Source organism: Myxine glutinosa, chromosome 1, assembly GCF_964187855.1.
Source record: "Myxine glutinosa chromosome 1, kmMyxGlut1.1, whole genome shotgun sequence".
Taxonomy (NCBI): Eukaryota; Metazoa; Chordata; class Myxini; order Myxiniformes; family Myxinidae; genus Myxine; species Myxine glutinosa.
In genome coordinates, this window is record NC_136261.1 from 138,867,335 (window position 1) to 139,444,050 (window position 576,716).

The 576,716-nt window shown below is 44.4% G+C and overlaps 1 protein-coding gene across 1 annotated transcript; it reads right to left on the bottom strand.

The window, feature by feature from the left end:
* Positions 1-46,653: 46,653 nt before the first annotated feature.
* TMEM178B (transmembrane protein 178B) lies at positions 46,654-471,782 on the bottom strand. The gene is made up of 4 exons (XM_068119031.2): positions 470,987-471,782; positions 458,483-458,596; positions 105,319-105,456; positions 46,654-47,316 (listed from the first exon to the last, which is right to left on the bottom strand). Exons 1-4 carry the CDS (start codon positions 471,522-471,524, stop codon positions 47,057-47,059), a joined length of 1,050 nt encoding a protein of 349 aa, XP_067975132.1. The 5' UTR covers positions 471,525-471,782; the 3' UTR covers positions 46,654-47,056.
* Positions 471,783-576,716: the final 104,934 nt, after the last annotated feature.

Consider the following 576,716-nt stretch of genomic DNA (forward strand, 5'->3'; position numbering starts at 1 on the left):
ATATCCCTAAGGGCCCTGACTAAACTGAATTCAACCACTAATTATTTTTGAGGTCAAAAGGATGCTCTACTGAGTGCCATTCTACTTTCTTCTGTTTTGCTTTCTTTTCTCGTTCTGTTTCCTCATTCTTTTATTCATTTTGGAAATAGCAGTGACAAACACGACGCGTAATTGTTACCACTTTAAGTGGCGACACATAAACGATGCTCCGCCCTGCTCCCCACGTGCAGAGCACCTAATAATTGCAACTTTTTATTGTTTTTATTTATTGTGACCATGTCTAAATCAAACATTTCATCATGGCGACTGTAATCAAATGGAAAAGTCCTTGGGAAAAAGTCGTATGGGCGGTGTATACACTCTTCTGTCTGGCGAAAGCCAAAATTACTATTTTTGTGACAGCATACATGATACAAAATGACATTTTTAAAATTAAAGATTTCAAATAAACTTAAAGTGTACGTGCACATAACTTATAAAATAAGAATGAAGAAATATCTCGGCAATTTCCCGTCTGTGTTATTTGGGTGGTGTATGATATACCGTGCTGCAAATTTTTAATATATCTCAGTAATTCCCGTCTGTGTGTGAATTTTCTCAACTATTGCTGAAACCGAGTCTAAAACCATCGATAAAAATGAAATCAGATGGTGAATTAGAGTCGAGATAAAGCCATGAGGGAGTCTCAATGGACTTTATGTTACAGGCCTTCATTTCATTTAAAATGCAATTTGTTCTATAAATGGTAATTTTCTTCCAATTTTACTCCCGTTTTTTGCAACCGAGTCTAAAACCATGTTAGCGATTGTGAAAAATGAAATAAGATATCGAATTAGAGTTTAAATAAAACTGTGAGAGAGTAAGAAACCACGAGCTTAACAAAAGAGGCCTCAAAGCTATGCGAGGAAACAAAATGGTGGTGATTTGTTTTTGAAGCCCCTCCCAGACCGGTGTAGCTACACCCCCGGACAGACTCACAGACTCGCAGACTCACAGACAGAATCACCTACGGAGAATATTACATAGATGATGATGGAGAAGAGATGGAAACTTGGCAATTTCCCCTCTGTGTTTATTTATTTATTTCACATTGTGGAATCCATGTACTGTACTTGCACACGATTCAGCCTTTACTCATGAGAAAACCGTTTTGTTTTTAAACCACGATTTTCTTTCTTATGCATTATGAAAACATACATTTGGGTGGTGTATAATAGACTGCTGCCGCAAAATTTTAATATCTTGGCAATTTCCCCTCTGTGTTAAATTATTTATCTCACATTGTGGATTACATGTCCTGTACTTGCACACGATTCAGCCTTGAAAACTCATCTGAAAACCAAAAGTTTTTCTGCTAAAGACTTCATGATTTTATTTCCCATGCATTATGAAAACACATCTTCTTTGGGTGGCGTATAATAGACCGCTGCCACAATCGCTCCAAACTAAACATGCATTACCTTGTTTCCTTTGCATGAGTTGTAATCAAAATGTACATTTGTTTCTTCAGAAAGTACCTTATGACAGAAGACACGTTGATTCAGTCTTAAAATGGACATCAGAGGCTAATGGAGCATCCGAGATATGCGAGGAAAGCAAAATGGTGGAAATGTATTTTTGACGTTCCTCCCAGAATGGGTGGAGCTACTCCCTCAATGGAGGAGGCCACACCCACGGACAGAAAGACTGATCATGCATCTTCGCAGAATATAATACAGAAGATATATATATATATATATATACTTGGCAATCCATCGTATTCTTCTGTATATATATCTTCTGTATATATATATGTATATATATATATATATATATATATATATATATATATATATATATATATATATATATATATATATATATATTGTTACAGACGCGGCTTTAGATGTTATATTGACCGAGCGGTGGTGTATTTAACCGCGTCCGAACAGTTACTCCCCGATTAGAACCCGATTCCACCCGACGTTGACCAGATCGCCCCACAGATATTCAATCGGGAAACCTCTAAAGCGACCGAAAGAGAATGAAAAAGAAGAAGAAGAAGAATACGGAGGAAGAACAGATTTATTATACACACACAAGCAATGGATGGAAGAAGCAGTAACACAGCGAATCGTTAACTTACACTATTCATTTTTACTTAACCCCAAGACAACGAGCAGGACAGGACGTTCACACTTACACAGGGGATATTGCAGGCAGGTAGGGCTCGAGGTGGATTGCTTGAGAGGGAGGCAAAGTCGGGAGGCAGCAGCTCGCAATTCCTCGCGGTTTTGGCGGGAAACCCTCCGTCGTGTATCCGCTGCGGTAGACGTCACGCGCTGGCTCGGCACACCTGCTCCTCTTCTTGTGGTGGAGCCGTCTCCCTCCTTTCAGCGCGTCTCTCCAAAGCTGGTTTCCTTGCCGAGTACCTCTCCTCTTTGGCTTGGAGCGTTTCGCATCTCACCGCTCCTCTTGGTGCAGCCTCTTTGCTCATCTCCCAGGGTCATCTGGTAAAGCAGTCCCTTACAGTCGCTTTTATCACCTCGGGTGAAATCAAGCCGCCGGCTCCGAGGGCACGCCTACCGGGTCGCTCACCGCGGTGCTGATTGGCTGTTAGGGCTGGCTCACTCCTCCCCCCTTATGACGAGGTGGAGATACGCCTTTCTTCCCCAACCCTACCTCGTGGCCAATGGTGGTTGAAGAAAACCGCCCAAAATGCGGAAGGCAATTGGAAGGGAGGTTTTGGGGAAATTGGAAGGGCCTACGCTTATTTTGTTTGATACAATTCAAAGTCAATCTAGTGGGAAACACATATTTAGCCTACATGGAATAAGGAAATACACTATTTAAAAGATATATCGTGACCTGCGTGTAAGTTTCATGGAATTAACTAGGACGACGGCTGCGACCATTATTTACATTATGAGGATGTTACCATACTTTTGTAACGTTCACATTGTAACGTTTCCACATTCGTTACACTTCCTCCAAAACCGTTACACTTCTCAAATTCGTTACACACTTCTCAAAATCGTTACACTGCACCCTCCTTTCTTCAGGCCCGTGCTCGGGCCTACTAAACTTTAACTTAGTGTGACACGTAGGTGTAATTCCCTCTACAATTAACCTGACCCTGAGTGTGACAATCTTAAAACACAAATAAGTATGTCCCCCTATTGCATTGCACCCTGTCTAACAGACTCAAGCCCACAGCTAACCGAATTACGGAATTATTCTCAAACTATACATTTACGGTGGGGAGCATTATTTACAATGACGTGATTTCTTATTTACAACGCAACCCAGGACCTGTATTTTTTCTTTTTTTTTCTTTTTTTAGGGAACAAGAGAAAGAAATTCCTGTTGGGAGGGAGGAGACAGCACGCATTGCATCGATGCACCAGTACCAATACCACCAAAGCACCCAAAAGCACCAAAAGCACCACAAAGCACCAAAAGCACCAAAAGCACCACAAAGCACCAAAAGCACCACCCGGTGCGCAGTCACCATGGTTCATAATAAACACAACAAAACAACTGGTGGTGGTCTTCTCTTTCTCTGCTGGGCCGATGTTCTTCCCGACGTCTTCTGGCTTCATGCGGCCTATTTGGACATAATAAAAAGCACAACTTGTGTTCGTTTTTATTTAGGGCCTCAGGGGCCAACTAAGGGTGGTCCACCTGTTTGGCATAGGTGCCACCTTACCGAGGTCCGCAAGCAAGATTCCCTGGCCACTATGGCCGGTCTCCAACAGAGGTGCCCTGCCCCAGAACCTGGGGTCCATCAAGTGGTACTTGGCCGCAGAACAGCGGTCCACAAAGTGGTACATCAACGCAATGCATGCTGGTTCTGGGAATCTCGGGCGCACAATGGCCACCTCACGCACGCTCCCCTCGGCACCCAATGGCGCACAGGTCATGTGGGAGACAAAAGAAAGACAATTGAGCGAGGGGTAAGGTCACAAGGGTACACGTCAATAAGGCAATGCAAGGCGAAATGCGTACGGAGGGCGAAGTGAGAAAGCTCGTCCCTACCGTACGTCACCCCCCTGTCACCTACCCTACCCTTGCCCTTGCCCTTACCCCATATGTACAAAATCTACACATTACCAATTCGTCACTACTGTCACGTCTTCCCCATATTTCCCCTATACCAAATTCGTCTCCACAATCCCTCTACTTCAAAATTTGCCATCACCAATTCATCATCAATCCTCATAAGGAGGGAGAGATGGAATTACGCACAATGTCACACCCACGTCATGATGCGTCTCACAATCCAAACATTTGCATCATAAAAAATAATCAAAACATGGCATGGTGTGGAGTACCTGTCACCTCAGGTGAGTGGATGCAGATGGTGCGAGGAGATCCTTCATCCTAACTATCCTCTAAATGACTTTAACACACTTTACACTACCCGGGGTCTCTCCCTGCCAATCCATTGGCCAACTTACACTATGGGTTCTAAAAACCAATTCCCATTGACCAAACTGTGGTGCCTCTCAATTTGGGGTCTCACTCCCCCGATTCATCTCCCGGTGCTCTCGCACAATTTCTGGGCTGCGACGTCTAGCTCTCCCAACAGGTCTACCCACCTGCACACCTCCACCACTGTAGTTGCCACCCGAGCTTACCTAGCTCCTCACCCTAACCTAACTAACTGGGGACAGCCCCTCTCCTGGCTCTGTCACCCCATGGTGCCCTCTGGCACTGGGCTACCCGGGTCCGTCCTCCGGATCCTCGGGCCCCATCCACAACAACTACTACCGGCTCCCAGAGCCCACCTGCGGCCTCACCTGGCCGACATCCTCACAGTGGTGGAGTGCCCAAACCAACTACACACACTAACAGGCTACACGCCCAGCCATTTCCACAACACTAATGCACCCATCCAAACACCATTCTGTCACCCGCACCACAGATGCCAATATCCAACCACAATTTACCTGTACCCTCTACCTAACACTTACACTACCCGCCCCGGGTATCCGTGATGGGGGTCCACTCTTCCCCCATTCACACCTTCGCACCATCCACTCCACTCCACAATTTCCACCATTCTCACTCCACGACCATCCATTCCAATACTCCAGATATTCCACACTACCATTTATTCCACACAGCCACATACACCTGTTGTTGCACACCTGTGCCCTCACACCTGGTGCCACCTGCACCCTCCTTTCTTCCTGGACCATTTGGTCAACACAACATGCAATCACCACTACTCCCTCATACACTGCTCCACACACCTGTTCAGTTGCACACCTGTGCAATCACACCTGTTCCATTCTCACCTGTTCAATCCTCACACACACGGCATCATCTCAGCTAACTACTCCCCTCTGAAACTTGCGCTTCCCAGTCGTCCCTTTAAACTATTGCGCTCCCACGTCATTATAATCCACACTAATCTACCTGCGTCCCCACTACAGGTATCAGTCACTAACTAAACTTAACGTTACCTAATGTCATCTTCGCTAGATCCCTACAATTATCCAAGCCCTCCCTGGCTCGGTTGTCATAGCCACCCCATAAACTATTGCGCATTTGCCCCCACCTTCTGTGAGGGATGACAGCGTTGCCATCCCACCACAGCGGGGCATCTCACTACCATCCCCCCAGTCCTCTGACGCTACGAGCCCCCGTCGCAAGAGGTACTGGGTCCTGCCTCGGCATCTAGAGCCGAGGCGATCCATGAGGGCGCCTGCTCGCCGGCATAAGGTCTTATCCGGTCGGCATGGACGATCCGAGGGGGGGTCCGTGGCCCCATTTTGATCTTAATGACCACGTCACAGATTTGCGACAGGACGACTCCCGGACCTTGCCAGGGGGAGGTGAGTTTTGGGCACCTTCCCTTCCGCCTCCGGGGATTAAAGAACCAAATCTTCATCCCCGGAGCGTATTGACTCCCCTGGCTCCGGTCGTCGTACCTGCGCTTCATCTTGGCCCCCGCCAGATGGAGCTGGCGGCGGGCGAAGGCATGGACCCGCTCCATGCCTTCCTCCAGGTGACGTGCGTAACCCTCCCTCGGCGGTGTATCCGTGGTGTCTGGCACGGGACCGCATAGCAAGTCGGCGGGAGCCCGTAACTCCCGCCCATACATAAGCAACGCTGGACTGCATGCGGTGGCCCCGTGCTGGCTAGTTCGGTAGGCCATCAACAGGTACGGGAGATGTTCGTCCCAGTCATCCTGACGGGTGGTGGTGAACAATGCCAGTTGTTGGATCAATGTTCGATTGAACCTTTCCACCATCCCGTCAGATTGTGGCCGCAAGGGCGTGGTCCTGGTTTTTCGAATTGACAGGAGTCTGCACACATCTTTTAGTAATTGGCTTTCAAAATTTCGACCCTGATCGGTGTGCAGCTCCTGTGGAATCCCGTGCCGACATACAAATCCTTCTACGAAGGCCTGTGCTACCACCCCTGCTTCTTGGTTGGGGAGGGCATAGGCCTCCGGCCACTTTGTGAAATAGTCCATTACAACGAGGATATACTTATTACCTTGGCGGGTGCGGGGCAGCGGTCCTAGAATATCCATAGCCACCCGCTCAAGGGGGGCCCCCACCTGATGTAATTGAAGGGGGGCCCTCATCCTCCGTGCTGGTCCCTTTTTGGCAGAACAGGCGTCGCATCTCCGACACCAGTCCTGTATGTCACGCCCCATATTCACCCAATAGAACCTCTGGCAGACCCGAGATATTGTCTTTGTCCTGCCCAAATGGCCGCCGGAGCGGGTACCATGCACCTGTTGCAATATGACGTTCTTGAATTTGTCAGGGACTATCACCAGCCAGGAAGTTCTATCAGAGGGAACCTCCACCCATTTGCGATACAAGATGTTGCCTTTCAATTCCAGGGTCTGCCACTGAGCCCAATACGCCTTTGTTTGCGCCCCGAGGGGGGTGACCTCTTCCCCCTTTGGTCTTTGCCCCAATTTGACCCATTGGAACACCGGCCCCAGAACAGGATCCTCCTGCTGGGCCGTGCTCCAAGCCAACTCTCCAAATTCCTCGTCCGCGGTTAGTGGCAAAATTGGCCCTCTCACCCGGGTTGCCCGGACGACGAGAATCGGGGCGGAATCGCCCAATTGCTCCCTCTCCTCGTGTCTCGCACAAAATTTACAGTTTTCCCCCAGACAAGGACGCCGAGAGAGTGCGTCCGCATTACCATGGGCCTTCCCGGCCCTATGGGCCACATCAAAATCGTACTGCTGCAACTTTTCCAACCACCTTGCAATTTGGCCCTCCGGTTCCTTGAACCGAAGGAGCCATTGCAAGGAGGAATGGTCAGTTCTAACCAAAAATTTCCGCCCGGATGGTTCATGGCAGCCAGCATGGCCAATAACTCTTTGCGAGTGACGCAATAATTTCGCTCGGGCCTACTTAAGGCCCGACTATAGTAACCAATCACTCTCTCCACGCCCTCCTGTGTCTGAGACAAAACTGCGCCCAATCCTTCCTGGCTCGCATCCGTGTCCAGGGTAAATGTCCCGTCACCAGTGGGGTAAGCTAGAAGGGGTGCGGATGTTAGACACCCCTTCAATTTTTGGAAGGCCTCGTGGCACTCCCGTGTCCAATTAAATCGCGTCCCCTTCTCCGTAAGCCGGTGGAGGGGACGGGCCAACTCCACAAATTTCGCCACAAAGTGCCGGTAGTAGGAGCAGAGTCCCAAAAATCCCCGCACCTCCTTGATGGTACGTGGTGCGGGCCACTCCTCTACCGCTTTAATTTTGTCTGGGTCCGTTTTTACCCCCTCGCGGCCGATCACGTGACCTAGATAGGCCACCTCTCTTGCAAACAAAGTGCACTTACTCGGGTTCAGCTTCAACCCTGCCTGTCTGAGGCACCCGAACACCTGGTCCAAATTAGCTACTGCCTGGGGGAACGTTTTGGCATGTACTAGGACGTCATCCAGGTACACCAGGCATGATTGCCATGGCATGCCGCCTAGTACATGCTCCATCAATCTTTCAAAGGTGGCGGGGGCGTTACACAAACCAAACGGCATCACAGTAAACTGATACAGTCCCTTACCTGTGGAAAATGCCGTTTTCTCCTTCCCTGCCCTATCCATCTCCACCTGCCAATACCCACTCTTGAGGTCCAAAGTCGAGAACCAATTTGAGCCCGCAACGGCATCGAGGGTGTCATCAATTCTTGGCAGGGGATATGAGTCCTTGAGTGTCACGTTGTTTAGCTGGCGATAGTCCACGCAGAACCGCGTGGTCCCATCCTTCTTTTTGACCAGCACAACAGGTGACATCCAAGGACTTCCCGAGGGCTCGATCACACCTGCGTCGAGCATTTTTTCAACCTGCTCGTCAGCTTCCGCCCTCTTGCTCCAAGGGAGCCGTCGGGCGGCCTGACGAATAGGCCGGGCCTCACCAGTGTGGATCTGATGTTTCACCAGGCCCGTACGTCCAATATCCTCGGTGGACAAGGAGAAGAGGTCCAAATGGGACCCAACCAGTTTGTGTAAGGCCTCCCTCTGGGTACCTCCCAACTCTACACTACTACGATTTACCATCTCGCAAATGGGATCGGGCCAATTCCTAGAACTTATTGAAGGCTCCCCCTGGGGCCGGCTCGGCTGGACGTTCTCGCCCCTCACTGACGCGACTTCTCTAACTGGGGTGCAGCCAGCTACCTTCGTGCCCCTTACTATAGTGCGTGGTTCTGTGCTACTATTAATTACTCGGACGGCCACCACCGGCCCGTCCGTTTTTACAAGGGTACGGCCCACGATTAAACCAGGTATGGATAGCGCTGCCACCGGTTCGACCAGGCCGCAGGATTCCTGCCATGTCGGGCGAGCTGACCATCGGGCCGGCACGATGGCCTCGGCCCCCGGAGGGATGGTCACGGCCTCAGGAGCCTCCAGCTCCACCCTCTCGGCCGTGCTCACCCCCTCCAATGGTAGCTCTTCCACTCCCCATCGCAGGATCCCCCGACTCAAGTCGATTTTACAACCGCTGGCAGTCAACCAATCCAACCCTATTAAGCATGGGTCGCACACCTCCGCCACCCAAACCTCTATCTCTTGCTTTACCGATCCCAACTTGAGGGTCACAAAACCACGCCCTATGATCGGAGCCGTTGCCCCGGTAGCCAACTGCAAACTATGATTTTCCAGACGCTGGATTTTACCCCAGCCGTCTGCACTCGAATTAAGGACCACGGGGCTGATGATCGTGGCGCTGGCTCCCGTGTCCACCACGGCGTCCACCCCCACGCCGGCAATTTTGCACCGAATTGTCAAACTACCCGTCCCAATTCGGCCACAATGAATGACCTGTCGCGTCAACGAGGGCTTCTCCCCATCCCCTACTGCCGAACACCGCCCTGCATGCCCGGCACGTTCTAGTTTCCCGGGTCCTGGCGGGGGGGTGTCTGAGGTCGGCTAGGCCGATCTATACGGGGCGGAGTTGAGGGCATCGGTTGGCGGGAAACGTCCCGGCGCGGAGCTCGACACTCCCATGCACGGTGACCCATCCGAGCACAATTATAGCACCTCACCTGGTAAGGTGCTTGCCTCCGGTATTCCAAATCCCCCCCCCCCCCTGTATGTCCGAATTGGGGTACTCTGTCGGGGACTACCGGGTGCCACCGCCGGGGCCGCCTGCCATGGTCCAGGTCCCGCCAGGCGCCGATCCACTAACCTCCGGACCATGCTCTCCAGGTCAGGGCCCCCGTCGGGGGCGGGCCCCCTTGGGGGGCCGCCCCCCATCACGGGCCCCATCTGACGCACCGCCACTGCGTGGCGCTCGCCTCCCCGGGCCAGGGGCCTCGCTGCTTCCCAACAGGCTGCAGCGTCGGCCGCCTGACTCATGGTTTGCGGGCGCCACATGGCGAGCTGTTGCCGGAGCTCCAGATCCGGAAGGGCCTGAATAAAGTGATCCAGCGCCAGGCTTTCCTGGGAACTCGCTGCCATGTCCGCGTGTGCAATCCCGACCGCGCGGCGAATATCGTGAGCAAGTTCCCCGATGGTCTCCTGGGGCTTGCGTTTTCGCTGCGCAAGTTGGGCTTTAACAAGCTCGCTTTGCTGCTCAATGCCGAACCGATTAATTAATGCCGCACGGAGAGCTGGCAGGGTGAGAGCACCCGGTGGTAAAGCCGTCAGCACCTCCGCCGCCGCACCGCGCAGTGCCCCCACCAGGTGTACTCCACCTTCGTCCGGATTCCAACCGTTGCCTTTACACACGTACTCAAACTGCGCCAGGTACGCCCTCAAATCACTCTTGCCGTCATACGGCGCGAGTGGGACCTTGTGGGCGCCCGAAGGTCGGACCCCGCGCGTCACTCCTTGCGGATCAACGCGGGACCAACCCGTTCGGGCTCCCACGGTACGTTATTCCCGGGGGGCTCCCGCGCGTCCCCCGTCCCCCCAAACACTACCCCTCCTGGTGTCGATGCCTGGGTCGCCCCTCCGCAACCCGCTACCCACGCCATACCCCCACACCCTTGCTCACCAGCACCCCCTTCACTCCCCAAAGCCAACCCTTCTTGCACACCTCCCCTGTCCATCCACTCCGGACCAGTCATACATCTTACCATTGGTCCTTCACGAACACCCGGGTCTACACCACCCCCCAAGCCGACTGAATCTCCCCTCACATCATATACATTGCCACTCACCTCCGTACTTCGTCGTCGCACCTCCTCTGCCACCTGCAAACTTTTTATTTGGTTAGTGAGCACCTCATCATGATTTGAACACAGACCTTGTACATATTCCATGACTTCCTCCTTTATCTCCCTTTTAGTTTCCCTCCGTCTCCTCTTAATTTCACTCACCCCCTCTTCCACCTCCTCTAATTTTTCCTTTACCTCCTTCATCTCCCGGTGCGCCCCCTCTATCTCTTCCTCTAACGCCACCTTAACCGTTTCGATGTGCGTCCTCACCTCTCGGTCCTTCGTCTCCATCACTTCTGTCACCTCCTCCAACTTCTTCGTCAACCCCTCATGTACCATCTGACATTCCTTTTGTGTTGCTATTAATTCGTTTTTAATGTCCTTTTGTGTCGCTTTTAAACCCCCGATGATTGCAGTGTTCTTTTCCACTTGGTCCGCTAGTTCCCTTTGTCCGACTGTCAGCTGTTCTACTCCCTTCGTCAGATCTTCTATTCCCCCTTGTAACTTAGCCGTATTATTTCTCACCTCTTTCTCCATACGCTTCTCCCCTCGCTTTACCTCCTCGCGTAGCCCCGAAACCTCCTCACTTACCCCTCGTCGTATTTCCTCCATCTCTTTTGTAGATGCCACCCTCATCTGTCCCAATTCATCCCTCTGAGCATCCAGTTTGGTTTCTACCCCGATTTTCACCTCCTCTATCTGCTCTCCCATTTGTTTGATTTCCCTGGCAGATTGTTCCCCTATTTCCCGCAATTTGTCCTCCATCCTATTTTCTAACCCCATTAACCCATTTTTCACCCCCTCTAACTGATTCTCCTGGGCAGCCATTCTGTTTTCCACCCCCGTTAACCCATTCTTTACCTCTTTTATCCCGTTGTCTAACCCCTCAAAATTATTGTCTAACTTCCCAAGTTTCTTGTCTAACTCCTCACCGGTACCCCTCGCTTCGTCCCTCATTACCCCCATTTGGCCCTCCAATCGCTCACCCTGAGCATCCATCCGGTTCCCCATTTGTCCCATACTGCTTTTCAAACCTCTAATTTGGTCTCCCAATTGCTCACTATTCTTTTCCATAAGGGCCGTCATTTGCATCATAAAAAGGTTCAAATCCACCGGTGGCGCTACTACGGTCGCGGCAATATTTGGTGCCGCTACACCCACGTGCGCGAGGACGCCCTTTTGTGCGTCTGATACACCCTCAACCACATTGCTATTTTTCTCCTCCTCCCTTTCCTCCACATACATTTCCCCGAGGTCCTGGGTCGATTCCACCCTGTCTATCTCTCCCACCGACATCCGATCGCCTTGATTGTCCATGGCGCGATCTCAAAATTCAGGTTTTATAAAACAAAATAAATTTCGGCAGCTTGTAATTTTGAGCGCGTTAAGCGCGCTTCGGGTCCGATTTCGGGTCCGATCTCCCTCCTCGACACCAATTGTTACTCTAATAATACAATTGGTGTTCCAAAATTTGGGCCTAACAAATTTAGTCCCAGGTCCGAATCCCACTCCTGACACCAATTGTTACAGACGCGGCTTTAGATGTTATATTGACCGAGCGGTGGTGTATTTAACCGCGTCCGAACAGTTACTCCCCGATTAGAACCCGATTCCACCCGACGTTGACCAGATCGCCCCACAGATATTCAATCGGGAAACCTCTAAAGCGACCGAAAGAGAATGAAAAAGAAGAAGAAGAAGAATACGGAGGAAGAACAGATTTATTATACACACACAAGCAATGGATGGAAGAAGCAGTAACACAGCGAATCGTTAACTTACACGATTCATTTTTACTTAACCCCAAGACAACGAGCAGGACAGGACGTTCACACTTACACAGGGGATATTGCAGGCAGGTAGGGCTCGAGGTGGATTGCTTGAGAGGGAGGCAAAGTCGGGAGGCAGCAGCTCGCAATTCCTCGCGGTTTTGGCGGGAAACCCTCCGTCGTGTATCCGCTGCGGTAGACGTCACGCGCTGGCTCGGCACACCTGCTCCTCTTCTTGTGGTGGAGCCGTCTCCCTCCTTTCAGCGCGTCTCTCCAAAGCTGGTTTCCTTGCCGAGTACCTCTCCTCTTTGGCTTGGAGCGTTTCGCATCTCACCGCACCTCTTGGTGCAGCCTCTTTGCTCATCTCCCAGGGTCATCTGGTAAAGCAGTCCCTTACAGTCGCTTTTATCACCTCGGGCGAAATCAAGCCGCCGGCTCCGAGGGCACGCCTACCGGGTCGCTCACCGCGGTGCTGATTGGCTGTTAGGGCTGGCTCACTCCTCCCCCCTTATGACGAGGTGGAGACACGCCTTTCTTCCCCAACCCTACCTCGTGGCCAATGGTGGTTGAAGAAAACCGCCCAAAATGCGGAAGGCAATTGGAAGGGAGGTTTTGGGGAAATTGGAAGGGCCTACGCTTATTTTGTTTGATACAATGCAAAGTCAATCTAGTGGGAAACACATATTTAGCCTACATGGAATAAGGAAATACACTATTTAAAAGATATATCGTGACCTGCGTGTAAGTTTCATGGAATTAACTAGGACGACGGCTGCGACCATTATTTACATTACGAGGATGTTACCATACTTTTGTAACGTTCACATTGTAACGTTTCCACATTCGTTACACTTCCTCCAAAACCGTTACACTTCTCAAATTCGTTACACACTTCTCAAAATCGTTACACTATATATATATATATATATATATATATATATATATATATATATATATATATATATATATATATATATATATATATATATATACTGTATATATATATATACTGTATATATATATATATATACTGTATATATATATACATATATATATATATATATATATATATATATATATATATATATATATATATATTGTGAGAAACCACCGGTGAAACCACCTGTTCTCACGACCGATTTGGTGCCCCGCCCACCGCGTGACGTGGCATCCTTGGAGCCTCACGCGATCGGGGGGGGGGAATTCGGCACGTGATTGGTGGAGGGGTCAGAGAGCGCGGTCGCCATCTTATGCGACGCACACGGCTCGAAGGCTCCGAGTGGGAAACATCAGAAGGGTTTTCCTTGAAGCCTCCGGACAGCCGAGTTGGGCTGGTCGAATACCGTTCTGTATTTTACGAGCGAGGAACTCCAGAAGAGAACGAGTGATTCCCGGCTTCGTGTTGGAGCTACTGGCCGACCGTTCCTGCCGGACTTGTGCGGTATTCCATCCTGTTATCCTCCGAGTCCCGGAGGTCGTCGATTGGAACCGCGAGAGATATTACCTGCGTCCTGGTTGGGGCTCCTGGTGCCGACCGTTCCTGCAGGCTTTGTGCGGTATTCCATCCTGTTATCCTCCGAGTCCCGGAGGTCGTCGATTGGAACCGCGAGAGATATTACCTGCGTCCTGGTTGGGGCTCCTGGTGCCGACCGTTCCTGCAGGCTTTGTGCAGTATTCCATCCTGTTACCATTTATGGTTTTGTGATCGAGCCAATAAATAATCGTGCCTTACCCCTAGAAGGCCGATTAAAACACAATTGTGTTTATTGCGTCTCTTTGTTTCACTCCGTGGATTACTTGAAGCCCGGACATTTACGTCCGTATTCCGTGCTGGGATACATTCCACAGACGGGATCGCGACAAATGGGTTGCTCGTCCTAGGATCATTCAAGTAAGAGCCATTCGATTGAGACGGGAATTCTGCAGTGGACGACATCTTCTGGCATCTGTTCATCGCCTTCTCGCCAGCGGACGCCGTCTCGGAGGAACTTTCTCGCCGTAGGACGCTGTCTTGGGCAGAGAAGTGAATAGCCTCGGATCCCTCCAAACAACCGACAAAGGATAAGCGAATAGCCTCGGATCCCTCCAAACAACCGACAAAGGATAAGCGAATAGCCTCGGATCCCTCCAAACAACCGAAAAAAAAAAAAAAAACGTGAGTATTTGTACGTGGTATTTTTCTCATTGGCAATTTGATGTGCGGGTGATATTGCGTAGTTTGTGTCGTATTTCCCCAACAGAGCGTTGTGTTTGAGCGTTGTGTTTGAGGTTGTGTTTTGTGCCTGGTCGTATGATAACTCGTAGCCAAGCTATGTCGACCAGGGAAGTGAGAGTTCAACCTGATCATGTTGACAGTCACGTGGGTGGCGAGGTGAGCGACGCAAGCAGCCTTGACCCGGTCACTCAACCCGAGATGTTAGGAAGCGATCCCATCATGACTAAATGCATGCGTTCGCCCTTCTGGACCGGGCTGACTCCGGTTCAACAACTTGACATGTATAACAGGGAGAATGACAGAGCAGAGAGAGAGCATGCGGCAGCAGAGACAGCAGCAGAGAGAGAGCGTGCGGCAGCAGCAGAGAGAGAGTGTGCAGCAGCAGAGAGAGAGCGTGCAGCAGCAGAGGGAGAGCGTGCGGCAGCAGAGAGAGAGCATGCGGCAGCAGAGAGAGAGCGTGCGGCGGCAGCAGAGAGAGAGCATGCGGCAGCAGAAGCTGAACGCGTCAGAGAGCATGAGTTGCGAATGTTGACTGAACGACTGCGGGCAGAGGGGTCTGCTGCAAGAGTCCCGGAAACTGTTCATGTTCGTTTGCCGGACTGGACGGGAGACACGAAGCCAGAAGCGTATCTGGAGATGGCGGAGAAGTTGTTGGCTGCCGGTGGCATTGATGAGAGCTTGTGGGTCGGCCATCTTGTGAGCCATCTATCTGAGAAGGCGAGGGAGGTATATGCGAGGATGGCAACCGAGGACGCAAACAGATACAGGGCATTGAAGGCCGAGATTTTGAACGCCTATGCGGTGTCCGCATGTATTTATAGGAGAAATTTTTTCAGCTGGACTCGTGAGTCCAGTCAAACCTATGAGGAACATTCGCGGGCCTTGTTGGAACAGCTGCAGAGATGGTTCAAGGGGAGCAAGGTTGAGTTACCTCAAGCGGTGGCGGAACTCCTGGTGCGTTACCGTATCGATCAACAGCTTCCGCCTGACTTAGCATTGTTTCTTGTCGACAAAGACACTGCTTCCTTGGCAGACTGCGTCAACCTTATTGATAAACATGTTTTGGCGTGCAAAATGCTGCAAGTCACGCAGTCGCGTCGTAAGACGGAGGAGTCTGCGATCAAGACCGCCCCCCGTCTGCCCGGCGGCTGGATCGAGGGGAGGGGTTCTCCGATGCCCTCCACTGGTGGCGGTCGCGAGCCGCAGACCAGGGCAGGGCCCTGGTGCGATTTCTGCAAACGCGTGGGGCACGGTGAAAACCGCTGCTTCTCTAATCCCGCTAGTCCGGCCTACCGAGGCAACCCTCCTGTTAAGTCGGAGGGAGATCAGTGGAGCTCATCCGCCGGGCCCTCGCACACGACGGTGGCATCGGTGACCGAGGTCACTGCCACCGAGGCTAATTCCATTCATCCACTGTACCAGGATTATTCAGGGACAGCCTTAGTGGGTGGCCCTGATTCGATGCTGAAGTTTGAGGCCCAATACCTTCGGGATACTGGGGCGACACGGTGTGTTCTCCGGGCGGGGGTAGTTCCGGCCTCTCAGATGCGTTATACCGGCGAGTATACCCTCCTTCGGGGCATTGACCGGGTTCTTGGCCGGTATCCCCTTGCCCTCCTCGAGGTCCGGAGTGACATTTTTAAGGGTCCAGTGACCTGTGTGGTGGTACCCTACTACCCGATACCCGGGGTCTCCTTGCTGATTGGCAATGATGCCATGGCCAGGGAGGAGTCATTGACTCTGACCTGTGGGGGGGTCACTAGATCCCAGAGTAAACAGGCGGAGAGAGTGGCGGAGTCAGACATATCTTCACTCTGGCCCGAGGAGCCTAGCGCCTCGACTCCAGTTCCCGACGGTGACGTTGCGTCAGCTGAAGTCCACCCGAGCCTCCCGTCCAGCCACCCTCAGGTGCCGTGCTCCTCAGGGACCGCTCCCGCCATGTCGCGATTCAGCAGGAACGCTAATGCTAAGGTATATGTGGGAAACCTGGGCAATGGAGCAGCGAAGGCCGAGCTAGGGAGGGTCTTCGAACATTACGGACCACTCCGCAACGTATGGGTGGCTCGAAACCCACCTGGATTTGCAGTTGTTGAGTTTGAAGAGCCACGAGATGCTGAAGATTCGGTCAGAGCCCTTGATGGAAGGTTAATTTGCGGATCGCGTGTGTGCGTCGAGATGTCGAATGGCATGTCGCGGCGGCCTCGTTTCAGACGCCCTTTGGTCCGCAGGCCTTTCGACCCGAACGATCGATGTTACCAGTGCGGTGAAAGGGGTCATTACGCATATGACTGTTGTTCTCGACACCGGAGGAGTACCCGCCGCTCTAGGTCTCGGCCCGTTCCCTTCCTGTCAACGCTTCCCCCAACTTGAGTTTGGCCCCCTTGCCTCTCTATTGTGCTTGTGTGAAGTGTAACTCGTGTAGGGTAGATATTAATGTGGTGTATGGTGTTAACTATTGTGTGTGGAAAAAAAAAACCAAACTGGTTCATTGTTAACCTGTTAATGCCTGTTAATGGCCGGTGCGTTAATAATTGCGTTATTGTTGCGCTATTGCGTTGCGTTGTATTGTGGCGTTGTTGCGTTATTGTTGTTAATAAGTGTTAATACTTGTTAATGGCGTTAATTGCCTGTTAGCGATTACCGCCATCATCTTGCCATGTGATTTGCACCTACTACAAATACTGGTTTTTAAAAAAACGCCGTCTATTCGACGGGGTTTTTACTTAGGGGGGGAGGACTGTGAGAAACCACCGGTGAAACCACCTGTTCTCACGACCGATTTGGTGCCCCGCCCACCGCGTGACGTGGCATCCTTGGAGCCTCACGCGATCGGGGGGGGGGGGAATTCGGCACGTGATTGGTGGAGGGGTCAGAGAGCGCGGTCGCCATCTTATGCGACGCACACGGCTCGAAGGCTCCGAGTGGGAAACATCAGAAGGGTTTTCCTTGAAGCCTCCGGACAGCCGAGTTGGGCTGGTCGAATACCGTTCTGTATTTTACGAGCGAGGAACTCCAGAAGAGAACGAGTGATTCCCGGCTTCGTGTTGGAGCTACTGGCCGACCGTTCCTGCCGGACTTGTGCGGTATTCCATCCTGTTATCCTCCGAGTCCCGGAGGTCGTCGATTGGAACCGCGAGAGATATTACCTGCGTCCTGGTTGGGGCTCCTGGTGCCGACCGTTCCTGCAGGCTTTGTGCGGTATTCCATCCTGTTATCCTCCGAGTCCCGGAGGTCGTCGATTGGAACCGCGAGAGATATTACCTGCGTCCTGGTTGGGGCTCCTGGTGCCGACCGTTCCTGCAGGCTTTGTGCAGTATTCCATCCTGTTACCATTTATGGTTTTGTGATCGAGCCAATAAATAATCGTGCCTTACCCCTAGAAGGCCGATTAAAACACAATTGTGTTTATTGCGTCTCTTTGTTTCACTCCGTGGATTACTTGAAGCCCGGACATTTACGTCCGTATTCCGTGCTGGGATACATTCCACAGACGGGATCGCGACAATATATATATATATATATATATATATATACAGTGGAACCTTGACTTACGAGTTTAATTCGTTCTGTGACCGAGCTCGTAACTCAAATTGCTCGTTTCTCAAATCAAATTTCCCCATTAAAATGCATTGAAATGCTATTAATCCGTTCCAGCCCGCCAAAAACCACACCAATTTTTTTTTAAATATACAGTATATATAAAAATATCTCGCGCTTTATATTTCACCTGTATGCAGCATACAAGTTGGCAGGATGGCCTGGACTGGAGGTACGCACACTTGACTCTAAAGTCTAAACTGTCCAGCCTGGGTTTGAATCCCGACCCAGCTATAACCTGTCATGGGTGAATCACAGGCAGGGTGATTCATCAATGTGTGTACCGCTAAACTGGGCGCCCCGTTTGCGTCCCATTAGTTGTTGGATGTTAAGGATCTCACCGTGTTTTCCACAAAGAGAAGGTGAGCTATCGCCGGCACTCTGAACAAGTTGTGGCCTGGCATGCTCTTCTCCTCTGCCGTTATATACGTCCTCCTCGGCACCTCGCTCATGTTTTTCGACGATTGCGTGTTTTATATCCAAGCACAGCATCCTCTTCTTCTTCTCAGTACCGTGTTTTCCACAAAGAGAAGGCGAGCTATCGCCGGCACTCTGAACAAGTTGTGGCCTGGCATGCTCTTCTCCTCTGCCGTTATATACGTCCTCCTCGGCACCTCGCTCATGTTTTTCGACGATTGCGTGTTTTATATCCAAGCACAAGTTTTATATAAAACACGACGATTGCGTGTTTTATATCCACAAGTTGTGGCCTGGCATGCTCTTCTCCTCTGCCGTTATATACGTCCTCCTCGACACCTCGCTCATGTTTTTCGACGATTGCGTGTTTTATATCCAAGCACATCATCCTCTTCTTCTTCTCAGTACCGTGTTTTCCACAAAGAGAAGGCGAGCTATCGCCGGCACTGTGAACAAGTTGTGGCCTGGCATGCTCTTCTCCTCTGCCGTTATATACGTCCTCCTCGGCACCTCGCTCATGTTTTTCGACGATTGCGTGTTTTATATCCAAGCACAAGTTTTATATAAAACACGACGATTGCGTGTTTTATATCCACAAGTTGTGGCCTGGCATGCTCTTCTCCTCTGCCGTTATATACGGCCTCCTCGACACCTCGCTCATGTTTTTCGACGATTGCGTGTTTTATATCCAAGCACATCATCCTCTTCTTCTTCTCAGTACCGTGTTTTCCACAAAGAGAAGGCGAGCTATCGCCGGCACTCTGAACAAGTTGACGGCAGAGATACTGTACTTGCACGGCAAGATAACCACGTGACCGGGTGGCGAAAGCTCGTAACTCAGATCTCGGCTTGCATCTCAAAGCAATAAACCGCCCGAGCGACGGCTCGTATCTCGAAAAACTCGTAAGTTGGGGCACTCGTAAGTCAAGGTTCCACTGTATATATATATATATATATATATATATATATATATATATATATATATATATATATATATATATATATATATATATATATAGATATATATTGTTACGGACCGCGTATAGGATGTTGTTTTGCCGAGCGGATGGCGCCACGGCCCTAACAGTTACCCCGACTAACCCGATTCCTGGACGTTGGCCAAAATCGCGCCACAGATATTCAATAGGGAAAAGACAAAGGCGACACGGATGTGAAGAAGAAGAAGAAGAAGAAGAAGAAGGAGACAGAAGTAGGGAATACGAATATAATTTATTTGCTATTTACAGGACCAAAGAAACCAAGGAAGAAGGAAGGATAATAAAATAATTTACAGAAGAAATCAGAGACACAGTGCAATGCTAGCTTACCTACAGTCTTAATTAACCCAGGACAGAACAAACAAAAGACAGACTCACGTGGGGAATGATGACAGGAATGGCAGGAGGTGGATGGCTGGAGGGAGCGGAAGGTTCAGCTGGAACCGCAGCACGGTTGGGTCGGGGATGAGCAGCCGCCGCCCTTTCTCGATCGGCGCGTTTAGCAGCCGCCGTTCCTTCGCGGCTCCACTCGAAACTGCCGTCAAAGCCCCGAAGCTGCTGTGGCTGAAGCTGCTGTGGCTGAAGCTGCTGTGGCTGAAGCTGCTGCGTGCCGCTGCTCTTTCAGGGATCCTCTCTGGCGCAACTCCTTCTTGGAACCTTTGGCGCAACTCTTTTAATTCACCTCTCCCTCTCTTGCTTAGTCCAACAACAACCTCTCGGCTTTCGCGCGCGCGCTTTATAGCGCCTCAGGCGATCAAGCCGCTGGTGTCCAGGACACGCCCATCGGTCAGCTCACCTCGGCCCTGATTGGTCGGCACGGCCCTCTGGCTCCGCCCTTGATGACGATGGGTGGGCACGCCCTTCTTCCCCGAGCTGACCACGCCGTAATGGTGGCAAATGCAGTTGGCAGTAGACTAAAGGGGCGTTGGAAGGGAATCTACCTTATTTCACTTGGTGCAATGGAGTATTTCAATTAATGGAAGACACAGCCTTACACTAATACACATAATAAGGATATAACTGTCAACAAGGGGGGAAATCTATGATTGGCTAACGTGTGGTGTTTATGAACTAATTACGGGATGTACTTTGACCTTGAAACATAACTGGAGCAAGGAGGGCGATATTTTACAACAATTTACACAACAACAACAACAAAAAAAAACCATTCTCATATCCACAACACTGCACCCTCCTCCTCTTAGGCACAACCCGGGCCTCTTACCTTAACTTTTAGTGTGGCACATAGGTGTAGTTCCCTCTACATTTAACCTGACCCTGAGTGTGACAGTTTTAAAACATAAATAAATATGTCCCGCTGCTCCATTGCACCCTGCCTAACAGATTCACGCCCACAGTTAACCGAATTGCGGAATGGTCTTCAAACTAAAACACTTACGGTGGGGGCGCATTATTTACAATGGCTCTACTTTTATTTACAAAACGCAACCCAGGACCTGTGATCATTCTTTTGGGAGGGGGGGGGGGGGGGAGACAGTCTGCCCTGCATCGATGCACCATGAAAGCACCCAAAAACGCACCAACACACCCTCAAGCACCAATCGGTGCACAGTCATCACTGTTCATGAATACAAATAACCAAACAACGCCGAACCCTGCTGGTGGTCTCTTGCTCTTCGGCTCCCTCTGCTGGCTATTGCTTTCTTCCAGATGTTGTCTTTTTTTCATTTTCTTACTGGCGGCCTATTGGTGGAAATAAAATGCACCCAACGTGTCCATTTTTATTTATTTATGGCCCACAGGGGCCGACTAGTGTGGTTCACCTGTGGGGCATAGGTGCCCTCTGACCAAGGTCCGCCAGCAAAATCTCGGGCCTTCATGGCCGGTTCCAGCAGAGGGGCCATGCCCCAACCCATGGGGTCCATAAGTGGTGCTCAGCCACAGACATGTGGTCCATAATGTGGTGCATCGATGCAGACAGCTGGTTCTGGGAGTTCCGGGCGCACAATGGCGGACTCCCGCACGCTCCCCTCGGCGCCCAGTGGCGCACAGGTCCTCATGTGGGAGACAAAGGGGGGAAAAGACAGATGAGCGAGGGGTAAGGTCACAAGGGTACACATCAATACAGGCAATGCAAGGCGAAGTGCGTATGGAGAGTGAAGTGAGAAGCTCGTCCCTACCGTACGTCACCCCCCCTGTCACCTACTCTACCCTTGCCCTTACCCCATATTTACAAAATCTACACATTTACAAATTTGTCGCTACTGTCACGTCTTCCCCATATTTCCCCTATACCAAATTCGTCTTCACTCCCACTAATCCAAAATTTGCCATCACCCAATTCATCATCTGTCCCTCCTAAGGAGGAAGAGATGGAATAACAAAGCACAATGTCACACCCACGTCATGATGCGTCTCACATTCCAGACATTTGCACAACAAAAATAATAAACCATGGCATGGTGTGGAGTTACGTCACCTCAGGTGAGTGGATGTAGATGGTGCGAGGAGACTTCAATACTAACTATCCTCTAAATGACTTTAACACACTTTACACTACCCGGGGTCTTTCCCTGCCAAACCATTGGCAATCTTACTCTATGTGGTTTTAAAAACCAATTCCCATTGACCAAACTGTGGTGCTTCTCAATTTGGGGTCTCACTCCCCCGATTCATCTCCCAGTGCCCTTGCACAATTTCCGGGTTGGGTCGTGCAGCTCTCCCAGCAGGTCTACCCACCTGCACACCTCCACCACTGTAGTTGCCACCCGAGCTTACCTAGCTCCTCACCCTAACCTAACTAACTGGGGAAGGCCCCTCCTGGCTCTGTCACCCCTCGGTGCCCTCTGGCACTGGGATACCCGAGTCCGTCCTTCGGATCCTCGGGCCCCATCCACAACAACTCTACCGGCTCCCAGAGCCCACCTGCGGCCTCACCTGGCCGACATCCTCACAGTGGTGGAGTGCCCAAACCAACTACACACACTAACAGGCTACACGCCCAGCCATTTCCACGACACTAATGCACCCATCCAAATACCATTCTTCCACCATGCACCACAGATGCCAATATCCAACCACAATTTACCTGTACCCTCTACCTAACACTTACACTACCCTCCCCGGGTATTCGTGATGGGGTCCATCCTCCTTTCCCCCATCCACACCTTCGCACCATCCACTCCACTCCACAGTTTCCACCATACTCACTCCACGACCATCCATTCCAATACTCCATACACTCCAGACCATTTATTCCATACACCTGTTGTTGCACACCTGTGCAATCACACCTGGTGCCACCTGCACCCTCCTTCCTTCCTGGACCATTTGGTCAGCACAGCACACATCACTATCACTCACTCAAACACTGCTCCATACACCTGTCCAGTTGCACACCTGTGCAATCACAATACAACTCACAATCACAATCAGTTACTCATACTCTGCTCAATACACTTTCGATCCTCAAACACTCGGCATCATCTCATCTAACTGTTGCACTGCTAACTTAGTGCTCCCGTCTTCCCTTTAAACTAAGCACATACCACGTCATTATCATCCACACTAATCTACCTGCGTCCCCACTACAGGTATCATTGTCACTACCTAATCTTAACGTTACCTAAGGTCAATCTTTTCTAGATCCCTATCATTATATCCTAACCCTCCCGGGCTAGTTTTCACTGCCAACCCCATAAAACTAGTGCTCCTTTGCCCCCTCTGTGAGAGATGGCAGAGTTGCCATCCCATCACATTGGGTATCTCTCACTATAAATTTTGCTCGTCCAAATTCCAGCCAATCAAAAATTTGCCAATCACTACCAATCCTCTGCCAATCATCACTCTGATAATCCTTTGCCAATCATCAAATTTTGTTTTTCTAATTTCGGGGCCAAAACACTATCCTCATCACACGTCTACTCACCATCGCCTCTCGGTGCGCCAATTCATTTCCAAAGCTCGGCTTCGTAAAGCCGAGCAATGAATGCGGGTTGCTTGGTGCCAGCGGCTGGATACGTCCGGCATTCGGTGCAGGGAAGGACGCTTACCCGGGCCGAGATCCCACGCACCATCTCGGCACAGAGCCGTCCAATGGCCCGATCTCGACCTGCCGGAACGCCTCAACCACAAAGGGGTCGCCATGACGACCCTTCCTATCGGGCTGCCTGCTCCGCCTAGTGGAGCACGGACGCGGCCGTTCAAAGCGCGGCCCGGCGTGGATCTCGCACGGCGGTTCTTTCGAAACCGCCGCGGATCCCCGCGGCACGCAAAGCTGCCTGGCGCGCACCGAAGGCCCGATTCGGCTATACGTCGCTCTAACCGCTAACCCGGTTAGCGTCGATGCTCCATTCGCATGCTTACACCCCGCAGCCCGTTCCTTGCTCATACATCCAGCCGTCTCCATGCTCTTTGTCATTGCACCTCCCCTGGCACACCCAGGTACACTCATTCCGCTTACCGACTTTGTCACACACCTGACCACCGCACACCTTTGCACACACTCGTCGTTCGCACACCTCACCAACACCTCTTCGCGCCCCCTCCTCGGTCACCTCCTCTGTGACAACCACAGGTGTGCTCTCACTTGCACAGCCAATCACGTGCCTCACTACCAACTCCAGCGTGCATTCCCATACGCGCTCTACCATTCCAGGTGTGCATCCTTCCATTCCAGGTGTACATCCTCTCTCACCTGCCACAACCAACTCACGCTCCGTGTCACTCTCACTACTCTCATCTCCACACTCGGTCGCGCACTCACCCTTACTTTTGACAGCGCACTCTTTCCTCATGCACCCGTCCGTTACACACCTTTCTCGCGCATCCTCTTGCGCACACTCTCCCGTTACACCCTCTGTAACACTCACCACAGGTGTGCACTCTCTCGTTACATCCTCTGTAACACTCCCCACTCCGCGCTTCCATGTGCCTCCTCGCACACGCGCTACGACCAACTCACTCTCGACAGCGCACTCACTCCTCGGCACGCACTTTTTCCTCACACACCCCAGAGTCGGACATTCTCGCACACCTCCTCTTTCGCACACCATACCTGTCCCACACTTCACCAGCGGCCTCTCACGAACACCCGGGTCCAAATCAACCCCCAATCCGACTGAAGCTTCCCTCACATCATATACATTTACGAATATATCGCCACTCACCTTGGCACCTCGTCTCCGCACCTCCTTTGCCACCTGCAAACTCTTTATTTGGTTAGCGAGCACACCATCACGATTTGAGCACCGACCTTGTACATATTCCATTACCTCCTCCTTTATCTCCCTCTTAGTTTCCCTCCGTCTCTTCTTAATTTCACTCACCCCCTCTTCCACCTTCTCTAACTTTTGCTTCACCTCTTTTATTTCCCGGTGCGTCTCCTCAATTTCGTCCTCTACGGCTACCTTGACCGTTTCTATGTGCGTCCTCATCTACCGGTCCTTTGTCTCCATTACTTCTGTCACCTCGTCCAACCTCGTTGTCAGTCCCTCACGTACCCTCTGACATTCCCTCTTCGTCGCTATCAAGTCGTCCTTGATGTCTCTTTGTGTCGCTTTTAACCCTCCTAGTACCGCACTGTTCCTTTGTACCTGCTCCACGAACTCCGTCTGTCCCACCGTCAGCTGTTCCACCTCCTGCGTCAGGTCCTCTATGCCCCCCTGTAACCTAGCCGTTCCATTTCTCACCTCTTTCTCCATACGCTTCTCACCTCGCTTTACCTCCTCGCGTACCCCCGAGACCTCCTCGCTTACACCTCGTCGTATTTCGTCCTTCATCTCCTCCATCTCTTTTGTGGATGCCGCCCTCATCTGTCCTAATTCATCCCTTTGGGCATCCAATTTGGTTTCTACCCCGATTTTCACCTCCTCTATCTGGTTCCCCATCCGTTTGATTTCCCGGGCGGATTGCTCCCCTACTTCCCGCAATTTGTCGTCCATTGTGTTTTCTAACCCCCTTAACCCATTTTTCACCCCCTCTATCTGATTCTCCTGGGCAGCCATTCTATTTTCCACCCCCGTTAACCCATTTTTCACCTCTTTTATCCCGTTGTCTAACCCCTCAAATGTATTGTCTAATCCCTTTAAATTATTGTCTAACCCCTTTAAATTATTGTCTAACCCCTCAAATTTATTGTCTAACCGTTCACCGGTACCCCTCGCTTCGTCCCTCATTGCTCCCATCATTCTGCTTTCCATTTTCTCACTATCAGCCCTCCTTCTGTCTTACATTTCTTCACCCGACTTAACCATAAAGGCCTTTATTTGTTCCATACTGTCGTTTTTTTTCTGCATTTCCACCATGAATTGGGCCATGAAGGCTTGCATTTGGACCACGCCCATTGGTTCCGCGGCCGTGGCCCCCTCAACCACGTGCGAGCCGCCATTTTGTGTCCCTTCAACAACGTGCGCGAGAGCGCCATTTTGTGCGCCTGATACTCCGTCAACCACCTCCTCATTGCTCCCCTCCATTTCTTCCTTCTGATCCTGGGTTACCCCTAACCCCTCTTCTAGTTCCCCCACCGGCATCCGATCGCCTTGACTATCCATGGCACGACTTCAAAGTTCGGGTTTTTTTTTCGAAAACAAAACAAATTTCGGCCGCTCGTAATTTTGAGCGCGTTAAGCGCGCTTCGGGTCCAATCTCGCTCCCGACACCAATTGTTACGGTCCGCGGATAGGATGTTGTTTTGCCGAGCGGATGGCGCCGCGGCCCTAACAATTACCCCGACTAACCCAATTCCTGGACGTTGGCCAAAATCGCGCCACAGATATTCAATAGGGAAAAGACAAAGGCGACACGGATGTGAAGAAGAAGAAGAAGAAGAAGAAGAAGACGGAGACAGAAGTAGGGAATACGAAGATAATTTATTTGCTATTTACAGGACCAAAGAAACCAAGGAAGAAGGAAGGATAATAAAATAATTTACAGAAGAAATCAGAGACACAGTGCAATGCTAGCTTACCTACAGTCTTAATTAACCCAGGACAGAACAAACAAAAGACAGACTCACGCGGGGAATGATGACAGGAATGGCAGGAGGTGGATGGCTGGAGGGAGCGGAAGGTTCAGCTGGAACCGCAGCACGGTCGGGTCGGGGATGAGCAGCCGCCGCCCTTTCTCGATCGGCGCGTTTAGCAGCCGCCGTTCCTTCGCGGCCCCGCTCGAAACTGCCGTCAAAGCCCCGAAGCTGCTGTGGCTGAAGCTGCTGTGGCTGAAGCTGCTGCGTGCCGCTGCTCTTTCAGGGATCCTCTCTGGCGCAACTCCTTCTTGGAACCTTTGGCGCAACTCTTTTAATTCACCTCTCCCTCTCTTGCTTAGTCCAACAACAACCTCTCGGCTTTCGTGCGTGCGCTTTATAGCGCCTCAGGCGATCAAGCCGCTGGTGTCCAGGACACGCCCATCGGTCAGCTCGCCTCGGCCCTGATTGGTCGGCACGGCCCTCTGGCTCCGCCCTTGATGACGATGGGCGGGCACGCCCTTCTTCCCCGAGCTGACCACGCCGTAATGGCGGCAAATGCAGTTGGCAGTAGACTAAAGGGGGGTTGGAAGGGAATCTACCTTATTTCACTTGGTGCAATGGAGTATTTCAATTAATGGAAGACACAGCCTTACACTAATACACATAATAAGGATATAACTGTCAACAAGGGGGGAAATCTATGATTGGCTAACGTGTGGTGTTTATGAACTAATTACGGGACGCACTTTGACCTTTATACATAACTGGAGCAAGGAGGGCGATATTTTACAACAATTTACACAACAACAACAACAACAACAAAAAAACCATTCTCATATCCACAACAATATATATATATATATATATATATATATATATATATATATATATATATATATATATATATATATATATATATATATATATATATATATATATATATATATATATATATATATATATATATCTTCTGTATATATATATGTATATATATATCTGTATATGTATATATATATGTATATATATAATATATATATCTTCTGTATTATATTCTGCGAAGATGATCAGTCTTTCTGTCCGTGGGTGTGGCCTCCTCCATTGAGGGAGTAGCTCCACCCATTCTGGGATCAGTATATGTGTGTGTATATATATATATATATATATATATATATTGTAATGAAAATGTATAGTAAGTTGAACCCAGGTGTGATGCTCTCTCTAACCACTGAGAGGCGTCTATAAGAACTCGGACGACCGTTGCTCCGAGACACTCCTGTGAAATTTAATGTAGACATGTAGACTCGGATGGTGCGTATACGTAGATAATCTAGGCTTGCTTGCATTGATTGATATTACTGAACTTTCTCCATGATTCCATGATCCTGATATATATTGCATGATTGTATTTTTACAGGATGTTGCCAGAGATCAAATTGTCATTAAACCTACCTTCAGGACAATGTCGTGGAACTGATTTCCATTACATATATATATATATATACATATAATTTTTTTCCCCTCCATATCCTCATAATCAATGTTTGTTGAAAAATGTGATGACAGAAGCTTTATTCAAAATCTGATGACAGAAGGTTTATTCCAAAAAATTATTAAAAATCAGGCAAATACATTTCTTAACAGCAAAGTATCATGGCATATTTCTTAACAGCAAATACATTTTTACGCTGCGCTCGCGAAGCGAAAAGCGGCGTTAAGCATTCAGCACGTAGGTACGTGTGTGTGTGTCGTACGTGTGCCGTGTCTGTATTTTTAAAAATCATTTTCTCGGCAATCGTTGGTTCGATTGACATGAAATTTCCACCAGGGGAGAGCCTCCTCCTCCAGAATATTTTAGTGAATATTATGACGTCATAGGTCACGTGGTACAGGCGCCATCTTGGAAAAACGTTACACCTCTATAACACCCAAACCGCTCAATGGAAAAAATGGAAACATGGCTCGTTGTCAAGTACTCACCATGGGAAATAAGATATGTTGATGATGATGTCATCTGTGACTGAATTATGACGTCATAATTCGACAAGTACAACACTTGATCTGATCAGTATGAAAAAAAAAAATCCTCTGCAACTCTTAGTCCGATTGGCATGAAATTTTCAGAATATGAACGGCTCCTCCTGTGGAATTTTAAAAATGATAATTATGCGTAATATGTCACGTGGTACAGGCGCCATCTTGGAAAAATCGAAAAAAGGTTGCACCTCTATATCTCCGAAACCGCTCCATGGAAAAAAACTGAAACATGGCTCATTGTCAAGTACTCCGCTTGGGGAATAAGATATGTTAATGATGATGTCATCGGTACTTTAATTATGACATCATAATTCGACAAGTACAACGCTTTATTTGATCAGTATGAATTTTTTTCTCTGCAATTCTTGGTCCAATTGACACGAAATTTTCACCATGAGGGCCTCCTCCTGTGGAATATTTCAATGATTATTATGATGTCATAGGTTACGTAGTACAGGTGCCATCTTGGAAAAATTTCGCACCTCCATATCTGAAAGCACTCCAAGGAAAAAATTGAGACCTGGCTCATTGTCACCGACTCCCCATGGGGAATAAGATATGTTAATGATGATGTCATTGGTGCCTTCATTATGACGTCATAATTCGACAAATACAACACTTATCCATCCGATCATTATTAAAACATTTTCAGCAAATGTTGGTTTGATGGGCACGAAATTTTCACCACAGGAGCACCTCCTCCTTTAGAATATTTTAATGATAATCATGATGTCATAGGTCATGTGCTACAGCCGCCATCTTTTTTTTTTCTTTTTTTTTTTGTATACTGAACCGAGGCTCGTGAAAGAGCTGACATTTACTTCACAAACAAATCAACCAGACAAACAAAATATATAAAAAGATGGAGCGGAAGACAAGAGAAGGGGAAGCACACAAACACTTGAGAGCACACAACATTTATGAGCAGGGAGATGTGTGGGAGGGAGAGGGCTTGGGGGGAGGAGGCGTGGGAAGGGGAGGAGGGTGGGAGAAGTATAAAACACAAGGACACCAAGGACTTCCAGGACAGAAGTTGGTATTTCAAAAAAGTGGAATTGGGGTGAAATTAGCGGGGATAGAAAAGATCAAGGTTTTGGATGGGGGAAGATAAGAGATGATGGTGAACAGCTGTTTTAAAGACCTGGAGGGTGGAGTGGGATTGAAGAGAGTGAGGAAGTTTGTTCCAGAGGCGGGAGAAAAGAGGAATGAAGGAGTGAAGGTGAGCAGAGAGTCTTGATTTTGGCAGTTTAACCATAAGAGGGTTGCAAGCAGATCTTGTGCGACCTGTAGGAATATTTGCGGTACAGAGCCCAGAGAGAGCTGGGGGGGCAAGGCCAGAGAGGAGTCGGTAGAAGACGGAAAGACCACCAACCTGCCTGCGGTGAGTGAGTGAGAGGCCCTTGGAATTAGCTTCATCGCGGGAGATTCCAATGATTCTGAATGCTTTGGTTTCAACAGCGTGAAGACGAGCTAGGTGTGAGGCAGAAGCACCAGCCCAGAGGGGAGAGCAGTATTCCATTGAGCTGTGGATGAAAGCCTTGTATGTGGTGAGGAGCTCAGGTGTGCCAAGAAAGGACTTCGCACGACGGAGGATGCCCAGTCGGCGACTGGCTTTGGAGGCCAGATTTGAAATGTGGTTTTCCCAGGAAAGATCATGGCAGATAGTGAGACCCAAAAGCTTGAGTGACAGAACTTCTTGGAGAGGATTATTCTGAAAGTGGATGGGAGGGTTGTCCAGTCGGTCTTTTCGGAGAGACATCGTAAGAGTGTGAGATTTGTCAGGATTGAAAGACATGTTCCACTTGTTTTCCCAGTCTGTGATTTTGTCCTGGTCTGCAGAGAGTGAGGAGGCTGCAGACTGCCGATCTGAGGGATGAAGAATGGAGCGACAGAGAATAGAGTCATCAGCAAAGAGATAGAGAGGATTTTCAAGAGAGTCAGAGAGATCATTGATGAAGACCAGAAAAAGCACGAGGCCCAGAACACTGCCTTGGGGAACTCCAGCCTGAACAGGAAGAGGAGATGAGAGAAACCCATTCAGGGCCACACGTTGACTACGACTAGAGAGGAAGTCCGCCAGCCATGCGTGGAGATTTCCATGGATACCAAAAGAGGAGAGTTTGGTGAGCAGAGCGGGGTGCCAGACCGTATCGAAGGCACGTGATATGTCAAGGGAGACAGCTCTAATTTCCTGTTTGGCATTGATGACCTCCATCCATTGTTGAGAAAGCAGAAGCAGCATGTCCAGAGTAGAGTGACCAGGTCTGAAACCAAATTGATGATCAGAGATCAAGCCATTGGAGAAGAGGAAAGATTTCATATCTGAAGCAATGATGGATTCCATGACTTTGCTGATAATTGGGAGAAGGCTGATCTTGGAAAAAACGTAAAACGTTGCACCTCTATATCTCCAAAACCGCTCTCTGGAAAAAATTTAAACATGGCTCATTGTAAATAACTCCATATGGGGAATAGGTGTTGTTAACGATGACGTCATTGATGCCATAATGATGACATCATCATTCGACAGGGACAATGCTTAGTCTGATCAGTTTTAAATTTATTGAGCATGATCTATGCAACAAATATTTAGAGAATATAAATTTATGATGTCATCGCTCACATGGTCTGGCAGCCATATTGGATCAAAAAAAAAGAAACGTTCAAAAACAGAAGAGTTGGCTCACAGCAAGTTGACTGCGCAGGGTAAGTATTCTATGAATACCATCTTGTTTTTGGGAGTCATCGAAGTAGCAGTCATGTTGCCTATACACTGCCTGGGTTGAAATTTTTGGCTGATTGAAATTTTAAATAATTTTCCAATAGGTTTGGATTAATTTGAAGCAGGTTTACTTAAACAAAATTATCCGAGGAGCATTTCCGTGCTTTAGGGTGAGACAGACAGACAGATGGCATTGGCCTAATATATTCTTGGGAGAAATGCCAGGGGCATAGAAAAGGCCCCTTTATATGGTATGTGCCATGTGGCAAAGTATAGAAAAAAGGGACATTCCATACCTTGTAGAAAATGCCAAACAATAGAAAAGAAGGGACATTCAAAAAATGTCGTGTGCATGCTCGTCTACCCTTGTGTTCTGAGGAGGAACTAAGGAATGCTCGAGAAAAGTTCATATAAGGGGCGCCAATTTGATTCATGCAGCAGCATGAAAAACTAAATGTATTTTCAATCCAGTTGCAGTCACTTGGTTTCAACTGACTTTATTGATTTTTTAAGCAAAATAATCACACATGCACATTATCTTGTGTTTTCGTTTTCAAAGTACACACATTTTTTTACTTGTACTGATGGGTTTTAAGCTATATTATGTAGGACGCCCCTTTATATACCTTAGAATAAAACCCTGAAAATGTTGAACAGCTTGGTCCATGAACCGTGGATCCCTTACCGAAGCGGAGATGGATACTTTGGGTCCTGGGAGGACTCCGTTCAGTCTCCTGAAACCTGCAAATGGAGATAACAACCAGCGACACACACATACACTACTGTGAGGGCGGACGGGCTAATGAAAGGAAATGGATTAATATCTTGAATACGATGGAAAATTGTTGTTCAAAATCGTGGTATGAGAAAGCTTTGACTGATTTAAGTGGATGCAGGCTTTTGTACACTGCAGTAGCTGAAAGGATACAAGGTACAATATAGAAAAGAGAGCAAAATACCGAGAAGCAACCAACCTATTTGTGGTGATCTTTGCCGTACATTGTGGAGTTCAATTTTGTTGGAACTCAAAACTTCAGTCTCTGCCATCCACCTCCCCACCACTCAAGAACTGAAAGGTGGGATCTGGGAATCGCAACATATAGTGCAAACTGCAAAGCAACACTTCATTGTGCTGCATACAAATGCTTTGCAATCTCTCAGATGCAGAGGGTTGCTGAAAAATGATGATTTTGCTCAGTGAAGTATGAGCATTTGGTTCCTTGCTTTAAAAGGCAGCTTGTTACTTGCAAAATCGAAGATTTTTCAAGTATATTGGTCGGTTGCGTTTGTGGTTCTGTCTGTCTGTCTGTCTGTCTGTTTGTTACTTGCGGAAAAAATTCCGGCAAGTATGTTGATCGGTTGGTTTGTCTGTCTGTCTGTCTGTCTGTTTGCAGTACTATGTCTACACCATTGCACGTAGAATCGCCAAACTTTACACACATATTTGTCTTGCCCTGGAATAGACTGTGCCCAATTGATGACGTCATCGGTCACATGGTTCGGCCACCATCTTGGAAAACCGAAAAACTTTGCACCTCTATATCTCCGAAAGTGCTGAATAGAAAACAGAGACATGGCTCATTGTAAAGAACTCTCCATGTGGAATAAAATATGTTAATGATGATGTCATCGGTCACGTGGTTCGGCCGCCATCTTGGAAAAACCGAAACATTTTGTACCTCTATATCTCCGAAAGTGCTGAATAGAAAAAATTGAGACATGGCTCATTGTAAAGAACTCTCAATGGGGAATAAAATATGTTAATGATGATGTCATCGGTCACGTGGTTCGGTCGCCATCTTGGAGAAACCGAAAAAAATTGCACCTCTATATCTCCAAAAGTGTTGAATAGAAAAAATTGAGACATGGCTCATTGTAAAGAACTCTCCATGGGGAATAAAATATTTTAATGATGATGTCTTAGGTGCCTCCATTATGACATCATAATTCGACAACTACTAAACTTCATCGATCAAGATGAAATTTCTTGAGCATCATCAAGGAATAAATTGGTTTAGAAAACAAAGAATGATGACGTCATCTGTCACGTGGTTCGGCCGCCATATTTGTCCAAAATGGCCGATAAAAAAGTACATCCCGGCAAGTCTTCGGTCTCTGACCGATTTTTCATTTGTCTGTTTGTTTGTCACCGGCCTACAGGTCACAATTCCAAACCGATCGTCACGAAACTTCACCAAGTTGTATAGGTCGTCCCAATTGAGAAGCCTATTGTTTTTGGGGTCAAAAGGTCAAAAGGTCAACATAGGCCAAGGGTCACCAACTTTGCCAAATTTCTAAAATCCTCAATTTTCATCCAATTGACTTGAAATTTGAAGATGAATTGCATACCTGGTCACTGAATTCAACCACAAATTATATTTTAGGTGAACATAGGCCAAAAGGTCAACATAGGCCGAATTTCTAAAATCACCAATTTTCATCCGATTGACTTGAAATTCTAAGAGGATTTACATATATGGTCAATTAATTCAACCACCAACTATTTTTGAGGTCAACATAGGCCAAAAGGTCAACATAGGCCAAGTTTTTTAAAACCCTCAATTTTCATCTGATTGACTTGAAAATTGAACAGCATTTTCACATTGAGTGACTAAATAGGGAAACTAACTATTTTTGAGGTCAAAGGTCAACTCAAGGTCAACCTTACAAAATCATCATTTTTCATCTGAAAAACCATCACTTTTCTTCCTGTTGACCCGAGCTTTGATCAAGATTGTCAATTTTAATGTTGATGAAATGTACAATTTGCTGTATCAATGGAATTTTTTTTCTTGGGGTTGGGGGGCGGATTTTGCAAGTATCGTGCTCCGCATGACGTCTTCTTGTCAATTTATTCTATCCAGGATACATATCTGATGGCGAGATTGACCAACTTGAGGATTGTCACAGAGAAGCAGTACTTTGTATTTTGTCGAAGGGTCGATGGTGGTCGGAGAAGATTGGAAAGGCGTCATTTCCAGATTGACAAAGCGAAGTAAAGAGACTTAGCTTGGTTCAATATCATATTCCATGTGATAAATGATCTTTTGCTCTCCTTGATTAGAAACAGTGCTGAGGGTAGGTTTGGAAAATCCGAGGATCATTGATATGTAAGTTGATTTGAGGATGCTACATTGGGGTGTGTAAGCCTCCCCCAGGAGGCACACATGAGTATACGCCATGATGAGTGGCATGCTGTTTGCGAGTGTGGAGAAAATCTAGGATTGAGTTGGGGGGAGGCGGAGGAATTTGAATGGCACAGGCATTATACAACACGACTGGCATCGGCCTTGCAGATAAGCCACCTTCCCCTGGTTCCAGGTTTGCTGATCCTCTTGTGCCCTCAGATTCACACCAATAGCACCGGATAAAAATAAGATGAGGGAAAAAACAAACCTGTTTGCCTTGTCATCTCGACCTCTCAAACTCAGTGGGCCACCCACCGCCATCTTTTATAGTTTCTCCAACACGGCAGAAGTAAAGGGACACTAATGGCATAAGGAACTATAATGTTATGACTTTCATTACTTGTTTATGGATATACAGAGCATTCCTTTTAGTGAAAAAAAACAACATCATTACTTCCACCACCGAATGTGGATGGAGGTTATGTTTTAACCCCTGTCTGTCTGTTTGTCTGTTTATCTATGAACAGGTTATCTCAAAGAGTTGTGGTCGGATTCAGACGAAATTTGGTGGAGAGGTTGGGTGTGTGAGAAGGAAGATTTTAGCGAAGATCCAGATACCAGAATTTTTTTAAAGTGATTCTTTTAATGGATATATAGCATGATAACTCAAAAAGTTATGGACGGATTTGGACGAAACCTGGTGGATGAGTTGGATAGGTGACAAGAACAAGCTGATTAGATTATGGTTCAGGTCTGAATCCAGATCTGGCCTATCAATGGATACAAAACGTAAACGTTTTCAGCCTGGCAGAGGTATGCGCTCTACCCAATGCCCTTCTACCGTGTAATGTTTTGAACCTGCAGATTGGAGTTGTGTTCGACCACAGAGTCATTGAGGTCGATTGAGGCCACAGCTTCATTAATGAAGCATGGCACAGCATCACTCACAACACATTCAGTCTGATCATCTCGATCCAAAAATTAAACCTGGTGAGTATAGTGAGCCATCCCAATGTGACTTGCTAGGTTTTTCCTTTGAACGCCGGATCCCCTAAACAACCATTACTTTTGGCAGGATTTGCAGATACGAGGCCTAGAGCACTAGAGCAGTCTCCATGTTTCCCAGAACCAGAAGGCATAGATTTGAATGGAATCCTTTTCCGGAATGGAATCTTTGAATCTAACCCTAACAACTTAATCTATAGATTGTCTACTATTATCCTTGTTCTGTAAGTTATACATCTACATACTGTGACTGTTTAATGATGCTACTGTAAGTTACTTCAGTGGCTTTGTCAATTGTAACTCAATAAAACTGAAATTGTTTATGTATGTTTTGAGTTAGGACAGGCATTTTCCTTCATCAAACATTTCACATAACCATAGGTTGGCAATCATAGTGCAGCCTGGCTCTCCCGGCCTCCTCCTCCGTTGAAGTTCCTTGCAAGGGACCATGTAATTTTATTATTAAGGCTTCCCCTATAGGTTAGAGGAGGCTTATACCTATTGTAGCGTTTGCTTCTACAATTAGTTACCCCATTTTAATGGTATCTCAGAGTTTCTTCGAACCCTAGAAGTACAAAACCACCATTTAGGGGTTTTTGGTTCACGAGTTATCAAACAGAGTGACCACTATATTCGTCATGGGTGTGTGTCTGTCTGTCTGTCTGTCCGCAGCATAACTACCCGATGATATCATCCGATCTTGATGAAACTTGGGTGGGAGGTTGATATCATGAGCTAGTTGTGTCCTGCCTAGAGTGGGCGTATTGCGCCCATTGTGGGCGGAGCCACGCCCGAAATAGATGTCTTTTTAGGGGGTAATCGAGTTCAAGCTACATCTTCTCCGAGGGAGTTGGTGGAATCTGACAGGGGTTTAGGTATTTGGTTAGGCCAATGTCATGTGTCTAGCCCCACGAAGCTCGATTTTTCATTTTCGACCCAAGGTCAAGGTCACAAGGTCACAAAATTTAGAAAAGGCGATTTTTGATGGTTTTATTACATTGTTCGCTTCCTGATAGGCTGAAATGTCGTACATGATCTTATATTATCACATACATCATGAAATACAAGTTTTCCAACAAATTTCAGAATCTTCGACCTTTGACCTTTGAAGGTCACAAAGGTCAAATTTTCAAAGTTGTCAGAATCGAACCGAATTTTCGGTATTGTGCAGCTAACTGACCTCATAACTGATTATACATTATTTTTTTATCTCATTTCAAGGTCAGTAACCTTCGTTTTGACATTTCAAGGTCACAAAGGTCAAATTTTCAAAGTTGTCGGAATCGAACCGAATTTTCGGTATTGTGTAGCTAACTAGTCTCATAACAGATAATACATTCCCATTTATATATTTTCAATGTCGGTTTTGACTTTTAAAGGTCACAAAATACGGCCATTTCAAAGTAGTCCATCCTTTGTCATTGAATACCGCTCCCTCATGAACCATTGTCGTCTCCTGACCTGTTTCTTCTTTTTTTTCCTGCCAACTTCCGAGCCGATCTCAGCTGTCTCAGAGCCGGATGGGACTTTCGGAATGAAATTTTGCGCCAATAATGGGAATACAAACTATGCGAGGTTGACTTATTTTCTGATCTTTACCTAATTTTAAGGTCATTACCCAATTGCAGACACTTTAACATTTTCATCATGACTCGACTAAGGTTTGTCCAATCGGAATGAAATTGCCCTCTCAAGATAGCCTAGAGCAAGTCGCATTTACACTTGATTTACATTATGTCGGTTTATGTCGGTTATGTCGGTTATGTCGGTAAAGATCAAGGTCAAATGGTGGCTGGAAAAAAAACAAACATTTTTTGCCTTTGCTCAATTTTGTCAATGTGGAATTTCAAAGAACGCTTGGCCTTCCAATATGTTTTTGCATCATAATAGTGTACCTGCACTGACATTGTGCACCTGATACTTGTTTCGTATTATTGACCTACTTTTTCGGATTTTGACCTAATTAACAAAAAAAAACGACGTTTTGATCAGAACTTCAATAATTTTCCTCCAATTTTCATGATGTTGAGTTTTATACGCTAGATTGCAGATGGGGACACATTTTTAAATTTACACTCTATCATTGAATGTTAAAGTTCACAGCCATATGGCGGTCCGAAAAAAATATGGTCATCATGGATCACGGGTGGCTTATCCTTAGTGATCGCAGATATCTGTTTTTTATGGCTCCACTGACGAAGTCATTATGTTTTCAGGTCCTCCATCCGACTGTCCGTGATAGGTTTTCGTTACCGCTATAACCTGAGAACGGCTGAAAGGATCTTAGTCAAACTTGGTGCAGGCATGCATAATGAGGAAAAGATGAACTGATTAGATTTTGGGGTCACAAAGTCAAAGCCCAAAGGTCAGAGGTCATGTTGGGTAAAATATCCTGTTACCGTGATAACTTGTGAACCAGTAATGGGATTTTGACCAAAGTTGGTACAAGTATGTATTATGATGCAAACATGAACCGATTAGATTTTGAGGTCAAGAGGTCAAAGGTGAGGTCTTGTTCAGTAAAAATTATATTGCCGCACCAACTTGTGAACGAGTGATGGGATTTTGAACAAACTTGGTATAAGTATATATTATGATGCAAAGATGAACTGATTATATTTTGACATCAAAGGTGAGGAGTGAGGTTATTTTGTGATTTTGATGAGGTCAGAGGTCATGTCAGGGAAGAATGTGATACTTCAGAACAGCTGATTGGATTTAAATCAAACTTGGTAGAAGTATGTATAATGATGAAATAATGTGGGCGGAGGCATATCGGTCGACGTCGTGACGTCGAAGAGTGTCTAGTTTTTATTATTGAGACGAATAACTATCCATTGGTGGAGGTCCATATTGTTGACAGAGTGTTGGGAGTGTTTAGGACAAGTCACGAATGTTTCGCTAGTTAAGAACCATCCAGGAAGATTGCCTCTCCATCACTGGATGTAAGAATTTCTGCTAAGCACATCCCACGGGAATGAACCCAACATCAGTGAGGGAGCAATACAAGACCTCACCTGCTCCACTACTGAGGCCGCTCAATTAGACTATTCTCTGTTTTCACTTTTCTATCAATGCAGCTGTTTTGTTTAAAGCCTGGCCTCGATGAGGACTATATAGTCCGTGACTGGAGCTTTCTACATAAAAAAAAAAAATCCACTGGAGTTTGCATATAATTCCTTCATAATCAGTGCTTTTTATAATCAATGTGAACTTTTTACAGATGTATCATGTGAAAATGTGTCAAATACAGGGACAAGCATTTTAATAGGAGCTTTTGGATTCCGCTTGGCATGTCCAAAACATGTATTTAATCAAATATGATGCACTTTCATGATCATTTCGGGCATATGTACAAATCTCACGTTGCCAGAATTATATACAGAGCATTTATCAGCATATACATCCTGTGGGACCCAGTGATGTGCATTTCGTACACTCCACGACACTCACAAGCCGCAGATCTGCTGCCGACAGGCATCAAAAGGAACAACAACAACAACAACAACAAAAAAAACGTTTATACAAATTCCAGGAAGAAATGCACACTGGGAGTACAGTACAATACAATGATAAACATTTTTGATTTTACAAACATAATATAAAAAGTAGTTGCACGGGAAGAAATGTTATGGTACATCTGTAATTGTTCAAACACAATCACATGACAGTCACACGAGGCTGACTTTCACATAGACGAGCAGATCATGTACATAGTTAAACAGAATAGCTCGCGGATGCCATTTCCTTGCTCAAGACAAAAGCATTGATTTAGGAAGAGCATAACCCAAGCCACAAGTGAAGTTATCAGACGGAGCGACATCATGGTGCTGGATACACCAGCGGCTGCAATTGCCACCAGCATGACACTTTGCGCCACTGGCTCATAAAACTTCATTGGGACCAATATGGTGAAACTTTGGAACAACATTGGAGATATTTCACCGACGTTCAATCATGCGACTACTGTAATCCATCAGAAATGCATTTAAGTTTCTGTTCTACTCAACACACTGTATACATTACAGCTTGGCATCCATCTTTGATCACAGGCAGTTCATCATCTCCCTTCCCTCTTGTCCCCCGCCGGTGCGGGATATAAAGTATCGGACCAAACAAATTACTCAATAATAATGAGCATTTCACTGCAAATAAATGAAAACACGATTAAGCTGCAACTTAATTTCACAAGACAATGCCACTGGCTGCGTACTACCGGCATGGCTGTTTATTCCCTTTTGTGCATTTTGACATCGAGGCAACAAAAATGCAAATAGAACGAATGGCACGGTTAAAAAGAGGTGCACACCTGAGCCTCGCTGCAATATAATATGAGAAGCCGTATGGCCGCGGCCTTGGTTTTGGGGCCATCAGCCGCACAGACATCAAGGCTTCTTTGCAGTAGAACCTAATAGCAGCACACACACCATCCATCCAGTCTGCTGCACGTACATACATGTGCAGCACTTCAAGCAATACGGAATCATATTGTTGCTTTAATGAGGACTTGGACAATTTAGGTCTGACTGCCAAATGTACCAAATGGGTTTCCTGCCTAAGTGACTTAATGAACTTGCTATAACAATATAACATGCCATCCTGCCTCTTCTCTATCAATCCTTCCCCAAGCCAAATTGCTTTAACTATCTTGGACCTACAAACGTGACATGCCTTCAAACCACAAGAAGCCTTCAATAAGTTTGAAGAACAAGATACTCGCAATAGTCCAATACAAACCAACTTTTTTTTCATTTTTTTTTTTTCAATTTAGTGTTCTTTGACTTTCATGCACTTGCTCCTTTTGATCTGCAAAATTTTTCTGTCGGTAATATAGAAATTTGCAGATTGTAAGCCGCATGTCAGTTGCTTCACTCATTCCCTCGTCACCCGTGAATCAGCAGCTACATTGGTGGGCCTAAAATGTCGAAACAGATAAGATTCACTGAGGGTGACTATTCTGAGCTGTCCTGAGCCAGTGCTAAGCTGCATGGGCAGGAGGGGGCTTGGGGGAGAGGGAGGAGAATGGTTGGGGTCATTATGCTGCTGCTCGAAACCTGCAGTCACAATAGAAGCTGATGCAATAAAGGCTTTATACACAGGTGCTTTTTTTTTAGCACTCCCACGGTAAACATCTCATGGTGGTCATTTCTGCACGAGGCTGAAACATTCCCCGAAAATCGTAGGTTAGTGAGGAATTTAGTCAATCATGAGGATTACCTTGCCACTCATCCCTTTCCGCCCCCACCCCCATCTGGAAAAAAAAGCCATAAAGTTAAAAAAAAAAGACTATTGGGTTGGGTATGAAATTTGACTTGCAGTGATTGACCCCAGTGCTTCCATTATGTGCACTCAAATTTGATTTCAGGATTCCTTTGGTGAAGCCACGTTTTATCACCAGTTGAGTGAGAAAGTCGGCAGAATCTACAATGAACATATTGTAAAGCTAACTTGTTGCCAGCCATTGCTGTCGATTGTGAATGCTGACGTTTCTAGGGATCCATCTTTCTGAGAGCCCAAGGGTTCATGAGTAACCATGAAAATTCTGCATTAACAAATTCCATGTTCTGCGGTTACTTTGACCTTATTGTAGTGAAATACCTCGAACTGAAAAACAGTTTGTGGGTTGGTCACGTGTCGGCTGTCCTGACCAGGGGTCGTCTTTAAGAGACTTGCGTACTCGCTAAAATTTGGCCACCCATTTGGCTACTGTGGAACATGAGGGCACACCTTCAACATACATTTGTGGATTTATTTGGGAGGCACATTTTTGCATAAAAATTAGACATTTCAATGCTCAATTTCATTATGATCGGTAATTGTCTGATGAAGCACATTTCTGGATTATACTCTGAAAGGATAAACGATGTTAGTTGAAGCTAATGATGTAGAAAAATCATCCATATAACTTTATAATGAGCAAAATAACCGCATGAGTTTGAGCAGACCTGTCGACTCTGCACAAGTTCAAAGATTAATACTGAGCTGGTATAAAAATTCTTTTCCGTTATTTCAGTAATTTTCTCATATCTTTATGCAATAACTTTCTTCTTTGTGTGAACATTTTGTTCGCCATGATTTAATTTCGCCAATTTTGAGAAATGACCTCAACCCAGGTGTAGTTTTATTTACCACAGCACAACTAATATGACGACTGGCTTTCCAACCGCCTATTTAGATGTTCATAAAATATTTTTTTAACCAAAGGATACTGAGAAATCGATATCATTCTTGTTGATTTAAAAAAAAAAAAAGGTATAAAATAAACACAAATTTCTGGAATTCAACTCGATACCTGTATAATTTTGCTTACCGTTACATCACTAGCATAACAACTGATTTTTTAACCACCTCTGTTGGAACATACAGTTCCCATAACTTTTTGGACTTGTCATTACCTCCAATGTTCAGCACGATTTTTGTAAAAATTACACACATACGTTGAAGGTAGTCGGGGCTAATATCGGGTGCCAATGAATACGTACCTTGCTCCTGAAACCTTTTGAATGCCACTTGTGTTTTACTATTTTCTTTAAAAGCATGTTAAAAAGAAGCAAACACTCATGGGGTCTTCTAAACTTTCCCATAAAGTTTCACAAATCCTCATGCGTTAAAAACATGTCTTTCTAGGAAATATTCACTCTTACTGAACGAAAAAAACCCCAAATGCATCCAAATTGAAAAAAAACACCTTTGGCGGAGAAAATTCCACCTCTTCATGATAAGTCATATCCCTGTCGTGGGATACGTGACTCCCAGAGACTTGTTTTTAATTCTTTTTATAAACGTGAATTCTTACGAGGGAAACTACGCTGGCATTTTACTTCCAATGACATGGCAGTGCGATACGCTTCTTTAGCATTGCATGATAAATTTAATCAAATCAATGAGGGCAGTGCAAATTGTAGCAGACCACTAAAACCACAAATAGGAATCATGTCAAGTCTGAAAAAAGAGGTGAGTGTGAAAAGAATATACATACCTGTTTCAACAAACATTGCCTGATTTTGTGATGTGATGCATGAGAAATATCGAAATATCCTTTGGATTATTGCTTTAATGGCTAAGCTAATCAAGATGACAGTTCTTGCAATGACAATGGTAATTGATAAACAGCAATAAATAGCAAATCATTCTACATTTACTTACCGACATCTCTCATGCGACACCATGTATAACTTCCCCAGCATTTATGCATGCTGCCTCATTTCACAATAATTTTCCATTTATTGATATATTACACTTTTCATGATATATGTATCACCTAATTTTAATCCTCTAAATTCTAAAAGAATACTGTAAATTGGCTCGGTTTCCAATATGAGAATTACTTTTTGGTCCCAAAAATCGAGAAGGGTTTTGTTAAGACTGGCAAATACAGCAAGAACGTTGTTTTCCATGCAAGACCTAAACATTACGAACAATACAGCCTGATTGACTCACAATGACAAGTAAATATGCACAAACTTTTTCTCATCATTCTCCTAACAATTAAAAGGATTATATGAAATGTAACACTTCCTTCATATAATTTGGCATGAGCCTCCCAAACAAATAAATATTCATTTCATGATAAAAGGCCTGTGCATCTGTATGAAGTCAGCAAATAAGCATTCTTTTGCTTGATTTTTCGAGCAAAGAAAAGGAGCGATTGAGATGTGGGTGCTGGTTGTGGATATGCCATAAACATAATAAAGAATCAAAAGGCCTTACTCCATTTGTTTTCTTCCTTTACCCGGAATTTCCATGTATATATATACATACATACATACATATATATATATATATATATATATATATATATATATATATATATATATATATATATATATATATACAGTCACGTGAAAAAGTAAGTACACCCCATGTAAAGTTTTGACTTTTTCAACATATTTCAACATACAGCTATTTGATCTTCATTTCAACAATATTGATAGATAAAGGTGATATAATATAACAAATATCATGAAACATTTACATTTTGTAGTCCATTGTATAATTTAAATAAACATAAATGCAAATTTCCCATGTGGAAAACGTAAAGATTTCACCCTTGGCTCTAATAGGTGGTATTGCCCCCTTTGGCAGAAACAACCTCAAGTAGGCGTTTCTTATAACTGTCTACCAGTCTCTGACATCGACTAGGAGAAATTTTTGTCCACTCCTCCATGCAGAATTCTTTCAGCTGTGCGATGTTTGAGGGGTTTCTTGCATGCACAGCTCGTTTCAAATCCCCCTACAACATCTCGATGGGATTTAGATCCGCGCTTTGACTTGGCCATTCCAGAACCCTCCATTTCTTTCTTTTCAGCCATTTCTTGGTGGATTTACTGGTGTGTTTAGGGTCATTGTCATGTTGCAAGCTCCACCTCCAGTTGAGCTTCAACTTTCTGACAGATGGCCTCACATTATCCTCAAGCACCCTCTGGTAAAATGAAGAATTCATAGTGGATTCTATGATGGTGAGCTGCCCAGGCCCTGATGCAGCAAAGCTGCCCCAAACCATAATATTTCCACCACCATGCTTTACAGTTGCTATCAGGTTCTTGTGGTCAAATGCTGTCTTTGGTTTTCGCCAAACATGTCTTCTTGTACTGTGGCCAAATAGCTCTACCTTTGACTCATCTGTCCAGAGCATATTGTTCCAGAAGTGCTGGTCTTTGCCGAGGTGTTCATTGGCAAACTTTAGTCTTGCCCTGATGATCTTTCTGGACAGCAAAGGTTTCCTCCTGGCACACCTCCCATGAAGATCAAATTTGTGCAGCCTCTTTCTAATGGTAGACGCGTGCACTTTGACATCAACAGTGGCAAGAGCTACCTGTTGGTCCCGTGATGACATGCCGGGGTATTGGAGACTTCTTTCAGCATCTTGCTGTCTGCTCTCGGGCTGAACTTGCTGGGGCGGCCTGGCGTGAACAAGTTGACAGTTGTTTGGAATCTTCTCCACTTGTAGATGATCTTCCGGACAGTCGAATGATTGATTTCAAATTGTTTGGAGATCTTTTTAAATCCCTTCCCAGACTCGTAAGCATCTATAACCTTCTTTCTGAAGGCATCAGAGAGCTCTTTTAATCTAGGCATGGTGACGCCGCACACTTCAACAACAAAGAGCAAACCAAACTAAATGTCTGAGGTTTAAATAAGACAGGTTCCTCCAAGATCTTCTCTAACGATGTTCTAATCATTTGCACCTCAGCTGGTGCACCTGATTCTAATTTTAGGTATTTGAAGTAGTGATAAATGTCGGGGTGTACTTACTTTTTCCACATGTGAAATTTGCATTTATGTTTATTTAAATTATACAATGGACTACAAAATGTAAATGTTTCATGATATTTGTTATATTATAACACCTTTAACTATCAATATTGTTGAAATGAAGATCAAATAGCTGCATGCTGAAATATGTTGAAAAAGTCAAAACTTTACATGGGGTGTACTTACTTTTTCACATGACTGTATATATATATATGCACACACACAAACACACAGACTGAGAAAGCAATGACAAACCACCCCGTATAAGCCTTGCAAAGACACTGCTAAGGCAGTACTAAACCTGCCTTCGGGCAGAATACCATTATACCAACACGAATATACCGAGACACAAACATACATATACATCTTTCCAACCACTGATTCACAGACTCACTGACTGAATGAATGACTGTGACTGACTGACTGACTCGCTCACTCAGATAAATGTTTCGTACCTTCTAGGTGGAATAAAATGTTGAACTTTTGCATATAATGCACCGATTCCAGAAAATAAATCATAAAACTCTCCGTAAATGAAAATATTCATGAACAAAAGTCGGCCATTGGAGTCTCACTCTCACTCATGCAGGGTTATGTGACCAAAGACAATGGCCTGCTTGCAGTGAATCACCGATCCGAAAGTTTATCCTCGGGTCAGGAATTGAAAGTAGACCAGACATAAAATTGCTATCTCTCGAGTAGCCAATTCGACAATTGTTACAAATATAAATTCAATCAATGTATCAAAAAGGAAAGTTACAAAATTACCATGATGATAACTCAAATTGGCTCTGTTCTGAGCGATTGGGAATGTGTGAACAGCTACATGAATATGACAATCATTGTTTGTTTTTGACTTCAGTTTATAAGCTCTGCCCCTCAACATTTGACTTCGACTTAGAATCATAAACTCCACCTCTTATCATTGCCTAGCAACCCATAATGTAAACAATAGCATTACTTTATACCCTTTGACATTTTTACATTAAAATAAAATAATTTTGGATCCCACTGCATTATCATATACATCTAAAGCTCTTTCTAACCACTCACTCACTGACTGTGGTGATAGGTGGGTTCATTTGATGACCCTGTGGTGCGTCACTCCCTCAGCTGGGAGAGGGTGGCGCTTGGCCTGCACATAAATAAAAAGCTTACGCTGCTCACTCATTCTTCATTTAATTGCCTTATTTATCTGCTTGCAGACTGCAAGCATGTTCCATGATCTTCTTGCAGTCTCAAAGCATGCCCCACTATATATATATATATATACATGTCAGAGCCGACTCATCTCAATGATATTATTTCCAGTCGTGTTATTATTATGAACGCTTTATTGCGAATTCAGCTTTTTATGGTGGTCATTAATTTGGAATTGTATCTTGTCTGCCATTTTGAAGAGTTATAGTTAGTGTTGACAGCCTTAGGAATTTTCTAATAAAATAAAACCATTCATATTTGAGTTGGACAACTTGTTAAAATGATGTTCCTTCACTCATAACCCCAACATTTTAATCAAATATAAGGGACATAAAGTGACATTTCAGAGTTATGTATTACGCACTATTTTTCTTCTTCATGATCAGAAAGAGCATGGTTATGATTTTTATACATCTAACATTGGAAATCCTAAGAGAAAGCATTGGTCAAAATCTTATAAAATGGCATTTTCTCTCGATGGACAAGCGCGCATAATGCTGCTTTTAAAGGACGCATACCATGATCTTTCTCTGATATAACATTCTTCTTCCAACAGGCATGCAAATGACTTCTAGCACGAACATTATTAATGTATTGTCCAAAAAAGTTCCATTCAATGTGCCACGCAAGAAATCTTAAAAACAGCACTGCTTTTGTCGTCTTGCTGGTCTTACATATATATATATATATATATATATATATATATATATATATATATATATATATATATATATATATATATATATATATATATATATAAGATGGGATATTTGCCAGGAGGAAGTTAAACCTGTTAGGAATCGCAAAGTTCCAGCTCCTTGCGGAGTAGCCCATCTTTGGGCTGCACTGCTTTACCGAGCAATGCAGATTTCATAAGTATTTCAGGAAGAAAGACACCCAAGCTAATTTTAGGATTCAAATCTTCCACATCACTTCCTTGAACCAACTGATAAAGGTTCAAAATATGCCATATTCACAGCATTTGCTTTTGAATGAGCTATTTCAGTTCAAGAGCTTGGACTTAAAACACGCAATTAGATGCACAGATGAAGATGGACATTTAGACAAACGTCTCCAATAGTCCTGCGATATTAATTAACATCAGGTTCATATTAAATGGCAGCTCCGGCCTCGCAATCAGGTCTTTAATATAACCACGGCCTTGGCCACAATCACACAACACCGTTTTCGGGCCTTGGTTTTGGTGAGCCGACAGCACTGCCCGATGAACCTGGGGTTTGCACTGATGGCGCCAGTGTGCAGAAGAAGCCAGCGAGGAGTGTGAGGCCCAGACCACCCCAAGCACAAAACATTGACCAGCCGTAGCCGTGGGTGACATCAGGAGGAAGGCTGTAAATGGCTCGAGGATAGCGGGAGAGTTCAAAGTTTATTCCCGCCACGCAGGTACACAGTGATATTATGCAGAAAGTGCCTGTGGAAAACAAGACAAGAATATAGAAACAATGCAAAGTTATTTATATATATATAATATCTGTATTCATCAAACAGTTTATTCCAACACACTGAACTGTGGACCACACAACAACTGTGGCACGTGCAATCAATAAGCCACGACTAAATCGCTAAAGAAAGAAATCCTATAACATTCAAATGAAATCTGGGTGACATTGGTTTTCATCTTGTCTACCGCTCCCCTTATTTTGTGTTTTATGTGTTGGTTTGACTTTTTGTGTGATTAATGTTAGCTCTTTCACGAGCCTCGATCTTGTATACAAAAAAAACAAAACAAAACAAAACAAAACAGTGATATAAGGCTTCCGGATCCAAGCGTCATGAGCTATTTGCTCAGATGAGAATGCCAGGCCAACCCAAAGGTTTTTCTCAAATAGCTCAAAACCGAAAAATGGGAATTGTTTACCCATAAGGAGTTTTGCCGTTTTGGCAGAGATGGAGTATATTATTACCCTGCGCTCGCGAAGTGAAAAGCGGGGTTAAGCAATCGGGTGCGTGCGTGTGCAAAAGGGCGTGTGCTGTTTGCCGTACGTGTCTGCATTTTGAAAATTCATTTTCTTGGTAACCGTTGGTCCGATTGACACGAGAATTTACCGTAGGAGCGCCGCTGCCTGTATAAATTTTTTTCATAATTATGACGTCATAGGTCACGTGGTACGGACGCCATCTTGGAAAAACGTTACACCTCTATTTCTCCCAAACCGCTCAATGGAAATATGGCTCATTGTCAAGTACTCACCATGGGGAATAGGATAAGTTTATGATGATGTCATAGGTGCCTCCATTATGACGTCATAATTCGACAAGTACAATGCTTGATCTGATCAGTATGAAAAAAAAAATCCTCTGCAACTCTTAGTCTGATTGGCACGAAGTTTTCAGAATATGAGCGGCTCCTCCTGTGGAATTTTTTAAATGATAATTATGACGTCATAGGTGACGTGGTACAGGTCCCATCTTTAAAAATCGAAAAAGGTTGCACCTCTATATCTCCAAAACCACTCCCTGGAAAAAACTGAAACATGGCTCATTGTCAAGTACTCCGCTTGGGGAATAAGATATGTTAATGATGATGTCATCGGTACTTTAATTATGACATCATAATTCGACAAGTACAACGCTTTATTCGATCAGTATGAATTTTTTTTCTCTGCAATTCTTGGTCCGATTGACACGAAATTTTCACCATAGGAGAGCCTCCTCCTGTAGAATATTTCATTGATTATTATGACGTCATAGGTCACGTAGTACAGGCGCCATCTTGGAAAAATTTCAAATCTCCATATCTCTGAAACTACTCCATGGAAAAAATTGAGACATGGCTCATTGTCACTGACTCCCCATGGGGAATAAGATATGTTAATGATGATGTCATTGGTGCCTTCGTTATGACGTCATAATTCGACAAATACAACACATCCATCCGATCATTATTTTAAAAATTTCAGCAACTGTTGGCGTGATGGACACGAAATTTTCACCATAGGAGCGCCTCCTCCTTTAGAATATTTTAATGATAATCATGACATCATAGGTCATGTGTTACAGGCGCCATCTTTGAAAAACCGAAAAACGTTGCACCTCCATATCTCCAAAACCACTCTGTGGAAAAAATTGAAACATGCCTCGTTGTAAACAACTCCATATGGGGAATAGGTGTTAACGATGACGTCATTGGTGCCATAATTATGACGTCATAATTGGACAGGGACAACGCTTAGTCTGATCAGTTTTAAATTTATTGAGCATGATCTATGCAACAATTATTTAGAGAATATAAATTTATGATGTCATTGCTCACGTGGTCTGGCAGCCATATTGGATAAAATATAAAAAAAGAAACGTTCAAAAACAGAAGAGTTGGCTCGCACCAAGTTGACTGCGCAGGGTATTCTATGAATACCATCTAGTTTCTCATTGGTTCATCCTGATCTGTGAACAGAGTATCGATGCTGCCAAAAGAGTCTCATGGCAAGGATTATACTGAATGGTTTGCTATCGCCTTTCCACCGGTCAGCCAGGGAAGGATTTTAAAATTTGTTCAGGGTGCCAGCGACAACTCGCTTATTCTTCACAAAAGACATTGTGGAATCTTTAACATCGACCAACGCTAGCAGTCAAGACATACAGTTTAACATCCATCCGAAGGAGAAAGAAAATCAGAATGCCACCTTCGCAGCATTCTGTCAGACAAACATGTTATTAATAGATTAAAGTCGTCCAGCTTTCTGGCAGAGGGACATTCAAGCCTGTTTAGAATTTGCTATTTCTGCCTTAAAACACCACCAGCAAATTCCAATGCCATGCAATGTCATTGCAGGAAAAATGTAGGAATTACTGCAGGATATTTTAATCATAGGTTGGAAAAGGGTAGTAAAAATAAGAGCTGTATTTTGTGCAGTAATATATTACTACTTGTGACAGCACTTAGCAACACAATAAAATGGAGATAATTTGCATACACAGTAGACAGTGCAGCATTGCAATAACAATAAGGAATATTACCTGTATTAGATGCCGTCATTTTCTAATTAATTTTCTTTTATCTGCTCCAAGGGCAGAGTTTGGATAATCCTTTCTCAATTGTTTATGCCCATACCTGATCATTTATTGTTATATGAACAGCTTTTAATCAGCAACTAATTATCATGAAGTTAACTGTTCCTAATATATACATTGTGTTTATAGAGATTTTTTTCCTTTCTTGTTCTGTATCTCTGTTCATTCATGAACGACCCATCTCCACTGTACTGAACACTTTTCATTTGAACAATAAACGATCACAGGACAACTGGATATCTGCGATCACAAAGCCAAGGGTAAGTTTTCCACCCTGATCGTGATACCCCAATCCAATGATGGTCACATTATTTTTGGCCTGCCATATCACCTTGAGTGTAAAGAAAGGAAATGTGTCCCGTCTACACAATATATACATAAAACTCACATCATGAAAATTTAAGGAAATTATTCAAGTTATAATCAAAAAGGTGTTTTTTTATTAATTAAGTCACAATCTGAAAAAATCAGGTCAAGGACATGAATCAAATATCAGGTGCAGAACTTCAGTGCAAGCACACTATAGTGATGCAAGAACAACTTGGAAGGCCAAATGGTTGTTGAGATGCCGCATTGGCAAAATTGAGCAAAGACAAAAAAAATGTTTTTTTTTTTCAGACTGCACTTGACCATGACCTTTAACTCAGAGGGATATGATGTAAATTAACCGTAAATGCACCTTAAACTAGGCTATCTAGGGAGAGCAATTTCGTTCTCATCAGACAAACCTTATTCGAGTTATGGTGAAAATTGTCTATAATTGGGTCATGGCCTTAAAATTAGGTCAAGGTCAAAAGTTATGTCAAATTCTCATACTTTTATTCACATTATTGTTGTTGCAAAATTTCATCCCGAAAGTCACAGCCGGCTCCAAGATACAGCTTGGACATTGTCAGAACAAAAGGAAGAAAGAAAAAAACAAAAAAACAAAAACAAAAAAACCCTCCTAAATGGTGATTTAGTACTCTCGGGGGTCTAAGAACTCTGAGGTAACATTAAAAATTGGTGGCACTAATGGCAGAAAAAAACCCCCAACACGTACATTAAAAGCCATCTCCTCTCCTATAGGGGGAGACTTAACTTGAGAGTTCATAGAACACTTTACCCCATGCAGTCTGGAGAAAAAACGGACATGGGTGGGGTCTGTGAGTAGCAAATTGGATTGGTCGAGATGATGTAAAATGCCAAAATATTTTGTCCAAGTCCAGCTAAACGAAAGGTTTTGAAAGTGCCATAAAGGCGATTTGTGTTCTAGTGTTCAAGCATATAATTCATTTGAAATGAAATAAAAATTTTAAAGCTTGTAGAAAAAATAGTTTTTTCAGAAGTTGATGCAGCATCTTTTACACCGCCTTATTTAACACATTGCATTCGTTATTTGTGTCTGTTGTTTGTGTCCTTTATGACATCCTTAAAAGCAGTAAGTTTCACATTTGGAATTATTTTGATTACATTATTTTTCAGATGGGCAGACAGAGTAAAAAAAATATTATCTCACTCCTCTTTGCGCATGTACGATCAGGACAAATTCAGTCAATATATGTACTGCTAAACTGCAAGTTTGTTTTCCGATTAATATTCTGATTCATGTTCAAAGTACAACATTCAATTGAAATTAAGTTGATCCTCAATCATAAACAGGTTTTGTGGACAGACAAACAAAGTGTATCAAATGCTTTCAGAGGTTCATCAGTATATTTTTGCTTCGCGCGCACGGGGTAACATTTCCCTTCTTTAATTCATTGCAGTGGCTTTTGCACACATTTCTCATGATGATGTAAATGAATAATATGCTAAGACATAAAAATGAAACACCTATATTTTATATATATATATATATATATATATATATATTGTTACAGATACGACTTTGATGGTATGGTGGGCCGAGCGGGATGGCCGCCGTATCCGTACAAGTTACCCGATTGTGCCCGAATGTTGACTAATCGCGCTACGCTGGCTCAATAGGAAAGAGAAGACACCCGGCTGGGTTATAATGACACAATACGACACCAGGGGTTCAGTTCTCAAGACCTCCGGAGGAGGTTATATTAAGGCGGAAAAGGTTAGATTACAGGGACAAGAGGGAAACATAGGAAGGTGGGCACTTAGACACAACCTTATATTAACCCTAGACAGACCACAGATAAACGGGACAACGCTGACTCACACGGGATTGGATGGCAAGGAAAGCGGCAGTCGATGGCTCAGGTGCACCTGGCTCCGGGACAGAATCACGTACGGTGGTGTCCAGCAGATGCGGGGAGGTCGCTCAGCGCTCGTGGGTCGCGACTTTGGTGGAGATGCCGGGGAGGTCGCTCAGCGCTCGGGAGGGTGGCGTCTTGTCCTTCCAAGCTCGGGGCGCATCTGACGTCACGTCCGGCGCGGGGCCGCGTATATCCGGCGGGGAGTCACGCCCTCGCTCGTTAGCTCCGCCCCATATGGCATCGGCCCATGGCTTCTCATTGGGTGCGGGGGTTACCGGCTCCGCCCTTGACGAGGGGCCGACAGGGAGCCCCCTTCTGGGTAACCCCGTCGAGCACATGTTCAATGGCGGCCAACCGAGCCGGAGTGAGGACGCAAAGCCGCTGTTGTTGTGGTTGTTGTTGGAGCTTGAGATGATGGGAAGAGATGCGGGGAGGTATGGGAAGGTCCTAAACTCCTACTGGTGCCATATCATCACATTCTGGTGCAACGAAGAGTCATAATTAATGGAAACAAGTCCTTAACTGACATAGATTAAGAATAACTAGCAAGATGTCCTATAATTGTCTACGTGTGGTGCGGGGGACCTGGGCACGACATTTAATGGGGGAATGAAGGGGAAGATCGGCTCTAATGGGTGTTGTTTACAGACAATGGGACTAGGGAATGGGGTAAGGGGAGAGTTGGGGAGTATCGGAGAAGATAGGGGAATATTTACAAGCGGATATGGAGGTCAAATTCCATATTCGCAACATTGCACCCTTCTCTACCCTCGGGGCGTCCCGACCCGATAAATTTTTACCTACTTTAGTGTGGCACGCAATGTAGTTCCCTCTACTATTAACTCTACCCTGAGTGCGACAGTTTTACAGATATTCACAAATGAGTAAATATGTCCCCCTGCGACGTTGCACCCTTCTCCTCACAGAAACACACCCACAGGATAACCGAATCCGGAAAGAATTCTCAAACTAAACATACAGCCGGTAGGGAGCATTATTTACAAGACTACGCTGATATTTACACTACGATCCAGGACCTGTCTTTGGAGGAACACATGCAGATGTTATGCATAGAGAGAGCGCGCTTGCCAACATCGATACACCAACCCACGAGTGCTCTGTGGCCGACGGCCTTTAATAACGTGCAGAGCACCCTTTCCCGAGCATCAACAGCACCACCCCACCACCAATCGGTGCAGTCACCATTGTTCATTGGAATAAAAATAACTTCAACAACCCCTAACCCTGCAGGTGTCTCTTGCTCTTCTTGTGGTGCACTTGGTGGTGTTAACTATTAGTGGTTCACCTGTATGGCATAGGTGCCACGTTGATCCATAGGTCCATCCCCGGGTGGTGCTTGGCCGCAAACGAACTGCGGTCCATTGTGGGTGGCCACAAACATTGCGGTCCATATGGTGTACCGATCCAGGCAGCGAACAGCGAAAGTGCAGGCCCACAACTGCGCAGCCAGCACCTCTCTCTCCTCTCTCTCTACCCCAAAGCCAGATCCTCGGAGGTGGGAGACAAAAGAAGCAGACAAGTGAGTAAGGTGGTAAGGGCGCAAAAGTGCACGCAATGCAAGGTGATGCACACTGGGGGCACATGGGAACCAGGTGAGACAGGTACGTTCCTACCGTACGCCCCCCCCACCAGGTAACCTACATGGCCCCTCCCTTACCCCTTACTGTATCAACAAAACACAACACTACCCATAAACATCTACTTTACAAATCCACAAACATCCCTACTGTCTTCCCCGTTCCTCCCATATACCAAATTCGTCTTCTCTCCCTCCTAACCAATCAAATTTGCCATTTTCAACTCTCATCAAAATTTGCCATTTTCAACTCAACATCAAAATTTGCCATCACCAATTCATCATCAGTCCCTCCTAGGGAGGGAGAGATGGAATCACCCCAATGTCTCATCCACGTCGTGATGCGTCTCACAAATCCAACAGCAATTCTCATTTCTGCAACACAAACAAAGAAAACACAGGTGTGGAGTCATCATCATCACCACAGGTAAGTGGCTGCGTATGGTGCGACAGGTTCATCAATCCTAACTATTTCCTAAATGACTTTAACAACTTTACACTACCCGGGGTCTTTCTCCGGCCAGCCCATTGGCCCTCTTACACTATGGGTTCTAAAAACCAATTCCCATTGGCCAAACTGTGGTGCTCTTCAATTTGGGGTCTCACTCCCCCGATTCATCTCCCGGTGCCCTCGTACAATTTCTGGGCTGTGGCGTGTACCTCTCCCAGTGGGTCTACCCACCTGCACCCCTCCACCACTGCAGTTGCCTCCGAGCTTACCTGCTCCTTACCCTAACCTAACTACCAGGGGAAGGCCCTCTGGCTCTCTCCCCACTCCGTGCCCTCTCTGGCACTGGGCTGCCCGATCCACACCCGGGATCCTCAGGCACCCACTCACAACTACCGGCTCCCAGAGCCCACCTGCGGCCTCACCTGGCCGACATCCTCACAGTGGTGGAGTGCCCAACCAACTACACACACTAACAGGCTACACGCCCAGCCATTTCCACAACACTAATGCACCCATTCACAACACCATTCTGCAACCGCACCACAAGTGCCAATATCCAACCACAATTTACCTGCACCCTCTACCTAACACTTACACTACCCGCCCCGGGTACTCGTGAAAGGGGTCCACTCTTCCCCCATCCACACCTTCGCACCATGCACACCACTCCGTACCACTCACTCCAACTCTCTCCACACACCTGTACCTGCACACCTGGTGCCACCTGCACCCTTCTCTCCCCAAGCGCATTCGCGCTGATCCACACACTCACTACTCATACACTGCTCCACACACCTGTCCAGTTGCACACCTGTGCAATCACACCTGTTCAATTCTCACACACACGGCATCATCTCAGCTAACTACTCCCTTCTGAAACTTGCGCTTCCCAGTCGTCCCTTTAAACTATTGCGCTCCCACGTCATTATCATCCATACTAATCTACCTGCGTCCCCACTACAGGTATCAGTCACTAACTAATCTTAACGTTACCTAAGGTCATCTTCTCTAGATCCCTACACACCATATCCTAACCCACCCGGGCTAGTTTTCACTGCCATACACCCCATAAGCTATTGCGCATTTGCCCCACATGGGAAGGGTGGCAGGGATGCCATCCCACCACATCGGGGGTCTCTCACTACCAATTTTGCACATCAAATTTCAACAAATTAAAAATTTGCCAATCACTGCCCATCATCTGCCAATCACTACTGCCAATCCTTTGCCAATCACCAAATTTTGTTTTTCTCCAATTTTGGGTCCAAAACACTAACTTCATCACCCAGTCGACTCACTAATACCTCTCGGTGCGCCAATTCCCGTCCAAAGCCCGGCTTCGTAAAGCCAAGCCATGAATGCTGGTTGTTCTGTGCCAGCGGCTGGGTGCGTCCCGCATTCGGTGCAGGGACGGGGGCTTACCCGGGCCGAGATCCCACGCATCACCTCGGCGTGGAGCCATCCAAGGTCCCGATCTCGACCTGCCGGCACGTCTCAACAAAACGTGGTCGCCATAACGACCCTTCCTATCGGGCTGCCCGCTCCGCCTCGTGGAGCACGGACGCGGCCGTTCAAAGCGAGGCCCAGCACGCACCGAGGGCCCGACTCGGCTATAAGTCGTTCTAAACTCTACCCCGTCTAACGTCGATGCTTCACCTGCATGCTTACATCCCGCAGCCCGTTCCTTGCTCACACATCCAGCTGTGCCCATGCTCCTCGTACCCTTCCTTACACACCCAGGTACACCCATTCCACTCACAGCCTTGGTCACACACCTGACCACCGAACACTTTGGCACACATTCGTTGCTCGCACACCTCACCAATACACCTCTTCGCGCCCCCTCCTCGGTCACCTCCTCTGTGACAATCACAGGTGTGCCCTCATTCGCACACCCAACCACGTGCCTCACCACCAACTCCAGCGTGCATTCCCACTCACGCTCTACCATTCCAGGTGTGCATCCTTCCATCCCAGGTGTACATCCTCGCTCACCTGTCACAACTAACTCACGCTCCTTGTCACTCTCACTACTTTCACCTCCATTCTTGACAGCGCACTCACCCTTACTCTTGACAGCGCAGTCTTTCCCCATGCACCTGTCCGTCACACACCTTTCTCGCGCACACTCTCCCGTTACACCCTCTGTAACACTCACCACAGGTGGACACTCTTCCTTACTTCTGACAGCGCACTCTTTCCTCATGCACCTGTCCGTCACACACCTTCCTCGCGCACACTCTCCCGTCACACCCTCTGTAACACTCACCACAGGTGGACACTCTTCCTTACTTCTGACAGCGCACTCTTTCCTCATGCACCTGTCCGTCACACACCCCAGAGTCGGATTTTCTCGCACACCTCCTTTTTCGCACACCAGATCTGTCACACACCTCACCAACGGCCTTTCACGAACACCCGGGTCCATCTCGACCCCCAAGCTCATTAAATCCCCTGGCGCATCATACGCACGACCATATTGGTCACCACTTACACCGGGTCCTCTTCCTCTTCGCTTCTCCTCCATCACCTGCGAATCCCTCATCCGGTTAATGAGCACATCATCACGATCCGAACACAGACTTTGGACCAATTCTTTTATCTCCTCTTTTATCTCTTTGTTATCCCCTCTCCGTCGCTTCTTAATTTCGCTCACCCCTTCTTCCACTTCTTCTAATTTTTGCTTCATCTCCTTCATCTCTTCGTGCGCCCCTTTAAGTTCTTCCTCTAACTCCACTTTATTTTTTTCTATGTGCTCCCGCACCTCCCGCTCTTTAACCTCCATTACCTCTACCACCTTGTCCATTTTCCTCGTCAGGTCCTCATGTACCGTCTGGCACTCTTTTTTAATTACCCCTACGTCCTTTTTCATCTCCTTCTGTGTCGATTTTAAACCCTCTATTACCGCTGTGTTCTTCTTTACCTGGTCCCCCAACTCCTTTTGTCCCACTGTCAGTTGTTCTACTCCCAGCGTCAACTCCTCTATACCACCTTGCAATTTTACAGTCCCCTTTCTCACCTCTTTCTCCATGCGCTCCTTACAGTGCCTCACCTCCTCGCGCACTCCTCCGACCTCCTCACTCACTCCTCTTCTGATCTCCTCTCCCATCACTTGCATCTCCTGCCCAGATGCCACCCTCATCTGCTCCATTTCCTCCCTGTGAGCATCCAGTTTGGTTTCTACCCCCATTCTGACCCCCTCTATCTGCTGCTCCATTTGTTTAACTTCCCTTTCCGCTTGGTCCCTCATGTCCCTCAATTTGCCTTCCATACTGTTTTCTAACCCCTCTAACCCCTTTTGCATCCCTTCCATTTGATTCTCTTGAGCGGCCATTCTGTTTTCTACCCCCGTTAACCCATTTTTCACTTCTTTTATCCCGTTGTCTAACCCCTCAAAATTATTGTCTAACTTCCCAATTTTCTTGTCTAACTCCTCAAAATTATTGTCTAACTTCCCAATTTTCTTGTCTAACTCCTCAAAATTATTGTCTAACTTCTCACCGGTACCCCTTGCTTCGTCCCTCATTACCCCCATTTGGTTTCCCATTACCCCCATTTGGCCCTCTAATCGCTCACCCTGAGCCCTCATTCCCACAATTTGGTCTCCCATTCGTTCCATAAGGGCCCTCATTTGCAACATAAAAAGGTTCGGATCCACCAGGGGCGCTGCCACGGTCGCGGGCGCGGTGACCAGCGAGGCGCCATTTTGCGCGTCTGCTACCCTCGCTGCTTCGCTCTCCTCACGTCCCTCAATTTGGTCCTGGACCGACCCTACCTCACTCTCCTTTACCGGACCCCAGCCGTCTTGATCCGCCATAGCGCGACTTGCAAAATTCGAGTTTCGTAAAACAAAACAAATTTCGGCCGCTCCAAATTTTGACCAAATTTTTTTTTTCCTCTATTCGTTTTTTTTTTTTCTTCAAAATTTGGTCGGGCCTCGAATCTCACTCCCGACACCAATTGTTACAGATACGACTTTGATGGTATGGTGGGCCGAGCGGGATGGCCGCCGTATCCGTACAAGTTACCCGATTGTGCCCGAATGTTGACTAATCGCGCTACGCTGGCTCAATAGGAAAGAGAAGACACCCGGCTGGGTTATAATGACACAATACGACACCAGGGGTTCAGTTCTCAAGACCTCCGGAGGAGGTTATATTAAGGCGGAAAAGGTTAGATTACAGGGACAAGAGGGAAACATAGGAAGGTGGGCACTTAGACACAACCTTATATTAACCCTAGACAGACCACAGATAAACGGGACAACGCTGACTCACACGGGATTGGATGGCAAGGAAAGCGGCAGTCGATGGCTCAGGTGCACCTGGCTCCGGGACAGAATCACGTACGGTGGTGTCCAGCAGATGCGGGGAGGTCGCTCAGCGCTCGTGGGTCGCGACTTTGGTGGAGATGCCGGGGAGGTCGCTCAGCGCTCGGGAGGGTGGCGTCTTGTCCTTCCAAGCTCGGGGCGCATCTGACGTCACGTCCGGCGCGGGGCCGCGTATATCCGGCGGGGAGTCACGCCCTCGCTCGTTAGCTCCGCCCCATATGGCATCGGCCCATGGCTTCTCATTGGGTGCGGGGGTTACCGGCTCCGCCCTTGACGAGGGGCCGACAGGGAGCCCCCTTCTGGGTAACCCCGTCGAGCACATGTTCAATGGCGGCCAACCGAGCCGGAGTGAGGACGCAAAGCCGCTGTTGTTGTGGTTGTTGTTGGAGCTTGAGATGATGGGAAGAGATGCGGGGAGGTATGGGAAGGTCCTAAACTCCTACTGGTGCCATATCATCACATTCTGGTGCAACGAAGAGTCATAATTAATGGAAACAAGTCCTTAACTGACATAGATTAAGAATAACTAGCAAGATGTCCTATAATTGTCTACGTGTGGTGCGGGGGACCTGGGCACGACATTTAATGGGGGAATGAAGGGGAAGATCGGCTCTAATGGGTGTTGTTTACAGACAATGGGACTAGGGAATGGGGTAAGGGGAGAGTTGGGGAGTATCGGAGAAGATAGGGGAATATTTACAAGCGGATATGGAGGTCAAATTCCATATTCGCAACAATATATATATATATATATATATATATGTATATATATATATATATATATATATAAATATATCAGACATTAGGACGACTCCATACTATCAGTGCTGAACCGCCATTAAGATATCCCATTCGGCTATCGCTGTACCTTAATGGGAGCGATAAGCACCGCCTGCCACACGGTACATTATCTCTGGTATCCACTCATTATATGGTGTCGCCCAGATGTGGTCGGTCGTAACCAATTATAATCGAATTTTAGTTCTCCAACCTAATGAGCGCACGCATTGACGTCACCGCCACTTACATATGCCTTGCCTGCCAAACTCCGGAGGAGCCATCTTGCAGTACGTAATTTTTAGATCTTATTTCAGATGCAATCATAAGTGCCTGCAAAAACTCACAAAAACAAAAACTCCCTGATGAAGCCCCAACAGGGCGAAACCAGGTCGGTAACTGAGTTTTTGCAGGCACTTATGATTGTATCTGAAATAAGATCTAAAAATTACGTACTGCTAGATGGCCCCTCCGGAGTTTGGCAGGCAAGGCGTACGTACGTGGCGGTGACGTCACTGCGTGCGCTCATTAGATTGGAGAACTAAAATTAGATTATAATATATATTGTTGCGGTTTTGAGAACCCACACTTGTAAATATAACATCATTAAAGGTTAAAGGTTGCACCCCATAGGTAGGCCACAAGCAACACGTAGGTCACGTTAGGACGTCAGTTATTTCATAATATGTATTTAGGATAAGACCATGTCCAGTAGTTGCATCTGCGTTGTGTCAAACAAATAAGAGTAGGCCCCTTTCGTTCATTTTGCAGCCTCCCTCCAAGCGACGCCATTAGGCGCTCTCCCGTCTGTGCCCCATCGGCCCTCCCAATTTGGTACGCTCCTTTGCCAGCAGCCTTCGCTGCCCTTGGACTCGCTCAACCCAGCCAAAAGCCACGAGGTGAAGCCCGGAAAAAGGGGACGGAGCGCCAGTATGGAGGTGCGGCCACGTCAACCAGCCATCAGGGCGGAGCCGGTAAGCCAACACCAGCCAACCAGGGCTGAGGTGAGGTCGCCTGACTGGGCGTGGTTTGGGCTTCCAGGGCGTTCGCTGGCTTGGTTTATAAAAGCGCGCATGCAAAGCCCTTCTACAGGACTCCCTGGGGAAGGTTGACAGGACTCGCTGGGGAAGGTTGAGAGGACTCGAGAGTATATGCGCTTTACCAAGAGAGGACTGAAGCCAAGATTGGTATTACAAAGGACTGGCATGATTCGCGCATGAACAGGACTCGCGTGATAAAGACTTGAAGAAATTGTGCTTTACGAGAGGGCTGACTGGGCGAGCGCGTTGTGCAAAAGAACTGGTACGAGTGTTGAGTACGAGAGGGAGAGACGCGCTGTGGCAACCAGCTTTACAACGGGCGAGCGCGCGGCACGCATTGCCGAGAACTGCAGCGTGCCGAAGGACATTGGGGAAGGGGCGCTTGGAGTGGGTAATACCGGTAGCGCGTGTCAAAGCGCCGGTACACATATTACGTACGTCAATAGCCCAGCTTACCTTCCCCCGTCACTATAATTGTCCGCTCGTGCTACACTACGTGGAGGGCTGCCTGCCGGATTTCGTCTGCTGGTACGGGTCGAGGACCGGAGCCGGACCGGAGCCTGGACGCCATCGCCGAACCTTCCACCCTACCTTCTACATCCCCGCATGAGTCTGAAGTCTGAGACCGAATCTGAGAGCGATCGGGCCCGTGTCCAGGGAATAGAATAAGACTGTTTAAGACTGCCGTGTGTACTTTTCCTTCCTCTTTCTTTCTTGTACATTCTTTCATTTCCTCTTCTTCTTTGTACATTTGTAAATAAATTGCCTTGTTCTTTCTAGTTTCTCCTTAATCCGATCGTCCTAGTCTTTTCTCCATTGGGTAAACGTGGCACGATCCCAACCGCTATAATTGGGTTACCCATTGTTAACAGCTCGGATCGCGGATCGCTATCCGCTCGGCGTTTCCACCTGATATCCGTGATTCGAGCGGGAGTTATCTCCTCGTTTCCGGTCAGCGTTAGTACTTAGGTAGTGGCGAATCCCTAGGCCTAAAAACCCTACCTAACGCTGCCCAGGAAGGACGTTATAACTTCCAGGATCGCGTTGGCCAGATAGAGGACAAGGGGATTAACCCCCCTTGATAAGGGGAGAGCCGACGTTTCGGAGATCCGCAACAATATATATATATATGGTTCATGCAACATTGCAAAAATGCATGTGATTATTATTGGGGCAAAAAAATATAACAACACAAAAAATCAATTATAGACACTATAGAGTACCCACCCACCCAATGGGCGATCATGTTCCAAGCATGCAACATGTTCTTCTGACACATACCATAGGCAACTGACAGCTGCCTCAATCAGCTGTCAGTTGCCTATGGTATGTGTCAGAAGAACATGTTGCATGCTTGGAACATGATCGCCCATTGGGTGGGTGGGTACTCTGTTAGTGTCTATAATTTATTTTTAAAATTTATTTACCTCAATCAATCACCAAGAAAAAATAAATAGCCCAGGTTACATGCATGAAGCAATAACATGCCTACTGTTTATAATTCAAAACATCTCACCGCACTGGAAAACGTATGGACAGGAATACTTGACAGTAAAGGGTGGGACTTGTAATACCCTCTCCCATCTGGAGGTGGCGCTAAACAATACACATTTACATCGAGAATTTGAATCCCATTTCCTCCCACACCCCAAAACACCGAAAAAGATAAATAAATAAAAAACACCCCTCTACACTAATTGGGGTCATGCTGATCCTAGGTAGCAAGTCCTGATGTAATCAGCCAATAACTGTCCAAAACAAAAGACAAAAGACCTAACACTTATTCACAAACGCTATATGGATGTAAAATAAATCTGTACACTTTAATAAAATCATTGAATAATTAAATGTTGCATTAACTGCGATATGTCTTGCACAAGTCAATCACCTCAACGTATGTTTCATATTAACAACAAGCTGAAAAATATAAACAAGCGGAAATGATACCACCATAGCCATCAAACAAACTTGAGAGAATGAAAACGGCGATATGATGAAACAGAGAGAGGAAGAGGGGGAAAACAAACAAGAAAATTAAAAAAAAATTCAAACAATACAAAGGAAATGTTCTAAACTAAACAACTGTTTGAAACATCAATCACAGAATGAACACATAGCATACAAATGCATGTTTAAATTGTATTCGCTCTGATATCTTTATCCAACAATAGCTATTTAATGGGTTTGTTGCTTGGTTTGTGGCACCACATTTGGTTATTTGATGTGCAGCCAGAATCTGGTGTTGGCAGATGTTGCTATACCTCATAATGGAAATACACAGATGGGAAAGCAGAATGAGTGGGTGAGCCGACCCCGACTGTTGCTGACGATTATAGCCCAATAATCGTGGAGCTGATCGATAAATAAATCTGGCTTTAATATGTGTTCCAGAAGGGAAGAAAAATCAAACATGCTGCAAAATTTTGACTCAAACCATTGGACAAGCAATTTTTCCATGATGGATTTCAGGGAGTCTTTTTCCTGTTGCTTTTCTTGAAGGAAATGAATGTTGTTTTGATTGATTGATTAATAGGTCAATTGGTGGTAGAAATACATCACATGACGAAAAGTATGAGGACACCCCTTCTAATTAGGAGATTCTGCTGTTTGAGCCACACCCATTGCTGACAGGTATATATAATCAAGCACACAGCCATGCAATCTCCATAGATAAACATTGCCAGTAGAATGGCCATACTGAATTTCTCAGTGACTTTCAACGTGGCACCGTCATCGGATGCCACCTTTCCAACAAGTCAGCTGGACAAATTCCTGCCCTGCTAGAGCTGCACCCGGTCAACTGTAAGTGATGTTATTGTGAAGTGGAAACGTCTAGGATAAACATTAGCTCAGCTGCAAAGTGGTAGGCCACACAAGCTCACAGAACAGGATGGCTGAGTGCTGAAGTGTGTAAAAATCGTCTGTCCTTGGTTGCAACACTCACTACCGAGTTCCAAACTGCCTCTGGAAGCAACATCAGCACAACAACTGTTCGTTGGGAGCTTCATGAAATGGGTTTCCATGGCCGAGCAGCCGCACACAAGCCTAAGATCACCATACCATGTGCAATGCCAAGAGTCGGCTGGAGTGGTGTAAAGCTCGCCGCCATTGGACTCTGGAGCAGTGGAAACGCGTTCTCTGGAGTGATGAATCATGCTTCACCATTTGGGAGTCCGACGGACGAATCAGGGTTCGGTGGATGCCAGCAGAACGCTACCTGCTCGAATGCATAGTGCCATCTGTAAAGTTTGGTGGAGGAGGAATAATGGGCTGGGGCTGTTTTTCATGGTTCGGGCTAGGCTCCTCAGTTCCAGTGAAGGGAAATCTTAATGCTACAGCATACAATGACATTCTAGAGTCTAGACGATTGTGTGCTCCCAACTTTGTGGCAACCGTTTGAGGAAGGCCCTTTCCTGTTTCAGCATGACAATGGCCCCACGCACAAAGCGAGGTCCATACATAAATGGTTTGTCGAGATCGGTATGGAAGAACTTGACCGGCCTGCACAGAGCCCTGACCTCAACCCCATCAAACACCTTTGGGATGAATTGGAACGCCAACTGCGAGCCAGGCCTAATCGCCCAACACCAGTACTCGACCTCACTAATGCTCTTGTGGCTGAATGGAAGCACATCCCCGCAGCAATGTTCCAACATCGAGTGGAAAGCCTTCCCAGAAGAGTGGAGGCTGTTATAGTAGCAAAGGGGGGGACTAACTCTATATTAATGCCCATGCTTTTGGAATGAGATGTTCGATGTTCGGGTGTCCACATACTTTTGGTCATGTTGTATATATTGCATTTAATTGATGTTACATGGCAGAGAAAATAAGGATACATACAAGAAACTTGGATGCAGGATATATACAGTCGTGGCCCAAAATATTGGCACCCTTGCACTTTTTTCAAATAATGTACCATTTCTTCCAGAAAATTGTTGAAATTAAAACATCTTTTTGTATCCACAAATGTATTTCTTTGGTTTACGGTGGAGCAAAACAAAAAAAGCTGAAAAAATTACTAAATCTTAGCTTATTCCACACAAAAATCCTAAAATGGCCCGGACAATATTAGCAGGCACCTTTTAGAAGTTGTTAGAAATAATTCGATTTCAAGCAGGTGATTCTCCTTTACTTTGGAATTGAACTTACCTGTGGTGAGTTGCAGCTGCCTGCGATATAAAAATCACTCATTCAACCAGTTTGAATAGAGAAAAGGAGTCATTCTGCTGTTTTGTGTCACTGTGTGTACCGCAATGAGCATGGAAAAAGAAAGAAAACCAGAGAATTGTCTGAGGAGGTCAGACACAAGATTGTAGCCAAACCTGGACAATCTCAAGGCTACAAGTCCATCTCCAGAGACCTTGATGTGTCCACCATACACAATGTTATCAGGAAATTTAAGGACCATGGCACTGTGGCCAACCTCCCTCGACGTGGCCGCAAGAGAAAACTTGATTGAAGATTGCCACGAAGGATTGTTCTAATGGTGGAGAAAGCACCTCGATCAACTGCCAAACAGATTCAAGCTGACCTTCAGACACAAGGTACGACAGTTTCAACTCGCACATCCATCATCAACTCAATCAAAGGAGACCCATGAGGACCCCACTGCTGCTGAGAGAGAGACACAAGAAAGCCCGACTGGAGCTTTCCAAAACACACCTGACCAAGCCAAAATCCTTCTGGGAGAATGTCATGTGGACAGATGAGACCAAATTAGAGCTTTGTGGGAAAGCCCATCATCTCTATGTTGACAGAAAACAAAATGAAGCCTTCAAAGAAAAGAACACCTTCCCTACAGTCAAACATGGAAGAGGTTCAGTGATGTTTTGGGGTTGCTGTGCTGCCTCTGGCACTGGGTGCCTTGAATGTGTGCATGGCATCATGAAATCTGGAGATTACCAAGGCATTTTGGAGCGCAATGTTCAACCCAGTGTCAGAAAGCTGGGTCTCCGTCGAAGGTCATGGGTCTTGCAGCAGGAAAATGACCCCAAATACACTTCAAAAAGCACCCAGGAATGGTTCAAGACAAAACGTTGGACTGTTCTGAAGTGGCCAGCAATGAGTCCAGATCTAAATCCCATTGAACATCTGTGGGAAGATCTGAAAACAGCAGTTGGGAGAAGGCACCCTTCAAATCTGGGAGAACGGAGCAGTTTGCAAAAGAATAGTGAGCCAAACTGCCAGTAGAGAGGTGCAGGAAGCTCATTCATGGCTATAGGAAGTGCTTGACTGCAGTTATTTTGTCCAAAGGAGTGATGCCCGCCTGGAGTTTGCAAAAAACACCTGAAGGACTCAGACTGTGAGAAACAAGATTCTGTGGGCTTTCATGTGTCTTTCACTAAGGAGAGGCTTCCGTCTGGCCACTCTGCCATAAAGCCCAGATCGGTGGAGTGTTGTAGTGATGGTTGTCCTTCTGGAAGTTTCTCCCATCTCCACACAGGATCTCTGGAGCTCAGCCACAGTGACCATCGGGTTCTTGGTCACCTATCTTACCAAGGCCCTTCTCCCCCGATTGCTCAGTTTGGCCAGGCAGCCAGCTCTAGGAAGAGTCCTGGCTGTTCTAAACTTCTTCCATTTAAGAATTATGGAGGCCACTGTGCTCTTGGGAACCTTCAATGCAGCAGAATTTTTTTCGTGGGCTTCCCCAGATCTGTGCCTCGACACCATCCAGTCTCTGAGCTCTGCAGGCAGTTCCTTCGACCTCATGGCTTGGTTTTTGCTCTGATATGCATTGTCAGCTGTGAGACCTTATATAGACAGGTGTGTGCCTTTCCAAATCATGTCCAATCAATGGAATTTACCACAGGTGGACTCCAATCAAGGTGTAGAAACATCTCAAAGATCATCAAGAGAAATGGGAGGAACCTGAACTACATTTCAAGTGTCATAGCAAAGGGTATGAATACTTATGTAAATGTGATATTTCAGTTTTTTATTTTTAATAAATTTGCAAAACTTTCTAAAATCCTGTTTTCCCTTTGTCATTATGGGGTATTGAGTGCAGATTGATGAGGGAAAAAATGAAATTAAACGATTTCAGCAAAAGGCTGCAACATAACAAAATGTGAAAAAAGTGAAGGGGTCTGAATACTTTCTGAATGCACAGTATGCACTGTATGTATATATATATATATATATATATATATATATATATATATATATATATATTGTTGCAGTTTTGTGTTTTTACAAATAAAGGTTAATTTCCCCTCATAGTTTAGTCACACTACAACACGTAGCCTCGCAATAGTTCAGTTATTTCATCGTAAATGTAAGAGTAGTCCTTTTCCTGTGTTAGTTTTGCATCGAGTAGAATAATGAGAGCTAGGTTTCCTTCCAATGCTTTATGCCGCATCGATGCTTTGGTTTTTGGCGCAAATTACCATGAGGCCGGCCTGACAAGTCGAGGCAAGCCGAAGGAAGGTGGAACAGGTGGGGAAGGAGTGACGGTAAGCACGAGCCGCCAATCAGGGCTCGAAGGGAGTGGCTTAGCACTGCGTCAAAAGGCGTGGTTTGGAACATTCGATGCGGGCTAAGGGCGTGGCAATATAACGCTTTGCGCAAAGCCACCACCTCAGTTATGAGGCAAGCCCATGCGAGAAGGACATGCGCTGAGTGATGAGCTTGAGTTATTGGTTCGAAGCGCTGAACAAGTTATGAGGGGAGAGGCGCTCGTTGTACAAGTTATGAGAAGGGAGAGGCGCTCGTCAAGTTTTGAGGGGAGAGGCGCTTGAACAGGTTATGAGCCGGGGTCCTCTGTTGAACAGTTCTAAGAGTGTGCGGTGTTGAATCGAGTTACAAGTTAAACGCTCGGTTGAGCTTGAGGCAGATCCTCTATTGAGTTACGAGGGTGAAAGCGCGCCGTTGATTAATCGCGCTGTGAGGAACCGCCGAGCCAGGCGAGAGACGCGCATATTCGCCTGCCTGCCTTTGTTCGAGATACGTGCCGCAAGGATCCCTCGCACCTGCATGCCTGCCTTCGTCGAGGGACGTGCTGTGACCGCAGAGGGCCACGCCGGGCGAGCTGTTCCTGAACAACGGAGCCGGCACATTCAATGCATGAACCATCCTTCTTTCATTCCCCCTGTGAGTGTGAACGGGCCCGTGTCTGGGGAATAAGCTAAGACTGCTTAAGTGCCTGCTCTGTGTCTCTTCGCCTTGTATAACTGTAAATAAACCTGTGTTCTTCCTTCTATTTGATCGTTCCTGTCATTTCCATCTATTGACTAAGCGTGGTGCGTATTATATCGCGCCAATCGGGTTCCAATAATAAGGTAACTGCACGGACCACGTGGTACGCCATCCCCTCGGACGTACTTAAATTATGCGTGGTTCGTGCGAGACTTGATCCCCGCTTCCACGGCGGCGTAGGTACTTAGGTACATGCGAGATTTGTCCTGAAACCCTGTCCTGCGTCCGACCGGAAGCGGCGACTCAATTGATGTGGTTGCAATGACCCAAGGAGAACGAGGGGCTTAATCTCTCCTTGGTAAGGGAAGGAGGGCCGCGCGCGAAACCGTAACACTTGGTGTCCAGGAGTGGGATTGGACCAGGAGTGCGCTTCACGCACTCGAAATTATGAGCGAACAAAATTTAGTTTTTAAAAGCCAAATTGTATTCGTACCATGGCTGGCCAAGGCGGTCGAATGCCGGTGGGGGTAGAAGAAGGGGTAGAATTGATGACCCAAGAGCAGGAGAGACAGTTGGTAGTGGAAGCTGAAAATGGTGCGGTAGCTGGCGAAGAAAATGGCGGCACTTCGCACGTGGTGGCGGAGGCCAAGCCCGCGGCGCCAATGGATATGGGCATATTAATGGCGCAAATCAGAGCATGCTTTGAGGTGCAAAGTGACAAATCCGCCAGGGACATGGAAAAATTGGAAAGCAAAATGGGTGGCCAATTGAAAGAAATGGGGGACAAATCCACCCGGGAATTGGAAGAAATGATGGCAGCGTCAAAGAGGGACATGAAAAAAGCGGGGGAGGACATAAGGCGCGGGTTGAGCGAGGAGGTCGCAATGGGGCGCGACGAGGTGAAGCGATGTGAGGAACGCGTGGGGAGCGAGCTTGGGCAGAGCACAGCCAAGTTGATCGGGGGTCTAGAGGAATCGACGCGGGGTGTAGAAAAGCCGGCGGTCGCCGAAGAAAAAGAGATAATTGGAATTAAAGAAATGATTGGGGCCGAAGAGACGGTAGAATCGGAAAATGAATCACGGGAGAAAGTAATGGAATGCACACAAAGTTTGTATTCACACCGTGATGCCGTGCTTGCTATCCCCAATAAAGGTTTATAGGTGCTGGCGAAGAAGCCGGGGAAGGAGGACCCCGAGGTGAGAAATTATGGTGAGAAATTATGGCGCGAATGTGTTTGGTGCGAAAGTGTTTTTGGCGCGCTTGGGACAGAGTCGAGACCCGGGCATTCGCGGAAGGTCCATTGTGCGGTGTACGAGGGCGACTGGTGCGCGGTACAAGAGAGAGTGTGCGCCGAAGCGTGAGCGAGGAAAGTGTGCGCCAGGGTGTGTGATGATTGGGTGTGTAACAGGAGAGTGCACACCCGAGAGTTTAGAAGAAGAGTGTGCGATGACCGAGTGTGTTACAGAGTGTGAGGGAGAATGCACACCGGACTGTGTGCGGGAAGAGTGTGTAACGGAGTGTGTGGAAGGTACGAGTGTGCCTGGGTGGTGTGCACCTGAGTGTGTAAGAGAAGGTTGTGCACAGGAGAGTGCGATAATGGGGTGTGTGAAAGGCGTGAGTGCACCGAGGTGTGCGGGTACGAGTACGGAGCATGAGGGAGAATGCACACCAGACTGTGTGCAGAAAGAGTGTGCAGTAATGGAGTGTATGGGAGGCACGGGGACGCCTGGGTGTGCAAGTGTGGAGTGGGTCGCGAGTGGTGAGAACGCGGCTCAAGCATCGACACCGATCAGGGTAGCGTTTAGCGGGACGAGTAGTGGATGCGAGCCCCTGGTGAGTGGTGTGCAGCAGGGACCGGCGGGGATCGGTGCCGTGGCGGTTTCACAAGGACCGACATGCACGATTCGTGCCAGCCCCCGCACTGTATGGTTGGTCCCGTGCCGTGGCGGCAAAGGCGCTCGGCGAGGTTCAAGGGGAGGTAGGAGATTTCGGAGCCGCGCACCTTGGCGGGTGCGGTGCTCCGACCGTGGTCGGTTGGGTCATCGTGCGTGGGACCGCGAGGTCCCGTGCAGGGATGGAGCCTTGCACCTTGGCCCATCAGTACCTCCTCCCCTGGACGGAAAATGCCGGACGGACCCAACATACAGGAGACCAACCACCCGAATGGATTGCTCGGCCCGTCGAGGTCGAGCCGTGACGACAATGTACATCCACTTGATGAGGCTCGAGTGTAGCAGACTGATAAGAGTAGTGTACCCCACGTGGAGGAATGGTAGTTTGACCATTCCTGACACGGACAGGGCCCATGAGCATTAGTTTAGGGGGATGGCAGTGACAGGCACATGGGGGTGCCAGCAATGGTTACCTCCATGGGGCACCGAAGCTAGCCGAGGGAGGGCTAGGATAATGTTAGGGAACTAGAAGACTGTCGGGACATGAGATTTAAGTAGTGACACCTGTACCTATAGAGGGGACGTAGGTAGCTTAGGTGAATTATAATGACGAAGGGAGTGCATCGTTTAAAGGGACGATGGGGAAACACGAGTATTAGGGAAACCAGGTAGATAGATGATGCTGTGTGTGTGTGGAAATAAATGGAATTGTGTCGAGGTGAATGGAAAGTAGTAGTGTGAATTGACTTGCATGGTATGCAAGACGAAAGGTGTGTGAGCACAAAAGGTGTGCGAGACAAAAGTGGTGTGCGAAATAAATGGTGTGTGAGAATATTTGGTGTGGAATCCTTGGTGTGGAATAAAAGGTGTGGAATGCATGGTGCGAAGGATTGAATGGGGGAAGAGTGGAACCCATTCGCGAAAGCCCGGGGAGGTAGTGTAAAGCCAGGAAGAGTGCATTGGCAAAATTTGTATGGATATTGACACCTGTGGTGCGGGTAGTGGAGATGAAGTGTTTTGTTGGGTGCATGAGTATGTGGAATGGCTGGGCGTGTGGCTTAATTGGTGTGTATAGTTATTGGGGCACTCTGCCACTGGTCGTTTGTCAGCCAGGTGAGGCCGCAGGTAGCCTCTGGGAGCCAGTTAGGGTAGTTGTGAGTTGTTGAGTGAGGCCCGAGGATCCCAGGAGAGGACCCGGGTTGCCCAATGCCAAGGTGGGCGTCAGGGGGTAAAGAGCCAGGAGGGGCCTTCCCCAGTTTAGGTAGTCGCAGGAGCCGGTAAGCTCGGGTGGCGACTTCAGTGGCGGAGGTGCGCAGGTAGGTAGACCTTCTGGTAGAGCCACACGACCCAGCCCCGAAATTGTGCGAGGGCACAGAGTGAAAATTTGTGGGAGTGAGACCCAAATTTTGGAGGGCACCAGGTGGGCAATGGGAATTCGGGTTCTTAGAACCACATAGTTTGAAGAGGCCGATTGGCAGGGTACGACCCCGGGTAGTTTAAATGAGTAATGCATTAGAATAGTTAGGATGTGAGAAATCCCTTCGCACCATCCACAGCCAGTTACCAAGGACGACGAAGCTGCACACCAGGGCTCTGTAAACTGTTTGAGTGGTGAGACGCATTATGACGTAGTGTGACATTGTGTTTGTTCCATTCCTTCTTTCCTGGGAGGGATTGGGAGACGAATTTGGATTAGAGGGGGATATGGGAGACAAGACGTAGAGACGGATTGTAAATACAAGGGGGGCTGGGTAGTGTAAGCCGACAGTGGGGGGTACAAATGGATAGGGATGAGCCTGCTCTGCTCGCTCTTCCGCGCCCCTCGCATTGCATTACCTTGTTTTCTATGTGCTGTTGCGGCCTTTCCGCTTTGCTGGTCGTGCTTTGTCTCTCCCCCCACCCCAGGACCATTTCGGAGGTGGAGCTGTGCAGCACCATCGACCTGTGTGGCATTCCTACTGCACCTTGCTTCATCTGTGCAGCTGAACGGCGCAGCACTTTGCTGCTGTATCCTTTTGTTGTAACTTTGCTGCACCTGTGCAGCACTTTGCTGCCACAAACCCTTTGCTGCACCTTACACACTATGGACCACAAGCTTTGTGGCCTTGCACCTCTGCTGTGCAGCACCTTGCTGCAAAACCATCTTGCACCTTCGGACCACTTGTTTTGAGTGGCATTAATGTCACGCAGTCGGACCACATGAGGTTGGCCCTGCCTGGCAAAGAAATGAAATAAAAGCATGTTTTGTGCATTTTTATTATGGTGTGCTGCGGATGAGAAGAAGTGTAAGTGAGGCAGCCCTGAAGATCAAAAATGGCCTGTATGCCGGTCCGGGGGCTAGCCGGTTTGATATATGCACACAGAAGATGCAAGAAGCAAGATGCAAGAAGCAAGCAGCAAATGTGATGATCATGAGTGTGTTGTGTTTTTGCTGTGCTTTCTCTCCCCTCCAATCTGCTCTTTCAAAAAAGGACAGGTCCTGGGTCATAGAATTGTAAATAAAAGTAAGTTTCTGTGCTTGTAAATATAAAAATGCTGCCCACCGGCTATGTGTTTAGTTTGACAAATCCCGGAATTCGGTTAGTTGTGGGCGTGAATCTGATAGATATCTACTCAACGCAATAGGAGGGACATATCTAGTGTTTTAAAACTGTCGCATACACGGGTTAGAGTAAATGTTATGGGGAACCACACATATATGTCACATGTAAAAGTAAAGTTAATTTTGCATGTCATTCTCTAACCGGTCGTTGCATTTGTTGGTTCCGACTCGGGGACGAGTCTGACGAGGGAGGGGGGTAGTGTTGCAGTTTTGTGTTTTTACAAATAAAGGTTAATTTCCCCTCATAGTTTAGTCACACTACAACACGTAGCCTCGCGATAGTTCAGTTATTTCATCGTAAATGTAAGAGTAGTCCTTTTCCTGTGTTAGTTTTGCGGTGAGTAGAATAATGGGAGTTAGGTTTCCTTCCAATGCTTTATGCCGCCTCGATGCTTTGGATTTTGGCGCAAATTACCACGAGGCCGGCCTGACAAGTCGTGGCAAGCCGAAGGAAGGTGGAACAGGCGGGGAAGGAGTGACGGTAAGCACGAGCCGCTAATCAGGGCTCAAAGGGAGTGGCTTAGCACTGCGTCAAAAGGCGTGGTTTGGAAAATTCGATGCGGGCTAAGGGCGTGGAAATATAACCCTTTGCGCAAAGCCCCCACCTCAGTTATGAGGCAAGCCCATGCGAGAAGGACATGCGCTGAGTGATGAGCTTGAGTTATCGGTTCGAAGTGCTGAACAAGTTATGAGGGGAGAGGTGCTCGTTGTGCAAGTTATGAGAAGGGAGAGGCGCTCGTCAAGTTTTGAGGGGAGAAGCGCTTGAACAAGTTATGAGTCGGGGTCCTCTGTTGAACAGTTCTTAGAGTGTGCGGTGTTGAATCGAGTTACAAGTTAAACGCTCGGTTGAGCTTGAGGCAGATCCTCTATTGAGTTACGTGGGTGAAAGCGCGCCATTGATTAATCGCGCTGTGAGGAACCGCCGAGCCGGGCGAGAGACGCGCATATTCACCTGCCTGCCTTTGTTCGAGATACGTGCCGCAATGATCCCTCCCGCCTGCCTGCCTGCCTTCGTCGAGGGACGTGCTGTGACTGCAGAGGGCCATGCCGGGCGAGCTGTTCCTGAACAACGGAGCCGGCGCGTTCAGCACATGAACCATCCTTCTTTCATTCCCCCTGTGAGTGTGAATGGGCCCGTGTCTGGGGAATAAGCTAAGACTGCTTAAGTGCCTGCTCTGTGTCTCTTCGCCTTGTATAGCTGCAAATAAACCTGTGTTCTTCCTTCTATCTATTTGATCGTTCCCGTCATTTCCATCTATTGACTAAGCGTGGTACGAATTATATCGCTCTAATCTGGTTCCAATAATAAGGTAACTGCACGGACCACGTGGTACGCCATCCGCTTGGACGTACTCAAATTACGCGTGGTTCGTGCGAGACTTGATCCCCGCTTCCGCGGCGGCGTAGATACTTAGGTACGTGCGAGAATTGTCCCAAAACCCTGTCCTGCGTCCGACCGGAAGCGGCGACTCAATTGACGTGGTTGCAATGACCCAAGGAGAACGAGGGGCTTAATCTCTCCTTGGTAAGGGAAGGAGGGTCGTGCCCGAAACCGTAACAATATATATATATATATATATATATATATATATATATATATATATATATATATATATATATATATATATATATATATATATTTATATATATATCCAAATATATGTGCAGTTCTCCAGCTTTCAATGAGCGCAAGTAATGACGTCACTGCCACGTCACTCCAGGGGATTCCATATAATGAGTGGATACCAGAGGTAATGTGCCATGTGGCAGATGGCACTTATCGCTCCCATTAAGGTACAGCATAGCTGGATGGGATACCTTAATGGCGGTTCACCACTGATGGTATGAAATCGCATAGTGACTGATATACATACATACATACATACATACATACATACATATATATATATATATATATATATACATACATATATATTATCTATATATATATATATATATATATATCTGTGCAGCGTCTGTCCTGTGTTGTCTTGTGTTGTGTTGTCTTGTCACTGAACTACTTTCTCAAACTTCTGGGAAATCGTACGAAACTTCTGGTATGCACATATCTCTCCCGTCGGTATGTCCTAAGGGTATTTTTTTTTCCAATGTTTTTTTTTTTTTTTTTGGAATTGTTTGGGGAATTTTATTTTTTTTAAACTTCAATTGTTTATAAAATATGATATAACGTATATTACAAATACATTTGTGCAAAATAATTGTTTGAATTATGATAGGTTTAAACCATGACAAAACGGCAACTCGGGTACAGTCATTTATCTATATATCTACACATCTGGGCAGTGTCTGTGTTGTCACTTAACGACTCCCTCAAACTTTTGTTTCCGTGGTTGTGGAGTGTTTTTAATGACATTGTGGTGGTTTTGAATCAGGTGGTGGTGAGGTATTTTGAATTATGTGGTGGTGAGGTATTTATAATTACGTGGTGGTGAGGTGTTTTTAAATCACATGGTGGTGAGGTGTTTTGAATTACATGGTGGTGAGGTATTTATAATTACGTGGTGGTGAGGTGTTTTTAAATCACATGGTGGTGAGGTGTTTTGAATTACGTGGTGGTGAGGTATTTATAATTACGTGGTGGTGAGGTGTTTTGAATTACATGGTGGTGAGGTATTTATAATTACGTGGTGGTGAGGTGTTTTTAAATCACATGGTGGTGAGGTGTTTTGAATTACATGGTGGTGAGGTATTTATAATTACGTGGTTGTGAGGTGTTTTTAAATCACATGGTGGTGAGGTGTTTTGAATTACGTGGTGGTGAGGTATTTATAATTACGTGGTGGTGAGGTGTTTTTAATTATGTGGTGATGAGGTGTTTTGAATTACTTGGTGGTGAGGCGTTTTTAAATGACGTGGTGGTGAGGTGTTTTTAATTTCGTGGTGGTGAGGTGTTTTTATTACGTGTTTTATGGCTGTGAGGTGTTTTTAATTTCGTGGTGGTGAGGTGTTTTTATTACGTGTTTTATGGCTGTGAGGTGTTTTTATTACGTTTTATGGCTGTGAGGTGTTTTAAATTTCGTGGTGGTGAGGTGTTTTAAATTACTTTGTGGTGAGGTGTTTTGAATTACGTGGTGGTGAGGTGTTTTGAATTACGTGGTGGTGAGGTGTTTTGAATTACGTGGTGGTGAGGTGTTTTGAATTACGTGGTGGTGAGGTGTTTTGAATTACATGGTGGTGAGGTGTAATCGTCCCAAACTTCCAGTCTGCACCTACCCCTACCCCATGTATGTGCTGAGGGGTTCTTTCTTGAAAAAAAAAAACATTCAACCTGAATCTTCAACCTAAATTGCCTATAAAAATGTAATATCATAAACACAACAAATACATTTGTGCAAAATAATTGTTTGTGTTATGATTGCTGTAAATCATGACAACACAGCAACTCAGGTACAGTCATTAGCCTCAGCTAAAATAAGCCCGTTCCTCAGTAACGACGCTTGGTGAGAAGAGCGCAGTGAGTCGAGCCAAGCTAGTATATATATATATATATATATATAAAAAATATCCAAATATATGTGCAGTTCTCCAGCTTTCAATGAGCGCAAGTAATGACGTCACTGCCATGTACATACGCTCTGCCTGTCAAGCTCTCAAGAGAACCCTCTGACAGAGCAGAATTTTGATCTTAGTTCAGATACTGTCATAAGTGTATGTAAAACTCACAGTTACCGACCTGGATTCGCCCTTTTGGGGCTCATCAGGGCAACGCAGTGAGTACTGCATACACTTATGACTCTGAAAACCTTTCGGTATATACCAGTCACTATGCGATTTCATACCATCAGTGGTGAACCGCCATTAAGATATCCCATCCAGCAATGCTGTACCTTAATGGGAGCGATAAGTGCTGTCAGAGGGTTCTCTTGAGAGCTTGACAGGCAGAGCGTATGTACATGGCAGTGACGTCATTACTTGCGCTCATTGAAAGCTGGAGAACTGCACATATATTTGGATTGGTTTGCTCCCGGCTGCATCCAGGGGATTCCATATAATGAGTGGATACCAGAGGTAATGTGCCATGTGGCAGATGGCACTTATCGCTCCCATTAAGGTACAGCATAGCGGGATGGGATACCTTAATGGCGGTTCACCACTGATGGTATGAAATCGAAAAGTGACTAATATGTGTATATATATATATATATATATATATATATATATATATATATATATATATATATATATATCTGTGCAGTGTCTGTCCTGTGTTGTGTTGTCTTGTCACTGAACTACTTCCTCAAACTTTTGTGAAATCCTACCGAACTTCTGGTATGCACCTACCTGTCCCGTCGGTATGTCCGAAGGGTATTTTTTTTTTTTTTTAATTCCTATTTTTTATTGAGAATTTTTTGGGGAATTTTTTTTTTTCAACTTAAGTTTTCAACTTCAATTATTTATGAAATGTAATGTCACGTATATTACAAATACATTTGTGCATTATGATTGTTTGAATTATGATTGGTTTAAACCATGACAAAACAGCAACTCAGGTCCAGTCATTTCTCTATATATCTACACATCTGGGCAGTGTCTGTTGTCACTGAACTTCTCCCTCAAACTTTTGTTTCCGTGGTTGTGAAGTGTTTTTAATAACGTGGTGGTGGTTTTGAATCACGTGGTGGTGAGGTATTTTGAATTATGTGGTGGTGAGGTGTTTTTAATTATGTGGTGGTGAGGTGTTTTGAATTACGTGATGGTGAGGTGTTTTGAATTACTTGATGGTGAGGTGTTTTTAATTATGTGATGGTGAGGTGTTTTGAATTACTTGGTGGTGAGGTGTTTTTAATTATGTGGTGGTGAGGTGTTTTGAATTACTTGGTGGTGAGGTGTTTTTAATTATGTGGTGGTGAGGTGTTTTGAATTACGTGGTGGTGAGGTGTTTTGATTTACATGGTGGTAAGGTGTTTTGAATTACATGGGGGTGAGGTGTTTTGGATTACGTGGTGGTGAGGTGTTGTACATTTGGTGGGGGTGAGGTGTCTTAAATTACTTGTTGGTGATGTGTTTTAAATTAGGTGGGGTGAGGTGTTTTAAATTACGTGGGGATGAGGTATTTTAAAATACATGGGGGTGAGGTGTTTTCAATTACGTGGTGGTGAGGTGTTTTAAATTATGTGGTGGTGAGGTGTAATCGTCCCAAACTTCCAGTCTGCACCTACTCCTATGTTTGTGCTGAGGGGTTCTTTTTTTTATTTTATATATTTTTTCAACCTAAATCTTCGACCTAAATTGTGCAAAATAATTGTTTGTATTATGATTGCTGTAAATCATGACAACACAGCAACTCAGGTACAGTCATTATCCTCAGCTAAAATAAGGCTTTCCCTCGGTAACAACGCTTGGATGAGGCGAGCGCAGCGAGCCGGGCAAAGCTCGTGTGTATATGTATGTAATATGTATGTATGTGTGTGTATATGCATATATAATATATATATATATATATATATATATATATATATATATATATATATATATATATATATATATATACATATACACACACACATACATACATACATATACACACTAGCTTTGCTATATACTATATATATATGTATATATATATATATATATATATATATGTATATATATATATATATATATATATATATATATATATATATATATATATATATATATATATATATATATATATATATATATTAGGGTGGTTCACAGATATATGTAATATTTAATACTATTAAAAATCCATGCTCCACAAGGCTGGCCTTGTTCCTATGTTTATAAAGATCATATGATCCAAATATGAGGTCAATTGGAACTTATTTGGAGGTTGCTCAGAAAATAAGATTTTTAATTTATCCTGTTTTTTTCAGATGGCAGAAACTCGCAGCTCTTCCACAGTTTGGTTGCTGGGCAAGTCTGAAAAGGAAATAATATGTGGGGGACTACCAACCAAAGGACACACATTGCAGAAAATGGTGTACCATCACATACAAGAACACCATACAGTTCGTGAAAGTGCCAAACTTAGTGCACATGCTGTGTGTGCATACTGGAAGAAAGCACGAATTCCAGTGCAGAGAGTAGATTCCTATGAGCGCCAACTTTTGAAGTTGGATGATGCCTACAAACTGGTAAAGAAAAATAGATCCAAGACATTCAAAAACTATAGAGTGAAGGAGCAGATGTTCAAAGATGATCTTCAATCCCTCTTCGATATCTCACCAAATGATGCGCTTGAGAAAATGACGAATGAAGAAGACAAAGCATTCCTTATCATGCAGCGTGAGGATCCCTCAAGTTCACGTATGGGATCTGTGGACAACACTCTGGCAGTGAAGGAGAACAGAAAGCGTATCAGGCTTGAGAATGAAGATAAAAGAAAGAAGAAACATGCTGCTGAGACTCTAACAGCAATGCAGTCTGTTCCATCAACATCGGCTGTGGTTGATGATGATGATGAGTCTGAGATTGAAAGCTCCGATTCAGGGGACAATGAATTCAAACTCCAAAGTTCATCTTCTGCCAAACAGGCGAAAAAGGCTCCCATCAAGGTGATCACTCCAGCAATAGTGGCAACTCTGGACAGAATAAATCTCTCAGATTGGCATGCTATGTTTGTGGCCAGTGCTTTTGCACAATTTGTTGGTCATACCATTGAAGACATTTCTCTGTCACACAGTGGAATTCGTCGTGCTCAAATTCGTGGAAGGGAAATAATGGCCAATGAAGAAAAGGCAAATTTCTCATGTAATAGCCCACTCCTACTCCACTGGGATGGGAAAATGCTCCCTGATTATACTGGCAATCACAAAGAATCTGTTGATCGGGTAGCGATACTTGTAACTGGTATGAATACCGAGAAGTTGCTTGGAGTCCCAAAAATTCCACACGGCACTGGTGTAGCACAAGCAAATGCATGCATACAACTTCTTGAGGAGTGGAATGTCAAACAGTTGGTGAAAGGCAAAGTGTTTGACACCACTGCATCCAACACAGGTCTGAGAAACAGAGCATGTACCCTCATTGAAGCAGCTTTGGATGCTGAGCTTGTCTGGATTGTATGTCGTCATCATGTGTTTGAAGTAATGCTCTCTGATGTTACAACTAAAGTCATCGGACCCACAAGCGGACCTGAGATCAGACTGTTCAAGAGGTTTCAGAAACAGTGGCCTTTAATTGACAAGAAGAGGTTCCAAGTTGGAGAAGATAAAATATTTTCCGATAACCTTGTTGAACGTCAGAATATGATACATTTTTATGTAGCTGCACTCGAAGAACAACACCCACGTGATGACTATGAAGAACTTCTGAGACTATGCCATACATTTCTGGGTGGATGTGAGGCCAGAGAGGTGAAATTCCGTGCCCCAGGAGCTATGCACAATGCCCGCTGGATGATGAAAGCCATATATGCTCTCAAGATGGTTCTCTTCAAAGACCAAATAAAGCTAACATCACGTGAATTGAAGGGAATCACACAGATTGCTCTTTTTGTTGCACTTGTGTATGCGAGATTCCACTCGTGGCATTCTTCCTACAATGGAAATCAAATATTGTTCGGAAAGTTCTTCCCAACACTGTTGCAGAAGTTCCCACAAATGTGTTGCACTTGTAGGTTGCTTTGCTTTCACCCTTCTGTCCAGTTCATCCCAAACCAGCTCGATGGGGTTTAAGTCTGGAGACTGTGCTGGCCATTCCATGATTTGAAGCCTACCGTCTTGTTCTTTTCCTCGAAGGTAGTTTTGACATAGCCTGGAGGTGTGTTTATGGTCATTATCTTGCTGTAGGATGAACCCCTGACCAAATAGGCGTATACCAGAGGGTATTGCATACAACAAACAAACAACATGCATTTTAAAGGCCATTTTCCCTACTGGAGCGGGGGTTAGCCTTGCGGTCCCCATGACAATCTTCTCCATTTTGCCCTATTTTCTGCATCTCTCCTTGTGCATCTTGTGCATCTTGTGCATCCTTGTGCATTTCTGCATCTCCCCTTGCCCGCATTTCTTCTTCCACCATCTTTAGTCAAGCCTTTCTCGGTCTTCCCCGTCCTCTACTTCCTTCTACATTCATTTCCATCACTCTTCTCAACCAGTCACTTTCATCCTTCCTCAACACATGACCAAACCATCTCAACCTGTTTCTCTTCACAGCATCAATCACAGGCTCTATTCCCATCATCTTTCGCAATTCATCATTTGTCTTCCTCTCTCGCAACGATACTCCGCACATCCGTCGAACCATTCGCATTTCCACCCTTTCCAACCTTCGTTGCTGCTCTACGTTCATTACCCATGTCTCGCTCCCATAAATCATAACATTTCTCACACATGCAGCATACACCTTTCCCTTCAGCTCCAACGACACTCCCCTCATCATCAGCACGCCACTCAGTTCCCGAAACTTCTTCCATGCACATCTCACTCGAGCAACCGTTGCCGAGTCTGATCCACCTTCTCCATTCAGCATGTCTCCGAGGTAGCAAAATGTTTTCACACCTTCCAACTTCACGCCGTCTCTAAGATCCAACTCAACATTTCCTCCATCTGCAGCTCCCTCTGTGCACACCTTACACTTGAATGTATCTGCCACACTGGTTAATGACCCTCTCAAACCACTACATTTTTGATGAACCCACTCAGCGCACATTGTACATTGAATGGAGTTCACTCCGACACCCTTCCTACACACAGCACAGGGCCACTTCCCAGTTCTTTCCACCTCACCACATGCTTTACCACTTGCCATCACCTTCGTCTTTCCGATATTCACCTTCAGACCTTTTGTCTCCATACATTCCTTCCACTTGTTCATCTTTTCCTTCAGTCCATCCATACTTTCCGCAATCAACACCAGATCATCTGCATACAACAACTCCCACGGTAAACCCTCCTTTACGTTCTGAGCCAGCACCTCCATCACAGCTACAAATAGTAGTGGACTTAGTACCGACCCCTGATGCACTCCCACCTTCACCTCAAACTCACCACTGTTCCCGTCCTTCGTCCTTACAGCTGTGCGCGCTCTTTTGTACATTGCCATCACTACTCTGATCAACCATTCCTCCACTCCTAACTTCCTCAATGCCCATGTCAATACTTTGCGTGGAACCCTGTCGAATGCTTTCTCCAGATCAACAAACCCAAGAAACAACTTCTTCCTCTTCTCCATGTACTTCTCCTGCAACTGCCTCACAATGAAAAGCGCGTCTGTCGTTTCTCTTCCTGGCATAAATCCAAACTGCATTTCGTCGATCTTCACTTTCTTCCTTATCCTCCTCTCCAACACCCTCTCCAACACCCTAGGCACTTGCGCATGCGCAAGATTGGAGGTCTCGTCTCTTCAAAGCTGTCCATGCGCGCTCGCTTTTGAAGTTAAGTAACTTTTCACAATTGTGTTTTTGTCGAAACTGGTCTGTATGTACCTATTGGGGTGTCTTTAATAGTATTCTTGGGTTGGTTTTTCATACCTGTGTACAGAATCGTCGGTCTTTCTTATCGCGCATACTGAGGCCTAAGTGTAGTACTAGGCTACCGTGTCCGACCTTGGCTTGAGGCTTTGTTTTTGTCTCAGCGGTTCTCCGATCGCGCTGCAATTATTTTCCGGTCTCTGTTTTTCACGGTCTTTTCATCCCATACTTCGTTGTTTTAAAATCTCCAAAAAAAAAAAAAAAAAACCAAAAAACATTTCCTTCTGTTCTTATTCGTTTATTCGTTCTTATTTGTTCGTTCGTTCTTCGACCACGTTGTTTGTGATCACGTTGTTAAAAAATGTCTCATCTGAACCCTGAAGACCTGTATTCTGTCATATTCTATAACACCTTTTTCTTCTTCTTCTATAAAAGGATGCTTTCGACTTGCTCACCAAATCCATTCATTCCAAAAAAAAATTCCATCTCTTATAGTGCATCTTTCATTCATTCCCTAAACTCTCCAGCACTCCATCCTCCCTCCAGCGTCCTCAAACGTATTTTTGACTCGAATGTCTCAAGAAACTCATTTTGCAATAAATGTTCGTTTCCCATTAATCGTACATTTTTCAAAATCCCATCACCCCAAAATCCCATTTCCCATCACCCCTCCCCTCTAAATCTACCCCCTTGCCCCTCCCCTCCAAATCATCCCCATCACCCATCTCTTTCAAATCTTCCCCCTTGCCCCTCCCCTCCAAATCTTCCCAATCACCCATTCCTTTCAAATCTCCACCCACACCCCTCCCCTCCGAGACTCTCCCTCGCTCCTCCCCTCCTAGACTCCCCTCTCACCCCTCCCCCTCAAAGCGTCCTCCCCGCTTCTTCCCCCTTCCAACTTTCACCTTCATCTCCCTCAACCTTCTGCCTCGCTCTTCCCCCTCGTCAAATAACACCTCACTGCGCCTCTCCCAATCACCATCAAACCTTTTGTCTGCCCCATTCTTCCCTTTCTCCAAGCTATTCTGTAATCTCCGACACACCTTCAACAGCTCTCCCTACCTCTTCCTCCTCTTCCACATCTTACCCTACCGCTCCCCCCACCCTGTTCTGTATCCGATGCTCCCCCTTCCTCTTCCTCAACAGTATGGACCTCAAACATCCGGGGCCATCGCTCAAACTTGTCTGATCTCTCCATACAGGTTGCTTCTGACAAACCAGATGTGATCTGCTTAACAGAAACTTTCCTCCTTCATGATGTCTCTGATTCCTTGGTATCTCTCCCAGGTTACTCCCTCCTCCGGTATGATAGACCTGAGCCTCGTCCTGGAGGTGGGGTTGCTATCTTTATAAAAAAACTCTCTTCCTCACTCGCCCTACACTGCCCTCTCTCCACCTCACCCCCAGGAATACCTTTGGCTACGGCTTCCCCTTCGCTCCCACCTTTTGTTCATATGTGTGTTGTACCATCCACCAAACAGAGATGACTCCATCTACATCTCGCTGTCTGAGAATATGGACCAACTTCTATCTACCCATCCCAACTCTCTCTTCCTCATATGTGGTGATTTCAACTGTCACCATGCCAGTTGGCTGGGTGTGGGTACCTCTCTCACCAGCCATGGCTCTTCAGCAAAAGACTTCTGTGACTCACTGGGACTGACACAATCTGTCAATTTCCCGACCCGGATTTCAGTCAACGGAGCATCTTCTCTTCTGGACTTGGTGATGACAAACTTCCCTGAAAATGTCTGCTGCTCTTCTTCTGCTCCAATCGGCTCTTCTGATCATGTGCTTGTTAAAGTGGACATCTCTCTGACCATTCTCAGAGAGCCTCCTCAGCGTCGATGAGTCTGGCATTTCACTCAGGCCAACTGGCATGGTCTTCAAGCAGCCATCAATCATCTGGACTGGTCTCCCATCTCTACTGCCTCTGACATAAATTCTTCCTGGGAATTCTTCCAAAGCAAACTGCTCTCTCTCATGCACAGATTTATCCCATCTCGTCTTCTGTTGTCATACTCTTCCTCCCGTCCATGGTACACGGATTCTTGTGGTGAGGCTATTGCCCAGAAACAACTTGCTTTCGTCTCCTGGAAAGCAAATCCAACGGAAGGAAATCTCATTTCCTTTCACAAAGCCCAAAACAAGTGTGTCCACCCTCAGGAGAGCCAGGAAACAGTATCTCTCCGTTCTCAGGACCGAACTCTCTTATCTGTCTCCCTCTTCCAAATCCTGGTGGCGTCTGGTCAAATCTGTTTCTGGTGTTTGTTCCCCCTCCATCCCCTCCCTCACCTCAAATGGCCACACGGCTGACTCCGCACGTGAAAAAGCTGAATGCCTCATCTCTGTGTTTGCCTCTAAATCTTGTGTCCCAAACCCATCCCTCTCTGTACCCACCGTACCCAGTCGTACCCAGCTGCTCCTGGACTCTGTGTCCTTTCCACCTTGTGAGGTTTCTGACAAGTCAACCCTCGACACCCTCGACTCGGATTCTGTCAACCCTCGACTCGGATTCTGCAACTGGACCTGACGGCATCAGCCCACAGGTCCTAAAATCCTGTTCTTCCGCTCTTTCACTCCCTCTCTCTGTTCTCTTCACCCTCTCTTTTGCTCAAGGTCATCTTCCATCTGCTTGGAAATCTGCCAACATCACCGCTTTGCACAAAAAAGGTGCAAAAACAGATCCCAGCAACTACAGACCAATCAGCCTTCTCCCAATTATCAGCAAAGTCATGGAATCCATCATTGCTTTAGATATGAAATCTTTCCTCTTCTCCAATGGCTTGATCTCTGATCATCAATTTGGTTTCAGACCTGGACACCCTACTCTGGACATGCTGCTTCTGCTTTCTCAACAATGGATGGAGGTCCTCAATGCCAAACAGGAAATTAGAGCAGTCTCCCTTGACATATCACGTGCCTTCGATACGGTCTGGCACCCCGCTCTGCTCACCAAACTCTCCTCTTTTGGTATCCATGGAAATCTCCACGCATGGCTGGCGGACTTCCTCTCTAGTCGTGGTCAACGTGTGGCCCTGAATGGGTTTCTCTCATCTCCTATTCCTGTTCAGGCTGGAGTTCCACAAGGCAGTGTTCTGGGCCCTGTGCTTTTTCTGGTCTTCATCAATGATCTCTCTGACTCTCTTGAAAATCCTCTGTATCTCTTTGCTGATGACTCGACTCTCTGTCGCTCCATTCTTCATCCCTCAGATCGGCAGTCTGCAGCCTCCTCACTCTCTGCAGACCTGGACAAAATCACAGACTGGGCAAACAAGTGGAACATGTCTTTCAATCCTGACAAATCTCACACTCTTACGATGTCTCTCTAAAAAGACCGACTGGACAACCCTCCCATCCACTTGCTGAATAATCCTCTCCAAGAAGTTCTGTCACTCAAGCTTTTGGGTCTCACTATCTGCCATGATCTTTCCTGGGAAAACCACATTTCAAATCTGGCCTCCAAAGCCAGTCACCGACTGGGCATCCTCCGTCGTGCGAAGTCCTTCCTTGGCACACCTGAGCTCCTCACCACATACAAGGCTTTCATCCGCAGCTCAATGGAATACTGCTCTCCCCTCTGGGCTGGTGCTCCTGCCTCACACCTAGCTCGTCTTCACGCTGTTGAAACCAAAGCATTCAGAATCATTGGAATCTCCCGCGATGAAGCTAACTCCAAGGGCCTCTCACTCACTCACCGCAGGCAGGTTGGTGGTCTTTCCATCTTCTACCGACTCCTCTCTGGCCTTGCCCTCCCAGCTCTCTCTGGGCTCTGTCCCGCAAATATTCCTACAGGTCGCACAAGATCTGCCTGCAACCCTCTTATGGTCAAACTGCCAAAATCAAGACTCTCTGCTCACCTTCACTCCTTCATTGCCTCTTTTCTCCCGCCTCTGGAACAAACTCCCTCACTCTCTTCAATCCCACTCCACCCTCCAGGTCTTTAAAACAGCTGTTCACCACCATCTCTTATCTTCCCCCATCCAAAACCTTGATCTTTTCTACCCCCGCTAATTTCACCCCAATTCCACTTTTTTGAAATACCAACTTCTGTCCTGGAAGTCCTTGGTGTCCTTGTGTTTTATACTTCTCCCTCCACCCCCCCCCCCCTTCCCACGCCTCCTCCCCCCAAGCCCTCTCCCTTCCACACATCTCCCTGCTCTCAAATGTTGTGTTTGTGTGCTTCCCCTTCTCTCCCCATCTTGTTTTCCGCTCCCTCTTTTGATATATTTTGTTTGTCTGGTTGATTTGTTTGTGAAGTAAATGTTAGCTCTTTCACGAGCCTCGATTCAGTATACAAAAAAAACAAACAAACAAACAAAAAAAAACACCCTTTCCAATACCTTCATTCCATGCTCCAATAACTTTATCGCTCGGTACGAGCCACACTCCAGAGGGTCACCTTTCCCCTTGTATAGAGGGACGAGGGTACTCAGTTCCCAATCCACTGGAATGCGGCCTTCTTTCACCACCAGATTACAGATCTCTGTCATTCTCTTCACACCCCAACTTCCTGCTGCCTTCAACATATCTCCCACAACTCCCGTCGGCCCTCCCGCTTTTCTACCCTTCATTGCTTTTATTGCTTCCTCAACTTCCTTCTCAGTTATCTTCTCTGCCGGTCCTAAAACTGGGTTACTCTCTATGTTGCCATCCCATTCATTCTCTGTATTCAACAGCATTTCCATTTATCTTTTCCATCTTCCTTTAATTCCATCTGGGTCGACAACGATTTGTCCCACTTCATCCTTGAAGCAACTCACCCCCATCACATCACACCTCTCTTTCGCTATCTGCTTTGCAATCCTGAATACTGCTTTCTGACCCTCTTCCGAATCCAAGCGTTCTCCGAACATTTTCCTACATGCCTCCTGCGCCTTTGCTACCTCTTTCTTTGCAGCCTTCCTGGCTGCCTTATAACTTTCATGCTCTGCTGTTTCTGCTCCTGTACCCTTCGCCTTCTGCCACTCCTTGAACTTCTTCCTCTTCTCGTCAATCCTCTTTCCAACTTCATCATCCCACCAACATGTTTCCGAGTGCCTCGGTGGTCGTTTTGTCCATCCACATACCTCACCAATGGCTCCCAACAGACTAGCTTTCATTGACATCCAACCACTTTCAAGCTCAACCACATCATCCTCTACCCTACTCAGCCTCTCTTTTAATGCCTCCCTTACTGTCACCTCTTTCAACCTCCACACCTTCATTCTCGGTTGGTACTTCACCCGCCGAGCTCTCCTCGCACCTTTCACCCTTATGTCGCAGACAACCAAGTGGTGCTGTGAAACAGCCTCCTCCCCCAGGATCACCTTTGTGTCCCGGAGGTGCCCCCTATCTCGCCTACGCACCATCAGGTAGTCAACGGTTGTCGTCGACCCACCTGACGTGTATGTAACAAGCTTATTATCCTCTTTCTGGAACTGAGTATTACAAATCAACAAATCAGCTCCATCAGAAAACTCCAAAATCCTTTCACCTTCTCCATTTCTCACACCATATCCGTAACCCCCATGAACTCCGTCAAAACCATCCATACTCCTTCCCACATGTCCATTTAGGTCTCCTCCTACCACAACAACTTCCTCATCTTTCACGTTTTCCATCAGCTTCTCTATCGCACACCAGAACTTGTCCTCCTCTTCATCGCTTCGACCAACCTGCGGAGCATATCCCGAGATGACGTTCACCAAGAGCTTTCCAATCATCATTTTCACCATCATCAACCTATCACTCACTCTAGTCACACTCACCACACTGTCTACAAACTCCTCAGAAAACAGGACACCAACACCATTCACGCCCTCCAGGCACCATTGCCACATAAACTTGTATTTCTGTCCCTGCCTACCCTTCACCATTCTCACACCACTTCCCTTCCATCTCGTCTCTTGCACACAACATATGTCCACTCTTCTTCTGACCAATACTTCCACCACTTCTCCTGATCTCCCTGTCATTGTCCCCACATTCCATGTCCCAAACCTCAGAAACCGATCTCCACTTCGGGCTGTACCCTGCCCATATGTAGTTGTAATTGTCATGGTTCTCTTTTTGAGGCAATGTTTTTATGGCCGGATGCCCTTCCTGACGCCAACCCTCTTAGTCGTCTCTTACGACACGCAGGGATACGGTGTACCTATTCTAATCCAGGGTATACACTGGGAAACGTTTAAAACATGGAAATTCTGGGGGGGGGGGGGGGGGAGGGCGGTGGCAGCATCACGGCTGCGGTTTAAACATATTTATATAATATTTAAACAAAACCATGAAAAACAATCTGGGAAAAGTCTCTAAGTAAGAACGTGGATTTGAGAAAGCAGGAGCAAAGGTGGAAGAAAAACGAGATATAGGGGGCGGGGCACAAGTCGAGACGAGGAGGAGAGCGATCAAGCACGTGTCCGGGAGGAGAGAAAGAATTAATATAGAATTTTTTTTTTTTTTTTTTGTTTATTTGTTTGTTCTGTCTTCGAAACGCTGGACAAAGGGTAAGATGTTCGTGAGAGGTAGGGGGGAGAAAAGAAAATCAAAGAAACAAGCAAATACTATGAAGGAAAGAACCCATATTCACAAAACACTGACCGGGGGGGAGCCTGGAGAGACCAGGCCGCACGAGGCGCGCACGAGGCGCGAACAAAAAAACGACTAATCACACACAAATCTGCAACAACCACAAAACCAAAACCAAATAGAAACACACGATAACACATACACAACAAAATACCCAACGGAAACCTGACAAAGACACGAACGGGAAAACACTCAAACTTTGATGCCGTGGAGGGATCGAAGCAAGCCCCGTCGCTCGAGGGACCGGAAGTTCCGGAATACCAGAGGGTATTGCATGGCGCTGCAAAATGCTGTGGTTGCCCTTTTGGTTCAGGGTGCCAGTCACTCTGTGCAAGTCGCCGACTCTGGATCCAGCAAAAGAGCCCCAGACCATCACGCTTCCTCCGCCATGTTTGACAGTTGGTATCACACACTGAGGAACCATCCTTTCGCCTACTTGACGGCGTACAAAAACCCTGCGTTATGAACCAAATATTTCAAATTTTGATTCATCGGTCCATAAGATCTTCTTCCAGTCTTCAGTGGTCCACTGGCGGTGCTTCATGGCCCAGGCAAGCCTCTTTTTCTTATTTTGCCATCTTAGCAATGGCTTTCTTACTGCCACTTGTCCTGTCAAACATGCAGCTCGAAGTCTTCTCTTCACAGTTGAAACTGAGACTTGCTTACTTCGACCAGTGTTAAGCTGTGCTTGAAGCTGTTGTCCTGTGAGCTGCCTATCACGCAAGCTGTTGACTCTCAGAAACTTGTCTTCTGATTCTGTTGTGGCTTTGGGTCTGCCAGACCTCTTCCGGTCAGTTTCCTCCAATTTCCAATATACTACTTCCTGCAGTGCAATATTGTCCAAATAATGCTTCAGAGGGTATAATAACAGTCTGTTCCAAAACTGCTTTTATACAGACAGGGGGTTTGTAATCAAGTAATCAGCAGAGGTTGGGACACCTGTAGGAATTGTTTGCATCAACTTTCAAGGCTTAATTTACTTACATTGCAACAGAACAGCTGTAAGTTGTTAACCCATTACTTGTGCCCTGAAGAAGGCCTTTTTGTTTTTTACAATATAACTGTGAAATTTACATTATTTTCCCGTTTTTGCTAACCTAAACTTTTCTTTAACCTCGAGCAGTTTACTGCTTACCTTTGTACCATTTCAGGTTATTCACTGGACTTGAATTGCTTAAATTTCAATAAAAACTGGAAAAATTGAGGTGTTATAAAACTTTTGACTGGTAGTGTATGTATCGATGAAAGTCACTTCTTGAACGGACTTTTTGAAAATCTGCCATCATGGAGATGCTTTCCTTTAGGCGAATGAAGAAGAGCATTTTCAAAAAGTCATTTGTGCCATGTGCAAGTCAAGTGCTAAATTCAATTCCTAGCCATTTTGCTGTTTTGTCCATCTTGCATATTTTTTTTTTTACCTTTTTTTATCCTGTTTTCTTATTCTCTTTGATGTTTTATGTTTTTATGATGATGGTTAAACTTGTGGTGTCAACAAATAAGAATTTCCCTGGATATGGGACAATAAAGATTATATAGATCTATACACATATGTGTATATATATATACATATATATATATATATATATATATATATATATATATATATATATATATATATATATATATATATATATATATACATATATATACATATATATATATATACATATATATATATATATATATATATATATATATATATATATATATATATATATATATATACATACATACATACATATATATATATATATATATATATATATATATATATATATACACACACACACACATGCTTTGCCCCCCAAAACCTACCCCCCCACCACTTTCTCTCGTAGCAAGGGTAGAGAAACAAGTTGCAGTTTTCGAGTGCAAGTGGTCGAGCCACTGACACATGCCTACGCCAGAGGGAGAGGGTATTTGAGGGTGGTGAAACAACAATCCCAATTCCCCCAAAAATTCTCCAAGTTAGGTGCATGTACATCCATATTTGTGTGGCTTTCTTCGTGCCTATTTGAAAAAAATGACTTCTGTCGAAACCTACGTCCTGCATGAATGTGCAATGCCAGTGAAAATTATCATATTTCATCCGAAAAGCAGCCAATTCTATGTTTGTATATATATATATATATATATATATATATTTGTTGACAAAAACATGCATAGACTTCCGCCAGGAGTAGCATGCGACACCTGGTCCCTCTTTCTGCAGCCAATTGTTGTGCAAGTGTTTCACTGACACCATATATCGCTTCCCAACGGAGAGGGTATTACTCGTGTGTGAAAGATGTCAAAACGTACAAGAAAACCATGACAGAGAGGAAAGAAAGGCAGGATAGAAGAGATATGGAAACAGAACAGCAAGGAAAAGAAAGGCAGGCAATGAATGCCAAGTGTAGGTGGCTGAGATGGTCTACAGAAACCGAGGAGCAGAGAGAAGAAACAGATAAACTAGATATCTGCGATCACAAAGCAATCGCCAAGGGTAAGCCACCCCCGGTGTCTGCGATCCAATGTTGGCCTTATTATTTTCAGACCTCCATATTACCTTAATTTTCAACATTTAGGGATAAAGGGTACATTAGGAAATTTTGTTCCCATATACAGTCTATCCATAAAGCTCGACATCATGAAAATCAGAGGAAAAATATTCAGGTTATGATCAAAAAGGTGTTTTTAGTTCATTAGGTCATAATCCAAACAAGACCGAAAGACTAATAGCGGTGTAGCCGGGCTTGTTTGATACTTTAGTTAAAGAGGATATTATGACTTGGGTGGGGATACCAGTTAGCAAATAATGTAAGTATTAAATTATTTTGAAGTACCCTAAGTCTCTAAGCGGTCTGTCACCATGGAAGTGAAGAGATTGCATTGATACACTGGTTTATTACTTGGGGGAAAAAAAATTTTTTGGACAAGTATGTTGATCACTCCAGTTTGTGTGTTTTTTGTGTGTGTATTTGTATGTCCGCTCACTTATACTTGCCTACAGGTCACAATTTTAAACTTTTCACGGAACATCACCAAATGGTTGAGTTCGTGGTCCGACAAAATACTATATATTTTTTAGGTCAAAAGGGCAAAACAGGCCAAAGGTCAACCACTTTCTTTCAAATTTCTAAAATCCTCAGTTTTCATCTGATTGACTTAAATTTGAATAGGATTTTCATATCAGCGAACTGAATTCAACCACCAACTATTTTTGAGATCAGCATAGGCCAAAAGGTCAACATAGGCCAAAGGTCAACAACCATTTCAAATTTCTAAAATCCTCAATTTTCATCTGATTGACTTGGAATTTGAATGGGATTTTCATATCAGCAAACTGAATTCAACCAACAACTATTTTTGAGATCAACATAGGCCAAAAGGCCAACATAGGCCAAAGGTCAACCACTTTTTTTCAAGTTTCTAAAATCCTCAATTTTCATCCGATTGACTTGAAATTTTAAAAGGATTTTCATATCAGCGAACTGAATTCAACCACCAACTATTTTTGAGATCAGAATAGGCCAAAAGGTCAACATAGGCCAAAGGGCAACAATTTCAAATTTCTAAAATCCTCAATTTTCATCTGATCGACTTGAAATTTGAATAGGATTTGCATATCAGCTTACTGAAACCAACCACCAACTATTTTTGAGGTCAACATAGGCCAATAGGTCAACATAGGCCAAATTTCTAAAATTGTCAATTTTCATCAGATTAACTTAAACTTTGAAGATGATTTGCATATCAGGTCACTGAATTCAACCACTAATTATTTTTGAGGTCAAAAGGATGCTCTACTGAGTGCCATTCTACTTTGTTCTGTTTTGCCAAGTGTCGCTCTATGAGTGATTTTTCATTCTATATGTTGGTCACTAAGTCAACACTATCAAAGTGACCGCAGCACCATCCCGACACACACCACTGCGGCCGGAGTGCAAATCCTGCCACCAACCTCCTTGAGAGAGGACTCAGTGAGTTGGTACTCATTTTGCAACATACATATTTTAAAGCAACATTTTCTTTGGAGTTGTTAACCCTCCAAGTTTCACTCTCGATCTGCTCCTGAGTTTATATGATCTCACTATAAACAACGTTGCGGGTTAGTCGGCCTGCAGCATGTGCAGTTCCTCTCCTTATCTGGAATTCACTCTGGTTGGCAAAGATGTGCAGATCGAGTGGGTCTCCTACTCTAATCGCTGCAACGTACAGCTGTCCGTGTGTAAAAACACATGATAGGTTCGACCGCTTTGACGACATGTTCGGCCTGTATGGCATATCATCATACTAAAATACCGTACGCAATTTGGCATCTGTCTGTCTCATGATTTTTGACAGCGATACATTCCGTCGTTACTTATCCAATCTCAACCAAACTTGACAGGATGACTAAGGGTTATACAATGAAGGTTGTAGCACATTCATTTGTCCCCCTCCCCAAGGGGGTTTTCTCCCCCAAGCAGGTTTTCCCCGCCATTGCCGCCAATGGGGTTGCGTGTTGACGTGTATATCCGTATTAAGCTAGCTTTATCGTGGCGTTTTTCCAAGGCCGTTTCTAATAACAAAACGAATGATAAGAGCATAATATTAATGTTATTACAAAACAATATTAATACTAATAATGTCCCACATCACCAAGGGGTTTTTCCTCCTTGAACAAACACTGTGTCAACGTTTATAAATAGCTTATCATGGCGTTTTTGTGGGAGCAACGGCCTTTACCAGAAGTAAAACTATTATAAACCACAAACACATATGATTAGCTTTTTAAACAGTCGCTAATGCTGCTTGTAACATTAAATAAAGAAATTTGGAGGAATCCTGACATCCATGAGGTAAGTTTTACTTACAGAACTGAGTGAGGATCTACTGTAATCTATATACCACACAAGGGTTGGGGAAATAACATGACCCTTCATGCCGCTAAGGTGGCGTTTTTCGTAGCGGCCTTTTGAAACCCATCAATTAAGCTTTTGTTTTAAAAATCACCAATGAAATCCACTTTTCCTGCTGTTTAATACGAAACTGAAAGGGAGTAAGCCCGGGGTGTATCTGAGACCCGGGGTGTATCGGAGAATGTTCTTGAGACCTGCCCATAGATCGACTGTAATCTATATACCCCAAAGAGGAATGGCCCTTCCTGCCTCTCTCGTAGTGAGCGGGTGTACGAGTAAATTAAAATGTCGGTCGGTGGAGTCAGCCATCAGTAATGACACACCGTAATGACATCATAGACGTAATGACGTAGCGTGATGGACAGACACAAAACTGCCGCTACTTTAATATTGTTACGTTTGTGGGGGTAGGTAATGAAATACCTCAGTCCAGATAGGATGGTATAGGGTAGTGTGCTCCGAATGTCACGAAGACAAAACCTTCATGTACTTAAGTCAGGCTCGGATGTCCGTGTAAGCGTTATGTGTCCCCATGGTGAGGGGTGGAGCTATGCTAATTAGTTAGGGTATAAGGGTAAACTTTCTGTCTGTATATGCCACTGTAGTTTTCCCTTCGTTCTTATAAAGCACTTACACCACCAGCCATGTGATCAGCACCTACATTAATGTAAAAAAGGAAGAACCCCCCCCCCCCCCATAAATGGGGATTTAGCACACCTCGGGGTCAAATAAACTCTGAGCTAGCATTAAAAATTGGGGCCAATAATTGTAGAAACAAACTCTACAACAGGTATAAGCCTCCCCCTATTCTCCAGGATTAAACTTAATTAATAACCTGAAAAAAGGGCTGAAGAGAGATGAAGAAACTCAAGGGCAAAGAGAAGAAAGGCGGGTGATTGATGCCCAGCAAGCAAGATTGCAAAGAAGACATCCACATCAAAGACAGCAAAATAGCGCAAGAGTTGAGTTCGTACGCGTAGAATAAGCTACACCAGTACAACTCCCAGAAACACTCCGCAGGTCAAATGGAAAGTCCTTGTCCATGGCGTGAACCAAAAAATGTTTTAGAGGAAAGAAATCTGCACTTATATTGTGCAAAAATGTTATACAAATATATATATATATATATATATATATATATATATATATATATATGTATATATATATATATATATATATATATATATATATATATATATATAAATATAAAAAATTATAATAAAAAAACAAAAAATAAATTATTGTAAAATTTTTTTCAATTTAAAGTTCATAATATTACAATAATGCATTGCAAAGAATGCAAGGCTTCATGGTTGTGGTCCCAAGGTGGTCACTATCCTTGGATAAGCCGATCATGCTACTGGCTGTCTGGATCCTGCTGAAAGACAAAAGAGAACTTTCTGCAATCGATTCTCAGCCAGGTTTTGGAAGAAAGATTGGCAATTCAAATATCACTAGACAGGATATTAAGGAACCTATCCAAAGACAACTGGAGCAGACCAATCCATTAGTGCATCACTTTTGGTTCATCAGACTAAAATACGCAGTCTGTCTGTCTGACTGTGATAATTTCGGTCATTACCTAATCAATCTCATCGAAACTTGACGGGGGACTAAGGGCCACATAACGGAGTTTGGAGCAACTTAATTTGCCCTCCTCCCAAGGTGGTTTTAAGGTGTATAAATGGCTTAGTGTGGTATTTTGTGAGGCACATCTACCAGAAGTAGAAATGATTATAACCACAAACTATTCAGTAAATTCTGACCAATGCATGATTACCTTTTTAAACAGTCACTATGCTGCTGTTTAACACTTACCTGAAGACATTTGGAGGAAACATGCTATCATTGATGCATGCTATGGTTATTGCATTCCCCACAGACTAACGGACCCAAGCTTTCTCAATTTGATGTGCCTGTAGATAGGTCACAATGATCTTTCGATAATAAATGTGCTTAAATGAGTCTTTATGTATGAATGATGTATCCCATCGCCTATTAGATATTTCTGCCCATGAGATTATGTGTGGACTGTACAGAGATTGTATATAAGTTATATCTTGGGGGAATCATATGTGATTTCTCCCAGCCATGGTTTCAAGTGTGATATGTGATATTTCCCCCGACACCCATATGGGCCAATCGTGACCTTTATTTGAGGCATAACCCCATTGACGGTTTTTCGAAGCTGTTCCACGATCTTCACGCACGCTCGAAGTTAAGTAATTGTCACATTTGTATTTTTGTCGAAACTGTATTTATCTTACGTGTGTGTACCTTTTGCGTGTCCCTCGGAGGATTTATCGGTGTTAATCTTTCATACCTGTAAAAAATAGTCGAGTATTTCGTGCCACGCGGCCTCGTTGTTGAAGCTTCCGACCTTGAGGCCTGGTTCTCTCCGGGCATCCAAAGCGGTTATTTTTTTCATTCGTGTGTTTGTCAAATTTCAACTCGTTTTTTTTGTCGACCATGCGTTATTGTTTGTTTATAGTTAGTTTTGGTTTGAATTTCCTGTAACTCGTAGTTAATTAATCGTGTTCTGCTCCTCGTGTGCGGCCTTGTACCACCGTCGGTGTTTGTTAACTTAAGTCCCCTACATCGTGTTTTGCTTGGCTCTTAGTTTTTTCCCTTCTACCCCGAACATAAACTCTTTGTCTAACGTTTTAAATCCCCACCCCCCCCCCCCCCCCAAAAACCAAAAAAAAAAAAAAAAACATTTATTTTCCTTTCTCCACGTGTGCTGTTGTCTCATCCTGTACTTTCTGCCCAGGTGTGCTGTTCGCCCCACCCCCATTATCTCCTTGCCATCCACCTTTTGCCCTGTTCACGTGACTCGTGGTGGTCCCTCTCGGCTCTCCCCCCGTTGGTATTTTGTGCATATAAGATTGTTCATGGTTCTGTTTAAATATTATTTAAATATGTTTAACCTTTCCCCTTCAGTGTTTTATTCAGTGGTATATTACAACACGCTGTTTTTCTTCCTATTTAAAAGGCTTTTCTCAATTTCCTCTTCAACTCATTCCACTTCAAAAAAAAGAATTCAATCTCTTATACGTCTCCCTCACTACATGGTCTAAATTCACATTCATTCCATCCCTCCTCCATCGTTCTTAATCGGATTGCTGACTTGAAAATCACAACAAACCCAATTTGTTATCAATGTTCGTCTTTCATTAATCATCCACTTTCTAAACTCCCCTCTTGCCCCTTCCCTCCAAATCCCCCCCCCCCCCCTTGCACCTACACTCCTAAACTCCCCCCTTGCCCCTCCACTCTTAAACTCCCCCCTTGCCTCTCCACTCCTGAACTCCCCCCTTGCCCTTCCCCTCCTAAACTCCCCCTTGCCCCTCCCCTCCTAAACTCCCCCCTCACTCCTCCCCTTCAAAACTCCCCCCAACCCCTCCCATTCAAATCTCCCCCCATACCATTCCTCTCCAATTCTCCCTCCTCCCCCCTCCTCCTCAAAGCTGCCTCCTCCCCACTTCGTCTCCCTTCTATCTCATACCTCCACCCCCCCCCCGCCAACCTTCTACTTTCCTCTGCCCCCCCTCAAACAACCCCTCACTGTGCCTCATCCCTTCACCATCAAACCTTTCATCCTCCTCATCCTTCCCTTTCTTGGAACTCATCTGTAATCTCTGACACACTATCAACTGCTCTCCCTACCTCCCCCCCTCATCCTTCATCTTACCATACTCCTCCCCTCTCCTGTCCTGTACCCGATGCTCCCCCTCTCTCTTCATTAACGGTATGGACCTCAAACATCCGGGGCCTTCGCTCAAACCTGACTGATCTCTCCATACAGGTTGCTTCTGACAATCCAGACTTTATCTGCTTAACAGAGACTTTCCTCCTTCAAGATGTCTCTGATTCCTTAATATCTCTTCCTGGTTACTCCCTCCTCCGGTATGATAGACCTGAGCCTCGTCCTGGTGGCAGGGTGGCTATCTTTATCAAAAACTCTCTTCCTCACCCTCCTTGCACTGCCCTCTCTCCTCCTCACCCCCAGGAGTACCTCTGGCTACGGCTTCCTCTCCGCTCCCACCTTTTGTTCATATGTGTTCTGTACCGTCCCCCAAACAGTGATGACTCCATTTACATTTCACTGTCTGACAACATGGACCAACTTCTATCCACTCATCCCAACTCTCTCTTCCTCATATGTGGTGACTTCAACTGTCATCATGCCACCTGGTTGGGTGTGGGTTCCTCTCTCACCAGTCATGGCACCTCAGCAAAGGACTTCTGTGACTCACTGGGATTGACACAATCTGTCAATTTCCCGACCCGGATCTCAGCCAATGGAGTATCTTCTCTTCTCGACTTGGTTATGACAAACTTCCCTGCTAATGTCTGCTGCTCTTCTTCTGCTCCAATCGGTTCTTCTGATCATGTGCTTGTCAAAGTGGACATCTCTCTGGCCATTCTCAGAGAGCCTCCTCAGCGTCGACGAGTCTGGCATTTCACTCAGGCCGACTGGGACGGTCTTCAAGCAGCCATCAATCGTCTGGATTGGTCTCCCATCTCCACTGCCTCTGACATCAATTCTTCCTGGGAATTCTTCCAAAGCAAACTGATCTCTCTCATGCACAGATTTATCCCATCTCGTCTTCATTTGTCTTACCCTTCCTCCCTTCCATGGTACACTGAATCTTGTGGTGAGGCAGTTGCCCTGAAACAACTTGCCTTTGCCTCTTGGAAGGCTAATCCAACTGAAGGCAATCTCAGTTCCTTCCACCAAGCTCGGAACAAGTGTGTGTCTACCCTCAGGAGTGCCAGGAAGCACTATCTCTCCTCACTCAAGAATGAACTCTCAAACCTGTCTCCTTCCTTCAAATCCTGGTGGCGTCTGGTCAAATCCGTTTCTGGTGTTTGTTCCCCCTGCATCCCCTCCCTTACCTCAAATGGCCACACAGTTCACATCGCACGTGACAAAGCCGAATGCCTCAAATCTGTGTTTGCCTCAAAATCTTTAGTCCCAAACCCATCTCTCTCTGTTCCCACCTTTCCCAGTCGAACCCAACTGCTCCTGGACTCTGTGTCCTTCTCTCCTGACAAGGTGGAGGAGTTTTTGTCTAACCTCGACTCTGATTCTGCAACTGGACCAGACGGCATCAGCCCACGGGTCCTAAAATCCTGCTCTGCCGCTCTATCTCACCCTCTCTCTGTTCTTTTCACCCTATCTTTTGCTCAAGGTCATCTGCCAGCATCCTGGAAATCAGCAAACATTACCGCTTTACACAAAAAAGGTGCAAAAACAGATCCTTGCAACTACAGACCAATCAGCCTGCTCCCAATTATCAGCAAAGTCATGGAATCCATCACTGCTTCGGATATGAAATCTTTCCTCTTCTCCAATGGCTTGATCTCTGATAATCAATTTGGTTTCAGACCAGGTCACTCTACTCTGGACATGCTGCTTCTGCTGTCTCAACAATGGATGGAGGTCCTCAATGCCAAACAGGAAATCAGAGCTGTCTCCCTTGATATATCACGTGCCTTCGATACGGTCTGGCACCCAGCTCTGCTCACCAAACTCTCCTCCTATTGTATCCATGGAAATCTCCATGCATGGCTTGCGGACTTCCTCTCTGGTCGTAGTCAACGTGTGGCCCTGAATGGATTTCTCTCATCTCCCCTGCCTGTTCTGGCTGGAGTTCCCCAAGGTAGTGTTCTGGGCCCTGTGCTTTTTCTGGTCTTCATCAATGATCTCTCCGACTCTCTGAAAAATCCTCTCTATCTCTTTGCTGATGACTCCACTCTCTGCCGCTCCATTCCTCTTCCCTCAGATCGGCAGTCTGCAGCCTCCTCACTCACTGAAGACCTGGACAAAATCACAGACTGGTCAAAAAAGTGGAACATGTCTTTCAATCCTGACAAATCTCACACTCTTACTATGTTTCTCCGAAAAGATCGACTGGACAACCCTCTCATCTACTTTCTCAACAATCCTCTCCAAGAAGTTCTGTCGCTCAAGCTTTTGGGTCTCACTATCTGCCATGATCTTTCTTGGGAAAACCACATTTCCAAGCTGGCCTCCAAAGCCAGTCGCCGACTGGGCATCCTCCGTCGTGCGAAGTCCTTCCTAGGCACACCTGAGCTCCTCACCACATACAAGGCTTTCATCCGCAGCTCAATGGAATACTGTTCTCCCTTATGGGCTGGTGCTCCTGCCTCACACCTAGCTCAGCTTCACGCTGTTGAAACCAAAGCTTTCAGAATCATTGGAATCTCCCGTGATGAAGCTATCTCTGAGGGCCTTTCACTCACTCACCGCAGGCAGGTAGGTGGTCTTTCTGTCTTCTACCGACTCCTCTCCGGCCTTGCTCCCCCAGCTCTCTCTGTGCTCTGTCCCCCAAATATTCCTACAGGTCGCACAAGATCTGCCAGCAACCCTCTGATGGTTAAACTGCCGAAATCTCGGCTCTCTGCTCACCTTCACTCTTTCATTCCTCTTTTCTCCCACCTCTGGAACAAACTCCCACACTCCCTTCAATCCCACTCCTCCCTCCAGGTCTTTAAAACAGCTGTTCACCACCATCTCTTATCTTCCCCCATCCAAAACCTTGATCTTTTCTACCCCCACTAATTCACCCCAGATCCACCTTGTTTGAAATTCCAACTTCTTTCCTGGAAGTCCTGGCAGTGTCCATATGTTTTATACCTCTCCCACCCCCCCCTTCCCATGCCTCCCCCCCAAAGCCCTCTCCCTCCCACAGATCTCTCGATATCTCCATGTCTCTCGGTCCCTGCTCTCAAATGTTGTGTTTGTGTCCTTCCCCCTCTCTCCCCATCTTGTCTACCGCTCCCGATGTTATTTGTTTTATGTGTCGGTTTGTCGGTTTGTCTTTCTGTGTGATTAATGTTCGCTCTTTCACGAGCCTCGATATTGTATACAAAAAAAATGTAAAAAAATTCCTAATGGTCGCTAGTATTATTGAATGCTCACCTGAGGGGAATTTGGAGAAAATTGGATGTATACATGTTTAATTCCTGATTCCAGATGGCAGACAAACAAGAAACATTGTCTGCACATAAATATTAAAATAAAAAGGGTCCTCTCGAATGTAATCAAAGCAGGTATTTTAAAATATCCCACCAGTGCAATATCCCACCTTTGGTGTGGAGTTTCTCTTTTTTTTTCGAATGGTGCACTGCATTTTAATGGCCATGCCTCTACAACTGTCACACATTTAAAAGCAATGTAGTATATAAAATGAACGAGTGTGAATGAGTACATCTGTGTGAATGAATGACTAGGAGAGTGAATTAGTATATTTAGCATTTCAATAACATTTCAAAATTCAACAAAATACTTTGTGTGCTGAGCATGCCTCCATCACCAAAAGCAGTGGTATATAAATAAAATACGTATTTACTGTTTTTGCTCAATCGTATATCTTCCAAAAAAAATTTGGACTACAAGAGTACAACAATAATTCTACCCTGATCTGGAAAAACCTAGTAAGTGCTCTCCACTGGAATTTGAGATATTCAGAAAAAACAATGGAACTTTGGGATTTGTGTGCTTGTAACAAGAAAATTAGTTTGGGCATGTTAGCTGAACATGTGGGACAATATTTGCAGCGCATGTGTCTTTTTTATTTTCCTTTGTTTATATGGTTACATAACAACTTACTAGGTTTTTTTTTTCTGATCAGATGCCTACTGTTGGCCAACTTGCTAGTTTTGACAGAACAACATCTATTAAAGCAGAAGGGTTTGTTCACTTTTATTGGACTAAATGATGAGGCAAAACCTAGTAATTCCAAAAATAGGTCCAACCAATTTGACTTACTATGTTTTTCCAGATCTAAAAAGGATTAAGCTTGGGGTACACTGGCTTGTTAGTATATAATATAATAAAAATGCCTCAGTTTAAAGATTTATTGGAAGAATAAACCTGGGATTTCTATCTTCTGTAAAATTGGCTCAAACCTAGCCTTTTGACTCTTGTGTGTCCTAAATATAAAGGTAATTCTGACAATAGAGGTCATTAAGGAAGTACACAGCTTATAAAGTCCATTCACAATGATTCCTCATCCATCAAACCTGTTGAAAGTTGAGGTAACCCTCAGACTGGTGACGAAATGCACAACCATTTCATCAAAAGTGCAGGAAATATAAGAATACAAGTTTAATATCAATATTGTTTCAAAATAAATTAAGCTTTCTCATAACTGTCAACAACTATATGTTGAGATGATTATAACATTATTGTTTAACCATATTACATTTTAGGTGAACCTTAAATGTGCTACTTAATCTAAATCCTCAACTAATACAGAGTGTTTCAAAAGTCCAAAATCATCGGGATATTTATTTTAGAATTGCTACTATATTATAATAATTGCTTTAATTGCCAGCCATTGACATGCATACACGTAAATTATTATTGTATGGAGTTTTCTCTGAAAGTTTCTTCACATTGACTCATCGATTTTAGCACATTCCTTTTTGATTTCATTAAATAAGATCTTCAATAGTACATGGTCGCATGGTATAGAACCACCTTTAGAGGCCATTTTTCCCCACAGGGCGGGGGTCGGCCTTTTTCGGGCACCTTGGTCCCCTTTTTGAAGCCATGTTTTATGGCCGGATGCCCTTCCTGCCGCCAACCCTGTTAGTCACCTTTTGCGACACACAGGGAATTACCAGTGACCTGGTACTCAATAAAAACAACTGGCATGGTATAAAAACCATCCTGGTGTTGGGCTAGCGGCTAGGGTGCCGGCTTGTTAAACAACATGGTATAAACATGGTATAAACATGGGCATGGTATAAACAACTGATTTCAGATGAACCCAAATAAAACCAGTCACTGGTGTTAAATCTGGACTACATGGAGGCCATTGTATCAGTCCATGATGTCCTATTATCTACCTCAAAGGCATTGTCTCCAAAAGAAAAATTTATATGATTCCAGACTTTTGAAACACACTGTATTTTAAGAAGCATACAAAGTACATTGTACGTGGTTGCTCAGATATACATTGCCCAACTGCTTTATTTGGATCTCTTCCTATTATCTGGCTGGGCCACTTTGTGTCGTAATCGCAGCTATTTATCACACTGTGGCATTAAAGACACAGGGTGCTGGGAAGGTTTGTAGAGGGAGGGACTGGGCTTGAGTGGCAGGTGATCACAATGTAAAATGTGTCACACAAGTTAATTTTAAAGTTGATTTGAAAGATGCTCAGCCTTTTGGATGTCTAAAAATTATTGTTGTCGGCGGATGATGCACTGAGTCCTTGTTTGCTCACTCATGTATTTCAGTGGGTACTTCAGCTATCATCATCATTATTTGAGAATGCAACTAAAATGCAGTTTGATAATCCGATTCTTCCCTCTTCTCTGAGTATCAAAATCATGAAGAAAAAGCTTGGGTGCCCACGAGATAGAAAACAGTATAAGCTGAGGTGCAATACAAAGAGCCAAATAAAGAGAATGATCAAAGAAAAAAATCAATGTGAAGGAAAGAGGAAGCTGTTAATGTAAAACGATAACGTTGAAGAGGAAGGCAATGAGTTTCTGAGAGTGATCAAAAACACATTCTGCATGCATAGTATATCAAGGTCCACATAGTATATCTCCATGAGCCAAAAAAGTGTTATAGAGTCAGGTAAAGAAGTAAGATGTAGAGTTTGGTAATATTCCCCTGGCAGGAAATGTGGGGCAAGATGCCCTCCCTCCCCTACTTTCCACATCTTCTTGATCTGAACTTTATATTCAATATATCTCAAAAGTCTGCACCAAATGACTCATTGTTTGATAACAGGCAACATTCAATCGAAAAGGTTCAGTGTATTGAGTAAAATAACCAAGGAGGACGTATACATGGGGGGCATCTTTCCCCCACCTCAACTGTGGCATGAGCATTTTGCTCTTCCTTACTCTGTGCCACAAATGTATATTAAAAAATTCTTACAAATTAAAATTCCTCCCCTGTCTGAGAACCAGACTCCCACAAGTTGCTGCCAATAACATAAAATGCAAATGTAAAATTCAACTGTATAAATGTTGCAACAAAAAATAGAAGTGGAGAGTGGGGTTTTGGCCACAGGTTTTGGCCTTAATCAAAAGAGAAGGCCAAGCTGAGCTGCATTTGACATTAATTTATTTGCTGCTTTGACATCTAACTTTTGTTCTTCTAATTTGACATTTGACAAGCTTATCTCACCATCTGAAAATGTCAGCTTCCGCTACTTTCCGTTTGTGATTGCTTTTTCTGCATTTCCTATTGTTGTTGTTTTTTTTCTATCATTTGCTATTTTTTAAGGTGTCTGTATTGGAGTAGTCAAATAACATGTCCGACCTTGTGGTATTTACACACGCTCTCATGCCTCCTTTACATCCTGTTACATGTTATTGTGTGTTGTCTGAAAATGTGTTGCTTCCAAAGACTTATGGTGTTCGAAAGATCAGTTGTATGACAGGATAAACTTGTGTTTTCATTTCAGAGAAGTAAAAGACAAGTGGCGGTAAGCTAGTCACCTTCCAAATTGTAGCTGTTTAATGTCCATAAAATACAGTGCGTACATTAATTTAGGTCACCTATCTTTAAGGATTTGTAAAGCACATCTCCTTGATCATACTAAAAGTATGCAATTTGGTGTCTGTCTGTCTGTCTGTCTGTCTGTCTGACCACGATACAATCAGCCGTTACTTATCCAATCTCAACCAAAATTGACAGGAGGACTAACGGTCACACAATGGAGGTCCTAGCGACCCCACCCTCCCTTCCCCAAGGGAGTTATTCACCTTGGGCGATATCTTTATTGAGGTGTATAGCCACATTAAGATAACTTTATCGTGGTGTTTTTCCAACACCGCTTTTAATCAAAATAATAATAACAACACTAGTGATAGTCGCATAATATTAATGTTATTACAAAACAATATGAATACTAATAATATGAGGAGAGAGGAGAGTGGCAGAAGATCATGGTCAAGGCAGGGTAGGAGCTTGGTGCCATTGGACCTCACCCTTTATAAAGGAAAGGGTATAAGAGGAGTGAAGAATCCTTTTGTTACCACAGTTATGTCCAGGCACATTGCGTGTATAGAGCCTCACGGCTCTGAAAACGCCATAAAACTTAAAATAATAATAATAATAATATTCCCTCCCCCCATTGGGTTTTTTCCTCCTTCAACAAACACCATGTTAACGTTTATAAATAGTTTATCGTGGAGTTTTGTGGGGGCACCCCAAAAATATTATAAAACACAAACATGTTTGATCCACTTTGACTCCGGTAAACCCCTTTAGACTCCGATTTTTTAAATGCCGTGAAAAAACTTTAGTCACAACACCACAAATATCATTTTTGCCAAATTTGGTTGCAATTTGGTTTGTGAACAAAATATCTCAAAACGTTGTGGACGTATTCGGACGAAATTTGGCAGAGATGTAACGTATGTGACAAGGACGAAATGATTAGATTTTGGTGAAGATCTGGATTCGGATCCGGCTACAAGAAAATTTTAAGTGATTCTTCGCCATTGGGAGATTGGGCCAAAAACGATACAGAGCAGGATATCTCAAAAAGTTGTGGATGGATTTGGACGAAACTTGCTGGACAGGTTGTGTGTGTGACAAGGAAGAATCGATTCAATTTTGGTGAAGATCTGAATGTGGATTCGGATATGAGAATTATTTAATTTTTTAAGTGATTCTTCACCATTGAGTGATATGGCCAACCAGGCGGAGGGTTGCTCTCTACTGAGTGTAGTTATAGTTTTTAAATGTGATTGTATAGTTTTTTTTAAAGTAATAAACAAAAAACTGAATGTGGTTTTTAATTCCAATAATTTTTTTTGAGGTGTTACAGTTAAAAACGCAAACCCGGCAGCTACCTCCCATAAAAATTCCAGGGAAACTTGATGGTCATTGCATCATCTGCGTGACGTAATCGAGGGGAAAGGTTGTCTGAACACGCAATGAATAATGGCCGCACATCTCGCTTCAGACTCGTCAGAAAGTGAATTTGACGGAAATGTTTCTGATCACGAATCATCTGATAGTCAAAATCATTATAACAACTATCCACAGCAAAACTATCATGTGGGATGACGTAGGAGGTCAGGTGGGTAATTGAATTGCCATTTTTGGGGGGCGGGGCCAATCGAGCATAAAAAAAGTCCAAAAACACTAATAACTTCTTTCCAAGATATCTATTTTAAAAAGAACAACGGTTAATTGTTAAGTGAAGCCATATCTATTACTTAAACGAAACATGATTTTCTGTCTGTTGCCCTTTATAAGAAAAAGCAAAAAAACATTCAGTTAAATTACTTATTGAGTATGTTTTTTAAAAAATGAAAGCTTCAGTGGATCTCATTCAAATCCAGTGGATCTCAGAGAAGTTTCCAGAATGTCCAACTGCATATTACTTCGGTACAATTAAATTAAAGGGAATTTCAGTGGTATAAAGTACAGCTTGAAGTTTGGAATACTTATTCTTTGTTCAAACATTATGCTGTCACAGTCAATATGCAAAATGTCTGTGAACATTTGGGACTCACCTCCCATGAGAAAGAGCAAGCCAGCTACATATTGCATGAGGCCACGCTCCCAGCAGCATCCAAGTATTCCAAGCACCCAACCGAAAAGCAGGATTGCCACAGCCATGCCAAGGAAACCAGCCGTCATTCTGCGCAAATCTGCCACACAGCACCATGACAACAAATAATCAGCATCACACATATATTTGGCATATTTCAAACGTACATGTATTCAAGGCCAAACGACTTGGGAATATCCACTCAGGGATACTAAATGGTAGTGGGGAAACACTTTAGTATCCGCACCTGAATTTAGCAAGCATAATCAATTTTAAATGTTCCAATACATTATTTAAAAAATAGAAAAAGAAAAAGGGAATTTGACCAATTGTGTACATTTTGCTTTCCTATATCCCCGCACGTTATCAGGAAATAAGAGAAAGAATGTAGTTGGGAGAATCCCTTATAAGTAAACACACACACAAAAAAGAAAAACTATGTGAACCATGATGTTTTAAAAACTCAGCACCTCAGTTTGGCAACAGGATGGCCTTATAGCAGCGACGATGCTGGATCATGCATGCTATGTGTGCCAGATCTTAATATGCCCTACTCTCACGTCTCAAGGGATAAGCTATGAGATAAGCCTAGACGGAGGTATGAAGCTACTGGATTATACTTCAAAGAAACATTATGGTGTAGGCCTGAAATACGACACCGAGAATGGTTCAGTTTATGAACCCAATCACGTCTCTCACCCCAACATTGTGTAGTTTTTCCTGGTTGCTTCATGCAGCTTTCTTTGGGCGAAGAGCAGGGGTGAGGTGGGGGGGGTGGGGGGGAGGGGAATTATTTATTAAGATACTAGCCATGTGAGCATAACTGATTAGGTGAGAGCTAATTGGTTGTTCCCTGCAAGTATGGGTGAGAGACATGATTGGGTTTTTATATTTATATGATGACTGCTAGTGCCATTGCACATGGTACATGTTTTTGGAGCCTCGGTGGTGCACGTTTCTGTCTACCCTGTAGCTATAGACTTGCCAATAAGCGATAAAACCAGTCCGGAGGTTGAGGGGGGTCTCATGTCTGTGGTACTTTTGAATGTCCGCAGCTGTAGATGAACCCAGGTAGTGTTTGAAACAGTGAAGGGCTTACCTTGTGTAACTTTCTTGGCTGCTTTATGCAGCTTTCTTTGGAAAGAAGAGCATGGGGGTTAATTATATAGATCCTAGCCACCTGTGGATAATGTATTAGGTGAGAACCGATTGATTATCCCCTCCAATTATGGGTGTGGGATGTGATTGGGCCATTTGTACTAGTGGGGCATTCTTGCAGACTGCAAGCAGAAGCTGGGCTGAATTGTTTATTTTATTTTATTTTTTTATGTTGAAGGCTCCAGGCACGGACTATATAGCCCTCATCGAGGCCAGGCCTTAAATAAAAGAGAAGGAAAGTGTATGATGAAAACTGTATGATGTTTGTTTGTAAGAGCTGTTTGTTTGTTGAAGCTAGCCCGGTAGATGCAGTTTGAGTGAGACAGAAAGTAAGAACAGCAATCCTGACACGGAGAATTTAAGATGGTTCCGAGCACCTTTAATACTCCTAAGTCAGAACGGTAGTACTACCCTGAGTGGTTGCTGTCTACAACCTACTACCTAAAATGCAGACATAATAAATATAAGATTTACATACTTGATCAAGTGGATTGTGCTTGCATTTTGCAAGCAGCTAAATAACTCACATAAATGAACAATGAGTGATGAAAATGAGCCCTTCATTTAACAGTTTGCAGTGATAGTAATTTTTATATACAGTAAATGTACATTAAAAAACCTTCAGAACTTGAAGCAAGTGGTGCACTAACATCGCATGTCATCTCCCCATCCCAACTTGTGTTCGTTTCTACTGCAATGAACCTTACCTAATGCAAACCTCTTATTTGCACCTTACGTTGTTCCTTCATCTCTCTTCACTCTCTGTTTTCCTGTTTGTTTATTCCCTTGCTTGTCGAATTGAAATGTGGCCCCATTGCCAAACTGTCAGTTTATTGCATTGCTAACCCTCTGTTATCTTGCTATTGCATGGGCCCTGATACTGTATAAAATAAAATAAAATACTAAAACACAATATCATTGGCTCTCGATCCACACCCCGGAATGCCAGCTGTAACATGGTGATAAAAACCACAGTAGGAAATGAACATTGGTTTTATATTTTCCCATTACTTCAAATCCTATTGCCAACCAAAGTGTGAAGTTATATCTATGTAAATTTGCATCAACTTTTGACATTTTTTTTTCAAACCATATTATTTTAAGCCGTCTTTGAGAATTTCAATCACTCTAGTATGAATGTATTCGTCTTTCACTGTTTCAAAATTAACTTTGGGGATATGGATGTGAGTCGTGGTTTCGCAAGGATTGAAGTTAGCATTTGTCAAGAGATAAAGAAGAGTTTGGAAAACTGTGAAAGTAACCACCAGAAAAAAAAAACCACACTAGTCTGAACACTATAGTCGGATTGATTTCAGTGATTCATTTTGCAAAGGTTTGTGCCTGCAGATGTTATTTTGAAATAATCTCTTTTTCTGAATGTCAGCTTTATAGCAGCAATAATCTCGAGGAATATGGGCACAGTCAATTTTTGTTTTTGGAATATCCAAGGAGTTATGTTGAAGGTGAAGGAACACGAATTTCGTTTTATTAAATTTTTATCATGAATTTGAAAGACAGGGATTACAGTGTTCTTTGGGAGCTTTATCTAATCTTTAACGCAGACAAAGACCGCAGGACTTCCAAGCCTTGGTGTACAAGAGTGACTCATTGCAATACAGCAAACGAATGTGTAATAATTCAGCTTCCTGTGGCTTACAGGTGAGCGATCATCAACCAAAGGCATCCTTATACAAACCAGCAGTACATTCGCTAACCTCAGTTGGCCTGCTGAAGGCAGAAAGCATGATCTACTGTTGGCACTGTCAAAATCCTAAAGTTAAAAACAATGCTTCAGGAATGGAATGTGGAATATTCCAGAGAATAGTGGAATAAAGGTTTGAGTATCTCTCTCCCCAAGTCTCATAGGTCCAATAGCCTCATTAATCAGCATTTTGCAGTGACAAATAAATATTAATAGCAGTCATCCTTTACCATATTCTCCAAGCACAATGTTATGCACAGTAAGTTATATGAACAAACTGTGTGCCACAAGGTATGCCAAAAGAACAATAAATGTATAATTTGGAATCGTGTGTGTATATATATATATATATATATATACACTACCGGTCAAAGGTTTTAGAACACCTCAATTTTTCCACTTTTTATTGAAATTTACGCAGTTTAACGTCCAGTGAATAACCTGAAATGGTACAAAGGTGTCATGTATGCAGTGCAAATGTTCACCGTTGTATCCCTACACCGGGACCGGGTTGTATCCCTACGCCAGAGCTCGGATGGCGCTGCTGTGAATCGGGCCTTGATCGGCAGAGTGAATAAACGCGTACGACAATTGATCGCAGTTTGTCGAGATACTTTACATGGCGACGAAGGTAAACATCTAGACCATGACATCTTTCGGCCATATCGATGAATTCGACCCTCATGAGGGGGATTTTGACACGTATTCTGAGCGATTGTCTTTCTACTTCGAGGCGAACGGCATTGCGACCGAAGGCCTGATGAAGGCCGTCTTCCTGTCCGTTTGCGGAGGTGAGACGTTCACACTCGTTAAAAACCTGATTCGGCCTCGGACAATCCAGGAGCTCACGTATGCAGAGCTCAAGGCCGCTTTGAAGGAACATTGCAACCCATCTCCTTCAGTCATCCTGTGTCGGTTTAATTTTTACATGTGCAGACAGCAGCAAGGTCAGTCGATCGCAGACTTCATTGCACACCTCAAAAAACTGTCACATCTGTGTGAGTTTGGGGACACGATTGATGACATGCTTCGTGATTTGCTGGTGGTTGGCATGTCCGATGACCGCACTCGTAGACGCCTGCTTGCTGAGAGAAGACTGACGTTCCAAAATGCCAGAGACACCGCAATTTCCATGGAAAGTGCTGAACGCAACGCTACAAGCATCGGTGCCACTCGCTCATCTGGTACCAGCCCTGCTGTGAATCGGTTGGATCATGTTCAGCCACAACGTTGGAACAAGGCTCCTCGTCAGAAGCCAGTGCAGTCTCAAACCCACAACAACTGTTTTCGGTGCAACGGAAAGCACCCTCCGGAGACGTGTCGGTTCAAAGATGCCACCTGCCATTTCTGTTCGAAAACTGGCCATATTGCTCCAGCTTGCATCACTCGCAAATCGGGAAAAGGAAAAGCTGCTGACAAGATTCATCAGTTTATCGGTTCGGAGGAACCCGAGCTTGACCAGGTGAGCTCTGTTTCCGACAACTCAGAATCGTATGACCTGCTTCATATTGATTCTCACCATAGGCGGGACCCTCTTCTTGCCAATGTTGTCGTCAACAATCGACCATTGCAAATGGAGGTCGACACTGGTGCGGCCGTCTCGCTCATCAGCCATGCTGTTTTCACAAACCTGTGGAGTGATGCTGACCGACCTCATCTGAAACCTACTACCTATGGACTCTCCACCTATACAGGTGAGAAGATTGTTCCCTGCGGTACATGTGATGTCACGGTGGGCTACGATAACCGTGAGTTTCACCTACCCCTGATCGTCATTCCTGGAAAGGGCCCTTCCTTACTCGGCAGGAACTGGTTGAGCATAATTCGACTGAAGTGGGAAAGCATTCATCAACTCCGGGCAGCCAACGTTTCTCCTACCGCAGCATACACACTAAAAAATGTGCTGGATACGTACCCGGATGTCTTCAAGGATGAGCTTGGAACCTTGAAAGGACATACGGCTAAACTCAGGGTTGACCGGGATGCCAATCCTATATTTTGCAGGGCTCGCCCAGTCCCTTTCGCCCTGCGTGAGCGGATTGACAAGGAACTGGATCATCTTGAAAATCTGGGGATCATCGAGCAAATCCAGTATGCCGAATGGGCGGCGCCCATCGTTCCAGTCATAAAATCGGACCAGTCCATCCGCATATGTGGAGATTATAAAATGACCGTGAACAGGTGTTCTTCATTGGATAAATATCCAATCCCGAGGATCGAAGACCTCTATGCTCGTCTCACGGGAGGCAAGACTTTTACGAAACTCGATCTCAAATCCGCCTATCTACAGCTCTGCTTGGACGAGAATTCGAAACAGTATCTTACCATCAACACGCATCGTGGGTTGTATAGGTACCACCGACTTAGTTTTGGAGTGAAATCTGCACCTGGAATTTATCAGCGTGTCATGGACAGTTTGTTTGCCGCCGAACGCAACGTCGTTTGTTACCAGGATGATATTCTGGTTACTGGTCGTACGGACGCGGAACATCTACAGAACCTGGAGAGAGTTCTGAAGAAGATTTCGGACTCCGGCCTACGTTTGCGTCGAGACAAGTGCAAGTTTATGGTGCCATCAGTCACGTACCTGGGTCATACGATTGATGCCGAGGGTCTACACCCGACAGATGAGAAAGTCCGAGCTATCAAGGATGCTCCTTCTCCACGAGATGTGACCGAATTGAAGTCATACCTCGGTTTGCTTCAGTTCTATGGTCGTTACATCCCGAATGTGACCGACGTTTTGGGCCCCCTTTATCGGCTTTTGAGGAAAGGAGTCTCCTGGAGCTGGGGGTCTAGTGAACAATCAGCATTCCAGACCTCTAAGGATCTGCTCAAATCGTCCAATGTTCTCGTTCATTTTGATCCAGAGAAGGATCTTGTGCTGACATGCGATGCCTGTCGGTATGGAGTGGGGAGTGTATTATCGCACGTGATGCCTGATGGTACAGAAAGACCGGTTGCATTTGCATCCAGAACGTTGACCCCGGCAGAGAAAAACTATTCCCAACTTGACAAGGAAGGATTGGGAATCGTTTTCGGCGTTGGCAAATTTCGCCAGTACCTTCTTGGACATCATTTCACGATTCGCACTGATCACAAGCCGCTGATCAGTCTGTTTGGTCCAACTAAGGCGACATCTGACACACTACCGCCCAGGATCATCCGCTGGTCCCTGTTTCTCGCTGCTTATGACTACACCATATGTTATAAGCCCGGTTCGTCTATCACAAATGCAGATGCCATGAGTCGGTTACCCCTTCCAGAATCCGTTGATGATTCGCCTACACCAGGATCCATTATCGCACTGATGGATCATCTGGAAGATTGTGCTGTCGATTCTGGCCAGATCCGCACTCATACTCGACGAGACCCCGTTCTGTCCAGAACTGTCCAGGCTGTACAGCTTGGATGGCATTTGCTACCTGAGGGTGACCCAGATTTTGCGGCTTTTAAAGCACGTAAAAACGAACTCAGCGTGGAAAATGGTTGCCTACTCTGGGGATGTCGTGTCGTGATCCCGAAAAATCTGCGTTCCAGGGTCATGGATGAAATCCATGACTGTCACCCCGGGATTGTGAAGATGAAGTCACTCGCAAGAAACTATGTGTGGTGGCCGAATCTTGATGCTGATATCGAACATCATGTTCGACATTGTTACCCCTGCCAGAGCACCCGGAATACACCTGCGAAAGCGCCACTGCATCCCTGGGAATGGCCCAGCGAACCGTGGCATCGCCTACATCTCGATTATGCCGGGCCTATTAACGGCAGCATGATTCTAATAATTACGGACGCGCACACAAAATGGATTGATGCCTATGTGACGCGTGGTACTACGTCAGCCATTGTCATCGAAAGACTCAGACGCTGTTTCGCCACTCATGGTCTGCCCAGGATGATCGTGAGTGATAACGGTTCGTGTTTTTCCAGTACCGAGTTTGCCAAGTTCACACGTCGGAACGGCATCAAACATAAGTTTGTCAGCCCACATCACCAGGCTTCAAATGGCTTGGCCGAACGATCCGTGGGAATCATCAAATCCGGATTGCAGAAACTTCAGGAGGGAACCCTGGAAACAAAGCTGTCTCGTCTCCTGTTCAAATACCGCATCACGCCACAATCAACAACCGGTGCAGCTCCGTCTGAGTTATTGATGAAACGACACTTGAGATCGACACTTGACAATCTCAAACCAGACATATCATCAAATGTTTATCAAAGCCAGCTTAATCAAAAGTTGGTGCATGATAAGACGTCCAACAGTCGATGTATCAACATTGGAGATCCAGTGTTTGCCCGAAATTTTGGTGCAGGTGCGACGTGGCTACCGGGAGACATCATCGAGAAGCCAGGTCCACTGTCCAGTGTGATTCGCCTGCAGGACGGCCGCGAAATTCGTCGACATCAGGACCACATAACCTACCGTCACTGTGAGTCGATGGAGCCTGTAGCATCGTCACAGTCAGGACAACAGTTCGACCCGCCACTGCCGGAGATCGTCGTGGCCGCTCCAGCCGGCTCGGATGCCCCGAAAACCTCTGCAAACGCTACACCCTTCGTGGAGACCAAAGGAATCACCTCGGACTCTGTATCCACTGGTACACCGCGACCCAAAGGAATCACCTCGGACTCTGTATCCACTGGTACACCGCGACGCTCAATGCGTGAGAGAAAAGCACCCGACCGGTTGAATCTTTGAAGATGTTTTTTTTTCACGTTGACACATGTTCTATTTTCACGTATTTTCATTATTCTCATAACCGTTTGCACACATATTTTCACATGTTTTGGAAATGTTGCTTTTGAAATGTCAATTCTGGAAATCTAGCACGTATTGCTCTTGGTAATTTTGGACTTAAAGGGGAGGATGTCATGTATGCAGTGCAAATGTTCACCGTTGTATCCCTACACCGGGACCGGGTTGTATCCCTACGCCAGAGCTCGGATGGCGCTGCTGTGAATCGGGCCTTGATCGGCAGAGTGAATAAACGCGTACGACAATTGATCGCAGTTTGTCGAGATACTTTACAAAAGGTAAGCAGTAAACTTCTCGAGGTTTAAAAAAAAGTTTAGGTTAGCAAAAACGGGAAAATTATATAAATTGCACAATAATATTGTAAAAAAAAAAAGGCCTTCTTCAGGACACAAGTAATGGGTTAACAACTTACAGCTGTTCTGCAGCAATGTAAGTAAATTAAGCCTTGAACGTTGATGCAAACAATTCCTACAGGTGTCCCAACCTCTGCTGATTACTACATTACAAACCCCCTGTCTGTATAAAAGCAGTATTGGAACAGACTGATATTACACCCTCTGAAGCATTATTTGGACAATATTGCACTGCAGGAAGTAGTATATTGGAAACTGGAGGAAACTCTGAGAGGCAGAGGTCTGGCAGACCCAAAGCCACAACAGAATCAGAAGACAAGTTTCTGAGAGTCAACAGCTTGCGTGATAGACGGCTCACAGGACAACAGCTTCAAGCACAGCTTAACACTGGTCGAAGTAAGCAAGTCTCAGTTTCAACTGTGAAGAGAAGACTTCGAGCTGCAGGTTTGACAGGTCGAGTGGCAGTAAGAAAGCCATTGCTAAGATGGCAAAATAAGAAAAAGCGGCTTGCCTGGGCCATGAAGCACCGCCAGTGGACTACTGAAGACTGGAAGAAGGTCTTATGGACCGATGAATCAAAATTTGAAATCTTTGGTTCATCACGCAGGGTTTTGTGCGCCGTCGAGTAGGCGAAAGGATTGTTCCTCAGTGTGTGACACCAACTGGCAAACATGGAGAAGGAAGCGTGATGGTCTCGGGCTCTTTTGCTGGATCTAGAGTCGGCGACTTGCACAGAGTGACTGGCACCCTGAACCAAAAGGCTACCACAGCATTTTGCAGCGCCATGCAATACCCTCTGGTATATGCCTCGTTGGTCAGGGGTTCATCCTATAGCAAGATAATGACCCTAAACACACCTCCAGGCTATGTCAAAACTACCTTCGAGGAAAAGAACAAGACAGTAGACTTCAGATCATGGAATGGCCAGCACAGTCTCCAGACTTAAACCCAATCGAGCTGGTTTGGGATGAACTGGACAGAAGGGTCAAAGCAAAGCAACCTACAAGTGCAACACATTTGTGGGAACTTCTGCAACAGTGTTGGGAAGAACTTCCTGAACAATATTTGATTTCCATTGTAGAAACAATGCCACGAGTGTGTTCGGCGGTTATATCTGCAAAAGGGGGCTGCTTTGCTGAGTCAAAAATTTAAATTAAATTTTGTTAAACAAAATGATTCTATGATTTCTTTTTTAATATCTCCAATTGTTTATGTGTTCTATGCTTCATTTCAGGGTACATTGAGACATTAAACTGCGTAAGTTTCAATAAAAACTGGAAAAATTGAGGTGTTCTAAAACTTTTGACCGGTGGTGTATATATATATATATACAGTCACGTGAAAAAGTAAGTACACCCCATGTAAAGTTTTGACTATTTCAACATATTTCAACATACAGCTATTTGATCTTCATTTCAACAATATTGATTAGATAAAGGTGATATAATATCACAAATATCATGAAACATTTACATTTTGTAGTCCATTGTATAATTTAAAAGAAACATCTATCTATAATTCCAGTAATCTCTGTGTGTGTGTGTGTCTGTGTGTGTGTGTGTGTGTTTGTCTGTGACCGCTGTTTCTCGACAACCACGGGTCCGATCTAATTGAAACTTGCCAGATATATTGCTGGGGACCTGAGGATGTGCCTTTTCAAGGTTTCATATTAATCGGAGAAGTAGTTACCGAGCTATGGCGATTTATTTACCAAACTAATCACAGAACAGGTTGCGGGGTAGGCCACCCAATCACAGAACACGTTGTTGCGTAGGCGTGGCCGATGTGAGAGCGCGTGCGCCATTACGGATAGTAATTCAATTAAAAACATAAAAACATTGTCCCAATTCAGTCAGAGCGAAGGGCGTTGTTTTTTTTGTTTTTTTTCCCCACGCACGATCACGCGAAAGCGAAGAGCGTTTTATTTTTCCCCTAAAATTCAGTCGCCGGACGGTGAAAGTTTTTTTTTTTGGGCAGCTACTGGCAGCCACGTACGGCCAATCACAGGACACGTTGTTGTGTCGACGTGCCGTGTTGTTTTCCCTCGCGGTTTGGAATGTTTTTCCTTTTCATTTTTTTTCTCTTCTCTTTCTACTTTTCCTTGCGATTAAATTGCAAAAAGCCAAAATACGTTGGCGCTAATTGAAGCGTTTTATTTTTCCCCTAAAATTCAGTCGCCGGACGGTGAAAGTTTTTTTTTTTGGGCAGCTACTGGCAGCCACGTACGGCAAATCACAGGACACGTTGTTGTGTCGACGTGCCGTGTTGTTTTCCCTCGCGGTTTGGAATGTTTTTCCTTTTCATTTTTTTTTCTCTTCTCTTTCTACTTTTCCTTGCGATTAAATTGCAAAAAGCCAAAATACGTTGGCGCTAATTGAAGCGTTTTATTTTTCCCCTAAAATTCAGTCGCCGGACGGTGAAAGTTTTTTTTTTTGGGCAGCTACTGGCAGCCACGTACGGCCAATCACAGGACACGTTGTTGTGTCGACGTGCCGTGTTGTTTTCCCTCGCGGTTTGGAATGTTTTTCCTTTTCATTTTTTTTTCTCTTCTCTTTCTACTTTTCCTTGCGATTAAATTGCAAAAAGCCAAAATACGTTGGCTAATTGAATAATTGGGCATTAACACTAAATGGCGAATAATCGTAACTGCGATATGCGAACTTCCGGACAGTGAAGACTTCACTTCCGGCCTTACGAAAGTGACGACTAACTGTCTCGATTGTATCTTACCACTGTCTTATTGTTAGATCTATCTATTCTATCTTATCTATATTATACTTACCGTCTATATACTTACTGTCTATCTTATAGATAGATTGTAGATAAAGACAATGCCCCAATCGAGTCGTCGTTTATGAGAACGAAGGAACGAAGCTGCACGTCGTACACGCGCAATGGAATCTGACGAAGAACGAGCTGCTCGCCTGACATGCGACGTTACGCGCGTGAGAAGACGTCGTGCAGCTGAAAGGGATGAAGAACGGACTGCTCGCTTGGCAGACAACACTGGACGCGTGACAAGGCGTCGTGCAGCTGAAACGGATGAAGAACGGACTGCTCGCTTGGCAGACAACACTGGACGCGAGGCAAGGCGTCGTGCAGAAGAAACGGATGAAGAACGGACTGCTCGCTTGGCAGACAACACTGGACGCGAGGCAAGGCTTCGTGCAGAAGAAACGGATGAAGAACGGACTGCTCGCTTGGCAGACAACACTGGACGCGAGGCAAGGCGTCGTGCAGAAGAAACGGATGAAGAACAGACTGCTCGCTTGGCAGACAACACTGGACGCGAGACAAGGCGTCGTGCAGAAGAAACGGATGAAGAACGCGCTGCTCGCTTGACACGCGACGTTACGCGCGTGACAAGCCGTCGTGCAGCTGAAACGGATGAAGAACGGACTGCTCGCTTGGCAGACAACACTGGACGCATGACAAGGCGTCGTGCAGAAGAAACGGATGAAGAACGGACTGCTCGCTTGGCAGACAACACTGGACGCGAGGCAAGGCGTCGTGCAGAAGAAACGGATGAAGAACGGACTGCTCGCTTGGCAGACAACACTGAACGCGAGGCAAGGCGTCGTGCAGAAGAAATCCCTCACCAGCGAGAAGACCGGCAAGTAAGGGATGCCCTGCGCCATCAGGATGTACACCGTGTGAGACTAGAGCAGGCTCACCATGACAATCGCAACCTTGCTCGATACGATGATACCGATTTCTTCCGAGAGGTACTTCATGGTGAGTACAGGCACGCGTTGAGCAGGACCTCAATATTTCAATGCACTAAATGCTCGCATTGTGCTGCTTTGGTGTGGAATGAGGAGAGAAGAGGATTTTGCTGCAACCACGGCAAGGTCGATCTTATGCATGATCCTACGAATCCAAAACCCGGTTCAATTCCATCACAACCTCCAGATGCTATTAAAAACCTTTTCCTTAACCAGGACTTTGTGAAGCACGCGAAACAGTACAACAACGCGCTGGCAATGGCAAGTATCGGTGTCCGAGAGATACGTATGCCTGGCTTCAATCCTGGAGTGCGCATACAAGGTAAGGTTTACCATTACATTGGTGCTCCTCTTGCCGATCTGGGTTGTACCCCACGCTTTGCTCAGATCTACTTTCACGATCCAGCCCATGAGCTGGATTATCGTCGTGCCCACACCTCGAACAGTGGCCTGAATGAGCAGTTTTTGCTAAGAGCACAACAGGCCATTCATGAGTGCAACCCATACGTCCAGCAATTCAAATCAGCCATTGAGTATGTGGTTCATAATGATAGCGCCAATGAACTGAATATTGTGTTAACAGGTCGCACGCGGCGCCGAGACCTTCATCATGGTACCGTCAACCTTCCCTCACCAGACAGCGATGTGGCTGTCATTGCTCCAGGGGCAATGACAACAGAGCAGTTTGGAAGGCTGGCAGTCGCTGTTCACCTCAGAGGAGGAGGTTTACAGACAATAGACGCCATGCATCCAGCGTATGACCCACTATCATACATACTTCTGCTACCCTGCGGCTCTCAGGGGTACCACACTGAGTTGGCAGGGACAACGCCAACAACTTTCTACCGCTACCATCTACAAGTACGTGATCCTACTCATCACTTCAATCTACTGCTTCGTGGTGGAAAGTTGACACAGCAGTACGTATGCGACATGATGGCAAAAATTGAGTCGCACCGTCTCAATTGGATTCGCTGCAACCAGAAGTCAATTAAGGCAGAAAAGTATAAGATCATCGTTGATGCGTTGAACAGTGATGCTGAGGTGCTACCTGGACGCCTCACCATTCTGCCACCGTCAATTTATGGGTCGCCACGTTGGTATGCCAAAGAGTTTCAGGATGCAATGGCTTTAGTCCAAGTCAAGGGAAAACCAGACTTTTTCCTAACATTCACCTGCAACCCAAAGTGGCCAGAAATTAAAGAATCGGTTTTTGAGGGTCAGCCACCCAATGCAAGACCTGATATCATCGCCCGGGTGTTTCATATGAAGGTGGAAGCACTCCTCGCAGACATCCTCAAGCATGACATCTTGGGGCATGTGGACGCTTACGTGATGGTGAAGGAAACGCAAAAGCGTCACCTTCCCCATATACACATGCTCCTGACCGTGGTACCTCGCGACAAGCCCAGAACACCAGCAGATGTCGATCGCGTGGTCTCTGCTGAGATTCCTGACAGACTCACAAATCCGGAACTACACCGTATCGTGACATCACACATGATTCACGGCCCATGTGGGGAATGGAACATCTTGAGCCCTTGCATGGCAGACCGGAAGTGCACAAAGGACTATCCCAAAGCCCTACGACAAACGACAAGCTTCTCTGATGACTCCTATCCCCTGTACAGAAGACGGGCAGAAGCAGCACCTGGTGATCCCATCATGAAGACAATACGAGGCGGTGCTAACGTATTAGTTAACAATGCATGGGTTGTGCCTTACAATCCATATATTGTCCTCAGGTACGATGCTCACATCAACCTTGAGATCGTCTGTGCTGTCACCAGTGTCAAGTACCTGTACAAATACCTTGAAAAGGGCCCGGACCAGTGCCTGGTCAGACTAGAGCCTCATGAGAGGATGCGAGAGGCATTACGACATGATGAAGTGGCACGCTACGAACTAGGGCGTTACATCACCGCATCTGAGGGATACTGGCGCATATACGATTTCCCCATTCAAAGCAAGTACCCACCAGTCGAGATGCTGGCACTCCATCTACAGGATGAGCAGGTGATCACGTTCAATGACGAAGGTGCCGTACAGAACGTGGCAGAGTCAGGACCCCCTGCAACAACCCTCACCACCTTTTTCGAAGCCATGAATCTCCATCCACACATGCGTCATGTTCTATATCCAGATGTATTCCAACACTTCACCTACTTGAGGAAAAGGTTTCAATTGCGGAAGAGAAGGCTGAGTTTCCAGGATAACCGTAAGGCTGATACGGTTGGGCGGCTCCCCATTATTTCCGTCAACTCACATACTGCCGAGTTGTACTATCTCCGCATGCTACTGTACCGCGTGCCTGGCCCCACATGCTTTCAGGATCTCCGTCGTGTTGGTGGTAGGGTCATGGAGACCTATCTGGCAGCCTGCATTGCATATGGCATCGTTGACAATGACCAGGAGGTGGATTCTGTTATGGAAGAGGCTGCAAATATTGCATTTGGCCCTGCAGTCCGCGAAGTATTTGCCAACATGCTCATATTCGTTCTCAGAGGCAACCACGTGCAGTTCTGGGAAAGGCACAAGTATGTGCTGTGCGAGGACTTCATGCGTGCAGCAGGTGTGAATGAACCAAATGGACGCATTGTGAGTGAAGTGCTACTAGAGCTGAGGAACAAAGTTGAGTGCCACGGCTTTTCGCTCAGTAAGACCTTTGGCCTTCCTGAGCCTGAACCAGTTCATTTCCAGTCTCGCATTCCGCGCGTCATCGAGCACGAAACAGTGCACAATATAGGAGAACTTGAGGCTCACATCGCTCAAACAGAGTGCCTTCTTAATGACGAGCAGCGCGTTGTTGTCGATAAAGTGATGAGGAGTGTGGAACACGGACATGGCTGCATGCTTGCAGTTGATGCAAGTGGTGGGACTGGGAAAACATTCACATTGTCTCATATACTCAACAAAGTGCGAGCAATGGGCAAAGTGGCTCTTGCAACTGCTGCAAGTGGTATTGCAGCTACTCTGCTGCCTAAAGGGGCCACCTTCCATAGTAGGACCAAGTGTCCTCTCATTCTCACTGATGAGTCCACTTGCAACATCAGTGAAAATGACACCACTGCAGCACTCATACGCATGACTAATCTAATGGTGGTGGATGAGGTTTCAATGATGGATCGTCGCGCATTGGAGGCAGCAGATCGAACATTCCAGTGGCTTCGGGGCTCAGAGGAACCATTTGGCGGCATCACAATGGTTTTCAGTGGTGACTGGAGGCAGATCCTTACTGTTGTGCCACACGGTAGCCGTATTGACATAGTTGGAAGGTGCTTCAAGAGCTCATACCTGTGGAGAAAAGTGCAGATACTTCGTCTCAGAGTAAACATGAGGATCATGCAGGGTGCTGGAGAACAACAGGACGAATCTGATTTTGCAAAATTCCTGCTGGATCTGGGTGAAGGGAAGATTCTTGTCAATCCAGAAGAGGGTGAATTTGCTATTGAGCTCAGGGAACCGCTCATTCTTCCAGGTGAAAAACTTCAGGATATTGTCACTTGGGTGTACGAAGACTTGCATAACAACATTAGCAACCCCAAGTGGCTATGCGAGCGTGTTATACTATGTCCGACCAATTCCGAAGTCGATCAGGTAAATGCCTACATGACGACCATATTTCCAGGGGAGGAACATGTTTGCTGTAGCGTCGATACAGCGGAATCTGAGGGTGATCATTTGTATCCGCCTGAGTTCCTGAACACCCTCTGTCCATCTGGTATGCCTCCACATCGAATCTCTCTCAAGGTGGGTATGGTAATCATGCTGCTGCGAAACTTCGACCAGCAAAGCGGGCACTGCAATGGCTCAAGGTACATCATACTTCAGATCCTTCCAAATCTGTTGGTTGCAAAATCTGTGATGGGTGTCAATTCTGGACGCACATTGCTCATTCCACGCATAACCTTGAGTCCATCTGACAACATGTTCCCGTTCACTCTGCGGCGTCGGCAGTTTCCGGTACGACCCTGCTTTGCCATGACTGTGAATAAATCCCAAGGACAGTCGCTACACCATGTTGGGATCTTCTGCACAAGAGACTTCTTCAGCCATGGTCAGTTCTACGTGGCGGCCAGTAGGGTTGGCAGTTCCAGCAGCCTCCGCATTCTTGCCCTGGACGAGGAAACAAAGAAGAAGCGCCGTTTCCTCAGCAATGTTGTTTATGAAGAGGTGCTAACGAGATAAAGGTGTGTACAATGTACATGTAGACAATTTTTATTATTATTTATTTATTGAAGAAAAAATGCTTCGAAAAGAATTCATCAAAAAACGTGCACAACTTTTTTTGGCAGTCGTACACCATGTTAGGATCTCCTGGAGAAGTGCCGTTTCCTCAGCAATGTTGTTTATGAAGAGCTGCTAACGAGATACTGGTGTGTACATGTGGACACTTTTTATTATTTATTTATTGATTGAAGAAAAATTGTTTCGAAAAGAATTCATCAAAAAAAGTGCACAACTTCTTTTGGCAGTCGCTACACCATGTTGGGATCTTCTGCCCAAGAGATTTCTTCAGCCATTGTCAGTTCTACGTGGCGGCCTGTAGGGTTGGCAGATCCAGCAGCCTCCGCATTCTTGCCCAGGACGACGAAACAAAGAAGAAGCGCCGTTTCCTCAGCAATGTTGTTTATGAAGAGGTGCTAACGACATAAAGGTGTGTACAATGTACATGTAGACAATTTTTATTATTATTTATTTATTGAAGAAAAAATGTTTTGAAAAGAATTCATCAAAAAACGTGCACAACTTTTTTTGGCAGTCGTACACCATGTTAGGATCTCCTGGAGAAGTGCCGTTTCCTCAGCAATGTTGTTTATGAAGAGCTGCTAACGAGATACTGGTGTGTACATGTGGACACTTTTTATTATTTATTTATTGATTGAAGAAAAATTGTTTCGAAAAGAATTCATCAAAATAAGTGCACAACTTATTTTGGCAGTCGCTACACCATGTTGGGATCTTCTGCCCAAGAGACTTCTTCAGCCATTGTCAGTTCTACGTGGCGGCCTGTAGGGTTGGCAGATCCAGCAGCCTCCGCATTCTTGCCCAGGACGACGAAACAAAGAAGAAGCGCCGTTTCCTCAGCAATGTTGTTTATGCAGAGGTGCTAACGACATAAAGGTGTGTACAATGTACATGTAGACAATTTTTATTATTATTTATTTATTGAAGAAAAATTGTTTCGAAAAGAATTCATCAAAAAAATGCACAACTTTTTTTGGCAGTCGTACACCATGTTAGGATCTCCTGGAGAAGTGCCGTTTCCTCAGCAATGTTGTTTATGAAGAGCTGCTAACGACATACAGGTGTGTACATGTGGACAATTTTTATTATTTATTTATTGATTGAAGAAAAATTGTTTCGAAAAGAATTCATCAAAAAAAGTGCACAACTTCTTTTGGCAGTCGCTACACCATGTTGGGATATTCTGCCCAAGAGACTTCTTCAGCCATTGTCAGTTCTACGTGGCGGCCTGTAGGGTTGGCAGATCCAGCAGCCTCCGCATTCTTGCCCAGGACGAGGAAACAAAGAAGAAGCGCCGTTTCCTCTGCAATGTTGTTTATGAAGAGGTGCTAACGACATAAAGGTGTGTACAATGTACATGTAGACAATTTTTATTATTATTTATTTATTGAAGAAAAATTGTTTCGAAAAGAATTCTGCTCTGTTTCAATTCTGTTTCAATTTGGTGGTATGCTTTGCAAACCTTTTTTTTTTTTAACTATTTTAAAACTAAAACAATTCGAACATGGAATACATACTGACACTGCACTTTCAGGTCTCCTACAAATCCTACCCTGTCGCCTCACCGTGGCGTAGGAGTGGCAATGGTCAATGGCATCGAATGTCATGGCTAGCAAAGACAGGGAGGTAAACTTGATTTAAATTTGGAAATTTTTTTTTTTTTTTTTTTTTGGCAAGGAACGGGCACCCACATACGGGCACGTCCTAGTAAATGAAAATTTCGCATGTGGAAAAAGTAAGTACACCCCTACATTTATCACTACTTCAAATACCTAAAATTAGAATCAGATGCACCAGCTCAGGTGCAAATGATTAGAACATCGTTGGAGAGGATCTTGGAGGAACCTGTCTTATTTAAGCCTCAGACATTTAGTTTGGTTTGCTCTTTGTTGTTGAAGTGTGCGGCGTCACCATGCCAAGATCAAAAGAGCTCTCTGAGGCCTTCAGAAAGAAGGTTATAGATTCCTACGAGTCTGGGAAGGGATTTAAAAGATCTCCAAACAATTTGAAATCAATCATTCGACTGTCTGGAAGATCATCTACAAGTGGAGAAGATTCCAAACAACTGCCAACTTGTTCAGGCCAGGCCGCCCCAGCAAGTTCAGCCCGAGAGCAGACCGCAAGATGCTGAAAGAAGTCTCTAAGAACCCCAGAATGTCATCACGGGACCTTCAGGTAGCTGTTGCCACTGTTGATGTCAAAGTGCACGAGTCTACCATTAGAAAGAGGCTGCACAAATTTGATCTACATGGGAGGTGTGTCAGGAGGAAACTTTTGCTGTCCAGAAAGAACATCAGGGCAAGACTAAAGTTTGCCAATGAACACCTCGGCAAAGACCAGCACTTCTGGAACAATGTGCTCTGGACATATGAGTCAAAGGTAGAGCTATTTGGCCATAGTACCAGAAGACATGTTTGGCAAAAACCAAAGACAGCATTTGACCGCAAGAACCTGATACCAACTGTAAAGCATGGTGGTGGAAATATTATGGATTGGGGCAGCTTTGCTGCATCAGGGCCTGGGCAGCTCACCATCATATAATCCACTATGAATTCTTCATTGTACCAGAAGGTGCTTGAGGATAATGTGAGGCCATCTATCAGAACGTTGAAGCTCAACCGAAGGCGGACCTTGCAACATGACAATGACCCTAAACATACCAGTAAATCCACCAAGGAATGGCTGAAAAGAAAGAAATGGAGGGTTCTGGAATGGCCAATTCAAAGCCTGGATCTAAATCCCATCGAGATGTTGTAGGGGGATTTGAAACGAGCTGTGCATGCAAGAAACCCCTCAAACATCACACAGCTGAAAGAATTCTGCATGGAGGAGTGGGCAAAAATTTCTCCCAGTCGATGTCAGAGACTGGTAGACAGTTATAAGAAATGCCTACTTGAGGTTGTTTCTGCCAAAGGGGGCAATACCACCTATTAGAGCCAAGGGTGTACTTACTTTTTCCACATGCGAAATTTGCATTTATGTTTATTTAAATTATACAATGGACTACAAAATGTAAATGTTTCATGATATTTGTTATATTATATCACCTTTATTTATCAATATTGTTGAAATGGCTGAAAGTATTGAAATGGTTGAAATGTATGAAAGGCTGAAAATGGCTGAAAATACTGAAAGTATGAAAGCTGAAAGTAAAAAATGAAGATCAAATAGCTGTATGTTGAAATATATTGAAAAAGTCAAAACTTTACATGGGGTGTACTTACTTTTTCACGTGACTGTATATATGTGTATATACATATATAACTGTGAGAAATATCAGAAACTCCACAATACGAGCAGGGTGCCTCATTTGTATTAAATAAATAATCGGAAGAAATTAAATAAGTAGCGGACGTAGCTTCAAGACGGTCGATCTTTTATTTTCTGACAAGCTTTTGACCAAACAGGCCATCTTCTCAGTCTACAAGAACAGCAGGCATGCATATAAGACTGGCAGGTATGATGTTGATATATGAATAAAATATATACAAAAAGAAGAGACATCGTTAAGGATTATCTTCCTCAAGTTCAACGAAACCCGGAAAAACATAGCCTATATACTCGTAAAAAAACATCGAAAAGGATGGGTTGGAACAGTTTATTCGACGGCATAGCCCCGTGAGCATGCCAAAGTCTGAAGCCTCGGCCTAGTGGCAGGTGTGCTTATATCATTTTTATTTATTAGACTTCCAACGGACATAAGTGAACTCATTTTACTATGCACTCGTTGAACAACACGTGAGAGTGAATGAATGCAAAATCGTTTTAAGGCCATTTTCCCCGCTAGAGCGGGGGTTAGCCTTGCGGGCCCCATGACAATCATGGTTCCTTGTTTGAGGCAATGTTTTTATGGCCGGATGCCATTCCTGACGCCAACCCTTAGTCGCCTCTTACGATGCGCAGGGATACAGTGTACCTTCACTCACGTGAGAGTGAAGTTGTGAAATTCTCTGCACCTTGTATTTATTGTTATTTTTAAAAAACGTTTCTGTACACCGCCCTTGATGCTCGGTTTGCAAGCCACCATCTACAATTCCAGTTGAACAGACATAATTACTCTTTTATGGAAAATGTATTTCGTGTTTGTGTTATCCTCAAAGTAGACCGTAGTGAAAACACATTCGTGTTGAAAGATTGGCCTTTAAAACCTTCCCTCATGAAGGGGGACAGACATCTGCACAAACACACAAACTGACATTGTGTTTTATATGGTAGATATGGCTCCGATGAAAATGGACCAATTAGCACAATATAAAAGCACTAAGTACCATCTGCCGTCCTTTGACTCTGCTGGCCTTTCTACAACCCATACTGCCATTTATACGAGGTTTTGTGGGTTTGCTATACATATAGCCTCGCAGACAGGTCAGCAAAGGGGTGCCTGGAAGGAACAATCTACATGGGTAGGGGAAGGGTTAGGAGACCACCCTGAAACGAAGGACAATCTCTTTACTATAGAAAGCCCCCCCCACCAACAGGTCTACACCTAAAACCCAACAGGTCTGCACAGACGTTTTACAAAGTAGTCACTTTCAATTTTTTTTTTTTTTTGCAGACCTGCAAAGAAAACATAATATTGTAATTGTATTGTTTTGAAATATCAAATACGGTATATTATCCTTCCCTTTAAAATATATCCTTTTCAATCTCGTGCTTCCCTCCAGCCCTTCCAAAAAGGTGTTCACCACCATCTCAGATGATCACCCATCTGCAACCATGATTTTTTTATACCCTCATTAACCCACCCCCAAACACACATCTTTCCACGTTAAAAAAAATTTCCTTCCTGAGAGTTTGCAGATATATCCATCTTGTCTGCCCTCTGTGACCTTCCCTCTCCCTTATTATTCCCACATCCCTTATATCTCCAAGTCTTATATCTGCAAGTATCTCCAAGTCCAAGAGACGAGATGGAAGGGAAGTGGTGTGAGAATGGTGAAGGGTAGGCAGGGACAGAAATACAAGTTTGTGTGGCAAGGGTGCCCGGAGGGCGTGAATGGTGTTGGTGTCCTGTTTTCTGAGGAGTTTGTAGACAGTGTGGTGAGTGTGACTAGAGTGAGTGAAAAGTTGATGATGGTGAAAATGATGATTGGAAAGCTCTTGGTGAACGTCATCTCGGGATATGCTCCGCAGGTTGGTCGAAGTGATGAAGAGAAGGACAAGTTCTGGTGTGCGATAGAGAAGCTGATGGAAAACATGAAAGATAAAGAAGTTGTTGTGGTAGGAGGAGACCTAAATGGACATGTGGGAAGGAGTATGGATGGTTTTGAGGGAGTTCATGGGGGTTACGGATATGGTGTGAGAAATGGAGAAGGTGAAAGGATTTTGGAGTTTGCTGATGGAGCTGGTTTGATGATTTGTAATACTCAGTTCCAGAAAGAGGATAATGAGCTTGTTACATACACGTCAGGTGGGTCGACGACAACCGTTGACTACCTGATGGTGCGTAGGCGAGATAGAGGGCACCTCCGGGACACAAAGGTGATCCCGGGGGAGGAGGCTGTTTCACAGCACCACTTGGTTGTCTGCGACATAAGGGTGAAAGGTGCGAGGAGAGCTCGGCGGGTGAAGTACCAACCGAGAATGAAGGTGTGGAGGTTGAAAGAGTTGACAGTGAGGAAGGCATTAAAAGAGAGGCTGAGTAGGGTAGAGGATGATGTGGTTGAGCTTGAAAGTGGTTGGATGTCAATGAAAGATAGTCTGTTGGGAGCCGTTGGTGAGGTATGTGGATGGACAAAAGGACCACCGAGGCACTCGGAAACATGGTGGTGGGATGACGAAGTTGGAAAGAGCATTGACGAGAAGAGGAAGAAGTTCAAGGAGTGGCAGAAGGTGAAGGATACGGGGGCAGTTGGTATTTCGCTTATTTTTCAAGATATTCCGCTCACAAGGTTCAGACATATATGGTGGTGGCCATCTTGGATTTTGACGTGGCGACCCAATTTTCAATAGCGTTCTTCCTTATGCCTAGATACACCCACACACCGGATTATAAGTTAGTAGTTCATTTATTTTTCAAGATATTCCGCTCACAAGGTTCAACGCACGCACGCACACACGGACGGAGGGGAAAACCACAGTCCCCCGTTCGCTCCGCGGTGCGACGGGGGACAATAATTTGTTTTCTCAATATTCTCATAATAAAGCTTTGTTCAACATTTGATGACAAAGCTCAAATGGTAAATTAAATTTCAGGTCAATTGGTAGAAAATTGATGATTTTGGTGATGCTGACCTTTGACCTTTTGACAAAATTATTAGTTTGTCTGCTCTATATTCTCATAATAAAGCTTTGTTGAACATTTAATGACAAAAAGGTTACGGCCCGGACAGACACACAAACACACACACACAAATGGAGTTGGATACTTTGAGACGTGGTAGGTCTCCGTTCCATCTCCTGAAACCATGTGTGGAGATAGCAGCCAACAACTTACATGCACACACACTCATGCACACATATACGTACACACACTCATACATATACACACGTACAAGAAGGTGGATAGTTTCAGACCTAGGAGGGCTCTGTTCCACCTTCTGAAACCCGCATATGGAGATAACAACCAACGAGACACACACACACACACAATTGCAAAGCCCAGTCTCCCGCTGCGTGGGGGGGGGGGGGGGGGAGACTGGCTGATAAATGATCATATTTTGATTTCAAATTCTTATTTTAAATGTATCACTAGTAGTGTCATTTCCAACATGATGAATCAGATATTTCAATTCAATCTCATGTAATTTCTGATAAAGTCCACTTCACATCTGCACGTTATGTTTGTTTAATCTGTGAAAGGTTTCAAACTCAAACAACTAAAGTCAACACATTTCAGATTTTCTCTCTCATCACAATGTCTGATCCAATATTTTAAACCGTATGACTCACACAAACGTACATTCAAAAGGTTCACAATTTATTTCACACGTATATGCACGCACGTAGATTGTACTCGAAGAGTTGTTTTTAATGTTTGTATAACGAGTGTACATCACAGCCTTTATGAAAGATCGGCATTTGTCTAAAATAACGCACACAAGTTACATGCCCGTCAATTTAAAATGCACAACATGTGCGGGACATGGCTGTCTGCTAGGTTTCTGCTTCGAACTCGATTTTGTTTCTGCTTCTAAATCCATTTCAATCAGGGAACAAGGTACTAACAATGGTAACGAAACACTCATTATTAAATAAGCTGCGATATATATATATATATAAATACAGTGCATTCAGAAAGTATTCAGCCCCCTTCACGTTTTTCACATTTTGTTATGTTGCAGCCTTATGCTGAAATCGTTTAAATTCATTTTTTCCCTCATCAATCTACACTCAATACCCCATGATGACAAAGAGAAAGCAGGATTTTAGAAAGTTTTTCAAATTTATTAAAAAGAAAAAACTGAAATATCACATTTACATAAGTATTCAGACCCTTTGCTATGACACTTGAAATTTAGCTCAGGTGCCTCCCATTTCTCTTGCTCACACATGAAAGCTCACAGAATCTTGTTTCTCACAGTCTGAGAGGCCTTTAGGTGCTTTTTGCAAACTCCAAGCGGGCTTTCATGTGTCTTTCACTGAGGAGAGGCTTCCGTCTGGCCACTCTGCCATAAAGCCCAGATCGGTTGAGTGTTGCAGTGATGGTTGTCCTTCTGGAAGTTTCTCCCATCTCCACACAGGATCTCTGGAGCTCAGCCAGAGTGACCATCGGGTTCTTGGTCACCTCTATTACCAAGGCCCTTCTCCCCCGATTGCTCAGTTTGGCCGGGCGGCCAGCTCTAGGAAGAGTCCTGGTTGTTCCAAACATCTTCCATTTAAGAATTATGGAGGCCACTGTGCTCCTGGGAACCTTCAATGCAGCAGCAAATTTTTTTGTAGGCTTCCCCAGATCTGTGCCTCGACACAATCCTGTCTCTGAGCAGGTGTGTGCCTTTCCAAATCTTGTCCAATCAATTGAATTTACCCCAGGTGGACTCCAATCAAGGTGTCGAAACATCTCAAAGATGATCAAGAGAAATGGAAGGCACCTGAGCTAAATTTCAAGTGTCATAGCAAAGGGTCTGAATACTTATGTAAATGTGATATTTCAGTTTTTCTTTTTAATAAATTTGCAAAACTTTCTAAAATCCTGTTTTCTCTTTGTCATCATGGGGTATTGAGTGTAGATTGATGAGAGAAAAAATGAATTTAAACGATTTCAGCATAAGGCTGCAACATAACAAAATGTGACAAAAGTGAAGGGGTCTGAATACTTTATGAATACACTGTACATACATACATACATACATGTGAGGAGGTGTGTGTCAGTGTGAAGCTTTTTCTTTTCTTTAATTCCATACCCCTTGACCAATCTTCACCAAATTTTGCATACGTGCTGGGGGTACCCAGGGACAGGTCATGGGTACAACCCCGCCACCCCACCTCCCGCAAGGCAATTCTCTATGTGTATGCATGCCGGAAAATCAAGCAAATGACATCAAAAAAGGAAATGAGGACATTTGGTCCATCGTTGCCGTGGTGCACTCTCGGGTTTTACTGCAGCTTTAAACATCAATATCCCTGATGGTTTCCTGAAGTCTAAGTAACCCAATCTTGATGGGGTAACCCAGCTTGTATGAATATAAGCACGAGTTAAATGCACATCAGTGAGAGCTCTGTTTAACCAACATAATTCCATCGCTTTCACAATGTCATAATAAAAATCGAAGTCACGTTTAAACATTTATGAGGAGGAGTGATGAGTAAGGTTAGGCCTGACGTAAACATTTTCATTGAAGAAATGATTGAAATCAATTTTTTTTATTCGATTTATTTCCTTCCTTTTACTGAAATCTCATTACTTTTCACATTGTTCTAAAACCTGTACATACTGCATTTTGAATAACGACAGTTGTAGACACCAGTGGACTCATTAAGTTAATTAAAAGATTAGTAGACGATGGACAAATAAAGGAAGTATAAGGATTCTGTTCCACAATGTAAAAAGCATTTTTCTCCAGAGCCGTTTTGCCATATTTTTAACGTCTAAACGAAACAGTTTTCCTGATTTGAAAATTTACATTTATTGGGAGGCTGAACCTAAATATTAGTCAGGTTCACTATGTTTTTTTCGTTCAAAATCATGGTAGATTAGCAAACCTATACATTTTTGGAAACGTTATTACATGGAAAATCTGAAAATCAATGTTTACATTTGCCAATTCCGACCAATTCGATTCGACCAATTCGACCATTCGACCAATCGCTTCGATCAACCATTCGACCATTCGATCGATTCGATTCGATTAGATTCATCGAATTCGATTCGATCGACCATTCGACCAATTCGATTTGCCAACCAATTTGACCGACCTTTGCTTGTGTGGAACGGACTGTGAAAACGATGCGGACTATATTGTCGGATACGACACACAGGACAGTGATGACGAACTCTAAATGGCATATTCTGTAATCGTGTATGTTTGATGCCATTGACTGCCTGTGTATATTTTGTCATTGACTGCCTGTGTAGATGTGAAGTTATACTGACTGCATGTGTATATATGATTTTGCTGACTGCCTGTGTATGTTTGGTGATATGAATTATTGTGACACATTTTGATGTTATTAACTGCCTGTACAAAATGATAACATGTATTTGATTATGCAACTTATCGCGAATATAAAGACAGTATTTTGCAATTCAAAACCTTTGATTCGTGTCTTACCATTCCCCATAGCACTAATTTGATACTTTCATTGGGTTCCTTGTTCCTGAAAATATCGGTTTGGTATATTTTAAAAAGTTTTTAGGGTAATTAGAGGCAGAAATAGAACAAAATATGTATTTTACAGTGGCCATTTTGAAAATCCAAAATGGCCGCCATACAGGTATCTCTCCAAATGTAAACATTGATTTTTAGTTTCCTTATGCTATAACCTTTCCAAAAATGTATAGGTTTGCTAATCTACCATGATTTTGAACGAAATATAATTTATTGACATAGTGAACCTGACTATAATGAGGTTGTAAATCTTTTCCATATGAACAAACGGCCTTTGTTATTGCAGTGTACATGTGAATGTCTCACACTGAGATGATGCGAAATTTACTTCAATGGAATGGTTGCAATCAAAACAAATATATTTCATTGCAAACAGGTTCGTAAAATTCTTTGCTTATTAACTAAGGTGTGAAACTACTTAATATGCTGCAGTTGGTCATCATGAAATATGAATGACATAATGTGACACTATTCATTTTGAGAAAGTAGGAAAGAACCCGTCCTGATGGATGGATTCATTCCCCCGGAATGATAGGTAATACCCGCTTCACCGGGAGGGGCACTATGCAATACATATCTACATAGAGAAAAACTGGGGTCCTCCCCTAAACCCGAACTATGAATATATTTTGCTACGAAAAAACCTTCCCCCACACACCCCGAGTACAACCATCAGTTTTCAAGTCATTCTGTCCGGTGGTTGAAGGAGTGCAATGAAATCAAACACAAACACAGGCGCTTCTGCAGTTACAGTATGACCAGCGAACAACCCATCCTTATGGACGGGATAATTTCCCCAGAATGAAGGACGGTTTAATTCCCCCATAATCGACATATTTTAGTATGACTGGTAATATCCCCTCTCACCGATAGCAGCACTTTTTTATTTTTTTTGTATACAAGATCGAGGCTCGTGAAAGAGCTAACATTAATCACACAAAAAGTCAAACCGACACACAAAACGCAAAATAAGGGGAGCGGTAGACAAGATGAGGAGGGAGGGGGAAGGACGGACACAAACACAACATTTGAGCACAGGACATCGAGAGAACTGTGGGAGGGAGAGGGCTTAGGGGGAGGTGGGAGAGGTATAAAACGTATGGGCACTGCAAGGATTTCCAGGAAAGAAGTTGGAATTTTAAAAAAGTGTATCTGGGGTGAAAATTAGCGGGGGAGGAAAAGATCAAGGTTTTCGATCAAGGATCAAGGGGAAGACAAGAGATGGTGGTGAACAGCTGTTTTAAAAACCTGGAGGGAGTAGTGGGATTGAAGGGAGTGGGGGAGTTTGTTCCAAAGGCGGGAGAAAAGAATATATTTTGACCGGAATATATTTACATCGAGAGAATTGGGGTCCTCGCCCAACCCTGAACACCAGGACTATTCATTTTGTTTACACCAAAAACCTCCTGTATACAATCACAAGTTTTGAAGTCATTCCATCCAGATGTTTGGGAGTGCATACAAGTCAAACAAACACACAAACAAACGCACAAACAGAAACTTCCCAAACCATAGTATGATTCTCTGACCATTTAGTAGTCGTATATTACAGGGTGCTCCAAAAAGACCTGGACAAATTTGGTTGTTAATATATTAAGTACCACAAATGATACAATGATACCCCTTGGTTTTATATGATACAGAAGCTCATAAAGTTCTTTATTTTCAGGTCTAGTGGTTTAATGGCGAAATGGAAATGGTGACTCAAGAGGATAAAGCTCAGTGCGTTGAATGGTTCATCGATAAGAGATCCGACACACAAGTTCAGCGTAATTTCCGTACAAGGTATGCAAGGAATCCGCCATCGCGGACTAGTATCAGAGATTGGTACAATAAGTTGAAGGAGACTGGAAGTTGTCAGAAACAGAACAGTACCAGTTGATCAAGCACAAGTGCAGCAGACGTTGAATGAGTACATGAACCACTTCAACAAAGTTCCAGAAAATCAACCCTACGCACATCCAGAGAACTGGGACTACCAACCACAACTGTACACAGGATTTTACATTAAAGACCAAAGCTTTTACTTATAATGTGCAGATTCTGCAGGAACTTAAACCAAATGATGGACCCAAACACAAGGCGCTTGCCTTTGAAATGCTCAGGCGTGTAGAGGATGACGAAGATTACCTGGAAAAGGTCATGTTCACAGATGAAGCTTGCTTTCATGTATCGGGGTAGGTCAACCGGCACAATGTGAGGATCTGGGGCTCTGAAAATACCCACGTGGTCATTGAATACATACACGACAGTCCAAAGGTCAATGTGTGTTGTGGACTTATCCATGACCGCTTGGTGGATCCGTTTTCCTTTGAGGAGGATACAGTGACCTCAACAATTTACATGAACATGTTGGAAGGATTCGCCTTCACAGATTGAAGACCTGCAACCCGATATCATTTTTCAACAGGACGGCGCTCCCCCGCATTTGGCCTTAGTCGTTCGAGCCGTGCTGAAATGACAAATTTCCCGGTCGCTGGATTGGCCAAGACGGACCAACCGCCGGGCCCCCCATGAACAGCAGACATAACTCCCCTTGATTTTTTTTATATGGGGCGTTGTCAAAGATGTTGTCTACAACACAATGTGGCAAACCTGCAGGATCTTCATTCTCGGATCACAGCTACATGCACACTGATGGACACAAACATGCTGAGCCAAACATGGCAATAACTCGTGTACCAACTTGATGTTCTGCGTGCAACAAACCGAGCTCACACTGAATTGTATTGATGTGCACAAAACTGTGGTGTGCACAAAACTGTGGTGTGCACAAAACTGAGAGTTTCTGTATCATATAAATCAAACTACCATTGTATAATTTGTGGTTCTAAATATATTAACAACCAAAGTTGTCCGAGTCTTTTTGGAAAAAACTGCATATTACATCATCCTCCACACCTACACTATAAAATTTTAAGTAAAATGTACCAGAATAAAATGAGAATTAACTCATTTGTGAAAGTTAGTGAGAGTCACAAGTGTGAACATTGTCAGGTTTAATCAAGAAACAGGTTTATGATTGCATTTGCTTCTAAGTCATACATCTTATTTGTACACCAGTGTATATATATTTCTACGGTTTTGAGATTTGTACAGTAAACTCAATAAAGGTTAAAGGTTTCCCCCCCATAGTTAGTCACACGAGCAACATGTAGCCTCATTTGTAGTATAGTTATGTCTTAGTATATGTGAGAGTAGGCCCCTTCCAGTGTTAATCCTGCTTGTGTAAAGACAGGAGGATAGGCCCTACTTCTACAAACCATTCCACGTCCATAGGCTCGATCCATTGCGGCTAAAAAGCCCTGGTTATGCCGGGCGCGAGTTAACACGAGGTGGGCCTCGGAAGGTGGAGGAGGGTTGAGGTCGGCGCGGCAGCAGTGGGGACGGTAAGAATGAGCCACCAATCAGGGCTCACAGCGTGTGGCTGCAGCACTGCGTAACAGGGCGTGGTTGGAACATTTTAAGGGCATGGCAATAAAACCCTTTGCGCGAAGCCCCCACCTCAGTTATGAGGAGGGAGAGGCGCTCGTCAGGGAGTTGAGTCGAGAGTTGAGTTGCGCGCTAGTTGAGTCCAGTTATGAGAAGGGAGAGGCAGGCGCTCGTCAAGTTGAGTCGGGAGTCGAGTTATGAGGAGGGAGAGGCGCTCGTGAGTTGAATCGGGAGTCGAGTTATGAGAAGGGAGAGGCGCTCGTCAAGTTGGGAGAGGTGCGCTGAAAGAAGTTACGAGTTCTGAGATCTAAGAAGGGAGACGCGCTTGAAGAGGATCACCCGCACTGTATGAACCTGGTTACGAGGAATACGTGGGTGCAGCCAGGGCGGTTATAACTTGCGTGGTTCAGCCAAAGCGAGTGAACGCAGCTGAATAACCGCCAGCCGCGCTAAGTCCACCCTCTACCGTTCGCCCTGAGATTACCCGTTTGTTAGAGCGACACGATACGAGTTCCTGCCTTCGCCTACCTCCATCTTCGCGGGACGTGCCGGGGACCGTGGAGAGCCGGACAGGGCCGAGCCTGGACGACCACCGTGGCGCTGGAGAACATCATCCTGCCCATCTGCAAACCCCGTGTGAGTGTGTGTGAGACGGGCCCGTTTGTCCTGGGGTATTAAGCATAAGACTGTCTAAGCTTCCCTGTGTCTCTTCGTCCTAAGTGTAAATATGTGCAATAATAATTAAACCTATTTGTGCTTCCTTTTCTTCTTATTCGATCGTCTTTGTGATTTCTCCATTGACTAAGCGCGGCACGAATAAGACCGCTTGAATCGGGTTCCACTATCTAACGGCGCGGATCACGTGTACGCAAACCGCTGAGCGTATCACCATCACATGTGGTTCGTGCGAGGCTTATTTCCTCACTTCCAGGGCAACGCTAGTACTTAGGTATGAGCGAATTTGGTCCCGAAACCCGATTTGGCGCTGTCCGGAAGGGATGTAATAGGTCTCGGGTCGCGCCAGGTCAGTAAAGACAAGGGGATTAATCCCCCCTTGATAAGGGGAGAAGGCCGGCGACAGATCCGCAACTATATATATATATATATATATATATATATATATATATATATATATATATATAAATATAATATATATATATACATATATATATATATATATATATATATATATATATATAAATATAATATATATATATACATATATATATATATATATATATATATATATATATATATATATACACTCAACATCAAAATAAACATCAAATCTTTAGAAGGACACTCATTGAAATCCTCCACACAAAAATAAAAAATATTTGAACAGAGAGGTAAAGTTCAGCTATCTTTACTAAACACATGTCAATAAACAAGAGGTTGCCTCAATCACAAAAAAACCATGAACATCACAAGGGGTGGTGCAACAAAAGTCACAGCACTTCAACACAAAGGCACGCACCTGAATACAGTCAAAACAAAAGGACACAGGAATCAATGGACACAACACTCCTAACAGTCAAGGACAGAATGACAGCAGTCCTTAATATTGTGTGTGTCCTCCCTGAGCTGTGATACAGGCTGAACACCTCCGACGCATGCTGTGTAACAGGCGTCTGATGCAGTCCTGGGGAAGTCTGTCCCACTCCTCCTGCAAGCCTTGAATGAGCATTTGCCAATTGACAGCCATTGATCTCCTCGATGCAAGACGTCGACCAAGCACATCCCATAAATGCTCAATGGGATTGAGGTCAGAGGAATAAGGCATCCATGGTATCACTTCAACACCCTGTTCTTGGAGGAAGTTGGTGGTCAGGTGAGCAGCATGGGTTCGAGCGTTGTCCTGCTGGAAAACTGTGATGTCAGGATGAGCCTGGATAAATGGCAGCAGATGAAGTCTCAAAACTTCATTGACATAATGCTGACTAGTGAGAATGCCTTCGATGACGACCAGAGGTGTCCTGAAACGGGTGGAAATGCCGGCCCATACCATCACACTGGGTCCTCCCCAACGATTTATCTGGCGAATACAGCATGATGCATACCTTTCCCCACCTCTGCGCCATACCCGTTGATGCCCATCAGCAGCATGGAGGCAAAATCTGGACTCGTCGCTAAACAAGATGTCGCACTCCACTGTTGCTGTGTCCAGTGGCGATGCTGCAGACACCATCTTAGTCTGTTCCGCCAATGCACTGCGTTCAACATTGGACCTCTGCAAGGACGTCTTGCCACCAGGCCCCGACTTCTCAAGCGCCTCCAACAGTAGAGACACTGATGCGGTTGTTGTGGCAACCTTTTGTCACTGCAGCTGTTTGCGTCACAGGGCAGAAACAATCACGAAGATGCTGCAGCACAATCCAGCGGTCTTGGTTTGGGGAGGTTACCCGTGGTCTTCCTCTTTGTGGACCATCATTCACAGTTCCAGTTTCACCGTAACGCCTGGCCAGGTTGGAAATTGCAGGCTGTGAGCAACCAAAACGTTGGGCAATTGTTTGCTGGTTTACACCAGCCTCAAGCATCCCAATTGCCCATCCTTAACTTGCGACCCCCCAAGCCCCCAACTTGGGAGCCCCCAAGTCCTTAACTCATTACTTAGTTGAAGCACCTTTGGCAGCAAATACAGCCTCGAGTTTTCTTGGGTATGATGCGACAACCTTTGCACACCTGGATTTGGGGATTTTCTGCCATTCTTCTCTGCAGATCCCCTCAAGCTCTGTCAGGTTGGATGGGAAACATCGGTGGACAGCCATTTTCAGGTCTCTCCAGAGATGTTCAATTGGGTTCAAGTCAGGGCTCTGGCTGGGCCACTCAAGGACCTTCACAGAGTTGTCCCTAAGCCACTCCTGCGTTGTCTTGACTGTGTGCTGAGGGTCATTATCCTGTTGGAAGGTGAACCTTCGGCCCAGTCTGAAGATCTGAGCGCTCTGTTTCAGGTTTTCATTAAGGATATCTCTGTACTTTGCTCCGTTCATTGATCCCCCAACCCTGACCAGTTCCCCAGTCCCTGCTGCTGAAAAACACCCCCACAGCATGATGCTGCCACCACCATGCTTCACCGTTGGGATGGTATTGGGCAGGTGATGAGCGGTGCCTGGTTTCCTCCAGACATGACGCTTAGAATTGAGGCCAAACAGTTCAATCTTGGTTTCATCAGACCACAGAATTTTGTTTCTCACAGTCTGAGAGTCCTTCAGGTGTTTTTTTGCAAACTCCAAGTGGGCTTTCATGTCTTTCACTGAGGAGAGGCTTCCGTCTGGCCACTCTGCCATAAAGCCCAGATCGGTGGAGTATTGCAGTGATGGTTGTCCTTCTGGAAGTTTCTCCCATCCCCACACAGGATCTCTGGAGCTCAGCCAGAGTGATCATCGGGTTCTCCGTCACCTATCTTACCAAGGCCCTTCTCCCCCGATTGTTCAATTTGGCCATGCGGCCAGCTCTAGGAAGAGTCCTGGTTGTTCCAAACTTCTTCCATTTAAGAATTATGGAGGCCACTGTGCTCTTGGGAACCTTCAATGCAGCAGAATTATTTTTGTAGGCTTCCCCAGATCTGTGCCTCGACACAATCCTGTCTCTGAGCTCTGCAGGCAGTTCCTTCGACCTCATGGCTTGGTTTTTGCTCTGATATGCATTGTCAGCTGTGAAACCTTATATAGACAGGTGTGTGCCTTTCCAAATCATGTCCAATCAATTGAATTTACCACAGGTGGACTCCAATCAAGGTGTAGAAACATCTCAAAGATGATCAAGAGAAATGGGAGGCACCTGAGCTAAATTTCAAGTGTCATAGCAAACGGTATGAATACTTATGTCAATGTGATGTTTCAGTTTTTTCTTTTTAATAAATTTGCAAAACTTTCTAAAATCCTGTTTTCTCTTTGTCATTATGGGGTATTGAGTGTAGATTGATGAGGGAAAAAATGAATTTAAACGATTTCAGCATAAGGCTGCAACATAACAAAATGTGAAAAAAGTGAAGGGGTCTGAATACTTTCTGAATGCACTGTATGTGGTGCTTCGATGGAAGGGGCAACGAGCAGACGAGTTATGTGCGGCCACCGACCAAAGTCAGGCTCGGGCGGAACGCAAGATCGAGGTAAAGGAAGAGATGTTACAGATGTTGGTACAAGAGCGAATGGCCGGTGGGGCAAGAAAGGGCCGAGCCCCCAAGTATTGGCGAAAACAGCAGGAGGATTCAGATAGTGATGGTACAGATACCCCAGGGTTTCCGCCCGAGAGCTTTGGCCCATCATGGGCAATTGCGGCGGGCGGTAGACCGGCCCCGCTTAACAAAGCCGTGAGGGAGTACGCCACGGTACCACCACAGTGGACAGGACAGGTTCCCCGACAGGTAGTGCCCTCGGCACCCCCTGTGCCATTCGGAACGTGCTTCCAATGCGGACAGGCGGGACACTGGAAAAGGGATTGCCCTGGCCTAGAGGGAAACAAGGTGGCCAAAGACGGAGGAGGGAAGGCAGGCAGCGAAAGGGCCTGTCGTACTCCCCTGGTCCACAACAATATTGCCTGGAGGTGGGCGGCCCCTCCACCGTCTGCCCCCTCCTGACAGGGACACCTTCAGATGAACCGACCTACAATCTGAGAATAAATGGCAAGCCAATGCAATTTTTAGTAGATACTGGGGCTACGCGTTCGACTATCTGGGCTTTCAAAAAATCCTTGGTAAATATATATACAATGAGTCTTCTAAAGTTAAAATCCAGTCTGGCCTTTCGACAGAAGCTCAGGTATGCAATAAGATGAGTCAATCTGGCTCGGCTTCACGCTGATGAATTTCTGGCTCGGCTTCACGCTGTTGAATCCAAAGCTTTCAGAATCATTGGAATCTCCCGCGATGAAGCTATCTCTGAGGGCCTTTCACTCACTCACCGCAGGCAGGTAGGTGGTCTTTCTGTCTTCTACCGACTCCTCTCCGGCCTTGCTCCCCCAGCTCTCTCTGTGCTCTGTCCCCCAAATATTCCTACAGGTCGCACAAGATCTGCCAGCCACCCTCTGATGGTTAAACTGCCGAAATCTCGGCTCTCTGCTCACCTTCACTCTTTCAGTCCTCTTTTCTCCCGCCTCTGGAACAAACTCCCACACTCACTTCAATCACACTCCTCCCTCCATGTCTTTAAAACAGCTGTTCACCACCATCTCTTATCTTCCCCCATCCAAAACCTTGATCTTTTCTACCCCCACTAATTCACCCCAGATCCACCTTGTTTGAAATTCCAACTTCTTTCCTGGAAGTCCTGGCAGTGTCCATATGTTTTATACCTCTCCCACCCCCCCCCCCCCCATTCCCATGCCTCCCCCCCAAAGCCCTCTCCCTCCCACAGTTCTCTCGATGTCTCCATGTCTCTCGTTCCCTGCTCTCAAATATTGTGTTTGTGTCCTTCCCCCTCTCTCCCTATCTTGTCTACCGCTCCCGATGTTATTTGTTTTGTGTGTCTGTTTGTCTTTCTGTGTGATTAATGTTCGCTCTTTCACGAGCCTCGATATTGTATACAAAAAAAAAAATACAAAAAAAAAAAACAGAGTTACAAGTGTATGGAAGGTTTACAGAGTTACAAGTGTATGGAAGGCTCACTGCGTTGCCCTGATGAAGCCCCAACAAGGGCGAAACCAGGTCGGTAACTGTGAGTTTTGCATGCACTTGTGACAGTATCTGAATTTATAATCCATAATGACGCACTGCTAGATGGTTCCCCTGGAGCTTTGCAGGCAATGTGGACATGCATGGCGATGACGTCATGACGTTCGCTCATTAGGTTGGAGAACCAGATTACAGATACCAATTATTAGTAACTCCCAACCGCATCCAGGTCGACTCCATATGATGAGTGGATACCAGAGATAATGTTACCGTGTGGCAGGCGGTGCTTATCGCTCCCAGCAAGGTGCAGCAGCAGCTGTATGGGACACCTTGCTGGCGGTTCCCCACTGATGATATGAAGGTGGCATAGTGACTGATATAAAAACCGAAAGGTTTACAGAGTTACAAGTGTATGGAAGGCTCACTGCGTTGCCCTGATGAAGCCCCAACAAGGGCGAAACCAGGTCGGTAACTGTGAGTTTTGCATGCACTTGTGACAGTATCTGAATTTATAATCCATAATGACGCACTGCTAGATGGTTCCCCTGGAGCTTTGCAGGCAATGTGGACATGCATGGCGATGACGTCATGACGTTCGCTCATTAGGTTGGAGAACCAGATTACAGATACCAATTTTTATATATATATATATATATATATATATATATACAGACGTGGCATTTGATATGGCATATGTTTTTTTTCTTGACTTGGGTTTACTTTCTTATCTCAGTATATCAATCTGGTGAGTTTCTTTTACACTTTGGTGATTTCTTTGTTAAAAGAACCATGTCACTGATTGTCTGTCACAGCAAGAAGTCAACAACAGGATTATTTCACAGGTGGCGTGGCAAAATGTACGGAAAGGTGCATTTGACGATTGGCTTCACAGTCGGGTATACAAGGGTTGTTGCGTTCTGTATTAGTGGAAAACAACTGCTGCACGTCTCCAAAAGTTGTTGCCGCTTCCTCTGGAGATGGACCGTCAACTCGACAATGCTGTTTGTCATGGAGTGGTGGCTTTACGAAATTACGACATGAAAGAGCGTGCTATTGCTCGGCAGTATGGCATCACTCAAGGTCAAGTGTCAAAGATCCTGAAACGAAATGCTCAGAGGGGTGTCCCTACTCCAATACCGAGGCCAGGACGTCCCTGCAGAACCACAAGGAGGGATGATCGCCAGCTGCACCGGTTAGTCCGCAATGGCCGTACCAAGTCAGCTAATCGGCTTAGGGCTGAGTGGCAGCAACTGACAAATGTGCCTGTATCCAGAAGGCTAGTCAACCAACGACTGGTTCAAGCAGGCTATCGTGCCAGGCGTCCCCTGAGAAAGCCATGCCTGACCAGACAACACCGCCAGCGCCGATTGCAGTGGGCCAGAGAGCACCGTCAATGGCAGCTAGGACACTGGAATCACGTGATCTTCAGTGACGAGTCTAGATTTCTGGTCTATCGTCAAGATGGCCGCGTCTGAGTGCACAGACAAGTGCATGAAGCTTGAAGCCTACAACAAAGATTGTATAGTGCCAAGAGTCCAAGCTGGAGGTGGTGGGGTGACCGTTTGGGCTGCTTTTCATGCTGGGGGCAAAACTGACCTGGTTGTTCTGAATGGAAATCTGAACCAGTTCAAGTACAGGACCATTCTGGAAGAAACATTGCTTCCATTTGCTCGTGCAGCCTTTCGAGGAAACTTTGTCTTCCAAGATGACAATGCACGGCCTCATCGTGCTCGCATGATCCAACACTTTCATGCTGACCGTGGTGTAGAGCATATGGAGTGGCCTGCCATGTCCCCAGATATGAATCCGAGAGACAACTTGTGGGCAGAATTAACGCGTCAAATCGACCACTTGGACCAGCAGCCGACCTCTGTGTATGAATTGCAGCAGGCTATTGTGACTGCATGGCAAGCGATTCCTGTCCAAACCTTGGCAAATCTCGTGAACAGCATGCCTCAACGTGTACGTGCTCTCCTGAATGCTCGTGGGGGTTACACGAAGTACTGAACTGTAATTTTACTGTCCGTAACCCCAGTCGTAATTTAACTTTTTTTTTTGTGAAATTTTTTTTGGCTAATGTGCAAAATAAAGAGATACTTCTGGAAAACGTACAGAAGTTTAACACAGTACTGTCCATGAATTGAGTTCGATATCAGTTCACATCACTTTCAAGGATCAATTTATTTTTTTCGAAATGTCAAATGTGGTTTTTGTTTCTTTTAAAGGTCACATTAACAAAATCTAGAATAATTTCAACATAATTCCAATGAACTTTTGGTTCTAAGACATCTTGAAAAGTAAGTTCACCCCCACAAAAAAATATTCCATATTAAATGCCAAGTCTGTGTGTATATATATATATATATATATATATATATATATATATATAATATATATATATATATATATATATATATATATATATATATATATATATATATACAGTCACGTGAAAAAGTAAGTACACGCCATGTAAAGTTTTGACCTTTTCAACATCTGTCAACATACAGCTATTTGATCTTCATTTCAACAATATTGATAGATAAAGGTGATATAACATAACAAATATCATGAAACATTTACATTTTGTAGTCCATTGTATAATTGAAATAAACATAAATGCAAATTTCGCATGTGGAAAAAGTAAGTACACCCTTGGCTCTAATAGGTGGTATTGCCCCCTTTGGCAGAAACAACCTCAAGTAGGCGTTTCTTATAACTGTCTACCAGTCTCTGACATCGACTGGGAGAAATTTTTGCGCACTCCTCCATGCAGAATTATTTCAGCTGTGCGATGTTTGAGGGGTTTCTGGCATGCACAGCTCGTTTCAAATCCCCCCACAACATCTCGATCGGATTTAGATCCGGGCTTTGACTTGGCCATTCCAGAACCCTGCATTTCTTTCTTTTCAGCCATTCCTTGGTGGATTTACTGGTACTAGGGCATTGCCCGTACGTGGGTGCCCGTTCCGTGGCCAAAAAAAAAAAAAAACGCTACCCGTACGCTCTACCCCGCCCGTACGCCCGTAAACAAAAAAAGCAACGCTCTTCGCTTCCGCCCTTCGCTCTGACTGAATTGGGAGAAATAATGCGCATAAGAAATCGAATTACGTACCGTAATGGCGGTCAGCTCGTAACGCGCTCAGCTCCGCTCGTCTCACATCGGCCACGCCTACGCAACAGAGCGTTCTGTGATTGGCTGCCGGAAGATAAGTCGTCACTGTCCGGAAGTTCGCAAATCGCAGTTAGGATGAATCGTTTTAATTTAATCGCAGTTTGAAAAGAGGGGAAAAAAGAAAAGCCTTGCCTTGCTGCAAACAGCTGCTGCAAACAACAACAACATGGAAGGCTGCACTGTCCGGAAGTTGGCATATCGCAGTTACGATTATTTTAGTGTTAATGGCCAATTATTCAATTAGCGCCAACGTATTTTGGCTGTTTGCAATTTAATCGCAAGGAAAAGTAGAAAGAGAAGAGGGAAAAAAAGAAAAGCCTTGCATTAACGCATTAACGCTTGCATTGCATTAACGGTTCGGCACACGTGATAGCTCGCTGCTCTCTGATTGGTTGAAGCGTTTTTTGGACATATCTCGGTAGGTACTTGTCCGATTAATTACAAACCTTGAAAAGGCACATCCTCGGGTCCCCAGCAATATACCTGGCAAGTTTCAAGTATATCGGACCCGTGGTTGTCGAGAAACAGCGGTCACAGACAAACACACAGACACACAGACACACAGACAGACACACAGAGATTGCTGGAATTATAGATAGATGTTTAGGGTCATTGTCATGTTGCAAGGTCCACCTTCGGTTGAGCTTCAAATTTCTGACAGATGGCCTCACATTATCCTCAAGCACCCTCTGGTACAATGAAGAATTCATAGTGGATTATATGATGGTGAGCTGCCCAGGCCCTGATGCAGCAAAGCTGCCCCAAACCATAATATTTCCACCACCATGCTTTACAGTTGGTATCAGGTTGTGGGGTTATCAGGTTCTCAGGTTCAGGTTCAGGTTATCAGGTTATCAGGTTCTTGAGGTCAAATGCTGTCTTTGGTTTTCGCCAAACATGTCTTCTGGTACTGTGGCCAAATAGCTCTACCTTTGACTCATCTGTCCATAGCACATTGTTCCAGAAGTGCTGGTCTTTGCCTAGGTGTTCATTGGCAAACTTTAGTCTTGCCCTGATGTTCTTTCTGGACAGCAAAGGTTTCCTCCTGGCACACCTCCCATGTAGATCAAATTTGTGCAGCCTCTTTCTAATGGTAGACTCGTGCACTTTGACATCAACAGTGGCAAGAGCTACCTGTAGGTCCCGTGATGACATTCTGGGGTTCTTAGAGACATCTTTCAGCATCTTGTGATCTGCTCTCGGGCTGAACTTGCTGGGGCGGCCTGGCCTGAACAAGTTGGAAGTTGTTTGGAATCTTCTGCACTTGTAGCTGATCTTCCGGACAGTCGAATGATTGATTTCAAATTGTTTGGAGATCTTTTTAAATCCCTTCCCAGCCTCGTAGGCATCTATAACCTTCTTTCTGAAGGCCTCAGAGAGCTCTTTTAATCTAGGCATGGTGATGCCGCACACTTCAACAACAAAGAGCAAACCAAACTAAATGTCTGAGGTTTAAATAAGACTGGTTCCTTCAAGATCCTCTCTAACGATGTTCTAATCATTTGCACATGAGCTGGTGCACATAATTCGAATTTTAGGTATTTGAAGTAGTGATAAATGTTGGGGTGTACTTACTTTTTCCACATGCGAAATTTGCATTTATGTTTATTTAAATTATACAATGGACTACAAAATGTAAATGTTTCATGATATTTGTTATATTATATCACCTTTATCTATCAATATTGTTGAAATGAAGATCAAATAGCTGTATGTTGAAATATGTTGAAAAAGTCAAAACTTTAAATGGGGTGTACTTACTTTTTCACGTGACTGTATATATATATATATATATATATATATATATATATATATATATATATATATATATATATATATATATATATATATATATATATATATTATACACGTATATAGAGGTACGTGGAGGGTGGGTGCGTGCTAATACATTGAATTATGGAAAGATATTTATACAGATCGTAGAATTAGTGACACTACACAAAGAAAGTGGTCAGATCACCATAAACAAAGGAGTAAGACATGGTGACATGATCTCTCCCAAATTATTTACTGCTGATCACTTTGATCACTTCAGTGGGAAGATTTAGGATGTCAACATTAATGGAGAAAAGTTCAACCATGGAAAATTTGCAGACGACTGTTGTTATATAAGAAAGCTTAGATAAAATTGAAACCATGCACAGGGAACTCATGAAAGCCAGCTTGAAGTGTGGGCTGAAGATGAACATGTAAAAAACCAAAGTACAGTAGTAACTAGAACGCCACTCATTAGAGCACATACTCCCGCCGTGGGTCAAGTTGGAATAGTACGATTTCACAAAAGTTTGAGGGAGTAGTTCAGTGACAACACAAGACAGGACAACACAAGACAGACACTGCACAGATATATATTTAGAATATATAGAAGATAATGTAAAAAAAAAAAACAAGGCAATTTCACTTACATTTTCGGATTCAGCGTTCAATTCTATATAAGTGAGTGTATTTTGAGGCATGTGTGACTTCAAATAAAATTGTAAGCCGAGTAAAACGTTCGTTTCATTCCTTAGGGATACAACATGTAAAACTGGCCCAAACGTCAAAACAAAACTCGCTCATTTTAAGTCGTACAAGCTAATGCGACCACTCATTCTTCTGGGAAGAATCCCATGCACATGCTTGTCACACTTATAACTCACCTAAGTCTTTATAAGTTCATCAAATACTGACACCGCGATTCACATTCACTGAGGTAAATGTTGATATCTCGTCTCTTCTGAGGTAAAAAAAACAAAACAAACCCCCCCCCCCCCCAAAAAAAAACAGTTTTAAAGCATTATACGTATCAAACGATAATTTTATGAAACGGGGAAACCGAATACACACTTTTGTGGTTTTAAAATGACAGAATATGTCTTTATTAGAAAAAACAAGTACAAAAAGTTTTAATTAAAACAAAAGCCACGTCGATGTTACACAATGCCTAGATGCAGCTGTGCCTATAACGTCAATGTTATAGGCACAGGACATTCCTATTGATTCGATTACTTGATGTTATTTTTGTGCAAAGTGAAAATATATCTCGGCAATTTCCCGTGTGTGCCGACGAATTTTTAATATATCTCAGCATTTTCCCATCTGTTATTTCAGGCGGTGTATGACTGACCATGCCGCGATTTAAAAAATATATATCTCGGCAATTTCCCGTGTGTGGCGACACGTGAACGAAGCTATGCTCCTCTCTCCACATTATTGTGACGACGTATAAATTAAATATTTCATCGTGACGATTGTCATCAAATGGACGAATTTTTAATATATCTCGGCATTTTCCCGTCTGTTATTTCAGGCGGTGTATGACTGACCATGCCGCGATTTTAAAAAAATATATCTCGGCAATTTCCCGTATGTGGCGACACGTGAACGAAGCTATGCTCCTCTCTCCACATTATTGTGACGACGTATAAATTAAATATTTCATCGTGACGATTGTCATCAAATGGACGAATTTTTAATATATCTCGGCATTTTCCCGTCTCTTATTTCGGGCGGTGTATGACTGACCATGCCGCGATTTAAACAAAATATATATATCTCGGCATTTTCCCGTCTGTTATTTCAGGCGGTGTATGACTGACCATGCCGCGATTTAAAAAAAATATATCTCGGCAATTTCCGGTGTGTGGCGACACGTGAACGAAGCTATGCTCCTCTCTCCACATTATTGTGACGACGTATAAATTAAATATTTCATCGTGACGATTGTCATCAAATGGACGAATTTTTAATATATCTCGGCATTTTCCTTTCTCTTATTTCGGGCGGTGTATGACTGAGCATGCCGCGATTTAAACAAAATATATATATCTCGGCATTTTCCCGTTTGTTATTTCGGGCGGTGTATGACTGACCATGCCGCGATTTAAAAAAAATATATCTCAATGGACTTGAAGTTACAGGCCTTTGAGAATTCATTTCGTTCTATAAAGGGCAACTTTCATCGGATTTTCTTCCCGTTTTTTTTCAACCGAGTCTAAAACTATGTTAGCGACTGTGAAAAATGAAATGATATATCGAATTTGATTTGAAATAAAACTGTGTGAGAGAGGAAGACACCACGGGCCTACAAAACAGGCCTCAAAGCTATGCGAGTTAATAAAATGGTGGATATTTGTTTATATGAAGCCTCTCCCAGAATGGGTGGAGCTATGGTTCCCAGAATGGGTGGAGCTTTGAGGTTTTGTCTTCTCTGCAAGAACAAGAAGAAGAAGAACAAGAAGAACAACAACAACAACAGCAGAGGGCACTCTATGACCAGCGTCTGCGACGCGGCTAAAAAAAGAACCTTGAAGACGACGCTGTGAACAAAATACACTGCTCTAACGCATAACCACGAGTTTGAACTACATTTACAACAAATATGAAAACTATTTTCATATCACAATGTTAAATATAGAATATATAGAAGATAATGTTAAAAAAAAATGAGCCCGATCTTCCAATGGTAAAAAAAATCCTTCAAAAAATTCCTGAATCCGGAATAATATCCTGAGCTTCACCAAAAACTAATCATTTCTTTCTTATCCCAAGGGCAATCATCCCACCAACTTTCGCCAAATCCGTTCAGAACTTTTCCAGATATCTTGTTCACGAACACACGAACACACACACACACACACACACACACACACACACACACACACACACACACACACACACACACGATCGAATGCATTACTCCCTGGCGGGAGTAATGAACCCTCTTGTACCTCATGGAGAAATCATCATAAATGGAAACAAATAGAGGAAGTAGAAGAATACATATACCGTACCTTGGGCAAAGCTTCAAGGAAAATAATCAAGAACAAGAAATAAAGAGAAGAATCAAACTTGGGTGGAGACAATATGGAAAACTCAGTAACATCATGAGAGGTAGCTTGCCAATATGTCTGAAAAAGGAAAGTTCACAATGGGTGCATTATTCCAAGTATCATCTATGGGGCAGAGACCTGGACATTAACAACAAAAATGGAGAAAAAGTGGGGCAGAGATCACAATCACACCAACCCACACAACAAATCTACAGCTCTTTCTTGCAAAGATACACATCTTCATACACTTGTTCATATGACCACACAGTCCCCAGTGATAACAAAACACGTCAAAACATGCCATGGTGGTCATCCATAAAAGGATTGCGGCGTAGTATCGTCACGTCATTCATTACTTTGTCATTCTTTCCTACCTTGTTTGGTTTATTTTTATCCCTCCGAGGTCGGCAAAATGAGTACCAGCTTGCTGGTAATGGGGGAGGGTGGGGGGCACTGCATCAGTGGCACATCCGCGTTTCCGGTCGGTAAATGAAAGGGCCAAAGATCGCTTCTCTCCTAAATGGAAACGTGTTTGTACCTCCTATTGTATTTTAAGACAATTCGACTGAAGCTCTTCATTCATCCACACCTCTCCAGCTGCACTGCACATGATGCATCCAATCCCTGTTCACTCTCGAGATGAAGCTTTTCATTCACCTCCACTTATCCTGTGTATGAACTAACTTCCTGTGTCTGTCTATGTCCTTCCATCCTTTTAAAGTGGCATTTTGCTATTCGCTTACATCATCTCTCAGACATTGATGTTGTTTTCTACTCAACCAAACATTATTAGAATGTCTGCTATTTTATGCTTCTTCTCCCAATGGCCACAGGTCCTAGTGAAATACCTGGTTCATTGGTTGGCAGGGAAAGTTTCGTGGTGCTGGACAGATAAGCCATCTTGCAGCCTGGAACCCATCGGCAAACACGTTGACCCTGGTGTGATTGTGTTCAAGTGAATTTGTCCCACGTGTCCCTGCCTGTTCACCTAATAAACACCGACATCGATTTTGCTGCAGCCTATCCGACTCTGCAGCCTATCCGACTCACATATTCAGCATTTAAAATCAACAAGTTTATTAGCAAATACGCCATATTTTGAATCAAAAATCGATTGGTTATTACTCCATAATCAGGATTTTTGTGTTTTATTTTCTCGATTACCTCTGCCACCAAATAGACTAGAGGCAAAATCTGAAAAGGGGCCTAGAAATCACTTTAGGGAGTACGGAATGTTAGGAGCTGGCATCCATGTCAGACTGTTAAAGTGGTTCATAGTGAACATATTTCAAGTGGATGCCCATCAAATTTGGCCTTTTTAAATATTATACAGCCAAAACAAAGTGGCCGCCATTATCGAAAACTCCGAAAACTCCGGATTGTAATAAAATTACACAACTTTGTATTTATACAGGATAACAATGAAATTTGCTGTATTTGGACATATTATAATAATACACACATCTTCCTCAAACGATCTAAGTGATATTTTATCTATTTCTTTCCCTATGGAGAGACAAACATGAAAAAATGCTCTGAAAATCTAAGAAAATTACATCTTGATGCATTATATTGAGCTTGTACAAATGTACGGACATACTTTGATGAAGTTCGTTTGATTTCAAAAAAAAACTGTGTTGGGATAATATTAACATCAGTCTTCGGTGGTGTAGTCCGAGTCATCTTGGGCACTGTTCAAAGGATTCCGACACGTTCCGTCAGCGCAACCACAACCAGCGGTACATCTTAGCTCCTTAAGACGACAACTGCATCTGTGAGATTCGCAATTCTTACACTGGCATTGTGTAAGCTTGAGGTAAACCTCTGGAAATGGTTTATCACTCATCAAATGAGGAAGTATATTTCCAGTTGTACCGTCCTTGTTCCATCCATTTCCCACCGGGGAAGATATATCTGGTTGTGCGATCAGTGAAGAGAGCCAAATTGTACACTGATGGTGTGCTCGCTTGATATGCAGCTTCAGAGAAGATCGGGTTGGTGGCAACTTCTCTGGTTCTTTGTGACCTTTGAGGAACATTTTGAAACGCACGTCATTGATGTTTGTGTTGTTATCATTGTTTGAATACAGTCTGCAGATGAAGCTCTCTACATCTGTCAGTGTTCTTTCAGTAAGTGTGCCGCGTCCGAGCCCGTCCAATAAGGGACAGTTCTTGATGAACGTTTTCCATGCTATTGTTTTGCCAATGCCACAAAATTGACTGACTGTGTCGCAGCCCGAGAGGGCATGGAATGCTGGAAGATTGTGGCGGGGAGCTGGATCAAGGTCTACAGCGTGCACAGCAACAAAGCTCCGTTGCTTCGCTGTTCCCGTTTGCAACCAAAGCTCTCCAGATAAGTCACTGGCAAAGTGAACGAGGAGAACAAGGACGTCTGTGTCCCTGGAACAAATGATCAGACGCTCAAACCCAAGATCTGTCACAGACTTGGCGTGTAACAATATTCTGGTATCAGCTTCATCGTGGTTTGATTTGAGGGAGTTGACGTCCGTTCCACGGGATGACTCAACCGCCGTTCGGTCATGGAATCCGCCAGATGTCACGACTTCACGATTCGGATAAGTCGACCTTGCTTGACGAATGAGCTCCATGCTCAAAAAGTGTTCCAGGTCTTGCTTGTTTTCTGGGAGGTCAATAAATTGCCTCCAGTTGACGGGTAATGGCACATCCCTGTTGTCCACTTTGCGACGTATTGGCCGGGTTTTCCCGGTCCGTAAAATCCGAGTGGTGTCCTTGATGGTATGTGCTTCATACCTATCAAACACAACGTCAACTCTGGAGCAAGTGTCACTGAAGTGACTGAAGACAGAGGCTACGAACCGGTCTGCGAGTTGTCCAAAATTGTGGGCATTTGCAGGTTTGCCGATTGCTTGAACAAGTGCCTGGCCATCGATGATTACACACGTTTTCAGATTTGCTGTCGGCGGCTCTTTCTCTACAGTTGTTCTTGTCTGAAGGATATTTCCGAGAGCTGCTTTGTTTGTGGATCGCATTGCTCCGGATGTGTCTGCAAGTGATAGAGGAACCGGCGAAAGTTCATGGCTGAGGATTTCCTTCAGGTCCACCTCGCGTCCAGCTTCTTTTGAAACAAGCAAGCGTTGAAAGAGGTTACGGTCTGCTTTGACGAGTTTTTGTTTCAGAGTCGAATTTTTGTTCTGGACCTGATACATGCTTTCCAGCGTCAGGCTTTTCGACTGTCTGAGCTTGTCATGGAATCCCACTTTTTTCGTGATGAGACGTAAGCCCACAAATTCTTTCAATTTGTCTTGCCCTTGTGCATGTGCTGTCAGAAGACATTCCGTTATTTGAGGAGAAGCTACATCTCGAGTGGCCAGGCTAACGACAGCTAGATTTTGGTGTTGAAAAATGCCGAATTTCTTCAGTTGGTCGACAATCTTCTGAACATCTTCCTTGTCCCGCTTTAGTCTTGAGGGTCCGGCTTCTTTTACATAAGAAGGGTTGTAGTCTTCATCTGTAGCATGCATGTCCAACATGGCGCTTGTGTCGTCTACTATTCTGCTCCGTTCGTTGAATGTGAGGCACCATTGATCTCTTGCTCCTTCTGATCTCGTTATTCCTACAAGACCACCGGCAACTTTGCCGACTTTGTTGACGTGCTCTAAGGCTTGATCCGTCGATAGCTGATTGAATGTGTTATTGGTTGTCTTGACCACAAAATTTCCATTCATGAACTCCTGGTGAACATCGGGGTGGCTTGTTTCAAGGATCATAATGTCAGCAAGATAAACTGCCCCCCAGCGAGTGTAGTTTGCGTGGTCATACTGAGCAAACCAGGGTAACATTGCAGCAAAGGACGATTTATGTAGGTTCCAATTTCCAGTTCTCTCTGCACGCAGGAACAGCAACAAGATGGAGATCATTTTGATGTACGTCACCCAAAATCTGGTAGTGGGTGGTTGTGTCTCTTGGAAGTCGTCCAACAGTCTTGTTATTCTGGAGTGCTGAACTGCGTCTTTCAGTGCTTTGACTTTGTTGCTGGTCACATCTCGCTCATTGTGTGCTTCCAAAGCTTCTACGACGTGGACTGATAATGTTTGGAGCTCAACTTCTTCTACTTGGTGATCTTTAGCCCATACGATGAATGTCGGCCAGAGTGTTTTCCAAACAGCTTCAAATGTTAGCTTGTGTGCACGAATAGCCCGGTTGTACGATTTGGCCTGCATGTTATTTTGAGCTGTATTCTCTCCAAAAACGGAACTCTCCGCCCACACCTCCGTAAGACCAGAGTCTGCAAAATGATTTCCAATCACACACATGAAATTCTTGACAATGTGGAACCCCCCAAGTCGCAAGAATATCGTTTTGCATTCATTACTGTTTGCCCACTGTATTTCCTTGGCCTTGCAGTACAGCTGCTGGTCCAGAGTAATGACTGTGGACTGGCCAGGATTTATAATGTTGGAAATCCTCAGGCATCGCATCATAACTGTCCACAGCGTGTCGTTCTCGTGGGCCGGGGCGTTGAGGAGCGGCAAATACCCGATTGTGCAGAGCTCGTGTTTGTCTTGTGTTGTAACTTGGTTGAACCCGGTCCACGCTGGCACATCGTCACTGTTAGAGCCATAGATGCGAGAGAGAATCCAGGCCATATCTCGGGCAGAAGCTTCGTCAGACACCTGATCATCTGGGGTAAACATCGTCTCATTCAAGGTGGCTGTGAATTTAGGATCTTCTCGAGAAGATTGGCGAGTGACTTTCTCCAAACGATGAAGTTCGGGAGGGACCTTCAAGGACCTTGACTTTCCAAGAGGAAGTACTTCCTGTTGCTGATGTTGAGGGGTCCCTCTCTGGTAAACTACCATCTGCGTCGCATGAAACGTCCCCATACCATCTAACGTTTCTTCGATAATGTCGATGTTATCAGCAGCGTATTGGCAAAACTTGTTGGATGATATATTTGAAGGGACAGGAGTATTGTTGCAATCTGCGAAGTGTTGCAGATTTTGAACTCCAAGAGTTGTGTCCAGTCTACGTATCTGGTCATAGCTGGGACAGTGTCCTGCGTGATGGATGAGTTCAATCAACGATTTTGAACGTGTTGCCTGATGAATTGCTAGGCCAAGTCCAACGTGTTTTGGTGTGAGCGTTTTGTGCTTCGACACTGCGTAGACTAGGTCTTGACTTATGCTCAAAGCAGTTCGCTTCACAAATTTATCGTCAGCCTGTCCGTCCACTTCCCCAGACAGCAAAATACTGAGGAATAGAAACAAGCTCTCCGGTACAATCTTTTCGGCACTCTCCTTACTAACTGACGTGCAATTATTTAGGCCTGGACGAGAACTGATGTCACCTCTAATGCGTAACGCGCAGTGATGCAAGGTCAACAACTCTTCTGTCTCTGAGCGCGAGAACTGGGTTGGCCTAAGATCATCCATATTTCTCTTTGTCTCCATTTCATCCGAACGCCTTTTCTGTGTCTGAACAGCGATCTTAGATGACAGTGTGGAAAACAACAATTGTGGTTGATGTGGATCGAGTTGAGGTACAAAGTTGATCTGTCCTGGAAGAAGTCGGTGTAGTTTCTCTTTGAGGCGGGATTTATTGTCCCGGTATGGTCCAGCGTCAATGCCGAATTCGCTGAGCAAAGACCTGTACCTTTCCCAAACGTCTAGAAGCGTATAGATTTCACCTCGGGCCAGTCCAGTCGATACTTCAGATGCGACTTTCTCAAAGCAGATATCTCTGGACGTTTGAGTTGTGCTTGTACTAGATTTCGATGCTTTTCTATTGAACTGTACATAACACTTAAGATGATACCTGGCATCAGCAGCCACGAGATCACTTACTCCTGCCAGGCGACACCGCAACACAGGGTCTGTTTGAGCTCCTTGGAGAATTTTGTCAGAAACATCAAAGGTAGCGACCAAATACGTTTGTTTGCAACTTTTCTCTTGGCAGAAAAAGCACAAATCAGTGTCCATAATGGACAGTTTACTGCGTAGAGGTGGTCTCGGTGGTGAACTTGTCTCAGGTGCACTGCTTGAGGTGGCAAGAGTGCTTTCATATTTTTTCCTGAGTCGAGTTATTTTGAACGAACTTGTAAACGTCGAATAGCAGTCTTTGTGATTCAGGACTTCAGTCTGTTTTGTGATTTCCTTAAAGTCAATGTTTTGAATTCTTTCAACAGTGTGCCAGTTCTCAGAGTCATTGTACTTCTTGCGCTCTGCAGCGGCTTCACGGACTCATTGAATTCCGGCGTCTCCGAGGTTTCTCGTTGGTTTCTTTGGGTCTCTGTTTTGACAGAAGATGCAGAGGGTCCAGTCAGTACTTGTGTCAGAACTCCGCTTTTGGCTCTGGCATTTTACCTTGGATTCCATGTTGAAGCTCAACTCAGTTCACCACATCCTGCAAACATCAGAAATTGCATAATATGATAGCCAGTTTCTGCCGGCATTTTTACGTGGCGTCCCGACCGTGCCGTCCCATTACTGCCGTAATGTCGAATCCTATAAAAAATTGAAATTTGTGCAGCCCGACTTCACGATAGCCGGACTGCGGGCTGTAGGTATCAAACTTTTCAATCAGCGTTTTCCCGTCGCAAAGATGTCCGTGTTCAAGCCAAAAAAGATCAATGCTGCACCTGTATAGCTGGTGAAAAGCTGAAGTTCATCTCAAACATCGGTCATCGGTCTGAACATCAGGCAACACTGACGCTGAACGGAAGCGGAAACACCGGAAGTGAAGCTGACCTGATAACGAGGCACTTCCGGCCGCGCCCAACATGGTGGATACGAACAGAAAATACGTGAATCTTTCCATAATGAGTTTCAAGTTTGTGAGAGGTTTAACGCCTAATGATTTGGTGAAATTATGTTTTAAACACATATGCTAAAATCACATTATGCTAAAATAATTTATTATATAATAAATGATTTTAACATGTGATTAAAACATAATATCTTTGCATCAATATATTTAGGACAATTCATATATTTAGAACAATTCATAGGTATCAATGAGATACAAATGCAACATTTCAGAACCATATTTTTGGTAAAGGTTAACATATTTTTCTTAATAGTCAAATCTGCCTATTGTATATAAATATGCACATAACTTTATCAAATATGTATAGTTTGGCATGATATTTGCAGGACATCTTACTGGTATCACTGGAGTAAAATATACCAAACTACACAAACATACCCACAGTAAAAGTCAAGATAAGTCGCGTGATTTGAAAATTAACAGAGTTCAGCTTTGAGATTTTTTGTACATTTTTGTGACTGATCTGTATATAACTTTATCAATTCGTTATGGAATGGCCTAATACTTCTTGGACACTTTACTGGTATTGCTGCGATGATATATGTCAAATTTCAGAACCACAGCTTCAGTACAACTGAAGTTATCAGACATTTTCTAAGTTATACATTTTCTATTTGTCCGGCCATTTTGTTTTTGGTATAAAAAAATTAAAAAGGCCCAAATCAATGGGCATCCACCTGAAATATGTTCAGTATGGGTCATATTAACTAGCTGACATGGATGCCTGCTCCTAACATTCCGTACCCCCTGAAGTGGAATTTGAACATTTTTCCACCAGTCTAAAAGGTGGATGGAGGTTATGTTTCACCCCTGTCTGTTTGTCTGTCCATTTGTCTGTCCGTTTGTGAACTGTGAACAAAATATCTCAAAAAGTTGCGGACGGATTCGGACGAAATTTGAAAGAGATGTAGCGCATGTGACAAGGACGAAATGATTCGATTTTGGTGAAGATCCGGATTCGGATCCGGCTACAAGAATTTCAAAAGTGATTCTTCACCATTGGGAGATGGGGCCAAAAACGATATTTAAAAAAAGTTGTGGACAACTTATGACAAAACCTGGTGGACGAGTTGTTTAGGCGACAAGAACAAGCTGATTAGATTTTAGTTCAGGTCCGAATCCAGATCCGGCCCATCAGTGGGATGCAAAATCGAACCTGTTCAGCCTGGCGGAGGTTTGCTCTCTACCGAGTACTGCACTCGTTTTTCTACTGGAAATAGCACTTACCTGGTGAGGTGCTAATAATGCATTACAATGTGTAATTTTAAACTGGTGTATCAGCAATGGTGTGTTCATTTTTTTTATGCTTAAAGATGGATGTGAACACTAATATATCAAGCCGTGATAATAATTGTACATGCTGACAGCTTGAAAAAGCAAGGCTTGGTGCCAGACAAAAATCAAAGGTATAATCGATGTCCAGAGAGATGGCTTTGACGTCTTCATTGAGATTTAGAGCATCCATCAATTTTTGACCTCGTCCATTGTGGAATGGCCGGGGCAGAAACTGAACTGAAGTTCAGATTTCTTAGAGTTGGTTGGAGAAGACATCAAGCTCGTGGTCGTCAGAAATTAGAAAATCTATCACTTTGCTTTTAATGCAGATATGACTGACCAGTCTGTATTTGAACCGATCTGCCTTGGCAATTTTGTTATTGATGGGGGTGATGCTGGTAACTTTCCAAAATGAATGAATGAATGAATGAATGATCGTTTTAAGGCCATTTTCCCCGCTAGAGCGGGGGTTAGCCTTGCGGGCCCCATGACAATCATGGTTCCCTGTTTGAGGCAATGTTTTTATGGCCGGATGCCCTTCCTGATGCCAACCCTTGGTCACGCTCTTACGATGCGCGGGGATACAGTGTGCCTCTTCTGAGTCGGGGTACACACCGTGATCATTCATCCCAGCAAGCTGGTACTCAATTTGCCGACCTCGGAAGGATGACGGGCTGAGTCAACCCCCCTGGCGTTAATTCAGCGATCGACCGGGATTCGAACCCAGGATCCTAGGATCCCAAGCCGGCACCCTAACCGCTAAGCCAAAACCAAAACCAAAACCAAAACAAAAACCTAACGAAACAAAAAACCAGGCTTTCCAAAATGAAGGCAGGAAACGATATGAAAAAAACCTGGAGAAGAGCAACGAAAGAAGCGAAGACAGGGCTGAAGCACAGATTTTGAGGAGTAAAGTACAGATACTATATCAGGTCAAGTTCCAGACGCAGACGGAGTGTCATGATTGACAATAAACCTCTCTATCTCAGTCAAAGTGACATCTTCATATAAAAATCAGTCTGTGATGGGGGATAAAGAAAGGTTGGGGGGCACCGGAGGGAGAAATTGGGGAACTTCATCTTTTCTGAAAAGACAGCGTTCAGACATTCAACTTTTTAATATTAAAAAGAAAATTATCATGGAGGAGTTCAAGCATGCAGGACAATACATGAGTAGACTTTTACATATAATAACTAGAACGGCACTCAGTAGAGAGCATACCTTCACCTGGTTAGCAATATCACTCAATGGTGAAGAATCAATTAAAAAATTCCACTACCTGGATCCATATTCAGATCTTCACCAACAAGTTTCTTCCAAATCCGTCCACAACTTTTTGAGATATCCTGCTATGTATCGGTTTTGGCCCGATCTCCCAATGGCGAAGAATCACTTAAAAATTCTAGTAGCCGGATCCGAATCCGGATCTTCATCAAAATCTAATCATTTTGTCCTCGTCACATACGCTACATCTCTGCCAAATTTTGTCCGAATCCGTCCACAACTTATTGAGATATTTTGTTCACAAACGGACAGACAGACAAACGGACAAAAAGACAGACAGGGGTGAAAACATAACCTCCATCCACTTTTGGTGGTGGAGGTAAAAAGACATTCGTAGACAATAGTAAAGCACATATGGTCGATGGGAGATTTGAACCCATACATATGAACCTAAATCGTTGGCCAGGAATTCCTATGAAAACAAGAACAGGCCAAACCATATGTACAGCAAGGAGTGTTTCATCCCCAATTTTTATGAGCAGTGTTCAGCAGGAGAGAAAGAAAAAAAATATGAGGAAAATGAACTGGTGCCAGACATGTATGTGGCAAGAACAACCCTTCCAACAAGCCTTCGAGGAAAGTGAGACACTTGTGAAATTTGCCTTCCCACATGCATTAAAGTGTACCGTGGTCAGAATTGCGTCCCCACATGCATTTGAGTGTACCATGGTCAGAATTCAGAACATTGTACCTGGAGGCAAAATGGATGAACTGGTAAAAGAAGACGAGCAGTTTGTTGAAGGGGTTACACACGGATACACACAGGGATACCTGATGCAGGAGAATGCCATTTGGGCCAACAAGCGTTAGCTACATCAAGATCACATTAATTCAATGCAACATTTTATCAAATTGAATTGCCTGGAGGTAATGAGGGGTGAAGGAATAGGTAATTAGAATGGTGGTGGTAGTGCAGACACAGACATCAGTAGGGTGTTGCATATGGATGCATGCGTGTGTATTTATGTATAACTAGGGCATGCCCGTACTATATATAAGCTAGGACGTGCCCGTACGTGGGTGCCCGTTCCTTGCCAAAAAAAAAAAAAAAAAAAATTTTGTGTAGGGGTGTGTGTGTGTAAACATCCTAGGGCGTGCCCGTACGTGGGTGCAAAAAAACATGCGTGCAAACAACAACAACAAAAAAAAACTTTGAAACCACGTGGCAGTAACGACCACAGAACCCCCCCCCCCCTCTATTTACATGAATGGTTTGGTCCATTCGCAACGACCACAGAACCCCCCCCTCTATTTACATGCAATGGTTTGGTCCATTCGCAACGCCAAAGCGAACGGCGAACGGCTAAATCGCCATAGCTCGGTAAGTACTTGTCCGATTAATTTCAAACCTTGAAAAGGCACATCCTCGGGTCCCCAGCAATATACCTGGCAAGTTTCAAGTATATCGGACCGGTAGTTGTCGAGAAATCGTTGTCGCATACACACACACACACATACACACACACATACACACAGAGATTAATGGAATTATAGATAGACTAGGGCATGCCCGTACTATATCTATATCTAAAACTAGCAGAGGTACCCGGCTTTGCACGGGAGTGGGAGGAGGAGGGGAGGGGGAAGAGGAGGGGAGGGGAACGGGGGGGAGGGGGGAGGGGGAAGCGGGGGAGGAGGAGGGGAGGGGGAAGAGGAGGGGAGGGGAATGGGGGGGAGGGGAATGGGGGGGGAGGGGGGAAGGGGGGGGAGGGGGGGAGGGGAAGGGGGGAGGGAAGGGTGCGGGGGTGCCCAGGGGAAGAAGGGCCCCTCCCCTCCCCCTCCCCCCCCTTTCCCCCTCCCCCCCTCCCCTCCCCCTTCCCCCTCCCCCCGCCCCCCTTCCCCCTCCCCTCCCCCCCTCCCATCCCCTTCCCCCTCGTTCCCCTCCCCTTCTCTTCCCCCCTCCCCTCCTCCTCCCCCTTCACACCAGGGGGGTTGACTCAGCCTGTCATCCCACCGAGGTCGGAAGTCGGAACTCATTGTCGTCAAATAAATGTAGCCTGTATGTTTCACTCTTTGTCACATGCCGTTGGTCCCATGTCAATCGGATGAAGTTGAAAAATTAACGTTACGAAGGTTCTCTGGGACGTACTGATTCCGAATAATGAAGTTGAAAAATTAACGTTCCGAAATACGCTAATTACGCTAACAGAAGCGCTGGAGGGAGCACTGCGCTCCCTCCCTTAGATTCCCTCCCTCTTCTGCTAGCGCTAATTACGCGTAACACACTAATTTTAAAACCCGAAGTTGTTTTAATTTTAAGGTGTGCTGTAGTCAGAAGCGCTAGAAGCGCTGCGCTCCCTCCCTTAGATTCCCTCCCTCTTCTGCTAGCGCTAATTACGCGTAACACACTAATTTTAAAACCCGAAGTTTTTTTAATTTTAAGGTGTGCTGTAGTCAGAAGCGCTAGAAGCGCTGCGCTCCCTCCCTTAGATTCCCTCCCTCTTCTGCTAGCGCTAATTACGCGTAACACACTAATTTTAAAACCCGAAGTTTTTTTAATTTTAAGGTGTGCTGTAGTCAGAAGCGCTAGAAGCGCTGCGCTCCCTCCCTTCGAATCCCTCTCTCTTCTGCCGCTTCTGCGCCGGCAATGCTTCTGCTACGCTAATTTTAAAACCCGAAATTTTTTAAATGTTTATGTCTCCGTGACATTCCTGGGACCATCCCGAGTCGAACAGTACTTTCCGCTCGCAAATCCGTCCACGGGTTCTCGAGATCTTAGAGATCATAGATAGAGGCCAACTCTACTTTATATATATAGATTATATCCCCCCCCTCTATTTACATGAAATGGTTTGGTCCAAAGCGAACGGCTTGCGAGTGGTGACAATCCCCCCCCTCTATTTACATGCAATGGTTTGGTCCAAAGCGAACGGCTTCCGGAGTTTGGTAAAGAAATCGCCATCGCGTGCACAAACGCGCAGGAAAGCGAATGAATCGCAAATTCGTTTTTATTAGTTGTAAAACATAGTTTAACGCCAACATAGTTTGCAAACGTGAAATAAATGAATACGCTCTCAAATGTGCCATCCGAGGCAGAGTGTGTCCGCCACGTTCGGCACACGCGATCGTTCGCTGCTCTCTGATTGGTTGAATCGTTTTTTGGACATAGCTCGGTAAGTAATTGTCCGATTAATATGAAACCTTGAAAAGACACATCCTCGGGTCCCCAGCAATATACCTGGCAAGTTTCAAGTATATCGGACCCGTGGTTGTCGAGAAACAGCGGTCACAGACAAACAAACAAACGTACAGACGTACAGACAGACAGACAGAGATTACTGGAATTATAGATAGATGTATATACATGGACGCCATCCTAGTTTCGAGGTAATGTGTCGGCATAATTTATTTGCATGACCACAGGGTCATGTCACATTTAGGGTCAGTGTGCTCTATCGTTATACTCCTGTGTGATTATATATATATATAGTTTCATGTAAAACAATAGTTTGCTTAAGAAACAGGCGCGAGTTAAAGAAAAACGCTGTCGCTCGTACTGTACATTCCAGGCAGAGTACGTCATGACGTCATACGTTCCAGGTGTGCATTAAAGTTAAGTGACTGTTAAATTAATTTTTTCACATTTTAAAGTTTGAATGACAGTATTCTGGCTCTCCTTCCACCTTCTTTGCATTTTCTATCTCTCCCGCCAATCTGGCCTCAAACTTTTTCCGTTCAACGATCCTACGGCTCCACCTCTTTACCTCTTCCCGAACAGCCGCCATTTCGTTGCCCATCTCACGTTTGATTTCCCCACTCATCGGGTCCATTCTAGTGCCGATCACTTGCATTTCGCCGCTGATTCTCTCATCAACTCCATTCGTGATTTGAACGGGTCCATACATATCCCCATATCGAGCGGTGCTGGTGAACCCCGTGGTACAACTACAAGTTCCATGGATGCCGAATTTTCCTCGTTTTGGTTCTTCTCACTCTATTACCTTGTGAAATTACCAGGTGAGTACCTACACTCGTGCGCTGATAAAACAATTTATCACATTGAGTGAACAGGTGATCGGTGTATTTAATTAATTAATAATTCTTCGGAACAGAATTCCTTTCTAACCCGGGGATTCCCTGTTCCTGCATTTTCATATTTTGTGTTGAACTTGATTTTCACACGATTAGACAAGCAAGAAACGCTTCATTTTATATCCATCAATAATCAAGTTATCAAATGAGCACACTTCCTTCCTTCCATGTAAATGCTGCTTCATTGACATGAACATTTACAGCACACGGTACCTTATTGTTCGTTTTGCTGTTCTGTTCAATGAATCAATCGATTAGAAAAGTGATTTAAAATGTAACTTATGCGCCATCGATGGATTTGCGCTATCGATCGATCGCGTTGCGCTATCCATGGATCCATCGATCGCGCATACCAGTGCCACTCTTGGTATTCGTCGCATTCGATCATTAATTTGCCGTCATCTGAGCAGCGTGTATAATTTCTCCCCCTTACCTTTTCATTTAAATTTGCTTTTTGTCATTAATGTAAAGTCATATAAAAATGGTTTTAAGTAAGTCGTGTAAAGTCGTAAGTAAAAAGACATTTTATATAGAAACTATTACAAAATAATAGAACGTTGAAAGGCATATTAAATGAAGAAACAGACATTTGCTTTGGTTTTCACCAACGCGTCTTCCGAGCCGATGTCAACATCCGTGTGTCCAATCCCCAATGTGATCGCCAAGGTATTTATCCGTGTGCAGTGCGGTATTTCCATGTTTCCCATGTATTACGTCATCTTGTGATTGTGGTTGACGTTGATTTGTGTTCCATATACAACTAATTGTTCCTCCCTTCCTCACGTGAGGAAAGTTCCACATCTATATAATAATAGCGTAAGGACTCGACTTTGTTATCCCTTTTACGCCGCACCCAGTGACCCGATGCCCACGGCACTAATGGATTTACGATCTACGAACCGCGCTCTTTGTTTATCACGTACAGACATACTCGAAAAATCGGAATTAGCTGACGTTGGGGCCCAAAAGCATCCGATTAACTGCCGATACGACGCCATCTTACGACGCCATCGTATTGGCGTCTGCTGGGCAAAGGCGAAGCAAGCCGTCCGCTGATTGGACAGTCGAGTGGTGTGAACATGGGTGGTGTGAACCAAATGGTCTTTTTATTCCCTTGAACATTTTAAATTAGGATATATAAGGAAACGTCTTTATCGTCATTTTAATAAAGTTAAATGGAGTGACGTTGCGATACTCGGGGTGCGTTGCATAAATCCTCGTAACTCAGAGAGGTGTAGCAGGTGGCGAGACGTAAGGAAGCTTAAAGATAACGAGCTGAAACAGACGAAAGATATGTCAATCCCTTTCTACACCGAACGGCAATAAAAGTATGAGAGCAGGAAGGCATGGCCTGAGCACTTCAAGCAGAGAGGACTGATTGGACTTAACTTAAAGAGAAAAAATTGGAGCTTAACGGAAGCAGAAGATCCCATGAGCGCTGCCGTCACTTATCGAGGTGTGTTGAGGTCTGAAGAGATGAGGTGGTTTCTAGGAGCGATTTGTACCTTTTTACTGCTTGAGGTGAGTTCGGTTCGTGTTTTGTGACTCGTAGATTTATTACGGTCACAGTGGCGTCAGGCACTGTGACCGTGTATGTGACTCATATTCGCGATTACCACAGAAGCACATCGACGGGGAGTATCTATATAATAATAGCGTAAGGACTCGACTTTGTTATCCCTTTTACGCCGCACCCAGTGACCCGATGCCCATGGCACTAATGGATTTACGATCTACGAACCGCGCTTTTTGTTTATCACGTGCAGGCATACTCGAAAAATCTGAATTAGCCGAAGTTGGGGCCCAAAAGCATCCGATTAACTGCCGATATGACGCCATCGTATTGGCGTCTGCTGGGCAAAGGCGAAGCAAGCCGTCCGCTGATTGGACAGTCAAAGGAGACAGCAAGCCGTCCACTGAGTGGACAATCCCAGAGTGGTGCTATGCCGATTCCTATTACGAATCCATTCATTTTTCAAAAGTATATCATAGCGTTGTCATTTAAGTAGATTGCAATAAATATGTTGTTCATATACGCACTCTTCATTCTCATCTTTCTTCCTAACTCTTACTCGGACAAGCAAATCCCCTATGCCATCCATAATGGTACACTCTATCCATACACCACATCCTCCCTTCCGTCGATGTTCCACGGGTTTCGGCTAGTCTATATAATAATAGCGTAAGGACTCGACTTTGTTATCCCTTTTATGCCGCACCCAGTGACCCGATGCCCATGGCACTAATGCATTTACGATCTACGAACCCCGCTCTTTGTTTATCACGTACAGCCATACTCGAAAAATCTGAATTAGCCGACCTTGGGGCCCAAAAGCATCCGATTAACTGCCGATACGACGCCATCTTACGACGCCATCGTATTGGCGTCTGTTGGGCGAAGGCGAAGCAAGCCGTCCGCTGATTGGACAGGCGAAGGTGAAAGCAAGCCGTCCACTGAGTGGACAATCCAGAGCATGCATTTGTGCCGGTGTCGGCGATCGTTGTTCATATACGCACTCTTCATTCTCATCTTTCTTCCTAACTCTTACTCGGACAAGCAAATCCCCTCTGCCATCCATAATGGTACACTCCATCCATACACCACATCCTCCCTTCCGTGGATGTTCGACGGGTTTCGGCTAGTTATTAATATTCTCTTTTTGAAGAGCAACGAGTTTCCAAAGGGAAGGTACAATTAGTTAGAACATGGCGTTACAGTAGACAGAGCTCACATTTTTGTGCGATATACTTTCATTGTATTAATGGTTTTATTAATGTACCGACAAAAATATACTTAATAAAAAAACAACAAATCAAACGTCGTGTTTGGAACTCAAATCAAACGTCCGCCATGTCTAACTATTTCATTGCAAATGTAAAGTCGACATTTTGTCTGCTCAGTGGTTTCCACATTTCACTGATTTCCTGCTTGATTTTCACATTTATAGAAGACTATTTAAAGGTAAATCTTCGTGTTGCCGTTTTTGTGTACTTCATCTGTGCTGTCCATAAATTAATAGACCCAATATGCAAATTCTTAAAATTCCAGGTCAATCGCATGAAAATTTATGATTTTATGTGTGGTGTCTAACCCTAACCCTAACAACTTTGACCTTTTGAGAAAATTATTAATTTGCCTTCTCCATATTTTCATAATAAAGCTTCGGTGAAAATTTGATGACAAAACTCAAAAGGTAAAAAGGTTACAGCCCTGACACGGACACTGCACACACGGACACTGCACACACACACAGACACTGCACACACACACGGACACTGCACACACACACACACACATACACTGCACACACATACACTGCACACACATACACTGCACACACACACAGACACTGCACACACACAGACACTGCAGACACCATTCAAAGACTTAAGGCATGGGAAGTTACGAGGGGCGGCAATTTGACATCTCGCCCCGAGCGTCATTTTTCCTTGATACACCGCTGCTCCCCACTGTACCTGGATCTGTTTTTAAAATTCCCTCTAGAATTCAGGGGTTCTTAACCTTTTTCCCTGTCAAGACCTCCAACGGATTGCCCACGATGTCCCCATACCTTCTTCGCCAGACTGTTGCCTGACCAAGGCGCACCGAAGGTGCACATAGCTAGAGGGGACTGGGGGCATGTCCCCCTAGAATTTTTTTGATTTCTAGATGCTCTGTGGTGCATTCTGAGGGGTGTTTTTACTTTAATTGCCTATTTTTTTGGATGAAAATTGGTAACTTATTACCCAGAAAATGGGCCAAGTTTGGGGATCCGCACCTGATTACCAGTCCCATTAGGTTCCAGTGTGACTTCAAAATATCTCAATAGCTTAGTTTTACATATGGATAATTAGGAACAGAACAGGAAAGAAAATCATTAGGATTTTATCCCTATTTATTTCTTTGCTTGTTAACAAAGAAACAAAACAAACTAAACTAAACTAAAACAAGTTGATATTTCATTGAATTTATTACAATTTATTATTATAATTTATTATGAGTCCCATACCCCCAGATTTTGGTCCCCATACCCCCAAGGGGTATGGATACCCCAGGTTAAGAACCCCAGCTCGAGATGATGGACCCAGATGGCATGTATTTTTGAATATGATTAACCACCACTTGGTGAACGCTATTCAGGCTGCTTTTGTAAGCCATGACAAGTCACAGTAGACAGAGCTGATCTTTTCTTTTTACGTACCGTAAAAATGGGGGGAATAGGGACAGCAAGGTGAATAGGGACACAAACAGAAAAAAGTACTTTTTTCGCTGAAAATTGATAACCATACTGATTTGTTGATATTTGGGTTGAAAGTGTTCTCTTGTTTTTTTTAAAAGCAACTTATAGTCCCTATTAACCCCATATATGGGTTAAATAGGAATAAATAGGATTTTTATGGCTGTCCCTATTCACCCCGTTTTACGGGTGAATAGGGACAGTCACTAATACAAAAAAAAATAATCAAGAAATAGGGACAGTTTGGAGAAACTTTTTATCCCATTTTTTTTTCATTGGCACCGTGGTTTATATTATGGGTGCATATTATGTGCATCCATCTGAGCTATCAATTTAGCAATAAGTTGGAAACTCAGGATTGTTTCTTGATTATTATTATTTTTATATGGAAACCTGATTACCCGGCAATGCCGGGTACCTTTTCTAGTATATATATATATATATATATATATATATAATTATATATATTTATATATATATATATATATATATATATATATATATATATATATATATATATATATATATATATATATATATATATATATATATATATATATATATATATATATAAATAAATAAATAAATAAATATGTCGGGGGCAGGGCATGGGGGGCCATGGGGGGCACACCACGTGACCCAGGGCACCTGAGAAATATATATATAATTATGTCTTTCTTGTGCTTGCTTCCATAAAGAGGACATCATGGGTCATGTGTCGGATCAAAGCGGGGAGGCTCGGGACCCAACCATAACTGCCCGCAGTTATAAAGTATCATGTCTAGTTTATTATTAATTTATTATTAGATTTGATGGATTTCCGGTTCCTCGGGCGAGTGAAGTGAAGCTCTCCACGGCATCGAAGTTTAAGTGTTTTCCCATTCTTGTCTTTGTCAAATTTCCACTGGTTATTTTGCTGTGTACGTGTTATTGTGTGTTTCTGGTTGGTATTGGTTTGTAATTCGTACAAACTTGTGTGTAGTTAATCGTTTTCTGAGTCGTACCTCGTGCGCGGCCTGGTAACTTGGGGCTTCCCTCCCCCGTCAGTGTTTTGTCGGTTTGGGTTATTTCCTCCGCTGCATTGCTTGTTTCTTTTATTTTATTTTCTCCCCCTCACCTCACCTCCCTAGACAAAGAATTCTATATTGATTCTTTCTCCCCTCCCGGACACGTTTGTTCGCTCTCCTCCTCGTCTCGGCTTGTGCCCCGCCCCCTGTATCTCGTTTCTCTCCCGCCTCTGCTCCTTCCTTCTCAAATCCACGTTCTCGCTTGGAGACTTTTCCCAGATTGTTTTTCATGGTTTTCATGGTTCTGTTTGGATATTGTTGGAATATGTTTAAACTGCAGCCGTGATGCTGACGACGCCCCCCCCCCCCCCGAATTTCCATGTTTTAAACGTTTCCCAGTGTGTACCCTGGTCAGAATAGGTACACCGTATCCCTGCGTGTCGTAAGAGACGACTAAGAGGGTTGGCGTCAGGAAGGGCATCCGGCCATAAAAAACATTGCCTCAAAAAGAGAACCATGACAATTACAACTACATATTGGCAGGGTGCAGCCCGAAGTGGAGATCGGTTTCTGAGGTTTGGGACATGGAATGTAGGGACAATGACAGGGAGATCAGGAGAAGTGGTGGAAGTATTGGTCGGAAGAAGAGTGGACATATGTTGTGTGCAAGAGACGAGATGGAAGGGAAGTGGTGTGAGAATGGTGAAGGGTAGGCAGGGACAGAAGTACAAGTTTGTGTGGCAAGGGTGCCCGGAGGGCGTGAATGGTGTTGGTGTCCTGTTTTCTGAGGAGTTTGTAGACAGTGTGGTGAGTGTGACTAGAGTGAGTGATAGGTTGATGATGGTGAAAATGATGATTGGAAAGCTCTTGGTGAACGTCATCTCGGGATATGCTCCGCAGGTTGGTCGAAGCAATGAAGAGAAGGACAAGTTCTGGTGTGCGATAGAGAAGCTGATGGAAAACGTGAAAGATGAAGAGGTTGTTGTGGTGGGAGGAGACCTGAATGGACATGTGGGAAGGAGTATGGATGGTTTTGAGGGAGTTCATGGGGGTTACGGATATGGTGTGAGAAATGGAGAAGGTGAAAGGATTTTGGAGTTTGCTGATGGAGCTGATTTGTTGATTTGTAATACTCAGTTCCAGAAAGAGGATAATAAGCTTCTTACATACACGTCAGGTGGGTCGACGACAACCGTTGACTACCTGATGGTGCGGAGGCGAGATAGGGGGCACCTCCGGGACACAAAGGTGATCCCGGGGGAGGAGGCTGTTTCACAGCACCACTTGGTTGTCTGCGACATAAAAATGAAAGGTGCGAGGAGAGCTCGGCGGGTGAAGTACCAACCAAGAATGAAGGTGTGGAGGTTGAAAGAGGTGACAGTAAGGGAGGCATTAAAAGAGAGGCTGAGTAGGGTAGAGGATGATGTGGTTGAGCTTGAAAGTGGTTGGATGTCAATGAAAGCTAGTCTGTTGGGAGCCGTTGGTGAGGTATGTGGATGGACAAAAGGACCACCGAGGCACTCGGAAACATGGTGGTGGGATGATGAAGTTGGAAAGAGGATTGACGAGAAGAGGAAGAAGTTCAAGGAGTGGCAGAAGGCGAAGGGTACGGGAGCAGAAACAGCAGAGCATGAAAGTTATAAGGCAGCCAGGAAGGCTGCAAAGAAAGAGGTAGCAAAGGCGCAGGAGGCATGTAGGAAAATGTTCGGAGAACGCTTGGATTCAGAAGAGGGTTAGAAAGCAGTATTCAGGATTGCAAAGCACATAGCGAAAGAGAGGTGTGACGTGATGGGGGTGAGTTGCTTGAAGGATGAAGTGGGACAAATCGTTGTCGACCCAGATGGAATTAAAGGAAGATGGAAAAGATATATGGAAATGCTGTTGAATACAGAGAATGAATGGGATGGCAACATAGAGAGTAACCCAGTTTTAGGACCGGCAGAGAAGATAACTGAGAAGGAAGTTGAGGAAGCGATAACAGCAATGAAGAGTGGAAAAGCGGGAGGGCCGACGGGAGTTGTGGGAGATATGTTGAAGGCAGCAGGAAGTTGGGGTGTGAAGAGAATGACAGAGATCTGTAATCTGGTGGTGAAAGAAGGCCGCATTCCAGTGGATTGGGAACTGAGTACCCTCATCCCTCTATACAAGGGGAAAGGTGACCCTCTGGAGTGTGGCTCGTACCGAGCGATAAAGTTATTGGAGCATGGAATGAAGGTATTGGAAAGGGTGTTGGAGAGGAGGATAAGGAAGAAAGTGAAGATCGACGAAATGCAGTTTGGATTTATGCCAGGAAGAGGAACGACAGATGCGCTTTTCATTGTGAGGCAGTTGCAGGAGAAGTACATGGAGAAGAGGAAGAAGTTGTTTTTTGGGTTCGTTGATCTGGAGAAAGCATTCGATAGGGTTCCACGCAAAGTATTGACATGGGCATTGAGGAAGTTAGGAGTGGAGGAATGGTTGATCAGAGTAGTGATGGCAATGTACAAGAGAGCGCACACAGCTGTAAGGACGAAGGACGGGAACAGTGGTGAGTTTGAGGTGAAGGTGGGAGTGCATCAGGGGTCGGTACTAAGTCCACTACTATTTGTAGCTGTGATGGAGGTGCTGGCTCAGAACGTAAAGGAGGGTTTACCGTGGGAGTTGTTGTATGCAGATGATCTGGTGTTGATTGCGGAAAGTATGGATGGACTGAAGGAAAAGATGAACAAGTGGAAGGAATGTATGGAGACAAAAGGTCTGAAGGTGAATATCGGAAAGACGAAGGTGATGGCAAGTGGTAAAGCATGTGGTGAGGTGGAAAGAACTGGGAAGTGGCCGTGTGCTGTGTGCAGGAAGGGTGTCGGAGTGAACTCCATTCAATGTACAATGTGCGCTGAGTGGGTTCATCAAAAATGTAGTGGTCTGAGAGGGTCATTTACCAGTGTGGCAGCTACATTCAAATGTAAGGTGTGCACAGAGGGAACTGCAGATGGAGGAAATGTTGAGTTGGATCTTGGAGACGGCGTGAAGCTGGAAGGTGTGAAAACATTTTGCTACCTCGGAGACGTGCTGAATGGAGAAGGTGGATCAGACTCGGCAACGGTTGCTCGAGTGAGATGTGCATGGAAGAAGTTTCGGGAACTGAGTGGCGTGCTGATGAGGAGGAGAGTGTCGCTGAAGCTGAAGGGAAAGGTGTATGCTGCATGTGTGAGAAGTGTTATGATTTATGGGAGCGAGACATGGGTAATGAACGTAGAGCAGCAACGAAGGCTGGAAAGGGTGGAAATGCGAATGGTTCGATGGATGTGCGGAGTATCGTTGAGAGAGAGGAAGACAAATGATGAATTGCGAAAGATGATGGTAATATTGCCTGTGATTGATGCTGTGAAGAGGAACAGGCTGAGATGGTTTGGTCATGTGTTGAGGAAGGATGAAAGTGACTGGTTGAGAAGAGTGATGGAAATTGATGTAGAAGGAAGTAGAGGACGGGGAAGACCGAGAAAGACTTGGCTAAAGATGGTGGAAGAAGAAATGCGGGCAAGGGGGTTAACAAGGAGAGATGCAGAAAATAGCGCAAAATGGAGAAGATTGTCATGGGGACCGCAAGGCTAACCCCCGCTCTAGCAGGGAAAATGGCCTTAAAATGCATGTTGTTGTTGTTGTTTGTTGTGCTTGCTTCCAAAAAGCTAGATTCAATGCAAAACATGTTGTTTCACGGCTCGGTCAAAATCCAACCTCGCAGACGTTTTTTCAGCATCTTCTAAAGGGAGAAAGTTATGGGAATAGTTGTAAGTTAACCTCCAACAGGGGATGATGTAAGATGTATCCTTTGATTTGTTCCTTTGATTTGTATGTGTTTTACTGCCAAATGTAAACCCCATTGAACTTTATTATGGGAATGCATCCCTGGTCCTTGTAAAAGCCCAGCTTGTTGGGAAAAATAGCCTGAGAACTATCTTATTTTCACATATCTGTGCCTTTAAACTTAATCTCTCTTGTCTGAGGTCATTACTTCAGCGGAGGCTTTTTTAGGCTTTGTTCGTTTATATAAAGGATCTTGTGTCAGAATGATTTTAGGGTGGCTTGGACTTGCAGGTCTTGTGTGACAAGGCCCTGCGATTTCAAGGCGTGCTCCGCAATATTGTGTTTGCTCGATTTTGTAATAAACCACATTTTGCTGCTTCAAGGTGCCTCTTCTTGAGTTCCAAAGGGGGGGGACAACCCGTCATATATACATACATACATACATACATACATATATATATATATATATATATATATATATATATATATATATCTATATTATAATAGCCGTAGATGATTCTGTCTGTCTGTCTGTCTATCTGTTGGGTGTCTGTCCGGGGTGTGGCTTACTCGGTTTGCAGAGTAGCTCCACCCATAGCTCCACCCATTCTGGGAGTGGCTATAAACAAATATCCACCATTTTATTAACTCGCATAGCTTTGAGTCCTGTTTTGTAGGCCCGTGGTGTCTTGCTCTCCCCCAGTTTTATTTCAAATCAAATTCGATAAATCATTTCATTTTTCACAGTCGCTAACATAGTTTTAGACTCGGTTGAAAAAAAACGGGAAGAAAATCCGATGAAAGTTGCCGTTTATAGAACGAAATGAATTCTCAAAGGCCTGTAACTTCAAGGCCATTGAGTCTCTCTCACGCCTTTATCTCCAATCTAACTCACCATATGATTTCATTTTTATCGATGGTTTTACTTTTAGACTCGGTGTCAGCAATAATTGAGAACAATCCACACACGCGGGAAAATGCAGAGATATATTTTTTAAAATCGCGTCATGGTGTATCATACACCGCCCAACATGACACCGCCGGCAATGTGTCGATATATATTAAAAATTCGCTTTTGCTTTTCCGTTATGATATATTACTATTTCGTTTGATGATAGTCGTCACAAAAACGTCAACAATGATGCCGACATATATTTCTTCGTTTTTATTTCATTCAACATATTAGCCGGAAGTAAAATATGTTTCAGGAAATTACCGAGAGATATTTCTTCGTTTTTTTTATTAGTTATGTGCGCATACACTTTAAATAGGTTTATTTGAAATCTTTAATTTTCCACAAACATTCCACACACGCGGGAAAATGCAGAGATATATTTTTTTAAATCGCGTCATATCATACACCGCCCAACATGACACCGACGGCAATGTGTCGATATCTATTTTAAATTCGATATATCATTTCATTTTTCACAGTCGCTAACATAGTTTTAGACTCGGTTGAAAAAAAACGAGAAGAAAATCCGATGAAAGTTGCCGTTTATAGAACGAAATGAATTCTCAAATGCCTGTAACTTCAAGGCCATTGAGTCTCTCTCACGCCTTTATCTCCAATCTAACTCACCATATGATTTCATTTTTATTGATGGTTTTAGAGTCGGTGTCAGCAATAATTGAGAACATTCCACACACGCGGGAAAATGCAGATATATTTTTTAAAATCGCGTCATGGTGTATCATACACCGCCTAACATGACACCGACGGCAACGTGTCGATACATATTAAAAATTCGATATATCATTTCATTTTTCACAGTCGCTAACATAGTTTTCGACTCGGTTGAAAAAAAACGGGAAGGAAATCCAATGAAAGTTGCCGTTTATAGAACGAAATGAATTCTCAAACGCCTGTAACTTCAACTTCAAGGCCATTGAGTCTCTCTCACGCCTTTATCTCCAATCTAACTCACCATATGATTTCATTTTTATCGATGGTTTTGGACTCGGTGTCAGCAATAATTGAGAACATTCCACACACGCGGGAAAATGCAGAGATATATTTTTAAAAATCGCGTCATGGTGTATCATACACCGCCCAACATGACACCGACGGCAACGTGTCGATATATATTAAAAATTCGCTTTTGCTTTTCCGTTAAGATATATTACTTTTTCGTTTGATGACAGTCGTCACAAAAACGTCAACAATGATGCCGACATATATTTCTTCGTTTTTATTTAATTCAACATTATTAGCCGGAAGTAAAATATGTTTCAGGAAATTACCGAGAGATATTTCTTCGTTTTTTAAAATTAGTTATGTGCGAATACACTTTAAATAGGTTTATTTGAAATCTTTAATTTTCCACAATATAATTTACTTGCCATTTATCATTTGATGATTACGAGACAAATTCCTCTTGAGGATCGTGACAATTCATGCGCTGCGTGGAAACTTCTATTTCCAAAATGAATGAGACGATCGATGAAGAACGCAGACTTGAACAGGATGCAGCAAGAAAACGAATGAGACGGGCGAACGAGTCCATCGACGAACGTCAATGCAAACTTGCGGGGTCACCCGTGGGAATCCCACGGGCATGGATGTGTGTGACATTTCGACATATTGAGTTAGATGCTGCACATTCATTTTTACAAAATGGTTACTGGCAAGTCATCAGATCCAGAAATGGTGTAAAAACCACCGTTTAGAGGCCATTTTTCCCCGCAAAGCGGGGGTTGGCCTTTTCGGGGACCGTGGTAGTTGTTGTTTTTTTGTCCCCTTTTTGAAGCAATGTTTTACGGCCGGATGCCCTTCCTGACGCCAACCCTTTTTGCCGCCTTCAACGACAAACAGGGAATTACCAGTGAACTGGTACTCAATTAGCCGACCTCGGAAGGATGACAGGCTGAGTCAACCCCCCTGGCATTAATTCGGCGATCGACCGAGATTCGAACCCAGGATCCTAAGCCGGCACCCTAGCCGCTAGCCCAACACCAGAAATGGTGTCATGAACACAATTTATTTACGCACAAGCACAAAAGCAAGACGGGCCGATTTCCGATTCCGACGGGCCGACGGGCGAGACGGGCCGATTTCCGATTCCGACGGGCCGATTTGGAGCAAGAAAAAGAACGAGACGGGAGAAAAAGGAGAGAAACGAGACGGGGAAAGCCGATTGGAGAGGCGAGTGAGGCGCGATTGGAGAGGAGTGTGAGGCGCGATTGGAGAGGAGTGTGAGGCACGATTGGAGAGGAGTGTGAGGCGTGATTGGAGAGGAGTGTGAGGCACGATTGGAGAGGAGTGATTGGAGGGGAGTGTGAGGCACGATTGGAGAGGAGTGTGAGGCACGATTGGAGAGGAGTGTGAGGCGCGATTGGAGAGGAGTGTGAGGCGCGATTGGAGAGGAGTGTGAGGCGCGATTGGAGAGGCGTGTGAAGGATTGGAGAGGAGAGGAGTGTGAGGGATTGGAGAGGTGAGGGATTGGAAAGGAGAGGGATGTGAGGGTTTGGAGAGGAGAGGAGTGCTAGGTGGAGAGAGGAGAGTGTCAGGTGGAGACAGGAGAGTGTCAGGTGGAGACAGGAGAGTGTCAGGTGGAGAGGAGTGAGGGGTCACATATTATGTGAAATAACTAAATTCACACCATTTCTGGATCTGATGACTTGCCAGTAACCATTTTGTAAAAATGAATGTGCAGCATATAACTCAATATGTCGAAATGTCACACACATCCATGCCCGTGGGATTCCCACGGGTGACCCCGCTAGTATATATATATTGTGAGAAACCACCGGTGAAACCACCTGTTCTCACCCAGATTTGGTGCCCCGCCCACCGCGTGACGTGGCCTCCTTGGAGCCTCACGCGATCGGGAGGCGATTCGGCACGCGATTGGTGGAGGGTCAGAGAGCGCGGTCGCCATCTTATGCAACGGACGCGACTCGAAGGCCCCGAGTGGGAAATAGATAAAGGGATTTCCCTGAATCTTCACGACAGCCGCGTTGGGCTGATCGTTTACCGTTCTGTATTTTACAAGCGAGTAACTCCGGAAGAGAACGAGTGATTCCCGGATCTCGTAGATTGGAACCGCGAGTGATTGCCTGCTTCGTGTTGGAGCTGCTGGCCGACCGTTCCTGCCGGCCTTGTGCGGTGAATTCCATCCTGTTACCCTCCGAGTCCCGGAGATCGTCGATTGGAGCCGCGAGTGATCTTACCTGCGTCCTGTTTGGAGCGTCTGTTGCCGACAGTTCCTGCAGGCTTTGTGCAGTTTATTCCATTTTGTTACCTTTCATGGTTTTGTGATCGAGCCAATAAAGCATCGTGCCTTACCCCTAGAAGGCCGATTAAAACACAACGGTGTTTATTGAGTTCTCTCTGTCCACTCCGTGGACTGCTTGAAGCCCGGACATTAACGTCCGTATTCCGTGCTGGGAAACATTTCACAGGCGGGATCGCGACAAATGGGTTGCTCGTCCTAGGATCTTTCAAGTGAGAGACATTCGAATTGAGACGGGAATTCGGCATCTGCATCTTCTCTGCATCTTCTCACCAGCGGACGCCGTCTTGGAGGAACTTTCTCGCCGTAGGACGCTGTCTTGGGTGGTGCTTCACTGCAGAATAAGTGAGCCTCGGATCCCTCCAAACAACCGACAAAAAAAAAAAAAAACGTGAGTATTTGTACGTGGTATTTTTCTCATTGGCAATTTGATGTGCGGTGGTGATATTGTGTAGTTCGTGTCGTATTTCCCCAACAGAGCGTTGTGTTTGAGCGTTGTGTTTTGTGCCTTGTCTTATGATAACTCGTAGCCAAGCTATGTCGACCAGAGAAGTGAGAGTTCAACCTGATCATGTTGACAGTCGCGTGGGTGGCGATGCGAGCGACGCAATCAGCCTTGACCCAGTCACTAAACCCGATATGTTAGGAAGCGATTCCATCATGACTAAATGCATGCGTTCGCCCTTCTGGACCGGGCTGACTCCGGTTCAACAACTTGACATGTATAACAGGGAGAATGACAGGGCAGAGGCAGAGCGTGCTGCGGCAGCAGAGAGAGAGCGTGCGGCAGCAGAGAGAGAGCGTGAGAGAGAGAGAGAGCGTGCGGCAGCAGCAGAGGCAGAGCGTGCTGCGGCAGCAGAGAGAGCGCATGCGGCAGCAGAGACAGCAGCAGAGAGAGAGCGTGAGAGAGAGAGAGAGCGTGCGGCAGCAGCAGAAGCTGAACGCGTCAGAGAGCATGAGTTGCGAATGTTGACTGAACGACCGCGGGCAGAGGGGTCTGCTGCAAGAGTCCCGGAAACTGTTCATGTTCGTTTGCCGGACTGGACGGGAGACACGAAGCCAGAAGCGTATCTGGAGATGGCGGAGAAGTTGTTGGCTGCCGGTGGCATTGATGAGAGCTTGTGGGTCGGCCATCTTGTGAGCCATCTATCTGAGAAGGCGAGGGAGGTATATGCGAGGATGGCAACCGAGGACGCAAACAAATACAGGGCATTGAAGGCCGAGATTTTGAACGCCTATGCGGTGTCCGCATGTATTTATAGGAGAAATTTTTTCAGCTGGACTCGTGAGTCCAGTCAAACCTATGAGGAACATTCGCGGGCCTTGTTGGAACAGCTGCAGAGATGGTTCAAGGGGAGCAAGGTTGAGTTACCTCAAGCGGTTGCGGAACTCCTGGTGCGTTACCGTATCGATCAACAGCTTCCGCCTGACTTAGCATTGTTTCTTGTCGACAAAGACACTGTTTCCTTGGCAGACTGCGTCAACCTTATTGATAAACATGTTTTGGCGTGCAAAATGCTGCAAGTCACGCAGTCGCGTCGTAAGACGGAGGAGTCTGCGATCAAGACCGCCCCCCGTCTGCCCGGCGGCTGGATCGAGGGGAGGGGTTCTCCGATGCCCTCCACTGGTGGCGGTCGCGAGCCGCAGACCAGGGCAGGGCCCTGGTGCGATTTCTGCAAACGCGTGGGGCACGGTGAAAACCGCTGCTTCTCTAATCCCGCTAGTCCGGCCTACCGAGGCAACCCTCCTGTTAAGTCGGAGGGAGATCAGTGGAGCTCATCCGCCGGGCCCTCGCACACGACGGTGGCATCGGTGACCGAGGTCACTGCCACCGAGGCTAATTCCATTCATCCACTGTACCAGGATTATTCAGGGACAGCCTTAGTGGGTGGCCCTGATTCGATGCTGAAGTTTGAGGCCCAATACCTTCGGGATACTGGGGCGACACGGTGTGTTCTCCGGGCGGGGGTAGTTCCGGCCTCTCAGATGCGTTATACCGGCGAGTATACCCTCCTTCGGGGCATTGACCGGGTTCTTGGCCGGTATCCCCTTGCCCTCCTCGAGGTCCGGAGTGACATTTTTAAGGGTCCAGTGACCTGTGTGGTGGTACCCTACTACCCGATACCCGGGGTCTCCTTGCTGATTGGCAATGATGCCATGGCCAGGGAGGAGTCATTGACTCTGACCTGTGGGGGGGTCACTAGATCCCAGAGTAAACAGGCGGAGAGAGTGGCGGAGTCAGACATATCTTCACTCTGGCCCGAGGAGCCTAGCGCCTCGACTCCAGTTCCCGACGGTGACGTTGCGTCAGCTGAAGTCCACCCGAGCCTCCCGTCAAGCCACCCTCAGGTGCCGTGCTCCTCAGGGACCGCTCCCGCCATGTCGCGATTCAGCAGGAACGCTAATGCTAAGGTATATGTGGGAAACCTGGGCAATGGAGCAGCGAAAGCCGAGCTAGGGAGGGTCTTCGAACATTACGGACCACTCCGCAACGTATGGATTGCTCGAAACCCACCTGGATTTGCAGTGGTTGAGTTTGAAGAGCCACGAGATGCTGAAGATTCGGTCAGAGCCCTTGATGGAAGGTTAATTTGCGGATCGCGTGTGTGCGTCGAGATGTCGAATGGCATGTCGCGGCGGCCTCGTTTCAGACGCCCTTTGGTCCGCAGGCCTTTCGACCCGAACGATCGATGTTACCAGTGCGGTGAAAGGGGTCATTACGCATATGACTGTTGTTCTCGACACCGGAGGAGTACCCGCCGCTCTAGGTCTCGGCCCGTTTCCTTCCTGTCAACGCTTCCCCCAACTTGAGTTTGGCCCCCTTGCCTCTCTATTGTGCTTTGTGTGAAGTGTAACTCTTGTAGGGTAGATATTAATGTGGTGTATGGTGTTAAAATTTGTGTGTGAAAAAAAAAAAACCAAACTGGTTCATTGTTAACCTGTTAATGCCTGTTAATTGCCTGTGCGTTAATAATTGCGTTATTGTTGCGCTATTGCGTTGCGTTGTATTGTTGCGTTGTTGCGTTATTGTTGTTAATAAGTGTTAATAATTGTTAATTGCGTTAATTGCCTGTTAGCGATTACCGCCATCATCTTGCCATGTGATTTGCACCTACTACAAATACTGGTTTTAAAAACGCCGTCTATTCGACGGGGTTTTTACTTAGGGGGGGAGGACTGTGAGAAACCACCGGTGAAACCACCTGTTCTCACCCAGATTTGGTGCCCCGCCCACCGCGTGACGTGGCCTCCTTGGAGCCTCACGCGATCGGGAGGCGATTCGGCACGCGATTGGTGGAGGGTCAGAGAGCGCGGTCGCCATCTTATGCAACGGACGCGACTCGAAGGCCCCGAGTGGGAAATAGATAAAGGGATTTCCCTGAATCTTCACGACAGCCGCGTTGGGCTGATCGTTTACCGTTCTGTATTTTACGAGCGAGTAACTCCGGAAGAGAACGAGTGATTCCCGGATCTCGTAGATTGGAACCGCGAGTGATTGCCTGCTTCGTGTTGGAGCTGCTGGCCGACCGTTCCTGCCGGCCTTGTGCGGTGAATTCCATCCTGTTACCCTCCGAGTCCCGGAGATCGTCGATTGGAGCCGCGAGTGATCTTACCTGCGTCCTGTTTGGAGCGTCTGTTGCCGACAGTTCCTGCAGGCTTTGTGCAGTTTATTCCATTTTGTTACCTTTCATGGTTTTGTGATCGAGCCAATAAAGCATCGTGCCTTACCCCTAGAAGGCCGATTAAAACACAACGGTGTTTATTGAGTTCTCTCTGTCCACTCCGTGGACTGCTTGAAGCCCGGACATTAACGTCCGTATTCCGTGCTGGGAAACATTTCACAGGCGGGATCGCGACAATATATATATATATATATATATATATATATATATATATATATATATATATATATATATATATAGTGTTGCGGAGATGAGGACTGTATTTTTTTTATTGTGTGCTGTATTATTATTATTATTGTTTATTCTGTGCCCCCCTACCTCCGGAGCTGTGTAAAGGTGAAAGGGCATCCCATAATTAGTCCACAAGCATACACGTCAGCCAAGTAATAGAATACCCCAGTTGATAGTTATCTCTTATTCTGTGTTTTAGGGTAAGGCTGTGTCTCCCATTAATTGAAGTACTCCATTGCACCAGTGAAAGAGAATAGATCCCCTTTCATTCCCATCCCCAAAATCCCCATTTCCTTCACATCCCCTTTCGTCATTGCCGAGCCTCGATTGCCCATATTACCTCCCCTCCAAAACCACCATTGAACATGTGCTCTCGTCGGAGAAGAAAGGCGTGCCCGCCCGTCGTCATCAAGGGCGGAGCCAGAGGGTCGCGCGACCAACCAGGGCCGAGGTGAGCACCCCGATGGGCGTGTCCTGAAGGCCGGCGGCTTAATCGCCGGAGGCGTTATAAAGGCGCGCACGCAGGAAGCAAGTGAGTCGGTCGTCAAGGGAGAGAGTCGTGAGGAGTCAGTCGGTGGTCAGTTGGTTGCGTTGGTTGCAGTGAGGAGTCGGTGGTGGTGGTCAGTTGGTTGCGTTGGTTGCGGTGAGGAGTCGGTGGTAAAGAGTGAGTGGACCAAGAACGAGTTGAGGGTTTGGACCAGACGAGTCGGACAAGGCCTGGCAAAGCACGCGACGTCCACAGCAGCCACAACAGCAGCTTGGGGGCCTGAACGGCGGTTTGGAGCAGGGCCGAAAAGGAACGGCGGCTGCTAAACGCGCCGGTTGAGCTGCAGGACCCCCTTGGACCTCCCTCTCCCTCCAGCCATCCACCTCCTGCCTTTCCACCCTTCTTGTGTACGTGAGTTTGTTTTGTTTGTTCTGTCCCTGGGTATTTAATTAAGTCTGTAGGTAAGCTAGTATTTGCACTGTGTCACCTGCGTCTTATGTGTTGTAAATAAACCTTGATTGCTCCTTTTTGCTTGTGTAAATAATAAATCCCATTACTCGTCTGTACGTCTCCTTTGCCTTCGTTTTCCTCTTTGCATTCGTCGTTTTAGTCTTTTCCCTCATTGAGCAGCTGCGGTGCGATCCGGCCAACGTTTGGGTGGAATCGGGTGAGTCGGGGATCCTGTAACGGTCGCGGTCGGACCATCCGCTCGGCCCATCATAACATCTAAACCGCGATCAGTAAAAATTGGTGTCCGGGAGTGAGATTCGGGGCCCGAACCAAATTTTAAAAACATCTAAAAAAAAAAAAAAGAAAAAAAAAATTTGGTCAAAATTTGGAGCGGCCGAAATTTGTTTTGTTTTACAAACCTGAACTTTGAAATCGCGCCATGGCTGGTCAAGGCGACGGGATGCCGGTGGGAGAGGTAGAGGGGTTAGGAGTAACCCAGGATCAAATGGAGGGGAGCAAGGAGGAGGCGGTTGAGGGGGTATCAGGTGCACAAAACGGCGTGCTCGCGCACGTGGTTGAAGAGTCCCAAAATAGCGGCGCAGTGGAGGGCGAGCCCGCGGTGGCGGCTGGGGACGCTGGGCAAACCGGGTTTGACCTCAGATTATTCTTGACCCAACTGAATGCAAAAATGGATAGGATGGGGGGCCAAATGGGAGTAATGGGGAACCGGATGGATGCTCAGGGTGAGCGATTGGAGGGCCAAATGGGGGTAATGGGGAACCGGATGGATGCTCAGGGTGAGCAATTGTGGGTAATGAGGGACGAAGTGAGGGGTACCGGTAAGGCGTTAGACAATGGGATAAAAGAGGTAAAGAATGGGTTAACGGGGGTAGAAAACAGAATGGCCGCTCAAGAGAATCAAATGGAAGGGATGAAAAAGGGGTTAGAGGGGTTAGAAAACAGGATGGAAGGCAAATTGCGGGAGATAGGGGAGCAATCCGCCCGAGAAATTAAACAAATGGGAGAGCAGATAGAGGAGGTAAAAATCGGGGTAGAAACCAAACTGGATGCTCAGAGGGATGAATTGGGACAGATGAGGGCGGCATCTACAAAAGAAAGGGAGGAGATGAAGGAGGAGATACGACGAGGTGTGAGTGAGGAGGTTTCGGGGCTACGCGAGGAGGTAAAGCGAGGTGAGAAGCGTATGGAGAAAGAGGTGAGAAATAATACGGCGAAGTTACAAGGGGGAATAGAAGATCTGACGGAGGAGGTGGAACAGCTGACAGAGGGACAGACGGAGTTAGTGGAGCAGGTTCAAAAGAACACTGCGGTACTAGGAGGGTTAAAGGCGACACAAAAAGAAATTAAAAACGAATTAATAGCGACACAGAGGCAATGTCAGATGGTACGTGAGGAACTGACAATGAGGGTGGACGAGGTGACAGAGATAATGGAGACAAAGGACCGGCAGGTAAGGACGCACATAGAAACGGTCACGGTAGCCTTAGAGGACGAACTTGAGGAGACGCACCGGGGAATAAAAGAGGTGAAGCGAAAATTAGAGGAAGTGGAAGAAGAGGTGAGTGAAATTAAGAAGGGACGGACAGAAACTAAAAGAGAAATCCAGGAGGAGGTGATGGAATATGTGCAAGGTCGGTGCTCAACTCATAATGTGATGCTCACTAACCAAATAAAGAGTTTGCAGGTGGCAAAGGAGGTGCGGAGACGAGGTACGGAGGTGAGTGGCAATGTATATGATGTGAGGAAAGCTTCAGTCGGCTTGGGGATTGGTTTGGATCCGGGTGTTCGTGAAAGGCCGTTGGTGAAGTGTGCGACAGGTCTGGTGTGCGAAAAAAGAGGTGTGCGAGAATGTCCGACCATGGGGTGTGTGAGGAAAAAGTGCGCGCCGACTAGTGAGTGTGCTGTCGAGAGTGAGTCGGTCGTAGCGCGTGTGCGAGGGAGCACATGGAAGCGCGGTGTGGCGAGTGTTACGGAGGAAGTAACGAAAGAGGATGCGCGAGAAAGGTGTGTAGCGGACAGGTGCATGGGGAAAGAGTGCGCTGTCAAGAGTGAAGGAGAATGCACGCCTGTGGTGAGAGTTACAGAGGATGTAACGAAAGAGTGTGCGCGAGAGGATGCGCGAGAAAGGTGTGTAACGGACAGGTGCATGAGGAAAGAGTGCGCTGTCGAGAGTAAGGGTGAGTGCGTTGTCAAGAGTGGTGGTGAGAGTAGTGAGAGTGGCACGGAGCGTGAGTTAGATGTGACAGGTGAGAAAGGAAGCACACCTGGAATGGTAGAGCGTGTGTGGGAATGCACACTTGAGTTGGTCGTGAGGCACGTGGTTGGGTGTGCGAGTGAAAGCACACCTGTGATGGTCACAGAGGAGGTGACCGAGGAAGGGGCGCAAAGAGGTGTGTTGGTGAGGTGTGCGAGCGACGAATGTGTGCCAAGGTGTTCGGTGGTCAGGTGTGTGACCAAGTCGGTGAGCGGAATGAGTGTACCTGGGTGTGTAAGGAAAGGTACGAGGAGCATGGAAACGGCTGGATGTATGAGCAAGAAAGGGGTGGCGTATGCTTGTAAGCATCCAGGTGAAGCATCGACGGTAACCGGATTAGCGGTTAGAGCGACTTTTAGCCGAATCGGGCCCTCGGTGCGTGCCGGGCTTCGCGTGCCGCGAGAACCAGCGGGGATCCGAGCCACGGCGGGTTCGAAAGGACCGCCGTACGCGATCCACGCTGGGCCTCGCTTTGAACGGCCGCGTCCGTGCTCCACTAGGCGGGGCTGGCAGCCCGATAGGAAGGGTCGTCATGGCGACCACTGTTTATTGAGACGTTCCGGCAGGTCGAGATCGGGACATTGGATGGCTCCACGCCGAGGTGGTGCGTGGGATCTCGGCCCGGGTAAGCCCCCGTCCCTGCCCCGAATGCGGGACGTATCCAGCCGCTGGCACAAAACAACCCGTAATCATTGCTCGGCTGTACGAAGCCGAGCTTTAGAAGGGAATTGGCGCACCGAGAGGATGTAATAAGTAGACGGGTGATGAGGATAGTGTTTTGGCCCAGAAATTAGAAAAAAAAAGCAAAATTTGATGATTGGTACGGTGATTAGCAGATGATTGGCAGAATTTTTGATTGGTTGGATTTAGGTGTGTGAAATTGATAGTAGGACCTCCCCGATGTGGTGGGATGGGCAATCCACCATCCCTCACACCAGGGTGGGGCAAATGCGCTATAGTTTATGGGGTGTATGGCAATGAAAACTAGCCCGGGTGGGTTAGGATCTTGTGTGTAGGGATCTCGCGAAGATGACATTAGGTAACGTTAAGATTAGTTAGTGACTGATACCTGTAGTGGGGACGCAGGTAGTTTAGTGTGGATGATAATGACGTGGGAGCGCAATAGTTTAAAGGGGCGACTGGGAAGCGCAAGTTTCAGAGGGGAGTAGTTAGAAGAGATGATGCCGTGTGTTTGAGAATTGAACAGGTGTGATTGCACAGGTGTGCAACTGAACGGGTGTATGTATGGAGCAGTGTATGAGGGAGTAGTGGTGATTGCGTGTTGTGCTGACCAAATGGTCCAGGAAGAAAGGAGGGTGCAGGTGGCACCAGGTGTGAGGTGATTGCACAGGTGTGCAACAACAGGTGTATGTGGCTATGTGGAATAAATGGTATGGAGTATTGGAATGGATGGTCGTGGAGTGAGTATGGTGGAAATTGTGGAGTGGAGTGGATGGTGCGAAGGTGTGAATGGGGGAAGAGTGGACCCCCATCACGGATACCCGGGGCGGGTAGTGTAAGTGTTAGGTAGAGGGTACAGGTAAATTGTGGTTGGATATTGGCATCTGTGGTGCGGGTGAAAGAATGGTCTTTGGATGGGTGCATTAGTGTTGTGGAAATGGCTGGGCGTGTAGCCTGTTAGTGTGTGTAGTTGGTTTGGGCACTCCACCACTGTGAGGATGTCGGCCAGGTGAGGCCGCAGGTGGGCTCTGGGAGCCGGTAGTTGTTGTGGATGGGGCCCGAGGATCCGGAGGACGGACCCGGGTAGCCCAGTGCCAGAGGGCACCAAGGGGTGACAGAGCCAGGAGAGGGCCTTCCCCAGTTAGTTAGGTTAGGGTGAGGAGCTAGGTAAGCTCGGGTGGCAACTGCAGTGGTGGAGGTGTGCAGGTGGGTAGACCTGCTGGGAGAGCTACACGTCGCAGCCCAGAAATTGTGCGAGGGCACCGGGAGATGAATCGGGGGAGTGAGACCCCAAATTGAGAAGCACCACAGTTTGGTCAATGGGAATTGGTTTTTAGAACCCATAGTGTAAGTTGGCCAATGGATTGGCAGGGAAAGACCCCGGGTAGTGTAAAGTGTGTTAATGTCATTTAGGAAGTAGTTAGGATGAAGTCTCCTCGCACCATCTGCATCCACTCACCTGAGGTGACAGGTACTCCACACCATGCCATGTTTTGATTATTTTTTACTGTGCAAATGTTTGGATGGTGAGACGCATCATGACGTGGGTGTGACATTGTGCTTTGATGTTCCATCTCTGCTTCCTTATGAGGATTGATGATGAATTTGGTGATGGCAAATTTTGAAGTAGAGGGATTGTGGAGACGAATTTGGTATAGGGGAAATATGGGGAAGACGTGACAGTAGTGACGAATTTGTAAATGTGTAGATTTTTGTACATATGGGGTAAGGGCAAGGGTAGGGTAGGTGACAGGGGGGGTGACGTACGGTAGGGACGAGCTTTCTCACTTCGCCCTCCGTACGCATTTCGCCTTGCATTGCCTTATTGATGTGTACCCTTGTGACCTTACCCCTCGCTCAATTGTCTTTCCCCTTTTGTCTCCCACATGACCTGTGCGCCATTGGGTGCCGAGGGGAGCGTGCGTGGGTCGGCCATTGTGCGCCCGAAATTCCCAGAACCAGCTGTCTGCATCGATGCACCACATTATGGACCACATGTCTGTGGCCGAGCACCACTTATGGACCCCATGGGTTGGGGCATGGCCCCTCTGCTGGAACCGGCCAAGAGGGCCCGAAATCTTGCTGGCGGACCTTGGCCACAGGGCACCGATGCCCCACAGGTGAACCACACTAGTCGGCCCTGTGGGCTATAAATAAAATCAAATAAAAAGGACACATTGGGTGCAAGTTTTAATACAAATAGGCCACCAGTAAGCAAAGCAAAAGAATGACAACATCTGGAAGACCAAATATAATAACCAGCAGAGGGAGCCGAAGAGCAAGAGATCACCTGCAGGGTTAGGGGTTGTTGATTTATTTTTTATTGTTGAACACTGTTGAACAATGGTGACTGCACCGATTGGTGCTTGGGTGCGTTTTTGGGTGCTTTCATGGTGCGTCGATGCAGAGCAGACTGTCTCCCCCCCAGAAAGAACAATCACAGGTCCTGGGTTAGTCTTGTAAATAAAAGTAGCGTCAAGTGTAAATAATGCTTCCCACCGTCAGTGTATAGTTTGAAGACCATTCCGCGATTCGGTTAACTGTGGGCGTAAGTCTGTTAGGCAGGGTGCAATGGAGCAGCGGGACACATTTATTTATGTTTTAAAAACTGTCGCACTCAGGGTCAGGTTAAAAGTAGAGGGAACTACACCTACGTGTCACACTAAATAAAAGTTGTAGGCCCGGGACGTGCCTAAGAGGAGGAGGGTGCAGTGTTGCGGAGACGAGGACTGTATTTTTTTTATTGTGTGCTGTATTATTATTATTATTGTTTATTCTGCGCCCCCCTACCTCCGGAGCTGTGTAAAGGTGAAAGGGCATCCCATAATTAGTCCACAAGCATACACGTCAGCCAAGTAATAGAATACCCCTGTTGATAGTTATCTCTTATTCTGTGTTTTAGGGTAAGGCTGTGTCTCCCATTAATTGAAGTACTCCATTGCACCAGTGAAAGAGAATAGATCCCCTTTCATTCCCATCCCCAAAATCCCCATTTCCTTCACATCCCCTTTCGTCATTGCCGAGCCTCGATTGCCCATATTACCTCCCCTCCAAAACCACCATTGAACATGTGCTCTCGTCGGAGAAGAAAGGCGTGCCCGCCCGTCGTCATCAAGGGCGGAGCCAGAGGGTCGCGCGACCAACCAGGGCCGAGGTGAGCACCCCGATGGGCGTGTCCTGAAGGCCGGCGGCTTAATCGCCGGAGGCGTTATGAAGGCGCGCACGCAGGAAGCAAGTGAGTCGGTCGTCAAGGGAGAGAGTCGTGAGGAGTCAGTCGGTGGTCAGTTGGTTGCGTTGGTTGCGGTGAGGAGTCGGTGGTGGTGGTCAGTTGGTTGCGGTGAGGAGTCGGTGGTAAAGAGTGAGTGGACCAAGAACGAGTTGAGGGTTTGGACCAGACGAGTCGGACAAGGCCTGGCAAAGCACGCGACGTCCACAGCAGCCACAACAGCAGCTTGGGGGCCTGAACGGCGGTTTGGAGCAGGGCCGAAAAGGAACGGCGGCTGCTAAACGCGCCGGTTGAGCTGCAGGACCCCCTTGGACCTCCCTCTCCCTCCAGCCATCCACCTCCTGCCTTTCCACCCTTCTTGTGTACGTGAGTTTGTTTTGTTTGTTCTGTCCCTGGGTATTTAATTAAGTCTGTAGGTAAGCTAGTATTTGCACTGTGTCACCTGCGTCTTATGTGTTGTAAATAAACCTTGATTGCTCCTTTTTGCTTGTGTAAATAATAAATCCCATTACTCGTCTGTACGTCTTCTTTGCCTTCGTTTTCCTCTTTGCATTCGTCGTTTTAGTCTTTTCCCTCATTGAGCAGCTGCGGTGCGATCCGGCCAACGTTTGGGTGGAATCGGGTGAGTCGGGGATCCTGTAACGGTCGCGGTCGGACCATCCGCTCGGCCCATCATAACATCTAAACCGCGATCAGTAACAATATATATATATATATATATATATATATATATATATATATATATATATATATATATATATATATATATATATATATATATATATATATATATATGTATATATATGTATATATATGTATATATATATATATATATATATATATATATATATATATATATATATATATGTATGTATATATGTATGTATATTGTATATATTTGAGGACAAAATAAAATCGATCACTGGGACAAAAGTTTTAAAAGTCTCACGTTTCGAGCTCTCCCTCGAGCCCATCATCGGAGACAGAATTAAAACTAGAGCAATGTGACTGTGTCGCCAATATGCCTCCGCACAGTCCCACAACGGGTAGATGCCCTCATTCACCGTCCTAAAAATAAACAAGTTTGATTTAAATCCCTTCAGCTGTTTTCAAGTATCGCATTTTCATCAGCCATGACAGGTTTCACATCGATGGGTGAAGCGGTTTCAGAGAAGGGATTTAAAAAAAAATTATCGGCTTTCAAGCTAATATGGCTGCCACACAACCAGCCATATGACCTTTAAAAATGTACATTCTGCATATGTATGGGTAGGCGATCACGTTTGTGAAGTTGCGTGTTGATTGGATAAGGTTCATTTTTCTATCCAAGATGGCTGCCAAACCATGTGACCTACGACATCATCATTTTCAAACTATATGCAACAATGGTGTTAGATATTTGTAAAATGTCGCATCGATAGGGTAAGCAGTTTCAGAGATATAATTATTTAATATTTTCCTTCAATCCAATATGGCTGCCACACCATGTGACCAATGACATTTTCATGATCATCTTATAATCACCATGCCTAGTCAATGACACGTACAGTTTTGAGTCAATCGATTTGGTGGTTTGGGAGAAGATGTTTTTTTTAGGGTTTTAGGTTAAATCCAATATGGCTGCCAAACCATGTGACCTATGATGTCATAAATTGAATATTTCAATACAAATGGGTCATAGATCATGTGCATGCAATTTCTGATTTTTAGGATAAGGAATTCGGTGAAAACATTTTTGGCTGGCATACCACTTCGCCTATGATGTCATCATTATCATGCTTTTGTTCCCCATTGGGAGTGCTTGACAATGTGGCAAGTTTCAAATTTTTCCATTCAGCAGTTTCCGAGAAATATATTTTTAATTATTTGCGTTTAATCCAAGATGGCTGCCATACCACATGACCTATGACGTCACAACTATCAAAAACATTCTGCATGGGTTTCACTCCTAACCTGAAAGTTTCGTCTCAATCGGACATATGGTTGCTGAGAAAAACGAGGGTTAGCCCGGACGGACGGACAGACAACCCGAAAACATAATGCCTTTGGCCACCTTCGGTGGCGGAGGCATAAAAAGACCCAGTTGGGATTGGGATTTGAAGTTGGGATTGCACATCGACCTGAGGCTCGCATTAAACGCAGGATCACGCAACCAAAAGACAGATTGAATTGGGAGGACAAAAAAATCTGTCATATATAAAATAAATTGCAGCAACTGTGCAGCTCACTACATTGGAGAAACTTCTAAGAGATTAAAAACAAGGCTACACGAACATCAGTCAGCCATATGTAGAAAGGACCCTCTCTCCCAGGTCGCTACACACAGCCTCGGGCAAGACCATCAATTTATGTGTATTGAGGCTGAGGTGATAGGACAAGCAAACAACCAAGGTCCAGACAGCTGCAGGATGCCTGGTATTTCAATGAAAATTCAATCAACAGACATATCGATCTACATCCAGCTTATCAAGCATTACGTCATCTACATCCAGCTTATCAATAGGAGAGGGTGGGGGGAGGAGGGAGGAGAGGGGTGGGGGGAAGATGGAGGGAGTGGGGGGAAGATGGAGAGAGTGGGGGGAAGATGGAGGGAGTGGGGGGAAGATGGAGAGAGTGGGGGGAAGATGGAGGGAGTGGGGGGAAGATGGAGGGGGGGGGGGGGTTGGGGAAGATGGAGGGGGAGAGAGGGGAGAGAGAGAGAGAGGGAGGGAGATAGAGAGAAAGGTTGCAAATCACAAGTTAGCATTTGCAATTTTGCTATGTGTGCCCATCAACAAACCTTCCTCGTTTTGCATCACAAACCTTTCCGTGCAGTCCCCTGAACCCGCTGTCATTGGTTGCATTGAAATCTGTCAATCTGTTCTCAAGTTGTAGCATGACGAACAGACAGACACAGGTCCTTTTATAATACAGGTACACCCGTTCCCTATGGGGGTAGCAGGAAGGCTCATTCCTGCCTGGGATATATAGATTACAGTAGATCTACGGTGTAGCCTCAATAACGTTTGGGTTCGGGTGGGTGTTTTGCCATGTTTCTTGTGGAGAGCTCGGCAAGTGGTTTAAGCATTCCAGCAAGCACTCCATTCAAAACCGTTCATAAGGAAAGGCCAGCTTGACAGGCACTAGTTTGCTGCTTGGTAACTGAACACACCCCGGGTTTCCTCCCTTTCCGTTTAGTGTTAAACAGCATTAGCGACTGTTTCAAAAGGGTAATCAAACGTGTTTGTGGCTTATAATATTTTATACTTCCAGTAGAGGCCGTCGACCCCACGGAAACGGCATGATAAGCTGTTTATAAACGTTAACACGGCGTTTGTTCAAGAAGAAGAAACCCCTTGGGGAGACGAGATATTATTAGTATTCATATTGTTTTGTAATAACATTAATATTATACTATTATTACCTCCACCACCAAAGGTGGATGGAGGTTATGTTTTCACTCCTGTCTGTTTGTCCATTTGTTTGTGAACAAGATATCTCAAAAAGTTGTGGACGGATTCGGACGAAACTTGTTTGACTGGTTGTGTGTGTGACAAGGAGGAATCGATTCAATTTTGGTGAAGATCCAGATCCGGCTTGTATAATTTTAAAGTGATTCTTCACCATTGGGAGACAGGGTCAAAATCGATATACAGCAGATCTAAAAAAAAGTTGTGGACGGATGATTTTGATTAAATGTGATTCTGTATTGTAATTTTCTGGTCTACTCTGGGATACAAAATGTAAACTGTTCCCCTGGTGGAGGTATGCTCTCTACTGAGTGGCATTCTAGGATGGGGCTATATAAGACTCCTTTATTATTATTATTGTTATTGTTATTATTATTATTATTATTTGAGTGGCCTCTTTTGAAAGATGTAACTATTTTCGCGTAAATGTATAACTTATTCAGGAAAGCATTTTATGGGTATTCTTTCGAAGAAAAACGGCCCATTTTACCATGGTTTATGGATCAACATCTGCCATTATTTTCATTGAAATTTAATAACTTGTTCACTCCTAAATTATCACAAGAATTTACATTCCATTATCTTTTTCCATTAAGAAACACTCGCATGCAGTCAAGATAGTGCAGCTCGGTAAAGGTGCTTATCTCGTTAAATGCTTTTCTCTGTGGTGCCACTGATACACCACTGAAAGTTGATCACATTCCCCAAGTTAATAGGAAATGGTGGGCCCCAAAGATTGCCTCTCCTTGTGGATACTTTTTGAAGGAAATTGTAATCCCTATGTCTCCACAGGATTGCTACACACATATTGAGCTATAATGAGGATGAGGCTGGGAAACGAATTCGGTAAAGATCTCCAGCTATGGTTGTAATAGGAAAATGATAATCACCATCATCGTGTTGATATTCATTCAGAACATGACACTCGGGCATTGAAATTTACCACTAAATGAATAGAAACGTTATTAAAACAACTTGATAATGTTTTCAGTGAAAAAGGCATCTCTCAGATAGGAAGCTGATGAGTGACAGGATATCACTATTCATATTCTTCATGATTTCAATATTCTTGATCAAATCAAATCCCAGCAATAAACAGCAGATGAAGTATGTTGCAAGCATCCAATACTGTATTGTGAAGCAGGCAGTCATTCAGAGGAAATGGTAAGCTGGCTGTCTCATGTAAGATCACATGCATTGAAGATATCCTGCAAAGTTCTTTCCTTTTGGGGGATGTTTTGGGGTTGTCCGTCCGTCTGTGCATCCATCCGTGATAGCTTTTCCTTATCTCAATAACTTAAGAACGGCTGAAGGGATCCAACTCAAACTTGATACAAGTGTATATAACAATGCAAAGATGAACTGCTTAGCTTATAGGGTCAAGAAGTCAAAGGTCCCGTCTGGTAGAATGTTACCGACATAACGTGCGAACCAGTGAAGGGATTTTGACCAAACTCGGTATAAGTATTGTTACGGCCGTGTGTTTCGGGTCTACTATGAGTACTGGTGGTGACGTATGTACGTATGTTTCGGGTACTGATTGTGACATGGCTTTCTATTTGCTTTCTTTTCTTTCTTGCGCCTTCGATATGCACTGATCTTATCTGAGGTTTTATTCAGATGCAGCTGAGCGGAACTGCCAGTGCACCCTGGATATAGTCAGGAGCCAATCTGTGGGAACTGAAATATCCTGGCTATCACTAGTGTTGGCTATACTAAACCAACGAAGGAAAGGACATGCACAGACAGATCGGAAGAACAAATTACGGGGTTTAGTTACAAGAGGGGGAGGAAGGAGGGGCGAAGAAAAGCATGTGTACATTCAAAGCAATTGGTTTTATTTTATGTACAGGAGACAAGAAAAGAAGACAAGCAATGGGGAGTACTCGTATAGGTGCGGCAATGTACATGAGCAAAAGGACACAATGCAGTTAACCCGTCTAATTATCCCACTTATTCCAATCTTACGAACACAACACTAAATAACACACACACACACACACACACACACACACACACACACACACACACACGCAAACAAACAATGTGGAAACGGTGAATGCTAAACCATGGAACCAATGAATTCCACATTCTTGTGCCACCTTCATTCGAACATCAGACATGGACACTGGACAGCAGGTTCGTGAAAGACTTGCACAACTAACATACCCCGTCTGAATGGTTCTATATCCAGTCAATGGTGAATCTGCATTGGAGAGTAGAAACCTTCATATCATTTCCTCATTCATATTTAAACTCAGTATGTCGTTTTTCATTCCAAACAGCATCATTCCAATCATACATTAATACTATAACAAAATACTGTGTTAAATCACGATTGTATTGGGATATTGCCAAACCAGCCCATTGTCATCTGTTTACTTCCGGATTCGGGAGCACGTCGGTAACAAACCAATTTCAAAATCATAATTTTATTGAGGAACATATGAAACCTCCTACCGGCCTTATAACACCTGCTTGGGGCCCAAAACATTCCACATAAGGTTTGGTGTGGAAGCCCCAAAACTGAGGGAGTAGTTTCTGGACGGACAGACCGACAGACAGACATTCCTTTATATATATATATGTGTGTGTGTGTGTATATATATACACATACACATGTGTGTATATATATATATACACATACACATGTGTGTGTATATATGTATATATTGTTGCGGATATGAGGATTGTGTTTTTTTTATTGTGTTGTATTGTATAGTAAATTGTTGTAAATATCACCCTCTGTAAAATGTAATGATTCCTTGTAAATACCTCCGTAGTGTAAAGGTCAAAGGGCGTCCCATAATTAGTCCATAAAGCATACACGTCAGCCAATCATAGAATACCCCTGTTCGATAGTTATATCTTTATTATGTGTATTAGGGTAAGGCCTTGTCTCCCATTAAGATGACACTCCATTGCACCAAGTGAAATAGATAGATTCCCTTCATTCTTCATTCCCATTCCCAAAACCTCCATTTCCCCTTTCATCATTGCCAAGCCTCGATTGCAAATTACATCCCCTCCAAAACCACCATTGAACATGTGCTCGGGTCGGGGAAGACGGGCATGCCCGCCCGTCGTCATCAAGGGCGGAGCCAGAGGGTCGCGCGACCAACCAGGGCCGAGGTGAGCACACCGATGGGCGTGTCCTGAAGGCCGGCGGCTTGATCGCCGGAGGCGTTATAAAGGCGCGCGCGCAAGAAGCAAAGTGGTTGCGATGAGTGGTCGGTGGTGAGGAGTGATTGGACCAAGAGAGAGAAAGAGTGGTTGGACCAAGAAAGAGAACATAGAGAACATCCAAGGAGAGGACATCCCGGAAAGCACAAAGCCTGCTATTCGTCGCCTTGCTCGCCAAGGTTGGACTGAGCAGTAGTAACAGCAAGAAGCCTGTTGTAGTCCTGGAAAAGCGCGCGACGTCCACCGCCGCAGCAACAGACAACAGCAGCAGCAGCGGCGGCCACAGCAGCAACAACAGCCGCTTGGGGCCTGGACGGCGGTTTTGAGCAGGGCCGCGAAGGAACGGCGGCTGCTAATCGTGCCGCAGGACCCCCTTGGACCTTCCTCTCCCTCCAGCCATCCACCTCCTGCCTTTCCATCCTCTTGTGTACGTGAGTTTGTTTTGTTTGTTCTGTCCTGGGTATTTAATTAAGCTTGAATGAATGAATGAATGATCGTTTTAAGGCCATTTTCCCTGCTGGAGCAGGGGTTAGCCTTGCGGGCCCCATGACAATCATGGTTCCCTGTTTGAAGCAATGTTTTTTATGGCCGGATGCCCTTCCTGATGCCAACCCTTGGTCACGCTCTTACCACAGGGATACGGTGTACACACCGTGATCATTCATCCCAGCAAGCTGGTACTCAATTTGCCGACCTCGGAAGGATGACAGGCTGAGTCAACCCCCCTGGCGTTAATTCAGCGATCGACCGGGATTCGAACCCAGGATCCTAGGATCCCAAACCGGCATGCTAACCGCTAAGCCAACACCAGGGCTAAATTAAGCTGGGCTAACCCAGCCCAGGATAACCCAGCCCAGATAACCAGGGCTAACCAACACCAGGGCTATTTAATTAAGCTTGTATAAGGAATTTGCACTGTGTCTCTAATATCTTCTGTATATAATTTTATTATCTTTCCTTCTCCTTGGTTTTTTTGAGCCTGTAAATAGCAAATAAATTATATTCGTATTTCCAACCTTTTTGTCTGCTTTTTCTTCACATCCGTGTCGCCTTAGTCTTTTCCCTATTGAATATCTGTGGCGCGATCCGGCCAACGTTCGGGAATCGGGTTAGTCGGGGTAACTGTACGACCGCGGGGCCATCCGCTCGGCAAACACAACATCTTATCCGCGGGCCGTAACAATATATATACACACACACACACATATATATATATACAGGAATGTCTGTCTGTCGGTCTGTCCGTCCAGAAACTACTCCCTCAGTTTTGGGGCTACCACACCAAACCTTATGTGGAATGTTTTGGGCCCCAAGCAGGTGTTATAAGGCCGGTAGGAGGTTTCATATGTTCCTCAATAAAATTATGATTTTGAAATTGGTTTGTTACCGACGTGCTCCCGAATCCGGAAGTGAACAGATGACAATGGGCTGGTTTGGCAATATCCCAATACAATCGTGATTTAACACAGTATTTTGTTATAGTATTAATGTATGATTGGAATGATGCTGTTTGGAATGAAAAACGACAAACTGAGTTTAAATATGAATGAGGAAATGATATGAAGGTTTCTACTCTCCAATGCAGATTCACCATTGACTAGATATAGAACCATTCAGACGGGGTATGTTAGTTGTGCAAGTCCTTCACGAACCTGCTGTCCATGTCTGATGTTCGAATGAAGGTGGCACAAGAATGTGGAATTCATTGGTTCCATGGTTTAGCATTCACCGTTTCCACATTGTTTGTTTGCTTTTGGCTTCGTGTGTGTGTGTGTGTGTGTGTGTGTGTGTGTGTGTGTGTGTGTGTGTGTGTGTATGTATGTGTATGTATGTATATATATATATATATATATTGTTACAGACGTGGCTTGGATGTTATTTACCGAGCGGTTTTATGGTATGACCACGTCTGCACAAGTTACCCGATTGTGCCCGAACGTTGACTAATCGCGCTATGCTAGACCAATGAAGGAAAAAGAAGACACACGGCTGGAATTAATACGACACGACACCAGGGATACGGTTCTCAAAGGTTGTTATTACAATAATGCGGAAGGTTTAGATTACAGGGACAAGAGGGAAACATAGGAAGGTGGGCACTTAAACACGCTTATATTAACCCCAACAGACGACAAATAAACGGGACAAGGCTCACTCACACGGGGGTTTGATTGCAACGAAAGCGGGTAGCGATCGCTCCAGGTGCACCTGGGCTCAGGGCAGGATCACGTACGGTCCAGTTTAAGAGATGCGGTGGAGGTATTGCAGCGCTCGAGGGGTGGCGACTTCTCTCTCCAGGCTGGGGGCGCATCTGACGTCACATCCGGCGCGGGGCCGCGTATATCCGGCGGGGAGTGACACGCCCTCGGCTCGTTAGCTCCGCCTCGTGGAATCGGCACGTTGCTTCTCATTGGGTGCGTGGGGGGGTTACTGGCTCCGCCCCTGACGAGGAGCTGACAGCCAGCCCCTTCGGGGTAACGCCGTGGAGCGTATGGTCATGGCGGGTAACCGAGCCGGTGTGAGGACGCACACTCCCCGCCCCTCTGTTGTTGTAGTCGTAGTTGTAGTTGTAATTGTTGTTGTAGTTGTTGTTATTGTTGTTGTTTGGGGAAGAAGATGGGAGGAGGTATGGGAAAGGTCCTAAACTCACTACTGATGCCATATAATCACATTCTGGTGCAACGAAGAGTCATAATTAATGGAAACGAGGCCTTAACTGACATAGATTAAGAATAACTAGGAAGATGTCCGAAAGTTCTCTACATGTGGTGCGGTGGACCTGGGCACGACATTTAATGGGGGAATAAGGGGAAGGTCGGCTCTACTGATTGTTATTTACATGCAATGGGACTAGGGAATGGGGGATTGGGGAAAGTTGGGGAGTATTGGAGAAAATAGGGGAATATTTACAAGCGGATATGGAGGCCAAATTCCATATTCGCAACATTGCACCCTTCTCTACCCTCGGGGCGTCCCGACCCGATAAATTTTTACCTACTTTAGTGTGGCACGCAATGTAGTTCCCTCTACTATTAACTCTACCCTGAGTGCGACAGTTTTACAGATATTCACAAATGAGTAAATATGTCCCCCTGCGACGTTGCACCCTTCTCCTCACAGAAACACACCCACAGGATAACCGAATCCGGAAAGAATTCTCAAACTAAACATACAGCCGGTAGGGAGCATTATTTACAAGACTACGCTGCTATTTACACTACGATCCAGGACCTGTTTTTGGAGGAACACATGCAGATGTTATGCATAGAGAGAGCGCGCTTGCCAACATCGATACACCAACCCACGAGTGCTCTGTGGCCGACGGCCTTTAATAACGTGCAGAGCACCCTTCCCGAGCATCAACAGCACCACCCCACCACCAATCGGTGCAGTCACCATTGTTCATTGGAATAAAAATAAATTCGACAACCCCTAACCCTGCAGGTGTCTCTTGCTCTTCTTGTGGTGCACTTGGTGGTAACTAAAAGTGGTTCACCTGTATGGCATAGGTGCCACGTTGACCCATAGGTCCATCCCCGGGTGGTGCTTGGCCGCAAACGAACTGCGGTCCATTGTGGGTGGCCACAAACATTGCGGTCCATATGGTGTATCGATCCCGGCAGCAAACAGCGAAAGTGCAGGCCCACAACTGCGCAGCCAGCACCTCTCTCTCCTCTCTCTCTACCCCAAAGCCAGATCCTCGGAGGTGGGAGACAAAAGAAGCAGACAAGTGAGTAAGGTGGTAAGGGCGCAAAAGTGCACGCAATACAAGATGATGCACACTGGGGGCACATGGGAACCAGGTGAGACAGGTACGTTCCTATCGTACGCCCCCCCCCACCAGGTAACCTACATGGCCCCTCCCTTACCCCTTACTGCATCCACACAACACAACACTACCCATAAACATCTACTTTACAAATCAACAAACATCCCTACTGTCTTCCCCGTTCCTCCCATATACCAAATTCGTCTTCTCTCCCTCCTAACCAATCAAATTTGCCATTTTCAACTCTCATCAAAATTTGCCATCTCCAACTCAACATCATAATTTGCCATTACCAATTCATCATCAGTCCCTCCTAGGGAGGGAGAGATGGAATCACCCCAATGTCTCATCCACGTCGTGATGCGTCTCACAAATCCACACAGCAATTCTCATTTCTGCAACACAACCAAAGAAAACACAGGTGTGGAGTCATCATCATCACCACAGGTAAGTGGCTGCGTATGGTGCGACAGGTTCATCAATCCTAACTATTTCCTAAATGACTTTAACAACTTTACACTACCCGGGGTCTTTCTCCGGCCAAACCATTGGCCCTCTTACACTATGGGTTCTAAATACCAATTCCCATTGGCCAAACTGTGGTGCTCTTCAATTTGGGGTCTCACTCCCCCGATTCATCTCCCGGTGCCCTCGCACAATTTCTGGGCTGCGGCGTGTACCTCTCCCAGTGGGTCTACCCACCTGCACACCTCCACCACTGCAGTTGCCTCCGAGCTTACCTGCTCCTTACCCTAACCTAACTACCTGGGGAAGGCCCTCTGGCACTCTCCCCACTCGGTGCCCTCTCTGGCACGGGGCTGCCCGATCCACACCCGGGATCCTCAGGCACCCACTCACAACTACTGGCTCCCAGAGCCCACCTGCGGCCTCACCTGGCCGACATCCTCACAGTGGTGGAGTGCCCAACCAACTACACGCACTAACAGGCTACACGCACAGCCATTTCCACAACACTAATGCACCCATTCACAACACCATTCTGCAACCGCACCACAAATGCCAATATCCAACCACAATTTACCTACACCCTCTACCTAACACTTACACTACCCGCCCCGGGTGCTCGTGAAAGGGGTCCACTCTTCCCCCATCCACACCTTCGCACCATGCACACCACTCCGTACCACTCACTCCAACTCTCTCCACACACCTGTACCTGCACACCTGTGCTCTCACACCTGGTGCCACCTGCACCCTTCTCTCCCCAAGCGCATTCGCGCTGATCCACAACACTCACTACTCATACACTGCTCCACACACCTGTCCAGTTGCACACCTGTGCAATCACACTTGTTCAATCCTCACACACACAGCATCATCTCAGCTAACTACTCCCTTCTGAAACTTGCGCTTCCCAGTCGTCCCTTTAAACTATTGCGCTCCCTCGTCATTATCATCCATACTAATCTACCTGCGTCCCCACTACAGGTATCAGTCACTAACTAATCTTAACGTTACCTAATGTCAATCTCTTCTAGATCCCTACACACAATATCCTAACCCACCCGGGCTAGTTTTCACTGCCATACACCCCATAAACTATTGCTCCTTTGCCCCACCATGGGAAGGGTGGCAGGGATGCCACCCTCTCCCACCGGGCCTATCGCTCCTCAATCCCCCAGTCCTCTGGCACTAATAAGCCCCCCCTTATTCAGAGGTACTGGGTCCCGCCTCGGCATCTAAAGCCGAGGCAATCCACGGGGGCGCCTGCTCGCCGGTGTAAGGTCTTATCCGGTCGGCGTGGACGATCCGAGGGAGGGCTCGTGGCCCCATTTTGATCTTAAAGACCACGTCACAGATTTGCGACAGGACGACTCCTGGGCCTTGCCAGGGGGAGGTGAGTTTTGGGCACCTTCCCTTCCGCCTCCGGGGATTAAAGAACCAAATCTTCATCCCCGGAGCGTATTGACTCCCCTGGCTCCGGTCGTCGTACCTGCGCTTCATCTTTTCCCCCGCCAGATGGAGTTGGCGGCGGGCGAAGGCATGGACTAGCTCCATGCCTTCCTCTAGGTGACGTGCGTACCCCTCCCTCGGCGGGTTAACCACTGTGTCTGGCACGGGACCGCATAGCAAGTCGGCGGGAGCCCGTAACTCCCGCCCATACATAAGCAACGCTGGACTGCATGCGGTGGCCCCGTGCTGGCTGGTTCGGTAGGCCATGAGCAAATAAGGGAGATGTTCGTCCCAGTCATCCTGACGGGTGGTGGTGAACAGTGCCAGTTGTTGGATTAGAGTTCGATTGAATCTTTCCACCATCCCGTCAGATTGAGGTCTTAAAGGCGTTGTTCTGGTTTTCCGAATTGACAGGAGACTGCACACATCTTTTAGCAATTTGCTCTCAAAATTTCGTCCCTGGTCGGTGTGCAACTCCTGTGGAATCCCATGCCGGCACACAAATCCTTCCACGAAGGCCTGCGCTACCACCCCTGCTTCTTGGTTGGGGAGGGCGTAGGCCTCCGGCCACTTGGTGAAATAGTCCATTACAACGAGGATATACTTATTACCTTGGCGGGTGCGGGGCAGCGGTCCTAGAATATCCATAGCCACCCGCTCAAGGGGGGCCCCCACCTGATGTAATTGAAGGGGGGCCCTCATCCTCCGTGCTGGTCCCTTTTTGGCAGAACAGGCGTCGCATCTCCGACACCAGTCCTGTATGTCGCGCCCCATATTCACCCAATAGAACCTCCGGCGGACCCGAGATATTGTCTTTGTCCTGCCCAAATGGCCGCCGGAGCGGGTACCATGCACCTGTTGCAATATGACGTTCTTGAATTTGTCAGGGACTATCACCAGCCAGGAAGTTCGATCAGAGGGAACCTCCACCCACTTGCGATACAAGATGTTGCCTTTCAATTCCAGGGTCTGCCACTGAGCCCAATATGCCTTTGTTTGTGCCCCGAGGGGGGTGACCTCTTCCCCCTTTGGTCTTTGCCCCAATTTGACCCATTGGAACACCGGCCCCAGAACAGGATCCTCCTGCTGGGCCGTGCTCCAAGCCAACTCTCCAAATTCCTCGTCCGCGGTTAGTGGCAAAATTGGCCCTCTCACCCGGGTTGCCCGGACGACGAGAATCGGGGCGGAATCGCCCAATTGCTCCCTCTCCTCGTGTCTCGCACAAAATTTACAGTTTTCCCCCAGACAAGGACGCCGAGAGAGTGCGTCCGCATTACCATGGGCCTTCCCGGCCCTATGGGCCACATCAAAATCGTACTGCTGCAACTTTTCCAACCACCTTGCAATTTGGCCCTCCGGTTCCTTGAACCGAAGGAGCCATTGCAGGGAGGAATGGTCAGTTCTAACCAAAAATTTCCGCCCGTACAAGTACGGGTGGAAATGGTTCATGGCAGCCAGCATAGCCAATAACTCTTTGCGAGTGACGCAATAATTTCTCTCGGGCCTACTTAAGGCCCGACTATAATAACCAATCACTCTCTCCACGCCCTCCTGTGTCTGAGACAAAACTGCGCCCAATCCTTCCTGGCTCGCATCCGTGTCCAGGGTAAATGTCCCGTCACTAGTGGGGTAAGCTAGAAGGGGTGCGGATGTTAGACACCCCTTCAATTTTTGGAAGGCCTCGTGGCACTCCCGTGTCCAATTAAATCGCGTCCCCTTCTCCGTAAGCCGGTGGAGGGGACGGGCCAACTCCGCAAATTTCGCCACAAAGCGCCGGTAGTAGGAGCAGAGTCCCAAAAATCCCCGCACCTCTTTGATGGTACGTGGTGCGGGCCACTCCTCTACCGCTTTAATTTTGTCTGGGTCTGTTTTTACCCCCTCGCGGCCAATCACGTGACCTAGATAGGCCACCTCTCTTGCAAACAAAGTGCACTTACTCGGGTTCAGCTTCAACCCTGCCTGTCTGAGGCACCCGAACACCTGGTCCAAATTAGCTAGTGCCTGGGGGAACGTTTGGGCATGTACCAGGACGTCATCCAGGTACACCAGGCATGATTGCCATGGCATGCCGCCTAGTACATGCTCCATCAATCTCTCAAAGGTGGCGGGGGCGTTACACAAACCAAACGGCATCACAGTAAACTGATACAGTCCCTTACCTGTGGAAAATGCCGTTTTCTCCTTCCCTGCCCTATCCATCTCCACCTGCCAATACCCACTCTTGAGGTCCAAAGTTGTGAACCAATTTGAGCCCGCAACGGCATCGAGGGTGTCATCAATCCTTGGCAGGGGATATGAGTCCTTGAGTGTCACGTTGTTTAGCTGGCGATAGTCCACGCAGAACCGCGTGGTCCCATCCTTCTTTTTGACCAGCACAACAGGTGACATCCAAGGACTTCCCGAGGGCTCGATCACACCTGCGTCGAGCATTTTTGCAACCTGCTCGTCAGCTTCCGCCCTCTTGCTCCAAGGGAGCCGTCGGGCGGCCTGACGAATAGGCCGGGCCTCACCGGTGTGGATCTGATGTTTCACCAGGCCCGTACGTCCAATATCCTCGGTGGACAAGGAGAAGAGGTCCAAATGGGACCCAACCAGTTTGTGTAAGGCCTCCCTCTGGGTACCTCCCAACTCTACGCTGCTACGATTTACCATCTCGCAAATGGGATCGGGCCAATTCCTACTTGTCATTGAAGGCTCCCCCCGGGGTCGGCTCAGCTGGACGTTCTCGCCCCTCACTGTCGCGACTTCCTCAACGGGGGTGCAGCCAGCTACCCTCGTGCCCCTTACTATAGTGCGTGGTTCTGTACTCATATTTATTACTCGGACGGCCACTACCGGTCCGTTCGTTTTTACAAGGGTGCGGCCCACGATTAAACCCGGTATGGACTGCGCTGCCACCGGTTCGACCAGGCCGCAGGACTCCTGCCATGTTGGGCGAGCTGCCCATCGGGCCGGCACTATCGCCTCGGCCCTTGGGGGGATGGTCACGGCCTCGGAAGCCTCCAGCTCCGCTCTCTCGGCCGTGCTCACTCCCCCTAACGGCAGCTCTTCTACTCCCACCTGCAGGATCCCCCGGCACAAGTCGATTTTACAACCGCTGGCAGTCAACAGGTCCAACCCTATTAAACATGGGTCGCACACCTCCGCCACCCAAACATCTATCTCCCTCCTTACCGACCCTAACTTGAGGGTCACAGAACCACGCCCTATGATCGGGGCCGTTACCCCGGTAGCAAGCTGCAAACTATAATTTTGCAGGCGCTGGATCTTATCCCAGCCACCTGCACTCGAATCAAGGACCACAGGGCTGATGATCGTGGCGCTAGCTCCTGTGTCCACTACGGCGTCTACCCCCACGCCGGCAATTTTGCATCTAATTGTCAGGCTACCGGTTCCAATTTGGCCACAATAAATGACCTGTCGCGTCAATGAGGGCTCTCCTCCATCCTCTGCTGCCGAACACCGCCCTACGTGCCCGACACCTTCTAGTTTCCCGGGGTCTGGCGGGCGGGTGTCTGGGGTCGGCTAACCCGCTCCCCCCTGGGCGGAGTTGAGGACCTCAACTGCCGGGGATCATCCCGGCGCGCGTTTCGACAGTGCCGCGCCAGGTGACCCAGGCGGTTGCAGGTATAGCACCTCACCTGGTAAGGTGCTTGCCTCCGGAATTCCAAATTCCCCCCCCTGTAGGTCCGAATTGGATTACCCGCTCGTGGTCCACCGCGGGCCACCTCCGGGGCCGCCTGCCATGGTCCAGGTCCTGCCAGGCGCTGGTCCACCAGCCTCCGGACCATGCCCGCCAGGTCAGGACCCACGTCGGGGGCGGGCCCCCTAAGGGGTCCGCCCTCCATCGGGGGTCCCATCTGGCGGACCGCCATTGCGAGACGCTCGCCCCCCCGGGCCAGGGGCCTCGCTGCTTCCCAACGGGCCGCAGCGTCAGCCGCCTGGCTCAGAGTCTGCGGGCGCCACATGGCGAGCTGTTGCCGGAGCTCAATATCCGGGAGGGCCTGGATAAAATGGTCCAGCGCCAGGCTTTCCCGGGAATCCGCTGCCATGCTAGCATGTGCGATCCCCACTGCGCGGCGAATGTCGTGGGCAAGTTCCCCGATGGCTTCCTGGGGCTTGCGCTTTCGCAGCGCGAGCTGAGCTTTAACAAGCTCGCTCTGCTGTTCTATTCCAAATCGATTAATTAGGGCGTCGCGGAGGGCTGGCAGGGTGAGAGCACCCGCTGGTAATGCCGTCAGCACCTCCGCCGCCGCGCCGCGCAATGCGGCCACCAGGTGTACTCCACCTTCGTCCTCACCCCAACCGTTACCCTTACACACACAGTCGAACTGCGCCAGGTACGCGCGTAGATCACTCTTGCCGTCATACGGCGCGAGTGGGACCTTGTGGGACCACCTCGTATGCGAGTCGTTGCCCGCCGGCCGGACCCCGTGCGTCGCCCCTTGCGGGGTCAGCGCGGGGCCGAACCGGCCGGGCCCCCACAGTACATTACCCCCAAGGGGCTCTCGTGCCTCCCCGGTCCCTCCAACAACTACCCCTGTTGGTGTCGATGCATGGGTCACACCTCCGCAACCCGCTACCCATTCCATACCACCACAACCTTGCTCACCCACACCTCGCACCTCTCGTTCCATACCCTCCGGACCAGCCATACACCTCACTCTTGGCCTCTCACGAACATCCGGGTCTATCTCGACCCCCAAGCTTATTAAATCACCTGGCGCATCATACGCACGACCATATTGGTCACCACTTACACCGGGTCCTCTTTCTCTTCGCTTCTCCTCCATCACCTGCGAATCCCTCATCCGGTTAATGAGCACATCATCACGATCCGAACACAGACTTTGGACCAATTCTTTTACTTCCTCCTTTATCTCTTTCTTATCCTCTCTCCGTCGCTTCTTAATTTCGCTCACCCCTTCTTCCACTTCTTCTAATTTTTGCTTCATCTCCTTCATCTCTTCGTGCGCCCCTTTAAGTTCTTCCTCTAACTCCACTTTATTTTTTTCTATGTGCTCCCGCACCTCCCGCTCTTTAACCTCCATTACCTCTACCACCTTGTCCATTTTCCTCGTCAGGTCCTCATGTACCGTCTGGCACTCTTTTTTAATTACCCCTACGTCCTTTTTCATCTCCTTCTGTGTCGATTTTAAACCCTCTATTACCGCTGTGTTCTTCTTTACCTGGTCCCCCAACTCCTTTTGTCCCACTGTCAGTTGTTCTACTCCCAGCGTCAACTCCTCTATACCACCTTGCAATTTTACAGTCCCCTTTCTCACCTCTTTCTCCATGCGCTCCTTACAGTGCCTCACCTCCTCGCGCACTCCTCCGACCTCCTCACTCACTCCTCTTCTGATCTCCTCTCCCATCACTTGCATCTCCTGCCCAGATGCCACCCTCATCTGCTCCATTTCCTCCCTGTGAGCATCCAGTTTGGTTTCTACCCCCATTCTGACCCCCTCTATCTGCTGCCCCATTTGGTTAACTTCCCTTTCCGCTTGGTCCCTCATGTCCCTCAATTTGCCTTCCATACTGTTTTCTAACCCCTCTAACCCTTTTTGCATCCCTTCCATTTGATTCTCTTGAGCGGCCATTCTGTTTTCTACCCCCGTTAACCCATGTTTCACTCCCTCTATCTGATTCTCTTGAGCGGCCATTCTGTTTTCTACCCCCGTTAACCCATTCTTTACTTCTTTTATCCCGTTGTCTAACTCCTCAAAATTATTGTCTAACTTCCCAATTTTCTTGTCTAACTCCTCAAAATTATTGTCTAACTTCTCACTGGTACCCCTCGCTTCGTCCCTCATTACCCCCATTTGGTTTCCCATTACCCCCATTTGGTTTTCCAATCGCTCACTATTCTTTTCCATAAGGGCCGTCATTTGTATAAAAAAAAGTTCCAATCTTCCCAGCGGCGCTACTTCGGTCGCGGGCACGGTGACCAGCGAGGCGCCATTTTGCGCGCCCGCTTCTTCGTGCGTGACGGCGCTATTTTGCGAACCTGCCGCCCTCACTGCTTCGCTCTCCTCCTGTCCCTCATTTTGGTCCTGGATCGACCCTACCTCACTCTCCTTTACCGGACCCCAGCTGTCTTGATCCGCCATAGCGCGACTTTCAAAATTCGGTTTTTATTTTTTATTTTCGTAAAACAAATTGAAATTTCGCCGTTATAATTTCGCGCGGGAAACGCGCTCCGAATCGATTTTCCCTCCCAAAATTTGGGCCTAACTAATTTAGTCCCGGGTTCGAATTCCACTCCTCGACACCAATTGTTACAGACGTGGCTTGGATGTTATTTACCGAGCGGTTTTATGGTATGACCACGTCTGCACAAGTTACCCGATTGTGCCCGAACGTTGACTAATCGCGCTATGCTAGACCAATGAAGGAAAAAGAAGACACACGGCTGGAATTAATACGACACGACACCAGGGATACGGTTCTCAAAGGTTGTTATTACAATAATGCGGAAGGTTTAGATTACAGGGACAAGAGGGAAACATAGGAAGGTGGGCACTTAAACACGCTTATATTAACCCCAACAGACGACAAATAAACGGGACAAGGCTCACTCACACGGGGGTTTGATTGCAACGAAAGCGGGTAGCGATCGCTCCAGGTGCACCTGGGCTCAGGGCAGGATCACGTACGGTCCAGTTTAAGAGATGCGGTGGAGGTATTGCAGCGCTCGAGGGGTGGCGACTTCTCTCTCCAGGCTGGGGGCGCATCTGACGTCACATCCGGCGCGGGGCCGCGTATATCCGGCGGGGAGTGACACGCCCTCGGCTCGTTAGCTCCGCCTCGTGGAATCGGCACGTTGCTTCTCATTGGGTGCGTGGGGGGGTTACTGGCTCCGCCCCTGACGAGGAGCTGACAGCCAGCCCCTTCGGGGTAACGCCGTGGAGCGTATGGTCATGGCGGGTAACCGAGCCGGTGTGAGGACGCACACTCCCCGCCCCTCTGTTGTTGTAGTCGTAGTTGTAGTTGTAATTGTTGTTGTAGTTGTTGTTATTGTTGTTGTTTGGGGAAGAAGATGGGAGGAGGTATGGGAAAGGTCCTAAACTCACTACTGATGCCATATAATCACATTCTGGTGCAACGAAGAGTCATAATTAATGGAAACGAGGCCTTAACTGACATAGATTAAGAATAACTAGGAAGATGTCCGAAAGTTGTCTACATGTGGTGCGGTGGACCTGGGCACGACATTTAATGGGGGAATAAGGGGAAGGTCGGCTCTACTGATTGTTATTTACATGCAATGGGACTAGGGAATGGGGGATTGGGGAAAGTTGGGGAGTATTGGAGAAAATAGGGGAATATTTACAAGCGGATATGGAGGCCAAATTCCATATTCGCAACAATATATATATATATATATATATATTTATATATATATATATATATACACACATTGAGGTGTTCAGACTTTAATAAAACATGAAGAAGGTCATCCTTGAAGCTGTAGGAAAAAAAAAACATTAACTCGGGAGTGCAATATGGCAATGATGGGCCAAATGACCTCCTCATTTCCTTGTTTTGGTTCATACAGGAGCTTGCACTACTCCTTTCACTCAATGTAGTCCTGTGGAGACTGTGGATTATTTGTACATCACACACGCACACGCCTTTTCTACAGGTATAACATATTCTCTTGCGGAATATATAGACTCACAATGCTTGAGCAAACAAATGTCTTAGGATTGATCAAGCAGTGAAATATCAAGCATTTCAGTGTGACTGAAATGACAGAGCAAGGATGCAATGCCACTTTCATGTAATAAACAATTTATTTAAAGCAACGGTACCCGCCCTATGGGCGGGGCTTCAATTGGGAAGCCCAAATGAAATGGAAAAATATCAGAAATTGAAGGCTTTTTTTATTTTAAACGATTCATATAAACATCCGTTAAATCATATCACACGCAAATCATCAAAATCTAAACAGTACATGGCGCCCATTTTGAAAAAAGATTGAATTCTGCAAAACGGAAGCGGCCGCTACACGTCTTTCTCAGTCGCACGTTTATGTGTGAAGAGTGCGCGCCGAATCTGTAACACGGAAGCGGCCGCTACACCTGTTTCTCAGTCGCTTTGCACACGCTGCCATGTTACTTCAGAGCCGCACGTTTATATAGGAAGAGTTCATCAGGAGTCGATCTACTCTCTCCTGGTACGTAGAATAAACAGTATTTGTAGAATTTCAACAAAAGCCACATCAAAATTGGAAAACTTGGAAAAATTGGAAAAACAATATAGCCTATTTTACTCCCAGCCATCCCAGGAATACCAACCCAAAGTATCGTTGCGATCGGTTGAGTCGTTTTTGTGGTACTTTCGAACGGACGGACTGACATTTGGTGAATTTTAGTAAGATGATTGTGAAGTTAAAAAAACAAGGAAGTAATAACACAAAATAACTGGAGTCTTTTAGAGTCTTTTCAACTCTTGCTTTACATATCCGTGCACTGAGTATTTCCATGCACTGTATTTCCTATGAGCCACCATTTTGTCTGAATCTCGATATTCCCTAACGCTGAGAGTGTGAGCAGTATTTTATTGGTTGAGATGGCTTAAAATGGAGTAATATTTTGTCCAAATACTGCTAAACTGGAGGTTTTGGGGGGAGTGCAAAAAAGGTGATTTGTGTTCTAGTGTTCAAGTATATAACAAGTGAATAAAATTTTTTATGCTACATTAAAAAGGCAATGTAGGGATGACAAACTACAGTCTTAAAATGCACATCCGATCATACAGACATACAGAGGCCGATCGTAGGCCTATGGAGCCCATGACTCTTCTTCATTTTAAAACTTTAATGTATCGATAACTTTTCACTTTACAAAGTAAAAATAGATTAAAACCAAACGTTATTAATAAATATTGTATTCCATAGTTTACATTATTATGTACATTTTTGAAGTACTGTATTGTTTAATTCCATGGTTGGAAAAGAGTTGACTCGCTTAAAACAAACTCTGTATATACACCCCAGGGATATGGAAAAATATAATTACACTTCAGTTGGATCCCGAACTTCAGTATTCAGTCGCTGTATTTTTACTAAGTGATAATTTAAATAATGAAGTCCTGGGAACGTTCTCTCCTCTCTCCTTCCCCTCTCTCCTTCCCCTCTCTCATTCCTCTCTCTCCTTCCCCGTGCCGACATAACAGTCGACACATTAAAAACGGCTGTTGGAATACATGTCGCCGATTTTCTCAACTTTAGCTGAAACTGAGACTTGAACCATCCCAGCGACTGTGATGGTGAATTAGTCGAGATAAAGCCGTGAGGGAGACTCAATGAATGGGCTTTATGTTACAGGCCTTTGAAAATGCATTTTGTTCTATAAACGGTATCTTTCATGGGATTTTATTCCCGTTTTTTTCCACTGAGTCTAAAACTATGTTAGTGACTGTGAAAAATGAAATGATATATCGAATTAGAGTTGAAATAAAACTGTTGAGGGAGAGCAAGACAGCACGGGCCTAACTAAACAGGCCTCAAAGCTATGCGAGTTAATAAAATGGTGGTGATTCGTTTTCGAAGCCCCTCCCAGGATGGGTGGAGCTACTCTCTCAACAGAGTAAGCTACACTCCCGGACAGACAGACAGACAGACAGACAGAATCACCGTAGCCTATTATAATATAGATTTGAGTAGATGATGTTCTACTACCGATTTACAAATGTTGTTGTACAAACTTTATAGACGTGCTCACCAGTGGTGCACTGAGGGTGTCTGGCATATATATATATATTTTTAAATAACATAATTGTTCCCCCTCCATCACCTGCTTCCACCTCTCTCTCCCATATCCCCAACCCCAGTAGCCATAAGGAATACTAATAGGGCATAGACATAAGGAAACTAGAATCTTTATATTTAAATATCAATTAATTGACCATTGACCACTCCAGGCGATGCAGTATGCCAAAACAAAGATGAAAGGAACACTAAATGTCAGTTCAAATATTTATTAAACTAGGGGGCCCGTTGGTCCATTGGACCAAATTTTAATTGGGGACTTTTGGATCTTCGGGGACCTTTGGGTCATTTGGGTCCTCGGGGACTTTTGGGTCATCAGGGACTTTTTGGGTCCATTGGGACTTTTGGGTCCTCGTGGACTTTTGGGTGATCTGGGTCTTTTGGGTAATCAAGGACTTTTGGGTCATCTGGGTGTTTTGGGTCCTCAAGGGTCTTTTGGGTCCTCGGGGACTTTTGGGTGATTTTGGTCATCGGGGACTTTTTGGGTGTTTTGGTCATCAGGGACTTTTGGGTGATTTGGGTCTTTGGGGACTTTTGGTTCATCTGTGTCTTTTGGGTCCCCGTGGGTCTTTTGGGGTCAAGTGTTAAAGGGTTTTCCAAGGTCTAAGGGGTCTCAGCAGTCTAAAGGGTTAAAAGGCACATTTGAAAAGTACATAATTAATTAATAGATGTGAAAAGGTATGACGCGCGCACACGCACACACACACACACACACACACACACACACACACACACACACACACACACACACACACACACACACACACACACACACACACCTCCATTTATAGTAGATTCAATTCCCATGGATTCCTTGTTCAGGCTGTTTACAGGACGCCATCAGTGATGTGCCGACGTAACGAATCTGACGCCGAGAAACCGTGACTCCAGAAGGTTTATTGATCACGTGATTTGCTTTTACTTTGACCCGTGACTGGAGGGATCGTGATCACGTGTCCCGTGTGCGGTGTATAGCACTGGTACTCGCTATTATTTTATTTTCATAAATGTAACTGAAAAACAAGGCATTTCCCGAGACATGATATTTCTGCTGATATTATTTGATCCCACATAACATTATCACACAACGCGACACAGGGACATGTGTCTAGCGGCTCCGCCCCCATCAAGCTGATTGACAGTCATAGCCACGCCTATCCCGGTCCTATTCTTTTTACATAGGAATGTCGTTTTCCGTCCATTTCGAGGAATCATTTCAAGCTACGAGAATTATAATACCAAAGGATGTTGCAGGAAGTAAAACTCTATCGAATGGTAGCAGAATCATTGTCATTGATAGAGGCAGCTCTGGAATATGCCGTCTGAAGAAGATTATTATTATTATTATGAACAAGAAGATGAATTCCCGGGTTTGACCGATCCCGTTTTTAGCCACGTCGCAGACGCTGCTCATAGAGTGCCCTCTGCTGTTGTTCTTGTTCTTCTTCTTCTTGTTCTTCTTGTTCTTGTTGTTCTTGCAGAGAAGACAAAACCTCAAAGCTCCACCCATTCTGGGAGAGGCTTCATATAAACAAATATCCACCATTTTATTAACTCGCATAGCTTTGAGGCCTGTTTTGTAGGCCCGTGGTGTCTTGCTCTCTCACACAGTTTTCTTTCAAATCAAATTCGATATATCATTTCATTTTTCACAGTCGCTAACATAGTTTTAGACTCGGTTGAAAAAAAACGGGAAGAAAATCCGATGAAAGTTGCCCTTTATAGAACGAAATGAATTCTCAAAGGCCTGTAACTTCAAGTCCATTGAGATATTTTTTTTTTTAATCGCGGCATGGTCAGTCATACACCGCCCGAAATAACAGACGGGAAAATGCCGAGATATATATATATATTTAAATCGCGGCATGGTCAGTCATACACCGCCTGAAATAACAGACGGGAAAATGCCGAGATATATATATATTTTGTTTAAATCGCGGCATGGTCAGTCATACACCGCCTGAAATAACAGACTGGAAAATGCCGAGATATATTAAAAATTCGTCCATTTGATGACAATCGTCACGATGAAATATTTAATTTATATGTCGTCACAATAATGTGGAGAGAGGAGCATAGCTTCGTTCACGTGTCGCCACACATGGGAAATTGCCGAGATATATATTTTTTTAAATCGCGGCATGGTCAGTCATACACCGCCTGAAATAACAGACGGGAAAATGCCGAGATGTATTAAAAATTCGTCGCCACACACGGGAAATTGCCGAGATATATTTTCACTTTGCACAAAAATAACATCAAGTAATCGAATCAATAGGAATGTCCTGTGCCTATAACATCGACGTTATAGGCACAGCTGCATCTAGGCATTGTGTAACATCGACACGGCTTTTGTTTTAATTAAAACTTTTTGTACTTGTTTCACTTTATTTTGCCTTTTCCATGGTCTGGAGAACTGAAAAGGGATCCCTACCTCGGCAATCAGATGAACAGACCAGGTAGGTTCTCATATGTAGCCTAAGCGACTTTTTAAAGAAGATAATCCAACTTTAGTTTTGTATGTAGCAGATGGGACGTCATTTTTTTCCACTCCATCCCTACATAGAGAGTACTGGCGTACTCTCCGATAAAGGTTTTAAAGGCTATGGGAAATAAAACGAACAAACTTCTTTCCAAAGTTTACCTCCGTTGATGGACCGTATTTTCCACCACTTTATTTAGTTATTCATGCCTGTTGTTTGTATCCTTTATGATTCTCCTAAAAACAATAAGTTTCCTGTTTAGAATGATTTTCAATTTTGTCTGATTGCCAGACAGTCAGATAAACTAAAACAATTACCTTACTCCTCTCAGCACATGTGAGATTCCGTCGAATTTGCCAAATTCAGAGCCAAAGCACTGCTAAAATGCACTGCAATTCCGATTCATGTTCAAATTCGTGTTCTGTGTTCAAAATATAAAATTAAATCCAAACTCAGATTGTTCCTCAATCATAGCCTGATGTCTGTTGGCAGACAGACAGAGGGAACCAAATGCTTAACCCCGCTTTTCGCTTCGTATATACGGGGCAATAACCGGGAGATGTAAAATCGAACACAGCAGGCACAACCTGCGACAAAATAAACTCGGGAGTGCAACACGGCAACGACGGGCCAAGTGGCCTCTTGATGTCCTTGTTTCCGGTTGTTCAAAAGCCTGCAACCACTCCTTACACTCAGTGTCATCACACGGCAACTGTGGATCCTTTGCATGATTACTTTCCATTCTGCATTAGGAATAGACGTATTTGGATGCAAGTGGGTTGATGCCCAACAGAGAATCATGGAAGTGCGGAGCCGCAAGCTGAAATGCAAGTAAATGAGAGTAACTTGTAAATGAGTAAATGAGAGTTTCTCGGTCCATTTTATGTCATAATTTGATTTACATTCCTCCAATTAAGTGTCATATCCATATTCACACATGTACCCTTCATAATACCTCATTACTGTGTGCAGTGATGTTTATCTTGCAGAATAATGACAACCACAAAAAACACAAAATAGATTGGTCGATTTGATTGTGTGACTTTTGCAAGAAACCTATTCATGCGGTTGGTGGAACTTTTCTATGGATGGCAGGATTTGACAGACAGGAGTTTTTATATTTTTATTTTTTAGGTCATCTTCACAGCCAAAATCACTCGAGGAGGAGGTCCTGCCATCAATATTCATAGTCCTGTCAAAAATTCATTTTCTGCTTTGTCACGCATGGCCATTGCATGGCTTTGAGAAAATGCTAATGGTGTTGCCTACCTCCACCCCGGAATCTCTCCCTTCACCGATTGTGCTTATTTCCCATACAATGAATAAATATTCAGAACATTTTCTTTCCCCTGCAGTGCAGAGTTCAGTGTTGACATCATAGGAATCTCAATTTGGAAGATAACTATTGTTCACCTTTCATTGTACTCAAGATTTTGACATAAAGCTTTAAGCTCAATTTCTATAATTATGGTCAGCGGTTTTGCAAACAAAGAACGTGGCTGCACATTAATCACGGCACATGTTTTGTCTCGCGCCAGGAGGCAGGGAAGCAGATTAGCTCACTCGACTAGCAGGCCAATGTCAAGGCTCGCGTTGCCTAGGCGGCAAATGACAATCCCAGCATGCCTGGCACTTATTACCTGCATGCTCTGTGCAGCAAGCAGTCTCTCTGTTGACTGAGTTTGTCTGCTCATGCGTGTGCGACTACCGCGTTAATTTTTTTTATGAGCACAGGTATTATTGAGAATGTTAAAGAGCGTTTGGTGACGAGGCACAATAATAATAATAATAAACCCTGCACTGTCTGTTTCAACATGCATGGATATTGTGATTTCATTTATATGTCAATTCATAAATAAGGTAACCACAAATTTGATATGCTAATGAACTTCATAAAATTGTTTCAATGACGGAAAAGAAAAACCTGGATTTCATTTGTGCAGAAAGCTAAGGCAATGGAAATATTCATTTTCATAAATAGAAAATAGATTTTGTAATGCAGGTGTTTAGTACACATTCAGTGCCCTCCAAAAGTATTGGAACAGTGAAGTCAAATTTTTTTATTACTGCTATTGAAGTGTATCACGAGAATGCCAATCCAGTAAAGGCAAAATGTTTAAGCACCGTTCAGTGCTCGAGCTATAAGCCCGTCACCATCGCGCCCGATCTCCTGCGCGACCCGCCCCTTCCGGGAAGCCCAAACGTGCTCCCGATCAGGTACGTCTGCCCGATTACCGTAAAGCACAATATGCTCCATTCCGTTACAGTAAAGCACAATATGTTACAGGTACTCAACAAATTTGGATTTCAGAACAAAAGATGAATATGAGGCAAGAGTACAGAAGGTCAGATTTTATTTATTGGTATTTTTATGTATATAATATGATTTATCATTGTAGAACAATAGTACTTTGTATGTTCAGTCTCCCCATTCCTGCACACCACATGAACCATATACATCATCCAAGTGGGGATCCATATACATCATCATACGATAATACCATACTGTTTTTGTTTGTTTAACTTGTATGCCCTCCTGAACCTGTGGACAAAATTAGTTGAAAACTGGTGGCTGTGCTTGTGGTGTGCAGGAAAGCTTTCCGTTTCTAAAGAAAATGTATTTTCTTCTGTGCAAAACCGTCATCACAAATGACTAACTGTATGTCATCATACGGTTAGTCATGTGTGGGCCTCATGCAAAACGTAACAATGGCCCGCCCAGTGGGGCCCATTTGAGCATGTCTGTTGTCATACGAAAATACACAATTTGGGGTCCGTCGACAGTCAGTCTGTCGTTGATGTGTTTGGTCGTTAGTTGTGCAATCTCAACCAACTAAATTTGCCAAGGGGACTACGAGTCATACGGCAAAGGTTGTAGTGACCTAATTGCCCCCCCTCCCCCACCAGGAGTTCCGAAGGTGGGGCGACACAAATTCTATTTGTAAATATGTACCGTGTCGCACTGCTCCCAGTGGTGGCAGGAGAGGGTATTACAAGTGATGCTGAAGAACCCTCAATTGTATCACGAGTAAGAGGACTCCATGTTATTTTCACACTCGCTTAGCCTATGTTGCTTTGGACTTGCCTGCAAAAAATCCGAATGAATTCCCACGTTTTACTGCCTTTTTGTCCCCCGTCACACCACGGGCATACAAGTTAAAGAGGACGATGGTTTTAAAGGGGACATACAAGCGGGGCGAAAGGGGGACGATGGTTTTCCCCTCCGTCCGTATGTCCGTGCGTGCATGCGTGCGGGTGGGCGTGCATACGTGTGTAACCGAAGGACCGAATTCTAATTTGGTGTGTGGGTGCAACCCACGTCAAAATCCAAGATGGCCGCCGCCATGTATGTCTGACGCTATGTATGTCTGAACCTTGTGAGCGGAATATCTTGAAAAATAAGCGAAGTACCAACTTCTAATCTGATGTGTGGGTGTATCTAGGCATAAGGAAGAACTCTATTGAAAATTGGGTCGCTACGTCAAAATCCAAGATGGCCACTGCCATGTATGCCTGAACCTTGTGAGCGGAATATCTTGGAAAAATAAACTAACTACTAACTTCTAATCTGGTTTGTGGGTGTATCTACACATAAGGAAGAACGCTATTGAAAATTGGGTCGCCACGTCAAAATCCCAGATGGCCGCCGCCATGTATGTCTGAACCTTGTGAGCGGAATATCTTGAAAAATAAGCGAAGTACCAACTTCTAATCTGGTGTGTGGGTGTATCTAGGCATAAGGAAGAACGTTATTGAAAATTGGGTCGCCACGTCAACATCCCAGATGGCCGCCGCCATGTATGTCTGAACCCTGTGAGCGAAATATCTTGAAAAATAAACGAACTGCTAACTTCTAATCTGGTGTGTGGGAGTATATACGCATAAGGGAGAACGCTATTTAAAATTGGGTCGCCAAGTCAAACTCCAAGATGGCCGCCTTGCGTCTTCCACTTTGTCAACTCACATCACTTCACCGACGGGGAACCTAGGCGTAACGCTTGTTCTGCATTGAAAATGTGTACAGTATATATGGCAGCTTGAGGGTCGTTCCACCTTATCGTACAAGGCCACTTCAAATGACAAAAGTAATAACAATATGATAAAAGCATAATAATAATAATATTAACATTACAGCATTGCTAAATAATAATATTAATAATAATGTTAACAATAATAATAGTACAATAATTGACAGCAATGAAAAGAATAACATCATCCATCCTGGCTGCTGCCATAGCTACACAGTTGGACCCCGCTATTCGCAGGGTATACGTTCCTGGAAAATTTGCGAACAGCGAAACCTGCAAATAGGGGGGCATTGTTTCAATGGTAAAAGGGGGGATAGGTTCCCGAGTCGCGAAAATCCACGAACAGCGAGGCAAAATCCGCGAGTGGCGAAGCAAAATTCCCAAATGGTGAGGAAATTCCCGAGAATGTTGACGATAATCCGTGAAGGGTGATGAAAGTCCCGGAAATGGCGAGACAAAACCCACGAATGTCAAATGTCGATGGAAATCCGCGAATGAATGCCGTGACATTGTTTCAATGGGGGAAAAGGGAGACAGCGAATTGCACTAATAGATACTGTGGAGTGATTTCATTCTGTACAATAACTCGCAGGGATGACGTGTGATGCAGCCAGAAGGATATCCCGCAAAACATTGTTTACCTGTGAACGGTGGAATATCACGTGAAGCTATTCACAGTCTTAATGGCGGGATATCACGTGAAGCTATTCACAGTGTTAATGGCGTGATATCACGCAAAGCTCTGCACAGTGTTAATGGCGTGATATCACGCGAAGCTCTGCACAGTGTTAATGGCGGGATATCACGCGAAGCTATTCACAGACTTAATGGCGGGATATCACGCGAAGCTATTCACAGTCTTAATGGCGGGATATCACGCGAAGCTATTCACAGTCTTAATGGCGGGATATCACACGAAGCTATTCACAGTCTTAATGGCGGGATATCAGGCAAAGCTATTTACAGTCTTAATGGCGGGATATCACGCGAAGCTCTGCACAGTGTTCATGGCGGGATATCACGCGAAGCTATTCACAGTCTTAATGGCGGGATATCACGCAAAGCTATTCACAGTCTTAATGGCGGATATCACGCGAAGCTATTCACAGTGTTAATGGCGGGATATCACGCGAAGCTATTCACAGTGTTAATGGCGGGATATCACGCGAAGCTATTCACAGTGTTAATGGCGGGATATCACGCGAAGCTATTCACAGTGTTAATGGCGGGATATCACGCGAAGCGATTCACAGTGTTAATGGCGGGATATCACGCGAAGCTATTCACAGTGTTAATTGCGGGATATCACGTAAAGCTATTCACAGTGTTAATGGCGTAATATCACGCGAAGCTCTGTACAGTGTTAATGGCGGGATATCACGCGAAGCTATTCACAGTCTTAATGGCGGGATATCACGCGAAGCTATTCACAGTCTTAATGGCGGGATATCACGCGAAGCTATTCACAGTGTTAATTGCGGGATATCACGCAAAGCTATTCACAGCGTTAATGGCGGGATATCACGCGAAGCTATTCACAGTGTTAATTGCGGGATGTCACGTGATGCCATTCACAGTCTTAATGGCGGGATATCACGCGAAGCTATTCACAGTGTTAATTGCGGGATATCACACGAAGCTATTCACAGTGTTAATGGCGGGATATCACGTGAAGCTATTCACAGTGTTAATGGCGGGATATCATGCGAAGCTCTGCACAGTCTTAATGGCGGGGTATCACGTGAAGCTATTCACAGTCTTAATGGCGGGATATCACGCGAAGCTCTGCACAGTGTTAATGGCGGGATATCACATGAAGCTATTCACAGTCTTAATGGCGGGATATCACGCGAAGCTATTCACAGTCTTAATGGCGGGATATCACGTGAAGCTCTGCACAGTGTTAATGGCGGGATATCACACGAAGCTATTCACAGTGTTAATTGTGGAATATCACGCGAAGCTATTCACAGTGTTAATGGCGGGATATCACGCGAAGCTATTCACAGTGTTAATGGCGGGATATCACGCGAAGCTATTCACAGTGTTAATGGCGGGATATCACGCGAAGCTATTCACAGTCTTAATGGCGGGATATCACGCGAAGCTATTCACATTGTTAATGGCGGGATATCACGCGAAGCTATTCACAGTCTTAACGGCGGGATATCACGCAAAGCTATTCACATTGTCAATGGCGGGATATCACGCGAAGCTATTCACAGTCTTAACGGCGGGATATCACGCGAAGCTCTGCACAGTCCAAATGGCAGGATATCACGCGAAGCTATTCACATTGTTAATGGCGGGATATCAAGCGAAGCTATTCACAGTGTTAATTGCGGGATATCACGCGAAGCTCTGCACAGTCTTCATGGCGGGATATCACGCGAAGCTATTCACAGTCTTCATGGCGGCACATCATGCGAAGCTATTCACAGTCTCAATGGCGGGATATCACGTGAAGCTATTCACAGTGTTAATTGCGGGATATCAAGCAAAGCTATTCACAGTGTTAATTGCGAGATATCACGCGAAGCTATTGACAGTCTTAATGGCAGGATATCACGTGAAGCTATTCACAGTGTTAATTGCGGGATATCACGCGACGCTATTCACAGTCTTGATGGTGGGATATCACGCGAAGCTATTCGCAGTCTTAATGGTGGGATATCACGCGAAGCTATTCACAGTGTTAATGGCGGGATATCACGCGAAGCTCTGCACAGTCTTCATGGCGGGATATCACGCGAAGCTATTCACAGTCTTCATGGCGGCACATCACGCGAAGCTATTCACAGTCTCAATGGCGGGATATCACGTGAAGCTATTCACAGTGTTAATTGTGGGATATCAAGCAAAGCTATTCACAGTGTTAATTGCGAGATATCACGCGAAGCTATTGACAGTCTTAATGGCGGGATATCACGCGAAGCTATTCACAGTGTTAATTGCGGGATATCACGCGACGCTATTCACAGTCTTGATGGTGGGATATCACGCGAAGCTATTCACAGTGTTAATGGCGAAATATCACGCGAAGCTCTGCACAGTCTTACTGGCGGGATATCACGCGAAGCTATTCACAGTGTTAATGGCGGGATATCACGCGAAGCTATTCACAGTGTTAATGGCGGGATATCACGCGAAGCTATTCACAGTGTTAATGGCGGGATATCACGCGAAGCTCTGCACAGTGTTAATGGCGGGATATCACGCGAAGCTCTGCACAGTCTTCATGGCGGGATATCACGCGAAGCTATTCACAGTGTTAATGGCGGGATATCACGCGAAGCTATTCACAGTGTTAATGGCGGGATATCACGCGAAGCTATTCACAGTCTTCATGGCGGGATATCACGCGAAGCTCTGCACAGTCTTCATGGCGGGATATCACGCGAAGCTATTCACAGTGTTAATGGCGGGATATCACGCGAAGCTATTCACAGTCTTCATGGCGGGATATCACGCGAAGCTCTGCACAGTCTTCATGGCGGGATATCACGCGAAGCTATTCACAGTCTTCATGGCGGGATATCACGTGAAGCTATTCACATTGTTAATTGCGGGATATCACACGAAGCTATTGACAGTCTTAATGGCGGGATATCACACGAAGCTATTGACAGTGTTAATTGCGGGATATCACGCGAAGCTATTCACAGTCTTAATGGCGGGATATCACGCGAAGCTATTTGCAGTCTTAATGGCGGGATATCACGCGAAGCTATTTGCAGTCTTAATGGCGGGATATCACGCGAAGCTATTCACAGTCTTAATGGCGGGATATCACGCGAAGCTATTCACAGTGTTAATTGCGGGATATCACGCGAAGCTATTCACAGTGTTAATTGCGGGATATCACGCGAAGCTATTCACTGTGTTAATGGCAGGATATCACGCGAAGCTATTCACAGTCTTAACGGCGGGATATCACGCGAAGCTCTGCACAGTCTTCATGGCGGGATATCATGCGAAGCTATTCACAGTCTTCATGGCGTCACATCACGCGAAGCTATTCACAGTCTCAATGGCGGGATATCACGTGAAGCTATTCACAGTGTTAATTGCGGGATATCAAGCAAAGCTATTCACAGTGTTAATTGCGAGATATCACGCGAAGCTATTGACAGTCTTAATGGCGGGATATCACGCGAAGCTATTCACAGTGTTAATTGCGGGATATCACGCGACGCTATTCACAGTCTTGATGGTGGGATATCACGCGAAGCTATTCGCAGTCTTAATGGCGGGATATCACGCGAAGCTATTCACAGTCTTAATGGCGGGATATTACGCGGAGCTATTCACAGTGTTAATGGCGGGATATCATGCGAAGCTATTCACAGTCTTAATGGCGGGATATCACACGAAGCTATTCACAGTCTTAATGGCGGGATATCACGCGAAGCTATTCACAGTGTTAATGGCGGGATATCACGCGAAGCTTTTCACAGTGTTAATTGCGGGATATCACGCGAAGCTATTCACAGTGTTAATGGCGGGATATCACGTGAAGCTATTCACAGTGTTAATGGCAGGATATCACATGAAGCTATTCATCGTCTTAATGGCGGGATATCACGTGAAGCTATTCACAGTGTTAATGGTGGGATATCACGCGAAGCTATTCACAGTGTTAATTGCGGGATATCACGTGAAGCTATTCACAGTGTTAATTGCGGGATATCACGTGAAGCTATTCACAGTGTTAATTGCGGGATATCACGCGAAGCTATTCACAGTGTTAACGGCGGGATATCACACGAAGCTATTCACAGTGTTCATGGCGGGATATCACACGAAGCTATTCACAGTGTTAATGGCGGGATATCACGCGAAGCTATTCACAGTGTTAATGGCGGGATATCACGCGAAGCTATTCACAGTGTTAATTGCGGGATATCACGTGAAGCTATTCACAGTGTTAATGGCGGGATATCACGCGAAGCTATTCACAGTGTTAATGGCGGGATATCACGCGAAGCTATTCACAGTGTTAATTGCGGGATATCACGTGAAGCTATTCACAGTGTTAATTGCGGGATATCACGCGAAGCTATTCACAGTGTTAATTGCGGGATATCACGTGAAGCTATTCACAGTGTTAATTGCGGGATATCACGCGAAGCTATTCACAGTGTTAATGGCGGGATATCACACGAAGCTATTCACAGTGTTAATGGCGGGATATCATGCGAAGCTATTCACAGTGTTAATGGCGGGATATCACGCGAAGCTATTCACAGTGTTAATGGCGGGATATCACGCGAAGCTATTCACAGTGTTAATTGCGGGATATCACGTGAAGCTATTCACAGTGTTTATTGCGGGATATCACGCGAAGTTATTCAGTCTTAATGGCGGGATATCGCGCGAAGCTATTCACAGTGTTAATGGCGGGATATCATGCGAAGCTATTCACACTGTTAATGGCGGGATATCACGCGAAGCTATTCACAGTGTTAATGGCGGGATATCATGCGAAGCTATTCACAGTGTTAATGGCGGGATATCACGCGAAGCTATTCACAGTGTTACTGGCGGGATATCACGTGAAGCTATTCACAGTGTTAATTGCGGGATATCACGCAAAGCTATTCACAGTGTTAATTGCGGGATGTCACGCGAAGCTATTCACAGTGTTAATTGCGGGATATCACGTGATGCCATTCACAGTCTTAATGGCGGGATATCACGCGAAGCTATTCACAGTGTTAATTGCGGGATATCACACGAAGCTATTCACAGTGTTAATGGCGGGATATCACGTGAAGCTATTCACAGTCTTAATGGCGGGATATCATGCGAAGCTATTCACAGCGTTAATGGCGGGATATCATGCGAAGCTCTGCACAGTCTTCATGGCGGGGTAGCACGTGAAGCTATTCACAGTCTTAATGGCGGGATATCACGCGAAGCTCTGCACAGTGTTAATGGCGGGATATCACGTGAAGCTATTCACAGTCTTAATGGCGGGATATCACGTGAAGCTATTCACAGTCTTAATGGCGGGATATCACGCGAAGCTCTGCACAGTGTTAATGGCGGGATATCACGCGAAGCTATTCACAGTGTTAATTGCGGGATATCACGCGAAGCTATTCACAGTGTTAATGGCGGGATATCACGCGAAGCTATTCACAGTGTTAATGGCGGGATATCACGCGAAGCTATTCACATTGTTAATGGCGAAATATCACGCGAAGCTCTGCACAGTCCTAATGGCGGGATATCACGTGAAGCTATTCACAGTGTTAATGGCGGGATATCACGCGAAGCTATTCACAGTGTTAATTGCGGGATATCACGCGAAGCCATTCACAGTGTTAATGGCGGGATATCACGCGAAGCTCTGCACAGTCTTCATGGCGGGATATCATGCGAAGCTATTCACAGTCTTAATGGCGGGATATCACGCGAAGCTATTCACAGTCTTAATGGCGGGATATCACGTGAAGCGATTCACAGTGTTAATTGCGGGATATCACGCGAAGCTATTGACAGTCTTAATGGCGGGACATCACGCGAAGCTATTCACAGTGTTAATTGCGGGATATCACGCGAAGCTATTCACTGTGTTAATGGCGGGCTATTACGCGACGCTATTTACAGTCTTAATGGCGGGATATCACGCGAAGCTATTTGCAGTCTTAATGGCGGGATATCACGCGAAGCTATTCACAGTGTTAATTGCGGGATATCACGCGAAGCTATTCACTGTGTTAATGGCGGGCTATTACGCGAAGCTATTCACAGTGTTAATGGCGGGATATCACGCGAAGCTATTCACAGTGTTCATTGCGGTATATCACGCGAAGCTATTCACAGTGTTAATGGTGGGATATTACGCGGAGCTATTCACAGTGTTAATGGCGGGATATCATGCGAAGCTATTCACAGTCTTCATGGCGGAATATCACACGAAGCTATTCACAGTCTTAATGGCGGGATATCACGCGAAGCTATTCACAGTGTTAATTGCGGGATATCACGCGAAGCTATTCAGTCTTAATGGCGGGATATCACGCGAAGCTATTCACAGTGTTAATGGCGGGATATCATGCGAAGCTATTCACACTGTTAATGGCGGGATATCACGCGAAGCTATTCACAGTGTTAATGGCGGGATATCATGCGAAGCTATTCACAGTGTTAATGGCGGGATATCACGCGAAGCTATTCACAGTGTTAATTGCGGGATATCACGCAAAGCTGTTCACAGTGTTAATTGCGGGATGTCACGCGAAGCTATTCACAGTGTTAATTGCGGGATATCACGTGATGCCATTCACAGTCTTAATGGCGGGATATCATGCGAAGCTATTCACAGTGGTAATTGCGGGATATCACACAAAGCTATTCACAGTGTTAATGGCTGGATATCACGTGAAGCTATTCACAGTCTTAATGGCGGGATATCACGCGAAGCTATTTACAGCGTTAATGGCGGGATATCATGCGAAGCTCTGCACAGTCTTCATGGCGGGGTAGCACGTGAAGCTATTCACAGTCTTAATGGCGGGATATCACGCGAAGCTCTGCACAGTGTTAATGGCAGGATATCACGTGAAGCTATTCACAGTCTTAATGGCGGGATATCACGCTGAGCTATTCACAGTCTTAATGGCGGGATATCACGTTTAGCTCTGTACAGTGATAATGGCGGGATATCATGCGAAGCTATTCACAGTGTTAATTGCGGGATATCACGCGAAGCTATTCACAGTGTTAATGGCGGGATATCACGCGAAGCTATTCACAGTGTTAATGGCGGGATATCACGCGAAGCTATTCACAGTGTTAATGGCGAAATATCACGCCAAGCTCTGCACAGTCTTAATGGCGGGATATCACGCGAAGCTATTCACAGTGTTAATGGCGGGATATCACGGGAAGCTATTCACAGTGTTAATTGCGGGATACCACGCGAAGCTATTCACAGTGTTAATGGCGGGATATCACGCGAAGCTCTGCACAGTCTTCATGGCGGGATATCACGCGAAGCTATTCACAGTCTTCATGGCGGGATATCACGCAAAGCTATTCACAGTCTTAATGGCGGGATATCACGTGAAGCTATTCACAGTGTTAATTGCGGGATATCACCCGAAGCTATTGACAGTCTTAATGGCGGGATATCACGCGAAGCTATTCACAGTGTTAATTGCGGGATATCACGCGACGCTATTTCCAGTCTTAATGGCGGGATATCACGCGAAGCTATTTGCAGTCTTAATGGCGGGATATCACGCGAAGCTATTCACAGTGTTAATTGCGGGATATCACGTGAAGCTATTCACTGTGTTAATGGCGGGCTATTACGCGAAGCTATTCACAGTGTTAATGGCGGGATATCACGCGAAGCTATTCACAGTGTTCATTGCGGTATATCACGCGAAGCTATTCACAGTGTTAATGGTGGGATATTACGCGGAGCTATTCACAGTGTTAATGGCGGGATATCACGCGAAGCTATTCACAGTGTTAATGGCGGGATATCACGCGAAGCTATTCACAGTGTTAATTGCGGGATATCACGCGAAGCTATTCACAGTGTTAATGGCGGGATATCACGCGAAGCTATTCACAGTGTTAATGGCGGGATATCACGCGAAGCTATTCACATTGTTAATGGCGAAATATCACGCGAAGCTCTGCACAGTCCTAATGGCGGGATATCACGTGAAGCTATTCACAGTGTTAATGGCGGGATATCACGCGAAGCTATTCACAGTGTTAATTGCGGGATATCACGCGAAGCCATTCACAGTGTTAATGGCGGGATATCACGCGAAGCTCTGCACAGTCTTCATGGCGGGATATCATGCGAAGCTATTCACAGTCTTAATGGCGGGATATCACGCGAAGCTATTCACAGTCTTAATGGCGGGATATCACGTGAAGCGATTCACAGTGTTAATTGCGGGATATCACGCGAAGCTATTGACAGTCTTAATGGCGGGATATCACGCGAAGCTATTCACAGTGTTAATTGCGGGATATCACGCGACGCTATTTACAGTCTTAATGGCGGGATATCACGCGAAGCTATTTGCAGTCTTAATGGCGGGATATCACGCGAAGCTATTCACAGTGTTAATTGCGGGATATCACGCGAAGCTATTCACTGTGTTAATGGCGGGCTATTACGCGAAGCTATTCACAGTGTTAATGGCGGGATATCACGCGAAGCTATTCACAGTGTTCATTGCGGTATATCACGCGAAGCTATTCACAGTGTTAATGGTGGGATATTACGCGGAGCTATTCACAGTGTTAATGGCGGGATATCATGCGAAGCTATTCACAGTCTTCATGGCGGAATATCACACGAAGCTATTCACAGTCTTAATGGCGGGATATCACGCGAAGCTATTCACAGTGTTAATTGCGGGATATCACGCGAAGCTATTCAGTCTTAATGGCGGGATATCACGCGAAGCTATTCACAGTGTTAATGGCGGGATATCATGCGAAGCTATTCACACTGTTAATGGCGGGATATCACGCGAAGCTATTCACAGTGTTAATGGCGGGATATCATGCGAAGCTATTCACAGTGTTAATGGCGGGATATCACGCGAAGCTATTCACAGTGTTAATTGCGGGATATCACGCAAAGCTGTTCACAGTGTTAATTGCGGGATGTCACGCGAAGCTATTCACAGTGTTAATTGCGGGATATCACGTGATGCCATTCACAGTCTTAATGGCGGGATATCATGCGAAGCTATTCACAGTGGTAATTGCGGGATATCACACAAAGCTATTCACAGTGTTAATGGCTGGATATCACGTGAAGCTATTCACAGTCTTAATGGCGGGATATCACGCGAAGCTATTTACAGCGTTAATGGCGGGATATCATGCGAAGCTCTGCACAGTCTTCATGGCGGGGTAGCACGTGAAGCTATTCACAGTCTTAATGGCGGGATATCACGCGAAGCTCTGCACAGTGTTAATGGCAGGATATCACGTGAAGCTATTCACAGTCTTAATGGCGGGATATCACGCTGAGCTATTCACAGTCTTAATGGCGGGATATCACGTTTAGCTCTGTACAGTGATAATGGCGGGATATCATGCGAAGCTATTCACAGTGTTAATTGCGGGATATCACGCGAAGCTATTCACAGTGTTAATGGCGGGATATCACGCGAAGCTATTCACAGTGTTAATGGCGGGATATCACGCGAAGCTATTCACAGTGTTAATGGCGAAATATCACGCCAAGCTCTGCACAGTCTTAATGGCGGGATATCACGCGAAGCTATTCACAGTGTTAATGGCGGGATATCACGGGAAGCTATTCACAGTGTTAATTGCGGGATACCACGCGAAGCTATTCACAGTGTTAATGGCGGGATATCATGCGAAGCTCTGCACAGTCTTCATGGCGGGATATCACGCGAAGCTATTCACAGTCTTCATGGCGGGATATCACGCAAAGCTATTCACAGTCTTAATGGCGGGATATCACGTGAAGCTATTCACAGTGTTAATTGCGGGATATCACCCGAAGCTATTGACAGTCTTAATGGCGGGATATCACGCGAAGCTATTCACAGTGTTAATTGCGGGATATCACGCGACGCTATTTCCAGTCTTAATGGCGGGATATCACGCGAAGCTATTTGCAGTCTTAATGGCGGGATATCACGCGAAGCTATTCACAGTGTTAATTGCGGGATATCACGCGAAGCTATTCACTGTGTTAATGGCGGGCTATTACGCGAAGCTATTCACAGTGTTAATGGCGGGATATCACGCGAAGCTATTCACAGTGTTCATTGCGGTATATCACGCGAAGCTATTCACAGTGTTAATGGTGGGATATTACGCGGAGCTATTCACAGTGTTAATGGCGAGATATCATGCGAAGCTATTCACAGTCTTCATGGCGGAATATCACACGAAGCTATTCACAGTCTTAATGGCGGGATATCACGCGAAGCTATTCACAGTGTTAATTGCGGGATATCACGCGAAGCTATTCAGTCTTAATGGCGGGATATCACGCGAAGCTATTCACAGTGTTAATGGCGAGATATCATGCGAAGCTATTCACACTGTTAATGGCGGGATATCACGCGAAGCTATTCACAGTGTTAATGGCGGGATATCATGCGAAGCTATTCACAGTGTTAATGGCGGGATATCACGCGAAGCTATTCACAGTGTTAATTGCGGGATATCACGCAAAGCTGTTCACAGTGTTAATTGCGGGATGTCACGCGAAGCTATTCACAGTGTTAATTGCGGGATATCACGTGATGCCATTCACAGTCTTAATGGCGGGATATCATGCGAAGCTATTCACAGTGGTAATTGCGGGATATCACACAAAGCTATTCACAGTGTTAATGGCTGGATATCACGTGAAGCTATTCACAGTCTTAATGGCGGGATATCACGCGAAGCTATTTACAGCGTTAATGGCGGGATATCATGCGAAGCTCTGCACAGTCTTCATGGCGGGGTAGCACGTGAAGCTATTCACAGTCTTAATGGCGGGATATCACGCGAAGCTCTGCACAGTGTTAATGGCAGGATATCACGTGAAGCTATTCACAGTCTTAATGGCGGGATATCACGCTAAGCTATTCACAGTCTTAATGGTGGGATTTCACGTGAAGCTCTGTACAGTGATAATGGCGGGATATCACGCGAAGCTATTCACAGTGTTAATTGTGGGATATCACGCGAAGCTATTCACAGTGTTAATGGCGGGATATCACGCGAAGCTATTCACAGTGTTAATGGCGGGATATCACGCGAAGCTATTCACAGTGTTAATGGCGAAATATCACGCGAAGCTCTGCACAGTCTTAATGGCGGGATATCACGCGAAGCTATTCACAGTGTTAATGGCGGGATATCACGCGAAGCTATTCACAGTGTTAATTGCGGGATATCACGCGAAGCTATTCACAGTGTTAATGGCGGGATATCACGCGAAGCTCTGCACAGTCTTCATGGCGGGATATCACGCGAAGCTATTCACAGTCTTCATGGCGGGATATCACGTGAAGCTATTCACAGTCTTAATGGCGGGATATCACGTGAAGCTATTCACAGTGTTAATTGCGGGATATCACGCGAAGCTATTGACAGTCTTAATGGCGGGATATCACGCGAAGCTATTCACAGTGTTAATTGCGGGATATCACGCGACGCTATTTACAGTCTTAATGGTGGGATATCACGCGAAGCTATTTGCAGTCTTAATGGCGGGATATCACGCGAAGCTATTCACAGTCTTAATGGCGGGATATCACGCGAAGCTATTCACAATGTTAATTGCGGGATTTCACGCGAAGCTATTCACAGTGTTAATTGCGGGATATCACGCGAAGCTATTCACTGTGTTAATGGCGGGATATTACGCGAAGCTATTCACAGTGTTAATGGCGGGATATCACGTGAAGCTATTCAAAGTGTTAATGGCGGGATATCACGTGAAGCTAATCACAGTGTTAATGGCGGGATATCACGCGAAGCTATTCACAGTGTTAATTGCGGGATATCACGCGAAGCTATTCACAGTGTTAATTGCGGGATATCACGCGAAGCTATTCACAGTGTTAATTGCGGGATATCACGCGAAGCTATTCAGTCTTAATGGCGGGATATCACGCGAAGCTATTCACAGTGTTAATTGCGGGATATCACGCGAAGGTATTCACAGTGTTAATTGCGGGATATCACGCGAAGCTATTCACAGTGTTAATTGAGGGATATCACGCGAAGCTATTCACAGTCTTCATGGTGTGATATCACGTGAAGCTATTCACAGTGTTAATTGCTGGATATCACGCGAAGCTATTCACAGTGTTAACGGCGGGATATCACACGAAGCTATTCACAGTGTTAATTGCGGGATATCACGCGAAGCTATTCACAGTGTTAATGGCGGGATATCACGCGAAGCTATTCACAGTGTTCATGGCGGGATATCACGTGAAGCTATTCACAGTGTTAATGGCGGGATGTCACGCGAAGCTATTCACAGCCTTAATGGCGGATATCACGTGGAGCTATTCACAGTCTTAACGGCGAGATATCACGTGATGCTATTCACAGTCTTAATGGCGGGATATCACGCGAAGCTATTCACAGTCTTAATGGCGGGATATCACGCGAAGCTATTCACAGTCTTTATGGCGGGATATCACGCGAAGCTATTCACAGTGTTAATTGCGGGATATCACGCGAAGCCATTCACAGTGTTAATTGCGGGATATCACGCGAAGCTATTCACAGTGTTAATTGCGGGATATCACGCGAAGCTATTCACAGTCTGAATGGCGAGATATCACGCGAAGCTATTCACAGTGTTAATGGCGGGATATCACGCGAAGCTATTCACAGTGTTAATTGCGGGATATCACGCGAAGCTATTCACAGTGTTAATTGCGGGATATCACGCGAAGCTATTCGCAGTCTTATTGGCGGGATATCACGCGAAGCTATTCACAGTCTTAATGGCGGGATATCACGTGGAGCTATTCACAGTCTTAACGGCGGGATATCACGTGAAGCTATTCACAGTCTTAATGGCGGGATATCACGTGAAGCTATTCACAGTGTTAATGGCGGGATATCACGCGAAGCTCTGCACAGTCTTAATGGCGGGATATCACGTGAAGCTATTCACAGTGTTAATGGCGGGATATCACGCGAAGCTCTGCACAGTCTTAATGGCGGGATATCACGCGACGCTATTCACAGTCTTATTGGCGGGATATCACGCGAAGCTATTCACAGTCTTAATGGCGGGATATCACGTGGAGCTATTCACAGTCTTAACGGCGGGATATCACGTGAAGCTATTCAGTCTTAATGGCGGGATATCACGTGAAGCTCTGCACAGTCTTATTGGCGGGATATCACGCGAAGCTATTCACAGTGTTAATGGCGGGATATCACGCGAAGCTCTGCACAGTCTTAATGGCGGGATATCACGCGACGCTATTCACAGTCTTATTGGCGGGATATCACGCGAAGCTATTCACAGTCTTAATGGCGGGATATCACGTGGAGCTATTCACAGTCTTAACGGCGGGATATCACGTGAAGCTATTCAGTCTTAATGGCGGGATATCACGTGAAGCTATTCACAGTGTTAATGGCGGGATATCACGCGAAGCTCTGCACAGTCTTAATGGCAGGATATCACGTGAAGCTATTCACAGTGTTAATGGTGGGATATCACGCGAAGCTCTGCACAGTCTTAATGGCGGGATATCACGTGAAGCTATTCACAGTGTTAATGGCGGGATATCACGCGAAGCTCTGCACAGTCTTATTGGTGGGATATCACGCGAAGCTATTCACAGTGTTAATGGCGGGATATCACGCGAAGCTCTGCACAGTCTTAATGGCGGGATATCACGTGAAGCTATTTACAGTGTTAATGGCGGGATATCACGCGAAGCTCTGCACAGTCTTAATGGCGGGATATCACGTGATGATATCACATGAAGCTATATATGTGAGAATTATTTAATTTTTATTTCCACTTGCTCTCTCTACTAACCTTACCCCTAATTTTATAATAGTACTGTCCAGTTAAACATCAGGGGAAAACGTTGTTTTAATTGCTTTATTATGTGACAGTCCTTTCTTTCCTTGAGATAGAGCATTCCCTTACGTTGTATTGTGTTTATCAGCACTCATAAGTTGATATGTTTCGTCCAAAGAGTGAGATCCCACTTTCGGAGGCTGTCTCAACATATTGTGAGTCACAATCAGTCATGTGGGAGTCCTTCGTTATATTGGGGTCCCATGCACTTGCATGAGTTGCATGCCCCTAACGCCGCCACTGGCGTGTGCAGTCAGCCTGCATTTTGTTAATTTACCCAGTCGGCGGTGAAAGGAAGACTTCTGTTTAATTTCAAGACATGAAGACACAGAAATCTTTTCAAGAACTTCAATTGTAAATCATTATAAATATATTTTCATTCATACATTATGTAACCAATGTCTTTCGTTCAGTTTCATTCAGAATGCTTTTCATTCCGATGGCAAAAACAAGTCATTAAATAATCACAATTTCAATTTTCCAGGAACTTTGATTTTTGCGAGCTTATTCATTAGATTGAGCAAAATGAAATGATGATGATAAACCAGCACAATATGGTCCCACATTATCATTTTGAGTGCTTTTGCAAACAATTTTTCCATGAAAAACACACAAGGCAGCAGCTGTGCATTATTTAAAATGGTATCAAAAGCTTTTAAAGTAAGATGCGAATTAATTAAATATTGGAATGTTAGGAATGTTAGTTCAATGGGAAGGTATTGAGAATGGAAGGGGTAAAGAATGAACCAGAACAGCACTCGGTAGAGCGCATACCTACGCCAAGCTCAACAGTTTACATTTCATATCCCACTCGTAGGCCGGATCTATCATAATCCATCCACCACTTTTTGAGATCGTGCTCTATATCGTTTTGGCCTATCTCTCAATGGTGAAGAATCACTTAAAAAACAACTGGATATCTGCGATCACAAAGCGATCGCCAAGGGTAAGCCTCCCCTGCCGATTGCCCGCAACTTACCCTTGGCTCAAATCCAATGATGGTCATATTTTGTTCGGACTACCATATGACCATCAACATTTAGGGTTATAGCTTTTTCAATATAACTTCATATTTTGAATACGGTAGAGCATGAATCGGAAAACGAATTTGCAGTTTAGCAGTAGGTTGGCTCTGAATTTGGCAAATTGTATGAAATTTGCCCCGAGCGCGCATTTATTCTCCGAGCGCGCATTCATTTATGATAATACCAATCTTAGGTATTAGGTAATTATTTTTACTCTGTCTGCCTGTTTGGCATTCATACAAAATTGAAAATCATTCCGAACAGGAAACCTACTGTTTTTAGGGACGTCATGAAGGACACAAGCAATAGGCATGATTAAATAATTTAAGGTGTTGAAATAAGGTGTTTTTTTTTTGTTGTTTGTTTTTGTGTGCACAAGATCGAGGCTCGTGTACGAGCTAACATTCATCACATTAAAAAAAAAAAACTGACACATAAAACATAAAATAAAGGGAGCTGGAGACAAGATGGGGAGAGAGGGGGAAGCACACAAGTACAACAGCAGAGAACAGGGACATCGGGAGATCTGTGGGAGGGAAAGTGCTTGGGGGGAGGAGGGGGTGATGGGATAGGTACAAAACACATGGACACTGCTAGAACTTCCAGGAAAGAAGTCGGTATTTCAAAAAAAGTGGATCTGGGGTGAATTAACGGCGGTAAAAAAGATCAAGGTTTTGGATGGGGGAAGATAAGAGATGGTGGTGAATAGCTGTTTTAAAGACCTGGAGGGTGGAGTGGGATTGAAGAGAGTGAGGGAGTTTGTTCCAGAGGCGGGAGAAAAGAGGAATGAAAGAGTGAAGGTGAGCAGAGAGTCTTCATTTTGGCAGTTTAACCATAAGAGGGTTGCTGGCAGATCTTGTGCGACCTGTAAGAATATTTGGGGGACAGAGCATAGACAGAGCTGGGGGAGCAAGGCCGGAGAGGAGTCGGTAGAAGACAGAAAGACCACCAACCTGCCTGCGGTGAGTGAGTGAAAGGCCCTCGGAGTTAGCTTCATTGCTGGAGATTCCAGTGATTCTGAAAGCTTTGGTTTCAACAGCGTGAAGCCGAGCTCGGTGTGAAGCAGGAGCACCGGCCTAGAGGGGGAAACAGTATTCCATTGAGCGAGGGATGAAAGCCTTGTATGTGGTGAGGAGCTAAAAGTGTAAGCTAAAAGCTAAAAGTGGTGTAAAAGACAGTGCTTCAACAGCGGTAAATTTCCATAAAATGTTTTTTCCTTTTCTACAGCCTTTAAAATCTTTATTGCATTTAAATTTAAAATCTTGGCACTTCCAAAAACCTCCAGTTTCGCAGTAGCTACTCAGACAAAATATTACACCATTTTATGCCATCTTGACCAATCAAATTTGCCACTCATTCTCTCAGCATTGGGGAATGTCGACATTCAGACAAAAGGCGGCTCGTAAGAACTATAGATTGTGCTCGGAAACACAAAGCAAGAATTGAAAAGACCCTTCCCATGTTTTTTTCTCTCAAGACTGCGTGGGGTAAGGTGTTCAATTAACTCCCTACTTGGTTAACTCGATATTCATAGTGCTCTAATAAATTAGTGACAAGTAAACTTGTCCATAAAGCTCATCAAAACCGTCTTTTAAACTGCAGCCAAACTACACAATAATTCAAACCAGCAGTGTGCCCGTCTCCGATGGGTTCGTAGATGTCTCACCTGAAATGAGCAACATTTTGGAGGGTGCATAAGTAAAAACTGGAATGCAACGTCAAACTAGAACGCCACTCAGTAGAGCGCATACTCCCGCCATGGGTTTCGTTGGAATAATACGTTTTGTTTAACATCCCCTCTCCCCAAAACAATAAATGAAAAAGAAAGTAGGCCCTAACTGTCAGAGAATTTATTTTGATATTGGAGGTCACGTCTTTTCGAAGCTGTCCATGCGCTCACGCTTTCGAAGTTAAGTAATTTTTCACAATTGTGTTTTTGTCGAAACTGTATTTAGCTTTCCATATGTGTACCTATAGTGTGTCTTTAGTAAGATTCTCGGTGTTAATTTTTCATACCTGCATACAAAATCGTCGGTTAATTCGTGTCGCGTATTCTGAGGCCTAGTAGGCTGCCGTGTCCGACCTTGAGGCTTTGTTTTTCTCTCAGCGGTTCGTTGATTGCGCTGCAATTACTTTCGTTCTCTGTTTTTGTCCCAGTCTTTCACCCCATACTTCCTTGTTTAAAATCTCAACTCAAAAAAAAAAAAACCAAAATTTTTTTTCCTTCTCTGTTCTTATTCGTTTATTCGTTGTTCTTATTTGTTCGTTCGTTCTTCGATCACGTTGTTCGTGATCATGTGATCACGTTGTTAAAAATGTTTAAACTTTCCCCTGAAGAACTGTATTCTGTCGTATATTATAACACCTTTTTCTTCTTCTTCTATAAAAGGATGCTTTCGACTTGCTCACCAAATCTATTCATTCCAAAAAAAAATTCCATCTCTTACAGTTCCTTTTTTCTACATTCCCGAAACTCTCCTGCACTCCACCCCTCCTTCAGCGTCCTCAAACGTATTTTTGACTCGGTCTCAAGAAACTCATTTTGCAATAAATGTTCGTTTCCCATTAATCGTACACTTTTCAAAATCCAATCTCACCCCTCCCCTCCAAATCTTCCCCATCACCCCTTCCCTCCAAAACTTCCCCATCACCCCTCCCCTCCAAAACTTCCCCATCACCCCTCCCCTTCAAATCTACCCTCTTGCCCCTCCCCTCCAAATCTTCCCCATCACCCATCTCTTTCAAATCTACCCTCTTGCCCCTCCCCTCCAAATCTTCCCCATCACCCATCTCTTTCAAATATTCCCCCTTGCCCCTCCTCTCTAAATCTTCCCCATCACCCATCCCTTTCAAATCTTCCCCCTTGCCCCTCCCCTCCAAATCTTCCCCAACACCCCTCCCCTCCAAAACTTCCCCATTACCCCTCCCCTCCAAAACTTCCCCATCACCCCTCCCCTCCAAAACTTCCCCATCACCCCTCCCCTCCAAATCTACCCCCTTGCCCCTCCCCTCCAAATCTTCCCCATCACCCATCCCTTTCAAATATCCCCCCTTGCCCCTTCCCTCCTAAACTCCCCCCTCACCCCTCCCCTCTGAGACTCTCCCTCGCTCCTCCCCTCCTAGACTCCCCTCTCACCCCTCCTCCTCAAAGTGTCCTCCCCGCTTCTTCCCCCTTCCAACTTTAACCTCATCTCCCCCAACCTTCTGCCTCGCTCTTCCTCCTCCTCAAATAACACCTCACTGTGCCTCACCCAATCACCATCAAACCTTTTGTCCGCCCCATCCTTCCCTTTCTCCGAGCTATTCTGAAATCTCTGACACACCTTCAACAGCTCTCCCTACCTCTTCCTCCTCTTCCACATCTTACCCTACCCCTCCCCCCCCCCCCCCTGTTCTGTATCCGATGCTCCCCCTTCCTCTTCATTAACGGTATGGACCTCAAACATCCGGGGCCTTCGCTCAAACTTGACTGATCTCTCCATACAGGTTGCTTCTGACAAACCAGACGTGATCTGCCTAACAGAAACTTTCCTCCTTCATGATGTCTCTGATTCCTTGGTATCTCTCCCAGGTTACTCCCTCCTCCGGTATGATAGACCTGAGCCTCGTCCTGGAGGTGGGGTTGCTATCTTTATAAAAAAAACTCTTCCTCACTCGCCCTGCACTGCCCTCTCTCCACCTCACCCCCAGGAATACCTTTGGCTACGGCTTCCCCTTCGTTCCCACTTTTTGTTCATATGTGTGTTGTACCGTCCACCAAACAGTGATGACTCCATCTACATCTCGCTGTCTGATAATATGGACCAACTTCTATCAACCCATCCCAACTCTCTCTTCCTCATATGTAGTGATTTCAATTGTCACCATGCCAGTTGGCTGGGTGTGGGTACCACTCTCACCAGCCATGGCTCTTCAGCAAAGGACTTCTGCGACTCACTGGGATTGACACAATCTGTCAATTTCCCGACCCGGATCTCAGTCAACGGAGCATCTTCTCTTCTGGACTTGGTTATGACTAACTTCCCTGAAAATGTCTGCTGCTCTTCTTCTGCTCCAATCGGCTCATCTGATCATGTGCTTGTTAAAGTGGACATCTCTCTGACCATTCTCAGAGAGCCTCCTCAGCGTCGACGAGTCTGGCATTTCACTCAGGCCAACTGGCACGGTCTTCAAGCAGCCATCAATCATCTGGACTGGTCTCCCATCTCTACCGCCTCTGACATCAACTCATCCTGGGAATTCTTCCAAAGTAAATTGCTCTCTCTCATGCACAGATTTATCCCATCTCGTCTTCAGTTGTCATACCCTTCCTCCCGTCCATGGTACACGGAATCTTGTGGTGAGGCTGTTGCCCAGAAACAACTTGCTTTCGTCTCCTGGAAAGCAAATCCAATGGAAGGAAATCTCATTTCCTTTCACAAAGCCCGAAACAAGTGTGTGTCCACCCTCAGGAGAGCCAGGAAACAATATCTCTCCATTCTCAAGACCGAACTCTCTTATCTGTCTCCCTCTTCCAAATCCTGGTGGCGTCTGGTCAAATCTGTTTCTGGTGTTTGTTCCCCCTCCATCCCCTCCCTCACCTCAAACGGCTACACGGCTGACTCCGCACGTGAAAAAGCTGAATGCCTCAACTCTGTGTTTGCCTCTAAATCTTGTGTCCCAAACCCATCCCTCCCTGTACCCACCGTACCCAGTCGTACCCAGCTGCTCCTGGACTCTGTGTCCTTTCCTCCCGACAAGGTGGAAAAGTTTCTGTCAATCCTCGACTCTGATTCTGCAACTGGACCTGACTGCCTCAGCCCACGGGTCCTAAAATCCTGTTCTTCCGCTCTTTCACTCCCTCTCTCTGTTCTCTTCACCCTCTCTTTTGCTCAAGGTCATCTGCCATCTGCTTGGAAATCAGGCAACATCACCGCTTTGCACAAAAAAGGTGCAAAAACAGATCCTAGCAACTACAGACCAATCAGCCTTCTCCCAATTATCAGCAAAGTCATGGAATCCATCATTGCTTCAGATATGAAATCTTTCCTCTTCTCCAATGCCTTGATCTTTGATCATCAATTTGGTTTCAGACCTGGTCACTCTACTCTGGACATGCTGCTTCTGCTTTCTCAACAATGGATGGAGGTCCTCAATGCCAAACAGGAAATTAGAGCTGTCTCCCTTGACATATCACGTGCCTTCGATACGATCTGGCACCCCGCTCTGCTCACCAAACTCTCCTCCTTTGGTATCCATGGAAATCTCCACGCATGGCTGGCGGACTTCCTCTCTAGTCGTAGTCAACGTGTGGCCCTTAATGGTTTTTCTCTTCTCCTCTTCCTGTTCAGGCTGGAGTTCCCAGTGATCCCATGATCAAGGCAGTGTTCTGGGCCCTGTGCTTTTTCTGGTCTTCATCAATGATCTCTCTGACTCTCTTGAAAATCCTCTCAATCTCTTTGCTGATGACTCTACTCTCTGTCGCTCCATTCCTCATCCCTCAGATCGGCAGTCCGCAGCCTCCTCACTCTCTGCAGACATGGACAAAATCACAGACTGGGCAAACAAGTGGAACATGTCTTTCAATCCTGACAAATCTCACACTCTTACGATGTCTCTCCGAAAAGACCGACTGGACAACCCTCCCATCCACTTTCTGAATAATCCTCTCCAAGAAGTTCTGTCACTCAAGCTTTTGGGTCTCACTATCTGCCATGATCTTTCCTGGGAAAACCACATTTCAAATCTGGCCTCCAAAGCCAGTTGCCGACTGGGCATCCTCCGTCGTGCGAAGTCCTTCCTTGGCACACCTGAGCTCCTCACCACATACAAGGCTTTCATCCGCAGCTCAATGGAATACTGCTCTCCCCTCTGGGCTGGTGCTCCTGCCTCACACCTAGCTCGTCTTCATGCTGTTGAAACCAAAGCGTTCAGAATCATTGGAATCTCGCGTGATGAAGCTAACTTCAAGGGCCTTTCACTCACTCACCGCAGGCAGGTTGGTGGTCTTTCCGTCTTCTACTGACTCCTCTCTGGCCTTGCCCCCCCAGCTCTCTATGGGCTCTGTCCCCCAAATATTCCTACAGGTCGCACAAGATCTGCCTGCAACCCTCTTATGGTTAAACTGCCAAAGTCAAGACTCTCTGCTCACCTTCACTCCTTCATTCCTCTTTTCTCCCACCCCTGAAACAAACTCCCTCACTCTCTTCAATCCCACTCCACCCTCCAGGTCTTTAAAACAGCTGTTCACTACCATCTCTTATCTTCTCCCCTCCAAAACCTTGATCTTTTCTACCCCCGCTAATTTCACCCCAAATCCACTTTTTTGAAATACCAACTTCTGTCCTGGAAGTCCTTGGTGTCCTTGTGTTTTATACTTCTCCCACCCCCCCGCCCCCTTCCCACGCCTCCTCCCCCAAAGCCCTCTCCCTCCCACACATCTCCCTGCTCTCAAATGTTGTGTTTGTGTGCTTCCCCTTCTCTCTCCATCTTGTCTTCCGCTCCCTATTTTTATATATTTTGTTTGTCTGGTTGATTTGTTTGTGGCCGTAGGGCTTAGTTTTTCACGGACGGAAATATCCGAAGTTGAGACGGAATTCACCGAATTAATCAAGAAGGAAATTTTATAAATTTTAATCTCATCCAGAATGCAAATGGTGTCATTTTGAACTAGGTACGGTACCTACTACACCTACCTACTACCAACTACCTAACCTACTGATGCCATAGTGATGGGTAAAATAGTGGCAAGAGGCTTTGGCTTCGCCGGCTCATTGCGGCTTTGCAGTCGGGTACTAGTAACGTAAAGTTGTGATGTGGACCGTGACGTGGTATGTGTTTACCTTATAGGCAATGGCGGTCTGCTCAGAAGAACTATTGTTCGTCATTAAAATTGGCAAATACACTGCCATTTCATGTCGGATCGTTTTGTAAATTGTGTATCATGCACAGCTTCAACATCTTGTCGTGAACGTGACAAGGGCAATATAAGTATTTGTAAAAGTTAAGATGCCCTGATTAATTATCTCCACAAAAATTGCGTGAGAACACCCAACTTGGTATTAAAGTATATAATATTTTAGTATTTTGTCTTGGTAAAGATTTCTCTGATCTTGGTTTGCTAAACAAAGTTACTGCTTATATTCATCATCAATTATTCATGGCAGAATAGTTACTTATCAGAAGTGATTTCTACTCGTATATATGTACAGTAGCCTTATTCCAGGCTCCAGAGTGTATTCACAATTGTATCAGAGTGGCTTGGCAACCGATTTGATCATTTCAACCTGTTGTTACGGATTCGTCACTTCCGGTGTTGTGGTTTTCATCCACTTGAAACATTTCTGGTTCTATGTATTATTATTATTGTTTGAGGGAAATAGCCATTATTATTGTCAAAAGGTAAAAAGGTTAATGTTAAATGAAACAGGAAACAAGATCGGGAACCGGAAGACGAAGAAGAAGAGGAGGTGAGAGAACAGAAAAGGAGCGAAAAGTCGGACAAGAAGCTGGTTGCTTTGCGTTCTGGATCGAACGTTGTCGAGCAAGAGTCACGAGTGAACTTTGAATTTCCTGGATAGGAATTCCTGCGATAGGGGTTATCGCTGTGACGGATCAACCTGGGTGTCAGGTTTGGCATTGGGATTCTGAAGAATCATCGCCGGGTCGTTGCGACTTGCGAACGAGCCGTCGGCCATTTTGATTCGTGCGCTTCGCGCGTCAAGCAAGGTATTTGCTTCGTCAGCCATTTCCACCGCTTTCAGACGTATCTGATGTGTGTGTGTGTGTGTGTGTGTGCACCGTGGATTTTGGAAGATTCATTTGCGGTTCGCCGACTGAGCCGTGAAAGTTCAGACCTGGAGGGCGCCTTTGGATTTCCCATTCGCCTTGAGTTTGCCTTACACAGTGGCGCCTTTGGATTTCCCATTCACCTTGAGTTTGCTTTATGCAGTTTTGGACCACGTGACCCTTTGCGCCGCTTCGGCCGCATACGCCTTTCTGCTGTTTTGGCGGTGTGACCGGGCCCGTCATCTGAACGGGGTTCGGGTTTCGATTCGACATCACTCTAATGATCACTGTAGGGGATCAACTTTGAGCTACAGAGACATTGGGGAATGTTCTTTTTTCACTCACTTGGAGCACAGTGAGTTATCCTATACTAGCTGATGGTACCATCATAAGATGTGTTGATTGTACTTTTGATTGCTATTATTGTTGTATCGTTATTCTTGTGTGATTTTTAATACAATATTTGTTTGTTGATAACCATTGTTGTGGTTTCCCTATTGATTTTTGAAACAGAATAACATATTTTTCTGCCGTGGCTCCTCTCGGGGCTCGGAGGTACACCGTGACCAGGGGGTCGGGGAGGAGCACGTAACACAGTGTACTCACAATCATGAGTTGTTTGTGGATGCTCTTTCATGAGTTGTTTGTGGATGCTCTATCATGAGTTGTTTGCAGATGCTCTATCATGAGTTGTTTGTGGATGCTCCATCACAAGTTGTTTGTGGATGCTCAACATGAGATGTTTGTGGATGCTCAACATGAGATGTTTGTGGATGCTCTATCATGAGTTGTTTGCAGATGCTCTATCATGAGTTGTTTGCGGATGCTCTATCATGAGGTGTTTGTGGATGCTCCATCACAAGTTGTTTGTGGATGCTCAACATGAGATGTTTGTGGATGCTCAACATGAGATGTTTGTGGATGCTCTATCATGAGTTGTTTGCAGATGCTCTATCATGAGTTGTTTGCGGATGCTCTATCATGAGTTGTTTGCAGATGCTCTATCATGAGTTGTTTGCGGATGCGCTTTCATGAGTTGTTTGTGAATGCTCTATCATGAGTTGTTTATGGATGGTATCATGAATTGTTTGTAGATGCTCTATCATGAGTTTTGTGGATGCTATATCATGAGTTTTGTGGATGCTCTATTATGAGTTGTTTGTGGATGCTCTATCGTGAGTTGTTTGTGGATGCTCTATTATGAGTTGTTTATGGATGCTCTATCATGAGTTGTTTGTGGATGCTCTATCATGAGTTGTTTGTGGATGCTCTATCGTGAGTTGCTTATGGATGCTCTTTCATGAGTTGTTTGCGGATGCTCTATCATGAGTTGTTTATGAATGCTCTATTATGAGTCGTTTATGGATGCTCTATCATGAGTTGTTTATGGATGCTCTATCGTGAGTTGTTTATGGATGCTCTTTCATGAGTTGTTTGCGGATGCTCTATCATGAGTTGTTTATGAATGCTCTATTATGAGTCGTTTATGGATGCTCTATCATGAGTTGTTTATGGATGCTCTATCATGACTTGTTTGTGGATGCTCTATCGTGAGTTGTTTATGGATGCTCTTTCATGAGTTGTTTGCGGATGCTCTATCGTGAGTTGTTTATGAATGCTCTATCATGACTTGTTTATGGATGCTCGATCATGAGTTGTTTGTGGATGCTCTATCGTGAGTTGTTTGTGGATGCTATATCATGAGTTGTTTGTGGATGCTCTATCGTGAGTTGTTTGTGTATGCTATATCATGAGTTGTTTGTGGATGCTATATTATGAGTTGTTTGTGGATGCTATATCATGAGTTGTTTTCGGATGCTCTATCATGAGTTTTGTGGATGCTATATCATGAGTTGTTTGTGGATGCTCTATCATGAGTTGTTTATAGATGCTCTATCATGAGTTGTTTGTGGATGCTATATCATGAGTTGTTTGTGGATGCTCTATCATGAGTTGTTTGTGGATGCTATATCATGAGTTGTTTGTAGATGCTCTGTCATGAGTTGTTTGTAGATGCTCCATTATGAGTTGTTTGTAGATGCTCTATCATGAGTTGTTTGTAGATGCTCTATCATGAGTTGTTTGCGGATGCTCTATCATGAGTTGTTTATGAATGCTCTATCATGAGTTGTTTATGGATGCTCTATCATGAGTTGTTTGCAGATGCTCTATCATGAGTTGTTTGCAGATGCTCTGTCATGACTTGTTTGCAGATGCTCTATCATGACTTGTTTATGGATGCTCTATCATGAGTTGTTTGTGGATGCTCTATCGTGAGTTGTTTATGGATGCTCTTTCATGAGTTGTTTGCGGATGCTCTATCATGAGTTGTTTATGAATGCTCTATTATAATAATAATAATAATTCATTTATTTTGTATAGCGCTTTTCATGAAGCCCAAAGGCGCTTTGACAGAGTGCAAAACATAATGCATAACAAAACATGAAAACAACAATTGCAAAAAGACAAGAATCAATAGGGAAATATGTGAGTCGTTTATGGATGCTCTATCATGAGTTGTTTGCAGATGCTCTATCATGAGTTGTTTGTGGATGCTCTATCATGAGTTGTTTATGGATGGTCTTTCATGAGTTGTTTGCGGATGCTCTATCATGAGTTGTTTATGGATGCTCTATCGTGAGTTGTTTGCGGATGCTCTATCATGAGTTGTTTGTAGATGCTCTATCGTGAGTTGTTTGTGGATGCTCTATCATGAGTTAATTTCTGGTGATGTCATTTTTCTTATGAAATGACCAAAATCTTTCCCCTTTTTACACACTTTTATTTGACTTCATCTGAACTTTGTTTATTTGTCCCGTTGCAAATATTTGAGCCGTTCGTTTTCTCGGTTCCATACGTCCTGGAGAGCTGAAATTTGGCCCACGATACTCTTTTCTGGTACATTTTCATCTATCAAAATTTAATTTTAAAAATAGGTTTAAAACTTTAAAAAATAAAAGTGTGTAGCCCTAAAACATGTTTTTTCGTTTACTTGTTCATGTGTGATGCCTAATTATTACACATAAAGCCTCAAATTATGTTTACAAAATAATAACATGATGGAGGCACATTGCAGATTGTTCCTTTTCCACTGCAAACAAGCCGATTGATTCAAACATCAGTCCTGTACCGCTTGCCCTCTGTCATTTGTCTCCCCAATATCTCACATGCTTCTATTCATTAACTCACTTTCTGTAAATGTAATTTCCTCCTCTGGAAAAGCTGGCATTTTGTTTTCTAAATAAAATATCATACATTTGAAGAATGATTGATTTTACCTTTTGAACGTTTGAAAAGAAAGTGGCAAATACACTATTAATGAAGTCTTTATGTTTTTCGTCAAAAATATTTTTTCCAATCTATCAACCTAATCCTTGAATCAGGTGAAAATGAAAACAGGAGTTTCTCACTCTGCTGCTGACTACATGGTGTATGCATTCTCTCACATTGAGCGATACACCGACTGGATGACTCTAGGCAATAACTGCACAATATAACCTGGAAATCGCTGTGCTCGGTGGAAACACCTATTTTTCAATAGACACGTATTAATATTAGAGTGGAAAACCGTGATCTCTAAGTTCAAGCTTTTAGCTCACCTTCACGATTCTGACCCCTCTTTTCCCAGCTTTGATAATATGTACTGAATGTCCCATGACTGCCATTCCCCACACCACATTGCTCTCGGTGTGTTAATATTCCAATCTCCGTCACTTAGCTCTTCCATTAATCTGTTGACTTGACTTTAATAACTTGACCAGCCTACTTGGTCCACTCGACACATTTGCTTGTTTTCTCCATTTCAGGTTTTAGGAGGTGTGAGGAAGTTCTCCCAGAACTCAAAATCTCCACCTCCTTTTTCTGTAAAATATAATTAATTATTCATGAACAAGGTTGTGAGACTTTGTTCTCATCACTTCGTTCCAAGGGGTCTTTTTAGAATCCTCACTGAACCTCTGGCAGCCTCCATTTGTAGCTCGTTTGTCGTGATATTTCCCGGAATGATTTTTAAGTTCTCAGTAAGGGTTTTCTTGATCATTCCTGTTGCTCCGACTATGACTGGTACAATTTCAGCTTTCTTCAATTTCCCAGTGCTCTTGATCTCATTTTTCAGCTCTTGGTATTTGAGCATTTTCTTAATTTCTGCAGCATTTAGTTCAAAGTCATTTGGAACTGAAGCCACAATCAACAATGCTGTCTTTTCCTTTTTGAGTTTGGTCACTATGTCTGGACGTAATGCTTTGTTTGCAATGTCCACACTTGATGCGATCATCTTGTCATGCGTGAGCACTATATGTTCATTTTCAAGGATCGGATTTGGTTTGTGTTTCCATGATTGTTCTGGAACTGGAATATTGAAATGTTTACCGATGTGCCAGTGGATTGGATTACTCCACAGATGCTGTCATGTCTGTCTACAACTGTTCCGAAATGAGTTTTTTTTACATCCTGAAAGGAGGTGCCGGAGCCTGGTACTTTCCTTTTCTACACCACAAAACCAGCATTTGCCTGATTGGCTCGATAATTATTTTTAATTATTTTTATAATGATTATTTTTGATGGAGCAAATAACTCTGGGCAGCAACACATGATAGAGCAAATAATTATTTTTATAATTATTAAATTATTAAACAGACTTGGCATTTAATATGGAATATTTTTTTTTTCTTGACTTGGGTTTACTTTCTTAACTCAGTATAACAATCTGGTGAGTTTCTTTTACACTTTGGTGATTTATATGTTAAAAGAACCATGTCACTGATTGTCTGTCGCAGCAAGAAGTCAACAACAGGATTATATCACAGGTGGCGTGGCAAAATGTACGGACAGGTGCATTTGACGATTGGCTTCACAGTCGGTTATACAAGGGTTGTTGCGTTCTGTATTAGTGGAAAACAACTGCTGCACATCTCCAAAAGTTATTGCCGTTTCCTCTGGAGATGGTCCGTCAACTTGACAATGCTGTTTGTCATGGAGTGGTGGCTTTACGAAATTACAGCATGAAAGAGCGTGCTATTGCTCGGCAGTATGGCATCACTCAAGGTCAGGTGTCAAAGATCCTGAAACGAAATGCTCAGAGGGGTGTCCCTACTCCAATACCGAGGCCAGATGTCCCCGCAGAACCACAAGGAGGGATGATCGCCAGCTGCACCGGTTAGTCCGCAATGGCGGTACCAAGTCAGCTAATCGGCTGAGGGCTTAGTGGCAGCAACTGACAAATGTGCCTGTGTCCAGAAGGCGAGTCAACCAACGACTGGTTCAAGCAAGCTATCGTGCCAGGCGTCCCCTGAGAAAGCCACGCCTGACCAGACAACACAGCCAGCGCTGATTGCAGTGGGCCAGAGAGCACCGTCAATGGCAGCCAGGACACTGGAATCACGTGACCCTCAGTGACGAGTCTAGATTTCTGGTCTATCGTCAAGATGGCCGCGTCCGAGTGCGCAGACAAGTGCATGGAGCCTACAACAAAGATTGTATAGTGCCAAGAGTCCAAGCTGGAGGTGGTGGGGTGACCGTTTGGGCTGCTTTTCATGCAGGGGGCAAAACTGACCTGGTTGTTCTGAATGGAAACCTGAACCAGTTCAAGTACAGGGCCATTCTGGAAGAAACATTGCTTCCATTTGCTCGTGCAGCCTTTCGAGGAAACTTTGTCTTCCAAGATGACAATGCACGGCCTCATCGTGCTCGCATGATCCAACACTTTATTGCTGACCGTGGTGTAGAGCGTATGGAGTGGCCTGCCATGTCCCCGGATATGAATCCGAGAGAGAACTTGTGGGCAGAATTAACACGTCAAATCGACCACTTGGACCAGCAGCCGACCTCTGTGCGTGAATTGCAGCAGGCTATTGTAACTGCATGGCAAGCAATTCCTGTCCAAACCTTGGCAAATCTCGTGAACAGCATGCCTCAACGTGTACGTGCTCTCCTGAATGCTCGTGGGGTTACACGAAGTACTGAACTGTAATTTTGCTGTCGGTAATCCCAGTCGTAATTTAACTTTTTTTTTTGTTAAAATTTTTTTTGGCTAATGTGCAAAATAAAGAGATACTTCTGGAAAACGCACAGAAGTTTAACACAGTACTATCCATGAATTGAGTTCGATATCAGTTAACATCACTTTCAAGGATCAATTTATTTGTTTCGAAATGTCAAATGTGGTTTTTGTTTCTTTTAAAGGTCACATTAACAAAATCTGGAATAATTTCAACATAATTCCAATGAACTTTTGGTTCTAAGTCATCTTGAAAAGTAAGTTCACCCCCACAAAAAAAAAATTCCATATTAAATGCCAAGTCTGTAGTTACTATAATTATTTTAAAAATACTTAAGGTGTGTAATACTAATTTCAAATGATTCTTCACCATTGAGAGATAGAGTCAAAAACAACATACAATACAGCGTGATATTTCAAAAAATTGTGGACGGATTCAAACGAAACTTGGTGGATGAGTTGCATAGGTGACAAGAACAAGCTGATTAGATTGTGGTTCAGGTCTGAATCCAGATGCGGCACATCAGTGGATATAAAACATAAACTGTTCAGCCTGGTGGAGGGATGCTCTCTACCGAGTGCCGTTCTTTTGGAATAGCGAACCAAGTCAAGAGAGATGCAGAGACTCATCTCAATGGGAATGAATATTGAAAGCTGTCAAAGATGGCCAAGGAGTACCAGCCCATCATGTCCTAATTTGCTGCAGATACAGTATGTTTAAAGACAGAGTGACTCCTGCTGAGGTGCCATTCACAGGTTACATCTTGGAACACAATCTGCCATTTGAAGCAGCAGCTCACTCACGCAGGGCTCTTATTCAGGAAAAATGTTTCCTGACAGTGCCATCGCCAAAAAAACTGGATGTGCTGGCATAAAAGACAGCAACTAGAACGCCACTCAGTAGAGCGCATACTCCTGCCGTGGGTCAAGTTGGAATGGTACGATTTCACAAAAGTTTGAGGGAGTAGTTCAGTGACAACACAAGACAAGACAACACAAGACAGACACTGCACAGATATACATTTAGAATATATAGAAGATATAGAAGATAATGTTAAAAAAAACAAGGCAATTTCACGAACATTTTCGGATTCAGCGTTCAATTCTATATAAGTGAGTGTATTTTGAGGCATGTGTGACTTCAAATAAAATTGTAAGCCAGGAAAACGTTTGTTTCATTCCTTAGGGATACAACATGTAAAACTGGCCCAAACGTCAAAAGAAAACTCGCTCATTTTAAGTCGTATAAGCTAATGTGACCACTCATTCTTCTGGGAAGAATCCCGTGCACATGCTTGTCACACTTATAAGTCACCTAAGTCTTTATAAGTTCATCAAATACTGACACCGCGATTGACATTCGCTGAGGTAAATCTAAATGTTGATCTCTTCTGAGGTAAACAAACCAAACAAAAGCAGTTTTAAAGCATTATACGTATCAAACGATACATTTTATGAAACGGGGAAACCGAATACACACTTTGGTGGTTTTAAAATGACAGAATATGTCTTTATTAGAAAAAAAAGAACCTTGAAGACGACGCTGCTAACAAAATACACCGCTCTAATGCATAACCACGAGTTTAAACTACATTTACAACAAATATGAAAACTATTTTCCTATCACAATGTTAAATATAGAATATATAGAAGATAATGTTAAAAAAAAAATGAGCCTGATCTTCCAATGGTAAAAAATCCTTCAAAAAATTCCCGGATCCGGAATAATATCCTGAGCTTCACCAAAAACTAATCAATTCTTCCTTATCCCAAGGGCAATCATCCCACCAACTTTCATCCAAATCCGTTCAGAACTTTTCCAGATATCTTGTTCACAAACACACGAACACACGAACACACACGGACACGACACGATCGAATGCATTACTCCCTCGTGGGAGTAATAATAATAAATTATGCAATGGGACCAGGAATGCTGAGTCTTGCAGTTGGTTTGGATGGACCCTCACTTACAATTAACAAACTTGGAACCGATGTTCACTTCATTGTACATCGTGATTGAGACTCTCACGCCTTTAATTTTCACTGGATGTTTCCATATCCCCAGCCTGGATTGGACGTACGATGATATTGATGGTGTATGGAAGGCTATACTAAAAATACCGGCTCACTCTGTGCAGTCACCCCAGTATTTTCCATCAATGTGTTTCATCTACCTATCCCTAAACCATATATATATATATATATATATATATATATATATATATATATATATATATATATATATATATATATATATATATATATATATATATATATATATATATATGTATATATATATGTATATATATATGTATATATATATGTATATATATATGTATATATATATATATATATGTATATATATATGTATATATATATGTATATGTATATATATATGTATATGTATATGTATATATATATGTATATATATATGTATATATATATGTATATATATATATGTATATATATATGTATATATATATGTATATATATATGTATATATACAGTGAACCCTCGTTTATCGCGGGGGTTACGTTCCAGAACCCCCCGCGATAAACGAAAATCCGCGAAGTAGCGACCATATTTTTTTATTTTTTTTATATATATTTTAAAGCATTATAAACTCCCCACACTCTTATTAACCTTTCCCATACTCTTATAAACACTTCCTATACTCTTAAACACTTTTTACACTCTTAAACATACGTAATTTTAACAACATATAAAATTCTAATGGGTACTCACCATTGAAGATACTGTAGCTACCCATGGGTTCCCCAAGCAAGACCAGCATCAGAATCTCCTTGCTCCAGCCGGTGACGTCACCGGCGGGGATTCCCGGCGCGAGTGGCTGGTCACGTGACCGCTAAAGCGTGCCGCGCTTTGCGGGTATAATCAGCTACACCTGTTGATCACGTGACCACCGATTCACCGAAGCACGCCACGCTTGAGAGGCGTGGCTTTCGGTTTCTGGTTGTGCTTTATAATGCAGCCCGATAAATGGGCTTTTCAGTGTTCCCGAGTTGGTTTTGAGAATAAATATCTTCTCGGACGAGTTTGTGTCTTGCCCGTCATTTCGTCCGTATCAAGCAAGAGCCCCGGCTCTTCAATACTACAACTTGCGTGATGAAGATGATGATGAATTAGCTGTGCAGTACTGATGACGATGAAGGTGATGACGATGATGAATGTACTGGCGTTTTCCATACGCACGACTCTTTGTCTACCCTTCTACTGTACACTATGTACAGTATTTTATTTCTTGTAATATGTTTTAAATACTGTATTTTTCTTATTTCTTTACGTTTTTTAATTTTTTAGGCTAGAAAATGCTTATTTTACCACAAAAATATTTAAAATAATAGTATATAAAAATACATTTATACCGCAAAATCCCGCGATATAGCGAAAAATCCGCGATATAATTTTACATATACTAGCGAGAAAAAACCGCGATGTACCGAATCCGCGAAAAGTGAACCGCGATATAGCGAGGGATGACTGTATATGTATATATATATATGTATATGTATATATATATGTGTATATATGTATATATATATATATATATATATATATATATATATATATATATATATTGTTGCGGATATGAGGATTGTGTTTTTTTTATTGTGTTGTATTGTATAGTGAATTGTTGTAAATATCACCCTCTGTAAAATGTAATGATTCCTTGTAAATACCTCCGTAGTGTGAAGGTCAAAGGGCGTCTCGGTAGTTATTCCATAAACACCACATTGCAGGACACGATAAAACCCTTGTTCAGTAGCTTATATCTTATTATGTGTCTTAGGGTAAGGCTGTGTCTCCCATTAATTTAAATACTCCATTGCACCAAGTGAAATAAGAGTAGATCCCCTTTCATTTCATTTCAATGGCCAACTGCATTTTGGGCAGTTTTCTTCAACCACCATTGGCCACGAGGCAGGGTTGGGGAAGAAAGGCGTGTCTCCACCTCGTCATAGAGGGGAGGAGTGAGCCAGCCCCGAACTACCAACCGAGCACGAGGGGTTTGGTTTGAGAGGGCGGAAGAAGAGCGATCGGGGAGGTTCGCAAAGGTTCAAGGGTGGGGCTATATATAACCCATGAGAGATGCCCCCAGGAGAGATGCGCTTTTACTGAGACAAGGAGATGAGCCTGAAAAGAGAGGTCCATGACAAGAGCTGAGTTGGTCGTCAGGGGTGGTCAGTGGTTGCGTTGAGTGGTTGCGTTGGAGAAAGAGTGGTTGGACAAAAGAAAGAGAGAGGCGAGAACCCGTCACGCCAGACCCCCCAACAGCGCGTCGGCTCCGACCGTGACCCGACCCGTGATCCGACCCGTGATCCCGCGCACACGACAGGATCGGTGGCATCAGCGGCCGTCGAGGTCCAGCCCGACGTCCCGTGCGGGATCAAGCTCCAGCCAGCTCCGTGCCGTCCTCCCCCTCCAGCCACACACCTCCTTCCAGCCAATCCACTCTGCAATTCCCCGTGTGAGTCGTCTTTGTTTGTTCTGTCCTGGGTAGTAACTAAGTCTGTATAAGCTAGTCATTTGCACTGTGTCACCTGCGTCTCATGTCCCCTGTAAATAATCGTGACTGCTCTTTTTGCTTATGTGTGTAAATAGTAATAAATCCCGTTACTCTTCTGTACGTCTTCTTCCTCTTTGCATTCGGTCGCTTTAGAGTTTTTCAGATTGAGTAGCTGTGGCGCGATACGGCCAACGTTGGGTGAATCGGGTGAATCGGGTTTAGTCAGGGAACAACTGTTCGGCCGCGGTTATACCTCCGCTCGGTAAAATAACATCTAATCCGCGGACCGTAACAATATATATATATATATATATATATATATATATATATATATATATATATATATATATATATATATATATATATATATATATATATATATATATCCCTTATCTTACTTTATCTTACCTTATCTTTTACCTGCTCCTTTTAACCCCTAATTAATTACCCCACACTATCCCTGAGATGGAAGACGTTGTTTTGTTTGTGTGTTTTACAGTAGCACTAATATGCACATACTAGACTCTGGGTCCTGCTTCCTTTTCCTCCCGTCCATAAGGACTGGTCTTTGCTCATTAGGACGGGTTTTCGTCCCTGGAAATATCACCTTGTTTGGGCACCCTCATACCAACTGGCTATATGGTGTACACAATTAATGAAATAATTAAACAGGGTCTTTTACTATCCATGATAATAAACAGCACTCCAATAAATGCGAGCTTTTTGGTTGCTTTTAACAAATTAAACTTGCTGCCTTTAGGATGAATAAATATTGTAAAGAATGTCAAGAACCATAAAATTCCAGAACACATCTAATCAAGGATTGTACCACATGCTCTTCTGTCCTGATTTTGTTCTGGTGGATAAATTACTTCCATCCACTGCGGTCTCGTCTTGAAGATATCAGGTATCAGGTATGTATGCTTCAGCTTGAAGAAAAATGAAGAATTCAAAAAGATTAAACTTATTGCGGTACTCATGGAAGTAAATTGAAGGTTTGTCATAACCCGTCCACAACTTGGAACACAACCTGCCACATATGCATAAATATTAATTATATGAAAATATGAGTACCTGGCGTGCCTGGCGTCAATTTGTTTTTTTTTCTATTTTTTGTGGGTGCCTAAAACACTTCCCTACACTTACTAAGGAAAATTAATATTTAATATTATAATAACACACACTAATCGGGGAAAATTTCATATTACCTTTCACATAGCGACAAAACCTAAGGTGTCATACAGCGAATTTTTTATTTTATTTTTTATTTTTTCATCCAAAAAAAAATCGAACAGTTTTTTTTTTTTTATGTTTGTTACATTTTTTTGGCCTAAAACACTCCCCTGTACTCAATGATGAACTTCTGAAAGTTTGACGAAGATCGGTTCAGCCATCTCTGAGGAAAATGGTGACACACAGACACGGACAAACGGCTTTTTATAGCATAGATTAACAGGTTAACAGGTGATGGACATTAATAAGAAATATTTAAAAGGGGGTCTTCCTCCTTTCACTATAGTAACCGAAGCCACATTCAATGGATACTATTGTGGTTATATCTCATTTTTGCAGTTGCGGTTATTTCGCTAACACATTGCTTTCTTGGCTCTGTGAGAACCCTTTCAAAAGCTAATGTACCAAACAGGATTTTTCTTGTGTAACTGTTGCCCTTTGTCCCCTGTACTCCTTATCCTGATGTGAATATGTTCTAGTGTCTTCTTGTATGTACTTTAGTCACGTTCCATCAATTTTGGGTTCATATTTGTCTAAGCTAAGGATAGGTTGCATGCTTGTGGGTCTCAAGCAGCACATTTTTTTTATATCTTTCTTTCTTTTTCACCTTCCCTCCCTTCATGCTCATCCTTTATTTTCATTCTCCCTTTTACAACTCAAAAAACGAAAATATATAAACGTAAATAAGAAAGCTACAAATCTCTCCACCCCTCTCCTCCCTCCCTCCAAACTCATTATTACTATTACCTCTTACTTCTTCCTTCATTCATTCAATATCATCATTACCTTCGCAAAAGCGGAAGGTTATGTTTTGATCGCTGTGTATTTATTTGTATGTCTGTGTGTGTGTGTGTATGTTATTCGCATAACTCAAAAAGTATTCAACCGATTCGCATGAAATTTGGTGGGATGATAGGTTATTATCCGGGAAGCATTTGATTAGATTTTGGAATCGATCGGGTCAAAGGTCAAGGTCAAGGTCATGAAAAGGTCAAAATCGTCTTTTTACCATAGCGCGGTCAATTTGTGTCCAATTTGTATGAAACTAATGCCAAAATGCTTTGCTACACAGATCTTGTAGTCTTTTATTTTGGCAACAAAAGTAGCTGCGGCGAAGGTATGCGCTCTACCGAGTGCCCGTTCTAGTTCTCCATTTTATTACTCAAATAAATTCATTTCCAATTAAAAATGTGAAAATCCCTTTCCTGTCTTTCCAAAATGCCTCCTCCCACACAGCAGCATCTTCTTCCCTTCCATAACATTTCCTTCCTAGATAATTCACAAACCAGCACCACATGCTCCATTGCATTCGCACAGCTTTTTCTTCTTCTTTTTTTTCTGTTAAAACTACTTTTATTCATACTTTTAAATCCTTCCATACACCCTGATTGCGATGTCTGTCTTTGCTTTGCTGACCTTGGGATCCAGATAAGAAACCCAGTTTGCCACAAGTATGGCTAGTGGTCTATCATCCCTTCAAGTCTGCACTCTGCACATCTTCTTCCCCTTGTCAAATCCCACCGCCCCCCCATACCGAGTTTCAACGCCCCCCCCCCGTGCCGAGTTCCAACGCCTCCCGTGCCGAGTTCCAACGCCCCCCCTGCCTAGTTCCAACGCCCCCACTGCCGAGTTCCAACGCCCCCCGTGCCGAGTTCCAACGCCCCCCGTGCCGAGTCCAACGCCCCCCGTGCCGAGTTCCAACGCCCCCCGTGCCGAGTTCCAACGACCCGCGTGCCGAGTTCCAACGACCCCCGTGCCGAGTTCCAACGCCCCCCCGTGCCGAGTTCCAACGCCCCCCCCCCCCCCGTGCCGAGTTCCAACGCCCCCCCGTGCCAAGTTCCAACGCCTCCAGTTCACGTCCTACGACCTCCAGGCCGTGCCCCATCATTAAACACTGCATCTCACTGACCCATACCATATATATTACCCACTACCCCGATGCCAAATTGCACCACCCCCAACACCCACCCACATTTTCCCTTGCCCAAAGCAACTATTCTTCCCTCATCCCGAACAGTGCGGTCAACCAATTTTGAGGTCTCCATTCTATTGTCAATGATCTCTCCATTCAGGTTACTGTTGCAGCTCCAGACATCAAGGGCCAAATTTACGAATGGCGTTTAGCGAATGTCTGCGAACACACACCTAACCCTTAAATGCTGATAAAAACTAGATGGTATTCATAGAATACTTACCCTGCACAGTCAACTTGGTGCGAGTGAACTCTTTTGTTTTTGAAGGTTTTTTTTTTCTTTGATCCAATATGGCTGCCAGACCATGTGACATAAATTTATATTCTCTAATATAATGTTGCGTAGATCATGCTCAATAAATTTCAAAATGATCAGACTAAGCATTATACCTGTCAATTTATGACGTCATAATGAAGGCACAAATGACGTCATCATAAACATATGTTATTCCCCATGGGGAGTACTTGACAATGAGCCATGTTTCAATTTTTTCCATGGAGCGGGGTCGGAGATATCGAGGGGCAAAGTTTTTCGGTGTTTGCAAGATGGCGCCTTTACTGCTGAACGATAACGTCATAATTATCATTAAAATACTCTGCAGGAGGAGGCGCTCCTGTGGTGAAAATTTCGTGTCAATTGGTCCAATAATTGCAGAGAAAAAAAATTCATACTGATCGAATCAAGCGTTGTACTTGCCGAATTATGACGTCATCATTAACATATCTTATTCCCCAAGGGGAGTGCTTGACATTGAGCCATATTTAATTTTTTTCCATGGAGTGGTTTCAGAGATATACAGGTGCAACTTTTTTCGATTTTTCCAAGATGGCGCCTGTACCACGTGACCAATGACGTCCTAATTATCCTTAGAACAATTCTACAGGAGGAGCCGCTCATATTCTGAAAATTTCGTGTTCATCGGACGAACAGTTGCAGAAGATTTTTTTTTTCATACTGTTCAGATCAAGTGTTGTACTTGCCGAATGATGACGTCATTGTTACGATACTGATGACCATCATTAACACATCTTATTCCCCATGGGGTGTACTTGACATTGAGCCATATTTCAATTTTTTCCATGGAGCGGTTTGGGAGATATAGAGGTGTAACGTTTTTCAAAAATGGCGTCCGTACCACGTGACCTATGGCGTCATAATTATCAGCAAAAAAATCTACAGGCAGAGGCGCTCCTACGGTAAAATTTCATGTCAATTGATCCAACAGTTGCCGAGAAAATGGATTTTTAAAATGCAGACACGGCACACGTACGGCACATGTACACACCCGAATGCCCAACCCTGCTTTTCGCTTCGCGAGCCCAGGGTAACAACGTTGCATGCGCACAGCAGAACACACGTCGAAACAGAAATTTACGAAGGGAGTAAACATCCGTTTCGTTGAGCCCGTCTGAACATCTGATTAGTCTGTAAAACACCGCCCATATCTCCAACATCCAAATGATATGATGCATTTGCAGAGAATCGCAGTGCCACGGACAATTGTTGGAGGGGATTCAGGGCATTGCGCCTCATCGTAGGTTGATCCAAGTCATCTTGCATTAGATTTAGTCGCCAACGAAATGATTCCTTCGAGAGATCTATCCATCCCTACTTCAAGACTACATCCATTCCTTCCTTCACTCATCCATCCTTCCTTCTACTCATCCATCCTTCCACTCATCCATCCCTTCTTCAACTCATCCATCCCTTCTTCAACTCATCCATCCCTTCTTCAACTCATCCATCCATCCATCCCTCCAACCATTGATCAAGGAAAAGACAATCTCTGAATTTGTACAATCTCTGTATCTGAGCTATGGTTCCCACATGTATGCAACTCTGGGTAATCTGGATTGAAGTGATCAATGATGGTTATTGAAACATCTATCATGTTCTATATTTGGGTTGTATACATCGTATAAAATGAATTATAGTCAGGTTCACTATGTTAACAAATATAATTTCGTTCAAAATTTTGGTAGATTAGCAAAACTATACATTTTTGGAATATTCAGAGCATGAGGAATCCAAAAATTAATGTTTACATTTGCGTAGACACCTTTGCGAAAATGACACTCAGGACAGTGATGAAGATCGTCAGGTTCACTATGTTAACAAATATAATTTCTTTCAAAATTTTGGGATTAGCAAACCTGTACATTTTTGGAATCTTCAGAGCATAGAGAATCTGAAAATCAATGTTGGCATTTGCATAGACACCTGCATGGCCGCCATTTTGGATTTTCAAAATGGCCGCCATAAAATACATATTTTGCGCGATCTCGGCTTCGAGTCAACCTAGAGACTTAATTAAATATGCTAATCCTATGTTTTCTGGGTCAAGGAATCCAATAAAGGCCTCAAAATAGTGCTCAGGATTATAGAAAAGCAACAAACAAAGGTAATTGAAAACCATTGTCTTTATATTTGTGATAGAACTGTATTACATAATACATGATAAATAGATGCGGCCTGTGTATAGGACTCAAGTCCTTTGAAGTTATAGGTTGTTATAGGAAGTTATAGGTAGTATCAGATTGAACTATAAGTCCTATACACAGGATCTACGAGGTCTATACCGTTCAGGAATATGCTTTTACAGATCTTCATCACTGTCCTGAGTGTCATTTTCGCAAAGGTGTCTACGCAAATGTAAACATTAATTTTTGGATTCCTCATGCTCTGAATATTCCAAAAATGTATAGTTTTGCTAATCTACCAAAATTTTGAACGAAAAAACATAGTGAACCTGACTATAGTGCCCTCCATTTATTATGTATGCAGAACCAGTGACGTTTTGCCACTCCTTCCACCCCCTTATAGTGATTCTAAAGTTAACTTAAACTGCCAGAATGCATATGAGAGTACAACTGCAGTTCTTACTATACCATGTTTGACTATTTATTGCATTAAGAATCAAATCCTTCCTCTTCTCAAATGGCTTGATCTCTGATCATCAATTTGGTTTCAGACCAGGTCACTCTACTCTGGACATGCTGCTTCTGCCGTCTCAACAATGGATGGAGGTCCTCAATGCCAGACAGGAAATCAGAGCTGTCTCCCTTGACATATCATGTGCCTTTGATACGGTCTGGCACCCCGCTCTGCTCCCCAAACTCTCCTCCAATGGTATCCATGGAAATCTCAAGGCATGGCTTGCGGACTTCCTCTCTGGTCGTAGTCAACGTGTGGCCCTGAATGGATTTCTCTCATCTCCCCTTCCTGTTCAGGCTGGAGTTCCCCAAGGCAGCGTTCTGGGCCCTGTGCTTTTTCTGGTCTTCATCAACGATCTCTCCGACTCTCTGGAAAATCCTCTCTATCTCTTTGCTGATGACACCACTCTCTGCCGCTCCATTCCTCATCCCTCAGATCGGCAGTCTGCAGCCTCCTCACTCTCTGCAGACCTGGACAAAATCACAGACTGGTCAAACAAGTGGAACATGTCTTTCAATCCTCACAAATCTCACACTCTTCCTATGTCTCTCCGAAAAGACCGACTGGACAACCCTCCCATCTACTTTCTCAACAATCCTCTCCAAGAAGTTCTGTCACTCAAGCTTTTGGGTCTCACTATCTGCCATGATCTTTCCTGGGAAAACCACATTTCCAAGCTGGCCTCCTAAGCTAGTTGCCAACTGGGCATCCTCACTCATGCGAAGTCCTTCCTTGGCACACCTGAGCTCCTCACCACTTTGCAAGGCTTTCATCCACAGCTCAATGGAATACTGCTTTCCCCTCTGGGCTGGTGCTCCTAACTCACACCTAGCCCTCCTTCACACTGTTGAAACCAAAGTTTTCAGAATCATTGGAATCTCCCGCGATGAAGCTGATTGCGAGGGCCTTTCACTCACTCACCGCAGGCAGGTAGGTGGTCTTTCTGTCTTCTACCGACTCCTTTCTGGCCCAGCTCCCTCAGCTCTATCTGTGCTCTGTCCCCCAAATATTCCTGCAGGTCGCACAAGATCTGCCAGCAACCATCTTCTGGTGAAATTGCCAAAATCAAGACTCTCTGCTCACCTTCACTCTTACATACCTCTTTTCTCCCGCCTCTGGAACAAACTCCCTCACTCTCTTCAATCCCACTCCTCCTTCCAGGTCTTTAAAACAGATGTTCACCACCATCTCTTATCTTCCCCCATCCAAAACCTTGATCTTTTCTATCCCCGTTAATTTACCCCAGATCCACTTTTTTGAAATACCAACTTCTTTCCTGGAAGTCCTTGCAGTGTCCACGTGTTTTATACTTCTCCCACCCCTCCTCCATTCCCACCCCTCCTCCCCCAAGCCCCCTCCGTCCCACAGATCGCCCGATCTCCCTGCTCTCAAATGTTGTGCTTGTGTGCTTCCCCCTATCTCCCCATCTCGTCTACCGCTTCCCTTATTATATGTTTTAGGTGTGCGACTGTCCGTTTTTTTTTGTGATTAATGTTAGCTCTTTCACGAGCCTCGATCTTGTATACAAAAAGATAAAAAATAAAAAATAAAGACCTTGAACACTTTTTTAAAAACATGTTCTCGCAGACGTTTCTTTGTTATTTAAATGCTTGTGATTACGTTTTGAATGCTCATTAACAATAGACACTCTTATTTGGCAATAATAATCTCGTGCTCATCTTTGTGAGGCAACACCACCAAACAAAGATGTTTCCAGATCCACTTCTCTTTCTGATAACATGGAACTGTATAGCAGCAATCCCACTATGTATTCCTTATCTGTGGTGATTACAATTGCCAGCATGCTGATGAATAGGAGTTGACACAGCAACAGCGAGCCACATTACTGTAGTTAAGGCATTATATGATTCCATGGGGCCCACCCAATCTGTGAAGTTTCCAAGCGAGATGAAAGCTGACAGTACGTCCTATCTCATGGACCTGGTCATGGCCAGCTTTTCTTCCAATATCTTCTGTCCTATTGTTATAGAGTGAAATTGAAGCCACAAAATTTGGAAGTACAAAGACCAAATGGCAAGGAATGCAAACTATCCTTTCTGGAAATGATTGCACTTCCATCTCTGCTGCTTCTGATATGGACTCTAGTTGGGAAGGTTTTCCTAAATCCCTGCTCTCTCTGTCTGTATGTCTCTCTCCTGCTTCCCAATGATCTGGATAGCACTCTCTTCCTTTTTGAAGATAATGCAACATTCCGCCATGCTGTACCCCCATCTTAGTGAATGGAGTATAGTAGCTAAATTGCTCTTTGCTGATGTGGAATTGATTAGATACTAGTTCGACGAATGGCAACGTGTTTTTCTTCCTGGCTAATCGAACAGTCTCACTCTGTCACTCCCAAATTATTGTCAATGAAGTCCACTGAGGGATTTATACAGTCAGCCACTGGAAGAGTGAGTTTGAGTCTCTTGCTATTATAGGCATCAGCCTCCTTAGCCAGCTGCAGACTAGTCACCAAAGTCATTCCTTGAAAAACAAGGAGAAAAAGCCATAAAATGTCATAGCCCACGTGGTTTTAGTAATTTTACTGAACGGAGTTAAAGGCCGCCAGTTGGCCATCTTTGGTCGGATTACAAAACAAAATCTTCTGCATATGTATCCTCTCATGTATTATCTTTGTGCCAAGTTTGAACATAATCGGTCCATGCATGTCCGAGAAATGTTTGGGGACACGTTTAAATATCAAAATGGCCACCAGTCAGCCATCTTTGATCACATCGTAAAATAAAGAGAGGTGCACGTGTATGCCATCATGCACTATGCTTGTGCCAAGTTTGAACAAAATAGAACCATGCATGTCCGAGAAATTGTTGGGGACACGTTTAAGTAACAAAATGGCTGCCAGTCAGCCATCTTTGATCGCATCGCGAAACAAAATGATGTGCATATTGTCTTTGTTCCAAGTAAGAACAAAATATGTCCATACATCACTGAGATATGGTTGCGGGCGGACGGACGGAGAGACTCGATCCAAAAGCCCCTGTTTCAGGCTAAGTCCAATGTGGGCTAAATAAAACTGTTGACAACTGACAAGACCAATGTCTGTAATTCACTGGAGTCTGATATAGATTGGCACCCAAGAATCACTTCTGTCCCTCCTGGATTCTGTGGAATCTAAAGATCTCAACATTATTTGTACTGGAAACACCCACTGCCTACAGGAGCCGCCAGTGGGGTGATGTTATTAACTTTATAATTATTATTCCATAGCAGAGTGCACACCCCATGGGCTATCTTGTTCTAACGGTGCAACACGTTCTTCCTTTATTTGCATGGTGTATAGGCAACAGACCACTGCCTCAATTGCTCCCGAAAATAAAATTAACCTGGATTATGTATATGAAGTGAAAACACGCATACAGCTTATGTGCATATATCAATACATTGTGGTTACATCACTCATATAATTCCAATTGCACCCACCCACCCCCTGCCATCCCCAACCCCCTAAAGGAAGAAATGCCTAGATGGGGGAGAAACTTTAAAAAAAACAATTTAAAAAAACGATGGAATCAAACAAAATTTGCACTGGCATAACTTCAGGGTGCCCTCATTTATAATGCGTGCATATTGCTCACATTGCAAACAGGTTGGTGTCCTCTGGTTTTTTGTTGTTGTTTGTTTGTTGTTTGTTTGTTTGTTTTGTTTTGTTTTCTGCCTCTTCTCCTGTATGGATCCTTCTGGTCTCTCTGCACTTTGACCCTCCATAACTCTCCCAGTATGCACGTGTTCTTCCAGGGCCTGGTTAAACTCCAAAATGCAGGCTTACTGCAAGCTGCATTCTTTTGTCTTTCTCTTCTCCAGCTCTTCCTTCTAACACTTCAATTTGGTGATACACCACCATCTAATCCCACACCCATACCTGCAATAATTTCTACCCCCAATAACATGCCGTAACCCAACCCTGTTTCCTCCTCCCCTATCACTCTTCTCTTTTCTTGTTCATGAACTACTTTGCTTGTTGCGTCCATCGGTTGCTAAACTGTCATTATGGTGCTTGTTTATCCTCCGTCACTGCACTCTTCCATGAGCCTCGACTTTGTATACAAAAAGGTGGATGTAGACAATGCTGCAGTTGGGGTACAGAAAGCACCCAAACGTTGTTGAGGACGCTGTTCTTACAGAACGCCGAACGCCTTACAGAGAGACTTTTAAATAACATCACATGCTGAAGAAGGATGTTAGCAGACATTGATGCACTGTTACATCAGTTAATTACAGTGGCATTAGTAGAGGATAGATAAATCGATGAAGTATTGGATTTTAACTTTAAAACTGGGACACCAGAATCATGAACTACAGAGAGGCTCAGATGGAAACGACGAAAGGTCAACCAACAGTGATGCCAGCCAATGTCGATGTCAACGATATGGATCCAGGCATTCAATATTCCAAATGAAAAACACGTGTAAGCTACCGGTACTGCACATGTCATGACGATGTAAAAAGATATTGGCAATACACCTCGGTGCTCACCTGGTAGAACAAAGCAGCACACGACACCGACTAAAGGTGTTTCAAACGGTATCACAGTATTTTGAACCAATTTCAATGGTTGCTGGAAGACCGGGCAGCATGTAGAATCATACGAACATAATCAAAAAACTTGAAACAAAGAAGCAAAAAAATGCCTATTTGGAGGGCCAACTCCCCCTCCCCCCCATCGTAGACCCCCTTAGACCCCCACTTTTATCATGCTGTGAACAATCTTGAGTTGCAACATACCAAATATCATTTGTGCCAAGTTTGGCTACAATCCCATGAGCGGTTTCCGAGGAGAAGTTGAAAGTGTTTACAGACTGACGGACGGACGACGCGCCATCCCATAACCTCCCCGGAACTATGTTCCAGGTGAGCTAATCATATAAATGAAAGTAAATACAAACATAAAACATTGTTAACATATATTGTAAATGTACACATGTCTTGATCGTGATGTCTTTCGCCGGCATGTGATAAGTAAAGAGACGATGCATTCCATCAATCTTCAAGATACAATGGCCGTACAAACATTTAGCAATGTGTTAACATTCAATGACCTGAACAAATATTTTAATGTTTCGGCCTTAACAATGTGTGTGTGGTGTGTGTTTGTGTGTTTCTGCCTGTGTTTGTCTGTGTGCGTGTCTGTATGTGTGTGTCTGTGTATCTATAGGTGTGTGTGTGTGTGTGTGGTGTGTGTTTGTGTGTGTGTGTGTGTGTGTGTGTGTGGTGTGTGTTTGTGTGTTTCTGCCTGTGTTTGTCTGTGTGCGTGTCTGTGTATCTATAGGTGTGTATATGTGTATATGTGTGTGTGTGTGTGTCTATACAGAGTCCGACATGAAACCGAATTATAATCGGTGCTGGAAATGCACAAAAATTCAATCGATTTCTTTTGATTTGAAAGAGAGTTGCCAAAAATGCTTAAAATATAGCAACAGCTCAGAACTCTGTCAGTAATATATTCTTTCCAATTTCCTCTCTTTTGACATTCCAGTGAATGTCAATCTGGCATATGGCAGAAAATTGAGTGCTGTCAGGGAAAAGGAGCATGAAGGAGTCAATCCCGTCGTGATTCATATATTTGGGTCGGGGGTTTAGTTGAGTACAAACCAAAATCTCATGTCCTGGAGTGGTATGTCTGACGGTGACCTCAACTGCCATCCATATTGTCCCTGTTTAAATCACACAAAATTTGTCCACATTCCTGTTTCTGCAGAATTCCATCTATCCTCTCCATCTGCTTCGAAGCAATGACACAAAAATATTGCAATGTATATTTAAGTGCTGTGAAAGCATTTAGTTTAAGCAAACAAATGTCCAAATGTTAAATGGTTATATGCTTTCTCAAAGTAATGGCCGATATTGATTATTAAGTGTTATAATTTATTTTTATAATCGGCCTTTTTGTACCGAAAGCTCTCGGCTCCTAGAAGAAAGAGCAAGGTGATTGATGACAGAAGAGTAACACACTGACAATAGGTATTTTCAAATTGTACCTTGACAAAGATATGCCAACCACCATTGGAAGCAAAGGAACACTGGTGTTTTGGGTGGCCGCCCTTTGCGAGATGATGTTACTCAGATGAAGGGCTAACACCTGAAACAACTTTACTTCCCGAGGCGGTTCACATAGTGTTATGAAAATGAGAATTTTGGTTCACGAGTTATCAAGTGACCACTATATTCGTCATTTGTGTGTCTGTCTGTCCGCAGCATAACTACCCGATGATATCATCCGATCTTGATGAAACTTGGGTGGGAGTTTGATATCATGATCTAGTTGTGTCCTGCCTAGAGTGGGCGTATTGTGTCCATTGTGGGTGGAGCCACGCCCGAAAAAGATGTCTTTTTAGGGGGTAATCGAGTTCAGGCTACATCTTCTCCGAGGGAGTTGGTGGAATCTGATAGGGGTTTCGATATTTGGTTAGGCCAATGTCATGTGTCTAGCCCCACGGAGCTCGATTTTTCATAAAATTTTTTTCATTTTTAAAATTTATTTATTTATTTTCATTTCATTTTTCACCGAATTTTCTGTATTGTGTAGCTAACAAACGTCATAACTGATTATACATTATTTTCTATCTCATTTCAAGGTCGGTAACCTTCGTTTTGACATTTCCAGGCCTGGCCTGTTTCGGTTATAGTCCGTCCTTTGTCATTGAATACCGCTCGCTCGTGAACCATCGTCTCCTGACTTGTGTGTTTTATTGTGATATTTTGCTTTGACTGAAAAGCTTGTGATGCAATTACCCCACACACGAGTAGCGAAAAGCGGGGTTAAGAAATTGGTTCGTTTCTGTCTGTCTGTCCGTCTGTCTGTCTACAAACGTCAGTTTATGATCGATGAACAAATTGATTTTTATTGAATGTTATATTTTGTACACGAATCGGAACATGAATCGGAAAACGAACTTGTAGTTTAACTCTACTCTACCTCTGAATTTGACTCGATCGCCCATGCCAGAGAGGTGTTGGATAATTATTTTACTCAGTCAAACAGAATTGAAAATCATTCCAAAACAGGAAAATTACTGTTTTTAAAGATGTCATAAAGGACACAAAGAACAGGCACAAATAATTAATGTAACATGTTAAATAATGTGGTGTAAAAGACGGTGCGCATCAACGGCGGTAAACTTCTGAATTTTTTTTTCTACAACCTTTAAAATCTGTATTTTATTGATAATATAATGAATTATATACTTGACCACTAGAACACAAATCGACTTTTTGTCAATTTCAAAAACCTTCCCTTTAGCAGTACTGTACTTGGAAAAAATATTCGTGCCCTGAAGGCAGAGTAACTGTTTGAGATTCTGCCTTCTGACAAATATTGTGGCGCATAGCGGTGTGTGGTTATCAACACGCCTGTTACGCAAGGTTTACGAACAAAATGAATGTAGATCATTTTTGGAAACGTAAAACAGGAGTTTAAAAGACTCTTCCCACGTCCTTTTTCTCAAGACTGTGTGGGTGCGGTGTTCTATGAACTCTCCAGGTATTGTTGTAATGAGACTTGAAATTCAGTACTTGCATGGCCATTTGTGTTTTATCATATAATCGTTTCGTATTTGCAATGATAGTTAAGTAAAGTGTAGAGTAATGTGAATTGGGTTGATAATGTAGTAAAAACGGCATGTAACTACAGGAACTCATCTTGGAGCAGAAGCAGTCATCATTGTTGACCAATATCATGGGTGAGTTGCAGGGCAGGGATTTGTTCAGGAAATTTGAAGGTGGCCCAGACATGGTTTGTGGCATCAAGACAGCAGTGCAATTGGCCTTTGAGAGACAGCGTATGCAACTATAAAGATAGATGAACCTGAAGTAGTGAGAGAGGGACGTTCATAGACAGAGGAAGCAGAACATGGAGATATTGGTGAAGTTGTGCTTTGCTGGGACCCCATCACATCGCATCGTGCTTGGGCGGGTTCTCTCTTCAAAATGAGGAACTTCTTGAAGGTTTACAAATGTATGATAAATTATCGTGGGAGGCAAAGAAACACCGATGTTTCAGATGTTAGCCCTTTTCGGAGGAGCTTGTACATATATCGACTCGGCTGCCTAGGGCATCGATTGTTCGGCTCGCGCTGTTTTGCAAGATTGTGAGTTTATGGTAGGCCATTCAGCACATTTTGATTCTCCACAGCAAAGCAGGAGCATCCCCAGTGGCATATGTGATGTCATCAATCTAAACTGGTACACTTTACAAGGAAACCTGAAACAAAGCACTGTTTCTTAGCCTCATTGCGCTACACAGAACTTGTAATGCCTACTTCTGCTGCTCCTTTGTTTTCGGCTTTACAATTGCCTTTATTGTAAAATAGTTGTTGCTTCATTACACAAACAAGTTGACCATACACCACTGTTTCATTATAAACCAAAGTTACAACAACTGCCTCTATTTCTCACTGCAACATCAAGTCGATCACCACGTGTTCAATACCGGTTCAACACCTCAACGTGCTCAAATACTGTAACTGCCCTGGCTTCAAGAATCAAGACGTTGTGCTTGTACATATGTCACATTGTGCATGCACATTTTGATGAATTGGTATTTAGGATAGGGTTAAGGTAATCTGGGAATTTGGGTAAAGTGTGTAACTTGTCCACCATATAAAACACAATGTCAGTTTATGTGTTTGTACATAGTTATGTTGCTTCAATTGGAATTGGAATTGTAGATGGTGGCTTGCAAACGGAGCCTCAGGGGCGGTATACAGACACAGTTAAAAAAAACAAACAAACAATAAATACAAGGTGCAGGGATGTGAAATTCGCTGCACGTGATGTATAATGCGTGCAGAGTAAAATTAGTATTAATTTACAATCGTATGATGTCTAATAAATAAAAAAGATATAAGTACACCTGACACGAGGCCGAGGCTTCAGACTTTGGCACGCTCACGAGGCTGCACCTTTGAATAAACTGTTCCAGCCCGTCATTTTTGAAGGGCTTTTTACTAGTTAATAAATATTTCATTTTCTATTGTCAACATAATGGCATGGGTCCTCTAGTTTGTTTAAACCGCCTGTTTATACTCCAATCACCCAGAATCTGAGCTGCAACCAGCTCTGTGGCTCAGGTTATGATTGCTGCCTTCTTGGGTATGGTTATCTGAGTGTGCCTCCAATTGGGTATGGTCATCTGAGTGTGCCTTCAATTGGTTATGGTCATCTGAGTGTGCCTTCAATTGGGTATGGTCATCTGAGTGTGCCTTCAATTGGTTATGGTCATCTGAGTGTGCCTTCAATTGGGTATGGTCATCTGAGTGTGCCTTCAATTGGGTATGGTCATCTGAGTGTGCCTTCAATTGGGTATGGTCATCTGAGTGTGCCTTCAATTGGGTATGGTCATCTGAGTGTGCCTTCAATTGGGTATCGTCATCTGAGTGTGCCTTCAATTGGGTATGGTCATCTGAGTGTGCCTTCAATTGGGTATTGTCATCTGAGTGTGCCTTCAATTGGGTATGGTCATCTGAGTGTGCCTTCAATTGGGTATGGTCATCTGAGTGTGCCTTCAATTGGGTATCGTCATCTGAGTGTGCCTTCAATTGGGTATCGTCATCTGAGTGTGCCTTCAATTGGGTATGGTCATCTGAGTGTGCCTTCAATTGGGTATTGTCATCTGAGTGTGCCTTGTGGGTTGTCACAATCCATGAGCACATGACAACCATCAGTTGATAAAACCTCTCATTCAAATTGTCCACAAACGAAAGTGGAACGACACTATCCTTGACAAAATACAGTATTCTTCTCACATACTGACAGGGGTGGTGGGGAAACAACCAGATACATCAAACACAGTGATTGTATGAGAAAATGGAAAGAGAGACATGGTACTCTTTCCAGAGTGGTCTGAGAGGTTAATGAGGTTAATGCTGTATCACAGAGTGATGCAGCATTAACCTGTAGGTAAGAGGTGTGAGGTGTGTGAGTGAGTGGGTTAACAAAGGTATAAAATATAACCTGTAGGAATGGAAGACGACACGAGAGGGTGGTGCACTCAAATGTTGAAGCTCAGGGGAGGAGAGTGGCATTCCATTTATGAGAAGTAGTTCAACAGATGGGAGAAATATAATGAGCAGTAATCCTTGATTTTGGAAGTTTAACAAGTGATACTGGAAGAAACTGTGGAGAGGGGCAGAGGACTGAAAGAGCTCGAGGCGAAAGACCAGAAGTGAAGGTGGTGGTAAACCAAGAGGCCACCGTCCTTTCTGTGATTAAAGAGAAACGGGATCTGTGATTCTTTGTTGAAGATGGTGTACTTTCACACATGTTACAACACCATTTTTTCACAATGTACAAAGCAACACAGCTTTTGGAACTTCCAAGCTCAAACCTAAGCATCATGAGCAATGCGCTCAAATATGAATGCACAGGATGCAAAATGGGCTTTGACTGGGAACATCTTGGGCAAGGGATGTGACCTGGACTTTCACCCAGAACAGGATGGGTAGAAAAGAGATCCCAGGTGCAGAACCGTTTTCCAGGTGCACAGTACATGTGTAGGTGACGACAGCATTATGGAGTGTTCTATTGGCTGTCACGAATAAAAATCGATCCCAGAGCAATTCTGGTTAAATTGAGAATAAAAAGGGAACAGAGGCCTAGAGTGAGGGTAATTGTGTGGCCAAGAGAGCATGTCAAGTCGCTGCGCCCCTGAGCAGTGCCGGAAAAATGAGAATGAAAAGGGAACAGTTGCCCAGAGTGAAAGTCTGGGGGCCAAGAGAGCATGTCAAGTAGCTGCGCCCCTGAGCAGTGCCGGAAAAATGAGAATGAAAAGGGAACAGTTGCCCAGAGTGAAAGTCTGGGGGCCAAGAGAGCATGTTAAGTAGCTGTGAAATCTTGGCAGAGAGCTGGTGATATGGTCCGGTAGCCAGGAAATGGAATTTGAGGACCAAAGGCTCCTGATAAAGCCAGTGTAGGGGGTAGGTGAATTGAGTTGTTGCGGTTGGTTCCAGTGCGGCCTTTTTGCTCAACCCGAGTGCACAATCCTCAAGCTCTGACCGAGTTCTGCTTTGGAGGCTGAACCGTTTCTCCTGTGAGTGCTCTCATTGAGATACAAAATGTTATCTGCCACCTCCCCTCCCTTCACCATCACTTACCCTCCACATTATCTCCATCATTTTTAGACATCCAATGATCAGTAACAGTTTTTAAAACTTTGCTCTCTGAGAAAGGCTGCAGCTGAAAACGTTATATCCTCTTTGTATCATCCCATCCATGTGCATCAGTGTTCTGTGTATAAGATTAGGATGTAAGGCATTGTTGGAGGTCCGTGTAAATATATATAATTAATGGTCGATGCACTATAGACTGTAGTACTATATTTACTGTGCAAGATCACTTCGAGTCTCCGATTGAAGACGAAGATCGAAGATCGAAGATCTGAAGACGAGGCTCAATGATTTACATGTATCGCTTTTATTGATGAAGTATTGCAATTGTCAATATATATTAAAAAATCATCATGAATTCAAGGTTGTCTTTTTCAGAAGAGTTCTTCATGTGGTTCTTTACCGATTTAAATCCCGCACAAATTGAGTGGTTCACTTCTACAGGATAAAAACTAGAACAACCAACTCACATTCTAATTGTACATATTTTAGATGTCCTCACATTTTAATTGTCCATATTTTAGATGTCCTCACATTCTAATTGCACATATTTTAGATGTCCTCACATTCTAATTGTACATATTTTAGATGTCCTCACATTTTAATTGTACATATTTTAGATGTCCTCACATTTTAATTGTACATATTTTAGATGTCCTCACATTCTAATTGCACATATTTTAGAGGTCCTCACATTCTAATTGCACATATTTTAGATGTCCTCACATTCTAATTGCACATATTTTAGATGTCCTCACATTCTAATTGCACATATTTTAGATGTCCTCACATTCTAATTGCACATATTTTAGATGTCCTCACATTCTAATTGTACATATTTTAGATGTCCTCACATTCTAATTGCACATATTTTAGATGTCCTCACATTCTAATTGCACATATTTTAGATGTCCTCACATTCTAATTGCACATATTTTAGATGTCCTCACATTCTAATTGCACATATTTTAGATGTCCTCACATTCTAATTGCACATATTTTAGATGTCCTCACATTCTAATTGTACATATTTTAGATGTCCTTACATTCTAATTGCACATATTTTAGATGTCCTCACATTCGAATTGTACATATTGTTGCGGATATGAGGATTGCATTTTTTTTGATTGTGTGTATTGTAGTGGTAAATTGTTGTGTAACATTGGTTGAATATGGCCCCTCCTGCCTCCAGAGTTGTGTAAAGGTAAAAAGGGCGTCCCGGTAGTTATTCCATGAAACACCACATTGAAGGACACGATAAAACCCTTGTTCAGTAGCTTATATCTTATTATGTGTTTTAGAGTAAGGCCTTGTCTTCCATTAGAAGGACACTCCATTGCACCGAATCAATTAAGAATAGCTCCCCTTCAATAATTCAATTTCCCAGCCAAACTCTCCATCTGTGGGTAAAGCAGTTCACAAGCGTGGGGTGCACGCCCTCTCATTTCTCTGCGATAGTGAATATGTGCTCCGTGCTCTGTTTGAACAGGAGGGGCGGGGTCGCCAGGGAGAGGCAAGCCCAGGGCGCGCCACGAAGGGCGGGGCTATTCAGCCCCATGCCCAAATAAGGAAACAAGCCCGTGGCTCGCCACGAGGGGCGTGCCGTCGGCGCCATGCCCAAATAAGGAGACAAGCCCGTGGGATAACCATACAAGGTCACGAAACAGAGCACGGGGGGAGGGCGGTACCGAAACCGGGGAGGGCGTGTCAGACCCGCGCTGAAGGTTTGGACAGAAGGGTGCGACGATCGCCGGGACAAGCTACACGAGAGATACGGCAGATGAGTCCAGGTGCGTAAGAGGGTCGGCAGTCCACCGGGAGAGAGTTCAGAGTTGCACCGGAGTTGCGTGAGAGATACGAAAAGCCTTTGACAAAGAGCCGCTTCAACCAGCCCCGTTTCAACCAGCCGAGTGACCCTGCCGGCGTGCGCTGTAAAGCCGAATCCAAGGAGCTGCCGGCGTGCGCTGTAAAGCCGAATACAAGGAGCTGCCGGCTCCTCGCTTCCCGCCCGGAGTGGACCTGCTCGCTGTGCCCTGTGATGCCACCTGCTCATCCCTCCAAACGATTCCTACCCTTCCATCCATTTGCGTACGTGAGTTTGTTTTGTTCGTGCTGTCCTGGGTAGGTAATTAAGTCCGTATAAGCTAGTAATTTTCACTGTGTCACCTGCGTTTTCATGTCACCTGTAAATAATCATGACTGCTCTTTTTGCTTATGTGTGTAAATAATAATAAACCCCGTTACTCTTCTGTACGTCTTCTTCTTCCTCTTTGCATTCGCCGTCTTAGTCTTTTCCACATTGAATAGCGGTGGCGCGATACGGCCAACGTCTGGGTGAATCGGGTGAGTCGGGGAACAACTGTTCGGTCGCGGTGCCTTCGCTCGGCAAACAACATCCTTATCCGCGGACCGTAACAATATTTTAGAAGTCCTCACATTTTAATTGTACATATTTTAGATGTCCTCACATTCTAATTGCACATATTTTAGATGTCCTCACATTCTAATTGCACATATTTTAGATGTCCTCACATTCTAATTACCCTCACCAGAGGACAGGGTATTGCATTTGAGTCCGTTTGTTTGTCTGTCTGTCTGTCTTTACAGAATAAATATGATTTTCTCTGCAACCGTTGGTCCGATTGACAGGAAACTTTCACCATAGGTGCAGCTCCACCTGTATAATTTTGTAATGATAATTATGACGTCATAGGTCACGTAGTTTGGCCGCCATCTTGGCAAAACCGAAAAACTTTGCACCTCTATATCTCCAAAAGCGCTGAATAGTAAAAATTGAGACATGGCTCATTGTAAAGAACTCTCCATGGGCAATAAAATATGTTAATGATGTCATAGGTGCCTCCATTATGACGTCATAATTCGACAAGTACAAAACTTCATCCGATCAAGATGAAATTTCTTGCGCGCCATGTCGGCATAAACTTGTGGAGAAGAAAACAAATTATGAAGTCATTGGTCACGTGGTTCGGCCGCCATTTTGGAAAAACCGAAAACCGTTGCACCTCTATATCTCCGAAAGGGCTGAATAGAAAAAATTGAGACATGGCTCATTGTAAAGAACTCTCCATGGGCAATAAAATATGTTGATGATGATGTCATAGGTGCCTTCATTATGACGTCATAATTCGACAAGTACAAAACTTCATCTGATCAAGATTAAATTTCTTGAGCATAATCTAGGAATGAATTATTTTAGAAATTTTTTTTATGACGTCATCGGTCACGTGGTTCGGCCGCCATATTTGTTTTAACACAAAAGCCTTTAAAAACCACTGAAAATACATCCCGGCGAGGGTTTGCAATCTCTGATTGCTCTTTTTCTTGTTAATTTGTGTTCTTCATATTCTCATTATTAAGGTTTGTTGAAGATTTGATGACAAAAGCTCAAATGGTAAAAATGTTATGGCGCACACACACAGGCACAGGTGATTGTGTGTGTGTGTGTGTGTGTGTGTGTGTGTGTGTGTGTGTGTGTGTGTGTGTGTGTGTACACACACAGTTGCACAACCCTGCTGTGCATGGGACAGGCTAGTAATACTGTACTCCACAGCCTTTTATATAGGATCAATATATCTGCCGAATAAGCCATTCAAAGGTGCTCCATGATGCAGTGGGCCATGGTTGCCAACCTGAGGTTGTTTCATAAGTTTCCAGTTTTCTTTTAACCTTTTAAGGATTCATAAGATTGCTCCATTACCCTTAATAACCATAACAGATATGCTATACAGTTATGCAATGGCCCTTAAGATAAGATTTGAGACAATATATGCGTGATGCTTTTGTCCTTAATGTGATATGCATGTGCTTCCATCAGCCTTGGACATATGTAACCATTTCAGATGTTGTTGTATCAGCTTTAGACATAATAAATATAGATTTAAATATTTAGCATTAAATTAAACATTTAATGACTGGAACTTGTGTTAAACATTCCAGCTCAAATATACATTAACCTCCATTACAGTTTCTTTAATCATGAGGCACTTGACCATCTGTCTAATATCTTTGAAATTTTTATCATATTTGTTACTGACCATGTGTTTTCTAGCATAAACTGCATGTTTTTATCTGCATATATTTTTGACCTGTCTACATGTACAATGAAAAACAATATTATTCAGCTCCAAGGCTCATTTGCACAGCAACATGTTTGAGGATTGAGGGTGAACACTGGCAGTGGGGCAGTGAAACGTAAGCAGACACAACAAGTACTGGATAAGAAAAGAAAGTGAAGTCTGCATAGAAAGGTGTGTGTCGTTGGTTGTTATCTCCATATATGGGTTTCAGAATGTGGATCGGAGTCCTTCCATGGCTAGACGTATCCACCTCCATTTTGGTAAGGGATCATGATTCATGGACAAAGTTGTGAAGTTTTCTTGTTCTCAAAGTTTCGTTCCGAAAGCTCTTTTCAGGATCATCACAGAGCCCCGGGCAGCTTCCAACTTTAGTTCATTTGTCGTAATATTCCCCTTAAGATCTTTGTAATGTTCTTCTTTATCATACCCATTGCTCCAATTATCATCGGTACAATTTCAGTGCTCTTCAGCTTCCAAGATCTTTTCACTTCATTTTTCAGATCTTGGTATTCGGTCATTTTCTTGGTGTGTATGTGTGTTCGTGTGTGTGATCAGAGTGAGCGTGAGGGGTTAAAGTGAAATAAAGAATAATGGGCAAGGATGGAATACAACGAGAGATAGTGGTTGGCTGCCTCCTTGAAGATTGGGAAGACACCGACTCAGGAAGGCGATTCCACAGATAGGCGATCAAACCCCAAACTTAGGTTTTGCAAGGTTAACCAGGAAGCACTACAGGAATAACTATGTGCAACCAGAAGAAGCTAGGGAGGGCTGAAGAGCTGCAATAATATGATGTAAAACAGACAGACCACTAACCCATCAGTAATGAAAGACCAGCATGCCCTGTGTTCCCTTCATTGTGGTGATGCCAATGATTTTCGAGGTTTGGTTCCCACAGCATTCAGGAGTTGACAGGTCAATGTGAGATGATCATCCCACGTCGGAGAGCAGGTATTTTACCAAGCTGTGAACAAATGTATTATAGCCTGTGAGAATCTCAGGTGTACCATGGAATGAGTTGGCATGATATAGGATACATGATCTGCAGCTACCTTTGATGAAATCCAGCTTGAAAATGTGATGTACTGATTAAAGGTTGTGGCTAATGGTAAGGCTCACAAGATCTCTGGAAATACCTTTTCCAGGGGCTACACATGGTTACAGAAGTACAGATGTAGATGGAGGATTATTGTAGAAATACAGTGAGAATATGACTCTCCTGGATTAAATGACGTGTTCCAGGTGTAAAACGAGGCTGTAATCTTTCTTAAGCCTGCTTCGAGGGTGAAAGCAGCTAAAATGCTTTATTAGGATAAGGTACCATTATACACTGTATGGTGGACTCATCTGCAAATGGTGAAGAGAGTTTGCCAGGCAATCAGCGAAGTTGTTTCTGTGTACAAAGAACAGACTCTGGAGGCTATTTTGAGGCACCCTAGCTTCCACTGAGAGAATAAAGGAAATGATGGCGTTAATAGCAATGTACTGATCGTGCATCGAAAGGAATTCAATGAGCCAGAAATGGAGTCGGCCTTGGATGGTACTGGCAGAAAGCTTGGTGAGTAGAGCAAGGTGTCAGAGTGTCAAGGCAATATGTACAAGGACATGGGATGAACCTGATATTGTGATATTGTTTTTCGACTTGCCTAAGTGAGGGCATGCACTCATTACAGGCCTTGCAGAGCAACGCAAGGTTTCTTCTCTCTGTCAGATTCCTCTTCCACATTAACAAAATAATAGTACAGGCAAAATAAGGGTTTCACTTGGAACAAATTGCAACAGAAATTATTTCACCTCAACCTCAATGTGTTTCTACAAGGTCCCCAGAACAACATACTAAAAGTCCCAAGCAATCCCAACATGGGAAATATGTCTAATTTGCATAATCCAATATGGCCCCCAATCTGCAATATTTCTCTCATCTATCTATAATTCCAGTAATCTCTGTGTGTATGTTTGTATGTTTGTATGTTTGTATGTCTGTATGTCTGTGACCGCTGTTTCTCGACAACCACGGGTCCGATATACTTTAAACTTGCCAGGTATATTGCTGGGGACCCGAGGATGTGCCTTTTCAAGGTTTCATATTAATCGGAGAAGTAGTTACCGAGCTATGTCCAAAAAACGATTCAACCAATCAGAGAGCAGCGAGCTATCACGTGTGCCGAACGTGGCGAACAGACTCTGCCTCGGACGGCACATTTGAGAGCGTATTCATTTATTTCACGTTGGCAAACTATGTTGCCGCTATGTTGGCGTTAAACGATGTTTTAAAACTAATTAAAACTAATTTGCGATTCTTTCGCTTTCCTGCGCGTTTGTGCATGCTATGGCGATTTCTTTACCAAACTCCGCAAGCCGTTCGCTTTGGACCAAACCATTTCATGTAAATAGAGGGGGGGGATTGTCACCGTACTCGCAAGCCGTTCGCTTTGGACCAAACCATTTCATGTAAATAGAGGGGGGGGATATAATTTTAGATATAGATATAGTACGGGCATGCCCTAGTATAACGAATGATGTCTATTGGTGACAGATACACGAGTTTCATTACAAAATCACCATACTATGCTTATATAAAGATGTTGAGCTACTGAAAATTGCTGTCGTGATTGCTGTAGGTGTACAAAATGCTGGAACATCCAACTCAAACGATTAAACAGTTTTGTCATCCGCCTCTGTGAAATCTGGCAGTTCTGCATTGGTACAACTTGTACCATGACATTACCCGCACACAGCACTGCATGTGAGACCATATTTTCTACAAGTACATCTTCGTGTATTGCAGTCCTTTTTACAGTTGCAGCAGATGACGTCCAGGAGTGCTGATGGTGCTGCGGCCTGATCTGCCAGTATTGGTAGGCAATGTCCATATACTACGTGCCATCCCCACTCCAGTGGATTTAGATCGATCCCTTTCCACTGCTGTATTTGGTGGTACACACGAAGGCTGTGGTATCTTGCAGCTGCAGAGGTGGGTGGCAGGGTCTGTGGCTCTGCATGTGAAACATTCTTGGTGACCTTCTCACAAAACCGCTTGTACCGTAAGGTGTCCAATCCTTCCTCCTCAGATCCTCCATACAACGACACAAGTGCATGTTCTCCTGCCTTGGCGATAACCTTCTCCTCCATTTGATGTGTTTGACTGAAAACTTTAGCTTGTTGATAGAAGAAGGCATCGTTCATGATTTTTTTCAGTGCTTAGACCCTTTCCCAAACCAAACGGGCGATAAGTTGTATCGCAACCAAGAATAGCATGACGAACAGCATACAGTCACATACATCACTGCCAAGCAAATTCTTTGATTGCTTCATGTTCCAAACAAATCCTGTTCTTTCTTGAAGTTTGCTTTGGTTCTGGTATCAGGAACAAGTCATGTGCATCCATTTCAGCATGGTGAATAAGAAGGATGAGTAAGTCCGCATCATCTCCCACCAGGACAGTGTCTGTTGTTCGTGCAGAGGCGACAGCTGTTTGAACAATTAACAAATCAGCATCTTGCTTCGCATGAAATGTATTGCACCCAGCTGTCTTCAGTTTGTCACTCAGATAAGAAATGAAGCGCTGTTTGTTCCTCGCATTGTTCAAGAAATCCTCTTTTCTGGATTGAATCACCATTTCACCCGCGAAGTGAACTGTCACACCTCAAAAGTACTTCCATCGTCTTTGGAAGAAAATTCACAGCAGAGTCTGTATTGTCAACATCTTCGTTCCCTGGATAAGTATCATTTTGGATATCCATTGATTTGACATCTCTCAATGAGTTTAGCAGCAGTTTTGATGATGTTCAGTTTCTCGTCTTCAGTGTTGTCTGGTTTTGTTTGTTTATGAAAGGCATAAAGGATGGAACAAGCTGTCTCTCAATGTAACCACACATTATTTTGTCTTGAGCACTGTCATTACAACTCTGTCACCAAAATGTTGCTGTATTTTGGTTTTCATGTATTTGGCACTATACGCCTCATGGGCCATGTCTTCAAGATAGTTAGTCATTTTCAAAACAAGTTCATTAATTGTTGTTTGTTGCTCTTCAGTTTCTTCCATGAAATGTACTACGTTGAGGAATGCTGCTGTTCTCTCATCTGCCTCAGGTCTTCCAGCTTTGAACTTCTTCGAAGTTTCCCCACTACTGTCAAGTGATAGTTTCCGAGGAATATCCTTCCCAGTCCTAAAATTACTACTGCACTGCTGATGATATAGTGCATCTGCTGCATGCAAATCATTCACTGATGCCAGTCTTCCTGCTACAGTTTCAGACCACTTATCATTTCTAGAATGACAAATCTCAAGCACTGTGAATTGAAAGTCTTTTGTTCTCACTGGAAATACATCAATTTCCCTCCGTCTGTTATCACATTTGGCGGGTTGTCCACAGAACAAGCAGTGCTCTTGAAAATTGAAAGTGTTTTTGACTGAACGGAGATCAGGCCTACCCTCATCTGGTATCTTATTAACTTCATTCTCACGTGCAATATTTGCCGGTTTGCAAAATATTCGACGGCATTCTACATGTACTCAGTCTCCTGCAACAGTTTTAAGGTCAAGGCCACGTTGTACACTTGCACGATTCACCCCATTACTGCCTTTTGTTTGCAGAACAACAGTTGGGTTTCCATTTGTGTTTGACTCAGAACAAAGGCAACACCTTTCCATTATTCAAGGTATTACATCATCATCCTGAAAATACAAAAGTACATAATTAGAGTGTTATAATTATTATTTCATTGCTATTACTAACTTCTATAATTGCAAATTGGTGGCCATATTGGATTATGCAAATTAGACATATTTCCAATGTTGGGATTGCTTGGGACTTTTAGTATGTTGTTCTGGGGACCTTGTAGAAATGCATTGTGGCAAAAAAAATTCTGTTGCAATTTGTTCCAAGTTGAGTGAAAAAATGGGCTAGATTGCCTGGACTATAAGCTGCTTGGTGATATAAGGCCTTTGTATACCATGGCCTAAAGGATTGATATGAAAGCCCCAAGCAGGATGGGATAAACCTGTGTGTGAGGAGTTAGTAGACTTTGGTGAAAGTATTCTTAAGATGGAGAGAAGATTGCAAACTGTCAGTTTACCTGAGGATGCTGACGGCATCAGCCCACGGGTCCTAAAATCCTGTTCTTCCGCTCTTTCACTCCCTCTCTCTGTTCTCTTCACCCTCTCTTTTGCTCAAGGTCAACTGCCATCTGCTTGGAAATCAGCCAACATCACCGCTTTGCACAAAAAAGGTGCAAAAACAGATCCTAGCAACGACAGACCAATCAGTCTTCTCCCAATTATCAGCAAAGTCATGGAATCCATCATTGCTTCGGATATGAAATCTTTCCTCTTCTCCAATGGCTTGATCTCTGATCATCAATTTGGTTTCAGACCAGGTCACTCTACTCTGGACATGCTGCTTCTGCTGTCTCAACAATGGATGGAGGTCCTCAATGCCAAACAGGAAATCAGAGCTGTCTCCCTCGACATATCACATGCCTTCTATACGGTCTGGCACCCCGCTCTGCTCACCAAACTCTCCTCCTTTGGTATCCATGGAAATCTCCACGCATGGCTGGCGGACTTCCTCTCTAGTCGTAGTCAACGTGTGGCCCTGAATGGGTTTCTCTCATCTCCTCTTCCTGTTCAGGCTGGAGTTCCCCCAAGGCAGTGTTCTGGGCCCTGTGCTTTTTCTGGTCTTCATCAATGATCTCTCTGACTCTCTTGAAAATCCTCTCTATCTCTTTGCTGATGACTCCACTCTCTGCCGCTCCATTCCTCATCCCTCAGATCGGCAGTCTCAGCCTCCTCACTCTCTGCAGACCTGGACAAAATCACAGACTGGGCAAACAAGTGGAACATGTCTTTCAATCCTGACAAATCTCACACTCTTATGATGTCTCTCCGAAAAGACCGACTGGACAACCCTCCCATCTACTTTCTGAATAATCCTCTCCAAGAAGTTCTGTCACTCAAGCTTTTGGGTCTCACTATCTGCCATGATCTTTCCTGGGAAAACCACATTACCAAGCTGGCCTCCAAAGCCAGTCGCCGACTGGGCATCCTCCGTCGTGCGAAGTCCTTCCTTGGCACACCTGAGCTCCTCACCACATACAAGGCTTTCATCCGCAGCTCAATGGAGTACTGCTCTCCCCTCTGGGCTGGTGCTCCTGCCTCACACCTAGCTCGTCTTCACGCTGTTGAAACCAAAGCGTTCAGAATCATTGGAATCTCCCGCGATGACGCTATCTCCGAGGGCCTTTCACTTAATCACTGCAGGCAGATTGGTGGTCTTTCCGTCTTCTACCGACTCCTCTCCGGCCTTGCTCCCCCAGCTCTCTCTGGGCTCTGTCCCCCAAATATTCCTGCAGGTCGCACAAGATCTGCCTGCAACCCTCTTATGGTTAAACTGCCAAAATCAAGACTCTCTGCTGACCTTCACTCCTTCATTCCTCTTTTCTCCCGCCTCTGGAACAAACTCCCTCACTCTCTTCAATCCCACTCCTCCCTCCAGGTCTTTAAAACGGCTGTTCACCACCATCTCTTATCTTCCCCAATCCAAAACCTTGATCTTTTCTACCCCCGCTAATTTCACCCCAAATCCACTTTTTTGAGGTGACTTTTGACTTCTTTCCTGGAAGTCCTTGGTGTCCTTGCGTTTTATACCTATCCTGCCTCCCCCCAGGCCCTCTCCCTCCAAAAACATCTCCCGATGTCCCTGCTCTCAAATGTTGTGTTTGTGTGCTTCCTCCCCTTCTCTCCCCATCTTGTCGACCGCTCCCCTTTTTATATACTTTGTTTGCTTGTTTGTTTGATTTGTTTGTTTGATAAATGTTAGCTCTTTCACGAGCCTCGACTCTGTATACAAAAAAACAAACAAAACAAAAAAAACTACCATACTCTGTGGCAATTAAACAATTCTCTTACTACATCCAAAGAGATTTGGAATTTCAAAGGATGATGTCAGAGCAGCTGAATGGGACAGAGGAAGAGCAGGAAATGTTGAAGAAAAAGTTTGTCATTAGCAAATGCAGGCGAGAGGATGGCTACATATGCAGAGACCCTGGTTGGCAAGTTCATAGATTGGACCACAGAAGGCTTTTCCAGCAAATACAACATTCACGGAAAGCATTCCAGCAATGTTGAGGCTTGCTGGAAGAAATGCCATAGTCGAAGTAGATTCAAAAGAGAGATTTGGTACCAATGGGTACTAATTATTCATTGACGGAGCAGGGAGATGATAGTCTGTGGGCTTTTGTAAAAAAAAAAGCAAAATTTTGTGTAGATTCTTGGCATTCATGTTTAAACACATCTAGAAACATCACTGATTAAGAAAAAAATGGGTGCCAGTTTTCCATTAACATTTAGGGCCATTAATTTTAGGGCCATTTAGGGCCATTTATAGGAACATTTAATCCGTAACGTTGATACTCCTGATTCATACATGGTGTACCTTTAAAAAAAATTATCCATCTTCAAGTTCTATAACTGCCTAAATAAATCAAATAAATCTTAATCAGTGAAGTTTCTAAATGTGTTTAAACATGAGTGCCAATAATCTACCCCAAAAAATGACAAACCTGGAAAATGTTACATAAGCCAATAAACTATGAGTGTATTTGTGACATTGCAAGGTGGATGATACATCACATCGAGGTCTGTGCCGCGATAGGTATTGCAGGGATTTTGGTGGCGGGAGAAGAGCAGGGCACTGGCTGTAGGGAATTTTAATTTATTTGTTTTTTATGTAGAAATGGAATACCACTACCATGACAAATACCAGGAAAAGTTCACACATCTCATTGGCAAGCATCTCATGAGGCCATTTTCGTTTGTACATTTCCAACAAGGCCAAAATGCAGAAGAATAGTTCAATTATTGCATTCAAAACTTATCATAATGACCTTGGCCTGCAATGTTTTTCATAAGTTTTCGATACCACAATAAATCAAACAAAAATAACCTTTAACAGTTATCAGCCAACCCTCCCCCAACTCCCTCAACTATTTTTTCAAATAAACATAAATGTTACTGGCAGAAAAAACAATTTTAACATGCTTTTTATGCCTCCGACGACAAAGTCGCCAGAGGCATTATTTTTGTAGAAAGCCAAGTAAATAACATCTTGATAAACAGGCAAGTTAAGCAAATCAAGAGTGGAAAAAGAAACAAGATGCAACTGCAGAGAAGCGGAAGCAAAAGGCTGAATTAAATTTTACTTTGACAGCTTTTTTTTAACGAGCCAAGAAAGAACGAGTCAGTTTTATGTTACTAGGACGTGCCCGTACGTGGGTGCCCGTACGTGCGTGCAAAAAAGCATGCGTGCAAACAACAACAACAAAAAAAAAACTTTGAAACCACGTGGCAGTAACGACCACAGAACCCCCCCCTCTATTTACATGAAATGGTTTGGTCCATTCGCAACGACCACAGAACCCCCCCCCCCCCCTCTATTTACATGAAATGGTTTGGTCCAAAGCGAACGGCTTGCGGAGTTTGGTAAAGAAATCGCCATAGCTCGGTAACTACTTCTCCGATTAATATGAAACCTTGAAAAGGCACATCCTCGGGTCCCCAGCAATATACCTGGCAAGTTTCAAGTATATCGGACCGGTAGTTGTCGAGAAACAGCGGTCACAGACAAACACACACACACACACACACACACACACACACAGACACACACACACACAGAGATTACTGGAATTATAGATAGATACATGTAAACGTCAAAATAAAATAGTGCTCTCTTTTAAGATATATAGGTTGACCTATTTGGTGCATTTCCATTTGAGAATGGAGCTTAAATGAAACTGGAATACCATGTTCAAACCCCAGATATTTCTGGTCTTCATCAATGATCTCTCCGACTCTCTGGAAAATCCGCTCTATCTCTTTGCTGATGACTCCACCCTCTGCCCCTCCATATCTGATCACTCAGATCGGCGGGCTTTGCTCAAATTTGCTCAAATGCTTTGCTCAAATTGCTCTTCACTCTCTGCAGATCTGGATGAATTCACAAACTGGTCAAACAAGTGGAACATGTCTTTCAGTCCTGACAAATCTCACACTCTTACTATGTCTCTCTGAAAAGACCGACTGGAAAACCCTCCCATCCACTTTCTCAACAATCCTCTCCAAGAAGTTCTGTCGCTCAAGCTTTTGGGTCTCACTATCTGCCATGATCTTTCTTGGGAAAACCACATTTCCAAGCTGGCCTCCAAAGCCAGTCGCCGACTGGGCATCCTCCGTCATGCGAAGTCCTTCCTTGGCACACCTGAGCTCCTCACCACATACAAGGCTTTCATCCGCAGCTCAATGGAATACTGTTCCCCCCTCTGGGCCGGTGCTCCTACCTCACACCTAGCTCGGCTTCACGCTGTTGAAACCAAAGCTTTCAGAATCATTGGAATCTCCTGCGATGAAGTTAACTCCAAGGGCCTTTCACTCACTCACCGCAGGCAGGTTGGTGGTCTTTCTGTCTTCTACTGACTCCTCTCTGGCCTTGCTCCCCCAGCTCTCTCTGTGCTCTGTCCCCCAAATATTCATACAGGTCGCACAAGATCTGCCAGCAACCCTCTTATGGTTAAACTGCCAAAATCTAGGTTCTCTGCTCACCTTCACTCTTTCATTCCCCTTTTTGTCCCGCCTCTGGAACAAACTCCCCCACTCCCTTCAATCCCACTCGTCCCTCCAGGTCTTTAAAACAGCTGTTCACCACCATATCTTATCTTCCCCCATCCAAAACCTTGATCTTTTCTACCCCCGCTAATTTTTACCCCAGAAACACTTTTTTGAAATTCCAACTTCTTTCCTGGAAGTCCTTGCAGTGTCCATATGTTTTATACCTCTCCCACCTCCCCCAAGCCCTCTCCCTCCCACAGTTCTCTCGATGTCCTTCCTCTCAAATGTTGTGTTTGTGTCCTTCCCCCTCTCTCCCCATCTTGTCTACCGCTCCCCTTATTTTGTGTTTTGTGTGTCGGTTTGACTTTTTGTGTGATTAATGTTAGCTCTTTCACGAGCCTCGATCTTGTATACAAAAAAAAAAAAAAAAAAAAAAAAAAAAATAAAGATGCAGTGTCCTGTGTCCATTTGTCCAACACAGAATGCCCTCCAAAATCATGCACAATACAATGATCTCTACGTATGTCTTTGTCCAGCATGGTATATGTACATTGTACATCTTTAATGAGTGTTACATCACTGTAAAAAAGGATGGTGGAAGAGATAAATTTACAAAAATGTTTGTCCAGAAGAAGCAGTCCAAACTACGTACAATCTGGTATGATCTAATTTTATCACTGCAGGCTCACACTTCGTGGAGCCTTGTGATGGCACATTCAAGCATTTTCACAAAAGGCATCATTACAACACGATAGACTTTTCACATTAAAAAAATTAATTACAAGTTTGTGAGGAATGTTTTTCAGTCTGTAGCTAAGAGCAATCTCAGGTCAGCATTGAGTTCAACTGATGCCTCAACATAGATGAAGTGCAAAATGCTTAAACTGACATGCAGCATTTGGATGATCTTTAGATAGCAGAGAGATGTCAATGTGCAATGTGGATGGATAAAGTTGAAATTGCCCAATTGTTCAGAGCAATATTCTGGACAAGTACTTTCTCTGGCATAGAAAGTGTGAAATCTTGACTTCTCATTTTTTGCCAGGCATGCTAATATGGAAGGCGTTTTGCATTAGACCTCTTCCATGGCCAAAAGTGTCAATATGCCACAAGCCATTAGCCCAGGGGTCTTGATTATAATGTGTCCTGCAACTCACAATCTGCACAATTGATATGTTACCTACTTTTCTTCCTAAATAATTTTTGATCTTGTAGAACAGTAAAATGAGCAAGCATATACACTACATGACCAAAAGTATGTGGACATCCGAACATCACACATCTCATTCCAAAATCATGGGCATTAATATGGAGTTGGTCCCCCCCTTTGCTGCAATAACAGCCTCCACTCTTCTGGGAAGGCTTTCCACTAGATGTTGGAACATTGCTGCGGGGATTTGCTTCCATTCAGCCACAAGAGCATTAGTGAGGTCGGACACTGCTGTTGGGCGATTAGGCCTGGCTCGCAGTCGGCGTTCCAATTCATCCCAAAGGTGTTCAATGGGGTTGAGGTCAGGGCTCTGTCCAGGCCAGTCAAGTTCTTCAACATCGATCTCGACAAACCATTTCTGTATGGACCTCCTTTTGTGCACAGGGGCATCGTCATGCTGAAACAGGAAAGGGCCTTCTCCCTGTTGCCACAAAGGTGGAAGCACACAATCGTCTAGAATGTCATTGTATGCTGTAGTGTGAAGATTTCCCTTCACTGGAACGAGTGAAGTTGGCCTAGCCCGAACAATGAAGAACAGCCCCAGACCATTAATCCTCCTCCACCAAACTTTACAGTTGGCACTGTGCATTTGAGCAGGTAGCATTCTCCTGGCATCCGCCAAACCCAGAGTCGTCCGTCGGACTGCCAGATGGTGAAGTGTGATTCATCACTCCAGAGAAAGCATTTCCACTGCTCCAGAGTCCAATGGCGGCAAGCTTTACACCACTCCAGCAGACGCTTGGCATTGCATATGGTGATCTTAGGCTTGTGTGCGGCTGCTCGGCCATGGAAACCCATTTCATGAAGCTCCCGACGAACAGTTGTTGTGCTGACGTTGCTTGCAGAGGCGGTTTGGAACTCGGTTGTGAGTGTTGCAACTGTAACACTGAGGTTGTGAGTGTTGCAACCGAGGACAGACGATTTTTACGTGCTATGCGCTTCAGCACTCAGCCGCCCATTCTATGAGCTTGCATGGCCTACCATTTCATGGCTGAGCTGTTGTTGGTCCTAGAGACCTAGACGTTTCCATTTCACAATAACAGCTGAGGTTCTGAATATTGTCTGGGTTCTGAATATTTAAGGATCTCGTCAACTTGCAGTTGACCCGGGCAGCTCCAGCAGGGCAGAAATTTGACAAACTGACTTGTTGGAAAGGTGGCATCCTATGAATGTGCCACATTGAAAGTCACTGAGCTCTTCAGTACGGCCCATTCTACTGCCAATGTTTGTCTATGGAGATTGCATGGCTGTGAGTTTGATTAATATACAGTGCATTCAGAAAGTATTCAGACCCCTTCACTTTTTTCACATTTTGTTATGTTGCAGCCTTATGCTGAAATCGTTTAAATTTATTTTTTCCCTCCTCAATCTACACTCAATACCCCATAATGACAAAGAGAAAACAGGATTTTAGAAAGTTTTGCAAATTTATTGAAAAGAAAAAACTGAAATATCACATTGACATAAGTATTCATACCCTTTGCCATGACACTTGAAATCTAGCTCAGGTGCCTCCCATTTCTCTTGATCATCTTTGAGATGTTTCTACACCTTGATTGGAGTCCACCTGTGGTAAATTCAATTGATTGGACATGATTTGGAAAGGTACACACCTGTGTATATAAGGTCTCACAGCTGACGATGCACATCAGAGCAAAAACCAAGCCATGAGGTTGAAGGAACTGCCTGCAGAGCTCAGAGACAGGATTTTGTTGAGGCACAGATCTGGGGAAGCCTACAAAAAAAATTCTGCTGCATTGAAGGTTCCCAAGAGCACAGTAGCCTCCATAATTCTTAAATGGAAGAAGTTTGGAACAACCAGGACTTCCTAGAGCTGGCCGCCTGGCCAAACTGAGCAATCGGGGGAGAAGGGCCTTGGTAAGAGAGGTGACCAAGAACCCGATGGTCACTCTGGCTGAGCTACAGAGATCCTGTGTGGAGATGGGAGAAACTTCCAGAAGGACAACCATCACTGCAACACTCCACAGATCTGGGCTTTATGGCAGAGTGGCCAGATGGAAGCCTCTCCTCAGTGAAAGACACATGAAAGCCCACAGAATCTTGTTTCTCACAGTCTGAGAGTCCTTTAGGTGCTTTTTTGCATGGGCTTTCATGTTTATTTTCATGTTATAGCAAAATTATCATTAGCCATGTGGGAAAAAATGAATTTAAACGATTTCAGCATAAGGCTGCAACATAACAAAATTTGAAAAAAGTGAAGGGGTCTGAATACTTTCTGAATGCACTGTATATATAGTCACGTGAAAAAGCAAGTACACCCCATGTAAAGTTTTGACTTTTTCAACATATTTCAACATACAGCTATTTGATCTTCATTTCAACAATATTGATAGATAAAGGTGATATAATATAATAAATATCATGAAACATTTACATTTTGTAGTCCATTGTATAATTTAAATAAACATAAATGCAAATTTCGCATGTGGAAAAAGCAAGTACACCCCTACATTTATCAGTTACATATACATATATACATACATACAGTATAACCTTAATTTAATGGACTAAGAAGTTAATGCCAAAAGTCTCTTAAAGTGAATGTGAATGGTAAAAGTGCCCTACCATGCATAAGACATGATTAAACAGTTATACAGTACATGCACATAATAAATCCACTCAGAGGAAATAGCCATGAATGTCTTTTCTTTCATTGGTCCGCGATTGCTCGCACCCAGATTAACGATCGGTCGTAACAAAATTATCATTAGCCTGGTGGGTACCAACGGTTGCTCGGCCGTCTAAATTTCCATCCAGGAACAAAATAAAGTGGTACCCCGCTGGAGGGTATGGTACGTTCCCCGATTGAAACCGTCATGTGGGACAGGTAAGCGGAGTTAGACAATGGACCCTGCTATCACACGATGGACCAATTGGCGTTCGTAGTTGCTGGTTTGTAACCTGCCAAAGTACGAAGTTATTCGTGTGCAGCAGCCTCAGGTCCGGTGAGTTCAGGAGGGAACGGTGGCTAACCCCCTCGTAGTAGACCCCGAATCCAGGGCCGTAACAAAAAAAAAAAAAAAATAAAAAAAAAAAAAAAATATATATATATATATATATATATATATACACACACACATATATACAGTGAAACCTTGACTTACGAGTTTAATTCGTTCTGTGACCGAGCTCGTAACTCAATTTGCTCGTTTCTCAAATTAAATTTCCCCATTAAAATGCATTGAAATGCTATTAATCCGTTCCAGCCCGTCAAAAACCACACCAATTTTTTTTTAAATATACAGTATATATAAAAATATCTCGCGCTTTATATTTCACCTGTATGCAGCATACAAATTGATGGCCTGGACTGGAGGTACGCACACTTGACTCTAAACTGTCCAGCCTGGGTTTGAATCCCGACCCAGCTATAACCTGTCATGGGTGAATCACAGGCAGGGTGATTCATCAATGTGTGTACCGCTAAACTGGGCGCCCCGTTTGCGTCCCATTAGTTGTTGGATGTGAAGGATCTCACCGTGTTTTCCACAAAGAGAAGGCGAGCTATCGCCGGCACTCTGAACAAGTTGTGGCCTGGCATGCTCTTCTCCTCTGCCGTTATATACGTCCTCCTCGGCATCCTGCGAGCTGCTTCTCCGTCAACCACACAAACAACAACTTCTCCATCTCTTCATGGATAGAGGTCCGGAGCTTTGATTTTGAAATAATCGTAACGCCCTTGGCTGGCGTTATAGCCTTTATCGACTCCTTCTGCTTCAAAATCGTACATATCGTAGAAGTACTACGATCGTACTGCCTCACCAAGTCGACAACACGCACACCTCGCTCATGTTTTTCGACGATTGCGTGTTTTATATCCAAGCACATCATCCTCTTCTTCTTCTCAGTACTGCCCTTGGCACTCAATTTCTTAGGACCCATGGTTAAAACTAAGAAATTTTCCAAAATAACCAAAATGCGAAAACAAAGCAGCAGCGATATACGGCAGAGATGCTTGCACGGCAAGATAACCACGTGACCGGAACCCACCTGGTGGCGGGTGGCGTAAGCTCCAAAATAACCAAAATGCGAAAACAAAGCAGCAGCGATATACGGCAGAGATGCTTGCACGGCAAGATAACCACGTGACCGGAACCCACTTGGTGGCGGGTGGCGTAAGCTCGTAACTCAGATCTCGGCTCGCATCTCAAAGCAATAAACCGCCCGAGCGACGGCTCGTATCTCGGAAAACTCGTAAGTTGGTGCACTCGTAAGTCAAGGTTTCACTGTATATATATATATATATATATGTATATAAAGGAGTGTCTGTCTGTCTGGATGTCCGCTTATAACTCAAGAACTACACATCGGAGAAAAGTTTTAGACACAGATTCGGAATCAGCATAAAATTCCGGTGGTTATAGGGTACTTTTTATTTTAATATCAATGGTTTAAAAAACCACGCCAGCTGCAATTTCATGGTGTAGTTTGTGGCGGCGCTATTGCCCCTTTCCAATCCCATCACGCATTGCGGTTCCGATTCACGATAAGGTCTATGCGCTATCACCGACACTTTTCCACCTTTTCCATACCTTTTAATCAGATTTACCTTATTGTCCATCGTAACCACATTACGCTTGGAAACACTAGCATTATCCTTCTTCGGACCCATGGCTAACACAGACACAGTAAAGGAATACTGTACGTCGCCTCTGTTTTGAATGAGAATCAGCGGTTGCGCGTATGTACAGTATACTGTACGTACATATTTATATATTTTAAATGTGCTTTTTATTGTATTTTAAATTGTTTTTTAGCTTCTTTTATTGTTAATTTATGTACTATTTTATTTATTTTAAATATATTTTTAAGGAAAACAAATGTTTTCACGTCCGGAGGAGTGACGTAATGTCGCACATAATGACGTTCGCTGCCCGGTCATGAAAGAAATTATGATTCTCTTGACAAAGTGACATGAAGATCAGGCAGTAAACCTCCCAACTGAGTTTCTCAACAGTCGTCAGCCTCAATTCTAAAATCCTTAATTTTCATCCTATTGACTTGAACTTTGAATAGGATTTACATATCGGCTTACTGAATTAAACCACCAACTACTTTGAGATCGGCGTAGGCCAAAAGGTCAGCGTAGGCCAAAGGTCAACCACTTTTTTTTTTAGTTTCTAAAATCCTCAATTTTCATCCGATTCACTTGAAATTTGAATGGGATTTACATATCAGCAAACTGAATTCAACCAACAACTATTTTTGAGATCACCATAGGCCAAAAGAGCAACATAGGCCAAAAGTCAACAACAATTTCAAATTTCTAAAATCCTCAACTTTCATCTGATTGACTTGTAATGTGAAGAGGATTTGCATATCAGGTCACTGAAATTGAACCACCAATTCTTTTTGAGGTCAGCATAGGCCAAAAAGTAAACATAGGCCAAAGGTCAACAACTTAAGGTGAAGTTTTTAAAATCCTACATTTTCATCCAATTGACTTGAAATTTGGATAGGATTTGCATATCGGGTCACCTAATTCAACCACCAATTATTTTTGAGGTCTAAAGGTGAAAATATCAATATGGGTGAAATTTCTAAAATCGTCAATTTTCATCTAATTGACTTGGAATTTGAAGAGGATTTGCATATCAGATCACTGAATTAAACCACCAATTATTTTTGAGGTTAACATAGGCCAAAAGGTCAACAACTTATTTCAGGAATATTTCAAGACATTTCTTGCGCAGGGGCAATCAATGAAGGTTGTAGGCCTGAACTTCACAGAACAAGTGTTTGCCCATGGCCAGCTGTACATGGGCTGCTCGAGGGTTGGAAAACCAAGCAATCTTTATGTCTTGGCACCAAGTAAGAAAACCAGAAATGTTGTATACCCAGAGGTTGTGAGCAATTGAAAATTGAAAAAACGTCATGTAGGAAATGTACTGTGATATTGCTCTAAAATATACATGTTCTTTTCATCATATATTTGTATTATTCTTATTCAACCCGGGCGAAGCCGGGTACCTCAGCTAGTATAATATATATATCTATATATCTATATATATATATATATATATATATATATATATATATATCTATATATCTATATATATATATATATATATATATCTATATATATATTTATATATATATATATATATATATACAGTGGTACCTCGGCTTACGAGTTTAATCCGTTCCGTGACGGAGCTCGTAAGCCAAATCGCTCGTAAGTCAAAGCAAATTTTCCCATTCAAATGCATTGAAATGCTATTAATCCGTTCCAGCCTCAAAAAAAAAACACCAATTTTTTTTGTTAGGTGCTTTTAAATAACAAAAATGTACTTTATAAATAACAAATAATGTATAAACAAGCACGACCTCGTATATACTGTACATAATACAAGAGAATGTAAAGAAATAAACTGGTTTTATTAAGTAGAGGAGAAGAGCATGCCAGGTGAGGTGTGCGTGTTGTCGACTTGGCGAGGCAGTACGATCGTACTCCTTCTACGATATGTACGATTTTGAAGCAGAAGGAGTCCATAAAGGCTATAACGCCAGCCAAGGGCGTTACGATTATTTCAAAGCTCCGGACCTCTATCCATGAAGATATGGAGAAGTTGTTGTTTGTGTGGTTGAAGGAGAAGCAGCTCGCAGGAGATACCGTGACCGAGAGCATCATGTGTTTGAAAAGATTGAAACTCGGATATCGAGCACGGACCACGAGGTGTTTTTTCTTTTTTCTTAATCTCGGTTTCAGTGAACTTTTGCTCTGTGCTCACGTGTACTGTACCTGTACCTGTAATGGTACGTCAGAGGATGGCACCTGTTGTCATCATATTAAGTGCAAGATGTTCTGCATCGTAAGTTGGTACACCGTGGTCTTTCGGCGGTGTTTAAGCCGGCCGTCTTGGCTTCTGTCACCATTGGCATTGAGTCTTTCGATGTAGGTAGGTCGTTGTGTGCCGGTGCCTTGGCCGAATTCCTTCATTGCTGCATTGTTAGCTCACCTGGTTTTTTATACCACATCTTTGGTTATCGGACCAGCGAATGACGTCATCTCCTCCAAAGTATGGCTTATTCTCACTTGTCTTGGACGATCTTCTACTTCTAGCCTTCCACCGTGCATTTGGTGTCCACTGTACTTACTGTACAGTGCCTGGTAAAATTGATGTAATGGGTTTTTGACCGTCAACGCCATGAACCGTCATGAACCGTCATGAACCGTCAACCGCCATGAACCGCCATGAACCGCCAACGCCATGAACCGCTAACACTCAAAAGCCCATTTATCGCGCCTTATAAAGCAAAACGCAAACCGAAAGCCATGCCTCTCAAGCGAGGCGTGCTTCCGTGGTCACGTGATCCACAGGTGTAGCTCATTATACCCGCACGCGCGACACGCTTTGGCGGTCACGTGACCAGCCACTCTGGAGGCGGGGATCCCCGCCGATGACGTCACCGGCTGGAGCAAGGAGATTCCTCGCTCATGTATTTCGACGATTGCGTGTTTTATATCCAAGCAGAGATGCTTTCACGGCAAGATAACCACGTGACCGGAACCGGAAGCCACAACCGGAAAATTCAAAAAAATAAATTTTTTGAGCTCGTACATCGGATCTCGGCTCGTATCCCAAAGCAACAAACCGCCCGAGCGACGGCTCGTATCCCGAAAAACTCGTACGTTGGGGCACTCGTAAGCCGAGGTACCACTGTATATCTATCTATATATATATATATATATATATATATATATATATATGTATATATATATATATATATATATATATATATATATACAGACTTGGCATTTAATATGGAATATTTTTTTTGTGGGGGTGAACTTACTTTTCAAGATGTCTTAGAACCAAAAGTTCATTGGAATTATGTTGAAATTATTCTAGATTTTGTTAATGTGACCCTTAAAAGAAACAAAAACCACATTTGACATTTCGAAACAAATAAATTGATCCTTGAAAGTGATGTAAACTGATATCGAACTCAATTCATGGACAGGACTGTGTTAAACTTCTGTACGTTTTCTAGAAGTATCCCTTTATTTTGCACATTAGCCAAATTTTTTTTTAACAAAAACAAAAGTTAAATTACGACTGGGATTACGGACAGTAAAATTACAGTTCAGTACTTCGTGTAACCCCCACGAGCATTCAGCAGAGCACGTACACGTTGAGGCATGCTGTTCACGAGATTTGCCAAGGTTTGGACAGGAATTGCTTGCCATGCAGTGACAATAGCCTGCTGCAATTCATGCACAGAAGTCGGCTGCTGGTCCAAGTGGTCGATTTGACGCGTTAATTCTGCCCACAAGTTCTCTATTGGATTCATATCCGGGGACATGGCAGGCCACTCCATATGCTCTACACCACGGTCAGCAAGAAAGTGTTGGATCATGCGAGCACGATGAGGCCGTGCATTGTCATCTTGGAAGACAAAGTTTCCTCGAAAGGCTGCACAAGCAAATGGAAGCAATGTTTCTTCCAGAATGGCCCTGTGCTTGAACTGGTTCAGGTTTCCATTCAGAACAACCAGGTCAGTTTTGCCCCCTGCATGAAAAGCAGCCCAAACGGTCACCCCACCACCTCCAGCTTGGACTCTTGGCACTATACAATCTTTGTTGTAGGCTTCATGCACTTGTCTGCACACTCAGACGCGACCATCTTGACGATAGACCAGAAATCTAGACTCGTCACTGAAGATCACGTGATTCCAGTGTCCTGGCTGCCATTGACGGTGCTCTCTGGTCCACTGCAATCGGCGCTGGTGGTGTTGTCTGGTCAGGCGTGGCTTTCTCAGGGGATGCCTGGCACGATAGCCTGCTTGAACCAGTCGTTGGTTGACTCGCCTTCTGGATACAGGCACATTTGTCAGTTGCTGCCACTCAGCCCTAAGCCGATTAGCTGACTTGGTACGGCCATTGCGGACTAACCGGTGCAGCTGGCGATCATCCCTCCTTGTGGTTCTGCGGGGACGTCCTGGCCTCGGTATTGGAGTAGGGACACCCCTCTGAGCATTTCGTTTCAGGATCTTTGACACCTGACCTTGAGTGATGCCATACTGCCGAGAAATAGCACACTGTTTCATGCCGTAATTTCGTAAAGCCACCACTCCATGACAAACAGCATTGTCGAGTTGACGGACCATCTCCAGAGGAAGCGGCAATAACTTTTGGAGACGTGCAGCAGTTGTTTTCCACTAATACAGAACGCAACAACACTTGTATACCCGAATGTGAAGCCAATCATCAAATGCATCTGTCCGTACATTTTGCCACGCCACCTGTGATATAATCCTGTTGTTGACTTCTTGCTGCGACAGACAATCAGTGACATGGGTCTTTTAACAAATAAATTACCAAAGTGTAAAAGAAACTCACTAGATTGATATACTGAGTTAAGAAAGTAAACCCAAGTCAAGAAAAAAAAATAATTCCATATTAAATGGCAAGTCTGTATATATAGACATTTGTACAGGAAAATAACAAGATGAGAGGCAAGGCGGTAAGGATATTGGCAGTGCCCATCAAACCTCACAGAACTTGCAATTTGCAGAGTCGTCCAACACGTACATTAGCCTGAATAAGCACAATATGGCATAAAAATATCATGACCATTTAAAATAAAATAATGTAGTACAAGCCTAGTAATGTTTATCTATTAGATTTTAATGAGAGCATTTTAAATGCTAAGCACATATCACACGCGTCCCCTTCCTCTTACAAATGCAACTCCTTCACCTTTAATAAATCATCCAGCAGACACAAGAGGATCTTGCACCTGCTTGATAAATCTGTTTGGGCAAAAATGCTGTCACACGTTTTCTAATGATTTTGCAAATATCTCACCATCCATACTGCCACCCCCTATCAACCCATCCACGACCTTGTATGGATAACCCAGTGCACAACAGAGGACAACAAGGAACATTACAGCCCGAGGACTTGCCAGGGTCATTGGCCTCAGTGCCTGCCTAGATGTTGTAAGCACTGGAAATTAAAGCTTTCCGCTTCACTTGATATAATTGAGGCCCATCAAAGACAACATTGATGGTTGGCTCATAAGGCTATGCCAAATGGCAAAACGCTTCTGCATGCCTATGGCTGGCTTTGTACCCATATTCCAGTATGAACTGATTGTTTTGGCAGCCTGCGTGGTAGACAGCATCAAGGGAAACACTTACAGAGGGGGGAAAAACTAAACAATCTGCAGCATATAATATCTATTGAACTATCATGAGCACCTGAATGAGTGAGGATGTCAGAAGAGGCTGGGATAAGTATTCAGGAAAATAAAGTTTTCAGATGGAAATCTGGAAAAAAAATCTGGAAAAATCTGGAAAATCCAGGAAAATAAAGTCCAGGAAAATAAAAACAGAGAAAATGAAAAACAGGGTACCAGTGACCGATGTGAGTGATACCAGGCCCAAAACCTTTTCATTATTCCAAATGAAAATATGTGATATAATGGTACACCGATAGGAAAGGCACATATTTCATACTGCATGATAGGCCAGCGGGGTTTAGTATGAATACGCAAAAGCAATAGCAAATTTAAAATGTGAAAGCCAATTGTTTCTCTGCAGCAGAGGCAACTTGTACATGATGTCAAGTAAGAAAAGAAAACCAAAACCATTGTCTGGACATGATGTTTGATGTGAAGGAAGATATGATCACTGTGATCATAAAATAAGAACAATTGTTTCTCATAATTTCTCAGATATCAGAAGTTGTTTCTCAAAGGTGATAAGCTGCTATGACAAGTAAAATATAATAAAGCACTAAATAAGATTGACTAAAGAAAGGAAATTATGTAAGGCCTGTTTTTATGTATTCTGCAAGTCAGTTTTATTGTGAATAACCAAAGTGTTGAAATCGTATTGCTTGGAATGTAAAAGTTATATATGCCAATATAAATGCAAGTTGCGCGATTATGTTGGAACGAGGTAAACGTCGGAACCATGCACAGCACGTATAATGCTGAATCACACCTCATTTCAGAGCTCACTGTTCCGGACAGTGCATGCGAAGGTCTACAAATAACAATATTCATTCACTTTCGAGAAATGTGCATTTTTGTGCAGAGGTTGAGCACACGGGTGGTGTATAGGCTCAGAGTCGCTGGTCTGCACACATACCGGAAATAAAAGACAATATAACCACAAACTATTCAGTCAATTTCGTCCAACGCATAATTACATTTTCATCCATTTACTTCACCGAGAAAAGCTATGGAGTTATTCTCACAATGGTGGTTATCTTTTGCCTACAGGCCGGTGGCAGCATTGCTGGACCCCCATCCCAATAAACCCTTTTTAGTGGCCTCATAACTGATATTAAGGCTAACATTCGGTACCTTAAGACATTATTCAGAAGATTCAGAAGTGTGTACACTCAAAATTTGAGGATCAAGGTGCTACATTTCGGCCATGAAAGAATAACTGACAAACGCACAACCAAACACCAAGGTGCACAAATTATTATGTGTCATGAGAGGCAATATAGTTGACTGTAGAGCCGAGCTAAGAATGTAATTCATAATGTAGGGAAGGGGGGCGTAGGGAAGAATGGAGGGGAAAGTGGAGCCACAAGTCTTTCTGATTATGCCAGCCTGCCCACTTGATGTCGCCACGGTGGTGGATATGTACCCCATCATTGGTGGTACAGAACTTGAGTGAAGTGCCCTGTGGGCAAGGCCGTGGGGGAGGTGATGTAAACACGGATGCTGGTGGGGGGTTTTGACTGGAGCAGCGAAGCAGTCAGGAGGATCTTCGTTTCATGGAGGAGAGTTGTGACTTCAGCTGAGGACACTTCACCCTGTGAACTGTGTGGAGCAACGCCGCAATCCCAGACCCAAAGATCTCTGGATTGAGCTCGCTGTGGTGAGCCTTTCCATCTAGAGACCTGCTCACCATGTATCCTTTGCTCTTTGCCTGATTTTGCCCATTATTTGGTGTGAATGGGATGTGGGTGTGGCGTGTGGCGCCTTATCTTTCTGATACCAGTATTGTGTATTTATATATTTATGAGTTCATTAGTCTATCTTTCTGATACCAGTATTGTGTATTTATATATTTATGAGTTCATTAGTCTATCTTTCTGATACCAGTATAAAGTGTATTTATATATTTATGAGTTCATCGGTCTATCTTTCTGATACCAGTATTAAGTGTATTTATATATTTATGGGTTCATCGGTCTATCTTTCTGACACCAGTATTAAGTGTATTTATATATTTATGAGTTTATCGGTCTATCTTTCTGATACCAGTATAAAGTGTATTTATATATTTATGAGTTCATCGGTCTATCTTTCTGATACCAGTATTAAGTGTATTTATATATTTATGAGTTCATCGGTCTATCTTTCTGATACCAGTATAAAGTGTATTTATATATTTATGAGTTCATCGGTCTATCTTTCTGATACCAGCATTAAGTGTATTTATATATTTATGAGTTCATTAGTCTATCTTTCTGATACCAGTATTGTGTATTTCTATATTTATGTGTTCATTAGTCTATCTTTCTGATACCAGTATTAAGTGTATTTATATATTGATGAGTTCATTAGTCTATCTTTCTGATACCAGTATTGTGTATTTATATATTTATGTGTTCATTAGTCTATCTTTCTGATACCAGTATTAAGTGTATTTATATATTTATGAGTTCATCGGTCTATCTTTCTGATACCAGTATTAAGTGTATTTATATATTTATGAGTTCATTAGTCTATCTTTCTGATACCAGTATTAAGTGTATTTATATATTTATGAGTTCATTACTCAATCTTTCTGATACCAGTATTAAGTGTATTTATATATTTATGAGTTCATCGGTCGATCTTTCTGATACCAGTATTAAGTGTATTTATATATTTATGAGTTCATCGGTCTATCTTTCTGATACCAGCATTAAGTGTATTTATATATTTATGAGTTCATTCGTCTATCTTTCTGATACCAGTATTGTGTATTTATATATTTATGTGTTCATTAGTCTATCTTTCTGATACCAGTATTAAGTGTATTTATATATTTATGAGTTCATTAGTCTTATCTTTCTGATACCAGTATTGTGTATTTATATATTTATGAGTTCATTAGTCTATCTTTCTGATACCAGTATTAAGTGTATTTATATATTTATGAGTTCATTAGTCTTATCTTTCTGATACCAGTATTGTGTATTTATATATTTATGTGTTCATTAGTCTATCTTTCTGATACCAGTATTAAGTGTATTTATATATTTATGAGTTCATTAGTCTTATCTTTCTGATACCAGTATTGTGTATTTATATATTTATGAGTTCATTAGTCTATCTTTCTGATACCAGTATTGTGTATTTATATATTTATGAGTTCATTAGTCTGTCTTTCTGATACCAGTATTGTGTATTTATATATTTATGAGTTCATTAGTCTTGTCTTTCTGATACCAGTATTGTGTATTTATATATTTATGAGTTCATTAGTCTTATCTTTCTGATACCAGTATTAAGTGTATTTATATATTTATGAGTTCATTAGTCTTATCTTTCTGATACCAGTATTGTGTATTTATATATTTATGTGTTCATTAGTCCATCTTTCTGATACCAGTATTAAGTGTATTTATATATTTATGAGTTCATTTGTCTATCTTTCTGACACCAGTATTAAGTGTATTTATATATTTATGTGTTCATTAGTCTATCTTTCTGATACCAGTATTAAGTGTATTTATATATTTATGAGTTCATTAGTCTGTCTTTCTGATACCAGTATTGTGTATTTATATATTTATGTGTTCATTAGTCCATCTTTCTGATACCAGTATTAAGTGTATTTATATATTTATGAGTTCATTACTCAATCTTTCTGACACCAGTATTAAGTGTATTTATATATTTATGTGTTCATTCGTCTATCTTTCTGATACCAGTATTAAGTGTATTCATATATTTATGTGTTCATTCGTCTATCTTTCTGATACCAGTATTAAGTGTATTTATATATTTATGAGTTCATTCATCTATCTTTCTGATACCAGTATTAAGTGTATTTATATATTTATGAGTTCATTAGTCTATCTTTCTGATACCAGTATTGTGTATTTATATATTTATGTGTTCATTAGTCTATCTTTCTGATACCAGTATTAAGTGTATTTATATATTTATGAGTTCATCGGTCTATCTTTCTGATACCAGTATTAAGTGTATTTATATATTTATGTGTTCATTAGTCTATCTTTCTGATACCAGTATTAAGTGTATTCATATATTTATGTGTTCATTAGTCTATCTTTCTGATACCAGTATTGTGTATTTATATATTTATGAGTTCATTGGTCTATCTTTCTGATACCAGTATTAAGTGTATTTATATATTTATGAGTTCATTAGTCTATCTTTCTGATACCAGTATTGTGCATTTATATATTTATGAGTTCATTAGTCTATCTTTCTGATACCAGTATTAAGTGTATTTATATATTTATGAGTTCATCGGTCTATCTTTCTGATACCAGTATTAAGTGTATTTATATATTTATGAGTTCATCAGTCTATCTTTCTGATACCAGTATTAAGTGTATTTATATATTCATGAGTTCATTACTCAATCTTTCTGATACCAGTATTAAGTGTATTTCTATATTTATGAGTTCATCGGTCTATCTTTCTGATACCAGCATTAAGTGTATTTATATATTTATGTGTTCATTAGTCTATCTTTCTGATACCAGCATTAAGTGTATTTATATATTTATGTGTTCATCGGTCTATCTTTCTGATACCAGTATTAAGTGTATTTATATATTTTTGAGTTCATCGGTCTATCTTTCTGAAACCAGCATTAAGTGTATTTATATATTGATGAGTTCATTAGTCTATCTTTCTGACACCAGTAATCCAGTATTGTGTATTTATATATTTATGAGTTCATTAGTCTATCTTTCTGATACCAGTATTAAGTGTATTTATATATTTATGAGTTCATCGGTCTATCTTTCTGATACCAGTATTAAGTGTATTTATATATTTATGAGTTCATCGGTCTATCTTTCTGATACCAGTATTGAGTGTATTTATATATTTATGAGTTCATTACTCAATCTTTCTGATACCAGTATTAAGTGTATTTATATATTTATGAGTTCATCGGTCTATCTTTCTGATACCAGTATTGAGTGTATTTATATATTTATGAGTTCATTACTCAATCTTTCTGATACCAGTATTAAGTGTATTTATATATTTATGAGTTCATCGGTCTATCTTTCTGATACCAGTATTAAGTGTATTTATATATTTATGAGTTCATCAGTCTATCTTTCTGATACCAGCATTAAGTGTATTTATATATTTATGTGTTCATTAGTCTATCTTTCTGATACCAGCATTAAGTGTATTTATATATTTATGTGTTCATTAGTCTATCTTTCTGATACCAGCATTAAGTGTATTTATATATTTATGTGTTCATTAGTCTATCTTTCTGATACCAGCATTAAGTGTATTTATATATCGGTCTATCTTTCTGATACCAGCATTGAGTGTATTTATATATTTATGAGTTCATTAGTCTATCTTTCTGATACCAGCATTGTGTATTTATATATTTATGTGTTCATTAGTCTATCTTTCTGATACCAGTATTAAGTGTATTTATATATTTATGTGTTCATTAGTCTATCTTTCTGATACCAGTATTAAGTGTATTTATATATTTATGAGTTCATTAGTCTATCTTTCTGATCCCAGTATTGTGTATTTATATATTTATGAGTTCATTAGTCTATCTTTCTGATACCAGTATTAAGTGTATTTATATATTTATGAGTTCATCGGTCTATCTTTCTGATACCAGTATTAAGTGTATTTATATATTTATGAGTTCATCGGTCTATCTTTCTGATACCAGTATGAAGTGTATTTATATATTTATGAGTTCATTAGTCTATCTTTCTGATACCAGTATTAAGAGTATTTATATATTGATGAGTTCATTAGTCTATCTTTCTGATATCAGTATTGTGTATTTATATATTGATGAGTTCATTCGTCTATCTTTCTGATACCAGTATTAAGTGTATTTATATATTTATGAGTTCATTAGTCTATCTTTCTGACACCAGTATTAAGTGTATTTATATATTTATGAGTTCATTAGTCTATCTTTCTGACACCAGTATTAAGTGTATTTATATATTTATGTGTTCATTAGTCTTGTCTTTCTGATACCAGTATTAAGTGTATTTATATATTTATGCGTTCATTGGTCTATCTTTCATCAGGGCTTCTCCATTTGAAGTCAATGGCACAGCGGGTTGCTAAGCAACCACAGACACCATCTGAGACACTTAATTTAGGTAGGGTCGTGCATCCAAATCCTGCTTTACCTTTCTGGCATTAATCACCCCATATAAGGACTGTGTTTTTCAATGCTCCACTATTGTTAATCAAAACAGCCGAGCGATACGGTAAGTGGAACGTTGGCTATAGCTAACCACACCTAAATGGTGGGGTTGAACTCCATGTCACTAATTACACACTGTTCTAACCAATGGAAAAGGACAATCGGGCAGTTGGGAAAATGTTTATATAGATTTTGTTAGCCTATCAAAAGAGGCACGTACAGTGCCCTCCATAGGTATTGGAAGTGAAGTCAAATTTGTTATTATTGATGTATACTCAAGAAATTTGGATTTGAGATCAAAAGATGAATATGAGCCAAGAGTACAGAAGGTCAGATTTTATTTCTTGGTATTTCTATGTATATATGTTTTGCCATTGTAGAACAAGAGCACTCTTTTATGTTCAATCCCCCCATTTTAGGTGAGCATAAGTATTAGAGCAGATTCACTGAAAGTAAATTAAAGTAGAATAATAATTAGTACGTAGTGTGTTCAAAAAGTATCCGACCTTTATTTTTCGTGCGTAAAAAAAAAGAAGCTAGGGAGGCGTTGATTGGTGCACGTATGTAGGCAATCCTAATGCGCACGCGTGAATTTTTTCCCACCTGCAGAAGCTGTCATTCGACGGCAGACCGCCGATGAGTGAGGACATGTAAGTGAGCGCCATCGGATTTTCGTTTTTGACAAAATGACGGAAAAACTTGAACAACGCTACTGCATCAAATTTTGTGTAAAGCTTGGCGGTTGGATGCTTCCATTGTGATGACTGCAACTTGGTTTCTGGGTCGTACCCATAAACCCAGGACTCATCGCCAGTGATCACTGTGTTGAGGAAGCTGGGATCGCTGTTCACAGTCTCCAGCATGTCCTGTGCGATCTCCAAACGGAGTTGCTTCTGCTCAATCGTTAGCAGCTTTGGTACGAACTTCGCTGAGATTCTCCTGAAGCCCAAATCCTCCTTCATAATGGAATGAACGGTGTTGAATCTTGCGGATCGTTTCCACTTGGGAATCGCCAAGCTTTACACAAAATTTGATGCAGTAGCGTTGTTCAAGTTTTTCCGTCATTTTGTCAAAAACGAAAATCCGACGGCGCTCACTTACATGTCCTCACTCATCGGCGGTCTGCCGTCGAATGACAGCTTCTGCAGGTGGGAAAAAATTCACGCATGCGCATTAGGATCGCCTACATACGTGCACCAATCAACGCCTCCCTAGCTTCTTCTTTTTTACGCACGAAAAATAAAGGTCGGATACTTTTTGAACACAGTAGTATTTGTTGCAAATGCCTTGCATGCAAAAACTGCATCAATACCGACCCAAATGACATCACCAACTCTTGGTATCTTCCTTTGAGATGCTTTTCCAAGCCTTTCCTGCAGCCATTTTCAGTTGTTGTTTTTTTTTTGGGGGGGGGGGGGGTGAGGAGGGGGTTTCTGACTTTATTCTCCTCTTCAGAAGTGAAATGCATACTCGGTTGGATTTAAATGAGAAGATTGACTGCCAATCTAAAACGTTCCACTTTTTTCCTCTGATGAACTCCTTGGTTGTGTTGGCAGTATGTTTTGGGTCACTGTCTTGCATGGTGAAGCACTTCCCAATGAGTTTGGAGGAATTTTCTTGTACATAGGCAAGCAAAATGATTCTGTACACTTCCAAATTCATTCTGCTGCCATCATTAGTTACATCTATCTGTACTAATAAAAGGCAGTGTCCGTCCGTCCATCCATCTGTCTCCATAACTCCAAAACCATGAAATATAGCAGCCCCAAACTTTGCATGCATACACCTGGACCTCCAATAGATTGTAATGAAGAAAACTGGGTGTTTGGTTGTGTTATAACACCCTTTTTAAAGATGATTAACTATGTGCTCAGAAGAAAAAAAAACCGAAAAAGCCTTACCAACATGGCGGCTCGCCATCTTGGTCAACCCACTGCACCTCGGTGGGTTATTAAGCCACCATTTTGTTTCGGCCTACTCAAACGTGCCTTGCCTTGGAAACACGATCAATTATCATTACATAATTGAAGCATATGAAAATCTGGATTCGGATATAAGGATTGGATGCTGTAGACTAAATAAATGTCCAAATCTGGAGTGAAATCGGACAAAATTTACCATATCACAATTTTATAACTAAGTGTATAAATTCATTTATTCAAGCAAGGCTGTGATTCTCCTTCTGGAGTTAGTTTTTTTTATATTTTTTACTTAACTTAATAATAATTTTTTACTTAATTCACCGTCCATGGGATAGGGTGTCACTCCACTGTACCTGCGATCTGTTTTTAATATTCCTCGGCCATTTCAACCAGAAACAATCAGCTTGCTATCGCTTGCCAAGCCAGCAGTTCCTTATCACCCATTTTGTTGGAGTGCTTAAGCTGCTTCGCGAGGGCTCTTAATTAATTAGTCACAAGGCCGGGGAAGTTTGGCTGTGTTATAACACCCTTTTTGAATATGATTAACCACCACTTGGTGAATGCTATTTCGGCTGATTTTGCAAGCCATGGCATTACAATAGACAGAGCTCCCTTTTTGTTTTTGCGTACCCATTTTTTATTGACGAACATTTTTGTGCGATATACTTCAATTGTATTAATAGATAGTTATATTAATATACCTACAAAAATACACTTATTGAAAAAACAACAAATCAAATGTGTTTGGAACTCAAATCAAACGTCCGCCATATCAAACTTTCATTGCAAATATAAAGTTGACATTTTGTCTGCTCTCAATGGTTTCCACATTTCGCTGATTTGCTGGTTGATTTTCACATTTATAGAAGCCTATTTAATGCCGTTTTTTCCTCTCTCCTCTCTCCCCCTTCCCTCCCCCTCTCCTCCCTCTTTCTCCCCCTCTCCTCCCCCTTTTCCTCCCCTCCTCTCCCCCTTCTCCTCCCCTCCTCTCCTCTCACCCTTTCCCTCCCCCTCTCCTTCCCCTTTCCCTCCCCCTCTCCTTCCCCCTTCCCTCTCTCTCTCTCCCCCCCCCCCCTCCATCCTCTCCTCCCTCCCTCCCCTCCTCCCCCCCTCTTCATATTCCTGTCAGGAAGCGACTCATTGTTACCCGGCAACGCCAGGTACTTTTTCTAATCATAAATAAATATGGGTGAGCCAGAGGGAGGTATGGTATGGGTATATATATATAAATATGGTATGGGTTCCAGAGGCCAATAGCCCAAGCCATTGTGATGCAGAGGTGTGGAGAGATATGGGGAGAGATGGGGAGAGGGATAGGAAGAGAGAAAAGAGAGAAAGGTCGAGAGGATTTAGTTGGAGAAGAATCACAAAGGGGTTTGAATGTTCTCTATAAACACAACGCATTTCCCTTTCCACTGATATAAGGGGAGAGGTAACTTAGCTTGATGACGAAGCACTATAGAGTATACAACACTAGGGCTCCCTTATTTGTTGATACAGTGCCTTCAGAAAGTATTCAGACCCGTTCACTTTTTCACATTTTGTTATGTTGCAGCCTTATGCTGAAATCGTTTAAATTCATTTTTTCCCTCATCAATCTACACTCAATATCCCATGATGACAAAGAGAAAACAGGATTTTAGAAAGTTTTTCAAATTTATTAAAAAGAAAAAACTGAAATATCACATTTACATAAGTATTCATACCCTTTGCTATGACACTTGAAATTTAGCTCAGGTGCCTCCCATTTCTCTTGATCATCTTTGAGATGTTTCTACACCTTGATTGGAGTCCACCTGTGGTAAATTCAATTGATTGGACATGATTTGGAAAGGCACACACCTGTCTATATAAGGTCTCACAGCTGACAATGAATGCATATCAGAACAAAAACCAAGCCATGAGGTCGAAGGAACTGCCTGCAGAGCTCAGAGACAGGATTGTGTCGAGGCACAGATCTGGCGAAGCCTACAAAAAAAATCTCTGCTGCATTGAAGGTTCCCAAGGCCTCTAAAGGTGGTATTGAAGGTTCCCAAGAGCACAGTGGCCTCCATAATTCTTAAATGGAAGAAGTTTGGAACAACCAGGACTCTTCCTAGGGCTGGCCGCCCGGCCAAACTGAGCAATCGGGGGAGAAGGGCCTTGGTAAGAGAGGTGACCAAAAACCCGATAGTCACTCTGGCTGAGCTCCAGAGATCCTGTGTGGAGATGGGAGAAACTTCGAAAAGGAAAACCATCACCGCAACACTCCACCGATCTGGGCTTTATGGCAGAGTGGCCAGACAGAAGCCAAACAGTTCAATCTTGGTTTCATCAGACCACAGAATCTTGTTTCTCACAGTCTGAAAGTCCTTTTGGTGCTTTTTTGCAAACTCCAAGCGGGCTTTCATGTGTCTTTCACTGAGGAGAGGCCTCCGTCTGACCACTTGGCCATAAAGCCCATATCGTTGGAGTGTTGCAGTGATGGTTGTCCTTCGGGAAGTTTCTCCCATCTCCACACAGGATCTCTGGAGCTCAGCCAGAGTGACCATCGGGTTCTTGGTCACCTCTATTACCAAGGCCCTTCTCCCCCGATTGTTCAGTTTGGCCGTGCGGCCAGCTCTAGGAAGAGTCCTGGTTGTTCCAAAATTCTTCCATTTAAGAATTATGGAGGCCACTGTGCTCTTGGGAACCTTCAATGCAGCAGAGATTTTTTTGTAGGCTTCCCCAGATCTGTGCCTCGACACAATCATATCTCTGAGCTCTGCAGGCAATTCCTTCGACCTCAAGGCTTGGTTTTTGCTTTGATATGCATTGTCAGCTGTGAGACCTTATGTAGACAGGTGTGTGCCTTTCCAAATCATGTCGAATCAATTGAATTTACCACAGGTGGACTCCAATCAAGGTGTAGAAACATCTCAAAGATGATCAAGAGAAATGGGAGGCACCTGAGCTAAATTTAAAGTGTCATAGCAAAGGGTATGAATACTTATGTAAATGTGATATTTCAGTTGTTTTCATTTTAATAAATTGGCAAAACTTTCTAAAATCCTGTTTTCTCTTTGTCATTATGGGGTATTGAGTGTAGATTGATGAGGGAAGAAATGAATTTAAACGATTTCAGCATAAGGCTGCAACATAACAAAATGTGAAAAAAGTGAAGGGGTCTGAATACTTTCTGAATGCACTGTATGTGCCCCCCCCCCCCCCCTCTAATCTCCCTGGGGTCTCCAAAAACCATAACAATATAAACACACACACACACACAGTAACACAGTAACACCCAATAACACATACTAACACAATAACATACACGGTAACACACAGTAACACACACACACCAATTTTGTTCAAAAAAAAGCATAACTAACGAAATATTAGTACAAAACACTAATGTAGATATTTAAACAAGCAGGAAAGAGCAGACTAAGATGACTAAAATGAGCAGACTAAAAGAGCAGACTAAGATGAGCAGACTAACTGATGAGATGACATTAAGATTAATGATGATGATGACATTAAGATGAGATGACATTAAGATGAGATAACATTAAGACATTAATGATGTATGACATTATTAAGACATTAATGATGATGATGACATTAATGATGATGATGACATTAAGATGAGATGACATTAAGACATTAATGATGTATGACATTATTAAGACATTAATGATGATGATGATGATGGCATTAATGATGAGATGACAGTAAGACATTAATGATGTATGACATTATTAAGACATTAATAATGATGATGATGATGACATTAAGATGAGATGACATTAAGATTAATGATGATGATGACATTAAGATGAGATGACATTAAGACATTAATGATGGATGACATTATTAAGACATTCATGATGATGATGATGACATTAATGATGATGATGACATTAAGATGAGATGACATTAAGACATTAATGATGTATGACCTTATTAAGACATTAATGATGATGATGATGGCATTAATGATGATGACATTAAGATGACATTAAGATTAATGATGATGATGACATTAAGATGAAATGACATTAAGACATTAATGATGTATGACATTATTAAGACATTAATAATGACGATGATGACATTAAGATTAATGATGATGATGACATTAAGATGAGATGACATTAAGACATTAATGATGTATGACATTATTAAGACATTAATGATGTATGACATTATTAAGACATTAATGATGATGATGATGACATTAATGATGAGATGACATTAAGATGAGATGACAAGATTAATGATGACGATGACATTAAGATGAGATGACATTAATACATTAATGATGTATGACATTATTAAGACATTGATGATGATGATGATGACATTAATGATGAGATGACATTAAGACATTAATGATGTATGACATTATTAAGACATTAATAATGATGATGATGATGACATTAAGATGAGATGACATTAAGACATTAATGATGTATGACATTATTAAGACATTAATAATGATGATGATGACATTAAGATGAGATGACATTAAGACATTAATGATGTATGACATTATTAAGACATTAATAATGATGATGATGATGACATTAAGATGAGATGACATTAAGACATTAATGATGTATGACATTATTAAGACATTAATAATGATGATGATGACATTAAGATGAGATGACATTAAGACATTAATGATGTATGCCATTATTAAGACATTAATAATGATGATGATGACAGTAATGATGACATTAAGATTAATGATGATGATGACATTTAGATGAGATGACATTAAGATTAATGATGATGATGACATTAAGATGAGATGACATTAAGATTAATGATGATGATGACATTAAGATGAGATGACATTAAGATTAATGATGTATGACATTATTAAGAAATTAATAATGATGATGATGACATTAATGATGAGATGACATTAAGATGACATTAAGATTAATGATGATGATGACATTAAGATGAGATGACATTAAGACATTTATGATGTATGACATTATTAAGACATTAATAATGATGATGATTACATTAATAATGAGATGACATTATTAAGACATTAATAATGATGATGATGACATTAAGATGAGATGACATTAAGACATTAATGATGTATGACATGATTAAGACATTAATAATGATGATGATGACATTAATGATGATGATGACATTAATGATGAGATGACATTAAGATGACATTACGATTAATGATGATGATGACATTAAGATGAGATGACATTAAGACATTAATGATGTATGACATTATTAAGACATTAATGATGATGATGATGACATTAATGATGAGAGGACATTAAGATGAGCAGACTAAAGAGCAGATTAAGATGAGCAGACTAAAGAGCAGACTAAGACTTTGCCTAAGATGACATTCTATTTGTGGTCCATGAATTTATTCAAGCCAATGTCAAGTTCTAGCATGTGGCAGCCATCTTATATATATCCAGTTATCAACTAATTTCCATCCAACCAACCATGCCATGCCAGCTCACCAGCTTGCCTCACAATGCAGGCACACTGCCCAGCAACAGAAGGCACATTTACTCACAAATCACACCTGCTCACTCACAAATTAGGCGAACAGCTTGCCAGCACTCTTTACCTATACATCATCTGGATGCCAGCAATGCATTTTGACGGCAATTCTGTGGGGCAGCCGTGAGGGAGGGTTTGGCCTGTATTTTCAGGTGTAGATTGGTCAGGACTGATATTCAATTGAAGTTGATTTGAGTAGGAATTTGAATTTGTTTGGTGTGCTGGTGATAACTCTCGTACTTCTCATGACAGACTGTAAGCATACACATATACAGTAGGCAGGTATGCTGCAAGTCCGTGAAGACCAGTGAAAACTTGGTTCAAAAATGGACCAACGGTAAGATCTTTAACATCTACCCAATAGTGCTCATAGAGGAGGCACCTGGCCGAACGTCGACCTGATGGATAACACTTTGTGATACAATGTCACGCCACCTGTGAAGCACCAATCTGACAGTTAATAGTTTTTTGGGGGGGAATGAAACCCAGACTAGACAGCTCAAAGGTATTAAGTGCCCTACCTCTGCACTATCTTGAGACAACGTTTTATATTCTTGGATGCTGGAACCAGGATGACTCATCGATGTGTTCACCATACCTGGGATGGAGGTTGAAACTGGACGAACCATCCTCCGGCTTCAGTTAGTGGACGTTAAAGTTCTCACGGTGTCCTTCACGAATAGAAGGCGAGCTGTCGCCGGCACCCTAGACAAATTCCAAATTCCTGCTTTAACTTCCTGAGTCGGATTGGCCACCCGATCTGGATTGTGGTTTAGTAACTGCTTCGGCATTACCAGCGTTCTGCATAGAGCATGGTGCATGATCATGATGACGGAACAACGTCTTAAAAAAGCAAGGCTTTAAAGTGAACTTTTTCTTTAAAGTGAAAGTGAACTTTAAAGTGAACAAGGCTTTTTCTCTTTAAAGCAAGAGAGAGAAAAAAAAAAATTTAATATAAAATAATTTAATAAATAATAATTTAATTCTATTTAATTTAATAATTTAATATAATTTAATATAAATAAAATAAAATAAATAAAAGGCAGGACACTGGTCTGCTGTCATAACTTAAAACAAATAACTATTGCTGGCATCATGTTGTCATTCGTACCTACCATACAAACTACATATTGTCCAGTTGACTGGCCAATGAGAAGCAAAATATTTGTTTTTGGCTCCACCCATATTTTACGAAGTATCTACTATAAATGGATGGAGTGTGTGTGTGTATGTCATGTTTTTTTTGTGGAGTTCTACTCAAGCTTTCCGATGCGGAATGTGATATGCCAAAATGAACGTCATGATCTCCTGAGTTGATAAGGCTAATTAACTAAAAATAATCCAGAAGAATTCCCATGTTTTTAAACGTATGCCATGTTAAGGTGTATAGCGCAGCTTAATAGGTCCTTCCGTCGCATGGCATTCTAATTACAAAAGTAACAAGAACACCAACAGACAGTCAAGAGTTCTTCTGATTATGAATACGTTTTGTTGAGAGTAATTAACCACACCAGGAAGTGACCCTCCCCCCACCCACCCCCCACCCCCCACCCCCCCCCCCCCCCACCACCACCCTCCCAACACCATCCTCTACCCGTCTCATAATCAAATATAATGCTTGTTTATGACTTGGACCATTTGCTATTATGTACAGTCACGTGAAAAAGTAAGAACACCCCATGTAAAGTTTTGGCTTTTTCAACATATTTCAACATACAGCTATTTGATCTTCATTTCAACAATATTGATAGATAAAGGTGCTATAATATAACAAATATCATGAAACATTTACATTTTGTAATCCATTGTTTAGAACCACCATCACCTTTCGAGGCCATTTTTCCCCGCAGAGCAGGGATTGGCCTTTTTTGGGCACTGTGGTCCCCTTTTTGAAGCAATGTTTTATTGCCGGATGCCCTTCCTGCCGCCAACCTTGTTAGTCGCCCCTTGTGACACACAGGGAATTACCAGTGAACTGGTACTCGATTTGCCGACCTTGGAAGGATGACAGGCTGAGTCAACCCCCCTGGCGTTAATTCAGCGATCAATCGGGATTCGAACCAAGGATCCTAGGATCCCAAGCCGGCACCCTAACCGCTAAGCCAACACCAGGCTTGACACCAGGCACCAGGCCATTGTATAATTTAAATAAACATAAATGCAAATTTCGCATGTGGAAAAAGTAAGTACACCCCGACATTTATCACTACTTCAAATACCTAAAATTAGAATCAGGTGCACAGCTCAGGTGCAAATGATTAGAACATCGTTTGAGAGGATCTTGGAGGAACCTGTCTTATTTAAACCTCAGACATTTAGTTTGGTTTGCTCTTTGTTGTTGAAGTGTGCGACGTCACCATGCCTAGATCAAAAGAGCTCTGAGGCCTTCAGAAAGAAGGTTATAGATGCCTACGAGTCTGGGAAGGGATTTAAAAAGATCTCCCAACAATTTGAAATCAATAATTCGACTGTCCGGAAGATCATCTACAAGTGGAGAAGATTCCAAACAACCGCCAACTTGTTCAGGCCAGGCCGCCCTGCAAGTTCAGCCCGAGAGCAGACCGCAAGATGCTGAAAGAAGTCTCTAAGAACCCCAAAATGTCATCACGGGACCTACAGGTAGCTCTTACCACTGTTGATGTCAAAGTGCACGAGTCTACCATTAGAAAGAGGCTGCACAAATTTGATCTACATGGGAGGTGTGACAGGAGGAAACCTTTGCTGTCCAGAAATTACATCAGGGCAAGACTAAAGTTTGCCAATGAACAACTAGGCAAAGACCAACACTTCTGGAACAATGTGCTCTGGACAGATGAGTCAAAGGTAGAGCTATTTGGCCACAGTACCAGAAGACATGTTTGGCGAAAACCAAAGACAGCATTTGACCACAAGAACCTGATACCAACTGTAAAGCATGGTGGTGGAAATATTATGGTTTGGGGCAGCTTTGCTGCATCGGGCCTGGGCAGCTCACCATCATAGAATCCACTATGAATTCTTCATTGTACCAGAGGGTGCTTGAGGATAATGTGAGGCCATCTGTCGGAAAGTTGAAGCTCAACCGAAGGTGGACTTTGCAACATCACAATGACCCTAAACATACCAGTAAATCCACCAAGGAATGACTGAAAAGAAAGAAATGGAGGGTTCTGGAATGGCCAAGTCAAAGCCCGGATCTAAATCCCATCGAGATGTTGTGGGGGGGGATTTGAAACGAGCTGTGCATGCAAGAAACCCCTCAAACCGCACAGCTGAAAGAATTCTGCATGGAGGAGTGGGCAAAAATTTCTCCCAGTCGATGTCAGAGACTGGTAGACAGTTGTCAGAAATGCCTACTTGAGGTTGTTTCTGCCAAAGGTGGCAATACCACCTATTTGAGCCAAGGGTGTAATTACTTTTTCCACATGTGAAATTGGCATTTATGTTTATTTAAATTATACAATGGACTACAAAATGTAAATGTTTCATGATATTTGTTATATTGTATCACCTTTATCTATCAATATTGTTGAAATTAAGATCAAATAGCTGTATGTTGAAATATGTTGAAAAAGTCAAAACTTCACATGGGGTGTACTTACTTTTTCACGTGACTGTATAATTGACTGGTATTCAACATGTAGAACAATACATGTAGAAAAAAAGAGCAATCAGAGATTGCATACCCTCACCAGGATGTATTTCAGTGGTTTTTAAGGCTTTTGTGTTGAATCAAATATGGCGGCCGAACCACGTGACCGATGACGTCATCATTTTTTTTTCCTAAACTAATTTATTCCTAGATTATGCTCAAGAAATTTCATCTGATCGGATGAAATTTTGTACTTGTCGAATTATGATGTCATAATGGAGGCACCTATGACATCATTAACATATTTTATTCCCCATGGAAAGTTCTTTACAATGAGCCATGTCTCAATTTTTTCTGTTCAGCACTTTCAGAGATATCGAAGTACAAAGTTTTTTCGGTTTTTCCAAGATGGCGGCCGAACCACGTGACCGATGACATCATTTTTTTTTCCTCCACCAGTTTATGCCGTCATGGCGCTCAAGAAATTTCATCTTGATCGGATGAAGTTTTGTACTCGTCGAATTACGACGTCATAATGGAGGCACCTATGACATCATCATTAACATATTTTATTCCCCATGGAGAGTTTTTTACAATGAGCCACGTCAAATTTTTTTCTATTCAGCGCTTTCGGAGATAGAGGTGCAAATTTTTTCCGTTTTTTCCAAAATGGCGGCCGAACGATGACCGAACCGTAACCTAGGACGTCATAATTATCATTTTAAAAATTCTACAGGTGGAGTTGCACCTGTGGTGAAAATTTCCTGTCAATCGGACCAACGGTTGCAGAGAAAATCATATTTATTCTGTGCGGACAAACAGACAGACAGACAAACAAACGGACTCAAATGCAATACCCTCTCCTCTGGCGAGGGTAATAACAAAAACAATGATAGCATTGTAACAAAGCATATATTAATGAATATTAACAACATTACCAACAATAATGATAGTAGCATAACTTGGCATAAATAATAACGAATATACAATCTCACCCCCTCCTCTCTCCCACCTTGGCCCAAGCATATCTGGGCTTGGTGAAAGGTAAGCTAATGCTCAAGCACTAGAGTAGGCAGGTATGCTGCAAGGCCATGAAGACCAATGAAAATTTCGTTAAAAAAATGGAACAACAGGCCTGCGAGTACACTCAAAATGTCAGTCTTAACTACGCCCGCACCCCCGCCCACGTCCTTTTTTAATATGTTCCATATAATGTATTCCTTTTCCCTTCTCTCCTCTTTGTTTCAATCTCGTCTAAATATCACGCTATTCTCTTTCTCCCATCACCCTTTTCAATTACTCTCCCCAATTTTAACACCCCTCCCCTTTGGTGATCATTATAAGCATCTCAGTGAAATATTTCAGAGATATTTTAACAGACAAATTAATTATTAAATTGTATCAAGCAACAATGTATGATTGTAATTCATCTTTCTTCCATGGCAGGTGTAAGGTTTCAGTAGCAGCAGGACATGCTTCAAGAAAATCCACATCTTGCTGTGTTTGATGAAGCATGCAAGAGGAACAGCAACACAGGATGAAACTAATTGCGAAACCGCAGTGTAGATTCCTCCAGTAACAACACAGTAACATCTATCTATAATTCCAGTAATCTCTGTTTGTACGTTTGTACGTTTGTCTGTGACCGCTGTTTCTCGACAACCACGGGTCCGATATACTTTAAACTTGCCAGGTATATTGCTGGGGACCCGAGGATGTGCCTTTTCAAGGTTTCATATTAATCGGACAATTACTTACCGAGCTATGTCCAAAAAACGATTCAACCAATCAGAGAGCAGCGAACTATCGCGTGTGCCGAACGTGGCGGACACACTCTGCCTCGGATGGCACATTTGAGAGCGTATTCATTTATTTCACGTTTGCAAACTATGTTGGCGCTATGTTGGCGTTAAACTATGTTTTAAAACTAATAAAAACCCCGGGGGGATTGTCACTGTACTCGCAAGCCGTTCGCCGTTCGCTTTGGCGTTGCGAATGGACCAAAACATTTCATGCACCAAACCATTTCATGTAAAGCGTTCGCCGTTCGCTTTGGCGTTGCGAATGAACCAAAACATTTCATGGACCAAACCATTTCATGTAAATAGAGGGGGGGATATAATTTTAGATATAGATATAGTACGGGCATGCCCTAGTTCATCCAATGCCACTACGCACACCCTTGGCTTGCTTCACTCTCTTGTTGATACTCACTGGGAGATCATGACAGCCTTTGGACGAGAAATGTTTCCTCAGGCATAGCAATCCAGTGCAATGCCAATGGCAGCCACACTCGACCTTCCACAAAGACATGATAGTCTGTTCTGTAATATGAAATTGTGAAATTCCAGTGGAAGGACAAACTTACTTACAAAGACACTGAGGTTCGTTTGGGAACTCACCAGGTTAATCAAACAGGTGATGACAATCTTTGAAGAATTCTGGTTGACATTTGATCTTTTTTCAGACGTGTAGAGAATGGCTTCTTTCATTCATATTAATGAGATTTTCATTCCAGATTGCAAATGTAATAATGTACCAACTTTCTTGGCAACATTGATGTATCCCAACCACTTGTCTAGTTCCTAATGTAAACTTCTTCTTCTTCTTCGTTTGGATGCAGCACAAGGCTGTGGGGTAGCATCATTGGCTGAGGGCATGGCTGTGCTGATGATGCAATGCCCTCTGCTGGTTAGGGCCAGACTCGGAGAAGTTGCTGGAACCATGATGCCACTGATCTTCTGGTTTAATTGTGAATTTAACCTCCACCCTTTGCCTGGCTGGAAGGTTAGCCTAGATATATGCAAACACAACGTCTAAGGTTCGAATCTCAGGCCAGCTATGTATATGCTGTCACGACGATGTTTCGCATGCAGGGCAGGGGGAACAATGTGTGTGCCATCCCTAGGATGGTCATTCAACTTCATTGGCACCTCTGAGCTCCTCACCACATACAAAACTTTCATCCGCAGCTCAATGGAATACTGCTCTCCCCTCTGGGCCGGTGCTCCTGCCTCACACCTAGCTCGTCTTCACGCTGTAGAAACCAAAGCTTTCAGAATCATTGGAATCTCCCGTGATGAAGCTAACTCCGAGGGCCTTTCACTCACTCACCGCAGGCAGGTAGGTGGTCTTTCTGTCTTCTACCGACTCCTCTCCGGCCTAGCTCCCCCAGCTCTCTCTGGGCTCTGTCCCCCAAATATTCCTTCAGGTCGCACAAGATCTGCCAGCAACCCTATTATGATTAAACTGCCAAAATCAAGACTCTTTATTCACCTTCACTCTTTCATTCCTCTTTTCTCCCACCTCTGGAACAAACTCCCTCACTCTCTTCAATCCCACTCCTCCCTCCAGGTCTTTAAAACAGCTGTTCACCACCATCTCTTATCTTCCCCAATCCAAAACCTTAATATTTTATACCCCTGTTAATACACCCCAAATCCACGTCTTTCAATCTCCGACTTCATTCCTGAAACTCCTGATAGTGTCAACTTCCTTGGCACCTCTGAGCCTCTGTCAATTTGTTTTATACTGTGTACCCCTGCCCTCCCTCCCCCTCCCCCCCCCCCCCAACCGTCTCCCATCCACAGATCTCCCGATGTCCCTGTTCCCTACCGTTGTGCTTGTGTGCTTCCATCTCTTTCCCTATTTTGTCTCCCACTCCCTTTATTATACGTTTTATGTGTATGTGTCCGTTTATGTTTTTTTTTGTGTTTAATGTGCTAGCTTTTACACGAGCCTCGATCTTGTATAATGATAAACAAAAAAAACCTGAGCTTCCCGTCTGCTGGCATTAGTTGGTGGACGTTAAAGATTCCACGACGCTCTTCAAAAAGAGTACCGGTAAGTGACCTATTGCCAGCACACTGTCAAAATTACAAATTAATGTACTAACCTACACTATGGCATTGCTTCAATGGCACAGGCATGCCAATTATTGCTACCTGCAGTAATGTGCCGCACAAATAAAATATATATGGTCCCTTTCTGCTCCTTACTGAGGGAAGGTGGCACCGACTCCTGACTTGCCCTTCAAGTGTTTTCCACACTTTTAACTTGTGTATTCTGAATCTGTTGTAAGTGTCCAAAATAGCAACTGAATCAGGAATTGCACAAACATATCAAAATCGAGGTGCTACGCAAGGTATTTTCCAAATTTTTAACCCCCAATAACTTACAACCACCCATCACGTTCCTCCTCTTCTTTCCAAACCAACCTCATACATTTTCTTCCCCTTCCTCTCCAGCTTCCCCATTATCTTTTTCCCTAATCCTTCCCCTTTTCTTCCTCGTCTTAATTTAATTTCCAATCCCCCCCATACCACCCCCTTCTAAGGCCCCCAATTATAAATAATTGCATACAATGGTGTAGTTGTCACATAATGGTGTAGCTGTTGGCATGGTGATGACCTGAGGTGGGGGCAGTGTAATGGCATCTTGAAAATTGTGGATTCAAATCTGAATAAAGGCAGCAAGCAGAATTAAGCATTTGCATTCTAAGTTTCTGGAAATCAAGCCATTTGCAGGATAATTCCAATCTCATTTTTGGACTGTTGGTTAAACCCAGCTGGCTCCTAAAATGACCTCCAGTGAGGGGATGATGTGCCCGCCATGCCTGGTCTGGTATACATGTGATGCTAGTCCACGCTTCGTGCACAACTCTCAATGCCCTCCTGGAAATATGGAATGAGAACTAAAATGCTGGCTGTGTGTCTATTTTATTGCTTGCATCGCTGTGGCTAAATGTGGCCAACAGGGAGTCATTTCATTGCACTTCTTATCGGTCTCCACTGCTGTTAAGGTGTCTCTTCATTGTAATTTCCTGGGAGTACCTATTTTATTGCTTGCATTAGATGGCCACCTGCAGTGGTCACTCTGGTGTTCCAACTACAGTCGTGTGTCTGAATTTGTTAACTTTTGTGGATGTTGGGCATATTCTCTTTCCACTCCAAATTCCCTTTCTACTTCAAATTCCCTTTCTACTTCAAATTCCCTTTCTACATCAAACTCCCTTTCTACTCCAAATTCGCTTTCTACTCCAAACTCGCTTTCCACTCCAAATTCCCTTTCTACATCAAATTCCCTTTCTACATCAAACTCCCTTTCTACTCCAAATTCGCTTTCTACTCCAAACTCGCTTTCCACTCCAAATTCCCTTTCTACATCAAATTCCCTTTCTACATCAAACTCGCTTTCTACATCAAACTCCCTTTCTACTCCAAACTCGCTTTCTACTTCAAACTCCCTTTCCACTCCAATCTCCCTTTCTACACTCCACATATCCAGGCTAACCCCCGCTCTAGCAGGGAAAATGGCCTTAAATGCCTGTTGTTGTGTTGTGTACTCCACATATCCCTTTCCACTCCAAACTCGCTTTCTACTTCAAACTCGCTGTCTACTTCAAACTCGCTTTCTACTCCAAACTCGCTTTCAACTTCAAACTCGCTTTCTACTTCAAACTTGCTTTCCACTCCAAATTCCCTTTCTACATCAAATTCCCTTTCTACTCCAAATTCGCTTTCTACTCCAAACTCGCTTTCCACTCCAAATTCCCTTTCTACATCAAATTCCCTTTCTACATCAAACTCGCTTTCTACATCAAACTCGCTTTCTACTTCAAATTCCCTTTCTACATCAAATTCCCTTTCTACATCAAACTCCCTTTCTACTCCAAACTCGCTTTCTACTTCAAACTCCCTTTCCACTCCAATCTCCCTTTCTACACTCCACATATCCAGGCTAACCCCCGCTCTAGCAGGGAAAATGGCCTTAAATGCCTGTTGTTGTGTTGTGTACTCCACATATCCCTTTCCACTCCAAACTCGCTTTCTACTTCAAACTCGCTGTCTACTTCAAACTCGCTTTCTACTCCAAACTCGCTTTCAACTTCAAACTCGCTTTCTACTCCAAACTCGCTTTCCACTCCAAATTCCCTTTCTACATCAAATTCCCTTTCTACATCAAACTCCCTTTCTACTCCAAATTCGCTTTCTACTCCAAACTCGCTTTCCACTCCAAATTCCCTTTCTACATCAAATTCCCTTTCTACATCAAACTCGCTTTCTACATCAAACTCGCTTTCTACTTCAAATTCCCTTTCTACATCAAATTCCCTTTCTACATCAAACTCCCTTTCTACTCCAAACTCGCTTTCTACTTCAAACTCCCTTTCCACTCCAATCTCCCTTTCTACACTCCACATATCCAGGCTAACCCCCGCTCTAGCAGGGAAAATGGCCTTAAATGCCTGTTGTTGTGTTGTGTACTCCACATATCCCTTTCCACTCCAAACTCGCTTTCTACTTCAAACTCGCTGTCTACTTCAAACTCGCTTTCTACTCCAAACTCGCTTTCAACTTCAAACTCGCTTTCTACTTCAAACTTGCTTTCTACTCCAAACTCGCTTTCTACTTCAAACTCCCTTTCCACTCCAAACTCCCTTTCTACACTCCACATATCCAGGCTAACCCCCGCTCTAGCAGGGAAAATGGCCTTAAATGCCTGTTGTTGTGTTGTGTACTCCACATATCCCTTTCCACTCCAAACTCGCTTTCTACTTCAAACTCGCTGTCTACTTCAAACTCGCTTTCTACTCCAAACTCGCTTTCAACTTCAAACTCGCTTTCTACTTCAAACTCGCTTTCTACTTCAAACTCGCTTTCTACTTCAAACTCGCTTTCTACTTCAAACTCGCTTTCTACTTCAAACTCGCTTTCTACTTCAAACTCGCTTTCTACTTCAAACTCGCTTTCTACTCCAAACTCGCTTTCAACTTCAAACTCGCTTTCTACTTCAAACTCGCTTTCTACTTCAAACTCGCTTTCTACTTCAAACTCGCTTTCTACTTCAAACTCGCTTTCTACTTCAAACTCGCTTTCTACTCCAAACTCGCTATCTACTTCAAACTCGCTTTCTACTTCAAACTCGCTTTCTACTCCAAACTCGCTTTCTACTCCAAACTCGCTTTCTACTTCAAACTCGCTTTCTACTTCAAACTCGCTTTCTACTTCAAACTCGCTTTCTACTTCAAACTCGCTTTCTACTTCAAACTCGCTTTCTACTTCAAACTCGCTTTCTACTTCAAACTCGCTTTCTACTTCAAACTCGCTTTCTACTTCAAACTCGCTTTCTACTTCAAACTCGCTTTCTACTTCAAACTCGCTTTCTACTTCAAACTCGCTTTCTACTTCAAACTCGCTTTCTACTTCAAACTCGCTTTCTACTTCAAACTCGCTTTCTACTTCAAACTCGCTTTCTACTTCAAACTCGCTTTCTACTTCAAACTCGCTTTCTACTTCAAACTCGCTTTCTACTTCAAACTCGCTTTCTACTCCAAACTCGCTTTCTACTTCAAACTCGCTTCTACTCCAAACTTGCTTTCCACTCCAAACTCGCTTTCAACTTCAAACTCGCTTTCTACTTCAAACTCGCTTTCTACTTCAAACTCGCTTTCTACTTCAAACTCGCTTTCTACTTCAAACTCGCTTTCTACTCCAAACTCGCTTTCTACTTCAAACGCGCTTTCCACTCCAAACTCGCTTTCTACTCCAAACTTGCTTTCTACTCCACATATCCAGGCTAACCCCCGCTCTAGCAGGGAAAATGGCCTTAAATGCCTGTTGTTGTGTTGTGTACTCCACATATCCCTTTCCACTCCAAACTCGCTTTCTACTTCAAACTCGCTTTCTACTCCAAACTTGCTTTCCACTCCAAACTCGCTTTCTACTTCAAACTCGCTTTCTACTTCAAACTCGCTTTCTACTCCAAACTCGCTTTCTACTCCAAACTTGCTTTCTACTTCAAACTCGCTTTCTACTTCAAACACGCTTTCTACTCCAAACTCGCTTTCTACTCCAAACTCGCTTTATACTTCAAACTCACTTTCTACTCCAAACTTGCTTTCTACTTCAAACTCGCTTTCTACTCCAAACTCGCTTTCTACTCCAAACTCGCTTTCTACTTCAAACTCGCTTTCTACTCCAAACTCGCTTTCTACTCCAAACTCGCTTTCTACTCCAAACTCACTTTCTACTCCAAACTCGCTTTCTACTCCAAACTCGCTTTCTACTCCAAACTCGCTTTCTACTCCAAACTCGCTTTCTACTCCAAACTCGCTTTCTACTCCAAACTCGCTTTCTACTCCAAACTTGCTTTCTACTTCAAACTCGCTTTCTACTTCAAACTCGCTTTCTACTCCAAACTCGCTTTCTACTTCAAACTCGCTTTCTACTTCAAACTCGCTTTCTACTCCAAACTCGCTTTCTACTCCAAACTCGCTTTCTACTTCAAACTCGCTTTCTACTCCAAACTCACTTTCTACTCCAAATTCGCTGTCTACTTCAAACTCGCTTTCTACTCCAAACTCGCTTTCTACTTCAAACTCGCTTTCTACTCCAAACTCCCTTTCCACTCCAAACTCGCTTTCTACTCCACATATCCAGGCTAACCCCCGCTCTAGCAGGGAAAATGGCCTTAAATGCCTGTTGTTGTGTTGTGTACTCCACATATCCCTTTCCACTCCAAACTCGCTTTCTACTCCAAACTCACTTTCTACTCCAAATTCGCTGTCTACTTCAAACTCGCTTTCTACTCCAAACTCGCTTTCTACTTCAAACTCGCTTTCTACTCCAAACTCCCTTTCCACTCCAAACTCGCTTTCTACTCCACATATCCAGGCTAACCCCCGCTCTAGCAGGGAAAATGGCCTTAAATGCCTGTTGTTGTGTTGTGTACTCCATATATCCCTTTCCACTCCAAACTCCCTTTCCACTCCAAACTCCCTTTCCACTCCAAACTCCCTTTCCACTCCAAACTCCCTTTCCACTCCAAACTCCCTTTCCACTCCAAACTCCCTTTCCACTCCAAACTCCCTTTCCACTCCAAACTCCCTTTCCACTCCAAACTCCCTTTCCAATCCAAACTCCCTTGCTGAGGTGAACAAAATAAAGTGAGGTGCACGTATATGCCGTCATGTACTCTGCTTATGCCAAGTTTGAAGAAAATCGGTCCATTCATGTTTAAGAAATAGTTGGGGTACACGTTAAAGTAACAAAATGGCTGCCAGTTGGCCATTTTGGATCTGATCTCGAAAAGAAATGGCATGCATATGAAAGCAATCATTCATTTATCTGTGTGCCAAGGTTGAACAACATCGGTAAATGCATGTCCAATAAATGGTTGAGGACGTGTTCAACATTAGGTTTTTTTTACAACTAAAATGGTCGTCAGTCGGCCACTTTTGATCGCATCACGAAACAAAATGATGTGCATATGTATACCATGATGTATTGCCTTTATGACAAATATGAACACAATCAGTTCATACATCTCCGAGATATGGTTGCGGACGCATGCACGGACTGACAAACGGTCAAAGGCCAATCCATAAACCCTTGCTGTGAACTAAGTCAAATGGGGGAATATATATATTTTTTGGATACAGAATCAAGGCTCATGTATGGCTAACACATTAAACATGAAAACATGCACGGACACATAAAACATACAATAAAGGGAGTGGGAGACAATAGGGGGAGAGAAAGGAAAGCATACAAGCACAACAACAGTAGAGAGCAGGGACGTCGGTAGATCTGTGGAAGCGAGAGGGCTGGGGGAGGGGGGGGGGGGGGGGGAGGGAGCGGGTACACGGCATAAAGCAAATGAACACTACTAGAAATTATTGGGGAAAATGCCAGGGGCATAGAAAAGGCCCTATTATATGGTATGTGCCATGTGGCAAAGTACAGAAAAGAAGGAAATAGAATATGAATATATATCATGGTTATATCATGAATATTATGTTATATATATCATGAATATATATCATATATCAAAGTACAGAAAAGAAGGGACATTTAAAAAAAATCTCGTGTGCATGCTGGACTACCCTTGTGTTCTTAGGAGGAACCACATAATGCTCTAGAAAAGTTAATTTTCTAGAGCATTACATGGTTCCTCCTAAGCCGAGGGTGCAAGGCTGGAGAGGAGTCTGTAGAAGACAGAATCATGCGATCGATGCTCTGCTAATCATGGGATTCTATCTATTCTTTGCTCTATCTCTTGGGATCTATCTATGCTCTGCTCTATTTGTGGAAGTTGGCATGGCTCAGGTAGTAATGCAGTGACTATATTTATCTTTTTAGTCTTTATTCATCATTTGTTACCAAGAAAAATCTGCTTGTAATTTTGTAGATAACTCAACATTATGTTGAATATTTCTCCATTTAATTGACAGAGTTGCAGCGATTGCATCCCTCACAGTCGTCCTTGAAAAGAACGAAAACTGGTCTAATATGTGAAACACAACTTTTAATACAGGTAAGAGCAAATCCTCACTGTTTCTTTCTGCAAAGACCATCATGGAGACCAACCTCTGGAGGAAGTTCAGTACCTTGAACTCTTGGGTTCCACCACCACTAGTTACTTACCATGGGCAGACCATGGCTAGAAGCTGGACTGTAAAGCCAAGCATAAACGATGTATTTTTGGCCGACCAAAAGTATGGACACGAGTCACTTGAAGATGACCTCAGGTCAGTATGGCTGACAGATGCGACCCAGATGCAAACGTTTGCCTGTCTCGAGGCATTAATCAGAGGATTACCATATCAAGGTCACCAACATATTCTCAGAACTTGTAATTCTCAAGACAGTTTTTCAATCGGTATCCATGGTGAACACTTGGGTATGTCAAAGGTCTCAGCAAGCTTGATTTCCTGAGATTCAGCACTTGCAATCAACAGCAATGGCTAGCGTCATGTCACGAGGTTTTCAAAATATTCGATGCAGATCCAAATGAGTTTATCAATCGTCTGGTAACCGGTGAAGAAGTCTGAATTCTCTACTAATATCCGTAGAGTCTGGTAACTGGTGAAGAAGTCTGAAATCTTTACTAATATCCGGAGAGTCTGGTAACCGGTGAAGAAGCCTAAATTCTCTACTAGTATCCGAAGAGTCTGGTAACTGGTGAAGAAGTTTGAATTCTTTACTCGTATCCGTAGAGTTTGGTAACTGGTGAAGAAGTCTGAATTCTTTACTAATATCCGGAGAGTCTGGTAACCGGTGAAGAAGCCTAAATTCTCTACTAGTATCCGGAGAGTCTGGTAACCGGTGAAGAAGTCTGAATTCTTCACTAATATCCGGAAAGTCTGGAAACTGGTGAAGAAGTCTAAATTCTTTACTAATATCCGGAGAGTCTGGTAACCTGTGAAGAAGCCTGAATTCTCTACTAATATCCGGAGAGTCTGGTAACTGGTGAAGAAGCCTGAATCCTCTACTAATATCCGGAGAGTCTGGTAACTGGTGAAGAAGCCTGAATCCTCTACTAATATCCGGAGAGTCTGGTAACTGGTGAAGAAGCCTGAATCCTCTACTAATAGCCGGAGAGTCTGGTAACTGGTGAAGAAGTCTGAATTCTCTACTAATATCCGGAGAGTCTGGTAACTGGTGAAGAAGTCTGAATTCTCTACTAATATCCGGAGAGTCTGGTAACTGGTGAAGAAGTCTGAATTCTCTACTAATATCCAGAAAGTCTGGTAACTGGTGAAGAAGTCTGAATTCTCTACTAATATCCGGAGAGTCTGGTAACTGGTGAAGAAGTCTGAATTATATACTAATATCCAGAGAGCCTGGTATAACTGGTGAAGAAGTCTGAATTCTCTACTAATATCCGGAGGGTCTGGTAACTGGTGAAGAAGTCTGAATTCTATACTAATATCCGGAGAGTCTGGTAACTGGTGAAGAAGTCTGAATTCTTTACTAATATCCGGAAAGTCTGGTAACTGGTGAAGAAGTCTGAATTCTTTACTAATATCCGGAGAGTCTGGTAACTGGTGAAGAAGTCTGAATTCTTTACTAATATCCAGAAAGTCTGGTAACCGGTGAAGAAGTCTGAATTCTCTACTAATATCCGGAGAGTCTGATAACTGGTGAAGAAGTCTGAATTCTTTACTAATATCCGGAGAGTCTGGTAACTGGTGAAGAAGTCTGAATTCTCTACTAATATCCGTAGTCTGGTAACCGGTGAAGAAGTCTAAATTCTTTACTAATATCCGGAAAGTCTCGTAACCGGTGAAGAAGCTGAATTCTCTACTAATATCCGGAGTGTTTGGTAACTGGTGAAGAAGTCTGAATTCTTTACTAATATCCGGAGAGTCTGGTAACTGGTGAAGAAGCCTGAATCTTCTACTAATATCCGGAAAGTCTGGTAATGGGTGAAGAAGCCTGAATTCTGTACTAATATCCGGAGAGTCTGGTAACTGGTGAAGAAGTCTGAATTCTTTACTAATATCCGGAAAGTCTGGTAACTGGTGAAGAAGTCTGAATTCTTTACTAATATCCGGAGAGTCTGGTAACTGGTGAAGAAGTCTGAATTTTTTACTAATATCCGGAAAGTCTGGTAACCGGTGAAGAAGTCTGAATTCTCTACTAATATCCGGAGAGTCTGGTAACTGGTGAAGAAGTCTAAATTCTTTACTAATATCCGGAGAGTCTGGTAACTGGTGAAGAAGTCTGAATTCTCTACTAATATCCGTAGTCTGGTAACCGGTGAAGAAGTCTAAATTCTTTACTAATATCCGGAAAGTCTGGTAACCGGTGAAGAAGCTGAATTCTCTACTAATATCCGGAGTGTTTGGTAACTGGTGAAGAAGTCTGAATTCTTTACTAATATCCGGAAAGTCTGGTAACCGGTGAAGAAGCTGAATTCTCTACTAATATCCGGAGTGTTTGGTAACTGGTGAAGAAGTCTGAATTCTTTTCTAATATCCGGAGAGTCTGGTAACTGGTGTAGAAGTCTGAATTCTTTACTAATATCCGGAAAGTCTGGTAATGGGTGAAGAAGCCTGAATTCTCCAATGACATCTGGAGACAAAATTGGAAGCCATGCAATAGAGGTACAAGTGATCAACGACACCAAAGAAATGGCACCCAACTGTCAGCCATCAAGATGATGATCTCAATTTTCTTGGATTCCGGTGAATCATTCTAATTCGCTATATACCTCACCAAACTCCAATCAAAGGGAATATTATGCCAGCATTGTGCAAAATTGAGGCAGACCATTAAGAGCTGAAGTTGAAGCTGAAGTCGACCAAAGGTGTGCTCTTCCACGATCGCACCTGTGCATAATGCCCGTGTTACACAAACCGCCATTGACGACTATGGCTTTGAGCAGCTGGATCACCTACCAGGAATTGATTGAATTTGGCTCCAAGTGACTATGAAGTCCCTCCTGCGTAGCTGCCGATTCGCTGACGACATATTGCCTGAAGCAACCACGACATGGCTTATGGAACAATACGAAACCTCTTTTTTTTTTATTGGTGAAGGCAGTTTGAAAGACAAATGGAGCATGTACATCGAAGTCTATAGGATACCACATTGCAAAAAAATTTAAAAGGTTGGAATATCTTGAACTATTGCATCTCGTTCCTATAATTTCTTTAACTTCCCTTGTGTGCTACTTTCCAGACTATAGAAGGTAAGTAACATGCATATTAATTTCCATCTCTTATTTCGTGCAATGATGATGTTGTTGTTTCAAATGCATCCTGTGGCTACTCATGGCATAATTTTTCTCGGGGCGCAGCTGTGCTGCTGATGCAGTGCCCCTGTTACCAATAAGCTGATACTAATTTTGCTGACCTCGGAAGGATGACAGCCTGAGTCGACCCATTTCAACAGCACGACATGGGCTCGAACTCGAGACCCGAAGATCTTAAGTCAACCACCTTAGCTGTTAAGCCAACACCAGGCTTATGTCATGCAATTGGATGTCGGGTAAGAGATGGTGAGAACAAGATGAGAATGAAAAAGGTTTTGCACAACTTGGAAAGAGCACAAAATATTGGGATGTGGTGTGTGAAGACACAATTAATTAGTGCATTTTTAGTCAGAGGCAGATTCCTTCTACACTCTGCAGGGCACAAGAAAAAACCCAAAATCCAGAGTTTATCCACAGGAAGAAAAAGCATGTGAATGTTATCTGGACATCTAATTTCACTGTGCTAATCCAATGGTTTCCTTGACTACCAGCCTTGAAAGCACATTTAAAGTACAGGTAAGGGAAAAGTAGTGATGAAAATGTATTTTTTAAGACCAAGCCCTCCTCAAACAAAACGATGTTGTTGCATGCTTACAATAAGTGTTCAAACACAGTGGTGACTGTCGTGAGGCTCATATAACAACACTTAGACTCCTAACGTCTAGGTTTAGGTCATATTTGATTCTGGATTGATTCTGATTGTACTACAGCTTAAGTCACAAAGTATATAAAACACAATGTGTGTTAGTGCAGATGATTTGTACAGAGGTTTTAAAGGCCAATCTTTTAACACAAATGTATTGTTATGTCGGTGGGGTAGAGCAATATCTAGAGTCAGGTAGATCTGAATAGGTAACATGCTTCGTCTGTCGCGATAAGGAATCTACCCTGTAATAAGTTCTGTGTTTAGTCCGGTTTGTCGGTTAAGGAGTATACCTGTGAACATACCAGGATGTTCGTGTGCTAGGTAGTTGTAGGGTTTAAAGATAACAGCCCTTGTGTGTCACATCTGGTAATTAAACCTTTGTCCCTTATGGCAACGCACACCTGTAAACACTTAGATAGGCCCTTTAGCGCACACAGTAATTAAATCCCCTTTCCTTACAACGACTTTGGAAGAAGCCAGATCGGAGCACCGCCGGGTGGCCGCTGTCAGCTACATCACCAGCTAGGCCTAGCAACATCGCATGACCACGCCACAGGGAACTTGTGATTGGAGGGAAGGAGCTGGAAGGTTCGGTGGAAGACACTGGTTGGTGGCGTGCCAAGGCTGACGTCACCGCCCAGGTTATAAAAGGGCGTGCCGGATGACATTTTCCCTCTTGCGCTGCATGTCTCTGGAGCTCTTGGTTATCTCTGGCTGTCTTGCGCTGCACGATGTTTCAGCAGCTCTAGCTCTATTTCTACCTCTTGCACGTCCCTCTTTGGCCTCTTTGGCGCTGCACGATATCTCTCTGTGCTTGAAGCTCTTGCGCTTCTTTTTTTTTGGTCTCTGCGCTGGTGGTCGTTGGTTCACCATCTGCGTGGTGCGGGAGCGAGGCTCGGTGCTGTGGACGGGCGGGACCTCGTGTGCAAACGGCGTTGGCTCGGGCCTAGCGAGGCGGACGGAGGGTTTCTCCACACCGGAGTTTGGAGCCGTGCCGGACGAGACCGCATTGAACGACGGACAGTTAAGACACACCACATTTCACACTAACACTTGTAACGGACAGTTATTTTCGTAATTCATTCCTGTGTCCTGTTGTTGAGTCTGGTGTGTGGGATCCCAACTTAGGCTCTTTATTTGATTACCGTCGCGTTTCATTGTATCGGGACCGTGATTAAATCCCTATTTTTGTACATTCTGATCCGGTGTGCGAGTTCATTAATTTCCCTGCAGGATCGAAGCTGCCGTCGGTTCGCTGAAGGTAAGCGCTTTTGCCGCAGCCTCCACTTCCCTTCTTCTTCCCGCGCTACATAAGTAGAATCTGTTTGGTCCATCCGCGGTCCTTGGTATTAACCAGAGGGATCCGCATGACAGTATGTTCATTACGGTCTATTTTGGGGGATGAAACAAACCCGAATAACATTTTCCATGAAATAGTAATTATGTCTCTTCTATTGGAATTGCAGATGGTGGCTTGCCAACCGAGCTTCAAGGGCGGTGTTCCAGAAGGGTTTTTTAAAATAACAATAAATACAAGGTGGAGGGAGGTGAAATTCGCTGCACGTGATGTGCAACATGCGCAGAGTAAACCGATTGTTAATTTATGTCCATAGGATGTCTAATAAATAAATAAGATATAAACACACCTGACACGAGGCCGAGGCTTCAGACCTTGGCACGCTCACGAGGCTGCACCTTCGAATAAACTGTTCCAACCCATCGTTTTTGACGGGTTTTTTTTTACTAGTGGTATTGTGATTTGGAAAGGTTTTTCACCTATGCAAGCAAGATCTCTGTTTTCCTCTACATAATAAGTAGAAGGGAAACAACATAATTTGTTGTCCTGATAATCTACGAGTACTTCGTTAATGAGATATGTACATTTGTTTCTACCATTCTACATGGATGTTATTTTAACACTTCTTCGTGAAAAAATATTCTGCTGGCTTTCCTCCCAAATTATGGAAAAAGAAAAAAAACACAAAGTGACGCAGTATCGAGTTAACCTGTTTCACATTCCCATTTTAACCCGTTGTTCATGATGCTGGGATCCCAGGTTCACATCTCTATGTTTATTTGTTCATCATCGACTAATATTATAATTAATGTCTAAAGTACGTTGACATCTTCTCAAATGTTTGCTCAAATGTTTGTTCTCAAATGTTTGGAATTTATGTAAAAGTTCAATGATGAGCCTTAAGGCATAATTTATTCAAAGTTATCATCAAACTTAACTTCTGTATAACTATTTACATTTGTTGTGGACAATATATTTGTTGTGGACAATATTTAATATTCCTACAGGTCGCACAAGATCTGCCTGCAACCCTCTTATGGTTAAACTGCCAAAATCAAGACTCTCTGCTCACCTTCACTCCTTCATTCCTCTTTTCTCCCGCCTCTGGAACAAACTCCCTCACTCTCTTCAATCCCACTCCTCCCTCCAGGTCTTTAAAACAGCTGTTCACCACCATCGCTTATCTTCCCCCATCCAAAACCTTGATCTTTTCTACCCCCGTAAATTCACCCCAGATCCACTTTTTTGAAATACCAACTTCATTCCTGGAAGTCCTTGGTGTCCTTGTGTTTTATACTTCTCCCACCACCCCCCCCCACCCCCCACTTCCCACGCCTCCTCCCCCCAAGCCCTCTCCCTCCCACACATTCCCAATGTCCCTGCTCTCAAATGTTGTGTTTATGTGCTTCCCCTTCTCTCCCCATCTTGTCTACTGCTCCCCTTTTTATATACTTTGTTTGTTTGTCTGTTTGATTTGTTTGTCTGATAAATGTTAGCGCTTTCACGAGCCTCGATTCTGTGTGTGTGTGTATATATATATATATATATACGGATGTGTTGTGCATAATGATATTAAGGGTGTTATAAGGTTGAAGCCCCACTTTGGAAATGTAGAGTGTGGAGTAAGTATACAGTACTCCAGTGAAGTGTAAAAATAGAGAGATAGAGGCAGAAAGATACCAGGGATGTTAAGCATGGAGGTAAGGAGTGGTTTAGTGACAAGTAGAAGGCAGCGCACAAGAGAATACGAAAAGGATATGGCCAAAAATATTAACCACAATAGCAAGGCCATCTTTAAGTACATACAAGTAGTAAAAAAAGTGCTAAGAGAAGTGTAGGTCCATTGAGGAATAGCAAAGACATTGATTAGTGATGAAAGTGAGATGGCAGGATTATTAAACCGACATTTGGCTTCAACATTTACATATAAACAGTTGGGATTAAATACCAATTGCTGAGGCTATTTATCTCAGAGTTGACAAAGAGCTTTTAGAGAGATCCACATAGGAGTGGAGGATATGAAGAAGCAACAAGGAAAACGAAGAGAAGATAATATGCACCTGAGAGTTTTGAGAGAGGTGGCAGAAAATCGAGAAGCAAGATGTTAGCCGACATCTTTAATAGCACACCAGAGTCGGGACAGGTACCGGAGGATTGGAGAGGAGCAAATATAACTCCGTTATTTAAGAACCCAGAGAAGAATTGGGGAACTCTACACCTGTTCGTTTGACCTTAGTTGTGAAGGTGTTGGAGATGTTAATTAAGTAAGGGATAGGGAACCATTTAAATAGATTCAAATTATTAAAAGGTAATCAGCACGGATTTACTAAAGGGAGGTCATGTTTAACATATTCATTTGAGTCGTATTAACCAGTTTATGACTGGAATGGATTAGGGAAGTGCTGTGGGTGTAGTCGCCTATTTTGAGACTTTCGGACGGTATTTTTTTTAATGGAAATCGACACAAACAAAGCATAAAGCCACTCGAGGTAAGAGGCTACAGGAAAGTGAGATAAAGTTGAAGCAGAAAAAATTAGAATGAAATAAAAAGAGGGAAATAAGGAGAAAACATCCAAGACAATCATAGAAATACCGACAATCATTCACAAAATAGGTGGGAGCAATCAATGCCAGGCCTCACCAAGGTGAGTGAGCAACCACCTCAAAATACAAGACAAAAAAAACAAAACAAAGACAGTTCAACCACAAAAATCTGGCAAAAGAGGATGCAACTTCAAAGATGTAGGAAGTAGGAATTGATATTTCTCTTAGAACTGCATAGATCAGAGGATGATGGGAAGCACTTCACAGGAAGAGAATTCCAAAGCGAGACAGCACGGGGGGAATTTTTGATTTAAAGTATCAATAGAAGGCTGTTGGCTAAGATAAGGGCCTGTGGACTGGTAGAGAAGTTAACCGGATCGGAAATGGGCTTCGTGATAGGAAGAAAAGAGCGCCTGTGAACAAAACGACTTCTGGTTTGGAGGATGCAAAATTGTAAGTAGTGGAGTAGGTACCTCAGGGAGCAGTTCTCGGACCGCTAATATAGTCATAATCTACACCAACGATTTGGACATTGGGGTAAAGAGTCAGCGTTATCAATTTGCAGATGACACTAAACTTTGAAGTAAGGTAGACAGCAGGGAATAGGGGTAGGAGGGGGTTTCTTCATATATATTGAGCAAATGATTGGCAGATTCAGTTTAACATAAGGAAATATAAGGTGCTGGGGATGAATAAGAATGAGGAAAATAGGGATTACATAATGGTTGGAGCATGTGACACAGGAAAAGCATTGAGCAGAGGTAATAGATATGAAGGGGTGTGAGGGGGTAAGCAGACAACAGAGTGGCATAAATTACAGTGGGATAAATTAGAAATCATAGGAGATAGTGCCTACTACTTAGGCAGTTAAGACCGAAAAATAGGGCGTATCGTTCATTTTGTCAGGAAAGCACCAAATTTGGCACAGATGTAGTATGGACCCATACAATTGTTTTCCTGAGGGGCACCCAAAAATTCAGAACCCCTGGTGGCCGCCATATTGAATTTCAACATGACCACCCTCTGTGACCTATTTCCCTCAATAACTTCTATACTATGAGTGCTAACACCAAAGCTCCAGTGTCTTACCCCATGTTTTCATGGTCTCTGAATCCAATGGGATCAATTGCATAAGGATTGGCATCCATCATCTTTAATTTCAAGATGGCCACCATGGTGTTTCCATTTTCCTTGAATCTCTCATCGTATTTTAGGTAAAATTTCAATTCCAACTGATACACATTGTTTTATTGGTCTCTGATAACAATGGAATGGTATTAATTAATCAAAGTTACACACAGTTGCAGTTTTAACTTAAAATATTGTGGGCACTTGAAAGGTGGAGGCTCTCGCACAGACACGTAGTACTACAAGCACTGTCCATCGCAGTCACACAGTGATGTGCAGGGCAGATTTGCCCTGGAGCATTTACAGTTGCCTTTACAGGCCGACTTACAATGGCAGCTTGTAAGCTCTGAACATGCCTCCTGTATCAGTGGTATTGTGGTCCAAATTGGTGTCCAAAAAGTCCCTGTTTTCATCCAGCCCCAATCAGCTGGTGATGGAAGTTCTGGGTATGGCACAAGTGCCTGACTCTATACGTGTCCACTGTCCAGCCTGAAAACATGCACGTTTTAGGTGTTGTTCGAAGGCGTCTGCTGTTGGGGGAATGTGATCAATTGTTCTTGCCTTCTTCGTGAACAAGTGTCGGCGCATGTCATTGACTGTCTTTATCTCGGTAGTCCAGTCATAGAGGATGGCAACATATCTTTCTATGCTCTGTAGTTCCATAGTAATAGCGTCCACAGATGGCCTATAAGCGAGAGCATGAAAGGTCTGCCTGATGCTGGGGTATGCCTCCCAAGCCTTCCAGGCTGTCTTTTTCCCAATTTGGGCAAAAAATGACACTGTGTCGCAGCCAGTGAAGGCATGAAATAATGGCACAGACTCGGACTTCCTGCGGCCAAGGCCGGTGGCAATTTTATGGATGGCAAGGTAGCGGTAGCTTTTACCAGTGCCAATGGCAATCCAGAGTTCCTCCACACCGTGTGACTGGTAGGTAAAGTAGTGTGCTATTGCCAAGACCACAATATCAGAATCTACAGTTCGAATCAATACCCGTTTTCTCCCCTTTTTCACGGCATCCAGGACATTTTTTTGGATTTTTTGAATTTTCTGAATTTTTGGGCGCCCCTCAGGAAAACAATTGTATAGGTCCATACTACATCTGTGCCAAATTTGGTGCTTTCCTGAAAAACTGAACGGTGCTTCCTCTTAACTGCCTAACTATACTCTAAAAAATTTAGGGAGGCTCGTCTGGAATATTGTGTTCAGTTTTGGTCGGAACATCTGAGGAAGAACATAGCTGCCATAAAGAGGGTTTATCATAGAGCAACAGGATTGATTCCGGAGATGGGACCGGAGATTCCAGGATTGATGAAGGAGATGGAACTTTATACATTAGAAAGGAGGTGAATATGAAGGGGATCTGCAGGGGATGTTAAATATTAAGGGTCTGTAGGGGATGTTAATTAAATATGATTATCAAGGGATCTGTAGATGTTCTTATAGTATAGATTGGTAGAAGTTAAGCACTTTACAGATGCTTAATTTCAAGTTTATCCTGAGGTTTCAAAGAACAAGGCCACCCAAAGTGTTGTTGTTGTTGTATAGCCCTGGACAGTTCTCTTGAACAAGCCCATGGCACGGAGACAGCCGATCAATCTTGCAGGAGCAACCCAGAGATCACCCACATCCAGGATGGTGTACCCCCACCTTCATGAAGTCAGGGCCACGACAGAGTTAGAGAGAAGCGAAAAGAGACCAGGGAAAGGGCTGATTAATCCGAGCAGCAGGGAAGAATGGGGAAGTGTTGGCCCCCGACTTGCATTGGAGGCTTCCGTGATAGTTGACCGAAAAGGTCATCTTGGTTAGTGATGAGAAGCAGGACAATATAAATGGGCTTTTTGAAAATACAGTTACGACGGTAGTTAAGTTTATGGCTTACATGGGTGGCGAGGCCGAAATTAATGTGTAAAATTGTAAAATTATTTGTAAAAATACTGCATTTTTCTTATTGCTAAAGAAATGTAGAAAACGTATTTTTATGTCTCTGGGAGATAAGTGTGATCCGAAGGGGCTTAAGGATGTGTGTAAGGAAAATAGAACAGTTGGAATGAGACCTGAAGAAATGTGAAGAACTGCATGTTCACCGACCTGCGTTCGATGAGAGAGAGAGGCAGACCCTGAGATTCAGCCTCCTGTCATGAGATATCTTGCTTTCCTGGCTCCATGATTGGCTATGACGCATTGCATGCTTTTCACATGAGTTTGGCCTCCCTTTATGATCATAGAATAGTCTCCCAATAAGGCTAATATTGGTTTGATCTTTAACCCATAAAGTGCGTCGGCCGCGATCGTGGCCGACACGTGGATGCAAATGAGTTTAAACTGACGTCAACCCAAAGAACAAATCATGACATTTCTTAGAATGTATAATACCCGGACCCGGATAGCTTATAAAAACTTGCTTCTAATTTGTGGAGAAAAGCTGATGACAAAAAAACATTTCTGGCCTACTAATCAGTAGATCCAGCACTTTATGGGTTAATTCCTCTCAAGCAAATTACAGCAAGACAAATCTTTACAAAACCTCTCATTAAACTGTTATGCATCTAATTACATTCTGAGATGTGTTGCTATGTGTTATGGTTCACTGATGTGGATGTTCTTGGCAAGAATCAACATTCACATTTACCAAACAAAAACGACCACGCTGTGGTCACAAACCTGTGGCAAAATCCGGTAACGTGCTCATTTGGAAACACACATTTAATGCGCTATTAAAAAACCTAACTCGACGCCTCTTATTCGTGTCGCTCTCCCCACGGTTATATCAGAAGGAGCTGATTTGTCACATGGTCATGGATTGCTTAACCCCAATATAGGGCCGCTCAAAAATTATATAATGCTAATTTTTTTTAGTAATTTACGTAATGAAATGCTTGATTACCGTGCGCACCATGCGTTCTGACGGGCTTGATTAAACCTTACTATTATTTGACATATGATTGGATTTTTAGGGTTCCTCATCATGAATAAAACTCGACCCAAACAAAACCAATGGAAATCCGACTCAACAAACCTGGGCAGTGTATAATCAGCAGAGGCCTATGGGTCTTATGTGTTAGTCCCACCATAAAAACAAGATGGCGGCCATATCATTTCGTCTCGGTGCTATGGTGGGTGGAGTCGAGTGACAGGTTTGGGTGTGATCCAGCAGCTGTCTGACCAATGGGTGCACATTTCAAAATTTGACCCCCAATAAGAACCCCAACAACAACAACAACAGTAATGTGAAGCTCTTGCAGATCTACAACATGTTGCAGGTAAAGATTATTCCCTGAGGACATCGACTGATTCTAGCTGACAGTCCAACTTATTTATTTGTAAAAAAAACGTGTTTTGCAAAATGCCACTGGAAGCACGAAATAAAGACGGGCACATCCTGGTCAAAAAGCAAAATGTAGCCTTTTCTTACCTACAATCATTTAGGACTGAGAGTCTGCCTTGAGTTTTGAAATGTCGATTTTATTTTCCATTGAAATAGAATTTGACTCCAAACTGCCTTCTCGGTGCTTAGTAGCAAGGGTGATGCATCATAACACATAGTTCCTTTAGAGGTGGCATTAAGGTGTCCTGTCCCATGTAATAACATTACATTGTGATCCCACCACTGCCATAAAAGGTTGGCTATTGTTTGCCAATCCAATTCATATCCACATATCCTTTTAAGAACAATAGTGCCACCAAAGTCCTTTGGCATGGAATACAATGGCGACTTAGCTATTGCCTTTCTCAGCAGCATAATCATGGGAGTAACTTGGAATTTGGCAAGAGTGCTGCCACACATTTGCCGACTGTTGTGAAAGTAATCGTGTGATATTGAACGTCCACCAGTGAATGCTAGCAGACGGGACATGCAGCTTGACATCCCCCTGAAGGACAGCATGCTTGTTGACGCACTACAGTGACACTTTACTTGCGGAGCACTACAGCGACAGTCTATAGTTGGGTTGGGAATCAAACACAGATTTGACAACTCAAAAACAAGTATGCTACCTGTGGACTATCCTGTCAACTTTGTTGTCCAAACCTTGGCCAATAGTTTATTTATTGAAATATACCCAGAGAGGAGATGGACACCACCAGGTGGTAATATCCACAAAATCATAATGAAACCTAAATATGCCAAAGTAACATCCTAATGCAGTACTGTAACGGGGGAACAGACAAGACATTTCAGGCCATTTCACTTCTTCATCAAATGCAACGTTTGTTCCCTTGTTACAGTGTTAGGATGTTAGAGGACATCTAACAAGTTCCCCTGTTACAAGACAAAGGCAATACACTAAGGCTGCCAAGCATGCTTTATTTCATTTTATTTTACAATGACAAAGGCTAATGGAAGAATTTTAACTTGAATTATGGGAAGGACAATTATGGCACTAAACAAATAAACAAAGTTGTACACCAGTGGCCTTTTGTGCATGATGCGGTAAGTGCTCTGATCCGATGTCAATCGGTACGGCTTTAAAATCTCCAAGTAATGATAATGCATTTCTTTCGCAAGAATCAGAATAAAATTATCTCAAAACATGTCAGCTATGGGGATGATTTTTATTTGCTGAAGAATCTATTAAGTTTGAATGAAAAACATCATCATTAATATTGCACTATAACAACAACAGGCATTTTAAGGCCATTTTTCCTGCTAGAGCGGGGGTTAGCCTTGTGGTCCCCATGACAATCTCCTCCATTTTGGCCTATTTTCTGCATCTCCCCTTGTTAACCCCCTTGCCCGCATTTTGCACTATAAAACATGGGATATTATAAACAAGAAGACATAAAGTGTCATAGCACCTGCCATGGTTTTAGTAATTTTGCTGTATGGAGTTAAAGGCTGTCAGTCAGCCATATTTGGTCGGATGAATGAATGATCGTTTTAAGGCCATTTTTCCCCGCTAGAGCGGGGGTTAGCCTTGCGGGCCCCATGACAATCATGGTTCCCTGTTTGAGGCAATGTTTTGGTCGGATGACAAACCAAAATCTTCTGCATGTATTGTCTTTGTTTATTTAAGTATACTCACGTATTGTGTTTGTGCCAAGTTTGAAGAAAATCGGTGACATGTCTGAGAAATGGTTGGGGACACGTTTAAGTAACAAAATGGCCGCCAGTCGGCCATCTTGGATCTCATCTCAAAAAAATGACATGCATATGTAAACCATAATTCATTATCTGTGTGCCAAGCTTGAACAACATTGGCAAATGCATGTCCGAAAAATGGTTGAGGACGTGTTCAACATCGGGTTTTTTTTACAACTAAAATGACTGCCAATCGGCCATCTTTGATGGCATCGTGAAACAAAATGATGTGTATATGTATACCGTCATTTATTGTATTTGTGCCAAGCATGAACAAAAGTGGCCCATACGTCTCCGATATATGGTTGTGGACGGATGGACGAGACGAAATTCATAAGCCCCCGTTTCGGACTAAATCCTACGAGGGCTAATAGCCGGCGAAGCCGGTGTTGTGAATGAACGCGTACGTATTATGTTGAAAAGCCAGATTTTGCTGGATCCCTTGAGAATTTCGAAGCTTTGACGCACCAAATCGCTCAATGGAGGCCGCCATCTTGTGGATGCGGAAGTATGCATAACAAATTGAAAAAAGTTCAATAGGAGTTTGTTTCACCCGTCTTTTTTTGATTCACAATCTTATGCACCTCTAATCTGTAATTAAAATACTTTAAGACCAACCTCGGCCCGCACGGGCCTGGTTATCTTCAACGAAAATCGTCACCAAACACTGGAACCAATGAGATTCGAGCATTTGAAAAAATATTTCAAAAACCAAATCACTCAATGGAGGCCGCCATCTTCCGGATGCGGAAGTATGCATAAAAAATTGCGAAAAAGTTCAATAGGAGTTTGTTTCACCCGTCTTTTTTTGATTCACAATCTTATGCACCTCTAATTTGTAATTAAAATACTTTAAGACCAACCTCGTTCCCCGGGCCCACATGGGCCCTGGTTATCTTCAACGAAAATCGTCACCAATTACCGGAACCAATGAGATTCGAGCATTTGAAAAAATATTTCAAAAAAGCTTTTTACCACATTTCGGACGCTGAAAACGACGTCGAATATTCTAAAATTGACGAAGAATTATTTTTTAGAAATCTCGCGGCCGTAGGGGATAGTTTTTCACGGCCGGAAATATCCGAAGTTGAGACGGAATTCACCGAATTAATCAAGAAGGAAATTTTATAAATTTTAATCATCCAGAATGCAAATGGTGTCATTTTGAACTAGGTACGGTACCTACTACACCTACCTACTACTAACTACCTAACCTAATGATGCCATAGTGATGGGTAAAATAGTGGGCTCATTGCGGCTTTGCAGTCGGGTACTAGTAAACATATAATCATCATTGTATTATGCTGGCAGCATAGCGTTGTTTGGGATGCGTCCACTTCGTTTGGAGTTATCTAGTGTAGGATCCAAATTCCTGTTATCGAACATTAAACCTGACCTGTCAATTCTTGGGGCAAAAAAAGGAAGACTCGGGGCAAAAAAACCCCAAAAAAAAACATGAAAACTAGAGAGTTCAGAGAACACCTTACCGCACGCACTTCTGAGAAAAAACGGACAAAGGCAGGTTCTGCGTGCCAAGTTGGAACTAATTAAAAAGGGTTGTGAAAGTGCCAATAAGGTGTTTTCTGTTCCACAGTGCTCAAGTAAATAATTCAATATAAATAAAATAAAGATTTTAAAGGTAGAAAAAACAAAATCCAGAAGTTTATTAATGTAGATGCAGCATCTTTTACACCACCTTATTTAACACGTTACATTAGTTATTCGTGCCTGTTGTTTGTGTCCTTTATGACATCCTTAAAAGCACTAAGTTTCTTGTTTGGAATTATTTTCAATTTTGTTTCCTGCCAGACAGGCAGACAGAGTAAGAATATCTCACTCCTCTCTGCGCATGCACGATCAGGAAGAATCAAAGTACTGCTAAACTACAGGTTCACGTTCCAATTCGTGTTCAAAATATAACATTCATTTGCGATTAGGTTGTTACTCAATCATAAACTGACATTTGTAGAAAGACAGATACAAATCAAGTGAACCAATTGCTTAACCCTGATTTGCGCTTCATGGGCGTGGGGTAATAATGTACAACTAGATGGTATTCAAAGAATACTTACCCTGCGCAGTCTTGAGGACTTGGTGCAAGCCAACTCTTCTGTTTTTTAAAGGTTTTTTTTGGTTTTTATCCAATATGTCTGCCAGACCAGTGACTGATGATGTCACTTTTATCAAACTATATTTCCCCTGGGTAGTTGATCAATTAGTGGACACGTGTTTCGGCCGCCATCTTGGAAAAACTGAAAAACGTTGCCCCTCTATATCTCCGAAAGCGCTGCATCGAAAAAATTGAGACATGGCTCATTTTAAACATCTCTCTATGGGGAATAAAATATGTTAATGATGATGGCATAGGTGGCTCCATTATGACATCATAATTCGACAAGTACAGAACTTCATCTGATCAAGATGAAATATATCGAGCGTCATCTGGGGATAAATTGGTGGAGAAAACATAATTATGATGACGTCATTGGTCACGTGTTTCGACCGCCATATTTGTTTTGACACAAAAGCCTTTAAAAAAACACTAAGACACATCCTGTCAAGGGTCTGCGATCTCTGATTGCTCTTTCTTGTTTTCTATGTAGAGGTTTCGGAGATATAGAGGTGCAAAGTTTTTCATTTTTTCCAAGATGGCGCCTGTACTACGTGACCTATGATGTCATAATTATCATTAAAAAATTATATGGGAGGAGGCGCTCCATTTAGTGTTCATCGGACCAACAGTTACTAAGAAAAGAAAAAAATCATTACTTATCGAATCAAGCGTTGTACATGTCGAATGATGACGTCATAATGAAGGCACCGATGACAACATCATCAACATATCTTCTTCCCCATGGGGAGTACTTGACAATGAACCATGTTTCAATTTTTTCCATGGAGCAGGGTCGGAGATAGAGGGGCAATGTTTTTCGATTTTTCCAATATGGCACCTGTACCACGTGACCAATGACGTCATAATTATTAAAATATTCCACAGGAGGAGGTGCTCCTATGGTAAAAATTTCGTGTCAATCGGGCCAAGAATTGCAGAGGATTTTTTTTTTCATACTGATCAGATCAAGCGTTGTACTTGCCGAATTATGACATCATAATGGAGGCACCTCTGACATAATTATTAACATATCCTATTCCCCATGGGGAGTACTTGACAATGAACCATGTTTCAATTTTTTCCATGGAGCAGGGTCGGAGATAGAGGGGCAATGTTTTTCGATTTTTCCAATATGGCACCTGTACCACGTGACCAATGACGTCATAATTATTAAAATATTCCACAGGAGGAGGTGCTCCTATGGTAAAAAATTTCGTGTCAATCGGGCCAAGAATTGCAGAGGATTTTTTTTTTCATACTGATCAGATCAAGCGTTGTACTTGCCGAATTATGGCATCATAATGGAGGCACCTCTGACATAATTATTAACATATCCTATTCCCCATGGGGAGTACTTGACAATGAGCCATGTTTCAATTTTTTCCATTAAGCGGTTTGGGAGATATAGAGGTGTAACGTTTTTCAAAGATGGCGTCCGTACCACGTGACCGATGACGTCATCATTATAAGCAAAAACATCTACAGGCAGAGGCGCTCCTCCGGTAAAATTTCACATCAATCGGACCAACAGTTGCCGAAAAATGCTTTTTTTTAAATGCAGATACGGCGCACGTATGCAACCAATTGCCTAATCACACTTTTCGCTTCACGCGCGGAGGGTAACAATATAAATTCACGTTAATTTTAACGATAAGTATTCTGGAAGAGATAGTTATCTTGTCTGGAGAGTAAAGTGAGTACCCATTGCTCACAGAATGTGTCCTCCCAAATATGATATTGTTACATTCATATATGATGTGATATTGTTATGTTCATGGGAGGAAGCAGGTGCGGTGGCACCGATGACAACCGATGACAAATATAATTCAGAGTTTAGCACGATTCCATTTGCAGTAAGGATTTAGAATCATTTGTGAATTAAAAGGGCCTATCTCATTGGCGGAGACGTCGCCGCGCCTGCCGCGACTGATCAGTCGCGGCAACTCGGGCGACTCGGGAGACCAAAAAATGGCTTGCGCTCTCACCAAGGCGACGTCTACACCAGGGCGATGATATTCATCACTACTCCTTTCGCTACGTTTTTTACATTTTTTTGCATGTATTTATTTTAATGCAATTAAATATAAATTCAATGCAATTTAAATATACACTCACATGTAGGTAGGGGCTTCTTGATCTCCTCGAAGATGTTCTGCATATCAACAAGGAAGGTTTCAACCGCTGCTTTCTTGTATTTAGTCAGGTTCACTATGTTTTTTCGTTCAAAATCATGGTAGATTAGCAAACCTATACATTTTTGGAAACGTTATTACATTGAAAATCAATGTTTACATTTGCCAATTCCGACCAATTCGATTCGACCAATTCGATTTGCCAATCAATTTGACCGACCTTTGCTTGTGTGGAACGGACTGTGAAAACGATGCGGACTATATTGTCGGATACGACACACAGGACAGTGATGACGAACTCTAAATGGCATATTCTGTAATCGTGTATGTTTGATGCCATTGACTGCCTGTGTATATTTTGTCATTGACTGCCTGTGTAGATGTCAAGTTATACTGACTAATATATAAATAAATAACCACCTTTAGAGGCCATTTTTCCCCACAAAGCGGGGGTTGGCCTTTTTCGGGAACCGTGGTTGTTGTTGTTTTTCGGTTCCCTTTTTGAAGCAATGTTTTACGGCCGGATGCCCTTCCTGACGCCAACCCTTTTTGCCGCCTTTAACGACAAACAGGGAATTACCAGTGAACTGGTACTCAATTAGCCGACCTCGGAAGGATGACAGGCTGAGTCAACCCCCCTGGCGTTAATTCAGCAATCGACCGGGATTCGAACGCAGGATCCTTGGATCCTAAGCCAGCACCCTAGCCGCTAGCCCAACACCAGGGTTTCTGACTTATACTGACTACTGACTGACTGACTGAAGTTATACTGACTGCATGTGTATATATGATTTTGCTGACTGCCTGTGTATGTTTGGTGATATGAATTATTGTGACACATTTTGATGTTATTAACTGCCTGTACAAAATGATAACATGTATTTGATTATGCAACTTATCGCGAATATAAAGACAGTATTTTGCAATTCAAAACCTTTGATTCGTGTCTTACCATTCCCCATAGCACTAATTTGATACTTTCATTGGATTCCTTGTCCCTGAAAATATAGGTTTAGTATATTTTAAAAAGTTTTTAGGGTAATTAGAGGCAGAAATAGAACAAAATATGTATTTTACAGTGGCCATTTTGAAAATCCAAAATGGCCGCCATACAGGTATCTCTCCAAATGTAAACATTGATTTTTAGTTTCCTTATGCTATAACCTTTCCAAAAACTAGGACGTGCCCGTACGTGGGTGCCCGTTCCTTGCCAAAAAAAAAAAAAAAAAAAAATTTGTGTAGGGGTGTGTGTGTGTGTAAACATCCTAGGGCGTGCCCGTACGTGGGTGCAAAAAAACATGCGTGCAAACAACAACAAAAAAAAACTTTGAAACCACGTGGCAGTAACGACCACAGAACCCCCCCCCCCCTCTATTTACATGAATGGTTTGGTCCATTCGCAACGACCACAGAACCCCCCCCTCTATTTACATGAAATGGTTTGGTCCAAAGCGAACGGCTTGCGGAGTTTGGTAAAGAAATCGCCATAGCTCGGTAACTACTTGTCCGATTAATATGAAACCTTGAAAAGGCACATCCTCGGGTCCCCAGCAATATACCTGGCAAGTTTCAAGTATATCGGACCCGTGGTTGTCGAGAAACAGCGGTCACAGACAAACACACAAACACACAGACACACAGAGATTGCTGGAATTATAGATAGACTAGGGCATGCCCGTACTATATATAAGCTAGGACGTGCCCGTACGTGGGTGCCCGTTCCTTGCCAAAAAAAAAAAAAAAAAAAATTTGTGTAGGGGTGTGTGTGTGTAAACATCCTAGGGCGTGCCCGTACGTGGGTGCAAAAAATCATGCGTGCAAACAACAACAACAAAAAAAAACTTTGAAACCACGTGGCAGTAACGACCACAGAACCCCCCCCCCCCTCTATTTACATGAATGGTTTGGTCCATTCGCAACGACCACAGAACCCCCCCCCCTCTATTTACATGCAATGGTTTGGTCCATTCGCAACGCCAAAGCGAACGGCGAACGGCTAAATCGCCATAGCTCGGTAAGTACTTGTCCGATTAATTTCAAACCTTGAAAAGGCACATCCTCGGGTCCCCAGCAATATACCTGGCAAGTTTCAAGTATATCGGACCCGTGGTTGTCGAGAAACAGCGGTCACAGACAAACAAACGTACAAACGTACAAACGTACAGAGATTACTGGAATTATAGATAGATGTATAGGTTTGCTAATCTACCATGATTTTGAACGAAATATAATTTATTGACATAGTGAACCTGACTAATTGGTTATCTTTGTATCTTGCATACGATTTATCGTAAAATTCCGGATGATCCTCCCAGAAGTCAGCCATTGCCTCTTGATGCCCCTCTTTCCAATCATATTGTTTTCTAGTCGGATCGCCGCTGGAACCATGTTCCTCATCTTCTCTAGCATCAACTGCTGCCTCAGCATCCACAAACTGCGCTGAAGCTGCTACAACTGCTTCATCCTCCTTCTTCTTGCCCTTCCGGCCCCCACTGCCCTTGGGTGGTCTCCAAAAAGTCTCCAAAAAAACGAACATATTTGAATTTCCCGTGACTTCCCGGAGACCCGGCTAGTCTCCAGGAGACGTCGCGGAGACGTCTCCGCAACCAGCGGAGACTCGAGTCGCCACCAGGTCGCCACCTAGTCTCCAGGCCAATGAGATAGGCCCTTAAGATCAATGTTTTGAGTGAAGTTGTCCTTCATAAGATTGAAGAGTGATGATTTAAGACAAATTCCCATGCCTCCTCCCCCCAAGTCCTCTCCCTCCCAAAGATTTCCCGATGTCCCTGTTCACCAGTTATACTTGTGTGCTTCCCTCTCTCTCCCCATCTTGTCTACCACTCCCCTTATATGTTTTATGTGTCCGTTTTTTTTTGGGGGGGGATTAATTGAGGCATGGGAAGGGGGGGGGGGGGGGTCTTAAATTGTCATATTTAAGCTCTTTCACAGGCCTCGATCTTATATCCCCCCCCAACCCCCCAAAAAAGAGTAAAGTTGTCCTTTGTACCACTTCTTGGCGGATGGAGGGGGCAGTCCTATCCAAATTTAATAGTCGTCTAGAGAGGGTAAGGATGTCTCATTGGGTGTTCCCCATTATCTTAGACTGGATCGGATATGGGGGAGGCTGTCATTATGGTGCCCTAGGGCCTTTCCTGACCAGACCCCTACATCAGGGCCGGAAATTGCCTATGCAGCGGCTTCCATGTATGTGTGCGCATTGCGGAGTATGCGGAGTCACTATTGACTTGAGATTGCGCAAAGGCCACTTCTGGCAGACGCACCATGGTGGACATAATTGGCTGCCACCGTTGGCGTAAGCAGCGTGGTTGGGTACCACATTGGGGTGGGCCTGCAGTCCCTGCACAGTCCTGGTGGGGTGAGGGAGCTTATAAAAACAGAAGCAATCTTTTGATTTGCTCTCTGTAGCAGCCCTCTCTATCGCCTGGAACACGCTATCTCGCATGGACTCGCTCTCTGGCCTGGATACACTGGCCGCACTTTTCCCGCTCAACCTCACCTGCCTGCTCCCCAATTTTGAGTCACAAAGAACATCTCACAAAGAAGCTCCCAGTGCCGCCACCATGCCAGACTTGGATCCTGTAAACCTGGTCCGGTTCTGTGTGAATGGGAGCAGTGTGCGAATGTGGCACCTAATGTTTTAGTTATTTATCTGCCTATTAAGTGAATTTTCACCAAATTTTTTTAGGTCAATTTTGGTCAATTTTAGGTCATTTTGTCAAGGGGTCAAGAGGTCAGGGTTAAAGGCCAGCGTCACATAAAATCATCAATTTTCATTCAATTGACCTGAAATTTAAATTTACCACTTGAGTTTTGTCATCAAATTTTCAACAAAGCTTTGTTATGATAATATGGAGATGGCAAATTAATAATTTGGTCAAAAGGTCAAAGGTCACTCATGTAATATCAATTTTCATTCAATTGACCTGAAATTTAAATTTACCACTTGAGTTTTGTCATCAAATTTTCAACAAAGCTTTATTATGAGAATATGGAGAAAACCAATTAATAATTTGGTCAAAAGGTCAAGGGTCAGTAGCACATAAAATCATCAATTTTCATCCGATTGACCTGAAATTTTAATAATTTGCATATTGGGTCACTGAATTGATTCACCAATCAAAAGCTACAAGCCGGTTTTTTTTTTTTTAAGATCAAAGGTCAAGGTGGTGTAAAATCACTAATTTTCATCCGATTGACCTGAAATTTTAATAATTTGCATATTGGGTCGCTGAATTGATTCACGAATCAAAAGCTACAAGCCGGTTTTTTTTTTTTTAAGATCAAAGGTCAAGGTGGTGTAAAATCACAAATTTTCACCCGATTGACCTGAAATTTATAGAATTTGCATATCGGGTCACTGAATTGGTTCACTAATCAAAAAGTAGGAGCCAATTGTTTTTTTTTAGATCAAAAGATCAAAGGTCGAGGCTGCATAAAATCATCAATTTTCATTTTTTTTGTTTTTTTAAACTGTTTTCGTTATTTTGAGCGTACGGAAGAACAAGAAGACGGCTGAATACAAACGGACGCGGATGGGCTTTGCATTTTCAGATGCTTTCTAGTTTCATTATTCTTGCTGCTTGTCGTTCTGAGGTTCATTCCATGCGTGTTCTGTCCTGTGATAATAAATTATCCTTTATTTTGACAGACCACATGTCCGTTTTTGCTCTGCATCATGCCGCATTGTTAAAACCATTTCAGTACATTTTGCTTTTCCCTGGAGAGGAATAAGTTGGATAACGGGATATTAATAACCTGATAATTACGGGAGCTTTTAGAGGCTGCCAAAGGTGGACCTCGAGCAACAGACTCGCTAGCTGTTGGTTCATGCTAATTGGACCATTGGCCAGCCATTCACGTGACATGTGCGTCCTGGCATGCCCGAGTCCTTCCCTACGAGGTAGGAATTTTATGCTTATGTCCAACTAACCCTGATATTTTCTATCCCCGTTAATTCATCCCAGATCCACTTTTCTGAAATACCGACTTCTTTCCTGGAAGTCCTCGCTGTGTCCATGTGTTTTTTTTTTTACCTCTCACACTCCCCCAATCCCCTTCCCATGCCTCCTCTCCCAAAGCCCTCTCCCTCCCACAGATCTCCCGATGTCCCTGCTCTCAAATGTTGTATTTGTGTGCTTCCCCCTCTCTCCTCATCTTATCTCCCGCTCCCTTTATTTCGTCTTATGTGTCCGTTTGTTTTTTGTTAATAATGTTAGCTCTTACACGAGCCTCGATGTTGTATCCAAAAAAAAAAAAACCAACTAGTGAAGGGGAAATTATACAAATGGAAAACGATAGCTGTCACACCTTTTGCCTTGATGTACTATGTCAGATGTAAAGGTATCACATATGCTTCACTGATTGGACAATCGTAAAATGTTTACCTTGATGAGGATGCAGAAATGTGCTGTACACCTGTGAAACATATGAAGCTCCCATGAATAATTATTTATGTGTGCCCCCTCCCCCCCCCCCCCCCTCTCGAAAAAAGTACAATAGGCCTATATTAATTATAGAAACGAAAGTTGCCACATGCAATGATAAGAATTGTAATTTGAATATGAGGAATTTTCTAACCTCTAACCCTCTGAGGATTTGTGAGCTGCTGCAAATCGATTTCTTCGGTCCCCAACAAGTCATGGAAATACAACGATCCCTTCCCATCGCCATCTGCATATCATAAGTGTGATCCACCATCGGTGTTGATCGACTCGGCCAGCAGTGAATCATTGTGAACGTTAACGAGTTATCAAATAACAACAAGGAAATTTGACACAGAAGGAGGCAACTCAGCCTGTCATGCCTGCGCAGCAACAACACCAGATGAAATAAATCCGTCAAGCTGGATGAGAAAAGTGTGGCAGGCTCGTGGACATAGTTCTTCAGCAAGTTGACCGGATATTTGCACTATTTATTTCCTGGCTGGAAGTTTATTAGGTGTACCTTGAACTTGTGGTGGCTTACATCGATGTGACTCAAAATCATTCCACGGAAACAGTTCGGGGTTTCCAAAATAGAGTTTTTCCCCACTTCCATCTGTGTCCAGCACAATGAGACGATGGGTGTCCACCCTCGAGTCGTGTGTAGGCCAACACTCATCGGGTGGTCGTACTCCCCTTATCCACTGCGGCCCCTCGTGGTGCTAACGGGAAACGGTAGGAATGCGACATCTCATCCACAGACATTGATCATGTATTCGTGAGTCTAATTTGCATTCAGGAACATAATAATGATGGTTAACTAACAATTTTGAAATTGCCCTCGGTTTGACGCTTTCGAGTTAATGGTACAAATTGTGTTTAAAAGACTATTTGATTTCAGCCGAGCAATGGCAGGTTCAAAGTGCTCCGATTAGTGCCCCGATAAACCAATTGTTGTTGTTATTCTCTATTTTAATTCTCACAATCAAGAGCAAGTGCCTTTTCATCCCAAAGACCGGAGCAACATCTTATTTAGGGGAACTATTTATACTCCTCAATTTTTTGATAGCATTCAATCATGCTATCCTGTTGGTTCACGAGTTATCAAGTGACCACTATATTCGTCATGTGTGTGCGTCTGTCTGTGTGTGCGTCTGTCTGTGTGTGTGTGTCTGTCTGTCCGCAGCATAACTACCCGATGATATCATCCGATCTTGATGAAACTTGGGTGGGAGGTTGATTGATATGATCTAGTTGTGTCCTGCCTAGAGGGCGTATTGCGCCCATTGTGGGTGGAGCGACCCCCGAAAAATATATCTTTTTAGGGGGTAATCGAGTTCAAGCCACATCTTCTCCGAGGGGTTTGGTGGAATCTGACAGGGGTTTCGGTATTTGGTTAGGCCAATGTCGTGTCTAGCCCCACAGAGCTCGATTTTTCATTTTCGCGTCAAGGTCACAAGGTCACGAAATTTAGAAAACTCGATTTTTGATGGTTTTATTACATTGTTCGCTTCCTGATAGGGTAAAATGTCGTACTTGATCTTACATTATCATATACATCATGAAATACAAGTTTTCCAACAAATTTCAGAATCTTTGACCTTTGAAGGTCACAAAGGTCAAATTTTCAAAATTGTCGGAATCAAACCGAATTTTCGGTATTGTGCAGCTAACTAACCTCATAACTGATCATACAATATTTTCTATCTCATTTCAAGGTCAGTAACCTTCGTTTTGACATTTCCGGGCCTGGCCTGTCCGGGCCTGTTTCGGTTATAGTCCGTCCTTTGTCATTGAATACCGCTCGCTCGTGAACCATCGTCGTCTCCTGACTTGTCATCTACTACTTTGTTAATGCCCCAAACTAATCCCACCTTCTTGTGGGGTTGGTAGAACGTTTTTGGCCCAATTCTTTCACAAACAGGATGGCCAGGCAGAAAAAACACCAATTGGTTGCTCTATGGGAAGTTATGAACAGTTGTAGAGACAGGCCTTCTGTACGACTGAAGCCGATTTGGGGAGGAATTTGGAAATGTTGTCAGGATGCTGGCAATTACTTCCTACTCTTCACTCAAGACAACATAGGATATTTAATATCAAGCAATCTATTCTAACTGGTGGGTCCCCAAAGTACCTTTCATCCAAGGGACAGCGTGCTTTGTGATACAATGCCCTACATGGGCAAGTACCGATACGACAGTGAACACATGCTAAACAGCTTAATGGTAAGTATGGTACTTCTGCACCATCCTGTCGGACTCATGTCTGTCACGGTGGTGCAAAACAAGAGGATCCATTCAGCATTTGAAGTTAGGCGTTCATTCTACCACACAATATCCATAACTCATGACATTAGACACAGCTATCACCATAAGAGGATAGTCTGTGATGTGCTGTGGCAATAACAGTGCTGAGTTCATCTCTTCGCCACAAGCACATCCAAACAGTAATGGTGAAGACTTTCCACACATACACACTTTTTAACGTCTTTTATTATATTTTGGGCAAAATCATGGTTGTTGGTTCAAAATTCATATTAAATCACTCAAAGTAGGAATCGAATATGAGAAAGAACCAAATGGCAAGAATGCAAGGCTTTATAAACTCTTATATAGTGAGGTTTTCACAATGAATATGCATTAGTGTTTTCTGACATTTTGGGCAAATATGAGAGAACATAATTATTCCACATTAATTTTCATTTGTTGCAGATTTGATTTCTATTTTATCAAGTTCACCTTCTTCTGAATTTTTATTTCCTGTTTATGATTTGGACTTTTTTTCTCTCTACAATGGCCGATATACAGATTTTCCACCTTTGTTGAATTTCAACTGAAATTCAGGTGAGTGGTTTAGTGCACACGAGAAAGTGAAGCATGGGCTATTTTCCTTAATCAGCACAATAATGAAGAAAATTATTCAGAAACCGTAACTTTTAGCAAAAACTAGAACGGTACTCGGTAGAACGCATACCTCCGCCAGGCTGAACAGTTTATGTTTTATATCCCACTGATAGGCCGGATCTGGATTCGGACCTGAATCAAAATCTAATCGGCTTGTTTTTGTCGCCCAACCAACTCATCCACCAAGTTTAGACATAACCCATCCACAACTTTTTAAAATATCATGTTATATATCGCTTTTCGCCCAATCTCGATGGTGAAGAATCACTTTAAAAAATTTAACAATTCTCGTATCTGCATCCATATTCAGATCTTCATCAAAATCGAATCGATTCGGTCTTGTCAAACACACAACCTGCACACCAGGTTTCGTCCGAATCCGTCCATAACTTTTTGAGATATTGTGCTATATATCGGTTTTAGCCCGATCACTCAATGGTGAAGAATCACTCAAAAATTCTCTGATTCGGATCCGGATTCGAATCTTCACCAAAATTGAATCAATTCTTCCTTGGAACACACCCAACCGGTCCACCAAGTTTTGTCCAAATCCGTCCGCAACTTTTTGAGATATCCTGCTATGTATAGTTTTTGGCCCCATCTGCCAATGGTGAAGAATCACTTTTAAAATTCTCGTAGCCGGATCCGAATCCAGATCTTCACCAAAATCTATCATTTCGTCCTTGTCACATACGCTACATCTCTGCCAAATTTCGGCCGAATCCGTCCACAACTTTTTGAGATATCCTGCTTTGTATCGTTTTTGGCCCTATCTCCCAATGATGAAGAATCGCTTAAAAAATTCTCGTAGCCGGATCCGAATGCAGATCTTCACCAAAATCTAATCATTTCGTCCTTGTCACATACGCTACATCTCTGCCAAATTTCGGCCGAATCCGTCCACAACCTTTTGAGATATCGTGTTTACAGACAGACAGGGGTGAAAACATAACCCTCATCCACCTCCGGTGGTGGAGGTAATAAAACAATACATTTGTAAAGTATGCATGTTCGACAAATGACGAGAAAAATTCAGAGGTTTTATTGATTTTTTTAAATCACAAAATGAGGATGTCTATAATGGCAGTTTCACAACAAAGAAACATGCTGCCTTGAGAATGCGGCTACTGGCAACATCCTGCGATGTTGGGCTCAATAAAGCGAATGATGACATCCAATGATTTGACAACAGAATGAATGTCTCAAAAGGTCAATATTGTGTGTAAGCACCATTAGAACGAATGACTGCTGAAACCCTCCATATCCTCTGAAGAAGTCCCCAGAGAAAATGCAAATGGACTTGTTGCCATTCCTTGTACAATGCAGCCCCAACTGTGCCACAGTCTGCACAGGAGGCTCCATTTTCTTAAACATATGCCAAACAATGTCCCAAATGTGCTCTATTTTAATTGAAATTAGGACTCCTGCTGGCCAAGGCAATGTTATGATGGCATTGTTTCGCAAGACGTCAGCAACTGCACAAGAATGGTGCGGTCTTGCATTGTCATCCATGAATACAGGTCTCGTGAGTAGCGGGTATTTGTCCAAATATGTAACAACATCACAATTGAAAATATGCATACAATACTTTTCGTCTGTCAGGTTGATGGAAATGAATGTAGAAGGAAGTAGAAGACGGGGAAGACCGAGAAAGACTTGGCTAAAGATGGTGGAAGAAGAAATGCGGGCAAGGGGGTTAACAAGGGGAGATGCAGAAAATAGGGCAAAATGGAGAGGATTGTCATGGGGACCGCAAGGCTAACCCCCGCTCTAGCAGGGAAAATGGCCTTAAAACGCATGTTGTTGTTGTTGTTGTCAGGTTATCCTGTACAATGACGAGGTCAAATTTAAAATCCTAATCGGCAGCCCCATATTATAACAGATCCACCAAAACATAGGATGGACTCTACGTTGTTCTTGGGTGAAAAGCCTGCATTGATTTGCCACCAAACGAGTTCTTTCATCAGCCTTGTGTAGAAGAACTTGGCTCCCATCGAACCAATTCATCTTCCTCCAGAATGCCAGATTCCAATATTAGCATGACTGAGACCATGTTAGGCGGGCCGCTCTTTGTTCTGGGGTGAGAAGAGTGCATCATCGGTACCTGGGTTTGTAACCTGCAGCATGGAGCCAGGTGTGGACAGTTCTTGTGGATAATCTCTGAGAAAGATTCCATCCATGCCACAACGTTGTGCTTGTGGCAAAAGCAATGCGTATGCCAAATCTGATCAGAGCTGCATTTGCTCTGTTAGAGGTCACCCTTGGTCATTTAGATTGAGGCCTGTCTTTAACATCAATGGTTTATTGATGTTTATAAACCAATCTGCTGATAAAAGTCTGATGGGATCCAAGTTGGCATCCAATTTCACTGTAAAAGACATCCCAACATTGTTCGTCCCAATAATTTGCCATCTTTGGGCTTCAACAAGACACCTATGGGCCATAATAACACAGTCCGCCAATTGAAGTATACAACGATATTGTTAACTTCTCCAAACCTTGACCAGGTGATAGGGTTTTTTCAAGTTAATACCATTGCTGTGCAAAACATGCTGGATTTGTAAAATTGCCTTGGTCTAGTGATGAATGGAAAATACAGTCTTACGTATGGAACATCCTTTAATGTATGGTTGAAAGAAAATTAGATTTGTTGAAATGTTTTTCCATGAACAGTCGGTATACAATTTTGTAGCTATGCAAATGACTTTCTTTTTGCCTTTTCCTGATGTTTTCAAAGGTACTTTATTAAATAACATGCTGAATACACTGGGTTAACGTGATATATACGAGTACAGTCACGTGAAAAAGTAAGTACACCCCATGTAAAGTTTTAACTTTTTCAACATATTTCAACATACAGCTATTTGATCTTCATTTCAACAATATTGAGAGATAAAGGTGATATAATATAACAAATATCATGAAACATTTACATTTTGTAGTCCATTGTATAATTTAAATAAACATAAATGCAAACTTCGCATGTGGAAAAGTAAGTACACCCTTGGCTCTAATAGGTGGTATTTCCCCCTTTGGCAGAAACAACCTCAAGTAGGTGTTTCTTATAACTGTCTACCAGTCTCTGACATTGACTAGGAGAAATTTTTCCCACTCCTCCATGCAGAATTCTTTCAGCTGTGCAATGTTTGAGGGGTTTCTTGCATGCACAGCTCGTTTCAAATCCCCCCACAACATCTCGATGGGATTTAGATCCGGGCTTTGACTTGGCCATTCCAGAACCCTCCATTTCTTTCTTTTCAGCCATTCCTTGGTGGATTTACTGGTATGTTTAGGGTCATTGTCATGTTGCAAGGTCCACCTTCGGTTGAGCTTCAATTTTCCGACAGATGGCCTCACATTATCCTCAAGCACCCTCTGGTACAATGAAGAATTCATCGTGGATTCTATGATGGTGAGCTGCCCAGGCCCTGATGCAGCAAAGCTGCCCCAAACCATAATATTTCCACCACCATGCTTCGCAGTTGGTATCAGGTTCTTGTGGTCAAATGCTATCTTTGGTTTTCGCCAAACATGTCTTCTGGTACTGTGGCCAAATAGCTCTACCTTTGACTCATCTGTCCAGAGCACATTGTTCCAGAAGTGCTGGTCTTTGCCTAGGTGTTCCTTGGCAAACTTTAGTCTTGCCCTGATGTTCTTTCTGGACAGCAAAGGTTTCCTCCTGGCACACCTCCCATGTAGATCAAATTTGTGCAGCCTCTTTCTAATGGTAGACTCGTGCACTTTGACATCAACAGTGGCAAGAGCTACCTGTAGGTCCCGTGATGACATTCTGGGGTTCTTAGAGACTTCTTTCAGCATCTTGCGGTCTGCGCTCGGGCTGAACTTGCTGGGGCGGCCTGGCCTGAACAAGTTGGCAGTTGTTTGGAATCTTCTCCACTTGTAGATGATCTTCCGGACAGTCGAATGATTGATTTCAAATTGTTTGGAGATCTTTCTAAATCCCTTCCCAGACTCGTAGGCATTTATAACCTTCTTTCTGAAGGCATCAGAGAGCTCTTTTCATCTAGGCATGGTGATGCCACATGCTTCAACAACAAAGAGCAAACCAAACTAAATGTCTGAGGTTTAAATAAGACAGGTTCCTCCAAGATCCTCTCTAACGATGTTATAATCATTTGCACCTGAGCTGGTGCACCTGATTCTAATTTTAGGTATTTGAAGTAGTGATAAATGTAGGGGTGTACTTACTTTTTCCACATGCGAAATTTGCATTTATGTTTATTTAAATTATACAATGGACTACAAAATGTAAATGTTTCATGATATTTGTTATATTATATCACCTTTATCTATCAATATTGTTGAAATGAAGATCAAATAGCTGTATGTTGAAATATGTTGAAATATGTTTAAAAATTCAAAACTTTACATGGGGTGTACTTACTTTTTCACATGACTGTATATACATATTGCTTTTCAACGTTTGTCTGCAGAGCCTGGTGTTGGCTTAGCGGTTAGGGTGCTGGATTGGGATCCTAGGATCCTGAGATTGAATCCCGGTCGATCGCTGAATCAATGCCAGGGGGGTTGACTCAGCCTGTCATCCCTGCGTGTCATAAGACGCGACCAAGATTTGGCGTCAGGAAGGGCATCCGGCCATAAAAACATTGCCTCAAACAGGGAACCATGATTGTCATGAGGCCCGCAAGGCTAACCCCCGCTCTAGCGGGGAAAAATGTCCCTAAAATTATCATTCATACATTTTTCATTCAATGTTTGTCTGGGGTGCCAAAATGTGGACAACAGTTATATGGCTGACTGAAAAATAATAATAAACGAACTGGAGTTCATAGAACACCACACCCTGTGCAGTCTTGAGAAAAATGACATTTTATGGTCTTTACAACTCTTGGTTTGCATTTCCAAGCATGATATTATACAAAGCCGACGGGTCAAATGCTGAAAACCTTCAGCGCTGAACCTTCTGCCAATTTTTCTCGGAGAAACTGACGATTTTGGAACGATCTTTGATTAAAAGATGCACGAAGCAAACATATCTTTTCGATGAAGTTAGCTCTGTGGTGGTATTGCTAGGTGCCAACATTTTTGGCTGAAGCTTGCAGTCACGTATTGCAAATTTGATTGGTCATAACGGCGTAAATTTTTTACCAAGTACTGCTAATCTGGAGGTTTTTGGAAATGTAAACACGGCAATTTGTGTTCTGCAGTGTTCGCATATATAATTCAATGAAATTAAATAAAAGTTTTAAATGCTGAAGAAAAAACCCCCCAAAAAATCGTTGAACAAGAGGGTTACCACCGCTGTTGCTTCCATCTTTTACACCACCTTATTTAACCTATTAAATTAGTTATACATGCCTGTTGTTTGTGTGCTTCATGACATCCCTAAAAACAGTACGTTTCCATCCCTAAAAACAGGTTGGAATGATTTTCAATGTTGTTTTACTGCAAGACCAAGGTATGGGTTTTTCGTTCAACCATTTTTGTACTGCACCCTCGTGAGGTGGATTATGTATTTTATTTTAAAAAATCTTTTTTTTACTACTTTGCATAAAATAAGGTAGGGCAAGCACTCGGGGCAGAAGATTTATTTTCAAAAAAAAATAATAAATGCCTCCCCTCCCCCAAAAGACCACACACACCAAACTGTACCATCCAAGATGAACTGACAGAATGAACTGGTCAATATGAACTGGTCAAAAGAGGAAGCGAATCAGAGCTGCTCTTAAACAAATCAGAGGAAGCCAATCAGAGCTGCTCTTAAACAAATCAGAGGAAGCGAATCAGAGCTGCTATTAAACAAATCAGAGGAAGCCAATCAGAGCTCCACAAAAGCATAAAACCATCAGAAACAAGTCAAGTGAATCAACTTGGATTCCGCCCAGGTTGGCACATGGAAATTATGATGTAGCATAATTATCATCTCGGGTCAAGATTTGAAATTATGCCATGGTTTTTGTAAAATTGCTACTAGTATTCACATTATGTTCACATTCATTCACATTCACAGGGTCCTCTGGGTCCTCTGGGCATTTGGGTCCTCTGGGTCATTTTCTGGTCTGGGTCTGGCAAATTTTCATTGACATTTGCCCAGTTTCAACTTTTATTGACCCAGAGGGTCATTTGGGTCCTCTGGGTCATTTGGGTCCTCTGGGTCATTTGGGTCCTCTGGGTCATTTGGGTCCTCTGGGTCATTTGGGTCCTCTGGGTCATTTGGGTCCTCTGGGTCATTTGGGTCCTCTGGGTCATTTGGGTCCTCTGGGTCATTTGGGTCATTTGGGTCATTTGGGTCATTTGGGTCCTCTGGGTCATTTGGGTCCTCTGGGTCATTTGGGTCCTCTGGGTCATTTGGGTCCTCTGGGTCATTTGGGTCATTTGGGTCCTCTGGGTCATTTGGGTCATTTGGGTCCTCTGGGTCATTTGGGTCCTCTGGGTCATTTGGGTCCTCTGGGTCATTTGGGTCCTCTGGGTCATTTGGGTCCTCTGGGTCATTTGGGTCCTCTGGGTCATTTGGGTCCTCTGGGTCATTTGGGTCCTCTGGGTCATTTGGGTCCTCTGGGTCATTTGGGTCCTCTGGGTCATTTGGGTCCTCTGGGTCATTTGGGTCATTTGGGTCCTCTGGGTCATTTGGGTCCTCTGGGTCATTTGGGTCCTCTGGGTCATTTGGGTCCTATATTCCTATCCTATAACATATATATCCTATAACCTATCCTATATATATCCTATATCATATAACATATATCCTATATATCCTATAACATAACATATAACAAATATATCCTATATTATGTACTAGCGAGCGGCCGCGTACCAGCCAAAGGGGTAGCCCATGGTTAGCCTAAATATAGATTTGATGACGTCATGTTTACACATCTGAGCGACAGAAACGTGCTTCACTTTTGGAGCTTCACTTTTGGAGCGACAGAAATTCCCAGGCAAACGCTATAACGCACCAGGTTTACAACCTGTGCGTTAATAAAGCATCTGTTTGAGCCAAAAATGGACTTGAACAGGGGCAGATTGTGGCAGAGAGAAAGCGCAGGACACAAGCTGAACCAGCACCTCAGCATAAGCAACAACAAAACAGGAATAGACCAGCAAAGTACGACAAATACAAATGTACAACCCTATTCTGCTCAAAGCCCCATAATAATAGTTCCTATACAAGGAACTTCAATGCAGGAGGACATTAGGCCTTCAAAACTGCACAACCTATGATTGTTTGCCCATGCCATGGATTTTTGAAATGCTGAGCATCCAGCAAGGAAGCAGCACAACACTTATAAAGTGGCTGTTATTACTCAGGGGCCCAGGTTTGAACCACTGACCTCCAAGACTCAGTGCAGACACTCTAACCATTATTCCACCACGGCTGGTTGCATTAGGAATAAAAAATAATGTCGCTGTTGTGAATGGAGGATCTCGAACTAAATACAGGGTGCTTCAAAAAAATGTCAACACTTATATCGTCTTATATGCACATGATTTGAATGTTACCGTTTTTTGAAACACCCTGTATATGTGCTTCCTGAAAAGCACTTATGTTCAGGAGAGAGATACATCTTGGTCAATTGGGTGTTGATGCAACATTTACATTTTGCTGTTATTGCGGAACAATTGGTTTGTCACATATAAAATGATGGCTTGATGCTTTGAAAGAGATTTTTGTTAAAGTTGATGCATAAGTCAAACAAAATTCAGAAAACCTGTTCAGCATCACATTCAGGCTTCACGAATAAGAGAACAAAATCCATCAAAGGATATTCATTTGGTGTTGAAATCATGAAGAACAAGAAAGAGCAATCAGAGATTGCAAACCCTCGCCAGGATGTATTTTCAGTGGTTAAGGCTTTTGTGTTAAAACAAATATGGCGGCTGAATCACGTGACCGATGACGTCATCATTATTTTTTTCTCTACTATGTTATTCCTAGATTATGCTCAAGGAATTTCATCTTGATAGGATGAAGTTTTGTACTTGTCGAATTATGACGTCATAATGGAGGCATCTATGACATCATCATTAACAGTTTATTCCACATGCAGAGTTCTTTACAATGAGCCATGTCTCAAGTTTTTCTATTCAGCGCTTTCGGAGATATAGATGTGCAAAGTTTTTCGTTTTTTTCAAGATGGCGGCCGAACACGTGACATATGACGTCATAATTATCATTAGAAAATTATACAGGTTGAGTTGCACCTATTGTGAAAAATTCCTGTCAATAGGACCAACGGTTGCAGAGAAAATCATATTTATTCTGTGCGGACAAACAGACAGACAGATAAACAGACAGACAAACAAACCGACTCAAATGCAATACCCTCTCCTCAGGCGAGGGGAACAACTGATCCCCATCACTATCATTTACCAACGACAAATAATGTAGCAATTGTTGTAGCTGTGCAAACTCAGCAACATTCATTTAGCACCAGGGATGTAATTACCTCTGCCACCAAAGGTGGATGGAGGTTATGTTTGCACCCCTGTCTGTCTGTTTGTCTGTCCGGTTGTCTGCCCCTTTGTGAAGAAGATATCTCAAAAAGTTGTGGACGGATCCAGACGAAATTTGGCAGAGAGGAAGCATGTGTGACAAGGAGGAAATGATTAGATTTTGGTGAAGATCAGGATTCGGATCCGGCTACTAGAATTTTTTAAAGTGATTCTTCACCATTGGGAGATAGGGCCAAAAAACGATACATAGCAGGGTATCTCAAAAAGTTGTGGACAGATTATGACGAAACTGTAGACGAGTTGGGTGTCTGACAATGACAGTTAGATTCGATGTTGGTGAAGATCTGAATATGTTTTCTGATATGAGAATTTTTTTTTTTTAAAGTGATTCTTCACCATTGAGAGATTTGGCTAAAACCAACATATAGCAGGATATCTCAAAAAGTTATGGATGGATTTGAACGAAACTTGGTGGACAGGTTGTGTGTGTGACAAGGAAGAATCGATTCAATTTTGGTGAAGATCCGGATCCAGCTAGTAGAATTTTGTAAGTGATTTCTCATTATTGGGAGATAGGGCAAAAAATGATATATAGCAGGATATCACAAAAAGTTGTGGACGGATTTGGACGAAATTTGGTGGACCGGTTGGGTGTCTGACAAGGACAAATCGATTCGATTTTAGTCACGAATTGAATATGAATTCGGCTACAACAATTATTTAATTTTTAAGTGATTCTTCACCATTGAGAGATCGGGTGAAAAGCGATATATAACATGATATATTAAAAAGTTATGGGCGAGTTATGAATAAACTTGGTGGATGAGTTCCTTTGGTGACAAGAACAAGCCGATTAGATTTTTGTTCAAGTCCGAATCCAGATCCGGCCTATCAGTGGAATGCACAATGTAAATTGTTCACCAGGCGGAGGTATGCTCTCGACTGAGTGCAGTTCTAGTTTTATATGAAGCAGCTGCAGAGCACCCTTATAAACACACAACGGTTCAGATGTCTGAGCTCCATCTCATGTATTACCCAACTGTCTATCCTTTTTGTACACCGCACCTTTCCTATGCCATTCCCAGGTACTGCATAACGTCATTGCCGGGCACCGAAGGGTGCTCGGCAATGACGCATGCTGAAAGGGAGTACTCAGTTTTCACTCTGGTTGTTTGTTTTCTTGCTCTCTTATTGTACACCGCACCTTTCCTATGCCATCTCCAGGCATAGCATAACGTCATTGCCGGGCACCGAAGGGGGCTCGGCAGTGACGCACGCTGAAAGGGAGTACTCAGTTTTCACTCTGGTTGTTTTTTGTACACCGCACCTTTCCTATGCCATCTCCAGGCATTGCAAATCGTCATTGCTGGGCACCGAAGGGGGCTCGGCAGTGACGCACGCTGAAAGGGAGTACTCAGTTTTCACTCTGGTTGTTTGTTGTACACCGCTCCTTTCCTATGCCATCCCCAGGCATTGCAAATCGTCATTGCCGGGCACCGAAGGGGGCCTGGCAGTGACGCACGCTGAAAGAGAGTACTCAGTTTTCACTCTGGTTGTTTCCTTGTTTGTTTTCTTGTTTGTTTTCTTGTTTGTTTGTCCGGACGATATCTCAGCCATCCTTTGAGCTAGGAAGCTGAAATTTCGGCACAATAGTGAGCAAGTCCTTTCTCAAAAACGGTATTTTATTTTTTTGATTAATCAATAAATTGAGGAGTTATTTAATTATTAGCGATTAATTAAGTACTTATTTAATTAATCAAATTTCCTTTCTCTTCTGACCATTAACTCAGGCACCTTTTGAGTTAGGAAGCTGATATTTTGACATGCCAATCAATGACCAGGTGATTTGGCTGCAAAGGCTATTTTTGATTTATTAATTAATCAATTAATCGATTAATTATTTAATAATTCGATTGATGACAAAAAATTTTTTTTTTTAAAGTTACAGATTCTGATGAAATAGTGGTAGTTTATGTGTTCTCTGACCAAATTGATTAATAATTTAATTTTTTATGATTATTATTTATTTATTTTCATTATTAATCATTTATTTATTTTCTTTCCCATTTGGCCAATATCTCAGGCACCTTTTGAGCTGGGAAGCTAATATTTGGACATGAGTGACCAAGTGATGTGGCTATCAAGGATATTTTTGATTTATTGATTAATCATTTCATCTATTAATTATTTATTGATTAATCGATTAATTATTTATTGAGTAATCAATTAATTATTTAATTTTTTATAAATGACTTATTTAATTAAATTTCTAAAAGATACATCTTCGGATGAAGCACTAGTGCTTTAGGTATGCTATTAGCCAATTGATTAAGAAAATATTTTGTGATAATCTTTTATTGATTTTAATTATACAATTAATCAATCAATTAGTGTACACCTCTCCCTCCCAATGCAGCCTCAATGAGCTGCATTGCGGTATTGCCGGGCGCCGGAGGCGCCCCGGCAATGCCGCGCTGCAGCATATTTAATTATTTGGCATGGGGCGGTGTACTTTGAATGTATGTGTACTTGTTTTCTTGCTTTCTTGTTTGTTTGTTTGTTTGTTTGTCCGGGCGATATCTCAGCTATCCTTTGAGATAGGAAGCTGAAATTTCGGGACAACAGTGAGCAAGTCCTTTTTCAAAAACGGTATTTTTTGTTTTTTGATTAATCAATTAATTGAGGAGTTATTTAATTATTAGCGATTAATTAAGTACTTATTTAATTAATCAAATTTCCTTTCTCTTCTGACCATTAACTCAGGCACCTTTTGAGTTAGGAAGCTGATATTTGGACATGCCAATGACCAGGTGATTTGGCTGCAAAGGCTATTTTTGATTTATTAATTAATCAATTAATCGATTAATTATTTAATTATTCGATTAATGACAAAAAAAAAAAAATTTTAAGTTCGATTCTCATGAAATGGTGGTGGTTTATGTGTTCTGTGACCGAATTGATTAATAATTTAATTTTTTTATGATTATTATTTATTTATTTTCATTATTAATCATTTACTTATTTTCTTTCTCATTTGGCCAATATCTCAGGCACCTTTTGAGCTCAGAAGCTAATATTTGGACATGACAGTGACCAAGTGATGTGGCTATCAAGGATATTTTTGATTAATTGATTTATCAATTAATCAATGTATCGATTAATTATTTAATTATTCGATTAATTACTAAAAAAAATTTTTTTCCCCCAGTTACAGATTCTGATGAAATGGTGGTGGTTTATGTGTTCTGTGACCGAATTGATTGATAATTTAATTTTTTATGATTATTATTTATTTATTTTCATTATTAATCATTTATTTATTTTCTTTCTCATTTGGCCAATATCTCAGGCACCTTTTGAGCTGGGAAGCTAATATTTGGACATGACAGTGACCAAGTGATGTGGCTATCAAGGATATTTTTGATTAATTGATTAATCATTTAATCGATTCATTATTTATTGATTAATCGATGAATTACTTATTGATTAATCAATTAATTATTTAATTTTTTATTAATGACTTATTTGATTAAATTTCTAAAAGATACATCTTCGGATGAAGCACGAGTGGTTTTGTTATGGTATTAGCCAATTGATTAAGAAAATATTTTGTGATAATCTTTTATTGATTTTAATTATACAATTAATCAATCAATTAGTGTACACCTCTCCCTCCCAATGCAGCCTCTATGAGCTGCACTGCGGTATTGCCGGGCGCCGGAGGCGGCAATGCCTCGCTGTAGGATATTTAATTATTTGGCATGGGGCGGTGTACTTTGAATGTATGTGTACTTGTTTTCTTGTTGGTTTTCTTTCTTGTTTGTTTGTCCGGGCGATATCTCAGCCATCCTTTGAGCTAGGAAGCTGAAATTTCGGCACAATAGTGAGCAAGTTCTTCATCAAAAACGCTATTTTTTGTTTTTTGATTAATCAATTAATTGAAGAGTTATTTAATTATTAGCGATTAATTCAGTACTTATTTAATTAATCAAATTTCCTTTCTCTTCTGACCATTAACTCAGGCACCTTTTGAGTTAGGAAGCTGATATTTTGACATGCCAATGACCAGGTGATTTGGCTGCAAAGGCTATTTTTGATTTATTAATTAATCAATTAATCGATTAATTATTTAATTATTCGATTAATGACGATTTTTTTTTTTTTTAAGTTACAGATTCTGATGAAATGGTGGTGGTTTATGTGTTCTGTGACTGAATTGATTAATAATTTAATTTTTTAATGATTATTATTTATTTATTTTCATTATTAATCATTTATTTATTTTCTTTCTCATTTGGCCAATATCTCAGGCACCTTTTGAGCTGGGAAGCTAATATTTGGACATGACAGTGACCAAGTGATGTGGCTATCAAGGATATTTTTGATTCATTGATTAATCATTTAATCGATTAATTATTTATTGATTAATCGATTAATTATTTATTGATTAATCAATTAATTATTTAATTTTTTATTAATGACATTTAATTAAATTTCTAAAAGATACATCTTCGGATGAAGCACTGGTGGTTTAGTTATGCTATTAGCCAATTGATTATGAAAATATTTTGTGATAATCTTTTATTGATTTTAATTATACAATTAATCAATCAATTAGTGTTCACCTCTCCCTCCTAATGCAGCCTCTATGAGCTGCAATGCGGTATTGCCGGGCGCCGGAGGCACCCTGGCAATGCCGCGCTGTAGGATATTTAATTATTTGGCATGGGTGGCGGTGTACTTTGAATGTATCTTTACTTGTACACCGCTCCTTTCCTATGCCATCTCCAGGCATTGCAAATCGTCATTGCTGGGCACCGAAGGGGGCTCGGCAGTGACGCACGCTGAAAGAGAGTACTCAGTTTTCACTCTGGTTGTTTGTTGTACACCGCTCCTTTCCTATGCCATCTCCAGGCATTGCAAATCGTCATTGCTGGGCACCGAAGGGGGCTCGGCAGTGACGCATGCTGAAAGAGAGTACTCAGTTTTCACTCTGGTTGTTTGTTTTCTTGCTTTCTTGTTTGTTTGTTTGTTTGTTTGTTTGTCCGGGCGATATCTCAGCCATCCTTTGAGATAGGAAGCTGAAATTTGGGGACAACAGTGAGCAAGTCCTTTGTCAAAAACGGTATTTTTTGTTTTTTGATTAATCAATTAATTGAGGAGTTATTTAATTATTAGCGATTAATTAAGTACTTATTTAATTAATCAAATTTCCTTTCTCTTCTGACCATTAACTCAGGCACCTTTCGAGTTAGGAAGCTGATATTTGGACATGCCAATGACCAGGTGATTTGGCTGCAAAGGCTATTTTTGATTTATTAATTAATCGATTAATTATTTAATTATTCGATTAATGACGATTTTTTTTTTTTTTAAGTTACAGATTCTGATGAAATGGTGGTGGTTTATGTGTTCTCTGACGGAATTGATTAATAATTTAATTTTTTAATGATTATTATTTATTTATTTTCATTATTAATCATATATTTAATTTCTTTCTCATTTGGCCAATAGCTCAGGCATCTTTTGAGCTCAGAAGCTAATATTTGGACATGGGTGACCAAGTGATGTGGCTATCAAGGATATTTTTGATTTATTGATTAATCAAGTAATCAATTAATCGATTAATTATTTAATTATTCGATTAATTACTAAAAAAAACAAAAAAAAAAACAGTTACAGATTCTGATGAAATGGTGGTGGTTTATGTGTTCTGTGACCGAATTGATTAATAATTTAATTTTTTAATGATTATTATTTATTTATTTTCATTTATTAATCATTTATTTATTTTCTTTCTCATTTGGCCAATATCTCAGGCACCTTTTGAGCTCGGAAGCTAATATTTGGACATGACAGTGACCAAGTGTTGTGGCTATCAAGGATATTTTTGATTTATTGATTAATCAATTAATCGATTAATTATTTATTGATTAATCAAATTAATTATTTAATTTTTTTATTAATGATTTATTAAATTAAATTTCTAAAAGTTACATCTTCGGATGAAGCACTAGTCAGAGTGGTTTAGTTATGCTATTAGACAATTGATTAAGAAAATATTTTATGATAATCTTTTATTGATTTTAATTATACAATTAATCAATCAATTATTGTGCACCTCTCCCTCCCAATGCAGTCTCTATGAGCTGCACTGCGGTATTGCCGGGTGCCGGAGGCGCTCCGGCAATGCCGCACTGTAGGATATTTAATTATTTGGCATGGGGGCAGTGTACTTTGAATGTATCTGTACTTGTTTGTCATTCTATCAAAATAAATATTGAAAGGGATATGACTTTTATGGTCATAAAAGACAGGGCATGGCAAAAAGAAAAGGGGCATGCCGATGGCGAAAATAAATTAATGACTACAACATATGGAGGTAAGTTTATGGAGCATTATGATGACTTCATCGTACTTCAAATGTCTAACGGACGCCATAAGCCTGGTGTAGGCTTCACGGTTAAGGTGGCTGACTTGAGATCCCCGGGTCTGGAGTTCGAGCCCCCAGTCAATCCATTGAATTAAACACCGGGTGGGTTGACTCAGCCTGTCATCCTTCTGTGGTCAGCAAAATGAGCACCAGATGACTGGTTATAGAGAGGCATGCCTTCAGCAGCACAGCCACACCCCCAGAAAATGATGCAACCAGCAGCCAGAGGCTGAACAAGAACCACCACCAACAGACGTCATAAGCAAGGTTACCTGTTTCAACAGTATCTGTTTGACATGTGGTGTAAAACGAAGATATAGCCAACACAGATGAGGGCTCAGCTGTATGAATAGCTTCCTAATGCCATTTCCTCTTACCAACAAATGTATCAGATTCAAGTGACCCTAAACAATTCGGTGAAAAGGTTATTTCCTATTCCAGATTTACAGACTCTCTCTGGCAGACAGATGAGCTATATCAGGAAGCTATGGCTTTGGTGAGATGTTTTTGTAAGCCAGGCATATTCATTACCTTTATGTGCAACCCTCGCTGGCCAGGAATTAGAACCAAACAAAGACAAGGTTGGTCCCCAAGTGATTGTAAGGATGTTGTTAATAGCGTATTCTGTCTCGAGCTAAAGAGCTTAATCAAAGATCTTTTCTAAGATTACACACTTGAGAATATTAAAGCATACTACTAGGACGTGAAAGAACATAAATATCACTCAAACATGTGCATTTATTGGCAATTCTTCAGCAGCCCCTTGCTGACAAGACAGGCCTGTTATCGAGCAAGACAGAGCTGGACCATGTAGAATATATAATTGAAATGCTCCAAGAATGGTCATTGCAAAGTTGCCTTTCAAAATGATTTCAAAGAAAATTCAGTCCTCCATGAAGATCGCCTTGTAATTTATGCTCAACTAAATGATGGTAACATCGATGAGAAGAATGGATTTCAATTATAATTTTTTTTAGAGAACATACAGACTTGGCATTTAATATGGAATATTTTTTTTGTGGGGGTGAACTTACTTTTCAAGATGTCTTAGAACCAAAAGTTCATTGGAATTATGTTGAAATTATTCTAGATTTTGTTAGTGACCTTTAAAAGAAACAAAAACCACATTTGACATTTCGAAGCAAATAAATTGATCCTTGAAAGTGATGCACACTGATATCGAACTCAATTCATGGACAGCACTGTGTTAAACTTCTGTACGTTTTCCAGAAGTATCTCTTTATTTTGCACATTAGCCAAATTTTTTTTTAACAAAAACAAAAGTTAAATTACGACTGGGATTACGGACAGTAAAATTACAGTTCAGTACTTCGTGTAACCCCCACGAGCATTCAGGAGAGCATGTACATGTCGAGGCATGCTGTTCACGAGATTTGCCAAGGTTTGGACAGGAATCACTTTCCATGCTGTGACAATAGCCTGCTGCAATTTGTGCACAGAGGTCGGCTGCTGGTCCAAGTGGTCGATTTGACGCGTTAATTCTGCCCACAAGTTCTCTATCGGATTCATATCCGGGGACATGGCAGGCCACTCCATATGCTCTACACCACGGTCAGCAAGAAAGTGTTGAAACATGCGAGCATGATGAGGCCATGCATTGTCATCTTGGAAGACAAAGTTTCCTCGAAAGGCTGCATGAGCAAATGGAAGCAATGTTTCTTCCAGAATGGCCCTGTACTTGAACTGGTTCAGGTTTCCATTCAGAACAACCAGGTCAGTTTTGCCCCCTGTATGAAAAGCAGCCCAAACGGTCACCCCACCACCTCCAGCTTGGACTCTTGGCACTATACAATCTTTGTTGTAGGCTTCATGCACTTGTCTGCGCACTCGGACGCGGCCATCTTGACGATAGACCAGAAATCTAGACTCGTCACTGAAGATCACGTGATTCCAGTGTCCTGGCTGCCATTGACGGTGCTCTCTGGCCCACTGCAATCAGCGCTGGCGGTGTTGTCTGGTCAGGCGTGGCTTTCTCAGGGGACACCTGGCACGATAGCCTGCTTGAACCAGTCGTTGGTTGACTAGCCTTCTGGATACAGGCACATTTGTCAGTTGCTGCCACTCCGCCCTAAGCCGATGAGTCGACTTGGTACGGCCATTGCGGACTAACCGGTGCAGCTGGCGATCATCCCTCCTTGTGGTTCTGCGGGGACGTCCTGGCCTCGGTATTGGAGTAGGGACACCCCTCTGAGCATTTCGTTTCAGGATCTTTGACACCTGACCTTGAGTGATGCCATACTGCCGAGCAATAGCACGCTGTTTCATGCCGTAATTTCGTAAAGCCACCACTCCATGACAAACAGCATTGTTGAGTTGACGGACCATCTCCAGAGGAAGCGGCAATAACTTTTGGAGATGTGCAGCAGTTGTTTTCCACTAATACAGAACGCAACAACCCTTGTATACCCGACTGTGAAGCCAATCATCAAATGCACCTGTCCGTACATTTTGCCACGCCACCTGACATAATCCTGTTGTTGACTTCTTGTTGCGACAGGCAATCAGTGACATGGTTCTTTTAACAAATAAATCACCAAAGTGTAAAAGAAACTCACCAGATTGATATACTGAGTTAAGAAAGTAAACCCAAGTCAAGAAAAAAAATATATTCCATATTAAATGCCAAGTCTGTATTTATTAATTGATAAAATAATTTAAAAAAAAAAAAATATATATATATATATATATATATATAACTGCCAAAATCATGGACTATCTCATAAATCCCTTAACCATTGCTTTGCTACAGGAGACAATTCGCAATTAATAATTTTCACACTATATATGTATGCACTATGGCATGACATAAATTAATAAATAAATTAATAAATACAAATTATGTTTGATGAGTTTCTATTCATGTGTATGGTTGATGAGTTTCTCTTCATGTGTATGGTTGATGAATTTCTATTCATGTGTATGGTTGATAAGTTTCTATTCATGTGTATGGTTGATGAATTTCTATTCATGTGTATGGTTGATGAGTTTCTATTCATGCTGGTGGCCTGGAGGTGAACAGACCACAACATGAAATTACTGAGATATTGCATGAGGAAGATATTTTGGGTGGATTTTAATCCACTGAATTATCAGGTTATCAGGGACTGTCATCTTCATTTCTTGTGTATGAAGGATTTCATGAGCATGGAGGGCAACTCTTACATGTAGCCAGCCTTTTCTCGGTTTTGAAAAATAACCATCTACTTGAAAATATTCAACAAGAATGTCTACCCTTTTTTATTATCTATTTTTACTATTACAGTACAGTGGTTTATTAGTCTCCTACGGGTGTACACCGGAGGGGACTATAGGTTTGCACTCCGTCCCTCCGTCTGTCAATCCGTCAGTCTGTCAGTCTGTCAGTCTGTCAGTCTGTCAGTCTGTCAGTCTGTCAGTCTGTCAGTCTGTCAGTCCGTCACGCAAACAACAGCTTTCCGGACTTTTTTTCTAAACGCTAAATGCTAATGATTTCAAACTTGGTACATGGTTTCCTCATGATAAGTGACAGATCAAGTTCGAACTTCACGACGTTTCGATCATTTTTGACAAAGTTATGGCGCTTTGAACTTTGGGAATTCTGATGATCCTTAACTCAGTGCCATTTTAAGTTTTAATTTCCTTTAAAAAAGATTTTCTCAGCAATACTAGGACCGATTGAGATCAAATTTTCACCGTAGGGGGGACTCGGTCTGTAGAATATTTTAATGGTAATTATGACGTCACATGTCACGTGGTTTGGCCGCCATATTGTTTTTCATGAAAACATAAAAAACCCTTTTTCTCTGCAACGGCTGAACAGATCGAGGCCAAACTTCGCAGGCCGAATCGCATACCCAGGACGAACAAAAAGGTCAGCGAACATGACATCATGCGTCACATGGTTTCAGAGTTATGACGTTTTTAAGCATGAACCTTTAAAACCGAGCTCCTCCCTCATTTTTGATCCAATCGAGGGGAAACTTCACAGATCTGTTCAGCATGTCAGTCTACTAAAATGTCCTTTTGGAATTTGCGATCGGGCACGTGGTTTGGCAGATATCGTTAATTAAACGAATTTTATTTTATGGATATCTCTTGTTTATTCTGGAGTTCTCCTCAAGCCGCACCACGCGCCCTCAGCCTCGTCTCGCAAACGTCAAAAGCGCAACACAGCGCGCGCTTTTGGGAGGGGCGGAGCCAAGCCGAGCAACATATATATACACATCGATCATTGATCGTGAACCGGAAAATATAATAAATTACTGATATTTAGCGACTCGAAAGGTTCTTTATCAACAACGTATTTTGTCGTGCTTCTGCTGACCTGTCTGCAAGGTGTATAAATCGAAGTCCCGAGTGCGAATCACAGGTGAGCCCGTCCTGAGGTAATTAGCGATTGGGAACTATTCAGAACCTGTGGGTAAATAACCCTTGGTAATTTCCCCAACAGTTTTCCGGACAACAGCCTGCCGGTAGGGGACATGTATTGCAGCACAATACTCACAATGCTTGTTTCAATAGTGATGGCCTTCCTCTGTTTTTTTTGCTTGTACTACACACCTTGCTACTCCACGGACATTTTCCAGTCATGACTGCAAGGGTTATGCTTATCACAGCGGCACAATTCACATGCAAAATGGGAAACAGATCACAACATGCACGGCGCTAAGATGGAGGGTTTCCCGAAATGAAGGGAGGGGAAAGCGAGGGCGAGGGAAGGCAATCTAGCTGGAATCCGGGTGTTATCCCAAACACGTTTTCATGTTGTTCAGTGAAAAAAAATTAATCACATAATTCGAAAAAATGGTATAACTGACAGGCGCACACTACTCCAAAAATGCACAAACAGAAAACGCATGAAACGTGACCTCACCTTACTGGAACTGCAATGTACGCCAGTAACAGTGTGATGACGTCACACACCACAAAATGGTAGTGCTTTTTTCAATTAAATTGTATGTTGTTTTTTAAAATTAACATTACATTGACATTAAATTTGATACATATTGTTTAGTTAAACATATCTGAATGTGTATAATTTAAAAAAAATCTATCTTTATCGTTATGGGCCCCTTTTAATTGTGGTCCTGGCACCGGGGGGCTATTTGAGACATCGTCAACCCGGCCCTGAAGACCAGGTGCGTATTCCCGTCAATCATTCCTCACTCCTGTTTGTCAATCAATCAGAATTTAGAGAGACACGATGGCATGTGAGAGTTACCGTGCATGACTCAACAGGTAAAAATGTGCAACCGAGATCAATTGTATTTGCATAGTTTTACATATTATGAAAGTTCTAAACGTTCCCAGGTATGTAAAATATAGATATACTGGTACACACACACACACACACACACACACATATATATATATATACTAGCTTGGCTCGGCTCGCTGTACTCACCTCACCAAGCGTCGTTACTGAGGAACGGGCTTATTTTAGCTGAGGATAATGACTGTACCTGAGTTGCTGTGTTGTCATGATTTACACCAATCATAACACAAACAATTATTTTGCACAAATGCATTTGTTGTGTTTGTGATATTACATTTTTATAGGCAATTTAGGTTGAAGATTTAGGTTGAATGTTTTTTTTTCAAGAAAGAACCCCTCAGCACATACATAGGGGAGGGGTAGGTGCAGACTGGAAGTTTTGGATGATTACACCTCACCACCACGTAATTCAAAACACCTCACCACCACGTAACTCAAGACACCTCACCACCAAGTAAATTAAAACAACTCACAGCCATAAAACACGTAATAAAAACACCTCACAGCCATAAAACACGTAATAAAAACACCTCACAGCCATAAAACACGTAATAAAAACACCTCACAGCCATAAAACACGTAATAAAAACACCTCACAGCCATAAAACACGTAATAAAAACACCTCACAGCCATAAAACACGTAATAAAAACACCTCACCACCACGAAATTGAAAACACCTCACAGCCATAAAACACGAAATAAAAACACCTCACCACCACGAAATTAAAAACACCTTACCACCACGAAGTTGAAAACACCTCACAGCCATAAAACACGTAATAAAAACACCTCACAGCCATAAAACACGTAATAAAAACACCTCACAGCCATAAAACACGTAATAAAAACACCTCTCAGCCACGAAATTAAAAACACCTCACCTCCAAGTAATTCAAAACACCTCACCACCACGTAATTCCAAACACCTCATCACCAAATAATTAAAAACACCTCACTCGCACGTAATTATAAATACATCACCACCACGTAATTGAAAACACCTCACCACCATGTAATTCAAAACACCTCACCACCATGTGATTTAAAAACACCTCACCACCACATCATTTAAAAACACCTCACCACCACATAATTCAAAACACCTCACCACCACGTGATTCAAAACCACCACAACGTTATTAAAAACACTTCACAACCACGGAAACAAAAGTTTGAGGGAGTCGTTAAGTGACAACACAGACACTGCCCAGATGTGTAGATATATAGATAAATGACTGTACCCGAGTTGCCGTTTTGTCATGGTTTAAACCAATCATAATTCAAACAATTATTTTGCACAAATGTATTTGTAATATACGTGATATCACATTTTATAAACAATTGAAGTTGAAAACTTAAGTTTAAAAAAAGGATTTTTTCCCGAAAAAATTCCCCCCCAAATTTTTTTTTTACATTTTTTCTAAAAAATAACCTTAGGACATACCGACGGGAGGGATATGTGCATACCAGAAGTTTGGTACGATTTCACAAAAGTTTGAGAAAGGAGTTCAGTGACAAGACAACACAACACAACACAGACATTGGAATTTAATTGAAATTCAGCAATGATTGTTTTTAAGACTGACTTTTTTTTCTATATCTGTGTGTTAACCGCACCCCCAACTTTTCACTTTTTTGCCGATAAAAAAGCACGGTTAACACACCGAAAAATATGGTATTCAAACATGCCTTGGCTTGGAAACACGATCTACACCCATGGACTAATTAAGTTATATAATCAAAATTTGTATTCAGATTTGAGCATCCGATCCGATACACTAAATACCGGTAAGTATTGAAATCTGGAATGAAAGCTGAAAATTTTAAGACATTAGCTATTCTTATAACTAAGTGCACATCTTTTACTAAGCGTTAAGCATGGCTGTCCTTCCTCCTTCTTCATATTGCCAAAAAATTTAACTTTACTTTTTCTACTGTTCCAACAATTATATTGAGTGAAGAAAAGTTAAGGAATGTCCCCAAAAGTGTGACTTTATTGAGTGCAATGAAAATAATTAACCAGCAGGTACAACGTCAAGGCTTCCACAGTCGTGCCTGTGTACTCCATGGGGAAATCTCCAGAGTTAGGAAGGCAAAATAAATCAAATTAAAGTTTGAATTAAAATAACATGGCCTATTTAAAATATATTTCAAAAAATTAAAATAAGGAGTCTTGCTGTAGTCTATTTAATTTATTTTCCTCCTTTAAAAAGTAGAAAGTACATTGATCAATGAACGAAGGCATTTTTCAAGATAAGATAAACTTTTGGCTTTTGGGGATGTTATTTTGATGTACTTTATGCGTGCTTATGCTTTACCACAATGGAACTTCAAAAAGGCTGCGGTGCCTCAGTCCACTCACAAGCGTTCATATGGGAGATTGTGTGTGTGTGTGTGTGTGTGTGTGTGTGTGTGTGTGTGTGTGTGTGTGTGTGTGTGTGTGTGTGTGTGGTCATTGAATGAATGAATGAATGATCGTTTTAAGGCCATTTTTCCCCGCTAGAGCGGGGGTTAGCCTTGCGGGCCCCATGACAATCATGGTTCCCTGTTTGAGGCAATGTTTTTATGGCCGGATGCCCTTCCTGACGCCAACCCTTGGTCATGCTCTTACGATGCGCAGGAATACAGTGTGCCTATTCTGAATCGGTGTACACACCGTGATCATGGATATCTTGTCATTACACATTGTCATTACATGATCATGGTCATTACACATGACATATCATTATCTTTGCTAACCCCCCCCCCCCCCCCCCCCCCCGCCCTGCCTGCAACTCACCTTTCTCTCTTTTCTTTCTCCACCACCCCCCTCTCTCTCTCTCTCTCTCTCTCTCGCTCCTCCACCCCTCTGTCTCTCCCCCACCTCTCTATCTATCTCCCCCACCTCTCTCTCTCCCCCACCTCTCTCTCTCCCCCACCTCTCTATCTATCTCCCCCACCTCTCTCTCTCCCCCACGTCTCTCTCCCCCCACCTCTCTATCTATCTCCCCCACCTCTCTACCTATCTCCCCCACCTCTCTCTCCCCCGCCTCTCTCTCTCCCCCACCTCTCTCTCTCTCCCCCACGTCTCTCTCCTCCCACCTCTCTATCTATCTCCCCCACCTCTCTATCTATCTCCCCCACCTCTCTCTCCCCCGCCTCTCTCTCTCCCCCGCCTCTCTCTCTCCCCCGCCTCTCTCTCTCTCTCCCCCACCTCTCTATCTATCTCCCCCACCTCTCTATCTATCTCCCCCACCTCTCTCTCCCCACACGTCTCTATCTATCTCCCCCACCTCTCTCTCTCCCCCACGTCTCTCTCCCCCACCTCTCTCTCTCCCCCACCTCTCTCTCTCCCCCACCTCTCTCTCTCCCCCACCTCTCTCTCTCCCCCACCTCTCCCTCTCTCTCTCCCCCACCTCTCTCTCCCCCACCTCTCTCTCTCTCCCCCACCTCTCTCTCTCCCCCACCTCCTCAGTTGAATGCAGGTGTATAAAAAAAAAAGGATCCAACTTGGCTTGTGTCGGAAGACATTTCAAAGAACCCAAGATGAAAACGAAGGTAATGAAGATGAAATTGTAAATTATATCACCTCAAAATGAATCACTGTTTCCGCAGCTACTTGGTCTATGTTTGAGTTTCCATCACAGGGAAGACATCCTCCATTTGGCTATCCACGAATCAAAGCAACAAAAGAAAATCTTTGCTGTCCACTTTGTATGAGTGCCTGCTAAAGCGAAGTGACACCACTCTAATTGTGGAGGACCTTAAAGGAATCTTTGAGGATGGTTAAGAAGCAAATGCTATATCAAGAAACAATGACACACAATTGAAATACAGTACTCGTATAATTGTAACCACACAGAAGCTAGAAAATACAGATATCATTCATTTTCTATTCATTTCTGTTTGGATTAATCACAGATAAAACGGGTTATCTGCAAAACTCGAGGTGACAGTATTGCAAGATTGTACCCCTGCCCAGGGCGAGGGTCATTATCTCCGATTACTGCTTCAGTACATTATGGAAGCCATTTATTTTCCAAGATGTGAAAAGCATTCCATGATAATATACCGTTTTCCACCTACAAAGAAAAAGCAGTTGGTCCGAGCCTACTTGAAGATGATGCAAAATCAAAGCAGTGTCTTCATGAAAGTACATCCTATGACGGGCCTGAACCAAACATAAAAATTGTCATTGTTTTGCTATCGTTTTGTTGTATTGTTCTTCTGCAAATCGTGCTAATCTGTGGATAACTGTTACAGAATAAATGAGCTAAGGCATCATCTAATTTGAGGTCCAACTGAAGAAGTCATCAGTATCTTAACTACTCAGCAAATAGATAATGAAGTTCTCCTTTCATTACAGTCTTTATTACGTAGAAAGTATGAAGTTATTTTGAATTTTCCTGGCAAGCCTTCTCTAAATCATAGCAGTACACCCCTTCGAAGAAGCTCAAGATATCCTCCAAGAGGAACTGTAAAATTCCACACATCAAGCTGAGAAACCTGCACAAGAAATTTCGTTATTAGTGAGGAAACGTCCATTTCTGGTGTTGTTATGGCTGCATCTGATTATCCAGAATGCAACAAAAGATTGTTCGTGATCAATTCAGCAGGCAGTTGTTTCAACACTTTCTCTTTGCTACTTTCCTTTCCACAATCAGAGCCAAGTGCTACTTATCTTTAGCAGTTGCTCCTACCGAGCTTACAGCAGAGAATGCGGATGGAGGAAGGACCTTTGACAGCCATTTTAAAATCCCCATTCCCATGTCCTATACATCCGTGTGCAGAATCAAATCCCATAATGCTTTAGCAGATCTCATTTGGCGTGCGAGTGTCATCGTGTGGGATTAATTATGGCAAGTAACCATCTGGGTATTGAATACGTTGATAGAACCAGACAGAACTTGCGGCAGAGCACAATTACATTCTGGTGGCTGTGTTATTCTCTCTGGGGGAGAGACACTTCAAATCCTTCCTATTCTGCCGCACAGGAGTGAGGGAGCTATCATGGAAGGTTACATTAAATGAAGCTCTTCATGGAGCCATTTTACAGAGATATACCTATACATAGAAATATGAGAGCAGTCCCTGAAGATGTTAAATTCTCTCGATCCTTGAAATAGGTATTGGAATATGCATGAAACGGTTCATTCAGCCCATCCGCATGTTATGCACATCGCTTCTTGAAACGACCATTCTGTAAAAGAAAGAAATTGTCCTTGGCTTGTTGATCAGTATTTCATGAAATTCATTCTGCCACTTTCTGATAAATTGTTAAGTGTTATGACTTTCATGAGTACTATGTTGTAAAAGCAACTATATTACCATGTTATAAATGCATTTTCGAATAAACTTAACCAAACACATAAACACGGGCCAAGACTAAACTTTGAATTTATACACACAAAAGGTAATTCATATAATATTATTATTGTACATAATATTATTATTATTCATATAATATTTATATTCATATAATATTATTGTCTTTGCCTCATTACTATGAGATCTTTCAAAGTTGATTGGCACAGCACGAGTTCCACCAAATACACAAATGAAGTGTTCCATTGCATAAGAAGATGTACCTAATTTAATACTTAATTTAATATGTACTCCGAGTGTTTATACACAGTGCCTACAGAAAGTCTACACCCCCTTTCAAAATGTTCACCTTTTGTTGCCTTATAGCCCGAATTAAATTGCAGTAAATCAGACTTTTTACACCTTTATTTACACATCGTAACCCACAACTTCCAAGTGAAAAACAAATTCTACAAATTTCAGAAAATTAATTAAAAATACAAAACTAGATTATCATAGATGGATAAGTGTCCATCCCCTCATAAAATATCAGTTGTAAATTAGCTCAGGTGTAACCAATCACCTTCAAAATCACACACCAAGTTAACTGGCCTCCACCTGTGTTAAATTGTAGTGATTCTGATAATTTCAGAATAAAATCAGCTGTTCTTGTAGGTTTCCTCTGCTGGGTAGTGAATTTCACAGCAAAGACACAACCATGAGCACCAAGGAGCTTTTAAAAGACCTCCAGGATAAAGTGGTGGAAAGGCCAGATCAGGGGATGGGTATAAAAATATTTTAAAGGCCATGAATATCCCTTGGAGCACAGTCAAGACAATCATTAAGAAGTGTAAGGCGTATGGTACCAGCAAGACCCTGCCTAGATCAGGCCGTCCCTCCAAATTGGATGACCAAGCAAGAAGGAAACTGATCAGAGAGGCCACCAAGAGGCCAATAGCAACTTTGAAAGAACTACAGGCCTTTGTGGCAAACACTGGTCACTCTGTGCATGTGACCACAATATCCCAAACACTCCACAAACCTAAACCTACACATAAAACATGATATATAAAAAAGTAATGGATGAATTCGGATGAAACTTCGTGTATGAGTTGGGCAGGTGATAAAAACAAGCCAATTCTATTTTGGTTGAGCTTCGGATCCATATCCGGCCTATCATTGGGAAACAAAATGCAAACTGTTCAGCCTAGCGGAGCCATATATGCTCTGCCGAGTGCCGTTTTTTTTTGTTTTTTTTTGTATACAAGATCGAGGCTCATGTAAGAGCTAACATTAATCACAAAAAAAACAAACGGACACATAAAACATAATAAAGGGAGTGGGACACAAGATGGTGAGAGAGAGAGAGAGAAGCACACAAGTACAACATTTGAGAGCAGGGACATCGGGAGATCTGTGTGAGGGAGAGGGTTTGGGGGGAGGAGGCATGGGAAGGGGGGGAGGGGTGGGTGAGGTATAAAACACATGGACACTGCTCTAGGACTTCCAGGAAAATGAGTTGGTATTTCAAAAAAGTGTATCTGGTGTGAATTAACAGGTGTAGAAAAGATCAAGGTTTTGGATAGGGGAAGATAAGAGATGGTGGTGAACAGCTGTTTTAAAGACCTGGAGGGTGGAGTGGGATTGAAGAGAGTGAGGGAGTTTGTTCCAGAGGTGGGAGAAAAGAGGAATGAAAGAGTGAAGGTGAGCAGAGAGCCGAGATTTCGGCAGTTTAACCATAAGAGGGTTGCAGGCAGATCTTGTGCGACCTGTAGGAATATTTGGGGGACAGAGCACAGAGAGAGCTGGGGGAGCAAGGCCAGAGAGGAGTCGGTGGAAGACAGAAAGACCACCAACCTGCCTACGGTGAGCGAGTGAAAGGCCCTCAAAGTTAGCTTCATCATGGGAGATTCCATCGCGGTTTTAGTTACCTCCGCCACTGAACGTGGACTGATATGTTTTCACCCCTGTCTGTTTGTGTGCAGGATATCTCAAAAAGTTGTGGACAGATTCGGAGGAAATTTGGTGGACAAGTTGGGGGTGTGGCAACGAATTGATTAGATTTTGGTGAATATCCAGATCTGAATACTATAATTTTTGAAGTAATTCTTCACCATTGAGAAATCATTCACATCTCTCTTCAGCCTTTCACACTTCTTTCTACTTTTCACAATTCTCTTTATTTGTGGTAATTCTTGTTTTTTCTTTTATTGTTGATCATTTTCCTCTTCTTTTTTTTCCCTCTCTTCCACTATTCATTTCTCTCCTTCTTTTTTATCTGTCTCAGGAGAAACGAATTCTTACAAAAATATTTTTTGCCTAACTTGGCTGCACCTGTATAGGTTTGAGGGTAGAGGAACAGCAGCTGAAACTGGAATCCTTTACAGGTTCCTTCTGATGACCATCTTTGCTCTTTGCTTATTTTGGGTTCCTTATGATGACTCAAAATGCAGTATTTGGTCTTTCCCTTGATCTTCCTTCCAGGACTACAAATTGGCAGAGCCCGACCACCTCAGATCAATGTCTATCCCGACCTATGACCTTTATACAATCATAAACCATCCCCCACCCCCTTCTCTTCATATAGACGAGTGTTGATCAAGCGTCTATATCAAAGAAAAAGTAATGAACACACGTGTTATAACATCCAACTGTTCTACATCCAAGAGGCCAACAACTCAGAGATCTCAATTTAGAAGAAAATATATTCGTTCACTTTTTCTTTTTTTATGATTACCAAAGTCTACCTGTGGTTTTGGTGCAAGGCCCAAATTGTACTCATACTCTCTTGGCAGAAAGTTGACTTAATATGTTCATCAAAATAAAGTGCTGCAGGTGGCTGCTTTCTCCAACAGTAGCACTTCGGAACTGAAATTTGAGTTTGATTTTAAACACGAGGAATGGAACCCAGAACAAAACAACAAAGTAAGAATTGAATTACAGTGATATCATAATTCACAAACAGCACACTATTCCGATATTTTAAAGACCTTTACTTCGCAGAACACATGTACCACCTCCCTGCCTCATTCATACATTCACAAATTTCAATTTCAATGGGCAGTGCAGTGGTTCTGATGATGCATTGATAGGCAAATTTCACAAAGGTCTTTTATCCTCTTTTATGAGCATTTTATGTGAAAATAACATCTGCCCTCCACCCTTTACAGCAATTAAATCAGAAAGCCACTCTGCATCAATCTATTACAAAATTAGGAGCCTAAAAATGAGTCATTCCTTTCTCATTTTAATGCAGATGTTGGAGCATGGCTTCACTACTTTGAACCTAAAATCATTATCATTGTCATATACAGTGCATTTAGAAAGTATTCAGACCCCTTCACTTTTTCACATTTTGTTATGTTGCAGCCTTATGCTGAAATAGTTTAAATGCATTTTTTCCCTCATCAATCTGCACTCAATACCCCATAACGACAAAGAGAAAACAGGATTTTAGAAAGTTTTGCAAATTTATTTTTAAAAAAAAACTGAAATATCACATTTACATAAGTATTCATACCCTTTGCTATGACACTTGAAATTTAGCTCAGGTGCCTCCCATTTCTCTTGATCTTTGAGATGTTTTTGCACCTTTTGCACCTGTGGTAAATTCAATTGATTGGACATGATTTGGAAAGGCACACACCTGTCTATATAAGGTCTCACAACTGACAATGCATATCAGAGCAAAAACCAAGCCATGAGGTCGAAGGAACTGCCTGCAGAGCTCAGAGACAGGATTGTGTCGAGGCACAGATCTGGGGAAACCTACAAAAAACTTTCTGCTGCATTGAAGGTTCCCAAGAGCATTGGCCTCCATAATTCTTAAATGGAAGAAGTTTGGAACAACCAGGACTCTTCCTAGAGCTGGCCGCCCGGCCAAACTGAGCAATCGGGGGAGAAGGGCCTTGGTAATAGAGGTGACCAAGAACCCGATGGTCACTCTGGCTGAGCTCCAGAGATCCTGTGTGGAGATGGGAGAAACTTGCAGAAGGACAACCATCACTGTAACACTCCACCGATCTGGGCTTTATGGCAGAGTGGCCAAACGGAAGCCTCTCCTCAGTGAAAGACAAATGAAAGCCCGCTTGGAGTTTGCAAAAAAAAGCACCTCAAGGACTCTGACTGTGAGAAACAAGATTCTGTGGTCTGATGAAACCAATATTGAACTGTTGGGCTTCCGACCTCATGGCTTGGTTTTTGCTCTGATATGCATTGTCAGCTGTGAGACCTTATATAGACAGGTGTGTGCCTTTCCAAAACATGTCCAATCAATTGAATTTACCACAGGTGCAAAAGGTGCAAAAACATCTCAAAGATCAAGAGAAATGGGAGGCACCTGAGCTAAATTTCAAGTGTCATATCAAAGGGTATGAATACTTATGTCAATGTGATATTTCCGTTTTTCCTTTTTAATAAATTTGCAAAACTTTCTAAAATCCTGTTTTCTCTTTGTCATTATGGGGTATTGAGTGTAGATTGATGAGGGAAAAAATGAATTTAAACGATTTCAGCATAAGGCTGCAACATAACAAAATGTGAAAAAAGTGAAGGGGTCTGAATACTTTCTAAATGCACTGTATGTGCCAACTGACATTGGTCCTTTGATGACACGTGCCCACTTTACTCTATTCTGAGCTATCTGAGTTATCTGATGCAGCCAGTTAGACTTGTGCATCCTGTCATTGTGCTTGGGGTTTGTCGTGTCTGCTTTCTATTAGAAACCAGGTGACAACGCTTAAGAAATCGACCACCATACATTCGAGCTACTGTATGTGTCCCAGCAGTTGTGCTGGTGGATGGTGTCTAAAATGTGTCCATCGTGGAATGTATCGTTGGTAAAATGATCCTGCTAAATATTGCCAATAATCTTCCTGTGGCGTTTTATCTCTCATGCTCTCAACATTCATTCATCCACTTTCTTCAATATTCAGGCTTGTCTCCCATAAAGGGCTATTGAAATATGATTAGTTTGTTGAAACTAAAATTCCTAAACTGAGACGTCTCCACGCGGACTCGTGAAACAGACACGGGGAGAAATAAACGAAAGTAAAAAAATGTGTGTGTGGTGCGTTTGTTTAGTACTCAGCTCTGAGTGGTCCTCAAACCCTGTCGGCCCTCGAACAGGTCACCGAGTCCTTGTCCTTCACCCGCCAGCCACCGAACATGAAGCCAACAGGCCCCCGCTCCTTCCTCACCGTCCGCTCCACAAAGCACCGAGGTGAGACAAGAGAAGGATGTGTCTGCCATGAGTGTGCACGAACTGCGACTGCCCGCGATGCCAGCCATGAACCAAGAGAGTCAGAGTGCATGAGCTTCGACATTCCGTTATGAAACCCAGCATGAAGAGCAGGACGTGCGACTGCACGCTATAAAATCCAGAGCCAAGAGAGGGGAATGCACCTGCTAGTTATGCAAGCCACAAACCGAGAGAGAAACGTGCGCCTGCATGCCATTCAGACCCAAAGCCAAGAGAGGAAAATGCGACTGCTTGTATGAACACCAGGAACCGAGAGGGAGAAAATGCCGGGACTTGTTCTTTTTACTCCTCGGTCTCGAACATTCTCTGATGCCGTCCGCGCGCGCTCCAATCAGTAGGCGCCACCGCACTGCTCCACGGCTACGACCAATCATCTCCTCTCGGGGCGGGGCCTCACGGCCCTTGTGGTGACTCGGCTGGTGGCGTCAGTGGTAGTGTTCGAAAGTCCGCATCCGGTAACTTTATATGGTTTACTTAGTGTAGGTGCGGAGTGCATGGCTGGTGTTGCATATGCCATAAGGAACAAAGAGAAAACCACAGAGGAAATTTACAGACAGGGAATTACTTCTTATACCCAAACTAATTAGCATAGCTCCACCTCTCGCATGGTGAAAAATATACAATATTACCGGACATGCGGGCCTACTTAGTTACAGGGAGGTTTCTCCACGGTATACGGAGCACACTACCCTATATAATCCTATCTTGCCTAAGGTATTCCATTGCCTACCCCCCATAAACTTAACTAAAATGTAGAGTCAAATTCTAAGAGAATAAGAAGGTTTTTCAAAGCATCACATAGGTTATAGATCTACATGAGGAATAGGAATTGGTGCTAGGCCCTGACTTTTAGCACTCTGGTCTCTATTAGGAGAGAAATGAACAGAGTCCGTTGACAGCTATGTGCTGAGTGCATGGCTCGAGGATGTGAGCAAGACATGAAAGAAGCTGGCCTCGTTTTTCCACAGGTAGGAGGATTTGCAAGTAGAGCAGGGCCCCAGACTATGCTGAATGCTGAAGATATATTCCAGGGATACATCCCTGACCTCTTGATTTAGATTAATGGCCGCTGTGCATTGTTGAGAGATAAGCAGCAGTATATTTAAGGTTGAGTGGCAGCAAACATTTAGAAGACAACGATACAGGAAAACATGTTGCTTTCAAATGATTGTATTTCCCATTCATATTTTTTCATGACAGCATGAATACAACTAGTTCATGGTGGTATATGCCTATCAGGAAGGTTGTCGACTTTTGCATAGATTTTTCATTCAATTGTAATGGTTTTTCTTTTTGATTGCAATTATAAAGGTGTCATCATTTTGTGGGTCACACCGTAGAAAATCAAATGACTGCATTTTCCTCAAAACATACGCTTGTGTAACCATAAAGTGTTTTTAGAAACAGTGACATATCTCTATATTATAAAAGAAAGTTTTTGTTTGTTTGTCTGCGCAAGCTAATCTCCTGAACGGTGAAAGATAGGAGGAAACCTCTAATACAAAAAATGTCGGGACGGGCCCCGGGAAGGTTTTAGGCTAGGTGGCGAGGCCGGTGGAGGCCGCTTCGGCTGGGCCGGGCCCATTTCGCAATTAAAAGCTGAGCTGAATTATAGTTGTCGATCTTCTACGGCCACGAGTAAAAGCTGAATTATGGTAGTAAATTCATTCAAAAAGAACCAAAAATGTCGGGACAGGCCCCGGGAAGGTTATAGGCTAGGTGGCGAGGCCGGTCGAGGCCTACCTCAGCCGAGCTGGGCCCATTTCACAATTAAAAGCTGAGCTGAATTATAGTAGTCAATCGTCTACAGCCACGAGTAAAAGCTGAATTATAGTAGTAAATTCATTCAAAAATAACCCGGGCAATGCCGGGTGCTTTCAGCTAGTTCTCTATAAATAAATTAAGAGGCCTAAACTTTGGGATAAGTCAAGTATGAAGAGAAATTTCAACATAAATGTTTCAAGGTAAATTTGGTCAAATTTTTTCTAATATTAAATAGTCTTTGCAAAATGTGAAGAGCAGAAGAATGCTTTCAACATTAAGGGCTAGAAAAGAAAACAAACTTGTTGAGGATAAATTGTTATGCAATGAAGCAGTCAGGAAAGTATTTTGGACTGCCACTGATAACATGCAACGCAGTGCTACCTACCGCATGGTTGGGTTGTCGGTGACTAAACCAACACCCCTCACTGGCATTGCTTGTAGGGAGGGAGAGGGAGACTTGTCAGAATCAAAAACAACACCTGACAAAGAGCAGATGAGTTCCCATAGGGAGCAAACAGCCACCCAGTAAGGAGATTGTGTATCCTAAAAAACACCCATCCGGATTGGTCCGCTTCGCGTCAAACCAAAGACTTAAAAATGGTACGTGCTGCTTCCTTACTTGACGTTCAGCATTTAAAACGATAGAGCACGGACAATCCCTGTCGGTTGGCATCCATGGGGAGAATAAAAATCCTCCTGAAGGAATGCCCCGTTGAGTACAGTGAGAAAAGCGGTGCCATTATTATGATGTCGCTGGTACTCAGAGCATCCCAGGAAGTAACGGCAGTGGTGGTACTTCCCCCAAGCTCAGTGGTTGTGTTAAGTGTTTATCTCTGGTGTGTGTGTGCTCCATTATGAGCCTTGGACAATGTATAAAAAATAAAAATTAAAAAGATTTGTACCTATAAATACAAATCAAGATGTATTCACACATCAAAATCATACGGATCTCAAATTATGAAATATATACATTCTGTCGACCTTTTACCGAGTCTATTTGCATTTTCTGTTCCAAATTAGGTAACGTCAAAAATATCAGTTAAGCTGTTCTGAAACGTGGATCACAACATTTAATCAGGAAAAATGTCACATCCTCAGGCCTCGGTTATTGTCCTGTACTACACTATGCTGGTTTTCACTCCCGAATACTGTAGAGGACAGAGCTCTGAACAAATCCTTATTTTAAGTAAGCTATTTTTAAAGCCTTTTTAAAGGTCAAATGAAAACTTCGTGGCAAATTGGGCACCTGAATGTTATTTAGAAAGTGAACAAAAATGCCAAAGACATATTCTGGCAAAATGTACCATTTCACAAAGCATTCTCCAATGCTGAATGCTTACAGGGCCGACACGCTGCGTACAATGGTTTTGATAAATTGTCTGTGTCGTCATGTAGGTCTTTCAAAAATACTGCCATTAGTTAAGGAACAATAACACAAAAAGCAATTAAAGAACATAGAACACTGGTGGCACCCAGAAATACAGAACGTCAAAAACAATCTGATATGGTGCCATAGCTGATACAATGAGTACCATGAGTGAAATCTGTGAACTCCTGAGCTGTACATTAGCACTACCACCGACAGCTCATCGGGTTCATGACTAAAGCCCATGGAGGTGGAAATGCGCACTGAACCAAATGTAAAGCAATGCAGAGCAACACATTAACTTCAGCAAGCAAAGTGTATTTTATCACATGTCTCACTTTCATGAAATGCATAATGCACATCATGCCTAAAAAATGCACGAAGAGTTTGGCACGAATAATATCTGAACCTCTATATTTTATACATAATCAAATATAGTGAAAGTTTTCATTCACCCTGCGTGTAAGTAATAAACAGAAACAGAATAATGCTTTCCAAATTAAAATTTGTATGTTGTCATATGAAGAAGCAAAACCTCAGGTTTTGGCAAGTGATTCAAAAGAGGACTTGACCAGCCAGTTTAATTAAATCTATCAGTCTATCAGTCCCATCTATCAGTGAGGTCCGAATATTTTTTGTTGTATACAGAGTCGAGGCTCGTGCAGGAGCTGGAACACAAAAAGTACTAGGACATAACAAAGAAAGGAACAGTGGATATAGAGGGGGAGGGGTGTGAAACAGAACAGGAGGGAGGTGAGGACAACACGGCCTGGAGACTTGGAAAGCTGTGGGCTTGGGGAGGGTTAATATGGGTAGAAGAGATCATGGGTATAGACAGGGGGTGACCTGACATGGTGGTGAGTAGCTGTCTTGAAGCCCTGGTGGGAAGGATGAGATTGAACAGATTGAAGAAGATGGTTCTATGTGTGGGGAAAAAAAGAGGAACGGATGAGTATTGATGAGGAGTGATGAGGATTGCTTGCAGACTGCGTGCACCCTGCAGAGACCTGACAGAGCGGGGTGGGGGGGGGGGGGGGGAATGGGGAGAACGAATGCAGATACTAATGATTTAGGAAGCCTTGGTTTTCTGGGTGTCAAGCTTAGCAAGGTGTGAGGTGGGTTAGGGTTAGGGCTTTGAGTCCCATCAAGGCCAGATGGGATTAACTGGAAGCATATAAGAACAAGAGGACCCCAAATAACATTCCACAACTGTGGAATGTACTGCAGAATATCTGGCACAATATTCCTGAAACAGAACTTCAGTCATATGCAGGATATATGGGTAAAAAGAGTGATGACACTCAATAAGGTATAAGGCGAACACACAAAGTATTGACTAATAATATAAAACTAGCCGAAACCCGTGGAACATCCACGGAAGGGAGGATGTGGTGTATGGATAGAGTGTACCATTATGGATGGCATAGGGGATTTGCTTGTCCGAGTAAGAGTTAGGAAGAAAGATGAGAATGAAGAGTGCGTATATGAACAACGTATTTATTGCAATCTACTTAAATGACAACGCTACGATATACTTTTGAAAAATGAATGGATTCGTAATAGGAATCGGCATAGCACCACTCTGGGATTGTCCACTCAGTGGACGGCTTGCTGTCGCCTTCGACTGTCCAATCAGCGGACGGCTTGCTTCGCCTTCGCCCAACAGACGCCAATACGATGGCGTCATAAGATGGCATCGTATCGGCAGTTAATCGGATGCTTTTGGGCCCCAACGTCGGCTAATTCAGATTTTTCGAGTATGGCTGTACGTGATAAACAAAGAGCGCGGTTCGTAGATCGTAAATCCATTAGTGCCGTGGGCATCGGGTCACTGGGTGCGGCATAAAAGGGATAACAACGTCGAGTTCTTACGCTATTATTATATAGATGCCGCTGTTGTTGTTATTTACTTAAGTGGTTTGTTTCACGCACATCTATAAAGGCTGTCGGTGAACAATAATAAATACATATGAATGTTATCATTGACTAGCAGGGGGATCCGGTGTTGCCCGGTGCTGTACCAATCCTGTTGGCATTTTCAAGAAATCAATTTTTTAATGGGGGCCTAAAACACTTCCCGACACCCACAAAAAATGGGGTCAGGGATCATTTAATATCACCTTTCACATCGCTACAAATTCTTAGACACTGTAGAGCAATTAAAAAATATATATAGTATATCCAAAAACATGGGGGCAATACCCCTGGCGCTCACCTGGTAGAATAAACAGTATACTGCACTGACTGAAGATATTTTAAACCAATTTCAATGCTTGCTAGAAGACAGGGCAGTATGTAGAATCATACCTACATAATCATAAGACTTTCAATAAACAAACAAAAAAATACCTGTTTTGGGGGCAACCTTAACCCCATGTACCTCCTCAGACCCCAATTTTTCCAATGCCTTGAAAAAACATTGGTACATCATGGGTGATTAAAATTGTGGTGAAGTTTCATCGAAATTGCGTGTGTAGTTTCTGAGAAGAAAGCAAATATCTATTTTTGGGGGGAAATCCCCCCCAACCCCCGTAGACCCCTAAAGGGGCAGATTTTTTTTAATGCTGTGAACAAACTTTGGTACAGTACGGGTGGTGAAGGTTGTGGTCAAGTTTAATCGAAAGTGTGTGTTGTTTCAGAGGAAAAAGCAAATTCCTATTTTGGGGGGTCAAACCTGGATCCACTTTGACCCCGGTAAACCCCCTTAGACCTCGATTGTTTTAATGCCGTGAACAAACTTTAGTCACCACACAACAAATATCATTTGTGCCAAATTTGGTTGCAATCACATCAGCGGTTTCGGAGAAGAAGTTTCAGGTGTTTACGGACTGACGTACTGTCGGACGACGGATAAACACGCCATTGCATAAGCTCCCCTGACCTTCGTTCCAGGTGAGCTAAAAATTGAACTTTTTTTTTTCAAACCTTCCAAAAAGTTTTTTTGTTGTTGCATAAAACACTTCCTGATACTGAATCAAAAGGTTTGACAAAGATCCATTTGGCCATCTCTGAGAAATATGGTGACACACAGACACAGACAAACATCTCTCTTATGATACAGATCATTTGATAATTCTCCCTAAAGTATGGATATCATTGGAATAACCCAAACTTTTGCACAGTACTGTAAACTGGATATTTATTTTTGAGAAGATTTGAGAAGAAGAGGGAGAAGTATAATCATACGAAAGCATGCGATTTGGTGTTTGTCTGTCTGTCTGATGATTTTTGACCGTGATACATTCAATGGTTACTTATCCGATCAAACCCAAACTTCACAGGGAGACTAAGGGTCACACAATGGAGGTTGTAGCGATTTAACTCCCTCCCACTCCCCAATGGGGTTTTCACTGCCAATGGGGTTGCATGTTGAGGTGTATATCTGTATTAAGATAGCTTTATTGTGGCATTTTTCAAAAGCCGCATCTAAAAACAAAAGCAACAACAATTCTAATGATAATAGAATAATATTTATGTTATTACAAAACAATATTAATACTAATAATATCCCCCTTCCCTCAGGGGTGTTTCCTCCTTGAACAAACGCCGTGTTAATGGTGTACAAATAGCTTATCATGGTTTTGCATGGGAGAAACGGGCTCGGCCAGAAGTAAAAATATTATAAACCACAAACAAGTATGATTATCTTTTTAAACAGTCGCTAATGATGTTTAACCCTTTGAGTACGCGATTTTTTTAAATAAAAATACCCCCGGTACGGGATTAATTTGGCATTTTGGTACGGGAATGCAACCACGTACTGACGATCTATTTATAGGTACAGTCGATGACGTGTAGTAACGTCACCCGTACACAAAACTTTTTCGTGGGTTGCGGCACTGGACGTCATCCGTACTCAAAGGGTGAACACTAAACTGAAAGAAATTTGGAAGAATCCCGACATTCGGGAGGCAATCTACGCTTATCACGTCGACAATCACACCTGATCATAGATCTACTGAAGTCAACATACCCCACAATGGTTAATAACATGACCTGAGTTGTTTTGCTGTTTCCGTGGTGTTTTTCCAAGGCTGCTTCCAACAACAAAAGTAACTAGAACGCCACTCGGTAGAGCGCAATACTCCCGCCGTGGGTGGCCACTGCTGAGCCCTATCTTCCAATGGTAAAAAAAATCCTTCAAAAAATTCCTGGATCCGGAATAATATCCTGAGCTTCACCAAAAACTAATCAATTCTTCCTTATCCCAAGGGCAATCATCCCACCAACTTTCATCCAAAATCCGTTCAGAACTTTTCCAGATATCTTGTTCACCAACACAGGAACACACATATGCACACACACACACACACACGGACGGACACGATCGAATGCATTACTCCCCGGCGGAAGTAATAACAAAAAGTATTGATAATAGCATAATATTAATGTTATTACACAACAACATCCCCCCTCCCCAAGGAGTTTTGTGACTTGTTTTATATATATATATATATATATATATATATATATATATATATATATATATATATATATATATATATATATATATATATATATATATATATGTGGGGGGAGCCCCCACCCCCGGAACTCAAAAAGAGGCACCTTTGAAGCAGCAAGTGAGGTTTAATAATCGAGCAAACACAATTGTGGAACACGTCTTGAAATCGCAGGGCCTTGTCACACAAGACCGTGCAAGTCCAAGCCGCGCAGAAAAACTCAGTAAAAGACAAGTTATTATATAGATGAAATAACAGAAAAAAACGCTGCGCTGAAGTATGACCTCAGACAAGAGAGGGCCTTTGAAGACACAGATGTGTGTGAAAGCAAGATATTTCTCAGGCTCTAATTCCAAACAAGTTGGGCTTTACAAGGCCCAGGGATGCGTTCCCATAAACAAGATCCCTTGTGTTACATTTGGCAGTAAAAACATATTGAGCCAGGCATACAAATCAAAGGAAACATATTAACTCATACTCTGCTCGAGGTTAACTGAAAGCCAAACAAGAATTAAATGACAACTATTCCAATAACCTTTCTCCCTTTGGAAGATGCTGAAAAACGTCTCCAATGTTGGATCTGACCGAGCCGTGGGGCAACAACATGTTTTGCATTGAATCTAGCTTTTTTGAAGCAAGCAAAAAGAAAGACAATTATATATATATTTCTCAGGTGCCCTGTGTCACGTGGTGTGCCCCTCATGCCCCCCATGCCCTGCCCGACATATATATATATATATATATATATATATATATATAGTTTTACGGATCTCTCCGTTGGCCTTTTTCCCCTTATCAAGGGGGGATCAACCCCCTTGTCTTGACTGACCGACGTGAGTCCTGAAGTTGCACAGCTACCCCCGAAGAGGCAGGTGCACAACCTCGTTCGTAACCACGGACAGATGTTAATTGCCGAGCGGTTAGCAACCGCGGCACGAACCATTAGCAGAGACTAACCCGATCCTGAACGCTGGCCAAAATCGCGCCACAGGTTTTCAATGAGGGAAATCACAAAGACGACGGATGTGAAGAAGAGGAAGACAGAAGTAGGAAATACAAATATAATTTATTACTACCTATTTACAATTCAAAAGAAACCAAGAAGGAGAAAGAAACGAAAATAATTTACAGAAGGATGGAAGGACCAGAAGACACAGTGCAATTTCTAGCTTATACAGACTTACTTATACCCCAGGACAAGACAAAAGACAGACTACAAGCACACTTACACGGGGGATGAAGCAGGAACGAAGGACTGGAAGGAGAGGAAGGTTCAGCTGGAACAGAGGAATGCTGAACGGACGAGGCGGGATCACAAGGCGGGGAGGATGCGGGGTGGTTGGTATGATCGCGGCCCGAGTTGAGCAGCCACCGACTCTCCTCAACCGTCTCTCGTACGGCGACGTTGCTTTGTGGCTGCAGCTGCCGTCACCGCTCAAGCTGCCGTGGTCAAAACGGCGATGGTCTCCAAGCTCGTTGGTTCGTGGGGGCTCCCTTGGTCATCCACTTCCTCAATCGTCTCAGGTGGGGGGTGCGTCGCGTGCTTCCCAAAGACTCATCTGCCACATCCCTCTCAAAAGGCTTGCGCGGGCGCTTTTATATCGCGCCTCGCGATCAGCCCGTGCCACGCCCGTGCTGGTATCTCACCAGTCCTGATTGGCGGGTGTGGGGGCTCGCTGGCTCCACCTTCCGATGATGATGGCGGAGACATGCCTTTCTTCTCCGAAATTACCTCGTGGCTAATGGTGGAGTGCAGTTGGCAATTGCTGACAAATGGGGGAATTGGAAGGGAATCTACCTTATTTCAATTTGTGCAATGCAGTGTCCATTAATGGAAGACAGAGCCTTAAACTAATACACATAATAAGGAGATAACTACTGAAAAGGGAAATCTATGATTTGCTACGTGATTGTATATGGACTAACTAAGGGACGACCTTTTGACCTTTACACTACGGAGGTGATATTTACACACAAAAAAAAACCACAACAATTCTCAAATCCACAACAATATATATACTGCATCTATAGTTGTGTTGTGTTGTGTTGTCGCTGAACTACTCCCTCAAATTTTAGTGAAATCGTACCAAACTTCTGGTATGCACCGACCCCTCCCGTATGTATGTGCTGAGGGGTTCTTTTTTGAAATTATATATATTTTTTCAACTTAAATCTTCAACCTAAATTGCTTATAAAAATGTAGTATCACAAACACTACAAATAAATTTGTGCAAAATAATTGTTTGTATTATGATTGGTGTAAATCATGACAACACAGCAACTCAGGTACAGTCATTAACCTCAGCTAAAATAAGCCCCTTCCTCATTAACGACGTGTGGTGAAGGGAGCGCAGCGAGCCGAGCCAAGCTAATATATATGTATATATACATATATATTCTTTTTGTGTACAAGATCGAGGCTCGTAGAAAAGCTAACATTAATCACAAAAAACAAACGGACACAGAAAACATAATAAAGGGAGCGGGAGACAATATGGGGGGGAGAGAGAGGGAAGCACACAAGTACAACAGCAGAGAACAGAGACATCGGAAGACCTGTGGGAGGGAGAGGGCTTGGAGGGAGTAGGCATGGGAAGGTGGCGGGGGTGGGGGAGGGTGGGAGAAGTATAAAAACACATGGACCCTGCTAGAATTTCCAGGTAAAAAGTCGGTATTTCAAAAAATGGATCTGGGGGTGAATTAACGGGGGTAGAAGAGATCAAGGTTTTGGATGGGGGAAGCTAAGAGATGGTGGTGAACAGCTGTTTTTAAAGACCTGGAGGGAGGAGTCGGATTGAAGAGAGTGAGGGAGTTTGTGTTCCAGAGGCAGGAGTAAAGAGGAATGAAGGAGTGAAGGTGAGCAGAGAGTCTTGATTTTGGCAATTTCACCAGAAGAGGGTTGCTGGCAGATCTTGTGCGACCTGTAGGAATATTTGGGGGACAGAGCACAGATAGAGCTGGGGGGGGGGGGGGGGGGGGGCACAAGGCCAGAGAGGAGTCGGTAGAAGACAGTAAGACCACCTACCTGCCTGTGGTGAGTGAGTGAGTGAAAGGCCCTCGGAGTTAGCTTCATCGTGGGAGATTCCAATGATTCTGAAAGCTTTGGTTTTAACAGCGTGAAGCCGAGCTGGGTGTGAGGCAGGAGCACCAGCCCATAGGGGAGAACAGTATTCCATTGAGCTGCAGATGAAAGCCTTGTATGTGGTGAGGAGCTCAGGTGTGCCAAGGAAGGACTTCGCACTACGGAGGATGGCCAGTCGGCGACTGGCTTTGTAAGCGAGCTTGGAAATGTGGTTTTCCCAGGAAAGATCATGGTAGATAGTGAGACCCAAAAGCTTGAGTGACAGATTTACCCCTTCCCCTCCCCGATCCGACAACTTCCTGCAAGTGCCGATACCTGAAGAACGTTCAGAGCAGCGAAATTGATGTACGGCAATACTTTGACCTTCACCGCCCCAGCACCCTCAAGTGCCCCACAACCCCATCCCTTCCCATCCTCACCCCTGAACTCAGATTCACCTGTGCGACCAGGTATCTCCCCCACTCCACTTTTTACCACCACGTCCGCTTCTCCTGCCCTCACTAACCTCCCCCCCCCCCCCCCCCCCCCTCACACCCAGATCCCCAGATCACACCCAGATCCCTTCCCCAGATCACACCCACACCCCACATTCCACATTCCCTCCCCTACATATTCATATACTGTGTGTGTATATATATATATATATATATATATATATATATATATATATATATATATATATATATATTGAAACGCAAAAGAAACTTACCACCTTTGAAACCTTTAAATATCAACAATAACACTGCGTGTAGTAAATGTGTGAACTTATTTGTGGACAATAGTGTCCTCACTGTCAGACAAAACGGTCACGGATGATCACTTGAACCTTCAATGGTCACTTCATAGCACAGCTGTTGAACAGCCGTTTTGACTGTCAGTGATTAGCCAAGGGGTACGGGATGATTTTAATGAGCTGCACGTGATGTCTTGATATTGACTTTAAAAAGGCCAGTGCAAAATAGGCATTTTGACCGAAAAATTTGACCATTTTGACCAACTTCAAAAAGACCGAAAACGCAAAAGAAACTTACCACCTTTGAAACCTTTAAATATCAACAATAACACTGCGTGTAGTAAATGTGTGAACTTATTTGTGGACAATAGTGTCCTCACTGTCAGACAAAACGGTCACGGATGGTCACTTGAACCTTCAATGGTCACTTCATAGCACAGCTGTTGAACACCCGTTTTGACTGTCAGTGATTAGCCAAGGGGTACGGGATGATTTTAATGAGCTGCACATGATGTCTTGATATTGGCTTTAAAAAGGCCAGTGCAAAATGGGCATTTTGCCCGAACAATTTGACCATTTTGACCAACTTCAAAAAGACCGAAAACACAAAAGAAACTTACCACCTTTGAAACCTTTAAATATCAACAATAACACTGCGTGTAGTAAATGTGTGAACTTATTTGTGGACAATAGTGTCCTCACTGTCAGACAAAACGGTCACGGATGATCACTTGAACCTTCAATGGTCACTTCATAGCACAGCTGTTGAACAGCCGTTTTGACTGTCAGTGATTAGCCAAGGGGTACGGGATGATTTTAATGAGCTGCACGTGATGTCTTGATATTGGCTTTAAAAAGGCCAGTGCAAAATAGGCATTTTGACCGAAAAATTTGACCATTTTGACCAACTTCAAAAAGACCGAAAACGCAAAAGAAACTTACCACCTTTGAAACCTTTAAATATCAACAATAACACCGTGTAGTAAATGTGTGAACTTATTTGTGGACAATAGTGTCCTCACTGTCAGACAAAACGGTCACGGATGGTCACTTGAACCTTCAATGGTCACTTCATAGCACAGCTGTTGAACAGCCGTTTTGACTGTCAGTGATTAGCCAAGGGGTACGGGATGATTTTAATGAGCTGCACATGATGTCTTGATATTGGCTTTAAAAAGGCCAGTGCAAAATGGGCATTTTGACCGAACAATTTGACCATTTTGACCAACTTCAAAAAGACCGAAAACGCAAAAGAAACTTACCACCTTTGAAACCTTTAAATATCAACAATAACACTGCGTGTAGTAAATGTGTGAACTTATTTGTGGACAATAGTGTCCTCACTGTCAGACAAAACGGTCACGGATGGTCACTTCATAGCACAGCTGTTGAACAGCCGTTTTGACTGTCAGTGATTAGCCATGGGGTACGGGATGATTTTAATGAGCTGCACGTGATGTCTTGATATTGGCTTTAAAAAGGCCAGTGCAAAATGGGCATTTCAATCAACATGCCACGATTGTCAAGGGATCAACGGCAGCGTGCCCTGGGCATGCTGCAAGGCGGACTGAGCTACCGTGAGGTGGCACGTCGCCTTGGCTGTTCACACCAGACGATATCCGCCCTGGTGGTCAGAGACACCCTCCACAACTCTGCAGATGACAGACCTCGATCAGGGAGGCCAAGAGTCACCACTGCAAGGCAGGACAGGCAGATGGTCCGACGTCACCTGCGGGATCGATTCCGTCCAGCATCCCGCACTGCGGCAGAAACTCCGGGGCGTGCAAACCCACGGATCTCCAATGATACTGCACGAAGACGACTGCATGACTATGGTCTGACTGCCAGAAGACCATACAGAGGCCCCGTGATGACGGCTGCCCATTGCCGCAATCGACAGAGATGGTGCCAGCAGCATCAGCGGTGGACCATGGCGCAGTGGAACGAGGTCGCTTTCAGCAATGAGTCAAGGTTCTGTGTGGACAGTCCTGATGGGCGTGAGCATGTCTGGAGAAGAACTGGCGAGCGATATGACGATTGTTGCGTGCGTCAAGCCAACAGGTGGGGTGGCCCAAGTGTGATGGTGTGGGCCGCCATATCAGGCCGGTACAGGACGCCACTGGTGATTGTGGATGGGAATCTTAACGCTCAGCGGTATGTGGATAACATCCTGCGACCTCATCTGCTGCCATTCCTGCTAGACCACCCAGAACTGAGAACCTTTCAGCATGACAACGCTCGTCCCCATGCTGCTCGCTTTACCACTGCATTTCTCCAAGGCGAGAACATCAACACCATGCAGTGGCCTGCGCTCTCCCCTGACCTGAATCCCATAGAGCACCTGTGGGATGAGCTTGGGAGATGCGTAGTTGGCAGGGCCAGGACACGGGCAGAGCTGCTTCAGACATTGAGGACTGAGTGGGACAGAATCCAGCAGCAATCCATCCAAAGACTGGTAGGCAGTATACGCCGACGATGCACTGCCTGTATCCAAAACAATGGTGGCCACACACGCTATTGAAAGGGGACTGACATTGCACCCTGTGCTGTTCTGTACTGTAGAACAAACTGATGAGATGGTGTATCTTGGTCAAAAACTTGACATGTCATCAATAAAATGCCAATGTTTCAATCAGCAATTGTTGGTTTATTTTATTTTGAACTGTTACAATTTTATTACATTTCAAACAAGTGATAAGTTTCTTTTGCGTTTTCGGTCTTTTTGAAGTTGGTCAAAATGGTCAAATTTTTCGGTCAAAATGCCCATTTTGCACTGGCCTTTTTAAAGCCAATATCAAGACATCACGAGCAGCTCATTAAAATCATCCTGTACCCCTTGGCTAATCACTGACTGTCAAAACGGCTGTTCAACAGCTGTGCTATGAAGTGACCATTGAAGGTTCAAGTGACCATCCGTGACCATTTTGTCTGACGGTGAGGACACTATTGTCCACAAATAAGTTCACACATTTACTACACGCAGTGTTATTGTTGATATTTAAAGGTTTCAAAGGTGGTAAGTTTCTTTTGCGTTTCAGTATATATATATATATATATATATATATATATATATATATATATATATATATATATATATATATATATATATATATATATATATATAGTTGTGGATATGAGGATTGTGTTTTTTTTTTATTGTTTTACTGTGAACCCTCCTTCCTCCAGTTGTGTATAAAGGTCAAAGTTCGTTCCGTAGTTATTTCATAAGCACCCACGTAGCCAATAATAGATTTCCTCCTTGTTGACAGTTATTTCCTTATTCTGTGTATTAGGCTAAGGATTTGTCTTCCATTAATTGACACTCCATTGCACTGAATTCAAATAGATAGATCCCAATTCATTCCCAAAGCCCCATTCACAAAGCCTCAATTGCCAACTGCATTCGCCGCCATTGCCATGTGCTCCGTGCTCTGTGTGAACAGGAGGGGCAGGGTCGCCGGGAAGAGGCATGCCCAGGGCGCGCCACGAGGGGCGGGGCTGTTCAGCCCCATGCCCAAATAAGGGAACAAGCCCGTAGCTCGCCACGAGGGGCGCGCCGTTCGGCGCCATGTCCAAATAAGGAGGCAAGCCCGTGGCATTGCCATATAAGGTCACAGAGCACGGGGGGAGGGCGGTACCGAAACTGAGGAGGGCGTGTCACACCGGCGCTTGAGGATGAGATATGCGTGCGAAGATCGCAAAACGGCAGATGAGTCCTGAAAAAGCACACGACGTCCCCACGGCAGCACGAACAGCGAACCATTGAGCAAGACTGAGAGAGAGAAACGTGAGGGAGTGCCTGTATTGCGGCAACAGGCCGATACCCTCTAGGCCCTATTGCCGGTCGGTGAGACGCGAGGCTGTGTTTGCCGGGTTTTCGCCTCGACCCCAAAGCGTGGATCGGAGCGCGCGCTTGGAGCCGGACCTCGACGCCTACCATCTGCCTGGACCCTTCTCTGCCATCCCAAAACCATTCCAGTCCTTCCATTCCTGCCTGCAAATTCCCCATTCGTGTGAGTCCGTCTTTGTTTGTTCTGTCCAGGGTATTAATTAAGACTGTAATAGGTAAGCTAAGTTTTCACTGTGTCCTTCTGGTCCGTCCCTCTTTCTGTCTTTATTTTGTTATCCTTCCTTCTTCCTTGGTTTCTTTCAATCCTGTAAATAGTAATAAATAATAATCGTATTTAAAACCTTTTTTTTTGTCCTTCTTCTTCTTCACATCCGCGTCGTCGTTGTCTCTTCCCAATTGAATATCTGTGGCACGATTTGGCCAACGTTCAGAATCGGGCCTAGTCATTGTTAACGGTTCGGGCCGCGGCGCCACCCGCTCGGCAAATTAACATCTTATCCGCGGTCCGTAACAATATATATATATATATATATATATATATATATATATATATATACATATATATATATATATACATATATATATATATATATATATATACACACATGCAGTCCAGATTTACATTGTCTTGTAATCATATTTAAGTTGGTCCAAAGTTGATCTCTATTCACATTGAAGTTGCCGTGTAATCACGGGTCACCTTGATCGTTGCGTGCACACATCTTGTTCAGTACCGTACATCTCAAATTTATCACAAATTATTACCTACGCCACCGAAGGTGGATGGAGGTTATGTTTTCACTTGTCTGTCTGTTTGTTTGTCTGTTTGTGAACAGGATATCTCAATATATGAGTTCCCGGAGGGAGTAAACTCACGTTTTTCATGTTGTTGCCTCATAACTCCTGGGTTTGCCCAACCTCCAAATCCAAATCCATCCAAAAAACTAATGTTGCTTCACCAACTCACGTCTGACGGATTCAGACGAACAAAATGATTAGATTTTGGTAAACATCCAAATGTGGATCCAATAATTTTTAAGTGATTCTTCTCCATTGAGAGATGGGGGGGGGGTGGGGGGAGGCGGTATACAGCATGATATCTCATATAAGCTGTGGACAGATTTAGACGAAACTTGGTAGACACGTTGGCTGTGTTACAATGTTACATTGTTACATGGAAGTCTTTATTCAGTTTTGGTGAAGATTTCAATCCGGATCCGGATCAAATCATTTTAAAGTGATTCTTCACCATTGAGAGATGGGGGGGGGGGGGACGGGGGGGGGGACGGGGGACGGTATACAGCATGATATCTCATATAAGCTGTGGACAGATTTAGACGAAACTTGGTAGACACGTTGGCTGTGTTACAATGTTACATTGTTACATGGAAGTCTTTATTCAGTTTTGGTGAAGATTTCAATCCGGATCCGGATCAAATCATTTTTAAGTGATTCTTCACTATTGAGTATGAATGAATGAATGAATGATCGTTTTAAGGCCATTTCCCCCCGCTGGAGTGGGGGTTAGCCTTGCGGGCCCCATGACAATCATGGTTCCCTGTTTGAGGCAATGTTTTTATGGCCGGATGCCCTTCCTGACGCCAACCCTTGGTCGCCTCTTACGATGCGCAGGGATACGGTGTACCTATTCTAAATCGGGGTACACACCGGGATCATTCATCCCAGCAAGCTAGTACTCAATTTGCCGACCTCGGAAGGATGACAGGCTGAGTCAACCCCCCTGGCGTTAATTTAGCGATCGACCGGGATTCGAACCTCAGGATCCTAGGATCCCAAGCCGGCACCCTAACCACGAAGCCAACACCAGGCTATTGAGTGATAGGGCTAAAATCAATATACAAGTATAGCACGATATTTCAAAAAGTTATGGACGTCTTATGACAAAACTAGGTAAATGAGTTGGTTAGGCAACAAGAACAAACTGATCAGATTTTGTTTCAGGTCCGAATCCAAATCTATCCTATCAGTGGGACACAAAACGTAAACTGTTATGTCTGGTGGAGGTACAGTATGCTCTCTGCCGAGTGCCGTTGCAGTCATAATTGGTATTGGTGATGGAGGTTCCATTGCAAAATCACCTCCACTGTATTTGCACTTCACACACGTTTTCCAATGTCCAACACCACTCCCGTGATTGCCTTGTCCCATTCCTCAGTGTGGCAGGGTCACAATATGTAATAGGGCAATTGTAGGCATTACAGATGAACTGGTGAAGGAGAGACAGAAGTCTGTTGAGGAAGGATTTCCAGGAAAAGGTTGTCAGGATATGATGAGATAATGGATCATTCTGTGAGGAAGATACAGGAACTGATTTCAGGCCAGACTAATCAGCCTTGCCTGCAGTAACCGTCACACACCTCGGCATATTTGGAGGTCTCTGAAGTCCACCAAGAAGACAAACACTTTCACAAGAGTGACATCATAAGAGCCAAGATTCATTTGCTTTTGTCCTTAAAGTGATTAACGAATGTACATTTGTACATTCGAAAGATTATTGTAGATGATGAATGTGTTCTTGAGTCCTTTCAAATAAGTATGCTATTCTTGTAAGAAATAAAATGTTTTCGTAACATTTGATCACAGAACACACAAGTTGCATCATTGCAAATGCAATGGATGTAAAGTAAGTCATAAGATCTCCAATATCACCACCCAGTTGATGAACATGCAAATACATATTAATTTATTTTTTAAATACTGCACGTGAAGATAGCTTGGGGTTGTTCCAGTAAAATAATGTCATAAAACTAAGTAATATGAGGGATTGGGATAATGAGCCTGAGGTAACCCTGAGAACAAAAAAAAAGAGGAGGAAAGAGGATGCAGGAGACAGAAGGCAAAGGAAAGGGGGAAACATTTTGCTGCAGAGCTTGGCCTTATCATCTATAATCTCCCAGCATGGAGCTCATGGGATATGTCGGTTAGTTCATGACAATAAAGCACACAAAACAGCCATTCGGTCAAAGAGTGCAAATTCAACATAACACAGCAAAGGCAGCCAGTGAGGAAAGGAAAGCCGTGAGCACCTTCAAATTGCAAATCACGCCCGACAGATGTGGCACGATTACAAACTGCCTGGGTGTCGCTGCCAGGGAGAAGGGGGAAGGTTGCCAACACCGAGGGATTCCACAGCTACAAATATCAAAAAATCAATATCATGCACCAAATATGGCTGCCAACATCAGCAAGAGATTGTATATCCCAAAACAAGATCCGTTGCACGAGATACAAACACCGAGCTTTCAGGCACTGTGCGAGAAAATTGAAGAACCAGTGAAGTTAATGCCACTAATTTGTGCAAAGAGTTTTTCATGACAAAGTCCTTTAAACGAGTGCGAGTCGGCAATGTGTGGAGCCTTTTAATGTGGAAGCTATATAGTCCGTTTGCCACGTGTATATGTTATACTGACTCCAGATATTGATTCCTGAGGTCAAAAATATATGGAAAACACATATCATATGCGATTGTAAGTTAGTTGGTTAAAAAGTCATAATCCACCGCCATCCGAGGCGGCCATTTTGGATTTACGCAATTTGCGGGATTTCCCCAAGGTTGCCGATCTGGCAAACGAACTACATTTTCTCTAAAGATCCATATTAATAAGAAACCATCAAAAAACAATACGCTTCTCACAACAACAAGGTCATCAATCTGGCAACGAGACTAATATGCAGAAGCGGAGGGAAGAGAAGAATAAAAATGATGTGGACGAAGACGGCAAGAAAGGTTGAAAGCTGAATCCCAGTGTGCAAGGGAAGGGGAATTACAGTGAAGAATGGAAACTTGCAGAGGAACATGGTAGAAGAACCATCGATCGAAGGCACTGCAGATTAATTTCCAGACCGTGATTCTATGGAGATTAATGCAATCCGCGCCCGGCAGTGTAAGCCAATAAAATAGAAGGAGATATAGTACCATTTCTACTCACATGATCAATACCCAGAGACATCAATTGTAAAATTAGACCGTACCAGCCAGCCTTATATATACCTTATCGGAGTATATAATTTTCTTTTCCAATTTGTTACATTAAGCAGCACAAATGTAAACAACCTCTCCACCAAATTTTGTCTGAATCCATCCACAACCTTTTGAGATATCTTGTTCACAAACAGACAGACAGGGGTGCAAACATAACCTTCACCGACCTTCGGTGGCAGAGGTAATAAATGAAACACATTTTTGGCACCACAAAGGGTTTCAACAAAAAACAATAAGGTATGTTTGTTTAGATTTTGGCAGAGAATCAAACTACTGGTATGGAAATAAATATTGATAACTTTACAGCTGATGTGTAGTAATGTTCATGTTGGAAACAAGTCATTACCAGTGCAAGGCAGATCTTTGTGGAGAAACAAAGGCATCGTTGATTTGGAAACTTCATAAAAAACAACATTACAGCAGGAACGCCCCCTTTGGATTTCTCCACATATCATAGAGCAGGTGGAAAGTGGATGTTGCATCGTGGTATTCGTTTCATATACGTTGTGCTGATGACAATATGGAGAAAGGAGAGGATATCTGGGTTGTAAAGCTGAGTGTCCAGTATGAAAGCGTTTGCCACTGGATTTTAAACGTTTCCTCAAAAATCACAATGTCACCCGATCACTCCAGAATGATGGTCAAACAGACCACCTTATATATTTCCTTGCTCACCTGCTGGAAGAGGGTCAGTCTGTGGCATTTCTAGGCCTCACTGTCAGCCATGACCTTTCCTGAGCTAGGACATCGCTACACTAGCCTCCAAAGCCGGCTGCAAACTGGGAATCCTACATCAATCAAAGACTTTCCTTGGAAAATCAGAGATACTCAGTCTACAAAGTATGGAGAGCCAAAAAAAGCCTAGCTCAAGGGAGTACTACTCTCAGCTATGGGATGGTGCACCAGCATCATATCTGTCTCTCCCACCTTCTATGGAATCGAAAGCTCGCAAAATTATTGGAATCTTTCATTATGAGGCCAAATCCAAGGTATTTTGCTCTCCTATTACAGGCACAGGTTGGTGGTTTCTCTGTTTTCTACCGTCTGTTATCCAACATTGTTTAATTTTCTCTCAATGTCCTCCTACCCTCCTCCACAGTAACTTACAGTAATCCCCTCCTGGTTAAACTTACAAAATCAAGGCTGACTGCACACCTCAACTCCTTTAGTCCTTGTTTCTCCTATCTAACGAACCACCTTACAGGGGCTCTTCTGTCTCATTATTCCATCCAGGAACTCAAGCAAGCAGTGTACCACCATCTACTGCCATCCCCAATTCTGACCCATGATCATTATTAGACCCCCATTTTCCTTTTCTAACTCAAACATTTTACTTGCTAGTTTCAGTTTCCTCCCCTCCATTCTCTCCTCTTTTCCTTTTTGTTCGATTCCTTGATGTTTGCCCCATTGTCAGTTATCCTTGCACTTCCTTGAACGTTGCTCCTGCAATAGAAAACCAACAACAAAAGGTTCCAATCCCACAATGCCTTTTGAAATATAGGTCATCATGTGTCAATACATTATCAAAATTCCAAATGCCTGCTCTAATCTGCAGGACCCCATAATGGAGTGGTGACCTTTCCAGGAGTTTTCGCAGAACCAATGCTGAGAAACAAAGGATGGTCATGGATGATGTGGACAATGACAATGATGATAACGACAATCCCTGCTGCTCTGCCTTCTCTTTTGTCTGCTCTCTTCAGCCTGTCTATCTCTGTAGGCTGACTCACATCATCCTAGAAGTCCACGTACAGTCACGTGAAAAAGTAAGTACACCCCATGTAAAGTTTTGACTTTTTCAACATATTCCAACATACAGCTATTTGATCTTCATTTTAACAATATTGAAAGATAAAGGTGATATAATATAACAAATATCATGAAACATTTACATTTTGTAGTCCATTGTATAATTTAAATAAACGTAAATGCAAATTTTGCGTGTGGAAAAAGTAAGTTCACCCTTGGCTCTAATAGGTGGTATTGCCCCCTTTGGCAGAAACAACCTCAAGTAGGCGTTTCTTATAACTGTCTACCAGTCTCTGACATCGACTGGGAGAAATTTTTGCCCACTCCTCCATGCAGAATTCTTTCAGCTGTGCGATGTTTGAGGGGTTTCTTGCATGCACAGCTCGTTTCAAATCCCCCCACAACATCTCGATGGGATTTAGATCCGGGCTTTGACCTGGCCATTCCAGAACCCTCCATTTCTTTCTTTTCAGCCATTCCTTGGTGGATTTACTGGTATGTTTAGGGTCATTATCATGTTGCAAGGTCCACCTTCGGTTGAGCTTCAACTTTCCGACAGATGGCCTCACATTATCCTCAAGCACCCTCTGGTACAATTAAGAATTCATAGTGGATTCTATGATGGTGAGCTGCCCAGGCCCTGATGCAGCAAAGCTGCCCCAAACCATAATATTTCCATCACCATGCTTTACAGTTGGTATCAGGTTCTTGTGGTCAAATGCTGTCTTTGGTTTTCACCAAACATGTCTTCTGGTACTGTGGCCAAATAGTTCTACCTTTGACTCATCTGTCCAGAGTACATTGTTCCAGAAGTGCTGGTCTTTGCCTCGGCGTTCATTGGCAAACTTTAGTCTTGCCGTGATGTTCTTTCTGGAGGGCAAAGGTTTCCTCCTGGCACACCTCCCATGGAGATCAAATTTGTGCAGCCTCTTTCTCATGGAAGACTCGTGCACTTTGACATCAACAGTGGCAAGAGCTACCTGTAGGTCCCGTGATGACATTCTGGGGTTCTTAGAGACTTCTTTCAGCATCTTGCGGTCTGCTCTCGGGCTGAACTTGCTGGGGCGGTCTGGCCTGAACAAGTTGGCAGTTGTTTGGAATCTTCTCCACTTGTAGATGATCTTCCGGACAGTCGAATGATTGATTTCAAATTGTTTGAAGATCTTTTTAAATCCCTTCCCAGACTCGTAGGCATCTATAACCTTCTTTCAGAAGGCCTCAGAGAGCTCTTTTGATCTAGGCATGGTGAGGCCGCACACTTCAACAACAAAGAGCAAACCAAACTAAATGTCTGAGGTTTAAACAAGACAGGTTCCTCCAAGATCCTCTCTAACGATGTTCTAATCATTTGCTCCTGAGCTGGTGCACCTGATTCTAATTTAAGTCTTTGAAGTAGTGATAAATGTAGGGGTGTACTTACTTTTTCCACATGTGAAATTTGCATTTATGTTTATTTAAATTATACAATGGACTACAAAATGTCAATGTTTCATGATATTTGTTATATTATATCACCTTTATCTATCAATATTGTTGAAATGAAGATCAAATAGCTGTATGTTGAAATATGTTGAAAAAGTCAAAACTTTACATGGGGTGTACTTACTTTTTCATGTGACTGTACATCACTCGCATTTAAAGAATGGTGCATAAACAGAACCTCTCAACCATAAGCCAGAAACCTTGCTTCAAATTCCAAGAAAAGTGATGAACCCATTATCGCTGCTGATGTCACCTTTCCTCTTTGTCAACTGCCAGATCACTGACTATCAATATGGATTGCACCCCAGTCCCTCAGCTGTTGACATGCTTCTGCTTCTCTCGTAGGAATACACAGATGTCGAAACTCAAGTCAGGACCATCGCTCTGGACATATCTCTCTGACATTCTGCTCTGCTCGTCCAGCTCACTGGCCACCTTTGTACCTGGCCAACCTCCCCCACTCATGCAGTCAACACATTGCTATCAATGGAAACACTTCCACTCCTCTCCCAGTGGAAGCTGTTGCACTGGTGTATTTCGGCCCAGTCTTTTTCCTCATCTACATAAATGGCCTCTCTGATGCTCTGGAAAATCCTCTCTTCTTTTCAGAAGATGATTCTAGCTGATTCATACAGTACCCACGTCTCACCGTAAGGCGTTAGTAGGGTTTCTTAAGGGCAGCTGCTGCAACATTCTGCTGATCGTAACTTGATTATATACTCTTTTAATAAAAGGAACATATTTTAATCCTGCTAAATCTCACTGTCTCCCCCTGTGAGATTTGGCAGGATTGAAAGATGTTCCCCTGTCACTCTAGAACAATGGTTCCCAACCTGTGGTACGCGTACCACTAGTGGTACGCGAGGGCCTTCCAGGTGGTTCGCGACTCAACCTTTAAAAAAAATGATTTGGCCTGATAATTTTTTTATTTCTGATTTCTGATATATTTCATGATTTCCGATGTGCTGTGAGCAAAGTTATGCCCCGCATCGACCAGCTAGTGGAGAAGAAACAGATGCAGCCCTCGCATTAAATTGAAATAAGCCTGATATCTTATCGAATTGAGTTTTTCTGGAACCAGGTGGTACGCGGATTGAGTTTTTCTGGAACCAGGTGGTACGCGGCGACGGTACGGGACCTCCAAGTGGTACTCGACCAGAAAACGGTTGGGAATCGATGCTCTAGAAGGATAGTGAAACGAATCCAACTATGTTGATGGCAAGAGGTTCAGCTTCTTAAAGCTCTAGGCCTCACCATCAGCCACAACATTTGCTAGGCTGAATATATTGCAAAGTTGGCCTCCAGAGCCAGTCAGTGAGTGGGCATTCTCCATCGTTCGAAGTGATTCCTTGAAAAAAAATCGGATTTACTCAAAGCCTACATTCGACATGTTTCTGCAACTCTATGAAGAAACAAGAAGACGTCATGCAGAGCACGATATTTGCAAAATTTATGACAGTTATACACAAGTACACATTCGCATAAATAAATATAAAACAATTACCAGACATTTGAATACAAATAAATCAAACAATTCCAGAAGTGTACGAATTTGGTAGTACGGCTTCTTCTTCTTCCTGATCGGCATCACACTTAACTCAGAAACGTGAGCCACATTCACTCAGAAACGTGAGCCACTCCCCTTCCTCTCCTGCTTCCCCCCCCCCCCCCCCTGAAAAAGAGGTTGCAATTGATCCAGCAATTTTTTCATTTTATCAAGATCAAAACTTGGGTCAAAAGGATGAAAAGTGACGATTTTTAGATGAAAATTGATGATTTTAGAATTTTGACCTAGACTTGACCTTTTGACCTCAAAAATAGTTCGTTTCCCAATCCAATGAGGCACTATGCAAATGCTGTTCTATTTGCAAGTCAATCGGATGAAAATCGATGGTTTTTCAGATGAAAATTGATTTTGGAAGTTTGACGTCGAGTTGACCTTTGACCTTTTGACCTCAAAAATAGTTGGTTTCCCAATTTATTGAATGTGCAAATGCTGTTCAATTTTCAAGTCAATCGGGTTAAAAATGGCGATTTTGGAAATTTGAGCAAGATGAACTTTGACCTCAAAATCAATAGGCTTCTCATTTGTGACGACCTCTACACCTTGAAGTTTGATGACGATCGGTTTAGAATTGTGACCTGTCGGCCGGTGACAAACAGACAAACAAACAAACAGACAAACAGACAGAATGAAAAATCACTCAGAGTGACACTTGGCAAAACAGAACAAAGTAGAATGGCACTCAGTAGAGCATCATTTTGACCTCAAAAATGGTTGAATTCAGTGACCTGATGTGCTTCAGGTTGTCCTCAAAGTTTAAGTTAATTTGATGAAAATTGACAATTTTAGAAATTTGGCCTATGTTGACCTTTTGACCTATGTTGACCTCAAAAATAGTTGGTGGTTGGTTTCAGTAAGCTGATATGCAAATGCTATTCAGATTTCAAGTCAATCGGATGAAAATTGTCAATTTTAGAAATTTGGCCTATGTTGACCTTTTGACCTCAAAAATAGTTGGTGGTTGGTTTCAGTAAGCTGATATGCAAATGCTATTCAGATTTCAAGTCAATCGGATGAAAATTGAGGATTTTAGAAATTTGAAAAAAGCTGTTGACCTTTAGCCTATGTTGACTTTATTACCGATGTTGATCTCAAAAAATAGTTGGTGGTTGAATTCAGTAAGCTGATATGAAAATCCTATTCTAATTTCAAGTCAATCGGATGAAAATTTAGAATTTTAGAAATTTGAAATGCTTGTTGACCTTTGGCCTATGTTCACCTTTTGGCCTATGCTGATCTCAAAAATAGTTGGTGGTTGAATTCAGTTAGCTGATATGTAAATCCCATTCAATTTTCAAGTCAATCGGATGAAAATTTAGGATTTTAGAAATTTGAAATTCTTGTTGACCTTTGGCCTACCTTTTGGCCTATGCTGATCTCAAAATAGTTGGTGGTTGAATTCAGTTAGCTGATGTGAAAATCTTATTCAATTTTCAAGTCAATTCGATAACAATTGATTTTAGGAATTTGAAAAAAAGTGGTTGACCTTTGGCCTATGTTGACCTACTTTTTGACCTTTTGACCTCAAAAGATGTAGCATTTTGTCGGACCACAAACTCTACGATTCGGTGAAGTTTCGTGAAGATCGATTTAAAATTATGACCTGCAGGCAAGTATAGGTGAGCGGACAGACAAACACACAAACACAAACCGGAGTGACCAACATACTTGCAAATTTTTTTTTTTTTTTTTGCCAAGTAATAAACGCAACCGACCAATATACTTGAAAAATCTTCGATTTTGCAAGTAATAAAATCCACCCCGCAGGCTGGCCCCTCTATATTACATCTGCCTCACCCATATAATCTTTGGAATCCAAACCTCTATTTAGGCACACAGTGATGTCACCAAAACACAAGGTCTGTTGCTCTCATATTGCAGACAGGTTTGTGTCATTTTCATTTTTTAACCCCAGGGTTGTCCGATCTCACTCCATCTGATCTCTCAGCTCTCTGACACTTCACAAATCTCCCAGGACATAAGCATTCCCCCAATAACCCTCTCCTGGGCACACTCCAAAAATCCCGGGTTTCCATCAACCTCCAATCCTTTGTTCCCATTTTCTCTCGTTTGTGGGCCCACTCTCCTGAAACAGTTCAATCACATTCTTCCCTCCTGGGCTTCAAGCAAGTGGCATACCACAGCTCATGGCATCCCCTATTCCTAGCCTTGATCATTTCTAGTCCCATTAACCCTACTTAACCCAACCCTCTTACGTGTAGGTCGCTTTGTTTCTTTCCCTCTTCTCTCTCCTCTTTTCCTCTATTATATCCCTTGCTTGTTGTGTCAAACTGTTGCCCCATTGTCTCACTGTCGGTTCATTTCCTTTTTACCCTTTGTCAGCAGGCTCTTACATTTTGTACGATACCAATTAATTAATAAAAGCAACATCAACACTGATCAAACATTCTGGGTGAAACCAAGACAGTGGCCAATATCGACAGATGGGCTAAAGATAGACACGTATCATTAAGTTCCCTGTGAAGGAGAACATCAAACCCGTTGAAATTCTTGCGCATGTACTACAGCATTGTATTGAAAAAAAAAATACATCATCAGCGTGTTCTATAAATTGGAGTAGCAGGGTTATGAATATATATATATATCTGTGCAGCGTCTGTCCTGTCCTGTCCTGTGTTGTGTTGTGTTGTCCTGTGTTGTCACTGAACTACTTTCTCAAACTTTTGTGAAATCGTACCAAACTTCTGGTATGCACATATCTCTCCCGTCGGTATGTCCTAAGGGTATTGTTTTTGAAAGCTTTTCCAATTTTTTTTTTTGGGGAATTTTTTTTTTTTCAACTTCAATTTTTTATAAAATGTGATATCACGTATATTACAAATACATTTGTGCAAAATAATTGTTTGAATTATGATTGGTTTAAACCATGACAAAACGGCAACTCGGGTACAGTCATTTATCTATATATCTACACATCTGGGCAGTGTCTGTGTTGTCACTTAACGACTCCCTCAAACTTTTGTTTCCGTGGTTGTGGAGTGTTTTTAATAACGTTGTGGTGGTTTTGAATCACGTGGTGGTGAGGTGTTTTGAATTATGTGGTGGTGAGGTGTTTTAAATGACGTGGTGGTGAGGTGTTTTTATTACGTGTTTTATGGCTGTGAGGTGTTTTTAATTTTGTGGTGGTGAGGTGTTTTTATTACGTGTTTTATGGCTGTGAGGTGTTTTTAATTTTGTGGTGGTGAGGTGTTTTTATTACGTGTTTTATGGCTGTGAGGTGTTTTTAATTTTGTGGTGGTGAGGTGTTTTTATTACGTGTTTTATGGCTGTGAAGGGTTTTTATTACGTGTTTTATGGCTGTCAGGTGTTTTTATTTTTGTGGTGGTGAGGTGTTTTTATTACGTGTTTTATGGCTGTGAGGTGTTTTTATGTGTTTTATGGCTGTGAGGTGTTTTTATTGCGTGTTTTATGGCTGTGAGGTGTTTTTATTACGTGTTTTATGGATGTGAGGTGTTTTTATTACGTGTTTTATGGCTGTGAGGTGTTTTTAATTTCGTGGTGGTGAGGTGTTTTTATTACGTGTTTTATGGATGTGAGGTGTTTTTATTACGTGTTTTATGGCTGTGAGGTGTTTTTATTACGTGTTTTATGGCTATGAAGTGTTTTTAATTTCGTGGTGGTGAGGTGTTTTTATTACGTGTTTTATGGCTGTGAGGTGTTTTTAATTTCGTGGTGGTGAGGTGTTTTTATTACGTGTTTTATGACTGAGGTGTTTTTAATTTCGTGGTGGTGAGGTGTTTTTATTACGTGTTTTATGGCTGTGAGGTGTTTTTAATTTCGTGGTGGTGAGGTGTTTTTATTACGTGTTTTATGGCTGTGAGGTGTTTTTAATTTTGTGGTGTTGAGGTGTTTTTATTACGTGTTTTATGGCTGTGAGGTGTTTTTAATTTCGTGGTGGTGAGGTGTTTTTATTACGCGTTTTATGACAGGTGTTTTTAATTTCGTGGTGGTGGTGTTTTTTTTACGTGTTTTATGGCTGTGAGGTGTTTTTAATTTCGTGGTGGTGAGGTGTTTTTATTACGTGTTTTATGGCTGTGAGGTGTTTTTATTACGTGTTTTATGGGTGTCAGGTGTTTTTATTTTTGTGGTGGTGACGTGTTTTTATTACGTGTTTTATGGCTGTGAGGTGTTTTTATTATGTGTTTTATGGCTGTAAGGTGTTTTTATTATGTGTTTTATGGCTGTGAGGTGTTTTTAATTTCGTGGTGGTGAGGTGTTTGTATTACGTGTTTGATGGCTGTGAGGTGTTTTTATTACGTGTTTTATGGCTGTGAGGTGTTTTCAATTTCGTGGTGGTGAGGTGTTTTTATTATGTGTTTTATGGCTGTAAGGTGTTTTTATTACGTGTTTTATGGCTGTGAGGTGTTTTCAATTTCGTGGTGGTGAGGTGTTTTTAATTTCGTGGTGGTGAGGTGTTTTTAATTTCGTGGTGGTGAGGTGTTTTTAATACGTGTTTTATGGCTGTGAGGTGTTTTTAATTTCGTGGTGGTGAGGTGTTTTTATTACGTGTTTTATGGCTGTGAGGTGTTTTTAATTTCGTGGTGGTGAGGTGTTTTTATTACGTGTTTTATGGCTGTGAGGTGTTTTTATTACGTGTTTTATGGCTGAGGTATTTTTAATTTCGTGGTGGTGAGGTGTTTTTAATTTCGTGGTGGTGAGGTGTTTTTATTACGTGTTTTATGACTGAGGTGTTTTTAATTTCGTGGTGGTGAGGTGTTTTTATTACGTGTTTTATGGCTGTGAGGTGTTTTTATTACGTGTTTTATGGCTGTGAGGTGTTTTTATTATGTGTTTTATGGCTGTGAGGTGTTTTTAATTTTGTGGTGGTGAGGTGTTTTTATTACGTGTTTTATGGCTGTGAGGTGTTTTTTTTACGTGTTTTATGGCTGTGAGGTGTTTTTAATTTCGTGGTGGTGAGGTGTTTTTATTACGTGTTTTATGGCTGTGAGGTGTTTTTATTACGTGTTTTATGGCTGTGAGGTGTTTTTATTATGTGTTTTATGGCTGTGAGGTGTTTTTAATTTCGTGGTGGTGAGGTGTTTTTATTACGTGTTTTATGGCTGTGAGGTGTTTTTTTTACGTGTTTTATGGCTGTGAGGTGTTTTTATTATGTGTTTTATGGCTGTGAGGTGTTTTTAATTTCGTGGTGGTGAGGTGTTTTTATTACGTGTTTTATGGCTGTGAGGTGTTTTTTTTACGTGTTTTATGGCTGTGAGGTGTTTTTAATTTCGTGGTGGTGAGGTGTTTTTATTACGTGTTTTATGGCTGTGAGGTGTTTTTATTACGTGTTTTATGGCTGTGAGGTGTTTTTATTATGTGTTTTATGGCTGTAAGGTGTTTTTATTCCGTGTTTTATGGCTGTGAGGTGTTTTTAATTTCGTGGTGGTGAGGTGTTTGTATTACGTGTTTGATGGCTGTGAGGTGTTTTCAATTTCGTGGTGCTGAGGTGTTTTTAATTTCGTGGTTGAATTACGTGGTGGTGAGGTGTTTTGAATTACTTGGTGGTGAGGTGTTTTGAATTACGTGGTGGTGAGGTGTTTTGAATTACTTGGTGGTGAGGTATTTTGAATTACGTGGTGGTGAGGTATTTTGAATTACGTGGTGGTGAGGTGTTTTGAATTACGTGGTGGTGAGGTGTTTTGAATTACTTGGCGGTGAGGTATTTTGAATTACGTGGTGGTGAGGTGTTTTGAATTACGTGGTGGTGAGGTTTTGAATTACGTGGTGGTGAGGTGTTTTGAATTACGTGGTGGTGAGGTGTAATCGTCCCAAACTTCCCCACGTACCCCTCCCCCATGTATGTGCTGAGGGGTTCTTTCTTGAAAAAAAAAAACATTCAACCTAAATCTTCAACCTAAATTGCCTATAAAAATGTAATATCACAAACACAACAAATACATTTGTGCAAAGTAATTGTTTGTATTATGATTGGTGAAAATCATGACAACACATCAACTCAGGTACAGTCATTAGCCTCAGCTAAAATAAGCCCGTTCCTCAGTAACGACGCTTGGTGAGGCGAGCGCAGCGAGTATATATATATATATATATCTATATCTATCTATCTATAATTCCAGTAATCTCTGTATGTCTGTGTGTATGTCTGTGTGTATGTCTGTGTGTATGTCTGTGTGTATGTCTGTGTGTATGTCTGTGTGTTTGTCTGTGACCGCTGTTTCTCGACAACCACGGGTCCGATATACTTGAAACTTGCCAGGTATATTGCTGGGGACCTGAGGATGTGCCTTTTCAAGGTTTCATATTAATCGGAGAAGTAGTTACCGAGCTATGTCCAAAAAACGATTCAACCAATCAGAGAGCAGCGAGCTATCACGTGTGCCGAACGTGGCGAACAGACTCTGCCTCGGACGGCACATTTGAGAGCGTATTCATTTATTTCACGTTGGCAAACTATGTTGGCGCTAAACTATGTTTTAAAACTAATTAAAACTAATTTGCGATTCATCGTAACTGCGATATGCGACCTTCCGGACAGTCAAATGAGGACGTCACTTCCGGACTTACGGATAGTCATAGTGACGACGTACTGATGCTGAACGTGGCGAGCAGACGCTGCCTCGGACGGCACATTTGAGAGCGTATTCATTTATTTGACGTTGCAATCTGTGTTGATTGTTGTAAGGTACGATTGATTGTAGTACACGTTTATAATAACTCTGCCGATACAGGCCCGATTAACTGCAGCGCCATCCGAGCTGCGGCGTCGGGACGATACATTCATTGTACGGTCACATCACGCACTTACGGGCACGCCCATGGGCCCATGGGCCCATGGGCACGCCCAGACATTTTTTTTTTTTTTTTTGGCAAGGAACGGGCACCCACGTACGGGCACGTCCTAGTATATATAAAACACAGTGTGTGTGTGTGTGTGTGTGTGTGTGTGTGTGTGTAATGTTACCGATAGACTCCGAAACGGAGAGGCTCACGTGCTTGATATTTGGCATAGACATGGCCATTGAGCCTGGCACGAACATGGCCGCGACAATATTTGACGATCCAAATTTTTTATTGATATTTACCTCAGCGCATTTCAGCGAAGTACCCGCTAATCTCAGCCGGTGTCAGAACAGCTCGCTGATTCGCTCAGAGCGATCACGTGATGTTCCATCCCCGCCGCTAGACTGATTCGCTCAGAGGGATCACGTGATGTGACCATTGCCATTCACTCCACATAGGTGGAGATGCAGTTACCGGGCGCCATCTTGGTTGGCATTCGATGCTGGGCGATGGTGATTTCCGTCACACGTTTGCACGTAATTCAGAGCGAAAAGCGATTGCGTTTTGTGTCGATTTTGTGCGATATGAATTAAATGTCTTTGATAGGGACCGGTAATTCCGCCAGGGGCGCTGCGCGCACTACTTACGTCACGCTGTGCATGGCACTCTGTGACCGCCGTTGCGGTGCAATGCTTTGCGGGCAAATCGTTTTTATGCCATGGTATGTCATATTTTGGACTTAACCACTCTTCATGACTGATCATGTGACATCTACACACTCATGGCTACCACCGAGACGGATCCTGGTTTCACGTGAGTAATATTTACCATATTTGCTCGATTTTTGAAACCGATGCATGCAAATATCGTGTCTATACCACACCTAAAATATTTTTTAGAAAGAATAAGCACATCTCCCCTTTGAAAGTGCCCCCTGAAGTGTGTCCAGGTGGAATTTCTAAGTCGTAGGTCTTAGCAACTCTCAGCAATCTTTTACCGCATGGATTTATCTTGAGTATTTACTAAACTGTGCTAAGTTGAAGTTGCGTACATATTTCAGCAGTTTTCAATGTAAATCGGTGTAATGTAACCTCCCCCCTCCCCTCCCCTCCTACCCCTCCCCTTCCCCTCTCCCCCTCCCACTCCTCCTCCCCCCATCCCCCCTCCCCTCCCCCCTCCCATCCCTCACCCTCCACCCCCTCCCCCTCCCCCTCCCCCTCCTACCCCTTCCCCCTCGCACCCCTCACCCTCCCACCCCTCCCCCCTCCCTCCCATCCCTCACCCTCCACCCCTCCCCCTTCCCCTCCTACCCCTCCCCCCTCTCACCCTCCCCCCTCCCTCCTACCCCCCCTCCCACTCCTCACCCTCCCCCCTCCTCCCCTCCCCCCCTCCCCCCCTGCCCTGGCCTCTTCGTTTGGCAGACCTCACCCCTGCGTTGTTATTGTGGGGTTTACTAAGGGCAAAGTTCATGTAACTCAACCCAGGGAACGTTTGAGACCTGAAAGAGTGGATTCAAGCAGCTTTTGGAGAGATTACGGTCGGAATCCGATAGAAAATAGTCTTAAAGTATCGCTAAAGGATGCACACAATGCTTGAAAATGATGGAAATCATGTCAAAATTCATAACAAATTTTGTACAATTCTGAATTCAATAATTTTTATCACCACAAATACGTGAAATATGTACCGATGTCCTGAAAGTATTTTGTTCAATTTCGTGTCTTAGCAACAGAATTATTACAAGGGTTCAAAACAGGGAATAAATAAATGTCCCACCCGTACAATGAAAAATCAGGAAAAAGACTGAACAGATAAGTTTCGTGTGGTTGTCTTCAAAATGCCAGTTCATCTTCACTCTCCTTCCCTTAGAACCAATACTTAACAGAACAACTTGTTTCCCACACATTAACCATACAGTACCCTGTAACATGAATAAAATACAAAAGGGATTGCTAAAAGGGTGGATCAGGACGAGCCTACACTTTTTGTTACAAAAATTCAAAAGGCAAGAGAAGTTGTTGAGAAGTTGACACTTTACTTTTCAAAGTATTTCTCAGACTACATTTACACATTTGCCCCATTGTTATAGCAATGCTTTAATGCCAGAAGTGCAGAAATCCTCACAGCAGGCCGACATCTATTTCAGTACATTTGCTTTCACATCTTCATGACCGAAATTTTATGCCGTCCAGATGCCACTTGCGTCCCAAGAGTTTAAATAGCACTGGCTCATGCCTGGAAGATAAGCACTTCCTATCCCAACCACCTTTTGATCAAAGGTCTTTCGGAAGACACGAGCACCTAAATTCCCTCTTGAATCTCAGGGAAATGAATTATGCTTTCCATAACTCTAATACTGACACAGATAAGCTGCACATCCATGCAATGACAACTGCTAAAAAACCACCTATTCAACACAGGCAATCTTTATAGGAGTTTCAAATTTTAGTTAGATGTGAAATACTGAGCATGTTCTTCATCCATTTTTGATTCACATATGTTCTTAAAACTGTTGCTGTACAGTGTATTCAGGAAGTATTCAGACCCCTTCACTTTTTCACATTTTGTTATGTTGCAGCCTTATGCTGAAATCGTTTAAATTCATTTTTTCCCTCATTAATCTCCACTCAATACCCCATAATGACAAAGAGAAAACAGGGTTTTAGAAAGTTTTCCAGATTTATTAAAAATAAAAAACTGAAATATCACATTGACATAAATATTCATACCCTTTGCTATGACACTTGAAAAATAGCTCAGGTGCCTCACATTTCTCTTGATGATCTTTGAGATGTTTCTACACCTTGATTGGAGTCCACCCGTGGTAAATTCAATTGACTGGACATGATTTGGAAAGGCACACACCTGTCTATATAAGGTCTTACAGCTGACAATGCATATCAGAGCAAAAACCAAGCCATGAGGTCGAAGGAACTGCCCGCAGAGCTCAGAGACAGGATTGTGTCGAGGCACAGATCTGGGGATGCCCACAAAAAAATTTCTGCTGCATTGAAGGTTCCCAAGAGCACAGTGGCCTCCATAATTCTTAAATGGAAGAAGTTTGGAACAACCAGGACTCTCCCTTGAGCTGGCCGCCCGGCCAAACTGAGCAATGAGGGGAGGGGGGCCTTGGTAAGAGGTGACCAAGAACCGGATGGTCACTCTGGCTGAACTTCAGAGATCCTGTGTGGAGATGGGAGAAACTTCCAGAAGGGCAACCATCACCCACACTGCACCGATCTGGGCTTCATGGCAGAGTGGCCAGACGGAAGCCTCTCCTCAGTGAAAGACACATGAAAGCCCACAGAATCTTGTTTCTCACAGTCTGAGAGTCCTTTAGGTTTGCTTTTTTGCAAACTCCAAGCGGACTTTCATGCATCTTTGGAAAAACCCCACGATAAATCTTCTTTGGAAATACGCCACGATAAAGCTAATTAAACATTTCTATACACCTCAACGTGCAACCCCATTGACGGCAATGGTGGGGAAAACTCGCTCAGGGGAGAAAACCCACTTGGGGAGGGGGGCAAATGAATGCGCTACAACCTTCATTGTGTAACCCTTCGTCATCCTGTCAAGTTTGGTTGAGATTGGATAAGTAATGACAGAATGTATTGGCCTCAAAAATTCATCAGACAGACACAAATGGCGTATTTTAGTATGATGGAGGATTAGTGCATCATTGGTGGATGTTGAATGTGAGGCTGATTTTTACATCAACCACCAAAGGTGGATGGCGGTTATGTTTTCACCCCTGTCTGTCTGTTTGTTTGTCTGTCTGTGAGCAGGATATCTCAAAACGTTATGGACGGATTCGGACGAAATTTGGTGGACAAGTTAGGTGTGTGACAACAACAACAACAACAACAACATGCATTTTAAGGCCATGTTCCCTGCTAGAGCGGGGGTTAGCCAGGTGTGTGACAAGGATAAATTTATTCGATCCTGGTAAAGATCCGGATCTGGATCCGATAATTTTTTAAGTGATTCTTCACCATTGAGAGATGGGGGCAAAAACGATGTATTGTATGATATTTCAAAAAGTTATCGATAGATTCGGATGAAACTTGTGTGCACAGCTTGGGTGTTTTATTACAAGGATAATTTGCTTAGAATTTGGTGAAGATCCGCATATGAGAAATTTTAAAGTAATTCTTCACCATTGAGCTATAGGGCCAACATCTATATATAGCATTATATTTCAAAAAGTTGTGGACGAATTATGACAAAACTTTGTGGATGGGTTGGGTAGGTGACACCAATAAGCGATTAGATGTTGGTTCAGCTCCGAATCCAGATTCGGCCTATCAATGGGATATAAAACGTAAACTGTTCAGCCTGGCAGAGAGAGGTATGCGTTCTACCGAGTGCCATTCTAGTTACTCATGCCATTGTTAGATTTAAGCAACCAATCTTTGAAAATACACCCAGGCTGGATGAAGGCCTCCAATGGAGCCAGAAGGGATAACACTTGAGACGTCAGCGTTTCTTTGCTTCACATAACAGTTAGCACACCTGTGTTAGCACAACTTTCAGTTGAAAACATAGGGGCAATACCCCCTGGTGCTCACCTGGTAGAATAAACAGTATACTGCACTGACTAAGGGTATTTTAAACCAATTTCAATGGTTGCTAGAAGACAGGGCAGCATGTAGATTCATACTAACATAATCATAAGACTTTAAACAAACAAAGGAAAAAATACCTATTTTAGGGGGGGCAACCCCCCCCCCCCCTCCCCCAACCCCATATACCTCCTAACACCCCAATTTTTATAATGCCTTGAACAAACATTGGTATATCAAGTGGTGAAGTTTCATCGAAATTGCATGTGTAGTTTCTGAGAAGAAAGCAAATACCTATTTTGGGGGGCAACCCCTTCCCCTGTGGACCCCTAAAGGGGCAGATTTTTTTTAATGCCATGAACATACTTTGGTACATCACGGGTGGTGAAGGTTGTGGTCAAGTTTCATCAAAATGGTGTGTGTAATTTCCGAAAAGAAAGCAAATACCAATTTTGGGGGGTCAAACCTGGACCAACTTTGACCCCGGTAAACCCCCTTAGACCTCGATTTTCTTAGTGCCGTGAACAAACTTTAGTCAGAACACAACAACTATCATTTCCACCAAATTTGGTCGCAATCCCATCAGTGGTTTCGGAGAAGAAGTTTCAAGTGTATACGGACTGACGGACGGACGGACAACGCACCATCGCATAAGCTCCCCTGAACTTCATTCTAGGTGAGCTAAAACCCTATCTTTTGATTTGTCCGCTGTTTCAGACTGAAACTGGCCTTGACAAAGTCAAGTCTTCCTTTGACTAGAACCATTCTCCGACAATTTTTTTAACTTCTCTATTAGTGCACAACAAAAGTAAATGTTTTGAAAAATGAGCAGTTTTGAGCAGGTAGTTTACTTTGCTTCCAATATAAATTAATACGTGTGTTTACAAATAAACTTCCCAGGATGTTCTATTTTTAATTTCAACCACACATTTATTTGTACCATGGCCAAAATGCAAATCCCTACGTCATTGAGCATTCCAAGTACAAAATTTTAATCAGCTGAAACAAAGAACACTGTGGCCGAATGTTTTTCAACAATTTCATCTTCATCTCTCATCTATATGAATAAAATGTTCTGCTGTTAAAGGGAAAAAAACCCACTAAAGTGTTAAATTTCCAAACTAAAAACTAAACTCGAGCTTCCAGGGAAGCAGAACTCAACTGAACTGACTGGACAACTTTAAAGTAGGTCAGTTGTCTGTTCTAGATTTGACTTAAGATAGCAACCTACCCTGTGTGGTAAGAGTCTCACACACCAATTTTGATCAAAACCCATAAATATTTGTGGACGTTAAAGTCTTAACGTCGTTTCGGAGCTGAAAACAATATGGCGGCCTATGGCGGCCATTTTGTGACGGATCGGGTTGGAATGCAATAGCAACCTACCTTGTGTGGTAAGGGTTAAACAATCTAAGTTTGATCAAAATCTGTTAATATTTGTGGAAGCTGGAGTGTTAACGTCGTTTTCATGACCAAAAACAAAATGGTCGCCTAAGTCCGCCATTTTTCAACGGATCGGGCTGAAATGTAATACCAACCTGGTCCTTGGGGTAAGGATGCTGCATGTAAAGTTTGATCAGAATCGGTTGATATTTGTGGACGCTGGAGTGTTAACGTCGAAAAGTTAACGGACGACAGACGACGACGACGACAGACGACGGACGCCGGAGGGTTCAGCATGTGATGACCTCAACTGGACGGTAGTCCAGTTGAGTTTAAAACGTTACATTTCTACCCCCGTTAATTCACCCCAGATCCACTTTACTGAAATACCGACTTCTTTTCTGGAAGTCCTAGCTGTGTCCATGTGTTTTATTTTTACCTCTCCCACCCCCACCCCCCTTCCCACACCTCCTCCCCCCAAGCCCCCTCCCTCCCACAGATCTCCCGATGTCCCTGCTCTCAAATGTTGTACTTATGTGCTTCCCCCTCTCTCCCCATCTTGTCTCCCGCTCCCTTTATTTTGTCTAATGTGTCCGTTTTTTTTTTTTGTCATTAATGTTAGCTCTTACACGAGCCACGATCTTGAATGCAGGAAAAAGAAAAATAAAAATAAAAAGTGAACAGTGACATCATAGGTGGTCAAGATCAAAAAGAATGGCTACATGTTTTTATAATCATCATTGGCCCAAAAACGCTCACAAAATCCACCCATAACTTTGCCCTCAACATCGACGGTATCCCAGTATCCACCTCCCCTCTCATCCGGAATCTTGGCGTCATCTTTGACCAAACCCTCTCCTTCGACAAATACACTAAACAGATCACAAAGACAGCCTTCTTTCACCTGAAAAACATCGCCCGTCTCCGCTCATCCCTCTCCTCCACGGCTGCAGAAACCCTCATCCACGCCTTCATCACCTCCCGCCTGGACTACTGCAATAGCCTCCTCTATGGTTCACCCTCAACAATCACCAATAAACTCCAATACATTCAGAACTCCGCTGCCCGTCGACTCACCCATTCCCGGACCCGTGACCACATCACCCCCGTCCTTTACAAGCTTCACTGGCTCCTCATCTCCCAGAGAATCCAGTACAAAATCCTCCTCTTGACCTACAAAGCCCTCCATAACCTGGCCCCATCCTACCTGGCTGACCTCCTCTCCAGACACACTCCCACCTGCAACCTCCGCTCTGCTGGTACCAACCTCCTGACCCCCCCCCCCCCCCCCATCCGGACCAAATTCAGATCCTGGGGGGACAGGGCCTTCTCCATCGCTGCTCCCACCCTCTGGAACTCACTACCTCACACCATCAGAGACTCCTCCTCACTCACCACATTCAAAACATCACTCAAGACCCACCTGTTCAGCACTGCATTCAACATTCAACCCACAGCATTTAACCCCTGACTATCACTTCTCCTTCTCCCTCCTTTTGCTTTAAATATTTCCCTATTGATTCTTGTCTTTTTGCAATTGTTGTTTTCATGTTTTGTTATGCATTATGTTTTGCACTCTGTCAAAGCGCCTTTGGGCTTCATGAAAAGCGCTATATAAAATAAATGAATTATTACACACAAAGCTAAAGAAAATCGTTAAATATTGCAGTTGAAGAAATTTTTGCAACGAGTAAACAAAAATGATTTAGTTTTCAGCATTAATGAAACTTTCATTTTTCTCATTAGGAACAACTGAGGCACTGATGATGTCACAAATTGTGATTATAGCACAAGACAACAAAAGCAATTTTAAGATCAAGTTTTAGTAAGCAATTGTATTCTAAACTTTTTGCTTGCAAAATAACAAATTCTAAGACACTGCAGCACATGACAAGTCACAGATTATTTCCTGTGCTCCACCCTTCGCCCCACTTAAAATGACTCATATTTTACATGAGCTCAGCAAAACCAGCATTGAGAACAGTCTGGAAAGCTACAGCTTGAACAATGTGGACAGCAGCAATTGCATGTGCTAGCTTACATGAGCCTACCAAATAAACGTCATGTCGTCACGAGTCCAAGTATGTGTGGCATTGGTGACATGTTAGATGTATTGGAATGAATACAAATGAGCAGATCCTGCACACAGGAGAGCAAAGGCCGATCACTTGCTTTATGGAGCAGGCATGGTTATATATACTCAGACCTTATGCGATGCAGTCTATTTGTGGCAGAAGATGTCAACACAAATCTTCATACATTTAACTCCATCACCTTCTGAGGCATTATAAAATAATAAGTTTCTTGCTATGTTATACAAAAGGAATCAAAACCACAGTTTTCTCCAACTTCCCTGGCAAGCAAATAAATTACATGTCAATATGCAAGATCGTGAAACTATATATACGTAGTACAGTATATAAATATATTCAGTGCCTTCAGAAAGTATTCACACCCCTTGAATTTTTCACATTTTGTTGTGTTACAGCCTGAATTTAAAATGGTTTAAATTTAGATTTTTTTGTCACTGATCTAAACATAATACCCCATAATGTTAAAGTGGAATTTTTTTTTAGAAACTTTTACAAATTCATTAAAAATCAAAACCTGAAATGTCTTAAGTCAAAAAGTATTCCACCACTTTCACTCTCCAAATTGAGCTCAAGTGCATCCAATTTCCTTTGAGCATCCTTTCTATACAAGAACCCACAGTTGACAGTGAATGTCAGAGCAGAAATTCTACCATGAAGTCCAAGGAACTGTCCGTAGAACTCCGAGATAGAATTGTAGAGGCATATATCTGGAGAAGGGTGTAAAATTTCTAGAGTGTTGAAAGTTCACAAGAGCACAGTGAGCTCCATCATTAGGAAATGGAAAGCATAGGAACTACCCAGACTCTTCCTAGAGCTGGCCGTCCTAAAAAACTGAGCAACCAGGTAAAAAGGACCTTGGTCAGGGTGGTGACCAAGAACCCAATGACCACTCTGACAGAACGACAGAGTTCCTTGGCTGAGGTGGGAAAACCTGCCGGAAGGAGAACAGCTTCAGCAGCACATCACATATCTAGGCTTTATGGTGAAGTGGCCAGATGGAAGCCACTCATGAGAAAAAGGCACATGACAGCATGCTTGGAGTTTGCAAAAAACTCTTTAGCCTAAATGCAAAGCACTACATCTGGCGGGAACTGAGCACAGCTCACCACCCATCTAGCACCATCCCTACCATGAAGCATGGTGGTGGCAGCATCATGCTATGGGGATGCTTTTCAGCGGCAGGGACTGAGACTTGGAAGGATAGAGGGAACAATGAATGGAGCGAGATACCGGCAAATCCTTGAGGAGAACCAGCTTCAGAGTGCAAAAGACCTTAGACTGCAGAAGACATTTATATTCCTACAGGACAATGACCCCAAACATACAACCAAAGCAACACTGGAATGGCTTCAGAACAAGAACGTGAAAGTCCTTGAGTGGCACAGCCAAAGCCCAGACTTGAATCCCATTGAGAATCTGTGGAAAGATTTGAAGATTGCTGTTCACTGACGCCCCCATCCAACTTAATAGAGCTTGATTAAATCTGCATGGAAGAATGGGAGAAACTCCCAAAATCCAGATGTGCAAAGCTGATGCAGACATACCAAAGAAGACACAAATCTGTAATCACTGCCAAAGGCGCTTCTACGAAGTATTGACTCAGGGAATTGAATAATTATGTAAATTAGATATTTCTTTATTTCATTTTAAATTATTTTGTAAAAATTTCTATAAAATCAATTCCACTTTGTCATTATGGGTTATTTTCTGTACATCTTATTAGGCTAACCCCTGCTCTAGCAGAGAAAATGGCCTTAAAATGCCTGTTGTTGTTGTTGTTGTTGTTGCATGTGCAGATCAGTGACAAAAAAATCTAATTTTAATCTATTTTAAATTCAGGCTGTAACACAACAAAATGTGAAAAAAGTAAAGTGGTGTGAATACTTTCTGAAGGCACGTGCAATTATGTTAACACCACCCAAACCTGGCACCCTTTCCTCTAAAGAATAACCAAAGAAAATATTATGTTAATAATTGTGACTACCAAAGCAGGTCCGGACCACGTGTTCAGTTTTTTGTTTTTTTACAATGCAGTGGCTGAAAAGTAGGCCTCTGGCCAAAGATTGTTATTAATGTAAAACAAGATGTCAGAAAGGCAGAGGAAAGAGAGTTTACAAGACACAGGACCTGTATGGACTTTGCGCAAAAGAGAATTGAGAGACCCATCAAAATTGGCAGTTGGGAAAGAGATATGCAGACTCACTATGGATGTAAAAGAAAGGTGGTCAAGGATGGAATACCCTCATCCATTTTCAACTTGTTTATTGTGTATATTCAAAAGGAAAACGATTTGTCTTAGACTTTACACTCCCCACCAGGCAATAATCACTGCATGGTCTCGCATGGCATTCTGTACTGGGTTGTGGAAATCCATCAGGCCCACGGCATTTTTGTTATGCAAATATCACTCAAAATGCGATTCCTTGGGTCATTGTGACATGGGGCACAATAAATGGTCTCAAATTGATGTAGAAATGAAGCCTATAGACCACACAAATACAATACACCAATGCTCACATCCAACCTGGCCATCCTTCGAGGATATCGAGAAATAGTAGCTTGGAGTTCCACAAAATGGGAATTTTGAGTGGAAACCTATCACTCACTAGTCCATGGCATGGTATGGTTATGAGAGAAGATTTGTAAAAATAAAACTGCAGTGACAATAGCATAGATTATTCTTCTGCTCACGTGCTGCATTATCAAACCCTACATAATAAAAACAGGATGCTTGTACTGTTGATGTTGATGCTGTTGAAAGCAAAGCTTTCAGAATCATTGGAATCTCCAGCGATGAAACCGATTGTGAGGGAATTTCCTGCAGGCAGGTAGGTGATCTTTCTGTCTTCTACTGACTCCTATCCGGCCTAGCTCCCCCAGCTCTATCTGTGCTCTGTCCTCCAAATATTCCTTCAGGTCGCACAATATCTGCCAGCAACTCTCTTCTGATGAAATTGCCAAAATCAAGACTCTCTGCTCACCTTCATTCTTTCATCCCTCTTTACTCCGACCTCTGGAACAAACTCCCTCACTCTCTTCAATCCCACTCTTCCCTCCATGTCTTTAAAACAGCTGTTCACCACCATCTCTTATCTTCCCCCATCCAAAATCTTGATCTTTTCTACCCCCGTTAATTCACCCCAAATCCACTTTTATGAAATACCAACTTCTTTTCCTGGAAGTCCGAGAGCAGTGTCCATGTGTGTTTATACCTCACCCACCCCAACCCCCTTCCCATGCCTCCTCCCCCCAAGCTCTCTCCCTCCCACAGATCTCCCGATGTCACTGTTCTCTGCTGTTGTACTTGTATGCTTCCCTCTCTCTCCCCATCTTGTCTCTCGCTCCCTTTATTGTATGTTTTGTGTGTCCGTTTTTTTTTTTTTGTAATTAACGTTAGCTCTTACATGAGCTTACACGAGCCTCATGTAAGCTTTATTATGAAGAGAAGCAGCTGTGAGTGCAGAAGGATCACACACGAGCTTACATCTTGTCTACAAAAAACAACAACTGTAGAGACACAAAAACCCTTTCACAAGTGGAACAAGAAAAAGAGCAATCAGAGATTGCAAACCCTCGCCTGGATGTATTTTCAGTGGTTTTTAAGGCTTTTGTGTTAAAACAAATATGGCGGCCGAACCACGTGACCGATGACGTCATCATTTTTTTTTCTAAACTAATTTATTCCAAGATTATGCTCAAGAAATTTCATCTTGATCGGATGAAGTTTTGTACTTGTCGAATTACGTCATAATTGAGGCACCTATGACATCATCATTAACATATTTTATTCCCCATGGAGAGTTCTTTACAAGGAGTCATGTCTCAGTTTTTTATATTCAGCACTTTCGGAGATATAGAGGTGCAAAGTTTTTCGGTTTTTCCAAGATGGCGGCCGAACCACGTGACCGATGACATCATTTTTTTTTCTCCACCAGTTTATGCCGACATGACCCTCAAGAAATTTCATCTTGATTGGATGAAGTGCAAGATTGGAGGTCAGGTCTCCAATCGCATGTGCAAGATTGGAGGTCACGTCTTTTCGAAGCTGTCCATGCACTCACGCTTTCGAAGTTAAGTAATTTTTCACAATTGTTTTTTTTGTCGAAACTGTATCTATCTTTCGGTGTGTGTACATATAGTGTGTCTTTAGTAAGATTCTCGGTGTTAATTTTTCATACATGTATACAAAATCGTCGGTTAATTTGTGTCGCGTATTCTGAGGCCTAGTAGGCTACCGTGTCCGACCTTGAGGCTTTGTTTCTCTCAGCGGTTCGTCGATTGCGCTGCAATTACTTTCATTCTCTGTTTTTGTCCCAGTCTTTCACCCCATACTTCCTTGTTTAAAATCTCAACTCAAAAAAAAATAATAATAATCCCTCTCTGTTCTTATTCGTTTATTCGTTGTTCTTATTTGTTCGTTCGTTCTTCGATCACGTTGTTCATGATCACATGATCACATTGTTAAAAATGTTTAAACTTTCCCCTGAAGAACTGTATTCTGTCGTATATTATAAAACCTTTTTCTTCTTCTTCTATAAAGGATGCTTTCGACTTGCTCACCAAATCTATTCATTCCAAAAAAAAAAATTCCATCTCTTACAGTTCCTTTTTTCTCCATTCCCGAAACTCTTCGGCACTCCACCCCTCCTTCAGCATCCTCAAACGTATTTTTGACTCGAAGGTCTCAAGAAACTCATTTTGCAATAAATGTTCGTTTCCCATTAATCATACACTTTTCAAAATCCAATCTCACCCCTCCCCTCCAAATCTTCCCCATCACCCCTTCCCTCCAAAACTTCCCCATCACCCCTCCCCTCCAAAACTTGCCCATCACCCCTCCCCTCCAAATCTACTCCCTTGCCCCTCCCCTCCAAATCTTCCCCATCACCCATCTCTTTCAAATCTACTCCCTTGCCCCTCCCCTCCAAATCTTCCCCATCACCCATCCCTTTCAAATCTCCCCCCTTGCCCCTTCCCTCCTAAACTCCCCCCACACCCCTCCCCTCAGAGACTCTCCCTCGCTCCTCCCCTCCTAGACTCCCCTCTCACCCCTCCTCCTCAAAGTGTCCTCCCCGCTTCTTCCCCCTTCCAACTTTCACCTTCATCTCCCACAACCTTCTGCCTCGCTCTTCCCCCTCTTCAAATAACACCTCACTGTGCCTCACCCAATCACCATCAAACCTTTTGTCCGCCCCATTCTTCCCTTTCTCCAAGCTATTCTGAAATCTCTGACACACCTTCAACAGCTCTCCCAACCTCTTCCTCCTCTTCCACATCTTACCCTACCCCTCCCCCCCCCGTTCTGTATCTGATGCTCCCCCTTCCTCTTCATTAACGGTATGGACCTGAAACATCCGGGGCCTTCGCTCAAACTTGACTGATCTCTCCATACAGGTTGCTTCTGACAAACCAGACGTGATCTGCTTAACAGAAACTTTCCTCCTTCATGATGTCTCTGATTCCTTGGTATCTCTCCCAGGTTACTCCCTCCTCCGGTATGATAGACCTGAGGGTTGCTATCTTTATAAAAAAACTCTTCCTCACTCGCCCTGCACTGCCGTCTCTCCACCTCACCCCCAGGAATACCTTTGGCTTCGGCTTCCCCTTTGCTCCCACCTTTTGTTCATATGTGTGTTGTACCATCCACCAAACAGTGATGACTCCATCTACATCTCGCTGTCTGATAATATGGACTAACTTCTATCTACCCATCCCAACTCTCTCTTCCTCATATGTGGTGATTTCAATTGTCACCATGCCAGTTGGCTGGGTGTGGGTACCTCTCTCACCAGCCATGGCTTTTCAGCAAAGGACTTCTGCGACTCACTGGGACAGACACAATCTGTCAATTTCCCGACCCGGCTCTCAGTCAACGGAGCATCTTCTCTTCTGGCCTTGGTTATGACTAACTTCCCTGAAAATGTCTGCTGCTCTTCTTCTGCTCCAATCGGCTCATCTGATCATGTGCTTGTTAAAGTGGACATCTCTCTGACCATTCTCAGAGAGCCTCCTTAGCGTCGACGAGTCTGGCATTTCACTCAGGCCAACTGGCACGGTCTTCAAGCAGCCATCAATCATCTGGACTGGTCTCCCATCTCTACCGCCTCTGACATCAACTCATCCTGGGAATTCTTCCAAAGTAAATTGCTCTCTCTCATGCACAGATTTATCCCATCTCGTCTTCAGTTGTCATACCCTTCCTCCCATCCATGGTACACAGAATCCTGTGGTGAGGCTGTTGCCAAGAAACAACGTGCTTTCGTCTCCTGGAAAGCAAATCCAACGGAAGGAAATCTCATTTCCTTTCACAAAGCCCGAAACAAGTGTGTGTCCGCCCTCAGGAGAGCCAGGAAACAATATCTCTCCATTCTCAAGACCGAACTCTCTTATCTGTCTCCCTCTTCCAAATCCTGGTGGCGTCTAGTCAAATCTGTTTCTGGTGTTTGTTCCCCCTCCATCCCCTCCCTCACCTCAAACGGCTACATGGCTGACTCCGCACATGAAAAAGCTGAATGCCTTAACTCTGTGTTTGCCTCTAAATCTTGTGTCCCAAACCCATCCCTCTCTGTACCCACCGTACCCAGTCGTACCCAGCTGCTCCTGGACTCTGTGTCCTTTCCTCCTGACAAGGTGGAAAGGTTTCTGTCAACCCTCGACTCTGATTCTGCAACTGGACCTGACGGCATCAGCCCACGGGTCCTAAAATCCTGTTCTTCCGCTCTTTCACTCCCTCTCTCTGTTCTCTTCACCCTCTCTTTTGCTCAAGGTCATCTGCCATCTGCTTGGAAATCAGCCAACATCACCGCTTTGCACAAAAAAAGATCCTAGCAACTACAGACCAATCAGCCTTCTCCCAATTATCAGCAAAGTCATGGAATCCATCATTGCTTCAGATATGAAATCTTTCCTCTTCTCCAATAGCTTGATCTCTGATCATCAATTTGGTTTCAGACCTGGTCACTCTACTCTGGACATGCTGCTTCTGCTGTCTCAACAATGGATGGAGGTCCTCAATGCCAAACAGGAAATTAGAGCTGGCTCCCTTGACATATCACGTGCCTTCGATACGGTCTGGCACCCCGCTCTGCTCACCAAACTCTCCTCCTTTGGTATCCATGGAAATCTCCACGCATGGCTGGCGGACTTCCTCTCTAGTCGTAGTCAACGTGTGGCCCTGAATGGGTTTCTCTCATCTCCTCTTCCTGTTCAGGCTGGAGTTCCCCAAGGCAGTGTTCTGGGCCCTGTGCTTTTTCTGGTCTTCATCAATGATCTCTCTGACTCTCTTGAAAATGCTCTCTATCTCTTTGCTGATGACTCTACTCTCTGTCGCTCCATTCCTCATCCCTCAGATCGGCAGTCTGCAGCCTCCTCACTCTCTGCAGACCTGGACAAAATCAGACTGGGCAAACAAGTGGAACATGTCTTTCAATCCTGACAAATCTCACACTCTTACGATGTCTCTCCAAAAAGACCGACTGGACAACCCTCCCATCCAATTTCTGAATAATCCTCTCCAAGAAGTTCTGTCACTCAAGCTTTTTGGTCTCACTATCTGCCATGATATTTCCTGGGAAAACCACATTTCAAATCTGGCCTCCAAAGCCAGTCGCCGACTGGGCATCCTCCGTCGTGCGAAGTCCTTCCTTGGCACACCTGCGCTCCTCACCACATACAAGGCTTTCATCCGCAGCTCAATGCAATACTGCTCTTTCCTCTCTGGGCTGGTGCTCCTGCCTCACACCTAGCTCGTCTTCACGCTGCTGAAACCAAAGCGTTCAGAATCATTGGAATCTCCCGTGATGAAGCTAACTCCAGGGGCCTTTCACTCACTCACCGCAGGCAAGTTGGTGGTCTTTCCCACCTCTACCGACTCCTCTCTGGCCTGCCCCCCAGCTCTCTCTGGGCTCTGTCCCCCAAATATTCCTACAGGTCACACAAGATCTGCCTGCAACCCTCTTATGGTGAAACTGCCAAAATTAAGACTCTCTGCTCACCCTCACTCCTTCATTCCTCTTTTCTCCCGCCTCTGGAACAAACTCCCTCACTCTCTTCAATCCCACTCCACCCTCCAGGTCTTTAAAACAGCTGTTCACCACCATCTCTTATCTTCCCCCATCCAAAGCCTTGATCTTTTCTACCCCTGCTAATTTCACCCCAAATCCACTTTTTTGAAATTCCAACTTCTGTCCTGGAAGTCCTTCGTGTTCGTGTCCTTGTGTTTTATACTTCTCCCACCCCCCCCCCCCCTTCCCACGCCTCCTCCCCCCAAGCCCTCTCCCTCCCACACATCTCCCTGCTCTCAAATGTTGTGTTTGTGTGCTTCCCCTTCTCTCCCCATCTTGTCTTCCGCTCCCTCTTTTTATATATTTTGTTTGTCTGGTTGATTTGTTTGTGAAATAAATGTTAGCTCTTTCACGAGCCTCGATTCAGTATACAAAAAAAAAAAGAAAAAAAAAGTTTTGTACTTGTCCAATTATGACGTCATAATGGAGGCACCTATGACATCATCATTAACATATTTTATTCCCCATGGAGAGTTCTTTACAATGACCCATGTCTCAATTTTTTCTATTCAGCACTTTCCGAGATATAGAGGTGCAAACTTTTTCGATTTTTCCAAGATGGCGGCCGAAACACGTGACCTATGACGTCATAATTATCCTTAGCAAAATTCTGCAGGTGGAGTTGCACCTATGGTGAAAATTTCCTGTCAATCGGACCAACGGTTGCAGAGAAAATCATATTGATTCTGTGCAGACAAACAAACAGACAAACAAACAGACTCAAATGCAATACCCACTCCTCTGGCGAGCGTAAAAATTAGCCCATACAAATGAATTTCATTCTGTGCACAATGCTGTGCCCATGACACCATTAACCTCACCAAAGATCTGTCACAATCTGAGCACTCTTTTTCCTGTCTCGCATAAAATGATCCACTGCTTGTTCCAACTGGCCTTGCTTTGCATCATTACCAACAAAGTGCTTTCTCGTATTGCACTATAATGCACATGGACAATATATTTAAATGAAAACAAAGATTTGTTGAATGTTTAACTATTTAATTTATGAAAAATAGTTTAGAGTACATTTTATTTCTTTTGTGTGAGAAAAAGTCAATTTTCCGCAAGAACTCAGTAGGATTCTGTTGAAGGATGCCCCGGAAGTTAAAAAAAACAATGGAAAATGAAAATTTCAGAAATACTCTTGAAATTATGCTATTTCATCTTCTCATGAAAACATAGGAACTTACAAGACAATGTATCTGCACAAAGTAGATTACAAGGACTATAAAAACAACTGACAGCCTTATTGATGGGATGAAAAACTTCAGGTTTAAAATAAAAAGTCATGGGCCACAAGACAGATGAAGAGGCCCAGTCTATATATTGTTGCGGTTTTGAGTCTGTCAAGTGAGTTTAATAAAGGTTAAAGTCTGTCCCCCATAGTTAGTCACACAAGCAACATGTAGCCTTGCAATAGTATAGTTATGTCTTAGTATTTGTGAGCTTAGTTCCTTTCCAGTGTTAATTCTGCGTTGAGTAGGAGCCATGAAAATAGGCCCTACTACTGCCACCGATCATCCTACGTCCGTAGCCTCAATCCCTTTTGCGTTAACGTTGGTTCATATTGGGTGAGTTAACATGAGGCAGGCAGAGGAGGATCTGGGTGGAGTCGAGGCGGAGCGGCAGAAGCAATGACGGTAAGCACGAGCCGCCAATCAGAGCTCCAGGGTGGTGGCGGCGGCGTGGCGTCAGAGGGCGTGGCGAGAAGAGTCGGGTGAGTTCCAGAAGGTTCGGGGGGCGTAGCTATAAGAACCGCTGCGCAAAAGCCCTCGACAGGACTAGCGAGAGGACTTGCTGCGGGAGAGAAAGATAAGAGGACTTACATCGGAGGACTTGTATGAAAGAACTTGATAAGCGGTGAAAGCTGATGAACTTGACGAACTTGCACGAGAACGCGCACACTAACCAGCGCGGAGTGTATTGAAGAAGAGGAGTTGGCCGCTACATATATGCGGGCGCAGTCAGACGCGCTTATAACGAATATAGCGCATCTGAGACGCACGAGTGAACAAGGCTGAGTAACCGCCAGCCGCGCTAAAGTCCGCCCTCTGCCGTTCCACCCGATCATCTGCTGGTACGAGAGACGCGCTACGAGTCCCTGCCTTCGCCTGCCACCATCTTCGCGGGACGTGCCCGGGACCGTAGAGAGCCGGACGGCGACCATCTCTCGACGCGTTGGGGAACACCTGCCCATCTGCAATCCCCTGTGTGAGTGTGAGGCGGGCCCGTTGTCCCAGGGATAAGTTAAGACTGCTTAAGGATTGCTCTGTGTCTCTTCGTCCTTGAACCTGTATATACGTGTGGGAATAATTAAACCATCTGTTCTTCCTTTCTTCCCTGATTCGATCGTTCCTGTGGTTTCTCCATTTGACTAAGCGTGGCACGAATAAGATCACTCCAATCGGGTTCCAACATCTAAGACTGCGCGGACCACGTGTACGCAATCCGCTCGGTGTACTCAAACCACACGTGGTCCGTGCGAGGCTTGTTTCCTCGCTCCTAGGGCAGCACGGGGACTTAGGTATGAGCGAAAAGTAGTCCCGAAACCCTACGCCGCGTGTGTCCGGGAGGGATGTAATAAGTCTCGGTCCCGCCAGGCCCAGTAAAGACAAGGGGATTAATCCCCCCTTGATAAGGGGAAGAAGGCCGGCGTAGAGAACCGCAACAATGTTAACAAAAACAGACTTCTTGGCCTACAACCTGAACCAGGATGTTCAAAAGCCGCATCACAGAAGCAGCTTCCATAAGCCTAGACTCTGTATGCAATAAATCCTGTGGCACAACCCAAATAAATTGATCTGTGCAAAAAACAGCAAATATCAGATTGTATGGATGTGACTAAGCCACTAATTTTTTTTATTTTTTTATTTTTTTTATGGATGTGACTAAGCCACAGTTATCAACCAGCAGAAATTGTATTAGGTGGATGCTATCCAGAATTGGTCTTCATGGAGGAAGAAGAAGAACAAGTTTGGTGAACAACATCCAACACCAGGAGGGAAAAAAAAAAAAAAAAACATTTGAAAGTTTGACAGTTTTGCGGAATTATAAGGAAAAAAATTACGACCATAGCTGACTGCATTGGAGCATTCAAATCACACAAGCCGTGCCTACCCCTCGCTTCGCTGACAGGTTTAATCAGGAGACAGCATGCTATAATTCAAACTGATTGCATGTCTTCTATCTGTGGGACTTAGTGAGGATGTAAAATGAAGAAAACATGAAAAAAGAATATTTTATAACACTTAGTTGTTGTTTTTGTTGCTGCTGCTGCTGCTGCTGCTATTTGTGTGCCCCTTCAGTGTACTAGGATATATTTGTCTGTTGCATCGAGAAGTATTACTTTGTATAATTTTGTGTGCTCCTTCCGTGTTTATGTAGTCACACTATATTATAAAGGGTTCCTGCTGTCGTACTGTTTGAACCATGACATTAAAGGGCCAGGTCCTGCCTCTTTGGCTATCTGGAAAGGATGCCTTGTAAAACAGGCATTTAATTATGATTCAACGGCCAGATTTCACACACACACACACACACACACACACACACACACACACACACACACACACACACACACACACACACACACACACACACACACACACACACACACACACACACACCTCCTTTTAGTCATAAATTCAGGTTCATTCAGAAGACCTTGAATAATTACGTTGATGGTCATTCCTGAATTTTCATGCCACTACTTTACCTCCACTTAATTTGAATAAAGGTTATGGAGCAGAAAGCCATAAAAAAAAGGTGATGGATCTGTTATTTTGCTTCAAGTTGAGCTTAACTAAAAAAATAATAATAACATGACAATGTATTGACAACAGTCATGTGTAAAAGTACAGCCATAAAAATAATGAGCAACGGTAAATCAATCTACTTTTGGCAACATTGGCCAGAGTTGTGGAATACCACTTGAGGGCAACCCGTTACAACAGGACAGAAATCAAAATTTCACAGCATAGATCAGAAAAAGGAAGTAAAATGATTATTGGGTTCTGCGGAAAAGCATTTCTGAGACACTTTCACCAGTAATTATCAGTTTCTAAGACACTTCCACCAATAATAATTACCAGTTTGATGAGACAAAATCCCAGAAAGCAACAAGTATAAACGTAAACACTGCGTGGGGTATAGTGTTCCATGAACTCTCTAGTTATTAGAGTTGTGAGTGCAGAAGGATTCTGGTAATGCAGCTAAAGTCTTACCCTAAACATGTACTAATGTCCCAGGCGAAGGTAAGTGTCTGTCTATTTTCCCCTTAGCGAATGCAAGAGAAAATACCAAATAATTGTATGAAGTTTATTAACGTGATAAAAAAGAAAGCATACGAACTGGCGAAGAAAAACAGACAAAGAAGGCCATAAGAAAAGAACAGGCAAATAAAAACAGGTGAAGACGACCTTAAGAAAAGAGTACAATGATGTCTGTGAGAATGACCTCAGCAATAAAATTGAAGGAGAGAAAACACACATTAACTGCAAGCCAAGCATGAAATGAGTTGGTGCCTCAAAGGACATCAGCAGAGGGAAAGCTTCTCAAAAAGGCCGTATTAAAGGAAGTAATCCCCTTTCCCCTTCCGGTTCAGGATTGCTCCACGTGTCGGTTGAATCTGCAACTGCAACTCTGAATCAAGTTGAATTGCAAGTTTAATCCAACTCTGAACTCGATCCGTTGTGTTTTTCTGTTAAATGTTTGTCACTTTGTTGCTACCTCCACCACCGAAGGTGGACGGAGGTTGTGTTTTCACTCCTGTCTGTCTGTTTGTTACTTGCAAAAATCATTTCAAGTATACCTCTTATTTCTCCCCACATGCCTCATGTGTCCACGCTGTGCATCCTCCCATACCTCTCATTTCTCCCCACATGCCTCATGTGTCCACGCTTTGCGTCCTCCAATACCTCTCATTCCTCCCCACATGCCTCATGTGTCCACGCTTTGCGTCCTCCCATACCTCTCATTCCTCCCCACATGCCTCATGTGTCCACGCATGTGCCCACGCTCCTAAAGCAGTTTCATTGGCTAAGGCGTTCTCGAAGGTCGTCACTCAGATGCAGGATACTCGAATGGCTTATTACCCCAGCAAGCTGTACTGATTTTGCCAACCTCAAAAGGATGACAGACTGAGTCAACCCACCTGGTGTTAACTTAACGGTGCAACAAGGGTTCAAACTCAAGACTCCAAGATCTTAAGCCAGCCACCTTAACCGTTAAGCCAACACCAGGCTTCCATACGATTATGGTGATCGGTGATTCTAAAATTCACTACATACATGTTTTTTACTGGCACAGGAAGATAAATAAGATTTTAAAGTTGAATATTGAATTTATAGCCAATTGGGGATGAGTATGCACTGAATGAAAATATTGTATTTGTTCTTAATTGGCCATTACAAGCTCCATAAATGAGTTCACAGTTAATCAATACTGAATATATACCTGAATAACATCATCGGTGCAAAACACTCAATTGGGTTCAATCTTCTTGATATGTAACCTAATAACTCTCTAAATGAATTGTTAATTGTAAAATCAACTTTGTAATCATTTCTAAGCTTGATAGTTGATTTTGACGTATGCTTTTGAATATAGACAACGATATTATCTGCCTTATCACCTTGTTCATTCAAAAGGAGCGCAATTTCCGAAGATATCTGGGCAATTTCAGATATGCTATGGGTGGGATTGATAACGTTTTATATCCACCAGTCCATGGGTTATAACTAAATTTATTAATTGTATTTTCTCTGTAATGTTAACATGGGTATTGTAAGTTTCCATAGACAAAGGTGCTGCCTCATATAGTTTTTGAGGATTGAGTTGAAGGGGATAAGGGAACAAAGCAGTATAATCACTTCTCATGAAATTAAAGCTTAGGGTTTTGCTTCTCATTTTATTTAATACGAGATAAAATATCTTTGGATTGACATTTATTAATTAGTGTTATTTTCATTAACTGCTCTAAAATGGCATTATATATATATATATATATATATATATATATATATATATATATATATATATATATATATTGTTATGGACGCGGTTAAAGATGTTATTTACCGAGCGGTTGGTATTACCGCGACCGAACAGTTATTCCCCGACTAATACCCGATTTGCCCCAAACTTTGGCCGGATCGCGCCACCGCTATTCAATCGGGAAAACTCTAAAGCGACCGAATGCAAAGAGGAAAACGAAGGCAAAGAAAGGTTTGGAAATACTACTAAATTTATTTACTATTCACACACATAAGCGAAAAGACAGCAGTCACGTTTATTTACAAGCACATGAGACGCAGGTGACACAGTGAAAATACTAGCTTATACAGACTTATTGTTACTACCCAGGGACAAGACAAAAGACAGACTACGAGCACACTTACACGGGAAATGATGATAGGGATGGCAGGTGGGTGGCTGGTGGATGGCTGGCGGGATAGGGAGGTCCAACTAGTTCTGCAGCTGATCGACTCATGGGCAGCCGCCGCTCCTTCACGGCCCTGCTCCAAACTGCCGTCCAGGCCTCACGCTGCTGTGGCTGCAGTTTCGGTGGCTCCAGCTGCAGCAAATGCAGTTTCAGTGGCTCGAGCTGCAGCAAGTGCAGTTTCGGTGGCTCGAGCTGCAGTGAGTGCAGTTTCGGTGGCTCGAGCTGCAGTTCAACCCTGGACTTCTTCTCGTCTCTCTGTCGTCAAAGCTCATCTCCCTTCTCTGCCCTTGGGAAACGCCCTGCCGTGGGTTATATAGGCCCCACCCCTCAACCTTCGCGAACCTCCTCGATGTTTCTTTCCACACCCTCTCCAAGTCCAACCCCTTGTTCGTGGTTGGTTGAGTGGGGCTGACTCACTCCTCCCCTCTATGACGAGGTGGGGACCCGCCTTTCTTCCCCAACCCTGCCTCGTGGTCAATGGCGGCAATTGGAGCGGAGGTAGTTTCCAATCGACGAAAAGGGGGAATGGAGGTTTTGGGAATGGGAATGAAGGGAATCTATCTCTTTCACTTGGTGCAATGGAGTACTTCTATTAATGGGAGACACAGCCTTACCCTAAAACACAGAATAAGATATAACTATCGAACAGGGGTATTCTATGATTGGCTAACGTGTATGCTTGTGGACTAATTATGGGACGCCCTTTGACCTTTACACAGCTCCGGAGGCAGGAGGCGCAGAATATCAATAATAATAATAATAAAGCACACAATCAAAAAAAATACAGTCCTCATATCCGCAACAATATATATATATATATATATATATATATATAATCTTCTTTGGGCTTCAAAACAATAATTATCAGCATGCTTTTTGAAAAAAGATGGGGAATATTGTAATCAGTTCGGTATGTCTGTCCGTCCGTCACAATATCTCCTCCTAAACGGATGTGCAGAAATTCACCAAAAATGGAAGTTATGATCACCACTTGGCAAGAAGGTATAAGAGCAGTATAATTTTTAGCCCCATGGCCTGGGGTGGGGTCAAAAGGTCAAATACGAGAAAAATGCAATTACAGGCACGTTTTAAATATTTTTTTAATGAAACTGTATATGCAATCAACATTGGGGGATGCATGAAATATGTAACGATTTTTTGGTATTTGACCCCCGGTTCACACTCCAGGGGGTGGGGATCTAGTACCTAAAGTCACAGAGGTCAAAAGAGAAGACTTTTCAACTTGAAATGTGATATTGGATCATTGCTGGTGGACCTATCTGCAATCTTTACCTCTGCCACCGAAGGTTGGATCTTCGAATGCCACCGCATCTTTACCTCTGCCACCTCTGCCACTGGTACAGTGGTGAGAAAAAGTTTATGAACAATTTAGAATTTAACTGTATTTCTGCATACATTTGACCTAAAATGTGATTGGATCTTCATCTAAGTCATAATAATAGATAAAGAGAACTTGATTGAACAAATAGCACACCAAAATAAAAATCTACTTTTTCATTTATTTATTGAGCAAAATGATCCAACATTCAATTTATTTGTTGGAAAAAATATGTGAACCTCCACATCCAGAAATTAGTGGCACCTCCTTGAACAGCAAAAACGTCAACCAAACGTTTCCTGTAACTCTTGATCAGTCCTGCGCATTGGCTTGGAGGAATTTTGGCCCGTTCCTCCTTACAGAACTGGGCTAGCGGCTAGGGTGCCAGCTTAGGATCCAAGGATCCTGGGTTCGAATCCCGGTCAATCGCTGAATTAACGCCAGGGGGGTTGACTCAGCCTGTCATCCTTCCGAGGTCGGCAAATTGAGTACCAGTACACTGGTAATTCCCTGTTTATCGTAAAAAGGCGACAAACAGGGTTGGCGGCAGGAAGGGCATCCGGCCGTAAAACATTGCTTCAAAAAGGGGACCAAAAAACAACAACAACCATGGTCCCCGAAAAGGCCAACCCCCGCTTTGCGGGGGAAAATGGCCTCTAAACGGTGGTTTGGGTTTTTCCTCCTTACAGAACTGCTTCAACTCAGAGATATTTGGGCTTTCTTGCATGATCTGCTCACTTCAGGTTCTGCCACAACATTTAAATTGGGTTTCGGTCTGGATTTTGACGGCCATTGCACAACACAAAATCTCTTCTGCTTCAGCCATTCTGTTGTAGATTTACTTGCATGTCTTGCTGCATGACCCACTTTCTGTTAAGCTTCAACTCAGGGACGGTTGCCCTGACATGATATTCTCCTGTATAATTTGCTGCTACAATCCAGAATTCATGGTTCCATCAATGATGGAAAGCCGTCTGGATCCTGGGGCAGTAAAGCAGCCCCATACCATGATACTCCCACCACCATGCTTCATGGTTGGAATACAGTGTTTGGTTTTCACCAAACATAACGTTTATCATTTAAGTCAAAAAGTTCCATTTTCGACTCATCTGTCTACGGAACATTCTTCCAATAGCCTTCGGGATCATCCAGGTGGTCTTTGACAAACTTGAGACGGGTGGCAATGTTCTTCTTGTAGAGCAGTGGTTGCCTCCTTACTATCCTCCAATGTACACTATTCTTGTTCAGTGTTTTCCTGATGGTAAACTCATGAACACTGGCATTAGCCAATGCAAGAGTGGCCTGCAAATCCTTAGACGTTACCCTGGGGTTCTTTGTGACCTCCTGGATTGTTGTAGCATGCCTTGCTCTTGGAGTGATTTTCGTTGGGACAACCACTTCAGGAAAGAGAAACAATTGTGTTGAATTTTCTACATTTGTACACTATCTGCCTGACAGTGGATTGGTGGAGCCCAACTTCTTTAGAAATGGTTTTGTAACCCTTTCCAGACTGATGAGCATGGATAACTCTTTTTCTGGGGTTCTCGGAAATCTCTTTTGATCGGGACATGAAATGCTTCCACAAACCTGTGTAGTGAAGTCGAGACTCTGATGGTGACGAACAAAGTTTATGTTTTTCATATAGGGCAGGGCCACCCAAACTCACTCCCTCATTGTCTTCCCATTGATTGAAACACCTGGCTGTAACGATCCCTTAAATGAGCTGATTAATCTAGACTAGAGGTTCACATACATTTTCCAACAAAGAAATTGAATGTTGGATTATTTTGCTCAATAAATAAATGAAAAAGTTGATATTTCTTTTCGTGTGCCATTTGTTTAATCAGGTTCTCTTTACCTATTATTAGGAGCCCCCACCACCTCCAGATTCCCACCACACCATCACGCCATCCTGTCCTCTTCTGCATCATGTTACACCTCCAGCCCTATCATTGACCTATTGCAACACCAGCTCGAACCTGCCTAAAGTCTTAATCTGTGTTCCCCTTCTGGTCCGAATCTGGTATTATCAGTGCCATTAGCGGGGTCATTCCTTTTACATACAAGATCGTGTTTTCTTCCTTTTTATCCTTATGTGTGTCTGTCGACCGCTTGGTTCGTCTCGTGGATTATTTATAATGTCTTGTCCATTCTTATCCCCATACACAATTCTAATAAAATCATTTGTTTCTATGTATCATCTTCCTTCCTTTTACCTTCTCATGTGCGAGCTACCACCAGTCTCGGCTTTATTTGAATGATCCTTGGGGGATGGTAAAGCAGTAAAAATTGAACAGTGTAAATTTAAATATTGTTTTGGTCATTCGCATTGGTCTTTATTAGACCTCTGGAGCAGAGCGTCCATGTTAGCTGAGCCTCTTGATATGACAATACATTTGAAGCCACTTCGCTGAGTAAAAAAACAAAAATAAATAAATAAATATGGCACCTGGCTTAACAAGATGTGCCACCTGAAAGAGACCAAGAACGAACGACCTGTGCGAGGAAACAGTAAAAATAATCCTGACAGATATCATGTATTGGATGAAAGATGTAAATTTCACTTTGGCTACACTGCCTGCATCAACTTCTGCAACACTGCCGACTGCCAACACAAGGGCCAAGAAATTTAAAATAGCACTTTTATTGGATGGCAATGTCAAGGATGAAGCCATCATATACAAACATTGGACCACATCACCTTGTCACAACCCTGTGGAAACCTCAGCTTCATGGTGGTCACTAAATACAGTGCCTTCAGAAAGTATTCACACCCCTTGACTTTTTTCACATTTTGTTGTGTCACAGTGGAATATCAAAGTGGAATTTTTGGGTTTTTTTTAGAAATGTTTATGGGGGTTAGCTTAGACAATAAGCGTAGCTTAGTAAGCTAGCTTAGCTTAGTAAGTAGTCAGTAAGTAGTAAATAGTAGTTAGTTAGTAGTAGTAGTAGTAAGTAGCGTAGTAGTTATTAGTAGTAGTTAGTTAGTTAGTAAGTAGTTAGTGTAGCTTAATAAGTAGTTCGTAATAAGAGTAGCTAAGAGGTATGCGCTTTTGCCTTTGAAATGTCTAACCTAGGTTCATATCTCAATACAACTATAAAGCTGGCACTCTTGTGTTTCACATGCATGGTGATCAATCAATTTGTGCACTGCCCATCAGAAGGACATTAGGTTAGAGGACATATCTGCCAGCACTGTGGGGTTGGAGAACGTAAAATATCCTACAGTATATTTTGGGAGAATATGCGAACTTTTGCCGGTGCCCCACACCAATGCAAAATTCCTGCCAATCAAATGTCAGGCCTGTCTAGCTAGTCCCAGAAATATTTGTCCCAGAGAAGTTCCCCCCAACCAACCCCATGAGGAGCTAAATAATCGAGGCTATTAAAGAAAAGAAGAAGAATGAACTCAAAAGTCAGCATAGTTTTCTCTGGTGATTTTGCAAAACCTGACTGAAGAAAATCGAGGTAACAGTTTTAAGTGTCCAAAACTCCAAGCTTTTGTCACGTTCACTGGTCATCGACATCAGTGTTATTATGCCTCAAACATCACAGGTAGGTACAGGAGATGACATTGAGAAAGCAACAAGTATGCATAAAAAAAAATATATATATATATATACACATACACATATATATAAAATACGATTATTGAAGCTGTTTAAAAACTTCAGACTGCTTCAAAAACAACAGTGATGTCTCCTAGTTGTGATTAGTGGGGCGAAAGACAAGGTGTCCAGGTGATAAATGGCACTTGTTGGTTCCAGATACAATCTGGTGTCCTCACCACAGCTAGTTCAGTGTATCATGTACCTCAGGACAAAATACACCTTGCTAACTCATATTCAAAGCAAATGTCAACATCTACTAGTGGCTTAGATGAAAGAAATTTTTTTTTATTGTTTACAAACAGCAAAATAGCAATCATCCTTTTGTTTAAACAAAAAGGTTTTGTCCCAGTAAGAAATAATGGGGAAATAAGGTCCAAAAAAAGCAAGCGTTAAATTTTAGAAATATAAACACTCCAAGAAAGGTCACCACAAAATGTAAGACCCAAATAATTTGAGTGAAGTCGCTTTCACAAGGTTGATGGACAAAAAGATGGACCTTTAGGTTAAACAAGGAGAAAAAGACATAAAATGTCATCGTTTTAGTAATTTTTGCTGTACGGAGTTAAAGTCCACCATTCGGCCATCTTTGGTCAGATTACAAAACAAATTCTTATGCTTATGTATACTCTCATGTATTGTGTTTGTGCCAAGTTTGAATAAAATCGGTCCATGCATGTCCGACAAATTGTTGGGAACACGTTCAAGTAACAAAATAACCAGGAGTCAGCCATCTTGGATCTGATCTCAAAAACAAATGACGTGCATGTTTAAGCCATCATTCATTATCGGCGTGCCAAGTTTGAACACATTGGTAAATGCATGTCCGAAAAATGGTTGAGAACGTGCTGAATATCAGGTTTTTTTAGCCGCGTCGCAGACGCTGGTCATAGAGTGCCCTCTGCTGTTGTTGTTGTTGTTCTTCTTGTTCTTCTTCTTGTTCTTGCAGAGAAGACAAAACCTCAAAGCTCCACCCATTCTGGGAACCATAGCTCCACCCATTCTGGGAGAGGCTTCATATAAACAAATATCCACCATTTTATTAACTCGCATAGCTTTGAGGCCTGTTTTGTAGGCCCGTGGTGTCTTCCTCTCTCACAGTTTTATTTCAAATCAAATTCGATATATCATTTCATTTTTCACAGCCGCTAACATAGTTTTAGACTCGGTTGAAAAAAAACTGGAAGAAAATCCGATGAAAGTTGCCCTTTATAGAACGAAATGAATTCTCAAAGGCCTGTAACTTCAAGTCCATTGAGATTTTTTTTTTTTAATCGCGGCATGGTCAGTCATACACCGCCCGAAATAACAGACGGGAAAATGCCAAGATATATATATTTTGTTTAAATCACGGCATGCTCAGTCATACACCGCCCGAAATAACAGACGGGAAAATGCCGAGATATATATATTTTGTTTAAATCGCGGCATGCTCAGTCATACACCGCCTGAAATAACAGACGGGAAAATGCCGAGATATATATATTTTGTTTAAATCACGGCATGCTCAGTCATACACCGCCTGAAATAACAGACGGGAAAATGCCGAGATATATATATTTTGTTTAAATCGCGGCATGCTCAGTCATACACCGCCCGAAATAACAGACGGGAAAATGCCGAGATATATATATTTTGTTTAAATCGCGGCATGGTCAGTCATACACCGCCTGAAATAATAGACGGGAAAATGCCGAGATATATTAAAAATTCGTCCATTTGATGACAATCGTCACGATGAAATATTTAATTTATACGTCGTCACAATAATGTGGAGAGAGGAGCATAGCTTCGTTCACGTGTCGCCACACACGGGAAATTGCCGAGATATATTTTTTTAAAATCGCGGCATGGTCAGTCATACACCGCCTGAAATAACAGACGGGAAAATGCCGAGGTATATTAAAAATTCGTCGCCACACATGGGAAATTGCCGAGATATATTTTCACTTTGCACAAAAATAACATCAAGTAATCGAATCAATAGGAATGTCCTGTGCCTATAACATCGACGTTATAGGCACAGCTGCATCTAGGCATTGTGTAACATCGACGCGACTTTTGTTTTAATTAAAACTTTTTGTACTTGTTACAACTAAAATGGCCACCAGTTGACCATCTTTGATGGTATCGCGAAACAAAATGATGTGCATATGTATGCCGTCATGTTTTGGCTCTGTGCTAAGTATGACCAAAATCTGTTCATACATCTCTGAGATATGGCCGCGGACACACGGATGGACTGAAGGACGGATGGATTGAAGGACGGATGGATGGACGGGTGAGACCCAATTCATATGCCTCCGTTTAGGACTAAGTCCAACGGGGGCTAATAAAGAGTGGTGGTTAAAAGTATATAAATATCAATTTTGATTGAAAGACACATCCGGTGTCTTTGGACGCTATGGACGTTTAACTGGGCATCTCATCTGTCGGCATTATTTGGTGGACGTTAAAGATCCCATGGTGCTCTTCATGAAGAGTCGGCAAGATATCGCCAGCACCCTGACCAAATTCCAAATTACTGCCTTAATCTACAAAGGATATTGCCTTAGAGGAACAGCAGTGCCCTCAGCCAATGATGCTACCCTACAGCCTTGTGCTGCATATGAAAAAAGAAGATCAGAAAGAGCACAAAAAAGGTTAACAAATCAGAATAAATAGCAAAGCACCAAACATCTCTTTTATTTGTGCAACCATTTGTGTTGGCAGGAGGCCTTGTTTTATTAAGATTGCTCGATGGTGCATAGCGGTTGATCAGTTTATTCACAAAAGGTTGAGATAACATTAAGTATAATGCTCAGCAGCCCACGGTGTAAAGTACTGTAAACAGAGCTGCAACCTCAATTTACATCAAATCGTTTGCTGGAGCCACTCAGTTATTTCCACTAAATTGAAACAGCAATCTTATTTTTATTGTGTGCACCAAATAAAAATCCAGCTTGTCTCAGGGCTAAATTGACAAGTCCTCTCTCATAACTTGTCTGACAAAGATCTTTTTGCTGCCACATTGAGCTCTCTCATCCTTCTGTTTGTGCTTTGTCCATAATTTTCTGACCATAGACTGTGCATGCTCAATGTCTGTTCATCAACAGCTCGCCAAGTGCCCAATTATAACATTAGGACCAACTTCAACAAGTTGAAGATCACAGTGGTCGTGTGCAGAATCACCTTCATTGAACCATTTCAATTTGTGGTGCCAGACAAATTAACAGGGACTGCCCTAAATACAGGGTGGCCTGTAAGTCACTTTACCTCTGCTAAATTTCTCACACCTCCCTCCCTCCATTCTCCTCCACCCTGCCCCGCTGTGGTATGCGGCAACACTGACTCATTGACACTGGAGTCAGTAGGAAGTTAGACAACATGGTGGGCACAAGTTGTTGCAGTGTTGAAGAGTGGTCAGTTGCTTATGTTTGGGTGCATGAAGGGCACACATAGGCCAAACAATTGCTCACACACGGACAAATTTCACAGAATGCTTGGGAAAACCTTTTGCTAAAGTAGGAAAAACGGGCTTTTGAAACAGGAAGTGTGAAGGACATGAATCGCAGTAGAAGACCGGTTACAAGAAGAAGACTGTGTGCTCCTGTGTTAGCATCAGTTGACTGGTTGCCGAAAAAGTCAATGAGAAATAGAGCCAGTGAACTTGGCATACCAAGTCAGCAATAAAGAGAGCCAGTAAACATGACCACTATGCAAACTCACATGAAAAAGGATCTTCAGTAGAAATACTGACGTCCATCATATGTGATTTAACCAAGTGGTTCCGACATAGATTGGCGCTGTGCATCATGTGATGTGTTGCTTGACACCTTCCTAACTGCCCTGTCTCAAGGAAAAGTCTTGTTTTCAGATGAATGTGCAATCTATTGAAGCTCACAGACAGGAAATGTGGTGTTCTGGTCTAAGAAAAATCCACATTTCACATTGGAATTGGAGCATCATCCTCCACGCGTGATGATATTGTCAGGAATGACCTCAGGACATTTATTTAGTCCCATTTTGTTGATACACCGGCAAACAGCATAGCTTGCGAGCATATCTTAAGGAACTGGCTGTTACAACAAGTTGTTACTGCAGGAATAGCTGAAAGTGTCTGGTTTCAACAAGATGGTGTACCCGCGCATTCCGCGTTGCATGTTCAGCACTATCTTAATGAAACGTTCCTTCAATGATGGATTGGACACGGATGACCAACATCATCAGCTCCTCTACTGTGGTCACCATGTAGTTCAGATCTAACGACTCCAGACAACTCTGTGTGGAGCTTCGTCTTGGAAAAAGTGACGACAAACTGTTATAGTACGATTGAAGAATTGCACGCTGCAGTTGTGGCCTCTTTTGCACAGGCGACTCCACAGATGCGGCACAAGATGTCTAAGAGGACTTGGCGACAAATTTAGTGGTGCAAGGAAAATGATGGAGCATGTACAGATACAAAGAATGATTAATTATTGTAAGTACTGCACCATAAAACCTGTATATTAAAAAAGATTAAGAATGAATGCCGTACTGCGAAATGGTAAGGCGACTGAGGCCATGTTGTACAGTTTCAACACAAATTATATGTGTTCAGTGATGTGCACGTGCAGTTAGTTACCCTGAATGGGAAAACAGCAATTCTGCCTCAAGTGCATTCATTTTACTGTGGCTGTGATGAAGCACACTGACCATGGTAAGGTGGGCAGTGACATCATAGCAACGACAATACAACAAGACCAAAAATTGCTTTGCAATACATATCCCCTATCAAGCTTCAGTTCAATATCAGTACACACATCCCTTTCCTGTATTTGAATGGTGTATAATGCCATGTTCGGTGCCAAAAATAATAATTTGAAACATGATGTACATACATGAAGCAAAAAAAACATGCGTAAGGCTTATGTGCATATACACATATAATAGATAGATGTATAATAGATCATGGTTATATGCCTGGGGGTCATTGCAATTGCACTGGGTCATGGACTAACACCAGGCCTAAGGCCTGAGGCCTGCCAATCTGTGCTGCTTCATATGGGGTGGAGTCAGGCCACCTGTTCAGCCAAAGGGGGTAAAGCAGTAGAGTGGAGTCAGGGCAGCTGAAAACTGACCCATCTATAATAATAAAAGGCAGTGTCCGTACATCCGTCTGTCTCCTCCATAACTCCAAAACCATAAAACCTAGCAGCCCTAAACTTTCATGCATACACCTTGACCTCCAACAGATTGCAATGATGAAAACAGGGTGTTTGGGTGTGTTATAACTTATAACACCCCTTTTGAAGATGATTAACGAGGTGCTCATAACAACAACAAAAAAAAAACGAAAAAGGCTGACCAATATGGCGGCCTGCCATCTTGTTCAGCCCACTGCACCTCGCTGGGTTCTTAAGCCGCCTTTTTGTTTTGGCCAACTCAAACGTGCTTTGCCTTGGAAACACGATCGATTAATTATAATCATTACATAATTGAAGCATATCATCAAAATCTGGATATGAGGATTGGATGCTGTAGACTAAATAATGTCCAAATCTGGAGTCAAACCTCACAAAATTTACCATATCTAGTGATTTTATAACTAAGTGTATATATTCATTAATTTAAGTGAGGCTGTGATTCAGCTTCTGGGGTTACTTTTTTATTTAACTTCATAATAATGTTTAACTTAATTCATACTTCCGTGGGATAGGGTGTCACTCCACTGATCCTGTGATCTGTTCTTAATATTCCTCGGCCATTTCAACCAGAAACAATCAGCTTGCTATCGCTTGCCAAGCCAGCCATTCCTTATCACCCATTTTGTTGAAGTGCTTGCTGGAGTGCTTAAGCCACTTGGCGAGGGCTCTGCAAATGAAGTCAGAAATACCTGTGTATTAATTAATTAGTCACAAGGCCGGGGAAGTTTTGGTGTGTTATCACACCCTTTTTGAATATGATTAACCACCACTTCATGAACGCTATTCAGACTGATTTTGCAAGCCATGGCGTTATCGTAGACAGAGCTCCCTTTTTATTTTTACGTACCCATTTTTTTGCGATATACTAACCCTCCCCTCCCTCGACCCTCACCCTCCCTTTCCCGAACCCCTTCCCTCTATCTGTCCTCCCCTCCCCTTCCCTTCCTTCCTTCCTCTCCGCCCCTCTCTTCCTCCCTCTCCATATTCCCGTCAGGAAGCGACTCATTGTTACCCGGCAACGCCAGGTACTTTTACTAGTGTATAATATGTGATATTTTCTACGTTCAAAACGGGCATCACTCCGTAAAGATTTGGTGAAACACCCCGAAACTCAAACTTGTTCTGTAACTTATCATAATAAAGCCATGCACCAAGTTTCAGTTGAATATGCTAAAGGATATGGAAAAAGTGCAGAAAACCACAGGTGGGACCAACGGACCGACAGACAGGGAGCAAACCTATAGTCCCCCCGGGTAAAGAACTAATAACTGCAAGTAATTCAAAATCAATAGAAAAAAAATTATATAATTTAAAAATCACTGAAAATGATACATGCTTAACCTTTTTTGAGTAACATGTGAAGATAGCTTCTGACTACTGGTGACATAACAAATTCTGATTAAAACCCAAGTCCATCAACACATGGCATACAATTTTCTTACATTTACAAATCTTTTGTTTGTCTATTTAAGCATTTTGTACATACCTTAGGAAGATGAGGTTAAAGAGGGTTTGAGAAGAAGAATGAAATGACAAGTTAAAGAGTAACTGCTTAAAAATTACTTTTACAAGGGTAGTTCAAGGATGACATGGACTTTACATTGTACAGGGAGTGTCAAAAAGATGTGACAGATTTCAGGATGGAATAATTATATGATAATGGTTGGTAATTATTATTTTTTCCCCATTGGAGGTTGTATCAGATGAACTGAAGTTTAAAAAAAAAGCAATTATTCCTCAGAGGTGGAAAATTAGACACGTGAACAACCAGCATTTGTGGTTGAGCAGTATTTTTTCCAGAGAGATTCGACGATTTTGGTACAAAGAGAATTCAGAAGATATTTGCAAGTTTGAGATGCACCATCAAGAAAAGTAATAAACATATGTGTAGCAAGCCTCCGTGAAACAACAAGATGGGGTTACATGCCACACCATAACGCTATGCTTGGAACTGTAGTGAGAGCATTCTCCAGGAAAGGTGATCTACAGATTTGGAGATGTGAATTGGCCTTGCAGATCTCCTGATCTCAGTCCTCCTGATTATTTCCTGAGGGGATATTTAAAAGACAGATTGTACAGGAACAGGGTTCTTAATGTACAGGAATTGTACAGGAATTGTACAGGAACACACACTTAATGAAGGGAAAGAAAACAATACAAGTGAAATTCAAGCCATTTTTACAGACTTTCTAGTGAAGGTTATGAGGGGTACCAGAACAGTGGAATGTATTTCCTGCTAAGGGGGGGCATTTAACTGACATAATTTTCAAAACCTTGTGTATTCTGAAGAATTTTCAATGTCTGTACTTTACAAATGTTAACACAGTTGCATAAATAACATCTATAATTAAAATATATATCTAATTCAAACATGTCCTATCTTTTTGCCACAACCTCTATAACAGGGTTTCCCAAATCCAGGGTCTTGACCCAAACTTAAAAACCCCTTCTCAAAATCACGGTTTTTGAGGTGGGCTCTCACGTCGAAAGCATTTTCTCTGACAATTTTTGTCATAGGTACCGGTACCATTCAGGTTGTGAAGCAAACGTGATTTCAAATTTTGGGTCATGGACAATAAAGTTTGGGAACAACTGTTATATAAGATTAAAATAATAGTTAACTGCTCAAATTTGGTGCATTGATGGCCTTCCTTCGGGAAGTTGTGCACAGGAAGTGATTTGACTCTTATGAGGGAGCAATCTCATTGCTGCAGGTTATGACTGGTCGCACAGGTCAACTGACTGGGACTGCAATATGCCCTCTCACAAAAGGATTGGACTGCCACCTTCACAAATCATGATGGAGCATCGATAAAATGAAATATTTATCTTTAAAAGGTTTAGTTTAACATATTTTGCAGAAAAAAGTCTGTCAACGTGAGCTACCGATAACCTCGTATGACAATGCTCGCATAATATTACCATTTTATTACCCTGCACTCGCGAAGTGAAAACAGGGTTAAGCGATCGGTTGCGTGCGTATGTATGGCATACATGCGTACGTAAAACGTGCCTGCATTTTTAAAATTCATTTTCTCGGCAAACGTTGATCTGATTTACACAAAAGTTTTCACCATAGGAGCGCCTCCGCCTGTAGAATTTGTTTTCATAGGTATGACGTCATCGTTCATGTAGTACGGACGCCATCTTGGAAAAACTTTGCACCTTTATATCTCCGAAACCACTCATTGGGAAAAAATTGAAACATGGCTCATTGTCAAGTGCACCCCATGGGAAATGATATGTTAATGATGATGTCATCGGTGCCTTCGTTATGAAGTCATAATTCGACAATTACAATACTTGATCCGATCAGTATGAACAAAAAAACTTCTCTGCAACTGTTAGTCAGATGGACAGGAAATTTTCACCATTGGAGTGACTCGTCATGTAGAAATTTTTTCATGATAATTATGACGTCATAGGTACAGGCGGCATCATATGGTACAGGCGGCATCTTGGAAAAACTGAAAAACGTTGCACCTCTATAATCTCCGAAACCGCTACATGGAAAAATTGAAACGAGGCTCATTGTAAAGAACTCCGCATGGGCATAAGTGGTGTTAAAGATGACGTCATTTGTGCCTTAATTATGATGTCATAATTCCACAAGGACAACGCATAGTCTGATCGGTTTGAAATTTCTTGAGCGTGAGCTACTCAACAATTATATTAGAGAATGTAAATTTATGTCATTGCTCACGTGGTCTGGCAGCCATATTGGATCAAAGAAAAAAAGCCTTCAAAAACAGAGTTGGCTTGCACCATAGAGTTGACTGCGCAGGGTAAGCATTCTATGAATACCATCTAGTTAAATTAGTGGTTCATTGTAAATTTATAACCTTAAACAAACCGCTCTGCAATTATTTGGATCTCCTCCTACAACTACTTATTTCCCACCACAATTATTTCCACCTTATTTTGGGAAAGGCCGGGGAAACCTTTAGGCATAATACTTTCATAAAATGTCATGCCAGGTCGCAGACAGTTCAGCAAAAATGACAAGAATATGGAATTGTTCATAGTGCAGGTGACAACTTGCCTTCTCTATGGGAAAGGCACTGTGGGATATTTATTATATCCACCAACATCTAGTGCTGGCAGATGCTCTTCATTCAACATCCTTCTAACGGATTGTGCACAAAACAATGATGCATCTCCCTGCATAAAAAACACCGGGGTGATAAAGTTGGGTCGAGATTCAAACACGGTCAAGTACACATTTCTGTAAGCAATTCTGCAAGCCAATATATAGTATTTATTTTTAAGTTTGAAAAACACTCTTTACTGTTGTCCAGTTGAGCATTCCAAAATTCAGCATTATAATTGATCAAGATGACAGGATATCGATCGAAACTGGCAGTTTGCACACAACAGAATCCTCGAGTATAAATCTGCATTGATTTAAAATCGAATTCAACTATATTTTTTGCACCTTAGGAGGTACTAAATATATGTTATATGAGGCACTGAGTCATCTTCCTTATCTTCATATCATAACATTAAGCCTTTAGAATTGAACTCTGGTTGCAATAAAATAATTAGTCTACAACTTGCAAGAAAGGATAAACTTTAGTACAAGACCAATAAAATTTCTTCATGATCTCATTATTAAGTCGGTGCAGTTCTCCGGCTGGCAGGATAACCAAGGCGCATGCATACTCCCTTCTGAGCTGTCCAGCCTGGGTTCGATTCTCGGCCCAGCTATATATTGTCCTCTGTCCCCCCTGGTGTTTCACAGGCAAGGGCAGCAATGAGTGTGCCATCCCTCAGATGGGCATTAAACTGTGTGTCCCTTCTGCCAGCCTTAGTTGGTGGATGTAAAAAAGTGTCGTTTGCGAAGAATAGGTGAGATATTGCCGGCACCACAGCCAAATTCCAAATTCCTGCTCTAACCTATAACGGGAATTGGATCAGCAACAATGATGCACCAGTGCAAGAACAAAGGCACACCTGCAGCCATGTGCAGCAAACAAACGGACGCTTGTAGTCCTGCACAAAAGGTACACAAAGGATAACTTTTAAAACTTTTGTCAATAATCACAGTATTTATCAAACGAAAGAGTTTTGATGGAATACAATTTACGATAGTCAAATTTCAATTTCCTGCCTTTGAGCTCATTGTAGGATTGACTGCCCTGCCTTATTAATACCTTTCTTGGTCTGCAGCCTGCATAAGCTGTCAGTCTGGTTAAACCCATGGGGCTCCCAGTGAGCTTTCAAACGGAAATGAATGAATATTACATGTCTAATATCTCCAGATGGGCTGACATGATAGCTCAGAGGTAGCTCACCCGTCTTTGAACAGTCTATTCTTGGTTTGATTATGAACCTCTACAATAAAATGTAACCATGGTGTTTTGCAGACAGGGTATTGCATCAATAAGCGCACCGTCTGTCAGGTGGGACATTAAGCGGTAGACCCATCTGCCTGCATTGGTTGTTGGTGGATGTTAAAAGTCCCAAGTTGCGCCCTTAACAAAAAAGTAGGCAATTGTTGCCAGCACCCTTGGCCAAATTTCTGCCAAAACTACAGCTGGGAAGACAATGGCAACCCACCCAGTATAATCCTTGCAATGGGGCTGCTTCAGTGGCATGGGGGCAGATCACGGAAGAGAGAAAGAGTGAAAACGAATTAGCAATGTTCAAATCCCAACCAAAACTAAAAAACACAATTTCGGTTGTGATCAATATTTATCGCACGCAGTGTGACAGACCTTCATATATTTGTTAGATATAGAAGTACACTCAAATAGACTGGTAAGGACTCAACCTTGGTTTTTACAAGGGATCATCAGGAAATAGTGACCAAGTCTAAACAAGCTAAAACAATAGAGCCACCTTTTATTTTTAAATACTTCCTCTACAAATTACAACATTAAAAAAACAGAAATGTGAAGGTGGCAGTGTGGGGTTTTCAGTTAAGAGTTGGAGAAGTAGCAGAATGTGCAAACTAAAGCCAAATTCAAATGAAAAAGCAAGATCTGAATGTTATTTGTAAATGTCCACGTTTGGAAATAATCGTATGCTGGCTCGAACACTGATGGAATGTCAGCAAGTTTGATTATTCACCCCTTTGAGCAATGATGTGACAGATTTATCAAAGTTCGCACGACTGTTGGATGTACAAACACCACAAAAAAAACTTTTAATATGTACTTTAAAAATAAAATAACAGAACAGGTCTTTGGGGCACACATGATATCGAGCCATGGCTCAAAGTGGAAGAAAATAAATTCCCAGACATGCTTTTTATTGTACATTTGGTGAATAAAGGGAAATGGAGTCATGATGCATTGCACAGTATGCAAAAGGAAGTTTAACAATATTGCATCATCTGCTTGTGGGCTTGAAAAAAACCCCCTCAACTTTGCCGGAGTTTGCTTTTGTGCTCTTATATACACCAAATTCTACATTTTCAATAGTTCAACAGACCCTTCAAGTACTGCTACTGCTCTCTGATAATCAAATGGGGAAATAATCTATGAACCCAACTACAGCTACTACTGCTACTACTACTTCCTTAAGTTTTCGTCCGAAGTCTTTCACAAACCATCTGGCCAGGCTTGACATTAAACAGAATTTTAAAGTTGTTCCAGTGTACAGGTGATTATACACATTGCAACATACTCCATGGTACAGGGTGTGCCAAAAAAAACAAAAAACATGAAAATCTACAATACATTCATTTTTATTCTGAATTACATTAAACCTCAGGCATACTGTATGTGCTACATCCTGTGTGACACAGGTGTACAAAGTATCAGAACCGCAACTTGTAAGACTTCAGTTTAGCACTCGGTCGATCACATTCTCCAAATGTCCACTTGTGTGCTGAATGCAGATTTGAACAAGACAGGTGAAGTCGTTGATTACATGCTTACATTCGGCAAGTGGGATCGACCGAACTTTCTCTGTGATTGCTTGCTTTAGCTCAAATACAGTGCATTCAGAAAGTATTCAGACCCCTTCACTTTTTTCACATTATGTTATGTTGCAGCCTTATGCTGAAATCGTATAAATTCATATTTTCCCTCATCAATCTACTTTCAATAACCCATAATGACAAAGAGAAAACAGGATTTTAGAAAGTTTTGCAAATTAATTAAAAAGAAAAAACTGAAATATCACTGACATAAGTATTCAGACCCTTTGCTATGACACTTGAAATTTAGCTCAGGTGCCTCCCATTTCTCGCGATCATCTTTGAGATGTTTATACACCTTGATTTGACCACCTGTGGTAAATTCAATTGATTGGACATGATTTGGAAAGGCACACACCTGTCTATATAAGGTCTCACAGCTGACAATGCATATCAGAGCAAAAACCAAGCCATGAGGTCGAAGGAACTGCCTGCAGAGCTCAGAGACAGGATTGTGTCGAGGCACAGATCTGGGGAAGCCTACAAAAAAATTTCTGCTGCATTGAAGGTTCCGAAGAGCACAGTGGCCTCCATAATTCTTAAATGGAAGAAGTTTGGAACAACCAGGACTCTTCCTAGAGCTGGCCGCCCGGCCAAACTGAGCAATCGGGGGAGAAGGGCCTTGGTAATAGAAATGACCGAGAACCCGATGGTCACTCTGGCTGAGCTCCAGAGATCCTGTGTGGAGATGTCAGAAACTTCCAGAAGGACAACCATCACTGCAACACTCCACAGATCTGGGCTTTATGGCAGAGTGGCCAGACGGCAGCCTCTCCTCAGTGAAAGACACATGAAAGCCCGCTTGGAGTTTGCAAAAAAGCACCCAAAGGACTCTCAGACTGTGAGAAACAAGATTCTGTGGGCTTTCATGTGTCTTTTCATGTATACCTATTCGAAACCGGTGTGTACCCCGGTTTCAAATAGGTACACCGTATCCCTGCGTATCGTAAGAGGCGACTAAAAGGGTTGGCGTCAGGAAGGGCATCTTCAGGAAGGATGAAAGTGACTGGTGGAGAAGAGTGATGGAAATGAATGTAGATTGTAGAAGGAAGTAGAGGATGGGGAAGACCGAGAAAGACTTGGCTAAAGATGGTCGAAGAAGAAATGCGGGCAAGGGGGTTAACAAGGGGAGATGCAGAAAATAGGGCAAAATGGAAAAGATTGTCATGGGGACCACAAGGCTAACCCCCACTCTAGCAGGGAAAATGGCCTTAAAATGCCTGTTGTTGTTTGTGTTACAGGTGGACTCCAATCAAGGAGTAGAAACATCTCAAAGATGATCGCGAGAAATGGGAGGCACCTGAGCTAAATTTCAAGTGTCATAGCAAAGGGTCTGAATACTTATGTAAATGTGATATTTCAGTTTTTTATTTTTAATAAATTTGCAAAACTTTCTAAAATCCTGTTTTCTCTTTGTCATTATGGGGTATTGAGTGTAGATTGATGAGGGGGAAAAAAAAAAGAATTTAAACAATTTCAGCATAAGGCTGCAACATAACAAAATGTGAAAAAAGTGAAGGGGTCTGAATACTTTCTGAATGCACTGTATGCTTCTTGAGTTATCCATGTACACATTGTCTTTGAGATATTCCCAAAGATAAATATCTGATAGGCTCAGATCAGGGGAATGTGGAGACGATTTAATGCTAAACAGGGCCGGATTAACCTTTTGTGAGCCTGGCACCAAACAAATTTGTGGGGCCCCCCCATTTAGGGAACCATTGCTAGAGACAGGAGATAGACACAGAAGTAGTCTTTAACACAGCACACAGCTGCGTATGAGTTTTATTTACAATATTTATGAGTTTAAGTGGCAGAGAGAGGTGGCTGTCACTTGCATAACAGCAATGGCAGCCAAAGGGAAGAAGGACACATACACAAGTGTACATAAAATTAATATCAAATGAAAAAATATAAATAAAACAGCCTGCCATTTGCTGATCCCACTAAGTTATATACATATTCTATACATATTCTAGCATTAAATTCTACACATATTCTTTATTCAAATGTATTGCGAGGTGTACATTTTGGCTGACAGGATGGCCTAGGCCGTAGAGGTACGCACACTCGCCTCCAAGCTGTCTCGCCTGAGTTTGAATCCAAAATCAGCTATAAACTGTCATCTCTGTGTTTCACAGGTCGGGCGATTCATTAATGTATGTAACAGTCCCTCGGATTGACGTCAAGCAGACATTCGTTCTGTCAGCATTTCTTGGTGGAATGGGAATGCACCTCCACATAAAAGAATGGTAGATACAATGACCTCTTTTAGCACATTTTCTATGAACGCTCTCTTCTCCAGGAACGCATTCCGAGCGCTAAGCGAGGCATTACTGTATAACAATTACTTATGTATAATTTACGCTATCATGTACATAATACGCAGGACATTTTTCAGACAACATTCTCAGGAAAATGCCAGTTTGACAAAATGATGCCAAAAATGGCATCATTTTGATGCCAAAAATGGCATAATTTTGATGCCAAAAATGGCATAATTTTGATGCCAAAAATGGCATAATTTTGATGCCAAAAATGGCATCATTTTGATGCCAAAAATGGCATCATTTTGATGCCAAAAATGGCATCATTTTGATGCCAAAAATGGCATCATTTTGATGCCAAAAATGGCGTCATTTTGATGCCAAAAATGGCATCATTTTGATGCCAAAAATGGCATCATTTTGATGCCAAAAATGGCATCATCTTGATGCCAAAATTTTTGGCAAAGAATGAAAGCCAAAAAGAAACGATTGGCCTTCTTTGTCTTGGGCATCTTCTCAATAACCTATTTCTGTCTGCACCAGGCTCTATCATTGCTCTCATCACGATCAAACATGTGACCAGCTACCCTGTTACTATATAATTTGGCATAAAGGATGACATAACTTATATGAACCACAACATGACGAATGAAGTGACATGTTGAATGGACCGAACAACTCTTATTGAGCGATATGTGACATTGTCAGATTAGTACAGTAAGAGCTCGTTCGTAACTCTCAAGTCTTTCGTGAGTCGTCAGCTTATGGTAATTCTCTATTATGTTGCAATGCACGTGTTAATTCCCAAGCTTACTTTGCTGCTATGGCCATGTTTATTATTGTAACACAATAGTTAGTTAGTTCTAATATGTAAGCACAATAGTTTGTTAGTTATTTGAATGCCGGGTCTTCTTGAAGGGACTTCAGGTGGTTGGTTTTTGGGTGCGAAGACGGGACGGAAGTGTGGCCTGGAGGTGCTTGAACTCTTGGTGTATCACTTTGGAGTAATTGTTACGCTGTACGCTTCTGGATTGAATACACGGCCTTTGGAAGAAACCAGTCTCCTGGTCCTATGGTTCATCTATTAATATGTAACACCCACAAACATAAATAGGGTGTTATATTATTTAAAGTTTACATTAAAGGTTTTAAAACAAAGTAATGTATTATAACCAAATTTTAATCCTTCTATCGAAACAATTGTTATTCAGAACCAAAAAGATACGTTCAATGTTGCATAAAATATCCCCCAATGCACTGCATTTTGAGCTCAAGTCTTGTGTTGGTGCTATAAATCTGGAGAAACAGCTTTCATAGAGTTTTCGTGGATAATACGCACCCCAAATTTTGATAATACATTTCTGGGGAACAATCCTGCTAATACACGAGTAATGATAGTATGGATATATGACCACAAAAACACGGCACTGGCTTTAGCTCAAATAACTTCCTCCATACTACTATTTTCAGGTGCACAAAGTGGAGTTCATGTATAGTCAGCAAATTAAGATTTTAAAAATTTATTTGTTATAAATTTGGTCAAGATAGTACGATTTTTTTCAATATGTGGTGGACAATGAAAGAAAAATTGTTTTCATTCGAAATCTACCAAAGAGCGGAATTCCTTCAAGAATACTCAAACCGAGTTCAGGGTTGGATACTTAAAAGGCCAATGTCTCCCGATGAAGGCCATAATCCATAAATGATCGCAAAACAGCAATAATTGACAAAATACATTCAATCATTGCAGCCAAATGTGTAAAGGTAATATTCTTTTTTTCCCATCAGATGCAAGTGTGCCTGCAACATAATGGCCGACATCCAGAACATGTACTCTAACTTCAATCAAATCAATGACATTAAAGACATCCATCTGAAACTTTCCATCGTGATCATACATCATCTAGTCTGGTTTTGGCTTGACTGTTAAGTTGGCTGACTCAAGATCTTAGGGTCTTGAGTTTGAACCCCAGTCATGCCATTAACTAACAACAGGTGGGTTGACTCAGCCTATCATCCTTCTGAGATTGGTAAACTGAGTACTTACTTACTTACTAGCAAAATGAGTACTTACTTACTTTCTACATGTGTACTTACTTACATGGGGCACTGCATCAGCAGCACAGCTGTGCTCCCAGCAATGATGCAACTAGCAGCCAAAGGCTGCATATAAATCAATAACAAGAAAGAGCAATCAGAGATTGCAGACCCTCGCCCTGACATGTTTTTAGTGGTTTTAAGGCTTTTATGGTAAAACAAATATGGCGGCCGAACCACGTGACCGATGACGTCATCATTATATGTTTTTCTAAACCAATTTATCCCGAGATGACGCTCAAGACATTTCATCTTGATCGGATAAAGTTTTATACTTGTCGAATAATGACGTCATAATGGAGGCACATTGCACAATGACATCATTAGCATATCTTATTCCTCATGGAGTGTTCTTTACAATGAGCCATGTCTCAATTTTTTATATACAGTGCTTTCGGAGATTTAGAATCCAGTACAAAATCCTCCTCTTGACATACAAAGCCCTCCATAACCTGGCCCCATCCTACCTGGCTGACCTCCTCTCCAGACACACTCCCACCCACAACCTCCGCTCTGCTGGTACCAACCTCCTGACCCCCCCCCCCCCCCCCCCCCATGCAGACCAAATTCAGATCCTGGGGGGACAGGGCCTTCTCCATGCTGCTCCCACCCTCTGGAACTCACTACCTCACACCATCAGAGACTCCTCCTCACTCACCACATTCAAAACATCACTAAAGACCCACCTGTTCAACACTGCATTCAACATTCAACCCACAGCATTTAACCCCTGACTATCTCTTCTCCTTCTCCCTCCTTTTGCTTTAAATATTTCCCTATTGATTCTTGTCTTTTTGCAATTGTTGTTTTCATGTATTGTTATGCATTATGTTTTCCACTCTGTCAAAGCGCCTTTGGGCTTCTGAAAAGCGCTATACAAAATAAATGAATTATTATTATTATTATAGAGGTGCAACGTTTTTCGGTTTTTCCAAGATGGCGCCTGTCCTACGTGACCGACGACGTCATCATTATTTTTTTTCTCCACCAGTTTATGCCGACATGGCGCTCAAGAAATTGCATCTTGATCGATGAGGTTTTGTACTTGTCGAATTATGACGTCATAATGGAGGCACCAATGACATCATCATGAACATTTTATTCCACATGGAGAGTTCTTTACAATGAGCCATGTCTCAATTTTTTCTATTCAGCACCTTCAGAGATATAGGTGCAAAGTTTTTCGGTTTTTCCAAGATGGCGGCCAAACCACGTGACCGATGCCGTCATCATTATTATTTTTTTCTCCACCAGTTTATGCCGTCATGTCGCTCAAGAAATTGCATCTTGATTGGATGAAGTTTTGTACTTGTCGAATTATGGAATTATGACGTCATAATGGAGGCCTTGGGCCGAGAGAGTTAAAAATTGGGCACAGTCTATTCCAGGGCAAGACAAATATGTGTGTAAAGTTTGGCGATTCTATGTGCAACGGTGTAGACGTAGTGCTGCGCACAAACAGACAGAGACAAACAGACAAACCGACCGATCAACATACTTGCCGGAAAGATTCCGGCAAGTAACAAACCAACCAACCAACATACTTGCCGGAATCTTTTCCGGCAAGTAACAAACAAACAGACTCAAATGCAATACCCTCTCCTCTGGCAAGGGTAATAAATGGCAGATTATCAAAATTGATAACATTTTCTGTCCGGGTATTAATTTCTATCAAATTTCTCTTTTTTCAGAAAAAATGTTTCACAAAATCAACCGGTAACATAAAATCTGTAACCTATTAACTTTTTACTTATTTTAAAACTGTCATGTATTTTTTATTACCTATTAGTTATCCCTCAAAATGGGCAAAAACCTCTTGTCCCAAGCTAAGGGTAGCTAGTAATGGTATCAAAACTTTTTCATACTTTTGATGTTTCAATATATTAATTAGACATGTATCAAGGTTCCTGCATTTAAAAAAAAACTTAATGGTTCTTATTTTAGATTTACTTACATAAATATATATATGTCCCTCTTGTCTGTGTCTTTACTGATACCAGCACCTAAAAGTATGAATAAATAATGCTCCCTGCACATGGCACACGTGAACTCCAACCCACATACAAAGCTGTCATCCACAGCTTGATGGAGTACTGCTCTCCCCTCTGGGCTGGCTCCCCTGCCTCAAATCTTGCTCAGCTTGATGCCATGGAAAACAAAGCCTACAACATCATTGGAATCTCCCGTGATGAAGCTTAATCTATGGGCCTATCACATCGCCATCATCTATGTCTTCTACCACCTCCTTTCTGGTCTTGTACTCTCTGTGTGCTCTTTCCATGCTTTGCCCCCACACGTTTCTGCAGGGCACACACAGTCCATCATAAACTCCCTTCTGGTGAAACTACCTATATCCAGGAACACTGACTGCTCACCTCCACTCATTTGTTCCTCTTTTTCCCCACTTGTGAAACCAACTTCCATATTCTCTTCAATCCCACTCCACCCCCCAGGTCTTTAAAACAGCTGTTCAACACCATCTCATATCTTCCCCCATCCAAAACCTTGATCTTTTCTACCCCCATTAATTCACCCCAGATCCACTTTTCTGAAATACCGACTTCGTTCCTGGAAGTCCTAGCTGTGTCCACTGGCCATGTGTTTTTTTAATCTCTCTCACTCCCCACCCCCCTTCCCACGCCTCCTCCCCCAAGCCCTCTCCCTTCCACAGATCTCCCGATGTCCCTGCTCTCAAATTTTGTACTTGTGTGCTTCCCCCTCTCTCCCCATCTTGTTTCCCGCTCCCTTTATTATGTCTTATGCATCCGTTAATTTTTTTGTCATTAATGTTAGCTCTTACATGAGCCTCGATCTTGTATACAAAAAAAATAAAAAATCCACTAAGAGTATTGATGGCAATATAACTTGATAACATGGTAATATAACTTCGCTAACTAACTGTTGACATGAAGCCAATAGGTCCAACTTAGACCATATCTGATCACTGCTCATCATAGTAAAGAGGTCTTCAACTTTATGAAGCATCACTGATCCATGACTGCTACCTGGTTGTACGTTGACTTGTAGTCCACATATATTCTGGGAGAGCCATTGGCTTTCAAACTAGGACCACTGGAGATTCCCATTCTGAAAATGATTGATGATCCTTTCTGAATCTAATCATCCAATTTGGCCTCCAGGTTGGATTTCCATGCCAAAGACACAGGTATGCCTTGAGTAATTTAGGTTACCCTCCTTATTTGATGCACAGCTTAGCCTTCATACCCTTGGCTTGCCATATTTCAGTGCAAAACTCCTTATTCCTTCATCACCAAGCTTGTCACAGGGCCTTGCCATTGGTCCCCCTTTAGTGCAACTGCTTCATTTATGACCAATTCAATTTCAACTCCTCCACCCAGTTCCTGCCCATGAAGGGAGTCGGTTGCAGTGACTCGCTTCATCGAACCGGGACACTTTCAACCTGCCTTGAATGGGGTGAAATCTGTAATTCAAAGCATTTTAAACATAATTTTCAGCATTTAAATTAAAGAGTGGCAATTTAAAAATGGTTAACCATAATGGTTGTGTTCCTGGAAGCAAATTGGACTCATGGAAATATGAGAAATATCCATGGATGTGAAGTGCTGAATTTGTACCATTTCCTGTTAATACAAGTGAGAAGCGACAGACTTGCATGCGTGTGTGTACGTACACACACACACACACACACACACACACACACACACACACACACACACACACACACACACACACACACACACACACACACACACACACACACCTCCTTTTAGCAATATGCGCAAAAAAAAAGGTATAATTTCTCTTGTGGCCAAAATTCCTCAGAACCAAACATATTGTTACGTTTGTGGGGGTAGGGATACTTTAGTCCAGGTAGATTTGCAGAGATTACTGTGCTCCGATTGTCGTGAAGAAGAAGAACCACCATGTAATAAGTAGGGAATTTGTTTAGCCCGGATATCGGAGTAAGATTGTATCTTCGTCCCCATTACAAGGAGCGAGGCATGTTAACTAGCTCAGGGATTATGGGTAAATTATCCCTTGTATGGCATTACCTCTGTATTTATTCCTTTGTTCTTTTTGACAATACACTACATGTAAAGCTAGAATCGCGCATTTAATGGCACTCATTAAATAAACTTACCGGAAGCCAGGACATTGAGCGCTGCCGCTGACAATCCTGACTTTGGAAGCGCACAGGTCGGGCAGGCCGAGGCCACGCCTGAGGAGTCGTGATTTGTGAGGGTTCTGATTGACAGGAGGACTGCGAGGGAGCAACTCGCTGATTTAATTGGCGAGGCACGACCGATGACGTCAGAGCGGGGTGGACAAAATAGAGGGAGCGGTGGACATTTTCCCTTCTCGTTCTGGATGTTAAAGTGAACGGTTGTGCTTGCTCTCTGCACGGGGAGGCTTCATAATAGATGCCCGTGTTCCGAGACTTTGCTGGTGGTCGTGAAGATGGGAAGAGCCGCGGACGGAGAGCTGCAAGTTTCAAGGCAGGAACGAGGCGTGGACGGTCCCCGCCGACGCACCGGGCGATTTTGACGACCCATGACAAGACCCCACCAGTGATCAGAGTTAAGTGCGCGCACACACACATATATTTTCAGTTATCCTTCCCTTTCAACTGTTTTCGAGTCTGTTTGTGGGGACGTCCCGTTTAGGAATTGAGGTTATCATGCGTTTCTTTGTTACTGGCATTTATTTAAATTAACCTGTTTCTTTTTCTACATTTTAAATCCGTTTTCATTTGAGTTTATTTATTGCAGGGTTTGGAGACTGGTGGGGTGATCGACAAGGTAAGGCTCCGGTCCTCCCCCTCCCTCTTGCTTCCCCACACGTATTCTCTGCCATTTGAACTGAACGCTTCGGAGTTAAAGCTCGCTTGGCCTTCCGTGCTACCCCAAGGTATTAACCAAGCCAAGGGTAGTCACTCCACACTATATTATATTTATAGCAGCCCTCACAGGTCCCCTCCCCATCCCCCCACTAATAAGATTAATAGCAGATATCATCATTTTAAAAGTTGGTTTTAAACTTACCCTGTGCATCGAAAGCATCACGATGTCCTTCCTTTTGGTGTTCAGAAGCAACCAATCCAGATACACAAGCTTTGTGTGTCTTCGCGCTGTGAAGATGTCCTTTGTCGAAGAGTTGTTCACCATTATTTGGTAACTAGTCATAGCGAGATGTGTACATCTATTACCAGCACCGATCTCGTATAGCAAGATGCATTTTACCTGGCAAAGTTAAATAAATAAAAAAACCTTAACCAAACCAACAACGCCGCGTAGGCAACCATCACAAGTCGATTTCAGCGACAGACACAGTTTACGGGATAGTTTCCTCACACGCCGACTCTATATATATATATACCACCGTATATCTATCACCGGCACCGATCTCATATAGCGAGATGCGTTTTACCTGACAAAGTTAAATTTTAAAAAACTAACACCAGAATGAGAACCCCAGCCTCGCTTAAATAAATGCATATATATATATATATATATATATATATATATATATATATATATATATATATATCAGTCACTATGCGACCTTCATATCATCAGTGGAGAACCGCCAGCAAGGTGTCCCATACAGCTGCTGACGACATGTTGTCCGCTCATTAGGTTGGAGAACCAGATTACAGATACCATTATATATATATATATATATATATATATATATATATATATATATATATATATATATATATATATATATATATATATATAAAACTTAGTTATAAGATCACAAGCTATGGTAAATTTTGTCAGATTTCACTCAAGATTTGGACATCATTTAGTCTACAGCATCCAACCCTCATTTCCAGATTTTGATGATATGCTGCAATTATGCAATGATAAATCGATCGTGTTTCCAAGGCAAGGCACTTTTGAGTAGGCTGAAACAAAATGGCGGCTTAAGAACCCAGCGAGGTGCAGTGGGCTGACCAAGATGGCAGGCCGCCATATTGGTACACCACCACATCGTTTTTTTTTCTTCCAATGAGCACCTCGTTAATCATCTTCAAAAAGGATGTTATAACACACCCAAACACCCAGTTTTCATTCTTGCAATCTGTTGGAGTTCCAGGTATACACCTGGTATGCAAAGTTTGGGTTTGGGGCCGCTAGGTTTCATGGATTTGGAGTTGTAGAAGAGACGGATGGACCGACGGATGGACGAACACTACCTTTTATTATTATAGATTATGCACAGCATCGTCTTTCCAATTGCAGACATCCATTAAATAAATCACCAAGCCTGCCATGTTCACAGAATGTATTCTCGCAAGGTTCAATGTCCATTCAATGATAGCAATCCGTCAGGGGTTTGGCTAACATGTGCCCGTTCACTCAGGCCTTGCACCGGCCCACATCGTCAGGAGTTTGCAGTATGGGTAGCTGCCCTTTCAGTGAGCTGAGAGTTCTCCAGCTTTTGCAGAGGCACACCCCCCCTTTCTCTCAGGTACTTTTCCAAGTATTTTCAGATTATTTTAGAAGCTCTGTGAGCATTTTAGATAACAAACCTTGTCTGGCAAACACAGTATACTTTTGGGTACCCCAAACACCACTTTTTTCAGGGGTTTTTGCGCATGCACGACAAACATTCATGGGCGGATTACATCCCGTATTATCTGAAAGTCCCATATTATCCATAGACTGCCATCTCAGAATATGTTTTGCATCACCACCAATTATGCTATATCCTGGGCCTCAGTATCAATCCTTGAAGTCGAGCAACAAGGTTTATTGTAAACATGAGCCATACTCAATCAGCACAAGCAATCATCATGGCAGAATATTCGGTCACGGTGCCGATGGAAGTGCCTAGCTCCACCTTTCTGGCCGTCCTGATCAGCATACCAGTCATGCTTAAGAATAATTCCAGACAAATTAACACCATGCAATGGCTGGAAGAGATTCCATGGATAAACAAAACAAAATAACACAATTAATCTTGTTACTGTATCTCGTAAAGAAGAATGTAAATAAAGAAAGAAAAATAAAAAAATAAGTACAGCACATTAGAAAAGACAGAAGGCAAAGAAAAAAACACAGAAAGAATAAACAGATAAAGAAGCATGAAAGGGGAAATCAAAAGGAAGACAAACAGCACTAATTTTGTGACAACCAGTATCGGATTTATATGCAAGGCAGGTGCTGCAGAAGATGTTTTGAAAAACATGCTTCTTTTGCAAATATAAGGAAAGAACAATTGAAAGGAAAAAACAATCTTTGGGCTACTACAGTATCCTATATAGTACTTCACTGTGTCAACTACAAGTTTCAATTTCGTAGAGACCACCATCACAATTAGGCTAACAGTGCGATATGCATCTCTGCTATAAAATACATCATCTAACAGTGCGAGATACATCACCGCTATAAAATACATAATTTATAGTACATGTTGCAAATAATAATGATAATAAAAACCCACAACATTATGGATGCACTTCAACGTCCGACAGTAAGGCGTACACAACAATGGAAGGCAGCTTTTCTGCGAGTCTCAATATCTGTGTGTAAAAGTGAGCGGCTTGAAAAGGCTTCGATCATTTTTTAAAAATGTTTCACCGTCACTCCATCCTCGTTTTTCAGAGCCGTTTGTATCAACCCCCGCAAAAAAAGAATCTCGTCTTTCAAGTCACACTTTTGAAGACCAACCAATCAATGCAACTGATGATTGTATATACTGCATTTATCCATGCCAATTAGGCACATTTTTCCCTGAATAAAAGTGAATTGAACAGATATGAGTGCAGCATAAGGGGAAACAACTTGTCTGTTGGCAAATGTACCCATCGCGACTCTCCTGTCCACTTGAATGAATGAATGATCATTTTAAGGCAATTTTCCCCGCTAGAGCGGGGGTTAGCCTTGCGGGCCCCATGACAATCATGGTTCCCTGTTTGAGGCAATGTTTTTATGGCCGGATACCCTTCTTGACGCCAACCCTTAGTCGCCTCTTACGATGCGCAGGGATACGGTGTACCTATTCTAAACCGGGGTACACACAGGGATCATTCATCCCAGCAAGCTGGTACTCAATTAGCCGACCTCGGAAGGATGACAGGCTGAGTCAACCCCCCTGCGTTAATTCAGCGATCGACCGGGATTCGAACCCAGGATCCTCGGATCCCAAGCCTAGACCCTAACCGCTAAGCCAACACCAGGCTCCTGTCTCCTGTCCACTTAAGTCCCCAAATATGAAGGGAGTTCTGCCTTTGAAAATCTAGTCACCACCATTGTCACTTCACAACGCGTCACCACAAAGGCCAGAATGACAGCACACAGGAAAGGATAACTTGTGTTACTCACGGAGGGCGTGCCACTCGTCCTGTCGGATGGCCCGCGTCACATTGTAGGCGAGATTCTTTGGCAGAGATGTAGATGAGTAGTGGTATTTGACTGGCTCACACCTGTCGACAATGCCTGTGGACAGGAGCAATATGCACATGAGCCATGCTCACCTTTTGGAAATAAAATTGGTTTTATCCTCCTTTTCAGGTAAATATTATTTTACTCTCCTTTTCAGGTAAATGTACTTCACACTCCTTTTCAGATAAAGTCTTTTTCACTCATTTTGAAGTGAAAAGCATTTTACTCTCCTTTTCAGGTAAATGTTATGTTACTCTCCTTTTCAGGTAAATGTTATTTTACTCTCCCTTTCAGGTAAAGTCTTCTTCACTCATTTTGAAGTAAAAACCATTTTATTCTCCTTTTCAGGTAAATGTTATTTTACTCTCCTTTTCAGGTAAAGTCTTTTTCACTCATTTTGAAGTGAAAAGCATTTTATTCTCCTTTTCAGGTAAATGTTATTTTACTCTCCTTTTCAGGTAAATGTACTTCACTCTCCTTTTCAGGTAAAGTCTTTTTCACTCATTTTGAAGTGAAAAGCATTTTATTCTCCTTTTCAGGTAAATGTTTTTTGTTTTTTTTGTTTTTTGTATACTGAATCGAGGCTCGTGAAAGAGCTAACATTTACTTCACAAACAAATCAACCAGACAAACAAAATATATAAAAAGAGGGAGCGGTAGACAAGATGGGGAGAGAAGGGGAAGCACACAAACACAACATTTGAGAGCAGGGAGATGTGTGAGACGGAGAGGGCTTGGGGGGAGGAGGCGTGGGAAGGGGGCGGGGTGGGAGAAGTATAAAACACAAGGACACCAACGACTTCCAGGACTGAAGTTGGTATTTCAAAAAAGTGGAATTGGGGTGAAATTAGCGGGGGTAGAAAAGATCATGGTTTTGGATGGGGGAAGATAAGAGATGGTGGTGAACAGCTGTTTTAAAGACCTGGAGGGTGGAGTGGGATTGAAGAGAGTGAGGGAGTTTGTTCCAGAGGTGGGAGAAAAGAGGAATGAAGGAGTGAAGGTGAGCAGAGAGTCTTGATTTTGGCAGTTTAACCATAAGAGGGTTGCAGGCAGATCTTGTGCGACCTGTAGGAATATTTGCGGGACAGAGCCCAGAGAGAGCTGGGGGGGGGGGGCAAGGCCAGAGAGGAGTCGGTAGAAGACGGAAAGACCACCAACCTGCCTGCGGTGAGTGAGTGAGAGGCCCTTGGAGTTAGCTTCATCGCAGGAGATTCCAATGATTCTGAATGCTTTGGTTTCAACTGCGTGAAGACGAGCTAGGTGTGAGTCAGGAGCACCAGCCCAGAGGGGAGAGCAGTATTCCATTGAGCTGCGGATGAAAGCCTTGTATGTGGTGAGGAGCTCAGGTGTGCCAAGGAAGGACTTCGCACGACGGAGGATGCCCAGTCGGCGACTGGCTTTGGAGGCCAGATTTGAAATGTGGTTTTCCCAGGAAAGATCATGGCAGATAGTGAGACCCAAAAGCTTGAGTGACAGAACTTCTTGGAGAGGATTATTCACAAAGTGGATGGGAGGGTTGTCCAGTCGGTCTTTTCGGAGAGACATCGTAAGAGTGTGAGATTGGTCAGGATTGAAGGACATGTTCCACTTGTTTGCCCAGTCTGTGATTTTGTCCAGGACTGCAGAGAGTGAGGAGGCTGCAGACTGCCGATCTGAGGGATGAAGAATGGAGCGACAGAGAGTAGAGTCATCAGCAAAGAGATAGAGAGGATTTTCAAGAGAGTCAGAGAGATCATTGATGAAGACCAGAAAAAGCACAGGGCCCAGAACACTGCCTTGGGGAACTCCAGCCTGAACAGGAAGAGGATGAGAGAAACCCATTCAGGGCCACACGTTGACTACGACTAGAGAGGAAGTCCGCCAGCCATGCGTGGAGATTTCCATGGATACCAAAAGAGGCGAGTTTGGTGAGCAGAGCGGGATGCCAGACCGTATCGAAGGCACGTGATATTTCAAGGGAGACAGCTCTAATTTCCTGTTTGGCATTGAGTACCTCCATCCATTGTTGAGAAAGCAGAAGCAGCATGTCCAGAGTAGAGTGACCAGGTCTGAAACCAAATTGATGATCAGAGATCAAGCCATTGGGGAAGAGGAAAGATTTCATATCTGAAGTAATGATGGATTCCATGACTTTGCTGATAATTGGGAGAAGGCTGATTGGTCTGTAGTTGCTGGGATCTGTTTTTGCACCTTTTTTGTGCAAAGCGGTGATGTTGGCAGATTTCCAAGCAGATGGCAGATGACCTTGAGCAAAAGAGAGGGTGAAGAGAACAGAGAGAGGGAGTGAAAGAGCGGAAGAACAGGATTTTAGGACCCGTTGGCTGATGCCGTCAGGTCCAGTTGCAGAATCAGAGTCGAGGGTTGATAGAAACTTTTCCACCTTGTCAGGAGGAAAGGACACAGATTCCAGGAGCAGCTGGGTACGACTGGGAACGGTGGGTACAGAGAGGGATGGGTTTGGGACACAAGATTTAGAGGCAAACACAGAGTTGAGGCATTCAGCTTTTTCACGTGCGGAGTCAGCCGTGTGGCCGTTTGAGGTGAGGGAGGGGATGGAGGGGGAACAAACACCAGAAACAGATTTGACCTTTGAAACAAACACCAGAAACATTTGATTTGATTTTTACTCTCCTTTTCAGGTAAATGTTATTTTACTCTCCTTTTCAGGTAAATGTTAATTTACCCTCCTTTTCAGGTAAAGTCTTTTTCTCTCATTTTGAAGTAAAAACCATTTTATTCTCCTTTTCAGGTAAATGTTATTTTACTCTCCTTTTCAGGTAAAGTCTTTTTCACTCATTTTGAAGTGAAAACCATTTTATTCTCCTTTTCAGGTAAATGTACTTCACTCTCCTTTTCAGGTAAAGTCTTTTTCACTCATTTTGAAGTAAAAAGCATTTTATTCTCCTTTTCAGGTAAATGTACTTCACTCTCCTTTCAGGTAAATTCTTTTTCACTCATTTTGAAGTAAAAAGCATTTTATTCTCCTTTTCAGGTAAATGTTGTTTTACTCTCCTTTCAGGTAAATTCTTTTTCACTCATTTTTAAGTAAAAAGCATTTTATTCTCCTTTTCAGGTAAAAAATGGACTTCCGTTTCCGGGCCTTGCTGGCGAGGGTTCGTTTATTCTCAGCTCTCCACGTTCTCCATCGAAATCGAAGTTAAGTAATTGTTCCCATTTGTATTTTCGTTTTCACTGTATTTATTTTATGGTGTATATATTGTCTCCCGATGAAGATTTTCGGTGCAAATCTTTCATACCTATATTGAAAATCGTGTTAATTCGTGTCGTGTCTTGAGGCCTTGTACAGTGTACACTGTACAACCTTGAGGCTTTGTTTTTCTCTCAGCGGTCTGTCGTTTGTGATCCAATAAATTTCGTTCTCTGTTTTCCCAGTCTTTTCACCCCATAGCCTACTTCCTTATGTAAATCTCAACTCAAAAAAAACAAAAAAAAAACATTTCCTTCCTTGTTCTCATTCGTTTATTCATTCTTATTCGTTCGTTTGTTCTTCGACCACGTGTTTCTCCCCCATTTCCCCACATAGATTGTCAAATTTCAACTCGTTATTTATCGTCCATGCGTTATTGTTTGATTATAGTTAGTTTTGGTTTGAATTTCCTGTAACTCATAATTAATTAATTGTGTTCTGCTCCTCGTGTGCGGCCTTGTAGTTGTACCCCCGTCGGGGTTTGTTAACTTAAGCGTGTTTTGCTTGGCTCTTAGTTTCTTCCCTTCTACCCCGAACTTAATACTCTGTCTAACGTTCTAAATCCCCACCCCCCCCCCCCCCCCCCAAAAAAAAAACAAAAAAAAAAAACATATTTTCCTTTCTCCACGTGTACTGTTGTCTCATCCTGTATTTTCTGTCCAGGTGTGCTGTTCGCCCCGCCCCCATTATCTCCTTGCCATCCACCGTTTGCCCTGTTCACTGACTCGTGGTGGTCCCTCTCGGCTCTCCCCCCGTTGGTATTTTGTGCATATAAGATTGTTCACGGTTCTGTTTAAATATTATTTAAATATGTTTAACCTTTCCCCTTCAGTGTTTTACTCAGTGGTATTTTACAACACGCTGTTTTTCTTCCTATTTAAAAGGCTTTTCTCAATTTCCTCTCCAACGCATTCCACTTCAAAAAAAAAGAAATTCAATATCTTATACGTCTCCCTCACTACATGGTCTAAATTCACATTCATTCCATCCCTCCTCCATCGTTCTGAATCGGATTGCTAACTTGAAAATCACAACAAACCCAATTTGTTTTCAATGTTCGTCTTTCATTAATCATCCACTTTCTAAACTCCCCTCTTGCCCCTCCCATCCAAATCCCCCCCCTTGCACCTACACTCCTAAACTCCCCCCTTACCCCTCCCCTCCAAATCCCCCCTTGCCCCTCCACTCCTGAACTCCCCCCTTGCCCTTCCCCTCCTAAACTCCCCCCCCCTCACCCCTACACTCCTAAACTCCCCCCTTGCCCCTCCACTTCTAAATTTCCCCTTGCCCCTCCCATTCAAATCTCCCCCCATACCATTCCTCTCCAATTCTCCCTCCTCCCCCCTCCTCCTCAAAGCTGCCTCCTCCCCACTTCGTCTCCCTTCTATCTCATAACTCCACCCCCCCCCAACCTTCTACTTTCCTCTGCCCCCCCCCCCTCAAACAACCCCTCCCTGTGCCTCATCCCTTCACCATCAAACCTTTCATCCTCCTCATCCTTCCCTTTCTTGGAACTCTTCTGCAATCTCTGACACACTATCAACTGCTCTCCCTACCTCCCCCTCTCATCCTTCATCTTACCCAACTCCTCCCCTCCCCTGTCCTGTACCCGATGCTCCCCCTCTCTCTTCATTAACGGTATGGACCTCAAACATCCGGGGCCTTCGCTCAAACCTGAATGATCTCTCCATACAGGTTGCTTCTGACAATCCAGACTTGATCTGCTGAACAGAGACTTTCCTCCTTCAAGATGTCTCTGATTCCTTAATATCTCTTCCTGGTTACTCCCTCCTCCGGTATGATAGACCTGAGCCTCGGCCTGGTGGTGGGGTGGCTATCTTTATCAAAAACACTCTTCCTCACTCTCCTTGCACTGCCCTCTCTCCTCCTCACCCCCAGGAGTACCTCTGGCTACGGCTTCCTCTCCACTCCCACCTTTTGTTCATATGTGTTCTGTACCGTCCCCCAAACAGTGATGACTCCATCTACATTTCACTGTCTGACAACATGGACCAGCTTCTATCCACTCATCCCAACTCTCTTCCTCATATGTGGTGACTTCAACTGTCATCATGCCACCTGGTTGGGTGTGGGTTCCTCTCTCACCAGTCATGGCACCTCAGCAAAGGACTTCTGTGACTCACTGGGATTGACACAATCTGTCAATTTCCCGACCCGGATCTCAGCCAATGGAGTATCTTCTCTTCTAGACTTGGTTATGACAAACTTCCATGCTAATGTCTGCTGCTCTTCTTCTGCTCCAATCGGTTCTTCTGATCATGTGCTTGTCAAAGTGGACATCTCTCTGGCCATTCTCAGAGAACCTCCTCAGCGCCGACGAGTCTGGCATTTCACTCAGGCCGACTGGGACGGTCTTCAAGCAGCCATCAATCGTCTGGATTGGTCTTCCATCTCCACTGCCTCTGACATCAATTCTTCCTGGGAATTCTTCCAAAGCAAACTGATCTCTCTCATGCACAGATTTATCCCATCTCGCCTTCAGTTGTCTTACCCTTCCTCCCGTCCATGGTACACTGAATCTTGTAGTGAGGCAGTTGCCCTGAAACAACTTGCCTTTGCCTCTTGGAAGGCTAATCCAACTGAAGGCAATCTCAGTTCCTTCCACCAAGCTCGGAACAAGTGTGTGTCTACCCTCAGGAGTGCCAGGAAGCACTATCTCTCGTCACTCAAGAATGAACTCTCAAACCTGTCTCCTTCCTCCAAATCCTGGTGGCGTCTGGTCAAATCCGTTTCTGGTGTTTGTTCCCCCTCCATCCCCTCCCTTACCTCAAATGGCCATACAGTTGACATCGCACGTGACAAAGCCGAATGCCTCAACTCTGTGTTTGCCTCAAAATCCTTAGTTCCAAACCCATCTCTCTCTGTTCCCACCTTTCCCAGTCGAACCCAACTGCTCCTGGACTCTGTGTCCTTCTCTCCTGACAAGGTGGAGGAGTTTTTGTCAAACCTCGACTCTGATTCTGCAACTGGACCAGACGGCATCAGCCCACGGGTCCTAAAATCCTGCTCTGCCGCTCTATCTCACCCTCTCTCTGTTCTTTTCACCCTATCTTTTGCTCAAGGTCATCTGCCAGCATCCTGGAAATCAGCAAACATTACCGCTTTACACAAAAAGGTGCAAAAACAGATCCTTGCAACTACAGACCAATCAGCCTGCTCCCAATTATCAGCAAAGTCATGGAATCCATCATTGCTTCGGATATGAAATCTTTCCTCTTCTCCAATGGCTTGATCTCTGATCATCAATTTGGTTTCAGACCAGGTCACTCTACTCTGGACATGTTGCTTCTGCGGTCTCAACAATGGATGGAGGTCCTCAATGCCAAACAGGAAATCAGAGCTGTCTCCCTTGACATATCATGTGCCTTCGATACGGTCTGGCACCCAGCTCTGCTCACCAAACTCTCCTCCTATGGTATCCATGGAAATCTCCATGCATGGCTTGTGGACTTCCTCTCTGGTCGTAGTCAACGTGTGGCCCTGAATGGATTTCTCTCATCTCCCCTTCCTGTTCAGGCTGGAGTTCCCCAAGGCAGTGTGCTGGGCCCTGTGCTTTTTCTGGTCTTTATCAATGATCTCTCCGACTCTCTGGAAAATCCTCTCTATCTCTTTGCTGATGACTCCACTCTCTGCCGCTCCATTCCTCTTCCCTCAGATCGGCAGTCTGCAGCCTCCTCACTCTCTGAAGACCTGGACAAAATCACAGACTGGTCAAACAAGTGGAACATGTTTTTCAATCCTGACAAATCTCACACTCTTACTATGTCTCTCCGAAAAGATCGACTGGACAACCCTCTCATCTACTTTCTCAACAATCCTCTCCAAGAAGTTCTGTCGCTCAAGCTTTTGGGTCTCACTGTCTGCCATGATCTTTCTTGGGAAAACCACATTTCCAAGCTGGCCTCCAAAGCCAATCGCCGACTGGGCATCCTCAGTCGTGCGAAGTCTTTCCTAGGCACACCTGAGCTCCTCACCACATACAAGGCTTTCATCCGCAGCTCAATGGAATACTGTTCTCCCCTATGGGCTGGTGCTCCTGCCTCACACCTGGCTCGGCTTCACGCTGTTGAATCCAAAGCTTTCAGAATCATTGGAATCTCCCGCAATGAAGCTATCTCTGAGGGCCTTTCACTCACTCACCGCAGGCAGGTAGGTGGTCTTTCTGTCTTCTACCGACTCCTCTCCGGCCTTGCTCCCCCAGCTCTCTCTGTGCTCTGTCCCCCAAATATTCCTACAGGTCGCACAAGATCTGCGAGCCACCCTCTGATGGTTAAACTGCCGAAATCTCGGCTCTCTGCTCACCTTCACTCTTTCATTCCTCTTTTCTCCCGCCTCTGGAACAAACTCCCACACTCACTTCAATCACACTCCTCCCTCCAGGTCTTTAAAACAGCTGTTCACCACCATCTCTTATCTTCCCCCATCCAAAACCTTGATCTTTTCTACCCCCACTAATTCACCCCAGATCCACCTTGTTTGAAATTTCAACTTCTTTCCTGGAAGTCCTGGCAGTATCCATATGTTTTATACCTCTCCCACCCCCCCCCCCCCCTTCCCATGCCTCCTCCCCAAAGCCCTCTCCCTCCCACAGTTCTCTCGATGTCTCCATGTCTCTCGGTCCCTGCTCTCAAATGTTGTGTTTGTGTCCTTCCCCCTCTCTCCCCATCTTGTCTACCGCTCCCGATGTTATTTGTTTTATGTGTCTGTTTGTCTTTCTCTGTGATTAATGTTCGCTCTTTCACGAGCCTCGATCTTGTATACAAAAAAAAAAGAAAAAAAAAAAAAGTTATTTTATTCTCCTTTCAAGGTAAATGTACTTCACTCTCTCCTTTTCAGGTAAAGTCTTTTTCCACTCATTTTGAAGTAAAAAGCATTTTATTCTCCTTTTCAGGTAAATGTTGTTTTACACTCCTTTCAGGTAAATTCTTTTTCACTCATTTTGAAGTAAAAAGCATTTTATTCTCCTTTTCATGTAAATGTACTTCACTCTCCTTTTCAGGTAAAGTCTTTTTCACTCATTTTGAAGTAAATGTACTTCACTCTCCTTTTCAGGTAAATGTTATTTTACTCTCCTTTTCAGGTAAAGTCTTTTTCACTCATTTTTAAGTGAAAACCATTTTATTCTCCTTTTCAGGTAAATGTTATTTCACTCTCCTTTTCAGGTAAAGTCTTTTTCACTCATTTTGAAGTGAAAAGCATTTTATTCTTCTTTTCAGGTCAATGTTATTTTGTTCTCCTTTTCAGGTAAATGTACTTCACTCTCCTTTTCAGGTAAAGTCTTTTTCACTCATTTTGAAGTAAAAAGCATTTTACTCTCCTTTACAGGTAAATGTTATTTTACTCTCCTTTCAGGTAAAGTCTTTTTCACTCATTTTGAAGTGAAAAGCATTTTATTCTCATTTTCAGGTAAATGTTATTTTATTCTCCTTTTCAGGTAAAGTCTTTTTCACTCATTTTGAAGTGAAAAGCATTTTATTCTCCTTTTCAGGTAAATGTTATTTTATTCTCCTTTTCAGGTAAATGTACTTCACTCTCCTTTTCAGGTAAAGTCTTTTTCACACTCATTTTGAAGTGAAAAGCATTTTATTCTCCTTTTCAGGTAAATGTTATTTTACTCTCCTTTCAGGTAAAGTCTTTTTCACTCATTTTGAAGTGAAAAGCATTTTATTCTCCTTTTCAGGTAAATGTTATTTTACTCTCCTTTCAGGTAAAGTCTTTTTTACTCATTTTGAAGTGAAAACCATTTTATTCTCTTTTTCAGGTAAATGTGATGTTACTCTACTCTTGAGGTAAAGGTTATTTTACTCTCCTTTAGTCGTAAATGTTATTTCATGCTCATTTTGAGGTACATTTCATTTACTCCCATTTTGAGGTCAATGCTATTTTACTCTCCTCGTGGTAAATGTTATTTTACTCTCCTTTTGAGGTCAATGTTATTTTACTCTCCTTTCGTGGTAAATGTTATTTTACTCTCCTCATGGTAAATGTTATTTTACTCTCCTCGTGGTAAATGTTATTTTATGCTCATTTTGAGGTCAATGTTATTTTACTCTCCTTTCGTGATAAATGTTATTTTACTCTCCTTTCGTGGTAAATGTTATTTTACTCTCCTCATGGTAAATGTTATTTTACTCTCCTCATGGTAAATGTTATTTTACTCTCCTCATGGTAAATGTTATTTTACTCTCCTCATGGTAAATGTTATTTTACTCTCCTCATGGTAAATGTTATTTTACTCTCCTCATGGTAAATGTTATTTTACTCTCCTCATGGTAAATGTTATTTTACTCTCCTCATGGTAAATGTTATTTTACTCTCCTCATGGTAAATGTTATTTTACTCTCCTTTCTTGGTAAATGTTATTTTACTCTCCTTTCGAGGTAAATGTTATTTTACTCTCCTTTTGAGGTCAATGTTATTTTACTCTCCTTTTGAGGTCAATGTTATTTTATGCTCATTTTGAGGTCAATGTTATTTTACTCTCCTTTCGCGGTAAATATTATTTTACTCTCCTTTTGAGGTCAATGTTATTTTATGCTCATTTTGAGGTCAATGTTATTTTACTCTCCTTTTGTGGTAAATGTTATTTTAATCTCCTTTCATAGTAAATGTTATTTTACTCTCCTGTTGATGCAAACGTTATTTTACTCTCCTGCTGAGGTGAATGTTATTTTACTCTCCTGTTGATGCAAATGTTATTTTACTCTCCTGATGCAGTAAATGTTATTTTACTCTCCTGATGCAGTAAATGTTATTTTACTCTCCTGATGCAGTAAATGTTTTTTTACTCTCCTGATGCAGTAAATGTTATTTTACTCTCCTGATGCAGTAAATGTTATTTTACTCTCCTGTTGCGGTAAATGCTATTTTACTCTCCTGTTGATGCAAACGTTATTTTACTCTCCTGATGCGGTAAATGTTATTTTACACTCTTTTTGACCTAAATGTTATTTACTCTTCTTTTCAGGTGAATGCTACGTTGCTCTCCTGTTGAGGTGAATGTTATTTTACTCTCTTTTTCAGGTAAATGCTATTTTACTCCTATTCAAGTAAATGTAACTTACTCTCCCCTTGAGGGAAATGTTATTTACTCTCCTTTTGCAGTAAATGGCATTTTACTCTCCTTTTCAGGTAAATGTTATTTTACTCTCCTTTTCAGGCAAATGTTATTTTACTCTCCTTTTCAGGTAAATGTTATTTTACTCTCCTTTTGACCTAAATGTTATTTACTCTCCCTTTCATGTAAATGTTATTTTACTCTCATTTTGAGGTAAATGTTATTTTACTCTCCTTTTGACCTAAATGTTATTTACTCTCCTTTTCAGGTGAAAGTTATTTCTACTCATTTTGAGCTAAATGTTATTTCCTCCCATTTTGAGGTAAATGTTATTTTACTGTCCTCATGGTAAATGTTATTTTACTCTCCTGTCAAGGTAAATGTTACTTTACTCCCATTTTGAGGTAAATGTCATTTTGCTCTCCTCATGATAAGTGTTATTTTACTCTCCTGTCAAGGTAAATGTAACTTTACTCCAATTTTGAAGTAAATGTCATTTCACGCCTCCAAGTAAATGTTATTTACACTCCTCTTGAAGTAAATTTGATTTACTCTCCTCTTGAGGTAAATACTATTTACTTTCCTTTAGAGGTAAATGTTATTTTACTCTCCTTTCGTCATAAATGTTATTTTAGGCTCCTTTTGTCGAAATGTTATTTTCCTCTCCTTTTACAGTAAATGATATTTTACGATCCTTTTGTGGTAAATGTTGTTTTACTCGAGGTAAGTGTTATTTTACTTATTTTGAGGTAAATGTTATTTTGTTCTCCTTTTCAGGTATATGTTTTTTTGTTTTTGTTGTGTAAGATGTTTTTTGTAGACGGGTTTGTTCTATGTTTTTGTTTTGTATGTTTTTGTTTTGTATATTTTTGTTTTCTATATTTTGGTTTTCTATATTTTTGGTCTATATGTTTTTGTTCTCTGTTTTTGTTCTATATTGTTTCATTCTATATATTTTTGGTCTCTTTTTTTTGGTTTCTATTTTTTGGTCTCTATTTTTTTTTTCTCCGTTTTTGTTCTATATTATCTTGTTCTATATGTTTTCATTCTATATGTTTATGTTGTGTTTTTGTTGTCTATTTTGGTCCATATGTTTTTGTTCCATGTTTTTGTTCTGTGTTTTTGTTCTATATTTTTTTGTTCTTTGTTTTTGCTCTATATTTGTTGTTCTGTCTGTTTTTCTATGTTTTGTTCTATATTGTTTGTTCTATATATTTTGTTCTATATTTTTGTTCTTTCTGTTTTTGTTCTATATTTTTTGTTCTGTGTTTTTCTTCGATATTTTTTGTATATATATTTTTTCTATAGCTCTTGTTCTATATTTTTGTAGTCTGTTTTTGGTCTATATTTTTGTACTGTCTGTTTTTGTTCTATATTTTTGCTTGTATACTTTTGTGCTATATGTTTTTGTTCTGTTTTTTTCCGATATTTTTTGTATATATTTTTTTTCTATAGCTTTTGTTCTATATTTTTGTACTGTATGTTTTTGTTCTATATTTTCTGTTCTGTATATTTTTGTTCTATATGTTTTTGTTCAATATGTTTTTGTTCTATATGTTTTTATTCTAATGCACAAGCGAACATACAAAATCCGAACTGTCAAGCTGCTTCATCAACCTCAAACAGTGAACACTGCAGACACGCAAGTGACTCAGGAGTCCCAATAGCATAAGTACTTCCAATAAATAACACGTTAAAATGGAGACGATACACGAGGTATTTTGCAACTGAAGTGAAATTGTTCAGGCATTGTTCATGGCTACAAGTAAAATAAATACCATGAATCTCTATATGAAGCGGCTAAAGTTGGAAAATCAAACAGAGATGATCCGACTGTCGATGTGACGGCGTTAAGCCAAAATGCTCAGTGAAAGGACAAAAAAAATCTCCCAAATCTGTCGGTGTTCGAAAAACAATTCATTTGTTCAGTCTGGCATCCTGTGGAGGATAGACACACTTGTCTGCTCTAAATAGCGGCCATAACAACACCTTCCTGTCCGACTATCACTTTCTTCGGACATGTCGATGTTTCTGCTAAACCAACTCGCTCCCACGCCAATATTATTAATCCTCATTTCTTTCCTCAAGTTCCTATTTGTGGGGTGTGTGTATCTCCATGCATGCAGCCGTGCGTACCTGTATCTGTAGGTCAGCTTACCTTTGATGATCAAGCCCTCGATCTCATCATCAAAACCATCCCTGAAACACCTCCTCCAGAGCCCAGTCTCGGTAGAGTTCGCTCGGCGCACGCAGTCCGGGTCCGTGGAGCCACCGAACCCAAACACCTGTCGTCGACGCCTGCGCCCGGCAGAGAGCTCTGGGGAGCGAGCCCGTGCTGGGAGCGGCCACGGCCTCAGGTAACGATGTTCCGACAGAGGCCGCAATGGCTCCTGGGTACGTGGTGGTCCGGCCGCGCGCCTTATCCTGTGCAATCGGGCCCAACCAGCGGCAGAGCCGTTCTGAGCCGGGGTTCGCCGCAGCACCGAGAAGGGTTTGAGGCGCAGCGGTAGGTTGTTGGTGTTGGTGATGATGTACCCGGGGTCCCGGCGTTTCGTGCCGTACGTCCTGCAGCGATCACGGTGCCTTCGCGCATCCGTTTCGTACCAGTGGTCGGTGCAGAGCGCAGCCGAGAGCAGAACGAGCGCACACAGCGCCAGAGCCAAGCCGGCGTACAGGAGCACTCTCACGGCAGCCATGGCCGCAGCCCGCTCGGCATGGGGCCCGGCACGGCCGAGGAAGCGACAGCAACACCGAGTCCCTCGAAGCCCCTTCCCCCCTTCCCTCCCCCGGGAAGTTCTCACGAGTGCCGCTGTCCCGGCATGCACCGCCCGGGATGAGCGCCGTGAGTGATCGCTCGACGACGCGACCCTCGTCTCGTCCTCCGGCGTTCGCTCCCGGTAGGTGTACGCTCCTCCTCGCCTCTTCTTCCTCACTCACAAAGAACGGTCTCGCGCCCGCGCGGTGCCCGCATCGGCAATGCCGGCTCGCGCACCCCGCGCGCGCCCAGTGATGTCATACGAGCAGGACGCCCATCGATCGGCGTATCATGGCAGGCAGACGTGTCGCTGCTCAATGCCGTTGTATCAGCAGGTGCAATAAGACCCTCGAACCTGCAATATGAACAGCTCGGTTTGCGCGAGCATCCAGGGATGCAGGAGCCGAGATAATGGAGTCAAGGTTATTCGGAGGCACCGTGTCCACGTTCTACCATTTTCAAATGCATTCTTTTCTTTGCGTCGATATGTGCGCTCCCTCCCAACCTGGTCGGTCTTTAAAGCACGACGTGCATTTCTAATCAGCAAACAAACAAAGAAAACCTACCGTGAGTCTGATAAGCCCCTCTTGCGATTTAATACTGTTCCTGAGAATCTTTCCTACACTGCATACGCAGCCTGCAGCACGATAACTCAAACGGTATGACGCGTCACGTGTTCCTGTGTTATACGTATGTAATTAACCATGCATCACGCGGACGCTGCGTCATCATCTGTAAGCAATGGGCAATAAGCGGTGCGAAAATGCACGAAAATATCTTTGAGGAGGTTTATAAGATTACAATGAATTTTGCGGAAAAATTAAATCCTGGGGTTGCTTTGGTTGGCTGGAAGAACATGGTGTTTGATATACAGGGTGTGAAGGAGCTGGGCTCCAACGCGAGTTGAAAGAATTGACGCGACCAAAGATGGAAATTCGTCCGAGTAGGTTTAATAAATGTATCACACTCGGGTACTCTGAAAAGCCCGTTTATCGGGCAGCAATATATATACACATTTATGTCGGGAAGTTTGCCCGGCAAAAGCTATACCGGGCATGCCCGGGTATCAAGGGCGAGCCTTGGAAAGGTGAGTCTGGACCTGCCCGGGCGTGTTTGGCTGCGGCCTGGCAAGTCGAGGCTGGGCGTGCCCGGGCGCTCTGGACGAGCACTGGAAAGGCGATAGCGGGCATGCCCGGACGCTCTGGGCGAGCCCTGGAAAGGCGATAGCGGGCATGCCCGGACGCTCTGGGCGAGCCCTGGAAAGGCGATAGCGGGCATGCCCGGACGCTCTGGGCGAGCCCTGGAAAGGCGAGAGCGGGCATACCCGGGAAAGACGAGACCGGGCGTGCCCGGGAGGTTCGGGCGTGCCCGGGAACAGTGAGTCCGGGCATGCCCGGGAGAGGCGCGTCTGGCCGTGTTCTGGCCGGTGCAAGGCGATTGTGTGCATCCAGCGGTAACCGCTACAGGTGAGTCAAAAGTCCGGAAACGTAGGAAGTCAATCCGATCATGCTGTAAAGTCCTTAGGAGATTGATGGCATCGCAAATCGAGGAATTCAGGCACAAAGCAAGCGGACAAACAACGGTTTATTCCCCGGAAGTGACGACACAGGAAAAAGCAGTCATGGCGCCCAACAAGTAACGGAGCCCGGAAAAGGATATGACGTCACAGTATGTCACAATTCCCCCCTTAAAGATCAAGGCGCGTTGGCGCACCGCATTTGCGGCTCGAACGCCTAACAGCAACCGGTGGTTCGGTAATGACCGCTCACAGTGGGTGAAACATCCTCGACTGGAAGGCCATTGGTCGGGGACGTTTCTGGTAAGGGTTCGAAACGAGCAGGTGAGAGTATGAGGGGCGATAAAGGCACTCTCTCGGATGGTTGAACAGGTAGTGGTACAAATACAGGTGGTTCTGCTGGTTTGGTGTGACGCAACCTGAGTTGATCAAGGTGCTTCCGCTGAAGTCTACCATCAGACAGTTTGACTAGGAAAATATGATTACCAACACTCTCGATAATTACCCCAGACAACTACTTCTCACCCAGGCCGGCATCTATCTATAATTCCACTAATCTCTGTGTGTATGTTTGTTTGTATGTTTGTATGTTTGTATGTTTGTCTGTGACCGCTGTTTCTCGACAACTACCGGTCCGATATACTTGAAACTTGCCAGGTATATTGCTGGGGACCCGAGGATGTGCCTTTTCAAGGTTTTAAATTAATCGCAGAAGTAGTTACCGAGCTATGTCCAAAAAACGATTCAACCAATCAGAGAGCAGCGAGCTATCACGTGTGCCGAACGTGGCGAACAGACTCTGCCTCGGATGGCACATTTGAGAGCGTATTCATTTATTTCCCGTCGGCAAACTATGTTGCCGTTAAACTATGTTTTAAAACTAATAAAAACTAATTTGCGATTCATCGTATTCATCGCTTCACATTTGCGACAGTGAAGACTTCACTTCCGGCAGCCAATCACAGAACGCGTTGTTGCGAGCCCGAGAGCCTGCGCCATTACGGTTCGTAATTCGATTTCTTCCGGAGAAAATAATAATTTCTCGATTTCTTATGCGCATTATTTCTCCCAATTCAGTCAGAGCGAAGGGCGGAAGCGAAGAGCGTTGTTTTTTTTGTTTACGGGCGGGGTAGAGCGTACGGGTAGCGTTTTTTTTTTTTTTTTGGCAAGGAACGGGCACCCACGTACGGGCATGCCCTAGTTGAGAACAAACACAGGATCATTTACATTAAATTCACGATTCACGGACATACGGTCATGATAATGCTTCTGCTGGAATTTCTTCAATTCGAGATCGGCCACCGTATCTCGGTGCACAAGTGACAACCTTGTCTTTAACATGACAATGACCCTAAACATACCAGTAAATCCACCAAGGAATGGCTGAAAAGAAAGAAATGGGGGGTTCTGGAATGGCCAAGTCAAAGCCCGGATCTAAATCCCATCGAGATGTTGTGGGGGGATTTGAAACGAGCTGTGGATGCAGGAAACCCCTCAAACATCGCACAGCTGAAATAATTCTGCATGGAGGAGTGGGAAAAAATTTCTCCCAGTCGATGTCAGAGACTGGTAGACATTTATAAGAAATGCCTACTTGAGGTTGTTTCTCCCAAAGGGGGCAATACCACCTATTAGGGCCAAGGGTGTACTTACTTTTTCCACATGCAAAATTTGCATTTATGTTTATTTAAATTATACAATGGACTCCAAAATGTAAATGTTTCATGATATTTGTTATATTATATCACCTTTATCTACCAATATTGTTGAAATGAAGATCAAATAGCTGTATGTTGAAATATGTTGAAAAAGTCAAAACTTAGCATGGCGTGTACTTACTTTTCCACGTGACTGTATATATATATCTATATATCTATATATATCTATATATATATACAGTGAAACCTTGACTTACGAGTGCACCAACGTACGAGTTTTCCGAGATACGAGCCGTCGCTCGGTCGATTTTTTGTGATGCGAGCCGAGATCTGAGTTACGAGCGAGCGAGCTTGGATATAAAACACGTAATCGTCGAAAAACATGAGCGAGGTGTGCGTGTTGTCGACTTGGCGAGGCAGTACGATCGTAGTACTTCTACGATATGTACGATTTTGAAGCAGAAGGAGTCGATAAAGGCTATAACGCCAGCCAAGGGCGTTAAGATTATTTCAAAGCTCCGGACCTCTGTCCATGAAGAGATGGAGAAGTTGTTGTTTGTGTGGTTGACGGAGAAGCAGCTCGCAGGAGATACCGTGACCGAGAGCATCATCTGTGAGAAGGCACGAGACATTTACGGGGATTTGGTGCAGCAGACGGCGGGAACATCAACGGACGAGGCATCGGAAGACAAGAGTCATTCAAAGCCAGTCGGGGATGGTTTGATAATTTTAAGAAGAGGACCGGCATTCACTCCATCGTCAGGCATGGTGAGGCAGCAAGCTCGGATGTGAAGGCAGCTGAAGATTTTATTATAACTTTTGCCGAACTGATAGAAGCCGAAGGATACATCCCCCAGCAAATCTTCAACTGTGACGAGACAGGGCTCTTCTGGAAAAAGATGCCGAGGAGGACGTATATAACGGCAGAGGAGAAGAGCATGCCAGGCCACAACTTGTTCAGAGTGCCGGCGATAGCTCGCCTTCTCTTTGTGGAAGACACGGTGAGATCCTTAACATCCAACAACTAATGGGAAGCAAACGGGGCGCCCAGTTTAGCGGTACACACATTGATGAATCACCCTGCCTGTGAAACACCGACATGACAGGTTATAGCTGGGTCGGGATTGAAACCCAGGCTGGACAGTTTAGAGTCAAGTGTGCGTACCTCCAGTCCAGACCATCCTGCCAACTTGTATGCTGCATACAGGTGAATTATAAAGCGCGAGATATTTATATATATATATTTCAAAAAAAATTGGTGTGGTTTTTGGGGGGCTGGAACGGATTAATAGCATTTCAATTCATTTTAATGGGGAAATTTAATTTGAGAAACGAGCAAATTGAGTTACGAGCTCGGTCACAGAACGAATTAAACTCGTAAGTCAAGGTTTCACTTGTATATATATATATATATATATATATATATATAATATATATATATATGGGTCGGAATTTTGAACGAGGTACATTTGGGCCTCCCAGTGGTCAAAAATATTTTTTTTTGGAATAGCTAAAAATCACCTTGATATCCTTAAAACCCTAAGCCTGGGCTATCAAACGCAGCCAAATGACACCGATCGGCCCAGAGGTTCCGTTTTTATTCATGGTCAAAGTTTCCCTTCCTTGTTAGCATAATGTAAGAGACCAAAATATGGTCTCTTTGTAAACATTCCGTCACAAATGCTTCATTTCTGCATTTAAACATATAAGCAAAGTACCAAACATAGGCAAGACATATATGTACTTGTGTTTTAAGTTTCAAGTTCCTACTCAAAATGTATGCTGGTTTATGTACCGACAAATATTGGCTATTTTTCAGTTGTTTTCACCCAAACCTGTGTTTTTTAAATTGCACTCTTGACAAGTTTCTGTCATTTTGCAAATATACTTAATAGAACCTCCAAAAAGCACTCAGGTACTCTACAATATATGTGTTAATTAACTGGAAAATTTGCAGTTTGGGCGTCCGCGTTATCCATGGTTGTGTCTTGAAAATAGCTCAATATCAATTGAGAAATAAATCTCTCTTACGTTATGGTAATACCACAAGCCAACAAATCATTCTAGCTACTAACAAAATGGATTTATTTCCATACAACCATCAAAAATCAGAAGGATATTGTTCCTCCAGCAAACGAAACTTGCAATAAAGTACTAATCATACCTTTTTTATATACAAAATAGCAGTCCACTTGTCATGTGTACTTTTTTTCTCCTACTTGGCATTCAAGCTATTTAAATACCCACTCAAACATCTCAAACTCGACTCGGATGGCAATAGACTCGGATGGCAATACGGATGGGAAAAGACTCGGATGGCAATATCGGATGGCATCCTCGAATGGGAAAAGACTCGGTGGCAATACAATTGACACTGTCATAAGAGATTTTATATCGTGGCGTCACGTAAGAGACCGTTATCGGAGAAATACAATATTAGGCCCCTAAATCCAAAAATACATCATGAAACAGCTCATAAATACACTCAAAGCACTCTCAGGCTATGGATCGTTTGTTTCCATATGATATTTGTAAATATGGACATGTATGAAGTACTACAGTCAATGATGAACTGAAAATTGACACCAAATTTAGAGGGACTGACAGCAAGATCTTGATGTGACACCCATCAAAACCAGTTGGCAGTCATCCAACACAGCTCATTACAACCAAATACAACATATATTCTTGTTGAATACAATAATTAAGACATACTACAAAGCTTATGCGGGACTGCGGGTCTTTGTTTAATGTTCCGATAAACCTCTCGTACGTTACGATTTACGGGTCTCGTACTTGACTCTGTACAAACTCGCACGCCATTGGCAGCCATGAAACGAGAACGACTCACGGCGATTTTGGCAAGTACTTTCACATGTTCCTACGAATTAATCTCAAAATAAACCAGGTCTTGAGGATCTATGGCATCCTGGACAAGTACTTACGAGACCATGGGGTCCAACGCCGATCTCACGTATGATTTTTTTTGGATTTCTCCGGCCAGACCGACGACTAACTTTCGCCAAACTTCTTGTTTCGCGCGGCGAGTAACTCGCTGAATACCCGGATGTAAACGCCGGGTAACAGGAAGTACCCGTATGTTGGCATTTCACGCCACAAGTTTTCGGTCTCTTACGTTATGGAGGAACGCTCTTCTTCCCGAAGATGCTGTTTCGGCTAGTTTTGCGTACTTAACGCACCAGGAGCGTCCCGATCTTTTGAAATGGCATAGAATTCAAGCTAATGTGATGGTCTGATGGGGATATTTCACTTCGATATGCACTTACCTGGCTTACAGGGAGCATGACCGGTGCGTAACGTAAGAGACCGTTATGGTTTCTAAATTCACACTCAAGCTTGTTGTGTCTCAGAGAAACAAAGGAGGTCAATGATTTTTACAGAGGTAATACATACGTATAAGTGCTGTTTGTTGTGCCCTAAAGAAGAACTATGGAACACCCTGATATGTGTAAAACAGGGCTTATATAAATATCTCTTACGTTACGGTTCATCTGCTTCATCCTATATGAGGAGGAGCTGTGACTCAGGAACTGACATGAGTAACACAAAAACACATTCAGTAGAGTAGTTATATAGATCTACTTTTATTCCAGCTGTGAAAAGTATCTGAAAAAGGCTTTTATAATGAATGCATGGCTTTGAAGGGTAACGAAATACTTTAAAAAATGCCCTTTTTCACCATTTTTTGAGGTTCAGAGGCTTATAACATGTAGATAATTGATAAAAAGTATATAAAACTATACATTTTCTGAACGCCGTGATTGCGTTCTATAAGATGACACCCAAATGTACTAATTCAGAACATGTGGGACAAAGTTATATAGGTTTAAAGCAATCAATGTGTGTTTTTTGGGATTTGTACCTCGTTCAAAATTCTGACCTATATATATATATATATATATAAATATATATATATATATATATATGTATATATATATATGTATATATATATATGTATATATATATATGTATATATATATATGTATATATATATATGTATATATATATATATATATATATATATATATATATATATATATATATATATATATATATATATATATATATATATATATATATATATATATATATTGTTGTGGATATGAGGGTTGTGTTTTTTTAATTGTGTTTTTTATTATTATTGCTTTATTCTGGACCCTCCTGCCTCCAGTCTGTTGTATAAAGGTCAAAGGGCATTCCCGTAGTTAGTTCCATAAAGCATACATGTTAGCCAATCATAGATTTCCCCCTGGTTGATAGTTATATCTTTATTATGTGTATTAGGGTAAGGCCTTGTCTTCCATTAAGATGACACTCCATTGCACCAAGTGAAATGAGATAGATTCCCTTCATTCTTCATTCCCATAATCTCCATTTCCAGCTACATCCCCTCCAAGTCTCCATTGCCAACCGCACTGGGCAGTTTGCCAGGTTTGTTACAGCGGTGGTTGCTGATTTCGCCCCAAAGCCGCCATTAAGCATGTGCTCAGCTCAGGGAAGAAGGGCGTACCCGCCCATCATCACCAAGGGCGGAGCCAGATGGCCATGCCGACCAATCAGGGCTGAGGCGAGCTGACCGATGGGCATGTCCTGAAGGCCGGCGGCTTGATCGCCTGAGGCGCTATAAAAGCGCGCGCGCAAGAACCGAGTAGTAGTTGGACAGGGAGACGTGCAAGTTGTTGAGTTGAGTGGTTGGACCAGATGAGCTTTGACAAGATGAGAGAGACGAGTCCTGAAAAGAGCACGTGACGTCCACACAGCCGCAGCAGCAACAGCCACAGCAGCAACAACAGCAGCTTGGGGCCTGGACGGCAGTTTTGAGCAGGGCCGCGAAGGAACGGCGGCTGCGAAACGCGCCGATCGTGCTGCAGGACCCGTTGGACCTTCCTCTCCCTCCAGCCATCCACCTCCTGCCTTTCCATCCTTTTGTGTACGTGAGTTTGTTCTGTGTGTCTTGTCCCTGGGTTAAGACTGTAGGTAAGCTAGCGATTTTCACTGTGTCTCTAATATCTTCTGTACATTATTTTATTATCTTTCCTTCTTCCTTGGTTACTTTGAGCGTGTATATAATAGGAATAAATTTAGTGGTATTTCCAACCTTTTGGTGTTCTTCTTCTTCTTCTTCACATCCGTGTCGCCTTTGTCTTTTCCCTATTGACTACCTGTGGCGCGATCCGGCCAACGTTCAGGAATCGGGTTAGTCGGGGTAACTGTTCAGCCGCGGTGCCATCCGCTCGGCAAACACAACATCTTATCCGCGGTCCGTAACAATTGGTGTCTGGGAGTGAGATACGAGGCCCGAACCAAATTTTTAAAACATCTAGAAAAAATTTGGTCAAAATTTGGAGCGGCCGAAATTTGGTTTGTTTAAAAAAACAAAAAACCCAAACTTTGAAATCGCGCCATGGGTAGCCAAGGCGATCGGATGCAGGTGGGTGAGCTAGAAGAGGGGTTAGGGGTAACTCAGGACCGGAGGGAAGAAATGGTGGAGGAGAACAATGAGGAGGTGGTTGAGGAGGTATCAGGCGCACAAAATGGCGCCCTCGCGCACATGGTTATTGCGGCGCCAAATTTAGCCGTGCCCGTGGTCGCGGCAGCCGAGCCCGAGATGCCAGGGTACATGCGAGCCATCATGGCCCAATTCATGGTGGAAATGCAGAAAGAAAACGACAGTATGGACAGGCTAGAAGCCAGAATGGGGGCAATGAGGGACGAAGCGAGGGCTGATAGTGAGCGATTAGAGGGCCAAATGGGGGCAATGAGGGACGAAGCGAGGGGTACCAGTGAACAGTTGGGAAATAAATTTGAGGGTCTCGGAAGCAAATTGGAGGGACTCGGAAGCAAATTGAAGGGACTCGGAAGCAAATTTGAGGGATTCGGAAGCAGATTAGGGGACAAACTGGGGAGCATGGTTGGCCAAGCCAAATAAATTAATGAGGGGTTGGAGAGGGACAGAGACCGCGGGTTGAGCGAGCAGGTCCCAGGGGTGCATGGGGAGGTAACGCGGGTCGAGAAGCGCTGGTTGAGCAAGGCGGAGGAAAGCGCGGGTACAATGACGGGGAAAGAGATCGCGACCCGGGGTATGGAGCAGCCGGCGACCGCTGAGGTAGAAGAGGGTGTTTTATTAAAGCCAGCGGTTGTCGAGGGGAATAAAGAAAAAGCAGTAGTGGGTATAATTAAAATTGAAGAGACGACGGAGGTAGCCCAGGAATCGGAGGAAGGAATGGAAACTGTACAAAGTCCGTGCTCACATCACGATGCTGTGCTCATTAATCCTTATAAAGATTTGCAGGTGTTGGTGCAGGGAGGAAGAAGAACCCCGAAGGTGAGACGGGCTGCATGTGGTGCCGGGAGATTTTGTAAAAGGGGGTTTGACGACAAGAGAATTGTCGCGCGATTGGGGTCAATATGGCACCCGGGCATTGGTGAAGGGTCCCGTGTGAGTGGAAATGGCACGCGTGTGAAAAAAAAGTGTGCGTCGGCAAGTGGGTGTGTTATAAAGTGTGGGAGTGAAACCGAGTGCGAGCGAGAATGCACGTAGGGGTGTACGGAGTGTGACACAGGGAGTGAGAGCAATACGGAGTGTACGTGCGAGGGTGAGTGTGACACAGAGAGTAAGGTGGTGGTGGAACGTGTGCGAGGAAGCACACCTGAGTTGGTCGTGGCGCGGGTGTGGGAGAGCCCATCTGAGCGCGTTAGTGGGTGGATGCAAGGGTGCACGCCCATGGTGAGTGGTACGGAGTACGTACCGAGGGAGAGTGCGCAAGACGGTGCGCGAGGTGTGTTAGGGGAGTGTGCGAGCGGCGAGTGTGCGTGAGAGGTGTGGTGTGTAACAGGGAGTGCGTTGGTGGAATGTACGGATGGCGTTGGAACGCCGGGTTTTGTGAGTGTCAAAAGGGTCGCGTGTGCGTGTGGGCATGCGAGTAAAGCATCGACGTTGAACGGGGTAGCGTTTAGGGCGACGGATAGCCGATGCGAGCACTCGGGGCGCGGTGCGCTTTGTTGGATGCCAGGCCCGGCGCGGATCGATACTGCGTCGCTTCTCTTCGAAGCGTCGTTGCCGATTCGGGCTTGGCCCCGCCCCGCACGGTCGAGTCCGGGCCTTGTCGGGCGAGGCGACCGGTCCGGTTCAAGGGCGAGAGGGAGGAAGCGGAACGGTGCCCCCTCGCGGGGACGGGGTTCCGAACGAGCGAGCCTCGGTCATCGGGCCCGGGACCGCAAGGTACCGCGCCGAGATGGTGCGTGGAATCTCGGCCCGACCAAACCACCTCCCTTGAACCGAAAGCCGGACGGATTCGACCTGCAGGCGACCAAACCACCCAAATTCATTGCTCGGCTTTGCGAAGCCGAGTTTTAATGATGTGACGATGCACCGAGGCTCAGATAAAGCGGACTGTGATGATAATGATACTGATAGTGTTTTTGATCCAAAATTTAGAAAAGTGAATAGAATTGGCAGTAATTGGAAAATTTTTGGTTGGTTGCAATTGGATGAGCCAAATTGGTAGTGGGAGATACCCGATGTGGTGGGATGGCAACTCTGCCATCTCTCACAGCGGGGGCAAAGGAGCACTAGTTATGGGGTTTATGGCAGTGAAAACTAGCCCGGGAGGGTAAGGATATAATGATAGGGACCTAGAAGATGACAATAGGTAACGTTAAGATTAGGTAGTGACAATGATACCTGTAGTGGGGACGCAGGTAGGTTAGTTTGGATGATAATGACGTGGTATGTGCTTAGTTTAAAGGGAAGATGGGGAGCACTAAGTTAGCAGGGCACCAGGTAGATTAGATGATGCCGTGTGTATGGTGAACAGGTGTGATTGCACAGGTGTGCAACTGAACAGGTGTATGGAGCAGTGTTTGAGTGAGTGATGGTGATGAGTATTGTGCTGACCAAATGGTCCAGGAAGGAAGGAGGGTGCAGGTGGCACCAGGTGTGATTGCACAGGTGTGCAACAACAGGTGTATGGAGAATGGAGTGTGGAATACATGGAGTGTGGAATATATGGAGTATTGGAATGGATGGTCATGGAGTGAGTATGGTGGAAACTATGGAGTGGAGTGAATGGTGCGAAGGTGGGAATGGGGGAAGGATGGACCCCCATCACGAATACCCGGGGAGGGTAGTGTAAGTGTTAGGTAGAGGGTATAGGTAAATTGTGGTTGGATATTGGCATCTGTGGTGCGGGTGAAAGAATGATATTTGGATGGGTGCATTATTGACGTGGAAATGGCTGGGCGTGTAGCCTGTTAGTGTGTGTAGTTGGTTTGGGCACTCCACCACTGTGAGGATGTCGGCCAGGTGAGGCCGCAGGTGGGCTCTGGGAGCCGGTAGAGTTGTTGTGGATGGGGCCCGAGGATCCGGAGGACGGACCCGGGTAGCCCAGTGCCAGAGGGCACCGAGGGGTGACAGAGCCAGGAGGGGCCTTCCCCAATTAGATAGGTTAGGGTGAGGAGCTAGGTAAGCTCGGGTGGCAACTGCAGTGGTGGAGGTGTGCAGGTGTGTAGACCTGCTGGGAGAGCTACACGCCCCAGTCCTGAAATTGTGCAAGGGCACAGGGAGTTGAATCGGGGGAGTGAGACCCCAAATTGAGAAGCACCACAGTTTGGGCAATGGGAATTGGTTTTTAAAACCACATAGAGTAAGATTGCCAATGGTTTGGCAGGGAAAGACCCCGGGTAGTGTAAAGTGTGTTAAAGTCATTTAGAGGATAGTTAGGATTGAAGTCTCCTCGCACCATCTGCATCCACTCACCTGGGATGACGTACCTCCACACCATGCCAGGTTGTTTTATTATTTTTATGATGCAAATGTTTTGGATTGTGAGACGCATCATGACGTGGGTGTGACATTGTGCTTTGTTGTTCCATCCCTTCCTCCTTATGAGGATTGATGATGAATTGGGTGATGGCAAATTTTGGCTAGAGGGATTGTGGTGACGAATTTGGAATAGAAGAAATATGGGGAAGACGTGACAGTAGTGACGAATTTGTAAATGTGTAGATTTTGTAAATATGGGGTAAGGGCAAGGGTAGAGTAGGTGACAGGGGGGGTGACGTACGGTAGGGACGAGCTTTCTCACTTCGCTCTCCGTACGCACTTCGCCTTGCATTGCCTTATTGATGTGTACCCTTGTGACCTTACCCCTCGCTCATCTGTCTTTTCCCCCTTTTGTCTCCCACATGAGGACCTGTGCGCCACTGGGCGCCGAGGGGAGCGTGCGTGAGTCCGCCATTGTGCGCCCGGAACTCCCAGAACCAGCTGTCTGCATCGATGCACCACATTATGGACCACACATCTGTGGCTGAGCACCACTTATGGACCCCATGGGTTGGGGCATGGCCCCTCTGCTGGAACCGGCCCTGAAGGCCCGAAATCTTGCTGGCGGACCCTGGCCACAGGGCACCGATGCCCCACAGGTGAACCATACATAGTCGGCCCCTGTGGGCCATAAATAAATAGAAATGGACACGTTGGGTGCATTTTAATAGTGCAAATAGGCCGCCAGCAAAGAAGATGACAACATCAGGAAAATAATAATAGCCAGCAGAGGGAGCCGAAGAGCAAGAGACCACCTGCAGGGTTAGGGGTTGTTGTTTTTATTTTCATGAACAGTGATGACTGTGCTCCGATTGGTGCTTGAGGGTGTGTTGGTGCGTTTTGGGTGCTTTCATGGTGCGTCGATGCAGAGCAGACTGTCTCTCCCCCCCAAAAGAACAATCACAGGTCCTGGGTTAGTTTTGTAAATAAAAGCAGAGTCATTGTAAATAATTCTCCCCACCATCAGTGTATAGTTTGAAGACCAATTCCGCAATTCGGTTAGCTGTGGGCGTGAGTCTGTTAGGCAGGGTGCAATGGAGCAGCGGGACATATTTATTTATGTTTTAAAACTGTCGCACTCAGGGTCAGGTTAAAAGTAGAGGGAGCTACACCTACGTGTCACACTAAGTTAAAGTTATAGGCCCGGGATGTGCCTAAGAGGAGGAGGGTGCAGTGTTGTGGATATGAGGATTGTGTTTTTTTTATTGTGTTTTTTATTATTATTGCTTTATTCTGGACCCTCCTGCCTCCAGTCTGTTGTATAAAGGTCAAAGGGCGTTCCCGTAGTTAGTTCCATAAAGCATACACGTTAGCCAATCATAGATTTCCCCCTGGTTGATAGTTATATCTTTATTATGTGTACTAGGGCATGCCCGTACGTGGGTGCCCGTTCCTTGCCAAAAAAAAAAAAAAACGCTACCCGTACGCTCTACCCCGCCCGTACGCCCGTAAACAAAAAAAACAACGCTCTTCGCTTCCGCCCTTCGCTCTGACTGAATTGGGAGAAATAATGCGCATAAGAAATCGAGAAATTATTATTTTCTCCGGAAGAAATCGAATTACGAACCGTAATGGCGCACGCGCTCGGCTCAGCTCGCTCTCACATCGGCCACGCCTACGCAACAACGCGTTCTGTGATTGGCTGCCGGAAGTGCAGTCTTCACTGTCCGGAAGGTCGCATATCGCAGTTACGATGAATCGCAAATTAGTTTTAATTAGTTTTAAAACATAGTTGAACGCCAACATAGTTTGCCAACGTGAAATAAATGAATACGCTCTCAAATGTGCCGTCCGAGGCAGAGTCTGTTCGCCACGTTCGGCACACGTGATAGCTCGCTGCTCTCTGATTGGTTGAATCGTTTTTTGGACATAGCTCGGTAACTACTTCTCCGATTAATATGAAACCTTGAAAAGGCACATCCTCGGGTCCCCAGCAATATACCTGGCAAGTTTAAAGTATATCGGACCGGTAGTTGTCGAGAAACAGCGGTCACAGACAAACAGACATACATACATACATACATACATACATACATACATACACACAGAGATTACTGGAATTATAGATAGATTAGGGTAAGGCCTTGTCTTCCATTAAGATGACACTCCATTGCACTAAGTGAAATGAGATAGATTCCCTTCATTCTTCATTCCCATTCCCCAAATCTCAATTTCCAGCTACATCCCTTCCAAGTCTCCATTGCCAACCGCACTGGGCAGTTTGCCAGGTTTGTTACAGCGGTGGTTGCTGATTTCGCCCCAAAGCCGCCATTAAGCATGTGCTCAGCTCGGGGAAGTAGGGCGTGCCCGCCCATCGTCATCAAGGGCGGAGCCAGAAGGCCGTGCCGACCAATCAGGGCTGAGGCGAACTGCCCGATGGGCGTGTCCTGAAGGCCAGCGGCTAGATCGCCTGAGGCGCTATAAAAGCGCGCGCGCAAGAACCGAGTAGTAGTTGGACAGGGAGACGTGCAAGTTGTTGAGTTGAGTGGTTGGACCAGATGAGCTTTGACAAGACGAGAGAGACGAGTCCTGAAAAGAGCACGCGACGTCCACACAGCCGCAGCAGCAACAGCCACAGCAGCAACAACAGCAGCTTGGGGCCTGGACGGCAGTTTTGAGCAGGGCCGCGAAGGAATGGCGGCTGCGAAACGCGCCGATCGTGCTGCAGGACCCGTTGGACCTTCCTCTCCCTCCAGCCATCCACCTCCTGCCTTTCCATCCTTTTGTGTACGTGAGTTTGTTCTGTGTGTCTTGTCCCTGGGTTAATTAAGACTGTAGGTAAGCTAGCGATTTTCACTGTGTCTCTAATATCTTCTGTACATTATTTTATTATCTTTCCTTCTTCCTTGGTTACTTTGAGCGTGTATATAATAGGAATAAATTTCGTGGTATTTCCAACCTTTTGGTTTTCTTCTTCTTCTTCTTCACATTCGTGTCGCCTTTGTCTTTTCCCTATTGACTACCTGTGGCGCGATCCGGCCATCGTTCAGGAATCGGGTTAGTCGGGGTAACTGTTCGGCCGCGGTGCGATCCGCTCGGCAAACACATCTTATCCGTGGTCCGTAACAATATATATATATTGTTACGGACACGGCTTAAGATGTTGCTTGACCGAGCGGAATGGCCGCCGTGTTCGCACAGTTTACCCGATTACCCCCAACTCACCCGATTCCACTCGAACGTTGGCCAAATCGCGCTACGCTAAATCAATGATGGAAAGGACACAACAACTGGGATAAATGAAACGACGCAAGGGGTACAGTTCTCAAGACCTCCGGAGGAGGATATAATTAGTGGTGGAGAAAAGGGGTAGATTACAAGGTAATGAGGTAAAGACACAGAAGAGATAGGCACTTAGACACAATCTTATCTATCCCAGACAGACCACAGACAAACGGAACAAGACTGACTTACACAGGGATTGATGGCAGGGAAGGACAGGCAGTTGATAGCACAAGGTGCACCTTGACTCAGGGACAGGATCAAGCACGGTCCAGTCCAGAGATGCGGGGAGGTGTCACTGCGCTCGGAGGTGGCGTCCTTCTCTCTCCAAGCTCAGCGCGCATCTGACGTCACCTCCCTCTTCCTGCGCATGCTCAGCGGGGAGTCACACGCCCTCGGCTGGTTGGCTCCCCCCCAGATGGGACCGGTCCGCCGCTTCTATTGGGTGCGGGGGTTACCGGGCTCCGCCCTTGACGAGGAGCTGACAGCGAGCCCCTACTTGGTAACCACGTCGAGCACATGCTCGATGGCGGCTCGTTGGAAAGGCCTGGTGCACTCCCAACACCCCCTACCAACCAAGCCGGAGTGAGGACGCACACTCCCCGCGCCGCCGCCGTTGTTGTTGTTGTTGTTGCTGAACCGTGAGGAAGAGCTGCGGGGAGGTATTGGGAGGTCCTAAACTTCCTAACGGTGCCATACAATCACATTCTGGTGCAACGAAGAGTCAGAATTAATGGAAACGAGTCCTTAACTGACATAGACTAAGAATAACTAGCAAGATGTCCTATAGTTGTCTACGTGAGCTGCGGTGGACCTGGATGCGACATTTAATGGGGGAAATAGGGGGAGGTCGGGTCTACAGAGTGTTGTTTACAGAAAATGGGACTAGGGAATGGGGGATTGGGGATAGTTGGGAAGTATGGAGGAAATAGGGGAATATTTACAAGCGGATATGGATGGATGCAAATCCCATATCCGCAACAATATATATATATATATATATATATATATATATATATATATATATATATATATATATATATATATATATATATATATATATATATATATATATATATATATATATATATATTGTTGTGAATATGAGAATGTTTTTTTTATTTTGTGGTGGTGGTAAAATGTTGTAAAAGGTTGTTGTAAAACTCACCCCTCCTCCCTCCGTTGTGGTTGTATAAAGGTCAAAGGGCGTTCCCGTAGTTAGTCCATAAAAAAACATACATGCAGGACACGATATATCTTTTCTTTTGATAGTTATCTCTTATTCTGTGTTTTAGGATAAGGCTGTGTCTCCCATTAATTAAAAGTACTCCATTGCACCAGTGAAAGAGAATAGACCCCCTTTCCTTCCCATCCCCAAAAATCTCCCTTTCTATCCCCTCCAAAACCTCCAATGACCTCATATTACATCCCCCTCTCGTCATTGGCGAGCCTCGATTGCCCATATTACCTCCCCTCCAATAACCGCCATTGACCACGAGGCTCGAGTCAGGGAAGAAAGGCGTGTCTCCACCTCGTCAGAGGAGGGGAGGGGCGCGCCCGCCCGTCGTCGTCCGGGGCGGAGCCCGAGGGTCGTGCGACCAGCCAGGGCCGAGGTGAGCGCCCCGATGGGCGTGTCCAAAGCGCCGGGGGCGTGATCGCTGGGGGCGCTATAAAAGGGCGCAACCGGAAGTGGAAAAAAGAGAGAAGAAGAAAGAGAGATGCACTCTGGGTTGGAAAAAGAAGGGTTGTGAAGAGAGGAGGAGTTGGTTGCAAGGAGTTGGTCACAGTCGGTTGCCAGAGAGAGGAGTCGGTGGTGAGAAGTGAGAGAAGCAAGAAAGAGTTGAGGGTTGAGGGTTGAGGGACCAGACCAGTGAGACAAGTCCTGGGAACGCAGCGGACGGAGGCCGCCGCAGCCGCGCCACCCCACCGCCAAAGGGGGCCTGAACGGCGGTTCGGAGCAGGGCCGAAACGGAACGGCGGCTGCTGAACGCGCCGGTTGTGCTGCAAGACCCCCCCTTGGACCTTTCCTCTCCCGCCAGCCATCCACCTTCTGCCATCCCTGGCATTCCCCGTGTGAGTCGTCTTTGTTTGTTCTGTCCTGGGTAATAAGTTAAGTCTGTAGATAAGCTAAATTTGCACTGTGTCACCTGCGTCTTGTACTTGTAAATAAACTGAATTGCTTTTTGTTGCTTGTGTGTAAATAGTAGAAATAAATTCAGTAGTAATATTTCAAACCTTTTTTTTGTCTCCGTTTTCCTCTTGCATTGCGTCGCTTTTGTCTTTTCCCTCATTGAGCAGCTAGGGTGCGATACAACCAACGTTCGGGTGGAATCGGGTGAGTTTTGTTAGGTCGCGGTTTTAAACCACCGCTCGGTCTATAACATCCTAACCGCGATCTATAACAATTGGTTGTCAGGAGTTGGATTCGAACCTGGGACTAAATTTATTTAGCCCAAATTTTGGACACCAATTGTGTTAGTACTATAACAATTGGTGTCGGGGAGTGAGATCGACCCGGAGCGCGCTTCACGCGCTCAAAATTATAAAGTACGAAATTTGTTTTGTTTTAAAGGAAGAGCCCGAATTTTGAAATCGCGCCATGGCTGTCCAAGGCGACGGGATGCCGGTGGGAGAGATAGAGGGGTTAGAAGTAACCCAGGACTTCGGGGAAGAAAGGGAGGAGGAAAATGGCAATGTGGTTGCGGGAATTTCAGGTGCACAAAATGGCGCTCTAGCACACGTGATTACAGCGGCGCCACATTTAGCCACGCCCATGGTCGCGGTAGTCGAACCGGAGATGCCAATGGATTTGAACCTTTTTTTTATACAAATGAAGGCCCTTATGGCCCAGAATAGTGAGCGATTGGAGGGCCGGATGGATGCTCAGAGTGAGCAATTGGAGGTAATGGGGAACCAAATGGGGGTAATGGGAAACGAAATGGGGGTAATGAGGGACGAAGCGAGGGGTACCGGTGAGAAGTTAGACAATAATTTTGAGGGGTTAGACAACGGGATAAAAGAGGTGAGAAATGGGTTAACGGGGGTGGAAAATAGAATGGCTGCCCAGGAGAATCAGTTAGAGGGGGTGAAAAATGGGTTAATGGGGTTAGAAAATAGGATGGAGGACAAATTGCGGGAAATAAGGGAACAATCCGCCCGGGAAATCGAACAGATGGGGAATCAGATGGAGGAAATACGACGAGGGGTGAGTGAGGAGGTCTCGGGGCTACGCGAGGAGGTAAAGCGAGGCGAAAAGCGTATAGAGAAAGAGGTGAGAAATAATACGGCAAAGTTACAGGGGGGAATAGAAGATCTGACGAAAGGAGTAGAACAGCTGACAGTGGGACAAAAGGAACTAGTGGACCAAGTGGAAAAGAACACAGCAATCATCGGGGGTTTAAAAGCAACACAAAAGGACATAAAAAATGAATTAATAGCGACACAAAAGGAATGTCAAATGGTACATGAGGGATTGACGAAGAGGTTGGAGGAGGTGACAGAAGTAATGGAGACGAAGGACCGGGAGGTAAGGACGCACATAGAAACGGTTAAAGTAGCGATGGAGGAAGAAATCGAGGGGCGCACCGGGAGCTGAAGGAGGTAAAGGAAAAATTAGAGGAGGTGGAAGAAGGGGTGAGTGAAATTAAGAAGAGACGGAGGGAAGCTAAGAGGGAGATAAGGGAGGAAGTCATGGAATATGTACAAGGTCTGTGTTCAAATCATGATGCGGTGCTCACTAACCAAATAAAAAGTTTGCAGGTGGCAGAGGAGGTGCGACGAGGTACGGAGGTGAGTGGCAATGTACATGATGTGAGGGGAGATTCAGTCGGCTTGAGGGGTGGTGTAGACCCGGGTGTTCGTGAGGGACCAATGGTAAGAGGTATGACTGGTCCGGAGTGTATGGACAGAGGAGGTGTGCAAGGAGGGTTGGCTATGGGGAGTGAGGGGGGTGCTGGTGAGCAAGGCTGTGGGGGTATGGCGTGGGTAGCGGGTTGCGGAGGGGCGACCCAGGCATCGACACCAGGAGGGGTAGTGTTTGGAGGGACGGGGGACGCGCGGGAGCCCCCCGGGAATAGCGTACTGTGGGAGCCCGAACGGTTTGGTCCCGCGTTGATCCCGCAAGGAGTGACGCGCGGGGTCCGACCTTCGGGCGCCCACAAGGTCCCACTCGCGCCGTATGACGGCAAGAGTGATTTGAGGGCGTACCTGGCGCAGTTTGAGTACGTGTGTAAAGGCAACGGTTGGAATCCGGACGAAGGTGGAGTACACCTGGTGGGGGCACTGCGCGGCGCGGCGGCGGAGGTGCTGACGGCTTTACCACCGGGTGCTCTCACCCTGCCAGCTCTCCGTGCGGCATTAATTAATCGGTTCGGCATTGAACAGCAAAGCGAGCTTGTTAAAGCCCAACTTGCGCAGCGAAAACGCAAGCCCCAGGAGACCATCGGGGAACTTGCTCACGATATTCGCCGCGCGGTCGGGATTGCACACGCGGACATGGCGGCGGGTTCCCAGGAAAGCCTGGCGCTGGATCACTTTATTCAGGCCCTTCCGGATCTGGAGCTCCGGCAACAGCTCGCCATGTGGCGCCCGCAAACCATGAGTCAGGCGGCCGACGCTGCAGCCCGTTGGGAAGCAGCGAGGCCCCTGGCCCGGGGAGGCGAGCGCCATGCAGTGGCGGTGCGTCAGATGGGGCCCGTGATGGGGGGCGGCCCCCCAAGGGGGCCCACCCCCGACGGGGGCCCTGACCTGGAAAGCATGGTCCGGAGGTTAGTGGATCGGCGCCTGGCGGGACCTGGACCATGGCAGGCGGCCCCAGCGGTGGCACCCGGTAGTCCCCGACAGAGTACCCCAATTCGGACATACAGGGGGGGGGGAATTTGGAATACCGGAGGCAAGCACCTTACCAGGTGAGGTGCTATAATTGTGCTAGGATGGGTCACCGTGCATGGGAGTGTCGAGCTCCGCGCCGGGACGTTCCCCGCCAGCCGATGCCCTCAACTCCGCCGAGTATCGATCGGCCTAGCCGACCTCAGACACCCCCCGCCAGGGCCAGGGAAACTAGAACGTGCCGGGCATGCAGGGCGGTGTTCGGCAGTAGAGGATGGGGAGAAGCCCTCGTTGACGCGACAGGTCATTCATTGTGGCCGAATTGGAATGGGTAGTTTGACAATTCGGTGCAAAATTGCCGGCGTGGGGGTAGACGCCGTGGTGGACACGGGAGCCAGCGCCACGATCATCAGCCCCGTGGTCCTTAATTCGAGTGCAGACGGCTGGGGTAAAATCCAGCGTCTGGGAAATCATAGCTTGCAGCTGGCTACCGGGGCAACGGCTCCGATCATAGGGCGTGGTTTTGTGACCCTCAAGTTGGGATCGGTGAAGCAAGAGATAGAGGTTTGGGTGGCGGAGGTGTGCGACCCATGCTTAATAGGGTTGGATTTGTTGACTGCCAGCGGTTGTAAAATCGACTTGAGTCGGGGGATCCTGCGATGGGGAGTGGAAGAGCTACCATTGGAGGGGGTGAGCACGGCCGAGAGGGTGGAGCTGGAGGCTCCTGAGGCCGTGACCATCCCCCCGGGGGCCGAGGCCATAGTGCCGACCCGATGGTCAGCTCGCCCGACATGGCAGGAATCCTGCGGCCTGGTCGAACCGGTGGCAGCGCTATCCATACCTGGTTTAATCGTGGGCCGTACCCTTGTAAAGACGGACGGGCCGGTGGTGGCCGTCCGAGTAATTAATATTAGCACAGAACCACGCACTATAGTGAGGGGCACGAAGGTAGCTGGCTGCACCCCAGTTAGAGAAGTCGCGTCAGTGAGGGGCGAGAACGTCCAGCCGAGCCGGCCCCAGGGGGAGCCTTCAATAAGTTCTAGGAATTGGCCCGATCCCATTTGCGAGATGGTAAATCGCAGTAGTGTAGAGTTGGGAGGTACCCAGAGGGAGGCCTTACACAAACTGGTTGGGTCCCATTTGGACCTCTTCTCCTTGTCCACCGAGGATATTGGACGTACGGGCCTGGTGAAACATCAGATCCACACCGGTGAGGCCCGGCCTATTCGTCAGGCCGCCCGACGGCTCCCTTGGAGCAAGAGGGCGGAAGCTGACGAGCAGGTTGAAAAAATGCTCGACGCAGGTGTGATCGAGCCCTCGGGAAGTCCTTGGATGTCACCTGTTGTGCTGGTCAAAAAGAAAGATGGGACCACGCGGTTCTGCGTGGACTATCGCCAGCTAAACAACGTGACACTCAAGGACTCATATCCCCTGCCAAGGATTGATGACACCCTCGATGCCGTTGCGGGCTCAAATTGGTTCTCAACTTTGGACCTCAAGAGTGGGTATTGGCAGGTGGAGATGGATAGGGCAGGGAAGGAGAAAACGGCATTTTCCACAGGTAAGGGGCTGTATCAGTTCACTGTGATGCCGTTTGGTTTGTGTAACGCCCCCGCCACCTTTGAAAGATTGATGGAGCATGTACTGGGCGGCATGCCATGGCAATCATGCCTGGTGTACCTGGATGACGTCCTGGTACATGCCCAAACGTTCCCCCAGGCAGTAGCTAATTTGGACCAGGTGTTCGGGTGCCTCAGACAGGCAGGGTTGAAGCTGAACCCGAGTAAGTGCACTTTGTTTGCAAGAGAGGTGGCCTATTTAGGTCACGTGATCGGCCGCGAGGGGGTAAAAACGGACCCAGACAAAATTAAAGCGGTAGAGGAGTGGCCCGCACCACGTACCATCAAGGAGGTGCGGGGATTTTTGGGACTCTGCTCCTACTACCGGCGCTTTGTGGCGAAATTTGCGGAGTTGGCCCGTCCCCTCCACCGGCTTACGGAGAAGGGGACGCGATTTAATTGGACGCGGGAGTGCCACGAGGCCTTCCAAAAATTGAAGGGTGTCTAACATCCGCACCCCTTCTAGCTTACCCCACTAGCAACGGGGCATTTACCCTGGACACGGATGCGAGCCAGGAAGGATTGGGCGCAGTTTTGTCTCAGACACAGGAGGGCGTGGAGAGAGTGATTGGTTACTATAGTCGGGCCTTAAGTAGGCCCGAGCGAAATTATTGCGTCACTCGCAAAGAGTTATTGGCCATGCTGGCTGCCATGAACCATTTCCACCCGTACCTGTACGGGCGGAAAATTTTGGTTAGAACTGACCATTCCTCCTTGCAATGGCTCCTTCGGTTCAAGGAACCGGAGGGCCAAATTGCAAGGTGGTTGGAAAAGTTGCAGCAGTACGATTTTGATGTGGCCCATAGGGCCGGGAAGGCCCATGGTAATGCGGACGCACTCTCTCGGCGTCCTTGTCTGGGGGAAAACTGTAAATTTTGTGCGAGACACGAGGAGAGGGAGCAATTGGGCGATTCCGCCCCGATTCTCGTCGTCCGGGCAACCCGGGTGAGAGGGCCAATTTTGCCACTAACCGCGGACGAGGAATTTGGAGAGTTGGCTTGGAGCACGGCCCAGCAGGAGGATCCTGTTCTGGGGCCGGTGTTCCAGTGGGTCAAATTGGGGCAAAGACCAAAGGGGGAAGAGGTCACCCCCCTCGGGGCGCAAACAAAGGCGTATTGGGCTCAGTGGCAGACCCTGGAATTGAAAGGCAACATCTTGTATCGCAAGTGGGTGGAGGTTCCCTCTGATAGAACTTCCTGGCTGGTGATAGTCCCTGACAAATTCAAGAACGTCATATTGCAACAGGTGCATGGTACCCGCTCCGGCGGCCATTTGGGCAGGACAAAGACAATATCTCGGGTCCGCCGGAGGTTCTATTGGGTGAATATGGGGCGCGACATACAGGACTGGTGTCGGAGATGCGACGCCTGTTCTGCCAAAAAGGGACCAGCACGGAGGACGAGGGCCCCCCTTCAATTACATCAGGTGGGGGCCCCCCTTGAGCGGGTGGCTATGGATATTCTAGGACCGCTGCCCCGCACCCGCCAAGGTAATAAGTATATCCTCGTTGTAATGGACTATTTCACCAAGTGGCCGGAGGCCTATGCCCTCCCCAACCAAGAAGCAGGGGTGGTAGCACAGGCCTTCGTAGAAGGATTTGTATGTCGGCACGGGATTCCACAGGAGCTGCACACCGATCAGGGTCGAAATTTTGAAAGTCAATTACTAAAAGATGTGTGCAGACTCCTGTCAATTCGGAAAACCAGGACCACGCCCTTGCGGCCACAATCTGACGGGATGGTGGAAAGGTTCAATCGAACATTGATCCAACAACTGGCATTGTTCACCACCACCCGTCAGGATGACTGGGACGAACATCTCCCGTACCTGTTGATGGCCTACCGAACTAGCCAGCACGGGGCCACCGCATGCAGTCCAGCGTTGCTTATGTATGGGCGGGAGTTACGGGCTCCCGCCGACTTGCTATGCGGTCCCGTGCCAGACACCACGGACACACCGCCGAGGGAGGGGTACGCACGTCACCTGGAGGAAGGCATGGAGCGGGTCCATGCTTTCGCCCGCCGCCAGCTCCATCTGGCGGGGGCCAAGATGAAGCGCAGGTACGACGACCGGAGCCAGGGGAGTCAATACGCTCCGGGGATGAAGATTTGGTTCTTTAATCCCCGGAGGCGGAAGGGAAGGTGCCCAAAACTCACCTCCCCCTGGCAAGGCCCGGGAGTCGTCCTGTCGCAAATCTGTGACGTGGTCATTAAGATCAAAATGGGGCCACGGACCCCCCCTCGGATCGTCCATGCCGACCGGATAAGACCTTATGCCGGCGAGCAGGCGCCCTCATGGATCGCCTCGGCTCTAGATGCCGAGGCAGGACCCAGTACCTCTTGCGACGGGGGCTCGTAGCGTCAGAGGACTGGGGGAATGGTAGTGAGAGATGCCCCGCTGTGGTGGGATGGCAACTCTGTCATCCCTCACAAGGTGGGGGCAAAGGAGCAATAGTTTATGGGGTGTATGGCAGTGAAAACTAGCCCGGGTGGGTTAGGATATTGTGTGTAGGGATCTAGCGAAGATGACATTAGGTGACGTTAAGTTTAGTTAGTGACTGATACCTGTAGTGGGGACGCAGGTAGATTAGTGTGGATGATAATGACGTGGGAGCGCAATAGTTTAAAGGGACGACTGGGAAGCGCAAGTTTCAGAAGGGAGTAGTTAGCTGAGATGATGCCGTGTGTGTGAGGATTGAACAGGTGAGGATGGAACAGGTGTGATTGCACAGGTGTGCAACTGAACAGGTGTGTGGAGCAGTGTGTGAGTGAGTGAGGGTGATGTGTGTTGTGTTGACCAAATGGTCCAGGAAGAGGAGGAGGGTGCAGGTGGCACCAGGTGAGATTGCACAGGTGTGCAACGACAGGTGAATGAAAGACAGGTGTATGGAATAAATGGTATGGAGTATTGGAATGGATGGTCGTGGAGTGAGTATGGTGGAAATTGTGGAGTGTAGTGGATGGTGCGAAGGTGTGAATGGGGGAAGAGTGGACCCCCATCAAGGATACCCGGGGCGGGTAGTGTAAGTGTTAGGTAGCGGGTACAGGTAAATTGTGGTTTGGATATTGGCATCTGTGGTGCGAGGTGAAAGAATGGTATTTGGATGGGTGCATTAGTGTTGTGGAAATGGCTGGGCGTGTAGCCTGTTAGTGTGTGTAGTTGGTTTGGGCACTCCACCACTGTAAGGATGTCGGCCAGGTGAGGCCGCAGGTGGGCTCTGGGAGCCGGTAGTAGTTGTGTGAATGGGGCCCGAGGATCCGGAGGACGGACCCGGGTAGCCCAGTGCCAGAGGGCACCATGGGGTGACAGAGCCAGGAGAGGGGCTGCCCCCAGTTAGATAGGTTAGGGTGAGGAGCTAGGTAAGCTCGGGTGGCAACTACAGTGGTGGAGGTGTGCAGGTGGGTAGACCTGTTGGGAGAGCTACACGTCGCGGCCCAGAAATTGTGCGAGGGCACCGGGAGATGAATCGGGGGAGTGAGACCCCAAATTGAAGAGCACCACAGTTTGGCCAATGGGAATTGGTTTTTAGAACCCATAGTGTAAGAGGGCCAATGGTTTGGCAGGAGAAAGACCCCGGGTAGTGTAAAGTGTGTTAAAGTCATTTAGAAAATAGTTAGGATGAAGGATCTCCTCGCACCATCTGCATCCACTCACCTGAGGTGACAGGTACTCCACACCATGCCATGTTTTGATTATTTTTTATGATGCAAATGTTTTGGATTGTGAGACGCATCATGACGTGGGTGTGACATTGTGCTTTGATGTTCCATCTCTGCCTCCTTATGAGGATTGATGATGAATTGATGATGGCAAATTTTTGAAGTAGAGGGATTGTGGAGACGAATTTGATATAGGGGAAATATGGGGAAGACGTGACAGTAGTGACGAATTGGTAATGTGTAGGTTTTGTACATATGGGGTAAGGGCAAGGGTGGGCTAGGTAACAGGGGGGTGACGTACGGTAGGGACGAGCTTTCTCACTTCGCCCTCCGTACGCATTTCGCCTTGCATTGCCTTTTTGATGTGTACCCTTGAGACCTTACCCCTCGCTCATCTGTCTTGTCCCCCCTTTTTGTCTCCCACATGAGGACCTGAGCGCCGTTGGGCGCCGAGGGGAGCGTGCGTGGGTCGGCCATTGTGCGCCCGAAATTCCCAGAACCAGCTGTCTGCATCGATGCACCACATTATGGACCACATGTCAGTGGCCGAGCACCACTTATGGACCCCATGGGTTGGGGCAAGGCCCCTCTGCTGGAACCGGCCATGAGGGCCCGAAATCTTGCTGGCGGACCTTGGCCACAGGGCACCGATGCCCCACAGGTGAACCACACGTAGTCGGCCCTGTGGGCCATAAATAAAGATAAATAAAATGGACACGTTTGAGCAAGCTTTATTGCAAATAGGCCGCCAGTAAGCAAAGCAAAGGAAAATGACAACAACTGGAAGAAATAATGATAACCAGCAGAGGGAGCCGAAGAGCAAGAGACACCTGCAGGGTGGGGTTTGTTGGTTTTATTTTATTCATTGAACAATGGGGACTGCACCGATTGGTGCTTGGGTGTGTATTGGTGCGTTTTTGGGTGCTTTAATGGTGCATTGATGCAGAGCAGACTGTCCTCCCCCCAGAAAGAACAATTACAGGTCCTGGGGTAGTTTTGTAAATAAAATTAGCGTCAGTGTAAATAATGCTCCCCACCGTCAGTGTATAGTTTGAAGACCATTCCGCAATTCGGTTAACTGTGGGCGTAAGTCTGTTAGGCAGGGTGCAATGGAGCAGCGGGACACATTTATTTATGTTTTAAAACTGTCGCACTCAGGGTCAGGTTAAAAGTAGAGGGAACTACACCTACATGCCACACTAAGGTAAAAGTAATAGGCCCGGGACGTGCCTAAGGGGAGGAGGGTGCAGTGTTGTGAATATGAGAATGTTTTTTTTATTTTGTGGTGGTGGTAAAATGTTGTAAAAGGTTGTTGTAAAACTCACCCCTCCTCCCTCCGTTGTGGTTGTATAAAGGTCAAAGGGCGTTCCCGTAGTTAGTCCATAAAAAAACATACATGCAGGACACGATATATCTTTTCTTTTGATAGTTATCTCTTATTCTGTGTTTTAGGATAAGGCTGTGTCTCCCATTAATTAAAAGTACTCCATTGCACCAGTGAAAGAGAATAGACCCCCTTTCCTTCCCATCCCCAAAAATCTCCCTTTCTATCCCCTCCAAAACCTCCAATGACCTCATATTACATCCCCCTCTCGTCATTGGCGAGCCTCGATTGCCCATATTACCTCCCCTCCAATAACCGCCATTGACCACGAGGCTCGAGTCAGGGAAGAAAGGCGTGTCTCCACCTCGTCAGAGGAGGGGAGGGGCGCGCCCGCCCGTCGTCGTCCGGGGCGGAGCCCGAGGGTCGTGCGACCAGCCAGGGCCGAGGTGAGCGCCCCGATGGGCGTGTCCAAAGCGCCGGGGGCGTGATCGCTGGGGGCGCTATAAAAGGGCGCAACCGGAAGTGGAAAAAAGAGAGAAGAAGAAAGAGAGATGCACTCTGGGTTGGAAAAAGAAGGGTTGTGAAGAGAGGAGGAGTTGGTTGCAAGGAGTTGGTCACAGTCGGTTGCCAGAGAGAGGAGTCGGTGGTGAGAAGTGAGAGAAGAAAGAAAGAGTTGAGGGTTGAGGGTTGAGGGACCAGACCAGTGAGACAAGTCCTGGGAACGCAGCGGACGGAGGCCGCCGCAGCCGCGCCACCCCACCGCCAAAGGGGGCCTGAACGGCGGTTCGGAGCAGGGCCGAAACGGAACGGCGGCTGCTGAACGCGCCGGTTGTGCTGCAAGACCCCCCCTTGGACCTTTCCTCTCCCGCCAGCCATCCACCTTCTGCCATCCCTGGCATTCCCCGTGTGAGTCGTCTTTGTTTGTTCTGTCCTGGGTAATAAGTTAAGTCTGTAGATAAGCTAAATTTGCACTGTGTCACCTGCGTCTTGTACTTGTAAATAAACTGAATTGCTTTTTGTTGCTTGTGTGTAAATAGTAGAAATAAATTCAGTAGTAATATTTCAAACCTTTTTTTTGTCTCCGTTTTCCTCTTGCATTGCGTCGCTTTTGTCTTTTCCCTCATTGAGCAGCTAGGGTGCGATACAACCAACGTTCGGGTGGAATCGGGTGAGTTTTGTTAGGTCGCGGTTTTAAACCACCGCTCGGTCTATAACATCCTAACCGCGATCTATAACAATATATATATATATATATATATATATCATAATAATAAAAAGGTAGTGTCCGTCCATCCGTCTGTCTCCTCCATAACTCCAAAACCATGAAACCGAGCGGCCTCAAAGTTTGCATGCACACACCTGGACCTCCAACAGATTGCAAGGATGAAAACTGGATGTTTGGGTGTGTTATAACATCCTTTTTGAAGATGATTAACGAGGTGCCCATAAGAAAAAAACCCGATGTGGTGGTATACCAATATGACGGCCTGCCATCTTGGTCATCCCACTGCACCTCGCTGAGTTCTTAAGCCGCCATTTTGTTTTGGCCTACTCAAACGTGCCTTGCCTTGGAAGCACGATCGAGTATCATTACATAATTGAAGCATATCAAAATCTTGATCCGGATATGAGGATTGGATGCTGTAGAGTGTAGACTAAATAAGTCCAAATCTGGAGTCAAATTTGACAAAATTTACCATATCTTGTGATTTTACAACCAAGTATGTGTGCATTTATTTAAGTGAGGCTGGGATTCTCGTTCTGGTGTTAGTTTTTTATTTATTTTACTTTGTCAGGTAAAACGCATCTCACTGTACAAGATCGGTGCCGGTGATATACAGAATTGGCATTTAATATGGATTTTTTTTTTTCTTGACTTGGGTTTACTTTCTGTACTCAGTATATCAATCTGGTGAGTTTCTTTTACCCTTCGGTGATGTCTTTGTTGAAAGAACCATGTCACTGATTGTCTTTCGCAGCAAGAAGTCAATAACAAGATTATATCACAGGTGGCGTGACAAAATGTAAGGACAGGTACATTTGACGATTGGCTTCACAATCAGGTATATAAGGGTTGTTGCATTCTGTATTAGTGGAAAACAACTGCTGCACGTCTACAAAAGTTATTGCCGCTTCCTCTGAAGATGGTCCGTCAACTTGACAATGCTGTTTGTCATGGAGTGGTGGCTTTACGAAATTCTGGCATGAAACAGCGTGCTATTGCTCGGCAGTATGGCATCACTCAAGGTCAGGTGTCAAATATCCTGAAAAGAAATGCTCAGAGGGGTGTCCCTACTCCAATACCAAGGCCAGGACGTCCACGCAGAACCACAAGGAGAGATGATCGCCAGCTGCACCAGTTAGTCTGCAATGGCCGTACCAAGTCATCTAATCGGCTTAGGGCTGAGTGGCAGCAACTGACAAATGTGCCTGTATCCAGAAGGCTAGTCAACCAACGACTGGTTCAAGCAGGCTATCGTGCCAGGCGTCCCCTGAGAAAGTCACACCTGACCAGACAACACAGCCAGCGCCGATTGCAGTGGGCCAGAGAGCACCGTCAATGGCAGCCAGGACACTGGAATCACGTGATCTTCAGTGACGAGTCTAGATTTCTGGTCTATCTTCAAGATGGTCGCGTCCGAGTGCGCAGACAAGTGCATGAAGCCCACAACGAAGATTGTATAGTGCCAAGAGTCCAAGCTGGAGGTGGTGGGGTGACCGTTTGGGCTGCTTTTCATGCAGGGAGCAAAACTGACCTGGTTGTTCTGAATGGAAACCTGAACTAGTTCAAGTACAGGGTCATTCTGGAAGAAACATTGCTTCCATTTGCTTGTGCAGCCTTTCGAAGAAACTTTGTCTTCCAAGATGACAATGCACGGCCTCATCGTGCTCGCATGATCCAACCCTTTCTTGCTGACCGTGGTGTAGAGCATATGGAGTGGCCTGCCATGTCCCCGGATATGAATCCGATAGAGAACTTGTGGGCAGAATTAACGCGTCAAATCGACAACTTGGACCAGCAGCCTGCCTCTGTGCGTGAATTGCAGCAGGCTATTGTAACTGCATGGCAAGCGATTCCTGTCCAAACTTTGGCAAATCTCATGAACAGCATGCCTCAACGTGTACGTGCTCTCCTGAATGCTCGTGGGGGTTACACGAAGTACTGAACTGTAATTTTACTGTCTGTAATCCCAGTCAGAATTTAGCTTTTGTTTTTATTGAAAAAATTTTTGGCTAATGTGCAAAATAAAGAGATACTTCTGGAAAACGTACAGAAGTTTAAGACAGTACTGTCCGTGAATTGAGTTCGATATCAGTTTACATCACTTTCAAGGATCAATTTATTTGCTTCGAAATGTCAAATGTGGGTTTTGTTTCTTTTAAAGGTCACATTAAGAAAATCTAGAATAATTTCAACATAATTCCAATGAACTTTTGGTTCTAAGTCATCTTGAAAAGTAAGTTCACCCCCACAAAAAAATATTCCATATTAAATGCCAAGTCTGTATATATGTGTATATATATATATATATATATATATATATATATATATATATATATATATATATACATACATATATACAGACTTGGCATTTAATATGGAATATTTTTTTGTGGGGGTGAACTTACTTTTCAGGATGTCTTAGAATCAAAAGTTCATTGGAATTATGTTGAAATTATTCTAGATTTTGTTAATGTGACCTTTAAAAGAAACAAAAACCACATTTGGCATTTCGAAACAAATAAATTCATCCTTGAAAGTGATGTAAACTGATATCGAACTCAATTCATGGACAGTACTGTGTTAAACTTCTGTACGTTTTCCAGAAGTATCTCTTTATTTTGCACATTAGCCAAAAATTTTTTTAACAAAAACAAAAGTTAAATTACGACTGGGATTACGGACAGTAAAATTACAGTTCAGTACTTCGTGTAACCCCTACGAGTATTCAGGAGAGCACGTACACGTCGAGGCATGCTGTTCACGAGATTTGCCAAGGTTTGGACAGGAATCGCTTGCCATGCAGTGACAATAGCCTGCTGCAATTCACGCACTGAGGTCGGCTGCTGGTCCAAGTGGTCGATTCGATGCGTTAATTCTGCCCACAAGTTCTCTATCGGATTCATATCCGGGGACATGGCAGGCCACTCCATATGCTCTACACCATGGTCAGCAAGAAAGTGTTGGATCATGCGAGCACGATGAGGCCGTGCATTGTCATCTTGGAAGACAAAGTTTCCTCGAAAGGCTGCACGAGCAAATGGAAGCAATGTTTCTTCCAGAATGGCCCTGTACTTTAACTGGTTCAGGTTTCCATTCAGAACAACCAGGTCAGTTTTGCCCCCTGCATGAAAAGCAGCCCAAACGGTCACCCCACCACCTCCAGCTTGGACTCTTGGCACTACACAATCTTTGTTGTGGGCTTCATGCACTTGTCTACGCACTCGGACGCGGCCATCCTGACGATAGACCAGAAATCTAGACTCGTCACTGAAGATCACGTGATTCCAGTGTCCTGGCTGCCATTGTCGGTGCTCTCTGGCCCACTGCAATCGGCGCTGGCGGTGTTGTCTGGTCAGACGTGGCTTTCTCAGGGGACGCCTGGCACGATAGCCTGCTTGAACCAGTCGTTGGTTGACCAGCCTTCTGAATACAGGCACATTTGTCAGTTGCTGCCACTCAGCCCTAAGCCGATTAGCTGACTTGGTACGGCCATTGCGGACTAACCGGTGCAGCTGGCGATCATCCCTCCTTGTGGTTCTGCGGGGACGTCCTGGCCTCGGTATTGGAGTAGGGACACCCCTCTGAGCATTTCGTTTCAGGATCTTTGACACCTGACCTTGAGTGATGCCATACTGCCGAGCAATAGCACGCTGTTTCATGCCAGAATTTCGTAAAGCCACCACTCCATGACAAACAGCATTGTCAGGTTGACGGACCATCTCCAGAGGAAGCGGCAATAACTTTTGGAGATGTGCAGCAGTTGTTTTCCACTAATACAGAACGCAACAACCCTTGTATACCCGACTGTGAAGCCAATCACCAAATGCACCTGTCCGTACATTTTGCCACGCCACCTGTGATATAATCCTGTTGTTGACTTCTTGCTGCGACAGACAATCAGTGACATGGTTCTTTTAACAAATAAATCACCAAAGTCTAAAAGAAACTCACCAGATTGATATACTGAGTTAAGAAAGTAAACCCAAGTCAAGAAAAAAAATATAATCCATATTAAATGCCAAGTCTGTATATATATATATATATATATATATATATATATATATATATATATATATATATATATATATATATATATATATATATATATATATATATATACAGTGGAACCTTGACTTACGAGTGCCCCAACTTACGAGATTTTCGAGATACGAGCCGTCGCTCGGGCGGTTTATTGCTTTGAGATGCGAGCCGAGATCTGAGTTACGAGCTTTCGCCACCCGGTCACGTGGTTATCTTGCCGTGCAAGTACAGTATCTCTGTCGTATAGCGCTGCATTTTTGTTTTCGCATGTTGGTTATTTTGAGTTTACACCGCCAGGTGGGTTCCGGTCACGTGGTTATCTTGCCATGCACGTACAGTATCTCTGTCGTATAGCGCTGCATTTTTGTTTTCGCATGTTGGTTATTTTGAGTTTACGCCGCCAGGTGGGTTCCGGTCACGTGGTTATCTTGCCGTGCACGTACAGTATCTCTGTCGTATAGCGCTGCATTTTTGTTTTCGCATTTTGGTTATTTTGGAAAATTCCATGTTCATGTCGAACATTTCATGTTCATGTTCATGTTTTCATGTTCATGCCATGCCAGGCCACAACTTGTTCAGAGTGCCGGCGATAGCTCGCCTTCTCTTTGTGGAAAACACGGTGAGATCCTTAACATCCAACAACTAATGGGACGCAAACGGGGCGCCCAGTTTAGCGGTACACACATTGATGAATCACCCTGCCTGTGATTCACCCATGACAGGTTATAGCTGGGTCGGGATTCAAACCCAGGCTGGACAGTTTAGACTTTAGAGTCAAGTGTGCGTACCTCCAGTCCAGGCCATCCTGCCAACTTGTATGCTGCATACAGGTGAAATATAAAGCGCGAGATATTTTTATATATACTGTATATTTAAAAAAAAATTGGTGTGGTTTTTGGCGGGCTGGAACGGATTAATAGCATTTCAATGCATTTTAATGGGGAAATTTGATTTGAGAAACGAGCAATTTGAGTTACGAGCTCGGTCACAGAACGAATTAAACTCGTAAGTCAAGGTTCCACTGTATATATATATATATATATATATATATATATACACACAGACTTGGCATTTAATAAAAGTAAGTTCATTTTTATTTAATAAAAGTTTATTTAATAAAGTTCATTAAAGTTCAGTTTCTTTAATAAAGTTCAGTAAGTTCATTCTTATTTAATATAAATTTATTTAATAAAAGTGAAAAGTAAGTTCACCCCCACAAAAAAAAAATTCCATATTAAATGCCAAGTCTGTATATATATATATATATATTGTTGTGGATATGAGGATTGTGTTTTTTAAATTGTTTTATTGTGGACCCTCCTGCCGCCAGTCTGTGTATAAAGGTCAAAGGTCGTTCCGTAGTTATTTCATAAACATCCACCAGCCAATCATAGATTTCCTCCTTGTTGGTAGTTATTTCCTTATTCTGTGTATTAGGCTAAGGATTTGTCTTCCATTAATTGACATTCCATTGCACCGAATTCAAATAGATAGATCCCTTTTTTTTATTCCAATTCCCAAAGCCTTTCCTGCCAACTGCATTCGTCGCAGCTGCTGGGTGGTTTTCACCGCGACTCCATTAGCCATGAGGTAGGCTTGGAGAAGAAGGGGGAGGAGCTGCCGAATCCTGGGCGTGCCCGCCCATCGTCATCAAGGGTGGAGCCAGAGGGCCCGTGCCGACCAATCAGGGCCGAGGCGAGCTCACCGATGGGTGTGTTCTAGAGGCCGGCGGCTTGATCGCCCGCGGGCGTTATAAAAAGCGCGCGCGGAAGCCTTTGAAAGAAGTGCGAAACCAGAAGTGCGCCAGAGACGGCAGAGGAGTCCAAGTCCAGAAGTGCGAAAGGAGAAGTGCGCCAGAGACGGCAGAGGAGTCCAAGTCCAGAAGTGCGAAACCAGAAGTGCGCTAGAGACGGCAGAGGAGTCCAAGTCCAGATGTGCGAAAGGAGAAGTGCGCCAGAGACGGCAGAGGAGGCCAAGTCCAGAAGTGCGAAACCAGAAGTGCGCCAGAGACGGCAGAGGAGTCCAAGTCCAGATGTGCGAAAGGAGAAGTGCGCCAGAGACGGCAGAGGAGTCCAAGTCCAGAAGTGCGAAACCAGAAGTGCGCCAGAGACGGAAGAGGAGTCCAAGTCCAGAAGTGCGAAAGGAGTTGCGCCAGGGACGGCAGATGAGCTTAGAGTCCACCACCACCAGCTTTGAGACCACGCAGTTTCGACCCGCTGTGACGCGGGGGCCAGATTGCGGTGGCATCAGTGGCCGTCGAGGTCCCGCCCGACGTCCCGTGCAGGATCAAGCTCCAGCTCCGGTTCCCGTTGGACCTTCCTCTCCTACCAGTCCTTCCATTCCTGCCTGCCATTTCCCCATTCGTGTGAGTTTGATTGTCGTCCGTTTTGTGTGTCTTGTCCTGGGTTTATTAAGACTGTAGGTAAGCTAGCATTGCACTGTGTCTCCTTGATTTCTTCTGTAAATTATTTTATTATCTTTCCTTCTTCCTTGGTTTATTTGGTCCTGTACATAGTAATAAATTAAATTCGTATTGCAAACCTTTTTTTATCTTCTTCTTCTTCTTCTTCACATCCGTGTCGTCTTTGTCTTTTCCTCATTGAATATCTGTGGCACGATTTGGCCAACGTTTCAGGATCGGGTCTAGTCATTGTAAAAACGGTTCGGGCCGCGGCGCCATCCGCCCGGCAAATTAACATCTTATCCGCGGTCCGTAACAATATATTCACGGACAAACTCAATTCACGGACAGTACTGTGTTAAACTTCTGTACGTTTTCCAGAAGTATCTTTATTTTGCACATGAGCCAAAAAATTTTTTAACAAAAACAAAAGTTAAATTACGACTGGGATTACGGACAGTAAAATTACAGTTCAGTACTTCGTGTAACCCCCACGAGCATTCAGGAGGGCACGTACACGTCGAGGCATGCTGTTCACGAGATTTGCCAAGGTTTGGACAGGAATCGCTTGCCATGCAGTGACAATAGCCTGCTGCAATTCACGCACAGAGGTCGGCTGCTGGTCCAAATGGTCGATTTGACGCGTTAATTCTGCCCACAATTTCTCTATCGGATTCATATCCGGGGACATGGCAGGCCACTCCATATGCTCTACACCACGGTCAGCAAGAAAGTGTTGGATAATGCGAGCGCGATGAGGCCGTGCATTGTCATCTTGGAAGACAAAGTTTCCTCGAAAGGCTGCACGAGCAAATGGAAGCAATGTTTCTTCCAGAATGGCCCTGTACTTGAACTGGTTCAGGTTTCCATTCAGAACAACCAGGTCAGTTTTGCTCCCTGCATGAAAAGCAGCCCAAACGGTCACCCCACCACCTCCAGCTTGGACTCTTGGCACTATACAATCTTTGTTGTAGGCTTCATGCACTTGTTTGCGCACTCGGACGCGGCCATCTTGACGATAGACCAGAAATCTAGACTCGTCACTGAAGATCACGTGATTCCAGTGTCCTGGCTGCCATTGACGGTGCTCTCTGGCCCACTGCAATCGGCGCTGGCGGTGTTGACTGGTCAGGCGTGGCTTTCTCAGGGTACGCCTGGCACGATAGCCTGCTTGAACCAGTCGTTGGTTGACTAGCCTTCTGGATACAGGCACATTTGTCAGTTGCTGCCACTCAGCCCTAAGCCGATTAGCTGACCTGGTACGGCCATTGCGGAGTAACCGGTGCAGCTGGCGATCATCCCTCCTTGTGGTTCTGCGGGACGTCCTGGCCTCGGTATTGGAGTAGGGACACCCCTCTGAGAATTTCGTTTCAGGATCTTTGACACCTGACCTTGAGTGATGCCATACTGCCGAGCAATAGCACGCTGTTTCATGCCGTAATTTTGTAAAGCCACCACTCCATGACAAACAGCATTGTCGAGTTGAAGGACCATCTCCAGAGGAAGCGGCAATAACTTTTGGAGACGTGCAGCAGTTGTTTTACACTAATACAGAATGCAACAACCCTTGTATACCCGACTGTGAAGCCAATCATCAAATGCGCCTGTCCGTACATTTTGCCACGCCACCTGTGATATAATCCTGTTGTTGACTTCTTGCTGCGACAGACAATCAGTGACATGGTTCTTTTAACAAATAAATCACCAAAGTGTAAAAGAAACTCACCAGATTGATATACCGAGTTAAGAAAGTAAACCCAAGTCAAGAAAAAAAAAAAATTCCATATTTAATGCCAAGTCTGTATGTATATATATTGTTGCGGAGATGAGGACTGTATATTTTTTGATTGTGTGCTGTACTATTATTATTATTGGTTATTCTACGCCCCCCTACCTCCGGAGCTGTGTAAAGGTGAAAGGGCATCCCATAATTAGTCCACAAGCATACACATCAGCCAAATAATAGAATACCCCTGTTGATAGTTATCTCTTATTCTGTGTTTTAGGGTAAGGCTGTGTCTCCCATTAATTGAAGTACTCCATTGCACCAGTGAAAGAGAATAGATCCCCTTTCATTCCCATCCCCAAAATCCCCATTTCCTTCACATCCCCTCTCGTCATTGCCGAGCCTCGATTGCCCATATTACATCCCCTCTCGTCATTGCCGGGCCTCGATTGCCGAATTACCTCCCCTCCAATAACCGCCATTGAACCTGTGCTCTCGTCGGAGAAGAAAGGCGTGCCCGCCCGTCGTCATCAAGGGCGGAGCCAGAGGGTCGCGCGACCAACCAGGGCCGAGGTGAGCACCCCGATGGGCGTGTCCAAAAGGCCGGCGGCTTAATCGCCGGAGGCGTTATAAAGGCGCGCACGCAGGAAGCAAGTGAGTCGGTTGCCAGAGGGAGTTGGTCGTCAAGAGAGAGTCGTGAAAAGATGGAGTCAGTGGAGTCGGTGGTCAGTTGGTTGCGGTGAGGAGTCGGTGGTGGCGGTCAGTGGTTGCGTTGGTTGCGGTGAGGAGTCGGTGGTGAGGAGTGAGTGAACCAAGAAAGAGTTGAGGGTTTGGACCAGACGAGTCGGACAAGGCCTGGCAAAGCACGCGACGTACACAGCAGCCAAAACAGCAGCGTGGGGCCTGGCCTGAACGGCGGCTGCTAAACGCGCCGGTTGTGCTGCGGGACCCCCTTGGACCTCCCTCTCCCTCCAGCCATCCACCTCCTGCCTTTCCATCCTTCTTGTAGTATGTGAGTTTGTTCTGTTTGTTCTGTCCTGGGTTAATTAAGTCTGTATAAGCTAGTATTTTCCCTGTGTCACCTGCGTCTTATGTGCTTGTAAATAAACGTGACTGCTTTCTTTTTGCTTGTGTGTAAATAGTCAATAAATTCAGTAGTATTTCCAAACCTTTCTTTGCCTTCGTTTTCCTCTTTGCATTGCGTCGTTTTCGTCTTTTCCCTCATTGACTAGCTGCGGTGCGATCCGGCCAACGTTTGGGTGGAATCGGGTGAGTCGGGGATCCTGTTAGGTCCCGGTAATACACCACCGCTCGGTCAATATAACATCTGTCCGCGACCTGTAACAATTGGTGTCTGGGAGTGAGATTCGGGGCCCGAACCAAATTTTTTTTTAAACATCTAGAAAAAATTTGGTCAAAATTTGGAGCGGACGAAATTTGTTTTGTTTTAAAGCAAAACCCGAATTTTGAAATCGCGCCATGGCTGGTCAAGGCGACGGGATGCCGGTGGGAGAGATAGACGGGGTAGAATCGACCCAGGACCTAGAGGAAATGTATGTGGATGAAAGGGAGGAGGAGAGCAATGAGGAGGCGGTTGAGGGGGTATCAGGCGCACAAAATGGCGTCCTCGCGCACGTGGGTGTAGCGGCACCAAATTTTGCCGCGCCCGCGACCGCAGCAGCGCCGCTGGTGGATTTGAACCTTTTTATGATGCAAATGAAGGCCCTTATGGAAAAGAATAGTGAGCAATTGGGAGACCAAATTAGAGGTTTTAAAAGCAGTATGGGAGAGATGGGGGGCCAAATGGGGGTAATGAGGGACGAAGCGAGGGGTACCGGTGAGGGGTTAGACAAGAAATTTGGGAAGTTAGACAATAATTTTGAGGAGTTAGACAAGAAATTTGGGAAGTTAGACAATAATTTTGAGGGGTTAGACAACGGGATAAAAGAGGTGAAAAATGGGTTAATGGGGTTAGAAAATAAGATGGAGGACAAATTGCGGGAAATAGGGGAACAATCTGCCAGGGAAATCAAACGAATGGGAGAGCAGATAGAGGAGGTAAAAATCGGGGTAGAAACCAAATTGGATGCTCAGAGGGATGAATTGGGACAGATGAGGGTGGCATCTACAAAAGAGATGGAGGAGATACGACGAGGGGTAAGTGAGGAGGTTTCGGGGCTACGCGAGGAGGTAAAGCGAGGTGAGAAGCGTATGGAGAAAGAAGTGAGGAATAATACGGCTAAGTTACAAGGGGGAATAGAAGATCTGACGGAGGAGGTGGAACAGCTGACGGAGGGACAAAAAGAACTAGTGGAGCAGGTTCAAAAGAACACTGCGGTACTAGGAGGGTTAAAGGCGACACAAAAAGAAATTAAAAACGAATTAATAGCGACGCAGAGGCAATGTCAGATGGTACGTGAGGAACTGACAATGAGGGTGGATGAGGTGACAGAGATAATGGAGACGAAGGACCGAGAGGTGAGGATGCACATAGAGACGGTCACGGTAGCCTTAGAGGACGAACTTGAGGAGACGCACCGAGAAATAAAAGAGGTTAAACAAAAATTAGAGGAAGTGGAAGAAGAGGTGAGTGAAATTAAGAAGAGACGGACAGAAACTAAGAGAGAAATCCAGGAGGAGGTAATGGAATTGGTACAAGGTCGGTGCTCAACTCATAATGTGATGCTCACTAACCAAATAAAGAGTTTGCAGGTGGCAAAGGAGGTGCGGAGACGAGGTACGGAGGTGAGTGGCAATGTATATGATGTGAGGAAAGCTTCAGTCAGCTTGGGGATTGGTTTGGATCCGGGTGTTCGTGAGAGGCCGTTGGTGAAGTGTGCGACAGGTCTGGTGTGCGAAAAAAGAGGTGTGCGAGAATGTCCGACCATGGGGTGTGTGAGGAAAAAGTGCACGCCAAGGAGTGAGTGTGCCATCAAGAGTGAGTTGGTCGAAGCGCGTGTGCGAGGGAGCACATGGAAGCGCGGTGTGGTGAGTGTTACGGAGGAAGTAACGGAAAAGTGTGCGCAAGAGGATGCGCGAGAAAGGTGTGTAACGGACAGGTGCATGAGGAAAGAGTGCGCTGTCGGGAGTAAGGGTGAGTGCATTGTCAAGAGTGGTGGTGAGAGTAGTGAGAGTGACACGGAGCGTGAGTTGGTTATGACAGGTGAGCGAGGGTGTACACCTGGAATGGAAGGATGCACACCTGGAATGGTAGAGCGTGAGTGGGAATGCACGCTGGAATTGGTAGTGAGGCACGTGGTTGGGTGTGCGAGTGAGGGCACACCTGTGATTGTCACAGAGGAGGTGACCGAGGAGGGGGCGCGAAGAGGTGTGTTGGTGAGGTGTGCGAGCGACGAATGTGTGCCAAGGTGTTCGGTGGTCAGGTGTGTGACCAAGTCGGTGAGCGGAATGAGTGTACCGAGGTGTGTAAGAAGAGGTACGACGAGGAGCATGGAAACGGCTGGAGGTATGAGCAAGAAAGGGGTAGCGTATGCATGTAAGCGTGCAGGTGAAGCATCGACGGTAACCGGGTTAGAGGTTAGAACGACTTATAGCCGAATCGGGCCCTCGGTGCGCGTCGGGCAGCTTCGCGTGCCGCGAGGACCAGCGGGGATCCGAACCACGGCGGTTTCGAAAGAACCGCCGTACGCGATCCACGCTGTGCCTCGCTTGGAACGGCCGCGTCCGGGCTCCACTAGGCGGAGCGGGCAGCCCGATAGGAAGGGTCGTCATGGCGACCACTTTCTATTGAGACGTGCCGGCAGGTCGAGATCGGGACATTGGATGGCTCCACGCCGAGGTGGTGCGTGGGATCTCGGCACGGGTAAGCCCCCGTCCCTGCACCGAGTGCCGGACGCATCCAGCCGCCGGCACCAAAGAACCCGCGTTCATTGCTCGGCTGTACGAAGCCGGGCTGTAGACGTGAATTGGCGCACCGAGAGGATGTAATAAGTAGACGGGTGATGAGGATAGTGTTTTGGCCCCGAAATTAGAAAAAAAAGCAAAATTTGATGATGGGTACGGTGATTGGCAGTAAATGGCAAAATTTTTGAATTGGCTGAAATTTGGTGTCCCAAATTGATAGTGGGAACGCCCCCATGTGGTGAGATGGCAACTCTGTCATCCCTCACAGGTGGGGCAAATGCGCTATAGCTTATGGGGTTGATGGCAGTGAAAACTAGCCCGGGTGAGTTAGGTTATATTGTAGGGATCTAGCGAAGATGACATTAGGTGACGTTAAGGTTAGTTAGTGACTGATACCTATAGTGGGGACGCAGGTAGTTTAGTGTGGATGATAATGACGTGGGAGCGCAATAGTTTAAAGGGACGAATGGGAAGCGCAAGTTTCAGAGGGGAGTAGTTAGCTGAGATGATGCCGTGTGTGTGAGGATTGAACAGGTGTGATTGCACAGGTGTGCAACTGAACAGGTGTATGGAGCAGTGTATGAGGGAGTAGTGGTGATTACGTGTTGTGTTGACCAAATGGTCCAGGAAGAGGAGGAGGGTGCAGGTGGCACCAGGTAGGATTGCACAGGTGTGCAACGACAGGTGAATGAAGGACAGGTGTATGGAATAAATGGTATGTAGTATAGGAATGGATGGTCGTGGAGTGAGTATGGTGGAAATTGTGGAGTGGAGTGGATGGTGCGAAGGTGTGGATGGGGGAAGAGTGGACCCCCATCACAGATAGCCGGGGTGGGTAGTGTAAGTGTTAGGTAGAGGGTACAGGTAAATTGTGGTTGGATATTGGCATCTGTGGTGCGGGTGAAAGAATGGTCTTTGGATGGGTGCATTAGTGTTGTGGAAATGGCTGGGCGTGTAGCCTGTTAGTGTGTGTAGTTGGTTTGGGCACTCCACCACTGTGAGGATGTCGGCCAGGTGAGGCCGCAGGTGGGCTCTAGGAGCCGGTAGTTGTGGATGGGGCCCGAGGATCCGGAGGACGGACCCGGGTAGCCCAGTGCCAGAGGGCACCAAGGGGTGACAGAGCCAGGAGAGGGCCTTCCCCAGTTAGTTAGGTTAGGGTGAGGAGCTAGGTAAGCTCGGGTGGCAACTGCAGTGGTGGAGGTGTGCAGGTGGGTAGACCTGCTGGGAGAGCTACACGTCGCAGCCCAGAAATTGTGCGAGGCACCGGGAGATGAATCGGGGGAGTGAGACCCCAAATTGAGAAGCACCACAGTTTGGTCAATGGGAATTGGTTTTTAGAACCCATAGTGTAAGTGGCCAATGGATTGGCAGGGAAAGACCCCGGGTAGTGTAAAGTGTATTAAAGTCATTTAGAGAATAGATAGGATGAAGGATCTCCTCGCACCATCTGCATCCACTCACCTGAGGTGACAGGTACTCCGCACCATGCCATGTTTAATTATTTTTGATGCAAATGTTTTGGAATGTGAGACGCATCATGACGTGGGTGTGACATTGTGCTTTGATGTTCCATCTCTGCCTCCTTATGAGGATTGATGATGAATTTGGTGATGGCAAATTTTGAAGTTGAGGGATTGTGGAGACGAATTTGGTATAGGGGAAATATGGGGAAGACGTGACAGTAGTGACGAATTTGTAAATGTGTAGGTTTTTGTACATATGGGGTAAGGGCAAGGGTAGGGTAGGTGACAGGGGAGTGACGTACGGAAGGGACGAGCTTTCTCACTTCGCCCTCCGTACGCATTTCGCCTTGCATTGCCTTATTGATGTGTACCCTTGTGACCTTACCCCTCGCTCAATTGTCTTTCCCCTTTTGTCTCCCACATGACCTGTGCGCCATTGGGTGCCGAGGGGAGCGTGCGTGGGTCGGCCATTGTGCGCCCGAAATTCCCAGAACCAGCTGTCTGCATCGATGCACCACATTATGGACCACATGTCTGTGGCCGAGCACCACCTATGGACCCCATGGGTTGGGGCATGGCCCCTCTGCTGGAACCGGCCATGAGGGCCCGAAATCTTGCTGGCGGACCTTGGCCACAGGGCACCGATGCCCCACAGGTGAACCACACGTAGTCGGCCCCTGTGGGCCATAAATAAAATAAAAACGGAGACGTTAGGTGCATTCTTTTATTGCAAATAGGCCGCCAGCAAGGGAAGATGACAACACCAGGAAAATAATAATAACCAGCAGAGGGAGCCGAAGAGCAAGAGACACCTGCAGGGTTTGGGTTTGTTGGCTTTATTTTATTGATGAACAATGGTGACTGCACCGATTGGTGCTTGGGTGTGTATTGGTGCGTTTTTGGGTGCTTTCATGGTGCGTCGATGCAGAGCAGACTGTCTCCCCCCCAGAAAGAACAATCACAGGTCCTGGGTTAGTTTTGTAAATAAAAATAGCGTCATTGTAAATAATGCTTCCCACTGTCAGTGTATTGTTTGAAGACCATTCCGCAATTCGGTTAACTGTGGGGGTAAGTCTGTTAGGCAGGGTGCAATGGAGCAGCGGGACATATTTATTTATGTTTTAAAACTGTCGCACTCAGGGTCAGGTTAAAAGTAGAGGGAACTACACCTACGTGTCACACTAAAAATAAAAGTTGTAGGCCCAGGACGTGCCTAAGAGGAGGAGGGTGCAGTGTTGCGGAGATGAGGACTGTATATTTTTTGATTGTGTGCTGTACTATTATTATTATTGGTTATTCTGCGCCCCCCTACCTCCGGAGCTGTGTAAAGGTGAAAGGGCATCCCATAATTAGTCCACAAGCATACACATCAGCCAAATAATAGAATACCCCTGTTGATAGTTATATCTTATTCTGTGTTTTAGGGTAAGGCTGTGTCTCCCATTAATTGAAGTACTCCATTGCACCAGTGAAAGAGAATAGATCCCCTTTCATTCCCATCCCCAAAATCCCCATTTCCTTCACATCCCCTCTCGTCATTGCCGAGCCTCGATTGCCCATATTACATCCCCTCTTGTCATTGCCAGGCCTCGATTGCCGAATTACCTCCCCTCCAATAACCGCCATTGAACCTGTGCTCTCGTCGGAGAAGAAAGGCGTGCCCGCCCGTCGTCATCAAGGGCGGAGCCAGAGGGTCGCGCGACCAACCAGGGCCGAGGTGAGCACCCCGATGGGCGTGTCCAAAAGGCCGGCGGCTTAATCGCCGGAGGCGTTATAAAGGCGCGCACGCAGGAAGCAAGTGAGTCGGTTGCCAGAGGGAGTTGGTCATCAAGAGAGAGTCGTGAAGAGTCAGTCAGTGGAGTCGGTGGTCAGTTGGTTGCGGTGAGGAGTCGGTGGTGGCGGTCAGTGGTTGCGTTGGTTGCGGTGAGGAGTCGGTGAGGAGTGAGTGAACCAAGAAAGAGTTGAGGGTTTGGACCAGACGAGTCGGACAAGGCCTGGCAAAGCACGCGACGTACACAGCAGCCAAAACAGCAGCGTGGGGCCTGGCCTGAACGGCGGCTGCTAAACGCGCCGGTTGTGCTGCGGGACCCCCTTGGACCTCCCTCTCCCTCCAGCCATCCACCTCCTGCCTTTCCATCCTTCTTGTAGTACGTGAGTTTGTTCTGTTTGTTCTGTCCTGGGTTAATTAAGTCTGTATAAGCTAGTATTTTCCCTGTGTCACCTGCGTCTTATGTGCTTGTAAATAAACGTGACTGCTTTCTTTTTGCTTGTGTGTAAATAGTCAATAAATTCAGTAGTATTTCCAAACCTTTCTTTGCCTTTGTTTTCCTCTTTGCATTGCGTCGTTTTCGTCTTTTCCCTCATTGACTAGCTGCGGTGCGATCCGGCCAACGTTTGGGTGGAATCGGGTGAGTCGGGGATCCTGTTAGGTCGCGGTAATACACCACCGCTCGGTCAATATAACATCTGTCCGCGACCTGTAACAATATATATATATATATATATATATATTGTTGCGAATATGGAATTTGGCCTCCATATCCGCTTGTAAATATTCCCCTATTTTCTCCAATACTCCCCAACTTTCCCCGATCCCCCATTCCCTAGTCCCATTGCATGTAAATAACAATCAGTAGAGCCGACCTTCCCCTTATTCCCCCATTAAATGTCGTGCCCAGGTCCACCGCACCACAGGTAGACAACTTTCGGACATCTTCCTAGTTATTCTTATTCTATGTCAGTTAAGGCCTCGTTTCCATTAATTATGACTCTTCGTTGCACCAGAATGTGATTATATGGCACCTGTTAGGAAGTTTAGGACCTCCCCATACCTCTCCGCATCTCTTCCCCATGAAGAAGCGCCAACTACAACAACAACAACAAAAGAGGGGGGCGGCGCGGTGACGGCATGGGGAGTGGGCGTCCTCCTTCCGGCTCGGTTAGCCACCATTGACCACGCGCTCCACGGGGTTACCACGAAGGGGCTCCCTGTCGGCCCCTCGTCAAGGGCGGAGCCGGTAACCCCCGCACCCAATGAGAAGCCATGGGCCGATGCCATCTGGGGCGGCGCTAACGAGCCGAGGGCGTGTCACTCCCCGCCGGATATACGCGGCCCCGCGCCGGACGTGACGGGAGATGCGCCCCGAGCTTGGAAGGAAAAGACGCCACCCTCCCGAGCGCTGAGCGACCTCCCCAGCTTGAGACCAAAGTCGCGACCCACAAGCGCTGTGATACCTTCACGCATCTCTGGACACCACCGTACGTGATCCTGCCCTGAGCACAGGTGCACCTGGAGCGATCGCTACCCGCTTTCCTGGCCATCAAACCCCGTGTGAGTGAGCCTTGTCCCGCGTTTACCTGTCGTCTGTCCGGGGATAATATAAGTGTGTTTAAGTGCCCACCTTCCTATGTTTCCCTCTTGTCCCTGTAATCTAAACCTTCCGCAATTGTAATAACAACCTTTGAGAACCGTATCCCTGGTGTCGTATTGTGTGATTGTAATCCAGCCGGGTGTCTTCTCTTTCCTATTGAGCCAGCATAGCGCGGCTTCGTCGACGTTCGAGTACAATCAGGTAACTTGTACGGATACGGCGGCCATCCCGCTCGGCCCACCATACCATCAAAGTCGTATCTGTAACAATTGGTGTCGGGAGTGAGATTCGAGGCCCGACCAAATTTTGAAGGAAAAAAAAAAAAAAACGAATAGAGGAAAAAAAAAAAAATTTGGTCAAAATTTGGAGCGGCCGAAATTTGTTTTGTTTTACGAAACTCGAATTTTGCAAGTCGCGCTATGGCGGATCAAGACGGCTGGGGTCCGGTAGGGGAGAGTGAAGCAGGGTCGGTCCAGGACCAAATTGAGGGACATGAGGGACATGAGGAGAGCGAAGCAGCGAGGGTAGCAAACGCACAAAATGGCGCCTCGCTGGTCACCGCGCCCGCGACCGTAGCAGCGCCGCCGATGGATTGGGGCCTATTTATGGAACAAATAAAGGCGCTCATGGTCCAGACAAGTGAAGACCTGAGGAATGACTTGGGAAACCAAATGGGGGTAATGAGGGACGAAGCGAGGGCTCGGAGTGAGCAATTGGGGGTAATGAGGGACGAAGCGAGGGCTCGGAGTGAGCAATTGGGGGTAATGAGGGACGAAGCGAGGGCTCGGAGTGAGCAATTGGGGGTAATGAGGGACGAAGCGAGGGGTACCGGTGAGAAGTTAGACAATAATTTTGAGGAGTTAGACAAGAAAATTGGGAAGTTAGACAATAATTTTGAGGAGTTAGACAAGAAAATTGGGAAGTTAGACAAAAATTTTGAGGGGTTAGACAATGGGATAAAAGAGGTGAGAAATGGGTTAGAGGGGGTAGAAAATAGAATGGCTGCCCAGGAGAATCAGATAGAGGGAGTGAAAACTGGGTTAACGGGGGTAGAAAACAGAATGGCCGCTCAAGAGAATCAAATGGAAGGGATGCAAAAAGGGTTAGAGGGGTTAGAAAACACCATGGAAGGCAAATTGAGGGACATGAGGGACCAAGCGGAAAGGGAAGTTAACCAAATGGGGCAGCAGATAGAGGGGGTCAGAATGGGGGTAGAAACCAAACTGGATGCTCACAGGGAGGAAATGGAGCAGATGAGGGTGGCATCTGGGCAGGAGATGCAAGTGATGGGAGAGGAGATCAGAAGAGGAGTGAGTGAGGAGGTCGGAGGAGTGCGCGAGGAGGTGAGGCACTGTAAGGAGCGCATGGAGAAAGAGGTGAGAAAGGGGACTGTAAAATTGCAAGGTGGTATAGAGGAGTTGACGCTGGGAGTAGAACAACTGACAGTGGGACAAAAGGAGTTGGGGGACCAGGTAAAGAAGAACACAGCGGTAATAGAGGGTTTAAAATCGACACAGAAAGAGATGAAAAAGGACGTAGGGGTAATTAAAAAAGAGTGCCAGACGGTACATGAGGACCTGACGAGGAAAATGGACAAGGTGGTAGAGGTAATGGAGGTTAAAGAGCGGGAGGTGCGGGAGCACATAGAAAAAAATAAAGTGGAGTTAGAGGAAGAACTTAAAGGGGCGCACGAAGAGATGAAGGAGATGAAGCAAAAATTAGAAGAAGTGGAAGAAGGGGTGAGCGAAATTAAGAAGCGACGGAGAGAGGATAAGAAAGAGATAAAGGAGGAAGTAAAAGAATTGGTCCAAAGTCTGTGTTCGGATCGTGATGATGTGCTCATTAACCGGATGAGGGATTCGCAGGTGATGGAGGAGAAGCGAAGAGGAAGAGGACCCGGTGTAAGTGGTGACCAATATGGTCGTGCGTATGATGCGCCAGGGGATTTAAGAAGCTTGGGGATTGGTTTGGATCCGGGTGTTCGTGAAAGGCCGTTGGTGAAGTGTGCGACAGGTCTGGTGTGCGAAAAAGGAGGTGTGCAAGAAAGTCCGACTCTGGGGTGTGTGAGGAAAAAGTGCGTGCCAAGGAGTGAGTGTGCTGGCGAGAGTGAGTCGGTCGTAGCGTGTGTGCGAGGGAGCACGTGGAAGCGCGGTGTGGTGAGTGTTGCAGAGGGTGTGACGGGGGAGTGTGCGCAGGAGTGTGCGCGAGAAAGGTGTGTGACGGACAGGTGCATGAGGAAAGAGTGCGCTGTCAGAAGTAAGGAAGAGTGTCCACCTGTGGGGAGTGTTACAGAGGGTGTGACGGGAGAGTGTGCGCAGGAGTGTGCGCGAGAAAGGTGTGTGACGGACAGGTGCATGGGGAAAGAGTGCGCTGTCAAGAGTAAGGGTGAGTGCGCTGTCAGGAATGGAGGTGAAAGTAGTGAGAGTGACATGGAGCGTGAGTTAGTTGTGACAGGTGAGCGAGGATGTACACCTGGGATGGAAGGATGCACACCTGGAATGGTAGAGCGTGAGTGGGAATGCACGCTGGAATTGGTGGTGAGGCACGTGGTTGGGTGTGCGAATGAGGGCACACCTGTGATTGTCACAGAGGAGGTGACCGAGGAGGGGGTGCGAAGCGGTGTATTGGTGAGGTGTGCGACCAACGAATGTGTGCCAAAGTGTTCGGTGGTCAGGTGTGTGACCAAGGCTGTGAGTGGAATGAGGGTACCTGGGTGTGTAAGGAAGGGTACGAGGAGCATGGGCACAGCTGGATGTGTGAGCAAGGAACGGGCTGCGGGGTGTAAGCATGCAGGTGAAGCATCGACATTAAACGGGGTAGAGTGTAGAACGACTTATAGCCGAATCGGGCCCTCGGTGCGTGCCGGGCCTCGCTTTGAACGGCCGCGTCCGGGCTCCACTAGGCGGAGCGGGCAGCTCGATAGGAAGGGTCGTCATGGCGACCACTTTCTATTGAGACGTGCCGGCAGGTCGAGATCGGGACATTGGATGGCTCCACGCCGAGGTGATGCGTGGGATCTCGGCCCGGGTAAGCCCCCGTCCCTGCACCGAGTGCCGGACGCATCCAGCCGCTGGCACAAAACAACCAGCATCCATTGCTTGGCTTTACGAAGCCGGGCTTTGGACAGGAATTGGCGCACCGAGAGGTATTAGTGAGTAGACTGGGTGATGAGGTTAGTGTTTTGGACCCAAAATTAGAGAAAAACAAAATTTGATGATTGGCAAGGGATTGGCAGTAGTGATTGGCAGATGATGGGTAGTGATTGGCAAATTTTTGATTTGTTGAAATTTGATGTGCAAAATTGGTAGTGAGAGACCCCCGATGTGGTGGGATGGCATCCCTGCCACCCTGCCCAAGGGGGGCAAAGGAGCAATAGCTTATGGGGTGTATGGCAGTGAAAACTAGCCCGGGTGGGTTAGGATATATCGTGTGTAGGGATCTAGAGATGGACATTAGGTAACGTTAAGATTAGTTAGTGACTGATACCTGTAGTGGGGACGCAGGTAGATTAGTATGGATGATAATGACGAGGGAGCGCAATAGTTTAAAGGGACGACTGGGAAGCGCAAGTTTCAGAAGGGAGTAGTTAGCTGAGATGATGCCGTGTTTGTGAGAATTGAACAGGTGTGATTGCACAGGTGTGCAACTGGACAGGTGTGTGGAGCAGTGTATGAGTAGTGAGTGTGTGGATCAGCGCGAATGCGCTTGGGGAGAGAAGGGTGCAGGTGGCACCAGGTGTGAGAGCACAGGTGTGCAGGTACAGGTGTGTGGAGAGAGTTGGAGTGAGTGGTACGGAGTGGTGTGCATGGTGCGAAGGTGTGGATGGGGGAAGAGTGGACCCCTTTCACGAGTACCCGGGGCGGGTAGTGTAAGTGTTAGGTAGAGGGTGCAGGTAAATTGTGGTTGGATATTGGCATTTGTGGTGCGGTTGCAGAATGGTGTGGTGAATGGGTGCATTAGTGTTGTGGAAATGGCTGGGCGTGTAGCCTGTTAGTGTGTGTAGTTGGTTGGGCACTCCACCACTGTGAGGATGTCGGCCAGGTGAGGCCGCAGGTGGGCTCTGGGAGCCGGTAGTTGTGAGTGGGTGCCTGAGGATCCCGGGTGTGGATCGGGCAGCCCAGTGCCAGAGAGGGCACGGAGTGGGGAGAGAGCCAGAGGGCCTTCCCCAGGTAGTTAGGTTAGGGCAAGGAGCAGGTAAGCTCGGAGGCAACTGCAGTGGTGGAGGTGTGCAGGTGGGTAGACCCACTGGGAGAGGTACACGCCGCAGCCCAGAAATTGTGCGAGGGCACCGGGAGATGAATCGGGGGAGTGAGACCCCAAATTGAAGAGCACCACAGTTTGGCCAATGGGAATTGGTTTTTAGAACCCATAGTGTAAGAGGGCCAATGGTTTGGCCGGAGAAAGACCCCGGGTAGTGTAAAGTTGTTAAAGTCATTTAGGAAATAGTTAGGATTAATGAACCTGTCGCACCATACGCAGCCACTTGCCTGTGGTGATGATGATGACTCCACACCTGTGTTTTCTTTGTTTTGTGCAGGAAATGAGATTGCTGTGAGGATTTGTGAGACGCATCACGACGTGGATGAGACATTGGGGTGATTCCATCTCTCCCTCCCTAGGAGGGACTGATGATGAATTGGTGATGGCAAATTTTGATGTGCAGTTGGAGATGGCAAATTTTGATGAGAGTTGAAAATGGCAAATTTGATTGGTTAGGAGGGAGAGAAGACGAATTTGGTTTATGGGAGGAACGGGGAAGACAGTAGGGATGTTTGTCGATTTGTAAAGTAGATGTTTATGGGTAGTGTTGTGTTTTGTGGATACAGTAAGGGGTAAGGGAGGGGCCATGTAGGTTACCTGGTGGGGGGGGGGCGTACGATAGGAACGTACCTGTCTCACCTGGTTCCCATGTGCCCCCAGTGTGCATTACCTTATATTGCGTGCACTTTTGCGCCCTTACCACCTTACTCACTTGTTTCTTCTTTTGTCTCCCACCTCCGAGGATCTGGCTTTGGGGTAGAGAGAGAGGAGAGAGAGGTGCTGGCTACGCAGTTGTGGGCCTGCACTTTCGCTGTTGGCTGCCTGGATCGATACACCATATGGACCGCAATGTTTGTGGCCACCCACAATGGACCGCAGTTCGTTTGCGGCCAAGCACCACCCGGGGATGGACCTATGGGTCAACGTGGCACCTATGCCATACAGGTGAACCACTTTTAGTTAAACACCAAGTGCACCACAAGAAGAGCAAGAGACACCTGCAGGGTTAGGGGTTGTCGAATTTATTTTTATTTCATTGAACAATGGTGACTGCACCGATTGGTGGTGGGGTGGTGCTTTTGATGCTCGGGAAGGGTGCTCTGCACGTTATTAAAGGCCGTCGGCCACAGAGCACTCGTGGGTTGGTGTATCGATGTTGGCAAGCGCGCTCTCTCTATGCATAACATCTGCATGTGTTCCTCCAAAGACAGGTCCTGGATCGTAGTGTAGATATCAGCGTAATCTTGTAAATAATGCTCCCTACCGGCTGTATGTGTAGTTTGAGAATTCTTTCCGGATTCGGTTATCCTGTGGGTGTGTTTCTGTGAGGAGAAGGGTGCAACGTCGCAGGGGGACATATTTACTCATTTGTGAATATCTGTAAAACTGTCGCACTCAGGGTAGAGTTAATAGTAGAGGGAACTACATTGCGTGCCACACTAAAGTAGGTAAAAATTTATCGGGTCGGGACGCCCCGAGGGTAGAGAAGGGTGCAATGTTGCGAATATGGAATTTGGCCTCCATATCCGCTTGTAAATATTCCCCTATTTTCTCCAATACTCCCCAACTTTCCCCGATCCCCCATTCCCTAGTCCCATTGCATGTAAATAACAATCAGTAGAGCCGACCTTCCCCTTATTCCCCCATTAAATGTCGTGCCCAGGTCCACCGCACCACAGGTAGACAACTTTCGGACATCTTCCTAGTTATTCTTATTCTATGTCAGTTAAGGCCTCGTTTCCATTAATTATGACTCTTCGTTGCACCAGAATGTGATTATATGGCACCTGTTAGGAAGTTTAGGACCTCCCCATACCTCTCCGCATCTCTTCCCCATGAAGAAGCGCCAACTACAACAACAACAACAAAAGAGGGGGGCGGCGCGGTGACGGCATGGGGAGTGGGCGTCCTCCTTCCGGCTCGGTTAGCCACCATTGACCACGCGCTCCACGGGGTTACCACGAAGGGGCTCCCTGTCGGCCCCTCGTCAAGGGCGGAGCCGGTAACCCCCGCACCCAATGAGAAGCCATGGGCCGATGCCATCTGGGGCGGCGCTAACGAGCCGAGGGCGTGTCACTCCCCGCCGGATATACGCGGCCCCGCGCCGGACGTGACGGGAGATGCGCCCCGAGCTTGGAAGGAAAAGACGCCACCCTCCCGAGCGCTGAGCGACCTCCCCAGCTTGAGACCAAAGTCGCGACCCACAAGCGCTGTGATACCTTCACGCATCTCTGGACACCACCGTACGTGATCCTGCCCTGAGCACAGGTGCACCTGGAGCGATCGCTACCCGCTTTCCTGGCCATCAAACCCCGTGTGAGTGAGCCTTGTCCCGCGTTTACCTGTCGTCTGTCCGGGGATAATATAAGTGTGTTTAAGTGCCCACCTTCCTATGTTTCCCTCTTGTCCCTGTAATCTAAACCTTCCGCAATTGTAATAACAACCTTTGAGAACCGTATCCCTGGTGTCGTATTGTGTGATTGTAATCCAGCCGGGTGTCTTCTCTTTCCTATTGAGCCAGCATAGCGCGGCTTCGTCGACGTTCGAGTACAATCAGGTAACTTGTACGGATACGGCGGCCATCCCGCTCGGCCCACCATACCATCAAAGTCGTATCTGTAACAATATATATATATATATATATATATATATATATATATATATATATATATATATATATATATACAGTGGAACCTTGACTTACGAGTGCCCCAACTTACGAGTTTTTCGAGATACGAGCCGTCGCTCGGGCGGTTTATTGCTTTGAGATGCGAGCCGAGATCCGAGTTATGAGCTTTCGCCACCCGGTCACGTGGTTATCTTGCCGTGCACGTACAGTATCTCTGTCGTATAGCGCTGCATTTTAGTTTTCGCATTTCGGTTATTTTGAGTTTACGCCGCCAGGTGGGTTCCGGTCACGTGGTTATCTTGCCGTGCACGTACAGTATCTCTGTCGTATAGCGCTGCATTTTAGTTTTCGCATTTCGGTTATTTTGAGTTTACGCCGCCAGGTGGGTTCCGGTCACGTGGTTATCTTGCCGTGCACGTACAGTATCTCTGTCGTATAGCGCTGCATTTTAGTTTTCGCATTTTGGTTATTTTGGAAAATTTCTTAGTTTTAACCATGGGGCCTAAGAAAGTGAGTGGCAAGTGCAGTGCTGAGAAGAAGAAGAGGATGATGAGCTTGGCTATGAAACACGCAATCGTCGAAAAACATGAGCGAGGTGTCGAGGAGGACGTATATAACGGCAGAGGAGAAGTGCATGCCAGGCCACAACTTGTGGATATAAAACACGCAATCGTCGTGTTTTATATAAAACTTGTGCTTGGATATAAAACACGCAATCGTCGAAAAACATGAGCGAGGTGTCGAGGAGGACGTATATAACGGCAGAGGAGAAGTGCATGCCAGGCCACAACTTGTGGATATAAAACACGCAATCGTCGTGTTTTATATAAAACTTGTGCTTGGATATAAAACACGCAATCGTCGAAAAACATGAGCGAGGTGTCGAGGAGGACGTATATAACGGCAGAGGAGAAGAGCATGCCAGGCCACAACTTGTTCAGAGTGCCGGCGATAGCTCGCCTTCTCTTTGTGGAAAACACGGTGAGATCCTTAACATCCAACAACTAATGGGACGCAAACGGGGCGCCCAGTTTAGCGGTACACACATTGATGAATCACCCTGCCTGTGATTCACCCATGACAGGTTATAGCTGGGTCGGGATTCAAACCCAGGCTGGACAGTTTAGACTTTAGAGTCAAGTGTGCGTACCTCCAGTCCAGGCCATCCTGCCAACTTGTATGCTGCATACAGGTGAAATATAAAGCGCGAGATATTTTTATATATACTGTATATTTTAAAAAAAATTGGTGTGGTTTTTGGCGGGCTGGAACGGATTAATAGCATTTCAATGCATTTCAATGGGGAAATTTGATTTGAGATACGAGCAATTTGAGTTACGAGCTCGGTCACGGAACGAATTAAACTCGTAAGTCAAGGTTCCACTGTATATATATATATATATATATATATATATATATATATATATATATATAGTCACGTGACTACCCTGTGTGGTGAACACCGCAGGGTGACACAGATGGACCAAACGAGCTTTAACTCCGAGGCGTTTAATTCAACGGCATTCGTTACACGCGAGGGAATGGGGGACGACAAACTTACCTGGACGGCCTCCACCCGACGTCTTCACACCTGGATAAATCAACTCAAACACGGAATTAAAATGTACAAAAATACCAGATTTATTGAAGAATATGCCGGAAACAAAGAAAACACAATAAAACTATTTTCCTAATTGCAGCGCTCCCACACAGACCTGAATACAGACAACGGATAAAATAACTGGAAAATAAAAAGGTGTGACTTGTGGCACTTATCCCCAAACTGCTGGTGTATCTCGTCAGGAATCGTCGAAGATCGTCTGAGGCCTTGGCGGGAAACACACGTTCATTGACGTGAACTAGGCCTCACTCACGGCCTGCTCACTCCTGGTTCCGTGCGCGAAGCAAACCTCTGCACGGGAAATCTCTGCACATCCTCACGATCTCTGCACGGGAAACCGCAGTTCTCGGTCGCACCTCTTCCTCCTCACGACCACTAGCATGATGTCTTCCTCACGACCGTTCGCAATGAAGCTTCCTTGCGCAAGGGCAATAGCGACCATTCGCTATGGATCCAGAACGAGAAGGCAAGATGTCGGCACACGACCGTTCACTACCAGATCCCAAAACAAGCAGGACCAAAAGGACCTCGATGCCGAGAGAGATAAAATGTCGATGCCGAGAGAGATAAAATGTCGATGCTGAGAGAGATAAAATGTCGATGCCGAGAGAGATAAAATGTCAATGCCGAGAGAGATAGCTTTTCTGCGACTGTTCACCAACAAAGTCTGGACCCAGGAAAGAAGCGAAAAAGTGGACACATGACTGTTCACCACCAGTTCTAAAACGAGAAGGGAAAATGTCCGCCATTCCAAGTGTTTTGTATGCGCGGCTCTGACGTCATCCGTGCCTGCTCCACCAATCCCATAGTCCCATCTTTCCAGTCTCCGTGACAATCAAATCCTGGTCCAATCACTGCTCTTTGAGGCGTGGCTTCACGGAGCTTTTGTGCCTCTGCACTCACCAAGTCGGTGTTATCAGCGATAGTGCTTGATGCCTGGTTTCCGGTTGGTTTTTAATTAGTGTGGTGAATGACCGATTTCTTACTAGGTGTCTGGAGTGCGGTGTCATAAGGAACACAGGAAAAGATTACAGAGGCAATTACAAATAGGTAAGAAATGCCCCATAATCCCTCGCTAATTAACAAGCCCTACCCCTCTGATGGGGACGAAGATACAAGCTTACCCAACATCCGGTGTACACAAATTTCCTACTTATGGTACATCAAGGTTTCGTCTTCTTCACGACAGTCTTATTTTCATGATTTTCATGATCACAGGTCTTTTATTTTCATGATGGCAGTTGCCAGGATCGGAATTTTGAGTGAATTAAATCCGAGTTCAGATGACTGGGTTGATTTTTGCGAAAGACTGGATGAGTATTTCGTTGCAACCGGAATTGATGACGCTGATGATGCACCTCAACGTCTTGTGCTATATTGCTGACTGTGTGCGGATCCCAGACCTACAGTTTGATGAAGGATCTCCTATTACCCGAAAAACCTCGTGACAAATCATATGCTGCACTGGTTGAGTTGGTGCAGAGAAACTACAAACCCAAGCCGGGGAAAATCGTGTCAAGGTACAAGTTTTATACACACCAAAGAAGTGAGGGCCAATCGGCGAGTGAGTTTGTAGCTAATCTCGGACGTCTGGCTGAACACTGTGAGTTTGGCGCAAGACTGGACGAGATGCTGAGAGACCTTTTTGTGATTGGAATTAACATCGATTCCAGTTTGCGTAAACTGCTCTCGGAGACAGATCCAACCCTCAAGAAGGTTACCGACATTGCCACTGCCTGTGTGCAAGCTGATGAGAGTCTACGGGTCATCACAAGGTCAACGCCGGATGTGCACAGAGTCACAACTTACAAAGAGAAGTGTCGGATTTCTCTACCTCCATCTGACTGCGAGATGTACCGTCCCAAGAAGACTGGCGGCATGACCTGCTGCCGTTGCGGTGGTGTACATGGCGCATTGCAATGTCGTTATAAACAATTCACGTGACCCGCCTGTGGGAAGAGGGGGCACCTGCTAGTCCGATGTCCCAAACCCCCCTCTTCCACTGACCATGTCGATGTCGACAATGACAATGCAGAGCCAACTGATCGCATGCTTCACATAACCAACAGCACATCAGGCGCTACCACAGTCGAAGGTGAGAATGATTCAGTTTTCTGTGTGAGCACGAGGAATACTGAACCTCCGTTTGTTGTGACGGTGAAAATAGATCATTCACCTGTGGAAATGGAGATCGATACTGGCGCTTCGAGATCTATCATGTGTGAAGGCATGTTCACTTCACTGTATCCACATGGTGGGGTTCCGGAGATCACACCTGTGTCAACCAAACTGAAGACATATTCCAGCAAAATTGTGCCTGTGATCGGCTCAGCCATTGTGTCTGTTGAGTACGATGGTGCGTCCCATGCTTTACCGTTGCTTGCTTCTCACTTTACCGTTGCCTATTTTCCATAGGGCAAGACCTGTACTGTACATGATGCGAGCAAAAGTTGAGCAGGAGCTCGATCGTCTTCTGGATGAAGGAATCATCGCCCCAGTTGAATACTCCGACTGGGCTGCTTCAATTGTACCCATGCTGAAAGCTGATGGGAGCTTACGTATCTGTGGGGACTACAAGACTACCATATGTCGTCATTCAAAACTGGATGGATATCCTCTGCCCAAGGCTGAGGACCTGTTCATGGCTTTAATGTCAGGTGAGACATTTACAAGGTTAGACCTGACGAATGCTTATGCACAAATGTAACTTTCAGACGAATCTAAAACTTTCACCTGCATCAATACGCACTGTAGACTGTTCGTGTACAATCGATGTCCTTTTGGCATTTGGTCCGCTACGCCCATTTTCCAGGGAAAAATGGAGAACTTATTAATAACAACTGTACCCAGCACGGTTGTGTTTCAGGATGATGTATTGGTGACTGGTCGGTCAGCCCAGGAACACCTCCAGACCCTGAATGAAGTGCGAAGCCATCTCTCCAGTGCAGGTCTTCGTCTCCGTCGTGAGAAATGTGTCTTCATGGCCCCTAAGGTTGAGTACTTAGGTCATCGCATCACGCGGAAAGTCATTTTGCCCTCACCCGGTAAAGTTATCAAGCTATCAAGAACGCTCCTGCTCCCACCAATGTGTCTGAGCTTTAGGATTTTCTCAGAATGTTAACCTACTTTGGTAATTTCCTACAAAACCTGAGTATTGTCTTGGAACCGTTTCACATTTTGTTGTGCAAGGGCGTTCATTGGAAATGGGGTTCTGCTCAAGACGAGGCTTTCAGGGATGCAAAAACCCTGTTTTGCACGTCACCATTGCTTGACTTGTACATTACGAACCTACAAAAGAGCTCACGTTGAACTCTGACAGTTCATCTTATGGATTAGGTTGTGCACTATTGCAAACCAACGATGCTGGTCTTTTGCAACCTGTTGCATATGCATTGAGGAAACTGTCAAGTATGGAACGTCATTACGGGCAGGTTGACCGGGAGGCACTTTCTTGAAATTTTGGAGTAGGTAAAATGCACCAGTACTTTTATGGCCGACATTTCGCATTGGAAACTGACCCCAAACCCCCCCATGGTCTGTTAGGGGAGGATAAGGCAGTATAACCAACTTCATCTGGTCGGGTGCAACGTTGGGCTTTAACCATTGCTGGTTATGACTACAAGCTTGTGTACAGGCCAGGACGTGAATGTATTGTGCAGACACATTAAGTCATCTACCGCTTCCGCAAACCAATGAGGAACCACCTTGACCTGGTAATGTTGTCCATCTGCTGTTTCAGGTTGTTCATGGTTGTTTCAGGTTGTTCATGGTTGTTTCAGGTTGTTCACAGACGCTGTGTCCTGTCGGGTGATTGGTCATCTTGTGCAAGTGAAGCTAAACCATATCTAAACAGGAAGGATGAGTTGTCAGTTGACGTGGATTGCCTCTTTTGGGGGAGTCGTATCATCATCCCACCTAAACTACGTGAGACAATATTGTCAGAACTACATGATGCTCACCCTGGGATTATTACTATCAAAACTATAGCCAGAACTCACATGTGGTGGCCAAAGTTAGATGATGACATAGAAACCTGCGTACATCATTGTCACACATGTCAGGTTAATGCCAAGTCACCACTGGAAGCACCACTTGAAATGTGGTCATGGCCAGTTAAACCTTGGTCGAGGTTACACATTGATCATGCTGGACCTTTGTTAGACAAGTTGTTCCTTGTCGTCGTTGATGCCCACTCAAAGTGTATTGAGGCTGTTGTTGTACCCTCAACAGGCTCGGGCATTACAATCGAAACCCTACGCAGTATGTTCGCCATTCATGGTATTCCTGATTGCATTGCATCGGACAACGGCTCATCTTATACCAGTGCAGAGTTCCTGAGCTTTTGCATGCAAAATGGCATCAAGCATTATACCCTTTTCTCCATACACGACTGCCAGCAACGACCAGGCTAAGAGGGCCGTTCAGATTGTGAAGGCCTCAGAGAGCTCTTTTGATCTTGGCATGGTGACGCCGCACACTTCAACAACAAAGAGCAAACCAAACTAAATGTCTGAGGTTTAAATAAGACAGGTTCCTCCAAGATCCTCTCTAACGATGTTCTAATCATTTGCACCTGAGCTGGTGCACCTGATTCTAATTTAGGTATTTGAAGTAGTGATAAATGTCGGGGTGTACTACTGTACTTACTTTTTCCACATGCGAAATTTGCATTTATGTTTATTTAAATTATACAATAGACTACAAAATGTAAATGTTTCATGATATTTATTATATTATATCACCTTTATCTATCAATATTGTTGAAATGAAGATCAAATATCTGTATGCTGAAATATGTTGAAAAAGTCAAAACTTTACATTGGGTGTACTTGCTTTTTCACGTGACTATATATATATATATATATATATATATATATATATATATATATATATATATATATATGTATATATGTATATATGTATATATATATATATATATATATATATATATATATATATATATATATATATATATTGTTACGGTTTTTAGAACCTTCACTTTGTAAATTTTAGTAAATGTTCCCTTATAAATGATCCCCTGTAAATATCCCCATTAATTGGCTAATATTAAAGATCGCACCCTTGTTAGTCTATGTACAACACGTGGAGCACCATAGGACCTCTCTGTAGTTATCTCATTATTATGTGTTTTAGTTAAGGATCTGTTCCCAATAGTTGAATCTACGTTGCATCAATCAAATACGATAGGCCCTTCAATTATCCCCAATCACCTCCCGCTCTTCAAAGTGCAGAGAGAGCGGTAGGGCAGCGTTCGCTGCCCCTTGTCTTGGTTCGGTTGTTGGCCCCAAGCCGCCATTGAACATGCGGTCTCAAGCCGAGGAAAAAGGGGGCGGGACACAAGAACAAGGTGTGGCACGTCAACTCACCATCAAGGAGCGGACCGGCGAGCTCTGAAAGCCATCCAGGGCCGAGGCAAGTTCACCATTGGGCGTGTCCTGGGAGCCAGCGGCTTGATCTAAGAACCCATATAAAAGCGGCTGCGAGGGACTGCTTTGAGGGATGAGAAGAGGATGAAGAGGAGAGATGAGTGCGAAGGTCCGAGATGCAAGAGGAGAACCCGCTGAATCGTGAGGCAGGAGAGTTGGTCTGTTGGCAACGACAATCTCGCCATATATTCACATTGTCAGACCGCGTGAAACTAATACGTGCAGCTGCCGCCGGATTTCGCCTAAAGCCCGGAGCGTGGACTGGAGCGGACCTCGACGCTGTGCATCTACCCGGACCTTCCTGCCCTGCCAGCCTGCCTGGACCTTCTCCTCCTTCCAGCCATTCCTTCCTGCCATTGCCCTCCTTTGTAAGTCTGTTTGTTTGGCTGGGGTATAATATAAGACTGTTTTAAGGCTGCCCTGTGTATCTGCTTCTTCCTCTCCTTGCAAATGCCCTTCTTTCGTTTCCTCCTCATTTCGTGTACATAATTAATAAATATCTGTTATTCCTTTACTTTGGTTTCTTCTTCCCCCGATCGCTTTAGTCCCTTCCCAATTGAGTACCTGTGGCGCGATTTGGCCAACCGCTATAGTCGGGTTTAGTCCTTTTGTTAACGGCCTGAGTCATGGCTCGCTTCGCTCGGCGTGTCCATTACAGCCGCGGCTCGGGCGGGGCTCATTTCCTCGCTTACCGGAAGGCGCTGGTAATTAGGTAATAGGAATAATTGGCCTACTACCCCATTCAGCGCTGACCGGAAGTGACGTCATAGCTCCAGGACTCGGACGGCCAGTGTGAGAGACGAGGGGATTAAACCCCCCTCGGTAAGGGAAGTGCCGAAACCGAGATCCGTAACAATTGGTGTCAGGAGTGGGATTTGGACCCGAGCCAAATTTTTAAAACATCTTTAAAAATTTGTTCAAAAATTTACAAGGCGCCAAAATTTTGTTTAACATCTAAATTATAATCGTGCCATGGATGATCAAGGCGATCGGGTGCCGGGAGCGGAGAATGAGGAGTTAGAGGCAGCCCAGGACCCCAGGGAGGAATTGGGAGAGAGGGAAGAGGAGAGCAATGCGGATGCGGTAGAGGGGGTTGCAGGCGCACAAGATGGCGGTGCCTCGCACGAGGTTAGAGGAGCACAAAATGGCGCCTCGCACATGGTCTCGGCAGCCGAGCCCGCAGCACTGGTGGATATGAACCTCTTCATGACGCAAATGATCGCCTTTATGGTCAAGACGGGGGAAGAAATGGAAAAGATGAATGGGACAATGGGTGCCCAGAAAGAACAAATGAAGGCTCAGGGTGAGCAAGTGGGAAGCCAAATTGGGAAGTTAGACAGCAAATTTGGGGAATTGAGGAATGATATGGGAAGCCAAATTGGCGGCCTAGAAGTCAAATTGTGGGGATTAGACAACAAGATTGGGGGGCTAGAAGGCAAATTAGGGGGCCAATTGGAGTACGTGGGTAGCCAAATTGGGGAAATGAAGGACGGGTTAACAGGATTGGAAAATAGGATGGCCACCCAGGAGAACCAAATGGAAGGGGTGAAGAATGGGTTAAAGGGGTTAGAAAACAATATGGAAGGCAAATTGAGGGAAATAGGGGAGCAATCCGCCCGGGAAATCAAACAAATGGGGGTGCAGATAGAGGAGGTAAAAATCGGGCTAGAAACCAAATTGGACACCCACAAGGGGGAACTGGAACAGATGAGGGCGGCATCCACCAAGGAAATAGGAGAGATGGGGGAGGATATAAGGCGCGGGGTGAGCGAAGAGGTCGCGGGAGTACGCGACGAGGTAAAGCTGGGTGAGGAGCGCATGGAGAAAGAGGTGAGGAACAGCACGGCTAGGTTACAGGGGGGGGGGGGCATAGAAGATCTGACGCGAGGAGTAGAGCAGCTGACAGTGGGACAAAAGGAGTTAGGGGAGCAGGTGGAAAAGAACACAGCGGTAATAGGGGGGTTGAAAGCGACGCAAAAAGAGATAAAGAAAGAACTAATAGCGACAAAGAAGGAATGTCAGATGGTACATGAGGGACTGACGAAGAGGTTAGAGGAGGTGGTAGAGACAATGGAGACGAAAGAACGGGAAGTCAGGACGCACATAGAAACGACCAAGGTGGCCTTAGAGGAAGACATTGAAGGGGCACACCGGGAAATAAAGGAGGTGAAACAGAAGTTAGAGGATGTGGAAGAGGGGGTAAGTGAAATTAATAAGAGACGGAGGGAGACTAAGAAAGAGATAAAGGAGGAGGTGATGGAATTGGTGCAAGGTCTGTGCTTGCAGCGTGATGATGTGCTTACTGACCAAATAAAGAGTTTGCAGGTGGCGGAGGAGGAGCGAAGGAGAAGAGGCGCCGAGGTGAGTGGCGATATGCTCGGAAATGTATATGGTGTGAGGGGAGATTCAGCGAGCTTGGGTGTTGGTCTCGACCCGAGCGTTCGTGAGAGGCCGCTGGTGAGGTGTGCGACTGGTGCAGAGTGCGTGGAAAGAGGATGCGTGCAAGGATGTCCGACAATGGGGAGTGCGAAAGGTATTGGTGAGCCAGGGTGTGTGATGGTGATTGGGTGTGTGCAAGAATGCACCCCCATGAGTGGTACGGAGTATGTACCGGGAGAGGGTGCGCAAGAAGGTGCACGAGAAAGGTGTGGAACGGAGGGGTGTGTGAGGAAAAAGTGTGCGCCGAGGAGTGTGTGTGCTGTCGAGAGTGAGTGAATGCACGACAGAGTGTGGTGGTGAGAGTGACACGGAGTGCGAGTTGGTGGTGGTGAGTGAGAAAGAATGCACACCTGGAATGGTTGAGCGTGTGCGGGAATGCACACCTGAGTTGGTGGTGAAGCGCATGATTGGGTGTGCAAAAGAGTGCACACCCATGGTTGTCACAGAGGATGTGACCGAGGAGTGGGCGCGAGGAGGTGTGTTGATGAAGTGTGCGAACAACGAGTGTGTGAGGAGGTGTGCGGTGGTCAGGTGTGTAACGAAGTCTGTGAGCGGAATAAGTGTACCTGGGTGGTGTGTAAGAGAAAGTGCAATAACAGAGTGCATGGGATGTACGGAAGGCGTTGGCGCGCGAGAATGTGTGAGTATGGGAAGAGTCGCGTGTGGATGTGAGCATGCGAGTAAGGCATCAACGATAAACGGGGCAGCGTTCAGACCGATGTTTAGCCGAAGCGAGCCCTCGGTCCGTGCCGGGCTTTGTGTATTGCGGGAACCGGTGGGGATCGGTGTCGCGTTGCTCCTGTTCGGAGCGTTGTGCACGATCCGCGCCGGGCCCCGCCCTGCACGGTCGATGCCGCGCTTTTCCGGGCAAGGCGACCGGCCCGGTTCGAGGGAAGGTAGGAGGGGTCGGAACAGCGCCCCCTTGTGCTGGTGGCGTTCCACCCGGGCAAGGCTGGCCCACCACGCATTGGAGTGAAAGGCCCCACGTAGGGATGGTGCTTTGAACCTTGGCCCGACGAAACCTCCTCCCCTGAACCGAATGCCGGACGGACTCAACCTGCAGGCGACAAACCACCCGCATTCATTGATCGGCTTTGCGAAGCCGAGCTTTGAAAATGTCATGACGCACCGAGGCTCGAAGTTTAATGGACATTTGGTAGGGATAGTGAATATGATTGGCAAATTCGATTGGCAAATTCGATTGGCAAATTCGATGGGCAAATTTGATGGGCATTTGATTGGCAAAATTGGAAATTGATGGCAAAAGGTATATGGTGTAGAGGGATGGTAAATCCACCATTCCTCACATCACAGTCAGGGCACATGAGCATTAGTTTATGGGGTGGCTGTGGAAACCTAGCCTGGGAGGGTTAGGATAAATTGATAGGAATTTAGAGAAAAATGACAATAGGTAACGTTATATTTAAGTAGTGACTTTTTGTACAGGTAGTCGGGGATGTAGAGAGGTTAGAATGGTTGTTAACGACGTGGTATGTGCAATGGTGTAAGGGATGACTGGGGATGCACCAAGTTAGAGGGAAACCAGGTGGCCAGATGATGCAGTTGTGTTTGTAGTGAGAGTGATGAAATGAGGAATTGGTATGAAAGTGCACGGTAGTGCTGATTATGAAATGAGGCAATGCTCGTGAATGATGTGTGTGTGTGAAAGTGAATGAGCAGAGCATTGTGGACATATGATTAATTGTGATTGTGCATTGTATTGAGCGAATGGTCCTGGAGGAAAGGAGGGTGCAGGTGGCACCAGGTGTGTGGGCACAGGTGCACAAATACAGGTGAGAATGGTTGTGGGGAATAAATGGTCTGGCATGAATGGAGTATAGAATGGATGGTGTGGAGTGAGTAGTGTGGAATACGTGGAGTGGAGTGGTTGGTGCGAAAGGAGTGGATGGGGAAGATGGACCCCTTCACAAGTACCCGGGGAGGATAGTTTAAAAGTAGGTAGAGGGAGTATGTAAATTGTGGTGGAGATGACATCTGTGGTGCGTGTAGTAGTAAAGGAGTGTTGTGATTGGTGCATGAGTAAAGTGGAATGGCTGGGCGTGTGGCCTGTTAGTACGAATGATTAAATGGGCACTCCGCCACTGATAGTATGTCAGCCAGGTGAGGCCGCAGGTAGGCTCTGGGAGCCAGTAGAGTTGTTCAATGGGGCCCGAGGATCCGGAGGACGGAACCGGGTAGCCCGACGCCAGAGGGCGGTAGGGGGTGAGAGCGCCAGAGGGCCTTCCCCAGGTAGGTTAGGGTAAGGAGCAGGTAAGCTCGGGAGGCAACTGCAGTGGCGGAGGTGTGCAGGTGAGCGGACCTGCTGGGAGCGCCACACGACCCAGCTCGGAAATTGTGCGAAGGCACAGGGTGAAGAATCGGGGGAGTGAGACCCCAAATTGGTGAGCACCACAGTTTGGTCAATGGGAGTTCGGTTCTTAGAACCACATAGTGTAAGATGGCCAATGGTTTGGCAGGGAAAGACCCTGGGTAGGGTAAAGAGTGTTAAAGTCATTTAGAAGGTAGTTAGGAGAAAATCTCTTCGCACCATCTACATCCACTCATCAGGGTGACGAGACTCCACACCACCGGTTTGTGCAAATGTTTGGAATGGTGAGACGCATCATGACGTGGGGGTGACATTGTGCTTGTTGTTCCATCTCTTCCTCCTTAGGAGGAATTGATGAGAAATTGGGCTTGATGGCAAATTTGGTTAGAGGGATTGTGGATGAATTTGGTATTAGGGGAGATATGGGGAAGGCAGGACAATAGAGACGGAATTGGTAAATGTGTAGAATTTTGTAAATACGGGGTAAGGGCAAGGGTAGAGTAGGTGACGGGGGGTGACGTACAGTAGGGACGAGCTTTCTCCGCTCGCTCCCATGCGCACCTCGCCTTGCATTACCTTGTATTAATGTGTACCCTTGCGATCCTGCCCCGATGCTTGCTGTGTCCTTCCTTCCACACTCACGGCTTGTTCTTTTGGTTCCGGGGGGAGTTCGCAGGTAGCCGCAGTTGTGTGCCCGAGCCGCCGCTTCCAGCCTGCCTGGACCGGTACACCACCTTATGGACCGCACGACTTGCAGCCGAGCACCACCATATGGACCATGGTTCTGTGGCTAAGCACCACACTTATGGACCCCACGTGTTGGGGCCTGGCCCCTCTGCTGGGACCGGCCATAATGGCCAGAGAAAAGCTTGCTTGCAGACCACGGTGAGGTAGCCCCTATGCCATATAGGTGGACCACACTTAGTTGGCCCCTGTTGGCCATAAATTAAAAAATGGACGCGTTGTGTGCCTTTTTATTATTACAAATAGGCAGCAAGCCACAAGAACGACAACATCAAGAAACATCGGGCCAGCAGAGCGGGAGAAACAAGAAAAGGTCATCAGTTTTTTGTTTTTTTTGTGATGACTGTGGTGCTTCATTGTATTTATTGGTGCTTTGGTGCTTTGGTGAATTGTAATGCTCTTGTGCTCGGGGGTGCACTGCAATATCAATTGTGCATCCCCGGGCACGTGGGTATGGTGTACCGGTACAGTGCAGTGCATGCTCCTTCCTTTTGCAAAACATCTTTTTGTCTCCCAAAAGACAGGTCCTGGGTTTGCAGTGTACATAATTAGTGTCTTGTAAATAATGCTCCCCATTGGCTAAATGTATAGTTTGAAGACCATTCCCCAATTCGGTTCGTCTGTGGGCATGAGTCTGTTAGGTAGGATGCAACGTAGCAGGGGGACATACTTAGTTGTTTTAAAACTGTCGCACTCAAGGGTAAGGTTAATAGTAGAGGGTTACTACAACTGAGTGTCACATTAAGTTAAAGTTATTTCGGGCCGGGACGGCCCTGGAGGAGAGAGGGGTGCTGTGTTACGGTTTTTAGAACCTTCACGTTGTAAATTTTAGTAAATGTTCCCTTATAAATGATCCCCTGTAAATATCCCCATTAATTGGCTAATATTAAAGATCGCACGCTAGTTAGTCCATGTACAACACGTAGAGCACCATAGGACCTCTCTGTAGTTATCTCATTATTATGTGTTTTAGTTAAGGATCTGTTCCCAATAGTTGAATCGACGTTGCATCAATCAAATAAGATAGGTCGCTTCAATTATCCCCAATCATCTCCCGCTCTTCAAAGTGCAGAGAGAGCGGTAGGGCAACGTTCGCTGCCCCTTGTCTTGGTTCGGTTGTTGGCCCCAAGCCGCCATTGAACATGCGGTCTCAAGCTGAGGACAAAGGGGGCGGGATACAAGAACAAGGTGTGGCATGTCAACTCACCATCAAGGGGCGGACCGGCGAGCTCTGAAAGCCAACCAGGGCCGAGGCAAGCTCACCATTGGGCGTGTCCTGGGAACCGTCGGCTTGATCTAAGAACGCCATATAAAAGCGGCTGTGAGGGACTGCTTCGAGGGATGAGAAGAGGATGAAGAGGAGAGATGAGTGTGAAGGTCCGAGGTGCAAGAGGAAAGCCTGTTGAATCTTGAGGCAGGAGAGTGGGTCCGTTGGCAACGACAATCTCACCATATATTCACATTGTCAGACCGCGTGAAACTAATACGTGCAGCTGCCGCCGGGTTTCGCCTAAAGCCCGGAGCATGGACCGGAGCATGGCCTGGAGCGGACCTCGACGCTGTGCCTCTACCCGGACCTTCCTACCCTGCCAGCCTGCCTGGACCTGCTCCTCCTTCCAGCCATTCCTTCCTGCCATTACCCTCCCGTGTAAGTCTGTTTGTTTGTCTGGGGTATAATATAAGACTGTTTTAAGGCTGCCCTGTGTATCTGCTTCTTCCTCTCCTTTGAAATGCCCTTCTTTCATTTCCTCTTCATTTCGTGTACATAATCTATATAATAATACTGTAAGGACTCGACTTTGTTATCCCTTTTACGCTGCACCCAGTGACCCGATGCCCACGGCACTAATGGATTTACGATCTACGAACCGCGCTCTTTGTTTAACACGTACAGACATACTCGAAAAATCTGAATTAGCCGACGTTGGGGCCCAAAAGCATCCGATTAACTGCCGATATGACGCCATCTTACGACGCCATCGTATTGGCGTCTGCTGGGCGAAGGCGAAGCGAGCCGTCCGCTGATTGGACAGTCGAGTGGTGTGAACCAAATGGTCTTTTTATTCCCTTGAACATTTTAAATTAGGATATATAAGGAAACGTCTATCGTCATTTTAATAAAGTTAAATGGAGTGACGTTGTGATACTCGGGGTGCGTTGCATAAATCCTCGTAACTCAGAGAGGTGTAGCAGGTGGCGAGACGTAAGGAAGCTTAAAGATAACGAGCTGAAAACAGACAAACGATATGTCAATCTCTTTCTACACTGAACGGAAATAAAAGTATGAGAGCGGGAACGCATGGCCTGAGCACTTCGAACAGAGAGGACTGATTGGACATAACTTAAAGAGAAAAGATTGGAGCTTAACGGAAGAAGAAGATCCCATGAGCGCTCCCCTATGCCATCCATAATGGTACACTCTATCCATACACCACATCCTCCCTTCCGTGGATGTTCCATGGGTTTCGGCTAGTCTATATAATAATAGCGTAAGGACTCGACTTTGTTATCCCTTTTACGCTGCACCCAGTGACCCGATGCCCACGGCACGAATGGATTTACGATCTACGAACTGCGCTCTTTGTTTATCACATACAGCCATACTCGAAAAATCTGAATTAGCCGACGTTGGGGCCCAAAAGCATCCGATTAACTGCCGATATAACGCCATCTTACGACGCCATCGTATTGGCGTCTGCTGGGCGAAGGCGAAGCAAGCCGTCCATTGAGTGGACAATCCAGAGCATGCATTTGTGCCGGTGTCGGCGATCGTTGTTCATATATGCACTCTTCATTCTCATCTTTCTTCCTAACTCTTACTCGGACAAGCAAGTCCCCTATGCCATCCATAATGGTACACTCTATCCATACACCACATCCTCCCTTCCGTGGATGTTCCACGGGTTTTGGCTAGTTAATAAATATCTGTTATTCCTTTACTTTGGTTTCTTCTTCCCCCAATCGCTTTCGTCCCTTCCCAATTGAGTACCTCTGGCACGATTTGGCCAACCGCTATAGTCGGGTTTAGTCCTTTTGTTAACGGCCTGAGTCGTGGCTCGCTTCGCTCGACATGTCCATTACAGCCGCGGCTTGGGCGGGGCTCATTTCCTTGCTTACCGGAAGGTGCTGGTAATTAGGTAATAGGAATAATTGACCTACTACCCTATTCAGCGCTGACCGGAAGTGACGTCCTAGCTCCAGGACTTGGACGGCCAGTGTGAGAGACGAGGGGATTAAACCCCCCTCGGTAAGGGGAGTGCCGAAACCGAGATCCGTAACAATATATATATATATATATATATATATATATATATATATATATATATATATATATATATATATATATATTGTTGCGGACCATCGAAGCCCGTTCCCGTTACAAAGGGGAGATTAAGCCCCTTTTTCCCTCTGGGTCTTCGAAACCGCGAGACCGAGTCGCCACTCTCGGGCAAACGTGGAAAAGGGTTTCGAGACAAATTCACACGTACCTTTGGTACCCACGCTGCAGCGGAAGCGGGGATCGCGTCTCGCACGAACCACGCGTAATTGAGTACGCCCGAGCGGAATGCGTACCACGTGACTCGTGCTGTTACCTTTCTATTAGAACCCGATTAGAGCGATTCTTATTCGTACCGTGCTCGGCCATTGATGGAAAAGGCAGGATGGTTGAATCGGAAGAAAGAACAGATTTATTTACACTATGTACAGGAATTGGTAGAAGGAAAGGGACACAGGGCAGAACTTAATCAGTCTTATACTTATACCCAGACAATGGGCCCACTTACACACACGGGGAGATGGAGGAAGAATGTTCGCGTGCCAAACGCGCCTGCTTCGGTCGCTCCAGGAACAGCTCACCCGGTTGTGGCCCTCTGGCGGTCACAGCACGTATCCCGGCGAAAGCAGGCAGGAGGGAAAAGCCTCGCGGCGCGTATCAGGCAAAGGCAGGCAGGAGGAAATATCGCGCATCTGTGGCCCGGCACGGGTCGCTCTTTACAGCGCGCGATTAATACTGCGCAGAGCGCGGGGAGCAGGGCAAAGTTCGTATAAATGAGATAATTCAGTTCATAGGCGATTTGACTCAATGCAACGCAATCTCACGCCCGTTTTCAACTCCGAACTCCAACTGCACTCCAACTCATCTCAAAACCCCGAAGTGAACTCCGATCTCATAACTGAGCGCTCTGAACTCATCTCATAACTCCGAACTGAACTCTCACCTGCGAACTCATCTCATAACTGAGGTGGGGGGCTCTGAGCAGGGTTATATGGCCCCGCCCCAGCCCGACTCGAATGTTCCAAACCCCGCCTTTTGTCGCAGTGGTAAGTCACTCCCCTCGAGCCCTGATTGGCGGCTCGTGCTTACCGATGGCTCCTCCTCTGCCTTCCTTCGGCCTCGGTCGACTTGTTCAGGCCTGCCTCGTGGTATTTCGGTGCCAATACCAACCCAAAGCGCCATAAGGACACCTAATTTTCATTATCCTATTCAACGCAAAACTAACACAGGAAAGGACTACGCTTACATTTACTAAGAAACGACTGAGCTTAAGCGAGGCCACATGTTATAGAGTAACTAACTAGGAGGGGAAATTAACCTTTATTACAAAACCGCAACAATATATATATCTATATGTATGTATGTATGTATGTATGTATGTATGTATATATATATATATATATGTATGTATATATATATATATATATATATATATATATATATATATATATATATATATATATATATATATATATATATATATATATATAGATATATATATATATAGATATATATATATATATATATATATATATATATATATATATATATATATATATATATATATATATATATATATATATATATATATATATATATATATATATATTGTTACGGCCCGCGGATAAGGATGTTGGTTTGCCGAGCGGATGGCACCGCGGCCTAACAGTTACCCCGACTAACCCGATTCCCGAACGTTGGCCGGATCGCGCCACAGATATTCAATAGGGAAAAGACAAAAGCGACACGGAGGTGAAGAAGAAGAAGACGAAAAAGGTTGGAAATACGAATATAATTTATTTGCTATTTACAGGCTCAAAAAAACCAAGGAGAAGGAAAGATAAGAAAATAATATACAGAAGATTTTAGAGACACAGTGCAACGCTAGCTTATACGAGCTTAATTAACTACCCAGGGACAAAACAAACAGAACAAACTCACGTACACCAAAAGGATGGAAAGGCAGGAGGTGGATGGCTGGAGGGAGAGGAAAGTCCAAGGGGTCCTGCAGCACGATCGGCGCGTTTAGCAGCCGCCGTTCCTTCGCGGCCCTGCTCAAAACCGCCGTCCAGGCCCCAAGCGGCTGTTGAGTGTTGTTGCTGCTGTGGCCGCCGCTGCTGCTGCTGCTGTGGACGTCGCGTGCTTTGCCAGGACTACAACAGGCTTTGTGCTTCCCTGGATGATGATCTCCTTAATGTTCTCTATGTTCTTTTGCTCACATGCCAGCCTCGGACTCTGTTCGGAAAAGCACCAGCTCAGGAACAAACATCGGCCCACTGGATCAGCCGTTGCTGTGTACAAAGCTTCCTTGGGTGATCTCAATGTACTCTTGTCAAAGCTCATCTGCTTGGGGGGCGTCCCGCGGCGGGTTATATAGGCCCCGCCCCTCAACCTTCGTGAACCTCCTTGATGTTTCTCTTCACACCCTCTCCAAGTCCAACCCCTTGTTCGCGGTTGGTTGAGTGGGGCTGACTCACTCCTCCCCTCTATGACGAGGTGGGGACCTGCCTTTCTTCCCCGATCCGAGCACACGTTCAATGGTGGTTTTGGAGGGGATGTAATTTGCAATCGAGGCTTGGCAATGATGAAAGGGGAAAGTGAAAGGAAGGGGATCTACTCTTATTTAATGCAGTGCAATGGAGTGTCATCTTAATGGAAAACAAGGCCTTACCCTAATACACATAATAAAGATATATCTATCAACCAGGGGGGGGGAATCTATGATTGGCTAACGTGTATGCTTTATGGAATTAACTATGGGAACGCCCTTTGACCTTTATACAACACTGGAGGCAGGAGGGTCCAGACTAAAGCAATATTAATACAACACACAATAAAAAAAATACAATCCTCATATCCACAACACTGCACCCTCCTCCTCTTAGGCACGTCCCGGGCCTATAACTTTAATTTAGTGTGACACGTAGGTGTAGTTCCCTCTACTTTTAACCTGACCCTGAGTGCGACAGTTTTAAAACATAAATAAATATGTCCCGCTGCTCCATTGCACCCTACTTAACAGACTCACGCCCACAGCTAACCGAATTGCGGAATGGTCTTCAAACTATACACTGACGGTGGGGAGCATTATTTACAATGGCTCTGCTTTTATTTACAAAACTAACCCAGGACCTGTGATTGTTCTTTCTGGGGGGAGACAGTCTGCTCTGCATCAATGCACCATGAAAGCACCCAAAACGCACCAACCCACTCTCAAGCACCAATCAGTGCACAGTCATCATTGTTCATCAATAAAAATAACCAAACAACCCCTAACCCTGCTGGTGGTCTCTTGCTCTTCGGCTCCCTCTGCTGGCTATTATTTTCCAGGTGTTGTCATCTTCTTTTGCTGGCGGCCTATTTGCACTATTAAAATGCACCCAACGTGTCCATTTTTATTTATTTTATTTATGGCCCACAGGGCCGACTAGTGTGGTTCACCTGTGGGGCATCGGTGCCCTGTGATCAAGGTCCGCCAGCAAGATTTCGGGCCTTCATGGCCAGTTCCAGCAGAGGGGCCATGCCCAAACCCAAATTAAGCATGGATTTATTAAGTATTTTCACAAGCCAAAGCAACGAGAGCAGTCGGTTATATACAGAAAATGGAAGGAGCAGACACACAGTGAAATCATTAGCTTACCGATTCAAGCTTAATTAATAAACCCCAGGACAACATTAAAGACAGACGGACGATCACACTTACACGGGGAAATGCAGGCAGGAAGGAATGGCTTGGAGATGGGTGGCTTTTAGAGGCAAGGAAGGTTCAGCGGGTGCTGGGCACGGTCGGGCCAGAAGGCACCGCCGTCAAGAAGCCGAGCTTTGGTCCCAAACTGCGCGGGCGAAGTTCCTTTCTCCGTACTGCCTCGTGCGCTCCTTGCGTTGCCCCGGTCCGTTTCTCCTGCAGCGCGGCACGTCTCACGGCGGCTCGGTCACACCTGCTCGTCTCCAACGCATCTCCTGGACCCAGAACTCATCCCTCCTCTCCTTATCTCTTTTTGGGAGCATACCGCAGTGGGTTATATAGGCCCCGCCCTTCACCCTTTTCGAACCTTCCCCAAACGTTCTCTCTCCGCCCTCTCTAGCCAAACCCCTCGTTCTGGGTTGGATGAGCGGGGCCGACTTACTCCTCCCCTCTATGACGAGGTGGAGACCCGCCTTTCTTCTTCGGCGTTACCTCGTGCGTAATGGAGTTAACTGCTGCAAAGTGGACGGCAGATGAAAATGCAGCAAAGTGCAAACCTGGCACTTGGAAGCTGCCATGGGGCGTCGGAGGGCCTACTCTTATTTAATTCGGTGCAATGAAGAGTCAAACTAGTGGGAAACACATCCTTAGCCTACACAGAGAATAAGGGACTAACTATTTAAAAGGATATATCGTGTCCTGTGTGTAGGTTTATGGAATTAACTAAGAGGACGAGCTGCGACCATTCTTTACTTTACGAGGGTGTTACACACAACAAAACCATACTTTTCACATTCGTTACACTTTCTCAAAATTGTTACACTTCTCAAATCCGTTACACTTCTCAAATCCGTTACAATATATATATATATATCTATATCTATATATATATATATATATATATATACATATATATATCTATCTATATCTATATATATATATATATATATATATATATATATATACATATATATATGTGGGGCGTGAGCCCCTCCCCCTTTGTGCTCTCTTACCATTTGACCAAGTATAACCAATTATATGTTTGGTTTGATTGTTTACTGTATCCTTTTAATACTTATATTCTTTCCATGTTCTCTGAAACCTGGCTGTACCCTTATAAGAAGTTAAATGCTTTACAAACCTTTGCCCTGTGTTGGCACAATCCCTTGTTCCCCATACTACGGCCTTGGTTGCAAACTGCTATCTTTCTGGCCTCTGCCAATTTCCTGTATGTTTGCACCTTTATGACTGTTCACTCCCTCTATACTTTCCCAACCAAAGGACTTATGTTATATTACTTTGTCTATTATGCCCTTTTAAGGATTATATACTTTGTGTGATTTTATGCCTTGTAATGGCATGTTATCTTTACCTGTCGAAATCCAGAGTTTGTTCCCATACTGTGGTCTCAGCTGCAAGGCTGCTATACTCCTCCATGTTTCCTTATCTCCTTCTTTCCGTTCAAGCCTCAATGCTTGTCCCTTCAAGCTTCAATGATTATGATATCAAAAGGCATAACCCTTGCCTGGCCTCGGACTTCCTTAAACTAACTGAACAACAGGATGGGACTAATGGTGAGGGGACCAATGAGCCCATTCTTTCTCTGTATCTTGTGAGCTAAAGCCACACCCTAATATTCTTTATATATAGCAAGTTTAAATCGAATTACTTCAGAGCATCTTGTTGTAGAGTTGGTCATTTTGTGTGAGCTTCCTGCGACATCCTGTTTTCCGCAAGCTTGTGTATAACGAGTTCTAATAAATATATCCGTTGCTCCTTCTCTGAGTCCTCTGAGTCCCAAGTCTCGAGTCCCAACCCGTTATATATATATATATATATATATATATATATATATATATACACACACACAGACTTGGCATTTAATATGGAATATATTTTTTTGTGGGGGCGAACTTACATTTCAAGATGTCTTAGAACCAAAAGTTCATTGGAATTATGTTGAAATTATTCTAGATTTTGTTAATGTGACCTTTAAAAGAAACAAAAACCACATTTGACATTTCGAAGCAAATAAATTGATCCTTGAAAGTGATATAAACTGATATCGAACTCTATTCACGGACAGTACTGTGTTAAACTTCTGTATGTTTTCCAGAAGTATCTCTTTATTTTGCACATTAGCCAAAAATTTTTTTAAACAAAAACAAAGGTTAAATTACGACTGGGATTACGGACAGTAAAATTACAGTTCAGTCCTTCGTGTAACCCCCACGAGCATTCAGGAGAGCACGTACACGTTGAGGCATGCTGTTCACGAGATTTGCCAAGGTTTGGACAGGAATCGCTTGCCATGCAGTGGCAATAGCCTGCTGCAATTCATGCACAGAGGGAGGCTGCTGGTCCAAGTTGTCGATTTGACGCGTTAATTCTGCCCACAAGTTCTCTATCGGATTCATATCCGGGGACATGGCAGGCCACTCCATATGCTCTACACCACGGTCAGCAAGAAAGTGTTGGATCATGCGAGCACGATGAGGCCGTGCATTGTCATCTTGGAAGACAAAGTTTCCTCGAAAGGCTGCACGAGCAAATGGAAGCAATCTTTCTTCCAGAATGGCCCTGTACTTGAACTGGTTCAGGTTTCCATTCAGAACAACCAGGTCAGTTTTGCCCCCTGCATGAAAAGCAGCCCAAACGGTCACCCCACCACCTCCAGCTTGGACTCTTGGCACTATACAATCTTCAGTGTAGGCTTCATGCACTTGTCTGCGCACTCGGATGCGGCCATCTTGACGATAGACCAGAAATCTAGACTTGTCACTGAAGATCACGTGATTCCAGTGTCCTGGCTGCCATTGATGGTGCTCTCTGGCCCACTGCAATCGGCGCTGGCGGTGCTGTCTGGTCAGGCGTGGCTTTCTCAGGGGACGCCTGGCACGATAGCCTGCTTGAACCAGCCGTTGGTTGACTAGCCTTCTGTATACAGGCACATTTGTCAGTTGCTGCCACTCAGCCCTAAGCCGATTAGCTGACTTGGAATGGCCATTGCGGACTAACCGGTGCAGCTGGCGATCATCCCTCCTTGTGGTTCTGCGGGGACGTCCTGGCCTCGGAATTGGAGTAGGGACACCCCTCTGAGCATTTCGTTTCAAGATCTTTGACACCTGACCTTGAGTGATGCCATACTGCCGAGCAATAGCACGCTGTTTCATGCCGGAATTTCTTAAATCCACCACTCCATGAGAAATAGCATTGTCGAGTTGACGGACCATCTCCAGAGGAAGCGGCAATAACTTTTGTAGACTGCAGCAGTTGTTTTCCACTCATACAGAATGCAACAACACTTATATACCCAATTGTGAAGTCAATAGTCAAATGTACCTGTCTGTACATTTTGCCACGCCACCTGTGATATAATACTCGGCGATCGATACGGAATCGGACGACGGCACTCCCCTTACCGAGCGGGGTTTAATCCCCTCGTCTTTTTAAGCTGGCCGTCTCCGTTCCTGGACCCGCCCCGCTCCTCTGTGGGATAGGATTGGCCAAGGTGATTGGTCAAGGGATTCCCGGACACCTCCGCCAACCCCTCCACAAAGCAGGTGGATGGCCCCGCTCGAATCCCGGACAAGATGGTATTTTGCCGAGCGGTTTAGCAGTCCGGAATCCGAGCCGTTAGCAATAGACTAAACCGATTGCGAAGCGGTTTGGCCAAAACTGCGCCACAGGTACTCAATGGGGAAAACACGAAGACGATCGGACGAGAATGAAAGCCAAAGTAAGGAGGAACAGGTATTTATTAACTATTATTTACAAAACCAAAGAAACCAAAGGAGAGGAAAAGAAACGAAAGTAATTTACAGAAGAAGAAGAAGACACAGTGCAATCCTTATACAAGCTTACTTATGTATCCCAGACAACACAGACAGCACAAACTCATGTACACGAATGGGGAATTGCAGGCAGGAATGGCTGGCCGAAGGATGAGGTTCAGGTCCGTGCAGAACGGCAGGGCTGGAGGTGAGCGGCTGCCGACTCCCCGCACTCTGGTTCACACGGCGGGGTTGCTCGCGGAAGCGCGTCAAAGCTTCACGCGGCAGGGGCTGTTTGAAGCAGCGTCTCTCTCGTACCTCTGCAGGTTGCGCGTCTCTCTCAGGCCTCGTAACTTGCTCAACACTCGAGCGCCGTTTTCATAAACACTTGCATGCTCACCACTCCACAGAACTCCGAACTTGTTCAAGCGCCTCCCTCCACAGAACTGCGGTGGGGGCTTCACGCGGTGGGTTATATCGCCACCCCCGTGGAACCCTTTCAAACCTCCTCAATCTTTCTGCCCCCGCCCTCTCAAACCATGCTCACTGAGCCCTGGTTGGTCGGCAAGGGCTGGCTGACTCCACCTTTGATGACGAGGGCTCCCTGGCTCCACCTTGTATGACGAGGTGGGGCCACGCCCTTCTTTCCCGATCCTGGCCTCGTGGGCAATGGAGTTTTGGAGCGAGCGCTAAGGCGGCTGCGGCTGGCATAGGCGCTTTGGGGAAATTGAAAAGGGGAACAATTTTATTTGTTTGATGCAACGCAGATTCAACTATTGGAAACATGGCCTTACCTGAAACACATAATAATGATATAACTACGAAAGGGCCTATGATTTGCTACGTGTTGCAATGTGGACTAACTAAGGTGCAATTATTTCATTTAACAGCCAATCAAGGGGAAATGTACACAGGGGTTATTTATAAGGAAATTTACAACTAAATTCACATGTGAAGGTTCTAAAAACCACAACAATATATATATATATTGTATATACAGATACATATATACCTCTCCTCTCCTCAATAAAGGAGATAAAGCCTCCATATATATATATATATATATATATATTGTTACTGATCGCGGTTTAGATGGTATGATGGGCCGAGCGGATGGTCCAACCGCGACCGAACAGTTACTCCCCGATTCACCCGATTCCACCCAAACGTTGGCCGGATCGCACCGCAGCTATTCAATAGGGAAAAGACTAAAACGACGAATGCAAAGAGGAAAAGGAATAAAACGAGAAGACGTACAGACGAGTAATGGGATTTATTATTTACACAAGCAAAAAGGAGCAATCAAGGTTTATTTACAACACATAAGACGCAGGTGACACAGTGCAAATACTAGCTTACCTACAGACTTAATTAAATACCCAGGGACAGAACAAACAAAACAAACTCACGTACACAAGAAGGGTGGAAAGGCAGGAGGTGGATGGCTGGAGGGAGAGGGAGGTCCAAGGGGGTCCTGCAGCACAACCGGCGCGTTGAGCAGCCGCCGTTCCTTCACGGCCCTGCTCCAAACCGCCGTTCAGGCCCCCAAGCTGCTGTTGTGGCTGCTGTGGACGTCGCGTGCTTTGCCAGGCCTTGTCCGACTCATCTGGTCCAAACCCTCAACTCGTTCTTGGTCCACTCACTCTTTACCACCGACTCCTCACCGCAACCAACGCAACCAACTGACCACCACCACCGACTCCTCACCGCAACCAACGCAACCAACTGACCACCGACTCCACTGACTGACTCCTCACGACTCTCCCCTGGCAACTGACTCGCTTGCGCGCGCGCCTTTATAGCGCCTCTGGCGATTAAGCCGCCGGCCTTTTGGACACGCCCATCGGGGTGCTCACCTCGGCCCTGGTTGGTCGCGCGACCCTCTGGCTCCGCCCTTGATGACGACGGCCGGGCACGCCTTTCTTCTCCGACGAGAGCACATGTTCAATGGTGGTTTTGGAGGGGAGGTAATATGGGCAATCGAGGCTTGGCAATGACCAGAGGGGATGTAAAAGGGAATGGAGATTTTGGGGATGGGAATGAAAGGGGATCTATTCTCTTTCACTGGTGCAATGGAGTACTTCAATTAATGGGAGACACAGCCTTACCCTAAAACACAGAATAAGAGATAACTATCAACAGGGGTATTCTATTACTTGGCTGACGTGTATGCTTGTGGACTAATTATGGGATGCCCTTTCACCTTTACACAGCTCCGGAGGTAGGGGGGCGCAGAATAAACAATAATAATAATAATACAGCACACAATAAAAAAAATACAGTCCTCATCTCCGCAACACTGCACCCTCCTCCTCTTAGGCACGTCCCGGGCCTACAACTTTTATTTAGTGTGACACGTAGGTGTAGTTCCCTCTACTTTTAACCTGACCCTGAGTGCGACAGTTTTAAAACATAAATAAATGTGTCCCGCTGCTCCATTGCACCCTGCCTAACAGACTTACGCCCACAGTTAACCGAATCGCGGAATGGTCTTCAAACTATACACTGACGGTGGGAAGCATTATTTACAATGACGCTATTTTTATTTACAAAACTAACCCAGGACCTGTGATTGTTCTTTCTGGGGGGGAGACAGTCTGCTCTGCATCGACGCACCATGAAAGCACCTAAAAACGCACCAATACAAGCACCCTCAAGCACCAATCGGTGCAGTCACCATAGTTCATCAGTGTTCAATAAAAATAAAATCAACAACCCCTAACCCTGCAGGTGATCTCTTGCTATTCGGCACCCTCTGCTGGTTATTATTATTTGGTCTTCCTGATGTTGTCATTCTTTCATTTTCTTACTGGCGGCCTATTTGCAATAAAGTGTGCCCAATGTGTCCTTTTTATTTTCTTTATTTATGGACCACAGGGCCGACTAGTGTGGTTCACCTGTGGGGCATCGGTGCCCTGTGGCCAAGGTCCGCCAGCAAGATTTCGGGCCCTCATGGCCGGTTCCAGCAGAGGGGCCATGCCCCAACCCATGGGGTCCATAAGTGGTGCTCGGCCACAGACATGTGGTCCATAATGTGGTGCATCGATGCAGACAGCTGGTTCTGGGAATTTCGGGCGCACAATGGCCGACCCACGCACGCTCCCCTCGGCACCCAATGGCGCACAGGTCATGTGGGAGACAAAAGGGGAAAGACAATTGAGCGAGGGGTAAGGTCACAAGGGTACACATCAATAAGGCAATGCAAGGCGAAATGCGTACGGAGGGCGAAGTGAGAAAGCTCGTCCCTACCGTACGTCACCCCCCTGTCACCTACCCTACCCTTGCCCTTACCCCATATGTACAAAATCTACACATTTACAAATTCGTCACTACTGTCACGTCTTCCCCATATTTCCCCTATACCAAATTCGTCTCCACAATCCCTCTACTTCAAAATTTGCCATCACCAAATTCATCATCAATCCTCATAAGGAGGCAGAGATGGAACATCAAAGCACAATGTCACACCCACGTCATGATGCGTCTCACAATCCAAAACATTTGCATCAAAAATAATTAAACATGGCATGGTGCGGAGTACCTGTCACCTCAGGTGAGTGGATGCAGATGGTGCGAGGAGATCCTTCATCCTAACTATCCTCTAAATGATTTTAACACACTTTACACTACCCGGGGTCTCTCCCTGCCAATCCATTGGCCAACTTACACTATGGGTTCTAAAAACCAATTCCCATTGACCAAACTGTGGTGCTTCTCAATTTGGGGTCTCACTCCCCCGATTCATCTCCCGGTGCCCTCGCACAATTTCTGGGCTGCGACGTGTAGCTCTCCCAGCAGGTCTACCCACCTGCACACCTCCACCACTGTAGTTGCCACCCGAGCTTACCTGCTCCTCACCCTAACCTATCTAACTGGGGAAGGCCCTCTCCTGGCTCTGTCACCCCTTGGTGCCCTCTGGCACTGGGCTACCCGGGTCCGTCCTCCGGATCCTCGGGCCCCATCCACAACATCTACTACCGGCTCCCAGAGCCCACCTGCGGCCTCACCTGGCCGACATCCTCACAGTGGTGGAGCACCCAACCAACTACACACACTAACAGGCTACACGCCCAGCCATTTCCACAACACTAATGCACCCATCCAAAGACCATTCTTTCACCCGCACCACAGATGCCAATATCCAACCACAATTTACCTGTACCCTCTACCTAACACTTACACTACCCGCCCCGGGTATTGGTGATGGGGGTCCACTCTTCCCCCATTCACACCTTCGCACCATCCACTCCACTCCACAATTTCCACCATACTCACTCCACGACCATCCATTCCTATACTCCATACCATTTATTCCATACACCTGTCCTCCATTCACCTGTCATTGCACACCTGTGCAATCATACCTGGTGCCACCTGCACCCTCCTTTCTTCCTGGACCATTTGGTCAGCACAATACACAATCACCTTCCCTCACTCATACACTGCTCCACACACCTGTTCAGTTGCACACCTGTGCAATCACACCTGTTCAATCACACCTGTTCAATCCTCACACACACGGCATCATCTCAGCTATCTACTCCCCTCTGAAACTTGCGCTTCCCAGTCGCCCCTTTAAACTATTGCGCTCCCTCGTCATTATCATCCACACTAATCTACCTGCGTCCCCACTACAGGTATCCTTGTCACTACCTAACCTTAACGTCACCTAAGGTCATCTTCGCTAGATCCCTACACACGATATATCCTAACCCACCCGGGCTAGTTTTCACTGCCATACACCCCATAAGCTATAGCGCATTTGCCACACCCTGCGAGGGATGGTGGATTTGCCATCCCACCACATCGGGGAGGTCCTACTATCAATTTGGCTCACCAAATTTCAGCCAATCAAAAATTTTGCCAATCATCTGCCAATCACCGTACCAATCATCAAATTTCGCCTTTTTCTAATTTTGAGTCCAAAACACTATCCTCATCACCCGTCTACTTATTACATCCTCTCGGTGCGCCAATTCCCTTCTAAAGCTCGGCTTCGTACAGCCGAGCAATGAACGCGGGTTGTTTTGTGCCAGCGGCTGGATACGTCCCGCATTCGGGGCAGGGACGGGGCTTACCCGGGCCGAGATCCCACGCACCACCTCGGCGTGGAGCCATCCAATGTTCCGATCTCGACCTGCCGGCACGTCTCAATAGAAAGTGGTCGCCATGACGACCCTTCCTATCGGGCTGCCCGTTCCGCCTAGCAGAGCACGGACGCGGCCGTTCCAAGCGAGGCCCAGCGTGGATCGCGTACGGCGGTCCTTTCGAACCTGCCGCGGCTCGGATCCCCGCTGGTTCTCGCGGCACGCGAAGCCCGGCACGCACCGAGGGCCCGATTCGGCTATACGTCGCCCTAACCGCTAACCCGGTTACCGTCGATGCCTCGCCTGGATGCTTACATGCATACGCTACCCCTTTCTTGCTCATACCTCCAGCTGTTCCCATGCTCCTCGTACCTTTCCTTACACACCTCGGTACACTCATTCCGCTCCCAGCCTTGGTCACACACCTGACCACCGAACACCTTGGCACACATTCGTCGCTCGCACACCTCACCAACACACCTCTTCGCGCCCCCTCCTCGGTCACCTCCTCTGTGACAATCACAGGTGTGTTCTCACTCGCACACCCAACCACGTGCCTCACGACCAACTCAAGTGTGCATTCCCACACACGCTCTACCATTCCAGGTGTGCATCCTTGCTCACCTGTCATAACCAACTCACGCTCCGTGTCACTCTCACTACTTTCACCTCCACTCTCGGTCGCGCACTGACCTTTACTCTCGGCAGCGCACTCTTTCCTCATGCACCTGTCCGTTACACACCTTTCTCGCGCATCCTCTTGCGCACACTCTTTCGTTACTTCCTCCGTAACACTCGCCACACCGCGCTTCCATGTACCCCCTCGCACACGCGCTACGACCAACTCACTCTTGACGGCACACTCACTCCTTGGCGTGCACTTTTTCCTCACACACCCCATGGTCGGACATTCTCGCACACCTCTTTTTTCGCACACCTGACCTGTCACACACTTCACCAACGGCCTTTCACGAACACCCGGATCCAAACCAATCCCCAAGCCGACTGAAGCTTTCCTCACATCATATACATTGCCGAATATTTCGCCACTCACCTTGGCACCTCGTCTCCGCACCTCTTTTGCCACCTGCAAACTCTTTATTTGGTTAGTGAGCAGCACATTATGAGTTGAGCACCGACCTTGTACCAATTCCATTACCTCCTCCTGGATTTCTCTCTTAGTTTCTGTCCGTCTCTTCTTAATTTCACTCACCTCTTCTTCCACTTCCTCTAATTTTTGTTTAACCTCTTTTATTTCTCGGTGCGTCTCCTCAAGTTCGTCCTCTAAGGCTACCGTGACCGTCTCTATGTGCATCCTCACCTGCCGGTCCTTTGTCTCCATTATCTCTGTCACCTCGTCCACCCTCATTGTCAGTTCCTCACGTACCATCTGACATTGCCTCTGTGTCGCTATTAATTCGTTTTTTATTTCTTTTTGTGTCGCCTTTAACCCTCCTAGTACCGCAGTGTTCTTTAGAACCTGCTCCACTAACTCCGTCTGTCCCTCTGTCAGCTGTTCCACCTCCTCCGTCAGATCTTCTATTCCTCCTTGTAACTTCGCCGCATTATTTCTCACCTCTTTCTCCATACGCTTCTCACCTCGCTTTACCTCCTCGCGTAGCCCCGAAACCTCCTCACTCACACCTCGTCGTATCTCCTCTTTCATCTCCTCCCTTTCTTTTGTAGATGCCGCCCTCATCTGTCCCAATTCATCCCTCTGAGCATCCAATTTGGTTTCTACCCCGATTTTTACCTCCTCTAGCTGCTCTCCCATTTGTTTAATTTATCGGGCGGATTGCTCCCCTATCTCCCGCAATTTGCCTTCCATCCTGTTTTCTAACCCCATTAACCCATTTTTTACCCCCTCTAACTGATTCTCCTGGGCAGCCATTCTATTTTCCACCCCCATTAACCCATTTTTCACCTCTTTTATCCCGTTGTCTAACCCCTCAAAATTATTGTCTAACTTCCCAAATTTCTTGTCTAACCCCTCACCGGTACCCCTCGCTTCGTCCCTCATTACCCCCATTTGCTCACTCTGAGCCCTTATTTGCTCACTCTGAGCATCCATAAGGGCCTTCATTTGGATCATAAAAAGGCCCCAATCCATCGGCGGTGCTGCTACAGTCACGGGCGTGTCAAAATTTGGTGCCGCTACACCCACGTGCGCGAGGACGCCATTTTGTACGCCTGATACTCCCTCAACCGCCTCCTCATTGCTCCCCTCCATTTGATCCTGGGTTACTCCTAACCCCTCTATCTCTCCCACCGGCATCCCGTCGCCTTGACCAGCCATGGCGCGATTTCAAAGTTCAGGTTTTGTAAAACAAAACAAATTTCGGCCACTCCAAATTTTGACCAAATTTTTTTTTAGATGTTTTAAAAATTTGGTTCGGGCCCCGAATCTCACTCCCAGACACCAATTGTTACTGATCGCGGTTTAGATGGTATGATGGGCCGAGCGGATGGTCCAACCGCGACCGAACAGTTACTCCCCGATTCACCCGATTCCACCCAAACGTTGGCCGGATCGCACCGCAGCTATTCAATAGGGAAAAGACTAAAACGACGAATGCAAAGAGGAAAAGGAATAAAACGAGAAGACGTACAGACGAGTAATGGGATTTATTATTTACACAAGCAAAAAGGAGCAATCAAGGTTTATTTACAACACATAAGACGCAGGTGACACAGTGCAAATACTAGCTTACCTACAGACTTAATTAAATACCCAGGGACAGAACAAACAAAACAAACTCACGTACACAAGAAGGGTGGAAAGGCAGGAGGTGGATGGCTGGAGGGAGAGGGAGGTCCAAGGGGGTCCTGCAGCACAACCGGCGCGTTGAGCAGCTGCCGTTCCTTCACGGCCCTGCTCCAAACCGCCGTTCAGGCCCCCAAGCTGCTGTTGTGGCTGCTGTGGACGTCGCGTGCTTTGCCAGGCCTTGTCCAACTCGTCTGGTCCAAACCCTCAACTCGTTCTTGGTCCACTCACTCTTTACCACCGACTCCTCACCGCAACCAACGCAACCAACTGACCACCACCACCGACTCCTCACCGCAACCAACGCAACCAACTGACCACCGACTCCACTGACTGACTCCTCACGACTCTCCCCTGGCAACTGACTCACTTGCGCGCGCGCCTTTATAGCGCCTCTGGCGATTAAGCCGCCGGCCTTTTGGACACGCCCATTGGGGTGCTCACCTCGGCCCTGGTTGGTCGCGTGACCCTCTGGCTCCGCCCTTGATGACGACGGCCGGGCACGCCTTTCTTCTCCGACGAGAGCACATGTTCAATGGTGGTTTTGGAGGGGAGGTAATATGGGCAATCGAGGCTTGGCAATGACCAGAGGGGATGTAAAAGGGAATGGAGATTTTGGGGATGGGAATGAAAGGGGATCTATTCTCTTTCACTGGTGCAATGGAGTACTTCAATTAATGGGAGACACAGCCTTACCCTAAAACACAGAATAAGAGATAACTATCAACAGGGGTATTCTATTACTTGGCTGACGTGTATGCTTGTGGACTAATTATGGGATGCCCTTTCACCTTTACACAGCTCCGGAGGTAGGGGGGGCGCAGAATAAACAATAATAATAATAGTACAGCACACAATAAAAAAAATACAGTCCTCATCTCCGCAACAATATATATATATATATATATATATATATATATATATAAATATATATATATATGTATATATATATATATATATATATATATATATATATATATATATATATATATATATATATATATATATATATATATATTGTTGCGGATATGAGAATGGTATTTTTTTTATTGTGTGCTTTATTATTATTATTGTCTATTCTGCGCCTCCTGCCTCCAGAGTTGTGTAAAGGTAAAAAGGGCGTCCCGGTAGTTAATTCCATGAAACACCACATTGAAGGACACTATAGTACCCTTGTTCAGTACTTTATATCCTTATTATGTGTTTTAGAGTAAGGCCTTGTCTTCCGTTAACCTGACACTCCATTGCACCGAGTGAAAGAGATAGATTCCCTTCATTCCCATTCCCAAAAACCTCCATTTCCCCTTTCGTAATGGCCAAGCCTCAATTTGGCAATTACATCCCCTCCAAAGCCGCCATTGGCCACGAGGCAGAGTCGGGGAAGAAAGGCGTGCCCGCCCGTCGTCATCAAGGGCGGAGCCAGAGGGTCGCGCGACCAACCATGGCCGAGGTGAGCACACCGATGGGCGTGTCCTGAAGGCCGGCGGCTTAATCGCCGGAGGCGTGATAAAAGCGCGCGCGCAAGGGTGACCAGCAGAGAGTTGCAAAAAGGTCCAAGGCTGAGCTGAGCTGTGTGGTGAGGTGCAAAGGAGATGAGCTTTTACGAGACATGAGATGGGCTGAGAAAGGAGAGGAGCTTTTACGAGAGATGAGCTGAGATCTGAGATGAGCTATGACAAGAGCTGAGTTGTGAGGTCCAAAAGCAGAGATCATCCAGGGAAGCGCAAAAGCCTGCTATTCGTCACCTTGCTCGCCAGCGGCAGCGTCTACAGCAGCAGCAGCAGCAGCAGCGTCCCCAGCAGCCACAACACTCGCCAGCCATTTGGGGCCTGGACGGCGGTTTGGAGCAGGGCCGCGGAGGAACGGCGGCTGCCCCACGTGCCGATTCGTGCTGCCGAACCAATTGGACTTTCCTCTCCTTCCAGCCAATTCCTATCATCATTCCCCGTGTGAGTCGTCTTTGTTTGTTCTGTCCTGGGTAGGTAATTAAGTCTGTATGAGCTAGTAATTTGCACTGTGTCACCTGCTATTTCATGTCCGCTGTAAATACCCGTGACTGCTCTTTTGCTTATGTGTGTGTAAGTAATAATAAACCCCGTTACTCTTCTGTACGTCTTCTTCTTCTTCCTCTTTGCATTCGTCGTCTTAGTCTTTTCCATAATGGGTAGCTGTGGCGCGATACGGCCAACGTCTGGGTGAATCGGGTGAATCGGGGAAAAACTGTTCGGCCGCGGCGCCTCCGCTCGGCAAACAACATCCTTAACCGCGGACCGTAACAATTGGTGTCAGGAGTGTCGGATTCGGACCTGAAGCGTTAAACGCGCTCAAAATTACAAAGTACCGAAATTGCTTTTGTTTTACAAAAACCCGAATTTTGAAATCGCGCCATGGCTGGTCAAGGCGATCGGATGCCGGTGGGTGAACTAGGAGAGGGGTTAGGGGTAACCCAGGATCAAATGGAGGGGAGCAATGAGGAGGTGGTTGAGGGGTTATCAGGTGCACAAAATGGCGCTCTTGCGCACGAGGTTTCAGGCGCGCAAAAAGGCGCCTCGCACGAGCGCGCGGTAGCCGAGCCCGCTGTATCAGCGGGCTTTAACATGCAGCCGATTGACATGCAGGCCCTCATTGCGCAGCTACAGGCAGCTGTACAGATGAGTATGGGAGACCAAATTGGAGGTTTGAAACACAGTATGGGGGTAATGGGGGGCGAAATGGGGAGCAAAATGGGAGAAATGGGGGAACGGCTAGAAGCAAAATTTGAGGGTTTAGACAAGAAATTTGAGGGATTAGACAATGGGATAGAGGGGGTGAAACATGGGTTAACGGGGGTGGAAAATAAAATGGCTGCCCAGGAGAATCAGATAGAGGGGGTGAAAAATGGGTTAGAGGGGCTGGAAAATAGGATGGAAGACAAATTGCGGGCATTAGGGGAGCAATCCGCCCGAGAAATTAAACAAATGGGAGAGCAGATAGAGGAGGTGAAAATCGGGGTAGAAACCAAATTGGATGCTCAGAGGGATGAATTGGGACAGATGAGGGTGGCATCTACAAAAGAGAGGGAGGAGATGAAGGAGGAGATACGACGAGGTGTAAGTGAGGAGGTCTCGGGGGTACGCGAGGAGGTAAAGCGAGGTGAAAAGCGTATGGAGAAAGAAGTGAGGAATAATACGGCGAGGTTACAAGGGGGAATAGAGGGTCTGACGAGGGGAGTAGAACAGCTGACAGTGGGACAAAAGGAACTAGTGGACCAAGTGGAAAAGAACACTGCAATAATCGGGGGGTTAAAAGCGACACAAAAAGAGATAAAAAATGAATTAATAGCGACACATAAGGAATGTCAGATGGTACATGAGGGGTTGACGAAGAAGTTGGAAGAGGTGACAGAAGTAATGGAGACAAAGGACCGAGAGGTGAGGACGCACATAGAGACGGTCAAAATAGCCTTAGAGGACGAACTTGAGGAGACGCACCGGGAAATAAAAGAGGTGAAGCAAAAATTAGAGGAAGTGGAAGAAGAGGTGAGTGAAATTAAGAAGAGACGGACAGAAACTAAAAAGGAGATAAGGGAGGAAGTGATGGAGTATGTGCAAGGTCTGTGTTCAAATCATGATGATATGCTCACTAACCAAATAAAGAGTTTGCAGGTGGCAGAAGAGGTGTGACGACGAGGTACCGAGGTGAGTGGTGATATACGAGGAAATGTATATGATGTGAGGGGAGCTTCAGTCGGCTTGGGGGTTGATTTAGACCCGGGTGTTCGTGAGAGGCCGTTGGTGAAGTGTGCGACAGGTACGGTGTGCGAAAGAGGAGGTGTGCGAGAATGTCCGACTCGGGTGTGTGAGGAAAAAGTGCGCGCCGAGGAGTGAGTGTGCTGTCGAGAGTGAGTTGGTCGTAGCGCGTGTGCGAGAGGGCACATGGAAGCGCGTAGTGAGGAGTGTTACAGAGGATGTAACGAGAGTGTACACCTGTGGTGAGTGTTACAGAGGATGTAATGAGAGAGTGTGCGCAAGAGGAAGCGCGAGAAAGGTGTGTAACGGACAGGTGCATGGGGAAAGAGTGCGCTGTCAAGAGTGAGGGAGAATGCACACCTGTGGTGAGTGTTACAGAGGGTGTAACGGGAGAGTGTGCGCGAGAAAGGTGTATCACGGACGGGTGCATGGGGAAAGAGTGCGCTGTCAAAGGTAAGGAAGAATGCACACCTGTGGTGAGTGTTACAGAGGGTGTAACGGGAGAGTGTGCGCGAGAAAGGTGTGTAATGGACAGGGACATGAGGAAAGAGTGCGCTGTCGAGAGTAAGGGTGAGTGCGCTGTCAAGAGTGGTGGTGAAAGTAGTGAGAGTGACATGGAGCGTGAGTTGGTTGTGACAGGTGAGAGAGGATGTACACCTGGAATGGAAGGATGCACACCTGGAATGGTAGAGCGTGTGTGGGAATGCACACTTGAGTTGGTAGTGAGGCACGTGGTTGGGTGTGCGAGTGAGAGCACACCTGTGATTGTCACGGAGGAGGTGACCGAGGAGGGGTCGCGAAGAGGTGTGTTGGTGAGGTGTGCGAACGACGAGTGTGTGCAAAGGTGTTCGGTGGTCAGGTGTGTGACCAAGTCTGTGAGCGAAAGAACGAGTGCAATAATGAAGCACGCGGGGTGTACGGGCGGCGTTGGAGCATCGAGCTCAGTGAGGGTGAAAGGGGTAGCGTATGCGTGTAAGCATGCAGGTGAGGCATCGTCGGTAACCGGGTTAGCGGTTAGAATGACATTTAGCCGAATCGGGCCCTCGGTGCGCGTCGGGCAGCTTCGCGTGCCGCGAGGACCAGCGGGGATCCGAACCACGGCGGGTTCGAAAGGACCGCCATACGTGATCCACGCTGGGCCGCGTTTGGAATGGCCGCGTCCGTGCTCCACTAGGCGGAGCGGGCAGCCCGATAGGAAGGGTCGTCATGGCGACCCATTTTTGTTGAGGCGTTCCGGCAGGTCGAGATCGGGCCATGGGATGGCTCCGTGCCGAGGTGGTGCGTGGGATCTCGGCCCGGGTAAGCGTCCTTCCCTGCACCGAGTGCCGGACGCATCCAGCCGCCGGCACCAAACAACCCGCATTCATTGCTCGGCTTTACGAAGCCGGGCTGTGGAAGTGAATTGGCGCACCGAGAGGCACTAGTGAGTGGACTGTGATGATGGTAATAGTGATAGTGATTTGATACGAAATTTCGAATAGTGAGTAGAATTGGCAGTAATTGGAAAATTTTTGATTTGTGGAAATTGGACGAGCAAAATTTATAGAAAGAGATGCCCCATGTGATGGGATGGCCAATCCACCATCCCTCACAGCGGGGGCAAAGGAGCACTAGACTTATGGGGTTTATGGCAGTGTAAGCTCGCCAAGGGAGGGTTTGGCTAATGTATAGGGACCCTAGAGATTGACATTAGGTAACGTTAAGATTAGTTAGTGACAATGATACCTGTAGTGGGGACGCAGGAAGATTAGAGTGGATAATAATGCCGTGGTATGTGCTTAGTTTAAAGGGAAGACGGGGAGCACTAAGTTAGCAGGGCACCAAGTAGTTTAGATGATGCCGTGTGAGTGTTGGAGGTGTATTTAGAAGTGTATTGTGAAAAGTGTGTAAGGAACAGGTGTGATTGCACAGGTGTGCAACTGGACAGGTGTATGGAGCAGTGTTTGAGTGAGTGATAGTGAGATGAGTTGTGCTGACCAAATGGTCCAGGGAGAAGGAGGGTGCAGGTGGCACCAGGTATGATTGCACAGGTGTGCAACAACAGGTGTATGGAGAATGGTTGTATGGAATACATGGAGTGTGGAATATATGGAGTATTGGAATGGATGGTCGTGGAGTGAGTATGGTGGAAACTGTAGTGAAGTGGATGGTGCGAAGGTGTGAATGGGGGAAGGATGGACCCCCATCACGAATACCCGGGGAGGGTAGTGTAAGTGTTAGGTAGAGGGTACAGGTAAATTGTGGTTGGATATTGGCATCTGTGGTGCGGGTGAAAGAATGGTGTTTGGATGGGTGCATTAGTGTTGTGGAAATGGCTGGGCGTGTAGCCTGTTAGTGTGTGTAGTTGGTTTGGGCACTCCACCACTGTGAGGATGTCGGCCAGGTGAGGCCGCAGGTGGGCTCTGGGAGCCGGTAGTTGTTGTGGATGGGGCCCGAGGATCCGGAGGACGGACCCGGGTAGCCCAGTGCCAGAGGGCACCGAGGGGTGACAGAGCCAGGAGGGGCCTTCCCCAGTTAGTTAGGTTAGGGTGAGGAGCTAGGTAAGCTCGGGTGGCAACTGCAGTGGTGGAGGTGTGCAGGTGGGTAGACCTGCTGGGAGAGCTACACGTCACAGCCCAGAAATTGTGCAATGGCACCAGGAGATGAATCGGGGGAGTGAGACCCCAAATTGAGAAGCACCACAGTTTGGTCAATGGGAATTGGTTTTTAGAACCCATAGTGTAAGTTGGCCAATGGATTGGCAGGGAAAGACCCCGGGTAGTGTAACGTGTGTTAATGTCATTTAGAAAGTAGTTAGGATGAAGATCTCCTCGCACCATCTGCATCCACTCACCTGAGGAGACGTAACTCCACACCATGCCATGTTTTATTATTTTTGTGCAAATGTTTGGATTGTGAGATGCATCATGACGTGGGGGTGACATTGTGCTTGATGTTCCATCTCTTCCTCCTTATGAGGATTGATGATGAATTGGGTGATGGCAAATTTTGGATAGAGGGATTGTGGAGACGAATTTGGTATGGGAAATATGGGGAAGACGTGACGGTAGCGACGGATTTGTAAATGTGTAGATTTTTGTACCTATGAGGTAAGGGCAAGGATAGTGTAGGTGACAGGGGGGGGGGGGTGACGTACGGTAGGGACGAGCTTTTCTCACTTCGCTCTCCGTACGCACTTCATCTTGCATTGCCTTATTGATGTGTACCCTTGTGACCTTACCCCTCGCTCATCTGTCTTCCCCCCTTGTCTCCCACATGAGGACCTGTGCACCACTGGGCGCCGAGGGGAGCGTGCGTGAGTCCGCCATTGTGCGCCCGGAACTCCCAGAACCAGCTGTCTGCATCGATGCACCACATTATGGACCACATGGGTTGGGGCATGGCCCCTCTGCTGGAACCGGCCATGAGGGCCCGAAATCTTGCTGGCGGACCTTGGCCACAGGGCACCGATGCCCCACAGGTGAACCACACTAGTCGGCCCTTGTGGGCCATAAATAAATAAAAATGGACACGTTGGGTGCATTTCATTTTCGGTTTAAATAGGCGGGCAGTAAGAAAATGAAGGAAAAAGACAACAACTGGAAGAAATAATAATAGCCAGCAGAGGGAGCCGAAGAGCAAGAGACCACCTGCAGGGTGAGGGGTTGTTGTTTTTATTTTTATTCATGAACAGTGATGACTGTGCATCGATTGGTGCTTGAGGGTGTGTTGGTGCGTTATGGGTGCTTTCATGGTGCGTCGATGCAGAGCAGACTGTCTCCCCCCCAGAAAGAACAATCACAGGTCCTGAGTTGCGTATTGTAAATAAAGTAGCGTCAATTGTAAATAATGCTCCCCACCGTCAGTGTGTAGTTTGAAGACCATTCCGCAATTCGGTTAGCTGTGGACGTGAGTCTGTTAGGCAGGGTGCAATGGAGCAGCAGGACATATTTATTTATGTTTTAAAACTGTCGCACTCAGGGTCAGGTTAAAAGTAGAGGGAACTACACCTACGTGTCACACTAAATTAAAGTTGTAGGCCCGGGACGTGCCTAAGAGGAGGAGGGTGCAGTGTTGCGGATATGAGGATGGTATTTTTTTTATTGTGCTTTATTATTATTATTGTCTATTCTGCGCCTCCTGCCTCCAGAGTTGTGTAAAGGTAAAAAGGGCGTCCCGGTAGTTAATTCCATGAAACACCACATTGAAGGACACTATAATACCCTTGTTCAGTAGTTTATATCCTTATTATGTGTTTTAGAGTAAGGCCTTGTCTTCCATTAACCTGACACTCCATTGCACCGAGTGAAAGAGATAGATTCCCTTCATTTCCATTCCCAAAAACCTCCATTTCCCCTTTCGTAATGGCCAAGCCTCAATTTGGCAATTACATCCCCTCCAAAGCCGCCATTGGCCACGAGGCAGGGTCGGGGAAGAAAGGCGTGCCCGCCCGTCATCATCAAGGGCGGAGCCAGAGGGTCGCGCGACCAACCATGGCCGAGGTGAGCACACCGATGGGCGTGTCCTGAAGGCCGGCGGCTTAATCGCCGGAGGCGTGATAAAAGCGCGCGCGCAAGGGTGACCAGCAGAGAGTTGCAAAAAGGTCCAAGGCTGAGCTGAGCTGCGTGGTGAGGTGCAAAGGAGATGAGCTTTTACGAGACATGAGATGGGCTGAGAAAGGAGAGGAGCTTTTACGAGAGATGAACTGAGATCTGAGATGAGCTATGACAAGAGCTGAGTTGTGAGGTCCAAAAGCAGAGATCATCCAGGGAAGCGCAAAAGCCTGCTATTCGTCACCTTGCTCGCCAGCGGCAGCGTCTACAGCAGCAGCAGCAGCAGCGTCCCCAGCAGCCACAACGCTCACCAGCCATTTGGGGCCTGGACAGCGGTTTGGAGCAGGGCCGCGGAGGAACGGCGGCTGCCCAACGCGCCGATTCGTGCTGCCGAACCAATTGGACTTTCCTCTCCTTCCAGCCAATTCCTATCATCATTCCCCGTGTGAGTCTTCTTTGTTTGTTCTGTCCTGGGTAGGTAATTAAGTCTGTATAAGCTAGTAATTTGCACTGTGTCACCTGCTATTTCATGTCCGCTGTAAATACCCGTGACTGCTCTTTTGCTTATGTGTGTGTAAATAATAATAAACCCCGTTACTCTTCTGTACGTCTTCTTCTTCTTCCTCTTTGCATTCGTCGTCTTAGTCTTTTCCATATTGGGTAGCTGTGGCGCGATACGGCCAACGTCTGGGTGAATCGGGTGAATCGGGGAAAGCTGTTCGGCCGCGGTGCCTCCGCTCGGCAAACAACATCCTTAACCGCGGACCGTAACAATATATATATATATATATATATATATATATATATATATACATACATATACACACACATCAGTCACTATGCGACCTCTATAAAAAGTCACTATAAAAACCGAAAGGGTCACAGAGTTACAAGTGTATGGAAAGCCTCACTGCGTTGCCCTGATGAAGCCCCAACAAGGGCGAAACCAGGTCGGTAACTGTGAGTTTTGCATGCACTTGTGACAGTATCTGTATTTATAATCCGTAATGACGCACTGCTAGATGGTTCCTCTGGAACTTTGCAGGCAAGGCGGACGTGCATGGCGATGACGTCATGTTGTCCGCTCATTAGGTTGGAGAACCAGATTACAGATACCATTATATATATATATATATATATATATATATATATATATATATATATATATATATAAAGCCTCTCCTCAGTGAAAGACACATGAAAGCCCGCTTGGAGTTTGCAAAAAAGCATCTATAAGACTTTCAGACTGTGAGAAACAAGATTCTGTGGTCTGATGAAACCAAGATTGAACTGTTTGGCTTCCGTCTGGCCACTCTGCCATAAAGCCCAGATCAGTGGAGTGTTGCAGTGATAGTTGTCCTTCTGGAAGTTTCTCCCATTTCCACACAGGATCTCTGTAGCTCAGCCGGAAATAGGGGAATTGGAGGTTAGTGGTGGAACTTCCCCGTCCCAAGTATCAGCCCATCCCCCTCCCCTAATAGAGAGCCGGGAACAATGGGAATGGACCCGAACGCTTTCCAGGCCATGTTCGCAGAATTAATGAATAAAATGGATACCCAGAGTGAACAAATGAATAACAAAATGGATGCCCAGAGTGACGAAATGAGGGGATTGAATAATAAAATGGATGCTCAGAGTGAGTGACTGGAAAACAAAATCAATGCTCAGAATGAGTGTAGTGAACGAATGGAAAATAAAATTGATGGATGGAGGGGAGAATTGAAAGGCCAAATTAATGGAATGAAAACACAAAAGGAAAAACAAAAGAGTGGTGCAAGGGGGGCACAGGAGAAGCCATGGGTGGCAGAATTTGAATCAAAACGGGGGGGAATTAACAGTGGGAATGGAAGAGTGTGAGACCCAAGCTGATACGCTTGGGGCACAGGAGAGGGCATGTGTGGAAGTAAATGGGGACCATTTGGAAGTGAATGGGGAATGTTTGACTGAGGAAGACCTGGAAGGCTCTCGGGCTGGTGTGGATGCTGTAATGCAACAGCAGGGGGGAAAATTGGAAATTGTGCAGCACCAGGACGGTGGTGCTGAGCAACAGGGGGTAAGAATATTGGAGGTACGTGTAATGGAACTGGACCGGGTGAATGAATGAATGAATGATCGTTTTAAGGCCATTTTCCCCGCTAGAGCGGGGGTTAGCCTTGCGGGCCCCATGACAATCATGGTTCCCTGTTTGAGGCAATGTTTTTATGGCCGGATGCCCTTCCTGACGCCAACCAGACCGGGTGTGTATGGATAAAGGCCTGTTGGGGCCAGAATTGATTGGGGATGGGGGTGTGAATGAATTTGGACAGGAGCGGCTGGACACCTGTGACAGTCTCATCGGGGAGGACGTTGATCAGGTCCAAGAGAATCAGGGGGATGAGGTGAGTCGGTCCGTTGATGAGATTAAAGAGACCGAGGGGACCCTCACCACAAACCACAATTGGGTACAAGAGGCTCCGAAATTGAATACCCAGTTGGGGGGGTGTTTTGGCTCCGAGCTGGATTTGGACATGGAAGAGTCAGGAGATATAGCTTCAGAAGAAGTGGTCCTTCTAGAAAATTTGGAACAGCTGCAGGGAGGGGCAGAACAACACGAGGAAGGGGTTGTCACCTGCAGCTGCGGTTATTGGGCAGTGGGCACATGCAGCCAAAAATTTTCAAAAGAAATTAAAAATTAAATTTAAATGGGAGTTTGATGTGGAACAGCCTTGGAGGGAATTGGTCCCTGGGCTGTGGAATTTGGACCAGGAGAGGTCATTGGGGTCGGCCTCGGGGAAAATGTGCCCCTTTCAAAATTGCGGTATACCAGCCAGCTGGGGGGGGGGGGGGGCTGTGCGCATGAGATTTGGACGTGGGGTCTGACCCTAGGTGTCATGCTACAACCTGGGCCCCACGGGAGGGGTCTGGTGGAGTGTGGCTCCCTTGTCCATCGGGGCCGAGCGATTTATGTGGCTGATCTAAAGTTTTAGTGCTGATTTAAAGATTAAAGTGATTCAACTGCAAATTTAACGATTTAAGGTGATTACCTATACCCTATTGTTTAAACCTTTCTCATGCAGTACTTTAACATACTGTAGCTGTCCCCCGCCCCTACGACAAGGTTGGAGATGGGACAATAAAATGAGCTCCGTCTGACCGAACGACCGATCATCCGTCCATGTACTTTTGTGTACACGATATTAAAAAAACCATTGAACATTTATCTTTCATATTGCAAATATCTGTTCCTTGTGACATTATCTCAACCTGATTAGATCACGGCGGTGATTGGCTGAATTATGTTGCTTTGGCAACCATCTCGGTAACTTGGCTTGTGTACATGATATTTCAAAAAAGGTTTCAAAGATTTACAAACGTGATATTTCAAAGATTTCGCTTTCATATTACACAGATCTATTCCTAATCCCATCCATAAGGCAGGGGACCTAGAGTATCAGCTCCCTGTTATTATTAATTTTTAATCTCTTTAAAAAGTTGTCTAAGAGGGGACCAACATTTTCCAAGAACCCATCCCCCACTTATGACACGTATTTTTATGGGAAAATATGTTCCTCTATATGTGTGTGTACCCCGGTTGTTTACCCCGGTGTACCCCGGTTTAGAATAGGTACACCGTATCCCTGCGTGTCATAAGAGGTGACGAAAAGGGTTGGCGTCAGGAAGGGCATCCGGCCATAAAAACATTGCCTCAAAAGAGAACCATGACAATTACAACCACATATGGGCATTGGGCAGGGTACAGCCGGAAGTACCCCGTGGGGGACCCCACTCCCTCTCGTCAAAACTCAAGGTGGGGAACCCGATCGAAGGAAGGGTGGAAATCACTCCATTTATGACGACGGAACGTCTGATGCCCGACGTGGAGATCGGTTTCTGAGGTTTGGGACATGGAATGTAGGGACAATGACAGGGAGATCAGGAGAAGTCGTGGAAGTATTGGTCAGAAGAAGAGTGGACATATGTTGTGTGCAGGAGACGAGATGGAAGGGAAGTGGTGTGAGAATGGTGAAGGGTAGGCAGGGACAGAAATACAAGTTTGTGTGGCAAGGGTGCCCAGAAGGCATGAATGGTGTTGGTGTCCTGTTTTCTGAGGAGTTTGTAGACAGTGTGGTGAGTGTGACTAGAGTGAGTGAAAGGTTGGTGATGGTGAAAATGATGATTGGAAAGCTCTTGGTGAACGTCATCTCAGGATATGCTCCGCAGGTTGGTCGGAGCGATGAAGAGAAGGACAAGTTCTGGTGTGCATTAGAGAAGCTGATGGAAAACGTGAAAGATGAGGAAGTTGTTGTGGTTGGAGGAGACCTAAATGGACATGTGGGAAGGAGTATGGACGGTTTTGAGGGAGTTCATGGGGGTTACGGATATGGTGTGAGAAATGGAGAAGGTGAAAGGATTTTGGTGTTTGCTGATGCAACTGATTTGTTGATTTGTAATACTCAGTTCCAGAAAGAGGATAATAAGCTTGTTACATACATGCCACGTGGGTTGACGACAACCGTTGACTACCTGCTGGTGCGTAGGCGAGATAGGGGTCACCTCCGGGACACAAAGGTGATCCCGGCGGAGGAGGCTGTTTCACAGCACCACTTGGTTGTCTGCGACATAAGGGTGAAAGGTGCGAGGAGAGCTCGGCGGGTGAAGTACCAACCGAGAATGAAGGTGTGGAGGTTGAAAGAGGTGACAGTGAGGGAGGCATTAAAAGAGAGGCTGAGTATGGTAGAGGATGATGTGGTTGAGCTTGAAAGTGGTTGGATGTCAATGAAAGATGGTCTGTTGGGAGCCGTTGGTGAGGTATGTGGATGGACAAAAGGACCACCGAGGTACTCGGAAACATGGTGGTGGGATGATGAAGTTGGAAAGAGGATTGACGAGAAGAGGAAGAAGTTCAAGGAGTGGCAGAAGGCGAAGGGTACGGGAGCAGAAAAAGCAGAGCATGAAAGTTATAAGGCAGCCAAGAAGGCTGCAAAGAAAGAGGTAGCAAAGGCGCAGGAGGCATGTAGGAAAATGTTCGGAGAACGCTTGGATTTGGAAGAGGGTCAGAGAGTGGTATTCAAGATTGCAAAGCAGATAGCGAAAGAGAGGTGTGATGTGATGGGGGTGAGTTGCTTGAAGGATGAAGTGGGACAAATCGTTGTGGACCCAGATGGAATTAAAGGAAGATGGAAGAGATATATGGAAATGCTGTTGAATGCAGAGAATGAATGTGACAGCATCATCGAGAGTAACCCCGTTTTCGGACCGGCAGAGAAGATAACTGAGAAGGAAGTTGAGGAAGCAATAAAAGTAATGAAGAGTAGAAAAGTGGGATGGCCGACGGGAGTTGTGGGAGATATGTTGAAGGCAGAGGGAAGTTGGGGTGTGAAGAGAATGACAGAGATCTGCAATCTGGTGGTGAAAGGCCGCATTCCAGTGGATTGGGAACTGAGTACCCTCGTCCCTCCATAGAAGGGGAAAGGTGACCCTCTGGACTGTGGCTCGTATCGAGCGATAAAGTTATTGGAGCATGGAATGAAGGTATTGGAAAGGGTGTTGGAGAGGAGGATAAAGAAGAAAGTGAAGATTGACAAAATGCAGTTTGGATTTATGCCAGGAAGAGGAACGACAGACGCACTTTTTATTGTGAGGCAGTTGCAGGATAAGTACATGGAGAAGAGGAAGAAGTTGTTTCTTGGGTTTGTTGATCTGGAGAAAGCATTCGATTGGGTTCCACGTGAAGTAGTGACATGGGCATTGAGGAAGTTAGGAGTGGAGGAATGGTTGATCAGAGTAGTGATGGCAATGTAAAAAAGAGCACGCACAGCTGTAAGGATGAAGGAAGGGAACAGTGGTAGTTTTGAGGTGAAGGTGGGAGTGCATCAGGGGTCGGTACGAAGTCCACTACTATTTGTAGCTGTGATGGTTGTGCTGGCTCAGAACGTAAAGGAGGGTTTACCGTGGGTGTTGTTGTATGCAGATGATCGGGTGTTGATTGCAGAAAGTATGGATGGACTGAAGGAGAAGATGAATAAGTGGCAGTAATGTATGGAGACAAAAGGTCTGAAGGTGAATATCGGAAAAACGAAGGTGATGGCAAGTGTAAAGCATGTGGTGAGGTGGAAAGAACTGGGAAGTGGTCGTGTGCTGTGTGCATGAAGGGTGTTGGAGTGAATTCCATCAATGTACAATGTGTGCTGAGTGGGTTCATCAAAAATGTCGTGGTTTGAGAGGGTCATTAGCCAGTGTGGCAGCTACATTCAAGTGTAAGGTGTGCACAGAGGGAGCTGCAGATGGAGGAAATGTTGAGTTGGATCTTGGAGACGGCGTGAAGCTGGAAGGTGTGAAAACATTTTGTTACCTAGGAGAGATGCTGAATGGAGAAGGTGGATCCGACTCGGCAACGGTTGCTGGGGTGAGATGTGCATGGAAGAAGTTTCGGGAACTGAGTGGCATGCTGATGAGAAGGGGAGTGTCGTTGAAGCTGAAGGGAAAGGTGTATGCTGCATGTGTGAGAAGTGTTATGATTTATGGGAGCGAGACATGGGTAATGAACGTCGAGCAGCAACGAAGGCTGGAAAGGGTGGAAATGCGAATGGTTCGGTGGATGTGTGGAGTATCGTTGAGAGAGAGGAAGACAAATGATGAATTGCGAAAGATGATGGGAATAGAGCCTGTGATTGATGCTGTGAAGAGAAACAGTTTGAGATGGTTTGGTCATGTGTTGAGGAAGTATGAAAGTGACTGGTTGAGAAGAGTGATGGAAATGAATGTAGAAGGAAGTAGAAGACGGGGAAGACCGAGAAAGACTTGGCTAAAGATGGTGGAAGAAGACATGCGGGCAAGGGGGTTAACAAGGGCAGATGCAGAAAATAGGGCAAAATGGAGAAGATTGTCATGGGGACCGCAAGGCTAACCCCCGCTCTTGCAGGGAAAATGGCCTTATGGTCTGTTGTTGTTGTTGTTGTATATTTTGTTTCATTATATGTCGTACTTTCCAGGATATATGCATATATGTTGCAGAGCAAGGAGCCAAGGACTTACTGTATATCGTATCCTCTATGCCTGTGGGGTGGCCTGGTCCATAAAATTGAGAATTGAATAATCTTCCCATTATTGGCTGCAGTACAATCCTATGGATATGTTGGGGGCTGTAGCTCTGCTATGTTAATTCCTAATAGGCAGATCCGAAGCTACTGTTTAGCCATAACATTCTTTTTTAATTACTCCCGCCAGGGAGTAATGCATTCACTCGTGTGTGTGTGTGTGTGTGTGTGTGTGTGTGTGTGTGTGTGTGTGTGTGTGTGTGTGTTCGTGTGTTCGTGAACAAGATATCTGGAAAAGTTCTGAACCGATTTGGATGAAAGTTGGTGGGATGATTGCCCTTGGGATAAGGAAGAATTGATTAGTTTTTGGTGAAGCTCAGCATATTATTCCCGATCCAGGAATATTTTTTGGAAATTTTTTTGGGAAAGATTTTTTCTGTTTTACTGCATTAAAGCTTTTATTCTTATTCTTAAATGATGTTTTTCTCCTCTAATTCCGAGATATATCAAAATTAATTCTCTGACAGTTAGGGCCTACTTTCTTTTTCATTTATTGTTTTGGGGAGATGGGATGTTAAACAAAACGTATTATTCCAACTAAACCCACGGCGGGAGTATGCGCTCTACTGAGTGGCGTTCTAGTTTATATTGTTCCTGGCTAGTCTCAGAAGTATTTTGTGTACGACTGACAGGTTAATGTGTGGTAGACATTTCCTGTTTGTCAGAATGCATGTAACAATAGCTGGTGTGGCACTTGCTTCCTGGTACCCTCTATAGTAATGGGGTCTGATCTCAACACTCATGCTTATAGTTATACTAAACATGCACTTGAACAAATTTATATACGATATTGTTGTGGAAATGGCTTCTCAGGGTTAAGATTGCATAACTTAGCAATAGTTATTTCCAAGGTGCATGGTTATCATGTGTTTCTGTCTTTCTTCCATAAAGTTTGTGTCGAAAACTGCTTTTCCCTTGATTCCCTTTTTAATGTTCCTTACTTTGTAAGCTGTCCCAAATGCCCTTTTATCAGAGAATTTGGCCTCAAAATACTGCAAAGGTGCAGGTTTTGACACAAAGACGCATGGTTTGGCGCAAAGGGTGAGCAGCAGACATTTTCCCCGAACATGTGAGCGCGAGTCAAGAGGCTCAGGGGTGGGGTTCCCCTTGATTGATGGCCAAAGCACCAATCGGTATTGGGAAAGACAGGGAATGGCATCACGGGAGGCCATAAAAGCCCGTGTGTATGTCCATTCAGGGTTCCTGGGTCCTTTTCCACAGTTCTTCTTTTGAGCTTGTTATTACATTCCCTACCTCTGTTCCATTTCACGGTCAGTTCGCTCTTGGTTCCTCAGCTCAGCTGTTGTCCAGACGTGGTGCTGAGTATGTTGTGTCCAGTTATAAAGTCCAAGAGAGAACACGTGTGTGCTGAACCCCCTGGCAGGAAAGGACCATGGTCACAAGTAGTCTTGTGGTGTCCCTGGGACCCAATAAGGCTTAGTTTGATAAGGACCTTCCGCATGTACGATACTCGGGGCATGTATTTCGTTTTGTAAATATAATTATTGTATAAAATGTTTCCGTGATCCCTGTTCTCCCATCCCCTGGTTTGAAATACACAAAACAATTTACAGGGTTGCCATTGAGTTATTCAAATCAGCACACTTATTAAGACCATACATTTTTATCATTCCTCTAAGGGGCAGATTTGGTGGGATGGTTAGCATCCACAAAAGCTTTTCCCCCATCGTGCATGACAAATCATTCTAGTCACCGTTTTGAGTGGCTCCGTGTGGAGAGGTGAACAGCATCGTCGCTGAGATGACGGTGTCCCAGATTGGGCTTGGTATAGGAGTAAGCATGCCCTTGATCCGGCCCGGATTGTCTCGGCTGTTTGGCCGATGGAACTGCCGTAACACTCATGTCAGTTTAATTGGGATTTGGACCTAAGGAGTGGGAAACCACTTCCTCAAATGGGAAATTCCTTTAAAAGTTGAGCACGAGGTTCTGTGCCAATCTACAGTCACGTGAAAAAGTAAGTACACCCCATGTCAAGTTTTGACTTTTTCAACATATTTCAACATACAGCGATTTGATCTTCATTTCAACAATATTGATAGATAAAGGTGATATAATATAACAAATACCATGAAACATTTACATTTTGTAGTCCATTGTATAATTTAAATAAACATAAATGCAAATTTCGCATGTGGAAAAAGTAAGTACACCCCTACATTTATCACTACTTAAAATACCTAAAATTAGAATCAGGTGCACCAGCTCAGGTGCAAATGATTAGAACATCGTTGGAGAGGATCTTGGAGGAACCTGTCTTATTTAAACCTCAGACATTTAGTTTGGTTTGCTCTTTGTTGTTGAAGTGTGCGGCGTCACCATGCATAGATCAAAAGAGCTCTCTGAGGCCTTCAGAAAGAAGGTTATAGATTCCTACGAGTCTGGGAAGGGATTAAAAAAGATATCCAAACAATTTGAAATCAATCATTCGACTGTCTGGAAGATCATCTACAAGTGGAGAAGATTCCAAACCACTGCCAAGATGGCAAGTAAGGAGGTGTAGGCAAGGCGTGGACTGTCACGTGATCCACACCAACAGCAAACGGGCAGTGGAAAGGGAACTCCCAAAGACGCGATCCAGACGTGCACATGCACCGTTCAATCAGCGAACCACAGTGCAATCTTCAAATGCCGCTTTATTGCACAGCCGTCCCCGGCAAACCACCGGAGGATAAGCCCAGCCGGCGCGACAAAAACCCTTTCCGATGAAGGTAGCGCACGGGGCGAAATGGCGGACGGCTCTCACTCGAGCCGCGGCCTCGAGGCGAAGATTCTCCGGAACCTCACGCCTGTACCTGGCTTCGCAGGCTTTTCCACAACTCCAGCGATAACACCAATCGCACGAGATTCCTTACAAGGACTCGAAGTTCACTCGCCATGAACGCTCGACCACGGTAGGTATGGAGCTTTTCCAGAACGCGTCGTTTCACTCTCCTCACGCCTTCTTCTTCTTTTTTGCCTTTTTCTTCCGGGTCGGTTTCCTGTATCATTTTACGTTAACCTTTTTAACTTTAGATAGCTGTTCCTGAATACTAAACCGTTTGAGAATAATAATAATACATGATATCAGAAACATGTCAAGTGGGTGAAAACCACAACAGTGGAAGTGACGAATCCGTAACACTCCCCCCCGACCCCCCCCCCCCCCTCAAGAAAGAAAGTTTGAACACAGCGAAAACTTTCTTTACGTGTAAACTCTTTAGACAAATAAAAATAAACTCACAACCCCAAATCACCAATTCCCGTGAGCAGCAATTCTCAACATCTCAAAAAAAAAGCAACAAAATTTCACACAACCCACAGATATTTCCAAAGTTAATTGACTCTGGACAAAGCGTCAGCCACGACATTGTCCCTGCCCTTTACAGGTTCAATTTCCCAGTTGGACTCCTGCAAAGCCAAACTCCATCTCATCCCCCTCTGATTTTATTTTTCGTTTCTTTTGAATGAAGGTTAAGGGGTAGTAATCAAAATCCAAAGTCAAGCAAATCTACAACACTTTTCCCCGGAGGCCGAGCTGAAAGCCAGGTTCCATGGTGGTTGGGTGGTGAGGCCTGGAAGTATTCACTACATGGACGCCTTTATGAACGCGGAGTTCACGGTTAGTCCGTGCAGGAAAGTCCACTACATGGAAGCCTTTCTTGGCTTGGCGGCTCCGCAGCATTTAGTGCTTCAACTTTTCCGAACTTTCACAATAATTACGATGGGACCGCTTGTCACTGTCACACATGTCACATGAATAGCGGTCTCCTTCTCGGCCACTACTCTCATAATCCTTCCTTCGGGAGCTGCCGTAACTCTGGGAGCCTCCATAATAATATCGATTGCGGCCACCACCAACACTACTCCTCCATTGTCCTCTTCTGTAGCCCCCACGACACCTATGAAATGCCTTCCCTACTGCTATGGTCCGACCCTCCAACTCCTTGCTATTCAGATCCCTTTCTGCAACTCTGGCGTCCTTTGAGTTTTCAAACGTGACAAAGCCAAACCCTCTTGACTTGTGTGTCTCCCTGACTTTTATCAGCAGCACTCCAAAAGCGGTCCATATTTGCTGAAGGCAGACTCTCGAACATCTTCCTTTGTTTTGAAGTTCACTCCCCCTACAAAGAGCTTGCTAATATTGCCTCCATCCCTGACGTGCGTGTACTGACACTTAGATTCAGGGTATTTCCTCTGCTCTTCAGGGCGCTTCATACGAGGCTTTTCAACAAACATCGGGTTACCAGAAACTTGACCACCGGCCAAATCATTCCCGATAACAAAAGATACTCCTTCTACAGGAAGAGTGGTTTGTAAACTGACGGTGACCGGTCCTGACACCAAATCGGACTCCAAATGGATGACATGAAGTGGAGCACTAACACAGCCACCAATCCCCTGTAAACGAACACTATCACCAGTTGCTGTCTCCTCTGACAATGGCAAGATGCCTTCAAGCATTAAAGATTGATGTGCTCCTGTGTCCCTCAATACCCTAACAGGTCTCCGGTTAGTCGAGGCTCCATCCAGTGACACAAACCCCTCTGAAATAAATGGTTGGTAACTCTTGTGGGTGATTTCTCACATTGGCCATTGCATTCGGTGTTGTACTAGTCGTACTCCGCTCCTGATTTTCCTTTCCCAGAGCATAACAGTGGGACATCAAGTGTCCAGGTTTATGGCAAAAAGCGCAAGTAGGCCCGGAGGAGAACCTCGTGGTTTGTCTCGAGCCCCCCGGAGGATAAGTCTGCCGTGGAACTGGTGTCTTCAGATTTCTAGAAGTCGTGGTATCAGAGTGGTCCTCATAGTCAACTCGAGGTCGCCCCCATGAAGTTTCGTTCTCCGCCCCTGATATAGCTCCCCTGGCTACGTCTAGGCGAGAAGTTAGGTTTGTGGAACCCCATCCTGTGGGTTAAGGCATAGTCATCAGCCATGGCTGCTGCCTCATACAGCTTTGGTACTTTCCTTTCCTCCAGATGAACTTTAATGTCCTCGTGGACACACTGTTGGAATTCCTCCACCAGGATCAATTGTCGCAACAGTTCGAAGTCTTTCCCAACCCCTTTGGAATCACACCACCTGTCAAACATGGTTTCTTTCATTCTGGCACACTCCACATGGGTCTCACTCTCCCTCTTCCTGGCATTCCGGAATTTTTGCCGGTAAGCTTCCGGGACCAATTAATAGGCTTTGAGAATGTTTTCCTTCATTATCTCATAATCTGCACATTGGTCAATCGGTAAAGCCGAATAAATATCTTGAGCTTTACCCACCAGAACACTTTGCACTAATATGGTCCAGCACTGCTCAGGCCATTTTAGCAGTTGAGCCACTTTCTCAAAGTGTGGGAAAAACTTGGCTACCTCCTTTTCATTGAAGGGTGGAACCAGCCTCACATGTCTGCCAACATCCCAGGTGTTTTGACTCGGTGTCAAACCAGTCGGCATGGATGGTACCTCTCCCCGTTCTTTCATTACATCCAGCTCCTTGAGTCTAATTTCCTGCTGAAGTGCCATTTCCTGGTCCTTTAACTCCCTGTCGGCTTTTCTCTCCTCTGCTTCGAGTTCCCTTGCAGCTCTCCTTTCCTCTGCTTGTTCCTTTTCTCTTCTTTCCTGGAGTTCTCGTTCCACTCTCCTTTCCTCTGCTTGTTTCTCTTCTCTTCTCTCTTCTGCTTTCCTTTCCTCTGCTTTTAATCTTTCCTGGAGTTCTCGTTCCACTCTCCTTTCCTCTGCTTGTTTCTCTTCTCTTCTCTCTTCTGCTTTCCTTTCCTCTGCTTTTAGTCTTTCCTGGAGTTCTCGTTCCTGTTCTGCTCTTCTTTCCTCGCTTTGCAATTGCAACTCCAGTTTCCGGAGCTCCACCTCTTCTGGTTCCTCGGGTAACCAATCCCGGGCTACCTCTTCCCATGTTCCTAATCTCACCATAGATTGTATCACCACTGTCTGCATCTCTGCCTTCCTCATATTAGTTCGGACCTCCAAGCTAAAATGTTTGGCCAATTTCCCGAGGTCCGATTTTACTAACGCTCTGAACTGTGCTTCACTCGGGGTCACTGCAAACTTCTCTGCGTCAAACTCCATGGTGACTATTGTTAACACCTGTTAACCTTCACACAAGAAATGTAAAAAAAAAAAAAAAACTTTTTTTTTTTTGCTTGTTTTTTGGAAAAGTTTGGGAATGTTGGAACAAGTTCCAAATTTGGGAATGTTAGGGAATTCTTTCCCGGACTAAATCTAGGGAATTTTATATCCTGGACGCAGACCAAATTTGGAGTCCACGAGTCAATTGGACGAGCCCCCAATTTCTGTTACGGGGTCCTTCCCTATCCTCTGGTCTCGGTAAACCTCCGAACCCCGAGAGGGTCCCCGGCAGAAAGATATGTTATCCTTGTTGAAATCAATCAAAACAATAATGAAACCACACCAAGGGTTATGAACAAACAATAATATATTATAAATCACACCGGAATCACGACACAAATAATAATAACAATTCGCCCTACAATCACTATTTTTAAGATGGTACCACCTTATCTCGTCCTTTAACCCAAACTCACAGTACTCCCCCAATGTCTCTGTACCCCTCCAAGGCGAGGTCGATTCGCTCCAGCGAGCGTTGGATCAATGTCCGATCACAATCAATTGAGGCGTGGACGATCGAAGCAACCCACAGGTCACTTGGTCCAACACCCAGCACAATAGCTGTGGAATGGGAAACCTCCCAAAGACGTGCTCCGACGTACACGTTTGCGGTTCAATCAGCGAGTCTCCGTATAATCCTCAAAAGCCACTTTCTTGCACAGCCGTCCCCGGCAACCCACCGGGGAATAATGCCCGGCCGACGCGCCAAAAACCTGTTCACTGCAGGTTGCGTGCGTGGCGAAAATGGCGGACGGTTTTCACTCGTACCAGGGCTTTGAGGCAAGGATACTCCGGAACCTCAATGAGGATACCCGACTACGCAGGCTCCAAACAGCACTCCGGC

Bases quoted from the DNA above. Each gene is read 5' to 3' on its own strand.
- TMEM178B (XM_068119031.2), bottom strand. From the start codon at position 471,524: ATGGCTGCCGTGAGAGTGCTCCTGTACGCCGGCTTGGCTCTGGCGCTG. The intron at 458,597-470,986 runs GTAAGCTGACCT...TCCTGTCCACAG, and splicing joins CGAGGGCTTGATCATCAAAG to GCATTGTCGACAGGTGTGAG. The intron at 47,317-105,318 runs GTGAGTCCCAAA...TGTTTTCCACAG, and splicing joins CTTGCTCTTTCTCATGGGAG to GCACTTTCTGCATAATATCA.